A 576,716-nucleotide genomic window follows, 5' to 3' on the forward strand; every position below is an offset into this window, starting at 1 on the left:
CCATATATAGAAATCAACTAAAAATGGATTAAAGACTTAAATGTAAGACAAGAAACTGTAAAATTACTAGAAGAAAACATAAGAGAAATGCTTCAAGACATTGGACTGGGCAAAGGTCATATGGATAAAACTTCAAAAGCATAGGCAACAAAATTAAAAATAGACAAATGGGATTACATCAAGCTAAAAACCTTCTGCACAGCAAACGAAACAACAAAGTGAAGAAGAAACCTGCAGAAGGGTGAAAATATTTTCAAACTCTTCATCTGACAAGGGATTAATATCAAGAATATACAAGAAACTCAAATCAATAGCAAAAAATAATAACAATAATAATTCTATTAAAAAATGGGGGAACAATTTGAATATACATTTCTCAAAATAATACATATAAATGGCCAACAAATATATTTTTAAATGCTCAACAACATTAATCATCTGGGAAATGAAAATCAAAACCACAATGAGATATCATCTCACCCCAGTTACAATGGCTGTTATCAAAAAGACAAAAAATAGCAAATGCTGGCAAAGATGCAGAGAAAATAAAACTCTTATACAATGTTGGCAAAAATATAAATTAGTACATCCATTATGGAAAACAATATAAAACTAACTCAAAAAACTAAGAATAGAACTGCCATATGGTCCTGCAATCCCACTACTAGGTATATATCAAAAGGGAAGGAACTCAGTATACAGAAGAGATATCTGCACCCATGTTTATGCCAGCCATATCCACAATAGTCAAGACATGGAATCAACCTAAATGTCCATCAACAGATGAATGGATGAAAAAAATGTGGTACATACAGACAATGAAATACTATTCAGCCATAAAATATATGAAATCCTATCATCTGCAGCAACATGGATGAGCCTGGAAGACATCATATTAAGTGAAATAAGTCAGGAACAGAAAGATAAATACCATATGTTCTCACTCATGTGATAGCTAAAATAGTTGAGTTCTTAGAACTAAGAAACTAAAATTATGGTTACTAAAGGCTGGGAAGGTAAGGGGACAGGGGAATAGAGAGAAGTTGGTTAACAGATACAAACTTACAGCTAGATAAAAAGAATAAGTTCTAGTGTTCTATAGCACTGTTAGATGACTATAATTAAACAGCAATTTATTGTATATCTTTAAATACCTAGAACAGATGATTTTAAATGTTCCCAACACAAATAAATAATAAATATTTGAGGTGATGAATATGCTTATTATTCTGATTTCATCATTAAAAATGGTATACATTTATCAAAACATCACTCTTAACCCCCCAAATATGTACAATTACTACATGATAATTAAAAATCAAACTAAAAAAAATTTTTGCTAGAACATCCAACAGATATAAAAGGCATCTAAAATTATAATTTAAAAAGAAGACCCAGAAAAATGACTATTTTCTATTTAAGGTGGCAAATTCTTTCCAAGCTTTCTTAACAGCACTAATACAGTAAGAACTACTTCAATCATAGACATTGAAAGCTAGAAAGAACCATTAGGGATTAACAAAATCCAGATAACCTTTACGGTGATAAGGAAACTGGTAGAATGTGCTTAAGTGACTTGCCTAATGTCACAAAGTTAGTTTACTGAGTTAAGGCTATGACTCATATAGTTGACTCTTTGTCTTATTCGCATTGTTCCCTAACTGTATAAGCCAGATGTCTCAAAGTGCTACAGTGATCTCACATGGCTGCTGTCAGAAACTCTTAATTTTCAAGGGAAACAGTAATAGTTGACATCTGTCAGGCACCACACAAACTACTAGTGCAAGATAGTTCACAGTTTCAAAATTAGATGGTCTTACATTCCTTTTGATGATGTCATATCTTCGTAAAGCCGGGTTTTCATCTGCTCCTGTGATTAAAAGCGAGTATCACACAAAAATCAATGTGAAATCAGAAATGAAGATGACGGTGTTCAATCTGATTCCAATGTTTAAGAATTTATACAGTGCCCAATAAGCACACACACATTCCCTTAGCAAGTAATTATGCTTACTTAAGAATGAAATCAAAATAATGTTTTTTTTTTTCATACATACATATTACTTTTTCAGATGGCCATTAAGACATTAAGACAAAGACTTACTATGTTGCTTGGACAAATACTTATAATGTTGTTTGAATCTTAATACTTGAGATAATTCACACATAATAATTGTTTGTTTACTTAATAAACAGAAATTTAGGTATTTCTTTTTGCCTAGGTGCTGTGAAAAACTTTCTGATACATAAGTTAAGAGCCAAAAAAAAAAAAAAATTGGAAACTTTTGCCCTATTCTTTAGATGGTCAGAAGGGTAACCTACTCCCTAGTTGCAAAAGTGTCTCTTCCGAGCCTTTGAGATGTGGGGTGGAGAACCTTGAAGACCACCCCCCAACTTCAACAAAGCACTTTCTTATTTATGGGAATGTGAAAAGTGTAAGTAAATAGACTTACACTTTTCACATTCCCATAGCGTTTCATTTCAAAAAAGAGTTGAGGAGCTGGAAACAGATTAAATCCACTGGTATGGTAGACTGTAACTGGATTGGAATCAGGAGATGAAGACGATGCTCTTATTAAAAATGCCAGGTAAAGCATAATTAGTTTAATCCTAATCAAGAAGATGATGCTCAAAACAGAACACCAAGGAGTATAGTAGCTCAAATGGAAACCTCCTCAAGCCTAGCCTCAGTTTCCAAATTAGTCTGTTTCAAAGTATCTTTAGTTTCATCCTAAATACTAATTATATAGATTCAAACTTGCTAGCCCTCACTGACTCCAGTTTGATGTGCTATTTCTATTGCTGGTGTCAGCATCTGCCAAGTCACCTTGACTTGAAACTTAGAGTCATTTTTGCCTCCTCCTTCTGTCTTACTCTTCACAATAACTACAAGCACCAAATTTTATACATTTCATCTGAATAGACTCTCTCACACACATCCTCTCCTTTCCATGGTGGCATAGCTAGCTGCAGTAAAGGAAGGCAGGATGTGGTGCTGATTTAGCCCAGTAAAATTATGGTTTTCCTGAAGGGCATGTAGGAAGCTATAGGAGAAGAATAAAGGAGGAAAACATTGATGTCACCTACATGGAAGTGGTGAGGCGGCAAAAGAGAACGTTGAGAAGGAAATACAGTTAGCATCATGAGAAAGAGGGACTTAATCAAAAGAAAGAGAAAATTAGTCATCTAGAGAGAACTATCACATAATTCAGGGTATTAATCAACAATGGATGAAAGAGGGAAGGAAGGAAAGGGTTGACTGTCAAGTCCCAAACTGTGTTCACATATTATGGTGGTCTAGGAGAAAAGTAAGATATGTAGGAAACAGTTTCTGGTCTCTAAAAAAGTCTATCATCCAGGTGGTTGAGGATAGAACACATTCAAAGGGGGATTTAAGAGTCATGCAGGAGCAATGTCATCTTAAAGGAAATTAACTCTATTCATTGGGACCAACAAAGAAGAAGAAAAAAGCGTGTAATTTAAGGTTTCTATACTTTCTACATTCCTTTAAGGCTTATTACTTGAACTCCTTCCAAGCTATTTACAAGGTGTTTAAGGTGTATTTTGATGATTGTGAACTCTATGGAAAGTTACCATACATTTACATAATCAAGTAATCATGTTTTACTCAAAAGGAGACTTAAAAGGAGTTCCAAGAAGGTTTACAGAGTCATGGAGTGTTAACACTCACCAAGATTCTGTAGATCTTGCTCTCTAGAAGTTGCAAACTGGCAACTCATAAGCTACTTCTAACCCACAGGCATCCATTCTTTGGCTCAAGCAGTGTTTGTTTTGATTTTGAACTTTTCACCAACAATTAAAAATCAAGAGATTTTACATAAAAATATCTATTTCTTTTCTTAAACAATCAGAAGGCTGCTGCAGACGGGCAGTCCAGAGTGGCAGCAATCACTGGTATCTGAGTCATTGTCGCTACCTGAAGAAGGTCCAGCCTGGCCTGATACTCCATTGACATCCCAGGCCTGGCTCCTATGGGTATTCTGGTCTGTAAGCCTGCAGCAGGGCAATCTTAACATTTTACCCATGAGGAACATCCTGGAAACCAGAGTGACAAGAGACTTGTCCAAAACCCATGGCTGACTATAGGTAGAAATGTCCTTAACCTACCATTTCTCAACCCAAATCTCCTAGTTTGGGATTTATGGAACTAGTACATTGTAAAATGTGGCATGCTAGAAAAAGTCTTAAGAGAGAAATAATACTCTTCCCAGGTTTATTGCTTATCTTCGGATGACCTTTGGCAAGTCAGCCCAATTTCCCTCATCTATGAAGTTATGGTGGTGCCATGCACCCTACTTACTTCAGAGGATTGCAGTAACAGTAAAGTGAAATACTATTTTTTTAAAACATTCTCTAAAAATAAGGAAAACATAGCAATTTGAAGAACACTGGAATTAGCCAAAAGTCATAGTTAATTCTAGGTTCTAGGTATAGTTCCTGCACAAGCTAGTTGCATGATCTTTCCTAAGTTTTTTAAACTCTGAGTTTCAAATGCAAATATTTTATTTTCCATGATCTTTGCTAGATTAATCTCATTCATCATTTTAAAAATGTTTTTCTTGAACTAAAACCTTTATTACTTGGGCCAAACCAAATGTGAGTTAAGCTAATAGAGAATGAAAATGGGCTACAGGGCAAGGTCTACTTTATGGGCCTGTCAGAAGCACACCGAGATGTTGATAACACACGGTCACTTGAAATCTCAGTACCTCCCAGCTTGGCACAAAAGCAGACCTCATCAAGAGTGGAGATCTAGGGCAGAGCTCAGAGAGGAAACGTAGAGATATAAATGACTGGAGAAGTGCTTCCAGGGTGCTGAGTCAGCCGAAACAGAGCCTCCTGCTGAGCTCAATGGATCTTTTCTCAGTTGCCTGTAGTGTTGGCTGGAAGCTGCTTGGCAGTGCCTGCTGGGGAGACAATTTTTAGTCCATCGATTCATTTGAGCTGGGCAGTTTGCCCTGGTACTTAGGCACTCAGACAAAAATGCCCTTAATCACTGGCAAGCTCAGCGATGTCGGGAGAGCCAGCAGCTCAATCAGCAACCCAGGTCTGACCAAGGGAGAAGGATAGTCTAGAAAGTGCAGGTTGTCAGTCTCTGAGAAGGTACAGGATCTATGGCTTGACTTTTCAAGCCAAAACCCTAAATAATAATTCTAACTCAAGAGCACTGCACTCTTTCCTTTGCCTTCTGTCAAACCAAGGGCAGCTGAGGGGCAAGTTTTGAGGGTTTTACTCAAGGTGTTTATTCTGCACACCATCCCAATCTACTTACCCAGGGTGTGCCTCCTCCAGGAAGCTTTCCCTGGCCTCCCTCTTCAGTTGGGGTCAGGCTCCTACCCTGACCCTCTTAAAAACCTTGTATGTCAACATCACAGCATGTTGTAACTGTCTCTCTTCTTATTTATCTCCTCAATAAGACTTAGTTCTTAAGACTTAAGACTTCTGTTAATTGTAAACCTCTAGCACCTAGCACAGTGCCTGGCATATGGAACACCGTTAAATCCTAAATGCTTATGGAAAGGAGGTGAAGGAAGGAAGGAAGGAAGGAAGGAAGGAAGGAAGGAAGGAAGGAAGGAAGGAAGGAAGGAAGGAAGGAAGCCTGAGCTGTCTGCTCTGATGAAAGTGAAAGTTGAGGGAGTAAAATTATACACCCGTATCAGCTGCCAAAGTCCCTCAAAACTGTACTAACAACATAATCAGGTGTCTGAATCATCAACACGGTCAGCTGGAGAAAAACTAATCTTGGAACTGAGAACCAAAAGGAGGATCAGTTAAGATCACTAATGTACAAGTATTTTGAAAGTTTAAAGTGTCTTATGAATGCAAGGGATTATTAAAGTCTCTATCACCACCGTGAAGGAATTAGGACTACTTCCTCTCATAATTCCTAGTGTCTTTCTCAGTCTCAAACCTGAGGCTGTCTGGCTCAAACAGAAAAAACAAAAAAGGATTATTTCCTCTCTGTTTATGAACACACCTCTATGTTGCAAGTGAAATTTCTTCATGAACTGAAAACTTTTGAAATACAGAGATTATATCACATTTTAATAATAATGATAAGGATGCCTTAAGTGGATAGAAGATCACTGAGAGTCCTCAAAACATACACATGTTGGATTCTTATGAGAACTTCTTATGAAAGCCCAAGCAGAGAGAATAGCCCCAAGAGGGTCAACGTGAGAATCATTGAGGTTAAATGATTTGTTCATGACTATATACTTGATAGTATCAAAAAGAATGCTAAGGACAAACTAAATATTCAAAAATATTTACAGATATATAGTGCTGGAAAGGATCTAAATAATAAAAAGTCCAAATTCCTACATAATGCAGGAAACCCTTCTGACAAAGGGGCACACCTTACAACTGACAAGTCACTTAAACATCCTTTATTTTCCAAAAAACAAAACCTTTTTCCATTAATCTTTCATCCCAGAAGCCAGTTTACTCACTGGCTTAATATAAAGGGCATAATAATTAGCATATATTGCCTGGATTTTTATAAGGTTGAAAATAGTTAATATGCATAAAGGTACTTAGCAAGGACAATTTCTGGCACATAGTGAATATTCAGTAGGTGTTTGCCATTTTATTTTATTAGGAGAATTTTTGTCAGTCTACTTCTGTGGTTTTTTGTGGGAGGGGGTTTATTTTCTTGGAGCCTCTCCAATCTCTTGCACCTTTTTGCTTCTGACTCTATCACTGTTTCAGGTGAATAGGGGGAAATCCATTTTCATGATTCTCTAAATTATCCTTAGTAGAGTGGAGATTGTTGGTCTTAATCTACCTCTGCATCACAGAGACTTAGAGAAATGATGGATTGACAGCAGCTGAGTCAAAGACAAAGCCTTCTGAGAAAGCTCTTCCAGGACTTGAAAGGACCCTATTTGGCAACATGCCATTTCAACAGCATGACTGTGTGGCACCCAACATCCTAAAAATGTAGATGGAATTCCTGTAAAACAAAGTCTTCGAGTTCAACTAGCTCATTGCTTAGGAAACTCTGATTCAAAGAATACTACATAAAGTGTCTTGTTTATGTTAACAAACTTTTTAAGTGAGAAAGACCCAGAATATAGACAAGACCATTCACTGGAATGTAGAAAGAAACTACTGGAATTTCAACTTATATATTAATATATTACATATTAATCTCTTCCATTTGAATTTTTATTTTTACATAGGTTTTTGATGCCCATAATATATTATTGCAGTTTCACATAAATATAGTTTATAAATAAATGTACATATATTTGTGGTCCATGATCACATTTTTTATAGTTAAGATATGTAGTCAAGAACGTTTCAAAGTCAATGGTTTATATTAATCCTGAGATTAGAAAGTGTTTAAAGTAGCTATGCAGCAATCTTCACCATTACTCCTGGAGAGAAAAAAAGAAAAGACACACCAATTTATATACTAACATTGCCATTTTATTCTTTTTCAATATGAATTTGAAATTTGATAAAATTGGTTCAGTTCCCTAAAGTTCTATTCTCTATCTCTCTTTATAAAAGCTAATTCATATTTACTATGATCACTATAAAAAGAATGGGTGGAATATGCTACCAACATTCAAAGAAAACATTCCCAAGGGCTGATGGAAAACCACAAGTCCAACTGAAGTTCTTGACATCCTTTATAGCTGTGGACCAGATCTTAGCTCCATCAGCCAACACATTCACAAGCTTTCATGGAACAAACAAGAGACAAATACCAAGTGCCAAGTAAGCAAGTCACAACACCTCACTTACTTTAGGTGGTGCTGTCATAAGCATGGTTCAATCCTCACTTTCAAGTTTGAGATGACTCTAGACATGTGCCCTGCTCTCCAAATATGTAGAAACAAATAATTTAAAAAAGTGTTTTCTCCATACTCCTCAGGGTCATCAATCTCATCTAGAGATTGTCAGGTACTTGGGGATCTTTCCAAGAATTTTCTTTCCCATTTGTAGTTATTTTTTCTCCCCCAAATGTTTATTGATGAAAGTTATTGGGGAAACATAGAAAGGTAAGCCTCACAAATCTCTCCTGAGACACCCAGAGAGATCTGAATCTTTCAAAATTGCTTTGGAGAAATATGCTACCACCTTGACTCCATTCTAACAATTCTTCTGTGACCCAGCATGCCTAGCACCCTAAGTCATGGTACCCTGCAAAATATACCCTTTCACAAGTAATTGTCCAAGGCAATGTTTCTTAACCATTTATGATTCATAAACTGTGACAGAACTCATTCATATGGTTGCCAAAAAAATTTATTTTCCTTCTCGGCGACAGGAAAACAGCATTTCTCAACTTTTTTGAATCTAAATGGGGCTATGTGATGAATTCTGCCCAATAGAATGTGAGCAGAAGTGATCTAAGCCACTTTCAGGACAGACCCTACAGAATCATCCACACTGTATGTCTTTTATGATTAGCTGGCTGGATGAAGAGTATTGAATGGAGGTCTCCAAAGAGGACATAGAGAAAGAGCACTAAAGGAAAGAAACTAAGTCATTAATTACCCATGAGGTGCCAAACTCGCTTTCTCAACCTCCCCAACTGAACTGGGCTGGTCATGAGTGAGAAATGAATCTTTACACCACAGAGATTTTGGAGTTGTTTGTTACAGCAGCTAGAAAGGCTAATAAAACTCCTTTGAAAATACAAGATATGTTCCTCCCTCTGTACGGAACAATGCAAATATGTCTATACATACAAAAGCTGATGTATAGATTTCAGGAGCTCATGACATTTTTTGCTGGAAGAAATCTTATAGTCTGTGTCAGCACAGGGTCCTACCTGTCCCTGGTGGTGCTTTGAAATTCTTCCACTATCACATGCTTTATTTTGAATAATTTTTACCTTAGGTGTGATTGATTTGGTAGTTTCCCCTCTCATCATACCCTGAATAATTTGAAAGCCATGTTATCTCTTGGCCTATGATTCTCAGAAGGAAAGTGCACAGATAAGTGAAGCATGACAGGCATTGGTCCCTGAAACCCAGTAATACAAACGCCTTCTCTTTCCCACTGGGAGAAACTGACTGAGCTGTTCATATTGCATTGGCTCACCAGAACTGAAGACAACTGTGAGCTGTAGAATATAACTGATCAGATTTTCTAACTTCAGCCAGGCCAATAACATGTCATTTTCAATATGGTTACACTATCTGTCCTTCGTTTATGTTTCTAGACCTGGGTAGGTTTTTACAAAGTTGTACCTGATATTGAGAAGCAGCTAAAAAACAACCACACTGTACCACTAATATTGATGCTGACTATAGCCATACTCACCCCTAACTTCACTCTTCCCACCCTGCCCTTTACCCACCTGCTATTATAATCAATGTCTGTGTTCCATTTTCCTTGTTTTCCTAGCTCCCCCAGATTAATAATGGCAGCTGGTAGTAAAAGCGGTATTAGTATCAATGGTATTAATTTGGCTGCATTTAAAAAAGAGATTGATGGAACATGGTTTTGAAATTTTCCCAATGTATAATTTTATTTAAATGATTTGTAGAAATAAATGTGTTTACTATATCTCTGCTTGTTTATAAATTATTTAATTATTTACTAGTAATCTGAGCAGTTTTCTTAACTAGCAAACAGCAAACAGAATGTGGCAGTGCTGACAGTTATAACTAAATCATGATGGCTAGAAGCCCAGGTTTTTCCAGAGTTCCTCTCCCTGAAGTAGTTCTTGGAATCATTAGAGAGACTTATATATGTCAAGAATCAGCCAACCAAATTAGGATCGTCCACAGCCTCAAGGTCCCATTAGCTCCCCAGTGACATCTCTGAGCTCAATTAGGTTCCAGTGACCGATGCTGACAGAGGACATGGGAGTGTGCTCAGCCCCAATACTTTTGGAACTAGAATGAAACTGCTGTTCCTTTCAGCCAGAAACTCATATGGCAATTCCTCTGACAGAAGATTATCCTTTCTACTTTATAGTCTTTCTGCATGTGGGGGCTGGGAAAGAGTCATGAACTCAAAACTGTAGTGACTTTTAGTGACACATTCGCAACTCATACACATACCAGTCAACTTTTCCTAGAGGAGCTGAGTCAGGCCAAGTCCCAGCTGCCGTGTTGGTTTCAGAACTTCTGTTTTTTGAGATTTTTTTCATGGGAGATTCCTCAATCTCTGTGTCCACTTGTTCACACAAATGAACACATGAGAGAACAGTGTTACTTTACTCTGTTCTCATTACTTTGACTGCACCTAAACCTCAACATGGATGCACCCAAGGTAAGTTGTATACTTACATAGTGACAAACAATGGACATGAACTGGTGGAACAATAATGAGACTTTCTTCAAGCTTCCCATGAAAATTAGTTTTATTTTTTATCACCATTCGTGTTTTTATTCTCAAGAAAAATAATGCATAGGCGTTTGTGTGTGTGCCTATGCTTAAGAATATCACTTAGCCCTCATACACTGAAGAAGAAATCATTATCCATGAGGAAAAAGAAGTCAGAAGGAAGTTATTCTTTCAACTTTTCTCATTGTTAAGAGTGTATTGTGTATTCTTTTGTTTTGATAAATAGAAAATTAGCTTTATCTACATCATTATGATATTCTAACCACCAATACTTTACCTTGTCCATATAAACGGCCAATTTATGAATTGATACTACTGATGCTATTAGCTTTATTTTTCAGTGTCTGAAGGAAATGGTATAAAAATGTCAATAATAATGCAACATATGTTAGAATTTCCTTTACCTCACAGAAACCATTAAGTATAGAATATCAAGAATATTATTTGTAATACTAAGAAATGTAGATTTTGGATTTCATAATCTGATTTAGATTCACAGTTGAAGAACAGTTAGTGGTGTTGGAGTATTTAATAATCTACTAGGGCAGTAGAATACATTGTAAGATATCTTATGGGTTTTGATTAGCTTCCAAAACAATTTGAAAAACAATATAGAAATTTGTACACTCCTTAGATTTTCCTCATCTATTCAATATTTGCATTGCAATGAAATGGTAGCAATAATTTGCAATTGTATAGCACTTCATAATTTTCAAAGCACTGTCAAGTCTATTGTCTCACACGATTTTCCAACATCCCTGTAAGAAAGTAAAGCAGAATTTACAACTGGTTTTAAGATGAGGTAAGAGAAGTATAGGTAAGAGTCAGGAATCTTATTGAAATCAATATAAACAGGAAATTGATGTCTAGGAACCAAGTCTATAAAATATCAGTCAGGGTCTTTATACCCCTCACCTTATCTATATCAGATAAGCCAAAGTTTGAATCTGGCTCTACCTTCCTGAGTAAGCTTTGGAAAGTTAGTTATTATTCCTAAATTTCAGTTTCCTCATCTATAAAATAGGAAGATTTCTCACAACCTTCTTAATGTTTTCGTGAAGATTTATGTAAGAATGTCTATGTAAAATTACCAGACCCTTTGTAAGCTGTAAGTACTCAATAAATATTCATTCTTTTCCTCTCCCCTTTGTTACTTTAAGGAAGCTTCAGTCATACTGTCATAGTCCCCTTGAATGTAAATCTCTGAGAAACCACAGTCAGTATCTGTCTCGAACTAGGAAGAGTTAAGTTGGGAAACAATGTTGGGCAGGAAATTCAGTGGGGTGGGGCTATCTGCTGGGTACTTTTGACACTTCTCTGCACTCTGTGCTGCCCAACTCTGTGGGACAGCTTGCCTTATCTGCAGATTTCTTCAGGAACAGTCTGTGTCAGATTCACCCCCTCCCATTCGCGAGGTCATGGATCCTTTGGCATGCACTATCCAAGTAAGACTGATTAGAAAGACCCTATGACTCAGCAGTATAAAAAGGGAATACTTTGGCTTTGGGACAGACCACACACAGCTACAGGGCATTATTTTGACCCTCTAATTCCCAACATTGGGAGTTTTCTGGATATTTTGAGATGCCATATGGTCACAAGAGTCAAAGGAGCCAGTGTACTAGAGTGGAAAAGTACTAGCCAGAACATGGGAGACATTGGTCAGAGGTTAATTAGCCTTTAAGTGTTGACTCAGCAAAGCATTCCTACCTCTTTGAGCCTCCTAATCTTCATGTACAAAACACAAAGAGGATGAAGATATATTAGATCTGTTTTTCCAATGTTGCAAACCTTTTATGCAAAAGGGCCTTGCCATTTTTGGTCTAAGGATGTTGAAGAACAAAATTATACAGAATCCAATGAAAGAGCAAAAATGCTATAGGAATTTTAATGTGATAAAAAGGTATTAACCATGTGTCATTTGTCAAGGTATGAACCAAGGGCTAAAAGACTTGTCAATAAGACAGAAAGATCATTGGAAGAAGCCCTAGATGAGATGAGTAGATTTGTGACAGGGAGTGGCACAGAGAGTACTGGAGAGGGAGATGAAGACAAGCAAACCTTCAAAGAAGCTTAAGAGCTGCCTGAGGACACAGAACCAGGCAAAGGACCATCAGGTTCCTTCTGCAGAAAAATGTGTTTGCCACAAGGAGAAAAGGGTTTTGGCTGGCCTGTTTACTTTAGGTCTCTCCTTCCTCCCGACCATCTCTCCATTCATTGCCAAATTATTCATCCTAATTAACCCTAACGTGCCAAGGAATCTCATAAAAGGCTTCACAAATGAGGTATAATGTGAAAGCATCTTAGGAGATGAGTAGGAACTCAAAGGGGGTGAGGCTGTTGCACTTCAAGCACAAAGAAGGAGCATCTAGTCTATGGAGTACCTGCATTATTGCAGAATTTGTGCCAGGGGCATTACATACATCTCATATAATCTCCAGGAGGCAATTATTATCTCCATCTTGCATATGAGGAAAAAGAAAAGTTCAGAGAAGTGAAATAATTTGCTCATGCCTATTCAGCTAGTAATTGGACCTTCTAACTTTAAAATCTACACTAAGACCATTACATAATTGCTCCTTCCCCACCACACCTCTTAATACATGCAAAACCAGAGAGTTGCGAAAGAATGAGGTTTATTTGGAAAGCACTGTCTGTGCTTTCCCTGTATGGACAGAAGATGTGTGGTTGGGTGGGACGTGACAATTGAGGATGTGATTCAAAAGACAGGTTGAGGCCAGACTAGAAGTGTTCTTCGGAGTTTTAATGTAACTTTGTGGATGATGAGAGACCATTGAAATTTTTAAGTGTGGTGGAAGACAGACAAGTTGACACCTAACAAGTCTGGTGGCTTGTATCACAGTAGTCTCTGGGCATCGTGCCTGGCACTGCCCCATGCCTCATTAGATGTGTTTATAATATTTTCAGAATTATTTTTCTTCTGGGGTAATAGCATCGAGAGCAGGATCAGATCTTTCCTGGCTACCTGCTATCTGTGATTAAGTCCCTTTGGCACCTGTCATCAGGATATTAGGTCCAGAAGTCTCAAAGTATTAGGCCTGTTCCCCCAGTCTAAAGGGGAAGGAATGCAGTTGCGGACATCTTGCTTGTCTTACTGATCAGACTCCCTTGATCAATATCCTCTTGATCAGTCAAGAGAATATTCCTTTTGAATAAATGTTCCTTGGTGGGGATCCCATCAGGAAGCGCCCATATCCAGTAGCACTCTGAGAATCTTCCTTTCCCTATTCGATCTTGGATTCACAGGTTTTTTATGTTTTATGAACTATACCTCCACTTTCTAAACCAAGACCAGCCTGGTGTAAGTTTCTTTTTTTCTTCCTATTTTTTTTTATTGTGTTCTGCACAAGAAAATCAGAAGCTCATGTGTAAAAAAGTAAAATAACAATAATAATAATTATGGAACCAGCTCCACATGACAGCAGCAATAACAGCTTTCAAAATCCTTTGAGTGTAAAAGTCTTATTTGTTTTATGAGCCGACACATGGAGCTAGTCCTAAAAATAAAAAACATGAAAGGTTTCTTGCAGCTTAGATTCTATAAGAAAAAAATTGCATCTTTAATTAAGATTTATGGGCCTCAGTAGGGCCCAGCAAGAGGAGAGAAATGGCTCAAGAGTGTAAAAACTAACAGTTAAAAATGAGAAAATATGATTAAGGGCCTTTAATTCTTCCTGTCTCTTTTGCAGGGCTTCCAGTGGCCCCAGGCAAAAACAGGCACTTATTGTCTTTAAAACAGCATTATTCTTGGCATAAAATGTTTATGAATCAGGATGAAACTTGTAAGGAATAATAATATCAGCCTTACTTGAAAGGTTTCTCTTGCTAGAAACAATATTTAGTTTAATGAAAAAAAAAAAAAACCTTAAGAGGAAAAAATATGCATACAAGTTTATATATAAGAAGAGAGTCATACAAATTGGCATCTTGCCTGATATTGTTTTAGCATTTTCAGTTTTCATAGTAACATGTGCTTGATGTCACTGGGTCTTCTTAAGAACTTTGAGAGGCAATCAGGGCAGACACTAGGACCTCTATTTTGAAAATGAGGATTCTCTTTTAAGACTTTAGGTTACTTGTATAAAGTCTGGAAATGGAAAAAAAGTAGAAGTTTGATTCTAAATCCGCTACACCATAGTGCTGTTCCTCTAAGAGTATATCTTTGCATATTATTTCTATATCATGCATACCTTTAAATACTTTTTTATATTTTTAAAGCTTTATGAGGAACATTTTTCAAAATCATAGTGAACAAACCCTAACAAAATGTACAAGCATTTCAATGCTCTAAACATTCAAACTGAACAATAAAGATACTTTGTGCATTGAAACTGGAAAGTGGTTACAAATAAAATACTTTTAATTTGATACATAAAATGCAATTCATCAAGATCCAGCCTAAGTTCCTTCTCAACACATTGTTTAAGAATCACAATTGAGAGCAAATCATTCCAAAAAATACCTGTAGCCACTATTGCGCCTATCATTACATAGACAATTAGCCCATCCTGTGCTTATTATTTTGCAAAAAATATATATTTATCTCTTCTTTCTCTACAAATAACATAAAGTACTTTAGGGAAAGGACTATGTTGCTATCTGTTATTACTCCAGCTAAAGTTGAGAATGCTGTCAGTATCCAATTTGTCATTTAAGGAGTACTTTCTTTAATTTTTAAAATTACTTCCTTAATGCTTCAAGGCATGCCCTCTTGATCTCCTACTTCAATGTTAATGCATAAGCCATTCCTTTCATGATTGCATAGCTTTAATTATTCATCACTGTTGAGAGGTCCTAACCCATCTTCTCAAATTCAAGCTCCAATCTGGTTCTAGCTCTACCACACTCATGGCCAGCTTGTCCTTTCCAATGAGAGGGGGGAGTTTTTGTGAATGTCCACATTCAGCACTGGAATTTTGGCAACCTTCATTTTTCACCAGACTCACAAATCTGGTAATCACTCTTTTAACAATTTCAACTTTCCAGAAATAGATAAAAAGTAGAGTAAAAAAGCTTTTTCAAAGGCATTCGTTATATTCATTATGCATAAAAGCAGTCCTTATGACCTTACCACTCTCTCTTGATGAATCACTTCCATAACTTTAGAAAATATCCTAATGAAGCTAATTCCTAAATCCATATCTCTTGTCCCAAGATTGTTCCAAATCACTATCCCTAAAGATCCATCTATTTGAGACGTTGCTACTTGCGTATTTAATCAGCACTGCAAATTATATCTAAAATTAAATTCATGATTGTGTTCCCTAAACTCCCCTTCTTTATATTCTCTGCTTGATTCATTCTTCCTTCACCTGGAATACCTATATTTCTATCAATACCCCTTCTATTTTTCAATGATCTTCCTGAATCCCATCTCTTCAATGCAGACTCATGATCCCTTTAGCTAAAAAATGATCTCAACCTCTTTTGAACTTCTAAAACCTATTCTAATCCTAATTGTTACTCATGTATCTAAACTGGCGATCTGTAAAATGTCAACAAAAATGCCTTCTATGAAATATCTTTGCTTCAGTTTCATAAATAAAAATAAAACTTAAAGGGAGCTGTCTCCAAAGTAAGTTGTACAAGATGATCTTGTGAGACGCACAAAGAAAACATAAGAATTGCTATTTAAATTTATCTCAAAATTAGAAAATAACTTTATCAGTATTTAGTATATACATTGCCTGCATTGAACCTTGTGTGAAAATGTCTCATGCTCCAGGCAGTGCACAGGAATCCTCAGGAAAATGTAGAAAAGTTTCAGAGCAAAAGGGCAGAAAGTGAGAGCCTCACTCCTCCCTTTGCTTTCCAAGAAAGGCTGTATATTGCAATTCATTCGTGTCTTACTAAGTGTACTTCTGGCTAATGTTGCCTATTGATGATTTTACCTCCACAGTAAGGTAAACTAGCTTAAAATATTCCTGTCAAACAACCACGAGTTGAAGTTAATAGTAATAATGCAAACACAAATGAATAACAAGAAAATGACAGAGCTGAAATAGCTATGGGTAGCATGAGCTTTTCATCAGGAACATTATGAGGCAAAAACAATGGATTATGTAATTAGACTTATTCGCAGTATAGATTTTTAACCTCACCTTAAGTATATACAGAGCCTTGGGTTATAGCTACTGATAATTAGGAAGCCATCATATTTGGGGAGACAATTTATAATATTGTATATTTTAGCCTGCATCATTTAAAAATTTCATTTTAGGTATAATTCTGAGACCACTGCCCTGCAAACCTGATTCCCTCCCCACAGGCCTCTAGATAGCTCAATGGTGGGGAGGTGCTGGTGCTGATGTTAGTGCCAAATCCCCGGTGTCCCTCAGAGACATAGGCTGACTGGATAACACAAGGCTGCTGGTGAGGCTCCAGTGCTTCTGTTGGTGCCACTGCTGCCACCGCTACAGATCCCAGCCACATGCATCCTACAGAAATTCTGCCAAGCCTCACATGCTGCAGCATTCTGAAACTACAACACGTTTAGTTCACATCCTTTTTTTTTTTTCCCCACACGATCCCAGAGCAGCAAGGTCAGAAGGCAGCAGGAAAGCCTAGATCCAGAACTTCTCTCCAATGATTAGTTCTGATCATCATTATGTCAGAAATTCAGGATCTCCCCAGCACAACCGCTTCCCTGACTCTTGATAAATCTTCTCTCTTGGGACCTTGTATATCCTTCCCTTTCCTCTTGTCATGCTCAGGGCAACCTTAGACCATCAGCCATATTTTAATAACTATGAACTCAAAGTGGTAAGACTCCCAATTCTTTTCTGCCAGGAGTCTTGGCTGCATCCCAAGCTCCACATGGGAATATCTAAGACACATGTGAAAATGGGAAGTTTACAGGCAGCCCCCCTTAGCCCATCCATCATTATCCTCTGAGCCTCTCTTTCCATGCATGAGACAATTATGTGGTTCTTCTGGTTTTCTCAATGATAAGCTCCACAGAGGACAAGGGACAACAGCATAGTGGAGAGGTTTGGGGCACAAGCTCAAAGGCCAAAAGGTCTGAGTCCATCTCCCAAATATGCCACTGACTTGCTGTGTTGACCTAGGGTTATTTACAAAGTCTTTTTGACTTCAAATTCCTCCTTTCTGAAATAAAGAGTAAACTGAGGCACTGAGAATTCAATGAACTAATTCTTACAAGATACTTTGAACAGAGATATCTTTCACAGAAAGACACCTAATAAAATTTAGCATTAAAAATTATTGTCATTATTATCAACTTTCCGTTTTCATTGTTTCTTTCCAGCAGTATGTGTTATTCTCCATATTTATTTATTTATGAATAAATTAAGAAATATTTCAGTGCATGAATAAATGAATGAATGAAAGAAGGAATGTGTAAGTGGCTCAATATTAAAATGGTTTTTAACTCATGTATGTTCTCTACAGGATCTCACCATGCTGCAAATGTTTCTTTGTTTCTCTCTAAATATGCAAGGAACATAACAACAAAAAAGAATATCTGCCAAGCAGCCAATGCATAGTGTTTCTTGGTTGGCTTCAGATTTCCATAACTTTAATCAAGAAAAATGACGACTGATAACTGTAATTTTTTTTTAAAAAAAGGCACATTCCTTTTTCTCCTGTGCGATTTTTAGATGTTTGCATTGCCTGTCTTCCCTCCGGAGTTGCCTATATTCCTCCAACATGTTTTTAATCATCAGGAAACTCCCAGGAATGACTCTAGAAGAGATCTTTAAACCTGTGCAGGCTCATCACCAGCATCTCCATGTGGGGAATCTCTTACAGTGGCCCCACTGTGTGGCCTCTATTGAAAAAGACATAATAATCGGGAAATCTTTGAGCTTGAACAGAGCCCTAGAGACACCCTTGGTCTAAGCTGAAAGTAACTGAAAAGGTAAAGACATTGAGAAGTATAGGAATGTCAAACACACCAGAAGAAACAACTAAGAGAAGACATGATCAAGATCTTCAACAGCATAATATGATACCTGAAATGTGATTTGTTTCTTTTCTTGAAAATGTACTCATTCCACAAGATGTGAGAGAACCGAGTGATGTTAGAGAAGGTATTTTTCTAATACACAGAAGAGAAGCATGAAGTTTATAAACAGCCTCTGGAAAGCTTATCTGAAGGCTGGGGAGTGCATTAAAATCTGTACCTGTATGAAATGTTTCATCAGGTGCTATATCACTAATAATGTATACCACCAAGTCCATTGTGAAAGTACTCAGGTGCCCTAAGGCACACAGTCTTGGAGGCACCAATGACAGATTTTTACTCTACATGTGTTTATGGCCCCAGGTCTCTCTAGATGCATATGCTGATAGATCCACCCTGCCTCTATCTTTGGGCAGGAGAGGAAGGTAGATACCAAATGTCCCTGGTGTCTGGTTCGTCAAAGCTAGAAAAATAAACCAGTGATGTGGTTGTCCCCACATGTCTGTTTTGTGTGTGTGTGTGTGTGTGTGTGTGTGTGTGTGTTTTTTTTTTTTTTTTTTTTTTTTTTTCCTGGAGCAGTAGGGCCACTGAAACCTCAGAAGTAATCAGTCAATGTGTCAATCAGGATGGGTCAATAATTATGATAATAAACACTTCAAAAATCTCAGCACCTTACAGCACTGAACAACAAATATTTCTTTCTTGTTCATACTGTATGTTCACCTTGTGGGTATTGAGGGCTGTGCTCCACTGCGCGCTCACTTCAAGCTTACAGAACAGCCACTACTTGGATATTGACAGTCATTGTGCATTGGGAAAGAGAGTTCTGGTGGTTCGCAATGGTAATTAAACACCCTGGCCTGGAAGTGAAATCAACAATTTCTCTCATACTCATTAGCCCAAATTGGTCACATGTCCCCATCCAAACATGAGGGAACTGTAAATTTAATCTTCCCATGTGCCTCAAATGCAGAGAGACTGAAATAGTTGTGAACATCATTAAGAACTTCTTCAGCCAAAAAACATGAAAAAATGTCCTATTATGAACTTGAACTTAATGCCAAGGGAAGAAGAGTTGGGGGAGAATACAATCGGATCTTTGCCCTCAAAGAGATAGCAATCTTTTTTTTTTTTTTTTTTTTTTTTTTCCCCGTGACCGGCGCTCAGCCAGGGAGTGCACCGCTCATCCTTATATAGGATCTGAACCCGCGGCAGCGGGAGCGTCGCCGCGCTGCTAGCGCAGCACGCTACCGAGTGCGCCACGGGCTCAGCCCAGCAATCTTTTTGGAGAAACAGAACAGCCAGAAAAACAACAGAAGTTAACTTGTAGTGAACACCAGTTGCAATTAGAAGGAATATAAAACCCTAAATTCTAGAATACCAGAATAGCACATAATCTCCCCCTTTAATATGCTGCCAACTATGACTGAAAATTTCAAATTATAGCCTTCAGATCATTAATGATCTCATAATTCTAAAACATTCCACTCAAATTTATTCAAATTACTCTTTTCTAAAAATCATTATGTTATTGGATCTCTTTCTCTTCACTTCTAACACAATTAGCAAAATTACTTTTCATGCAGAGATTATTTTATACATGACACACAATAATTATACACTTAATAAGAGTTAGTGAATAAGCAGAGAGAAGTGAAAAGCAAAAGGCTCCCTGAAATATGGTGTTTGACACTGGGATCATCTCCCTCCCAGCACAGGTGTATACGCAAGACTCAAGTCTGTGTTTCTGCATCACTGCTAAGTTTTACCTGCCTGATTTTGGAGATCACTTTAAATAAAACCAAGACTACTCAGTTTGAGAACACTGAAATATAAGAGAAATGTATAGAAGAGAGTGCTTCAAGTGCTCTAAATGCACTATTTTCCTTGGGAAAGTAAATTTTGCCCAATAACTTTTGTCATCTGTTAATTGGGTCATCTAGAGGGTCCCCTCCTGAGCCTGTATTTCGTTTTAGAGAAAAACTTATACAGCAGTCCAAAGACAACAGGGAAGTCATTATAGACTCAATAAAAACAGAACAAGTATGACATATAATTACAGAGGTTATTAAATAATAAACAGCCTCTTGCCACTTATCTCTAAAACAAACACACACACACACACACACACACACACACACACAATATTCAGATTTCCTTGCACTCATTTTTCATTCTAAATTCAGTTCTTTAAGGGAGAATATTTATCATCATTTACCTTCTTTTCTACTTTCAAATGAAGGGAGGAGTATCAGATCTGGAAGATTATACAACTATGAAATTTCTTTTTTTTACTTGTGAATAAAGGATGCATTGCCTGTCAGTGCCATGATATATATCGTGAATTATAGAAAAAGTATCCCAAACGTGTCCGGCATCCAAACGTGTCCAGTATACTCTGATATTCTGGAAGCTTACACACATAGATTAGTTCATAATCTGAAGAATAGATCAAGAAAATCAGGAGTGAGATTCTATAGTATAAATGAAAAGAAAAAGAAGTTTGGAAAAGGTTTATAAGAGGATTACCCAGACTGAGTGCTGAGGGACTCAAGAGAAAATCTTGAAACGGGTGGATCACCATCTGCGAATCTAGAAACATGAGTTACATGTCAATAGGAGAAGGAGTTAAGAAATGAAAGAAGGTAAGATGGTAATACCTACTAAGTGAGTGACGAAGTAGGCAGTTCCGTTAAGAACAAGTGGAGGGACTTCTTCCAAGCAAGACTGGATAGCTTGTGGGATTTTCCAGAGAATATCTAGAAAAGACAATAAAATATTTAAAACATATATTTAAAGCCATCAGTGAGCTGCTGAAGCAATGATAATTAGATGAAACAAGGTTACAGAAAGAGAATTACAGAGAGATGAACTGATGGTTGGTAGCCACTCATTCCCTAAGAGCATTTGCTGATTTTTGAAACAGCAAAAGAGGAGGAACATCCAGGCCAGGCTTTGCCTGGTCAGAAGGTGACTACTGGGGACTAGGTAGCCAGCAGATTTAAAGGACTCATAGGACTCATATATCATAGTGTAGATCTGAGAAAATTTATACACATGTCTGATTTTTCCCTCAAGATATTTGCCAAGTTCTGAAACTAGACAGGATGGAAAGTTAAAGGAGAATCAGAAGACTCTGAAAAGCAGAGCAGAGCTTCTGGTAGTGTGACAGTTCTAAAGACAGAAAGATTAGAGTTCAGGAACCACCTCTCAGTTGAAAATTCTCCAACGGGACACTTGAGGAAAGGCATGATACAAGGCAGATTGAGCCTTCCAAAAACTGCAACACAGACACAATTGAATTCAGTCTCTGATCAGAATAAAGATGATAGTCACCACTGAATCTGCCTGGCAGAGGAAAGGGTGAATCTCAGAAGGAAAAGAACATCATCTGGAGTCACTCACGAATTTTATATGCAATGTTAGGCATTCAATAAAAAATTCTTAGACATACTAAACAGAATAGATCAACAGACCATAATAGCAAACTGGAAGATAGTCCAGATAATGCCTTTAGAAAGAGTAAACAATGATAAAAATGTTTTAAAATGGTCAAAGATATGGATAAAATAGGTTAAAAATAGAAAATTTTACCAGAATTTACTTTTTAAAAACAATAGAAATTCTAGAAATTAAAAATAATTTACATAAAAATAGGAACCCAAAAGTTAAGTTAAAATACCAATAAGACAGCACTAGATTAGATAGATACAGATATAGATACAGATGTAGATATAGATATGGATATAGATGTAGTTATAGGTGATATAACGGTAGATGTAGATATAGATATTCAAACTGAAGCACAAAATGTAAGAAGATTAAAACATACAGAAAAGTGTGTGAGAATCATATGAGCACATTAAAGACAAATATAATTAGAGATTCAGAAAAGGAACAATTGAAGGATGGGAAAAACAATATCTGCAGGAATCATCAAATGTACTTCTACTGACTAGCAGCAAACAAGTAAAAATATTTATTTTAAAATCATTTAAGTTTATAATAGCATCCAAAACATCAAATACCTAGTAATAAATCTAACAAAGCATGTGTAAGACATGCACACTGAAAACTATGATATATTATTGAGAGAAATAAAAGAAAAACTAAATAAATTGAAGAATATGCCATGACCTTGGATTGGAATACTCAATATTGCCAAGATGTCAATTCTCTCAAAATTGTCTAGAGAATCAATTCAGTCCCAATATAAATCCCAACATGGGTGTGTGTGTGTAATTGACAAGGTTATTCTAACATTTATATGATAATGCAAATGACTAAGAATAGCTCAGTCAATCTTAAAGAAGTGAAAACCGGCCAGCTGGTTAACTCAGTTGCTTGGAGTGTGGTGTTAGAACACCAAGGTCAAGGGTTTGGATCCCCATACTGGCCAGCTGCTGGGGAAAAAAAAAAAGTGAAAATCCTCTTCTTGGTCTTCAGTTGAAGAATTTATACTTGCAGATGACAAAATTTAATGTAATGTCATAGTACTTAAAGTGTGCTATTGGAAAAAGTTAGTAAAACAGACAAAAAGGAGTAGAACAGGATGGATAATCCAGAAACTGACCTGTACTTAGAAGGTCATCTCATTTATGACAAAGATAAAATTATAGTACCTTGGCAAAGAGATAAGATTTTCAATAAATGGTACTTATGGACAAAAAGTATATCATACATTAAAAAAAAATCAATTCCAGATGGACTGTATATCTAAACGTTAAAGGAAAACCACCAGTAATTATTTTAGAGGAAATCATATGAGAATATTTTTATGACCGTGAAGTAAGTCAAGGTTGCTTAAACATGATATAAAAAGTGCTACAAAAATAAAAATGATAAAATCTGGTTTTATTAAATTAAGAACTTTGTTTATTAAAAGAAGCCAATAAGAGTTAAAAGAAAAGTGAGTGAAAGTGAGAAGACATTTACAAAACTAGAATTAAAAAATGACTCAGACTTATCACACATGAAGAATTCCTTTGAAACAATAAGACAACAGGAAAATGACCAAAAGATTTAAAGGGAAACTTTACGAAATCCAAGTGTCCAAATGGCAAATTAACATGTAAAAGGTGCTCAATTATTAGATATCAGAGTAATGTGAATTAAAACCAAAATAAGAAACAACACACAATGGCTTAAAATGAGTAAGAACAGATAATAATACCAATTAGAAGTTGATGATGACTGGAACTCTCACAGCCCACTGACGAGAGTGTGAATTATTAACAGCCACTTGAGAAAATTGTACCTGCTAGAGCTAAACCTTATAGCTCAGTGTTTTCACTCCAAGGTATATATACTCAATGGGAATGTGCACATTATGTTTATGAAAAGACATGTATAATAAATGTCCATAGCAGCACTATTCATAAGAGCCAAAAATTGTAAACAATCAAAAAGTCCATCAATAGAACAATGAATCTATACAATACGACATATATCCATTCAGTGATAAACTACACAGCAAATAAAATGGTTGAACTAAAACTACACACAGCTACATGGATGAACCCCATAGCAATGAGCAAAAAAAAAAAAAAAAAAGAGCAGGTGCTTTTGTATAAATTTAAATATGCATTTATAAATGTAAAATGAAACATAATAATTCTATTTATAGAACATTCAAAAAAGTCAAAATCAATCTGACGTTAGAAGTCAAGATCATGGTCTTCCCTGGGTTGTGACTAGAGGAGCATGAGCCCCTATAGCGTTCTGTTATGCTATCTGGATGCCGGTGACAATGGCATGTTCACTTTGTGATTTGTGTACTTTTTTATACGTATGATGTACTTCAATAAAATTTTACTTAAAAAAGAATAAACATGGGATATGGTAAGGAAATTCACTAAGGGTAAAATTGGAGAACAGTTCAGAGAAAGAACATTGGTTGTTGAATATGTAAATTTGAAATGACTCATTTTAACACTAGACATTTACAACATGATCACCTAAAAGAATCCAAATATTTGTAGATGTACGAACCAAGGTTTTTTCAATGCCAATTGAGAAAAAAAGCAGCGTTTCTAGTGTTCGTGTGTTTATCTCCCATGTTACACACATCCCTGGGGTTCTGTCTTCCTGCTCAAAACATCAACCACCATTGCGATACTGACTGAAAAGATTCTCTCAACAAACTTCTCTGTGCCAGGAATAAATGTTTGCAGTGGAAACATTTTTGCTTTTTAACTTTGAACACAGTGTACATGTCAACTGGGGTTCATGTGTCCCACCAATGTTCTATGTGTGGGACATAGACTTTTCGTTAGAAAGTCAAAGCTTTCTACCTTATTATATTGCCACAAAGGTGCATACTAATATTGACCTTCCAACAAAATTACTGTATTTTATAAAGTGTCATGGTAGTTATCTTTGTAATTTTATCTTTTAAACAGCATAGATGACTAAAACTGCTTAAAGCCTTCAAAGTGTTAGTGGAGATCAGAACTGACCATACCTTGACCACCAACCAGCAGTGATGATCAATGACCATATAAACAGTACATGCCCATCTTCTGGGCCTCCCAGCATTCTGCTTTCTTGCTCTACAAGCCCTCCATCTCCCATCCCAACATCCCACCAAATATCTATCATCGTCTGTATTATCAAGAAAAAAAGATAATCCTCAGAAGCTATTGATTTAACAGTAATACCAAAAAAATGAATTGAAGTTATAGTAAACTAATGCTTCAATCAAGAAAGGGATGAATTTTTATGGAGGTCTAATGTTTCTTAGCTCATAGGAACTGATACTTACGTTCTGGGTCAAAGAATCTTCTTGCATGTAAGACAAATATTGTTTAAATATTGCCCTCTTCCTGTAACCTCTTTTAAAATCTAAATAGACCTTAAAGAAATAATATACCAAGTTCTGAATACTTAATTAGGTTTGATTATCAGATTACTGTCTTCTAGAAGGAAGGACAGCCTAAGACCACAAGGCCATGAAAATGATATATGGGACACTTACAAGAGAAAAGGAAATTGAAAAGTGGAGGGGTAAGTTGGAAACACAAATATTGCCTCCTTCAAAATTATCCCAAGGCCAAAAAAATAAATAAATAAATAAAATAGAAAAACACACAGATTGCTGTTCTCTGCTTGTGGCTGCTCCTTGAACATAAGAAGCCTTCCCATGTGGCATTGGGGTTGACATCAAAACTATAATGAAAAGATACTGAATCCCTTTCTAAGCCAAACAGTGACTGTTAGGCCCCAGGAGTTCAGAAAAGATGAGAGAAAGAGAAGCTTCTTCTGTCTCCATTGAAGCCGAAGTTTACAGCAGCCAAAGTCATTTTACCCCATACTTGGCAAAGCAATCCAAAGGCTGTATCCAATCCTGCAGCTAGAGTAATCTCAACTTTCATCACTGTCTGCAAACAGATTTGGGGGTTGCCAACTGCCTTAATTCCACTGGCCTGGGAAAAGTTCTTTAAGCTGAGATTGCTGCTGCTTTTACTTCAGTTTTCTCCTTAGGCTAGTAGGTGGAATAGGTAACACCCATAAAACACTATTTGTTAGGTAGCAGAATGAGCAGGTTCTTCCCTCCTTCATTAGGGGGTTTGTGGGAAAGTAAAATTTCTATTAAAATGCAAATAAAGGAAGAATAGCAACTCATTACCTTGACACCGTTTTGTGAGTTAGTCACCTCTAAACTTTGGGCTGACTGGCACACCCAGCACTATGTGACATGCCCAGGGTAAATGGTAACTGGTGGGAGGAGGAAAGAAAGTGTTAAAAGCATCTTCGAAGAAAACCAGGACTGTGGGAAGTCACACAAAAACAGTCTTAGTACCTCAGTACGGAGAGAGAAAACAATCAGAGTAGAAGACAACACACACATCCAGATTTGTGAGAGAAAAACTGGAGAATTCTGAGAACTGGCCCTTTAAGACTGATGGAGACGCATCCTTAAGGTGACATAGAAGTCAGGCAGTCAAGAGAAGCCTGTCTTAGGAACTGGTTGTCAAGAGAACTGTGTTGGAAAATCATTAGCTCTAATTCCATGACTTTCTCCTTCTAAGCGCCAAGCCTACTCCTGGCCCCTGTGGCCCCAGAGATGCCAGTTCTCATTAAATCAGGGTCTCCAATTGTGGGCACTAGTCTGTGACTTTGACTGAGCTCCCATGCTTGCTTTTTTTTTTTTTTTTTTTTTTTGGACTAAGTATGGTTATCTCACCCAAGTTCCACTTTCTAACATTTGCCACTTCCAAGTTTGACTCTGCAAGTCCCATTCCCTGGGAAAACTTTGCCTCCATGACCTCAGATGAGAATGCACCAGAGACCAACTTTGCTTGCCTCCTTGTTTTCCCACCACCAAGAATTCTGTGGCATTATCTGGGGAGCTGGTAAGCTGGTAAGGTGTGCCTGCAGGTGGTGGCACCAGAAAGGCTGAATAAGAACAGCTCTACCATCTCCAGGATAAATGGAAATGGCTAAGGAGGAAGACAGCTTAATGCAGGGAAGAGCTCTGTACCACCCACAGCAGCCATGGGCATCCGCAGAACCCACCTGGGAAGCCCCCACCATCATCTTTCTGAGAAAGCTCATTAGCATTTCGAGGAAACCTGAAAGCTTCAACTTCCCAGTTAAAATATAATTTCCACTGAAAGCTTAAGGGAATCAAGACATTTTTCACCCTTTATTTACATGTAAAGCAGAAAGAAGCACAATGGTGACAAATTTCAGGGCCCCTGGGAGGGGAAGGGATGATTCCACAGGGTAATATTACCTCTCCAGGCTCTGCTGCCAGGCTCACCCAGCTGCTGTCCCCAGCTAGCCAACTGTTTGAAGGACTGTTTCATTTGGGGTTTGAGGATATTTCCCAGGTTTAAGGACAATATGGTGAGGTGGCAAGGTGGGAGGCAGTTAGAGGAAGGGCTCAGAACATAGTCTGGGACTCAGGCTAATTGTTCAGATCCTCTGAACTGACGATGACAATGTTTTTTTCCTCTTACTGTAAGAGAGATGGAAGAGGATTTTCCCATGGGGAGCCTTTGAAAGAGAGTTCAAGTTCACATAATTTGGAAAGGAGCAGTGACCCTCAACTTCCCTGAGCTAAGTCTGAATATCCATGCTTCGGTGTGCATGAACCTACCACCATGCCACCCTCTAGCACTCAGGAGGAGGATCCAATACTTTTGCCCAGAACTTCAGGGAGGAACCATGTTCCCATCTACCCACTGGTCTAAAGTTGGCAAAATAAATTTCCTCATTAGTCTAGCCTAAGTAAGGTTAGAAATCCTCACTCAGAACTTTTTCATGAATCAAATGGAAAAAGAAACACACAGAAACACCTTTGTTAACCTTTAAAATAAAGATATATTTGACTTATTAACCTAAAGTCCAGTTGCTATGGACTGAATGTGTCCCCCCAAAATTCATAAGTTGAAACCTATTCCTTAAGTGATTATATTAAGAGGGGTGGCCTTTGGGAGGTGACAAGGTCATAAGGACTCTTCCTTCATGAATGGGACCGTTCACCCCTTCCACCTTGTGAGGACAAAGCAAGAAGGTGCTATCATTGAGGCAGAGAGCAAGCCTTCACCAGACACCAAATCTGCTGGCACCTTGATCATGGACTTCCCAGCCTCCACAACTGTGAGCAATACATTCCTATTGTTTATAAATTATGTAGTCTAAGGTATTTTTTTAAAGCAGCCCAAATGGACTAAGAAACCAGTCTTTGTTGTGACTGTTTCTGCACTCTTTGCCCATCTATCTTCTATCTGGGTGGGATATTGAACCCCAAAATCTGCAGACCACCAATCCAAAACAGATTTGAGTTGGCATTATCATCAACCGTGGTAGGACTCAGATCCTCTCAGAACCTCAACCACTGGTATTATTGGCCCCAAATGTGAACTTCTGTGGACCTGAACCCCTTTCCCCACCCTTAAATATTAACTGACTAGCTTTTCTGCTTCTGTAATTAGCTTGCGCAAGGTTTTACCAGCCCCTGTGGGTGGGACTTTCTGGTAAGGGCAGATGAAGGACTTCCCAAACCTCCCAAAGTTCACCCAGTTCCAGGAAGGGCCTAACCACACAAGGGGTGGGCTGTTGGGCAATTCCCCAGTTCCTCGTCTGTATACCACCCCACTAAAAGCCACCAATGAATTTAAAAGTCACCTCAGGTGACCAATAAGCTGTATACAACTCATCCTGTTGCCAAAGTCTGCCTATCAAACTGTATAAAAAGTGCTCGTGTTAAGAGCTCGGGGCTGCTTCTGTCCTGAAGACGGAGTGACCCCAGCATGCTGGAATAAAAAAACCTCTTGCTTGATTGCAGCAATCTCTGTCTCCTGGTCTTTGCGAGATGAGCCTTCCCAACAAGTAAGATTCGTGCTTTCAGGCCAGTCTTACACTTCCTGTGTTCTCCAGTGGCTGTGAGTAGGTAATATTTGAAATCTCCAGTCCCCTGGAAAAGAAATGTGTTATATGCCCTACAGAGGGTCTCCCTTTGGTTTTGAAGAATCTTGAATTATCTTTTAAGTTGCCATTTTCATCCTTCCAGTCTCTTTGACTTCTGCATTTGTGAATGGTCCTCTAAAGCAGTTTTCTCTGTCTCAGTGGCTTATGGAGGGCACAGTCACTTGCCTGTCACTTGGCTTCCTCACCTAGTGTTCCAAGCTTATATCTAGGCCTGTGGTCACTGACAGTCAGGGCTCACTGGCTTTTATAATCATCCCTGAAGTCCATGAGTCTCAATCCAAGCACTCTAAAAATGGAGGGATGTCCCTAATTTCTTTCTGTTGCAAAGCAGTACTTCTACTCACCTTCCTCTGGCACTCACTGAGAGACAGTTCTCAGATCCGGACAATGATAATTACAGGAAGAGCTCTCTCTAGTATCTATATGGAGAATTGTGGCCACCCCAATGGAATCTTTGCTTTGAGGGCCCATGGGGCTGATGTGTATTGGGAGGGTCTGGGAAAGGAATAACAAGGTGTTATATTAATCAGGGTTCAATCATGGAAGCAGTACCATCATGAGTATCATGAAATAAGGAACTTATTATAAAAAGTAGACCTTATGTGATTGAGTCACTAGGGAACTAAAGGTCTGAAAGGGGGTGTGGATGGATCAGAGAAAAAGTTCTCCACTAATCATGGTGTGACTGAGTGAATTAGAGCTTCCAGGGAATACTTCATAGAGGAGATAGGAATTAAGCTGAGTCTCAGGAAACTATTACAGTAAGGATAAAGAGAAAGGCTTTGAGCTTGTATTGGATTTCAACCCTGGCCATATATTAGAATTGCCTGGGAGATTTCTTATCTCCCCCACTGCTGAGGCTTCACCACCCCCACCTCCAGTCAATTAAATCCAACCTTGAGAGATGGGACCTGAGCATCGGCATTTTTTCAAAGCTCCCCAGGTGATTCTAATCTGCTGCAGTGTTGAGAATACCTCTAAGCTAGGTAGAGCAAGATAAGCAAGGCCCTCATTGTTTTAATATGTTATAATAACACTTAGCACCTGAGAGGTCTTTTCATGCTCTTGGCATTTAACTTGAATCATATATTAATTACTTACAAAAGGAAAATCCCAAAAGGCCTTTTCTTGGGCTCCAACCTTAAGCAGGAGCATGAACACCTGGGAGCTTTAGCAGTGCCTCTGCTGGTAGATGCTCACACCTGTGCCTCCTCGCCCACCCACACAGCAGGAGGAATGACAGCGACTCCAATGAGCTCCCACAGCACCCTGCCCGTACATCCCTTGCAGGTGCTTATTGAAGTGCAGAGAAATGTTATCTGTTTCTCTTCAGTTTCTCCCAACAGATGCTGCAGCAGGCATTGTGACTTACTCATAGTTCTGTTAACAGTGGTAAGTACAGTGCCCAGTGCATTCTGAGACGCTGAGAAAATGAATTAACAAATGAAAGAAATTCGGTCAAGCATATAAACTCTATTCTAATATCTACTGCATATGAGAGATATTCTCACAAATTCTCTGACCTCCAGGATTCTAAATCTTGCCTAGAAAGCCAGGTAATAACTTCTTGGCCTCTTAAGTTCTTTACAGTTTTTATTGAATTTGATCTCTCTCCTCTGTTCTCTCCTCTGAAACATAAATGGAATCCTCAGCTGTCCCTGTCCCTCTGGAAGCATCCTCTGACCTGACAGACCTTGACCAGGCTGCCAAGTTAGACTTCAGGCATGAGTTTCAGATCAGGCAGAGCCACCAAGCTGCCACCTATGCCCCAAGGAAATTATTGATCTTCAACATTTATTTCGAATTGCTGACAGTATATTTATAGACAAGGAACTTAAGGTTTCGCTTTGAAACAGTTTGCACCAACACCAGTATAGAGAGTGTTGCACTGGTAAATATGAAAAACAAGGCACTCTTGCTTGTGGCAGTTTTAGAAATGCCTCCTGTGTCCCCTACAGGCTTTTCTTATGAACTATTATACAACCTTCTTCCTGGGAAAATAAGCCTTTGTTTTTCTTATGTCATCTGAATCATTCAATTTAGTAACTGATTCTGTCTGATCTTTTATTTTCTTTTGTTCAGGTATATCATTTTTGTTTCTCCCAAAAGTATATGCTTCCTGAAGGCAGAGACAATGGTTTTTACTTCTTATACATCCATCATAGTAACGAGAATGTAAATTCCACGAGAATAAGGACTTTGTTTTGTTCACTTTACAAGGTCTTCCCAGGCTAATTTCAGCACTTAGAACACTTCCTGAAATGTGACAGGAACTAGACAAACATTTGTTGTGTAAAGGTAGTAATATAAGGATGTATTTTTAGTATTCAATATATACAGCTGTCTTGACTTCATATTTATATTGATTCCTATCTCTTCTCAAAGCCAATCATGTACAAACCTCCAATTTAGGCAAAGTACACCTTCGGGAAGGTTCTACAATTTTCCTCTCTGTACTTTTTCTTTAAAATACTAGTATCTGGTATTTCTGGCTACATACAAGAATCCCCTGCATTAGACTGAACTTACCCAACAAAGTGTCACTTTGAGTGAGAGATCACTGCTGCAAAGAGACACTTTATTCCTTGCAGCCCAGTGAGGGTCACCACATTCTTTTATTGGCTCAGCTCAATTAAGTTTTGGAAAGATAATAATTTACACAGAAGCATGTATAAACAACAGGCCTCTACTTCCTCTACTTGATTTCACAAAGTGTCTTCACTTTCAAAGAAAAATTTCTTAGCCCAAAAGAAATGTTAAGAGAAGAGACAAATAATGGTCAAGAATTGTAGACTAATGACATTTTTGACACTCTGAGTAGGGATGTTTTTATTGGAAAGAGTCTTCTATTATGAATAAGGATGTCCTTGTTTTGGTCCCAGTCGGGTAATCAAAAGCAATCCCTTTTCCTAAATCTCAAACTTCGTATTGAAAACATGACGATATTGAGCCACAGCAGCAGTTTTCAAGTTTACTATTTCCCCTTTCTCTTTCTGGGATGGGGTGGTGCAGGGGCAGCTGAGAGAAGCCAGGGTTAACTACAAGGAGTCATTCAATCCACATGTCCCTAAACGAATACCATCTCACACAAGCTATTCTGACAGATATAGATTCTATTATGATTAACTACATACAAATTCATTTTATGAAAACCTTACTATGTTTAGAGTATTTGCCATTATACATTTTCTCCCTCACAGGATGTTGACTGTAGAAATAGACTCCCATATTCATCAGTATTGGGAATTACCAGTCTAAAGAATCACCACATATCCTTCCAATTGTTTTAGGCCAGAAAATAGAAGTCACTCTGGGTCTACAGGGTTTAATATAAGAATTAGAGGCTTGCTCAACTTTTAGAAGAGCTTAGAGAGCAAAGCTCATGCGAGCCAGTGCTGAAGATTTTAGCCTGAACACCCTAAGCCAATGATTTATAAGACTTTGCCAGAAAGTCCCTCCAGTTCACAAGAATATCTGTGAAGCTCCCACCAACAATCTCACGCTGTAGCTATAAACAGAACAGTTCTTAAAAGACCACCAGAAAACTCCTGTGAATTTCACATTTACTCACAGATCTGGCTACAACTGCCTCCAGAGAATAGTGACTTCCCCTTCTCTTCCTTCTTTCAATCTTACACATGTGGTAAATGCTAAACTAAAACTATATATGAAAGAGTATACTGGAAAATGTAGACTTTGGCTTTTTCTCTGCGATGCAGAAGAGATCTTAGAAGGATGTGGTATTGATGCTGTCCTTACAAAAGACAGTCTGCATGAACTACTCATCTGTCAGCTCAGCATACCTATACACCCATTTTACCTATTTTAACCTTAAAATAGGATATATTAACATCATTTTCACCTAACATGGTATAAATGTACCTCATATAACCAATGATCTGCTCACTTTCTGCCCCAAAACTAGACTAAAACCACTGTGTATCATTTATCTTTTGGCAATGTCCTTCATTTTAAAGCTCAGATCAAACTTCCTGTGGTATACTATAACTTGAATTTTGAATTTCAAGGTCATTTACAGTTAAACTTTTATTGAAAATAGAAGATGAGAATGGAGGGAGAACTGGTAAACATGTAAAGCACATAAAAGCAAGGAAGAAAACATGCATAACTACAAAGTTCTCATTTTGCAAGTGATAATGCAGCCAGAGTTAGTTTAATCATTCACTTCTTATCCCACGCATTCTGTGTTTCTTTTGCCTTCAGTCAGCAACTCATTTGGTCACGAATCTTTACCTGGTAAAATAGTCCAAGTCCAAAAATGGTGGATTTGGAGATACCACTGAGGGCATAGCAAGCAAATGTAAACCTAGGCTATATCTATTTCAGTGAAGATAAATAGTTGGCTCTTTCTATGACGGAAGAGTCTCAATCTAGTCACCTGCAACCGAGTTACTGTCTTTTCTCCCAGGAAATGGTGCCATATAAGAGTTTCATACTTCATCTTTTCTATAGGCAGGTTTGGCATTCAGCTATACAGTAGCCAGATGTATTTGTTCGTTTTGTGTTGCTGTATCAGAATATCTGAAACTGGGTAATTCATAAAAAAAAAACAGAGGTTTATTTGCTTATGATTCTGGGACAGCTGCATCTGGCACAGGCCTCAGGCTGCTTCTACTCATGGTAGAAAGAGGTGTTGCTTTGTCCTCCCATGGATTTGTCACACCGCTTCCCCTGGGTGACAGAGCCACAAAGGATTACTCAAAGCCCATCACTTCTGAGCACTGAGAAACCCTGGAGTGGTTAACTTCTCCAGAACCCTCAAGCGAGTGGCATTCCTTCCTTGGAAAATTAACCCCAAATTGGGGTTCTCTTCCTGCATTTATTCTCCAGACCAAGAAGTTACAGGAAGAGACATAGGTGGGGTTTTTGCTAAGTACCATTTTACAAGTTTAACAATAGAAGCTGGTAACACTCAGTAAAAACAAGTCAGATGACATTCCCTTAGACAATTAAGTGATCCACCAACAAAAGCTTGATCTAGCAAACATTCCTTCTCCCTCCAGCAGCTTTCCAGTAACTTTACATATCAATCAGTAACCAGTCTGTCTTTGAGCCAGCAACCGTGCTGTGTTACAGATCTTTATCTTACAACAGAGATTTTATAGCCTGAGGAAAATTTCTTGTCCTTTGCAAGGTCAATATTTGAAACTGCAAGGCTTTGGAAAACCAGGCCCTGTGAAGTACATTTATGAATCCTCTACAAAGTGGCAGGCAGCCGGTGGGTACAAGCAGATTGCATGGTGAGAGGAAGCAAGAGAGAGAGAGAGGAGGTTCCAGGGTCTTTTAAACAACCAGCTCTCATGGGAAGTGATAGTGAGAACTCACTACCACCATCCCCCAGGTAGAGCATTAATCCATTCATGAGAGATCCACCCCCATGACTCAAACAGCTTCCACCATTACTACATTGGGGATTAGATTTCCACATGAGTTCTGAGAGGATAATACATCCAAACTCTGTCACCAGATAAGCCTTAATGAGTAAAAGTATAACCCTACCCCTGCCACCATGGACCCACTTTAGTCATGAAATCACTGAACAATGGCTGGGGTATCTGGGAAAGGAGGCTAACTGACCTAAACAACACAGATCTTCTTATCCACCTGACCTTTAGGAACCATTTCAGCTCTCTGATGAACATTTAAGTGGAGTTTAAATATCCCCATAATCTTTACCCATTCTGTGAGACCCTTCCACAAACTTTTCCCCAGACTTTGTTATTACCATTGTTTTAATCTTTTTCCTACTAAGTCCACAACCATCTATCCCAATTATCCCTGAGTAAATGTGTAACCCTGGTCACCTTTTCTTCCAAAAGGTACACACAAAAAAGCAAAGCTCAGAATTCTGCCCATTTGGAAAATTTCTATTCACCACTGTTCTTCAGTGCTGTTCTGAATGTGGTCATTCCCATTCACTTTTTGGGTGGCTCCACTATATTGTACAGAATTATGTGCAAAACAGTTTTTTTTTCCTTACTCAGCTAGTAATAGAGAACTTTCCATAGAGCCTTATGTGATGGTTGAGGAAAAGGTATTAATGAAGCAGTAATAAGTGCATGGAAGTCTATATATGTTATTAAAATTGGCAATGATACATTGAAGCTCTTGCCATCAAGAGGTGAACTCTCTTTTGCCATTTCTTGAATCTGGGATATTCTTATTATCTTCGCTATCAAATCGAATCAGGAAGAAATAACTTTGGGTTCTGTATATAAACCTCAAGAATCCTCACAGCTTCTGCTCTTGCATTTCTTGGAACTCTAACCCATCAAGTTGAAAAATCCTGGGCTAGCCTTCTGAATGATGAGAGACACATAATCCAGTCACCTCCATTGCCCCCGTTGATAGCTTGTCAGTAGTCACATATGTGAATGAGGTCATTCCAAATAATCCAGCTTTAAGCTGGACAGAAGACACATGAATAAACCTAGTAGAGATCAGTGAAGCTGGCCCAGACCAGAAGAATGACCTAACTGATCCATGAATTGTGAGATTTGTAAGCTAAATTAATAGTTCTATTTTAAGCCATTAAATTTGAGGTGGCTTGCTATGCAGTAAATGTACACCATACAGAGTCAGCCATGTGCTCATATACCTTAATTACGTATTTAGAAATTTCCTGACCTGCTCCATTTCCCACCTGGGCCAGTTTATCCCTTCTTAGGCAACCTGGTGATCCCCCGCTCCCAAGAGGTCACCACATTGATGTCAAACTTAGTGCAGACACCCAGTAGGCATAGCATTCTACAGTCCAGAGCTCATGGACTCAAGCAATCCTCCATCCGCAGCCTCCTGAGTAGCTGGAACTCCAGGCACCTGCCACTGTACCCGGGTGTTTTCAGAACATTCTTAAGCCTAAACTAGTATGATCCACTTCCATGAAATGATAGAATGCTGCTGCGTATGCCCAGCATTTGCCCATTCATGATTTTGTGGGTCATACAGTAGCCAGTTAAAGGTGGATAGTTCATGTTACATAGCAATTTGGTGTCTTGTGAATAAGTATTCATCTGTAGGGCCCTGTAGAAAGCACAAGCTGTTTTTCAAAAGAATCATAGCTATGTGCAAAAAACAAAACAAAACAAAACAAAAACCCCAAGCATAGCTTTGCTCCAGACCTATAAGAATTTGGGCTATTATTCTCCTGTTGGGATTACACAGCAATCCCTATCTTCTAAAGAAACTTGAAGCACCATTAGATGTGTTTTATTCCATAGCTCAGGAAGCAGAGGACTGTATACCTGCTACAGAGCCTTATTCTTCTCTGGGCCCAACTCAAAACAGGCAGTAGATAAACGGGTCAGGTTAGCATGCACTCATGAAGCATGTGTTGTTTCTAGAATTTGAAAAGGCCCCCTGGTATTGTGCTCTTTCCTAGAGGCAGTAAGTGCAAGATATAGCAACTAGTTCTTTACCTTGGTAGGGAAATCTCAACATGCTCCAGACCCTCAGACACCTAAAAATTTCCTCAAGATGATTGAGATTGATTTTCACCTTCTGTCATGCATATGACTTACTTTGGCATACAGGGTATTGTCTGCATCACAACAATCATTTCCAAGCAGCATGATGTAATTATTGTTATAGATTAGCATCATTCCCTGTGTAACAGTGAGACACTTAAGGCCCTTGTGGGCTAAATTGAGACCAAGAGTTGATATAAACTGAGGTTATGACAGTGAAGGTGTGCTGCTATCCATGTCAAATAAAAGCAAGCTGTTTATAAGATTTTTTGCTAACAAGTATAAAAGATAAAAACAATCACCAGAGCAATAGTTGAATAATGGGCATAAAGAGTTTAGTTCATTTGTACAAGTGAACAAAACCAATCAAACAAAACCAAAACAAAACATACAATAGCAACAAAACTGCATTTGAAACAGCAGCTACTTTTGGAATTACCACCTGATTAAATTCACAAAAATTCATTTTTATGCTCTAAATTCCATCTGCCCTTTAGACAGGCCAGGTAGGTGTATTTCAAATCTTTGATAATACCACTGATCTGAAATTCTTCCTAGTATGTTATATCAACTTTGGTTTTCTCTTGTGGTAGGGATGAACTGTGACTTGGTTCTTCTTGTCATTGTAGCTACCTTTCTCCTGCTCAGAAAGCCAATGAGAATGTTTTGCCATTTTCTAAGTGTGTTTATTCCAACTATTCATTTAGGAACTGGGAAAATAATTATTGATGTTTTGGGCATTTTCAGAGATAACTTAGGTGAAAGTTTTATTCATTGCTTTTATAAGCTTCTAGTCAACATGTCTAGAGTAAACTGGCATTTTGAATACTTTAGAATAAGCATCAGTTCAAACATTCAGTAATCATTCAAAATTCTTAGTAATCCCCAATGAAGACTCACTTTTATTTATGACCACAAATTAATTTGAGGAAGAGCAGGAGAAAGATTCATCTTATAATGTTGGCACTGGAGCAGAGTCCTTCTTCAAGGGGTCACAACTTTCCCTTTACTTAAGAATCTTGGGATCTGTGAAGTTTAGTCTGGGAAATATATAAGAGACCATGACATTCTATTGTAGTTGCTCAACTTCAATTTAACATTACATTCTTCTAAAAAAAAATTAACATTTACTTGTACATATTTGTGGGGTACAGTGTGTTGTTTCAATATATGGATGTATTGCACAATTATTCACTTAGGGTAGATAGCATAGTTTTTACTCATTAGTCCACCACTTCATCTCCCCCCCCACCCCTTCCTGGCCTCTAGTAACCATTATTCTACTCTCTACTTCTATGAGAACCACTTCTATTTTTTTTTTTTTTTTTTAGATTTCACATATAAGTGAAATCACATAGTGAACTTTCTGTGCCTTGCTTACTTCACTTGACATGATGGTCTCCAGTTCCATCTTTGTTGCTGTGCATGATAAAATTGCATTTCTTATAGCTGAATAGTAGTCAATTGTGTATATATACCACAGTTTTTTTATTCATTCATCCATTGATGGGCATTTAGGCTGATTTCATCTCTATCTATTGTGAATAGTGTTTCAATGAACATGGCAGTGCAGGTGTCTTTTTAATATATTGATTTAATTTCCTTTGAGTATATACCCAGTAGTGGGATTGCTGGGTCCTAAGTTAGTTCTATTTTTATTTCTCTGAGGAACCTCCACATTGTTTTTCACAATGGTTGTACCAATTTACGTTCCCACCAACAATGTAGGAGAGTCCCTTATCCTCCACATCCTCACCAGCCTTTGTCATTTTCTTTCTTATTGATAAATAGTCATTCTAACTGGAGTTTTAAGAAATGCCTGTCCAGGTCTTTTGCCCATTTTTAAACTGGATTATTTAGGTTTTTTGCTGTTGAGTTTTTTCAGTTCCTTATATATTCTGGATATTAGCACCTTGTCTGGTGTGTAGTTTGCAAATACTTTCTCCCATTCTTCAGGTTGTCTCTTCACTTTGTTGATAGTATCCTTTGCTGTTCAGAAGCTTTTTAGTTGATGTAGTCCATTTGTCTATTTTTGCTTTAGTTGCCTGTGCCTTTGTAGTCTTGTTCAGAAAAACACAGCCCATTTCCATTTTGTGTAGCATTTCCCCTGTTTTCTTCTAGTTTGGGATCTTAAATTCTGGTCTTTAATCCACTTTGAGTTGATTTTTGTGTATGGTGAGAGATAGAGCTCTAATTTCAATCTTCTATATGTGGATGTTTAGTTTTCCTAAACATCCATTTGTTAAAAAGGCTATCTTTTATCCAGTGAATATTTTTGACACCATTGTAGAAAATCAGTTGGCTGTAAGTGCATGGGTTTATTTCTGGGCTCTCTATTTGTTCCCCTGGTCTATTAATCTGTTTTTATGCCAGTACCATGCTGTTTTGGTTACTATAGCTTTAGAGAATATTTTTACATCAGGTGTGTGATGCCTACAACTTTTTTCTTTTTGTTCAAGACTGTTTTAGCTATACAGTGTTTTTGTGGTACATATAAATTTTAAGATGATTTTTTCTGCTTCTATGAAGAATGTTGTTGGTATTTTGATAGGGATTGAATTGAATCTGTAGATTTGGGGAGGCAATATGGACATTTTAATAATGTTAATTCTTCTAACATTACATTCTTTGCTCCATGGTCTAACACCTAGTCCGATACATAAAACACTATAAATTGACAAAAATATTGCAAATCTTCTTGTGTATATGGAAATTTCTCCTCACTCAGAAGTTATATTTTATCTTATCCTCCTGGGTTTTATTGGGATTTGAGTTCAATTATGAATCAGGGAGCAAAGAAAGGAAGTGGGTCTTAAAGAGAATCAGCAGTTCTTTGTAAGGTGAATACCGAAGTTGAGATCATTACAAGGTAATCAGTCAGGAAAAGAAGCAGCACTGCTTCTGACAGATAGGGATTTTCAGAGTGTTTGGGGTGTCCAAGGTACCTAGATTCATTAAAATTTGCCCAAATGTCTCCTCTATGATTTCCAGGGTGCTGCTCTTTCTTTATTAATGTTCTGATTTTAATACAAGACCTGATAATTCCATACATTCTATTTTAATTTAAATCCACTTACCCTCAAGGTAATAATTTTAGTTAGGTTTTAAAAAAATTGGTCCAGTGGCTATAAGAAATAAGAAATCCTTCAAGGCAGGGATTAAAATCACAGTCTCTGATATTTATCCCATTCTTTGAATTCCTAATTTAAAACCTGGATACTGCCTTTCTTTTTCCAAGTTCTACATTGTATTCCAAAATAGTCAGCCTCACTCCACATTTTTGGTACTCTTTATTTTCACTGTAAAGTTATATTGCTATTATTGCTGTTTTGCTTCCCAAATTCTTGCTTTCTGTAGATATATAACTCCAGGAAATTGGAGATGATAATGTAAATAACTACTGCATACCGTGGAATATCAGTGACCCATTTTGCCCTATCATTGAAGTTTTTCTGCTTTCTATTATATTCATAAAGAGAATCAATTTGACAGTTTTATCCTTCAAGTTCTATTACCCTAGAGCCACTTACAGTTAAACAAAACAAAACAAAACGAAGCTCTCTATTTGTTAGAGTTCAGTCAAGAAATAGAATCCACTCTAACTATTCCACGTGTAAAGGGCCTAAGTCCAGAAACAGGGGTTTAACTATTGGGAGAACTTGGAAGCACAGTTTGGAAAAGATGACACTAAAGATCTTACCTAAACTACCAAAGCAGAAAGTTTCAAGAGCTCTCTGAAAATCTGCTTCAGTTTCCAAAAATCCCTGAGAAGTTTGTTCCAAATCTTTTCATCCTCAGCAGTAAACCAAGTAGCTCCCTAGACCTCACCAAGAAGTTACTATAAATCACTCATTTGTCCATGCATCTGACTGTAATTTCCTTCAAAGAGCAGTGACCTCTTATTATCTTCCCTCTTTCCAAATGGCATACAAATGGCTCTAATTGACAGACTCTAACCTGAAACCACATAGGGAAAAGGATTTTGAAAAAGGAGTCTCTTACTTCCCCTCTTCAATGCAGAAGACATCATAGAAAGAAATAGTAGTGATACCAAGTTTGCTATGGATAGCCCAGAATAATAATCTATCACTCTTATGTAATGTACCCTTAAGTCATGAGCTAGGAAATGGATCCTACCTCCTATAGTTTCTGCTGACTTTGCTTCATCTGCCTAAATCTTACCCAGATATCACCACTAAAAATAGAAAATTTTCTCAGCCATTCACCCTGGCTACTTATCTTTCCAGTTCAGCCTCGCAAAAGAGAGACATTATTTAAAAAAAAAAAAAAAAAAAGGCTTCAACCATCCCAGGTATTAGTGATGATGATAACATTTCAATGAGTCTTCACTGTTCAGTTCAAACTGGAAAGGCATCCAGAGGACAAAAACAGAAACTAATATTTGGAACATGGTTAAGTTACATGGGCACCTAGATTCAATTCAACTAGACTCAAAAACATTTTTTCATTTACATAGAGTTAACCTCATATGGAATAAAGGCTAAAAGATTATATTTTCAGCCAACGTGTTGCCAAGAGTTACAATGAAATGGGTTTTCTTTATTCAGAACTTCATACCTCCTTATCTGTCTAACATTAATTTGAGATGTCCTTTAATTATTTTTCCTGAGAGAATATTTATCAGAACATGTAAAGAAATCAAATATTTTCCCTTCAGAAATAGCAGAAGACAGGAGACTAGTGGGAGACTGTTCACTTTCTAAAAAATATTTTGCCATGTGTATATATAACTAATTCAAGACAACAAAATAAGTACAAATAGCAGAAGATATTTAAGATTTGGGGTTAGCAAATGTTTTTCTTGCCTGTACCAGTTTCAATCAGTCAGTAGTGGTGGCTAAGGGAGCTATGTTGAAAAGGATTCTGAAACTATGGTGCAGCTCAGGGGTTAAAAAAAAAAGAGTGCCATGATCAGTTGGTAATGTCAGCCCACAGGCGTAAGAGATGAGATGGTGGCACTGCGTAATTAACGTCTTTAGATTAGTGTCAAGAAGACCTTTCTAACCAATAAGACTAGCACATCTTACTAGATTTAGACATATGTTCTTCCCTAAATTATGATTTTTGTGTCACCCTCAAAAATCAGCAGGGAGGAAAGCAGGCCAGGTATTATTATTCATGTTTTGCAAAAGTGAACTCTGAAGCTTGGAAATTTCGGGTGACTTGCTGAAATCATCACATCTAGTAAGCTAGTAAGTGACAGAAGCCACACTGGAACACACCTCTCTGAGTCATGCATCACCTTAGAATTTTTCTAATAGTCCATGAAGGATGAGAACAGCTGTCATACCTCCTATTGGTAGCCAAGGGGAGGCATGAAAGTCACTCTTTGAAGGTACTGTAACTAGTTCTTCCATAGGCTAAGATTTGATTTTAAAAAGACCGTATTTAGCATTAAAAAAGGAGAAAATGGCTAGAGTATCATTTACTCATTCCTTCTGCCTTCCCTTTAAGTCCAATGCATTCTTTCCTGGGGACACACCTAAATAATGGCTGAATGTTTGACTCGGTGACTAACAAGCTAGCTGAGGAAGAGAGGGGATTAATGGGATGAGAGAGAAATGACAATGCTGACCTAATTCACAGGGATATAATTATCCAATTAACCATTGTAAGGTACTTTGAAAACAAAGTGTGGTATAAATGCTAACTAATATTACTACGCAAACTAATTTTGTGTTACTGTCCATGTCCGGGTTCCCAGAGAATTCACTGGACATGCCTGTCTCTGCCTGCCTTGTCCTGTGAGGCAGTGTGTTAAAAACTCTAACCAGTCACTACACCCATTTTTCCCACACCTGTTCCTGATCTTTTTGAGTTCACTTTCTCATCTTTTTTAAGGCCTTAACTTCACACCATACCCAACCATGAAAGAATCTTGAGTTCAGTTATTGGCATTCCATAAAATGTCATTAAACCATAACCAGTTTTCCTCTTTCTTTATGACCAGCTTTCTTTTCTGGCTGTCCCACCTGAACACAGTAGTCATGCCATATGCCAATGGCTATTCAAAAAATGCTAATGACATACTAGCACCTCATAATTGTCCAGCCCTTTCATTTCTGCAAAGCACTCTCCAAGTTATTCTCTCATAAAAACTGTGTGAGGAAGATAGGGCAGGGCTGATCACCATGGGCAGTTGAGTCAGCTGATGTAAGAAGTTAAACAGCTCTCTCAAGTTCCTATTAATATGAGAAGGATGATTAAGATACTCAACCCCCCAGTTACAGCAGGTTAGCCCAGTGCCTGATACAACATGGGCTGTCAGTAATATTTGCTGAATTAATGAATGAATGGAGAAAATAATAAAGAAATGAAAGTATATGCTGGGACTCTCAGTCCAATGCTCTTTCCATTTAGTCACACAGATACCATCTTCTGCATCAGAACAAAATTCTAACCTGATAAAATGCTGCCTAGAAAAACTGAGCAAGGGGGAGATGAGTCCTACACCCACTTCTCCAGCAATCTTCTAAGATGGGTAGAAGAGAGTGCCGAGAGAAAGCTCTGTTTCTGTGGGATTGATGCCTCATATCCACAATCCTTCAGGGAAAGAGAATGAGATTAGACACTGACCATTATTATCAAAGAGCTTTTATTAAGGATCAATTATAATAACAACTTACATTTGAAGCTGCTCTACCATTTGAAAAGCACTTTCCCATTTATTAGTTCATTTGATCCTTCTAATAATACTACGGAGAATGTGCCATCATTATACTGCATTTTACAGATGAGGAAAATGAGCTAGAGGGAGGTTAGGTAACGTGATCAGGGTTATATAGCTCATAAACAGCAGATCTTGTCTGCAAATAAAACCTACCAGCTTTGAAATTAATGTTCCTTCTACTTCACTGTGTTGTCTTCCAGAAATAGAAGACCCACCTCTAGGACCATTTCCAGAGAAATGTCAAATTCTCCATCACTTCCATCAGCTCTGCCTACACCTCTCTCAGCTCACAGACTACCACTCAGGCTCAACCAAGTTGTCAGCTGCCGATATGCAGCCTGTGAACTTGATCACACTCACTTCCAAAGCAATAGTATGTGACTTAGAGCTCGTCTGGTAAGATCCTGTCTCTTTTATAATGTATTTCTAGCTGACAATATATTCAGGTTTCACCTTTTAAAAGCCTGTTGTCTGCCTAAGTACAAGCAAATGACTAGTGGGGAAATTAAGGGAATTTAGCAGGAGGAGCAATTTGGATGCACAGAGGCAAGACTGAGGACTGACAGAATCCTTCTTGTGAATTACTAACCCAAAGGATTTGTTCATTTCCTTTTTTCTACAATGAGTGCTTAAGTCTTCACTTATGGACTTGCAAGATGCTGTGATATGATGATGAAGGGTAGTGAGAGGTTAGTTGATGGACACAAAACAGCTACATAGGAAAGATAAGTTCTACTGGTATACAGTCAAGCTAGGCATATACAATTAATAATAATTTACTGCATGTTATCAAATGGCTAGAAGAGAGGAGATTGAATGAACTCATCACAAAGAAACAGTTGTTTTGTAATAATGAATATGCTAATTACCCTGATTTTATCATCACGCATTGTATACATGTATTGAAATTGAACTCTGTATCCCACAAATATGTGTATGTTTCAATTAAAAAAAGAGAATGAATGACTTCTAAAATTATTCGGTTAATCCTGCTAGCATCTTTTTTGTCTGTGTGTTTGTGTTTGTTCTGTTCTGTTGTAGTTTGTTTATAAAGGAAATTGGGCTGATCAGGAAGACTCAATGTCTTTTTATTTGTAACTCAAAGTAACTCAGACAACTGCTAGAAATCAGGTTAAGGGTATTAGATTCTTCCCCCTACCCCACTCTCAAGCTTACTGTCCATTTAGTTAGAGAGAAATTCATGTGGGAGGGGGAAAAGTAACTCACATTTAAGATTCATCACTAGAAGAAATATCGAGGACTAACTACTAGCATATGGAAGTCACTGGAAGCAAAGCTTGTCACATTTTGGGGGGAAATGTACTGTGAAAGAAAATTGTGACTACTTGAGACATAAAGCAACCTTTGAGCCACAAAACTTGTATCAGCAAAAAATAGGCAACAAACACTGAGTAGTCCTCAAGGGGGACAAACTCCGCCACACCAACTTCAGATGTGGCCACAGAGAAAACACTCAAAGAGGAGCCATCAAAAATAGTACACAAAGGAATTTCTTCCAGAGGCATAATCAGGGTCTCATCCAGAACTTTCCAATGCCCTGTGCAAGGATCCTTTATAAGGACTGCCCAGCAGGATTTTATCACTACTGGGGAACTTTGCAGACAGGAGTTTTTACGGCTGTCATCCTGTTTCTGCTTTACAAAGTACATTGGGAGAGTATGAGGTTGGGGTGTGTGTCAGTGGAGATAGGAAGTCAGAATACTTATCCTTTGATTTTGTTGTTCACTAGACCATAGCAAGGAGGGGACCTCAAGGAGAGAACATGCATCATCTGGAGATCCTGAATATTGGCCTGGATGCACTAAATAGATGGACATTTGGGGTTGTCTCCCTCAGAATGTGGACAAGCGTTCTATGGAGGAATGAATGGCTACTTGATGTCTAAAGAGGTGGGTCCATTCAGAAACTGCTGAATGCTTACTATTTCCCATTTCTGTTTCTTCCTGTGCACACAGTGAGACTACGCTGTTCAGCCAACCTTGAAATTACATGAGTTCACATTCTGAGTTCTGGCCAATTGAATAAAATGATGTGCACCAAGGCCTGGACTGACCTATCTTGCGTCTCTTTTCTCCATCAACCATTGATGGAGTTTGGATGTGTTGTCCCCACCAAAATTCATGTGGAAATCTGATCCCCAGTGTGGCAGTATTGGAAACTGATTGAGTCATGGGGATGGATCCCTTATGAATGTATTAATTCTCTCCCTGGAGAAGGGGAGATTAATGAGTGAGTTCTCGCTCTATTAGTTCCTATGATAGCTTGTTGTTTAAAAGACCCCGGCACCTCTTACTTCCTCTCTCTTGCTTCCTCTCACCATGTGATCTGCTTGTACCTGCTGGCTGCCTGCCACTTTCTGCCATGAGTAGAAGCAGCCTTAGGCCCAGGCCAGATGCAGCTGTCCCAGAATTCTAAGCCAAATAAACCTCTTTTCCTTATAAATTACCCAGTCTCAGGTAGTTCTGTTATAGTAACACAAAACAGACTAATACAACCATCCAGAAGAGAAGGGCTCTAAAACACAAAAAGTGGCAAAGCCACAAGGTGAAAGGAGTCCAGATCCTGAAATCATCAGGTGTAAAATAGCTCGCCAAACACTGTGGTAAGAAGAAATGGACTTCTGTTGTGCTAAGTTACGAAGATATTAGAATGGCACTGTTCTGGAAGTTTATGTCACCAAATAATATATACAGCTATGTTTCAAATCCCAGGGGAAGGGTTAGAATCTTATTCCTCTCTGATTTCTGCAGCTCCTAACACTGCTCCTGATTCATCTTCTTGTGTAGAGTGGGAGATCAAAAATTTTTTTTTTCAATAAATACACTAAAAAATGAGTGCAGACCAGGCTAGCACAGCTACCTCAGAATGAGGAAGAATAGAATTTGGATTCCCCCAATGTATTAGTCCATTTTCGGTCACTTAGAATACCTGAAACTGGGTAACTTATGAAGAAATGAAATTTATTTTGGAGGCTGAGAAGCCCAAGGTCAATGGGGGTGCATCTAGTGAGGGCCTTCTTCTTGGTGGAAACTCTATAGAATACAGTGGCTATGCTCGGTGTCACATGGCAAGAGGTGAGCACGAGCTCACTAATGTGTTTCTTTCTCTCCTTATAAAGTGGTTAATGCCACTCCAGTGATAACTCATTAATGGAATAATCCATTAACCATAAGGGCAGGGTTCTTGAATCAATCACCTCCCAAAGGCCCCACCTTTCAAATACGATATTGGATATTAAGTTCCAACATGAGCTTGGGGGGGGGGGGAACAATCAAAACATAGCATTCAATCAAACTGAATAGGGAGGAACCCTTGGTTGTTTCATCTGCTAAAGGAGGATAATACTTGTTTCAGAGGGATGTTATGAGAATATAACTGTACAATACGTGCAAATCACTTAGGAAAATACTTAGAACAAAATATACATTTAAAAACTGGCAGGATGTTTCATTATTATCTGTGAACTCTACAAAAAGTGGTTTTCATGGATACAACAAATCATGTCTCAGAAGAGAGAGGAAATAGCTGTTCTGAAAGAAAAAATTTCATATGATTCATGTTGTACATATCAAATGCTCAAGCATCATCTTGCACACATAGTTGTAGGTAGTAATGAAGTACACTCTGTGGAAAGAGTAGAGAAGAGGAAAAATTATTTGAATAGTGTAAAAAAATACAAGAATAAGAATGTAGATAATGATAACAAATAATTCTATTGATGATTTATTATTTCTGTGAGAAATAGTGTTTGTGATTTTGAGTCTACATTGACAAAATTTTTATTTTCATATATACAAGTTCACATTTTATTAATTATCACAAACACAGCATAGAATTGCAAAATGATAGAATATTGCCTGAATGGAATCTCTCTAGATGCCAAGATATAATAATATTCATGAAATGACTTTTGAGCAAACCCCAAATTATTTGAGAATAACCATATGTAGAAATCTTGATCATTTCCTACTTGGGTATATTAAGAAGACTCTTGAATATAATCAGCCCCTCAGAGACCACCTTACAGGCATTTAGGTAGAGTTAAGTAACAATAATAGAAAGATTTATTTTTATAATGTTTTTATATAATTCATGTTAAAAACAGAATTCAGTTATGACAAGTAGGAAAAGAAGCAAATTATACTAGCAATCTCTTGAAAACTCATAACTTCAGACTAAAATTAAAGGGTAATACTTTATCAGAGCATGGATTTTGGCACCAATAATATGTATACTTAGGTGCGCATTCATTACCTATGGAATGAGATAAGATGCAATGGGATAGATTCAAATTGAAGTGCAGGTCACCAAATAGGGTTAAATGCCACTGTAGTTCCCTCCGATGAGGCACACTGGAGACTTTCAACCCTACCCTCATTTTCTTCTGGATAAATGAGTGGCCTTTGGTGTCTCTGGGTGTTAGGGATGATTTGTTCAGGCACAGTTCCAAACACTCCACATTCTTTGGGGAGAAGATGTTTTCACTTCTCAGTGTGGAGCCTTGTTATTAATTCAGGTGAATCATGGGCGAAGAGAGTTGTGGGTGGACCTCCTGTTTTATAAGCAGCCACAGCAGTGAGGCAGGATGGAGGCTGGGGCAAGCATCCAGGACTGGCATGAAAAGTGCTGATGGAAGTATTATTTTGTCTTGGCTTATGGGAAGGTGTACTGTCAAAAAGTCTGTCCTACAAGGCTAAGTGCCAGTATACCAGGTTCTTTCCCATGGCCTGACAAGGAAACAAAGACAGAGTTGACTGGAACTTGTTCCAGGAATGTACTCAGAACACTGACCCTGCCCTCTGAGAACTGATTGCTCAAGTCAGATCATCCTGTCTGGAGCTTCAGTCCACCTGCACTTCCAGAGTATAGACAGCCCCAGGAGCAGACAGCCTGGAGAAGTCAGTATCTGACTAACTGGGTGGACACTGCCAGATGCTACATACCTAGGCAGCCCCAAAACTAGGCAGAATTGTCAAGGTCATAGAGGGTTAGTAAAGTGTCCCTATGAGCAGAAAACACCAAAGAAGGAGTCTGACTTGGGGAAAGGTTCTCTATCCTGTTCTATACCTGCCTTGGAAACTGAGTAATCCTTTGCTCATTAATTCATTCATCTATTCATTCGTCATTAAACATTAATTAAGCACATATTAGATGCCTGTAATAGTCTAGGAAATGGAGAAATAATAATAATGAAAACAAAATAAAACAGACACAACTCTGTCCCAACAGAGCTTATAGTCAACTGTTGGTAAGAGAGAAGTCAGAAATAAATTTTTAAAAAATAAAGAAAAATATGTGGTTTGTCAGATGATGACTAGCTCAATGTAGAAAAATAAGATAGCAATAGAAAGCAGTAGAATTAGATAGTTGCTATTTTACAGAAGGTAGTCAGGGAAAGCTGCTCTGAGAAAGGATCACCTGGGCAGAAACCTGAAGGTAGTGAGAAAGGTAAGTGCACAGCTGGACAGAGAAGCCTTCCAGGCAGAGGGAGCTATGCCAAGGCCCTGGGTGCCTGTATATTGGAGGAAAAAGTGTATGGAGGCCAGTTTGGCTATAGTGAGTCCAGTGAGGAAATGTGAGAGACGGGGTCATGGGGGCCTGAGAAGTACAGTTTTGTGGACTATTTAAGTTTTTTCTGTTTTTTTTGTGTGTTCGACTCCTTGTTTGTTTGTTTTTGTGAGTGATATTTGAAGGTGTTGAGCAAAGGTGTAGCATGATATGACTTCAGTTTTAAAATAATCATTCTGGTGGCTGTGCTGAGAATGCATTCTAAGAGGGTAAGGGTGGAAGCAGGCAAACCTTTTGAGGTGCTGTGACGGAAAGCCAGGGGTACCAAGCATGCCAGGCAGATGATCCTGCATCCCATCCCTGAGACCCACATAGCAGTTGAGCTGTAGTTGCAAAGGACAGCACCCCATCAGCCTCCTCCTCAAGCACGCTCAGCTCCGTTTCTCTGCCTGAGGATTTTCCTCTGGAGCTAGGCCCCTGTGCTCAGCCCTCACACAGAGCAGTTTAAAAGTACGATGAAAATTGAATACCCCGGGGCAATCCTGTACCAGAGAGAGATGAGATTTCATAGATAAATGCCTCTTGCTTCCCATCCCTCAGTGGGACAGTTCTTAGCTCATTTACAGAGGCCATGGTGGGGTTGAGTCCCAGTTGCGCACAGCATTAGTCTGCTTATTAACACATACTCTACCAACTTTTCTCCCTTTCTGGACTTTCTGCTACCAGGAGTCACCTCCCAAAACAGTGACTGGTCCTCTGCTTTTTATCTCCGGGTTTATTTTCAGAGAGAGCCAAGTGACAATGTAAAAGTGACAGTACTTGAACAAGGATGGAAGCCGAAATGAAAAGTTGTAGATTTATTTGAAGTTGAATAAATGATGCTCATGTGTTGTAGAAACATACAAACCAAAAGAGGAAAGAAAATCACCTGTAATTCTACTTTGAGAGGTAGACACTGTGAGCCTTTTGATATATATTCTTCCTAACAGTTGATTCTACTTGAGAATGGTTGTATACGTGCATATGTATAATTTTTATGCTATAAGAATCACATTAAACAAACTATATCATAGCTGATTTTTCACTTAATATTTTATAAACATCTTATTTTTCAGTAAACTCAGTAAATGTACATCTAAATTGGAATAAAGTTTTATTCTACTTAGCATATTCTACTCCACGTAGCATAAATTTTAAATTAATTCCCTGCTGTTGAATATTTAGTTTATTTCCAGTTTCACAATACTATTAACAACACTTCAGTGAACACCCTTGTTTAAACATCTTTGAACACTTGTTTGATTATTTCTTTAGGATAAATTCCTAAAAATGAGACTTCCCTGTGAAAGCATATTTACAACGTTAAGTACATAATATATTGCCAAGCATTTTGCCACAATCTTTACTAATTTACATTCATATGGAAGTGTGCATTTCCCCTTAATTATGAGCAATACTCTTTTTTGGAGAGAGGGAGAGAAAGAGAGAAGGGAGGGAGGGAGGGAGGAATTCTGAATCATACCACAATACTTCTATGTTTCTATTAGGCTTAATTATTTGATTTTAATTTAATTTGATGCTTAATTTTTAGAACTAGCTGATTTATTAGCATTTAATTAATTGAAATATTCCATGTCTATTAATGAAGATTCCAATGTGTAAACAATTTTTTAAAGAAGTTTTTTCTTATAAAATTGAACAGAAGAATATTACTCACGAGAAATTCTGTACTATGTTCTTATAGTACAGAATTTCTAAATTCTAAATTCTTGGTTCTCTATTTCCTATTATAAAATAAATAATACATCTTTCATAGGCATATGATAAACCAAGGTGGCTTCCATAATTCTGAACAAAAACAAATTTTCCAGATGAGTATTCTATTATGCTCCATATGAACGATGCACAAACCCTGATCTCAAAAATATCAGGCATTATCTTCATTTTCATCTTGCTAACTCATATGAGAAAAAAATACCTAGCATTTCACATCCTTTTAATTCACGTTTGTAATTACTAATAAAGATAATATATATACAAAAATTATGTTATGTATATACACACATATACATGTATATGCATGAATATATATATATGTTTATATATATGTGTAGGTATATTAGATATATGTGTGTGTACACACACACACTTTGTTTTACTGTTTTTAACCCTTTGCTTTATTTTCTTTACTGAACTACTTGTCTCTTTTTTCATAGATTTGAAAAAGTGTTTTTGTAATAAAATTAGTAACTCTTGTAATGAGGGAAAAAGGAAAATAAACACGATATCCTAAAAATTATAAAACTAAATAAAATAGCTGTTTTGTAAATGTTTACCCCATATTGTCATTTGTCTTAACTTTCACTCCTACTGAAAACTTTAATTGTTTATGTTGAAAATGTTTATATTCCTAATTCCTAAAGGCCTCTACTTCTGTTATGCTGAGATAGGACTCTCTACCCTGGATTTTCTTCTAATTGGCTTGTGGATCCATTTTTTGGCATTTGGATTTCTAATCTATCTGGAATTTGTTTCCATATAAGAACTAATGTTTAGGGTTTTGTCACTATGTATTTTCCTAAATTAATAGCTACTTATGTTCATACCAGGTACTGAATAATGACAACAGTAATAATACCTCACTTTTTTTTAGTGTTTACTATGTGTCAGACATTGTTCTAAATACATTTACACACATTAACCAATCCCTTGTTCCATCTGATTTGAAAGTCTACTTTCACCATAGAGTCAATTATTTTATGTCTTGTGTCTATTTCTACTCCTTGAATTTGATCTCTAAAGCAGATGCTTCACAAGCAACTAGAAAGGGCTTTCCTTCTCTGATCTCAACAGGGTGAGATATCTATGCAGGGAGGGAGGCAATTTAAATCTCTTTGCAGCCAGTTTTTTCACTCTCTACTGTGTATCTTTTATTTGTGTTCATAATTGACAAGGTGTATGCTTGATTTATTTTAGTTTGGGTTTCCCCGATAAAAGTAATACATATTCCTAAAGAAGGCACAGAAAACCCTAAAAAGCTAGAAGACAGCTATAATTCTCCCATGTTTAACTTTCTGAAGGATTTCCACCAGCCTTATTTCCTGTCATAGTTAATCAGGGGAAAGGTTGTTTTGCAAAGTAGGGATTATATCATACATGTAATTTTTATTTGTTCATATAGCATTACAATGCCAATATTTTTTTCAAAGTTGACATAAAAGATTTAAGATTAATATTATTCTTCTAATGGAAGTACCATGACTAATTTATTTATCACCCTAATGAATGGTTTGGTTGTTACATTTTTTTTTTGTAGCTATGTAATGCTGCAGTAAACATCATTGTTGCTAAAGTTTTTTTGTGTTTAAAAGTATCTCCTTAGCATATATTTCCGCAACTGGCTATATAGGCCCCAAATCAATGAACATCTTAAGAATACTACTATAAAATTCTTCTCCAAAATATTACACCAATATGCTCTTTCTTCAACAATGTGTGACCCTACACCACAGAATTATGTCAAGGTATATATGATCATTTTGCCCTTGAGTTTTATATCCCATCGAGACCCAGTACAGGCTTTCTGGTCTTTGGTCAAAAATCCCACCCCTGACTTCAGCCACTTATTTCACAGATTTGGAGAATCTGTCCTGGCTAAACAGGAGACCAATTCTTGATGTGCAGCTTAGAGGATGAATGTATCTCCATAAATCCAGTGATTGCTGGCATAATTCCAAGGACCTGCACTACAGTTTTGATCAAGCAACCAGAGCTCCGTAGTAGATGCTCCAGATGCTGTCAGGTCTTAGCAGTCATGCTGAGGGAAGATTGTCTCCCAGAAACTAAGGAACAAGAATGAGAAAGTCAATCCAAGGCTACAAGACTGGGCTGCATTTCATGGAAGAAGACTTATTACTAGAGAAAAAACAGAATCCTGGATAGGTAGGCAGTATGACCCTCAAAGAAAGTACCATGACTATGGTGTTGAGCCAGTTTGGGAGAATGGTGAGCTGGCAATAGCAGGGCTGGGGCTAGAGGGCAGGGCAACTGTGTCTAACTGGTAAGAAAGGCTCTTACACTGGGTCTTGAGGGGACTTCATTTAAAATCTCACCAGCCAGAGTCATTAACATTCCTTCTATTATATTCCTTCTATTATATTGCTTTGGGAATTTAAATGGGGCCATGCCTACAGGTGAGAATGCAGAGGTGAGCCCAGCTCTGAAAAGCTAGGAGAGGCCACCTCAGAGGAAAACAGGCAAAGGACTACAGAACATGCTCAGTTTTTAACTGAATATAGAGCATTGCACTCAAGATGCCCCCTAACAAGTCTCTATAAATTGGAAAGGATCCTCAAAAGAGAGTCTGAGCCCCAAACCCCACTAACTGCCTCAATGGCCTTGAACAAATTGCTTAAGGATATTGCAAAATTCTCTCAAATCTTAAAACATCCTAGAACACTCATTTAAAGACAATGTAAAAATATAAAGAATAAGTATGATTTGTAACAATATAAAAGCCAGTAATATTGATTTGATCAACATATGTCAACAATGAACACCAAAAATATGTCTGATCAATGATGACTTAATAAAAATTAAAAAATAAATAAAAGACAATGTAAAAATAAATTGTGCTACAGTCCAAAATGGAATGTGACTATACAGCTGTGAAAAGGAATGGACCACAGTCATATATCAAAATTATACATCATGGGCCGGCCTGTGGCTCACTCAGGAGAGTGTGGTGCTGATAACACCAAGGCCGTGGGTTCGGATCCCGTATAGGGATGGCCGGTTTGCTCACTGGCTGAGCGTGGTGCTGACAACACCAAGCCAAGGGCTGAGATCCCCTTACCAGTCATCTTTAAAAAAAAAAAAAAAAATTATATATCATTATCAAAATAAAGTAACACGAAATAATATAATGCCAAAGTATCAAAATAAAATAATATCAAAATAATATTGATGAATCTTAACAATATAAAATTGAGTGAAAAAAAAAATTCCAGGAGATTACATATAGAATGATATACTTTTAAATGAAATTTAAAATAAAATAAAATGAAACAATGTAAACAATATGTAATTTACATACATGTACATATAATGAAACTATACTGAAAAAGAAAGGGAATTATAACACAAAATTTAGGATAAATATTACTTTGGATGGAGGGGTCAAAGTGTGTGAAGGAAGAGGGCTCCAACATAGGAAGATGGTAGTCTCTGACAATGTTCTACTTCTCAGGTTGGTTTGTGGGTTTATGGTGGTAATTATAAATAAATTAAAAAGTAAATGAACAAATAAGCCATGAAATATTATCCTACTATTTTAATTTATTCAATAAGTATTGTATGGATATTTACTATGTGCCAGAGACACAACTGAAAGAAAATGTAACCCATCCTTTTGTGCAACTGACATCCTGGTTTGGGAGATGGATAAGCTAAATAAATAACAAACGGATGTATTATAAAATGTCAGCATGCAAACTCCTATGAAGCAAATAAAGCAAGACAATGGGCCAGAGAGGACAATGGGCAATCTTGGTTGGGGTGACCAGGGAGGGGACCCCTGAAAGGTGGCCTTTGAGCAGAGACCTGAGGAGTGAGGGAGGGAGCCACATGCGTGTCTGAGGGAAGTGCATTCCAGGCAGTGGGCGCATCAAGAGAGACAATTCTGGGCCAAAAACATGCTAAGCATCTTTGAAGAGCAGCAAGAAGGTCAGTGTGGTTGGAGTGAACAAAAACAATAGGCAATAAGTTAAGAGGTAAACAGGTGTCCGTGCTGTGATGAGGACTTTGGATTTTAGTCTAACGGTAATGAGAAGCTACTGGAGGCTTAGCAGGGAACTAACAAGAGCTGTTTTACCTTTCAAAAGGGTCTTCCCAGCTACTGTGTGAACAGACTTTCAAAATCAATCAGGCAGAGGGTCAAAATCAGGAAGACCAGATCTATTCACGCTGCCATATGTAGCTCCCTTCCAATCCTGCAAGCTAATGGCCAGATCTCAAAATAAAATTTCTTGCAATACATATATGAACAAATGTCTTTCTCTCTCTCTCTCTCTCTCTTTCTCTCTCTCTCTCTCTCTCTCTCTCACCCCCCCTTCTCCCTCTCCCTCTCTCTCTCTCTGCATACTTTTGAGAGCATTTATGGACATATGTATATGGATTGTATGTTATGTTATAGCTTCAGGATAAATGATGCACTAAAGATCTGGAAGCTGATAAAAGTGCATAAAACATCCTGCACATAAATGTGTCATGTACTTTTAGTGTCAAAAAAAATTAACAACACTTTATTCTAAAAACAGCAATTGCCACATGAAAATATTTGACAAATTGAAGGTATGAGCTTGAAGATTAAAGCATGCTTATGACAATCAATCTTCTTTTACTAAGAGTTTCTGTATGAGGTGTGTCCTCTTGGCTAATCAAATCCAACAACTTGGTGAGGAGCTATACAGACAGAAACACAGCTCACAGATAGGCTAATATTTTTTTCTCTGTGGTAAGCAAATCTATCTTCAGCCATGAAATGACACTAAGTTCCATATCTTCCATGGTTTTTTCCAGGGTTTTATCTCACTAGGGCAAGAATATTTTTAAGGACGTGGGATACAAGCAATTGTGAACAAGGAAAGTTTCTGGATTTGTAGATCATCCTTGAGAATCACCATATCACAGTATTACACGAATCTACAAATTATTTCCGAGGCTTAATTTTCTCAGCTATTTTTTCTCAAAGTAGGAAGTTTCATAAGCAATTCAGGTCTCATATTATCTTCTGGCAAATATTCCTTTGTCTGTCAGAAATATTCCTGCCTTCTCATCTTTCTACTCACTCTCTGGGATGATCTGCCAAATTCTCTACAGGGATCCCATTTCTTCACAACCAAGTTAAAGGCTCTTAACTTGGAGTGGGAGTCCTCCCACTCCCAGAGCCCAGCTAAGGTTCTATCAGTCCTAAGTAATTGCTGATCACCTTTCTCTACAAACGACTTCAGACTTAGCCAGCTGTGCTGCACTATCCAGTGTTTAATAGTATTGTTCTCTCACTCTTGCATAAAGGTAAAATTTTTGGCCCTAGTTTGATGCTAAATTGATACATTTTTTTTACATATTTTCTGTATTCCACAGGTCACAAGAAAGTGTTAAGCACACAGGAGATAGTCAATAAAACATCTGGATTAGAATATATAAAATTATTTAGATTAAATGAGTATACTACCTGCCTGTTTAGTCCTTTGGAAATTGCAGAATCTACACAAATATAATGCATTGATAACAATATTAATATTAACTGGAATTAAATTCTAGACCAGCTACTACTGATAACTCATTCTAAATAACATGTGGCAGCAAAGTAGGTTGGGCCACAAAGTGGGCGGTCTAGAAGATACTTTGAATTAAGGAGGCATGGGCTCTGCATTAGGGATATTGAGGTCACATTGACCTGAGCCCCTGGGATGCTTGCGGGAGACCTGGCCTCTGAGCCCTGCTGAGCCTGCTCTGGGGAACAACCACTCCCTTGCCCTGAGGCAGAATTTGGCTGTGCATGTCTTCTTTAGCTGTGAATGTTCATTATTTCTATTTGTACCTGAGCCTATATTTATGGATAATCTATTGAAGGAGGAAATATGGCTCAGGTGAGTGGGAATGACAGGGCTGTATTTAATGGCTACAGCAAATAACCCTCTAACGGCCAAAAGAGTGTCATATCTCACAGTTATGATGTCTTCAAAAGGTGATATTTCTGGCTGTGTCATCATAGCTGTGAAAAGCATTTTCTCAGCATCTAAGAAAAATGGGAAGACCACGGGGTGATGGAGGGGCACTCAAGACAAGGTGGTATTAATCACACTTGCCCAGCCTCAACTTTTGTCTACATTTCAGAAAAGGCATTTGGACTTGGGGGAGGTGTGGGTAGGAATGATACAGATTCCCAGCTTTAATCCCTGGGTGCATCAGGGATATGCAACCAGGCTTGCCTTGGGAAAATAGCTTGGAAGAGCTGATTTTCTGTCTTGGTCCCCTTTCCCCCTCCACATGGCCCTGATCCTCCAACCCCTTGTTTCAGATCTATCACCTTATCCCACCTGCCAATCTCATCAAAGTTCGTTTTGTTTCCACCTCACCTATAAATGTGAACTGAGTTTCTCCCAATGTGCTTGAAATTATGCTGAATGTTATGAGGACACAGAAATTATAACACAGAATCCTGACCCTTTGCCTCAGGTGATACTTCCTCTAGAGACAAATTATACAAAAGCACATACTTTACTTACACTGTAACCCTCATACAAAGATACTCCCTGCATAATGTAGGTCTTAATTTATTTTCTCTCTTTTGTGTAAAGGGTTAGTTCTGAGAGTTGTAATATAATAAGAGGATCACTTAGTATTCCCAGTTCACCTTCTCACCTATATCTGCACAGTTCGTGAAAACATATTCCCTCTCTACCTTGCTACCTTTAAAAACCTAACTCAAATCATACCTCTTTTTTGAATTAGTTTATGTTACACTCTGCTTTTTTTTTTTTTTTTTACACCTTTTGCTTATATTATGCTAGCATAGTCTATTCTGTGATTGTTAACCCAGGTTTTCAGTACCACATTAATAACACAAAAGTGTCTTGTTCACTGATTATTTCACATAGTTTATCCTGAAAACATACAGGAGCAAGAAAGTACTACACATTTCTTTGTACTTCATGGTACTTAGCTCAGATTAGGTTCAGCTAAAACCTCTTGGTTTGTAAAATTTAATTTCTGATTGGAGCCCTAAGTTTTCTGCTTTCTTAACCACATTCTGAAACTACTTAACCATCTCACTGTAATAACTATTAATACATCAATATAGACAAATAAGCTTTTTATAAGAAAACTGAGGCTTGGGATAATATTTTCTTGTCCAAAGTCACATACAGCACACAGAAAAGTGTTCTTTCAGTACATTTTTTCTCATGAAAATATACAATGTTATCATAAGGGAATAAGAAAAAAAAATGTAGATGACCTAATGTAGTTAATTTCTAAACTACAACTATAATATCAATTTATACATATCTCATCTAGAAAAAATCTCAACCATAGGAAAGAGTAAGGGCTTAGGACAGTATCCAGAACATAGAAAAAATTCAATAAATGTTTTCTATTATACATTACTTATTATTATTACATTATACATTTATTATTATATCAGAATCCCATGAGAAGCATTTCTTCAAAATCCACAAGACTTCCCTATAAGGGTTTATTCAAATGAATTGGGGATGTGGAGAAGGAATAGAGATGTGCAAGAATTCTTTGAATAAGTCCCCAGATGATTCTGGTACATCTTCCCTGCCCTGCCCACCACCAACCCCCTGCCACACACACATACAATCCCTACCATCAATTCAAGAAACCCAGAGAATATGGATCAATACTCTATTCTTGAAGTAGAATCTAATCAACAAGCATGATTTGATTCTCCATTATTATTTTGTTACGATGATGATGACAGTAATAATAAAAGTGACCAGTCACTTTCCATTATAAACAAATTTCTTGGCTGTAATCCTGCAGTTTCTCTGGTTGGTAGCCGCAGCAGTAGCATTATTGTTTGCAGAGTGACTGGGGCACTCCACATAATAAAGGAGGAATGTTGACCTAAAAGAACACAGCTTAATATGTCATCCACAAACTATGTAAGTCAGAGGGTACACAGACAAATTTTGATTGCTGCTTGTTTGGCAAATGTGGCAGAATATCTTGTGGTTCTGCTACTGACGAGAGTTGTACTTATCCCAAGTAGACAGCAGCAAAATTTTGAGGGGCAGGCACCCTCATCATGTCTGTGTCTCCATAAACAAAAGCTTAACAGGAATTAGGATCTCTGTTCCATGACTCCAAAAGAGGGTATCATTTACCAAACTACACACACAACAACCAAAGTGTTTCTCCTTAAAGCAATTTGCAACTTGCAAAAGTTATTGTTCAGTTATTGGATTTCTTAAAATCTAAACAAGTCATAATAACTTGAGTAGAGAGCCTGATGGAAAATATTACAGACTATACTCCATGAATGCATAAGCCTTAAATCAAAGGCAGGACAGGTAACTTGGTTCTGTTTGTTTACCGAGTTTCCATGAGCACATGAGAACAATATCCAATTTATTGTGCAGCTTTCTTCTTTCCGGTTATGCTTAAATGTTTTTATTCATCGCAGCTTAGACTTCTCTGTTAGAGTTTCTGTTTCTAATGAGTCTTTGGGTACTGAATAGAGTGAAATTTTAACTATTCATGAAAAAATGCAAAGAATGAGTAATTCAAGAGAATTGAGTTTTATACATAACTAGGTATTTAAACATCGACATTTATTATTATTTTAACCATTTTTTGTAAAAACTTTTATACTTCCCTACCTTTTCAAACCTATTGTATGAGTACTTTTTATGGACATTGTCTGATACAGCAAAAGCTTCACAATTTATTGGGGTATGTAGATATGTATTCCTAGAAAAAAGCTCTCACCTACTATGCTGTAAGTTTTTCTTTCTGCTTTATATGGGTCACCCCTCAGGCCATGATCTATCACATTCACTGGGCAGCATATCTGACTATGTCATTCCTCTCTACTTCTATTCTTACCACTGCTATGAAATCTAAGTCAAATTGGCTTTATGGAGGCTTTCCCATGGTTCAAACTTTCATATAAATATTTGTTGAATGCATTTTGCTACCAAAAGCCTTCCTGTTGGCTTCTTCCTGTTTCTTTGTTCTGTGTTTTGACAGTGAGTGAGATTAGAGATGGTGAAATTCCAGACAGGAGAGATGTTACTGACCTCTGTGGACCATCTTTGTTTTGCAAATACCTACTGGCTTTGTAGAATTTTCCCAATGACAATGAATATAGAAATCATCTAATAATAGTTACCATGTATGTTAAGTAAGTCTACCATGCCAGCTTTTCAACCCAAATGATCCCAATGTATACTCATTTCCACTACTGTGGGTACTACTACTACTACCATCTTTAAGAGTAGTAACTGAAGGTATTAGAAGTGAAGGTATTCATCCCAAGATCACAAAGCTTGTTAATGGCAGAAATGAAATTTGAACCTTAAAGTGGCTTTTGTCTAAGGCCTGTGTTATTTCCATTGTACCATGCCACACATAGTAATTGAAAACATTTGAAGTGGTGGCAAGATTATCTTGGGATTGTATTTTCCAGTTTCTTGGCCAAACTCTTTTTAAATATTATACTTTCAGAATATGTAGTGTACTGACTGTTCTCTATGCATTTTTTTTAAGTACCAAGTAGTTATTACTCTGAAGCTGCTGAAAATAGACATTATGAAGAAATTCTTCACACCAGAAAATAATGCAAAGTGGCAAAGTTTACTACAGGAATTCTGGATACTCCTTATGAATTTCTCTCTCTCTCTCTCTCTCTCTCTCTCTCTCTCTCTCTTTCTCTCTCTCTCTCTCTCTCTCTCTGTGTATGTGTGTGTGTGTGTGAATTATTTTTATTTAATTATGAGTAGATAAGAAATTTACATAGTTAAAAAACAAAAATCATTTTGAGAAAATGTATAGAATGAAAAGTCTCCTTCTCTTCCTTAATTTCCTTTGGCCCCATGCCCACCCACCTTGGCAGGCCACTGACAAGCCTGTATATCCTTTCAGTATTTATTTAGGTCTACATAAACAATCCATTTTTTAAAGGTAGCAAGATATTCATCCTTTGCTTAATTGGCTAATAGTATACCTGGGGGTCTTTCCATATCAGTACATAGGGAGGGTCTTCATCCTTCTTTTTCTAGTTTCAGTGAATTCTATTTTATGATTATATAACAATTTATTTGAGCAGTCTCCCATTGATAGATCTTTGGGTTGGTTCTTTGTTTACTCTTACAAGCAATGCTAAATGAGTTACTTTGGACAAAAGATATTTTGTACTTGTGCATGCTATGGGATCAATCCCCATAAATAAAAAGTGTCAAAAAGGATGCACACTTGTACTGGTAGATATTTTTGATTGCCCTTCAACAGCATTATGCCAATTTGCCCTTCCACCATGCATAAGAGTGCCTATTGCACGGCCTTGTGATAGAATGTAGTATCAAACTTCTGGATTTATGCCAATCTGATAAGAGAACCACAACATCTCAGTAAAATTTAAATGTGTACTTCCCTTATAATGAGGGAGACAGAGAATATTTTTAAATATTTAAGACATTTCCATTTCTTTAACTGTGAACTTCCTATTCATTTGCTTTGCCCATTTTCCTATAGGTGATTAGCCTAATTTGCCAAATACTTCTTCCTAATCTGTCATTTGCCTTTTAACTCAGCTTATAATAGACTTTTTTTTTTCTTTTGCCTTGTAAACATCCTTTGTTTTTTATCATAGTTGTATTTTTTAATCCTCTTTTTATGGTTTCTGGGTTTTGAGTCATGGTTGGATTATTTTTTACACATTGGACAGGGCTCTGGATTTGATTGTGTCTAAGTCTGTACCGTAGTGGAAAGCACAATAGAATATGACTCAGCAGGCTGAAGTGTTAGGCCTAGGTGTGCACTCATTGCTGGGCAAACTTTGTCAAATGATGTGACCCTGTGGATACCGAGTTACAGAATCAACCATTATCTGTCCTCTTGTTTTCTGAAAGTTATAAGCAGTTGGCTTATTTGGGAAACAGAAATGACTTCATAATTGAATAGCCAAATAAATCCTTAATTAATTGAGAGTAAATAGCCCAAGTAATTAACTCTGTATTAGATGGCTTGGGATGCCATAACAGAATATCATAGACTGAGTGGTTTAAACCACAAAAATTCATTTTCTCAGTTCTAGAGGCTGGAAGTCCAAGATTAAGGTGCTTCCTGACTCAGTGTCTGGTGAGGTCTCTCTTTGTGAATTGCAGATGGCTGCCTTCTCACTGTGTCTTCACATGGTGGAAAAAGAAAAACATCTCTCTCTTCTTCTTCTTATAAGGCCATCAATCCTATCAGATTAGGGCTCTATCCTTGTGATCTTAACCCCAATTATATCCTAAAAGCTCTGTTTTCAAATATAGTTACAATGAGAGTTACGGCTTCACCATAGTCAGGGGGTGGGGAGCAAATAATTCCATCCATAGCAAACCACATTAACCAGCTTTGCAATGAAGAAGCAAAATTTTTTTAGATATGGATCAAACATCAAGACATTAATCATTTAAAAGCATTAGAATGACTACATCAGAGCAATAAAGAATAAGCACTGAATTTAGAATCCTGAAGTCCCATCTTAATTAACATTTATTTTGACTTGGTTTGGTTTCCTTTTTTTAACATGGAGTACAAGGATGAAAAGTGGAGAATGTGTTCCCAAGAAAAGCATCTTCAGAGAGTCTAATTGGAGCCTAGATGTGAGCGCTTAATGCTGTGCACCTGCTCAGCTCTGCACCAACTGAAGCTGCTGAAAAAACATGGCCCATCAGCACTTCAGACTTTTCCCCATCCCACACCTCCAGCCTTCTCTAATTCTGGAGGCTCAGTTTTCAGTCCATGTGACAGCCAGAAGAGCGAAGTCTATAAGTACAGTAAAAATATTATGGGGCCTTTCATCGGCAAAATGCAAATATAAAAAAGTAACAACATGCCTTTCATCCACTAATTTTATAATTCTTTTGAGACAAGCTGTAAAGTTTTTTGTCTGGTTTTATTTCTCTTTCTTTATATACACACATAATGTTTCCCATTGTATTCTTTATGTTTACAGAGAGTCTCTTTGCTCCATTACTTTTCTAAATCAGATGGAAATCACTTGCAATGTTTCCAGGGCTAAACAAGAGCAAAAACAGGAAAAGTGGCAAATTGGACACCAGGGATGGTCCTTAAGCAGGCTGTTGTCACATGGTAATAAACTCTCTCCTTCTGAGGTTTAGTTAGACCTTGATTGAGATTTTTAGACTGTGCAATGGTCAGTCTGTTGATAACAGCACTGTCCACTTGTGTAGCACCATAACTTTCAGAGGATTGCAACGTTCATAACCTGACATTAAGTTGAGTGATTAAGTAACCTGGAACTTTTATACTCATTTTCTAGATGAGATAACTACGGAACTGAGAGGTCTAGATAGTTGGTATCCAGTCTAAAACTCTAGTTCATGCTTTGGGTATCCTGATTTAATCACTTAGCTTATGCTACCTGGATATAACCTGAAGTTGTCTGAAATAACATGGTTGACCATATTATTTGGAAACTCACAGCATCATAGGCAGTTGCTGCAGAAAGGAAAAAGAAGATTTGGATCTATGTAGACAGCTATACTAGTCATGTCTGATCAAATTTACTTATTCCAAGAATCAACTGATCAAGGTGGTTCAGTTGACCTGAGTCTATACAGAGCCAAAAGTGATGGAGGATCTGAACGAGTTAATTATAGATTTCTGGCCAAGGACCCTAACAGCATTGAATCACTAAAATTTGGTCAAAGTTTGACTTCAATCTAGGCATATTCTCCCTAGAAAAATAAATGTTCTACAGAAAGCCTTTTAATTAAATAGCCACAATTGTATTATGGATACTGCTAGAGAAGATAGAGTGAAAGAATTATGCTAAAGTGGGGGTATCTCAAGGGCTGAAAAGTGGAGTGATAGAATACACACAATGTGTCACAGAGGCAATCAAACAAAGTGACTATAAGATCAGAAAACCATGAAGAAGCCACCAAAGTCTACGTAGGTTATAACCACACTCGAGATGGTTACCCCTTTGCTCCTTTCAACCGTGAAAGATTAGGCATAGAATCATAGAATTTCAACCTTTAAAATTCCTGTATAGTTAATACCTTTCTTAAGACATTTCTCACATTATATATTCTTAGAGAATTTAAAAAGTGCAAAGAAGAAAGGAGCATTTGTCTATATTACTACCACCCATAATTAATCACCTTGGTGTCTTTAGGATCCTTTTCCTTCAGGAACCAGTTGTCTTATGCTGATATTGGTTCCTCCATATGTCCCACTGGAGAGATTCACCCAGGACTGAGCTCCAAAATCCAGAAGTCATTCTTCTTGCTCTTCCTCACCTAACCACGCCAGCCTCATATCCTTTTCCTTCCCCTCCAGGCTTGGCTTCCAGATTTCTGTGGACAGAGCCAGCTAATCTAATAATCAATCTGTGCCATATGCTGATTAATGGATGCAAATGTGCAAATGGCTCCACCCTTCTTCTCTCCTGGGTGATCTGTATATTTTAGCTGTGAGATGCCTGCTGGAGCTCTGAGGATTGATGCGAGCTCTGAGGCTTGATTTCCATATAGCCATTGTGGAAGTCAATAAGAAATTCTTTGTGGGCACCCGCACTGTTACACTAAATGGACAATCACTTGTAGCAACTAACACTGGCTCAGTTGGCTAGACAATAACAATCAGAGATAAAACAGCCCAGAGATTCAACCCAAAATGGTTACTGAGAGGGCCTGAAGAAAATTCTACCCTAAAGGTGCTCATGAGCTCAAGAAGGAAGGGAAACATTAGGCAAGGCATGGAAGTTGCAAAATAACCTTGGGCCTTCTCTGAGTTTCATTTTTGCAAGGAGAAAATAAATTGGGTCAGATCTGCTGCAGTGGCTTGAACAAAATAACAAAGGCAAAAGCTTGCTGTGTAAATAATTATAGGACACATGAAACCCATGAGACTATCTACGCCATCCCTCGCCAAGCGGAGCCTTAGATGGGTCCAGAGAGACATCTGCCTTCACCACAATTCTGGGTTTAAAGACAATGATCTTGGATGTTCCAGCCTCAGAGCTGTGGTGAAAACTTCTGACATCATCACCAGTGCCTTTTTTATGTTCTTGGCTTGTGGGTTGGTGATAGAATAAAGGGACAGCCCTACACCTGCTCCACATGGCTTCTGGTTGAGATTCAAACATTAAAATGGGGTTGAAAATAAAAATGAATATACTTCACTATTTAAATTTTATAACAATGATGTAGGCAATTATTTATATACAGAAACAGAAGTTGAATCTCAAAAATGTTAAGTAATGGGCTTATAGTCATGCAACTAGTAAAGGGTCAGAACCAAAATTAAAATGTGGGTCTATACAGTCCTGAAGAGCTTCTTTCTATTATTCCAAATTATCCCTGAGAAGCAAATGAGTCTGTGAAAATTCGTAGATGTTTTTCTTTAGGTCACTCTCTATAAATATCATATTATATATATATGACATTCACCCAAAGGCTGAAGACAACACATGAATGGAATGGCAATTCATTATTACCTTCATGTCTTCAATTCACTCTCAGAATTTCCCCTCTCATCTTACTTTATTGATTCCTTAAATTACCTGTAAGCTTAAAGCACAAAATGTAAATGTTAGAGGGGTTCAGCACAAAGCCCATGCTCCTCATTACTTTCGATGGCTACTTAGCCTCCACCCAAGACCTTCTGAGTTTTTTGTTCAATGGCACATCCAAGTCAGCCAGGGATCTCTAGAAGCCTTTTTGCCCTGTTCAGGCCTATGGCTGGATCACTTCCAGTTATTGTTTCATATCCTACGGATTCACACAAATCAATGTGTTTCCCGAATGGAGAGGCCAGATGTTGTGAATTCAGTTTTGGCTGGTCCTAGTTTCATTGCTTCTTCCCCACCCCCACCCCAATGTTGGTTTTCCTCAATAATCTGCCTAAGGAGAAAGCTATCAAGGTATGAAGAGAGGGAATTCCAAGTCAGAACTCTAGAGACTGTTCCAAGAAATATTCCCACACGACTACCTCCCTACTAACCAGAGTAGGGCAGGGCTGGTGCTATACACCACTCCCACTGTAGGACACATGCACATACGGGGTAGTCATTAACAGTCTATGATGGATTAATTAATAAGATTACTAGTTTTCCCTTGAAAAACAGATGACTTTGAACCACATTGAGGGGAAGAAACAAAAAATAGGAAAATAATAATTGAAGAAAGAGGCTGATTAAGGGTGTGGAAAATAAGAAGCTCCTATGAAAACCTCTGGGAGTTCTCGGAGTTCTCAGGAGTAGGTCTTATGTTGCCTGAAATTTATTTATTTTTACCTGGTTTTTACCTTGCATCCTGAAAATTAACTCATGATTTGCATCATAGAACCTTTGTCATTAAGGGATAATTCGTCAGCTAATTATAGTTTATCTTTAATCAAGAATAAAAATTTTACTCTAGAACTAAAAGTAAAATTGATGTTCCCTATTTGCCAATTTTAGACTTTCTGAGACACTATCCTCAAGTGTGGAAGTTTTGGGGTTTTGTTTCAGGTACAAACTAATATTTTAACAGGAAACTTCTGGTGACAATATCTTTACATAGTGAAATCAGTCTATAGATAGTCATGTCACTCAATGAGGGAGATAATTTGAGCTAGGAAAGACCCTATAATAATATATATTCTTCCTAAATATCCAAACAAAAGTATGTAATGTGTATTGACTTTAGAATTCAAGCACAATGAAATCTTACATACTCTGTCTAATGTGGTCATTAAAATACTGAGAAGCCATTAATACTACACTTTGAGTTTATTAAGGCACAGGAATATTAACATGAGATCCTGATGAAGAGCCCTGATTAGTTAGGAGCAGGTTAGGCAGTAGGTACAAGTGAGTGAAGTAAATTCTAACCTAACAGTTATAAACTACAACAGAGCAGTTTCTCCTGTAAGCTCCAGGTAAGTGATACTTGACTGACATAGTGCTCCAATATGTCAGACCTCTTTTACCTTACTTCTTGACAGTACATAGTCTCAACCCCTTGGTCTAAGGTGGCAACGACTGCATTCTAGGCATTGGCATGGAGAAGAGGAATGTCAGGGAAGACATTTTTTGAACTTCATATACCACTTCTATTACCATAACATTGGCCAGAATCACCTGGCCCCGCCTTGCTGCAAAAGAGGCTGGAAGTATAATCTTTTTTCCAGTGCTTATCAAAATGAGGAGATTCTATTATTTGGGGAAAGAATGGGTGAATTGACATCAGGGTATCTTCCACAAGTCCTATTAGGGATAGGCAACAACTGGAACAGAAGCCATCAGAGTTCAATGTATGGGTGGAAGGGTATGTATTTTGTTTGCATTTCCCAAAGCATCTGGTAAAGAAATCTCTTCACTGAAAGGAGTTCCAGGGCCGAGCCCAAGGCGCACTCGGGAGAGTGCTGCGCTGGGAGCGCTGCTGCGCTGGGAGCGCGGTGACGCTCCCGCTGCGGGTTCGGATCCTATATAGAAATGGCCGGTGCGCTCACTGGCTGAGTGCCGGTCATGAAAAAGACCAAAAAAAAAGAAAGGAGTTCCAGTTAGAGACAAGACACGTATGAGGGGAAAGACATCTAGAGATAAGGGTAGGAAATGAGAAGAACCAATGAGTCATAAGAATGGAAAGTGTAGTGATTCTTCAGAGGATGAAGGCATTACTATAGTCTTCAGTGGGAGGTTTCTGGGAGGAGCTGAGGCTTGAGGAAGCTCCAAAAGAATGCTGACATTCCTAGGTAGGCAGAGAAGAGGAGGAAAAGACATGGAAAGGGACACAGGATATTAAGCAATAGCACAGAAAGGAAGATAAGTCTAGTTGGGCTGTGTATTAGTCTGCTTTTGTGTTGCTATAACAGAATACCTGAAACTGGGTAATTTATAAAGAACAGAGGTTTATTTGAGGGGGGGAGGGGAGAGAGAGAAAGAGAAGGTGCCAGGGTCTTTTAAACAACCAGCTCTCACAGGAACTTATAGAGCTAGGACTCACTCATTACCCCCTGCCCCCAGGGAGAGCATTAATCCATTCATGAGGAATCCTCCCCCATGACTTAACAGCTTCCAATATGCCTGCTGGACTGGGTAGGACACCATTTTTACATTATCGGTTTCTGTCCTTCCAAATACATTTTCATACAAATATTTCTTTAGTGACCCATCTGCACCTAAGACCATGTTAAGAGCTATGACTCCATTAAGAACCCTTCCCTGAGAATCATGCAAATTATTCAAATAAAGCTTTTAGGTAAAAAAATAAAATTATAAAAAGTTAAGTTTACAAAATCAGGTGGAATATAGGGTAGAAAAGAGCTGAGGCATGCAGACCAAAGAAAATCAAAATTGATAATTAATCTGAATTAACCAGGTAATCAAAAAGAGAGGATTATGAGGGTAAAATTAAAATATAAAAGCTTGATTAATTTACTTATCTCCTATTGCCTTTGTCTATGAAGTATGAGAAAAAATCTCCTTCTTTCCTTCCTCCCTACTCTTCTCATTCCTTCTTTTTTTCTTCCTCCACATAATCATCCTCATTAGACTATAAGCTTGAGGAAAGCCGGGACTATATCTTCTCTGTTGCTCCACTTTCAGGGTGCAGCACATTGAAAATGCAAAAGCATCTGATGAATTCAATTGAAAACTTATTCACAAATATGTGTTCATATACATTTAAGAGTGTTATTTATGTCACATACTACTATATATAAGGGTACTTCATATATAGTTTGTGGAAAAATAAAATTAAAAAGATAATACTAATCTTTCTATGAACTTTTAGAAGTACGCTCATACAATCTCAAACATACATGATTGAAAATAAGTTCATCAACATATTTTGTTGCAGAAGTGAAACAAGACAGGCACAGAAAGAGAAATACCACATGTTCTCACTTATTGGTGGGAGCTAAAAATTAATATATCAATTCACACACACACACACACACAAAACCGGGGGGGGGGGGGGGGGGGGAGAAGATATAACAACCACAATTACTTGAAGTTGATAGGACAAGCAAACAGAAAGGACATTGCTGGGGGGGAGGGGGGGAGGGAGAAGGGAGGGAGGTTTTGGTGATGGGGAGCAATAATCAGCCACAATGTATATCGACAAAATAAAATAAAAAAAAAAAAATGTATGCATGCATTCAGGTCAATGATAAGAAAACCTTAGGCATATTTTAACTGGCAAAAGCATTTCCAACTTATGAATTATGGACCTACATGAGAGTGTGTAAGAGGCTACTTTACCTTTCTCAAAATACCATCTTTGGCCTTTTAAATTTACTGTATATTTGTCATCTTTTTTATCCATTTCTGATATTTTTTAATTGTTATTATTTTATTTCTTCTATGTGTATGAGTTTATTTAGCTGTTCTTTTTCCTAACTTCCATAAATGAATAATGAGATCATTGATTCATTGATTTTTCAGCCTCTACTATTGTCTATGATATAAATTTAGGGCTGTAAATTTAATGCAAAGCATAATATTAGCTACATTCCAAAAGTTTCAATATATAGTATTTTATCAGTTATGATTTCTCTAGTGATTTCTTCTTTGACTCATGAACTATTTAGAAGTACACTGTTTAATTCCAAACACATTGGGATTTTATGTTATTTATGGATTATCTATTTGTTATTGATTTCTAGTTAATTCCATTTTGATTAGAGATTCATTCTCTGATTTTTAAAATATTTTATTCCTTTGAATAATGTTAAATCATCCTTTATAGTTCATGAGCCATGCATATCTTTTCTTTCTTTTTTCTTTTTTCTTCCAAATTTTGTTTTATTTTGTCAATATACATTGTGGTTGATTATTGTGGCCAATTACCTAAACCTCCCTCTCTCTTCCCTCTCCCCGTTCCCTCCCAACAATGTCCTTTTTGTTTGCTTGTCCTATCAACTTCAAGGAATTGTAATTGTTGTGTCATCTTCCCTCCCCCCCCACCCTGGTTTTCTGTGTGTTTATTTATTTTTAGCTCCCACAAATAAGTGAGAACATGTTATATTTCTCTTTCTGTGCCTGACTTGTTTCACTTCATATAATTCTCTCTAGGTCCATCCATGTTGTTGCAAATGGCAGTATTTCATTCGTTTTTATAGCTGAGTAGTATTCCATTAAGTAGATATACCACATTTTCTGTATCCACTCATGTGATGATGGACAATTGGGCTGGTTCCAACTATTTAGCTATTGCAAAGAGTGCTGCAATGAACATTGGGGAACAGGTATACCTTCAACTTGATGATTTCCATTCCTCTGGGTATATTCCCAGCAGGGGGATAGCTGGGTCAAATGGTAGATCTATCTGCAATTGTTTGAGGAACCTCCATACCATTTTCCATAGAGGCTGCACCGTTTTGCAGTCCCACCAGCAATGTATGAGAGTTCCTTTTTCTCTGCAACCTTGCCAGCATTTATCGTTCACAGTCTTTTGGATATTAGCCATCCTAACTGGGGTGAGATGGTATCTCAGTGTGGTTTTGATATGCATTTCCCGAATGCTGAGTGATGTTGAGTATTTTTTCATATGTCTGTTGGCCATTTGTATATCTTCCTTTGAGAAATGCCTGTTTAGCTCTTTTGCGCATTTTTTAATTGGGTTGCTTGTTTTTTCTTGTAAAATTGTTTCAGTTCCTTGTATATTCTGGATATTAATCCTTTGTCAGATGTATATTTTGCAAATATTTTTCCCACTTTGTTGGCTGTCTTTTAACTCGGTTAATTTTCTTTTGCTGTGCAGAAGCTTTTTAGTTTGATATAATCCCATTTGTTTAATTTTCCTTTGGTTGTCCATGCTTTTGGAGTCGTACTCATGAAGTCTCTGTCCAGTCCTACTTCCTGAAGTGTTTCTCCTATGTTTTCTTTGAGAAGTTTTATTGTTTCTGGGTATATATTTAATTCTTTAATCCATTTTGAGTTGATTTTAGTATATGGTGAGAGGTATGGGTCTAGTTTCATTCTCCTGTATATTGATATCCAGTTATCCCAGCACCATTTGCTGAAGAGGCACTCTATTCCCCAGTGTATAGGCTTGTTGCCTTTGTCAAAGATCAGATGGCTGTAGGTGGGTGGGTTGATTTCTGGATTCTCTATTCTATTCCATTGATCAGTGTGTCTGTTTTTATGCCAGTACAATACTGTTTGGGTTATTATAGCTTTGTAGTATAGTTTAAAGTCAGGTAGTGTTATGCCTCCAGCTTTATTTATTTATTTATTTATTTTTGTTCAGCATTGCTTTGGCTATGCATGCTCATTTCTTATTCTATAAAAAGGTCTGGATAGGTTTTTTTTTTTTTTCCATTTCTGAGAAAAATGTCATTGGAATTTTGATGGGGATTACGTTGAATTTGTATATCACTTTGGGTAGTATGGACATTTTCACTATGTTGATTCTTCCAATCCAAGAGCATGGGATATCTTTCCATCTTCTTGTGTCCTCTTTAATTTCTCTCAGTAGTGGTTTGTAGTTCTCATGATAGAGATTTTTCACATCCTTGGCTAACTCAATTCCTAAGTATTTTATTTTTTTGGTGGCTATTGTAAATGGGCAAGCTTTCTTGATTTCTCTTTCAGCATGTTCACTATTGGAGAATAGAAATGCTACTGATTTTTGTGTGTTGATTTTGTATCCTGCTACTTTGCTGAAATCAATTATCAACTCCAAGAGGTTTTTTGTAGAGGCTTTAGGCTGTTCGATATATAGGATAGAGTCATCTGCAAACAGGGATAGTTTGACTTCACCTTTTCCAATCTGGATGCCCTTTATTGCCATCTTTTCTCTGATTGCTCTGGCTAGTACTTCCAACACTATGTTGAATAGGAGTGGTGAGAGTGGGCATCCTTGTCTAGTTCCTGTTCTTTAAGGAAAATCTTTCAGCTTTTCCCCATTCAGGATGATATTGGCAGTGGGTTTGGCATATATGGCTTTAATTATGTTGAGATACTTTCTATCTATACATAACTTATAGAGGGCCTTTGTCATGAATGAATGTTGAATTTTATCAAATGCTTTTTCAGCATCTATAGAGATGATCATATGGTCCTTGTGTTTAATTTTATTAATATGATGTATGACATTTATTGATTTGCATATGTTGAAACAACCTTGCATCCCTGGGATGAATCCCACTTGATTGTGGTGTATAATTTTATGTTTGTGTTGCTGTATTCTGTTAGCTAGTATTTTACTGAGGATTTTTGCATCTATATTCATCAATGATATCAGCCTGTAGTTTTCTTTTTTAGTTTTATTTTTACCTGGTTTTGGTATCAGGATGATGTTTGCTTCATAGAATGAGTTTGGGAGATTTGCGTCTGTTTCAATCTTTTGGAATAGTTTGTAAAGAATTCGTGTTAATTCTTCTTTGAATGCTTGGTAAAATTCTGCTGTGAATCCATCTGGTCCTGGGCCTTTCTTTGTTGGGAGCCTTCTGATAACAGCTTCAATCTCCTTTATTGTTATTGGTCTGCTCAGATTTTCTACATCTTCTTGGCTCAGTTTTGGTAGCTTGTGTGTCCAGAAATTTATCCATTTCCTCCAGAGTTTCAAATTTGTTGGCATATAGTTGTTTATAGTAGTCTTGGATGATTCCTTGCATTTCAGAGGTATCAGTTGTAATATCACCTTTTTCATTTCTATTTTTTTGTTATTTGGGTCTTCTCTTTTTTTACTTAGCCATGCTAATGACTTGTCAATTTTATTTATCTTTTCAAAAAACCAACTTTTCTTTTATTCATTGATCTTCTGTATTGTTTTTTGGGTTTCAATTTCATTAAGTTCTGCTCTGATCTTAATGATTTCTTTCCATCTGCTAACTTTGGGGTTGGATCGTTCTTGTTTTTCTAGTTCTTTAAGGTGAAGTGTTCAGTTGTTCACTTGCCATCTTTCCATTCTTCTGAAGTAAGCATTTAATGCAATAAATTTCCCCCTTAGAACTGCTTTTGCAGTATCCCACAGGTTTTGGTATGATGTATCATTATTTTTATTAGTTTCAATAAATTTTTTGATTTCCTGTTTGATTTCTTATTGTACCCATATATCATTAAGTAGAATGGTGTTTAATTTCCATTTGTTTGTATAGTTTCTAGAATTTCATTTTTCATTGATTTCTAATTTTAATCCATTGTGGTCTGAAAAAATACATGGGATAATTCCAATTTTTTTGAATTTGTGGAGACTTGATTTGTGACCTAAAATGTGATCAATCACAATGAATGATCCATGTGCTGATGAGAAGAATGAATATTATGAGGTTGTTGGGTGGAATGTTCAGTAGATATCTGCCAAGTCCATTTGGTCTAGTATGTTGTTTAGATCTTGTGTTTCTCTGCTGATTCTTTGCCTAGGTGATCTGTCCAATATTGACAGTGGGGTGTTCAGGTCCCCTGATATTATGGCATTAGTGTCTATTTCCTTCTTTAGGTCTAATAGAGTTTGTTTTATAAATCTGGCTGCTTCAACATTGGGTGCGTATGTATTTATGATTGTTATGTTTTCTTGATGGATCAATCCTTTTATCATTATGTAGTGGCCTTCATTATCTCTTTTTATGTTTTTTAGCTTAAAGTCTATTTTATCATATATAAGAATGGCTACTCCAGCTCGTTTTTCATTTCTGTTTGCATGGTAAATCTTTTTCCATCCTTTCACTCTTAGTCTATGTGAGTCTTTATGGGTGAGGTGGGTCTCTTGAAGGCAGCATATAGTTGGGTCCTCCTTTTTAATCCAGTCAGCCAGTCTGTGTCTTTTGATTGGGGAATTTAAGCCTTTTACATTAAGAGTTGTTATTGAAAACTGTTGATTTAATCCTAGCATTTTATTGATTTTTGTTTGGATGTCTTAGGTGTCTTTTGTTCCTTTCTTTCTGATTTACTGTTTGTTTTGTGTATTTGTTGGTTCCTTGGGTTGTAGATAACTTTTTTTTGTTTGTTTGTTTTCTCTTCATGGGCACCATTTTTATTATACTAGTGGGTTTTGATTTTTCTTGGGTTTTTAGGGCAGTGGTAGTTGTTTTTCAGGTACCAAACCCAGTGCTCCCTTGAGAATTTCTTGTAAGGGTGGCCATGTGGTAGTGAACTCCTGCAGTTTTTGTTTGTCTGAGAAATAAACTATTTGCCCTTCATTTCAGAAGGATAGCCTTTCAGGTTAGAGTATTCTTAGCCGGCAATCTCTTTCTTTTAGTATCTTGAATATATTATCCCATTCCTTTCTGGCTTTTAGGGTTTGTGATGAAAAGTCTGATGTTAGTCTGATTGGGGCTCGGTTATAGGTGATTTGACACTTCTCTCTTGCCACTTTTAAGATTCTCTCTTTGTCTTTGATTTTTGCCAATTTGACTATAACATGTCTTGGAGAAGACCTTTTTGGGTTGAATACATTTGGGGGATCTTTGAGCTCCTGAATCTGAATATCTGTGTCTTTTCGAATAACTGGGAAGTTTAAGGCCACTATTTTGGTGATATGTTTTCAATGCAATCTCATTTTTCCTCCCCTTCTGGAATACCCATGACTTGTATATTTGAGCGCTTAAGGTTGTCTAATATTTCTCTCAGATTTTCTTCAATGCTTTTAATTCTTTTTTCTTTTTTTTTTTGTCTGCCTGTGTTATTTCAAACAGCCCATCTTCAATGTCAGAAGTTCTCTCTTCTACTTCTGCAAGCCTGCTGATTAAACTCTCTGTTGTGTTTTTTATTTTGTTGAATGAATTCTTCAGCTCGGCAAGCTCTGCTACATTCTTTTTCAGGGCATTGATTTCCTTGTACATTTCTTCTTTCAGATCCTGTATACTTTTCCTTGTTTTATCATGTTGTCTAGCTGAGTTTTCTTGTATCTAATCCAGTTTCCTTAGAATTATCACTCAGAATTCCTTGTCAGACATTTCAAGGGCTTCTTGTTCTATAGGATCAAGAGCTTGAGAGTTATTACCCTTTGGTGGTGTACTTTCTTGATTTTTCATATTTCTGGTATCTTTCTTTTGATGTTTAGTCATTATGGCTGGGGGATTCACAGTCCACTGGTTTGACACTATTTTCTGGCTAGGATGCTTCTGGGGCTGCCAATTTGGTATGGCTACCTCAGTGTCTGCTCAGTTGGTGACTAGTGCCTTGTATCTGTGGTTGCCTTGGGTCTTGGGCCTCTCCGGGGAGCCGCCTCTCTGGTTAGCATGCACTTGGCCAGGCTGCTGGGTCACATACTGGCACTGCAGGACATGTGGTTTCTGTGGAGCTTCTGCCTCCCCTGCTGGACATCTCCCTGTTCCATATGCACTGGGCTGGGCTAGGGATGGAGTTGGGTGGTGGTGGTGAGGCCTATCTGCTGGAATTCATGCCAGCACCACAGGGCATGTGATCTCTTTGGAACTTCTGCCTCCCCTGCTTTCAAGATTGTTGTTAATTCTACCAGTCTGGGTAAAGTAATCCATTGTTTTCTCTAGGCAGATCCATTATAGGATTTTGGCTTTTCTTTGATATACACTGAAATACACAACAGTAGTAAAGTGGTTTTCCTCTTTCCCTTAGGAGAGAACATCAAAGAGGTGTTTGTTGATGTATCTCTCCTCACTCAAGGATCCTCTATTTTGAACTTCTCCTATCCCATCTGTGAAGAGGATTTCCCCAGGTTTTCCTTAATTTTTGAGGCTGGAAAGTCCAAAGTCCATCTGTTGGTGGCAAGAGTGACCCAGGGGTCTCACATTGCAAGATGGTGGAAGGAGAGAGTGTATGATCTATTTTTAGAAGTTCTCAGGAGGTGACGGTGACCTGAGGCGGTCCCTGGAAGTCTGTGCACAAGCACCGGAGGTTGTGGGGACTTTTGCCGCCACCTTGAGAGAAGCTGCCATGCATATCTTTTCTATCATTTCCTTTGGTTTGTACTTTGGTCTGGATATCTCTTATTGCCCTAACTTCCAATTTAAAAATCCTCTCTTCAATTGCATCTAATCTGCCATTAAACTCATTTATAGAGACTTTACTTTCTGTCACTGAATTTTTAGTTCTAGAATATCTGCTTTTATTTATTTTTTTTATAAAAAGTGTGTATCTGGTAAAATTTTGTAACTTGTTTTTTACCTTAAAATTGTTAATTATAGTTATTCTACAATCCATGCTGGATTACCCTAAAATCTGGATCATTCTTTACTCAGTTTTTATTGTCTTTCTTTTTTGTATTTATCTCCTTGAATGCCTAATAACTTTTGATTTAATGCTAGACAATGTGTATGAAAATTATAGAAGTTCTTGTTGATGTCACCTTCCTCCAGACAGAATATTCTTTTTTTTCCTTACAGGCAGCTCACCTTAATTTAATCAGATATTGAATTAATTTGGAGCTAGGCTTCTATTATTTCAAGTCCTAGTCTCTTTTTAGTTTGCGTATATTCTTAAAATGAAGGCCTTCAGACATGCCAAATGAAAGCCTGGGAATATTTACTAGAACTCCTCTTTCTTGGTGGGAACTAAACTATAATTATTTTTCTTCCCATAATTTTGGCTGCAGAAAAAATCTGTTTAGCTTTTTAGCCTTTTAGTGTGTTTTCCCCTTGACCTCTCAATCTCTTGTTACATCCTGCTTGAAAATCATGATATTCCTCAAGAGAAAAAGCAGTATGAGAGTTTAATTCTTCTCCCCATGATTTTGGGAGAAGCTTCAAATATTGTCAGACTTTACTCAGCTTTTCTACCCTTAAGCTTCTAATTTCTACTTGGGTCTTCTGAATCAACAAATTCCTCGAGGGAGGGAAGAAACAGTACAGAATTTGGATTTTCCTCTATATATTTTCTTTCTTTTGGGGATCCTGATTCTTCAGTTCTAGGTTCCTCAGCTTCTCTTAAATGCCTTCTAATAGATGTTCTTTGTTCTGTGCAGGTAAGTAGGTACAATGCAAGCCATGTCATTACATTCAGAAGTGGAAATCTATCCTTTCATGTAACTAAAATTCTACTGTAAATCATAGAAAATCTCTTTTTAAAAAAAATTTAATTTAATTTATTTTTGGTTGCTGGCCAGTACAGGGATCAAACCCTGGACATTGGTGTTATCACACTACATTCTAATTAACTGAGCTAACTGGCTAGCCAGCAGTCATCCTAAATCCTAACTCCAAGTTCTGCTTAGCCAACAGAGGAATGCAGAAGGATGCAGGTAGCTAAGGAATATCAATAACGAAGCAGAGGAGATATAAATGGGGAGAGATCTAGCTGTAGGTTGAAAATTATCTGGTACTTACCTCTGAGAAGGTGACTAAATCAGCTGTTGCCTCCCCTGGCCAGGACTTCTCTGTCTCGAGCTAGCCTGCTCCCCTTCTCCAGGCCTCTTTTTCCTCCCAAGGGCAAAGTCTCCTGGCTGTCATTTTGTGTGATGAGGTAGGACATTATGGTTCTTAAAACCCCTCATAAGGGTGGTGAGAGAGAGGCAGATAAGCATCTGTTCTGGGCACTATATAAAAGGAGATTGGTGATATAAACAAAAAATAGTTTATACAGAAGATTGTTGGTGGTGGGGGAAGGATCAATTGTTAGAGAAGAGTTGTGGCAAAGAGAAATCTATGGCAGAGAAAATCTCTAGCAGTAATTGGTATCCAATAAATATTTTGACATCACAGAAGCAAAATTCTGGTTTTTCTTCCTGATTCATTTAAAATACCCTGGGCAAAAAGAGCACTTACCTTTACACAAGTGATACAATAATTCTTTTTTCCAAGGTAATAGATTTAGCCAAGTAACTAAAAGGTAAACTTTGAGTAGAAGCTGTTTACTGATATAAGTGAAACTGTCTTTACAATGTGCAAGGACTATTTTAACAACATCACCCAGGTGCCTCCTCAATTCTTCTGCTGTTGTCTTCTTTACCCCTTCGCAATAGACATAATGATCTTCACATAAAGTATCAATCCCACTCCAGGCATAAAAGCAATCTGATTTCAGGAAGAACTTAAATAGTGTCTTCATTACCTTTTTGAGTCAACAGGGTAGTGCTTAGAAACTGGTCATTGTAGAAATAATGTTGGGACAGCTTAACATGCCCTGGTGCTGAATATTTGCTTTCCTGTCAGGATACCTTGTTCCTATACTGATCATTTTACATGACTCACTGTCCTATAGGGGCTCTTTTCTGACCACCTGTGTCTCTCCACTTGAGTTTCAGACCCAGAGATGCCTTCTTTATTTTTTTATTTTTATTTTTTTTGTTTGTGTGTGTGTGTGTGTGTGTGTGTGTGTGTGACTGGTAAGGGGATGGCAACCCTTGGCGTGGTGTCGCCCGCACCACGCTCAGCTAGTGAGCGCACCGGCCATCCCTATGTAGGATCCGAACCCGCGGCCTCAGCGCTGCGCCGCTGTACTCCCAGCACCGCACTCTCCCGAGTGAGCCATGGGGTCGGCCCCAGAGATGACTTCTTGAATTTCAACACTCTACAGTAGATTCATAAGACTCCACTTTTGCTTTGATCTCTTTTATGACTGCCATTTCTGATGACCTGACTTGCCTTGTGTCCCTTTTGCCAGATCTGGGTTCCTCCCTTACTCTTACAATCTTCTTAGGGCCAAGAACAGATATCCCAAATGCTAGGGGCAGAGTTTTGCTGCTCTGGCTTCACTACTTCCATGCTCTGCCTACTCAATGGCACACAAACAATTTTATCTTTGACCCTTTATCTCAGTTGTGACTAAGCATTGAAATCACTGCTGAAAGCTTGCCCTGTCTATCTGGCTGATCTACCGCTTTCAGGGGACTTCCCCCCAAAGTCTGTCATACTTCTTTCAACAGATATAGCACTAAAGTCTGACTCTCTTCACAATTGCCCTGGCACAACTAATAAATATATGAATCTTGAGATAAGAAATATAATTGCCTTTTATCAGCCTTGCATTTTACCCTAGACAAAAGGCTTAGTCACCACTTTCAGAAAGAGGTTTCCTTATTTAAATAATAGCATATATAAAAAAGTCAACATTTTACTTTATGCACTAAGGTAAAACAAAATTAAATTTTATTAACTTGCTTGTTTCATTTCTCCATCGTTCTGTCAAACTTGGGCACATTGCTTAGAGATAACTGCATTATACCACAACTCTGCAACCATGTACAGGCTACTCTAGTGGTTAAAATATTACATACAGATAGCAATAATCTTCAAAGGGTGATAGATCAACACAAACAGAATTTTGAGTGACTTGAAGTAATGATAGTTCATACAAGAGAGAAAGATAATCTAGGTGATGTGGAAACCACTCCAATTTGCCTACTTGCCATCCTATGTGACAGACACTGTGCTCAGTGTTTTATATACATTATCTCATTGTTTAGAGAAAAGGAATTGACTGTTAAAATATTGGATTAGGATGAAAATACATGCATGTACATATAATTTAATTGACTTGAAAAGTCTCAGGCAGGGCCTGATGGGCACTTTTTTTTTTTTTTTTTTGCACACCTGTTTTCTCTAATTTTAAATAATGGATGAAACAGATAGATTATAGACAATATCATGGGCGATGATAATATTATCTGTAAAGGAACTTGCTCATTTATAGTACTACAGGAGATGTGCAGAAGTAGATGACTTTGGTGAAATTAACTGAGGGTCTGGAGAAGTAAAGTTGCAAGTTACCGTACTTGGTCATTATTTCTGAATAAACTCAGAATCATCTTCAGCCAACTTCTCTGTAGACCTGAAACTAAAGGTTGTAAGCTCCTGTCTGGATTTTACTTATCTCCTAGGTTAGGATGGCATTTTATCCTTCTTTGTGCATCTCACAGTGCCTCTCATTGTGCCCAGTGACTTACAATATTAATGGATGGATGGATAATTGGTTGGATGAATGGATTCTATACATTTTACTATGAATAGATGACATTATAATAATTGATTTCACTTTACAAAAATGCACTATTTTCAAAAACATCTCAAATATAATTTCATACTATAGCTTATTCTTAATCTCTTAAAATATTTTGCTTTTACTTTTTCCACTAAAAGATTTTCTTACTATCCGTTATTACAAGACAAAAACGTGAGTAATTGCTGAGAGAATATTGGTCTATATGTGAACCATTCCACCCTATTTTCTTTCCCTTGTGGCACAATTCAGGTTGAAAATGGAAAATCCCAAAACCGTATGCCAAATTATTTTCTGAAAGAGAACATGCCCAGATATCCCTGCTTTGAAGGCTCATTGAGGGGTCCATTTACTGAACCCCTTCATTCTTAGTTCTCTTTTTCCTAGTCTGAATTGGTCTACCGGAGTTATATCCAAGCCCTGGCATCTGGGTATAATGGGAAGGGCTCTGCAACTGTGATCTAATGTGCTGGTTTCTAAACCTGGCTTTGTTACCTGCATGCTTATCATGTTTGTGACCTGCATGTTTACCTTTCTGGTTTTCAGTTTTCTCTTATTTCTAAAATGAATTGCTTGGTCCAAATGATCTCTAGTGAACCTATCAGCTCTATACTTTGAAATTTCAATGTTACTGTGATTTGCTTAGTTTAGAAGATTGAAATCAACAAGTTTGTTCAATACATTCTAAAGAGGTGACATAAGGAGCATCCAGGTGTCTTTGTTGCTTCCTGGCTGTGCAGTCCTGCAATAGAATGGCTGCATGGAGCAATGGATAATAGGGTAAGTTCTAGAGTAAGATTATTGGGCTTCAAATATCAGTTTTGCTAACTACTAGATGTGTAACTTTGAGCAATTTGTCTGTTTCTCCAGCTGGTTCAGTTCCATGGACTTTTTGCTGAATCTTTTGGAACTGGGGTTGAACCGAATGACCTTTCTCAAGATTTACATAGTGTCAGAATCTGTAGCACTATGTTTGATAGGTTCACTGACACAAATAGGTTAATTACCAAGGAACAAAGAGTGATTGTGGATTCTGATCTCAGAATCTGGAATAAACCCATTGTCCAGGAAGTAGAGTTCAAATTAATATTTTCCCATGGCCATCCTTCTACCATTCTAAAAGTTGTCCTCTACTTACCCAGGTCTTTCTAATGTTTATTTCACACTGGTCAAGCCAAGAGCCAACTTTAGTTAGCGATAATAGTCTGACAATTCCACATACTTATAAAATACTCCATGGTAAAACTAAGTTATCCAGACTGGACTGTTCAGCTTTCTCTCTATGTATGTCCAGTGTTTCTTTTCATTGCAGTTCAAGTCGTCAATAAAAGCTTTTGTCTTACATGTAGCTTACTTGTATCTTTCTCTTTTATCTACTTTTAGTTCAACAGCATCATATAGATAGATAGCACCTTAAAGATCATCTCACCTAATCTCTTTCTTATAAGGGAATCCCTTCAGCATGTTCATGTTCATCAGGAGTAGGCACAATTTCATGCTACTCTTGTATTTTTTCCTTACTGGTTCACATGTGGTCTTGTCAGCCAAAATGGATTAAAAGCTGAATGAGGAGAGGAAAGAGCTGTGTACAAAGAACTCCCCTGCTCTCAAAAGCTAGAGCTGGCCTTGGGAAAGAGATTAAAAAGCTGTAACTTCTCTGTTCTTCAAATTCAATCACAAAGAAAGGAAGGGAATAGAATGACAATTCTGATTCTATCACTACATGAGTCTCTTTTACTTGAATGAAAGTTCTCAAGGTGAAGAACATATTTTAATAGTTTTTATGTCCTTAGTATCAAGTTTAGGCCAAATACAGTACATTCTCAATGAAAATTTATTGACAAACAATACGTTATCTGTCTGTTGTAGTCTCATAGCACCTAGCATAATCTTGGCCACATAGGTGTTTTCATACATCACCTCTTTTAACTGCTCTTTATTCTTGCTTAAACCCTAAAGAGTTGGTGCTACTGTCAGGAGGCTTGTTTCAGATGAAGAAACTGAAACTCAGAGAGATAGCTTGACTAGTTTTCCTCAGAGTGAATAAAACCCAACCTGTGTAACTTCAAATCCAAGGTCTTCTCATGTTACATGATGACCTTGGTGATGCAAATACTTAAATTTGTTGAGAGTTTTTGCTCCTCATTCTAGACACACCTGGAGTGCCAGTCCAGCCCACGCCTTACTAAGGTCACATTTCTCATTGCCCTGCTGAAGACGGGCTTGAGGCTAGTAGGCCATGTGTGGACCAGCCTCTTGGCCTCAGTTGTGGGTACCAGGAGTGCACCTTTAATGCACTGGGTGGCAATCAAATATCTTCTCCTGAGGAAGGCGAATCACAGAAAAGACTGACAAACAGTTGAGGGTTGTCATGGAGGATTAAGGAAACAAAAGTCAAGTGTAAATCAAACATGTGAAGGAGCAAAACCAACATCTTGCAGAGCACATTTTTCTCTGAAAGGATAGAATGGATAGAAACACAGGCAAGAGTCAATGTGACCCTGAAGAGGGAGAGAGAGAAACTGTCTGGCACCTTCCCAAATCCTATGAGGCCTGACTATACTTCTTATGTCTGCCTTCCACGAGGTTCCACTATATCCTTTCAATAAATCCCCCCAAATTTAAATAAGCTTGAAACACCTTTCTGTGCACCCCTTTATTATGGTCCATGTAGGTGGGATTTTTAGGGAGAATCAAAAGCTTCCATCTCCCCTTGTTATTTCTCTGAGATCTCCTTTTGGCTCCTGTGCCATACAGAGTGATATAAACATAAACTTCTTATACCTGCATTCCTAAGGCTCGGGTAGCAATTGGGAACATTTCAAATCTTTCTGTAGATTTGGGGCACTCTGAAGTTATGGTGACAACAAATCTGTCAAGGAGCTGGAAAGTGAAAACCCAGAAGAATGCCCCTCTTCTACCTTACTGCCTTTCAAGTTGTGAAAGCCAGTCTCTTGGAGGATCCTCACAAGGAACTTTGTGCCAAGCAAGAAAGCTTCCTTTAGAGAATTTCTCACATCCAGTAAGGTAAAGCTTCCAAAACTCAAATCCGATTGTTGTCAGATGTGGGATTCCCTCCCTGGGACTATTAAATTTTGTTCCTGCTTAGCTCGTTGTTGCTTAGCAGTAGCATCAGGGGAAGGACCTGGAGCAAGGAGTCTCTTCAAAAGTGGGGCTGGGGAGGGAAGAAGCAGGAGTTAAAGTTACCTTCTCACTTCCTAGAGAGAGAGAGGTATGATGTGGACCTCAGAATTAGGCTGCATCAGAAGGAAGTCATTTAAATGTCCACATCATATTTTAATAATCAAAATCAGTATTTGAACAGAATTATTTAACGTTGTAATGTAACCTTACATCTGATATTTTCTGTGAGCCTCATAATGATTAATATCGTAAGGGAAGATTATGGTTGTCAGTTTATAGATGAGGAAACTGAAGTAGGACGGACCGAAACTGTGGGCTCAGCTTCACCAAGCCAGTTAATGGCAGAACCGGACTAGAATCCAAGTCTGTAATTTTCTGTCTTTCTATGACAGCCTTGATTGATTGATTCATTCATTCATGTATTTATTCATTATACAGAACTAATGTTCATCTAATATGCATGGGTAGGCATGATGGAGTTAAAATATTTGAATTTTTAGATAACTACTACTCCAAATTCACCCCCTTACTCTGTCATCCTTTCCCTCCTGAACCTCCACAGGATCCAGCAACTTAAATGACCTCACCTGGATGAGCAGGGCCATGTGTGTCAGTGTCCATTCTGATGGATTGGTTGCATGCCATATTGGTTGCTAAATATTTTTGACATTTCACCAAACTTTATTGGCCGTACGCTGGGCTCCAAATGCAATTGTATCTGGTGAAGGTATGGAAGTACAATGCAAAGCCCTTGACCTCAAGGAGTTCATAGCCAGTGATTGGAAGGAAGCAGAAAAACAAAGGCACACAATCTTTTCTGACATACTATTCGAAACTGGGAGCTCATTACTATTTAAGATGATTTGTTCTTATGTTAGGTCCAATCACAGTGTTTTTCACTATATTCAGTTGAGATCTGCCTTCCTATAAGCTCAGGTGGGCTTGTTATGCCCTCCTGTCCATGGCAGAGTTAAGCAAACTAATCCCTATTTTCCCTGATGTTTTTCTTACATTTAAGGACAGTTTTCTCATTCCACTCTGTCTGTCCACAGTATGTTCTCACTGTCCTGCTGGAACTCTTCTGTGTGCTAGAATCAAAGATGGAGGGAATTTTATAGCTGGCTTGGTCCTCGGATGACTTTAGAATACTTCTCTTTTTTTCAGAAATGGAATCTGAGGGACAGAGATGAGGGGACTGGCCAAATGAGCTTAAAACTAAGTCTGCTTAACGATCTGGTCTGTGGTCTTTTCATCGCATTGTGAAACATGCTCCCAGTTTCTAAATTTCCAGAATTGCACCTAAACTTCACATATGGCCCAATCACTCCACAGTACATTGTGACTTTCACCTCCTTTAGTTAGGCACACCTTCTATTAGTGCTACCTAAGCCCAGAGAGTAGGCGCTTTGTAAATATCCTGATCACACTGTAGGGGCAATTTCAATTGGATAAGTGATTCTCAATGCTGGTTGCATACCAGAAGCACTTGGGACATTGATTAAAAGTACCAATGCTGGGTCTACCTAAGACCAATAAATCAAGATGGATCCCAAGTATCAGTAATTCCCGCAGGTAATTCTGATTTATAATGTGTTGAGAAACACTACATTAGATAATACTACCTCATTTTCAAAAAAGGTGAGAATCAATACTGTATTTTAACTCAGGAAGGGGAGGTAACTGGCTCTGAGCATTTGATCTCTACTTCCCATAAAAGAAGAATGTATGGATTTGCTTCATTTCTTTATACCTTTAGCTTCAGAGATGTGAAAATGAGATGACCTGCTCTTGTACTCTGAACCATACCTTGAGCTTGTATATATGGTTCAAGTCCTCAAGTCCTATAGGGCATGATCATCCTACAGATCCTTGTAGTATTGCTGGTATAGGGCCTGGGGGAAGGGGGTCATTGTTATGGACTTTTTACAGGCTAGGAACATACATGCCCAGACCACAGATCAATAGCCCAGCTGGAAGCAAGTCAGCTATCTGGTGATATCAGAGGAACATTTATTCTCACCCACATTTATTGACATTGTTCATGGAGGGCATAGCCCAGTCCTCATCATTTTTATATTTGGTTGGAAAAACAGGTTATAGAAAAAAAGATACATGTGCACAAAGGGGAAAAGAAAATGTGTATGTTAAATACACACAAACAATAAATGTGCAGCAATTCTAAAGAGGGAGTGATTTCTGACCTCATCTTCCTCCCATCACTTCTGCATCTGTGCTCCATTCACTTTATAAGCATCTCCTTTCTGATATTTTCATACATTAGTTGTAGTTAGAGATTTGCATGCTGGTCTTTCCCACTAGATTATGAATTCTGTCAGGAGGGGTACTGTGTCTTGGTCATGTGTGTATCTCTAGTTGCTGCCATAGTATCTGGCATAGTCCAGGCTACATAATTATTTGCTGAATGAGTGCATGATAGTGACTTTGGAGATTGTGTAGAACTGAGCAATACATGTGGTGTGCATTCCCATTGAATGCTCAGATTGCCCTTTTGTTTTCCCAATGGCCCTGGGTCCTTGGTACCTTAAAATACCATGGCTAGCTTCTCTACCAGCTTCAGACTCTATGTTTCAGGGTCTGATTCTCAGACAATCAAAAAGTGGCCTACTAGGGAAAGAAGATAAGAACTTCTGTGACATTCAGGTAGGATTTGAATACAAGTCCCATTCTACCAAGAGACATATAGTTCAGGGGGGTGGGGTTAGTTTTTTAGAAATCCTGTGTTATTATGTGTTTAAAATTATATTATGTTTACAATATATTATATTATTATATACTGAAAATATATGTAAAATAATATATTATAAATATACATTATATGCCTTTCCTTTCCCTCCTCTCACCTTTCAGGATTAAAAGATGGGCTACATGTAAGGAAGGAATATTGGATGATAGTAAAGGCACATGAACTCAGTCTATGGCTTTTCCTTAACTTAGTGACTTAGGGCAATCCATTGAATCTCTTTCCCTAATTCCTCAGCTTTAAGATGATGGAATTCAACTAGGTGATATTTTAGGTGAACTTTTACTGTCCTATAATTCTGTGGATTTATCTACTATCTATCATAGTGATTTTTTAGTAAAGAATATGCTTCTCGGAGTTGTTCTTCAAAGAAACATGATAGAGGAAGGAAGACCCTGTAAATATACCTAAGTTTTAGAAGGGAAAGGACTTGAGCAACAAGCTTTGTTTCTAGCTCTGATAATAGGAGCCAGCCATATGGTTGTGGACAAATCCTTCTGATTTCTGGGACTCATTTTTCTGTTTGGAAAGTGTAGGAAAGGGCTCACATGCTATCTTAGTCCTCTGTGTCTAGGATTTCAGAAATCTGAGTGCAGAAAGCAAACGGGCAAAGGTAGTTTGATTACACAGAATGACTGTTTTGACATTATATTTTGTGCCTTGACCTCTACTTCTAACATCAGCTCACGTGTCCTGATGATTTTTTTTTCTAATTAAGTATTATTTCTCACTAAAAACAATGTTCTGTTATAAAGCATAGGAGAGAACTATTGAAACATCGCTCCAAAGGAGGTCTTGCCCTGATGAGTACCAGAGGAAAAGTTTGTGGCAAAACAGAACATTCCTCTGAAAGAAGCAGCCAGGGAGAGCACTTGTGTCAGCTGGAGGTGAACCCCGTCCAGGGACCAGACCAGGACGGAAGTTGAGGGGATCCAGCCACCCAGTCTTCTTCACCTCATTTCATTGCAGCACTCCTGTGAAGAGTGACACTAGTGAAAAAGTTCAGTGACAGAACTCAAACCAGCAGTCAACTCCGGCAGGCAATGGCTGGTGTGGTCGGTGGGGGGACACCCCTCCCCCACTCACCTCCAAACCATTTCTCAGTCCACATGGTCCAAAACTCTCATACTGAACGTCATAGTCAGTAGTCCTTTCACAATCCAAGTTCTGACTGAGCTCTCTTCTGAAGTCTTTAAGCGAACCACTTGCAGATCTTCCTGAATCCTTATGTGTCTATAATGTTGTCACGTCCCTGAGGAGTTCCGTTCCTCAGTGGCGCTATAAAGGCCCCCTTTTGCAGCCCAAATACAAATGCCCAAAGACATAAACAATACCACCATATTTTGTAAGAAATGAAGACATGCCACCTTCTTCATTCCCACCTCCCTGAATGGAGAACTGCATGTCAATGTACATTTGCCATCTCTCTGTCCTTCCCCTCATCAAGTGTACAATGCTCGTGGATAATGCGCATGAGCATCTGATTGCATACAAGTCGCTTAACAGAAAGATAAATCCCTGAAAGTAAAATGTAATTACCAGGTTAAAAAAAAGAACGCACCCAGTTCCGAGAGCCTATCATATCTCGCGTCTCGGCGCGCAGTCCCCCCAACACTGCTCCTGTTGTGTCAGACAGTGGCAGTGTTGAGCCCGGGAGCCGGCGCCGAGCCCGCGGCGGTCCCCGCGGCAGCCGCTCAGTCTCCGTGGCTGACTCCGACGCGCAGGAGCCACTGGGCCTCGAGGGCGCTGGGGAGCGGGAGGGGCGTGGGGAGCGGCGAAGGGCCCTCGAACGGCCTTCACGAACTGTTCCCCCCCGACGCCCCCAACCCGGCAAGACCCCGCTCCCTCCAACTGACCGAAATTCACCGAAATTCACCCAAGGGGGTAGGGCGGTGGAGGGAGAGGTCTCTCGCTGCTTGCGCTACCGGCTGCGCCTCCCCCGGCGCTAGGCAGGGAAGCGGCTCCGGGCCCGCCGGGCGAGCAGTGCGGGCGCGCCGGCGCCCCCTCCGAGGCAGATCGCGGGGTGACGGTCCCCGCTGGGCTCGGCCGCGCTGCCGCTGCGATCCTCCCCCCTCCCCCGCCCGCGCCCTCCCCCTTCCTTTCACTAGGACTCCGGGACTCGGGAGAGGGCGCGGGAGGCAGGCACACGGGCCCGACCCCACTCCAGCTCTCGCAGGGGACGCGGGCGGGCGGGCGGCGAGGGGACGCGGCGGGGGCGCGGCCATGGAGCGGCAGCGGCGGCGGCGGCGGCGGCACCACTAGCGACCGCGGGCGGACCAGCGGGCGGCCAGGGCTGCCGGCGCCGCGGACCGAACTGCACAGCTCAGCAAAAGCGCCCTCGCCCTCCGCGCGCCGCCTCCCGCGAGCCCCAACCCGGCCACATTTTGAACGCTCCAATCCATCCTTTGAAGAAAAGAAAAAAAAAAAAAATAGCATTGATAGGAGAAACGGGGATATATATATGTATATATATATATATACACACACACACACATATACATATACATATATATATATATATATAATTTTTTTGGCTCCTGCTAAAATTAGCCGGGCTCGCCGCGCGCCTGTGTGCGAGTGTGTGTGCGTGCGGCGTGTGTGTGTGAATGTGATTACTCCAGGACTCCTCGGGCTCCGGAGACGCCATTTTCCCCCTTGATATCTCTCTCCATAAATCGGTGGCGCGGCGGAGGCGGCCGCGTCGGGCGGGAAGCGCGGGGCCGGCCGGGGCGCCCGCCGCTCGCCGCCGCCTCCGCGCGCCCGGGGGCCCTGGCGCCCCCCGAGCGAGGGCGGCCCGCCCGCAGCTCGCCGTTTGACAGATGCTCATCGCCATGGAGTTGCCGCAGCAGCACCTTGGGGGGCTCCGGCGAGCGACTGGAGCCAGGATCTGAGCGAGCGCCGGGGCCAGCCGAGCCGGAGCCGCAGGGACATGGGTGAGCACGCGCGGCGACCTTGGCCCGGGAGCCCCGGCGCCCAGCCTCCCGCCGCGCCGTGGGCCCCCGCACGCCCGGGGCCGGGGGCGTTGTGTGTGTCCTGCATGCAAAAGTTCACGTCGCCCTGCTGGGGCTTTGACTTTGCGCCGGGCGGGAAGGGGGAGACGGGGCCGAGGGGGCGGGATGCCGGTCCCCGGCGAGGCTGCCGTGGATGGGCGCGATTCCCGCCGGCCCGCGGGTGGGCAGCAGTGCTGGCTCGATCGGAGTGGCCCGTTGGTGGCGGCGATGGTGGAAGCTCCGGGCTGGAGGGCTGAGAGCTTATTGAGTTTCCCCGATCGGATCCCCCACCCCCACACCCCCGCCGTTCGCACTCTCCCTCGGTCCTGCCGCCTGCTGCCGGGGCTGGCGGGTTTGGCGTTGGTGGAGTGGGAGGGGGTAGGGAAAGGGGTGGGAAGGCGGCAGGATATTTTTCTTTTTCCTTTTTTTTTTTTTTTTCCTCTCTCTCTCTCTCTCTCTCTTTGTAACTTGCAGGTTAAGTGGAGCTAGAGAGCTACATTGTAACCTAGTTGGATTTTTTTTTTTGGGGGGGGGGTGTATCAGAATCTAACGTGTCGTTAATAGAAAGAAGAACAGGCAAGAAGTGGTCCAGCCGGCGAAGGTTGGTGTGTGCTTGTGTTGTGGCTGTGTGTTAGTCTTTCTTTAAAAAAATCTTAATCAATTGATTTGAGTGTCTTTCTTGTGCTCTCCGGTTTTGGGACTCTGGAAAGACAGGAATTCCCTTAAAAGCAGATGAATGCCTTTTTGAAAGCACGCATTGTGTGCGTTTCTCGAGGAGCCGTGGGCTTGGGAATTAACGGCAGGCTTTCCCGTTTGGTGGTTTCCAGTGGGAAATTACTCCGGAAAGGAAGCCCTTCGGTATCGATTTATTGTTTTTGTCTTTCAAACCATTATCTCTTTGACCAAAATACTGTCTGAGAAGTTCCACAGAGACAAAGTCAGGTAAACTGGATTGGGTAGATCTTTTTAGCAAGATGGTGATAACGTGATGCTGTTTTTGGTTATCTGTCTGTGATGGAAGCATTGTTGGGTAATAGCAATTTCTGATCGGTAGAGCATGCTAGCTCTAAATAAATAAATAAATAAATAAATAAATAAATAAATAAATAAATAAATAAATAAGTTACCGCTGAAATTCTGTCTTCCAGCCCCCCTCCCCTACACACTACCAGCACCCCCTCCTCCCCCCGACCCACAGCGCTTACTACAATTCTGAAATCCGATCCAACTGGAAATATTTTCATTGGAGATTGAAAGTTGTGCAATTGGAAATAGAAAATGAGAATAGAGGTACTGGGGATGTGGAGAGGGAGTTCTTACTGCCTCCGATTATGCATTTATTCCTCATGTGTGTCTGTCCAGGATTCGCAGGGTGTGTGTCTGTTTAAAAGGACTGTTGAGGGAAGGATTTCCGATTTGTTTCCGTTTCAAATAAACTGTCCTGATAATCTCACGGTTGACGTCTAACGCTAAAAGGGCAATTTGTATGTCTCTTATCCCTGCAGAAACTCTCCTTCAAAAAGGCAGTTTATTCTGGAATTCTACAGCAGCTACTTTTCCTTCTCACCTACCCGCCCCCCCGCCCCCACTTTCCCTTAAAGTTTGGTCTGAGTCCATGGTCTCAAAGGAAATACTGACATTACTTGTTTTACTTTTACATTCTTTTTTCTTCTTTTCCTTTTCATTCCTTCACTCTTCATCCTGTTTTTCTTCTTTCCCTATAGATTTGTACTAAAAACTATTTTCATAAAATAGCTGTGGCCAAAACTATCGGGCAGTTCAGTTCGGTCCCCTTCCTTTACGCACCTTTCCTCCACACAGGTAAATCTCCTGTGCACCAGCCTAACTCATCTTCATTTGCAAAGCGTGTTTGTGTGCGTGCGGAGTGTGGGGGAGTCGGGTAGAGAAGAGGGCGTTGGAGAGGAAGGGTATTGTTCTGTGCAGGACACATCTGCAACACTGCGACCAGACCTGGACGTCCTGGGGAGAGTTCCCTTTGCACTTACCCAAGTTAGATGTTGTCTGGCTGGGATGGGAAGGCGGGGCCAAGTGGCCAGGGGCGTTTGAGGGAGGAGAAAGTTTGTAGCACTTTAAGATGTAGCCAGTTTACGATCTCAGGTCACTCCCTCCGCTTTCTCCTGGTTTCTGTGGCTTCCACCATTCTTAAACTCCCGGAGGGAGGCGTGATCTCTTTTGCTCTGACGTGGGATTCCCAGATTTCAGAGCGAAGTTGAAGGTGCTGTGTTTTTACCCTGCACTTAATCTCATTGCCTGTTAACAGAAAAGGGTGTTAGGATAGAGTGTTCGGAACAGATCAGAAGGGAAGAAACAGCAAGTATGGTTGAACAGAGTATTTGCGAACTGCAGGAAATGTAGCCCCAGAAGATATGGAGACCAGGTACTCAGAGTGCTTCTTGGCACACGATCACCCCTCCCCCATTAAGGAGAAAAAAAAAAAAAAAAAGTCTTGGTCTTGGGAAGTCCAATTGGTGTTAGAGCTGGGCTGTGGAAGCTGCTAGCCACTATAGTAACCTGAGCTGAGCTGGGGGAGGAGGTGGTGAGCGAATGCAGTCAGGAGCCAGAGGAGGGAAACCGACTTGCCTCTCTTAGCAGGGAAAATACATGTGTCACTGGAATAAACAAACTGGAGGTGGGGGAGGGGATGGCTTGTAGTGAACATAAGGAGGAGTGTCTGAGAGGCGGCAGTGTTGGTTAGAAAGGGGGCCACTTCTAGCTTGGGAGAAAATATCAACTGCCTTATATGTTCATGAATGAGCTAGGCAAGTGAAGGGTTGTAATCCAATCTTTTGTATGTTAACATCAGAATGTTATATTGGAAGGCTCTGCTGGGAGGCCCACTTGTGGACTTCACACAGGGGAAACCTAGAGCTATCCCTGAGTGAAACGAACAGCCCCTGGTGCCATGGGCGCTTCTGGTCATGTACCTGCATTGCACACACCAAGCAAGCCCTTTGTAAATCACTTGACCTAAATGGGGTCAGGGGTGGACAGCGCTTGGGGTCTTTGTAGAATTTAGTTGAAAATGTCAGTGGAGAGAGGTAGTGGGCAGGATTTTGCTGAAGAAGGTATTAATAGGTAGACACTTTCTCCTGGATTCCCTATTCCATTTCTGCTGTTATCTTAACTTTGAATTCCATTAGGGACCGAATCAATACTTTTCTGGCACAAAAATGTACATCTAGGAGAGGAGAGTTCTCAAAACAGGGGCATTATTTTTAGTCGTACTTCAACCTCTGCTCTGAAGCTTCCATATAATATGCAAAAGGAAGAGGTGAGAAATAGCTAGATGGATGGGACAGACTTTCTGGGTTCCTGTGGAGACACTGAAACTTGGCTGGGCCTTGGCCTCCCAGAATGCCAGTTTTTCCCTTGGAGACTTGAAGTTTTAATTGAAACCAGAAAGCTATTGAAGGCAGAGCTAGCCAATGAAACCCTGTTTTCTCTGATGCTCAGGAGTGGGAAATACTTTTTGCTGCTGGCATTTCAAGTTGCTTCAGTTTTGCTCCGCCAGAAGAATGGGGAAAATTATTATTAGCACATTAGCACTGTAAGGAGTTGCAGTGCCTTAAAAATGGGGTGATGTTATTCAGTCTGTTCAGGGACCTGGTGTATGGGAGAGTCCCAGCAGGGGATGGGGTTTAGGGGACAGGAAGCTGCTCTTGTCTTGGAGGGTTAGCAACACTGGGCTGAAGAAAGAACGCTGCATAGAGTTCATTTTGCTTGGTCCTTGGGTTCCTGTGAAGAAGGGAGCAAAACAATCCAATTCTGTTTCTATCCCATGGCATATTCTGCAGCCTGATGGATTTCCCAAAGTGTTTTAGGACAAGATTGGGTAAGGAGTGCTACAGTCATAAATACTGCTATGGGTTTGGGCTTCTTTTAGACATATTTCTAAAGGCAGCTCTGGAGTTTCACAAACTCTGTATGCAGTTGCAGACACTTTGGCGGGTCAAACACTTGATAAGTGCAAAAAAGAAAACACCAAGGTGCCCACAGAGCGTGTTTCAGGAACACACTGGGATGATGCCAACCTACATTTTTGCTTGGCTCCAAGTTTTCATTTCCGTTTTCTCTTAGCCTTCTGCTAGACTTTGATACCTCCTTAGACAGACCAAGTTGGAGCTATATAAAGTTTTAGGGGACAGTGACCTTCGATGACTGAGTCTAAGTTAATGTCCCTTATGGTTCTCATCTAGAACTTTCATAGGTTCATTTCATAGAGAAGCTTTCATTTTAGAGTTCGTTTTTCACCGTGTTAGAGGATACCCTCTAAGGCTGAGGAAACACTTTTTTTTTTTTAATGACCTTTGGCTTAGGAACCAGCAGTTGACTTCCTATCATGTTCAGAGGAAATAATGCCAGGGTCAAATGAGGAAAGTGAGCAGCACTGAAGTCCACAGGATCCCTTGGGAGGAAGCGGTTACCTCCTCCCAGGAGCTGATGATGGATTCTGATCAGCAGACCCATGTAGAGCAATTACAGACAAAGCCAGCTGAGCTGACCCTCAGGTGGGCAGAGGTTCTGCCTTTCTAAGGGCTGAGGAGGGATAGGGGATGAGTGGTAAGCAGATAAGAGTTTCAGAACTTTGTCATCTTGGAAAAATGTTTTCCTGATCCAGCTTATCTTTTCCCACCAAAAATACTCCCTTTCATATGCGTGACACTTTGTTCTTTTCAAAAAAATGTTCATATCACATCTGGCCCCTCCTCTTATTTTCCTGAGGAGGGAGGTGGGATAAGCATTTTTCTCTGCATTCAGAAGATGAGGCATTGATAGACTGAGTTGCCTGAAAATGACACAAGTTGGTGGCCGACCTGGGGCCAGACGGCTGCGGTAAAGAGTGAAGAGCCTCACACCTGAAGTGACAAGATCTGCATTGGATCCTGTCCCCCCCCCCCCGCCACTTCCCAGCTCAATGACCCCCCAGCAAGTTATTTAACCTCTTTGAGCCTCAGTAACCTAATCAGTAAAATAGGGATAAAGATGCTTACCCTGCCTACTTCACAGGGGTTGTGAGGATTAAATAACACCAGCTAATTTTTGTAATTGAACTCTAGGAGGATTGCTATGCTTCCTCCTGGAAACTGGTGCCTAGGATTACTGTCACCGAAGCCCAGAGATGAATAACTCCTCCTGCAAATGGCCAGAAATGCCCACATGGGCTCCTTGTGTTCTTATAATAAACATGTATTTATATTTATATTAGTTGAATTATTAGATGCCCACTCTGCCATGTATATCTGATACCCAGAGTCTCAGATGATATTGGTTGGACTCAAGGATGTCCTGGTGCTCAGGCAATGATGTCTGAGTTAAGAGTCAGGAGAAGAAAAGCTAAAAGATGTGGGAACACCCAGATATGGGAGTCGAAGGGAAGATTCTCCCTCAGGGAACTACAGTGGTTGAGCAAACACATTCAGGACAAAATTTCTAGACTCTCTAAAGAAAAGAACTGATAGCATGGTTGCCTCTGTCCTAGCAAATCCAGTAAGTTCTCTAGAATCAGGAGAGTTCTTCATAGTCCATTTGTCCCTAATGCTTCTGTGTCCCTCCTCTACCCTTTACCCAAGATATCTGGTTCGCCCTGTCCAGCAGCCTGAACCAGGCACTTTGCAGTGTTCTCAAGTGAACCCCATTTTGTACAATACACTCAAGGCTCTGCTCCCATCAGACTGGTTTCCTTGCTGACCCTGGCTGACCCTGGGCACTCTTCATACCTGCCCACCACCATACCTCAGCTCTCTCTGTGTCACCTTCTCTAGTAGGTACTTAATAAACATTTTTGGTAACCTCCTGTCTGGAAGGTGCCCTGACTCATCCTTTCCAGCCATAGTGTCTACCTCTTAGGACATCTCCAGCCTCCACCAGAGTCTTACTAGTCATTCCCAACCAGTCCTCAGCTCCTCATCCCCAGTGCCCAGAGCATGTCAAGTCCACAGCACCTGCCTAGTACCCAGTTTCCCAAGCTGTGAGATCTTGAGGAAGGGGCCAAGTTTGCCCCATAAAACCCTGTACCTATTTATGAATACTTTTTGCTGCATGGATGAAACACAAAATTTATGGAGAGATAGAATATTAAAAGTAAATGTTGAAGGTGTGCTAAAGCCCTGCAACATGAAGCAACACAATGGGGACCTTTTAGACAGAATGAATAATAGCTACTTATGTTGATGGCTTTTTATATTTTTGGCTATCTTTCAGGGACAATTGCCCAATCTCAGTTTCTACCTCAAAGCCTAAGCGTTAAAGCTATTTTACCACATGTCTGTCCTTTCAGTCATTGATTCACTCATTCATTCAGTTATCAAATGTTTATTAAGTACCTACTAGAGTCTCTTGGCCACACAAACACACACTGCTCTTGACTTTCTCTGAAAATTCCAATTGCATTTTTGTGCACCACACTCATGTTGGCACTTAACCGTGTGATCTTCATTGTTGCTTAAGTCCAAGCGCTTCTCTGCTCTTCAGTGACTGAGTGAGCCTGGACACAATGGAAAAGAGAGAAGGCTGAGCAGAGAAAAGCATGCAGAGGGGAAGTTCCAGAGAGAGGCTAGAGAGGCCAGCTGCAGGCTGCGCTGACCACCTGCTAGCGTGTGTTGTGGGACAAGTCGCATTGCCTCTCTCCTCTGTAGCTTGACCCATCATCAAGTGAAAAGAGTTTGGGTTGATATGGAGGGTCCCTTCTGAAATTCTGTGATTCTATACCTAGAGGTGTCCCAGGAATATTAAAGCTTTCTTAAAGCTCAGAGCTCCTCAAACCCATTTACTGGCACCCCAACAACCATCCAAACCAATCCCACTGAAAGTTAATGCACTTTGCTAAGTGTTTGATGTGATTGAAAGAGTTACTGAAGGGGAAGGTGGTGCTCTGAGGTAAGTAGAATTAGGAGAAACTCTCTAATTAGAAAAGGAGACTCAGGTTTGGAGGAAAGGGATGGGGAGAGGTGGAGTTGGTGAGTTAGGTGTGAAGAAATACCCCAAAGAGTAATGTGGAAGAAAGAAAAGGATTAAATTGTCCACACCTCTTTTGAAGATCGACGCTTCTTGGTGAAATAACTGAGTTGAAATAAGGGAGATGGTACAGACAAAGACAACTTCTAATAAGTCCAGAATATGTTTTCTGTCTAGTCTTTGCTACAGTTTCCTGTTGCCCAAAAGCCATCTGCCATCTCTGCCATGGTTGTCTCACTCACTCTTGGATCTAGGTAGCTGAATGTCATTTCCCCATGTGAGTTCTAAAGTGCACGAAAGCTGGGGCTGTGCCTATGCTCCTGGGGTGCCCTTTCCACCCCCACAGCACCCGGTCTGTCTTGCCAAATGGAAGCTTGTGTCTAGTAATGCTAGTAGGTTGCTTTGTGTGCACTTTGAGATCAGAGGGAGTGACCCACAGTTTGTCCAAAGCCAGAGCCGTCCTCTGTGATTTGAATTGGTGAGAGATCGGGAAAATTGGGCTTTGACCTAAGGCACTGTGAAAGTTCCGTGGGATTTCTGAATCATCTAGGAGCACACTGGTGGGTATTTAGGAAGAGGAATCCTCTGCAAGCTTCTAAGATGCTGCAGTTACTTTTGCCCTGGGATCTAGTGAAGGATTTGGGATAAAAAAAGGAAAAAACAAAAAACAAAAACCGAAAAAAAACAAGCAATATTGTTAGTCAAGTTGGGGAAAAAGCAATTTCTTCATTATTCCTCTACCTGAAAATTGTTCAGTTCTGTCAGTGGAAGGAAACGGCTTGGAGTTTGAATTCAGGGCTTGGAGAGACATGGAGACTGGAAAGGCTAAATTGGGTAAATTCAACACAGTAGCCTGAGAATGCTCATTGGAAACAGTGGAGGCACTGATGCACTTGCGGCAGAATGATGAAACCTGGGTGGCAAGTCCTGTGCAGTTGTTGCTGGCTGTATCTGTGCCCTATTGTTATTTGGGCCATGAGATCTTTGATTTTTTTTAAAAGTATCAATTAATAGTGGTGGCTAAAAAGGATGATTTGATGTGAAAGCTCTGTGGGCTTTCTTTCTGCTCATTACTTTGTACTCTAGAGCTCTATTACATTCAGTTTTTTGATCCAAAAATATTTATTAAAGTCTCAACATTGCAGCTTGTGTGAGCCATTGTGTCTGGTACTCTCAGGCAGGAAAGGTCTGCTATGAGATGTGGCTTTTGCCCTTGGGGAGTGGACAGTATATCTGGAGAGATGTGCTTAACTCAAATGGAAAGCATCAGTCTACAGCCAAAGTAGTAACATGATCCAAAGTGGAATTTTGTTGTATGTGTGATCAGGGCTGAAGTGTAGTCGGGGAAGGCTTTAAAGAGGATGTGTTTGGGGTTTGATGGAAGAAATAAAACAAGGGGACATTACTGATGGGTAGAATAGTTTTGGCATAGGGGCAGAGATGGGGCAAATTCAGGTGGGAATTTGGAATTGCTTCAAGGAAACAAATGCTAATTGCCAACATGTACTATTTCTGGCAGGAACAGGAGAGCCCTGAAAAAGTTCCAGTGGCTGATGGTGAGGGGTAGGCTATCCTGGTCTGAGGTCTTCTGTCCTCAGTGGGAAAGAAAAAACCAGGGGCCCCTAAGTTGGACTTTGTCTACCTATCCAAGGTCTTCATTTGAACTCAACAACTTTTCAACTCTCTGATTCAGCAAAATCGATTTGCTCATTGATATTAAACATGATTGTGACCAGGTTCTGATGGGTGCTGTAAGGACCCCAGGAGATGGAAAGGACAAAGTCTCTGCCCTCAATCTGGGGGAAGATGCTGTAAGAACTCATGAAAACCAGTGAAGGAGTAGCAGTGGACAGACATCTAGGGTTGAGTGCTGAACTGTAGTGGGAGCTCAGGGGGCTGGCTTCTGGAGGGGTTCAACAGATCAGAGAAAGCTTCAAGGAATAGGTGGGACTTGAGCTGAGTTCTGAATAGTGGTATTATCCTGAGTAGCTACAGAGTAGGAGGGAGGATTGTCCACTTGGGAATGTAGAGGGAGAAAGGAGAACAGTTCAACACAGAGTTCTGCAGGGTGTTCGGCAGCAAGACAGATGGGATGGAGTCCCCTGAGCTGAGATGGAGAGCCATGTCTGCAGCTTTCCAAGTGCAGCAGAGGGTGTTCCAGCCAGGGACTTCCACACATGTCACACAAGAAAGAACCCTGGCATCTGGCTGTCCTGCCCACTGCTAGGTCCTGTCCCGCCAAAACTCTTTGGTCTGGGATTCCAAAGAGGTATCTTCCGAACAAAAAATAAAACTACATATAAGCACTTGGAATGGGGATAGGCCACTCTAAAGAGCATAAAATCTGTATGATATTGGTACTTATCTACAGGAGTTTAATGTATAATTGGAGAAAGACATATACAAGTTTCAGTAACAATGCAATGTTAAAATGACAGTTCAAGATAGAGGAGAAATGACATAAAGGAAGAAAAGCAGAGCTAATATTTGTTTAGCTCTCTGGTATGCCTAGCATCATCTTTGCAGCAGAAACATAAACATGTAAGTGTCAGATTATACTTCATGTTCAAATGACAATGAACAAAGCACTTGCTGAGTCAGATGGTTGAGAAGTTGAGGAATTCGAATTAAGACTGAACAGGTACTGGAGTCAAAGTCAGAAGGCCTTGAAAGAAACACTTCTTATCTCTTTGATCATTCCATTTGTCCCTATTGCATTGAAGTAAGTCTATCATTTTCATCTCCAGTTTACAAATAACATGGTGGTGGACAAGAGTTTAAGTTATCACTGATGCTGGGTCTTTGAAAACTGGAGGCATTATGGTTCAAGTAACATTTGGAGTCTGTATTAGTCCCTTTCTATTGCTTATAACAAAATACCTGGAACTGGGGAATTTATAGGAAAATGAAATTTATTGCTTTTAGTTTTGGAGGCTGGGAGGTCCAAAGTCCAGGGAACACACCTGGTGAGGGCCTTGTTGGTGGTGATAGTGATACAGGGGTCTCACATGGCAGAATGGCAGAGCAGAAAGAACAACCTCTTCCTTCACCCTCCTTTTAAAGCCGCTGGAACCGCTCCCATTATTCCAAGAATGTATCAGTGCACTCATGAGGGTACAGTCCTCACAAATTAATCACCTCTTCAAGGCCCCAGCTTTCAGTTGCCTTAATAGGATTTTCCACCCTCAACAGTTATAGTGGGATTAAGTTTTGGGAGGCCAGTCAATCCAAGGTAGAGTCAGACACAACCATCTTTGTGATTTCAATAAATCCCTCACATACATTCTCTTATCTGTAAAATGGGCACATCTCTGGGTAAAATCAGGTGATAAATCTGGGTTAAATCTGATGCTATACGGGTTAAATCAGATGGTGAACTTAAATCAGATAATAAACTTAAAGCATAGCAGATTCATGTTAAAAGTTTGGATTTTTTTCTTTGCCATGTGGATCTCTTTACCCTAGTTGGACAGGAAATACTATGATTAAGTAGATGATAACTATAAACTGCTCAGCACAGGCTACTGGTGATGTTTACCTCCTCTTTCACTACAAGAGTGCACTTGCCTTGACCGCATGGAGGAACATGGGAAGCAAGCAATGTGCCAAAGCCAGAGCCTGACCTGCAAACTTGAAGATTGGCCCAGCCAGTACTGTAGAGATCTTTCCCTGGGGAGCCGAGACCCAAGGCTTAGGTTGTTGTGTTGTATTATTGGTTCCCAGAGGAGGCACTATTTTTGCAGCTAGAGCTGGAACTGTTGGTTAATGGGTAATGTGCCAAGCCTCAGGCCTCAGTGCTTTGATTCTGCTTCTCTTCCCATTGGGGAGATGCTCAAGTACAGAGACTGATGTCATATGCTTAGTTTTGTGTTAGGCTTAGCCAGCCCCGCAGGTCAGAGATGCAGAATCAGCAGGATCTGATAAAGAGGGGGAAGGCACCAGCCCTGCCTTTGCAGGGCTCTTGTTTTCAAGTTGAGGAGACAAAATCTCAGTTGCTGGGACTATCAGAGCTGGAAGGGGCCACAGAGCTCACCACATGCCACTTCCTCATTCTACAAATGAAGATGGGAAAACTCGGGGGGGGAAGAAAAGGAACTTGCCTAAGGTCACCCCGCTCCAAATGGCAGAGCAGAGAATTTAATCCAGAGTTCCTGACTGAACTCAGTATTATTTCCTCCATGAGTCAAGCTGGGGACAAGAAGAAAGCAGTACTCAAACACCACTCAAGTGAGCAAGTGCAGGTTATTCTAAACATATGTGCTTCCCAGTGTGTCGGGAGGTGGAGGAGGCTTGTCTGCATCACTCATTTCTCAGGGCTTTACTTGGGATCTCTCAGAGAAGGAGCCACTTAGCCACATGCTAGCTTGGATGATAGAGACTATGGGAGTTAATCAAATTTAACAAAACATTTGGACACTTACTAAGGTGATCCTAGTATATTCTCTCATGATTATTATCTCGTTTAATCTTCTATTACTTCTCAAAACAACCTTTGAGGTAGGATTGCCCCATTTCCAAGTGAGACTTGAACAGATTAAAAATGTTTTCCAAGAACACAATTCCTAAGTGGGAAGGAGAGGCTAAGTAACTTAATGCTATAACATCAAGCCAGTGTTGCTTCCGTTCTTTTCAATGAGAAACTTGGCTTGAACACTTACTGTTGGACAGCTACACTCTCTGTGTCCACTATGCTCTGAACTGTGTAGAGACCCATTCAAAACATGGCCCCTTCCTTCAAGGAGCTCGTGGTCTGATAGGAGAATAGACAAACAAAGGAGGTATTGAAACACAGTTTACCAAATGCTTTGAGAACAGAATGCCCAGGGAAGGACAAGACTGTTTGTGTGTGTGTGTGTGTGTGTGTGTGTGTGTGTGTGTGTGTGTGTGTGTGTGTGTGTGTGTGTGTGTACACATGTGTGTGCAAGGGGAAGGGGTAGAAAAAGAGGGTCCAGCTACTCTCTATGGAGGAGGTGGGACTTGACCCAATTCCAGAAAGATAACTTAGTTAACCAAGTGGAGAAGGTAGAAAGGGCAGGACAGCAAGAGGAACCAGCAGGGAGTCATATACACAAACGTTCATCAGTGTGGCTTGGGGGATCTGCAGCCAAGCAGCCAATGAGATGCTGCTGGAGAATGTGGTAGGTGAAGTAATTAGGAAATGCAGCTTAGAGGAGGTGAAATGTGATCACAAACGTACCACACAGGCATGTAGTATAAAAAAGCCCATGAGTAGGAACTTTGTCCTTTGGTGTAGTCGGTTGACGTATTTGTAGTATCAGAGAACTGTGGTGTGGAGCTGCTTTTGCCCTTGCTGGTGAGAGCTGGGTAAGAGTTGGTTGGGTCACTTGTTAAATCTACCACTGTTTATGGAGCATTTATTCTAGTTGTTTCTGCAGCAGGAAGGAATTCAAAAAACATCACTCAGAGACATAGGCACCTGAGTCCACTGGTGTCTGGCTAGCCTCTCATTCAACATTCACTGAATGAATAATTTGGAGTGTCTCTCTCTGCACATATTGGGAACTGTGCCAGGCTCTGGGGATTACCTTGGTGAGCCAAGTAAACACAGGACTTACCCTCAAGGGCTTATCATCTGCTGAGGGAGGCAGAGTTAAAACGAAGAGTGGCACAAGTATTTAGGTAATAAGTGCAAGGAAAAAAGAAGTTCTTTGCTACAAAAGCACAAAACAGGGAGTTCTGATCTGGTTTGTGAAACTTGGGAAAAGAAATTAGATCTCAGCCTGAGAAATGAAGAAGCGTTAACTCAAGGGGGCAGGAGGAGGATCCCACGTGCGCACAGGCAAAGACACATGACAAGCCCCTTGCAACTCTCCATCTAAATGCCTTAGTAGACCTAAAGAAGGATGGATAATCAACCACCCGCAAAGCCAAAGTCAGTCAGTCTCTTGCCAGAATCTGACAAGAGATTCTTATAAATATAGGCCAATGATCCTAGGCTGAAAACACAGTTGCTACCCTATCTGTAACCACACTCCACCCTATCCCACCATTTGCCCCCTAAGATCAGAAATTCAAGATTTCTGTTAACCAGACAAGATAGGCAGTCATCATGTCTCCTCCATGGACAGTTTTAATAAAAACAGCTAAAGACTGTTCCTCCCTAACATCAGCGTACATATTCTTGAAGACTAGAGCTCTCAGAAAGCAAATGGGCAAGACTGGAGGGGAAGGTTTGAGAGGAGTGGAAGTGGCTTATTGAATTCTTGATGGAGATCTTTACTTCTTCAGGTAGAGTTCTGAGGTAAGCATAGAGTCTTTGTCCTATCAGTACATATTGTGGATTTTAGCTGTGCAAAGCTTCAATAATTTCAGGAGAGGAATCCCCTCTTAGTCCAGCCAAACAATCGTAGATGATGTCTGCTGTTAGTGGTGTTCTAGTAAATGCTTAACACCTGTTCTCCATATATTTTTAAGCCTTGATTTGTAAAGTGTGCGGATTCCTGTGGTGTGAACACTCCCACCATGGCTGATGTTCAAGCTACCAACTTGATGTCACTGATGATTGTGGAGTTGGGAAGAGATACATGAGCCCATAGGGGCTGGCTTCAGAACACCACTGTCACTGTTCACTAGGAACTGACGTGACCCCTGGTAACAGCAGTTGCTCCAAAAGGAGGATTTGACTGACTTTATGATGGATAGAAGGTAGAATCCAAAGCAGTCCAATACTTTCTCTGTATGACTCTGCTTCTCAGAGCATGAATAAAGAGACAGAATCCAACAGGAGAGCTGATGGTGAAAAACACTTAAAACAAGGTAAAAGGAACAATTTCATGAAAATTGGATACTACAACAACAAAATAAGGACTTTAGAAATCTGTCTGATGTCTCCAATAAGCAGTATGACTCAGTGGGACAGGAGCATAAAGTGACAAGGAGGAAATGTGCTGAGATGAAAAGACATCAGCTGAAATGAGGACGGGCGAAGTAAAGAAAGATTGCAGGGGTACAAAATGTGCAATTATAGAATTAAAAATCCACAGTGAAGATAATAAAGGTGAAGGGGGCATGGCAAATGGAATGAAGTTGGTATTGTGGAGCACAGGTTAGGGTGTGCTCTCCCACAATACAAAAGAAAGAAAGAAAGACAGTGAGAGAGAAAGTTATAGAAATGGAGAACACAGAGTTCCAAACTAAGATTCATAGGAAAAACTTAGAAAGAAGGCAGAACCATTTAATGGAAGAAATAACTAAAAAAAAAAAAAAAAAAAAAAAAAAAAAAAAAAAATTGAAGGGAACATGCCTGAAGTAGAAAAAATCTGCGTCTATAGACTTAAGAGGCTTTTCATGTTCCAGGAAAATTAAAGGGAGGGAGATCCACCCTATACTCATTCTACCATTAATAACATTCTAACACAACGAAAAAGAGAATCTTCAGTTGTAAAGGCATACAGCAAGTTGCCTGCAAGGGAAACAAAACCAGGCCAGCTTCCATGTTCTCTTCTGTTGCTTGAAATGCTAGAAGATATTCTAGAGTTTTGAGTAAAAAGTTCTGACCTGAGAATTATATAGTCAGCCCAGTGTCTTTTATGTGTGAAGACAGAAGAGGTACCTGGGCTTATGGGAGCCCCTGGAGGACTAAGGGTGAAGAGCAGTGATGGAGTTTGGAGAAGGATGGGAATGGGGCAGAGGACTCTTCCTGTTTGCCTTTAAGACCAATGAGGTGCATATGGTTGTTTGTTTATTTTTAATAGGGAGCATAGAGTTCTACTACCAAAAACTAACATTAAAATAAAAAAATAAAAAGATAAAAACCATAACCTAATGAGATAGGCCAGGAAGACATTTTTTTTTTTTTTTCCATTTCATTGGTGAGACACTGAGGCTGAAAGAAGCCTTATGAGGGTTCCTAAGTGGCAGAATTCACATCTTTTGACTCTTGTTGGATATGCTAAGGACTGTCAGTTCTACCATATTGTGCTTTAGAAAGCAACAGTCAGGGTGACAATGGCCTGCATGCACATGGTACCCTGAGAGCAGAGCAGAAGGGGAATGAATGAAGCTGGGAAGCCCAGCTTGGGTTGGCTTGTTCATTTATTAATGCAGCCAGCCAACAGTTCTTGAGTGTCCACTATGTGTTGGGCACTGTGCTGGGCATAGGGATTGCATGGATAAGTAAAATGCGACTAATGCTCGTTCTCAAGATACTCAGCACTACTATAAGGGAGAAGTACCTTTAAATGCAGAATAATAGTGCCTATGGTCTAGGCACATGATAGGGTAAACTCACAGAACAGGCAAAGTCTAAAGTACTGATTCTCAGACTCTAGCTCATCAGAACCATCTATAAAAGCCAGCATGCTGGGCCCCACCCTGGAGCCCTGGTTCAGCAAGTGGGGCTCAAGAATTTGCATTTCCACCAGGCTGTAGGGTAAGTGAGAGTTCCCCAGGCAGCAGGTGAATATATTTTAGACTAGGAAAAATTCTTCCATCTTGCAGATTTGGAGAGGAGGGAGGATGTACTCTTTGGGACTCATTGGATATGAGGCATAGATGTGGATATGAGCCAAGCAGGGTTCCCTTGTCCATTCAGACAAATAATTCTGTAGGTTCACACTATTCACTTTGGAGTGTCCCCATAGGTCTGTGATTGTGCAGGGCAAAATATGAAGTGTTGAGTATAGAAGAGACATTGGTCCTGCCCTATTAATCGCTGAGGTAAGTATAGGATAAGGTACTCAGAGTGGCTTGACCAGCATCTCACTGCCTGTGGATGTCCAGTAGAGACCAAGCTTCTGCACTTCCGTCTCAGTGTTCTTTCCAAGCACATTGGTGTCCCCTTCTTTGCCCCTCTATTTCCTTGGCTCCTGGTAGGCAGTTATTTCCTAAGCAAGTTTTAACATTCCAACCCGCCCTCCCTCGCTGCACCCCATCCCTGCCGAAGTCCCGCAGGCAGCCAAGGAAGGGTTAACGTTTGTTGGACTGGAGGCCTGAGCCAAGTACAGAGTGTTCATTGTGTGCCCGCCCCCTCAGGAGGAGTCTCTGACTGCTGGAATGTGACAAGGCAAAACGTTTTCACCTTGCCTTGGCGTCCCCAACTCCAGGAGTGCGTGCGTGTGCTCACACGCGTGTTGGCAGGGGTGCATCACGGGAGGACTCGCAGTTGTCTCCCAGACTCAGCAGAAAAGTGAACTGTGAGTTGGGGGTGGCAGGTATGTGCTGGGGAGAAGGCTAAAGGAGAGCAACAGCTTTGTGTGCTGGCGAAGTAAACAGACAGGTTAGGTTTCTTTGCTCTTTGCTTTTGAAAGCTTTTTTATTTTATTTTTCTAAAGTGAGGGGCACATGTGGACACAAGGGGCTGGATTATAATCTTCAGGACAGGCAGTGAATTTGGCAGGGCCTGCCTGGGTGGGTGGAGCTGCAGTTGGAGTAGTTTGAGCCATAAGACTCTGAATAGCTGTCCGAATTCATTTTCATTCAGAAGAAACTTCTTGAAATCTTCCCAGCGCCCAACCCTGCACTAGGTGCTGAAGCGAATGGAAGTGTTATACAACCTCACTTGGTCTCGGCCTGAGACTGAATTGCAATTGAGTTAGAAAAATAAGGTTTATGTACTTGAAATAAGAAAAGAAGAAAATGCAAGACTGGTATTTAGTGGCAAACTATACTATAGCTGGATGCAATGTAAGTCAGGCTAGGGAGTGAGAGTAGTGGTCCAAAGTTTATAGAATGTTGCCATGGAGAAGTAAAGACTTGGGCAAGGCTTGGGATCTGTTTGTTCGTTTATTCATTCACTTCTTCATGCAACAAACATCTGGAGAGAACCAGTTGTATGCCAGACATTGCACGGATCAGTGGAAGGGGATATAGGAAGAAATTCTATAAACATACCATTGCAGAAAGGACTCTGTACATCTCATGCTGCTGGGGAGACTGGTTTGGCTTGAGTAGACAAAGCAAGGTGGTGTCTAATGAGGCCTGGTACTGGACTATTATGGTGAGACCAGTATAGAAAGTCTGGAATGGATGTGTTCCTAGTGATTAGGACTATTTGAAATTGCATTACTGTTTTATCTATAGTATTTGGTTCAGGTCCTCAAGCAATGAGAATCAAATTTCAGCTGAGCTTTCTTATGGCCACAGCCTCTAATATCAGATTTGCTTAATCCAACCCTTACACCACATGCCAGAATTACCTTTCTAAAGCATAGTTTTGATGGTGTGCCTTTCTAGTGGCATCCCTTAAATGGCTTTCCCTTACCTGTAAGATAAAATTCAAACTCATTAGGGTGATATTCAAGGATGTCCATTGATCTGGCTGTAACCTTCTATTTCCATCCATACCTCTCACCGTGCCCATTTTGTACCACACCCCCTAGCCAAACATCAGCTTTCTCTTCTCTGAAGGTAACCTGCAGGCTCCTGCCAATCCTCTCTGTCTTCTTCCTACTCTACCAATGGAAACCCTCAAGATCAAAGCCACATCCAGTTGCTCTCCTTTACGCCTTGCTGTGTAGTTTCCTATCTGTCTACACTTTGCCCAAGTGGAGAAAAAACATTCTCCTCCTTTTGCTTCTATCTCTTATTATAGTACATATAAAATTCTGCTTTGTTTTAGAGTTATGTTTTAAATCTCTCTGTAAGAGTGTTGCCTCTGTGATGAAAGACATTATATTTTCATTGTTTCTTAGGATCTTGACTTGAGAACTGAAAAAAATTGTTGAATTGAATTTTAATTCTTTTGTGGATCTCCTACTACTTGAGTTTTAAGTTTTGGAACTTTGTTTTCTACATCTAGTTACTGATCCATATAGTTAAATACAAGAACTGTGAGGTGAATCATTTTTTAAATGGAAGATGCTTTTTTCATATTAATACTACATCCACTTCATACCCCCATTAATTCATCTAAATTTAGGTTTTACCTTCTTTTATTTCATCACAGAATCTGCAACATACATTGCCCTACTCTGCTTCAAAGATCCAAATAGCTTTAGTTTAGAAACTTCTTATGGAGACTATGCTTCACCATTGGCCCTTACCCAAATATAACTTTATAGGTAGGTACTAGAGAATTAAAACATAATGTTGGAGATTCCTTTCAAAGGAAATAAACCCTGAACATTACTGCCATAAGAAAACATGCTCACAGTTTGTGTGGATCTGAGTTTCAGACTGGGAAAGACCTACAGGACCCTTCCTGCTTGTCAAGCAGGGACATGTTCTAAGACATCTTGATGTCTACAACAGCTAGCATAGGACCTGACACTAGTAAGAGAGGTAAGGTCTCAATGAATACTGACTTGAATTTGACTTTTTAAAGACTAGAAAGTTTGTGGGCAGGTAGGCAGAGCAGTCAAGATGAGACAAAGAATCTAAGTAAAAGAAACATCAAGTGTCATCTGGTCCAACTGCTTTACCCCCCTCCCAAGTTGGGACTTTGTCCCTTTTGTGGCATGAGTCACAGGTTCAGTGTCTGTTCCACAGCTTCAGTGGAAATACTCACACTCTCACTAGGGCAATCTCTTCTCTCCCAGAAAAGCTGTATTCATTGGATTTTCTCTTCAGTGGAAGCAGTTGTAAATGTGTCTTTCTGCAGGACTGAGTGGTTTCCAGGAGCCAAGTGTGCTCCTGGGCTTCTCTGGGGAGCAGGGTCCGTGCTGAAACCTGGGAGGCCTTCCTGGCCGGCTTCCTCACTGGCCGTCAGCTCAAAACTGTGCTGATCCCAGAGGGGGAAGACACATGCCCGGTCTTCAGGCTTCCAGTTCTTGTCTGTTCTGAATGTGTCTTTGCAGGCATCGTTGTACATTTTCAGGTGGGCACATTTGCTGGCTATTTCTTTAAATTGATGGATTCAGAGGTAGAAACCTAAGATGTAGAGTAATGTCTCTTGCTGGGAAACTTAGAGGATGTTCAGCTGGCTAAAAAGGCTTGAGTGATCTAACATACAGCCTAAGGGTGGAAGGACATTACCTTTTGAGGTTTTGTACAGCCCCGAGGCTCTATGTTTTTTCTTGAGAATGAATATTTAGTCAATTTTATTATTATTATTATTATTATTGGACTTTGAAAATTATGAGTATGTCATTGGGAATAATGGGACATGGGTGAATAGGGTGAAGGGTAGTCTAACCAGTACTGTGATGGTTTGGAAAGAGCCTAACTGATTTTTCTCTTCTCATCTTGGAGGAAAGTAGAGAGAAAGACCATGGGGGGGATTCCTGACACTTCCCAAAGACCTGTAAATGGTCCTTCTCTCTCTCTTTCTCTTTTGCTGTTATGCAGACATAATGCCACTTCATTTAAGCAACTAGAAAGGGAATTACAACTGTCTAGAATGGTTATTTTTATCTAAATAATTAATGATTAAATATCTTTCTTTTGTGTCTATGGAAATATTTTTTGAGTTTGTTTTGCATTAATCACAGCATTGTAAGTGATTTTGCACTGAATTCTTTTTCTTTTTTTCTTTTTCAAATCTTGCACCTATGCTTTGTATTTGTTTTAAGAAATAGAAAACTGCAAAATTGAAATAATGCATAATGAAAAATAATACAGAAAGAATGGTGAAGAGGCTGGCTAAATGTCCTTTCTCCAATTGGGTGGAGAGCTTGGCCCTGGCATCTCGGGGTTGTGCTCAGCTTTGCAGACTGTTCTTTGCATGTGAGAGGGAAGTCTTGCAAGAAGCCAACCAAGTGTGGTTCCCACAGACCTGAGCGTCAACACTTCAGACTTCCCTTTCGTCATGGTTGGTTTTGACGATGACTCAGCCAGCTGCGGCTTCAGTACAAGAAACCTCTAGCTTGTTACTGGGCAGGAGGACTCTCCCCTCTTATCTTTATTCTTGGGCCCACGGCCATAAAAATCAATCCCGATCCGTTACGAAGGCATGTGTAAGTGTGCCGCCTCCTCTGCTCCAGCATGATCCAGCTGAGGGATGTGCATATTCTGGATAGGTTTCTTCCCATCATCATTTTCTGATGCCATAGATAAGTGGGAAGGGCCTCTGGAATATAGGCTGAATAACTTTGGGGGGCGTTTTCCTTCCTGCCCAGGCTAATTATCTCTCTGCTTCTCAGTTGCAGATCTGATCTCTTCTGAAAACCTCACTGTGTCGCCATCCCCGGGACTCTGAACCTGGTAGCTGGATCATTTTGTCCTTGGAATTTTGGGTGTCCTCTCTTCTCACCTTTCGCTTTTCCCCTTCCCCCTCCTGAGAACTCCTGAAGACTGTAGAACTGTCATGGAGTCCAGGGAGATCTTAAGCAGCTCCCGGCAAAGAGGGGGAGAGTCGGAATTCCTGCCAGTCTCCTCAGCCAAGCCCCCGGCTGCTCCGGGCTGTGCAGGAGAACCTTTGCTCTCTGCTCCAGGACCTGGGAAGGGGGTCCCAGTGAGTGGAGAACGCATGGAGCCAGAGGAGGAGGATGAACTGGGCTCAGGGCGGGATGTGGATTCCAACTCCAATGCAGACAGCGAGAAATGGGTGGCAGGAGATGGCCTGGAGGAGCAGGAGTTTTCTATCAAGGAGGCGAATTTCACAGAGGGGAGTTTGAAGCTGAAGATTCAGACCACAAAGCGGGCTAAGAAACCCCCAAAGAATCTGGAGAACTATATATGCCCACCTGAGATCAAGATCACTATCAAGCAGTCTGGGGACCAGAAGGTGTCTCGTGCTGGGAAAAATAGCAAAGCTACAAAGGAGGAAGAAAGAAGCCACTCTAAAAAGAAGGTAGGAAGTCCTGTCTTATAGGTTTTGTTTGTTTGTTTATTTCTTTGTTTTTGCCATTTTATCCCCAACTTTTTAGGGTCTATTTGCATATTACTTATTTACTTTGGAATTACCAATCTCCTTGATAGAATATTTAAGGCCTCAGGAGAAATGCCTCTGATTTAATCTTGATATAATGTCCAGTTTATTATTGTATCTTCTACTCACCTGAAAAAAACCCAGCTACTAGAATTGCAATTATGGAGAGTTCCTATTTATTTTATGGCAGCCAATTGGCTGGATCAATGAAGCCATAACATTTTGGGTCTTTTTTTCCTTTAATATTTACATCTGTTCTTGTAATCAAGAGTGCAATGTTGAAAAATTTTGGTCAATCAGAATAGTCAAAAACTGTTAAAACCTTTTGGTTTCAGTCATTACTACCATGATTTTCCTAAGATGAATTGTTCATCTGATAAGGAAACCCAGACCTCATAGTAACTGAGGCTCTTATAAGGCTGAGAGATCATCAATCTAAAAGCCATTGATGAGCATTAGGATTGGAACTGGAGAAACAAAAGGGGCAGGCAGTTGAACTGAATCTGTCCCACACATTGTGGACTTTTAAGATGCAGTACTGAATGAACTTGGTCGGTTGTCACTTTCCTCCTAGAAGTCGAATGTGCATGTGCAAGGCAGCTAGAGAAGTGGTTGGTGGTGTCTGGGAATGAATGGGCGCATATTTCATTGAATTTATTTTATATCATAGAGGGTTACAGTGACTTCCATTCCTGGGAGGGGTGTGGCTCTCAGCTATGGTAAGAGAGAACTGCCTTAGTATAGAAAGTTTTTGTCTACAAGAATCTTTGGGGCTAGGAGAAGTCTCTGAAGAAGCCCTTTTGTTGACAGAGGCTTAGGGTTCTAGGTTGTAGGTATTAATTAGTCTTTGTCTCTCTGTGCCTGAGATTTGGTCATTTACTTGTGCTCTAGCCATGGTGTATTAGCTAAAAATGGCACAGACAAATGAACCTCTCTCCTTCATAACCCAGAATTGATCTGTAGCACTTCTGCTACCAGTGGTTTTTTGAGCTTTAGGGTAGTCATTTTCACTAAAACCAAGTGGAATCATATTATTTTTCTAGTTTGGGGCTTGTGTCCTTCCTCATGCCGGGTGTTTTGGCTGATTTGTTGCATTTAAAATCCAAAGATGTGGGCTAGAAGAGACTTTCTAGTGTGACTAACTCCTCATGGTTTGCCCAATAAACCTGTCCTCATTTTAAAACTGGAACTCCTACATTCAGGGATGCCCTTGGTTCTGGGCAAACCGGGAGAGTTGGTCACCTTACTTTAACATTCTGGAACACAAAGTGACCTTTAGCAACTGGCTTGTTTTACCAGAGGATAGAGGGTATGCTCTCCCCTCCCCCCAGCACGACTTTGCAGTGATTTCTGATTTCTCTATCATAAAACCAAGGGTAATCTCGACACACGCAGAAACTTTGAAATTTTTGCAAGAAAATGGAACTGTTTAAATCAGTCTCTACTTAGAAAATGAGGCTTTGCCTTGGAGTTGCGTCTTTTCAGCTTTGGAAATGAATGCCTTTGTCTCTGGCTGCTGAAATGGCCAATTTTTTGTGTTGTCAGATTTTTGTGTGGGTGGCCAGTCTTGAAAACTGTAGTAACTGTTTTTTCTCCATGCCCATCAATGCCAGGATTTGAACAGCAGCCCATAGTTTTGGGTATGTAAACTCAAAATCACTGCCCTAAAAAGAGAATAGTTGTCTCAATCAGGTACTGCTTCCTCTAAAGCCACAAATTGTTCCCGAGGATAGCCTTCCACCCGTTGGAATGCCCCCAGAATAATGCTTTAGAATTTGGGACATGCGTATGATTTCAAAGCTGAAGAGTGCTGTGGACCTCAGTTCTCATATATGAAATTCTCACGCAGGTCATTCTCACTCAAAAAGCTAGATGCCCTTTGTGGGCTTTATTGGAAAGAGAGATGAAATCGCTTATTTGAATATGTGATTTGCCAAGTAAGCATTTTCATACCTCAGAAAAGAAGGTGGCCTGAAATTCAACACAATGTGCTGGTTTATAATGATGCTGTAAGGGGCATATCCTATGAAACTTTTTAATTGTTAGGAGCTTGCTTCATATTGTACTCCTACCTCATTCCTATATTTATTTATGCCTGCACTATTACTTTCCAGAAATAAATGAACCAAGTTATCAGCACTGAATCTTAATTACTTAATAGCTGACAAGAATATTCTCTGATCTCTATTGGATTAGAATGTTACCTTTATTATCCTTCAAATCCCTGTTGTTTTGCAACCGGAGAGTAAGCAAAAGCCAAAGCTGGGGTTGAGAGGTGGAAAACTTGCCTACTATTTGTATGGAAAAGTTCAGTGACATGAACTTACAGAATTTACTTATACCAATGGCAAGTACATGGTCAGTAGTTTGGGATAGGGAAAGGATGAGGATAGAATTTTGTAAGCAACAGATCAACATCTAACCCCCAAATCAAGTCTTCTGGACTGCTGGATCTTTTTTATGAGGTGAGCCACTCTTAGAAGAAGTACACCTGGGAGTGGCCCCTGGGGATCAGGCCTTACGCTGTGAACCAGGAAGAAGGCCCTGCTGAGCTGGTCCTTGAGCTGGTGGAGATTCCTCCTTGGAAATCATCTGAATGTATGTGCTAACTGCAAGCAGGGGATGGCAAACTACAGCCCCGGGGCCAAATCCAAGCCCCCTGCCTGTTTTCCTACAGCTGTCAAGCAAAGAATGGTTTTGACATTTTTAAAAGGTTGGAAGAAAATCAAAAGAAGAATAATATTTTGTAACAAGTGAAACATATGAAATTCAGACTTTAGAATTCATAAATAAGGATTATTGGAACAGAGCCAAGTCCATTTGTTTGCATTTTGTCTGTGACTGCTTTTGTATTATAATGGCAGAGTTGAGCAGTTGCGACAGAGACACTGTGGCCCTCAAGGCTTGAACTGTTTACCATCTGGCCCTTACAAAAATGTTCGTGGATACTAGACTTAGGGAAGGACAAAGAGTTTCAAGATAACAAAACTTTAGTTTTATTGTGTTTTGGTTTTAATGATTCAGCCTCTAAGTTTGGAGTCTGGGGGAAATTGGGTGGTACAGTGTGTGTGTGTGTGTGTGTGTGTGTGTGTGTGTGTGTGTGTGTGTGTGTGTGTGTGTGTGTGTGTGTGTGTGTGTGTTTAAGTGAACCAATTAATTTTGTTCAAGTCATTGCTTGACAGCCTCAGGCAAAGACAGCTTATATTAGATCCCTAATGATTTGCTTTTTCATTGGTTTTTGTAAAAAGAAAGCTGCATAGGATAATGGTAGCATGTCATACATATCACAAGCTAGTTCTCTGCTAGGTTAACTCTAGTTATACGTGGTCTACTGCTTTGGAGTGAAGAAGTATACACCTGGTATCCTCAAGGTCTTTATTCCAAACCTATGACCTATGAATAACCCTCCAAACTAGGGAAGCACTATAGATGGTCAGGGAACGTGGACACTTGAGTGGTAGAATGTGAAGAAGGATCCATGAAAATACCACCTCACCAGCTCAAGGATGCATGGACTCTTCTAACCAGGGCATAAGTCTCCTACCTTCCATGTGACATAAGTTTGGAAATTGAGATGCTATATGGAAGAGGGTTTGTGATGAATGGATTTACATGAAATATGAAAGCAGTATTTGGTAGGAGGTAGAGGCTGAGAGGAGAGCTCAGAACATACATCAGATCCTCAGAACTGTCCTTTGGACAGGTCCTGCTTTGCAGATGAACTCAACTTGCTCTTTGTCACAGGACCGAACTGTTGCATCTTAAACTTACCCAGGTAAGTGGCATAATAACTTGTACTTCTTCTAGTTCTCTTCTAGGTCACTCAATAAAAACAACAGAGAACATGAAAATGAGTCTCTAGAAGCAAGTTCAGGTGCAAAACATGAGCATGGAAGGTTCCGGCAGTAATTGGGTTTTGAGGAGGCTCTCAGCTGGGCTGAGCTTAGCAGCTCTTCTCTTTCCTGTGGGAGGCAGGGACACATGACTAGCTTCAGCAGTAGGAGAAGGGGATGGAAGTTCTAGACAAACTCCATACAGTGACTCAGCGTAGGAGATGTGGTGTGGTTGTCTGACAGCAAGTGGCTTTGTGAATCTGGATCTGGAGCATAACCTTGCTGAAGCTCCAGTTTCCTCATCTGCCAAACAGAGATAACTTGTACATGTTATAACTTGGTGGAGAATTTTGTAGAAAAAATAGATTATTTACAGAGCACACACCAAAATAATAGTTATGATTTACTGAGCTACATGGCAAACCCTCTGCTGGCTGTTAGACATTTATTCACATTCTCTATTAGTCCTTATAACAATCCTGCCAGTTAGATATTATTTATTTACAGATGAGGAAACTGAGGCTCAAATTGCTTCAAAGGAACAGGAGCTAGAAGGGGCAAGGTTTCCCTTCTAAGCTAATTCTGTTAGACTCCAAAGCTAATGCTGTATTCCAGTCCCTAAGTTACCACCCCTATACAAGTAAAGGACTGCAGGAAGGTAAGGATCACTGGAACATTTCTTCCATGCTTATCCACACTAACTAGAGTGATAAAATTATAATCTGACGTATTTTCCTTAATTCCACATGTTCTGGGTAATTGAGGGAACTTTCAAAGCCTCATGAGTTAAAGTCCCATTTATTTTTTATTGTGCCTATAAATTTTATTTTACTTTTGATGAAAATACAACTTCTATTTCATTTCTTTGGAGTTAATTTTCTCTCTTCCCCAGCTCCACTGGGAGAACTTACTTCCTCCAGTAGCAAGGACTTCAACCTTTTATCCTTCAGGCACCTGCCACGGTGCCAGAACCATGGTCAGGATTCATTCTTGACAATTCCACTGAGAACATCGTCATATGTGTTGGGGAAAGCTTCTTCTGTTCTGTTCTGAGCTCTTGCAACCCACTCTTGGGAAGGCTAATAAGTCAGGCATTTATTTACACATTCCTCAAATAGTACTTCTTTGTGCCAAACACCAAAGTATGGATAGGTAAAAGGGTTTTTTAAGTGTTATAGATGGAAAGCAAGATTGGCATCAGATTGTAGAGAGTAATAAATATCAAATAAAATAAATGGGTTTGGATTCAGTTCTGTAAGTAACAGGAGCATTCAGCAGGCTTTGAGTCAGGGACAGGGGTTGGTTGGGGCCTGGGGATCTTGTTGAAGGTGATGTGGTGCAGAGGAACTTAACATGGGAGAGATGAAAGGGGAGCCTTTTGGTTCTACAGTTGTCAGTGGGGAGGGACCACTCTAGGGCTCTCCATTCTTCTTAGAGACCACCAAGAGGCACATGTCCCTCTTGATCCTTTATGCTTGTGGCAATTTGGTATACCAAGTAGGTGAGGAGGGGGCTATGGCAAGGGGTGTTGGGCAGAGGGTGAGGGGTGGCTTGCTTTGCCAAGGGCTCTAATTGCCTGACCTCTGGGCACCTCCTTGACTCTGGCAGGTGGCCCTGGGCATTCATCAAAAGCTTTCCACCCTCCTTGTGGTTCAAGTGTCCTTTCTGTGCCCTCCTTTTGCCCAGCATGTTTTCTAGTCACTCCCAAGTGTGTGCTTGACTGAGGGCTTGGCTTCCCTTCTCCTGGGGGTGGGAACGTGGTGTTTTGAGTTCCTGGGAGTAAGAGATACTTCCTCCATGACACCCTCAACCCAACTAGGAAAGCAGATCTCACCAGCATTTCTTCACAAGAGGCTGAATTTCCCCTCTTGTTTATTTTTATTGTTTCTCTCCAGAGATTTAAAACAAAACAAAACAAAACCCTTTTTTTTAAGAACCACGTTTCTGTTTTTTCATCAGAGTGCCTGCAAATGTTATTTCCTGATAGGTCTCTCTCTGGTTATTTTATAGCTAAAGCAATGTGGTGTGTGGTGAATGACTTTTTCCACAAAGTACTTGTTTCCACAGGGCAACAGGTGACATTTGGCATGTCGAGCTGAATGGGTGAAAGAAAGAACATTGGACTCAAAGACGGGACCCTGGGGACTAGCTCTGCCTCTGTTGTTAACAGATTCATCAAGAATGCTTTCCTCTGCGTCTCAGTTTCTGCATATTAAAATAAATAAATAATAAAAACAAGAACAACTTATGACCTCTGAAGCCTTATTCTAAAAGCTAGAAACTGTAAGAGCCATTCTGTTGGATAGGGTGAGTCTTTCTCTCTAAGAACAATGGTTACTATAAACGGAGATTTTTTGACCTCTCTTTGGACCCACTGTTCTGTCATCAAATTGTCTCCTTTTTGCCCCAAATGTCAAAAGGCCTAAAATCATGGGAACCAAGCATCAGAGTTGAGCTTTTAAAGTGGTGAGATTTGCCAAACTTGTGTTTTGTGAGGATATTCTGTTAATATTTGGTATCCCTCCCCGACTTACTTGTATTTTTCTTTCTTTCTTCCTGTGTTTGGGATTCTCTGCGGGTTTAAAACATCTAACTGGCCTGTTTTCTCTTGGTGTTGGTATTCCCTTGGTAGTCAGTTTCTCTTTGGAGTTTTCTATGGACATTCTTTGGTGAACTCTGTCATTGATGATAAGTCTGACAGAGTAACCAGCAGAAAACTGTGTTCTGTTCAGAAGGAGAGTTATTCATTCCCTGAAGTGTAGACGGAGTGCTCCCTACATGAAATTTCCAGTGAGCAGTACGGGATCTGTTAGACAGAGTCCTTGCCCTGGGAATGGACTAGAAGTCTGATCTCCTGATTTCAGGACCAAGCTCTCTTTGTCTTCACTGGAACTAGAGCTCTGTTCTACCTTAGGGCAGGTACTTCTTCATTTCCTGACTGTTTGAAAATCAGGGATAACAGCAGCCCCTCCCTGTCAATGTCATTGTGAGGATGAAAGTGTCTGGCGGGCACACAGGACAGCCCCTCACTCACAATGCCTTACTTGCGTTCTTGTCTGGTGTCTCTTTCTCCCTGACCACCCACAGGAACTGCTCACAGTGACCTGCAGTGGGGCTGGGTGCCTGGAGGTGTGGGCTTTGTTGAATTTTGTTAGCTGGAGGCTGCGCCAGTGTCATCGTTCTGATGCTTGCACATGCATCTACTAGTAGAGTGTGTCACTAGTGCTTTTTTGGGTGGTGGTGGTAAGGATTGCTATGGGGATTTATTCAGACATGGTTCAAAGGTCTTTTATTTCTGTGGTCATTTATCTGCTGAATCAGGATTACTGCTGAGCACAAAATGACTCAAAATGAAAGTTATAAGGGGTGACAAAGGAACCTCCAAGTGGGGCTCGTTTGGCGGCTGCCATGCTCCTGTGTTTGCGATGTTGGCCCCTTCTCCTTCATTGCAATTTTACATACTCAAAAAGTCTTCTCATTGCTGTACTTTCAACAGACCTTCAGTTCCATTTCCTTTTTTCTTTTTAATGAAAGACAAGAGAAGCAATCCCTTTTGCCCTCCTGTACCCCATCCTTTGACTCTTCTGATTGCACAACTTAGTTAAAAACATCCCACCTTCAAGGTACAACAGGGCAGAACATCCCAAAATATCCTCCACCTGCCTTGCTTGTTTATTAGACACAAGTGGCTTTAGTCAGGAGGGCATTGGGACCAGCTAAGAGCAGCTGAGGTGGAGAGCACAGGGAAGTGGCAGGGAGGTCCCACGTGTGCTGTTAGTCACACCACGTCATACCGAGTATGCACAAAAGGGTCTGCATTATGTGTCAGCTGGTGAAGAAGTGAGGCCCCCGTGCTGAAGGAGTGCAAGCTGAGGCCACCATCTGGGCATACTGGAACACGGACACCCAGAACCCTGAACCGTGGGAGGTTTAGGCTACAAAACTTCTTGGGGTCTTTCCCACTTCCCATAGTATTCCAGTGGATCTTGCCCTGTGAAGGCAGGGGCCTCACTGTATCTCTTGAATGTGCATTTCTCTCTGAAGTCCCGAGTTGTTTTATTTTTGCTTTCTTGCCTGCTCCTCTTTCCAGGAGCCAACTTCCCTCATCTCCCCCCGCCCCCGCCTGTGATATCACCAGGGAAACAATGGAGGCCTTTATTTACTCTGAAAAGTCCAAGCCGTTCCCACCTTGGTACCTGGCCTGGGAAGCCATTTGATAATCATCATTAGTATCAAATGCAGGTTGCTTTGGTGTGTTTTATAGACCTTATTTATTTAATTTTTTTCCCCAGATGATCTTCTTTGCCTCCTACAAGTTTCTAGCCAGTTTCACAGTGGGGGATAGGAGGTGGGGGATGTGTAGAAAATTCTTAAAGGGAGATAGACAGGGGCTCTGTCCCTCAAGGTGGGCCACCATGACTTGCCAATAAGAAGTAATCATTTGCAAATATAAATTTTCCCAGGTGTGGGGACAGACTTTTATGCTGGGTCATTTAGTTATTTAGTGTGCTAATGAGAACCCAGCTCAAGAATTTCAGCATTTTTCCCATCAGGCTGTACCCCTGGAGAACCAACTTAAAGCTGTTGCTTCTCATGGGGGATCATGGGGTGTAGCTAAATAATATCTATGAGGGGTCTTCAAAAAGTTCATGGGAAGATTTGTATTATCTTCAAATTCTATTTTTCTATGAACTTTTCGGAGTTTCCTTGTATTTGTAGTGTACAAAGGCACTCTGTGATTTCTTTTCTTTCTTTTTTTTTTTTTTAAATGATTGGTAAGGGGATCTTAACCCTTGACTTGGTGTCAGCACCACGCTCTCCCAAGTGAGCTAACTGGCCATCCCTATGTAGGGATCCAAACCCATGGCCTTGGTGTTATCAGCACCACACTCTCCCAAGTGAGCCACGGGCAGTCCCGGCACTCTGTGATTTCCTCCTCCTTGCCCTTTTTTGTGGACAAGGAAGTGTAAACTAATTTATTTGGGTATGTGGCTCCTCCTTGCATCATCAGGTTCCTGAACTGTCCCAGTCTTCCTACCATTTAAATAATTGGCAGGTCAGTGTTATACTGGGCTTTGAGTGCTGTTGAATCATGAAGGAAGCTCAGAAGAGGAGAGCCAGTTGTGTCTGCAAACTAGCAGTGAAATCCATTGAGGACACGGGCTAGAATTGGGCTCTAGGTCAGTAGACATGGGAAGGCTGACAATAGAAGCTCTGGGTCCACAACTGGGTCACACTTCCAGGATCACAGACATCACTGTAAGCCAGTAGAGCCTCTGAGCCTTTCGATTTCAGCATCCTTCTTACTTGAATACAACACACCTTCCCAAATCCCTAATGCACAGTTACCTGGCTGCTGGTCAAAGGCCTTCAGGATGGGAACTGGCCACCTCTTGAGCAGCTCTTGCTTTAGAAAGCTCTTTATTATATTACACTAAAGTTACTCCTTTTAAAGTCTAAATATTTCCAGTTTCCAAAAGTGTTCCTTGGATTCCATGGCATCTTGATGCTAAACCACCCTGATTCCTGTGCTAATGTTAGTGTCCCACTAAAGGTGTAGTTTGGGAGGACTCACAGAGCAGAGCACAATACTTGGAGTTGGTTTAGCCCTGCAGAGTGCTGGGGGATTGCATCCTCCTCTGCTATAAGCACAGTACCTCTATTAACACGATCCTGAGCTCCACCGGCTTTCTGGCAGCTTTGTCATTGTTGATGTACACTGAACTCAAGGTCAAGGAAACCCTTCAGATTAGTATTGCCTTATGTTACTTTTGCTCATCCAAACCATCACATCCTACATTCAATGGATTTGCTTGGGTCAAAATTCATTTGTTTGTATTATTCTTACTTTGTGAGCAGTTCTAGGCAGAGATGTGGATCAAATGTTAGAAGGTCTGGTTTGGGACCACACAGAAGGCACAGAAACAAGGGAGCTTGGAAACGTAGATGCCCATCTCAGTCTGAATTCCTCTTCTCTTCTTTCTCCAGTGAGACATTGTTAGATGATTCTCTGCCATCTCTGAACCTGGCTTCTCATAACGGCATCCTTTATCTAAATGAAAGGACTGTTAAATGTCTGTTTTTGAAGGTAAAGTATTTTCTTCTCAATTCTGATGTAAGCTCTCTGAGGACAGGAGTTCTGCCTTTCAATATATTATTCACTGGTTTTATTTTCCAAGCCTAGAGGTTACACGAGTCCTTGTGAGCTCTCTGCCAATGCAGATTGTTCTGTGGGAAGTGCCCTTCTCTAAAAAAACAGCTTCTGCCTAGTCAGCCCTGTGTATTTTGCATTGATGCCTTAGGAACATCTGAAATCTTTCATCACACTGCATTTTTGTGCTCCTGCACAGATATACTGTAGCAGAGCTGAGACATCTAAACTCTACAAGGATCTAGAGTTTAAGCATGGTGTGTTTAGCATAAGTGCTGTGTGGGGTATAGAAAGATCTTGTTAGTAAGAATTCATCTCAGGACACTTAGAGAAAAACCCAGGGCAGTATAACAAACTGTCAGAATATGTATTCCAGATAGTGCGTAGTATGGAAAGTTGATAGCAACCATCGCATCTGCCTGGCACCTTTACAAAGTGTATTCAAATCTGCCCAATGGTTGCCTCTTTCTGATTTGTTCTTCAGATAGTTCAGTGAAGTAGGTGTTATTCTGTCTGCTTTATAGACTGGGGAAAGGACTCTGAGGGTTTTTAAATGGCTTGCCTGGGGTTACAGCAGCTAATTACTGCTGGGGTAGGTAGGGGGTTGTGGAGTGGGGGGATGTTGAGGACTCAAGCCCTCAGGTCTCCTGGTTTCCAGCAGCAGGAAGTCGTCATTGAAAGATTCCACCCTAGCTTGTCCTGCTGGTGCATCCTTAAGGAGAGAATGGTTGAGAACCATAAAGCTCACCTGAGTTTTTTTGCTGCTTGCCACTGGCCTAGGCCATGGGTCAACCGAGGACTCTAGCTTCATCCCGGAGACCCACATCTGCTTTCTTGGACTGCCACAGCCACCTCCCTGCTGGAGAACACTCTGTAGGTCACAGTGGCAGTGAGGCATGCTACAACGTGATGTGCTGGCAGCATAGCACAGGCCTATGGGATAATAGGCTTGCTGTGACTTAATCTAGAAGTTATTCACAGAGTATTCTAAAGTGTCCTGGTTCAGACTGAAACTGCAGGATTCAGCAAAGGGCCCCCCCCCAAAACAAGATTCGCTGAGCTCTGTCTGACCTGAGACTTGAGGAGGGCGTGGCAACCCCACACCGAAGGTTCTGAGTCCAAGTCCCCAATCTACCTTAACCAATGAATCTGTGTTTTCTCATATTTAACAAGGGATTAGTAATGTCTTTCTTCTACATAATTCTGAAGATCATCTGAGCAAATGGCTGTAAAATGGTTCTGAAATGTTAATGGTGCCAATGGAACTAGAAGGTGCTCTTCTTTAGAGCTCTCTATTAGTAGATTTCTAACAAACTGTAGTCTCTAATTAAACTTTCCATTGCTTCTTTCACTATCCCCTCCTTCCCTGGTCTCTCTCCTCCTCTGCTGTTAATAAGACCCCTAGACGTGGCTGTGACGAACAACAGCTGCAGCTTGGAAGTGGTCAGCAGCCGGGCCCAGATACCCACCACATGGTGTAATTGCCCTCTGTGAAATCCTGGGGTGAGAGGTCAGCCCCTCTTTACCCATCTTTGTCACTTGTCAGTCATCTGTATCCTGGTGGCAGTTGTGTTATCCCAGCATCATTCCCCTGCCCCCACCTTCCCCCTCCCCTTCTCCTGGAGCCCAGGAAAAAACCATCTGCTGAGTTGGCTTTCAGAAGATTTTTTTTTTTTTAAATACCAATTTCCCTTTGTTCAGAGGCAACCTCCAATCAGGGCTGGTGTCTGTCGGGTTTGGCGAAAGGCTGGTATTGTGTTTCATGCTCCCGGAGGGAAGGTTGTCCTCTTGCTTTTCTTTTTGATTCGATTCCCTGTCATTCTGCAGGAAAGTCAGAGGTTGCAGCTGCCACCGTCAGCTGTAAATGGGGGACCCCCTTGTTTAAGAACCTACACATTAATCCCCTGGCAGAGGGAGAAAAATAAACAAAAAAACCAACAAAAACCCCAAAAACAAAACAGGGGAAAAAGGAAAACCACCACTAACAAGTCTTTCTTTCTGTTCCCATCCTGTTCCATAAATCACACTAAGATCCTACCGGTTGCTTAAGGGTAGGCCTTGCTGAAATAGGAAGTTTTATTGAAGAGCCTTTGGTGTACAGCATCTTATGTCTCCTGATTTCTTTCTGAGGAATACGTACTGTGCATTGGAGGCAGAGGAGAGTCATTCTTTCGGTAGAAAACCTGAATCCCGGAGAAAGCCCATTGGCTGTTCAGGTTGCTTTCCAGGACATAACAATGGCCACCATTTTGGCACTTAGAGTTGCTGGGAACTTCGCTAAGCACACAACACAAATCGTCTATCAAATCCTCTGCATGACAATGATGTAGCCATTATTACCCCCATTTTACAGATGGATAAGATGAGGCACAGAGACCTACAGTAACTTGCCTTGAGTGGGTCTCCAAGGCAGCTGCAGTGCCTTTCTTCTGAGTCCCAAGGCAGCTGCCTGTGGTACCTCAAGATGTGCTCAGGTCGCAGAACTGAGGTGGAAGCCGGAGATCCTCACCGTCCAGGAGAGCCACGGTGAGGCGTTTCTCAGTCCTTCTCTTTCTCTGTCTGTAAAACGAGACCACAATAGCTAGGTGTCAGGAAAACCAGACAGATGGTTTTAGAAGAGCTGTTACCCTTGAAGCTTGCGCTTCTGCCCTCTTTTTCTATCATATTCCATGAAGTGAGTAAAACTACTCTCGGCAAATTTAGGAGAAGCAGGGACCTGTCCCATCAGGTTACCTTGTGACTTTGGGGGCAGAGTGCTGTGCTCCGGCCTCATGGGGTCTGACTTCTTGCTGCGGGTGCTTGCAAGAGGTTGGCACTTTACAGACAAAAGAGTGTGCCTTTTGTCATTTATGGTGATGAGAGGAGGGGTCAGGGAATGAACATAAAATGCATTTCCTAAGTTGGTAATTGGTGAAAATACATGCATCCATAAAGCTGTTCTTAAATACACCATTTCTTCCCTTCTCTCACTGTTGTTGAGCTGGGCCTACAACCCAGAGCAATGGGGGACCTGAGGATTCCCCTAAAAGGGAACAAAAAATAAAACAAAACCAAAGAGAGAAATAAAAGGAGTCAGAGAGGTCAATTCTCTTTTGCTTCCTCCTGAGGACATAGAATTTTCCTAGATGACTTAAAACATATATGTGTGTGCGTGTACATGGTATGCGTGTTTCAATGTCTTAAAATACTTTGTCAGGTTCCTATTAATGTGGATTATAATGTAGTAACTTGACTGAGTTATGAGCCTAACTTTGCTCCTGAAACTATCCAATGGAGTCCTTGCTCAGCACATTACCACATGCAATGAGGTGGTTTTTACTAAATGCTGTCTCCTTCATTTCCTCATATGATCTAGGTATGAAAACAAGTTTTGTCTGAAGCAGTTAGGGATGACTAGAAGAGCACATGAAGATACATTGGACTAGGTGTGGAAGATTGCAGGTGAAGGATGTCTACAGACTGGGTGGCAGTGGAGGACAGGGGCCTGGTGTCAACAACTGTCCATATGCTCAGCCCTGCCAGCTGACTCAGGCTGCTCCCTAGTTTAGCCAGGGTTCCTCTCCAGAGCTCGAGTTCACCTAAAGCTGCATATTCTGGAGCTGCAAGAGCAGGAGGAAGCAGCAAAAAGAAAATTTGACTTCAGAACAGTGGGCTCTGTGGAGCTTGAGAAAGCTGCCCTAACAAAGAGAGATAAGCCAAGTGGCACTTGGATGCTCCTGCTGATTGTAGTTATCCCACTCAAAGAGCTTTTTTCCTCAGCATCATTCTTTCATTCATTCATTCAACCAAAGATGTATTCTTCATTAACTGTTTACTGCATGCCAGGCAATATCATAGAGATATACCTGGTTATTGTTCCTGAAGTGTCTAAAGTGAGGTACTGTTATCTGATTTGTAAGCTATATCAAACTAGGAACTGAGACAAAAGCTTCTCCATAGCACCTCAACTAAGAAGGGGGATGTCAAAGATTCTCAAAAAATAGCTTGTAACTGACTGGTTGATTTGATTGAGAAGGACAGTCTGTACCTACCTGAAAAGAGACAAGAATCAACTTTAGGCAGAACAGGATGAGATGTGAGTTGCAGATGTCCATGTGAAGACGCATAGTTATGGTACTGACACATTTAATCTATGGGATGTCCTTGAGATTCTCAGCATAGAAAGGGGAAGGGAGAATAGCAAGCTTGGAGAGAAACCTGAAAAATCACACATCACACATTTTGGCAGAGGGAACAGAATCCAGGAAAAGTAGTGGAGAAGAGAGAAGCAGAAATCTGGGAAATAGGGGAAAATCAAAACACCTGAAAGGCTCGGTGTATTGGGGCAGATCAGGTGCAAAGGTGGAGGCCATATGCAAGCTACCACTGGAGAAAGGGGCTGCCTTGGAAAGGCTCCTTTAGTACAGGTGACCTGGGCAGACGAAGAATGAAGAATGCCCTGGAGAAGCGTGGCCTGTGGTTCTGAGCCCCTTGCAAAAATGCTTGTTGCTCCACCCGAGGTACTGGCAGCTTTCAACTGGTATCGAAGCCACTGCTGATATCTACTAAGAGACAGCTGTGCAGGTAGGCCAGAGAGGGGCTGCCCTAAGCTGGCCAGCTGTGACCCCTCCCCCTCTGGGGAGGAGCAGGTGCTGAACTTCTGGATGTCTGCCTTTCCTTCTGGCATCATTCCTAAATGACAGCTGACCTTTGCTCCCAATTTTAGACTTGTGGCAGATTTCTCTGTGTCTGGGCCCTGACTGAGAGAGCGGTGGTGACTGCTTCTGCTCATTGCATTTAAGACAGGAGATAATCGTTGGTCCTTGGAGCTTGTCTGTCTCAGAAGAGGACAGTCCAGCTCAGGGATCATAGCATACAGCCTTGAAGCAGTGGGAGCAAAGAGCTGGACAGGGGGAGAGATATACAAGGAAATGGTCCAATCAAATCTGGAGAGCTCAGAGAGGGCCCTCAGGCCCCTGTATCATCCCGTCCTCACGTTTCTCTCGGGAGCTCAATGGAAGAGGGTGGTGCACTTTGGAGTGCACATTAGAGAGAGTTCAGTGTTGTGTGCACCTGTATGTATGTGCGGACACATACAGCCTCTGAGAAGATGGGTATTATATATGATCTCATCAAGCCTGGCCCGAGAAGCCAGAAATTTATTTTCTGCCCCTAATGATCTGTGTTTTCTCACCTGCCTCTTGTTTTCAGTAGTCACATCTTGAAATGAAGGCAATGTATAAAAAGATCCTGAAATATTTTCAACTCTGACATTCTGGGAAATCACCATAGGAATACCTATTCATATAAGTAGGTATTTATATAGAAGTGTATAGTGAGACATACTCATATGTAAACAAGAATTTTATCTAATCAGTACAATAATGTGCATAGTTTTCTCAATAGCTTCCTGATGTAAGTATCCAATACATACTTATTTGTGAAAAAATAGACATATTCAGCCACACTTAATATGAATTATGGCCGGGAATAAAAAGGGAGGGAAATCACGTGGCATCTGGGCAGGAGAAGGGGTAGAGTGCCATCACTCTGGTTTATATGACCTTGTCTGGCCTTAAAAGAAACCTCCGAGCTTCTGTCTTGTGGGGAAGGTTAGGCAAAGTGTGGGGTTCATGTTGTGCTAGATGCTGGGGTGCATGAGAGTCTGGGGAGGGATGGAGGAAGAGGAGATGCTTGAAGAAAGCAGAGGATCTAGACAGGAGGCAAAGGGGGCCAGGGAGATTGCATGAACAATTGCACAAGGGGCCAAGTGCTCATGGTCCATCTAAGTTATGGTGAGCAGAACCCACCTGCTGGCCTGCAGGGTTTACCTGGAAAATCTGGAGTGGGAGAAAGTCTTGGTAGGCCAGGTTGGGGAGAGTTTACTTTTTCCTAAGTGCACTAAGAAAGAAATGGAGCCTCTCACCCCCAACTTGGAGAGAAGAGAATGAGGAAATGTGCATAGAACTGCTTTAGGAAATCATATACAGTAGATTCCTCTTGTCTGTGGCTGGCTTTCCATGGTTTTGGTTACCCACAATCAACCGAGGTCAGAAAATATTAAAATATCTTGACACAGAAAGAGACCACATTCACATAATTTTTGTTACAATTATGGTTATAATTGTTCTATTTGGTTATTCGTTGTTGTTAACCTCTTACTATGCCTAATTTATACATTAAACTTTATCATAGGTACATATGTATAAGAAAAAACATAGTATATATAGAGTTTAGTACAGGCCACAATTTCTGGCATCCACTGAGTGTCTTGGAATGTATTCCCCATGGATAAGGGGGGAACCACTGTACAGCCAGCATTGGAAGGGAGCGAGACCAGGGGCAGACCAGAAATTGACTGCAGCCCCTGGTTAAGAGTCTAAGTGCCCTTAGGTTTTGCTATTGCACTGAAGAGGCCAAGAGAGCCTTCAAGAAGCAGCCTCTAACATCTTGATTCCTGTGACTTGGAGAAGTTCAGTCATTTTCTGAAGAGTTCATTGATTCATTTTCTTAAGAATTCTTAGTGTCTTACTGACACTTATGAAAAGCTGATTAGGAAGGGCCTAGAGTAAAGAAGAGCTTAAGATATGTACAAAGGTTCCAGATCCAGCCTCTTGCCTTCCAATTTGGTTTTCACTAGAAATGCCTAGTGCAGGAATGCACAGAGGAAAGGCTTCCTCAAATACATCTTCATTTGCTACAGGAACCCAGGTGTACATCCTATATTTCAGGTCAGCTCTAGCCGTAGTGTGGGAGGGTTTGGATTCATCTGATAGGTTCACTGTCTGTTTCTAGTTGATTCTTTCTTGTCTGTGCTTTACCACTCATTCCTTTTCTACTGCTGAGTCCTCCAGCTCCACACAAGGCTCAGATCTCTTATTTTCCACCCCTTCTTCAAATAAGGTTTTCAGCTTGTTTCTTCCACCACAATCTCCTCTTAAACTTCTTTTAATCACTTATACGTAATCCATCTGTACACAGTGTGGATGAAGTTGTACTTTTTCCTGTGTTAGCAAGGAATAAAAATGCATATGGCCATGATGGGGAATTTTCTCCACCCTCGGAAGGTGGGGGAACAGGGCAATGGTGTGAAAGAATGAATTAGTTATGGCAAATCTTGTTAGTGTCCATGGTAAGCAGAGAAGATAAGCCATCTGTGGCCACTTGCAAAATTGTTCCTTGTTTGTTCAGGCTCCCCACCAAAGCACATCTTTGTGGCTTTTGATAATTTACATATTGTCACTTATTTGCCAACTAGAGGGTGTCCGGACATGTGTATGAGAGAAGGCTTCTGTGTGGATACATATGTGTGTGCTGAAAAGAGCTCAGTGCTGGTATGCTGCTGAAATAGATGTTTGGGGGCTGGCTTTGACTGGGCTCAGGTCTTAGGAGAAGCGGGAGGAATCCTGGGGCTCCTGCGTCTATGATTTTTGGACATTCCTAGTCAACATCTCCAAGTGCGTTCTTTTGCTTTCATTACTTCTGCCTCATCTGAGTCCCCTGTTGCTCTGACTTCTCTTTTATTTTTGCCTCAGTTTCTAAGTTCTTAGTTGGTGGTATCTATGGGCAAGAGGCAGAATGTGTTTGGGGCAGGTCACTATAAGCTAAGAGAGATGTCTTGGAGATGCCACCAACATGACTGGATTGTTCTATATCAAAGGTGCTGAGGTTTTCTCTCCCTTTATTCTACAAGTGTTCATGGTGGACCTGCTATAGACCGGTGGTGTTCTGGGTGCTGTAGGGGTCAGAAGGCTGCGTGACCACTATGACTTCTATCTTCAGGGAGCTTCCACGGAGCAGAGGTGACAGATGATGTGCCTAAAATGCACTGCAGATTGGATGAACAAAGTTCTGGAGGACATGAGTTGGGGGATTGGACAGACGATTGTGTAGGGCATACAGTCAGGAGAGCTCGTGACTAGGCTTCTAGGATTCCAGGTTGGCCAAAGAAAATGGTAAACGCAAACCTATAAAAATTAAACAGCAAAAACACTCCCTCTGCTCATCACTAAGTCCTATGGGAGGGATGGTGTAATAGGATTAGAATCTGGGACAAGAGTTGGAGTTCCTCTGTGTTTTATTTCTGACAGCACCAATAATTCATTTTCTCTATGATTTTGGCAATTTAATTGGCCAAAATTTCCTTGTGTCTTGACTTTCCCCTTCGTGAAATAGGCATCGTGCCTTTCCCTTATCCCTTTCCTCTCGCTATCCTTTGTACGAGGCAAACTCTGGCTATAGAGAAAGTTTGCTTTCATCTCTTCAGAAGACCTCTTTCATCCTCTCGGGCAGTATTCTCCATAGCTATTCGAGAGGGTCAAACTGTTTCCCATTGCTTGATGGATACACACAACGACGGTTAAAATGAAAAGAGACCATGAAGACCATCAGAGCAGTCTTCCCTTCACAGATGAGGACATAGAACCCGGATCAGTGATGTCTTATGATTTGTCCAAGATCATGTGGCCAATCAGTGACATTCTGGAAAAAACCCACTCTTTCTAATCATCACAAGCAGGGTGCTAAAAAAGAGACAGGGCACTCAATTGCTGTGGCCTGTCATTGCCACTGCTTGGGAGTTTGCCCTGCCTGTTTGCCTGGCCCATCTTGTTATAGTTTGGCATTTCTCTCTTGAACCCTCCTGAACCCACCATACCTTAGCCCAGGAAAATCAGATAAAGGAGGCTTTTATTTCCCAGCTGCCCTGTGCATGCTGCATTCAGAGAAGAGGGGCTGGCTATGGGGGTGGGGAGAGGAGAAAACATTTGTCTTCCAGTACTGGCCTGACATGAAAGCTTCACTGCTGGGCATTTTGAGAACCCAGCTAAATAATGGTCACAGCCAAGACAAAAGATAAAACTGACCCACTAGTTATGCAGTTACTTAAACATGATTTACCCTGCATAATGCTGCCTAGGGCTTGAGGGTCTCGTTTCTAATAAGCCAAGAGACAGCACATTTAATTACATGGGAAGGAGAGCTAACAGACAGCCAACTAGTTGTTGCAAAAGAAAAAGTCCTTAAATATTCCACTCCTTCCTCAGATACTCACAGAAATGGCATAACTCTTAGGTCGATGGACACAGGCAAGGACCAGGAAATGATGGGTCCTAATGGCCCTAGTGTCGGAAGTTGGGGAATGGGAATTAGCTGGAGCCGAGGAAGTTGAAGTGATTGGGCCGGGAGGAGCAGGGGTTGAGAAGAGAAGTGACATGTGGTTTGACTAAACGTGAATGTTGGGAAAAGTCAGCCGAGAACTCTGTATCTTCCTACTCTGGTGGACATGGTTCCCAGCTTGTGTGTGCATCTGGCAGCCAACCCCTGAGCCTCTAATCTCAGTGACATGCTCATTTGAGGTAGGTAGGATGTGGGGTGGGGGTGGGGAGCAGGCCTAGGCTAGAGAAAAGGCTCTGAAGTCCACATTTAGGCTAGTGAGAGTGGGAGCCCATATACAGCATGTCTCTCTTCCACTGTTAGGTGCTAATTTTTCTAATCATCTTTTGATCATACAAGAAAATCCCAGCAGCACTCTTCTCACCCTAATTGCTTTAGGGGAGTCACTATACCTCCTTGGGTTAAACATAGTAGCTGAGAAGTCAGTTCTAGTGTGGAGTGTCCGGGCTGGGAAGAGGAGAGGGTAAAGGCCAGAGGATTTGAAGAGGGCTGGGTCAAAGGTTAAAGGACAGGGGTTAGAAGCAGGCAAAGGCCCAGGATTGAAATATTTGCTGAAGTCTGACAGGCAGCAGAATAGAGGCAGACAAGTGGCAAATTCCTGTTTTCTTCTCTAATTGAGAAAATATTTTGAGTGGTATTCAGTCAGACTGCATAATGAGTGGGGGTGGGGGCTGGAGGTGGAGAGACAGAATATGAATGGGAGAGAATATTATTAAATTACCGCAGGAAGCCACGGCGGCTAGAGTCCGAAGAGTCATGTAAACGAGCTGTCCTGCCCTGCCTTCTCATCTGGGCAGTACAGCATTCATTCCTTCAGTCATTCACTCAGCACATTGTCACTGGGGACCTACTGTCTATGGAGGGCTTAGTAACTGCCATGGGAGTCAGCATGGGATACATGAAAAAGAGGCCAGTCCTGCCTCTCAAGCAAGGTTAGGGAGAAACACAAGCAGGTGATTCTGACCCAGTGGAGACCCTTGATTTGAGGCTATTATTGTTGTTTTCTTTCCTTTCAATACATAAATCTTGTAATTATCTGTGTCTGCTCACAGTTTGGTGAATAATTTGATGTAATTTTGCATCTAAGAAAGAATTTTGAGTGACTCCTGAACTATATCTAGCTATCCCAGGCAGTCAGTGCATAGTGGGTTGCCCTCCAGTGCCCAGGGAATTGTGTGGCAGGGCTGGGATGGGGTGTGTGTGGAGGGGCGAGTGTGGGTTTGGGGAAGTGGTTAGGAAATACAGCAGTTGTGTCTTGACTCAGCCAGAGCCAGTGGCTCCTCCTCCTTGCCCTGTCTGCTCTTGCTTAAAAGAAATGGCTCCAGTGTTTCAGGAGCACAAGTTCATTTTGGTTTCCAGGCTGACAGTAGTTGGTACCAATGGTTTATGCGATAGGACCTTTATGAATGACAGGAGCATAGTGTTGGAAGGCCCTTAGGGTCATTTTGCAGAGGGAAGCTCACAGAAGTTACATGATGGCCTCACAGTACAGTACCGTGTGAGGTTGTGGTAGGGCTGGGACACCCCCTCCTCCAGCCCCCAATCTTCCCAGCCAGCTCTGCGTACACTGCCACTTCTTCCAGAAAGTGGTGACTCAGATTCTTTTCATCAACATATCTTGCCCCCGCCCCTCCTCCATTTTCTTCCCACAGCCACCAAAGCCAATAAGAGACTAAAGCAGTTTCAATTTTAGACAATTTCCTTTTTTACTTAGAAATCTATGGTTAGAAAGGGAACTCGAGTGGTAGTGGTGGCTGGGGGTGGTAAGGGAGGCATGAGAAGCTTCAAAGGGGCTGGGCTTCTCCTGGCTCACAGGTAGCCAGAGGAAGTCAGACCCGACAACCTTCAAATGACCTTGAATAGGTGTCTAACAGATTTCTTCCACTCTGAAGTTCTCTCACTTTTAAGTTCGAAGAGAACTTCCTCCCTGCCAACTTGGGGACCATTTCTAAAGCTTTGTGAGGTTCTTATGTAATTTTTAAACTTTATCAACTAACTCATGGGAAATGTTAATTTGTTAAGTGACATTTTCAGGATTCTGGATTTTACTTTCAATAGTCCTACGTCCACAATACTTTCTTTTCAAGGAAGGTAGGAACTTTGCTTGGTTGCAGGGCCTGAGGTTGGAAATCACTGAAAGAGATGATGAACAGTCGAATACTAATTAGCTATCTCGTGAGTTTTTTATGGTTGGCACCAAGCGAGGTCCTTTAACTACTAATTTATATATGATCTTACCAATAAGCCTAAGAGGTAAATCTTATTATTAGCATTTTGCTGATGAGTAAACTGGTATTGAGAGATCACATAGCTTGCCAGAATGACACATAGCAAGTGTGTAAGAGAGTGTTTGAAATCAGGGCAGTCTGATTTTAAAGTTCATGTACTTAATCATGAAGCTTCATAGGACTTCCTGCTTGCAGTTCAGAGGTTATTAACTGTAACAATATCACTTTTAAGTCAAATGTTTGATTTCAAATGACCTGAACTTGAAGTTTATTAATGTTTAAGGTACAGAAAGACTTCATAAAGACCCTGTTTAACAATACCTCAAGCCACACAACCACGTGCTCTGTTACATAATTTGTTTTTAGAGTAGTATGTGGAGAAGAGCCCGAGATGAAAGTTCCTGGCTAAACCGTCATGTGTCAGCCATGTTCACACTGTGGTGTCTGCTTTCACATTCTGGAGTCAGCTGGGGAGATCCATTCCTTTGTCATTGATCTCACTGATGGTGGGGGATTTGAGGGGGCTGGGAAAATGATGGCTATCAACAGATCTTGGAAAGTTTAAAGCATTATCCAAATGTAAGATAGAATATGTCGATGGCTTTTTTTTTTTTCCCAGTCTAAACATGTTTCAGTCTTGCTTTTCAGATCCTTCACTTTGAAGTCCTTTTCCAGAATGTTCATTTGGTTAACTAGAATGAAGCCTATTTAGGTGGAACATTTGGGTAGCTCAGTGTTCCAGCTCTCTGGAGGAGTTACATGCATTTGACTCAAATGCTTTGTCACCGTGTGTGGGAATGTGTGTGTGTGTATGTGGGGGGGGTGTGTGTGAAATGTGTTTCCATACTCAAACAAAAACAATCTTTTAAGGTTTTACTGTCAATGTCCTTATTCCTGTCACCCACTTTGGGGTAAGAGGTTGTGATAAATGAAATGCATGGCAGTTCTGGTCTCGAAGTAGGGCTTTCTCATCACATCTTTTTCATTTGAAAGCATCACAGGGGTTTGTTGCTGAATGTCTGTCTTGTGTGGCTCATAAAGTTGCATTCCCATGAGATTTTAAACTGGCTTTTGTAGAGGCAGCGTGTGCACTGAATGGCCAGCATTACTCTTCATTCCGGGGGATGGAAAGTAGGCAGACACTCTCTGTGTATGAGCGCTGTAGGAGTTGCCAGACAAAGATGTCCAGAATGTTCTCTTCAACCTCAATAGACACAACAATCATTTAAGCAGCCCCACTGTGTCTTCACCAAGCTCTCAAAATACCTCAAATGTAGAATCTCTACCATCATTGTAAAATTAGATTATTGAAGGTGAAAGGGACTCATGCTGATATTCCTAGCAGACATTAGCCAGCCTCTCGTGTATTTTGTGAGTGGTCTTTTTATTGCTAGACACTTCTGGGCTTAAATGCTGTTTCCCTTGTTGGGTCATTTGGGTCAAAGTATTCCTCTTTGCAACCCCGATTTCTTAGTCTTATTTAAACCTAAAACACAGAAGTTATGCTAGTGGTGACATTTAGAACTCAAACTAAAACCCGGAACAATTGTATCCAATAAAAAAGGGACTGGATTTGAGGGCAGGTCCTTAGAAGTACCATGAGTGCATTCCCTTATTTGGTCTTCTGTCACTTACTGGATTCACTCTGAAGAATTAATAAAGCCTAGCTTAGGAAAAAAAGTAAAGTCTTCTCTTCTCTCATTTAAGATGTATGACTTGAAATATGCTAATTATGAGAGAGAGAATAATGTACTTCTACTTTGTTGTGATCACATTTGCACAGTTTGGCTGCTTTATTCAAATTCCTGTGTTGGGGCCGAGCCCGTGGCGCACTTGGGAGAGTGTGGCGCTGGGAGCGCGACGACGCTCCCGTCGCGGGTTCAGATCCTATATAGGACTGGCTGGTGCACTCACTGGCTGAGTACCGGTCACGAAAAAAGAGAAAAAAAACAAACAAACAAACAAACAAAAAAATTCCTGTGTTGTACTATGTGATTCATTCCAGAGAGCAGGGCAATCAAAGGATAGGCAGAACTAGAAACCTTCTGGATGTTTAGTGGCTATTCACTGTTAGATACTGGTGATTCTCAGGCCTGATCATTTCCCTGGATATAATCACATCTCTCTGTGCTAAATTTATTTGCAATCTATTAAAAATTGTAGAAGACATGCAGGTTTGGAGAAAACATCACTGTTTTGTTTCAAGTGCCAGTAATCAAATTTACGTGTATCTGGCTACCTGTTATTAATGTTCCATAGTGATCATCTATTTGTTCAGCTAACATTAGATGAATGTGGATTCTACAGTGGATGTTGTACTCAGCATTAGGAATTCAAAATCAAATAAGATATGTTGTCTGCCTTTAAGAATCAGATAAACTTGAGTTGGATAGGTAAATAAAATGGTAATTATAGAAGAGTATACTAAATGCAGTGAAGAGGAAGGATAACCCTTTAAAATAAATTGGGAGCAGGGAGAGAAAGCTCCTGGGCTAGGGAAAAGGTAACTCTTGGAGCAAGTTTTCAGGGACAAGAGGGGTCAGGTAGACTAAGAAGGAAAGAGGCATTCCAGAAAGAAAGAATGGTATGTGCAAAGGCATGGGTGGTGAGTCAGTAGAGTGCACTGGAGGAAATGCAAGTAGTTCTGCTTGAATCAATGATGTCAAAGGTGTGCTGGGAACAGAGGTGAGGACTGGATAGTGGGAAGAATGCAGGGAATAATTAACTAATATTTATTGAATCCTTACTATATGCCAAAAAGAGTTCTAAACCACTTCATATGTATATTTCATGTAATCTCCATAAATCCCTAGGAAATAGCTACTATTTTTATCTTTACCTTACAAATGAGGGAACTAAGGCACAGACACCTTAAGCCATCTGTCTGTCATGGAGCTCGTGGATTTGAACCCACAAAATCTGGTTTTAGAGTTCACTCTTAGAATTGCTGTTCTTTGGGCCTTGTGTACTAGGAGGTTGAATATTATCTTGAAAACCCTGACTTATTTTATGCACAAGAATAATATGGGCAGAGTTATATTCTGGAAAGGTCACATGGAGAACCATGTGGTGAGCAGATCATAGGGGAGAAAGACCAGAGCAAGAGAGGCCATTTGGAAGCTTTTGACCTCATCTAAGTGAGAAGTAATAAAAACCTGAAGCACACTGGTGACAGAAGAAATCATTAGAGGTGAAATGATTCAAAAGGCATCAAGCAGGCAGAATCTGTATGACTCGGTGACTAATGGGATTTAGTTGTTGAATGAGAAGTTGAAATTTAAGATATCTCCTAGGTAAATGGATATCACTATTCATAAAAAGGATAATGAAGCAATTCATTGATCCCTGTTGTGTTTCAAGGGCCCATGGGACACCCACATAGTGATGAATATTTGGGTCCTGCAAAAAATGGTGGGCTTTGGGATCTGTTAATAGTTAAAACTGTGGGTATGGCTTAATTTGCCTGAAGTAGCATGTAAAGTTTGAGGGCTATGGAGAGATCCTTGGGGATTATAAGCATCTAAAAGATAAGCAGACAAAAAAGAATCTTTGCAAAGAGTGGTGTGGCTAGAGCAGGAGAATCCCAAGAGGTCCCCAGAAGGTTGTGGTTTATGTCACCCAGGCTTTGGCAACACAGGGTCAGTGTGACTTTTGAGAAAGTGTTTTTAGTGGAGTCATGGGATCAGAAGCCAGTGAAGAAAGAGATATAGAAACTGTAGTGTAAACCAAACTTTCCAGAAGCCTGCCTGGGGAGTAAGATGTAGTTGCATATCAGTGTGAGTCAGCTTCTTGTAATTACACAATGGAACATTTGCAGAAGCCTGGGGTAGTGACACTAGGACATAACCTGCTTTTGGTGTATGAGTAGCACTAAATATCCTTCAACACATATTGAATAGAACTTGCTTTATTGCGTTCAGGTCTGTGCCTGGTACTATGGAGAATGAAGGAAAATGAAATAGTAGTATAGCTTCTGCCCTCACACAATTTTTATTCAGGTTGCAAGGATAAAACACACATGGAAAATTAAGAGTGAAAATGAGCTGAACTTGTCCATCAATAGGACATCAGAGATGGAAGAGGTCAGAGTTTGCTGGAATCCTTGGATATGAACTGAGTGGACTCTATCTTGAAGGGTGGAGCTGCTATAGGACTATATAGGTGGGTGGTGTGCGGGGGTTGGAGAAAGGAGGCAGTGAGGAGCCCAGCTCTCTCCTTCACTGTGTGCCCTTTTCCAGCCTCCTTTTTCAGGAACTGTCCACATGCTCACCACCTACGTTGGTGGGTCTCCGCATCCAAGAGTTTCTCATATACCCCTTCTGCCTACCAAAGAGAAGGCATTTTGACACCTGCTATCTGTTATACCTGCTCTTTTTTAGGCTCTCAGCAGATCCTTTTTTTTTTTTTTTTTTTTCATCATTCCCCCCTGATCTAAGAGAAACATCAAGGGGAGCAACAAGAAATTTTGGGTGACGATGGGGGAAAGAGGAGGCTTAGATGGTTTCTGGGATTTTGGATGATAGGATTGTGCTGGGAACTCTTTATAGAAAAGGCCAATGTTGTTCTAATTATCTACTACTCTGTAACTAACCACTCCAAAACTTAGCATCATTAAAACTACAGCCATTTGATTATCCTCTCAGTGTTGTGGACCAGCACAGTGAGAATGGCTGTTCTATTTTCTTCAATGATCAGAAACTCAGTTGGGCAGCCTGGGATAGCATGAGGTTGTGAGACTTGACTGGGACTCTCGCTTTGGCTGTTGGCTAGGCCTCTCAGCTCTCCTCCATATCATATCTGCAGGGATGACTGGAACAGCTGGGGCTGCCTGGGGATCCTCTCTCTAGTTGACCTCTATACATGGCTGACTTGTGTGTCCTCACAGCATGGCAGTCTCAGGGTCGTCAGACTTCTCACATGGCATCATTCCAAGAGAATCAGGTGGCAACTGCAAGGCTTCTAATGTATTAGCCTTAGATTCCCCAAACCATCACTTCTACCCCATTCTGTTGGTCAGGCAAGTCACTGAGGCCAGCCCACGTTATTAGGCTCTGCAAAATCCCTGCCTTTTTCACATGGCCACAGATGAGAAAGACACCACTTGTATACTTGATGTGCTCCTGACAGCAAACAGCATCCACAGGGAACTGTCACAACCCACCTGGGGAAGGTGCTTGTCCAGTCACTGGAAGAGGCCTGAATTCAGAGCCAAGAGAGCTGGGTTCCGGTTCTGGCTTCATCCCCATCTTACCAACCCTAGAGTAGCTTTGACCTATGGATTAAAATCCTAGTCATTATGGTTTTATATTTTACTCTCCTAGACAGAGACCCTGGGTTGAATGGAGTTAGACTGATTTTAGAAGATAGGGGAATAGTTCTTCATATGTGCGTGCGTGCGCGCGCACACACACACACACACACACACACACACACACACACACACACACACACACACACACACACACACACACACACACACACACATCCTCATATTCTCCCTAAACTGAAGACAGGGTTGAATGACTGATTGCATTCAGCAGATTTTGGCTCGGTTTCTGGTTCTGCAGCTCAACAAACACACTCTCCCAGCCTTACTTTCCTCTTCTGTCATATGCTACTTACGTGTTTCATGGGAAGAAAATATGATATGTTCCATGACTGTTCAGAGTAGACTCTCTGTAAGAATCACAGTGATTCTGATTATTTGCCTTTATAAGAGTCAGAATTTCTATAACTTCTGGCTGAACCTGTTTCCCTCTTCCTTATGCAATGTTTGATCCCGTTTTTATGTATTTTCTTAATGGCGAAATAATGATTGCTGGTGTGTGTGTGGCGCATGTTCTCAGTTTTTGTGTCAGGGCTGTCTAGTTCTATCTGATGATTTGATGAATGATGTGTTTGTGTGAGTATGCAAATATACTGGACTTTGCATGAAGTACTTAGAATATAAGTTGACCTAAGAAACTTGATTGCCACTCAAGTAGATGATCGCATGTCCTTGTTATGAGTCTTGAATTGGTTGTAGTTTACATCTAAATATGATATTCTTGGAATTTACCTCACTGCTCCTTAAAAATGAGCAGTGCTATGAGATTCTATTTATTTATTTATTCATTCATTCATTCACTCATTGATTTATTTTGAGATTCTATTTCTTTAACATGCTATGACTTGATGGCAGAGGTTGCTGCGCTAAAGCCCCTGATGCCTTTTTCATGTGCAATCACAAACTCCTAGGCATGGGGACTTGGCGTGCTGAGCAGGCATCCAGTGAAGGAGGAAACCCAAACACGCATCCCAGTAGATAAATAAGTAAAGATATTTCTCAAAATGCAGAGGATGCTATTTCTCATCCTTGCACAGACAGGAGCAACCATATTGTAAGTTGCATTATTTAGATCCTTACTGGCAAGGGTAAGTGCTCAGTAAACATGCCCTATTTAGCTCTCGCTGCATATACTGCTGCCTTTCTCATGTCTTTAATTCAATGAAATAAATGACTTAAAAAAAAAAGTGCTGTGCCACCTCTTAGAATGGTAAATAAGAACAGTTCAGGTCTTTTCAGGAACCAGAAGCCAAGGTATGGTTTGTTTTTCTGGTCTCCAGGAAGAGCTGGGACAGAAGGAGGTATTGACCTGGCTACTTTGGCTGGCATCCCCCAGGTCCTATCCTGGCGCTCGCATCCCCCAAGTGTGTAAGTCCACACCTGTCTGTCTGCAGCAAGCAGAGCTCACAGGGACAGCCCAGCCCCTCCTGCCCCAGCCCTCCCAGGTGCACCTTTCACCTAGGACTTCAAACCCCGAAAAACCAGACCCAGCAGGTACATTTCCTCCCAGGATTCTGACTTGGCGCCAAGAAAAAAATTTAATCAGAAAAACCGTTTCCAGAGGTGGATCTGGGATGAGCACATTCTTCTGTTTTTAGCTCTAGACCTGGATGAGGAAAGGTGCAGGGACCTTGGAGCCCTTTACAATTCAAGGGTGGCTCCCTCTGTACCAAAGAGGGGCGTGCAGGCTGAATGGTGTCCTCTCGCTAGTTGAGCACCAGCCCATCAGAGCTACACAACACCCCCTGCTATTTCCGTCTGACATCGCCAGGCTGAATCTCTGGTAAGTAAATAATTAATCTGGAAGTTGGGGATGTTAGTGGAACCGTTGGCTATGACGGCTCAAATAACAAGCCCCAAATGTGATAGCCGCTCTCTGGCCCTCTGAGACAAGACCTGTCGGTTCTATTAGACCTGGACAGTCCTGTCTTTCAGCCTGTCTCTTCACATTAAAGTCAAGCAGCTGTATCTCTCCATCTTGGGATCACATCTATGTCCTCAAATGCTTGTGCACACTGGGAATACTGGTGATTTCTTTCCCAAGTCCACCGAGTCCATGCACGCCTGCGTGACTCATGAGAACAGAGGAGTCACAGCTCCAGCATCACTGTGGGTTTGGGGAGGGGTCAGGCTATGAATAAACCATTACGTGGCCAATTCTACATCCTTCTCTTTCACCACAAAAACCTCAATTTCCCTTTTTGTGGAAAACTGAAAGCCTCTTTCAGTGCCCCATCAATGGGACTGTGGCCTTTGAATTACACGGTGTCCTCAAGAAATTTTAAAAATTAATCTGCTTTTGGGAGGAGTGCACAAGACAGCCCCTGTCCCTGTCCACTGGGGAACAGCAGGTCTCCACTTCCATCCTTTCTGACCTCGCTGCCAGCTTCCAGTGCAGATCAGGAAATTGATGGGCCTATGAATGATTTGTGAATCCACAGATGTGTGGCTGAGGGCCCTGAGGGCACCAACCGCAGGAGCAGCTGGGTCAGAGGGTTCCCTCACGCCCACCACAATTCAGGGTCCCCATGGAACAGGGGGAAGGAATGAGCGATGATGGGGTTGCAAATCACAAATCGAAGCAAATGTGGACAAGAGCAGAAACTAGAAATCAGAGAGCCTCTTGAGGCCTGGTCCAGGGGCCTTTCTGTTCTGCTGGGTTGAAATCATTTCTAGAAGGAAATAACAGATCAAAATCATACGCAGACGGTGTAAGAATTTGTAAACTGTAAACATGATAGGAGCACATGATGCAATAGTTACTGCTTGAGAGAGTTTTCTTGCCCTCTGGTGCATCTGGGTTTGTCATTCGTGAACTATTAATTAAATACACATTCTGTGCTAGTTTTAGTTTCTTTCCTGGGCCTTCCTAAAGATTGCCTGTATATCCCACTCTCTGCTATTTGAGCTCTCCCGTATACTTTGAGAGTGCATACAGATCAATGTAGACCTTCGTAAATGCCATTGCTCTTGCAAGACTTAAAAAGACAGTGAAAAAACTTAGTGTGGCATTCAAGGATGCTTCCAATTTCACCCCAACTGTTGTTTAAACACTTATCTCTTGTCACTTTGTGAATGCTCTGTTCATCCCCTGACCACACTTCTATTTCTCACTTCCATACCTCTGTTTACATTACTCTGTCCTTACATACCGTCCTCCCTCTCCCTTTCTAGCCAATGCTCACTTCTCCATGAAAAATCCCCTGCCTTCCTGGTCTGCCCTGCTCACACCTTGGTTACCCCTGAACTTCTAGAGTACCTTGAAGTTCAAATAACCAGTTCCAGTTATGTCCTGGTGAAGCATTTTTCTCATCATTACATTTCTTCTTTTGGACTATTTAAATTTTATTTATTCGTTTAATTTTTATGTTGCTTTCCCCTATTTAGATTAGGAATTATCTTTTGAGGATGAAGGGTTTAATTTATTGGTATTTCCCACAGCAATTAGCACATAGCAAATACTTGATAAATACTAATTGGCTCTATTTAATTTATATTTTACACATTATAGAAATTACTATATTCTATTCCTGCTTCTAAGGAGTTTTGCTGTCCAATAAGTAAGAGGAGATGGGACTACGTATAAGTCTACATAGAAATCTGCATAGAAAAGCTCATTGATAAAATACTGTCACTTTGGAAAGCCAAAACTTATTAAAATTTCTGAATATTCATTCAGAGAAAAAGCACTAGTATAGGTGCAGAGGATTTAGTGCATGTTGCTGACTCCTTTGGAAAATATGCTTGAAGATTTACCTGTGGGAGCCTGTGACTGTGTGTGCTCAGATCAAGTGAGATTGCAGGTCCAATTTGGACACCAAGGTTATCTATTGTAGGGGGAAGCTGAATTCAACAGTGCCTCCCACCTCTCCCAATAATTCTGTAGTTCCCCCTGGATAATATGTTCCCTTTGTGGAAAATGACGAGTTTAATTAATTGGAAGAGAAAATGTTGAAATTCTGGAACATGGAGCTGGCCAGTTGCTCAGTTGGTTGGTGTATGGTGCTAATAACATCAAGATCCAGTATTCAATCTCTGTACTGGCCAGCCAAAAAAAAAAAAAAAATGGTTTCTGGAACGTGACCCAACAGTGACAACTCTTAGACACACATATGTTCAACTAGAACGCAAAATGACTGCAGCAACTACTTGGAAGGTGATGGGACAGGGTGCAGGAAGCCAGGAGGGTTCCAAGGGTCTTCTGGTGATGTCATCAATGCCAGCCAACATATGGGAGTGGCCGCCGGTGGGTCCATGGTGCATGCTGGTATTTGATTTCAAGCAACCATTTCAGGTATAAGCTAAGGGAGCATGACTGTGTTGTATAATAGGTTCAAGTAGATGGTTTCTGAGCAGCAGGGAGATAGACTTGAAGATCTTTAAAGGTTTTTTCTGCCCTGCAAATTTAATCGCATCAATCTCCTTACCAAGCCTTTATCCAGAGGACTGGAGGAATACTTGTTTTAGGTGCACAATCTTTTTCAGTTGGAGATGTTTTATGGTTTCTGAATTACGGACTTGTAGAGCCCTTTGTAAGAGGGATCAGATGATTTTGAATGATGTGTTGGTGCTTTGCAAGGATGTATAGAAAAGGCTCTGTATTAGGAGGCAGGAGACTTGAATGCTAGTTTCTGTTCTTCCAGTTACTGGCAGTTTAGACTTGGGCAAGTCACATAATTTCATGAGCTCAGTTGTTTCTTCTTTACAATTAAGGTTATATCAACTGCCTGAGGTTAGAAGTCTGAACCAGATGATCTATTAAATTCCCTATATTTCTCTAAGTTCTTTGATTTCATTATTTAGTGAGATTAATTCTGCTTGCCATTGCATAATACATGTTAGCAAATAAAAGTTCAACTGAATGGACATAGCAGGAACCAATGCCCAAACATCTGAAAGACTGAAGGTTGAGAAGGGGAAAGAGAATGGCCAAGGTAGAGGTACTATGGTAGGTGGTAATGGGCACAGTGAGGGTCAAATACTGGGGTGACCAAGTCTGCCTGGGTGAGAGTGAGGAATATCAGAAAAATCTTTAGAAATGGTTCTGGATCAAACCTATAAGGGTGGCTTATCCCTCTTTCTCATCTAAGCTTCACACGACTTCCATTCAGGACAGAATTGTATGAGATATTCCATACCTGCTGCTCCTGGGTTCAAGGAGGTTCATCAAAAAGGCATTCTGGGTTGGCTCCCAGTGAGATCCTTTTCCATAAAACATCTCGACTGTTTCAGCCTGAGAATCATATACTGCTATGTTCACATACTGTGGCAGGAGGGAAAGGTCATATTTCGTGGGTCTCATTTTATTAAATGTTGGCTGTTGCTGCCTTGGAATGATGAAGAACATCTTTACCCCCAAATGCAGGTCACTCTACTGGTCTTTTGGTATAGCCAAAAAAGAAATGCCATATTCATTAAGAAAGTCAGGAGAGTCAACTCCTTAAACATAAACTGTCTTCCTTGTGTTTGCTTAGGTCCTGCAGTGTATGCAAATAAACACAAGACATGGTCCTTAATAGCACAAAATTGACACTGTCATTGGAGAGATCAGGTTTATAAACATAAGGGTGTCATTACTCAAAGTTGGGAGGACACTGCTCTCTCTTCTAGGAAACTTCCCTGATGACATCAACCCACTGTGCTAGTTCCCTTTTCTGAACCACATGGTTGATGATGTAGATTCTATCATATTTCTTTCTTTCTGTTCTTCATGTGCTTTTCAAATCAGCATATGTTTCAATTACCTATAACGTTGATGTTACGTGTACATTTTATCACTTAATAACTCTGAAAATTTGTCAAAGCTGAGGTCTTGACTTACGTTCTCTCATAACCTGCAGTGTTAGAACACTTAGTGTATTGTTTATCAATTGCTTCACTGCCCCCATGATTCTGTTTCTCATGCAGCTTGCATGGCTTTGCAGTTCTTTGAAGCAGAGTATTGCTGGGAATGAAGAGAGATTTATCTGGAAATTTGGAACTGTCTCATTAAGGCTTCTCTGACCTTCTTTATGCCCCAGGCAGACTTGGCCACTGTGTCCTCTCTGCTGCCTCCATCCCACATGCACACTTCACTGCCTTCCTCTTCAACTCTTTGTCTCTTCAGTTACATCACCAGCATTGAGCACAGGGCCTGGCACACAGCGGACACTTAATAAATCTCTGTGAAAGAATAAATGACAAATGAATCAATGAACGAATGGGTGAGAAGGAGAGGACAATTCAGTTGCGAGTCTGGCAAGTGGCTTGGTGGGTGCTTTTCAGCAGGCCTGGCTTGGTGGAGGCCCTGTTGAGTGTGTCTGGGAAGGTCCATGTTTGTGGCCCAGCAGAAACACCTTTCACTACACTATAGGGCCTAACCTTCTTGGCTAACTGCCTAGGAAAGCAATGTATTAGTCTCTAGAAGTGCAGTTGACTTGTAGCTGAGGTGGGAATAGCCCACTTGGACGCAGAGGGTCAGTGTTTGGTTACCTACTCTGAGGGGTGGAAGGAAACACTAACAGCCTGGTTTCTCCATGGCATGTAGATGCACAGGCTGTCCACACACACACAAACACATCACTACTGATTTGGCTTGGGAGTACATTGTGCTTATTTTATATTGTTCAAGCTGATGACCGGGTTACCTTATGAGAGGCCACATTATGCAATATAAAATCCACCAGACTCAAAGTTAGAAGACATAGATTCTATTTCCAACTTTGGTCTGTTCTGATGATGTAACCTCAGAAAAGTCACTTCACCACTCCTGACATCTGGTTGTAGGATGAGGGCATTGGACTGCATGATCTCGGAGTGCAAGGCTAGGAATTCCCAAAGATAGAATGTGTTGCCTTTTAAGGCAGGGAGTTTCCAATCGCTGGAGTTTCCATAAGAGGGATTCTCTGCCTTGGAAATGTGGGTGTGTTGGGCCTTTCCAGCATGACCAGGTAATTTTCAGCTGATTTGGAATCCCATCAGCACAGGCGAGACCGGATGTCAGGGGAGAGAGAGGGATTGTGTTTTTTGTTCTGTACAATCTACAAGTAAATTAATTACCAGGCATGGCTATTTTCATAGAGACAATGTCAGCCCTGCTGTCCACCATTTTCGAATCATCTTTTTTTGGGCTTGTCAGTTGGTTGGGCATCTGCATGTCCAAAAGCACACACAGATCCACATGCTTATGTGCTCACATGCTTTCTCTTCTTCCTTCGAGAACCTGGCACCTGGTTTCCTTTGTGACTTGCTCGAGTAAACTGCTGTTCGGTGCCCTATGCTGGCTGTGTCCATCTGCAGGAGACTGAGACACTGATGTCTCCAGTGACATCATAATGGCCTGATTGCCATTGTTTGGAGAATGAAATCTACCCTCTAGTCATATGTGTCCTGTGTTGACATCTTTTTCCACGCACTCTTTGCAATTCTGTCCTGATATCTATGGTGCCAGAGATATTTATTAATATTAAAATGCTTCTGAAGCTCCATAGTCCTGAGAGAATTATTACATAACCTCCATCTTACTTGATTTCATTTTTCTGAAAGCATAAGCAGACAAGTGTTCACATTTTAAAAAATTTATTTGTGTTTGTAACGAGGGCATACATGGACACACTCATGTACACAGTCACCTCTTCTGAATTAGTTTCCTATGGCTGCTACAACAAATTGCCACAAACTTCGTGGTTTAAAGCAACACTAACTATATTATTTTACATCTCTGGAGGTCAGAAGTCTAAAAGGGTCTCACTGGGCTGAAATCAAGGTGTTGGCTGAGCTGACTGCTTTCTGAAGGCTTTAAAGGAGAATCTGTTTTCTTTTTTAACTTCTAGAAACTGCTGGCATTCCTTGACTTGTGACTCTAATTCTTCCTTCTTCCATCTTTAAACCAACATCAGACTGAGTGATTTTCATACTGCCATGTCTCTGGTTCTATTTTTCTGCTCCCTCTTCCACTTTAAGGACCCTAGTAAATACATTGAGTCCATCTGGGTGATCCAAGACAGTTTCCTTATTAAGGTCATCTGATTAGCGACCATAATTCTATCTGCAACCTCAACTGCCCTTTGCCATACAATATATTCACATGTTCAGAGATTCTGGGAATTAGGACAGGGGACATCTTTGGGGGCCATTATTCTGCCTATTGTACCTTGTTGTAGTAGTGCTGATAACTTGGACTAAAAAACCAATCTTACCTTGCCTTTACTTCTTGATCTGTGACTACTTCCACAAGCAAAGTCCTTTATACTGGGAAATGAAAATAATTTTCTTTTTGTTTAATCCAATTTTCTATAATTTGTCGAACTGTTGGAGTCATAATGGTTTCAAGATATGTTTTAATAAAGAGACATTTTTATATTTGTAAAAGAGTCTGACTAAATATTTTCATTCATCTGAGGTTCTGGAAAATCTGCTTTTCATTGTCAGTGATATCTGAATTTGGATTCAGGTCTTTCACATTTGAAGTATTCTGAAAAATAGTATTTGGTTATGCTACTTTAATTGAATGGATAAAGGACACAGGAGAAGAGACTTTGGTCAGAAGAACAGAAAGTCTGCCTGGAGTTGCCCTGGAATGCCAGAGGACGAAGCTCTCTTCTTGTTTACTGAGAGTTGTCACAATTTCCTGAATCTTACCTCCCCAATCCCTGGAAAGGAACCCTCGCCATAGATTTGCTAAGGTCAAGCATTTACAGGTTTGGCTGCCCCTGAGTCTGGAGGTGCTAAAGTTTTGGTTATTATTTTAGAGTGGGCACTGTGGTCCATGGGGTTCCATGGATCCAATCGTAGAGTTACATCAACTTTTTTTTGCATTATGAACTGAGAATACATATATGCTTAATGCTCTGGTGATAGCTTGGAAAAGTTGTTCATTTCACCTTTACGCTAGTGACCACATTATACATTGTGGCCATTATACCAGGAAAGGAAACAGCAAGAAAGCTGGTATCAGGACAGCTGAGGACTGCCACTGCCTAACACTTGTCATCAATCACTTCAATTCCTTTTGTCTACAATGGGAATAATGACTCCTGCCCAACACACCTCAAGAATTATTATAAAGACTTCATATGAAATAAATGTACATGAAAAGTGTGTTTCTATTGAGTTGCCAATACTTCAAAAGTAAGTGAAACAGAAAGGAAGGGGTAGAGATCCTTTCCATGTTAAGGTGGATGATCCAGTTCAATGGATCCCGTATTTTTTAATGCATTTCTCATGGACACTGAGAAAGGATAGGTTGTCTTGTAGTTTGAGTCCTAAATCCAACCCATTCATGGGTGTTTCCTGGGGGAACATCATTCATGGCTTGGAGTTTGTGGACTGTAGGATGGAGTGTATATATGTTTGAAATAGAATGAATACAAGTTGTGATTTATTATTAGTTGAATTTTCATTTCTAATTGTTTTTAATTTAGTGTTTTGTCTCAAGGGATGCTCTACATTCACAAAAGTCTACGGATTTTTTTTTTAGGGGAAAAGAAACCTGCATGTGGATACATTTGAATTTACATCTTGATTTTTCTATTTTCTTGTAAATGTGGAGCCCTATTATATCTTGTACTGTAGGCTAGTAGATTATAAGATCATAGAATGTTAGAGCTAGAAGAGATTTCAAAATTATCTGGCCCAGAGGGTTAAAAAAAAATCGAAAACCCAAAGCCACAAGGCCAAAATTGGGTATTCATTCTGTATAATATATTTTTATTCATTCGGTGAATATTTTTGAGTAGCTATTCTTGAGCTAGGCCTCGAGCTAGATGCTAAGAACACCAAGATGAAAGACTCAGTGCCTGCCTATAAGAAGTTCATGGTCTGGAGAGGAGAGAGGCATTAGACAACTAGGGTTCAGTGTGCTCCGTGCTGTTTCTGGCTGATAAGAGGATAGAAAGGATGGTCCAACAGCAAGTGGAACTGTCCCTAGGATTGCCTGGGGGTGGAGGATGGGGTGATGAGGAAAGCCTAAATATTTCCTATGTCTTCCTCTACATAAATAAGATAAGACTAGGTCCATAAGGGACCACCTTTCATTGCCTACCATATCAGGCCCTTTTTTCTCTTCAGTTCCATGCCAACCTATGACCCTGGAAGCCCAAGATCTATTTTTTACCATCGTCCTTCTTATTGTTATTATTTATGACGGTCATTGTTTTAACTGCTCCAGGGAGATAATTGCCTTAGTTGCTAAGGCAACCCAACATATTGGGTATAAGAGCAGCCAGCAGAAAGGGTTTGCCAAATTGCGGGGCTGGGTGGGAAGTGTGGGGTGGGAGAGCAAGGGAGCTCAGCTGTGGAGCATGAAAATAGCCATGTTCAAATTATCTCTGCATTTCTTCCACTGAGGAGCGTGAAGCCACTTGGAACCCGGTGCCTGCCAACTCCTCACCCACCCTGACGCTTCCTATTTTCAACCCAGCCAGTGCACCCCTTCACTAACCCTCAGTACTCAGCCAAGAGCTTGCTTGGGTTCCAGTTCCCAGACTCACAACGCCTATTCTGTCTGCTGCTACTCAGCCCTGGAAATGTTCTTGCCCTTTATTTCTGGGGCTGCCAAGGGTGGAGGTGGAGGGGATGGGGGTACAGCACACACAAATGCGTCTGTGGACACCTCTCTGGGCAGCACCTATTACCCATTTCAAATACATCATAGTCCTTGATGACCTTGCTTAAGCCTTGTAGTCTCCTTAACTTGGGAAAGTATGGACAGATGACAATAATCTTTTTACACTGTAATTTTTGAAGATTGAAACATCTTGGGAGGTCAGCCTTGCTGTCCCCATTAAATAGGGAAACTGAAGCCAATGGAAGAGAAGTTATGCAGACAGAGTGATGCAGCAAAAGTGCTGACCTAGGCCTTGAACCCCAGGCTCCTGACTCTTCCACCCTATCCCTTAATCAGTGCCATTGGCTTTGGTCCTTGGCTACTGACCATCTCAGTCTGAGATCTCCCGGGTGATTTTGCTCCAATCTCTGTGTCCTCTAGTTAGCCCCTCTTTTGTCTCCTCACCCCAGTCCTTATGCCAAGATGGGGTAGCAGAGAGAATGCTGGGACAGGAAGATGCAGAAGACAAGGGAGCTCACTGGCTAGCTGTGCTTTGTGTCATTTGGCCATCCAGAAGCAGCTATTGCCATGAAATAGGATAATGAGCAGGGAAAAGGGCAAGAGGACAAAAGAATTCCTTACCAGAAGATTTGAGAGGTTGTTATTGACTTCTTTCAGTGTCCTTGCCTTCTTCCCTGCTCACCCGGCACACACTTAGGTCCAGTATGTCTGTGGGGAAGGCCAGCCTGCCTCTGTGTCCTTAGCAGCTTTCATGGGGCCCTCTGCTTGAGCGCTGTCTCAGAGTTGATCTATCTGAACAGGTTAAATAAACAGGTCTGTGTTTGGGTTAATTATCACTGGTTCTGTTGCTCTCCATTACTGCTCCATCCGGGACTCTGGCCAAGGAGCAGATGGGAGAGGCTGCAGCATCACCCCTGCCTCCTCATTGTGTCTGGCTCTCCCTCCTTCCTCCTCTCCCCCGCTTCCCTGCTTGCCTGCCTCCCTCTCTCCTCCCCTTATTCTCCTCTCCCTCTGTCTCTCCCCCTCCCTCTCCTAGCCCTGCTTCCCTTCCTTCCCTTCACCCCTTCCCCTTCCCCTCCCTCTCTCTCTCTCTCTCTCTCTCTCTCTCTCTCTCTCTCTCTCTGGCTGAGCAAATAGGCCAGATGGCGGTGAGGGGAACAGACAACAAGTGAGGCATGGCATATGGGGAGCTTGTTTAATTTCGGCTCCTGTAGGGAAGTAGATTGGAGGAGGTGAGCTACAAAAGCAGAAAATGGAAAGGGGAAGGGTAAAAAAATAAAAGAGAAACAACAACAACAACTGACCCTTCCATGGGGGAAATTGGATTCAATTTACTCGTGTTGGCCAGTGGACATGGTTGAGAATGAAGCGAATCTAAAGCAGAAAGTGCTCTTTTTGAATCTCAAAGATTCAGCCCCCACCTCCATTAACCTCTTCCCGTTCCCTGCGTTGCCCGAGGTCTACCTCTGGAAGCATGGTCTGCCAGGAGCAACGGGAGTGGGCAGGGAGTTTTTTATAACATGGTAAGTGGCTGGCTGTATGCGGATTGATTTTAGGAAGAAATTTGGCCAGTAATTTAGGAAGAGAAAACAAAATAGAGATGTCCGTGGCTAAAATAGGGGGTCAAGGAAAGATTAGCTCCCATTTAACCTAGGTCTTCCTTCTACTACTTTTCTGGCTTGGTTTGATACACCTTTTTAGTTTGATTCTGCTCTACCCATGAGCAGTTGCCCACTCACCCGGCGTTGCCCTGCTAACCCTATCTACTGCCCTGGCTTGGAAAAGTACAGGCAGGATCTTGGAGAAGAGCATTTTGGGACTTCAAGAAACATCCTTCCAGCAGAATACTTTGATCTCAGACAAAATTTATTTAACCCTCATGGTGGCTGCCAAGAATGTCACAATTAAGGCAGCATTAGCTGGAATTTCTGGAGAGATTCTGGCCACATACAGTGTCACATGCCTTGGTCACTCCAGTGCACACATTCCCATAAATCAATATATTCTGCTACCCCCAGCACATTTCCACTCTGCCATTGCTGGGGAATCTGACTCTGAGAGCAGGTGGATTCCTGACATCTAGGGAAGACTGTGACCCTGTGCAGCAGCAGGTTTCAGGTGCTTGGGTCTCAGGGACTGGGAAGGACCAGAAGCCTTAACAATGACCCTAGGAAAGGAGAAGAATACAATCCAGACTCATCTGCTGGAGCTGCACGCCTGCCTGACCCCACTTCCCTGCAGGGGCCTCGCCAGCTCCACCAGGCAAACCGTTCTGCAGCTGATAACCGGATTAGGCAGCAGAATGGGGCAGATGAGTACCCCAAGGGGCCCTGCCTGGGAACAGGGGCTCCCCAGCCTGGCATGAGGGCTGCCACTGTCAACACAGTAAGCCGCTGCCTCTGGCGGGGCATTTGCATGTGTGTGCGCCCTACTGTATGCGCCCAGGAGCCAGTGGGAAACGCCAGCAGTGGCAGTTCACACGGGCACTGCTGCACAAAGCCCCGAGGCCAAGTGGCACAGGGGGCCCTCGCTGGCGAGTGTCGCGCGCACCCAGCCCCTCGCAGAAGCAGCGCCAGCACGACGACTGCTCAAAGCCCAGCCCAACGCAGCATTTGCAAGAGCGTGGCCCTGGCTGGTGAGCAGGAGCACAGCCACCACTAGCGCCCGGAGCAGAGGCAGAGTCGCCCGCATGGCCCAGCCCTCTTAAAATTAAAAAAAAAAAAAAAAAAAAAAAAAATGTGTTTTTCGTGCTTGCTTTCAGTGGCAGCCTGGCGGTTTGATCTCCCCTGAATGCTGTCCCCTCGTTTGAGGCTTCGATTCTGAGAAGATTCGGGGCATTGTCCGGGGTGGCGGGATGTCGGATTGATTTCGGGGCCTTTGTGTGGACGTGGGGCTCCTGAATGAAGCTGTTATGCGCGTCTGGGCTGGCGGGCAGGCTGTCCGGCTGCAAGCTGGGCCTCCCTTTGTTGTGGGGGCCTCATTGAGCCCAAGGAAGAGGCTCATTTCAGGGTGATTTACTACCACCCAAACACCAGCTGTCCCTTGTGTTGCCTCTGCTGCCCGACGCCCGGCCCCGCCCCCCTTGGTGGAATCTCTTCCCCTTGAGAAGCTCTCAGAGCCTCCACCTCTCTTTAAACACTTAGGGTAGATTCATGTTCATATTCATATATGTTTATATTATAAATTTGTGTATGTGTATACATGCATATATGTATGTATACATATACACACACATATAAAATGCACATGTATTCTTTTTTTTTTTCTTCCTTTTTTTTAATAGAGGGCCCTGAGCTGAGCAGGGGGCAGGTGAGAAAGCTGCTAGCTGGGAGCTGTGTGACCAAGATTTCAACCTCAGCTCTTTCCCTAGTGAGTTGTGTTGACCTTGGGCAAGTCACTTGATCTCTCAAAGACCCAGTTTCTTCATCAGAACACAATGAGGGCATTTTTTATTGATAGGAAGAAGGTATTCCCATATTTCTTGAAATATTAATGTATTTCACAGCTATGACAAAAAAGAAAAGAGGGTGTCATATTACTCTCACAATTTTGTAAAACATTATTCAGTGAAAAATACAGCCAAAACATAATGGGAAGCATAGGGCTGGGCTGAAAGCATGAGGCCTCTCAGCCTTGCTAGGTGACATGCCGGGTGCAGGGAAAACGGCGTCCAGACTTGGTGCTGTCCTGAGGATCTCAGAGTCAGGGTTCAGTAAGTAGAACAGCCCATGGAGGGTTGGGAGTGTTAAATGAGCATCAAAGCAGGGCACAAGAAGAAGCCTTGGGTGAGGGAGGGTGGTCAGGGAAGGCTCCTGGAGGAGGCAGCGCAGGATTGCTTTCAAGTTCACGGTTGTATAAGCAGAGGGGCTGGCAAGCTATAAAGTTTGGGCAGCCAGCGTAATGGTGGCCATCCCTCCTTCAGCAGCCTTCCGTGATCTGGAAAGCTCCATGCACCCAGAAGCAAAGAGAAAGTTTGAATGGGAGTGAGGGATATGATCCAATGTACAATATACAGGTGTCACTCTGCCATTTCTGTTTTGGGAGATTTGAAGGTGGATATGTTGTCGTCAGTCAGAAGATTATTTAGGAGGCGACTGTCACAGTGCAAGCAAGAATAGTGCTTAAGGTATGGGAATCATAGGATAGATGATCAAGGCAGAAGGGAAGACATGGTATGCAACTGACTTCGAGAATCATTTGAAGAGAAAGGCATAGGCCTGCAAGGATGCACACATTTCTGTAACATAGGACAAATAATAGCATAAAATTCATAGCACATAATAAGCACTCCGTACATGTTATCTCCAGTAATTATTACTATTATTGCTTTTTTAGGTAATTGAGTAAGTGATTGCCTCCAGGCAATGTCCCAGAATGGGGAATACAGGAAAAGGAACAGATTTTTTAAGGGAGGTGGTAAGAAGAGTCTGGTGATATGTTTTCAACATAGTCAAGTCTGCACAGGGGTTATCAAATATAATGTCTTTGGGAGCAGGGTCTGAGTTGGAATTGTCTCTTTGTTCCTTCATAATGTTTAGCCTCGTGCTCAGAATATGCAAGGCACTTAGCAGATGTTTGATGAACTTATGGATTAATGTATATTCTGGCTCTTAACAGTCAGAAACTATCAGTTTATAGGTAAGCATTTATCCTTCAGATATTAAGAGAGTACTAATGAATGACATGCACTGGGAACACAGTGAAGAACAAGCAGGTGGGTCTGTGCCAACATGGAGATTTGTGTCTGGTGTGGCTGTAAGGACAACAAGAAAGCCACATGCACGTAACTGGAGAGGCTTCTGATTATTATTCCTGAATGTGGAAGTATCATCTTCAAGTTAAGGTGAGGGACAGGCAGAGCCTGCTATGGATGCCTGCAGCATCCAGGTTTTATTGAAATAGTTTCATGATTTTGTCTACTGTGTGGTGGCCAGAGACAACCTTGGCTGCTGTCTAATGCTGTGCTCCAAGTGGCCCAAGAGCTTAGGGAAACAGCATGCGGGTGGGGCTTCCCAGTTCCCAGGTGGCTCCAGCGTTGACCATATCAACACTGACGGCCTCTGCAGGTCATGACCAGGTCTCCAAGTCCTGGTTTCTTCCCGTGCTTCCTTCCAGGGATACCTTCGTGACACACAGGTGTTCTGCTGTTGGTTTCTCCTTCATGTAGGTTGACAATCTCATAAGCTTTTTAAAGTTTAAATTTAGAACAACTATAGGCTCACACTTCTGGGACTTGCTCCAGAAGGCATTACAGCAAGGACTAGAGTCTTTCAGCATCCCAGAAAGAAGAAACTGAAGAGCCTTAGGAATCCTCAGAAGTAAAAGAAAATGAGAATAAATGTAATTCTAGAAAATAGAATTTCTGGCTCAAACCACACAGCTAGAGAATGGCAGGCAGGAGCTTCTACCCAGACATCCTGGCTGCCCAGTCCAGGGCTTGCTTGACTTTTTATGTGCTGTTTTATGTTGCTATGTATGTGTGAGATTAGATATTTTAATGTCCCTCCCTGTTTCTTACTTTTCCCATGAGAAAAATGAAGGCCAGCAATTCACAATATATGGTCTGTGGAACTCAGTTATTCAGAACATTAAGAGGTGTTAAAGGCCAAAAAGGATTCTGTGAACAAAAAAGATTGGGAAACACATGTATAACAAAGCTGAACAGTTGTCTTTGCAGTCGGATGTCTAAAACCTTTAATATGTTAATAAGCATCATGTATCTCCAAGTGCGGCTGAGTTTCCTGCATTTCACAAATTCATTAGGTCACAAGCTGATGCCTACTAGACTGGCTATCATCTCTGGACCACACTGCCAGCTCTGATTCTTGTGTAGAGACAACCTACCTCACTGGCAGATAGGTATAGATTTCTAGGTCAGTGGGCCTTTGTGAAGATGCTGCACTGATCCCTCTGCTGGGAGGCTGGGTGGGGAGGGGAGGCCAACATTGCTTTGCCGGTGAGGAAAATGCCCCATAGAAGGAAGCATCCCGAAACACCAACTCCATTGAGTGTCACTCGTCCTGGCGCCCTGGCCCCCCCAAGAGGGGAAGGAAGGAAGGTAGGAGGGAAGGAAGGGCCATTTCTCACATATCCTCATGCCTTAACAAGAAGAGAGGGCACAAAGATCTTTCTCTGAGTTGGAATAAAAGATGATCTCTTTGCTTCCTAATTAATCAGAAAGAACAAAGTTAGAAATCTAGGCCTGGAAAGGCAAAAAGAAGGAGAACAAATTACATTTGTTTTCTTTTCCAGAGGAGGAAGTGGAGGAGAGCTGGCTAGCGGGATAGCAGAGCATTAGAGTTTTATCAGATTTTGCCTGGTTGCTTTTCCAAAGCAAACATCAGAACGGTTCCTGACTGTGGTCAGACCTCAAGTAGCTCAGGAGCCCATAGTTTTGCAAACGGTCAATTGATAGCATGAGCTCAATCTAAGACTGCTCCAGATGCCTCTAGGAAGACATGTCATGTGTGTGCAGACATGGTGTGCATGTTCATGCATGCATGTTCCAGGAGCAATGCAAGTAAAGGGGTAGTGTCCAGAGCTCATTTAACTTCCACCTCATTGGCTTGGTATTCCTGGACCTCAGATTTAGACATAAAGATCAGCCTCTGATAAGCTGCTTTTGGCAACTTAGAATGTGTCTGTTATTTATCAGGCAATGCAAGATGGATCATGTAACAAGACATATTTTCAATCGCTGCCTGGGCATGTGGGAGAATGCACAAGTAGACACACAGACCATGCAGAAGGGTGATGAGCAAGTGTCTCCCAAGGGCTGTTGCAGACCTCTCTGCTGGCCCCCCGCACCAGCCATGGTCCCTCATTCTCTCCATCACCACAGAGGCTTGCCTGTCTTCCGCAGTGTTTTGTGGGGTAGTGAGTATGGGGGAGAGCTTAAGGGGAGGTGTCACGGAAATGCACAGTGTTTACAGAGAGCAGCAACTTAGGATCTCCAAGTCCTCTTCACCTTTCCAGCATTCAAAGCAACACTCCCCTGAGGCAGGTCCTTGATCCTACATGACACCCTCTACAGCATTTATAAGATATCATTATGTAGTTCCGTCCCATTCATTACCCCTCTCTGAGGAGTTAAATGTAATTGCACTCATTTTACAAAAGTGAAAATGAGGCACAGAGACACAAGTGATGCTCTGGCCTTCAGGGAGAGAAACTGTAAGAGAGCCAGTGTGTGCCTCAATTCTGAAATTCTGCAATGCTGTGGGAGAGAAGGGACCAAGCCTCCTCATCACCCATCACACCCAAGTCTCTGGCTGCTGTCTGTCTAGTCATTCTTCTTCAGGAGGAAGGTACAGTTGGGAAACCCAGATCCTGGGATCTGAAGCTTCTTACTGAATTCCAGAGAAGAAATTTCTTCTTTTAGCAATAAAGTACAGAGGACCAATACTGTGCACAGCATCTTTGTTAGGAAAATGAAAGAAAACTGACATATATTGTATGGGTCCTTTCCTAAAAGAGCTTGCAGTTCGTTTCATAAAGACATACATATGCAAATTGAAACACTATATATCATCAAATCTAAAATGCCATGAACTACAAGACAATTTCAAAGATGTCACAAGTGAAAAATTGTTCATCCTAAAATCAATGGGATATGTTAGTAATGTAAAAGATAAATATAAATACAAGTTAATTATCCAGAGTTGTCCTAGATGTCCATATGTGTTTATTCCCAGGTGTTTCCTGGCTTCTGTGACATGCCAAGGCATAATGAAGTATCCAATGAGTGCTACAGAAGTTATTGCTCTGAGCTTATAGTGTGGGAAGATGCCTGGGGTGGGAGTGGGGTGGGGTAGTGAGTGAAGGATTCATGGGTAATGTGAGACAGGATTAGGACTTGAAGAACAGAGCTTTCAAATAAGAAGACAGGAAGAAGGTGTATGGGAGAATATCTGGCTTTGGGGGGAAACTGCCAAAGAGGATCATGGAGACACTTATTTATTCACAGGAGAATTAAAATATTGGTGTCTTAGTCAGCTCCAGTTGGTATAACAAAATACCACGGGCTGGGTGGCTTAAACAACAGATCTGTATCTCCCACAGTTTTGGAGGCTGGGAAATCTAAAATTAAGATAACAGCAGATTCAGTTCCTGGTGAGGGCTCTCTTTCTTGTTTATAGATGGCTGTTTTCTAGTTGTATCTTCATGTAGCAGAGAGAGAACACTCTGGTGTCTCTTCCTTTTCTTATAAGGGCACTAATGCCATCATGGGAGCTCTACCCTCATGACCTCATCTAAACCCAATTACCTCCTAAAGGCCCCCCTCCTAACACCATCACATTGGGGGTTAAGGTTTCAACATATGAATTTTAGGGAGATATAAACATTTATTCCCTAACAATTAGGAATGAATTTAAATTAGATTTGGATCCTGGAGCTAAAATCAGTGGACAGAATTAGGGGATGTTTGAAGGTCCAAGTAAGGTAGAGTCATTAAGTGGATGTTTTGGAGGGATATGGACATCTGAGTTGACACCACTGGGATTCTTCTGGGTTTCACGTCCCAGTTCCATTGAATTTTCACAGAGTTCTGCTCTGTGGAGGATATAAGGGAGGGGATGACATGGCCCCTGCTTTCAGGAGGCTTAGCTAGGGCACAAACAATGTGAAGTTATGAAAGAGTTTAAGAACACAACAAGGTAAGATGCAAGGTGTATGAGGTATGACGCGTTGATAGTCTGTCTTTGCAGTGGATTGAATGGCCCTCCAAAGTCATTGAAGCTTAATCCTCACTATAATTATTCAGGGTGAGAAATCCTGTTATGGAAATTGAAAGGTGGGGCCCTGAAGAGGTGATTAGATTCTGAGGACCCTGCCATAGTGAATTGTTTAATGGTGGTCATGGGCATGGTTCTGAGGAGTTGAAAAGGAAAGCACATGAGGAACTGTCTCTCTCTGTTCTACCATCTGCCATGTGAGACCCCTGCATAACTGTCACCACCACCACCACCTTCACCAGGTATGTTCCTTGGATTTTGGACTTCCCAGCCTCCAAATCTGTAAGCAATAAATTCCACTTTCTTACAAATTACCCAGTTCCATGTATTTTCTTATAAGCAACAGAAATGGACCAATACAGTCTTATAAATGTGAAAAGAGAGAATATCAGTAGTTGAGTAAGACAAGGCTTCTTGGGGCAAGTGGGGTTTGTGCTAGACCTTGAAGATGGTGCAGCTGTCATTGTGGTAGGGCTGTTGGGATGAGAAACAGCATGAGCAACCATGCACACACATGGGTGAGCCTCGTATTTTGGGATCAGTGAGAGGTACGGCCAGATGAGCATTATTCCTAGCATTTAACTAATGCAGAATATGGCAAGGCCAAGTTTTGTTTGTTTTGTTTGATTGTTTGGTTGGTTTGTTTGTCCAGGATGTAGTCAGTGAACCAGGAAGATGTGGGAGAGGGAGGAAGCAGAAAGGTAAGGGAGAGCTGAAAGTGCCGTCCACTTCATCACTTCTACTTCCAGCCTCATCGCTCTGTTCTATGAGGGCAGTTCACAAACTTACACTGTCAAGCTGTAAAAACTTCACTGCTTACCTAGTGGCAGGAATTTGAGAGAGTTTCAGAGAAGAAACAGAAAGCTGGAAGGAAAGAAAGTGAGTGAAAGAGGCTATTGGAATGGAAAGGGCAAGAAGTGCATGTTTGGATTAGTGTCCACTTTATTTTCTATGCCTCTTCTTTTTCTACTACTATTTGGCAATTAATCATATAAGACTTGCGGTTTCTATTTTTACTGCTATTTATAGTTATTTGCAGGTTATATTATTATTTGATTTATTACTTGTTATTTTCTTTCTCGTAATTTGATTCATTTCTTTTCTCTCCAGTTACAGTGCCAGACACTTGAAAGCAGGGGCTGTGTTTCTTTGTTGGGATAATCATTTTCTCTTTTTTAGTAAATACTTAATAATGTTGACTTCAACCTTTAGAAAATAGGCAGGTGTATTAGTCTGCTTGGGCTGCTATGACAAAATGCCTTAGTCTGGTGGTTTAAACAACAGACATAATTTCTCACAGTTCTCAAGGCTGTGAAGTCCAAGATCAAGATGCTGGCAGATTCCCTTCCTGCCAAGGACTTTCTTCCTGGGTTGCAGACCAGCACTTTCTCACTGTGTCCTTACATGATGAAGAGAGAGTCTCTCTCCCTTCCTCCCCTTATAAAGCCACTAATCCCATCATGAGGGCCTCACCCTCATGACTTCATCTAAACCAAGTTACTCCCGAAAAGTGCCATCTCCAAATACTATCACATTGGCAGTTAGGATTTCAACATATGAATTTTGGGAGTACACAGTTCAGTCTAGAGCAGCAGGATACAACTTTAAAATAAAGGAATAAAAATACTTATAAAGAGTAGAACAACAACAGTCCATGTTTGTTTGTTTGCTTTTTATTTATTCAAAGGATAACCCTCCCAATACCAATTGTAGTATGAGACACTACAGGACCCCAGTGATTCTTGAATGCTTGATCAGTGGAACGCTGATTGGTGGTCAGTACTTGGGTGGGCCCAGAACATCATTTCCATAGACAGAGAGGTTAGACAGCTGTCTCTGCATCTTGAGAGGCAAAATGCACATGTTATGGCTAGAGACATAGGCAAGCAATAGGAATGCTTCTGAGGATTGTGGCAGCTTTTGGGAAATGGCCTAGATGAAGTGCTGGTGGGCACTTAAATCTTTAGTTGAGTAGGAAGATGAGCAGCATGTTTTTGCATTCTAATAGTGGTGTCCATGGATTTGACTATCAGTTGCTAGCTCTGTGTTGTCTGGAAAAATAAGTACACCTAACACATTTTGCATATTTTATATATTACATTGTGGGCCATGTAGGTGTCACAATAACTTTAGGTAACTGACTGGGAAAAGCACAAAAATACTTAATGAAAATTCAACATTTATAAAGTAGGTTTGATAGAAAACAAGATGGAGAGGTAGAGGCAACATAGAGAGTTACAACTGGTCCATGGGGTTTTAAACCTGGGGTCCAAGATCACTATGAATATCCATTAATGATCTTCAGGTTCTCCTCTAATGTTCTGGAATTAGATGCACAATTTTGTGTGTATGTTCATTTAAGCATTTGAGGGGAGGAGCATACAGCTTTCATCGAATTCTCAAGATAGTCTGTGTCCCAGAAAAAGAAGTTACCGCTGAATCCAGTTCCTCATATCTACACATGAGGAAACCACAGCTTAGAGAGAGGGCCAGTGACTTTCTCAAGGCATCTCAGGTCTGGAATAATTATGCAAGTTTTTAATCTTATAGCACAAAGTTCTCTCCACTGTTCTCTGACAGATCAAGAAGCCACCTATGCCTGTGGATTATTTCCAAAATCCTGCTGAGAAGGATGAGACACTAAAAAGAGATTACAGATTGATTTCCTTCCAGGGCCTCTAATCCACTGAAGCTGCTCTTGTATTGGGACCAATTTGAACCTGCCACAGGCTCACCACAGAAGGATAGGGATTTTGTGCAATAAGTCATAGAACCCCAGAAGGATAATCTGCATAGATCCTAGAAAGCAGGTGTGAAAATGTTCCTGCACCTTTGGTGAACATCATTGTAAGGATCCTCACCCCCAGGGGGAATAGAAACATGGTCTGAGCTGCCCAATGTCATAGCAATGCTTTTGCCTAGCCTTTGACAGACTTGCGTATTAGAACTGCTGCCACCGAAAACAAAATAGAAATACACCATTGTTGACCTTCCCAGACCATTGCTTTAGGCCCCCCCACCTAAGGAAATTCATTTCTTAAGTCCCTAGTAGATGGGCATTGTCTTCCTTACCCCCTGACTGGAGTGACAATGAATGACCCAGACAGAAATGTTTTAAGTGAGCATGATATGAGTTTTGTTTTGAAGGAAAGGGGTGGTGTCCCTGGTGGAAGTCAAGTCTAAGTGTCTAGGGGAAAAATAGTGGAATACTGAGGATGGTGTGTGTTGGGCCAGGGAGAGCAGGATGAGAGAGGAAGAGAAGAGAGCAGAATTATAGTCATGAATGGTAAGAAAATCAGGAATCTGGAAGAGACAGGTTGAAGAAACACGGCAGAACTCTGGGAGCAAACTTGAGGCCTCCCTGCTTAATTACGGCTGACAAAGTCTGATTAGAGGTGGATGTTTAAAGGAGGCATGACATCTGGCTACCTGCCGTTCGTGGATGGCTCAAACTCTTCCAAAGTTATTTTGTATATTGTACTTAAATATTTTCTTCTCACATTCACCATAGATTGTCTCTGTGCAGTTTCTTAAAACACTAGAAACCAGGTCTTGTCTCTCTTCCACAGGCAGCTTCTCCAGTATTTGAAGAGGGCTTTGATGCAATGCCTTAGTCTTCTCTCTTCAACAACCTCAGTTTCCCCAGTTCCCAGTGACACTGCAAGTCATTCCTTGTAACCCTTCTTGAGTGAGAGGCTCCCTTTAGGAATGCCCTATTTAAATATGACTTAAAAATGAATAAAGTGGAATCCATTCCTCCAGATATAGTTTGATCAGTGTAGAACACAGTAGGACTTGTGCAAGATACTTTATGTAGGATACTAGGTTCCTTATGCTGTGTTTGTGAGCACTTCAGCCTAAGTAGCCTTATTAATACTAAGTCGATTTTGGATCAGCATCCCAGCCTGTGAAGATTATTTCAAAGTTGATATCTTTTGTCCATTATTTTGGTTATACTTTTCTATTTTGTATCATCAGTGGAGTTGATTTAAAAAAGAAAACTTTCTATGACTTCATCTAAGAAGTTGTTGGAGATATTGAGTAGACGGGGTGAAGTTAAGAAGTCTGGGGAATTCTGATAGAGAAGGTTCATTATGTCCACAATCTTGGCCTCTTAAAATAAGCAGCACACACTCACAGTAACCCACATGAGAGCATGTAAATATCCAAGCCCAGTGAATATAACTCCATCTCAAGGATTTCTGTATAGCCAGTCACCCATCCCAATGTGAACTTTGCCACTCTGGTTCTTTTCGACTCTCCCATCCCCTGTGGGGCTTGGCATCTCAGCTTCATGCACTTATCACTGGCCTTGATGACCAATTCCTGTTCAAACTTAAAGTCCTCCATAAATATGATTCTCAAATTAACTATTTTTACAAAATAGAAGGTAAAGGTACTCCTTCCTCAGCTTACTGCTGATGGGAGAGTGTGATCAGGAGGTTGATATTAATCTGTTGATCAATATTCTGTCCTGGCATCTTTGCTGAATTTCTGGAAACTACCCCTAAAATGTCATATGCCCTTAACTCACTGAAAAATAAGAACTACTAATTAGTTGGTGACCCTTTTTGGGCTACTAAAACTTCAGTGTACCTGTTTTATATTTTGCAAAATGAAGGATCTTGGACTAGAACATCTTTTCCGAAAATGCTTTCCAAAATGAAATGTCGCTAGGTGTTAGGTTAAAAAATGACGACAGGGAAAAATTCAACAATTAAATAACTTTTTTTTGTGAGGCATTTTTCAGAGCCTTCTACAAGCTAATGTGCCTCATGAATCTCCAACAGTGAGGAGTAGTGTGCAGTTTTTCCCAAACTTTATTTGTTCCATTGCACCCCTTTTGAGAAACACTGAACTAGTTTGGTTTATGGGAGAACCTTTTGGGATCTCAGTGCTAACAAGCGCATTCTTTACTCAGAGAGCCCAGAGCTGGATGTGAAGGGCAGGTTGCTGCCCAGCCATCAGCCAGGCTTCAGTGCCCACTGGGAGAGCTTGTCGTTCTGCTGCAATTATCACCATGAGGAGGGCGCCTGCTGACCACGCCTGACATTGAAGAATGGAAGCAATTCCCTGGACGTGCCTCTCCCAGCTCCCCTTCCCCTTCTCTGCTCTTCCCTCCCTGGCATTCGGGGCATCTGCCTTGCTAAGCTCATTAACCTCTTTAATGATGCAATATCCCTTTTCCTATAAACCTCTGTCCTGAACATTTGCCATTTGCAGTGCTTCCCAGGAGGAGAGCTTTCACTTGTGGGCTGCTCTGTGAATTGGAACTTGGCCCCCTCTATCTTGGGAGAATGATTGGCACTCTGTCTCTGGAATGGGGACATATTTAGGAGAATACCAAGGACAGTTTTGTGGATTTCTTGGATTTTAAGAATGACTTCATGGTTTATGATTCAAAATGTGGCGTTTTGGTGTCCTGTGGATTGATTCGGTCCTCTAAATTCATGTGACAAAAGGCAGATTTGGCATTTTTAATTCTTTTTTTTTTTTTTTTGTAGTAGTAGGGAGAATGGGATACATAATTTAGTTCACAGATGTGACTTCTGAGCTATCCAAGATATGACACAGGTATTAGGATGAGCTCCTGTGATATTGTTCAGGAGCACTAGGTGATCTTGCACAATTGGAAAGAAGTTTTGGGCTCATTTCTGAAATCTCTCCAGTGGCCCCCTCCCCTCTGCCCTGAGTTTGGCTTTGGGGCTAGGGTTGGGATGACATCTCAGTTCTGCCACTTACTAACAAGGTGGATAATCCTAGACAAGTCTCTCAATCTCTCTGATCATTTCTGTCAATGACATATGACCAGAATGAAATTCTCTTAGTGTTGTTAGTGGTTTCTGAACTATCTGTGGTCCATAATACAGCTGTACCTGGGACACATCCAGCAGGGCATTACATGGAGCCTGCTTTCCCGCTAATGCCAGTTCTAGAGGATCCATTCCCACTGCCCACCAACTAGACAAGGGTGCACGTGCACAAGTACATGCAGCTATGCATGAACTTGTGCCTTCTGTGTCCCCTGCCAGGCTCCACTATGGTTAACTGGGTTGAGTTATGATGAGGTTTAAATGACATTATATTAGCAATAATGGAGAATATTTATTCAGCACTTACCACGTGCCTCTCTCCTCTGTGCTTCATCTGCACCATCTCATTTAATCCTCCCAGCACATAAGAGGGAAGTATTCAACAGATGATGATATGATAGCTGGGAGAGGCAAGACAACCTGTCCCAGTTCACGCCACTGGAATTCGAACTCTGACTTCAAAGTCCAGGCTCTCAGCCACCCTGTTAGGGAAGCAGTTTATAAATCATAACGTGTCTGTGGATCAGGTATCATGACTGTTGTTGCGAACCTCTCACAATTCCAAACGTGCCAGAGGGTAATGAGGAGAATCAAAGTCCCAAGGCATTGCAGGAGCATCATTCATGTTCATTAGCGAAATGTGTTTCTGACCAGTCCATTTCTGGCTGGAGATGCCTCAGAGGTTCCCAAGGTTGAGGAGACTGAGGGCGTGGGAGGTTCTCTACTCCATCAGGAGAGAGAGCTGGGAAATTCCAGATCCCATTCTCTCCCCTCTGCCGCCCACTTAGAATCCTGTTCTAATTTGATCTGTGAGCCAGGGACAAAGACTACTGAGGCGGAGGATGGTGTCAGGACACCACAAAGCTTGGAGACTGATAGGACATACTCCCGAACTTTAGCCAAGTTAAGGAAATGATCAAATAAATCACTTTTCAAATCATTCTCTTTACTAACTGGAACTTTCCTTAGGGAAAATAAGCAAACAGTAGCTAAGAGTAGATCTCAGGACCTATAAATCTTCAGACTCTAAAAGTCACAGGCCAAAAGGGACTTTTTTTTTTTTTTAAAGCATGCTATTATTCATTTATTAAATTGCACCAACAGACTATTGCACATCCTTGGCAGTCTAGCCTTTCTGATTTCCTGTTTCCTTTCTTGTCTGGTTATCAGGATGGTCTTAAGAGAAACTATAGACCTGGATTTCCACCTGTTTTCCACATAAGAAAATAGAGACTTAGATTAAGGGGCATTTCTTCCATTGTCTACAGATGGAAAGGCACCCTGAGGGGTCTCTGGGGTACCTGCAGGGACCACCACAAATGTTGTATTTGTGTGATGCTGGCTCATGGTCTAAACTCAAACTCTTTAGATAATCAATTTCTCAAAGTAACAACTTTATTAATTAGAAAAATCTAAACTTAGGTTTCCAATTTGGAAAAGCCTTTCCAAATTTCTTCCATTAGTTCATAAGTGGTGAATTAGGTTCCTTTGTGATGTGGACACGGGGCAATATTTATTTCAGTTGTCAAAATGAGCTGTGGAGGTCAGGAAGGAGGGGGTGGTGCTGTTCACAGGGCACAGGAGGGTGGCAGCCTCTGGGTGTTCTCTACAGTGGTCTAGGGCAGTGAGCATTGTCCTCCTGTTGTATTTCAGGAGGTGTGTTTTCAATCAGCAGAGCGTTTCAGTTCTGCCCTTGCCCCCATGAAACGCCGAGTCTGCATGGGGGATACGTTCAACATGTAAAGCATAATCCCTCACTGAAACCTTAAATTATCCAAACTGAGAGAACTTACCGGGTCTAACTGGCTTTTCTCAGTGAGGTGGTTTGTTTTCATTTGCTTCATTCCTCCTCTTTTGGTCTTTGAGCTGACTCTTGTCAGTTTCGTTCCTATTTAAAGTCAGTTTCACCTTTCAGTTCCCTCCTCCCACCTTAGCCTTGTAGAGTTTCAATTCCCCATACAGTGTGCATGGGGAGAGGTGGGGAGGGGCCTTTATAATTACCTCTAAAATAAGATTTCCCTGAAATATCACGAAAATATTGGACAATGAGGGGAAGGCAACTTGGAGAGCAAATCTAGCTAGCCCTTTTATGATGTTAGTCAGATCACACCTTGGACATCTTCGGGCCTTGTATTTCTCATCTATATGCAACAATATTGAACTAGATTATAGTTCTCAATGCTGGCTGCATGTTAGATTCACTAGGAAAATTTAAAACAACAAGAAAAACACCAAAAACCTGATGTCTGGGCCCTATCCCATACCAATTAATTTAGAATATTAAGAGCTGGGTTGTGGGCATTGTATTTCTTTTAAGCTCCCTAGGTGATGTGTCTGTGTGGCTGGGTGGGAACTTCCGGCCTGGCTTCTTGCGGAGGACCTGGGTGGGCTCATTGTTAGCCAAACACTGTCAGGAGTTATTGTGATGGCGGCCCTTGTAGCAACAGTAACAATGCTAGTGTCATATGTCTCCTGGACTGGTGGCCACCTCTTTTGTCAAAGCCCCTCTCCTTGCTTGGTAAACACTGTTTCTGAAATTGTCCTTATTTTAAAGGTGACCATCTAGGATATTTTCACCTTCAACTTATCAGTATTTCCTTGTTAAAATAGAGGGAGGCCACTCTCTCATCAGGTCTCAAACATCCTCCCTAGACGGGGAAGAGAGAAAGCTGTTCTACGTGGGTACACTGCAGAGGCCTGAAATGTGTCTGTATTTGAGGACATTCAGCCTAACCTGTAAATTATCACCCAGCACCTGTTCAGAAGCCCAGCTCTGCCTTGGTTACCCAAGATCTCAGTGCAGCAATACCCAGCAGAAGCCAAATTCAAAATCTCAGTCAACTGACCTAATTTCTAACATGTAAGAGTAAAGTGAGGCTTTGATTGAAGCCCAGTGGAGTTCATTAACTTTAAGTTTAAATGTTTATTCAGAGCCATTCTGGTTTACACACCTCTTCTTTCCTTTGCCTTCCCCCTCCTCTCTAGTCCCTGCCAACCCAAACATGATAGAGGCACAAAATCTTATCAATTTACAAGTGTGGTATGAGATAACAATATATTTTTCAGTTATTCCAGTCAATAGACCCGGGCTTTTTTTATTTTTAAGGTGGATGTGGAGATAGGGAGAAAGATAAAGAATATTTTCAAATGTAATGTGTTTAACTAATATTGTATGCTGATTTCCACCATGCCATCTTTAGATTGAGAAATAAAGGACATACATAAAGATGTGAGAAATCTCAAATAAGATTAAATTATATTTATGATATCAAAAACATTTCAATCCTTTCACATGGCTGATGAATTTGGTATAGTATCAATCGTGCATGAGGTCTTTCATATTGAAGCTAATTATAAAAATGGTCACAACATTTTTGAGTATCTACAGTGTCCTGGGGACCAACTTAGAAACGAGATGATTACATGGAATCATCTCTAATTCTTACCACAAGGTCGGCAGGGTTATTTTAAGTTTACTGATAAATAAAACTAAACAAAAATTGAGGTTTAGTAAACTTGCAAAACTTGCCCAAGGTCATACCAGGTAGCAAATAGCAGAGTGAGAAATCAGCCCTTGCCAATCTGGTCTTAATGTTCTTTCTAGCACCCCACTAATTATGAAGGATTGATTCTAATCCCTTATCAAGAGAAGATATTCTTGAATGAGGGTCAGCAATGGGTTACAATGCTCTCATTGGATCTTTGTTAAGTTATACAATATATTTCTCAAGACAATCTACCATGTTTTTGTTAGAGATTATGTTGTTTACATATTGCTTTTGAATAGAGCTTTGATAATTATTGTTTACGAGCCTCATGATAACCATATGAAGTGGGCAGAGTCATTACTTTTCCCCCTAAGTGGAGAAAAACCAAAGCAAAGATAAATTGATTTCTTTGTTTTTATTAATAAGTTTTGTGAGTTTCAGATCCAGGGCTTGGACTCAGGCCTTCTGACTCTTGGTCCAGTGCTCTTTCTGTCACTTGTGACTAATGATAGATCTTTGTGTGTGCCCTGGCCTCATTGTTGTACTCTGGCTGACCCAGGCTGGCAAAGACACAGTAAGATCTATATTAGGACCATTAGGTAATGAACTGGACCAGCTGGCTAGACCAGTCTTTCCAGCTTTACCTCTCACCTTGGCCAACCCACATGTTATCAAGCTTCTAAACACTTTTTTCCCCCTGCTTCAGGCTCTACTGACTTCTTTTTGCACTCCTGGTGTACTTTGCCCTTGGGTGATCACTCTAGCAAATTCTTGCTCAGCCTAGAACCTACCTCCTCAGGAACTCTTCCTTGAAGTCAGCCAGGTCTCACTATCTCCCCAATTCCTAAGATGTTGGTATCCAGACAGTGTAGCTCATGGAGCACTTAGCACATAATACATTTGCATTTTGTTCAGATCTTCAAGTACGTGTAAAGCTGGAGAAACTTGTCTGTTCCAGGAACAAAGATGAAGGTGTAGGTGGGAGTGTTCAGCATGTTTCCATGCACATAGGAGGCCTCAACAGAGATACTTTGACCATTGCCTTTCTCTGGTTTACTATGTAGTATTGTTTCAATGGTTATCAGGTATGCTGTGAAACAGAAAGAAAAGAAGTAATTATTTTTCAAACAGGTATGGATGAGAATTTCCCATTGAGGCTGAGAATGTGGGAGAGTTGCCTAGAGAGGGAAAGGCAACACAAGCCTGTTTCTGGGGTGACCAAGCCAAGTCCTTAAAAGCATATTTAACAGCTATGTCACATCAACAATTAGCATTGGCAGGAAAAAGAACAGCTGTTTCTAGAGTGGATCTGAGTGTCAAAATCTAAAGGTCCTGAACTGAATTCAACTACTGACTTGTCTTTAGCTTTTAAACTGTAGTATCATTCTTTGTTAAGAGTCATTCATTCATCCTCCAAATAGTTACTGTGTACTTATTTGGAGTAAGGCACAGTGTCAAGTAACACATAAAGAGGTAGTGAAGATATAGTGCCTGCCATAAAAAAAGATATCAAGTTAGCAGATCACCAACAATAATATGTATATAATAAGTGCTATATGCACAGCACAAAGAGAAGGGAGAAATTATTTTAGACTTTGCAGGAGCCTCATGTACAGAAATCTTCATTGATGAATTTAACTGGGCCTAAAGAATATTATGCTAAACAGGCAGAAGTAGGTAGGGAAGCATATTAGTCCATAGTAAGGAATTGTTCTAGCTGTTGGAACAGTGAGTAACTACATGGGTTGGAGTAAATGATTGAGTTAATGAAACAGTAGGTTATGGAGGATATCGAATGCCAGGTCTTGGAAGTAAAACTTTGATGGGCAGAGAGGATATTTTAATTGCACAGACCAATGTGGCATAGCACCTAAAGAAAACATCCAAAGTAGCATCCCAGTGTCTTCACATCTAAAATGAGAAGGGGTAAACTGATTACTCCCTATAAGCCTCCTCTCATGTGTTTAGAATCAGGGAAGTGATTGTCATCCTGGTATCTGTGTCCCTTAGGTGGAAGGAAGTGTCACCAGCTACAGCATGGAGCTGCACTGTTTGAGGCTGATGGTATTGACTCTCTAAACTTCCACTGTGAGAAATTTGGAAACTGAAGAGGGATGATGATATGGATTGAGTTGTGTCCCCCAAAATTTGTGTATTAGAAACTTATGCCCCCCCCCCCCAGTGACTGTTAAGAGGGTGGTAAATCCTATTATGGTCATTGAAAGGTGGGACCTTGAAGAGGTGATTAGATTATGAAGACTGTACCCTTGTGAATGGGAGTGGTTCTGGAGGCTTTAAAAAGAGAATGACCAAGGAGGTTAGTCTCTCAGCTCTGCCATTCTACTATGGGAGACTCTTGAGTCACTGTCACCAAAGAGGAGGCCTTCACCAGATGTGTTCCCTGGACTTTGGACTTCCCACCTCTGAAACTGTAAGCAATACATTTTGTTTTCTTATAAATTACACAGTTCCGGGTATTTTGTTATGAGCAACAGATACAGACTAATACAGATGGTAAATTGCAATGGTCATTTAAAGCTGTGGAACCATTTCTCTTCTAATATATACTAAAAGCAAGAATTCCCAAATTTTTAAAGAAATATTTCTAAGCTTCTACTAACATTAATTACTGTGTGATCTCTCAGCTGCATTTGACACATTGATTCTTCCCCCCTCTTGCAGCAGTCTTCCCTTGACTTCTGGGATACCACTCTCTCCTTCTGTGTGCTGCTTTTCTGAATTCTTTGAGGAGGACCTCATCTCCCTGACTTCTAAACATTGGGTGCCTCAGGACTCAGTTCTCCGATCTCTTCTCTTATCTGTTTATACTTCCTCATAGCATTAAATACAATCTACACACGTAAAACATCCATATGTTTATCCCCACTCTGGACCTACCAGCTGAGCTCCAAACTCCTATAATCATTCTATTTTCCATACAGTAGCTAGAATGCTCATTTAAAACGTCAGTCAAATTAGGACGCTCCTCTGCCTCCAACCCTCCAATGATTCCCCATTTCATTCTGTGCAGAAGTCAGCTCTTTGCAATGGCCTCTGGAGTTATAAGTGAGCTGACCCAGGTACCTGTCTGGCCTCATCTGTGCTCCACCTTTCAGAATACTCCAAGCCCAGTCTACCTCAGGCACATGGCTTTTGCTGTTTCCTCTGCCTGGAAAGCTCTCTTCCACACAGCTGCAATGCTTATTGCAGTCGATCCTTGACTTCTCTGCCTAAATATCAGCTATGCACAATGCCTTTCCTGACTAGCCTATGTAAGATAGCAGATTCCACTCCTTGCAACCATTCCTCTTCATCTGAACCTGCCTTATTTTTATACCTAGCATTTATCTCTAAATGATTTACTACATATTTTACCTGCTTATTTGTTTATTACCTGCCTTTCTCTGCTAGAATGAAAGCACTTTGAGGGCAGGGACTTGCTCTCTTCTGCTTCTAGTATGGCCTTGTGCCTAGAACAGTGCCTGACACATAGTGTACACCCAATAAATATTTGTAAATGATTCGTGAAATGACCTGTCTAAAAATAGAACTCAGGAGAGACAGTCTGGGTTAGGATCTGTCCCAGGATGATTATTGTTAAAGGCCACAACAAGGGAAAATCCTTAAGGTGGAAGCCTTGAGTTGAGACCAGATTTTGCTGCAAACATGTTCGGTGGTTTTAGGAAATTCACCTAAATTTCACAAATCACAGTATCCTTGTGTGTTCAATGTGTGCTAATATCATATCTAAAAAATAGAAGTAAAGACCAGTTGAGGAGGTAGATGTACTTTTTTTCTCTTTGAAACAGAAACCAGACTTGGCTCCTTTTCTTTTCTTAGCGAAGGGTATATGTCCAGTCAATTTTTTTTTCTCTCCCTTTGGCACAAGGTAGTGACATAGGGGTATTGCTATTGTTGTTTCTAGCTTTAAACAGGCATTTTGTGGATGGATGCGAAGGCATTTGACTTTATTTTAGTGGTGGTTTTTTATTTTATCCTCCCTTGTTTATGTAGGTTTTTTTTGTTTTGTTTTCATGTGATAAATGGCCAGCAACTTCCCCAAACCCTGTGGAAATGGTATCCAGGCTACAAAATAATTACTTAGTGGATGGAGGATCCAGCTTATGTTGGTGCATATTAACTTAATCATTATTAATCATGCCCTCTCTGACAGTAACCTCATCCTTTACAGAAGCTCTAGTCTTTATTAAGACGTAATAGCTGTGAGGAATGACTGAGCCCCACTCTGGTTACACTACTACTCTGGTTACTACTTTAGCAGGAAAGATAGTGGCACATATCCAGATGAATAAAAGAAAAAAAAGCAAACAACCATCTTGCTACTACCTACCACAGGAATTCGAGTTGCAATATTAGAAAAGAAAAGAAAAAAGAAAAGAGGCTTTGCAGCAGTACGCTGCTCCCTCAAATGGAACAAAATAAATAACTCTAATAGTAATTAGGCTAATACTTAAGCAGGTGGTATTTATTAGCCAGCCCATAGTAGGACTCAAGTCACAGGCTTGCTCTCCTGGTTCCTCTGCTAAAGCTTGGATCCTGGGGACAGCAGGCTCTAAACCTCTAAAGTCCTTTCTATCTGAAAGGAGCTTCCCATTCTGGGGTGTGTGTGGAATGGCTTCCAAAAACAAGATAAGTTCCTTGCCTGGGGAAAGTTGATAAAGAAGCGCCCTGTTCAGCTTTAGTTCAAATTGAAATCTAGGACACTAGGAAAGAGAGAAGGATAGATGGGCAGGTAATGGATGGGAAGTCAGGGGGCCTGGCTTCAGTTCTGGTTGTGTGACTTTAGGAAATCTCTTAACTTCCTGTAGCCTTGATTTTTCACATCTGTGAAATGGAATGATAATATGGAGTATTCTTTAGCCTTAAAAAGGAAGGAAATTTGGATAAATGCTACAACATGGATGAACCTTGAGGATATTATGCTAAGTGAAATAAGCCAGTCACAAAAGGGCAACTACTGTATGATTCCAATTATATGAATATCTAGGGCAGTCAAATTAAAGAGACAGAAAATAGAATGGTGATTGCCAGGCGCTGGAGGAAGGAGGAAATTGGGAGTCACTGTTTCCTGGGTTTCCAGTTTAGCAGGATGACAAGAGTTCTGTGGATAGATGGTGATGGCAGCACGACAGTGTGAATGTACTTAATGCCACTGAACTGTACACTTAAAAATGGTTAAGATGGTAAATTTTACATTTTTTGTATTTTACCCCAATTTAGAAAATTAACAACAAAAACAACAACAAGAAATGGAAAGGTACTAAACTCTACAAATTGTGTCATTGAGGATTGATCTATTATGGTCCCTCAGAGTGGTAGGGGATCTGTAGAGTGGAGAGCACATTGGAGGCAATCTATAAGATTACGTAAAAGGAGGAGGATGTCAGTTCCACCTGTTTTCACACAGCAGATTCAGAACGGAGAGATAGGAGTGACAGGGAGACAGTGTTTTCTACTGTACAAATTTAAGAAAAAAAATAAAAAGAAAAAGAAAATAAAAAAGCCATCCAAGAGGAGTGGACTTCTCCAGGAAGTAGTCAACTCGGTCTCGTGAGGGTGTCCACGCAGAGATGATGTGGTCACCTGCATGGTCATTCCTACTCTGGGTGGGATACTGGATGACATAACTCCAAATTGTCTAATTTCTCCACATTCTGTAGTCCTCTATTCCTTCCCCTTCTCACTGGTATGAGAGTTTTCTTTCATTCCCCAAAATAACAGCATCTATTACCACAAAGAAAAAAAATACTTTTGGAGTTATAAAAGACTCCACAGGTTACGTGGGAGTAAATGACATTATCTGGGGACATATCACATCTGCTTTTTTCATCTATTTTGTTCTCAAAGGAATCACTAGCTGTGACTTTGACTTCAGACTTAAAGGTTTCTGTTCAGTAAAGGGAAGAAAATCAGCAAAATCAACTCAGCATTCGTGTTCAGCTTAAGAGCCCTTTACTTCCTTAAAACGGTTACATTAAAAGCTTGTAAAAAAAAAAAGATTTAAAAGGTTACTAAATTACATTAAATGTTACATATACTTATTGCTTTAATCTTTGTGATTAGTGTCAACATAGGCCACCGTACCATCCGCAGCATCACGATCCTAGGTGACATGTATGCTGTTTAATACAGTGTGAAATTCTGTTATCCTTATGTCTTGAAAAATTTGGCATCATCACTTATTTACATGGTGGATAGCAAGAGGAAGTAAAATGAAACACATTTTACAGAGTCTGTTCAAACAAGCCTTTAACATACTCACTTCTTCAGCTGGCCGATCTTGGGCCCCAAAGTCAACAAGATGATAAACTAAAGGATAGCCAGTTTACTGAAACAGGCTCATGCCCTGAAAACTTTTGGTGAGATGAATGTTGGAACACCATAATATTCTGTGACTACCTTTATCACGTTACTTATTCTAATGCTTTGAAATATTCTGATGACTTGTTTTTCCCACAATAGACTGTAAGCTCCTTGGGGTCAGGATTCATGTCTCTTTTGCCTTAGTATCTCTGTATACAAGCACAGTTGGTGCTTAGTAAATAAACCCTAGAATTAATGGTGAAAGTCTAAAACATCACCTATGAAGAAAATGCATACCTGTTGTTAGTAACATAAAATCCTGTAGCGCCTAGGCTGGTGGTCTTTAAGCTGTGATTTGGAAAGCCCCCGATACCTCAGAGTCCAATGTTGATTACCAAGCAGTTGCTAAATGGTAGGAATCTATTCCTTTGACCCCATTCTAACCGTAGAAGCTTTACATTTTATCTGCTTTATACATTAGAATCTCAAGTATCTCTAAAAATATTTTGAAAGACATATACACTAACACTCAAAACATTAGGAAATACTTTCATGGTGCGAGTGTGTGAGTGGTGTGTATGTTGTGTGTTGTAGAGGTTGGGATAAGGTGTAATGTTTTCAGGTTTCTTTATTCAGTTTAACTCTCCAATAAATGTTTCTCTACTTTGAAGGACTTGGGCTGGTTACAATACAAACTGCTCCGTTAGAGATCTGTCAAAATTAGCTAAGGATTTTTTTCATATTTACCAAGTTTTTTGCTGATTTTCAAGTGTTTTGTTCTTTTCCTTCTAAGGAGATTTGAGCTTCCCATTAATGGATTTGTAGTGATCATTGCTTAACCATATCAGACATTGAATTGTACAAGAAACCTACAGTTTGTGAATTGTCGCAAACCTCATAAAGTATATGAAGAGATGTATTTCACCAAAGACTGTTATTTTGACAGTTGTCCCTGATCGCTCAAGAAAATCCCATGCAAACCCTTAGCAAAACGACAAGGACTTCTTGCTCTGCAGTCTGCAGTCATTTTTCATATCCATGGTGGGGGTGGGGAGGGATGGAGTGGAGGATAGACTGACAGACTCTTTTATCTCTGCAATGGCCCTAAGAAGAGAGGTGGGCAGTGGGACCTGTTGGGTATAACACACCTGATGGTGACTTCTTTTCAGTGATAGAAGGAGGTGTTCTAAGAGGGGGTGGGGAAAGGAGAAGAAACAAGCCGGGGAGTCAGCTAAATGTTCTGAGCTGAGCCAGGGAGCTGGGATTTGGTGAGCCAGCTGGTCCAGAAAAGGAACTCTCACCTATGATGAGTTCAAGGGACCCATTAGGTGGACAATTCCCATGGAAATGTGGATACAACCCTTCCACTTAACACTTCTCTCTCTCTCTCTCTCTTTTTTGTCTTTACTCTATTATTTCCTTCCATAGTAGCTTAACTTGCAGAAACTTTGGACTTAGCCTGAAACTGATCTTTACTATTTAATATTGGTTCTAACAACTACAAGTCCCTTGGGATCAGAAAAGGAAAAAAAGGTCCTGATATTTTCTTCAAACTACAAGAATGTTCTTTTATAGTGTACACTCTTATCTCTGCTATTATTGCATGGTGATTTCTTAGGAATGTGTCCATTAGACAATATCCATCTAGATAGCCTTGACTCAAGCCAAGTTCTCCTTGAAATTCTGATCTTCTAAATTTTACAAGTATTTCCTCTTCTTTCACCTCACGTTCAGTTCAGTATCTGGAAGTAGGTGTCAGGGACATATTCAGTACCTATTTGGTGAGAGTGGAGAATAATTATACTTTTTAATCTTTCCTATGACTGTTCTTATAAGAAAATCTAACACAGACAGAGAAAGATACTACATGCACAAAACTCGATTTTGTTCCCATCATTATGCTACAAAGAAGTTCATGAAGTGCCACCTTTCTGTTGTCATGGAATGGAGAAAGCTGATGGCTGAGTGTCAGCCTTTCAGCCACTACATATGTACTCAACTGTGGTGCAGGTCCTCTTTCAGAATTGGGAACTGACATCTGTGTGCCCACACTCCATCTAGACCACGTAAACCAAGATGCACCAGCTTCTGTGTGGGCTTACAAAGATATCTAATTGCAGAAATCCCAGAGTCCTCACTCCCATCCCCACCATGCAGAGAAAGCTCCAGACTGTCCCTAACTCCCATTGGATCCTGAGCTTCTTTCAAAAGAAAGAGGAAAAGGCTCTTCCACACTTCCTTCTTCCCCTCCTCCCAGCCTTGTTGAGAAATAAAGCACACAATGCACATTGTATGGGAAAGATATTACTGATCGATAACCGGTAAGTCAATGAGAAGAGTTTCTGTAGAAGTAATTGAGGAAAAAGAGAATGAGGACCTGTGTCCAGAATGTTCAGGTGAGGGAGAACATAGAACGGGAAGCGAAAGATGCTGAACATTGTTTAGGAGCCTGGAAGAAACAGTATCTCCTTGGTTTGCCTACAGCTGTCTCCGGGTGAGACGGTGAGTTAATGTCCTCACCTTCCCTTGGCTCTTCTGAGTCAGACATCAAGCACATTCTGAGTTTTCCTGATTTATTTGATTTGTTTACATTTTTTTTTTTAAATTTTATTTTGTCGATATACATTGTGGTTGATTACTGTTGCCCCTTACCAAAACCTCCCTCCCTCCTCTCTCTCCTCCCTCCCCCCCAACAATGTCCTTTCTGTTTGCTTGTCGTATCAACTTCAAGTAATTGTGGTTGTTATATCTTCTTCCCCCCCACCCCCGGGTTTGTGTGTGTGTGTGTGTGTGTGTGTGTGTGTGTGTGTGTGTGTGAATTTATATATTAATTTTTAGCCCCCACCAATAAGTGAGAACATGTGGTATTTCTCTTTCTGTGCCTGACTTGTTTCACTTAATATAATTCTCTCAAGGTCCATCCATGTTGTTGCAAATGGCAGTATTTCATTCGTTTTTATAGCTGAGTAGTATTCCATTGTGTAGATGTACCACATTTTCCGTATCCACTCATCTGATGATGGACATTTGGGCTGGTTCCAACTCTTGGCTATTGTAAAGAGTGCTGCGATGAACATTGGAGAACAGGTATACCTTCGACTTGATGATTTCCATTCCTCTGGGTATATTCCCAGCAGTGGGATAGCTGGGTCATATGGTAGATCTATCTGCAATTGTTTGAGGAACCTCCATACCATTTTCCATAGAGGCTGCACCATTTTGCAGTCCCACCAACAATGTATGAGAGTTCCTTTTTCTCCACAACCTCGCCAGCATTTATCGTTCAGAGTCTTTTGGATTTTAGCCATCCTAACTGGGGTTAGATGGTATCTCAGTGTGGTTTTGATTTGCATTTCCCGGATGCTGAGTGATGTTGAGCATTTTTTCATATGTCTGTTGGCCATTTGTATATCTTCCTTAGAGAAATGCCTACTTAGCTCTTTTGCCCATTTTTTAATTGGGTTGCTTGTTTTTTTCTTGTAAAGTTGTTTGAGTTCCTTATATATTCTGGATATTAATCCTTTGTCAGATGTATATTTTGCAAATATTTTCTCCCACTCTGTTGGTTGTCTTTTAACTCTGTTAATTGTTTCTTTTGCTGTGCAGAAGCTTTTTAGTTTGATATAATCCCATTTGGTTATTTTTCCTTTGGTTGCCCATGCTTTTGGGGTCATATTCACGAAGTCTGTGTCTAGTCCTATTTCCTGAAGTGTTTCTCCTATGTTTTCTTTAAGAAGTTTTATTGTTTCAGGGTGTATATGTAAATCCTTAATCCATTTTGAGTTGATTTTAGTATATGGTGAGAGGTATGGGTCTAGTTTCATTCTCCTGCATATGGATATCCAGTTATCCCAGCGCCAAAAAAATAAAGCTGGAGGCATAACACTACCCAACTTTAAGCTATACTACAAAGCTATAATTACCAAAACAGTATGGTACTGGCATAAAAACAGACACACTGATCAATGGAACAGAACAGAGAATCCAGAAATCAACCCACACACTTACTGCCATCTGATCTTTGACAAAGGCACCAAGCCTATTCACTGGGGAAGTGACTGCCTCTTCAGCAAATGATTTGTTTACATTTACCTGTTCTTCATCTGTTTCCTGTCCTTGAGTTATTCTTTTAGTCTAGAAAGTTGATATTTTTGCAGGGTCCTTGGGATTTCCAATGGATATGTTTTTTTTTTTCATTTTTTGCATGTTACATAAAAAAATGCCTCACATTATTTTGGTTTTTGTATTTAGCACTTGTCAGGGCAAAACATTCCCCAGTCTTAATTGTTCTGGAACCACCCACAAAAGATTTTGAGTCATTTCTTCAAAAGTTTGCAATTATAGATGATAACTATACAGATGACAGAGAGCTCAGTAAACCAAATCCCATCAGAAAGTAAGTGAGACATTATACACCACAATGTAGGCAGTCACATATTCCACAGCAGTAGGGTGGTGGCAGGGAAAGGTGGATTAGAGAAAGCATTCTGGCAGTCAGAGAAGACCTGAGGATGTAGGTGTGGCCCCCAGAGCCAGGACTGTCACTTGAACGCAATGTAGAGAACTTGGAATGGAGGTTCTGAGTCACTCGTGGCTCATGGTGACTATTACAGTGTTCTGCTGCATTCTGGGCTGCCTGTCCTAGATCACTGGTTTCAACTTGCAGGGAAGCCAATACTGTGATCTCTAATATCCTGTAACACCATTTCCTGACTGCTGTTGGGGTTGCTGGCTGCATCAGAATTATCTAGGATCTTAAAAATGTACAGATTCTTAGGACCCCCTCCAGACTGCAGACTGAATCAGAACTTTTGAGAGTAGGGCTGGGAAACACACACACACACACACACACACACACACACACACACACACACACACACACACACACACACACAGAGAGAGACACACGTGAGCACCAGCATGAGAAGCACAGCAGACATAGGCAGAGAGCCGATGCAAGAGAGCCTGCAAGTGGGCCCAGCCCTGACCAACCACCCAGTGTATTCTGTTAAACTGCTTTGGGATCTGCTAAGGGACATTTTTTCGTGTAGTGCCCCAACACATTGAGGATCCCACACAGCCAGGCACAAGGATGGAGACCCTCACAGTGAGGTGAATGCATGGATGCCATTTATCTCAGGTCTCCCTTGAGTTCACTGGGACCATGCCATACCTGGGAAAGAGCCAACAGAAGATGGGGGCTGGGTTGTGCCCCGTGTTCTCATCAGCATGTATGTCCCTTTCTACTCCTATCAAAATCTCTGTGGGTGTTTCCTGCTGACAGGCCACTGGAGATGCAGCAAGAATGGGGGCCAGCTGGAGGGGACTGGAGAAGCTCTATATTGTGGATTCAATATAGCTCTGTGATTCCCCCCCAAGGGATAAATATTGTGCTCTGCAGCTCATATGATGGAACAGACTTCCTATGTGAACGATTCCAGGAAGAGAGTTAATAAAACCTCTTGATACCTTGCCTCTCTGGCAGCATTTATTTGTCTAGCAGTGAGGCTGTGTGCTGTTCATACAGTGCTAGTGTTAGGTTGACATTTGTTTTGACCTTTAAACTTTACGCTTCCTCCTTCTGTCCTCTCCCCCGCCCAGGCCTCCCCACCTCCTGTTGGTCCTCAGCATGTGAGTTTGATCCTCTGTGACCTGGGCTTTTCCAAAGGTTGACTCTCCCAGGTTCGGATTGGGCGTGGTGCAGGCTTTTCCTCTTTTCTTTGCGCAAGGGTCATCGTGTGACTGTAAAATTATTGTCTGGCGGCAGTACGAGCGGCATTTCACATGTGGGGAGTGTGGAGGGTTTTGTTTTTTCTTTAAATAAGAAAAGGAAAAGAAAACACCTCCAGGACCCACATCTGCCTGGGGAGTGTGGGGCTGGGCCTCCTGCATTGGCTGGAGAATGTGTCCTCCTCCTTTGGAGTCCCACCCTGGCCCAGCGGGGACTGGGAACTGCATCCCTGGGAATGCTGGGGCTTGTCAGGGAAAGGAACATTTTTGGCTCTGAGGCTTCTTTGGATCCTGGGGGTATTTTCATAAGAGCATAGCCCCAGGGCTAAAGGAAAATTCCACTCTTGGGCAGTGTGATATTTCTGTTCTTAGTCATCTTCCCAAGTTGCTATGTGCTTTGCTTAAGATGACAAACTTCAGACTTGGACTGACTGGGTTTGAATTCAGCTCCCTGCAGTACTTCCTATCAGGCAACCGTAGATAGGTGGCTCGATGTTTCTCTACCTCAGTTTTCTCATCTGTTTAATGGCATTCATGGGGCATTTTGAGAATTAAATGTGGTGACGCATATAGGAATGCCTGGAATAATACCTGGCATGAAGTAGATCCTCAATGTGATGATTACTCTTTAAGTATCTCCTACCTGAAAGAATCTTTAAATCCATCGATATTTTCAGAACTTTGTTGGACTTTTGAAGGTATGAACTGTGCCCTAGCAGAGGTTAATTGGTTCTTTAAGTTTCTTTTACTTTCTTGACGTCTGCTGAGGACCAAAGACTCTTTGTTCATGTGGATTCATGGAATGGATTTTTGCTCTCTCATCTTCCTCTCCCTTCTACTTTTTATTGAATAATGGTTCAGAATTATCCATCTATAACATAGATAATTTACAAGCACAAACATAGAGTCTGTCTGTAGAGGAAGCATCCTCTCTCTAAGGTGCCCTAGACCTCCGCATTACCTATGGTATGACTTGCACTGCTTCTTTCTGCTGGTGTTACTTGTGCTGTGAGACGTCCTCCTCTAACTAAAGAATGTCCATGGAGGGAGACCTCTATGGCTGTGGGGGTTTTACTTAGAGATATGTCTCCAAAGGCATCATGGCAAGATTGGTGCACAGCCAGGCCCAAAAAGAAAAGGGGTGAGGAGACCCAGCTGACACCACAGTTCTGGCTAGGGACACCTATGGGGTCTGCTGGGCACCTCCCCTCTCCTCACAGCAGACAGCACACTAAGGTTTTGTTTTTAATGCCTTTGCAACATCAACACCAATTAACTTTCTTCTTGCTATGAGAAGTGATAGTTGGGATATTTAGTCTCACTGTTTAGGTGCTTATTCCCAACTGGTGGAAATCAAAACCCAAACCAAACAAGCAAACAAGCAAACAAAAACTCAGTCCAACCACTCAGGCAGTGCAGAAGAGAATGGTCTTAAGCTAGGTTCATACTTCAGATTCCAAGTATTTATCTCTTTTGTTTCTCTCTCTCTCTCTCTCTCTCTCTCTCTCTCTCTCCCCCTATCTATCTATCTCTATCTCTATCTCTATCTCTATCTCTATCTCTGTCTCTGTCTCTGTCTCTATCTCTATCTCTATCTCTATCTATCTCCTCCCTCCCCTCTCTTTGAGTGTGTGCATCCATTTCTTTCTTGCCATGGCATGGTGGGGTGAAAGGTGTAGTTCTGAGGTGATATGTTAACATACTTCTATTCTCCTGCCACAACCACTTATAGGTGCCTGGGGACAATATGGTCATTGAGTCAGATTGAAAACAAAAGTTTAAGCCAGTGGTAGATCATAGTTATTGAAGGGTAATGTGAGCAAGGGGAAGGGAGGACTAAGATTTATACAACAGTTCCCACTAGAAATGTGCTCGGTTTGCTATGGGCTGAGGCTGAGACTTTGAAGATTTTATTCATAAAATGAGGACAGTCTTTTTTGCCTCTTTAGATGTAGGCATGGATCTCAGCACAGTCAGGGAGTCTCAATCAGGGAGGGATGAGGCGATGGGAAATTGTTCTGTCTGGGAAATTTTATTGAAACATACATTCCTGACCTTATCCTTGGAAGTAACCTCCAGGAGTTTGTGTATGTGTGTGTGTTGTGTGTGTGTGTGTGCGTGTGTGTGTGTGTGTGTGTGTGAGAGAGAGAGAGAGAGAGAGAGAGAGAGAGAGAGAGAGTGTATGTGTTTGTGTAGGGGGCATATATATATATGCATCTTGTAAAAGATCTGAAAAAATTTCTGATGACATGTCCCTTCCCGATCTGAACATCAGAAAACCACTGCTTTAGATGGTGGTCACTAAGCAGGACATGTGGAGGATATTGGCAAGAGCTGTAATGCAGAATGTGACTTGGCAGTAGATGATTTGTGGATAAGGTGAGAACATGTGGGATTATGAGAATTTAGAGCTGGAAGTAATTTGGGGGTCTTCTAATCTAACTCCTCTACAAAATCTCTGGAAGATATTCATCAATATCAGCTTGAAAATATTTACATAGTCAGAAAGGGTCTAAGTCAGTATTTGAACCTGGGTCATCTGATCTCAGAGCTCACACTCTTAGCCCTTCAGCATCCAGATAAATGACTGTAACCACTAAGTTTGAGCGAGCCACATGTCTCTAGGTAATTAACAATAGGTTCATGGAATTCTACATTTTTACTTGGGTTTTATTCTGAGTCGGATCACCTCAGAGTTTTTATAATGCTTTGCAGAGAGGATAATGGCAAGGCCCCTGGAGGTAAACTTAGAATTTCTTTTACTTTCCTGTAAATGCTGCTAAACTCTGAGAATGCTGGTACTTTCAAATCAGTTCATGTTGCCTTGCTACTGAAGATCTTGCCGAAATTAAAAACTTCAGCCTGTGGTCTGGACCTTTTTTCCTTTAAATTGCTATTGGGGAAGTAATTTAAATACTTACTGATTCAAAATATGTTTTCACTAGTTACTTTATACAAGCTCTGTGCAAGGTCCCATACATATAAAGTTGAATAAGAGGCTCTCCCTGCCCTCAGAGAGCACCATCTTCTAGGAAAGACAGACGACTGAATCGACATGGATATTTCTGTGTGTCAGATGCAGTTAGTAGGATGCAGCAGGTGATATGGTAACACAGCCTGAGAAGTCAGGAAGTTTTCTGGGGAGGTAACATAAGGTTATTACGTCTAGAATCCTCTCTCATTGAGGATTCAGTGCTTGAGTTTTGCCTGTATTTTTTCTGCTTTCAGTTCCTCTGTAGTTTTGTTTCCAACAAATGAATAAAGTATAATTTTTATCCACCTTATTTTCTGATCTCTTTTTTCTGCAGTATTTTTATTTTACATCCTAATTCTTTCGCTCAACCCAAGTAATTAAGACAAAGCATAATTTTCAATTGACGTCAAGGAATTCCTGAGCTTGGAAAACATCACTTGATTATTTCTTTCATTGTCTTAGACTGAAAAACAGTGAATCAAAGGGATTAGATTTGGAATGATGAGATTAAAGACTATCAGAGCTGAAAGGGACATTAAAGGCCGTCTCACCTATTGTCTGCATCTTGTATTAGATGGATCTGTGGCCCCTGTGAGCCAGTGTCCTGTCTCAGTCACCCAGTTAGGCAGGCTTGGGCAGAACCTTGCTCAGGCCACTTTCTTTGGACTTGGATCTCTACCTAAACTATTTAAATTGTGATGAACTTTTCTTTCCTAAATGACCTGATCCTGCTTCTAACCCTTAACTGCCCTCCAACATTCAATGATCAAGGCCGTTTTAACTTAATTGCTATTTACTTGATCTCTCTTTTATCTCCTATGAAGTCATAAGGCATGGTCATCTATGTGTCATTGCCCTAGCAGGGAAAAGGGAGGGTGTTATGAACAGTTACCCTCCTCAGGATGGCATGAACAGGTGGTGGGGGACTGGATGTTAAGCAAGAAGCACTTTTGTTTAGGGCGCTGTCACCCCTGGTATTTTCTTCTCTCCATCTCCTTCCAGGGCTCAGTTGGGCAGGCGAGCCCTGGGGCTCATGCTTGACTGCTCCTGATTAACCCAGTCTGTAGAGCCTTCTCTTGCTCCATAGCACAGCCCATGCTTTCCATACAGATGACCATTCACACCCAGCCTAGATTGATTTTTCCTAAACAGCCAAAGAAAATATGATTTCAGAACCAGACAGAATCTGCTCTCATTTCATTTAGTGGCACTGTGAGGTGGAACTGTCAGGATAAAACTCTATCTAGCACATTAGAAACTCCCCAAAGCCAGAGGGACAGGAAGTTTCATGGTAAATATTTAAGCTGCTAGGCTCCAGGGCAGTTGGAAAGCGCAAGTTAAGAAGCTTTCCTCTTTCCCTCTAATTCTCTGTATTCATCACTTGAGCTGCGCCATTTGGACTTATCCTTTATGCCTAAAGAAGTCCTGCCTTTTAATCTCTTAACCATGAAAAAAAAAAAAAAGTAAAGAACTATAAAACACCTTAAATAATGCCCCAGGGAGATAATATCCTGGGAAATTTAGGGCTTCGATATTCCTGCCCAGCATGTATGTGTTCGCAGAGCTGGTCTCCGATGCTGATCAGTTGATGTAAGATCAGGAGGACTTGGGGCCTAGTCCTGGGCATTCTGCTTATACTTTGTTTATAGCTCAGTTTCCTCACCGGGAAATGGGGAGAAGAGTTTTTCCTCAGGCTCCTTTCCAGGAGGCTGAGAGGACACAATGAGACAAGGAAGGTAGAAATACTTAAGAGGTCAAAATGTGGTTAATAAGGAAAGGTACAACTCTGGTCTCCTCAGGATCAGCGTTTTCCTGATATGTGATGTGCTATCCTTTCCACTTAGTGCCCGCCTTCTCTCTCTCTCCTCCCAAATACAGGAGGAGAAACCAAGGATCAAAATGTGAAATAACTTGTCCAAGATCCTGCCACTTATAAGTGGCAGAACGGGGTTGTGAACTCAGCTCAGTCTCTGAAACTCAAACCACCTAATGCCTGGTGCTTGGCAATCTTTTGTGGGCCCTCGCTGCCATGCTGTGGCTACTGGTGTGATCTTACAGGCCGGACTTTGATTCCTGCCTGCCCCATCCAGGGTGTGTCCCTGGGCTGCCATCCCCTCCCCTGGTGGAGAGCTGTACCTGTCTTCCTCAGGCTGTTCTGCTCTCTCCTGCAGAGAAGTTACCACTGCCCATTCCACAGGCTTCTGTGCAGGCAAACTGAGGACACAGGAGGCCCCTGGATACTGGCCAAGAAAGAAAACAGGGATGTGCATTGGACATGCCTACGTATCAGTTCAGATCTGGCACTGTCACAGCAGTCTGTGATAAAACAGGCCACAAGAGGAAATCCAAATACAAAACTTTCATACAACTTACGACAAGCTGAAATAGGCTCATTTGGGGACCAATGATAAAAATCTGATTTCTCAAGCACTTTATCTGTCTCTTGGGTCACAGTGGCCCTGGTGAGTACTTTCTGTGGAAAAGCAGAGGCTGGGGAGCTGCCTTCCCATTTCTGAACTTGACTGTTATACTTATAATCTCTAAGCAAATTTCTGGAATTTCACTGACAGATTCCCTGGGGCATGGAAATCGAGCTCCTCATGTGTGTGGATGGGCTAAGGGACTGGCTGGCTTGTTCTGTAAAGCCTCTTTATCTGCCAGGGCCCCTCCCTCGCTTCTCCCTGAATGACACAGTGCCAAGACCAGTTGTTTAGTTTGGCTCAAGTTCGAAGGCATTGATACTGAGCTGGCCTTGTATGAAACCCACTTGCTGATTCCCTGTCTGAGAGTCGAACGTCTAATACCCTCTGGAGGACAGAGAGCAGTCCCTTCTTCCCATCCCTCTCTCATTCTCAGCCTGGAGGGAGCTGATGCCCAAAGCCATGGAGACCCACTTAGCCTACTGTTAGAGCTGGAGGGACACCTCATCACTCACCGTTTTTCCCCTGAGTTTTAGTCTGGGTGTTTGTAAACTTGGGCTTAGAATTGTGAAGTTCATTGGAAGCTTATCAGTTAGAATCTGGTGTCACTTGCTTGGCACGCCTTTAAAGAACTCTCAGGCACTGAATCCTAAGTATTCTTATTTTTTATCACTTGGTTTTCTTTATCTCATCCTGGTTTTTATTAAGAATACAAGCAAACAAACAAACAGAATGCCTCTGTTTTACCTCTTTTAGGGTCAAAATGTAATTTTCTTAAGTTGGCCAATCTAGTGGTAGGATATTATACTTAACCCCCATTAACTGACTGACTCATTTTTGTGTACTCTCCAAAGTTCCTACTTCAGTTTCTGGTCTTTTTATTTTTTCTCTGTTCTTCTCCCTTTCAGGCTAGCTCAGAGGAGAGCTGGGGAGCCTGTGGAGGGCTCCCATGGAGGGGGGAATTGTGGAACTTGTCATTCCAGCCCGAGGGCCGGGGCGTACCTGGGGTCTCTCCACTGCAGCACCTGCAGGAACTGCCTGCTAAGGTCTATTTACTTAGCCCCACAGCATTTAATACTGTTCAGTGTGGGGTGATGTCACTGGGTCAGAGCCTTCGAGCTGGGCAGCCGAGCGGAAGGCGAAGGATGAATGGCTGGTTGAGGCCCGAGGTGCTGGGTGGCCACTGAGCAATGGCTGAAGCAGCCTCCTGGCCTCCACCATGTGTTGATTTTGTAGTGAGATCATTACCTTTGCTGGGTTGTTAAATGCAGTTTAATCTTCCTTAAGACAGGGCTGGACAATGTTGCTTTTGTGACTTCAGAAAGTCACTCCACAGGTTAGAGGAGGCCAGGTTTCCAGATTTGTACCAGGAGAAAAATTACAGCCCCGTCAGAGGCAGGGGATGTGAAATGCTTCTGTTCTCTTGTGACATACACCATGTCATCATCATCAGAGACTCGTACTGGGTGGGGTGTGGAAGGCTGGGGGCCACGCATTGAGTCCCCACAAAGTGCTGAGCTGGGGAAGACTCATCTCTGCTATAGCATAGCACTCCCCCCAAACTCGGGTAGCAGCTTCAGAAGTGCAATAAACACACGTCATGCACTGCAGATGTCAGAGTACAGACGCTGCCTCAGCATTATTAGTTTCCTTTTGTGGCTGGGCGAGTCTTGCAGTTTCTTTCTCTTTTATAGCAATAGCCTGTCAATGGTTTCTTTGGGGACCAGCAATTGGCAGGAGAGGATGAGGAAGAGAGAAAGGCAGGGAGAGAGGGAAGGGGGGAGAGAGAGAGAGAAAGATCACGTTCCAAGCTGCCCACTGCTAGCTATGGGAAGACTTTGTGAAGAGCTAGGCTTTGAGAATATCTCAGATACATAGATGGGGTCTGTGTGTGAGCTTGTCCAACTCTCTGTAAGGGCAGCCACCTTCGTTGCCTTCCTGGACCAACTTCTTACCTCTCTGCTCTTCCGAATCAAGCTCCTAAGTCATATTTCCCTCCTGCTTGCTGCCTTCCATTTTTCTCTGTGGTTATGTTTTCTTTTCTCACCTTGTCTCAATAGTCTAATAGAATAAGGTTTAAATTACAGCCCTGGAGTGTGCACACGCGCACACACACACACACACACACACACACACACACACACACACACACACACACACACACTCCACACTTTCCCATCAACACTTTGGGACTACAGAAGAGAGTCCCTTCCTTGCTTGGGAGTGGGGACCTCGCAGCTTGTCTGCTCTCAGCACAACCCATGCCCAAGTGTGCAGTCATTGTTATTCAGAAACAAGAAACACTCAGGCACGCCCCCTCCTCCAGCTCCTTCAAGGAGGCACAGGTTGCAGGAGACACTTGCGATCCAAAATCCCCAAGGATCCAGAAATCAGCATCCATTTCCCTGCCTTTCCTCAATTACTTCTGTAATATTTTACACGTAGAAAAGCAGATAGTTGGGCTGTGAGGAGTCCCAGGCCCCTGACTCCTCTGCCCGTGCTAGTCCTACTGAGTTATGCATTTCTCATTTTGGAACTGCCATTTCTATATTTCTTTTATCCCATGGGTATCTGAGATTTTAATTTACCCTAGCCACATTTTAGGGTAATGAATCTTAAATGTTTGTTTTTCCCAACATTTGGCTTTTTCATACTTTAGATCTTGTCCACTTGTTCTCGAGCTCCAGAACTGACTATCAGTTCCACACTGGAACTTTTCCATCCCAATCGTGGTTTTGTGATATTCCTCATGTGAAATTTTCATACACATAACTTCAAATATATGTCATTCATCCAGTGAACCAATGAGTGCTTATGGAAAATTGGCTGTGTGCCAAGCATTGCACTTGACCCTGGCCTTATGGTGACCAAGACAAACATAGTATTTGCCCTTATTGGGTTATAGTCCACTGGGGAAGAGAGACCTTAACAAGGAAAAATAATAAACCGTTCAATATAAGGCAGAGGAAGGAAGGTGCTATGGCAGCACATAGAGGGGGCTGTGACATAGTATTGGGGGGCATGAAGGCCTGCCTACACAGGTGGTGCCCAAGCTGAAGAATGAGGAGTCAGCCAGGTGAATGGGGGGTTTGGGCAGGGTGGTGAGATATCTGGCTGTGTGGGGAGAGTTCCAAAGAAAGGGAAGAGCTTATTCAAATGACCCTAAGGCAAGAGTAAATCTAGTGCTTTGAAAGAACTGACAAGGGCCAATATGGCAGGCCCAGGACAAGCAAGGGGAGAGAGCAGCCTGACGGGCTGGGGAGGCAGTTGGGGGAGGGTTGTGAAGAAGAGAGTGGTAGGGGTCTTCCCAACCCTCTGAGGGACTCTGGAGTTCATCCATGGACAATAAAAAGACCATTGGAGAATTTAGGCAGGGAAATAACATGACCCTAGTTGCTTCTTTAAACAATTGCTCTGGCTGCTGTATGGAGAATGGACTGCAGGGTAGTGAGGGTGGACGTGCAGGGATGTGCGCACCTCACTGGAATTCTTAGCGACATTGAAGGTTCGGCACAAGGTGATCTGATTGGCATCAGTCACACCATGGTATTTTTAATGTAGCCTCTTCTTATCACCAGAGCAATGATGTGAAGCCATGCTGCTGCTGCTGCTGCTGCTGCTGCTGCTGCTGCTTCTTCTTCTTCTTCTTCTTCTTCTTCTTCTTCTTCTTCTTCTTCTTCTTCTTCTTCTTCTTCTTCTTCTTCTTCTTCTTCTTCTTCTTCTTCTTCTTCTTCCTCCTCCTCCTCCTCTCCCTCTCCCTCTCCCTCTCTCTCTCTCTCTCTCTCTCTCTCTCTCTGAGGAAAGGGTCCACATCATTTTCGTTTATGTATTCCCATTGCCTAGCACAGTTTCTGGCATAAAATGTGCCCAATTAATGTTTGCCAAATTAGTGAATGAATGAAGACATGCACAAACCCTCATTAGACTCTCCTCTTGAAAGAATTTCCCCATTAAGGTTTCCCTTGATGTCCAAACGACATGTGAGAGAGGATGGTGCCATAATGCAAAGAACTGTACTGGGAGCCTGGGTTCTCATCTTTTTTTCTGCCCCTGGGAAGCTGAGCAAACAGGGCCAAGTTGCAGCTTCTTGATACCCTGTTTCTTTGAGTATAAAATGAAGGAGTTGTGCTGGAGAAAGCCTGTTCATCACCAGGTTTTTGTTATTCTGTGCATTAAGGGACTGTAATCCTGTTTAAATCAAGCACAACCCTCAGTATTGGCAACCCTCAACATTTTGAGTTTGCCATAAAATGTCCTTTGCTAGTGAGATGTCAGAAAAACTTGATCTTGGGGTACTGCATTATTCCCTTCTGGTCTGGGGGATTAGGGAAAATGAAGTAGCTGTTAGGAATGCAGAAGGACCTCAACCAGAAAGTTAGAAGCCAGCCAGAGGCATGCTGCTTCCAGCAGAGCATGGGCAGAAAGAAGGGATTCCATTATCAAAGAGAATGACTTGTTTTCTTCTTTCTCTCTCTTAAAGAGAGAGAAAGGTGATAAAAGAAAAACAAGACCTGAACTTTCACATCCTGATAAGAATTTCCTGGTATTTACAACATGTAAAATAAACCTTTTCTTTTCTTTCTTTCTTTATTTTCTTTTTCTTTTTTCTTTTCTTTTTTTTTTTCTAAGAAGTGCATTTTTGCTTTTTGGCCAAAATAACTGGTTTGCAGGGAAAATATGGTCTTTTAGTTCCAATATGTAGATCAGACAGAACAAAAGAGCTCACAACTTTTTTTCTTTCTCTTTAAAATATTTATTTGCCTCATAGAGGAAGGGAAAAAATGTCAGGAGGAAACAGAAAGAAAGCCCTGTAAGAGTGCTCAGTCAAAGTTTCATAGCTATGTGGAAATTGCCTAGGTGGGGCGTGTTGTTTTTTCCCCTGCTGGGACTCCAGAAGGGGCCTCCTTCTTAGAGAAATGGGATGGTTCCAGTGGAGAGAACTAGATAATCTTTCAGGCTAAACTCAGATAATCAATACACAAGGATTGATAGAGGCTTACTGTGTGCTTTTCCTAGTGTCTTAGGGGAGGCAGACGTGTCCTAGGCCAGTCTTCACCTTCCACCTGCTGACATTCCAGAACGGGTGGACACCACTGACAGGTCAGGGAGTAAGAACAGATGAAGAACAGTGGCAGGTCAAGGCTACCTTTTCTTTTGATAATTATAACTAACATCTGGGAAGCCCTAGCAGTTTTCACCTCCATGACCCCACTAGATCTTTAACTAAATCCTCACCTAGAAAGGTTTAGTAAACTTCAAAGATTGCTGGAACTAGATTTCTGGCACTTTGGACTAGTCACATGACCACAAAAGCCTCCGTTTTCTCCTATATAAGTTTGCTTCCCTTGTCCCTGTTCTCACTCTTCTCAGGGTAATTAAAAGGATCACATAAAATAATGGATGTGAAATTGCTCCATAAACTCAGGGAAACCTGGCAAATATGATATATCATACATGATGTGAGGAACAGAGAATAAGTATTCTTCACATTTTGGGAATGAAGACACACTGTGGTAGCCAAGAGTTTGGTGACTCGTTCAAGGTGCCATGGCTTGTCTTTAGATTCTTTCTCCCTGATCTTCATCCAGGAAGAGGCATTTGCAGTGCAATCCAGGGTTGCTTCTCCCACTGTGGGAAATCAGAAGAAAAGGAAGGAAATCAGTGAGAAGCACATATGCGAGGCAAATTTCACAAGTCATCAAGCATTTAAGGAACTCCTCAGGTGCAATTTCTTTAACCCACAAAATAGAAAGATACCCCAAAAGCCAAGCCAAGGTAATGGTAATTGTGCAGCATGTAGAAAATGGTGGAATGTTGGCAGCTGCACATAGCCAATGACCTAAGGAGAGAGTATGAGAAAAACAAATGACAAGGGTAACGATATTTGTTCTGTGCTTTATAGTTTCCATAGACTTTCATGTACATCATAATATTTGATTCTTTCAGCAATACCATCATATAGGGAGGGAAGGCATTTTTATTATCCTTCAATTATAAATGCAAGTGCCAGGCCTAGGGAGTTCAAGTAACTTGTCCAAGGTTGCAAACCCTGTGAGAGGTGAGTCTAAGGTCAGGCCAGGATGTGGAGACTTTATATTCTTATCTCCATGGTGCTGTTGCCCCCAATTCTTTACTTTAAGCCTTGGACAAATGGTTTGTTTTACCTACATTGCAAATTTTCTGTAGTGGAATGAGTAATCCCCAGAAAAGAAGTGGAAAGCCTTGTTTGCAAGCAGCCTAATGTAGGGGCCGATAGAGGGTCCTAGAAGGCCACTGCCATGGACTTGGGCAAGTTAGTGCCTGTGTTCTTTAATCTGGAAGCTGAAGGTGTTAGACTATGCTCTCAAGCTCTAAAAATTATGTTTCGAGATACATGGATGAAATATCTCATAATTGTGAACTTTCCTAAACATGCAATGCGGAAGACAGTAGTTTTTCTTCTAGTATGCTGGTTCTAGTAATTCATTATGCTCTGGAGAGTACTTTCCTTTTTTTCAAGAATGTACCCATCTTTTTTCATTCATCCTTACAACATTCTTTAGAGAGTTTGGCCAGCAGATGGTTTTATGACTTTCTCTTGCTACTCTTGCCATCCCATTCTTTAAACAGGCCTTGCCTGGTGCCTCAGGGGCCTTGCACTTGCTATTACCTCTGTCCGAATGCTGTCCCCTCCCTTCACGTGACCTGCCTCTCTTGTCACTTGCATTCAGCTTACATGTCACTTCCTCGAAGAGGCCTACACAGATTCTCTCACCTAAGATCCCCATGGCCCAGGCATTCTCTAGCACACTGACCTGTTTTATTTTCTTCATAGATTTACCATCTACATTGTGAATATTATTCATTTATTTACATTATCTTCCCATGCCGAACTGTAAGCTCCAGTAGAGCCATTTTTCTTGATCTACGTTGTATACCAAACACACAGAACAGTGCTTTGCACGTAGTAGGAGCTTAATAATTGTTGACTGAAGTAAACATCTTATGAGAAATTTAACAACGTGCTCAAGATTACATAGTCAAGGAGGGACTGAACTAGGACCAGAGTACAATCTCTCAATGCCTAACTTATTGTTCTTTCCACTTGATATTATGCTGTAAAACTTCATGCATATTTATACTTGGAAGTTCCTGATGACACTGATGAAATTTAGATCGTGAGGCATTTATGTGAAACTGAGTGCATTTCTTAAGGCAGATGAGGAAATCCCTGAGGCTTACACCATTCGGCTTGTGATAACAGAACTTTATAATCTATGTACTTTGTATATTCAACATCAATCATCCCATATTTGTTTAACTCATTTTTAAAGGAAGCTTATTTTAGGAGCACTTTCAATATTTTTTATTGATGACGTTTGGATTTAAAGATATAAACACATGTCATGCACATACACAAGAGAACACAAACATGACACTTGGGTTAGATTCCTGGTCCAACTGCTGAGACTTGCTTTCTGACAGAAGCTGAAAGAGTTTTATGTGTGGTACTGTTAAATATACAACTTTGCCAGGAGATGTGGCTACTCCCTCTAGAATAAGCCTCAGAAGTTACACTGCAGGTATTTTCCAGATGGCCTAGTCTCCCTCAATCACCTGTTAAGAATCGGTTTATTGGAACTATTAAGCGGGGGAATCAGGCAGAGTGAGTGTCACCTAGATTACCTCTGAATTGCATAGTTTATTTACTGCTGTTTAAAGCAAAATTGCCTTTCATTTGCCGTGTGTTTTCTTTTCCGAGCATTAAGGAGATTCCCTCTGGGTCAAAATTCTTGAATACTGGCGGACCAGGCTGTGTTTATTGACTTCCCAGTCTCCGGACTTTCTTGTATTTTCACTTGGCTTCATTTCCCCTTTAGAGACCAAATATTATCAGTCTATAATCTTAAGATCATTGTCCTAGGTCCTTGTTGATTTTAGTTTTGGTGTTTCCTCTCCATTATTTATTTATTGAGATATAACATCTCCAATAGCACATGGCATTCCAGGTTAAGGCTAAGGATGATTTCATAATGGGATGGGTCAACACTGGCTTTTCTCTTACATCTTCAGTGACGTGCCAAAGTTTTGCCACTTTGTATTTTGTCAATGTGACCTGCACATAATAGAAAAGATGGTGCCATTGTCCTATAAATATACTTCAATAACCCATTACTCTAAATCAAAATATTACCTATATTGGTAAAATAAACTCTTTTGGGTGAGTAAACTTTGGTGCAAAGTAAACTCTTTTTTGGCTCTTTTTTTTCCTTGCCCAGTCTCTCAAGAGTTTCTTGCTATCCCTCCCTCTTTTTATATCTGATCATCTATCTATAGCTCCATTTCCTGGGATGCTTCTTCTTCTAGATCATTTCTATCAGCCTCAATATGGATTTTTCAGCGAGGCCACTGATGAGACTGGCAGAGATATGCCCATTTGCCCCACCCTTTATTTCCGGTCTCTAAATCAATTTCCTGTCTGTGACAGACCATCCTCTTTATTCCTTGGAAATGCAGTATTTTTGTTGTTTTGTTTGATATATTTTCCAAAGATTTTGAAAGCTACAGAGTTGACTGCCTGGATTTTTTTCTGTATACTTGTTTATTGACTCACATAAAGAACGCACACATCCCAGACTTTTTGGGTTAACATTGACTCTGTCCAGGTTTAGATCTAAGCTCCAACACACACAGAAATGCAAACACATGATTTGAAGGCTCTTTGACTTTCTTTCTAGAATGACATCTTTTTCCATACTACCTGTTTATGGCATCACTCTGTAACGTTCTATAGTCATAAGCAGAAGTCACTGGCCAAAGCCAGGGGGCAGATATGCTGTAAGGAACTTGGAGATCCTACTTTTGGAAAAATATGCCTTTATGGTAAAGAAAAGGGAAACAGGCAAGATAAAGATCCCATGTAGGACCTGTAGAGAGGAGAATATGTATTTCAAACTCTCTCTAAGACAACATCAGCTCCATTTGGCAAAGAGCAGCTACCCCTGACAGAAAGAAAACTTGTTTGCTATCAGTTAAGTACTCCCTGAAGATTTGGGGTTTGTTCCTTTCCCTTCTCCCCCAAGAACAAGTTCAGTGGCTCAGGGTTGTACAGCCACACGAGACCCAGGGAAGGAGGGAGTTATATTGACTTCTACTGGATTTACTCAAGCAATTAAGTTTGTCAGGTGAAATGTGATTGTCTCCATCAGTTGTCATGCCAAGATGCTCCTGTCACCCTGTCAATAGCTATCAGTTTCTGATCTTTCTTTCAAATTTTCTATCTACTAGGAGAGCAGATGAAAGAGGCTTTGGGTACCAAGAAGGGATGGCATTTTGAGCTGTTACCTGGCAATCAATTTACAGACTTTGAAGTCCTGTCATTTTAATTCTGATGGTGTGTAGTCGTGTACAAGGGACAATAATGCCTTCAATGGTAATTTAGGTCTCTCTCTTTAGGAATGAATTTATTTATGAGGAAATGCACATGAATAGTGCCAGGACGAAAAAGGGCACCGCTGTGTAGGCAGCCTTGTTTCCTTAGTTATGGTGATATAGCTTAATTCAATAGAGTACAGTAGTAATAATTAGAAGGATATTTCATTTATATAGCACCTGTCAGCCTGAAGTACTTTTGGAGTCTTCACAAACAGGCACTACTTTCCTTCTCAGAAAAACACTGCTGAGTTAAAGAAGGAAGAGTCAAGCCCCAGAAACCCCAATGAGGTATACACTGAGTGGACTATCATGGTAGAAAAACTGGGCACAGGCACTTCTCAGATACGAGACAGGTGAATTACTGAAAAGATACACAGAAACAAAGTTCTTTGGAAGTCCATTTAAAAAGAAAAAATTCCCAATACCTTAGAAGTCGTTTATGTAGAGAAGGTACAGGATAATCATTCTCTAAGGAAAGAAAGGAAAGAAGAAACAAAAGCTTTCTTGCAATGTGAATAAAGACCTGATTTGTCTGTTTTCCTCATTTGGACTTGTATATATTAGTTCTTTTCTTTTTAAGACAGGAACAGAGCTACACTTTTAAGATCAAAGATAAAATGTGGCCCCAGAGACTTATCCAGATGATGTTGGGTGGAAAAAAAACCTCAAGCTGTTGAAAGAACTTCATCCTCAGGAGTGCAGAATCTTAGTTTCAGGCTGGCTCCTAGGAAAACTAGTCCTGATGGTGGAGAGCAATGTTACCATTTCTCTTGAGAAGAAGTGAGGGAAGCCTGCCTCCTTCTTAAACTGCTTCTCCCAGCAGCAGGAGGTAGGGTAGCGGGAGAAGGTAGGTATGTCTTTAGAGTCTTATCCAGTGACTCCAGGGGACAGCGTATGATTTCTGATGCATTTGCAAGTTACTGTGTCATTGTACGGCAGCTGGCTTGTCCCCTGTTGAGCCTTCAGTGCGTGTACAACTCCCCAAGCTGTGCCTCTGTGATTTCTCTGGTTGAGGATACTGTGGAAGGTCTCAGTGTGTTCACTTTAGATGGCTGGAGGCCATTAGCAGAGTAAAGGCGTTGAGTGCCAGGAACCTGCCCGTGCTCCTGTGATATTCTGTGGAGACTCAAAACCTCATCTTTGCAGTATTTCCACTTCCTTATGTTGTCGTTTGTTCTGCTACAAATGGGAGCAGAGTTGTTTATGGAAAAGGCAAGCACTCAGCACCAATTGATTTCGTAAAATTATCAGTCATAAAAGTGACCGTTTAAACATAAGACCAACTCCTCACTCAAAGAAACTTACTTTTGCCCATGTTTTAAAGTAAATTGCTGATTAAGAAAGTCTTATTTCCCTTGAATTCAATGTACTCGGTGGTAAATTGTGTTCAGTGACAGTGGATTATGCAGAAGAAAACATCAGATTTGACACTGCTTTACCAAAATAGATTTGTGACCTCAGATCATTCATTTACCCTCCCCAGCCCTCAACTTTTCCCTCTGTAAAATGAGGGATATTTGATGGTGTGCCTTCCAGCTCAATGTCCCTAAGGTCCTAAACTTTAAAGCTGCATAACATGGATTTATTGAAATGTTTCCTTGCTGTGTGTTTCAGCAAGTCCAAGCCTGCTCTCTTGAATCTGACTTTATTCAATTTATTGGCGAATATAGGAAAAATTGGAACTGATCATCCATATAATAATTGGAGGATCACTCTGCAGAGTTTATTTTCAGGCTGTGTTCATTTAACTTTAATACTGTCAATATTTATACTCCTATTTGGGCAACAGTTCGTCACCTCCCTGATCTCTTGCCCCTGTTTTTCTCTGCTCGTCTTCTTAAAAAACAAACAGAAGAAGATTTTATTTTCTGGTGATTCTCCATTCTTATCTGTTAACAGAGAAGAAGAAAGTAGAGTGGACACTGTGCTTTTAACAAACTGAGTCTGTCCCAACCTGTGTGCATAGTAAATTCACTCCTCCCACATTCCTGAAATTTAGCAAAACCAATTATGACACGCCTGGTTTATGTTAGTTTTATTTCAGAAAGTACTTTTCCACACTGATTCCTCCTGATAAGGCCTGCCCCGGGCTGCTTTGCTGGCCCCAGGAGAGTCAGAAGTCATTGTGTGACTAGCTGTGTGATCCAATTCACTGGACAAACCCAGGAATGATGTCATTTACCCAGATCTATTCTTTAAACCAAATCCCCACCCATTATGAGATTTTTCTCATTTCTCCTTTGAATCCTGGTAGCTGCTGCACAGATTATGGTTCTGTGATCCCTGCAGGAAGAACAGGCTGTGTTTTATGTGGAAAAAATAGCCACATGCCCCACTGTCAGTTTTTCTTGTGATTACTTTTGCTCCAGAAAGGAGAATTTGGCTACTTTTGGCTCAGCTTAAAAAACAACACAATGACAATTAAAAAAAAAAAAAAATTCTCAACTGAATCAATCTGTTCGTCAACAAGTGTTACTCACTTCTAACCTCTCTGCCGGGCACTTTAAAAGATAAAACGATACTCTGAGATACTGCTTCCAACTTACTAGTCCCACATGGACTCGTGTTTACAGAGATTTTGTTTCCTGAGCAGAAGGTATCATTCATTAATTTTCTCATTTTGATTAGTCAAAGCCAACCAGATTTTTTGATCCTTGATTGCCACTGTAGACATGCTGAGATGGTATAAACCCATGCAAGTTGAAAACCTTTCTGGCCGTTTTTAGTTAACATGGGCAGCATCATCCCCAGTGAACATAATACTCCATTGTGCTTTTTCAAGAAAATTCCCAGGATTGATTCACAGACCTGTTGGACATGGGCTGTCAACACTGGCCACATATCAGCATCACACGGAGAACTTTTTACACCTGACCCCCAGAGATTCTGTTTATTTGGCCTGGGTGTGCTACCTGGGTGTTGAGATTTTGAAGAGATGTGCAGTCCAAGTTGAGAACTGCTGTCCTGGGGTCTCTGGAATCATTTGGCTAACTTCTTGCCTCAGAGAAGTTTATAATTTGTTTGATGAGATAAAATGTACATTCCTTAAAAGAGACCACTCTGAAGAAACACATATCCTAGATAAACTGAAAGAACATTTGTTTATTTAAAACATTATTTATTAAAATATGTTTATTCATAAACATTGACTGGACACCACTGTGTAGACCCTGAGGATACAAAAGAAGCATTGCTGGTGAAGAACCTGCCTGCTTGGAGCATATAGAAGTTCAAGGGCAGCCGAAGTGCCATGTGCCAGGAAGACTTTGGGGAATGGGTGCACTGGAGGCAGGCCTGGGAGGACTGGTGGAGAAGCATGAGGTAGGGAGGAGGCTTTTCTGGGGACTAGAGAGAAGACAGGACTCAGCCTTCAGACATTAGACCACTGGAGAGCTTTCAATTACCCTGAGGCATCTAAGACACAGCCTTTACCTTTTATAAGTTTCACCAGTAGGAAATACATGTGTTTGAATGGAAAATGTACAGATTATGGATCTTCAGCTGCTTCAAAGAGCATCTCAGACATATACCTTTGAGTGAACTTTTTTTCTGTTTGTGCAGGTAAGACACTCTAGAGTGGTAGTTCTTAACAGGACTGATTTTGCCCTCCCCACAACCCCACCCCCAGGGGATGTTTGGTAATGTCTGGAGACATTTTTGATTGTCACGATTGTGTGGGAGGTGCTTCTGGCATCTAGTGGTTAGTGGCCAGGGATGATGCTGAGTATCACAAAATGCACAGGTCAGTTCCCATAACAAAGAATGATCCAGCCCCAAATGTCAAAACTAGCACTTGAGAAACCCTATTCTCGACATAGAGAAAAAGAGATGGGAGAATGGCTTCCTGTGGGATAGTTCTCTTACTGTAATGCCTCTGACTCCAACACAAAACACACACATGTACACTAACCCACTACCACATGCACACACACACAGATAAAATATACAAATCAGTGCTTTGCCTTGTGGTCCTCACATCGGGCCCCAGGGAGACTTGCATTTTCCAGTGTTGGGGGACACATTTGGGGTCTCTAGATCCTCCCCAAAATGCACTCATTCCCTGACCTTTCAGCAGTTAGAGAGATTTTTATGGAGAAGAAGAATTGCTCTTTGGTTGCCCATGCAATTTACTTCTCAATTTTAAGGGAAGCTGGGCTTCTTTCTGTCTAAGGTTGAAGCCAAATGGCAGCTTTTCTCTCTGGGGCAAGAGAGAGCCAAGCAATTCCTTCCTGGACTTTTAGAACTTCTAAATAAAGTTCTGGCTCAGGTGTGGAAAAAGCACAGAGTGATGTTAGCTGAGGTGGTTGGTTGGTCTCCCTAATGCCTTGGGTCGGGGTGAGGCCGGAAACAGTTCCCCAGTGCTTCTTCCTAATCGTCCCCACCTATGGGCAAGGCATTTGTTTGGAGCCAGAAACCTGCATTTGAATCCTAGTTCTGACACTCTTAGCCCTGAATTTGTGGGTACATCATTTCATCTCTCTCTGCTTCTGCTCCATCTTCTATGATCTGCAAACCCTTCTGTTTTTGTGGTTTGGGTGAGGATTAGATTTAATTTGTATAAACATCTTGATACATAATAGGTGCTTACTTAATAAAAACATCTCAAATATTATTATCTGCAAAGTGAGAGGATAGGACTAGGTGATCCCCAGTGTCCCATCCAAAACTCAAATACATTTCATGTTAAAAAACGCAGAGGCTTGGCTTGCACTAAAATAAGGAGGAAGGGTTTTATGTGAGAGAGAAGATATCAATGTGCGTATGTTCCAGACAATTTTTAAGTCCCATCAAATACCCCCCTACTTGAAGGAGCAGCAAGAGCCAGAGGGCGAGGTAAAAGGGTCTGCTGCCTGACTGAGATGTGAAGTCAGAGCTGTACCTGAGCCCACCTCCCAGGGAGTGAACTGCACAGCCTGACGTGGGCTCAGAGGCTTTCCCGCTAGGGCCTGCACAGGGTGGTTGCCAGTACCTGCTGGCACACATAGCCTTCATGTTACCCACTGCACCAGGAGTACCCGAACCCCTTGCCCACATTCCCTCCCCTGCCAACCAGGATGTGTTAACTGTCTTTTGTCCGGACCACTTCCGCCTCCCACCCTGCCTCTGCAAACATGCAGCACACACACAAGGTATGAATATCCTTTTTGATGTTGGCTGGCGTTAGATGTTTGCCTCCCACCTTTTTTTCTCACTCCAAAGGAGAACAACCTGAATACCACACACAGTGTTATCTAGCTCCGACTTTGAACAGGAATTTCTCCCTTTAGGGCTCTATTCCTGGTGTAGTATAATCTAGGAGGGGAAAAAAAAAAAAAGTTTATCCCAGGGAAGCCAAATCAGCCAAGAGTTATTCAGAGTGTCTGACTGCCTGTTATATTTAGAAACTACATGGAGGAGAGCTTTAAGAATGCTAGCGCCTTCCAACTACAAGGGGCCCTGTTGGATTCTCCTTCTGGTTACTCAGGGTGGCCAGATGAAGTACAGCTCCCTGACTATTATTTGGGGATGATAGGGTAGGAGATAAAGGAGAAATGCATCTATAGAGTATTACAACCATAGAATTAAAGTCTGGGGCCTCAAAATTATTTAGTGTCCAAACCTCCTCCTTTTGCAGATGAATGTGTTGAACTAGGCATAACTTAATCCTCTGAAGTTCAGTTTTGCAGTCTGTAAAATGAAGTGACTGGACATGCTCAATGTTCTAAACCTTTGCTACACATTGAAATCATATGGGGAGTTGGTTAAAAATATCGATATGCGACTGGAGATTTGGATTTAAAAGGTCTGGTACACCTAGGCATCGGTATGGTGTCAGTTTTCCTCAGATGATTCTAATTTCCAGCTCTAGCTGACCACCACTGGGACAGATCAGTGCTTCTCAAAGTGTGAACTCAGGACCACTTGCAGCAGTATCACCTGGGGACTTATTAGAAATGCCTATACTTGGACCCCACCCCAGACATAATGAATAGAGTCTCTGGTGGTGGGCACCAGCTGTTTGCTCTATCAGGCTCTGCACATGGCTCTGGTGCATGAAAGAAGTTTGAAAAAGCAGTAGATTGGATAACTTTTTAAGGGATGCCTACTAAGTTTCAAAATCTATAATCCTGTAAACAGCCTAGATAGGGTACAAGATCAAGCCAAGGCCACACAGCTGGCTGAATAGGTGGAGCAGCCTTACCAGAATCCAGACCTTTTGAACTGTCATCCAGATCTCTTTTAATTATCCAATTAGGAAGATGTTTAGGATTCATGGCATGTCATTCCTCTCTCTCTTTTTCTTTCTATCTCCCTCCCTTGATTTAGCTTCTTGTGGGCCACAGGATTGTGGAGAACATGCTATTTTTAGCTCATGGCATATCTGCAGTGCAGTGTATGTTAATTATAAAGAGAAGTTATTCTTTAATTCTTAGGCACATAGCAAGGGGTGAGTTGGAGCTGGTTTGTGGATAATTGGCCACTTCCCTGGTTTCTGTAAATACTGTAACTGAAAAAAAAAATTTTTTTTTGAAGTTCGTTGGCAAGTAAATATGAAGATAATAACACAGACTGCTGAGTGTGAACAGGGGAGTGGTAAACAAGAGGGGTAGTGGGAAAACCAACAGCACCTTTCTCTTGGGACACAGCCGTAATTCTTTTAGCTTTTCTTTAAGAATAACTAGGATCACAGCCATCAAATTCACTATCTGTAGTGGTTGCAGCAGTTTTAAAAAGATACCCTCCAGCAGGATCTGGAATCAGTTTTAGGGCTGAATTTTAGATGCATTAGGAGGTCATCTCATCCACTTGTCCTAGAGATGAATGAAAGATTTACCTGCTGTACTCAACGGCCAAGAAGCAGAACTTGGACTAGATCCCTGGCCTCCGAACACCCGGGTGGACTGGAACCTGCAAACCGCTGAGGAGGTTACAGGAGGTAATGAGATCGGAAGCCACAGGCTAACAGGGCTAATGCAAGGAGTCTTAGAGATTTTCCAGTTCACCTCTCATTTTATAGAAGGGGATATTGAAGTTTTGGATAGGGAAAGGAACCTGCTGGAGGTCAAAAGGTGCTGATATGGACCCCAGAATTCTTGATGTTATTTTTATCCAGTGCTCTCTCTACCACACCACATCATTTTCTAAAGTCACCAAAATAAATAATAGGAAGATTTGCTGGTCCTTCTCCCTTCACATCTCACCTCAGGCATTTTTCTTAAATCACAGTTTTGAGGAAGGATGTGACTTGTGATCCTGATTCAGTTACTTTAGGGATGACAACTGGAGACAAACCGTGTCTTAGGATCCGAGATTTATGTGTCATAATTCTTCCTTGGGTTAAAAATCAAGGGTTAATAAATCAAGGAAATGTTCATGGACACAAGAACTTTTACTTGATATCACAGGCAGGGCTCAGATCCAATGGAGTCTCATGGCTTTCCCAGATTTGGCAGATGTAGCAGAAGCCCTATTCTCTGGTTTCAAGAAAAATGTGATTCCTATGCTCCAGAGAAGCATGTTGATGAAGTGCTGCTTTTTCCTAAGTGCAGTAGATCTAGAGTACAAAATAGTGGCGTCTTAGGAGATGTTATTGTGAATCATAGCACTGTTTGCTGTGGTATTTACTGATAGTTAGTTGGTGGATTGTCTGCCAGTTCCATTGAAATGTCCCCACTTACCTCTTTCTCTCTTTTTGGAATGCCATGACTAATTAAAGTGCCACAACTAATAGTGAAGATCACTAAAATAACAGGTGTGATCTCTGAGTTGTTCAGGCTCAGGCTGCCCTTGGATCCCATGATGTCAGTGACTCCTACAAGTTTATTCCTCATTCATTGCTACTTGGTATCTTTATCCAGTCTTCTTCCACACAGCCTGAGTTCCTTTCAGTCACCGTAGATGTCATTGGAAGTAGAGTAAGTGTGGTTGAGTAGTTTTACCTCAGGTTTACTGACTTAGAATAGCAAAGGAAATTGTTTTCCCTATCTGTGTTTCAGTCTGCATACCTGAAAATTCTGGGATTTCTGAAGTTGTTTGTTGGTTAAATCCAAGAGTGAATATTATCTGATGAAAGCCTGAAGAGCTATTTTGAGGTGGAAAAGGCTATAGATATCAGGTCTATTTTTAAAAGCCTAATAACAAGTACAACGGTGCTTTATGCTGACCTCAAAGTTGGAAAGATTGAAGACACTGCTTAGAAAATCACCAAAAAATATGCACACAATCATACATATTCACTAGCCCTCACGTTGTTAGAGTTCACTCAACGTAAACGCTTCTCTCCCTAGTTATTATGAAATAACACAGAGATATCTTCAGGGTCTTTAAAAACGGGTAGAGCAGTTTGCTCCTACGCCAATGTCTCCAGAGTATGATTTTTGATTGGCTTCTGTGTTGTGTTTTTATATCATTTCAGTTTTCTTTCTGCCAAGATGGTCTTTTTTCCTCTTTACCTCTGTCGATAAACATTACCAGTTAATTCACCGAACTAACCTTCTAGTTTGTGCTTTTAGTTTTCCGTGCATTGGAAAGGACATAATCAGGTTGGTAAAAACATGCTGAAGCTCAGAGCAAACTGATCCTGAACTAAGATCCAAGTAGCTCTTTTATACTAAAATTCTCCTTCCACAGATTTGCTATCTTTAATTGGGTTTGCTAATTTTATGTGTTGAGTAATTGCAAACTGAGCATCAATATTTTACGTATCAAGTTTTCCTCAACATTAGAATTCCTCCCAGAGTCACAGAGGAAATGGGAAAGAAATTTATATAATTGAGTTAATAAAGTTTTAGGACTGGAAGCCATCGTGAATATCACACTGGAGGAGACCTGTGGATAATCTAGACCTGCTTGTTAACCCCCACTAAATGCACTGTAGAATGACCTGGGGAGCTATTAAAATACCAGTGCCTGTTTTCCACCTGAAGAGATTGTTATCTGGGGTGGGGACCCAGGATCTATATTTGTTAAAAGCTCTTCCTGTGATATAATTGCAGTTTGAGAACCAGGAATCTCATACAAGCCTCTCGTGTTACAGATGAATAACACGAGGAGGCCCAGGGAATGGACGTGACAGGCAACACAGTATTGTCTGTGCTCACAGTCAGCAACAGTCCCTGAAATGGCAGAATACTGTTGGGATTGTCTTCTTTAACTGTAGTGTTTCCCTGTCTAAATAGCTACTATTCCTTCAACTTTTTCTCAACTGACATGATTTCAGAATTAGCCAACACGCACAAACCCTCTATACTCATATACAGAAACAGAACCATACACACAGACCACTTTCATAAACTGGGGGATGCTCTATGGCGGCAAAATGATAATCCTTCCCTTTTCCCACTCTCCCTCTCTCTCCTCCCTTATCCTTTTCTTCTGGACTTCCTCCTACCTGAAATGGGGTGAATGAGGCCTCAGGAATGCCCTTGCTCAATATTGTTCCCTGAACTTGATCTTCCAGTGATGTATTAATTAGCTAGGGCACTGCACCTTAACAAACAGGTTACAGGCGGATCCTGGTGAGTGTTAATGGTTAACCAGAGATGCTCAGCACTGGTCTCATTTGTGGCTTAAATGTAAAGAGAGAACTGTGGTTGATTATATTTTTATAGATGTTGTCTTACTTATAAGTGTTGACATATTGGTTTCAATGCCATATGTCAGCATATTTGCTGTGTGTTGTCTCGCATATGTTTAAACTTTTGAATAATAGCATTTACTATGTAAGTTATAACTCCTAAACTCCAATTTATACATGTTGTTTCACATGCATGTATAGCTGTATATGGCATAACTTCCACTGTTTTTATATGTTTCAAATTTACCTTAACATCAGTGAATGAGATCCATTTTGCAGTAATCTCAGAGGAACGTGATGTTAGCCGTTATGACTTATTCCCTGACAACCCCAGACCACTCCCCTGTCCCAACCCATGGTGTAGCCTAGTCTGAATGGGGTGACTCGGTCCAGGCTAAGTAACAGATACAGGCTCAGGGTCCTTCAGTATTCTCCTGGAAAAAATAAATAAATAAAATAAAATAAATAAAAAAATAGCAGCTCTCCCTGGGTCCAACTCCCAGGTGCAAAACTGAGAAACTAAGCCCCATTCTTTCCTTGAACCCAGTAGTCTAGGGACGGTGCTAATGGAAGACAGGTAAAAAAGAGAGAGAGTGCATGGTGCCTCAGAAACACCAGAGAGAGCATTTTTTCTTTTTTGAGAATACAGCACGTTTTGCCCACATTTATACTTCTGCATGGATTTTCCAAACTCTCCTTCCCTTTAGCAGCCCACCTGCCTAGATCCCATTTCCAATCAGAAACCATTCTGTTTCTAAAATCTTTCTAACCACGAGGTCACTGAGGATTGTCTTCCTGGGAACCAAAGTGCGTACATAGTGGTTGGATGGGTGTCGCGCTTGCTCTTGGAGCTGGTCTCCTGCAAACACGTTTCCTAACACCTGTGTGCTCACACCTCTGCTGTTCTGCTAAAAGCGTGTAGGAACCCATACATGGACCTAAAAGCTACGGGCTCTTTTTTTCCAGGAAAAATACACATAGGCACCAAATGTGTATGAAATATCAAGAGATTCATGGACCATCGTAGAGGCCCATAATCACAAGATGAAAGTCTTTGGGTGCATGGATGGTATGTTACCTCCCCAGAAAATAATATAATGTTGAGAACACATGGACTTTCAGGATGTATTTGCTGAAATAATTTAAAAGAATGATATTCAAAATCATAAAATCTGAGGCTCTCATAGATCACTTAGCATAAGCCATTCATTTTACAGATGAGAAAATTGAGCACCAGAGAGGGAAAATGTCTTCTTGGGGCCACACTGAGATTAATTACAGAAATGAGACTGAACTGGGATCCCTATCTCTCTGTCCACCTTTTCTTTCTGATATAATGAAATGCCTTCCACTAAAGTGAAGGTTGACTTTTCTAGCTCCTTCTGGGGGTCTTTATTACTTTTTGAGGTATAGGAAGATAGCCAGGAATCAAACTTATACCCTAAGGTGGAAAGAACAAAATATAACACATTTGAATCTAAAATGTTGCATCCACTTTAGGAGGAAAGACATTGTTTTTCAGGCATCAGGGGCTTTCCACAAAGGTACCTCTGGGTTCTGGGGAAACTTTCAGTCTTCATCAGTGCTGCCTGTTTTTCAGGTCTGAGCAGCATAAAGCCCCACACTGAGGCCGAACTTGCCCTGGGAACAGACGTTAGCACTGGTGTCCCACCTCCTCTTCTAAGCATGCAGGAGATCAAAATAACTCCTGCTTATCTCCTATCCTAGGGCCTGAGACGTGAGCAAACAGTATCTGGAGATAAGTGTAACTTGCCCAAGGTCAACCCAGACCTAACTGGAAGTCAACTCATTTGCATATCATGCACCCTCCTCCCCTGACAGGCAGGGCTAGGTCTCTGCTGGATTTTCCCCATCCTTTGGTTCTCCAGTCAATCAGTCAGATACATATGTTTATTAGACTTCAGCTGTATGTTTGCCATCATGCTGGGCACTGTGAACTAGATTTGGGCAGCCACAAGTTTTTATGTGTTAGAGAAGTGAAACAAAAACTTGAGGATTTTTATTAACATGATTATTATTACCATTGACATATTTGTGTAGCCATTTTTCATGGTAAAGTGTGTTCCCTATAATAGCTTAAATAACCAAAAGTGATATAATGGGCTGAGACTTTTTGTGTGAGAGTTAACATGTGTGAGGGAAGGAAAGTGTGACAGGGCCTTTGCACAGGTTGTTCTCTCTACCTGGGATTCCCCTGCTCCCTCCATCATCCCCTGTCCACCCCCCTCCTAAACTTAGCCTAGTTCTGATGTCGGCTCAAGAACTGGTTTCTCAAGAAAGCCCCTCCTGACTGCCAGGTTCCGCAGCCATCTCAGATCACAGAAATGCAGGTACTCGTAGGAACACAGTCCTTACTTCCTAAAACCCATCTTAGCCTGCACTCTTATGTTCCCATGTGTGCTTATTGGAATTATTCTCTATCTCTAGGTGTGAGCTGGGTATAGGGAAACCACAAAGATTGCCGCTGTATTCCCGGGATAGTAATAGCCCAGGAGAACCATGATCACCCTAGGCTTGAAATGGGAAGGATCAGTTCCAGAATGTGTAGGTTTGTGGGGGTAGGGGAGCTGGCAAGATGGCACAAGCAAACTGTGTTGGAGGAAGACTTGATAGGAGCTGTGGCCTTTGGTTGAGGACACAGCCAACCTGAGGTGACCCAGCAGGGAGGAACCTGGGAGAACAATACCCTTGGCCTCACACACACCCCTTCCAGTGATCTCATGCAGGCGCCCCCCTCGGCTGAAGTCAGAGAGTGAAGGAACCTGAATCTGCGGACACAGAGGTCTGCATCCCTGGGTGGAGAGCAGGGGAGAGGAGGTAGGGAGTGGCCTCAGAGAAGTCCAGGGGAAAGTTACCCCAATCTTTCCTTTCATCTCCTTTCAGGTCAGTGTTTTGGAAACTGTGGACAGCTGTCTGCAACTGACTAATCATTCCCTACCACAGTTAATATTACTCCCCTTTGGCCCCTGGGAACTTAGAAACCAGGTGTGCGAGTTCCAGGGAAGTTGTCACAACTGCCTGGTGGCTGTCAGTGGCTCCTCTGGCTTGAGGGAAATGGATTTTTATTTGATGCCAGGATATCTCAAAGCTAATCATTTACCAAGTTGTGGCAGCTACTGTCTTAACCCAGCATAACAGGGAGCCTGCTTTGGGAGTCATTTCCTTCCAATGTTTGGAGAAAATGATAGTATTACTGTATCATTTGCATTTCTTTTGGTGGCTGGGAGTACTTTAAAAGTAGCAATGAAAAACAATGATTTACGCTGGGGTCCTGCTTACAATTTTTCAGAGATTTCCATACACATTCTCTGACTTGATCTTCACACCAACCCTGGTGGTGATGGGCATGGGTCAAACAATCAAATGTAAATAAACAGTTTCAAACATGATGAGGACTGTGAAGAAAACAACTGGTGCTATGAATGGCAGGAAGCTCTCCTGATCTATCTATGCTGAGCGGTGGCAGGGATGAGCTAGTGAATAAATACAGAGGGAACCCACAGCCCATAGCCCAGGCAAGAGGAGGTTCTGCACAGAGGCCTTGAGAGCGAGGGAGTGAGGCTTAGGCAGTTCTGAGGAGCTGGAAGGTCAGTGCAGGACAGATGATGTGATTAGGGACAGTGAAGGATGAGACTGGAAAGGGTGGGCACCTGCCCTAGTCCTTATTGACCAGGAGAGAGATTTCCCTGATCTCTAGCTTAAAAGCAATGGGAATTAATAAGGTGTTAAGTAGGGCAGGACAAGATTATATTTGCTTCTAAAGGGATCCTTCTAGAAGCTCTGTAGAGAAGAGATGGAAGAGAGGCAGGAAAAAATTAAGAGGCTATTCTGTAGTTTGGGTGAGGGATGGGCTGGGGGATAAGATAGGGAAAACTGGACATGTTTGGGAGCTGTTTGGAGGCAGAAGAAAAGAACTTCTTTACAGGTGTATGACTGCATTTGAGAAATCATCCAGTCGAAGTGTGACTGCACAGCCAGGCTCAGCAGGAGAAGCCTGGACTTCATTACAAGTGAGGAGTGTGTGTGTGCGCACACACATGTGCACATGTGTGTACGTGTGTGCGCATGTGGGTGTGTGGGTTCCTCAATACTGGGACTATCCATGTTCAAATGATCTTTGAAGGTTTGAAAGTATTCTTTTTTTTTCTTTTAAGCTAAATATTAGGCTTATTTATTGAGCTTTCCATCTAAAAAGAATGAGATGTGGGAAAGGGGATAATTTAACATATACTTTTTAATAATTCCTTTGTCTTTTACGTAGTTTACACAGAATCTAAAAGGAGCATTTCCTATACCGTGGTAGTTAAACTGTTACCTTCCCAGGCAGACATGCCTATAAAGTCATTAATGTATTTATGGGGGACCATCTGGCCACTGGAAATGATCCATTTCATACCCTAATGAGAATGTTCTTCTCTCAGCTCTTCAGTCCAGTCCAAGTTAAAGGAATTAGACAGGTAGCAGGTGAACTCTGGCTAAAGTGAACTCCTTTCCCCACCCGGCACCTGCCTCCTCTCTTGCCGTTCTCTGCCAGGCAGCAATGATTGACATATCCCATCCTCCAGGAACTCTCCTTTTCAAGGTTCAGACCAAGGCCAGTGCCTCTATCACTTTTCCTCACCTACGTCACTGGCCTTGCATTTTCTTCTGAAGCACTGACAACCATTGTTCTGAGGATCCAGACAGTCTCTCTGCTAGTTTCTGCTTTCCTTTCCTAGTCTAGTTTCATGGAAGAGGGACTTCCAGCTTCTGGTTTGTAGATAAGGAGGTTGCTTCTTGGCAAGAATTTTTGTGAAGGTGGCTTTTGTTCCAGGAGTCAACTGTTAAGGATCTACTGATATTTGTCAAGGCACAAGATTGGGAAATTTTAGTTTTGCAAAAGCATCTGCCTGTACACACCAAAGAATAAGGGACATATTGATTTCTTTTAATTCTCCCAACTGGAATGCTCTTTTTCCTCTTCTCTGCCTATCAAAACCCCATTCATTCTTCAAGAAAGGATTCTCTTCCTCTGAAAAGTTCTCCCAGGCTTTTTAGCTTCCAGCCACCTCTTCCTCCCTCCGTGTAGCCTTGAGTCTATTTGTCTACTCCCTGCTCCAGCTCCTATGATTGTTGTCATTCACACGTCATAACTGAACCTTTTTGAGAGAGAAGGGAATGCCAATGTGTGGTTGTCCCACAAAAGCTAATAGAATGCCTTATCCAGAACAATGACTCATAATTGCTTAATGAATCATTCAGGTCAAGCCTGACCTTCTCAACTATTACTAGACTTAGCACTTCTTCTGGCCATAGTGTTTGCAGGTTGATAACCTCCAATAACCAAGCTTTTTTTTTTCAGCAGGAGTCAGCCATGTTCACTTGGCTCCTTAAGAAACCTATAGATATTTCTATGAGTCATTTGGGCCTGGGGGTACTTGAGTAGAAGCCAGGAGGTATTTTTCCAAAGCACAGAGCTCTGTGTGGAGTTAAAGTAAAGACCAGAAAATCAGGGAAGGTCTGAGAAAGGAACATACCATATAAGGTAAGGGCCAATATTTGCTTGCAGGGATTGGGGGAAGGGACATCGTTAGGAACCAAGAGTAATGACTTTGGTCTTCTGAAAGTGCCGTCCTGTTATACAGCAGATCATTAAACTATGTTAACAGTCCTATCAGTTATGTTCAAAATGCTGCTCCTTTGTATATAAACACAGTAGAGTTCTGTAGCTGTGAAGGCGCGGGCCCCTGACATGGCTATTCCAGGGTAGGTAGTAAAACGTCTCTTCAGGATTCTGCAGCAGCTGCCCTAATGGAACACTAGCGACTTGTGTTACATTGGAGCTAAATATAGCCACTGCAGTCATGTCCACAGGATTGCATCTGATAGCCAGGACGGAATGTGCTCCTAGGAGGCGTGGACTCCTCGGACTGTGTCTCCACAGATGCAGCGTTGAGATCCATGCCCCCCGCCCTTTCCTCCGTTCCCTTTTCTTCTCCATTCCTTTTTCTTCTCATTTTTCCTCTTCTGAATTTCTATGTTCTCCTCCTCTGCACACTCTAGGTCTCACTTTCCTCCATAGTGGAAACAAGAAGAAAAACTTTCAAACAAGACGTTGGATAACTTTTAACTAACATTCTTAAATTCTCACAATTCCTTCTTCTCTCGGTCTTATTCTTTCCTTTCACCTCCTTTTGCACTATCCTTTTTCTCATTCTTTACATTTCTTTATGGTTTTTGTAACTCTTTCATTTTATCTGCTTCTAATCAGGATATATATTTTAAAAGAAACCTTCATATCTAACAACAATTTACTATTTTCAGGGAGAAATCTCTTCTCAGATTTAGATAGTCATATATCTTTTCATGAAGTAGAGATGCTTTCTCCTGGTTTGTTGGAAAAATGACAGAGAAGGAAGAGGAAAAATGTCATCAGGAAAAATGTCATCAGGAAAAATGTCATTAGTCACTCTTTTGGCTAATCAGTTATCAGGAAGAGAAATGAGATTGAATCTGGAATAAGTAGATAGTCTTCAGCCATCTATGCCTCTTGGCAATTGAGTTGCCCAAATATGCATTATTTTGAAGAAAGAGGGACACCTGAAACAAACAAAAAATAGACCAAGAGCTTTTAGAATTGAACAGGTAAACCTCATATGTCTCAAAGTAGAGTGTGGTGTGTACATGTTCATGTGAGTCTCTGAGGCAGCGTGTGACATTTATTACCATTCAGGTTATAAGTATGAGAGAGGAGAATAAATACATTGGCTAAGGCCAGAGGATATCAAACAAAATATTATGGATTCCTCTTTACAGAATATTATACTCTGCTTCAAATCAGGTATATTTCATTTTAAGCAGCAGATATTTTTCTGAAGAGACATTTAAATGATTTTTTAAAAATTGAACTGGAGAGTCATTGGAGATCTTACAAGAAGAACATTCTGGCAGAATATTACATGTAAAATGGGGTAAGAAAGCTGTTTAAGAGCAATCCTGTGGCTAGTTTATTTTAAAAGGACTGGTTTTTGTGTCTGGGTTCCTCCACTTTTAATGGGTATCTTAAAAAAAATTAATGCTTTTACTAAAGGATCTCAGAGTATTTCCATAACTCTTATGGTCTCTGAGAGAATCTGCAATTCTATCCAATATGAGGAAAGCAGAAGCCCATAAATATGATTCGACTTGCCCCAAGCAAACACAGGACTTGAGTATTAGAAGAGATGTTGGGGACCATAAAATCTAACCCATTTCTTTACCAGTGAAAACCTGAGTTCTTGTGGGCCAGTGCAGAGGGCTGAGCTTCTGCAGACCATGTCAATATTAGTCTGTGTAACTTGCTCTTCTTGAGAAGACACAGTGAAACATAAATAAGGATTGGAAATCCCTTTGAAGGCCTTAGGCACAAGGCTGGTCTGGAATCCTGGCCTCCCCTGCAGGAAACACTGTGTATGCTTCAACTCCAGGACACAGTCTTCTCCCAAGACTTCAGCTGTTTGCAGTCCCCACACTTTACCCATACAAATAAAGTTTGAGAAGATCTGATATAGGAAATTTCCTCTTTCCAGGGGTTTTAATGTGTAGGAAGATTTTGAAGATGAAAAACCCCTCAAGACTCCATGTAATTAAGTAGTATAGTAATAGAAGTATTTCCAGAATGCTGAAAGTTGACATTGGAAAGTTGGATTGGGAAAACTGCTCAATGCTGCTCAGCCATGCACCTGGGAGGTTAACCTGTTCTGTGTCCACCAGCTGCCCAGCCCTCCTGGGGATGGCTGTAGGTCCATGTGTGCATGTGTATGTGTGTATATGCATGCAATCCTCTTCCTTCACCATCTCACAACACGCCAGTTCTTCTCTTTCTTGCTCAAATCCCACCCCCTTCACAAAGCCATTTTGGATTTCTCTAAGGATACATTTACCCTAGACATCTCCTTTCTTTAACATTGATAATGTTCTGTTATGCTTATACCTGAGTATGATTTCCACGGTCTGTTGAACTGTTCCTCATTTTAGGTATTTACTCTTTCTTCTAAGCTAGTTTTCCTGCTGCTTGAAGGCATGAACTGTCATCTTCTTGATTTCCCCATAGCCTGAGTAAGACCTTGAGCACAACTCTGAGATTGTAGGGTTAGAGCAGCTTGGGTTTGGGCATCTAAAGAGAGATCAGCTGGCCCAACTTGTTCATTCAACAAATGAGATAACACTTCACTCATCCGAGGTCAATCAGATAAAGCAGTGGTAGAACTGGGGGGAGAATCAGCTAATCCAGCCTCAATTCTTCTACACTTAATTGTAGGTGAACTAGACACTGGACTGGAAAGTTGGTAGATTCTCCATACTTGGCATGAAAGTATGCTGGGGAGTCTAGAAGCCATGCCTCAGACCTTCCTTTTCTCTTTGCCTCTGTTACACACTTCTTGATATTTCCATTATTCCAAAGTATTATGTATATTCACATGCACTTGCATGAAGGGAATCACATGTTAGGGAACTGGAAGAAAAAGAAAAATGTAGGAGAAAAATTGATCTACCTGTGAGAAAGGCAAGAGAACTTCATTCATTTTTCTCAATTGTTTTCCATTATGGATAACTTTCAAACACTGCTTTTGTTTTTTCTTAAACCCCATGAATTTTTCTTCTGCCACTGGCATATTTAAGCAGGGATGATCACAAAAGCGTGTCGCTTGCTAATGCATCATGTCTGAATCTTCCATATAACAGTGTCTTCTTCTCTTTTGTAAAACATGTCATTTTAAGTTTCTCTCTCTCTCTCTCTCTCTCTCTCTCTCTCTCTCTCTGTGCTATCACAAAGATCTCTGTATATATGTATATTTATGTCTCAGTTGGTTTGGATTTTCCCACCTATGTGACTACTAGTAACACTTATACTCTCAACATGCTGAAAACAAGCCTACATCTTCCCAGTGAGTTTTGTTTTTGTACAATAGATCTATGCTCATAATGAGCACCTTCTCTTTCTGGTGATAGTGCTTTAATGCAATGTCCTTATGTTTAGAGGAATCATTTTCCCTCCTCCTTGCCACCTAGCCAGGTCTTCTCATTTTCTATGTATAACTCCTACAGACAGCTTTACCCAGCCCAAACTGATAGCTTCTCTCCCAGGATTCTGTTGTCACTCGTAGTAAGCCCTAGACAGTCAGTCCAGAACTGGGCACAGAATTATATCCTGTATTAGTCTTCCCTCCCTAAAGACACTGTAGGCTCTGCAAGGCAAAGATAGGAATCTTGTATTTTTCTGTGGCAACCATTTTGCATAGCACAATCTTGGCAATACAATATTAGCTCAGACTGATGGATACTCAGGGCACAAAAACCAGTTTATATTAAAACCACATTATATATCATCTTTATCTAATTTCTTTCTTGATTGTACATTTACATTGCAGATCCAAAGTTTATGTCCACTGATTTCATTTTCCACCTTCAGAGTTTATGTTTTTGTGTTTTTTGTTAAGATGTTAGTAGCTTCTCTACCAAGAAGAATTTTAAATTTGTTTCTCAGTTTAGAATCATGGAACCTTTCCTATTCTCTCAAATTACCCATGCACTATTGTAGAGACATTTCCATTCATATTTGGTGTCTTTGTGTGTGTGTGTGTTTGTTTGTTTCTTGGTTTTTGTTGTTGTTGTTGTTTTGTTCTTTTGCTTTGAGATGTTTCAGACCAAGAGTACTTGGCAGTTTGTTTCACATCGACGTTGAGAGCCAAAAAAAAAAAGCCCCCAAATGGTAATAACAGAATCTTCTGGGCCAGTGAACATCTTATATTTTGGATTTATTTGCTGCAGGTTTTGTATGCTCTCTTGCTTAATTTTTCAATTAGTATTTATTTGCTGCAGGTTTTGTATGCTCTCTTGCTTAATTTTTCAATTAGTATTGATGCTGGGAAACTAGTAGGATCACTCACTTCTAAAAGGTTTACATTGCTAATTTAGGATGTCCTGCACAGTGCTCCTGCTGGAACCCAGCACTCTATGGGGCCTTAGAGGAAACTATTGTACCAAAAAGCATGAGGCCAGTATAGCACCTCAGAAAAAGACTCAAAATCATTATCACTGTTAACATTATTATTTATTTTCATTGAGTTGTCTTCACAATGTTAAGTTGTTTTTCATTTGTGTGTGTGTGTGTGTGTGTGTGTGTGTGTGTGTGTGTGTGTACGTAACCAATTCTGGCCGCCACGAATGTTATTTCTGAATCTTCCCTGACTTGTCTCAACCTTCTGATTACAAAAAGAAAAAAAAAGTGGCCTTTGGGACATGACCACATGATATTGTGGAAGGAATTCAAGACTGAGACACACAGTACATGTCTACTTGGCCTCTGTCCCTCTGACCCTGCTTAAACTCAGACCTTCTTGAACACTCACCTTTTCAGGACCAATCAGAGATATAGAAGACACACAGTTTACATGCTGAAGTAAGATAACTCTCTTGGAGGGATTGACCAATAGGAAAAGGAACATGTGGGATGGATCTTGAAGAACAGAGAGGACTTGGCTAGTTAAGGATGGCACTCCATTTGGAGTTCTGATGCTGAAGATCCTGGAGGAGCAAGCCAAGGAGTTTAGGCTTCACCCTCAGGGCCAGCAGAAGCCATCTGAACTTGGAAATACTGCACTGGGATCTTCAGATCTGCCCCTCAGAAAAATGCTAGTGACAGAATGGAGACTTTACTGGAGGTAAATGACACTGAAAACAAACCAACCCTTTGGAGGCTCTTGTGGTTCTAGTAAATCTCCTCTGTACTTTGAGTGTTAGCAACAGCTTCTCTGTTAATAACTCCTTGTACTTCCCTTACATCTATCCACACCATTGTAAAGTAATTCTTAGCAAACCTGCTTTGGGTGTGTTATCTGTTTCCTGTTAGGACCCTGGCAGATATACACCCCCTCTTCACATTTTTTACAATTATTTGTTTCTCTGTTCATCTCTCCACTAGCCTGTGGGCATCAAAAATACAGGGACTGTTCATGTGATGTTCATTTTCAAGTCTCCACTAGTCCAACTAAAATTGACCATTTGCCAACTAAGCTCAGAAATCCTTCACAGGGGGGACCTGAGGGAGTTGATAAGGATCTGCTGGTCTGGATATAAGGAGGGAAATTGAGGGTAATTCTAAGAAGAACACAGAGCATGTGTTGACAGGAAAGCAGGCAAGACCCTTACCGGGACACTGAGGAGATCAGCTTTCCTGGAACACATGGTGGGCCGTGGTGAGAATCAGCAGGAAGCGTATTTGGGAAACCTATTTCCCTTCTAGAGCTTGTTTCCCTTTCTAATTACACTTGACCCGGGCTAATCCTAACACGATTTGGCTGACCCCAAGCATTTGCTGTGGTAAGGCTGGAAAAGCGATTTCAGAAGCTGATCACAGAAGAAACTTTTTTCAAAACAAAAAATTTTCTATTAACCAGCGACTTATGAGTAACGACAGTTGCTACAAATCCTTTCTTCCCCCCCATCCTAACCACAAATAGGATGCAAATCCTACGCAAAGTAGGATTAGGTTCCCTGCAGTGGTATATAACATCCAATGGGCCAGATTGCTTCTTTGTTTTAATTGTTGGCAGCAGCATCCTAAAAGGTAATTCTTGGCATGAATGCTTCCACGTGCCTCAGTGAGAATATTGCCCTTTTCTGCTGAACTACTGGAAGGTTCAGGTGGGGGCAACAGGCAGGATAGAGAAGGAGTTTGGGGGACGTGATTTTTTGAAAGAGGAATAAGTAAGAAACGGTTGGACGAATCTGGGTAATATGACTTTCAAAACTGAAATTAGGTGATCCTAGAAACACGAGATTTCTCTTTATTCTCGTACAAAGGCAGCTCCAGAAAAACGGAAAGTTCAGAAAATTAATTCCATTAATGAGAATTACCCTCATTCTCTCCTTCTGTACATACTTGTCTCAGGGAAGAGTACTGTATGTATTTCATTCCTGACCTTAGGATTTAAAAGAAAAATTAATCTGCCATCCTGAAAGACTCCTTGGAACTGTGAGGAGAATGGATATAGGGGAACCAGCCTATAAAAATTGGGTCAAGGACTTAACTATGGCCCTTAGCATTTTGCTGGATGCAGGAAAGAGGATCTGTCAAGCAATTTGTCCTTAATGAAGTCTCACAGTACAGTTAATATTGTTCTTTTCCATAAGTGCTCTGGCTCTCACTGGCTGTAGCTCATTACCCAGGTGTGAGAGCAAGAGCTGAGGCGTGGATGGAGCAGAGAGAACTCAAAACACAAGTGTTAGGATCCATGACTGTGAGAGATCATCCCAGAATGGATGTGAGAAGCTGAGCAGCCTGTGGGTCAGTGGACAATAAGAGGTTATGAAGGTTGGGACGTAGAAACACTAAGAGTAACCCTTTTTAAGAAAGAATCTAATGTAGAAAGCAAGAGTCCCTGCACGTGTTAGAACAGCCAGTGGGGGCCTGGCACACCCTGCAGGCTCACTGCACTCTGCCCTGCAAAAGGCAAATTGTCCTTATCACTTCCCTGCAAGGATTATTTTCTCCCCCATTTGTACAAGTCCCTGTGGATTTAATGGATTTTATCACTATACTTATTGGAAAGGAGAGCAGTGGGAGGCTCTAATCCTGGGTACCCTTTTCTTCTTTCACAAAATATCCCCTCCTTTCCTCTCTTCCCAACACGTATTCGACCTGGTTTATTTTTTCTGTGTGTGGCCTCTGAAATAGGCAGCAAAGGGACAGGAAAAGAAATCAAGATTCAAGAGTCAATAGAGCTGGGTCTGGGTCTCAGTTCTACTCGGTGAGTTGCCTTCCTTTCTGAGCATTCACCTCAAATGGGGATATTGAGCTAGATAATGGATAAGGTACCTTCTAAGCTCTAAAATTATGTAATTTTTAAGAGAGGAAGTGAGAAGTGCACTAGAAGCCCTGCACACAGATAGAGAGAGGGTTGCCTTAGAGTGTAGGCTAAAAGCAGGGTGCTCCTGTCCTCATGGTTTCCTGGTGTCCATTCCCGATCTGATTCAAGCGGCATTTGAGATAGGAAACCCTCACCAAACTGATTTACGTAGGAGGTGTCCATTCCTAAAGCTTTCAGGCAATTATTGCCACAGCTGAGCGAATGATGTTTGACTTAGGGACTGGAAATCTTAGCATACTATATCCAGAGGAGTTTGGGAAGCAGTTTTATAGAACGTTAGAGCTTCATTTAACTTTGCATGTAGAGCATTGTGTTGAGGAAATGAGGAAAAGAGAAGTTGAAATGGAAGCCTGCAGGCTTTTCTTGATCAGAAATGTAAAAAAGAGAATTTTTAAGGTCTGGAGGGACACTGGAAATCACCTAATCCAGGTGAGGCTTCAGGTGATAAATCCCTTGAAATGTCATGAAGAATTGTATTCAAATATGAATATTTGTGGTGGGGACCATGTAAATTTGAAACAATTCTGGAAGGGGTCCATGACCCAGCTAAGGCCCCCCTTTCTCATTTTACAGACTAAGAAGCTGAGACTATAAGAGGGGAAGTGCCCAGGAGCTCAGAGTCATCTCAGAGCCAGGATGGGAACACAGATTTCTTGAGAGCGAATCTGTTGCTTATTCTGCTTGGGTCTTTTGCAGACGATTTGTCATAAGGTATTAGACCAGACCTTACATTTGAAATTCTTTGAAAACATAACATATTTCATTTACTTATGAAGAGATAAAACCAGCCTGGCAAGAAATTTTCCAGGCTGCAACCCTGGCCCACCCACCTATCACTCTATGAACAGTCATCCAGGTGGAGATGTTTAAATAAATACACACATACACACGTGTTCACACCCATGTGTGTTCATGCACACACATGCTCACACCTGCATGTACATACACGGTTTTTCATGTATGTCCCTGCCTCTGTGCTCCATATGCTTTGCAAAAGGAGGAAAAGGAGATGCCAGTGAAAATAATCACAGGCTTGTGAATTGTTTGTCACGGGTTCTCTGTAAGGTTAGTCATTTGCCTTCCAACTGCAATGATGTGACTGTGACTGTAATCTGTACCTGCCTGGGTGTGGGGTGCACGTTACCATGTAGAACTTGTAATTTTGGAATACAGTGTTCACTGCGATGACTGAAGTTACCAACAGACCTAAGGAATGAAGAAGCAGAAGCAGCTTTATTTAAAGTTGCAGTTACACCTTTTGAGTTGACACTGAAGGTCAACGTCTGTCTGTCTTCCCACTACCATGAAGAGGAGCAGGCAACAGAGCAGCTTATGTCCTTGTGTGGGTTAAAAATCTGCTGTGTGTGTGCAGAAGGCCCCAAGTTGAGGCCTGTCAGTGGGGATCCCCAACAAGGATGGGCATCCTTGGGGTGGCTGGTCCAAGTGCTGGCACAGGCAGGGAGGCAGTTGGCTTTTCATGCTCTGAAGACTGGTGTGGCAGCTTTTCTGAACAGGACAGTTGGCTGGTTCACAAGAGAATAACAGCTTGATCTTGTTCCCCATAGAAATGAGCTCCGGGAGGCCCGTGAGCATCCGACTGGGTGGCCTGAGCAGCTGCCCCAAGTAACAAGTTAGGGGCTTGTAAAGAAGCAGAGTGAGTGTTGTGTGGGGCTCATGCAAGGAGACCCATGTGAGTGTCCACAGGCATGGCTGTCTGCCTCTGTTTCCCTGCTCTCCCTTTCCCATGGCAAATACACACACACATACACATGCAAACACATACACACACCCCTGCAGATGTTAAGCCCTGTACTACAGTGATAGTGGTTTCATTCCTAAAATGCTTGATAAATAAATTCATTTTTTCCAAACGCAATCATTTTTTTTATTGATACATGGGATCCCTTTGGACATCTATAATTTGGCTAGAATTCTGATTGACTTTTAGTGCTCCTATATTCCTGCAGAAAAATGCTTGGGGGCCATAAAATAACCTTAAGTGATCAAGAGGAAATGGTCTGTCAAGTAATTGTGGGGTGAACTATTTTATCAAATGAAAAATAACTTTTTATTCTCCCCATCATTGTGTTTGAGATGTGCTTGCATGTCAGCATGACATAATGCACTGTCCACCTGTGCCATGCTGAAAGGGATCTGTTTGTGCCCTGGCCAAGCATCTTTTCTTCTCTCCTGTGTCCCCCATGGCAGTTACCTGTCCTGTGGCAACACTGGTGTCTGTGCCCCAGTTTCATGTTGAATCGCCTCCTGCAACACCTTGAAAATCAGGTTTCGAGATGTAAGCTGGGAGGAATCAAGCATGTAAGCTGGAAGATGGTAACTCACGGGACAGCACTTCCTCAGCATTTAGTATTGGAGCAGAACTTGGGGGTGCAGGAAATGCCACACTCCAGTAGGCATGGGCTTTCTTTTGTTTTAAGATTGTTTTCTTTGATGTGAAACCCCTACAGAGCCAGGAGTGGTGTCGAGATTGTCCCTTCTATGGCATTAACAATGGGTGATGTAGAGGTCTCTTTAAGCCCATGTCAGTGACATTTTCATCTTGAGCATCAGTTACCCATAGAGCAGAGAGGAAGCAAGCTGTGGAAGTGGAGGAAGGTGGCAGCCCTCTCTCTCTCTCTCTCTCTCTCTCTCTCTCAAGAAACTGAACATAGTTTCTTTGTAACATCATCCATAACCATGTCTCAGAGAATTTTCTGTTGATGTTCTGCAGTCATACAAAACTCAAGTTGAACAATCCATTCTGTGGCTGTGTCCTTTCAGGTTGTCTTTGAAATGGAAACACTCGCTTTGGTTGATACCCTGTGGGGATGGCACCTCCCCTAGAAGATCAGAGGCTGTAAAAACTTCTGGCTATTGGCTGGGAAAGGGAAGGGCTTTCCTCCCCCACCCTCTCTTTCCTAAAGGGACTCTTCTTCATTATGGAGAAACAAGTTCTGGACAGAAATGGAAAGAAAGAGGCCAGGAGCCTTGTGCTCAGCTGTAGCCTCACAAGCTCTTGAGGCTTGGATTTCCTGCAAAGCATGACAATGTGACAGAGTTGAATGTGTGCTAGACTGCGAGCAGAATGCCTTCTGTGAGATCTTGGACCTCGGTGTTCCCGTCTGTAAATCAAAATTGGAACCAGCTCCCCAACTCCATCCAGGCCATAAGTGAAAAGAGAAACTTATGCAACTTTGCCTTCTGAAGAAAGAGTGAGTGCGTAGGGATTGATCCAGCTTGTATACAGTAATTAATTTATGCAGCAGACACATAGCAATTCTGCAGAATGTGCCAGACACTGTGCTGAGTGCTGCGGATGCAAGACTTGAATCATAAGCTTCAGGGTTCTCTGAGAGGTAACACACTAATGGGCCACAGCTGTTTCTAGACATGGAAACCCTGATGTGTTTTCTGCTCAGAAATAATCCCAAAGCCCTCAAAGCTGCTGGGGTGGTAAAATAGTGTTGGTGGCCCTGTCTGCCATGTCATACTCATAGGTCCTTTAATCTTGTTCACTTATGGAGTCCACAAATGCCATTGATCAAGTACTCACGTTTATTTAGCAAGTCCTGTAGGCTGCAAATAGAATGGTGATTAAGAACAAGGGCCTTTGCCCTCCAAGAACCCCCAATCTAATCAGGGAGCCAGGCAAAAAGTAACTCAAAGTAACCTGAGGATATGCCTATCCTTAGATTTATGTCTATAGTCAAGGCAAGGACTGAAGGAGCAGAGAAGGGGCACCTAAGCCAGTGGGAGTGTCAGAAGAGGGGGGCACAATAGTGCAGGGAACTATACTCATGAGCAGAGAACAGAATCTTCTAGGAACTACTTCTAGTTTATTAGATTTGGGCAAAGTGCTGCAAAAATATATCAAGAAGTTGCCTCATGCAAAACCTGCACTAGATGCATGATAGTTGCAGTGGAAGTGGAATTTGCTGGGTGGGATCAGGAGGAGTTTTGGACCAAAGTAATCGGAGAGCAGATTAAACAGAAAGCCAGACCCAAGAGCCAGGTTGAGTGCCTCTGATTTTTTAAAAAGTGAATTTATTACAATAAATCAGGCAAAAGTTTTATATGACTTTTTACACGTCTGGAACTGGCAAAGTAGAAATATTACCTGTTAGTCTAAATGATGGCAAATTTTAGGTGGCCTAGGGAGTAGGAGCTTCTAGTGGTACGCAGATACTAAATACAGTTTTCTCTCTATTTAATCAAATGTTTGATTAGAGGACCCACGTGGTAAGTCCTTGAAAATCAGAGATCCATGTGAACAGAGAGCCTTAAGGCTGCCAGGAGGAGACAGATGCAGGTTTGCTGCACTGTGAGCCATGGCCTCTGCTGTTGTGCACTGTGCAACATGTGCAGCTATTCATGGTATTCCAGAAGGTCAGAATCTGAACAGGTTTTTAAAATTGGCTTGATTTGATAATCAGATTTGGCAAGGAGGCTTTCCCGGTAGGTGAAATAGCATGAATACAGGTGTGTGGAGGTGGCTATGAAGATGAAGTATGTGGAATTCAGGGTCTTTGAATCCTGTTTAGCTGTACTTAGTGTCAATTGAAATCTCATAAATTTGGCTATGTATTCTGCTTCTAGTACCATAAACATATTGCTGGGCAGGGAGGCTGTCTCATTCTACAGACCCTTATGTTTAGGTGGGAAGATGTGAAGCTGTTGGCCTTGGCACATCCTGTGCCAGGAGCTAAGTGTAGACTTGGATGCCTGTTCTCTCCTCAGTTCAGAAATCAAACAACTGATATTTCCTAAGCTCTTCCTATGTGCCCAGTGCATGGTGGGCACTACGGGATAACAGAAGAAGATTTTGTTTCCACACTTAAGGATTCATCTCTCTGTTGATGAGGAAACAAAATTAGACCACACATACAATCTAACATTAAAGTGTATGGTCAAAACCATCAGGAGTTCAGAACTTAAAGATGGGAGCAGTCAGTGGGAAATTTGAGTTAGATTTAAAGAGAGGTGAGGGTTGTATGGGGCGGCCTTGATCTACCCACCAAGGATAGGAAGGGGGAAATGGCGGTAGACATTTGGATTTTCCAATGAGGCATATTCTATCAAGCTCACCTATTGCTATTTACTTTGGTCATTTTCTTGGGGCTGGGGATATACAGGTTCCAGAAATGTGAAGCTTTTGAACATTGTTTTTTGATACTACTAATACCTGTGGTTAATATGCTATGCTATTTGTGCATATAGAGCTTTCTAGTCGTGTCCCATGGAGTATGCAAGGTGAGTGACAGGACCCATGTGTTGAGGAGACAGCCAGGATTACACAGTTCCGCCAACCAACACAATTGCAATCCTCAATTTTTTTTGGAAGTTGCAACACATTTCTGTCGATAGGCAGATGAGGAAACTCAGACTCAGGCAGGCAAAATGACAGCCTAAGTACACACGGATGCCCAGGGACAGGGGACTGCAGCTTCTCTGAGCTTCTTTCATCTGAGGAGTGACAGGCTTGAAAAAGATGATCTTGGAGGACCCTTCTGGCTCTGGCATCCAGTCTGTCTCTAATACAGCTTTCCTGATGCCAAATGAATGGGTCCTCCACAACAGCAGGCTGTTTCCTTTGTTGAACAAAAGTGATTTGATTCCTCAAATCAATAAACAAATTAGAGAAACAGTAGAGAGACCCTGGGAACCAGGGACAACAGATGAGAGAAGGAGGCCCGGGGAGGAAAGGGGGAGTGAGGGAGGGGCTCCCGGAGAGCATCCTGTAAAAGCCAGAGCAGGGCAGGTGGGCAGGGGGATTGGTGGTTTCCACTAGCCTTTTTCATTCTGTCTTCTGCCTGGGAATCTGCTAATGTAGGGTAGGGGGTTAGGGCAGATCCCTGAGTGGGGAGAGAAGGGGAGGGGCTGTGTAGCAGGTGCAAGCAAAGGCTACAATACAAATAGGCAGGGAGGATCAGGGGCCAGGCTGCAGGGGCAGTTGCAAAGCATATCTTGGGAAAAGACAGAGAGGGCTTGGCAGCTGGCTGAGGGGAGAAGGTGCCAGAGGGGAAAGGGAGGGAGCCTCTGGGGAGGGGCTGGCCAGACTCCGGTAAAAGCAAGTGGTGAGTTTTGTACCTCCCTGGTACCTCTATGCCTGCCTTTCCCAGAAAGACATTTCCCAGTGAGGTCCAGTTATCAAGCCAGGATGGAGCCTGTTGTGTGAACACCAGAGCATGAGAAAAAGGGGCATGGCTCCTCAGAAGTGAGTCCTCAGCTGCCTGCTGAATAAATGGAGCTTTTACAACCTGTCAGAAGCCTGTGTTCAGCTGAATAGGACACATCAGCTCATCACCCCCCACATCATCCTCTCTCCTAAATTTCTTTTCTTCAGATCCAGTTTTAACAAAGAGGCACTTAGGATTTTTTTTAAATACCTTTCAGATTTGTCACTTTCAGCACCTCCCTTTCTCCCCATGGGTCCCTTTGCCTCTTCCTGACCCAGGGTACTGTGTGTCTTCCTCTGAGTTGGCAAGAATACAATAAGCACGTAGCCAGCCCCTGATTTAGGGAAATTGATGATCTTCTGGGACTTGTTCTATTTGGGGTCAGATGATAATATTGTCCCCTACGTTAAATCCAGACAGCACACAGGGATCTCCTAGTCCTGTGCTTCCCTCAACTGACAAGAGGCAGGTCTGCATAGAGACACCAGCCCAGCTGCTCCATTGAGGATAAACCAAGAGTCTGTGGATCCAAATGGCTTCGTATAGGGATTAGGGTAGAACCAAGAGCATTTAATAAGAGACTACTGAGAGTGCAGGCTGCTAACAGGAAAGCATTGCTTTTGAAAGCTGCAGCCTTCATTACATTCCAAGCCAGTTCCTCACCAGGCAACCACAGCCCAAAGTGGGCAAGTGACTTTCCTAGGGTCATACAGTTAAATATTGGGGCTTCAGCAATAGATCATTTGGTCTCTTGCTTTGTCCATTAGAACACCCTAATGCAGAACTCAGGAAACAATTTAGCCAAATAAAGAGAGTTGCACTTGAGTGTTGTACTTGTTGGGGGAGAGTGACAAAAACTCTTCAAAACTGCAATCTTCTTGGTCTGAGATGAATGTGGTCATGAGATGTACTAGGGTCCCACTTTCCAAACAGAAGTCAGGACATGTGTGTCCTTATGGGAATAACAGGCAATCAGATTATGTGAACTGAGAAATTGGAACTGTCTGAAAAAATCTGGCACATATGGCTCTTGAAAATATGTAACCTTTCGGAGTATGTACAGATCTTCCAAGAATAGCCAAATTATTGTATATGACTTATCTATTTTGTTATATATTCATCTTATGACTTGAATGTTATTTTAATGAGGTGTTTTTTTTCACTTAGCATTAATATTGAGTTTCATAAATTAACAGATTTCATCTTCTATTACAACGAGATAAAATAATTTCCTAAAAGAGAGTCTAGGAAGCAGCAAGTCATTCGAACCCCTGTCTTCCTAACTACAGGATTCAAACTCTTCTGTTAGTCTATGTCGCCTTTTGAGAAGATTTTTTTTTTTTTTTTGTAGAGATGTTTCATTACAAAGTTTTTCACACACAAAAAGGAATTTATTCTGGTGGAGATTCAGAGGATCATAAAATCACTGAACCTTTCAGAAAGAAGGACTTCAGAGTTCATTGATCTCAACTACTTGTTTTGCAGATGAGGAAGTGAGCCCCAGCCAGGCAGTGACTTTGGCCAAGGTCAGGCAGAACTGAACCCAAGACTCCCAGCTGAATGTGCTTTCCACTCTGATGTGCAGACTCCTTTGGTTTAAAACTAGTGGCCATGGCCATTGGGGTAGTGGCCAGAGGCTGCCAAGGTCAAAAGTGTCCTTTGTGGGCTTTGGTTAAAGTCCTAACTCCCAACTCCCATCCCCCAGTGATATGAACTACTTTTAAGAAGATTGAAATCATTCCTGCCTACCATGTACAAAGTTAAAGGAGCTTGGAGGCATGAAATATTATTTCTGTGATATTTATCTTCACAAAAAAGTTTGTAAAAACAATTTGAGATTCCTTTTTATGAAAAGAAAAGAAACACATACACACACAGTCTCACCCGTTCAACAAGATTATGTTCCATGGTTAGAGTGTGTCCTCCCGCCATCTGTCATAAACATGCTACAGGGCTCTGATCATCATACATATCCTTTTGTCTTTGCCTTCACTTAACGTTGTCACAAATATTTCCTTGTGTTTTGTTAGTAATTTTAATTACCAGATAATATTTTGTGTGTACGTGTGTGTACACACACACACACACACACACACTGAAGTTCATGGAAAGATTTGTACTATCTTTCAATTCTATTTTCCCACGAACTTTTGGGTACTTCACAAAGTTGAAAGTACATAACATTTACTGTAATGGTCTGCTATTATAGGACTTTTGAAAGCAGTTGTGCAACTTGGTATGTACCTTTTTATTTTCTAGGATTGTTTCATTTGAACAGATAGTTGAGTGTGGTAATAGATGTCCCTTTTTCTCTTGATACATGTGTCATGTTGTTGACGTCTGAAAATCAAAATTCCACCTTTAGTTGGGGATAGACAATCGATCATCTGGTTTCCTTTTCAGCAGCAGTACCAGGCAGCGGATACATGCAAAGCTCCTTCCCTGTCACATCAGAACTTCTGAATGTCTGCCCACCACTCTGTCAGCCTACAGTGCCAGGATAATCCTATCCTCACATCCTTCCTCTACATATCATTGGATCTTTTCTTTTTATAGGAAGTCTTATTGTGTATGTTTCCTTCATTGCAGACTGTCACAAAAACATTTTTGGAAATAGGAGGAGGTGCAAACAGAAATGGAAGCTTTTTTCTCACTTAATCTTAACGTCCTGAGTGGTGGCAGAGGGTGCCCCCATGTTACAGCAGAGGACACTAAGGCCCCAGAGATCAACAGCCTACTCAAGGTCCCCGAGAGCAGCAGAAGGAAGACTCACATCTAGAACTGGTATATCTAGACTGGGCATTGAGGATTTCTCCACAACACCATAATGAAGCACGATTTCGTTCCCATGCTGAGGTCGCACACGGGGTGACCATCTTGGTCTGCTTTGGCTGAGGTGATGATGCTGTTCTCAGGTTACAATATGGCCAGCGGGCAATACATGGGCACTGAGAATGTCTGTCAAGAGTGATTCTTCCAGGATGAAGTAGAAATGCATGCAACTTACATACATACCCCAAGGACATGACAAATTCTAATGATCTCCAAGCAGCAGCAAAAGGTCAGGACCCATAGCCTGGCTAGGGCACACAAGGATGGTTCTTTTACAAACAAATGGTGCCCTTGCTGTATACATCACTCACTAGGGGTGCTGGAGAGGGCAGGCAGCTGGAGCCTGTACCCGGCTTGCCTGTCCTGGCGGCTTCAGGAGCCTGGCTGGGTCACAGGGAAATGGCAGCCCTCGCTGGTGGCTCTTCCTGGCCTGCTCAGCAGGAGGACATTACTCACCAGGGCAGCCCAGACTGGGCATGGAGCCACCCAACTGAGTGCCACATGGCAAGTGGGCAGTAACATGGCTGGAGCTTGGGTTCTGGAGCCCTACGCTGACCTACAGCCTAGTGGTCTCCCTGTTTCAGGGCCTTAGTTTCTTCTTCAGTCATACAAAGTAGTTGAGAATTATAAGTGTTCCAGGGGAGGACCCTAGAATGCAGGAAAGGCACCACCCCTTTAGTTTCCTAACTATTGCAGCTTCTGACTGGGTGCCTTCCTGTCCACTGAACACTGAGACATCTGACACCTGCTGGTCCTCTGTCTGGCCTGGAACTGTGAAGTCCATCCTGGTGCATGACTCTGTCCTAAGCCTCGTGTTTCTGAATGGTCTTGGTGGAGGTGGTAGGGATGGGGATTGGAACTCACGGTCCTTTTCCCCTTTACAAGCTGCACGCACAGGGCCCAGCTTCAGGAAACCTCCATACTAGGAGAAAATAGCCCAACACTACCAACTCTACTCACTCTGTTATTCACACACCTTTTAAAAGTGTCATCCCTGTCCCCGCATCCTGGGAATGCATAGATGGAATGATTCCAACTCCTCAATGGGCAGAGATTATGTCTAGTCCACTTGGAATGGAATACCCCATGTCTAGCACAGAGCCTAGCACATGGTAATTGCTCAATTAACATTAGTCGCAGAGACTGAGGGAAGACATAGTCCCTGATTTCTAGGAGCTCAGATTTAGTGGGGAAAGGCAAATGGACAAACAGTCACCATGATATTGTGGCAAGTGACTTGGTAGAAATGTATACTTGGTAACTTGGGAGCCATCAAAGTAAAGATTCATTTCGTTGGAGTAAGAGGATTACAGTTCCTTATTGGCAGGTAACAATTCTGCTTCTCACAAAGATAGATCGACTCTATGGAAACCACCTGGGTGGATGGGAAACAGTCTGGATTGGAGTAGGAAGACCTGTGTTCTAGACCTCTCTTGCACAGTGGCCTTGGGCATAATCTCTTTGTGCCATAATTGTTTTCATACAGGCAAGCAGGACATTAAATATTTCTCTGCCTACCATCCACCAAGGCTCCCTGTCACCTACAGAATAAAATCCAAACTGACAGGCGGAATCTAGACTCTTCATGGTATTGACTCTTTTCTCTTTTCTTTGCACCTGGTATCATGGTCACAACAGTCTCCTGAATTTCCTTAAACATCTCTCTCTTTCTATACCCCTATGCATCTACGTGGAGTTCTAGCTCTGCCTAGAATGCTTTTAGCACTGGCTTGTCCAGAGACTTTCCAAGCTCAAGTGGCACTCCTTTTTCTGGATAGAAGAGTTACTACCACACCTGTGGCTAGTCTGAGGTCCTTTTAGACATCCTTCTAACAGAGCATTTATTCCATTTCATTTCTCCTATTTATGTACCTGTCTTTCTTCTGTCCTGGTTTCTCAAAGGCTTTGGATCCCCTTCCTATTCCCCTGCTCCTGACACACAGCTGACCCAGGGGTGTGGGTCCTTAGGCTACAGCTCTCCTCTGCTTCTTGGCTCTTCTGCAGGTTCCAACCTTCCTTCAAATTGAATAAGTGCCCTTTGCATTGTGGAATGTAGCAGAGTAGACTGATTCCTCAATATCTGCCACTGCAGTAGGCAGAAAAAAACTGTAAGCAGAAATGCAAAGAAGCAGATTTCAGTTGAGAGTTCAAGAGTCTCCTCAGAATCAGAGCTGGTCAGCAAGGACCGGCACAAGTCTCTGGTGTATCTGGGGATTTGCGAGCTGTCTATAGCTAGGAACACCTGCTTTGGGGGGGGGGGGGCATACCCCATATCGGTGACAGCACAGCTCCTTGTGGTGTGGCTCTGGCTCCGTGAGAGCAGGAAGGCAGAGGGACTGTGGTTCTCTTAAGCCACTATCCAAAGGATATCCCTCTCTGCTGACTAAATTCCCACCTGTCCTTTATTTCTTTGATTTCCTCACAGGTGTTTGATCACTATTTGTTGGTTGAGGGACTGCATTTATTAGCACTACAGTGACTTCTGCCCTTTGGAATGGGATCATCCAGTCCGGATCATGAATTCCTTTACTGATTTAGGGAAAAAGTTTGTTTTCTCTATTTGTGGCCTAGTAGCTTGACCAAGCAGCCCCATTGTGGGAAGAGAGTTACCAAAGCTCAGTGCTGTTGATTCCTGACTCCCTCATCATCAGGCAGTCCAGGCAGTACTTGGGAAGTTTTAACTTTCTGGGAGTAATTATGTCTTATTCCCTTCCTATTTTTTATAGCATCTAGCAGTATCTTGCACATACATACTCATCGATCTAAATTTGCCTACTAAAATTATTGATATTTGGCATTTAACCACTGACTAGCAAAGAAGTTCCAATGAAAATGTCATGGGGTACAAGGTGTTTAAATTCTTTAGCTATTCACTCCAAAGTTTCCGTGAGAGTTCACCACCTTCCATGGGCAGGTATGCAGGCAATTAGGTTGGGAAGCTAGAGGGTAACTATTTGCAACCCATTCTGCTAGCCCCACTCTCCAACTGGCTCACTCTCCAACTGCCACCACTAAGGAGATCATAGGTATCATTACCTGTGATAAAGAACTGAATCCAAACTTGCTCCCTACAGCAGCTACATGGAGAATCTATGGTAGACTTTACAAGTAGCACATGGTAATGGCCATTCCCCAACTAAAAACCCAGGACTCTGACTGAGGTGCCCCAATCCTCCCCCCACCCACAGGTACATGTATGCGTGTAGTCAAATTTGCCAACTGCAATCCAGTTTGAGTATAGAAATAAAAGAGAATTTATCTTTGCCTAGCTCCTCATGAGTTATTTATTATAGATAAATAGATTACTGCCTACACAAAATATCAAGGAGAGTCTAAATCTTAGGGTAGATATTGGTTACGTGGAAGCTATTAGCATTTAACAGGTTAAAAAGAAATAGATTTTCCTGGGTTTGTTTTCTTACAGGTGATAGTAATGAAAAAGATACATGCTTCCATCCATCTATGGGAAACCACTAAGCAAAACCAAAACCAACGATAGCTTCTTTCTCCCTATTCTAGCAATAAGCAGGTACATTTTAAGAAAGTAAATAAATGAGGAACATACCTTTTATTCAGTGCAACATGCATGACATTTATTTTTTATGTTTAGTTCTATCATTTGGTGCTGAAAGCATTTACTCTGTGATGAGGATTCACATCCATCCAGGCCTGTGAGGTGGGGACTTTGGTACTGAGAGGAAGGCATTCTAGAACATGCAGCAGCCCTGCAGCTCTACCTGAGGAGTCAAGCGCAGGTCAAGGAAATTAAACCTTGCTGCAAAACAGACCCTTTGCTTTTGAGACCAGAGGTGTTCTTGCAAAAGGGATAGAGGACTAATCTTCACTAGCCAAAGTGCCAGAGCAGTAGAAGGGAAGATGACATGTCTATGACAGCTGAAAAGATCTTTGAGACCCATCCCCTTGATTCACAATCAGAAATGATTTTACTCCCCCACCCCACCCCGACCCATAGTCATGCTTTGTTGTGGTAAGTTCTCGAGGTGAGCAATGAAGTTAAAACCACTTAGGAGTGGGATTAGTTGAGTTTAAGAGAAAACAATGGTTGATGGATCCTCAGTTTGTAAGCACTTTGGCTTAAAAGCAACCATGGCAGTAATCCCAGGTGGTTGAGAGCATGACTCCCCGGTGACCTCATAGGAGACATTACTCACTGACAGCCCAAACTTCACCTCTACCCCTGCCCGAATCTTAACACCAGTTATGGTGACTTGAGAGACGGCCTGTGTGGGGTGGGGAAAGGGCAGGGGCATGGGTCTTTAGGCTGCAGCTCTCTTCTGCTTCTTGGCTCTTCTGTAGGTTCCACTCTTCCTTCCAACCCCAGCTCAAGCTCCCCTCCCTAGAGCCTGCCCACAGTGCATCCTACCTCCAAGAGCTTGGTGCACATCTGCTCTCTAGTACCCTGTCCTGGCTTCTGCTCACTTACTGCACATACCATCACATGCAGGGCTTTGTATGATTCACTTGTACGACTGTTTAATATGGCCTATGTGTAAGTCTCACTCTATTCTACCCTCTCTGAAGTAAGGGTCTCCATGGAAATTTATTTTTAATTTTAATACTATCACCCCAGTAACCCAGTACCTGCATAATGTAGATACTCCATAGGTATTTGCTGATGGTTTTCTTGGTGGCTCTACTATAATTCTGTATGTCTAACATAATATTTCAGTGGGTGTGTCCTACCTTTTATTGTAAAGGACCCACTAAATATTTTATACTAGCAAAACAGTTTTCTAAATGACAAGTTATAACTTTTTGGCTGTCTCCATTTTCTTTTTTTTTTCTTTTCCCCAGGGTATTGCCCTTTTGAAGCAGTTGGAAAAAAGAAGGGGGAAGGGAGAGAAGAAGCAGGGGGAAGGTGAAAGAGAGAGCAATAGGAAGGGGAGAGAGTGGTCAGGGCAGCAGGTGAAGACAGGGGGAGGATCCCTACAGAAAGGAGGGAAGGGAGGGGGATCCACACAAGGAAGAGTGTGGGTCCTGCTGCAGCCAGGGAGACTGCTTCTCTCCTGCTCTTACTTGGGATAGCTCCTGCCCAGGTCCTCTCCCAGGAGAGAGGAGTGAAGACTCTCCAGAACAATGTTTCCCTAGTCACATACTGTTAGTTTTTTCTCTCCCACTCAGGAACTTGCTCTGGCTTGCTCTGCTCTGTCTCCAGGTGGGGGCATTAAGGTAAAGTGTTTCAGGTTATGATGCCAGCCTGTGGCAGCCACAGATACTAGTTGCTTATTGTCAAGGAGTTATATCTTGCCTGTTTCCAGAGGAATTTAAGAGGTTTCCAAGTACAATAAAATATTCAGCAATTGTGGGGAAAGCAAAGCAGAGATCATCTGAAAGGAATGGGAACTACCTGGCTCCTTTAAGACTGATTATTTACACTGGGGACTGGCTTGGGCTGTAAGTTTGCTGGAAGCTGCAAGGAAAAGGGAACCATCTCATATGACAGTGTTTGTTTAACAAAAGGAACAGATTTATCTGAAAGTATCAGAATTTTCTTTCATCTCATGAAAGGTACAGCATTTTTCTGAAAGTATCTTTATAAAAGAATTGTCTCATATAGTAAGCAATATTTTCAAGTCCAGTTTTAGAAAAGACAGAAACACTAATCAAGCAGATGGCTTTCAAACTGACCCTTTTGAAATATAAAGGATATAAGGTTACCCTGGAAATCCAAGAAAACATCTCTAAAATAGAATGAAATAATATGGTTTATCAACTTTAAGTCAATCTTCATCTGACCCATTTATCCCAAGGTTGTCATGAGGAGAAAGGAGAAAAAATATTTCCTGGATGATGCAGATTTCTTGATATAGATTTGGAGGATGGTGTAAATCATACTAAGAGAAATAATAACAATGTTCTTGCCTTTGCTAGGAGCTCTTCATTTAGTCATTCTTTCATTTGTCAAAGTTTACTGAAGCTGCAGGGTTCAGCAGAGAAGGGTAATCCTTGCTGTCACAAGACCCGAGTCCAACTCACAACGTTGCTACATACTAGCTATGTGACCCAGGTCATCCAGGATGAGGGTGTTAAATCTATCTGTGCCTCAGTTTCTTCTGCTGCTGGTAAAGAACAACTCCTACTTTGATGTTTCACAGATTAAATGGAATCATGCATAAGCAATGATTTATACAACTAGCATAATACCTGGCACTTAGTAGGTGCTTAATAATTGCTAGATGAATCTTTCTGTAGCTAAACACAATTGAAAAAGTGTTGTCTTCTCTCAAGGAAAGTTAAGGGAAACCAATAGAGTTCAAAGAGAAAGTTCTGGTATAGTGATTTTCATTGGTTCAAACTATACTTGGTATTTTGGAGTCTCACTGTAGTTGCCTTTCTCACTGGGGCAAAGAAAAGGGTGGCAAAGAGGTATGGAAAGACCTTCTCACCCTCTCACCCCTTCCTGGCCTCCCCTGCCTCCCCCCAGTGCTGCTAGTCCCTGGCCGTCGCACAAAGGCTCCTTGCATTCAGCTCTTTGGTTGCTTTGTACCTGTTGGTTCTGCCCCCATCAAGAGCCCCTTTTTGGCCTTTCTTTTTTCATCTCTCAAAAGACCCCAAGGGGGTCCCAGAGCCCAGTGGCCGGGCTCCCAGGTTGCCTCACAGAGGAGGTGTTGTTCAGTAGAAAGGCATGTGGAGTCCCAGGGTGAGAGAGAGGAGGACATTATCAATCATGAGCTGTTAAAAGCCAGGAGAGAGAAGGGAGAGCTAGCAAGAGCAGGAGGGCTGAATTGAAGTGGAGGATTTTTTTTTTTTTTTTTTTTTTTTCCTGTTCCTGTTGTTGTCGTTGAAGGGAGCGTTCTTGGACATCTGCCCAGACACATGCTGAGTTAAAGAAGCAGCAGGATAAATTCTTAAAGAATGAATTGGGAGAGGGGAAGGAGCTGGGGGTGGGGAGGAGTAGTGAAAAGGAACCAAGGAATGATTCCAACCCCCAAACAAAGGAAGCCCCTGCAGACCAGACCAGCCCCAGCCTGGCCCTTCTGGGGTTCAAACACTGGTTTGTTTAGCACATAATCCAGACACCAAGGCCCTGTGATAGCTTCTTTGGGCCCACAAAGGGGCCACAGAGAGAAACTACAATTTCTTGAGTTTTCTTCTTTATATCCAGTACAGACTAAGAATGTCGGGGGGGGGGGGGTCTTCCCTCACTTCATTGATTCCAGAGATGCTTACTGAAGAGCCACAGTTCATGACACAATCAGAGTGGTAACATAAGCACGGGGCTTGCTGATGGTGATGACATGTTCTATTTGACGACAAATGTTTGTTTCTTTTTAAAAAGAAGCAACTTGTAAAAAAGATATCCTGGATTCCACAGTAAGATATCAGAGAGATTCAAATTAAGGAATCTCCCCAAATAGTTTCTGAAATGAGAAAAACAAAACAAAATCTTGGGGTAATGGTGGGGTGGCTGGATTCTAACTACATTTCCTTCCTCTGTGGACTGGAATTATCCATAGATATGTCATTAGAGACACGTGTGTTTTCCTATGTATTCTCTTTGCTCTGAAATTTTCTAATAGGCATTCTATTGCCTGTTGCTTCCAGACTTGGATAGATAAGATGGTGAGCATCAAGCAGTCAGAGAGCCCTCATGATATCTTATTTACTCATTTTTTTGTTGCAACATATATATCTCTGCTATTGAATGCATACTCGTTGAAAGTACCTTATGGCTTGGTCCCTATTGGGACCATGTAGGTATATTGGGCCTTAGCCTGCCAAATCAAACAAAACATTTTCAGCAGAACTTAACAAACCTTTCCCTTCCTGATTGAGTAAGTTTACACCACAGAGTAACTGCACAATTTATAGACCCCCATGGGAGCCAAGCATTAAAGTCAAAATATCAGCTATGAGAATGGTATCCCTTGAGTTTACCATTGTACACTCTGTGTGCCATGTTTATTCATCCTGCCAAGACTCCAACTGGATCCTCCATGGGTGCACAATTTCTCTTCATCACTCTTTCTTTGAACAGCAACATGCTCATCCGTCCTCACTTCTGGACACTGATGAAATGTTCCAGGCATGACTAGGGTTGAATTGGCACTGTTTTGCCATTTCATTTCTTTTCTTTTTCTCTATTTTCAGTTGGAGTCTTAGCAGGATGAATGAACATGGTGCACAGAGTGTACAATGTTATCTTTTCAAAACACAAACTTGACCTTCTTATACTTTCAAGTAAGTGTTTTCTCTTCTCAAAATGTTCTTCTCACAAAACTATGCACTTAATATTGCCATTGATCAAAATGTGATTGAAATATCCTTTTGTCGTCTCCAAGTCACTGGTTTAAAAAAAAAGAAAGCCCAGCACAATGGTTTCTAATTTATGTAGCTGATTCTTCCCAACAGGGCCCAACAGGAATCTTCATTTAGGAAGTTCCCGTATGCTGAAATGTGGTGGAGCAGGTTACCTATAGCCTTGTCACAGGGTAGTGGAAACAGTGGATCTATGAGGGGCCGCATGCCCTGACTTGTCAAATCTGGCAATGGTTCTTGAACCATCAGTCACCATTCAATGCAGTAGATGAAACTGCAGAAACCACTGAACTGAGTGTCTCCCTGAATATGGTTATTTCAGGGGCAGCTGAGGATCATTTCCATCTGTTTTAAATCATTCTAAAAATTATTTCTTGAGCACTGACTGCTTTTCCTATTCTATGTAATAGGATGGGTTAGACAGAGAGGGGGTGAACGGAAGGAGGGAGGGGAGAACAAGAGAAAAAAAAGATGAAGACTGCATTGGCTTGTTGTGCTTTATATCTTCAGACTTGTGTCCTCCCTTCCCACCCTAATTTATATGTTGAAGCTCTAAGCCCCAATGTTATTGCATTTGGAGTAAAGAAATAATTGAGGTTAAATGAGGTCATAAGGATGGAGCTTTGAGTCAATAGGATTAGCGCCCTTATAAGAAAAAACTCACAGAGCTCCTAGGTTCTCTCTCCACCATGTGAGGACACAGTGAGAAGGCGGCTGTCTGCAAGCTAGGAAGAGAGCCCTTATCAAAAATTGAACCCTACTGTAACTTTGAGCTTGGACTTTCCATCTTCTCGAACTGTAAGAAAATAAATCTCTGTTGTTTAAAACACTAAGTTTATGGTATTTTGTTATGTCAGCCTGAGCTAAGACAAGAAAGACCCTTTTTCCAGTTACATCGACCAGATAAGTGTAAAAAAGTGAAAAATAGTGGAAGTTTCTTTCCCAACTTATTTAAGAAGGCTGATCTCCATTTAATGGTGGGGTTGAAACTCAGGGAGTGAAGAGAAATGTTTCCCACTACAAGACTTGCTTGGATCCATTTGGGCTTTTAAAGCTATGGATAAGACTTTAAGATGTTATGACAAACTTGGTTGCCAGTGCACCTTCTCATGTACAAAATTGCAAGCTCAGCACATTTTATATATGTTACTGATTTGCTCTGGTCTATATGTCTTTATTTATTTATTTATTTGGTCAAGTATACTTCTATTGATCAGACTGCATTCTGCTGATAAAATGGATCTAAACTGATTTTATTTAAACTTGTTAACTGAACAACTGGAAATATTTTAACTTTTAAAAAATATTTCTTAGAAGGAGTAAAAATTAGTAAAGTGAAATCCTAGGACTAGTCATGTCCTAGTTTTTATTCTGCTGAAAGGAGAAGAATAGCATAATGGATTTCTGTTTAGATAACATGTCATTTTTAATCTCAAGTCATCATTAAGCACCTACTGTGTTCTTATGCTTAGAGAGTATTTTTAAAATGTGAGAAAGCAGTCTCATAGTAGAAAGAAGTAGTCTTGGAGCAAATGTAGTTCTAAAGATCAAACCAGGGTGAATTTATATAGCTGAGGGGCAAAGTGGTCAGTTGGTTGATCCTTGTCTTTAATCCCTTTGACCCGGTACAGTCCCACCTGTAAAATTGGGCCATGCTCAAGGCCAAATTGGTATCAAAGCTTGTTTTGCATGTCACAGATCCTTCCACATATTCAAATTCTTTTTTTTTTCAGTTTTATTTATATTTATTTTTGTGGTGTACAGTGTGTCGTTTCAATGCATGAATAACACTGCACAATGATTCACTTAGGGTAGATAGCACAAATTCTTTGCCACTGCTTAACCCTTTCTTTCAAAGGGGAAATTGGGACTTGATAAGTTTTAAATAATTTTATGTGAATTAGTATAAAATATTGCCCCTGAATTATTTTCCTCATAAAGGAGAGAAAACACTGATATAATTAGTGTTTTCCAAATGGCTTACTCAGGGCACTCATTCCCCTGCATGTTAGTAGGAATTATACTGTAAAAAAATTAAATAGCTAAATAAGTTTGGAAAAAAACCCAAACAATTGGGTTCTTGATGGTAGAACTTCTTGGAAATCTTTAATACAGTACTGGAGTCCGCACTGTGAATTTACAGAAGGAAGAAGAAGGGAGGCAATACAATCTACGCAGCATTTTTCAAGCTGATAGAACCATGGGATACTTATTTTGACCCAAGGTCAGAAAGGACCAGCATTGTACAAAGCACATTCACTTTGAGAAGTGCTGCTGCAACTGAAAAACTAAATTCTTATGCAAGTCAGTACCCTTATGTAGGTAGTATTTTATTGAGCCATAGAATGTGGTGACTAGCCTTGATGATCTCAAAGGCTCTTTCCAGATTGTAATTACATACATCTTTTATTATTAAATCTCAGAAGCATCTCTAATAGGAGGATTTCAGACTAAGGGAAAATGTATAGGGAAGATGTTTGGAGTTTCTCCAGTCATATTGAAGAGTTTCCCACCTCCTTTTTCCTATACAAAGGGTGTTTCTGTTTATTATTTTGTGTAGTGAAAACTTTTGGGACTTGATCAGATCGGAGCTTGCTGGGATAGCTAAGAGCAGTTACTAGGGATACTATTCTGCTTCTTTGGCTGGAATACTATTTCATTCTCATCCTCCGTAAATAGTGAATACAGTAAAACTGCACACAAGTTATAAAACATACTGTTGCAAGAAGACTGAAAGTTGCTGTGTACTACTGGGGGGAGAGGAAGGGAAGAAACCCTATACATGGAGAATCTGAATTGACTCCAAAAGTGTGGATTCACAAAACAGTACATTGTGTTTTCTCCCGCTTGAAGTGTTTCCTTGGTTTTATGACTTCCTTGTAGGGAGAGTAGATCATTCTGCAAAGCATTGGGAGGGTGGGGAATATGTATCATTCAGAGAAACTTAAACTCAATTTTCTACTTAGTGACTTTCTGGAGTGCTTATTAGGTAAGGCCTTGTGTAGAGTTGTCTTTTCTTTTTTGTTTTTATTCCCCACTCTTTAAAAAAAAAGTGAAGAACAAGCCCAGTTGTAGATTGTGTGAATCCAGTAGATGCCTATTTGTGAACACTGCCTATGATGAACTTTTTCTTCTCCTGGCCTCAATCAAAGCAGTGTAGGATATTGTACGAGCTCAATTTGACTTCTTTTTATGGATCATTTTAGAAATAATCTTTTGCCCAGGGATTCCCTGAGCTTTTGTACTTCTATTCTATATGAATAAAGACCTGTGATTGAGGGGTATCTTAAGACAGGATGTTTCAGAACTTCTCTTCCAAAGATCCATTTCTTCCATGAAATTTATTGCTAACTCTTTTTTTGGAGGGGAGGGAGGTTGTGTTAGAAAATCCCCAGAATGAGAAACAAAGTGCCTCCCTTTTATCTGTACAGCATGTGGTCCTTAGGGTACAGCATAGGGGAGCAAGCCCTTCTGTATGGTCCAGAGGGCCTTTGATCGCCAGACCAGGTTTGAGAAAGGGAATGGGAAGGGCCTAGGCTGCAGCACAGGTGAGAACAAGCCACTCTTGCTCTGGTCAGATATCTGTGAGGATAACAATCATTTTGGGGATGTTTTGTAGCTTGCAGATTCGCTGGCCAGGCCTGGGGCTACCCCCAGAGTTTCTAACTCTTAGACCCAATGGGGCCTGGAAATCTGCATATTCAGTAGGTGCTCAGGGGATCCTCATGCCTCTGGTTCTCTGACCACTATCTGAGAAACAGCTCACCAAGAAACCCCACCGCCAGAGTGGGCCCCTCCAGCCCTTTCTTTGGTAAGGCTGAGTTTTCTCAGAATCCCAGGATGCAAATTAGATGTGACAGAATGAGATACTAGTAGTTATTGCCTCTGCTTAGCATCAGGATATTTGCTAGGTGTAGCCTGTGCTCCCAAACTCAGTGTCCATTGGGTCCCCCTCCTTAGAGCAGCCTCATTCCCCTCACCCCTTAGAGCAGGGTCTCACTCCTAACCCATCACTGCTGCTGGGGGAAGTGGGGGCAGATGGGAAGTGTCTGTTCCCATCAGGGTCCTGGATATTGGGCAGTACAGTACCTCTAAGAGCCTATAAGCTGGGCATGTAGAAGCCAAGTGCCTAGGCCAGTACTTACATATGGCTATCGCCTGGGAATTTGTTGGAAATACAAAATCTCGGGCCTCACCTGGGATGTTCTGATTCACTCTGGAGGTGGTGCTCAACTCTCCAGGTGTTTTCATGCTCACATTGGTGAATCTTTGCCTTTAGAGTGTTTGAAGTCAAGCACAGTGGAGTTTGAGATGGAAACATCTTCCTGGAGAAAAGGAAGCTGCTGAGGGCCTTGCTGAATTTGGTTTCCCTCCAGGGTTGTGAGAAGCAGGAACACAGTGGTGTGCTGTGGCCAGAGGGTGGGAGGAGAGTGAGGACAGTCCCGGGATGATGGTGGGGGTCTTAGAGTCCGGAGGACTGGGACGTGCAGGCACGGGGATCAAAGCCCACACTGCTACCATGGCCTCCCTGCATCACATGGGCCTGGAAACTGGACCAGGAGTGGCAGGAAAACAGGACTGAGTATTTCAAGCCCAGGAAACAATGGTCAAGTCAGATAGCAGTGCCTGAGAGGAGGGGGTTGTAAGTGTGCTTGGAGGTTCCTGCCACAAGGCAAATGTGCACAGAGATGTTAAACCCGAAGAACACAGTCCACAAATGCTACAAACACTGGGTCGGACAGAAATCATCGCTTTTTGGCTCCCCTGGCTCAGAGCTCTTAACCTACAGTTATTTTAGTAAGAAGAGGGAGAAGATAAAGGATCTTTCAAATTACAAAATTTGCCTTTGATTCTGCCTCTAGGACAAGCAGTATCTTTTGTTAAACAAATACCTGGTTTGGGGTATAAAAGGTGAGGCCTGCAAGGCATGGCATGAAAGAAAAATTGTCCTGCATAAGAAATGATTGAAAATTCTGATATAGGTGCCAGCAAAGTAGAAGGCTGAAAAGAAGTGCTAAGGAAGGGGAAAGATCTTGATTTCCATCAAAGTAACACTTGGATCTTAAACCAGTGAGATCTCTGACCTCTAGACTGTATGTTAATAAGCATATATAATTTTTAAAAAAAAGAAAATCAAAAATAAGAATACAGGATTGGGCTCCAGGAACTTGCAGAAACTTGGAGCAGGCCTCAGACTTCTCATTTAGCCTGAGGTAATGGGTATGAATCCATTGTATATAGATCTCCAAGGATGGTTCACCTGAACTACCTTGAGTTTTATCTTATACATATAAGCTTGCAGAGGTCTAGGGCTTCATTTCCTGGCTTCATTCCTCAGCAAGAACGTGGTACTAGGTCTTTCATAGAGAAAGTGCTAATGTGATATTCCTTGACAGGGATGACTGTACAGTAAATAAGTCAAGACGTGGCACAAGGGAACATATGATTAATTGCTAAGTATGAACTAGACGACACTGTAGGTTATAAAATGATAAATGCCAACTGAGAGATGTGAGTTCAAAGGGGGGAGGGCTTGCTCAGCATTTGCCAGATCAGGAGGATGTATGTGGATGGGTAGAAGGTGGCTAGTCCCAGAGAGGATTTGTGACCCCCAGAAGTTATAGAAGAGGCATGGGGTGGAGAGGAAAGCCTAACCAATTTCTCTCCAAATGTCCTCAGTCAACAGGAGCCAGTAAACGTCATAATTAATCAATCCAATAATTACTGTATACTCATCAAATGCTAGGAGATGTGGCGGGGATTACAAATTCAAAGATGAAGTAAGACAGAATCACTTGCAATCAAGGAGTTGTGTAGAAAATGGCCAATGAAGGGAATACATCTGCTAGAATACAACCTGATACCTCGCTCAACAGAGGACCATGTGGATGTGGTAGAGACCAGAAGTGAGATGAGCTGTCAATAAGAGGAAGGGAGGATCCAAGGACACTTCTCTGAAAGGGGCACAGCCTTAGGTAGTTGGAAAGAGGAGCAGTTACCTAAGCAGAGGAGGGAGGAAAGGGTATGGCTGGCTTATGAAGCAGGAGGTGGGAGGGGCAGGAGACCAGGCTGGGGAGGGAGACCTGTATCAGATCTGATGGGCCTTCTGTGAGCTTCTAGGAAGCTTGGATTTCACGCAGCAGCTGGAGGGAAACGTGGAGGAGTATTAAAGAGGGAGGGTGGGAATGAAAGTTATGTTTTAGGAAGTTCACTGCGTTGGGTTGAGCAGCAGAGGGTCAGGCCATAGGCATAGAATTGGCTACTCACTGCTCAGGATGGCTCTCCCTGGGGCCTACTCCCCTCCAAGGGAGGGACCCTGACCACTCTTGCATCTGTCTGAGTCCCTTGGGTGAGGTGTATTTTATACATGTCCTTGCACCAAGCCAGCGCTTAGAGAATTGTGAAGGAGTCAGTGTTGTGCTTGGTGATGCTCTAGTGGCTGGTTTCTCTTTGCTCTCTGTTCTCAGCCTTTTCCCATTCACTGCCTGTGCTCATCTGAGAATGTTGTCTCTCAAGAGAAAAGCCCATCTGATTAAAATTTAAGCAAAGATTTAGCAAATAAAAAAATGACTCCCACAAATACTTTTTCCCATGAATACTTATTCTAAAAAAGTATTGGTTGTGTACCTGAAAATTCAAACATATCTGTTTTGTATTTTATCTGGCTACCGTATAGCTAATATGTCAAGTAATCTCATTTTAGAGTTTAGAGATCCACCTTCCCTAGCTATCCAGTATCTCTCTCCCATATGAAGGTGCCAAGGTCCCTAAATGTCAAGTGGTTTATTTGCCAAGTCCATGCAGCCAAGCCAGAGCAAAGCTGTGACTTCCAGACCAACTCGGTGTCTGCTTGGCAACCTGTTCTCCGTACCTTGGAATAAATTAGTTAAATGGGTCGGTTTTCCTAGAAGTACTCACATTTTTAACAGAAGGCCTGAGGGCAAAAAATACTAGAGTAGGAATGTCTAAGAATAAAACTTCAAGTCTTATTCAAGTGGGAAGGCATTCTGGTCCTAGAGCTGTCTTGGACTTGAGCAAAGGCCCCTCATGGCCTGCTGTGACAGCCAGGGGATTCCACATGGCCATCTGACCCAGCAAATAATCATGTGAAGTATTTGGCTGTGGACAAAAATCCTTTCCATAGGAGCGATATCCTGTACTTGTCAGAGCACATTCACAGATATCATTTCCTTAATCTTTATAAGTTTTTTTTTTAATTGTAAATGATATTTACATACTCTGTTTCCAATTTGGTTTCTACCACCAAACAAACCAGGAAAGTTTCCATAAACACTAAATAACGTATCAGCTTTTAGCAAACACGCTGCAGTCACATTTTCACTCTTCTCTTTTCTGCCCGTTTCCCTTCATTTTTTAGAATGCCATACCTTTTTCTCAGTTTGCTTCTGTCTGGAACACATCTTTTTCAGCATTATTGATGTCCAGAAGGGATGGCAGGATGTTAAAACCACAGAATGGAAGAGCTGGCAGTGGCCGGAGCCTTGGGGCTGGAGCTCAGAGCTGCCGAGTCCAGGGGCTTCTCTCCGCTCCAATCTTTCCTTGGGATTCTTGGTTCCTCCTCTGCACCGTTCTAGAACCATGCTCTGACGACTCTTGACAACAGCAGCTTGCTCACTATTTCAAACTACTTATTTGTTATAGTTTTTGGTGCTTCTCAGTTTTAGCCTGGGCTAACACAGGTATGTAATTTTCTATTTGGCAGCTGAGAAAAAGAAAACCAGGGTGATGAACTTCCCCAGGGCCAGGGCAGTAGGTGACAGGTGTCCGTCCTCAGTTCATCCAGCTCCTGCCCCAGGTTGGTTTTGCTGTGATCTGTTCTTAGCAACTTCTCTAGTAACATCCAGCCTGTGAGGGACAAGGAGTTCCTGTTATATTCCTATTTGAGCTACTGCAATTAGTGGGCCCCATCACTTTCATCCCTTTTTTTTTTTTTTCTTGAGACTTGTCTATGGCCATGATTTTCTCACCATCCATTTCCATTTCTTTTTCAAGAACCTTTCCCTGTTAATCTTTTGAGTTGTCTGTACTCTCTGGCCCCCAGGAAAAATTGCCTCCATTCCACAGGCTAAGGACTTAGTTTGATGTCTTAGAAAACAGCGGTGCTGGTGGTCACCACGTAGGAGCCAAGGATATGGGGCCCTGTGCAACCCGGGCAGTCTTTGATATGTACTCCTTCCTTCAATTGACCGCACAGGGAAGCTAGAAAGTGTGAGCTGAGTACCGAGCAAGAGTGCTTCATTCTGGCTGGAACAGTGTCGGTCAGGCTTCCTAGAGGAAGCTGACCTTTTCTTGCATGGAACTCAATTATCTGTTCATAATTCATCAGCATTGTGATTTCATCCATAGCAAGTCTTTTTCTATCTAAATCATTTATTAAAATGCATACATTTTATTCAATACAGCATAACTTTTATTTGATAACAAGGACAGGATTTTCATATATTCTGGTACTGCAGAAACTAAGAGAATGTGCCTTTTGTTCATAGTCATCACTTAACTGCCTTCCTTGCATCAGGTGGGTGGGGTGGGGGTACGTCCTGGCCTCAGCACACTGGCCAGTGCAGTTGTTTTACCTCTGCCTGAGAGGTGATGCTGTCTATTTGCTGCAGACAGGAATCTGGAGGGACAGATGCATTCATACGTTCAGCATGACAGCTGCCCAGCTCTTCTCAGACTCACGTCTTTAGAGGCATTTTGTTACTTCTTAGAAAACGTTGCAAGTCCTATATCTTCTGACCCATCCATACCAATTCCACGACATGGATATATGAATGCTAAATGATGTTTCGATTATCTGTCATTTCAGATTATCTGCCCTCGAGTCATTGGTGTAGGCACAGACATTTGCAAACCCACTTCCCTCTCTAGGCACACGTAGAGAAGTTCAGCCGAATCACCCACCAGTCTCTTGTACAGGCCAGGTGCACCACGTTTCCGTAATTCCCCGGTCTCCTCCTGCTGTGGTGTGTTTTCTCTTGCATATCTGGTGGGCCTCCCTCTTCCCTTCTGTGATGAAGATTCTCCCAGTCTCAAGGATTCTCCCAGGTCCCTACTGCTAGGAGTATCTTATGCCTGGCTCTGCCCTTTAGCTTCCTTTGTTGTCCCCTAAAACATATTTTGTGAGCTGCATTCAGTTAAGCATTTTATTATGTCCTGTACATTATCCATCATGCAATTCAGTGTACAAGTCTCTCACTGCTTATTCATTCCTTTTCTACTGACATTTAGTATCATGCTATACTTGCTCCAGACAGTGTGCATTGCTATGCATGGTGGGCTTCAATACAGGGCAAAACAGTAGAAGATTCTACCTTTTCTTTTATCTGATACTTTAGCTCGGCCCTTGCTTTCATTCATAACAGAATGGGAAGAAGTGTGGGAACCATTAAGCAGCTCTTTATCCAGATATTGGGAACATCTGGAACCCCTGCTGTAGCTGTGCATGGGTCATCTGGCCAAAGCCAGGCAGCCCTTACGGTGTGTCACAAATGCTTATGACAGTTGTACTCCCTTTGTGGGATCCTTTAGTAAGATGATTTACCTTTTTCCTCCTCTGGCCAATGGAGTGAGGGGTGGGCTGTATAGGAACTGTCTTCTCTGCCCCTTCCTAAATGCAAATTAGCAAATTAACCCCACTAATTCCTCATGCTCTAAATGTCATTGTTTCCTCCTTTGGAAGACACCCCACCCCCACCCCCCGCACCACACACACCTTAATAACATAATGCCTGGAGCTGACAGTTGTTGTGGCATGCAGAAGCCATGCAGAGACAGATGTGACGAAGATGAACAGATCCCATTTTTAAGAGAATGAAATAAGCTCTTTAAAACTAATAATCAAGCTCTCTCTCAGGCTGATGCACACTCAGCTGTCGGTTTGAAGGATGAGACCCTGATGTGACTTCTCAGCAAGGAATGATTCTCTTAATATCTTTTAAAAAACCCAACCTCCTTGTTGCTTCTTTTCAAAGAATTAGGTATTACAGAATAATACCTAACAGACAGACAAGAGACCTGGGAAGGGCTGCTCTGGGGGAGCCTGAAATTCACATCTGGCAGCGTCTTAAACAGTTTAGGCATGTGAGTGAACTGTAGAAATTGTGCTCCCTGAAGTGGGACTCCCAGGTGAGGTGGCCACAAGGGACGAGGCAGACATCCTACTGAGATAGAACGTCTGATCCCTTCTCTCCACCTCTGTCAACCCCAGAAGATGGGCAGACTGATGTATGGATATGGAAGGAAGGATTTTGATTTGGGATACTGAGAAAACCCCAGCGCTGCTGCTGCAGCACTGCCCGACAGCCCACACTGTCTTCTGAGCGTCTCCTGGACTCCCCGCTGTTGTTACAGGTGATATATAGAACCACGGGACATGGCCCTGCTGTTATGGGTCTTCCATTCTCTTAGAAGTTCAGTCCTATACTGTGCAGAATGAATTGCCAACGATGAAGATAATACCAAGGCTGTGGCAAATGTGCCGTATTATGGGATGGCCAGGCTGCCTGAGGCTAAAATAAGGGGCTGAGGGCCAAAGAGGAGCATCCAGAGAAGTGCAAATGTAAGATTAAAGGTAGATGCGATAAGCATTCCTTTCTACTCTTATGGCTTTTAAGGGTATCTGTGTGTAGTAAGCGCACAAATAGACACTGGTCAAATGAATAGATGGATGAATGAAGGAGGACTCAGACTTGATGTTTGCTGGATGCCCAGGATGGCACTGAAGGATGTGTTTAAACTTCCTTAGAAAGAGCAGGTGGAGAACAATCATAATGACATGTGACTTTTGATAGGAGCAGGAGCAGGAAAACACAAGAAGGAGGTCACTCTAACCATCTGGGAGCAAGTTGTCTTCTTGATCCATATTGCTTTTTATTTTATTTTACTTATGTATTTAGTGCTTATTTTTTCCTTGGAGGATACCTGTGCTAGTAGTGGAATTTTCTACATGGATGTCTGTGATTCAGGGACAAAGCACCTTGATATGTGTATACTACTTTATAAGGCATTTGACCTCTACTGTCTTATTACTTCTTATGACAAAGTCAATATGGCAGATATGTAATTTCCATTTTTACACATGCAGACCCTGAGTCAGAGACATGAGCGGACTTGTCAAACTTCTCACAGCCAATGATCAAGAAGTCTTTTAGCTCAAATTCCAGTGTGTTATCCAGCACCACGACCACCCTTGCTAGATAACAGCAGTGGTGTCAGTGTGGCCCCTGCAAGGGGACCATGCATGCCTGCACTCCTGTTTTGCAGAAGGACTCTGCTAAGCCAAGCATGGCCCACTTTCAACTCTCTGCGTGCAGTGGGCTAAGGAAGTTGATTAATGCTAGTTCTCCACAGGTCGGGCTGTTTTTCTGTTGCCCAGGATTCATCCTTATTGTAATGCCATTTTATATCTTAAAATATACCTCTTTGTCTCAGGTCAGGTCTCACCAATTGGAGTAAAGAAATTGTCATTGGCTCTCCTGGACAGTGTCCAGGCATCTGGAGTAAGGAGACGGAGATGGGAATAAAGAAATAGCCCAGCTCTCACGTTCTCGGTTCCCAAAATTGCCAAGGGCATTGTAAAATTATAAAAAGTATTTTAGAACATAAAATGCATCTAGTTCAGCGGGACTCCATCCTAGCAGAACATTTAGAATCACTGGGAGAGCTTTCTTAAAATGCCAGTGCTGGGGCCTCCCCATGCCCAGGGACTCCATTTCAATTGCTCTGGAATAGGTCCTAATCATTCAATGCTTTTAAACAGCTTCCAAAGTGATTCTAATATGTAACGAGGGTTTGGAACCTGTGATTTGTCTATCCTTACTATACAAATAAGGAAACTGATGCTTAGAGAGTTTGCTAATTGCCCTCTATTAGTTGTCTATTGCTGTATTAATATTACTTCAAAACTTAGTAGCTTAAAATGATAAACATTTATTACCTCTCAGGTGTATGTGGATCAGGAATCCAGGAGTGGCCAAGCTGGGTGCTTCCGGCTCCTCGTGTCATGAGGTTGCTATCAAGAAACATGTCATCCATGGCTGTGGCCATCTGATGGCTTGATGGGTCTACTGGATCCTCCTCCAGGGTGGTTCATTCATACACTGGCAAGTTAGTGCTGGCTCTTGGCAGGAGGCCTCAGTTCTTCCCCACCTCTGCATGGGGACCTCTCCATGGGGCTGCTTGAGTCCTCATGACATGGGAACTGGCTTTTCTTAGAGCAAGTGATCCGAGGAGGAAGCCACCATGCCTTTATGGCCTTGTCATGGAAATCACACACCTTACTTTCACCGCAGTCTGTTCACTAGCAGTGAGTCGCTAAAGCCAGCCCACACTCAAGGGGAGTGGGATTAGGTAACACCTGTTAGGGGGAAGGATATCAAAGAATCTGTGGACGTGTTTTAAAACCACTCATGGCCAAAGTCATGTAACTACATTTAGTGCTAGCACTACAAGTCCCTTGACTGGTTGTCCAGTGCCCCATCAACCATTTGGATAATTAATTTATTGATTCTAAATAAGGAAATTCCCATAAAATATTTAATATCCTATCAATTATCTTCTTCCTATGAGCAAGCTGGTTCATCAAAATCCAGAAAAGTGTCCCATGTTTGTTAAGCATGTGACCCTCTTACCCCTCGTGTGATCCACTCTAACTCACCACCTCTTTTCACCCATTACAGTACTCTGAGGGATCGGATTACCTTGCCAGTGGAAATATACGAGCTCCCTGTGTGATATACCATAACTGCAACAGCACACCATATAATTTTCCCTGAAGGCTTGTTGCAGCCTATGTCGAGTCATTTGTATTTATGACAGCTCAGGCGTGATTTAGTGCAACCTCGCTTTGATAAAAGCCATTTAAAGCTCATAAATATGGGCGACACGCTGCCTCCCTGGCTGGGGTTTTTAAGGAGAGACTGGGATTTGCGTTGCCATTCAACTTTCATTGTACAGGAAAGAGAAAAGGAAAGAAAAGAGCAAGAGGAAAGGGAGGATAGCTGAGGGGGCAGAGAAGGACAGAGGGAGAGATGAAGAGTGTTACGGTGCCACTTGGACTGTGGTAATCAGGCTTCATGCATGTGCAGCACTCTTGTCTCTGGCCTCTCCCTGGGATGGCTGGGATGTGTGAAGGGCACCGGCTCGGAGGGAGGGCCAGAGAAGCAGTAGGAATGAGTAGGGCACCAGACTTAATGAGCGATTTACTTCCTCTTTTAAAAGCATTGTTAAATCACAACCAAATTACAGTAAATTGTCGACTTTTATTGGAACAGAAAAGCCCTATAGTTTCAGTCCTCACAACGCTGCTCTCTGGGGACAACTTTACTACAAGGTGGAGCAGGTGACTACGCTGGCCATGGGATCTGAAAGGCACCAACCTGGACCCTCCTCAAATCATATCTCACAATGTACCTGAAATTCTGGCATTTATAAACCAACCTTTTTTTGGTTGCGTGTCCTGCACAGGCTGCAAATTCCTGAAAGAGAATTGTTTTTATCACACTGATTAACACATGGATTGTGGGGTTATACCCAAGGGTGGCAGAGACAGGAGGGGTGTGGAAGGGAGCTGAAAAGAGAAACCACAAAGCAGACACTTCTCCAGTTTCAGACGTGGGCTTTGGTCTGACTGCCCTGCTTATTTGCTGTCCTCATTTCCCATCTGGATAAAAGAACCCTTGTAGGGGTAGCCTCTGGTCTCTCATGTGGATTCCCATGGGCTGTTCGGTCAAAACTACTCACCGATGCCAAAGTCGCCAGCCATGACTTTTGAGCTGGCAGAAATTCCAGAGACATTCAAAAGCTGTCCCTCCATTCTATACACAGGGATACTGGAGTCAGACAACTGGTCAACCAAAGAGACCAACAGCAGTTGAGTTGCTGAGCCCAAAGCTGTTTCCAACTAGTGTGAGGCCCCAGTGACCCAGACCTCATTCAGCTGGCTACTACTTTTATTCAGAGGTGGTGTGTGCATATGAGGAACTTGGAAGGAGCTGACGAGAGGACAGCTCACTGAGCAGTCATATAGTGTGAGAGATGGACAGAACTGCTGACCACATCTCATCGAGAGACCTCACACTGGGGTCCTGGGGGCCACGTCTGCCCCACAGACATCTCTTTTTTGACCCATGTAATGTTTGACCAAAACTTGCCAACATTTGAAAATAGGGAGATTTCTCATATGCACGGACATACACATACTTGTGCACTCCACACTAGGGGTAGATTTGTGGCTTCTGGCAACAATTGGCTGGAGCAATTTTTAAAAGCTCCCCAGATGACCCACTGTGCTCACAGACTTGCTTGAATTTGTAGCCTCTCTCATTTTACATGTGGGAAAACTGAGTCTCAGAGCCATGAAGTGGCTCATCCAAGGAAGCACAAAAGAGGTTAATGGCTGAGCAGGGACCAGAACAGAGCTCTCCTGGTACCCACTTCTCAAGGTCCCACTTGCAAGCCCTGTCCATGCATACTTAGTGGCCATGTGCATCTCCCTGTGGTTCTTTGTGGGTCACATATCTCACCAGAGGGGGTGACCTTTAAGGACAGGCATGTGAGGTGGTAGATAGCACAGCTTCCTGGGAACAGGGAGGGGGTCTTCATGGTGCCTCCTGTGAGCCGGGGTCTCAGTGTGTCTTCACTGGCTGCCATCTGTAAACCTAGGACCAAGCTAACACAATTACTTTTTACGAGCACCTCTATCAGAGTGTCCCCACAGCAGACAGAGCACATGTTATATTACACAAATTAAGTCTCCACTGAGGTCCTGCTGACCTCTCGAGTTCACAAACTCTTTTCATCTTTGATCCAGAATTTTACTTATCCTTTTTCCAAATGCTCAATTTTCACCCCTGTCATTTTTTTTTCACTCTGTGTGTGTGTGTGTGTGTGTGTGTGTACATGTGTGTGGTCTATACTCTTCCTTGTAGTACATTTATTTGGGATACGGGAACTCATTTTCTCCTTCAAATAAATGAGTTGTTAATTAAAGCTTTTTGATGTAGTGCAGAAAGAGGGTATATTTGATATCAGCAGCTGTGTGCTGTTTGATTTATAATTTCTCCCAGTACTGTCAGGAATATCAGCCCCCTGTCCCCTTTTGGTTCCTCCCTCCCTTTACTGTGTCTCTCTGCCCTCGTTCTCTCTCTTCCTCCCTCTCCTTCCTCCCTTTCACTCTCTGCCTCTGTCTCTCTCACAAACACACACACACAAACATGCACTCACACACAAACACACACATCAGAAACTAAGCCACTACTGAACTGCTCTGACTTCAATGAGAGAGGGCCACTTTCTGCTTCTCACTGTCCTGTGCCATGGTCTGTGTTTCCATGCTTAGAGATGTGTGGAACCTGAGTCAGTGTGGGGGAGGATAAAACAGACACTAAGAGAAGTTTTGCAGCTTGCTCAATGGGGCACAGTTAATAAGGCCCACGCTGGGTTTTGCAGCCAGGTTGGACTGCTCCAAAGCCCTCCACTCATCATGCTTCAAGAGAAGAGCAAGCATGGGCTTTATCCTATAGGTGCTTACCACGCAGCTAGAGGGGCAGGTCAGAAACATAGATCATCAAGGAGCATGTGCTAAGCATCTCCACATGGGTGCTCAGTAATCGCAGATTCCAGGTTCAGAAGAGGAGATCGCTGGAAGGTCATGATGGCCAGGGATGCTTTGCAAGGCACACACCAGCTTCCTGCACTAGACTGTGAGGAGGACTGAGGTTGGCATCAGGGCTGGTAGATATAGCCCAGCAGAAGTTTGCTTTCAAACACAGTGTTATGCTCACACTCATGCCTGGGGTCAGGAAAAAGATCAGCTGTGTGGAGAGATGGATCTTGATGGGAATCCGTGATGGATAATGTTTGATCATATTACACCTGGCTATTCTCTTTTACTATAGGGTGATTGCCAGAGAGTTCACGTGTCATGATTAGAGAAGAGACAGATATCCCATTTTCTTTAAAACTCACAACAGAGGAGGTCTCACTGAGTGGTTATTGGACCAGATGGTGGGTTTCCACACCCACAGTTAGATAGCCTCTCCAGACCATGGTACTTCCAAAGGCCGGGCCGTCTCCAGGAGCTCAGGCAGCCATCCAGCTTCTTTTTACTCTTCTCATTACTCTTGGCCCCTGCAGAACTGTCTGATTGCAGTCATTTACACACACAGGACTTTCCAGGAAGCAGGGGGCTTCACACTTCATCTCATTAACCTACATGGTGCCTGGCGAGCTGAATTCCCATTCAGGGCACCAAGATGGGCTGCTTGATACCCTTCAACAGTCAGTTTGTGCTCTTTGGGTGATTAATTCTCCTGTCAGTTTGAGCAGCACACTGAATTTGGAGGAGGAAGACTGCTGTTGGGGGTCTCCAGGGCCTTAAGTCCCCATTGGGATGGCCCATTTCTACACATCCAGCACTTCCAGACACTCGGCGCTCTCTCCCCACAGCTCTGAGGACCTTCCCTATGGGCAGCCCCCCAACAGCTGCTTTCTCATTTCTCTAAATTCTCCCGAGAGCCCAGTTATAAGTTAATTATCATGTACACTACACTCAAAACGGAAACTTGCTTGGAGAAGTGTGGGAGGGAAGAGATGTGGAAATTCAGTCGAGATCTTCAGGTTGCAAGGCCGATGTTGGCAGCAGTACTTCTTCCCAGGGTAAATGAGAAGATGGCTTCCAGCACTGTGCAAAGCTGCATCTGAACTTGGCTTTCCTTATGTCCCCAGCACCCAGCAGCGGGAAGTCTGTTGGTGTCTGAGAACATGAACCTCCCTCATCCTCTGCCTGAAAACTCAGGGCTCCTCATGTTCAAGATTTACAAAACCACATTCTCTTGCGTGCTGCCTGGGACTTAACCCTTAACTAAACCTTTACAGTCCCTCCTCTCAGAGAAACCAGGAGAAGCTTTAGGGGTAAGCACAGTGGTCCTCAACCACCTGTGGAATTTTCAAAAAGTTCTGGTTCACAGTTCTGTTTCTTTCTTTTTTTTTAATGTCCCCCATAGCATTTTATTAAAAATATAATTCACATACTATAAAATTCACTCTGTTAAAGTGTGCAATTCTGTGGTTTTTAATATATTACAAAGTTGTTCAACCATCACCGCTAATACCAGAACACTTTCAGTCACCCCAAAAAACTCATGCCCATCAGCAGTCATTTGCCTTTGTCCCTCCTGCCAGCCCTAGGATACCACTAACCTACTTTCTGTCTGTATGGATTTGCCTATTCTGGAGATCTCCTATAATTGGAATCATATAATATGTGCCCAGCTTCATTCTGAAACTGCAAATTAAAATATCAAACCTTACATGTTTTTAAAAAGTCTCAGGTGATTAAGCTCAGCCCAGGCTTGAGCTCTGGGCTGGACATGGGTGAGTGCCCTGTGCACAGGCGCCCCACCTGCTCTAGCATACAGTGAGTGCTCAGAAAATGTTTGCTGAATGACCAAGTTCACATTCTAGAGGAATGTCTCAAAACTTAGTGTGGTTAGGTTGCCCATCCCCAAAGATACTGATTAGTTCTAACTTCTCCAATTAGCTGTTTTGTTGGTACTTTGTGTAAATCTCAGTCAAAATCCATTCTAGTCTCTCCTTTTAAATCAATAAACTGAATGAGTCTCAAGGACTATTCCCATCTCCCCACTTGTACAGAACTTTTCCACATGGGACTGTGGCTGGGAGCCCCTGGATGGTGCTGTCCTTTTCAGGGAGCTCCATAAAGACAAGGGTAGTCCTGGTCACTCAAAGGAATGTAACTGAAATGGCCAGACTGGGATCTTCTGAATGCACCAGGACCAAGCTAGACTGACATTAGATACAGGAGATGAAGCACAGACTAAAACAATGTTAGAGCTGGGGCACTATAGGGAGAGAGGTTAAGATCGAGCATAACACAACCCATATGCTGCCTGAAGGGTCTGTTCAATAGTCCAAGTCCTGCTTCTCCACTTCGAAAGCCTCCTGTTTTCCAAATGAGCCAGTTCCAGCCAAAGGCTTTGCTTGTCTTCCTAGTGCCTTACACAGTTCTGTTCTGCCATAGTGCCCGGCTGTCATTTTTTCCATTAGCATTTCCATCCTCTGCTCTGTGCCTTCTGGGATGAGCTGAGGAATCCAGGGTCATCTCTCAGTCAGAACCTGCAAAGAAAGGACACGCAGAAAGTACATGAGGCTGTGGCCATTGGCTGAACATCCCAACTTGGCCTTCAGTTGTGTAAAGAAGTGGGAATGCAAACCTGTCTCCAATGCCAGGAACGCGAAGAAAAGTCCTCCTGGTGGCAGAGCAGACAGATAACTCATGGATCCCTTTGTTCAGTGCATCCTTTTTGAGCCCCTACAGTGTATCAGGCATTGCTGGGATAGATCAGTGAATACAAGCCAAGTTCCTGCACTTCTGGAGTTTATGCTGCAGTGGGGTGGGACAGGTGGTAAGAGAAGGGAGATGGACAATAAATGAATTAATAAACATATCATAAAATGCCAAGTTGAGATAATGCTACAAAGAAATATCCACCAGGTTCAGAAGACGGAGAGTGGTGGAGGAGAGTCACACACTCTCTGACAGGAAAGTCCTCTCTAACCTCCAAGAAATTAGGGAGGGAGCAGGCAGGCATCGCAGGAAACAGCATTCCAGGCAGAGAGAAAAACAAGTGCAGAAGCCCTAACACTCAACCCTGGCTAGGCTTAAGAATCACCCTGGCAATTCTTAAAAACTCTGTAGGGCCAGACCCCACCCTAGATAGATTAAATTAACATATCTACAGTGTGTGTGTGTGTGTGTGTGTGTGTGTGTGTGTGTGTGTGTGTGTGTGTGTGTGTGTGTGTGTGCGTAACTCACTAGGTGACTCCACAGCACAACTAGGATTGCAAACGACCTGTAACAGGAACATCCAGGAGGCCATTTTGTCTGGAGCCTAGTGAGCCAGCAATCAAGGGGTGGGGAGGATAATGGTGGAGAGGTAGGCAGGGCTTGGCCAGTTTGTGGAGGGCCTTGAAGTTCATGATAAGGACTAGAGATATTATTATAAATGCCAGAAAGCCGCTAGAGAGTTTGGAGGAGGGGGTGAGATGAGCCTATCAACACACGGGCCTGTGACCCCTCCATGGAAGTGTCAACAAAGGCTGGGAAGTAGCATGCGGAGAAGCTGTCTTTGCTCATATGGAAGTGCACAAAGTTAATCCATGTTTGGTTATATGTGTCTGGAAGAGATGTGTGTACACACATCATGGGCTACAAGTCACAAAACTAGAAGACCTCTAAATTCACCGCACTCTAATTTTTCCCCTGGTGTTTTAGATGAAGAAGATAAATGCATCTCTAGATGCAAGTACAGGGAGGGACTCCAACTGTCTCATTTCTTCTTGAAGAGGTGGTTTAAAAAACACAAATACAATGAAGCAGATGAGAAGAGTTGCAGATTACATTTCTGACAATGCGTAATCTCTGCTTGTTTGAGCATTGTCATTAGGAAGCCTTCTGATTATTCTGGCAGCTCTGGTTTCTAACTCCCTGCGGACAGAAAGAGGCATGAAGAAAATTGCGTTTCTCCAAAGATGGGGCCAAAGGTCATTTTGTGCATTGGACAGCTGGCTCTAGTCATATTGAAATGCTATGGCCGCAAGTGCTACTGACAGAATAGCTGATGGCCCTGTTGTCACTTTCTTTACGCTATCTATTACAAATTAAGCTGAAATTGTGGATTCTCAAAAATCGGGAGAAAATTTCCACCTGCTCTCTACAGTCTCTTGCCTTCATTGCAAGTCTCTGATACTGTAGCTTTATAAAGATCATGGGCATGCAACATGCAGTGTCCTGAATGGATATCTGGACCAGATCCACCCCAGTCTACTGCTGAGGGGAAGAATGGGCATGCGGCCCATGTGCTGCTGTTGGCAAGATATTAGCAAAACGCCTCTAGGCAATTTAGGTAGAATCTTGTCCTTGTAATGATAGTACCTAAAAGACAGACACCCCACAACCCCACTTCTCAGCCACTTTTTTCTTCCCAGATTTCACAATTTAGTAAAAATGGCACTGAATTGGGAGTCAGAGACTTGGGTTTTCAACCTGGTTCTGTCACTAACCAGCATTTTGATCTTGAGCAGGCGATTGACCTTTTAGAGCTTCAATTCACTAATCTGTAAAATGAGAGGATACGATTTAAATAAGCTGTAATGTTTCTTCCAGCAGGATGAGTCTGGGACGGTTTGCCTATTTGGCAGAGCACTGAAGTGTGAGTGGGCAAGAAGCGAGGTGGGTGCCATGGTGTGCAGGCTCTGCCCATGCCATATGGCTGCAGTACCAAGGTGAAGGCCCATCAGAAGTGGGGCTGAGCCGGAGGAGTGCAGAAGGTTCCAGGATCAGAGAGAAAGGGGAGTTCCCTCTCATCTCCGTCACTTTCTGTGTGGTCTTGAACACATGACTTAATCTCACTGAGCCTCAGATGCTTCATCTTCAAAGTGGGATGACTGTGCCTACTCAGAAACATTGTTGTGTGAAATAAATGAGATTTGTATGAAGCACCTGGCACAAATGAGAGCTTATTAAAAGTTCATTAGTACCATCGGTCACCTATTTCATACTCGGCAATCATTGTTTATTTATATCTTTGGAATATTTGGTTTTCTTCCAACATGACATAGAACTCAGCAAGAGAAAGATTAGTTCTCTTCTTGGGTTCTATTGCAAATGTTTCTAAATTGCCCCCAAATCTTCCTACTTGGCTCTCATCTCCAAAATTTGATCACTATTGGTATGAAGGATTGCACAAAGCTGTCCACAGATTGGATCTGGGATGCTCCTTTATAGTTGTCAGTGGTGAAAACTTTAACATTACTCATGACTTATCATGAAATTTGCATCCCAGGCACCCGTTGGGATCTAAAAATTGCATGCAACTCACAAAGGACTCTTCTCCACGTGGGGAGATTAGAATCTGCTGTCACTCAAGGGGGTCAGTCCGACCCAGTGTTACCATGTAGGCCCAGGTGGTTTCCTGTATTGGGGATGGGGAGAAGAGCCCCCGGCTTCTTTGTCCTGGAAAAAACACTTTTGAAAGAAGCAGCTTTCTTGGCTTCTTGGTTCTCCCACATACTCCACTCCCTAATCCCTCCTGTCCTTTTTCTCTCTGCTGCCCCTTGAGAAGAGGTCAGAAGTTTTGGTGGAAATGGAATACCTGTAGGCAGCCTCACTGACCAAGTCAAAATTAAATCACAGTTTATGTTCATTCAAAAACGTTTGTGTTTCTCATTCATTCATCAGACACTTGTTACAGCTCTACTGTGTCTAAGGAGTGTGCTTGGTCCTGGAGACAGATGCAAAATTATAAAGGTCTAGCTTCTGCCTTCAAGGAATTCCCAGTGTCCTGCCAAAGTCCTAGGACCTGTTCAATCCCAGAGCAGTTGCTAGGGGTGTTCTGAAGTGCACTACACAGCAGCTACCCTCAGGGGATTCAGTCTGGCTGATGAAGCAAGGCTCATATACTCATTATCATCATCATCATCATCATCATCGTCGTCATCATCATCATCATCACCCAAGAATTAAAGGAACCGTATACCCTGTCAACCCAAGATCCGTTAGAAGAGCAGTTCATGCCAAGTGCCAAATGAGTGCATAGATAGAATATGGTAGAACAGCTCAGAGAAGGAGGATCCAGGAAAGTTTCCTGTAAGAGTTGAGTCTTCACTTGGATCGTAGTGGTGTCTGTAATCTGGATTGGGAGAGACAAGTGGGACATCAAGCTTTACTCAGGAAGAATCTATAACTAGAGGACAATGTTTGGGCTGGGACCTTGCTGTTTTAGGGAGACACAGCTCAGAAAGCTATGAGAGCTGTTGTGTGGAAAGGAATGTACAAACTGTCAGAGGCCCGGGGCATCCTGACACTTAGCTCTTCTGGCAGCTTCTGCTTCTGCTGCTTGGGGTTCGTTCTCTCAGCACTGGCTTGCATGGTCTCTTCACCAGCTCTGCGCCACTTCAGGCAGCTTCCTTTGTCCCTTCCCCTCTCCTGGTCTCTTCCCTTCTCCACTCTTTCCTTCCTTTCTTCCACACACATGCAAGTGCCTGCCAGGTGTATAATAGGACCTTTCTTCTGGTCTTAGTGTCCTCTTCTATAAAATGAGGGAGTGTAAGAATCCTTTGTGAGTCTAACTAACATTGAATGATTTCTGCTTGCCTTCAGTCTACCCCTCCTGCCACCTGCCCCATTCCCTAGACTAGAATGCCAGCCTCCAAATGAAAACTTGGGCCACGGGCCTCCCCGGGGACCTCCCTCCCCAAGGCCACTAAGACTCACACAGGTGAAGCCACACTCTTTTTCCAGGCTCTGCTCAGGGAGCCCACCCTCCCTCTGTCTGCCAACAGTGTCTGTCCCATGCCCCAGGCTCACAGCCTTCCATGCCCTCCCAGGTGCAGGCTGCTCTGGGAAGCTGGCAGGAGCCTCGGCTTTGATCACACACACAATAACCTTGGCGCTGAGGCATCCATGCTAATCACTTTTGATTACGCATGGATTAAATGGGACAGCAGCTGTACAGGGCAGCGTTGATTCAGGTCTGCTCAGTAATGAGATGCGCAGGCACAGGCTGGAAGGCTACAGCCATCAGCCCCACCCAACCCCCACCTCTCTGCTTTCAGGGGCCCCTCTGGATGGGTGGTGGGCACTGCTCAGAGACACAAGGGAAACTGAGGCAGCTCACCCAGGCCCTGAACTCTGTAGCATCTGTGTTTCCAGCCTCCTTGGAGATACCCCCATGGCATACCTGCATGCTGTGCCCCATGCCAGCTGTCCAGCCACGCCCTGCACTATTGTCAGGAAAGATGCAGCTCGCTCCCTCCATGTTCCCCTGCGGCATGGTGTGGAGCCATGGGTTAAACAGCAGCTGCTCCTCTGAGATGAATACCAAGCCCAGCTCAGGAGCAGCCAGATCCATAGAAGGTCAGGACCTCCTCCCCTCCCTAACCAAGCCCTGTATATGATATCTGGTCTACCAGGGACAATAGAGATCACAGTATCCTCAGTAATATCCTTCATTTGTGTTGCAGGTATGAAGCATGTTCATGGCCCCCATCTCACTTTATTTTTCCCCAAATCCTGTGAGCTACCCAGGATTTTTGGAACTTCTTTCAGAAATAAGGAAGCTAAAGTTCAGACAGGTAAAAAGATTCCTTTGTGTACCCATTCTGGATCTTTGGAGACACATCCAAGCTGTGTCATTCTGCCATGTAATCATCTCCCAGCTTCTCTTTCCCCTTGTTGGAGAATGTCTTGAGTATGTCTAATTTCTGGTGATGGCTTCATGAAAGCAGGGTCTGCTGTGTGTATCTATTTTTGTAAACAGACTGAACCACTCCATGATTGGCAGTGTATGAGCAGCTGCCTTGTCTAATTGAGAGGTTTAAGGGAGGGAAGGAAGATAAGAGGGATTCCACACCAAAGCCAAGAGATCTCTGGGCTGTTGGATGCACTAATAAATTTGACCTTGGGGCACTTAATGTTTGGTCAAAGCATTTGAAAGAGCAATGGGGAATCCCCTATGTCTAATAAAAGCTTCCAGAGAAGAGCCAACATTTCCACCCTTGACCTGCCCACCCTTGCCCTGAACCTAGGAAGTCAAGTTGTCAGCCTTCTGCTGAGGTGGCCATTTAAAACCTAGCCACAGCAGAGCCATGGCCAAGGCCCCTCTACATTGCCCACAACCCTGCCATGTGAAAGGATCTCAGAAGGCGGTGGGCTGGAGGACAGGTAAGGGAGAGGCAAAGTTTAACACCAACCATCCCATCTGTTGGTGTGCCACAGCCCACTCTCCCCACGATCTCATTTAAGTGACGTATGCTGAGCCTCACCATACCCCTGAAAGAGATAAGAAAAGGGAGGGTATAGGTCATATTTGGGAAGCACTGACTTCTTAGGCTCCTTACAGGCCTGTGTTTAATCATCCAAACAACCCTACGACTTAGCTAATGCTACCTGCCTATTATGGATGATGAAACAGTGACTAGAGATTAAGTTGCTGGGAAGAGTCAGTAGCTGAACTTGAGCCTGGTTGACTAACAGGCTTGGGTTACTTTTCAGAGCACATGGCCTCATCTGCATTCCAACTGCAAAGGGGAATAAAGTAGATGATAAGTGACTGCAGCAAGGTTATAGTGCTGGTCAGTGACAGGATTTGGGCTAGAATCTAGGAGTTCTGACCTCCATCTAGCCCTCATTTCACATTACAGATTGTAGGGGCTCTTCCAATGTGCAGATGATCGTTTCCTGCTTGAGGCTTTTGCCCAGGATGTTCCATCTGCCTGAAGTGCCTTTTCCACCACTCTCAGTTTAGCAACTTCTGCTCATCCTTTGGGGCTCAGCTCAATTGCCGCTTCCTTGGGAAAGCCTTTCTTGACCACCCCCACATTCTAAATCAAGTCTCTCTTCATTGACTCTCTTGTCATACACATACCTTTTTTTTTAATACTTTTTTTTTTCCTTGAACTTATCACAGCTCAAAATTATATTTAATTTTGTTACTCAAAAATAATGCTGCCTCCCCAAGAAGACTCTTGGGTTCCATGAAGCAGAGACTGTCTGTTATTTACTCATTGGTGTATTCCCAGAAGTCATCACGATGCTTGACATGGATAGAGCAAGGAGACCAGAAGGGCTGATGGGTCTACAGGCCTGAAGAAACTCACACTTAAATTCAGCTAAGATAGAGATGAAATAGGTCCAGCTTTAGCAGATGCACTGTGTTTATCTGGGATTTGCTCGGGTACATCCTGAGTTCCTAATAGTGCAGATGTCTCTGTATGTCCTACAAGGTGGGTAAATCCCAAATGCCTTTCAAGTCTCCTTGCCCAGGACAGCCTCAACCTATTGAGGACTTTAACCAAGGCTAACTGTGCATCAGCCCGCAAGTCCACTGTGTGCTTGTTGTTCTGCATGGAAGCTCACAGTCTCAGCCACACTGAGACACTCACAGGGCATTGAACATATCTGCACCATCACCCCCTCACCCCAGTCTTCCCAGCTTAAACAAATGGTAACTCCATTCTGCCACCTTCTTAGGCCAAAAGTCTCAGCATCATTCGTCATTCCTCTTTCCTCCTCATGCCACAGCTAATCCTTCAACACATGCTCTGGGCTGTTCAGCCAGCAGCCGGGGGAACTTACTGTAGTGTAACTCATGTTGTGTCTTGGGTCTGTTCCTCTCCAGTCACTTCCCATATCTTTCAGCATAATTCACCCTGACCTAAACCTCTTGGCTATGACCTAAGGGCTCGTATGCGACATGGCCTGGCCCTCTGCTCTCAACTCCTGCTCCTTTCCCCCTTGCTCACTCTACTCCAGCTATGCCAATCTTTTTGTTGTTCCACCAACACAGGGAATACATTCCATGTCAGTAACTTTGCACATTCTGTTCCCTCTGTTTGGACTGCTTTTCTCTCAGGTACCACACAGCTCACTCCCTTCTTTTATCTGAGTTTCTACTCAAATGTTGCCTCCTTAAAGAGGCCTTCTCTAACCAGCTTATCCCCAACTCTGCCCTTTTCTTCTTTATTTTCTCTTCTTTTCTTACAATTGACAGGTTTTATTACTATTATTATTATTATTTTACCTCATTATCTGTCTCATTAACAACAGGGACTTCGTTTTTTGTTTGTTTTTGTTTCTTGCTTTTATATCTTCAGTTCCTAGAAAAATAGATCTTTATTGAATGAATTAATTGGATGAGTATTAATTAGCATCCTTCACATCCACTTCATCCAAAAGTCTGTTTTGCCTCACACCTGGATTTGCACAGAGAACATATTCATTTCTGAGGTTGTTGGGATGCCCCATTCCACACAGGCCACCTGGCCTGAGTTTCAGTCCAGTTGTTTGTGTTCTTAAGTGGACAGGCTCAGGGACACACCAGTGGTGTGTTGGAGGCAGCTCATACTAGGTGGGAAGACCCATCTGGGCACTTCTCTTTCCAACTGTATAATAAGTGACTTCATCTTGGTAGCTTGAAACCATGGGAGTATTTCCACAATGAAATGTGGTGAATGCCTCATATCGGGGCTTCCCACCCTCCTTCACAGACCATCCTTCACCCTCCCCCACCACCTTGAGAACCAGTTGTTAAAAATTTGCCAGCACATGGCTGGTTAGTGACAGTCACTCCTCCCACCGGCGTGGTACATGCAGATCTTAGTGCCACCTTTTAAGGGAGGCTTTTATAAGCTACATGGTGATGACATTGGTGATGACTGGGAACCAAGTCCAGAGAGGAAGAGTTGAAAGCACTTATGATATTCTGCTTGTGGATGTCATCAAATGTGTCAGAGGCTGGCTGTTGGCAGGAGGACTATACAGGACTACATAGTGTGTGCCCATGGCAGGGCTGGAGAAGAAGGAGAGAGGATGAGTTTGAAGCTCTCTGAGTCTGGTGTGTGGACCTAACTTCAGATGCAGGGCCTAGAGTGTGCTGCTTAGTCCATCTGTTTCCTCGTGTGTAGAATGGGGTTTACATTCCCTATTTCCCAGGAAGATCAGGAGGATTCAACAGAAAGCAGTTAGGTCCTGCTCCTCAGAACTAGGGGCACGAGTTTCAGTGAGGCACATTTCAACTGAATAAAGGTAGAACTTGCTAAAGACTATTGCTGTGCCTCTAGAATGGCAAGTGCCACTTCCCTAGAAGTGCTCAAGCTGGGTGCCCATCTGTCAGAGAAGTTGGAGAGGGGGATTCCTGCACCCGAGGGCGGCTGGTCTGGACAAGCCTTTTCATGCTAAGACTTCTAAAGCCAAGAGCATGTCCCTGGGCAAGTCACTGCTGACCAATTTTTTGCCTCATTTCCTCCATCTGTCAAACAAGCAGGATAGTTTCTGTCCCTTTCTGTTTTTCATTGTTGGGATGATCAAGTGAGATCATTTGTGAAATGTTTTTAGTTTCAGGGAGTAAAAGTATTTTATCAGTCTCATATTTTACCAGTCTTGTTATAATAAAAGCATGATATACGTTAAGATAGGGCAACATTCCCTGTGATTTGATAATCAGGAGCACCTGCCGTTATGCACCCAATAGAATGTAGAGGGTAAATATTTAACTGAAAGATAGCCCTATTGCCAAACTCTTTTAAATTTTATGTGGAAATAAGTGTGTGTGTCTTAGAATTGTGACACTTATTAGTAGTTCATGGGGTTGAGGAAAGCCGTGGGGTGAAGGGAGGGGATGGCCACTCGTACGCCTTTCATTTAGATGTGGCACGGGTGGGTCGGTGGGTGGACACCGCTAGGTCCTCTTCCCTCCTCTCCTGCCCCTGTTCTATCCCGGAGCCCCCTTGCTTAATACAGCTCCCCATACAGCAATGGGTGTTCTGCCCTCCAAATTATAGGTCTCCCTCACCTTCTTCTTTGCTGCTATTCTTGAATCTGGAATTTTTTTTTTTAATCAAAGGACATGAGGATTCCAATGTTTCTTGCCCAGTTAGAAGTGAAGCACAGCAGACACTCCCGAGAATAGTTGCACAGCTGACTATGGTGTGATTGATCGATAGTGGGTACTTTCCTAACAGGTTTTAGTAGGAAGGCATTGGCAAGAAACAGAAGACTTCTTATTTTCTGAAAGATGAGTGAGAGAAGAGGGTGTAGGTCCTCCTAAAGACACAGCCACGCTTTGCCACCTTCTCAGGGGTGCCAACACAGTGTGCCCTGTCATGCCACCATTTTTGCTGTGATATCGCACCATCAAGTACCACTTGGGCTCTAGGTAATCCTTATCTTTAGTTATAGACCATTTATATGAAGCCTGATAATGCCTTGGGTGAGTGGCAGAGCGGTTCAGAGCCTTTTCTGGATTCAGAGGCTCTCAGAACACCAGGGGATCTTGCAGAGGTCCTCATGTTAGAGGTGGCTAGTACCAAGGGTCAGGCAGGGATGTGACTTGCCCAAGGTCGTACTACCAGTAAATTGCTGAGTAAGGCTGGAGAAGTGAACACTGCCAGTCTGTGGGGTGTTTCATTAGTGCTATAAATACAGGGTTTGGGCATGTGATTAATAAAAGGGTCTCAGAATGAGTCTGCAGCTACTACCAGGCCTGCTGATGTAGCATCTGTGTGTTACATTCATTTTGCTCAGTCTCAGTAGGCAATGTATAGAGAAATCCCCCAACTGAGTCAGCCAGAAACTCTGGGCAGGTTTGTCCAAAAGTTGATGGGCTGTAAGTCAAGCACACAAGTGATATCAGGGAGAACAATGGGAGGATATCTTATTTGGTGGGAGGTTTAGGGAGATATAATCCACATTTGACTCAGTTTTTTTTGATGAGAAGGAAAACTCCATTTTTAGATAACTTCTGTAACATGATCACAGAGTTCTTGAGAGTGGAATCACAGAGGCTGTTTTTAGCAAGTTGTAGTCGGTGGAGGCAGGATTGTTTGACACACAAAGACATACATACATACCCCAGCAAAGAAGAGTTACTGGTGAACCAGCTGTCTCCAGAAGTCTGGTATGAAATACAAGAGACACATATTTTAAACAAAGGACCAGGATGTATATATTCCAAGGATCCATGCCTCCTTCAAAGTTGTCATGCTGGGAAACTAGTCCTGTTTTCCAAGGATGTTTTGTTTGCCTAATATACTGAGAATATCTTCAGAAACCATTGCATACCCTGTAGAATATCTTCAGCGGTGAAAAATCATTTTGGAAACACACAGTTCTCAAAGAATTCCTAGTTCTCGGGAGGGGCAGGACCAAGTCCCCAGCACTTACAATGCCTGCAACACTAATGCATGAGCAAGGCCATCTGTGGAAGGAAGTGCACATCAGCGTTACAAACAGTTTTCCAATAGCAGTTCAAAGAGATGTTCTCTTCAACCGACAGCAAAGCATAAAAAAGCAAGCAAATTCCAGTTGATTAGTTAAAATAAGTAAGCAAGTAACCTGATCTGACTTCTGGAAAAATACTTAGTAATCTTCCTGATAAAAACTGTAAGCAGAGGGATTTGGTAGACAAAGACTGTCTTTAAAGTTTGTGTTTTGTGCAGGTTGTTTCTTGTACAGGAGGAAGAGCTTGCTTTTTACCTCTCTTTTCGTTGGTGAAGATGGTTGTCTGTCTTCCCTGAAGCTCCTGCCTCCTGCTGTCTGTGTCTCACTGTGTCAGGCACAAGATTGTCCTTACTACTCTGTTCTGTCTAGATCTCAGGCTATGTTGGATTCGAAGATGACATAATAGCATGTTTCATGCCTGTAGTAACAGAGATGGTTTATTTGTGATTTTCCATTTCTTTGTACTATTAAAAGTGCCCACTTACATGACTACAATATTACTTTTCCACAGGATGCAACTATTTCTTTCCCATTTTTTATAAACACCTGCCCATTGCCTGTCTTAGCTCGTGTCTCTAAAAGACAAAGACCTTTCCTAGGCAGAATGTGGTGACCCATGGCAGCACTCAGATTTCTGGCAGTGCCACATGCATGGAGTAGTTGAGAATGAAAATAGGCTTTGATTTAAAATGGAATTGAGTGTGTTCTCTGCATCTGTCCATTACAACCCTGTGACTTTGAATATGTTATTTAATGTTGCTAAGTTTCTGTTTTCTCATTTGTAAATGGGTATATTCATAGTTCTATTTTGTGAGGTCCCTGAGAAGATTTAATGCTATGAACTAATCCCTGGAAAGCATTTGGCAGTGTATGGGATTTCCAGCATCTGTGACTGGACTTAACTGTGCCTTCATTTGCTGGAAGGAAAGAAGGAAGGATAGAAGGACTTGGGGGAGAAGGGAAAGGGAGGGAGGGTAGAGTTGTTCAGGAAGAGAAGACACACTTGATAATTAACAGTGTTCGCAGCAGTGTACAGTAAGGACTTTACTGATTCCTTGGTCAGCCAGATTCAGGAGCAAAGCTTCTTTGAATAAAGTCAGTTTGAATTCAGAAAAAAATGAGCGAGAGATCAAGATAGCAGAGACGTTACCTTAGATGCCTGTGCTGTGAGGCTGCACGGGGCTGATGGGAAGCCTGACTCCCACCTGCAGGGAGAGTCACCTGGATATGGCTCCCAGTGACACCAAAGTTGCTAGGGCCTGGGCTGCCTCCCTCGCAGAGCAGGGAGGGAGATAGCAGCATTCTGTTAAGGGATTCCTGAGGGGGTTGTGGAAGCTTTAGACAGAGGACCGGACTTGCCGTGGTTCAGAGCTCTGTTCAAATTTCGCTTCAGCCAACTTTTTGCCTCCATAACGTTGGGTGAATTATTTAACCAGTTTGAGCCTTAGTTTGCTCAACTATAAACTGAGTAAAATAATAATATCCTGCATGGATAGTGTGAAGATTTAAGAGGGATAATGAAGTTACGGCATCTACCTGGCACAAGAACAAGCAAAAGCAGGTCCTGAAAACTTAGTTATTTTTCATAGTATGATTGACAAAAAGAGTTCAGGGTAGGCTTTCTGGGGGAAATCCTTACATTTTACCTGAGACTTATAAAGGCTGTGGCTACCTGCAAGTCAAGGTTCAGCTATCCCAGGGTGCAGCTTGGCTTTATCTCTTTTAGATATCCACCTGTAATTGTGATTAACTGCTCAAGATTTGGCCTGAGGGACCCAGATTCTCTGCAAAATTTGCTGCACTGAGATAAGGAGCAGAGTTTTTTACTCCAATGCTCAGAGACCCTCTGAAGCAAACACCTTCTGACTTTTCCATTCTCTGCTGCTGAGTGAGCCTAGGGTGTAAATTTCTTAGGATTCGCCCAGGGGATAAATTAGAAAGTTTTGATACTCACCTTAGAGCCAAGGGAGCAGATCATCTGATCAGTTCTAAGTAGAAATTCGGTAAATGATGAGAGAAGGGAGACAAGGGCAAAGATATCCCCCAGCATCCAGCTTTGCCTGGCATACATTCAGTGAGGGGAACTCCTTTATTGGTTTTTTACGGACTTTGGAAACAGATGCTTGCAATGTAATTTCTTAATTTTGTTCAAAGGAAAGGACCTGCATACAGCTCAGATTGTGCTCCCGAGAAGCAACATATCTTTAGCTCTTTCCTGGTATATTAGTTGTGCTTTCTTAAGTGTGTAGCTTGCTGAACTTCAGATGAAGAAGGAAGACATTGCTGCCTGAAAAGAGTGTAAAGAAAGGAAGAGAAAGCATTTTCCCAATAAGTAACTCATGGCAAGTATTAATAAGTCAGTGTTCTAAAAATGGACTGTGGTCATGTGTCTCATCGACTCCTCCTAGCAGACGACTATCTTAGCACCTTTAAAGAGGTGAGCTGGTTAATTCTCTTACCCCAGGAGGTAAATTCAGTTAGCACTGGGAATGGCTTGCTCACCTATGTAGGGTCTTCTCTTTTAAGACATGAGTTTTCAAAATTTCTTTTCTGTAAAGCTTTAAATCAAATAGATCTTAATGTGGATGTTCAATATAAAATACCAATAAAAGTTATTCTGTTCTGGATAAAGTGGAACTGGAGCCTGGAAACCTCCACCTCTGCTCCGCTCACTCATCTCACAGTCCCCGAGACCCTTTTATGGAATTCAGGGCTCCCAGAGCACAGCTTAAAAACCACTGTTCTATAGGTTTCCTTTGCATCATTCATTTCAAAATGTCAGAAGCCTCGTGGAGGACCTCATCGAATCTCCAACCATACACGTACCCAAAATGGCTGGGGGCTGATAGGGCATCATGATGTAGTGAAAAAGAACACGTGTTAGCCAAACCAGGCTCATGAGTCATTGTCCCACCTATAGCACGTGAGCCTCCGAGACGACTTCACCCTGTCGAGCCACTTTTTACTGAAATGCTTAACAAATGGTGAAATTAGCATCCATGTTACCACTTTGTACCAAGTTTTTCTGTATGAACTTCCCACCCAATATCACACGAGATGCTGTCTATGAAATCCAGAATTCCACTGTGAAGTTTAAAAAGAGCTGGATGACTTTCTGTACGTTCACCTGGTTCACATAACATGAAGCAAGACTCATCATCTCAGTGGGTTCTAGATTAGGGGATTCAGAAGCCTCTTGTTCCCTTAGGTCTCTGTACCTGCAGCTCTAATCCGGAAGATGGACGATTAAAGGCATTCCCGCCCTGAAGTTGAAATATCTTTGACAGCAACCAAATATGTACACCGCTGTAAGAGCTGGATTATATGTGCAAGGTTATGCAGGAAATCTTAAGAAAATATGTAAATGCACTTTTGGCTGCATATTTAGGGGAATTTGTTACAGATCTCAGCCACAAATATTAGAACCCCATCATTTAGAAAAATATAAGCGATCAAGACTAGGCTTGCTTGGAGTTATATACAAAGTTATTATTAGTCATCTTTATTGCTGTTTGGGAAGGGAGCCTGAAATTAAGACTGGAGGTATCAGTGGTTTCAGGTTTAACCTTTAAAATTCCATGAGGCTGAAAGGATTTAGCAAAAGGACACAGTACAGCTAGGGTGGCAGCTTCCAGTGTATAACTTGCTTCTGAGGCCAGTGGGAAACCAGCCCCTTGGCCTCTGCACTACCCACCCCAAATGCCTTGGCAATTAGAACCAATGAATGTCTTTTTTTTTTTTAAGTAATTTGCAATTTAATGTATTTTAAACTAAAAAATCATTTTCTTATTAATATTTTTCTGATAATAATAAACACACTTGGGTTTTATGAACACTAGTAATTGCAAATTTCACTTGGGAAGAATCTCAACAGACAAAGTGCAAACAGAATATCACCTAGTAAAATATTTGTAAACTCAGAGAAGATACATGTTAATTGTTTCTGGTTATATCTACAAAGAGCAGTATATGAGAGTACTTCAAAAAGACAGTGGTAAAAATAGAGTTGAAAGACAATACAAATCTTTCCATGAACGTTTTGAAGACCCCTTAAGGCAATATACGTAAGGTAACATAATGAATGTCTTTTGAACTGGAAGGTTGTTTACCTTTAGCTTGGATGTGGATTTGACTTCAGCCTGACTGAGATGTTGAGCCTGTGTAGCAGTCCGAGTGGCCATCTGTCCAAATGCCTATTTGTAAACCAGTAATAGAGCCACAGAATAAGACTATCTCATTACCCTCCCCTCTGATCCTCTGATTAGGAATTCTTCCAGAAAGAGTAGACAAGCTCTCACAGGTGTGTATTTTCAGGGGAAGTTGTTGGAAGAGAGTGGAGAGAGGAGAGTAGATAGTGTCCCCTCCGTCTTGTCATGTCTGAGGTGAGAGGGACACTTTGGGGTGCCAGAAGGGTGGGGTCAGAGGGAACATGGAATTCATTTCATAGGGAGTAACATGAGAACTGAGTTGGTTAACTGATCCCATAACAGATCCCAAAGTGAGTTGTGACAAAACCAGGGCTAGGACCCAAGTTTTCTCCCTCCAAGTCTGATGCTTCTTTGTATGACAATGATTTGTGTATCATGTCTGTGAAGGGTAACAACCTGTCAGTTCCATTTCACCTCCCCTGTGCCACTTTTCCCATTGCCTTCTATGGTCCCAGTGGAGTTGAGGGCTCCTTCATGTTGGTGGGTCCAGAGCCAGTTGGCTGGCGGAAGCCTCCTCAGACTCCTTTCCTTCTCTCTGTCTTGATCCCTGATGTACCTTGCAGTTCTTTCTGCCCCTTTCAGAATCCCCCCTTCTCAAGCTGTCTGGACATCCAAAACTTTCTTTGAGTTACATGCATATGGTTGGGTTTGTTATTTCTGATTTTCTATTGGGTAAGTCAGTTAAACTTTCTGTGCCTCAGTTTCCTTTTTTCAAGGGAGAGAGGGTCTATTTTGTCTCTAGCAACCTCAAGCACACACAACGGGATGTTTTCCTCAGTTTGCTGGGACGTTGCCTTCCATGCAGCTGTTCCAAACATTTTTATGGGTGGAGGGGTTGGAGTGAGATGGAGTTCAGCTTCCATAGCCAAAGTAAGAAACAAGTGAAACTTCACAAAATAAAAAGGGAGAAAAAGATTTCATTTCCCATGAAATAAGGAGGTGGAGGACAGATTGAAAAGATGATGAAGTAGAAGGTTCATCATTTAATGAAAGGATGTATTTTTTTTATGGTAAATTTGAAAATAGGTCATTCGTTCTTTCCCAAGCATCTTTGCTCTGCTCTTTTATCTTTCTGCCTGCCTACTTACCTATGCACCATCCATCTATCCATCCATTGCACATGCTGGCATCTATTCCTCTGGCTGCAGGGAGGATGCATCTGGGAAGAGCAAATTACCTGGGGTATCCCCAGGGCCACCAGGCTTCAATTTATCCAGCTGCATGTCTGTGATGCTGAAATCCTTCTGGTCGGATGTCCAGCATGACCCCACCCCCTTGTGTCAGTGACCCTGTGCCCAGATGCAAGTGTGCTGGCTCAGCCTGAGGGATTGGTGGGGATATGTGAGGAAGTGATGTCTTTAGAGCAGGAGGACAGAGAGAAAAAAATGGAGCAATCTCCTGCCTTCCTGTGGAGGAAGCTTTAGAAGCTACAGAAGTGTGCTGGCAGGAGGGCAGCTGCTTGGAGGGACAGTCCTAGGCCCTTGGAGGGTCTGGCTGCAGCTGTGCTGTGGGAGATTTTTGATGAAGGGAAGCAAAGGGAGAATCCCATTCAGAGGCAAAGCTGGAGAACTAAGCTGAATGGAGTCTTCTCTCATGCCCTTACGACTCCAAGACTCCGTTCATCTTCCCCCAATCCTCCTTGCTCCCACCCTCTCCTCAAGCTTGGAGACATAAAACAAACAAACAAACAAACAAACAAAAACCCTGATTTTACACCAAGAGAGAAACTGCAGCTCCTCACAAGTGGGAGGCAGGGTCGTCCCCCTCATTTTGAATGTGGACTGTTCCGGAGAGCAGCAAGACGTGTCAGGAATGAGATCGGTCTTAGCAGGGCCCAGAATCACTGCCCAGCTCCACCAGGGAGATGAAAGAATTTTCTCCTTCCTTTGCCTTTTACATGTAATTCTGTCTGCCCTTCTTCCTGCACCTACTCAGCCCTCTAGCTAGGAGCAGTGCAGACATTTAGCCATCCTGGGAAAAGGCAGGATCCTTTTCATTAACTTTAGCTTGATTGAAGTCACTAGAACCATGGCGGATTTCATTTTCTTCCCTCTCTCTGCCGCCCCGTCTTGGATGCTTCCCTACACAGCTACACTGCCATGGGCAGTGAACTGTTCCCCTGTGGGAGGGAATGGAGATAGAGTCCCAGGGGGATGTCGGGGAGCGATGGAGAAGTGTCTGGACTGGTGTTTTTTTCAGGGTAGTAGCTTTGGGGAGAGACATGTTTACCTTTTCTTGCCCATGCCTCAGTTTCCCTGGAATGCTGGCCACATCTATCCCACCTTCATGTTAGAAATCAGTAGCCAGTTATGTCTGGGTGTTAGAGTTCGAGTGGACAAAGATGATCACTCGTGGAAGTTTCTGCAGAGGGGCTGGCAGTTAGAGGACCCACCCAGGCCCGTTGTTAACCAGCAGTATGATCTTGGAAATGTCACTTATTAGCTTCTTCTTCTGAAAAATAAAAGTTTTAAAAATCTGTTTTAGTGGCAGAACATTTGTTCTCAAGTGAAGTTGCATATAAGAAACAGGGAAAAGCAGAGCCACTCTGGTTGAGGGGAGGGAGAGGGGGCCACAGTGGGAACCCTTTGTCTACACCACAATTCCTCAACCCAGTTCCCCAGCAAAGGTGGCTCTGAGACACTGGGAACACAATGATTTCTCGCCCCCCTGCCCAGGACCTTCAACTAACTGTCTCCTTCAGGCTCTGACACTTTAAGACTGGAACTCTTTTGGGGGGGTATTAGATCTAGATGTTCTGTGATCATGTCCTATATTTCTAACCCACACCTGTTACTTCAATGCCTGAGGGTCAGCTCTTTCTTCTTTCCTGGCTGCAGAATGTGTAGATTTCTAGGAAATAATCTGCTTTGGAAAGTGGTGTGTTCGAGCTGCAGTGTCTGTTTTACCCAGCAGCTCATGCATTTGGTTACAGCATGGTTGGACACCAGAAGCCAGGCAGGCAGGGAATCCTGGCTTGGAGGGGAGAAAAGACAGGCTTCTGTATGCTATTCTTTGGGATCCCATTTAGAGGAGACATCTTAAAGCTTGTCTTTGGTCATTTCCCAGGTCAGATAACACCTTCACTGCCTACTAGGTCGTAAGCGAAATGTTCAGAATTCAGATGTTTTAGAAGTGACTTCATGACCGTCCGTGACATCACATCCATGCCTCCTCCCACCACCATCAGCTAAGCTAACACATTTGAACTGCGATGGGACCACTTAACATTTTACTGTTGCGTCCCCAGGCAGGGGGGAACCATTGTCTCTCTCGGGTGGTGGACTCATTCACTTTTCATCCTCTTTCACTGTCATATTGTTCTTCCTTAAATTCAACCCACGACATCTACATTGAAGTATAAGCCAATATTCTCTTGTAAAACCTGTAGCAGATAGAGAAGCTGTTCTTGTTGTTGGAGTTGATTAATTCATTCAAACATTTGAGTGCCTTCTTCATGCAGGAAATCTTGAGGTGCTGAGTGCCATTTCCTTTTGACAGCTTGAAGGATGTCATAAGCTGCCTCTCACACTTCTGTTCTCTAGGCTCAGCAATACAGTCATTCTAGTCCTCACCTCTGGGTTAAAAACATTCTCCACTTGCCTTTTAAGTCATTCAACCAACAGATTATTTGGTAACTAATCATATGTCCAGACTTTTCCCAATGCATTGAGAAATGCAAAATTTACATAAGATATAAACCATAGTCTCGCTAAACCTGTCTTTTGGAGCATGTTCTTGTTAGGTGAATAAAAGGAAAAGAAAAAAATATATACAAGGACACAAAATAGAACTTTAAAGAATTAAGAACTAACCTGCACTCATCTGGCTCCTTAGAAAAGAGGATCCTTAGAAAAGAGGATCTAAATTTTCCAAAAAGGGTGGGATAAGTCCTGACTTCCTTGACTTAGAGATACAAGGGGTAATAACCAAAGAGGCGGTATCTCTATTTCCAATCAAACAAGTAGATCTGATCATTTCTCAATCCCAAAACCACTGACATGAGGAAATAGTGCATAGTTTAAGATGCTTTGAATACCCTTGTGGTTTGTTTTCAGTTGTGGGATCTTAGGACTAGGAGGAATTAGACATTTTGGTCCAGTGCCTCCTGTCTACCTGGCAAACACTGTTAAAGGCAGCAGGAAGATCTCTACTGAGTGTACTCCTGGGGCCTGGAGAATTTGAGATCTGATTCCTGTATGCTAAAGCATGCTGGTGGTCTGTCCTTGCAAAGATCACTCCCATGCCCATACCTTACACAGACTTTCTGTTCCTCCTCCCCAGCTCCATCCTAACCTCATGTCCAGCTCAAGATAGAGGCCTAGGTTGTATTAATGAATTCAGCACAGTGGATGGTCATTACCAATTAAAAGAATGTCTGAAAGGAAGGGTTAGTTAAGGGTCATTCATAGAGACACGTGCTTTATGTTACTGTTTTATTTTGTTTGACTATTACTCTGGCACTTAGCTTTTTTTTTTGTTTGTTTTTCAAATGCAATGCTGCTTCAACAAATGGCTCCCAATGTGCTATAATTCAGAGGCACCTTATTATAGAAGAAAAGCATGAGTTTGGGGATAATACAATTTGGGATTTAAATCTCAAATACATGTACTACCTGTAGGACCTAGAAAATGTTTTTTAACTTCCATAAGTCTCAATTTTACCATCCATAAAGTGAAGATACTTTATTTCATGAGGAAGTTGTGAAATTAAACACACACACACACACACACACACAAAACAGCAACCAGTGTGCCAGGCCAGGCACCAGGTGGCCCTCAATGTATCATAAACCTCTCCCTTTCACCTTAAGGTAGGTTGTGGTTGGCATTTAATAGATGCAAAGGGAAGTTTATTGGGATTGGTGAGTCTCCCCCATCTTTTTTCTTCCAAATACTCCCACCTGAAATTCCTCCCCTTGCCACCTGGCCATTTTCCAAGCCTCAGTTCAAACCCTATCTTATTTCAACAGCTCCATCTTGACGTGTCTCACCTTATCTTCACACTTGACCCTTACACACTACTATACTCTGCTTGTACTCACATACATGTCTGATCCTTCCACCAAACTATAGGTTCATCGAAGGCAGGGACAAAGTCTTGCCATTATGCTTGGCCCTTGTGCCTAGTCAAGTGGCCTCATGGGTTGCTGCTTTGCTGAATTATTACAATCAGAGGGGCCCAACTGTCTCCCTGCCAAGATGGTACTACTGCCTCCGACACCCTCCACAAGGAGAATCCAGCCTGCAGGATGGGGTATGGAAGGACGCTTTTACCTTCTCTGCCTCCTTTCTGCTCTATCCCAGCTTTAACACCACTTAAGCATCATTTTTTTGGCAGAATCATTTAGGGAAGCTAGAAAGTCCAGTTGAGCTTTTCTGTAAGCCATGAGCACTGGGGCCCAGCATGACTCCCTCTGTTTCTTGACCCAAACAAAATATTGTAACAGCAAACATGACATCTTTCCTATTTTTCACAAATGCTCTCCAGGCCTAACAAAGCTAGCAGTCACACTTCCTGAATCAAAATAAACATCTACCCTTTTTCTCTATATCCCACACTTTCCCAGTATTTGTAAGCAACAATAAAGAATGTGATTATTTCATTAATTAATCATCTGCTTTTCTTGAGCGTTTTCTGGTGAAAAATCCTGGAAAGGATGCAACAATATTTAAAACCTTAGCCTTATTCTTTAATAGTAATTAAATATAGATGTTCAAAAAATACATAAACCTGATTCTTATCCTCTAATTTTGTATATGACTGAAGTGTAAGCTATGAACACTTAAATAGTATTTAAAATTATAGGCAACATATGATAAAATGAAAGTGAGTCACATGTAGGTGGGAAGCAGAAAGGGTCATTTTTTACTGGTCTGATTTAAAGAAGAAAGAGAAAAAAGAAAAAGCCGTTTTAGAGGACATGGGTCTCTAACTGTCTCTGAAGCAAGAATTCTTAACTTCCTGTATCACAGACTACTTTGATAGTAGGAAGAAAGCCAGATGCCCTCTCCCTAAGGAAAAATGTATCCATCTTTAAACTCACACATAATCATACTTAAAATTTCAGGGCATCTGTGAACCTGCTGAAGTCCATTCAGAGCCGGTGACTTCTAATTTAAGATCCTTTGAAGAACTGGTAGCACATAGAAAGCAGGAAGGACAGGGCAGCAAGAGGAGGTTATGAAGTCAGAGATGTGCTGGACACAAGTGAGAAGGCCATTGAGTCTGGATTCCTGCCCCAGAAATTGTGATTCTGCTTCTTTAGCTCCTCCCTAGGCTGTGACAAGTCCCATGCCCGTCAGTTGCTTTTGGGATACTGTATGCAAACTTTGAGAAAGATTGCTAAGGAGAATTCTTTGTTCTTTTCCAGCTCCTCACAGCCAGTGACCTTTCCGCCAGTGACCTCAAAGGATTTCAGCCACAGGTAAGTCTCACTGATGCTTTTATGAAGTACAGAACGATATGGTCCATAGTCTGGTTGTGAGCAAACAAACTGGGCGCCAGGATAGAACCCCCATGTCGATCTCTAGCTTCTCTCTCTCAAAGGGCCGAGCACAAACACAGCCTGTTAGCTTGTGCTCTCCCTCCACCTCCTCTCTCATTCCCCCAGGGACACCCTCCTTTTGCTCTCCCTCAATGTTTTGTAGTGGAAAAAACATCTAGATAAGATGTTTGGAAGGTTGGATGGTGGGTGACTCAGTTTAGGAAAGGGTTAACCAAAGGAGATAGAGGTGAGATGGGGCTGGGGTTCTCCCCTATATTTCTTTCTTTTGGGACAGGATTCCCACATTTCTGTCACCTTCATGTGCAAATGCCCTGCAGCCATGGCCTGGCAGCCAGGCTAATCTCAGACTCCTGCAGAGGCAGACAGTTGAGTTTTGCTGATCTTGGTTAGGAAATGGGCCACTGTTGTCTCTGGCCAGAGTATGGTCTGCAGTTCACCATGGGTGTAGGTAAGGGCTTTCTGGGGACCTCCTTGTGAGGGGTGAAGATAGAAAATCACCCTCCCTTTCTCTGGAAGGGAAGTAACTGTCTCCACACAAACATACGCAAATAGCAACACACATACTCACAAATGCACACTGGACAGAAGCCCTTGTTTTCTCCCTAGTGTAGAAGGAAAAGTAAAATCCAGGAATGACTGGTGTGGCACTTAGTCGCTGCCTCTGTATCTCCTTTCAATATGAAACTTTCTGTCATCTCCAAACTCAGCACCTGCCTTAAAATACCACAGTGTTGGACTTCGTGGGAATGTACATCGTAGTTAATGGTAGTGAAATTCCAGGGGTAGAGCAGGTAGTTTTCTAATAACAGGAGTTCCATATGTCTGGAACATGTTTCACATCCAAGAGCTCACTGTGCTGTCACTACATTGTGTCTATGTGGGTTACATCCTATGAGCACCTACTGCTGGGGAAGCTGAGGGTCTGAGTCCTGATGCACAGTGGCCCCAGTTCACACCAACAGCAAGGAACAGGAACAGAGGGTTGGAAGTGAGAGGCTGAAGGAAGAGAATTAACAAGATTAAAGTCCCACTAGTGAGAATCGAAGATAAATCCATGTACTAGTTTGGGGTGTTTTGATCACAGCTTGTTGGTCCTTCTGTTGGGGATGCAATAAGTTTTCAGAAATTGATAACCCATAAGCCTTTTTGTCAATTATTAAAAACCGAAAGTATTTATTCACATACCCATGCAAACTTCCAGGTGAGCTAAGGGAATGAAAAACAAAACAAAAGAAAATCACCATTTCTGTACACCCCACTCACGCCCACACTTCCACTCACACACAGTGGCATCCAAGCTAAAGATTTCTTTTCATCTGAATAAAGGGGAAAAAGGCTTTATGTGATGCTGTTTTGCTGCTTGAAAAGAGTACATAGTGGAGACTGAGTTTATGGAATTTGTGAGAGAGAGAGAGAGAGAGAGAGAGTGGTTTTGGCATGGTTTCTTTCTGAAGTGATCATATTCTCTCCATGTTTGGTTAGATACATTTTTAGATGTTAGATTTAAAATGAACCATTAAGTGAAGGGCAAGTTAAAGATATATTTGAGGTATGTCCATGACATTAGAGAGCATGTTTCCAGAACGGCAGCTTCCAGGTTCCCCCGCGGACAACCCCATGGTCTCTAGTGCAGATGGCTCACCTCCTGGTTCTTTCCCTTCCACGTCAGTCCTTTTGAATGCCATCCCCTGAGGCTGGAAGCATAAATGTGTATTTTTCACTCCTCAGGATTCCTCTTCCTGAGGCCAGGAAGTCCTGGGAATCTTGTGGCTGTAGTATAGTGCCCAGATCAAAGTTACTTCTACAGTGTTATTCCTAAATCAAAAAGGCCTGGATGTGTCTCAAGTGAACACCATCCTTTTGGGTGCCTTTCCAGACAGACACAGAAAGCTGCCCACATGCCTTGTGCTGCCCCCTCCAGCCCCACTGTACTAGATTGTTGGTGTCTGTTGTTATTTTTCCCCTTTGCTCTCTGGCTATCAGATAAAACTGAGCCGCACGCATCTTGATGTCTGCAATAATTCATGGGCATGTTCCCTTCCAGGAACTGTCATTGACTGTCAGGAGGCGACTTGCTGAGGACCCCTCCCTGGGATAACTGTATTCGGCCTCTCAGCTTTCCCACGCACCGCACTTATCACTTGAATGTAGAAGTCCCCCCCCCCCCCGCCCCCGCACCCTTAATGCTTGTTCCTGCTGCAGCCTCTTAAGGAAAATATTCATGTTATCCACACTAATCTTTTTTTTTTTTAATATAGATAGGAAGTGCATATTTTATTTATCCAGTGATATATTTACAGTTGCATGTAAATTAAAGGCCTGTTTGCACACCAAAGCCAGGCCCATCATATGGTTCATGCAAAGAGGTAAGACCTCCAGCTAGCTCACAAGAGAAGCATCCACTCCTGGCCCAGGTTTTGGAATTTTGCCTGCCTTAAGCTCATCAATAATTTCTTCAGTATCCTTAGGGGTCAGATTCTCATACTAGTTGTCATTTCTTTGAGCTATTGATGCATTTACAAAAGCCCCTAAACATTCTGCCTCTATAAGAGTGAAAAGTCTGTCAGGTGTAGTCTCCCCAGCCTTTATTCCAAGCTTTTTCTGAATGGCCTCCAGTATGCTGTCAGTTTTGAAGCACGCAAGGTGTAGTAGTGCAGACCTGAATGTAATACTTTCCAACCAGCTTTCAATTATGCATTGTATAAAAAGTTGCTACTTCATATATGCTCATTGGTGGTACTTGTAAGACTTCTGCAACCTTGTCATAGCAGAGATGGGCAACCACCCACTTTGCCTTTGGGCTAAATCCAGGACTGAAAGCACAGCTGCTGCTTTATGCCCTTCTGGATAGATTTTTACAATTGCCTCTATCCTCTTACAGTTTTCTGGTGTGAAAGCAAATGGAGCCTCTGGGTTATTCTCAGGAGTATCTCTCTGCACAAATTAGGCTCCTCCTGCTTCATTTTGCACAGCTGTCTTATGCAAATTCCTTATATGTCTTCCCCACTGGGCGGTGAGGCCAGCCGCCCAGCCTGGAGCACTGCAGAGGAGATCTCACTAATCTCTGATGACTTTGAAAGTGTGGAGAGTGATGACTGTATTGAACTGGACTGTTTTGTCTGTTTGTCTCTGTCCTTTTGTCTGAATCCGGTTAGAAAAGAGAAAGATAAGGAAGTGAATGTGTGCTTTTCTCTTTTTAGTTATTGGTTTCTAAAGACACCAAACTCATTCCTGGAAATAAACACATGACTTTGCAGGTGGAACCTGGAAACCCATGCTTTCTAAGGTACTGTGCATTAGTCATGGATATCTTCCCGGAGGTTGGTGAACTTGGCCTCTGGACTATAGGGTATACCTGTCTCCTAGACTCAGGTCTAGGACTGGTAGGTGAGTACTATTCTCAGCACATTTTAAAGGCACAGAAGGAAAAGCTCCTGAAATTCACACCTAAACCACCCTGACTCTTATTTTTTTTTCTCTTCCCCCAAAAACATCTGCTTTTATTTTCTAGCATGCTGTTCTTCCTGCCTTTTGAAGCAACAGACACACTTGAGTCTCCTCCTTTCTAGTTTTTAGATGATTGGAAATGAGGACCCTCATTGTTCATCTGTTGGCCATTCCTTTTCACCCCCAAGAGGAATAAGAACTAGCATCTACTTCTCTTTAATAAAAGCCCAGTAGCCATATGCTTTCCTCTTCATTTTTCTTTTTATTCTTTTTCTTTCCCTAATCTAAAAGCTATAAGTGTTCATTGTAGAAATTTGGAATACACAAAAAAATTTTTAAAAGATTTTGTTAGCTCACCTCAGATAATGACTTTGGGGTATAATCTTCTAATCTTTGTTCTACGTAAACATACACATCTATTGGATTATTTTTAAATGGTATATTTTACATGCTTTTTTGTTACTTTCTTTTTTGTTTGTTTGCATGCTTTCCATGTCACTAGAAAATCTTTTCAGCAACTAGCTGTCCTTGTACTAGTTGCGAGTGCTGTCATTTATTTACCACTCCCCTCTTGCTGGACATTTTATTCCTTTTGCAGGCTGAGATTTCCTGGAGTAATCCAAAGCAAATGCTAAGATCCAGTGCCATCATCTAGGACACAAATAGCATCCAGGACTTCTTGGCATTTATTTCTGTTTTATTTCATAGTTCCAACAGGGATTGAAGGTTGCTTAAACTTGGCAGTGAAGTGCCCATGCATGCTGCGCATGAGCTTGTGCATATGCTTACAAGGGCCCAGGTGGGGGATGTGGTAAAGAACTAACCACAGCATGGGGATGAAATTCAGATGCAGGTTTTCCATGCCTAGCCACAGTATTGGAAAAGTGACCTTTCAGAGGATCATTCCCCACTGAGGAGAGCACAGACTAAAAGACTTGTTCTGTGCCTACTATATAAACTCTCCACTGTCTCAGAGAAGAGGATATTTCCATTAGGAAAAATGGAGTATTATTTCATTATTACACTTGTGGAACAAGTATAATAGCTGCCTATGAAGGGCAGCCATTTTTAAAGAGTTTCTAAAATGCTAATTGTTACTATGGTCAAGGGCACACTACATTTAAAGGTGAGAAGTAAACCAGGACACACAGGAAAACATTTTCTAGTGTGGAGAAAATAGCGCTTTCAGTCACTCGGTTGCCATTTCATTCAGCAGGCATCCATGCAAGACATTTGCATGGGGTTCCCTGCTGTGCACAGACCCTTCCCCAGAAGTTGACAACTCTGGAATGCTCTGCTACTGTTTTAGTCTGTTTTGTGTTGCTGTAACAGAAACACCTGAGACTGGGTAATTTATAAAGGAAAGAGGTTTATTTGGCTTACGATTCTGGGACAGCTGCATCTAGCTTAGGCCTCAGGCTGCTTCTACTCATGGTTGAAAGTGGCAGGCAGCCGGTGGGTACAAGCAGATCACATAGCAAGAAGAAGCAAGAGAGAGAGAGAAGGTGCCAGGGTTTTTTTTAAGCAATGAGCTCTCGCAGGAACTAATAGAGCAAGAACTCACTTATTACACCCCCCCTCCCCCAGGGAGAGAATTAATCCATTCATGTGGGATCCACCCCCATGACTCAATCATTTTCCAACACTGCCACATTGGAGATCTAATTTCCACATGAGTTTTGGAGGGGACAACACATCCAAACTCAATCAGCCACCAGTATGAGCTTGTGTCCTTGGGTGAGTTACCTAATGTCTCTGATCCTCATTTTCCTTATTAAGCAAAAAAGGTGTGCTGTTTTACACACAGATTGCTGAGGGGATCAAATTAGACAATGTGTGTGAAAGCAGCCCAGCATGGTGCCTCTCATGCACAGTGAATTCCATTTTTTCTTCCTTTAGAGAAGTACAGATTAAAGTAATGAAAAAATTCAGGTGCAGGAGAAATTATATCTCTATGGAGCAATCAGGGAGGTCTTCCAAGCAGAGGTACTGTTGCACTTGGGCCAAGATGGGTGGGAAGGAAGTGAGGCGGTAAACTTACTCCACAATGGGGAAGCCTGGATGAAGATCAAGACAAGGGTTGCAATGCTTGGGTGTGTTCTTGGGACTTGGAGAGGTTTCATTGCTCTGCCTCAGAAGGAGCCTGGTGGAAAATTATTTGCAAATTAGGGCAGGGCCTAATTTCAGGTCTTAAAAGTCTGGAAAAATAGTTGTACTCTTTTTTGTTTTTTAAATTAGCTATCATTGAAGTTTTCAAATGTTCAAAAGTAGGCATAAATAGTATAATCAACCCATATACCTATTATCCAACGTCAATGTTATGTTGCTAAAAAAGGTCCTGGTTGGTAGCATTTAATGCTTTCTGTGTATAATATCCCCACCATGACCAGTTTTAAGCTACCTGTGGTTTAGCAACCTGCTGTGCAGTCTTTGACAGTCAGCTCAGCCTCAAAAAATCATTATCATTTTGTTAGTCTTTCTTATCTATACTCCTACCTACTTTAATTTTTAACTTAAATTTTTTTAATTTTAATTTTTTAAATCTCAGTTATTGTGTTATTTCACTCATTGATACTTCAGTAAGCTTCTCCAACAAATAAGGACTTAAACAAATACAATCACAATTCTGTTATCATACCTATCAAAATCAATGTTAATTCCTTAATTTTTTCCAATACCTAGTCCATATATAGATTTTTCTGATCATCTGCACATGCCATTTTACAGTTGATTTGTTTGAATTAGGATCCAGAGTTTGGATTTTGATATGCTTGTGAAGACAGTGGGAGCCATTGAAGGTTAGAGGGCAGGGAAGAGTCAGAGCTGTAATGCAAAAAGATTCCTCCACTGATAGAAGGTGTGATGAAGGGAAGAGAGGGTCCGGCAGTAAGCCTGTGCTATTGGTCCATACGAGATGTCGTAGGAAATAAAGCTGGGCTGCAGACAATGGGAATGTGGCTCAGAGGATGAACACGCCAGCAACTATGGAGGCAGAATCAGTGGCCCTGGCAGCTGCTTGGCTGGCTGGAGAAATCGGGATACTGTTTTACCAAAACAAGAGCCCAGAGGAAGTGCAGTGTTCATTCCTGGGTTACACATGTTTGTGATTCAGTGTTTGAAGGAGGAGGTCTTTGTCCTACCCAGATGAAACCTTACCCCACTTTTCTCAGGCCCTACACTCAGTCCTACTCAGAGAGCATCCGGGGACTGAGGACTAGGCTCTGAGTCCTAACCCGAAAAATTTTAACGCAAAACTCCCAAACATTTGGTGAGAGGAAGCTACTTTTTAGGAAGATAGGACTGTGAGATTCCTGAGTAGAAAGAAATCTAGCTGTGCTCATCTTTCCAGCAGAAAAGGAAGGGAAAAGCACAGCGGGGGTCGTGGCAGTAGCCGACGTCTCCAGGTTGGTCTCTGGTTTCGATTACTATAGATGAGTATTCCTACACTGAGAAATCCTAGACCAAGTTGGAGAATTAGAATCTTCTGACAGCTTCTCTCTTTATAACATGAAAACCCTGAGTTCCCAGCTTGCTTGTCTTCTAGGGTTGATCATGTTTTTCAAAACAGAATCACCATTGTCTGACTCGACTCTGAATGGACACCAGCTGTCCAAGTTCTGCATCAACAGTTATAAAGATCGAAATGGAAGCTCTGGGTGTTCCAGAGCAACCAGCCCCTGTTGGACTCAACTGGAGTTGGTGTCAGTACATGTTCACACTGCCTTGGATTGAGTGCACATATGCCAAGGACTTACTGAAAGTATACTATGTGCCAGAAAGGGTTCTTTAAATTTTGCGTGTGTTATCTCATTTAATTCTTACAATGCCTTTGTGAAATCAATAATAACATCCCCATTTTACGAGTAAGCACATGAAGGCACAGAGAACTTAAGGTCACAAAGCCCATAAGTGGCAGAGGTGGGATTTGAATCCAAGCAGTCTGGCTCCAACATCTGTGTTCTTAAACTTCTATGCTAGGCTACCTTGAATCAGACCTTATTTCCACAGTTAAGCTCATTCAGACCCAGCCTGAGCACTAGTAAGACCAAGACAAGCAGCCCTGCCTTCATTTTTATATATTGTATTACATTTTCTTGATCTTTTCCAGATTCCAGGAAAAAGCAATCCCTGTATCTCAGAGTGATCGCTGCAGAGTATTTCAAATCCTGCCATCTTGACAAAGAATTTCTGTTGTGCTCATTCCTTTCCTTCCCCAAACTCCCAAAGGGAGAATTGCTGTGGCGGTTGCCCCTTCTACGAAGGAGGAAACTTGAGTTGAGGCAGAGATAGGCAGTAAAGACATGGAGTAGTGAGGACATTTGCTGTTTAGGAAAGAAGCATCCCACAGTAAGGCAGTGTATAAGGAAGTCCTGCTGCAGATGCTTCCTAACTTTCTCTTCTGATTTTATTTACTTATTTATTTTATCTTAACTTTAATGTTCTATTCAGGGTAGATACCTATAAAAGGAAGGATTATTTATCAATACTCTTAACACTGCAAAATAAGACAATTTCAAGCAGACTTGATTGGTAGCATATTTCGCCCATGGAACTCAATTCGGGGCAGATTGGTATACTCGATACCACTCTTAGCTAAGGCATACAAATAAAGGAAGATTTTAAAACTCTGATTATTAAAACTGAAACAGACACTAGAACTCCAAGGGCAGCAGTTCTTAGCCTAGACTGCCGGCGGTAATTGTTGGAGGCACTTGTGAAAGATGCGGGAGTCATGGCCTGACCCCAATAGTTTGGATTGAGTTGGTCTGCAAGAGATCTGGATATTGGTATTTTCCAGAATCTCCTCAGGATCTAAGCCAGCCTCCTTATTTTCTAGATAAAGGCTGCAGCAAAGAGGAAGGCTTTAGGAGGGGAGAAGGTAAAGGGCCTCCCATTCAAACAGTGATTCCGGTGCCAGAAATGTGCCATGTGCTTCATTTGTCCCCCGATCTAATCCCCACAGCAACCTTGCCATCTACCATCTTGTTCTCCTCGAGGTGCAGGCTGTGGAAGCATGGCAGAGCACGGATTCTGCAAAGCCCACACCTGTGCTCATCTCTGCCATTTCCACTCAACCACTGAGATTTGCCCATGATTGTAAACTAGTGAGGGATGGTGCTTGGGTTTATAGTCTTCTCTCCTTGCTCTCTAGACATTCTTTGTGGATCTAAAAGATATCCAGAAAAGACAGAATAACCACAGAAATCCCTTGAACTATTTAAGTCAAGTGAACAGATATGATGGGGGGGACGGAGGTGGGAGCAATGGGTAAAGGGGCATGAAAATCAACTACAATATATATTGAGAAGCAAAATAAAATAAAAACAAATAAATAAATAAAAATAAAATCAGAATGCACACACACACACACACACACAAAATAATAATAAAATAAAATTAAAAAAAAAAAAGATATCCGGAAAGATCCAGCTTAACGACACCACCCTGAAGAGAGTATGCATGTGGGTGGCTAGCACACCACATCTCCTGACTTCGGAGCAGGGTTGATCCCATGAGTCCTCCTTGCTCGGACTATCACTTGGTAAACTCATGACTTTATTCTCAAAACCTTTTTTCTGGCTTGCCTTGCATTAGCTGTGCCATGCTGATTCAACACCATGCAAAGCATGGGCTGCAAACCAGTGCCAGCTGTCAAGAGTGTGTCATGGTCCACCATGAGATACATTTAGAAACACAGAGAATGTGTTCAAAAACTTTTCTAGCAATTTGATGTTTCCATGATATCCGAGCATGTGGCTGTTTTTCTACTAATTTATCTGTCTAGTATTTTACCAAAGTATCCCATACAAAAATATGAGTTTGGGAGAAAAACATCTGGTCCTTCACCAAAGATTGTTTGAAAAGCTCTATTCTACTTATCCAGTGCTGAGCACTGCTAGTTTTAATAAAACTGTAGGAATTGGACTCTTGCTTTGATTTTCCCTTATTCTATGAGCCTATTTATGAATATTTGTATCGTGAATAATGTTCACCCTCCAAAAAAAAAAAAAAGTTTCCACCTGTAAAGATGTCTTTCTTGCTACTTTTAGGATACCTACACAAAACATGGATCTTTTCTCATAATTCCTAAGGCAATTACTTTTCTTACCAGACATGGACATCTGTGATGACAACAGAGCATTTTTAATAAAACTATTGGTTCATGTGCATACACACACCTTGCACTAAAACCCAAAATGACACTACTACTTTTCTGACATGAAATCAACAGTTTCATACCACAAGTATACGTTTTTTGCACTGGCTGCCTTGACAATGTGTTTAGTAGACTTTTTTTTTAAACTAGCATTGACCTTTGGTCCTGGAGAGAGAAATTCTACAAGTGTTTTCCAGAGAGTCTGGCATTTCAGTGGAATATTCTGAAGTCTTAATAAGTTCTCCTGGGATACTAAATCTCCTTGGACTTCACTGAATATTTTGTTTCTTACTCCCAAGGTGTTCTGGCCATCTCAGGGCCGCATGCAGGTGGGCTCAACTTAAAACAAACCTAATGTTCAGAAGTTCACACACAGGAAAATTGAGATGGCAAGTGGGTGTTGGCAGAGGAGGAGGTTATTCAATGCAGAAAGATTTTTCTATTTTATCAAGAGAATCAATATAAATATCTCTGCTAGTATATTCAAATATGATGTAGCCTTTCAAAATCTCATTTAGACTCACCTTTTTGGAATAGAAATATAAACTAAGTGAGGCCAACCAGTGAGAATTAACTTTGAATGGCACTCTCTTCTCTTTTAGCTATAGTTTTCTCCTCTAAAACAAAACCAAAAAAAAAAAAAACCTTAGCAACAAGGGTTTAGGTTTAGGTGATTTCTATGATCCTTTGAGACTCCAACAGTTTAATTATTCAGTGGCTCTTTCCACTGTCTTCATATTTCTAGTTTTCCATTCTTGTTTGTCTCTTCAATGCTTTTGGTAAAAATGCCTCAATATGAGCTTCTTAAAATTCTCCTCTTAAAATTCACTTGAGGTCTGGGGTCATCAATGTTTTGTAATAGATCAATTACCTGTGTTTATTAGTAGGTTGAGTTACAGCATCAGATCTTCCTGTGTCTAAAATGTTAGCATGGTGCGTGGTTTTGCTCTATACATTTTTAGGCCTAGAAATGATTTGTGTCTAGTAAATGTAAATTCACAGACCACTTTTAGCACTTGAGAGAAGATGTCTTCTTCATAATTCCTGTAGCAGAATAGTCCCAAACCTGTCTCTCTAGGAAAAAGTCCCACCTTTCAAACAAATAAGCAAGCATGCCTTTTAAATTCTTTCCAATACTACTGCCTCACTCACACTTTAGCTCTCTGATCTTTCTGCTCGCCTACCCACCCACCTTTCCTACCATCTTGTACCAAACAAAGGGGATTGATTGGGAGATATCAGAAGACCGCCACAGGAGAGGGGCTCCTCGTGGTGGAACAGATTGCATATCTCAAGCGGCTTCTACTAGCCATCTGCTTGCTTGTGTTTGGAGGCTGTGTTAAGTCTGCAAACAGCCTCCACCACAGTTTTCTGATATTTTCCTGATAATGTCCATCTTCTTCTCCCACCTTCTCCAGCTCTGCATATGATTTTTCTTCCATATTTCCCACCTATCTAAAAATGTGTATCAGAGCTTCTGGCAGAACTCATGTTTCCAACAGGTGTCCCATGCCAGTGATGCAAAGGGTAGAAAAACTTTGCATGATGTTGTAATCTTTACTACCATGAATATTAAAAATTAATGCTCATTTAGTAACAAAACATAAATCTCTCCCACCTTTCCATATTCAATATGGAGCACAGATAACATTTCTAGTTTATAGTTTACTAGTTAAGAGCACTGATCCTGGCCCCAAACTGATAAGTTTGAATCACAGTTCTGCCCAGCTGTAGCTGTGTGACCTCCATAAGTTATTTAACTTTTATGTGGCTCAGAGTCCTCCTTAGAGGAAGAAGATACATACCCCATGGGATTTTGAGGAGGATTGAATAGATAGGCCCACTAAAAATTGTCTGGTGTCTAGTAAACACTCCATAAATGTGCACTATAATTCTTATTACTCTTATAAATTACAGGATTGAAATTGATCCTGGATTGCTGAGGTCAGGGTTAGGGCACAAATTGCAGCTTCACCAGACAATGTGACTAAAGTTTGGGATTGCACAAGAGGGAAAATACCCATAAACCAAAAACAAACAAAAATAACTAGAACTCGCCCTTGCCATTTGAGTGAGCAATGGCAGACACTGTGGCCCTGAGAGGATGACCCCAGAATAGGAAGGAGTGGGACAGAGACTGATGAGAACAGGCTAAGGCGTGGATAGGGACTGCTTGGCTGGGAGAAAAGACTACCACGAGTGCCTTCACTGATGGCTTCCTTCCCTCTCCATCTATAACACTTGCTAAATTAACATTTTCTTTTTTTCTCATGGAGGAGGAAAACCTGTAAAGTATTAAAAATGATTTTTAACAAATGTATCAGAAGCTTTTTCAACCACCAGATTATTGCCTCATTTCAACAATTCCCTTGGATCCAGTGATCCTCAGCATGTTTCTGAACATCCACTTTGGCTCCTACCCTGTGGAAGAATCACAGGCTCAGTGATTCATTGCCCAGAAAGATCAGTGGGGAATTGTACCAAAGGGCCTCTGGATGGGTGCAGCTCAAGGAGACCATGTTAGGGCTTGGAGATTTTTAAAAGATTTTGTGTGATGACTTTTTACACCCCTAAATTCTGTTGTTCGTATATTAAAAGACAAGAAGGGATTCGAGGAGCTTTGGGTTCTGGATTTAATTGCCCATCAGAAGGAAACAGCACCTGCAAAAGAGCCATGCTGGCCATGGGACTCTTGTTGCCAGCAGGCAGTCCATTGCCAACATGGTGACAGGGCAAGTAGCTCAGTGATGGCAAAAAGAGAGATTTGTACCCAGACACCAACTTTATCTGTACTGTGAGAAAAATGCAGCTGGCTAAATTTGGCTTTCCTACCCTTGATCTGTGTAGGAACAGAAAAGACAAAGTAGGATATAAGAGGATGAGCGTTGTGTAAAAAAATAATCTGTATGTTTCCAGCAAAAAGTAGATGCCTAATAAATAATCGTAGAACCCATTCTAGGGCTACTTGTTATACCAGGGGTCAAAACAGATGCCCCAATCAAAAATGCATGCATACAAATTCTGATATTTCTCAAAGACCTTCTGGCCTTGCGATTAAAATGAAGATGTCTTCTATCACTTGTCTTATTTTTGGAGCTAACAAGTTTTGTGAGAATTTTTTAGAACAACCAGATCTTTGGAGATTTACTTGTCTTTCACAGTGATTTTACGGTATAACAGGAGTGAAAGTACCTCTGGAAGTGGGACCAAAAGTAGACAGCTTTGAATTAAATCAGTTTGATTCACCCACTTTGAACTCATTGCATTATTGGCATCTTAGCATTTTGTGAACAGTGGCCCAAGACAGGGTGGGTAAGAGGAGATTGAAGAGTGTTGCAAAAAGAAATGCCTGTGAAATCTCAGCCTGCAGGCATCTACAAAGACAGCGCATTTCATTCTTGATAAACTCCAGCAGAAAAGAGCAATCAGCTAAACGAGAGCTGGACAAATTAAATGGCTGAGTATTATTTCAAAGGAGAGCTCGGGAGGCATCAGAAATTCCCCATCAGCTGTAATAACTCCAATTACTTTGCCAATTGCAGATTCCATCGTGATGTGTTTAGTGCAATCAGGCATCAGACTCTTGCAGGGGCCTGATGGGTTTTGTTTACTCTGAATGTGCATTTGTAGAGAATCTTTTGCACCCAAAGGCTTAGAGCTCTGAATGTCCTTCTCTTCATCCAGATTTGTACACAGCTGAGGGAGATTATCTTTGAGATGGAGGCAGGAGCAGGCTGGGGAGGCAGGACCTAGGGCTTCCTCTTGCTGGAGAATGTCTGGGATTTAAATATAAAGAGCACAGCTGGGTTTGGTAGTTCTTAGTGAGTATGGCAATCTCCAGAAAACCTCTCTGTGGATTAACCAACTAGTTAATAAATGTATATTTCTGGTTATGAACATATCTTCTTGGCATATTGTAGCATTGGACAGATCACCATTGAGCAGCGATAACAAATACGTAGCTCTGGGAGGAGAGAACTCGCCAAGAGTTCATTAAGCCTTAAATACTGACAAATTGGGGGTGCGGGGGCTTTTATTATCTGCCTTTGAGAATCATTTGGTGGAATGTCAAACACATAGATCATCTCAAATATGGAAAGAGATTATAAGAGAGGAAGACACCCACCCCCAACATTTTAGCAGGGGAAATAAAATTTGGAGTGTGTACAGGAACATTCACTTTCTGCTTACATATGGCTCCATAGAAATTAATGGGTGTGTGGCTCCAGCTTCTTTGGGGAGTGAGCTGTGATTCTCCGTTTACACTTCCAATTGAGAAAGGCGCTAATCACAGGCATTTACTGAGCGCTTCGGCCTGACTGACAGCTCAAGTGGAAGCTGTATCTATGGCTGCTGGGGGATGCAGACCAAGAGCTAATGGCTGATTTGATTCCACTTGTGCTCAGCTGTCATCTGAGGCCAGAGTCTGGAGGAGAATGGGAAGCTATTTTCTTCCTTCTGCTTTGTGACAAGCAACCTTTGTGTCTTCTTTTTTTTTTTTTTTTTTTTTTTAACCTGCCTCTTCCTCCCTCATGCCTAGGATAACAGCCACTTCACCTGAGGGAGAAGGAATTCTCCCTAATTCAAAGGTGGCTGCCAGTGCCTCCAAATGGCTCATCCACTCCCCAAGGCCCCCCTCTCCCAGGTGCTGCTGAGGGCTCCCTGCCCACAAGGCCATGGTGGGGATAGGTCTTATCTTAGGTAGGAAGGCAGACACAGAATCAGGCATGGGCAGGGGAATAGGTTATAGGACATCAGTTTGGTGTGGCAGGTCTCATGCTATGGGCTTCAGCAGCCTTGCAGATCATTCACTCCAAGAGTCTGTGTGTGTGTGTGTGTGTGTGTGTGTGTGTGTGTGTACATGTGTGCATGCACACATGTGTGTATGTTTCCCCTAAAAAAGGTACTCAACCAGTGTGTTTGGTTTGACACCAACCTTTCTACAGCTGGCAGCTGTTCAGATAACATTCCTGGCTCTCAGATAAGAAGCAGAGCTTGTCTCCTGCATGCCCCCAGTGACAGGAATGTCCCTCAGAAATCATGAGATAATGGATAAAGCATTAAATGGAGGTAAGAGTATTAAGTCATGCCATGTGGTCTCAGCATTGGTAACTCCATGACCAATGACAGAGAGGGAGCTGCTACATCCAACCTCCTCATCAGCATGAATTGGAAAATATTCCATGTTCTCCTTGTCTGTAGAGGGACTCATTTGTTCACACATGAACTCAGAGGACAGCTCTGACTTGGTGACATAGCTCCACCATGAGTAGGATGCTCTGAGATGCAGTTCATCAAAAGCAGTGTCAGTGGGGTGTGATTGGGTGTCTGTCCCCTTGAGACCGGGCCAGTCTTTGAGACACTGATGCAGCTCAACTGTGAAAATAAACTCTTGCAGCAAATGCCCTTCCTCCATCTTCCTCTATGACGTCTTTAAAATAAATCCATGCCATATACTAGCCGTTTTGAGAAACTCGGCCCTTGGGCTAATCTTAGTGATTCCACCCTCCTTAAATATGAATCAGTCTAGATTAGCTAATCAGGTTATCTGTCAACATATTAATTCATCTCTACTAGGTTCAGAGTCCTCTACCAAAAGTTACAGCTGGAGAGATTTTTAAAAAGCATCTTTTTTCCTTGCACTGTGGAACAGTTAGGGTCATGCACTAAACCTATATAGAGGATATGAAACAATAAATATAGCTTACATTTATGTAGCAATTTTAAATGCATTCTCATACTTAGTAAGCACTGGAAACATGTGAAATAGCCAAGGATAATTAATCCCATTTTACAGAAGAAAAAGTAGAGACTGGTGCAGATTAAGGACCAAAATCCTTAGCTGTTAAGTGGTAAAGTAACAGAACTGAGGTTAAAATGAAGGCCTTCAGACTCTAAGTCCCTTTCCCTTTTGTTCTTGGTTCTTTCAGACATAAGACCCCAGGTTAGCCAGTATTATGCACTGGTGGCATCTCTATACATTTCTCTTTTATTTGTATAAGAGACTTACAATTTTGCTAAACTAATTGATCCCCAAAGAAAAAATAGAACCAATGGGAGTTGGTTGAAAGAGGCAGATTTCCAGTTTATTTAGGAAGAATTTCCCAGCAACAAAGTAAATTTACTCCCTTGTGCCTAGTTAGTGCCCAATCTCTGGGTGTTTTTAAGTGGCATCTGAAAGGAAGGTCATAGAGTAGAGGGCATTCTGCAGGTAAAGCATCAGCCAGACCTGAGTCTGAATCTCAGCTTCAGCAATTGCTAGCTTTATGACCTCATTCAAGTTGGATGGCCTGTCTGAACCACAGTCTCTCAAGCATACAATGAAAGGAACAATGCTCACCTCGGCTGGTGTAACAAAGATTCAGTACGTAGGTAAGGGCCTAGCACTTTGCCTGGAACAGAATAGTTTCTCAATAAATGTAATTTTATGATCTCTCCAGCTTGGCATTTCTCCAAGTCATGTGTCTCCTCTTTCTCCGAGACCCCTTTCAAGTCAATGTCCTTTGACTTTGAGGAAAGTTGGCCCCAGAAGGTCCTTCTAATGGCAGCCTTGGGAGCTTAGGGGTCATGGTCCCCACTCCCACTTCTGGACCTAGAACCTTTTTAAACTCACTTTGGATACAGAAACCAGAAGAAGGTCATTAGAAAAATGGAATTGGAATCCCCCACAACTCTGAGTAATTCACAAGTATGCCATCAGGGAAATAATTTTCATGTTTGCCAAAAGATGATATGTGGAAAATGTCAGTGAAGATACTCTTGTTCAATAAAAACTTCTTCCAGTCCACTACACTGGACCCTGCTTGTATCTTGAAGAGGTTTCTCTAAAAACAAATGCATGGGTAATGGGTCTGTCAGTACACAAAAGTTCAGTGCCTATGTATATTTTTTCAAACATATATATCTATTATCATATATTTCTGATTACTATGGTAATACGTATTTATTGTAGAAAATTGGGAAAATTAAAATGAAAGAATTAAAAATCACCTGAAATCCTACCCAGGAATGACCACTGTTACCACTTCTTGAGTGTAGTCTCTGGATTTTGTGTATATGAACACATACAGATTTAAATGGAACTTTGCCACTTTGAGCTAAAGCCAGACAAACTTACTTTCTTAGAGTCTCATGATGATGGAATGGCTTCTAGATCTGGAGCTGTGATTACTCAGGTGACTCCAGGAAGTTCTCTTTACAACCTTAGGTCTCAGTTTCCTTATCTGTGAAATGTAAAATGGCTTTGACTAGCATTTTTCAAACCATATCCCCTGGAATTATGTATGTTTCTTGAAAGAAACCAATCTGTAATCAAATAGGTTTGGCAAAGGCTGAGTTAAATAAAAGACACTATTGAGTATTATCAATATTCTCAGAGCTCTTAACAGGTAAAGGAGTACATGAATCCTATTTTAGTCCATTTCTGTTGCTTATAACAGAATACCTGAAACTGGGTAATTTATAAAGAAACAAAATTTATTTCTTACAATTTGGAGGCTGGGAAGTCCAAGGTCCGGGAAACACATCTGGCAAGGGCCTTCGTTCTGGTGGGGTGACTCTCTACAAGCAACTCAGCGTATCACATCATGAGAAAAATAGCATGAGCAAGAAAGCTAACTCTCTTACTCACTCTCCTTATAAAGCCACCAGAATCATGCCCATTCCTCCATGAATGGATCAATACATTCATGAGGGCTCAGTCCTTACAATCTAATCACCTCTTAAAGGCCCCACCTTTCAAATACCATAATTGGATTTCCCACCCTCTTAACACTGCTACAATGGAGATCAAGCTTCAATGAGTTTTGCTGGGACATTGAATCCATAGCAAATCCCAAGAAAGGGATGTGTTGGGCTGTAGAATCCTTTTTTTCCATAGCACACTTATTAACATGTTGTAGAGGTAATACTCTTCAGAAAACCTTGGAACCACACTGTACTACAATCACTATGGATTTTCTATTTTAATATGTTCTGATTCTAGCTTTTTGGCAACACATAAATATTGAAACTGATCCCTGGAACTATGAGCCTGATGGAATTAAAAAACTAATTCATGGGGAATTGCTCTCCATGTATTTGGGGGAATCAAGGAGCTAAAAATTACCAAATGGCTATAACCTTAGACCTCAGAGAGTAAACATTGTATAACTGATATCAAGGTCACCAACAAGCTGAGTGTAGGTGGACCACAGTGTTGGCTGAAGAGGTTCTTTGCATAACAGTGCTGGACTGTGTGTAGGCAGAGAGAGACATGCTCCCAAGCTGAGTTCTGAAGCTTCACATGTGCCCATTTCACAAGAAAAAACAAGGTGACTTGCCCTGTAAGAGTCACCTCAAGTCTGCTATCCCTGCACATCCTCCTTGTTTGAGTCTTATATTTGATGCAGTTCATTTCAATAAGTCCTTAGCAAACTCCCGTGGTATGCCCCAAACTATGCCACATACTCACTTTGTTGAATAGTTTGCATCCAACATGTAGTTTGATGACATGAGGGAGACAAAAGTCCCATATATGGAAAAATTGAACAGCAATCATGGCCAAGTCCCATAGTATGTTACAAAATTACTAAGAGTTCAGGACGATCAAAGAAGGGACTAAATCTTGTGACCACTGTGCCCTTGCTAGCTGTGTGTCTCGGTTTCTTTACATACCAAATGGGGGCTGTATGCTGGAATGTTGCCTAAGAAGCCTTCCAGCATCTGGTACTTCATTCTTTTTCATTCTATTCCATCCTTGTAGAGATGGGGCTTGCAGAGGCTATAAAGAGTATAAATGAAAGTTTTTAAAGAATAGGCATAGCTCTTTCACAGCTTACTGCTTGGGCCACTGACTACTTAAATTTTTACTCTATTCAAGAAGTTCTCCAACCTGCACAGATCACAGTCTTCCTCTTTCTTTCATTTTTTCTCCCTGGTTTGTAGTGTACCTTGATATTCTTATGTAAAATGGTTTTAATTTAAAATAAAAAGATGTTTAGAATCTGTAGCCCTCAGCTCTGCATAGATGCCTTCTGTAGAAAAGGCCCTGTCACTTTTCAGGTGTATCCAATTCCTCTCAAACTCCAGCACCTATAAGAAATAGGAAGAAAACCTCATCCTTGGGAGTCTCATTAGCTTGGCAACCACTTCTCCTTTTGAAAAATTAGAGGAATATACATCTTATTATTGTTATTAATTCAAAGGAAGCCATCTGTTCCATTTGATACCACACATAAATGACAGCATTCTAAAGCCCCCAAAGAGCTTTCCAAATTGAACTCCTCCAAAGTGACCTTCTAATTCCTAATGAAGGGTCTTCTCACACTGAACTTAACAGAGACCCTGGATTGCAGTGGTCCCTCGGGAACACTTGTTGGCCAAATGAATGAGTGAATTGGTGAATGTGAATTAGTGAGTGTCACCATGTGGTGTTTGGGAAGAAGTTGGACTTTGGGTTCAGATGGAATTGGATCTGAAACGTTATTCTTTCTCTTAGTAGGCATATGACCTTGAGAAAATTTTTAACTTCTGTTTTCTCATTTGTCAAGTGGGGACATTAACTCCCTTTGAGTGTTATTGAAAATATTGGAGATGAGCAGTGTAAAGTGCCTGATATAAGATGGGTTCCCATTAGAAGGTTTTTTAAACTCCTATTTGTTATACAGTGCCTGGCTCCTAGGGGGCCTTTAGAAAGCATTTGATGACTGAAGGGAGCCAAGCAGAATTCATCTGGAGGCCATGAGTCATTTGCACACAGAAATTACACCTCCTTCGTCTACTGGGCAACTGCTCTCTGCTGGGGAAGTCCCCGGTCTCCTGGTTGGCATATTTTTCCAGCCAACAATGTCTCTACAGCTCTCTCTGGCTATTCTGAGCATGAACAAGATTACCTGGGAATTCCCCTCTTGATAGGACTAGAGACTTCTACCCGGGGCAGAGAAAGCAGCTCTAGTAATGAGATGACAGAACAGAGGGCTTTTCCTTGTTCTCAGTGACAACCTGAGTGGCACAGTAACAGTCTGGAGTGTGCAGAGGCTGAGGGCAAGGGCCATGGCAGATCTTCAGGATAAGAATACAGGAGCAAGAACTAGCTAGGATCAGTTTTTCAAGGGTGAGCACTCAGACTGGGCAAAATCCATGAACCCCTGGCAACAGAGGAAGGCACAAGCAGAAAGTACAGTGAGCAAGGGGCCAAATGTGTCTGGGATGCCCAGGGCTTATCCGAGCAGGAAAGGACAGGAGGAAGTCAAAGGCCAAAGTTGAAGTGATCAAACAAAGATTATGTAGAGGAGCAGCAGCAGGATATCCAATTTCAAATGCCAGGAACTCAGGTTCCAAAATACAAGGGCTCAGTAGGAGGAAGATAGGGTACTGGGGTGCAAGGCAGTAAAGCCAAGCAAGAGAAGATCTGGAACAACAAAGAAAATCATTTTCTGGGTTCAAATAAGGAACTTACACATTAGAGGAGCAGCCAATCTCCATCACGGATGAAAAGCATGTTAGTCCCTGCCTAGGCAGAGTATTCCAGAATGCTGGTCCTACTCTTTGCCAGGAAGGGTGATCAGATTCTACACCAAGCTGCTATTGAGTCAGTTATATAAATCAAGCCTAAAGCTATGCACATCAGTTGATGACAAATAGAGCTACTAAAACTCAAACCAAGGGCTTTGTCCCCTTGTGAGCCAGTTATTTCTGCCTTTCTGAAGGTGCATTCTTAGCAGCTAGTAAAATGTCACATATAGACCCCTTTTAGAGCACACTCAGGAGTTTTGTTCAGGTCAGTGCTTGGAAGAACCTTTTTATATGATCCCAAGAAGTAGTGTTTTGAAGTTGATACTGTTCACTGTATTCTTTAGCTAATGTTTTATCTTCCCTCAAACCTTATGAATTGAAGTGGTAGCAAATGGGCTTCCCATGTGATGCAGAGTAAAAAGTTATAAAGCAGATAAGGGAGCTTTGTGCTTTTATTAAAACTGACAATCAGCCTGTTCATTTCCCCAGACTTACCTTGTCTACCAAGGCCTAATGCTCCTCTATTATGTTTATCTTCTGTGTGGACTTCTATAAGCAGTGACTGTCATTGACATGGCCTCTGAAGATTAATAACATTGATGCCACTTGACACCTTATCCAGGGGTTTGGAGAATGGAAACTGATTGGTAGTAAATTGGAGGTCCGAGAGAAAGGTAAAAAAAGAGGGTCTGAAAAAAGTTGACAATCAGTCCTTTCTGGGAGTCAAGTCAGTTGACTGCTTTAGTTTCAAGACCTTCTTGAGAACTGGAGCCATTGCTTGATTTATGTTCATAATGGTGCCCACCTATTCTTTCTCAAATCTGTAAGGTGTGGTATTGAATAACAACTACCTGACCATTCACCAGCAAATGGAAGTTTCTCTCTCACATTTCTATATTCTAGAAAAATAACAGCTATTGGATTTCATTTACCTGTAGGCCTTAATTGACTTGAAAGTTGAATATCTCCCTCTAACACTTTTGTTTTTCTCTCTACTATTGTAAAGCCATACTCTCCCATCTTTATCCCTTCAGCATCTCAAAACAGAGATAAATAATTTTGTTGATGTTTTTAAGATACCTCTGATTCTTTCATTAATCTCCAGGGACAACCACAGGCCTTTGTGATTTAAAAAACTTTTATTTATATATTTATTTTTTTGACAAACTAGAAAAATCAAAAGAGGAAGTTGGTTGTCTATATGGAGATGTTCATTCTTCCTGTAAAAGCTTGAGAGCTATCATCAGAACCTTATTTATCATTTCTATTCCAGCCTGTCCTATAAACAACAAGCACCTAAAAGACTTGGATCAGTTAACTTAGACTGTTTGGGTTTCCTGTGGAGTTCAGTTTGGCCCAGTCATGTGGTGAGTGTATACTGGAGTCATCAGAAGTACTGCCTCTGAGCGTGCAAGTCATACCCTGCTCCAGAGACCTCAGGGCCTCGCTAAGGGGACGGCAACAGTGTCTCTCAGATAGGAGCCACACTGACTCTCCACTTAAAAGCCCTGATGCTCAGATTCATATTTGTTGCTTTCTGCTAAAGAAGTCTTAGCGGATTGCTAAATTAAACTGTTGAGATGTGTTCTTTTGATATGTTATTAACCCAGGGCATATTTTATATCTATATGTCTATACACATGTAGAAGAAACAGATAAAGGTCATGGTAAATTTAGTCATTAATAATTCATTGTCATCTATGTGGAGAAGCCCTGGTGCACAGCTTTTTCAAATAATTAACCAATAGAAATATTGGATAGTACAATTTTCCCCAATATTTAACAGAGGATTTATGTTTTTTAAATTCAATTAGCATCTGTATTTATTTAATTAACAAATAAAAATTGTACATACTTGCGGTGCACAACATCATGTTTTGATATATGTATACATTGTGGAAAAGCTAAATCAAGCTAATGAACATATCTGTTACCTCTCATACTTATTTTTTTGTGACTAGAACATTTCTCAATTCTCAAGTATACTCGTATAATACCTTGCACTTTTCAAGTACAGGTATACAATACCTTGATATGAACTATAGTCACCATGTTGCACAATAAATTTCCTCAATTTATTCCTATTAACTGAAACTTTGAACCCTTTGACCAATATCTTCCCAGACCCCCACCCCGCCCACAAGGATTTGTTGTTTTATGTGTTCTTACTTCAGTCGTGGTCAACCTTTATGTGAAAATCAAGACTAGAACACTTTTGTAAAACATTGAGGGGCTATCAGTTCTATAAGATGCTAGATTCTTCTGCATCCTGGGTTTTTCACCATCTAAGAGGTGTTCCTCTTTCTTTCCACCTGATGAGGAGACTTTAGCAAATGGGGAAGCCTCTTCCACAGTAATCTTCTAATAGGTCAGAGATGGAGCATTCAGAGATGTTTGTGTAGATCCTATTGAAGTGATTTATCATCAAGTTATTATTAGAACAATATGAGCATTTTTCTCTAATTCTTTAATTTAGGGATTCCCCCAAAGAAGCCTAAGCTTGCAGAAGAAAAATGAGATGGTGAACTATGGACTATAACTTATCTACTTAATCTTATGTTTGATGGTTCTTTGTTTCTTAAAAAAGTAATTTCCTAATGATTGTTCCTTTTTGTTTTCACATCAAACCTGCAATCTACTCAGGGCAATTACAGTCATCCAAGTTTTAATTCTAAGGAACTGAGGATCAAGAGATTAAATGATTTCCCCAAGCCCACAGTGTTAGCAAGTGACCAAATTGGCTTGGAATTTACGTGGGCCTTCTGATTCCAAGTCTAGGCTTCTTGGCAAACACAAAATGTTAAATAAAACATTTGACAAGAAGGACAGGCACATCATCACAAGATGAAATGAAACAAAGGACTGTAAACACTCATATATTTGATCAACTATTTTGACCTATATTTTTTATCACACATATTCAGCCAGCAATTATTATTAAGTGCCTATTGTTTTTAAGGCACTGCAGTGCTCAGATTTTAGGATGTTTAAGGAAATTGGTTTGAGAAATAGGTCTTGAATTGAATGGAATCCAAATGTATTTGTTTTCTTTTATTTCTTGGATAGAAATATTCAATTCCAATATATTTTATTTACAGATGTGAACACAATCTTACACTCTGGCAAATACCCAGGGGCTTGCCAGGCAACAAGATGTGCAGAGGCAGAGAAGAAAGAGGCGGACCTTGAAGATGGAATAGGATTTGGATGGTGTAGGGAGAGTGAGCTGAGGAGGAGAGAACTAATAATAAACATATATTAAGTATCTACTCCGGGCCAGACATCATGGTAAACGTTTTATATTCCAATGTGATCCTTAGTCTCCTGGTTCCTTCCTGGAACAGAGGTAGACATTAATACTGGGGTCAGAGAAAGACATTAAACAAGTAAGCACACATCTAGTTTTAATAGTACTACTTCTTGCTGTACACATTATTATCCTTTTTCCTCTTAATTCTCTTCTCCCTACTTGTCTTTCTGCTCCCCATCCAGATACCTATGAGTACAGGACAGTAGGACAGATGGGGTTCCATTATAACCTAACCTTGGCCTGAATGAAGTCATATAACGGAGCTTTGCTCCAGCCACAGCTTCTAAAGGGAGCCGAGGTTACTGTAACTGCGCAGTTCATACAGGCTGTGAATGTTCTATTCCTGAAAAAGATGATACATTTGAGGCTGGCATGATCCCAACTGGCTGTAAATAATCCATTTTTCCTTTCCCTGTTTATCTGACCAATTCAGAGTCCTGCTTCAGAAATGCCAAGCGATTTTGGTTTCTGTATAATGGAGGCATGTTTTCTTCTTTATGTCACATGTCTTCCACAGAGATCTTGTCATAGATGTCTTGAGATAGAGACTATAAAAGACATTATTTTTGAACGCTTGAATGTTGCTTTTCATTTTCTCAAAGGAGTTTGCACATGATCGACAGACATATTAATCAAATCCACCTACGAGATGAGAAACCCAGACTCAAAGCTGAGGGGAGGGGAAGTGCCCTAGTGTGAGAAGAAACAGTAGAAATTAAGCTCAAATGTCTCATAAAATGAATCCTGCGTAATCCTTCCACATTCAAACATTTTGACAGTTTTTAGGCATGAGAGGAAGAATGAGGAGTTTACACAGAGCCCAGATTATTTCCAAATTGTTTGTTTGCTATGAAAGGACTGAAAGAAAAAGAAACAAAATAAAAATAAAACCCCAGTGGCTCTCCACTGTAGATGAGAAGTTCCGTGGCACCAGGCCTGGCTGTCTTGTCGTGGAGTTGCATGGCTGCCTGAGCTCTGTTCTAATCAGGCTCAGTAGAACTTTGGAACTGGTCATATATGGGAATTAAGAATGGGAAACAAAATATCTTCTCGAGAACTTAAAGAGACACTCCAGGTGGTACGGACAGGCGCAGGCAGCATTGAAATAATGTCACCTTAAATGTGTACGTGGCTTTAGGCCCTTGAAAGCCTATTTATATTTGTCATTGTGTCCAATTTTAGCTCTAAAAGAGGTTCTGTCTGATTTGATCTTGCTCCCGATTCAAGAATTCAATTAGGCATACCTATTAGGTCAGCTCATCTCTGTTGAATGTTTCCAGGGATAGAGAGCTTCCTGTCGGACCAGGCAAGTTATTTTGTGGCTGGACAACTTTTATTGTGTGGAAATTATTCCCTGTATAGCATTCAAATCTAACTCATTGAAATTTCAATCTACTGGTTCTATTGTAACAACTACACAATAATTTTTCTTCCTCATCTACATGATAATTTTTCAGTCATTTGAAAGCAGTTACCAGGACTTCCCTAAATCTTCCCATGTCCAAGCTAAACACCTCTTGTTTTCTCAGCCAAACCTTTATTGATACAGTCATTGCCCCCTCCTAATTCTGTTCACCTTCCCCTAAAATAGATGTTTCCATGACCCTAAGCAAGGTCCTCAGAATTAGACAAAGTGTAATAAGTGTACCCTCACCGATGTAGTGGGATTGTTAGCAGTCTCCACTGGAATTTTCTACTTCAACTTATGCTATCTAGGATTATGATGACTTAGCGTCCATTGTAAGTTCAAAAAGAGCTTGTGGTCAAATGACATCACCAGCCCTTTTCTCAGAACAACTTTGACTCATTTCTTTCCCTTCACTTCCTTCTTATTTCATTAAAAACAAGCAAACAACTTAAGTGAAAGGTTTGAGTAGTTAGAACAGATGCTATCACCTCAATTTAAAAAAAGTTTGTATAACATTTACTGACCATTTACTAAAGGACAGGCATTAGCAATCTTCTAAGAAAATATTTTATATTAACTCACCAGATGCCCCTAACAACCCTTGGGGATGGGTTCTATGGATGCTCCATTTGAAAGATGTGGAAACTGAAGCATGGAGAGGTTGGAAAATTTGCAGCTGGAGAAGGTGAGATTCAAAGACAGACTAGCAGGCCCAGAGCTTCACCCCACTTTCTAACTGGTACGTTGTTGGTGGTGAACAGGAATAGAGCCTCAGTGTCCTAGCTGCTAAGTCAGTATTCTCTCCTCACCCCAATGTGCCTTCCTGTAGTGGCAACTAGTCTTTCACTTTTGTGTTTTACATAAGATGTTTTGGGGTTTTTTTCACACATTGTTATGCATGATCCATTAGCAGATTGTGAGTTCTATTTAGTGGGTTAATACTAACAAAGGGAAAGAGAGAGATAGAGAGAGAGAGAGAGGGAGGGAAGGCAGGGAGGGAGGGAGGGAGGAAGGAAGGAAGGAAGGAAGGAAGGAAGGAAGGAAGGAAGGAAGGAAGGAAGGAAGGAAGGAAGGAAGGAAGGAAGGAAGGAAGGAAGGAAGGAAGGAAGGATTTAAAAACAAAGAAAGAGATAGAGGAAGGGATAGAGAGAGAGACACAGAGAGGAAGATCAAAATGCATCGTACATAGTAAGTGAAAATTTTGTTTTCTAAAACTCTTAATGTGTGTGAAATGCACAGAAAAATACACACTGGGCTGTGTGTAAAAAATTACAATGAAAAATGTATTTCTTACTATTTCACATGGTCAAAGCAGTTGAACGCTGCTGCCTTATATATCGCACGTGCCAGAGTTTGTCTATTTCTTTACTCTAGGGTTAATCAAGCATTGTAGAACACACCTTAATTTTAGATCTCCACTCTTGATCTACAGAGAGGAAGAACACCACCTGTAACTAAGCAGAATGTTTAAGCAAAGAACCTAAGAGAAAAAAGAGATGATTGAAGGCAAAAATAAAAAACTGTTCTAATTTCAATTGAGTTTCCATTCAGCAGCCTCGCAGATTCCTAACTCATCACCTCAAGCAAGTTCCTTCCCCTCTCTCCAAACTGACAGAACCAGCCAGAGAATTCAGGAAATTGTACTCTCTTTTTCTTTGTGAAGCTTGGCAAAATGACTTCAGTTTAGCCAGCTGTACAGGAAGCAATTGTAAACATAAATTTGTTTTACATATTCCTCCCAGAGGAGACTCACAGTTTGCTTCCCTAGTAAACAGGGAATGCCTGGACTGTATTCCTGGTGATCTTGGCTAGGCTCTTTTTTTCCCTCCTCCATGTAGCAATGTATCCTAATACAGATTGTGCTTGTTGGAGTGTCACGAAGTTTAATTTGCAAGCTTAAAAGACCCCCTTGGTGCTCAGATAAAAATCATTATATAAGGAGGAAAAGAAAATTATTAAGTTGATTAATTATAGGTATATAGAATTTCTGTCAGTTATATCCACAATGACACATAGATTGTAAACTGAAAAGTAGTGACTCTCCATGGTTATTTCCAGAGTCATTTTGGCCATTTGGAAAAATGTATTCTCCCATTTTATGCAATTCAATTAAGTGTAAGAATGAGGCAAGAGTACTATAAAAATCTCCAGGAATCAACAAAGGACCACCAAGAGAATCTAAATGGATCTCAGCCATTGAAAAGAGAAGACCATTTAAGTCCAACTCACTATTGAAAACATAATTATGAAAAACTATGATTTCGCATCAAATGCTACAGATACAAATTTTTACCAAAGTTATTGAGAGTTTTGAAAACTTAAGACCAGCAGAGAGTACCATCAATTTTGAATCTATTCTTCCTCTCTGAGTGTAAGTCTTAAAATATAATTGGGTATTCAAATGGTATTCAGTCTTCTCTGTTGGTTGATTATGGCTGAGTTACAAAAATGGAGGTGACCTTTGACAGAGGAAGTAAAACAGCTGCCCAGGGTGCCACAATAAGTTGTCGAAGCAGGTGGTTGGACTCGCAGACAAGTGCTCTTTCCATAACCCCATGCTGCCTCCCAGTGGGAAGGCGGCAGTGGTGTCAGGATGTAATTTCTTCATAAATTACTACTTTTTCTTCCAACTGGACAAGTGGCTAAGAAATTTAGGATGGCTTATAAAGTTAACAATATGTGTTTAGCATATAATTTGGGGTCTAAATGACTTCTCTTCAAGGAAACTAAAATATTTAGTTTTATTTATTTCAGCCCAAGGTAAAACAAAACAAAACAAAACAAAACCTGTTGTATGCATTATAAGCTTTTATTAATATCAAGAGGCAAATCCAAAGACCTTCTTAGAGGAGATTTGGTGTAATACTTAGTAAAATGGCAGAGTAAAAATCAGTTCCCTATTCCTCTCTGCTCACCCACCCTCCCTACAAACTCACCATAATATGAGTGTTATCACTCCATCAAGGAAGGTGTTGGGGAGGAACACACACTCCCAGCAGGACTTCGTGGATATTACATACCTGTAATATTTGATCCCCTTAATTTGATTGCTGGTTGTTACTTCATTGGCTACTCCTGGCAGATGGGCTGAGGAAGTTAATGGGGAACATGGTGAGGAGCATGGAAGGTATCTTGAAGGTCCACTGTTCTGACTTCTCATCTCATGAAGGACTCTCTCTGACAAAGGACATTTTGTCTTTTCTAAAAATTCCAGCAGCTTCTCCATTTCTGAGCAGTTCTGACTTTTGGAAAATACTTTATGTTTAGCTGGAATCTGTGTCTTGGTCACTTTCATCCATTAGCCTATTACTGGCCACTGAAACTATACATGTAACATAAGCCTAATTCTTCTTCTATGCCCTGGTCCTTGATATATGTGAAGAGAGCAATCATCCCCAACCCTCCCCACTCTACGTGCAAGTTTTGATTCTGCAGACTAAATATTCTCATCCTTCCTCCTATCATATCGTTCTGCTTTCATCACCATCTTTGTGTTTTTTTTCCCCTCTGCTCGTTTGTCAATATCTTTCTTACTCAATGCTCTTTAGTTAGATATTTAAGCAGCTATCAATCCAGCCAACTGTACCATCACACACACACACACACACACACACACACACACACACACGGGGTTCTATCAAAACTGTGAGGCTTTATCAGAAATGTTTACCCAGCTGTCGCCCAGAGCATGTTGACTCACTCCTGTTGGGACTTTGCTCTGCTTCTGGTTGGGCAGCTGTGCACGCCTAACTTTTGATTTTCTGCCTTGGTGCAGAAAATCACTTTACAAGTTAAGATGGCATTTGAGCTCCGGTGTTGCTGTGTTTCTCTGCTTTTTAAATTCTACAAGGCCCTTTTGGGGCTATTTAAAATCCAAATTGTTGAGGTATGTCCCACAGTCTGTGGCCCTAAAACTCACAGTGGCCTGCTTCCCTATACCACACTGTCAGCTGAAGCTTCGGGGCATCCCTATGTTTGAGAAAAAAACAATCTGGGCCTTCTGTATATTAGAAAGGGTGAGGATCTAAAGCTTTTGTGATGACAATATGGTGCTTCTATTGATCCATGTGAGTTGAACATATGGAGGAGCTCAGAAAAATAAGTCTGCCCTATTTAGCACCTGGGGCTGATGAGAAGTTATGTTACAAATCCGTACTCTTCCCAGCGTGAAGTCTGGGACACATGGGTTCATTTTACTGATGAGTCCCCGAGTCAAGCAGGGGCCAACATCCTAACCAGTTTATAGCATTAATTGAGCTGTGTGAGAAAAACTGCAGGTGCATCTGTGAGAGAAAACAGAACTAGGAAGCACTGTCCCTGCTCTCAGAGAATAGGTACACAGGGGAGAGCGAGCAGACATGTCACCGGCAGCATCTGAACCAGAGCATCTGGGTGGCTGATAAAACAGGGTCATCTTTTTAGACAGAGGAAGACATCTCTAGTTCTAATGGGGAAAGACAATCCAGTCCTGAGCTTTGGGCTTTTTTTCTTAGTTATGGTGACCACATTCACTGAACCACAAGAGACCCATGGCCTAAGAAAGGACTATAGTACACTTCAGGGTGGATTGAGTTGGTGTAATTTAGATAATAAAGTGTTGAGCTTTCCAGCATACACCAGAGTTATATGGAGACAGTAAGTCAGAATATTGAACTACATCTTATCCCAGATAAGCTGGTGGGTATGGTCATTGTAGTGATAGTGTTCAGACTTCTCAGGAGTATCTACCTTCACCCTAAATTCAGATGAGCCATTCATTCAGGGCACCTTTGCCTGTGATCCAGCATGGGTACAAGTGTAGAGATACCCATGTTGTTGTTCTTCCACATTCTTTCTGGATCCCACAGCAATTCTCATATTGATCAAGGGCCTCTTCAGCTACAACACTCCTTGATCCTATGTATTTATAAATCATCATCTTTAAACTGGGTTTTATATTAACCACTAGTGAGTTTCCCAAAAGTAATACAGGAATGCAGTAGCTAGCCACATGGTTCTCAATTTTTGATACATTTGAGAACCACTTGGGAAAAATTAAAGATAGATAGATGGATAGATATAGAGATATACAGATCTCCTGCCTCCAAACTCCAATTTAGGATGGCTAGAAAGGGGCCCACCCAGAAAGTTAGAATTTTAACAAGCCCTGCAGGTAAATCTGATGCAGGGTTCCCAGGAACATATCTTCAGAATATTAGCTAGAAAGGACTCTCTCTAGGGGTCCCAATTTCCTGAGTTTCTGGAAGGAAGCCAGGAACCCCGACTCCAGGGTTTTCTCTCCCTTCTCACCGTCTTTGTTAAAGGGCTCCAGGTTCTACTGTACAAAGTCTTGCCAGGCGGAGTTTGGAGCAGAGTAAATTCCTTTTAGGATTATAGGATTACGGAGCTGAAAGGTGATTCAAATTCTTGATTAAACAGAAAGAAGGAAACAGGAGGGGATGCTCCCAAGCACCCACGTCACTCCAATGTGTTTTCTCTGTAATTAGAAGAAGTGATTGCAAAATATTTGAGAGGATTAAATGCTCAGAGAATATAGTGATCACATAACAGGACATGCTGCATTTTTTAAAATGATCACTAGCTTGGCTTTGCGTGTGTTTTTGAACTGCTGTTACTTAGGCCTCAATGTTGAGGGAATGCCCAAATGGGAGTGCTGACTGCTGTCCGTCTGGAAAACAAACTGGGTCTTATATAGGGAGACACTGGGTTCTGGTCTGAGGTCCATGATGAATTTTTGCATGATGGTGAAATAGTTTATAATGTCCTATTTCTCAGGGTTTTTTTTTTTTTTCTTTTGTAGAATTACAACAGTAATTCCTGCAATGTGTTTCTACACTGTTGCCTATATTGATATCCACTAATCCAGCAATGATTTACTGGAAAGCTATTTTAAATCCTCTTTAGGACAAGGGGAGCAAATTGTATATAATCACATTCATTGAGTGGCTTCCAGATGCCAAGATGTGTGGAATACAGAGATGCATTCCTCCCCCAAGGAGATAATAATTGGGGCTTGAGGGGGGTCATGGTATAGGGATGTTAGAAATAGAGTTGGGTGGTTTCTGAAGAAAGGAGATCTGTCTCCAAAGGAAAACTGCAGTGGTTCACCATGGCAGAGCATGTTGGCCATGGAGTATGAGGCTGTCTCTCAGCCATGCAGGGGAGAGCTCTAAATCTTGGAGCCAGGAAGGTCAGGACTGTACTCTCCACTCAGATCAGGCTAGCTTCATGGGCATTCCACCTATGCGATCATGAGGGCCCTGCACACAGAAGGTCCCACACTTATGTTAATGCTGTTTTCTCACCATCTGAAATTCTTAGTACTTTCTGAACAAGGGACCTCACAATGTCATTAGTCTCCACAAGACTATATAGCTGGTCCTGACTCATATTTTTTGTGCCCTGTGTGCAAATTACTCATCCCTCTGAACTTGAAGGGACCCAAAACCATTTATATGATTACAAAGGTAAAAGATAAATGTGTATATATATTTAAATATATATTTATATATATGTATATACACGTTATATATACATAAAATATATACTTTATATATATACATATATATATAAAGTGCCTTTTTAATAGAAGATGTTTAATAAATGTTATGTTGAAGGGGAAGGAAGAAGTCTAGAGTTGAGGCTCCAACTTTTTCTATAAAGGACCATGTAGTAAATATTTTAGGCTTTTTAGGCCGTATGTCTCATTGCAATGACTCAACTCTGCCATTGTAATTTGAAAGCAGCCATAGACAATGCACGGCAGCAGCCATGTTGCAAAGAATGGCTGCAGCTGTGTTGCAATAATAAAACTTCATTTCAAAAAATAAGTGGCCCCAGTTTGCTGACTCCTGGACTAGAGGCTAGCAAAGCTAAAGACAAAGAAAGCCAAGACGAATAGACCAGCGGTTTCAATGTGTGGTCTCAGTTCAAGCAGCATCATTACCACATGTTAGAAATGCAGGTTTCGGGCCGAGCCCGTGGCGCACTCGGTAGCGTGCTGCGCTAGGAGCGCGGCGACGCTCCCGCCGTGGGTTCGGATCCTATATAGGAATGACTGGTGCACTCACTGGCTGAGTGCCGGTCACGGAAAAAAAAAAAAAAAGAAATGCAGGTTTCTCATGTCTTACCCCAGACCTTCTCTATCAGAGACTCTGGAGGTGGGGTCCAGCAATCTGTTTGACAAGCCCTGCAGGGGATTCTGATACATGGCTCATGTTTGAGAACCACTTCTAAAACAAAGAAATGCAAGAATGTAAAAATATAAAGCAAAGAACAAACAAGTCTCTATCAGGTAATTATTAATAATTACAAAAGCTTACATCTGTATGCTGCTTTATAGTTGTGACTGCAGCTCAGACCTTTCCTCCCCATTGACCCTCACACCAGCCTGTGTTCCACAAGAAATACAGTCTTACAGAAAATAATTTGAGTGACTCATTTTCTCCATTCTCCCAAAGATACTATACAGCTAGTACCATTCTAGACACATGGGAGAAATGTTCATTTATTACATACAATGAATGCCATGGGGCATCAGTTTTCAAAATGTGGTTCCCAGATCAGTAGCAACAGCATCACCTGGGAACTTGTTAGAATGCAAATTTTCAGGCTCCTCTTCAGGCCTGCTCTGGGGATTGGTCCAGTATACTCTTTTAACCAACCCTCTAGGTGGTTCTGAGCACACTCAAGTTGGAGAATCACTCAGTTGGAACATTAAGGCTTAATTCCCAGTCCAGCTTTAGAAGGGCTTCTACAACCACAAGTGAAGAATATGGGGTGGGTACTACAATGATTGCCAAGGGTACTTGGCTGCTACTAGCAAAGATATAGATTTGAGCCCAAGACTTCCAATTCTGAGTCCACGGCCCTTTATACTCTGCCAAATAATACTAGAAACAAACAAAATCCCTCCTCTGCCCCCACCTTTTTAATTTAACATGTGAATCCACTTAACTCCACAAAAACAACAAACTGCACATAGGTCTTTAATATATAAAACAGAACAAAAACTGTTTAATTTGATACTCTAAGAAGATTCAGCTTCCTCACCTGAGCTAATGATGTTATTTTAGTTTTGTTCTGTTTCTCATGGGGGAATTAGCTGTGTCTCACTTTGGTAAATTCTCTTCTTTCTACCTTACCCCACCCAGCATGAGGATTCATCTCTAGCTCTGCGTGGTGCATAGCACCACTGTCTATTCTGTGTTCTTCTGTCTATTCTGAGATGAGACTGGACTTTCTCGTCCTTTGTTGAAGCAGGAGCAATGACATTAAAAAGTTCATAGAAAAATAAACTTGGCAAGAGATAGACTTTTGAGATTCTAGCTTTTAAGGCCAAACAGACCCATCTAATTCAGTCTTTTCCTGAGTCTGTGTTCTTAGCATCCTCTTTGTCTGCAGGTGAGTAACTTATGGCAGCACCAAAGGGCAGTACTCCCAGCCATGGGAGGTGTTCTCTTCCTCTTGACTGAAGCTTTGGGTGGAGATAGGAGGTAGTGGAGATGCCGGAGTCAGCGACACTCTCCTGTCTCCCTGCCTGTAGCATTTAACCCACTCGATGGGCCTGGAAAGATCCTGGTGATGTGATCACCCCCTAGAATCAGCCTTTCCTGTCATAATGTCCAACAATTAAAGACTCAGTTCACAAACATGCTGCAGGCATAAGCAATATGGAAAGGTCTGACACTGGGTGGATCTATTCTGCAATAATTTTGACTTGACCAACTAGAAACAGTACCCACAGACAAGCGTCCCTGGCAGTGTGAACCAGGTGTGAATTAGACACAGCTAATAACCACCACTTTTCCTCTTTTCTTTTTTTCCCACCAACTATGTATTTTAACACATCTTTTAATTCCCTTGGAAACTGTTAATTCTCCAGTTACCAACTCACTTACAGAAGCTACTTATTTTTCCTCTCTAGGCTCATGTCTCCCTAGAATTGCATGGCTCAATGTGGTAGCCACTAGCCACATGTGGCTATTTAAGTTTGAATTAATTATAATTAAATACAATTTAAAATTCATTTTTTTACTCACACTAGCCACATTTCAAGTACCCAATAGTTAGATGTGGCTAGTGGTGAGCGTATTGGAACATGCAGATGTGTAATATTTCCATCACTGCAGAAAGTTCTGTTAAACAACACTGCTCTACAGCTCTGCTCTCACCAGCCGCATACACCTCCCTCCCTCTCTCTGGTTACAATTTATAATGTCTTCTCACTTTCTTTCCTCGTATCACCTCTAACCTCTACCTGTGTTATGTATTTATTTCTAAGTAATACAGACTGATAATTGTTAATACTGTTTGTTGTATGTACATTTTAATATGAATATAACTCTTCAGGTAAATTGGATTGAGGCTCTTGGTGGTGGAATTTCAGGTATCAACTAGTGAAAGAGAAATTGGAGGCAGGGGTGGGTGAAACAGGGTGAAGATGGGTGGGGAGCATTCAACCAGGCCTCCCAGTTAACCCAAATCTTACAAGATGGGTAGGCATTTTCTAACAAACTTTTTACTATGAAAATGATCAGAAGTACAGAAAATTTGAAAGACCTGTGCAATGAACATCTATATATCCTCTACCTAGTTTCAGATATTGCTAACATTTGGCAAACTTATTAAGTTTGCTGACCTGTCTGAAAAGTAGATTGCAGACAGCATGATCATTTGCCGCTACCTACTTCAGCCTGTGTCTCTCTGTACCAGGGACTTTCCCTTACATGACCGCATTACCACTATCACACATAATAAGCAATAATTCCACATTAGTTAAGCATTTACTCACACTAAGTAAACAATGTGTATCCATTCTTTCCTCCGTGAAAAATAGTCTTTAGATGCATATGAGGGCTCTTTTTCCTTTTACTCTGGACAGTGCCTATCTGAAATATGTACACCTGCTGTCCCAAACAAGAAGTTGAGAACATTTTATTTTCCCTTGGTTGCCCTGAGATGTCAAGGAAAAGATATAGAAATAGATCACTATCTGTTATTATTGACAATTTAGATCCTTCATTCACCAGCCAACTAAGAAGGCTCTCTTTTTGTATAATGCCTAGCCATCCTGTGAGAGAGCTTGTAAACCAAGCTACAGGGAGCCCAAGGGGGACTTTATTTTTCAGATGAAGAGAAACAAAGAAACAAAGAAATGGAAGGAGCAGTCCCTGCCTTCAAAGACTTGATGCAACAGTTGGGACTTTTGAGCTGGACAAATACCACTGTCATTATCATTACAACACCTATCACGTCGGCTCTTTTTCTCTGTGGTGAGCTTCTTACAGGCGAATTCATCCCCAGTGCTTAGTGCAGACTAGATACAAAATAAATGCTTGTTGAAATTAAAATCACAGAACAATCTCATCTAATGTCACATAGTAGATGCTCAATAAATATCATACATGTTAAATTGAATTGATTTATTAATCTCCTTCCTGGGAACTATTTGATACTTAATGTCTGTACTGCTCATTTGATAGTCTGAAGTTGTTATTTAATGCTTGACATTTCATTTATTTTTCCTTATATACAGCTTGTCTCCACATTAAATTATAAGGTCTGTTGGGTCAGGAGCCATAGCTTCTAATTCTTATTATCCTTATATAAAACCTCCTAGAGTACTGAGTCTACAGCAGGCTCTCCATACATATTTGCTGAATGAATAGATGGATGGATGAATAAATGAATGAGTTAAACAAAGTTGAATTTTACAAACAGGAAATACAGTTACTTTAGAGACTAGGTTTAGTGTGGATCCATGCTTCAAAACCAATGACACTATTCAAAGATAAGAGTGAAATGAACGGCTTCCTATGACTACCATTTTTGTTTATGCATAAGATTTCTAGGTTTCTCCCAACACAAATACACAAAACACAACACAAACACAAGATGTCCTTCATTCCATGCCTGAGGGTCAGTGCTTACTCCTCTGGGCACATGTGTCTCTGTTCATTCTTCTTTGAATTCCCCTATGCTTATAGGTATAGTGCCGTGAGTTTAAATGCTGTCCTTATAGTGTTTTTCTCGTGGTCGAAGATGCCAAATTGATTATAAATGAGGTTGGTATTATCAAAAAAGAAAAAAAAGAAGAAGGCAGAAAGAGACAGGAAGGAAGGAAGAAAGTTTTCAAAATTTAGATCCATTTTCACAAACTTATCCAGGAAGAATGCTATGATTATATTGAAACTAGCTAATTGCACAAGCACAGATTGTAACGGATCTGACTTGATAATAGCTCATTTGAAAAAAAGACCTGGTACTTTCTTCATTTGTATTAGTTAGGGTAGGCTAGGCTGACTTAACAAATATGTGAAAGTCCAGGGCCAGATGTGATAGTTTGAGGCCAGATGTTCCTGGTTAGTGAACAATACTCCATGCAGTGATTCAGTGGCCCAGGCTCCTTTCATCTTATACCTCTGCCCTCTACTAGGGTTTTGTTTTCTGGCATCAAGTTGGCAAAACAGGAAAATGGAGGCATGACAGATCATATCTATTCCTTCAAAGACTTGGTCAAAAAAGGGTGCATCTGCTCGTATGCCACTGGCTAGAATTCACTCTAGTCATCACATCTAAGCAAAGGGAGTCTGGACAATATAACCTAGCAGCATGCTCAAGAAAGAAATGGATTTTTCATGAAGAGCTAGCAATCTCTGACACAAAGTCAAAGGATCAAAGAAAAATGTAGGCCCCATGGATATATAAGGGTCCATAGTAAGAGAGGCAGTAGTTTTATGATAGTATACTTGTCCAGCCCAGCTGAGCAAGTGTCTTGGTACCATATTTTAAAGTGAATGCTGAAAAACCAATTCTGGAACAGAGGAGAACAGACCAAGATGGTAGGAGTCCATAAAGTGCTTCCAGGAAGAAAGGATGACTAGAATCGGAGATGTTTGTCTTGCACAGAGAAGATATGGGAATATGTCGGTGATTTCTAAAAATCTTTTAGAAAAGAAAGTTGGCTTGTTCTGGAGGGTTCCTATAGAATTCAGAAGGAAGAGAAATATGTGTATCTTATTCACTGTATCCCCAGCTCCTAGCAGTACACCTAACACATCTTAGGTACTCAGTAACTATGTCCGGATGGAGTTAATTAATTAATTACCAGGACTCAGATTTCAGTTCTGAATCCTAAGAGAGTTGCTGTCAAGTAAAATGGTTCTGATGCCCAAGGCACTGAAGAATTGGCTGCACATGCCAAGAATGCTGTAGCTGAGATGCAAACAGGAATGTTGCAACAAGCCACCACATTCAATGCATTCCACCTCTGATGCAAGGACTCATCATCCCAGGTCATGCTCTTCAGAGTCGACTGCGTCACATCAGGTTTCAGCATCCCAGCCAACATCAACAGGAGTCACCAAATTCAACTAACGTGGAGAACCATCAAAGGAGTTGTTTCCTCAGAACTGGAAGCTGCCTTCGGAAAACTCTTCTCAGACCCTTGCTTCCTCATCGGGATTTTCCAGATGCTACCATGAGTTTTGGGTCAGGATTTTACCTATAAAACCTTTTAACTACAGAATCCCAACCATAGGCACACTCACAGCCAATGCTAAGACTGACCTGTTGGGCTCTCTTTCCTTTTCCCATGGACAAGCAGCAATCCTGCTGACCAGAAAGATCAGTGGCTAGGTGATAAAATCCCTGCATCCTACTTAACAGATAACCCAGGGTTTGTGCGAGTGGGATCACTAGCCCAAGCAAAGACTCCAGGAAGTACTGGAAATCTTTGCATTTCCAGCTGAGTCCAAAAATGGGTGTGAGTTTTAGAATTTACATGATTAAGAGGAGCCTGAAACACCCACCCAAATTACAGCATAACAGACTACTCTGGAGAAGTGACTGGGGCTGCCTTCTCCCTCTTCCGACAGCAGTCTCGGCAGCCACAAAATGACTAGTATCCACTCTGTTTGTTTTTAGTGTTCTAGATATTCCTGATGCCTTTTTGTGTATTTAGTTCATCAGGTGTGGCTTGAAGGGAGAAAATATCCAGCAAAGATAAAATTTTAGAAAAACTGCCCCTCATATCTCATTTCCATCAAGACAGAAACTGCCAGGGCACAGAAAGAAATGTTCTCTTCTCTTTTAAAAAGGAAAAAGAGAAATTAATATAAAAGAAGTATTCTAAATTGAGTCAGAAACTAAAATTTGCCTAGATTAATTTTATATGTTTGATTATAGCCCTCCTTGCCCTTGAATGAATTTTAAATGGTTTACAAAGAGACAACACTCAACAAGACAGTAAAAATAAAAAGAAAACACAACAGAAGAAAAACTGGAGATATGAATGAATTTAAGAAGTGACTAGACTAGTCTAACTAATCCTGTTTGGGTTGTCAGGTCCATGATTGTGTGACCTTGGTAACTTTCTTAGACTTTTTGTTTTGCTTTGTTTTGTTTTTAACAACAGTTTTATTGAAGTATAACTACATATTATAGAATTCACCTTTATAAAGTGTACAATATAGTGATTTTTGTCATATTTGCAGAGGTGTGCAATCAATACCACTATCTAATTCCAGAGCACTTTCTTCACCCCGTGAAATAAATCCTGTCTCCATTAGCAGTTACTTCCCATTCCCCCCTTTGTCCAGTCACTGGCAACTACTAACTTACTTTCTGTCTCTGTAGATTCGTTTATTCTGGACAATTTATACAAATGGAATCAAACAATATGTGGCCATTTGTGTCTTCCTTCTTTCACTTAGCATAATAGTTTTTAGGTTTATCCATTCTACGGTATGTATCAATTCTTCATTCTTTCTCTTTTTTGGCAGCTGGCCAGCATGCTCTTCCATGTGAACTAACCAGCCAGCCCTAGTACTTCATTCTTTTTATGGCTGAATGATATTTTATTTTATGTATATACTACGTTTTGCTATCCATTCAGCAGCTGATGGGCATCAGGGTTGTTTTCACTTTTTGGCCATTGTAAATAATGCTACTGTGAACATTTATGTACACGTTTTGTGTGACTATGTTTTCAGTTCTTTTCGGTATATACCTAGGAGCGGAACTGCTGGGTCATATAATAATTCAACATTTCACTTTTTGAAGAACTTCCAAACTGTTTTCCAAAGCAGCTGCCCCATTGTATATTCTCAGTAGTAATGTATGAGGATTCTAATTTCTCCATATTCTTACCAACATGTGCTATTGTCCATCTTTTTATTATAGCCACCCTAGTGTGTCTGAAGTGGCATCTCATTGTGGTTTTAGTTTTGTTTGTTTTTGTTTTTGTTTTTTTCCTTTTCATGGTTCATTCCCTTTTTTTTTTCATTTTTTAAAAATTTTGCTTCTCAATATACATTGTAGTTGGTTTTCATGCACCTTTACCTGTTCCTCTCCACCCCCCCACCCCTGTCCCCCACACATCATATCTGTTCACTTGACTTAAATAGATCAAAGAATTTTTGAGGTTATTCTGTCTTCCCCCCACCCCAATTTGCTGTGTGTTTATTTATTTATTTTTAGCTCTCACAAATAAGCAATAACATGTGGTATTTCTCTTTCTGTGCCTGACTTGTTTCACTTAATATAATTGTCTCTAAGTCCATCCATGTTGTTGTGAATGGTAGTATTTCATTCTTTTTTATAGCAGAGTAGCATTCCATTGTGTAGATATGCCACAGTTTCCTTATTCAGTCATCAGATAATGGACATTTGGGCTGGTTCCAACTCTTGGCTATTGTAAATAGAGCTGCAATAAACATTGGAGTACAGGTATCCCTTCAGTATGATGATTTCCATTCCTATGGGTATATTCCCAACAGTGGAATAGCTGGGTCATATGGTAGATCTACCTGTAATTGTTTGAGGAACCTCCATACCATTTTCCATGAAGGCTGCACCATTTTGCAGCCCCACCAGCACTGTATGAGAATTCCTTTTACTCCACAACCTCTCCATCACTTATCATTCTCAGTCTTTTGGATGTTAGCCAACCTAACAGGAGTGAGATAGTATCTCAAAGTGGTCTTGATTTGCACTTCCTGGATGCTGAGTGAGGGTGAGCATTTTTTCATGTGTCTGTTGGCCACTCATATATCTTCCTTTGAGAAATGCCTATTCAGCTCCTTTGCCCATTTTTTAATTGGGATATTTGGTTTTTTGCTATAAAGTTGTTTGAGTTCTTAATATATTCTGGATATTAATCCTTTGTCAGATGTATATTTTGCAAGCATTTTCTCCCACTCTGTTGGTTGTGTTTTTACTCTGTTGATTGTTTCTTTTGCTGTGAAGAAGCTTTTTAGTTTGGTATAATCCCATTTGCTTATTTTTCCTATAGTTGTCTGTGCTTTCTGGGTCCTATTCATGAAGTCTGTACACACTTCTACTTCCTGGAGTGTTTCCCCTATGTTTTCTTTAAGGAATTTTATTGTTTCAGGGTGTATATTTAATTCTTTAATCCATTTTGAGTTGATTTTGATATATGGTGAAAGGTATGGGTCTAATTTCATTCTCCTACATATGAGAATACAGTTTTCCCAGCACCATTTGTTGAAAAGGCAGTCTTTTCCCCATTATGTAGATTTGTTGCCTATGTCAAAGATCAGATGGCGGTAGGCATATGGATCGATTTCTCGGTTCTCTATTCTATTCCATTGATCTGTGTGTCTATTTTTATGCCAGTAACGTGCTGTTTTGGTTATTATAGCCTTGTAATATATCTTAAAGTCAGGTAGTGTTATGCCTCTAGCTTTATTTTTTTTAATTATTATTATTATTATTTTTTTTGCTCAGGATTGCTTTGACTATGTGTGACCTTTTGTTGTTCCATATAGATGTCTGGATAGCTTTTTCCACCTCAAAGAAAAATGGCATTGGAATTTTGATGAGGATCACATAGAATTTGTAGATCATTTTGGGTAATATGGAAATTTTCACAATGTTAATTCTTCCAATCCAAGAGCATGGGATATCTTTCCATTTTCTTGTGTCTTCTTTAATTTCTCTCAACAGTGGTTTGTAGTTCTCTTCATAGAGATTTTTCACATCCTTGGTCAGCTTTATTCCTAAGTATTTTATTTTATTGGTGGCTATTATAAATGGGCTAGCTTTCTTGATTTCTTTTTCTGCATATTCACTGTTGGAGTATAAAAATGCTACCGATTTTTGTGTGTTGATTTTGTATCCTGCAACTTTGCTGAAATAATTTATCAACTCTAGGAGTTTTTTCACAGAGGCTTTAGGCTGTTCAATATATAGGATCATATCATCCACAAACAGGGACAGCTTGACTTCATCCTTTCCAATCTGGATGCCCTTTATTTCCTTCTCTTTTCTGATTGCTCTGGCTAGTACTTCCAACACTATGTTGAATAAGAGTGGTGAGAGTGGGCATCCTTGTCTAGTTCCTGTTCTTAAGGAAAAAGCTTTCAGCTTTTCCTCGTTCAGGATGATATTGGCAGTGGGCTTATCGTATATGGTTTTAATTATGTTGAGATACTTTTCGTCTATGGCTAACTTGTAGAGAGTCTTTATCATGAAAGAATGTTGAATTTTGTCAAATGCTTTTCCAGCATCTATAGAGATGATCATATGGTTTTTGTCATTGCTTTTATTGATGTGTTGTATCACACTTATTGATTTACATATGGTGAACTAACCTTGCATCTCTGGGATGAATCCCACTTGATCATGGCATATAATTTTGTGTATGTGTTGCTGTATTCTGTTAGCTAGTATTTTATTGAGGATTTTTGCATCTATATTCATCAAGGATATTGGCCTGTAGTTTTCTATTTTTGATGCATCTTTGTCTGGTTTTGGTATCAGGGTGATGTTTGCCTCATAGAATGAGTTTGGGAGATTGGCCTCTGTTTCAATCTTGGAACAGTTTGTAGAGAACTGGTATCAGTTCCTCTTTGAAGGTTTGGTAGAACTCTGTAGTGAACCCATATGGTCCTGGGCTTTTCTTTATTGGGAACCTTCTGATAACAGCTTCAATCTCTTTTATTGTTATTGTTCTGTTCAGATTTTCTATATCTTCTTGGCTCAGTTTTGGTAGTTTGTATGCATCCCGAAATTTATCCATCTCCTCTAGATTTTCAAATTTGTTGGCACATAGTTTTTTTATAGTAATCTCTAATGATTCCTTGTATTTCTGAGATGTTATTTGCAATATCACCTTTTTCATTTCTAATTTTTATTATTTGGGTCTTCTCTCTTCTTAGTTAACCTTGCTAAAGGTTTGTTGATTTTATTTATCTTTTCAAAACACCAACTTTTTGTTTCATTGATCTTTTGTATTGTTTTTCAGGTTTCTATCTCACTTAATTCTGCTCTGCTCTTAATTACTTCTTTCTGTCTACTAACTTTAGGTTTGGATTGTTCTTGTTTTTCTAGACCTTTAAGGTGAAGTGTTAGGTTGTTTATTTGCCGTCTTTCCATTCTTCAGAAGTAGGCATTTAACGTGATAAATTTCCTCCTTAATATGGCTTTTGCAGTATCCCACAGGTTTTGGTATGATGTGTCATTATTTTCATTAGTTTCAAGAAATTTTTTGGTTTCCTGTCTAATTCCTTCTTGGGCCCATATGTCATTAAGTAGAATGTTGTTTAATTACCATGTGTTTGCATAGTTTCCTGAGTTTCACTTGGTATTGATTTCTAATTTTAATCCATTGTGATTGGAAAAATACATGAAATAATTCCAATTTTTTTGAATTCATTGAGACTTGCTTTGTGACCTAACATTTGGTCTATCCTGGAGAATGTTCCATGTGCTGATGAGAAGAATGAATATTCTGAGGTTGTTGGATGGAATGTTCTGTAGATATCTGCCAAGTCCAGTAGGTCTAAAGTATTGTTTAGATCTTGTGTTTCTCTATTGATTTTTTGCCTAGATGATTTGCCAGTAGAGACAGTAGGTTTTTCAGGTCCCCCGCTGTTATGGTGTTAGTGTCTATATGTTTCTTTAGATGTAATAGTGTTTGCTGTTAAATCTAGCTGCTCTGACATCAGGTGCATATATTTAGTATTGTTATGTCTTCTTGATGGATAGATCCTTTTATCATTATATAGTGGCCTTCTTTATCTCTTTTTATGGTTTTTGTTTTAAAGTCTATTTTATCTGATATAAGAATAGCTACTCCAGCTCGTTTTTCATTTCTATTTGCATGATGTATCTTTTTCCATCCTTTCACTACTAGTCTATGTGTGTCCTTACAGGCCAAGTGAGTCTCTTGAAGACAGCATATTGTTGGGTCCATCTTTTTAAAACAGTCATTCAGCCTGTGTCTTTTGAATGGAGAATTTAATCCCTTTACATTTAGAGTTATTATTGAAAGGTGTTGATTTACTCCTAGCATTTTACTGATTATTGTTTAGATGTCTTAAGTACCTTTTGTTCCTGTCTTTCTAATTTTCTCTTTGTCTTCTGTATTTGTTGGTTTCTTGGCATTATAAACAAACTATTTTTTTTTCTCTTTTGTTAGCATTTTTGTTTTGCTGGTAGGTATTGTTCTTTCTTAACTATTCATGGCAGTGATGATTGTTTTTGTGGTATCAAATCCAGTACTTCCTTGAGAATTCCTTGTAGGGCTGGTCGTGTGGTAGTGAACTCCGCAGTTTTTGTTTGTCTAAGAAATATGCTATTTGTCCTTCATTTCAGAAGGAAAGCCTTGCTGGGTAAAGTATTCTTGGCTGGCAATTTTTGTCCTTTGGTGTTTTAAGTATATCATCCCATTCTTTTCTGGCTTTTAGGGTTCCTGATGAAAGGTCTGATGTTATTCTGATTGTGGCTCCCTTATAGGTGACTTGCTACTTCTCTCCTGCCGCTTTTAAGATTCTCTCTTTGTCTTTGAGATGTGCCAGTTTGATTGTCACATGTCTTGGAGAGGATCTTTTTTGGGTTGAATGTGTTTGGGGATCGTTGGGCTTCCTGAATCTGTAGATCTATGACTTTCTCTATTCCTGGGAAGTTTTCTGCTATTATTTCATTGAATATGTTTTCAAAACCATTTCCTTTTTCCTCCCCTTCTGGAATACCCATGATTTGGATATTTAAGTGCTTAAGGTTGTCTGTATTCACTCTTAGCTTTTCTTCATTTTTTTTATTCTTTTTTTTTTTTCTTTTTTCTGGTCTGCCTGTGTGAATTCATATAGCCTGTCTTCAAGGTCTGAAATTCTCTCTTCTGTTTGTTCAAGTCTGCTGGTTAAACTCTCTGTTGTGATTTTTATTTCATTGAATGAATTCTTCAGCTCCACGAGCTCAGCTATATTCTTTATCAAGGCATTGATTTCCTTGTACATTTCTTCTTTCAGATCCATTATATTTTTTCTCATTTCATTGCATTGTCTAACTTAGTTTTCTTGTATCTCATTTAGTTTCCTTTGAATTATTACTCTAAATTTCTTATCTGTCATTTCAAAGACTTCCTATTCTATAGGATCTAGCACTTGAGAGTTATTATTTTCCTTTGGTGGCAATGTACTTTCTTGATTTTTCTTATTTCTGGTATCTTTCCTTTGGTATTTTGTCATTTTGGCCAGGGATATCACAGTTCTCTCATTTCACCCTGATGTCTGGCTTGGATCCTGAAGGAACTGCCACTTCTGGTCATCGGGAACTAGCCTGGGCTGGGGTTCCTACTGTGCCTACCTGTTATGAGACAGCTGGCTTGGGGTGAGGGGGCCTGAGGCTCTTAAGTCTCTCCTGTGGGTGGGGATTGGCCTGGGCTGGAGGTCCGGCCCTGACTGCCTTCTCTGGCACAGCTGGCTTGGTATGAGAGGGCCCGAGGCTCTTAAGTCTCTGCAGGTAGCGTGGAGCAGCCTGGGCTGTAAGTCCCACCCCACCTGCTTTCTCCAGCATGGCTGACTCGAAGTGAGGGGGCCCCAAGCCTCTTACATCTCTCCTAGTAGTGGGAACCAGCCTGGGCCAGAATCCAGCCCCCCCTGCCTTCTTCGAGATGGCTGGCGCAGGGTGTGGGGACCCCGAGCCTCTTAAGTCTCTCCCGGCAGTGGGGACTGGCCTGGAAGTCCCACCCCACCTTTCTCTGGGATGGCTGGCTCAGGGTGTGGGAGCCCTGAGGCTCTAAAGTCTCTCCTGGCAGTGGGGATTGGCCTGGGCCAGAGGTTCAGCCCCACTTGCCTTCTCTGGCAGGGCTGGCTGGGGGTGTGGGGGCCCCAAGCCTGTTAAGACACTCCCGGCAGTGGGGACAGCCTGGACTGGAAGTCCTGCCCCATCTGCCTTCTCCACGATGGCTGGTTTGGGGTGTGGGAGCCCCAAGGCTCTTAAGACTCTGCCAGCAGCATGGATCAGCCTGGGCCAGAGGTCCAGCCCCACCTGACTTCTCCAGCATGGCTGGCTTGGGATATAGGGGCCCCCAAGCCTCTCTAAGTCTCTCCTGGTGGAGGGGACCAGCCTGAGCCAGAAGTCCCACCCTGCCTGCCTTCTCCAGCCTGGCCCAGAAACTCTGAGTGTGGGCTCAGAAGCTCTAAAGCCTCTCTACACAGTTGGGAGCAACTTGAACTGGAGTCCTGCAGTGCAGGGTTCCTGCCTGTTCCAGCGCAGATCTTGGGTCTTCTGTCATTGCTCCTTAATAGTTGCAAATTGGTCATTCTGTGGGAGAGAGCAACACCAGGAACGGACTACTCTGCCATCTTGACTGGAACCTCATTGTGGTTTTGATTTGTATTTACCTGATTACTATGATACTCAGCATCTTTTCATTTGCTTTTGGCCGCATGTATAAAGGAAGGTCTATTCAAATCTTTGCCTATGCTTTAATTGGGTTATTTGTCTTTTTATTGTTGTTTAGAAATTCTTTATATATTCTGCATTTAAGTTCATATATCTTATCAGATATATGAGTTGCACATATTTTCTCCCATTGTGGAGTGTGTCATTTTATTGTCTTGGTGGTGAACTTTAAAACACATTTTTTTAAATTATTATTTTTATGAAGTCCAATTTGTTTACTTTTTCTCTTATTGCTTATGCTTTGGTGTCATTATCTGAGAAGTCTTTGCCTGACCAAAGGTCAGAAAACTTTACTGTTATGTTTTCTTCTAAAAATATTGTAGATTTAGCTATTACACTTTGGTTTATGATCCATTTTGAGTTAATTTTTGTCTATCATGTAAAGTAGGGATCCGACTACGCCTCCTTCTCGTCTTCTCCTCCGTCTCCTCCCTCTTCTCACCTCCTCTTCTTCCTCCTCTCTTCCTTTGCTTTCTCCTTCTTTTTCCCCATCTTGTCCTTTTGCATGTGTATATCAAGTTGTCCCACCATTATTTATTGAAAAGACTCATTCACCATTGTATTCTCTTAGCACGCGTGTCAAAAGTCAGTGAACAATAAACGTAAGGGTTTATTTCTGGCAAATCCATTCTGTTCTTTTGATCTGTTTATCTTCCCTTCTGCTAGCACCACACTCTTGACTGCTATAGCTTTGTAGTAAATTTTGAAATTAGGAAGTGTGAGTCCTCCAACTTTGCTCTTTTTTTTAAAGATTGCTTTAGCTACTCTGGGTCCTGACATTTCCATCTGAATTTTTGGATCAGCTTGTCAATTTCTACATAAAGCTTCTTCTAGATTCCTTAAGGCTCCATTTTGTTTATCCAGTTAAAAAGATTGGTACCCCATGTCCTACAGACTGATGGTGAAGCCCCAAAGAATATTAACCTGCTTTAAACATTAAAAATACTGATTTCAGTCCTCATTCAACCAATTTCAATCTTCATTTTCAGAAAAATTTGCTTTTGCCTCTTTATAAACCTAGCATTATCATGGTCATGCCTCCAGACTCAGTGAAAATTGTGACATTTCCCAGTTTACACAAAGGCCTGGATGCTGCTGCTGCCAGGTCCCTCTGTGAGTATCACAAAATTCTGGATCTCTAAAGGAAAATGGCCTCACTTACCTTACGTGTGATGGGGTTACTGTCAGAAAGGAGAGAAAGAAGGAGCAAATGAAGGGATGGAAAACTAAGGAGAAATGGAGAGAAATTGGTGAACTTCTTTGGCTGCTGGCAATGTGTAGAGAATTAGACTACAATCGTCTCTTGAGAGGCTGCTATCTGCAGGTCAATACTGACAGGAGAATGTGTTCCTGCTCACTACAGACTCCACTCCACCTCTCATTGGAAGTCCCGTTATCTGAACACATCAAAATCCAGTAATGCAGTTTGTACATGACTGTTTAGCTGCTTTTCATTCTGCTGGCAGACTCCAAATGTAACCCAGAGTGAAGAAGATCTTATTTTATGTTGTTGATATGAATAGGGGTTGTTTCTACTTTTAGATCTCCTCTAGTGCTTCCCCACAGGAAAATCAGCCTCTGATTCCTACATGTTTTCAGTTCACAGGCCTCTGGTTGCCCCATGCCCTCACCTGCTTACCATCCACCTTACACTACTCTTTCCACTCTCTGAAGTTACAGGGAAAGAGAAGACCAAGAAAATTATGGGTGTCAATATAGCACTTAGATTTCCTCATGTCCTTGTATATGTACATGTGTTATTTCTTTGTAACACAAGACTGTCCAAGGGTGTAATTTCTTTTGAAAAGTGGAAAAGTGAGAAAGACTTTCCACAAAATAAAGGAACCATTGGACCTGGCCCTGAATTTGAGGTAGGAGTAGCGGAGTTCCTAATATTTTTGCACCTGTGACAAGTGGCATTTTGCTCTCATATGATCATGACCATTTTCTATGGCATACCTTTAGCTCATTGAGGCTTCCGTTACTGAAATACCACTAGCTTCTTAAGTGGAACCTGTCTTAGAATGTATAGCAACAGAGAATTTAGAGTTGAAAGGATCCTTAGAAATTTATTACTCTGGCCTTCATCCTACAAGTGATGATTTCCAAAAAGGAGTAAAATGATCTTGAAAGACTAAACAGAATGCAGGATAGAACCCAGAAGGCCAGACTCCTGATGAATGCTTCCGCTGTCAACCAGCCAGCTGTCTCCAGTTAAACAGCATTTCATCAAAACCATGCAAAAGATGCCACCTCTGGGTCTCCCACCATTAGGTGATAATGTTCTCACTATCCTTCACCTGCTTAACTTCTACCAGCACTATCAGACCTCACCCATGGAGCTCTCTGAGCTCCCCAATGAAATTGAAATTGCTCTACACTATTCAACATCTCACACCTGTTCTCTAATAGACATCCAGCCAGTATTTACCAATGCTTGGCTGTGTGCCATGGACTGAGGCACAGTTGTGTAAGCCTTAATACTTATTATTAAGACACTTAAACAGTAGTAGAGGAGAAAAGGTGCATGCGTACACACACATGCACGCACAGAGGTACACAACCTTCCAGGCAATAGGTCACAATTAATATATGATGATATACACAAAGAAACAATTATGTTTTGCAATGATTGATATGCTAATTATCCTGACTTGATCATCACACATTGTACACAGTTATTGATATTCAACTCTGTACCCCACAAATATGTATAATCAATTACATTTAAATTTTGTAAGAAATGACAGCTATAAAGAAAGTGCTGGGGTTTTGAAGGAGAAGTAAGCACCTCCTGCAGAAGTGAGAAGATGGGAACGACACTTTCTGAGGGAAGTGGCATTGAGCTTCCCTTTTTAGCACAGGTCAGGTTGACTCGTAAGAACTTTTTCTAGATGGTGCGTTCATTGTTTGACGAATGTTGGTCTGGACCCTCAACTAAATTAGAAGCTTTCAAAGGACAGAGACCGTGTTTATGGCACATAGGACTCAGTAAATGTTTGCAGAAGTGCTGAGTATTACCTACTTCTCTGGGAACTTGTAGCAATATTATCTAAGTCATGATGAAATTTAATTAACTTGAGTCTGTAGGGGAGTATACATGTTGTGAAATGGATGTTACTGATTGCCTTTCTTCCAGAAGCTCACTTTATTTCTTGATGCTCACTGAGCACACCTGTATATATATTTTAATGTAATTTTTTCTTTATAACATTCTCCATGTTCAGAGGATATTAACCCCTTCCACTATGCATGCTCATGTACACAGGCTCTCAATTAGATGCACTCTTTCCTTTCTTTCCTCCTTCTTCTCTCCTAGTTACTAAACTTTTCTCTCAAGGATAAACAAGGATGCAGCGGGAACAGGTGGTACCTGTGTTGTCCCAGTGCTCTTGAGGTCTGGTTCTGCCACTTAATTTCACTGTCAGCAACCACATAACAAGATGTTTTCTCCCTCGGGCTTTGGCTTTTAGCCCAGAGGAACCAAGAACTCTGGAGCTAGGGACCTGAGTGTTTCAGAAGAGAAAGAATATATGATCTGGGGAATCCCACTGCTCTAAGTTCACTTTAACTCTGCTCTGAGATATGGTTTGCCTGAATCCAGCAGGTCACTAGGGGGGCATTTCTTCATAAACACAAATTGATGGACTTCTGTTATCAATGAAGTTTGAGTTTAGCTTTTTATAACAGAAAACCACAGACAAGTCGAAGCAAGACAGAGTTGAGTTTTCTCTATGTTAAAGAAGTCCAGTGCTAAGAAGATCATGACTGTGAGGTAGCTTCATCATACCACCATGGGCCGAATCTTCCGTCTGTCCTTCTCTGCCATTTTTAAATCACATTTCTTCCCTGAAGGCTACCTCATGGTTACATTCAAGTGTAAACTGTCTCATTCACACTGTGGGTGCCATGAAGGTCCTGGGAGAAAAGGTATGTAGAGGGTGCAGAGGCACCTTCACAGAAGACTGAAGCAAGAGGTGGGTTAGGACTGAAAGGTGGATGACACTTGAATGTGCAGAGAAGGAAGGGCCTGGAAAACACGAGATGCTCTTAGAAAGGGCTATATGGTAAGGAAAGTGGCTTCCTTGCACTCCAGCCAAGCCTAGGGCTGGAACAGGGGCTCAACCTGGCTGTCCCTACCTGCCCAAATTGGAGCATCCTGGTAATGCTGGAACAGTGACTGTAGTGTGCATTTCTGCCTTGGGCAATGCAGAGCTGTGTGCGTGTGTTGGCTTCTCAGCGTGTTCTCTCAGATATCTTTGAATGGCCCACAGTGACCACTGCCAGCTCTGTAAAGGTCACGCTGAGCCCATTCCATTTTTAGCTATTAGGGAGGCTTAGTTTCACTGGTTTGTTTTCTGTTTTCATCATTTCTCCACTCCTTTCTCAGCCCTTTGCAATACAGGATGGGCATGCCATTCTGGTGAGCTTAAAAATAATATAGGGCTCAGGATGGATACCGAGACCTGGTCTTCCAGTGTCTACAGCCTTTTTCTTTAGATGGGGGACAGACCTAGGCTCCGTGTGGAGTGTTTGGGGCTGCAGAAGTCACTCGCATCACCCCTACCCCAGCCCAAGATGCGCCCTTCTTTCACGTTCTTTGAGTGTGGCTTCCTTTTGCTCCTTGTAGATGCTTTGCAGAGATGTCTACCCAAAGTAAACCACAATGTCATGAGTTACCTGGGCTGGGAATATTTGTCATTCACAATATGACCATCACCATTAGCTGCTGATTATGAACACACAGGCTGAGGACAGAACTTGACTAACGAGGCAAGGCCCTGCCCTCTAGGAAACATTCTACTCTTAGGTAACACAGTGTACACCTGAGCAGTAAGGAAATCAGCATCAGATTGTGTTCTTGCCTTTTCAACACCAAGGTCTGAAGTCTCATTTTTAGTTTAATTTCTAGTTTAGTGTGTTTGTTTCACTGGGCAGGAACAAACTCACGGTTTCTCTATATAACAGGCAAAGACTGGCAGTAAATGAATGGATTTGACATTCTCTTCAATTTTTGAGTGACTCTCATCTTCTAAATTCAAATAGAAGGAAAGACATTTCATCCAGGGGTCTATGTGATCAAATTATGGTGGAAAGTGATAGGGAGAAGTGGGGATGGATGCCACTGGTTGTTATGGATTAGTGTAAGTTTGGGACTGAGGTGAGATTATTTTTTGAAGTTTAAAATCTGATAGGAACCTAAAAGTTCATCGTGACCAATTCTCTCATGTTACAGACAAAGTAATTTTGCAACAGAAATAGGACTTGAATCCAGGACTCAATTCTGGGACCAGCACTGTTAGCAGTAAGCTTTCTCTGAGCTCCATCACCCCAAGACTCTACCCAGGCATGCATTCTGAGAGGAGGTGTCTCAGCATCTGGCTATTGGAGTAAGCTCTGGTTTTCTGAATCAAAACCTGTTTTATTCTTTCACAGATCATAAACAAGCAAAGAAGTCCACTTAAAAAATACTAAATTTACTAAGTAAATGACTCAGGTTGTGATTGGTGTCATTACTGCATCATAAATATGTGCTTTAATTCATTTTATTTCTTTTTGGTGGGGGGATGGCTGGCCAGTACAGAGATCCAAACCCTTGACCTTGGTGTTATCAACACCATGATCTAACCAACTGAGCTAACTGGCCAGCCATGTGCTTTACATTGATTTGAACATAGTGGTAGAAATTTATGATGAAGACATCTTGTCTGCTGCATTCCCAACTTGGCAATCAAAGATCCCTGATATAATTGGGTGTCCTCAGGGGAAAGCTCAAGGAGCTCCTGCCCACTGGGTTTTCCCTCACTTAGTTGTGCTCCAGAATGACAGCATTCCAAGCAGTCCTCCTGACTTCAGAAATGTAATCAAGCACCAATCCCCAAAGGATGCATGGGGTTTCATTTGGTGACTCAGGGAAGAATTATAAATCTTTTCATTCAGTTAAAATACATTAGTATCAAGTGGAAGGTACAAGTCTTTCGACTAACCAATGAGTCAATTAATAAGTATACACAGGGCACTAAACAGGGTGCTCAGCCCTAGGCTAAACACTGTGGGGATCCAAGAGCAAACATGATCCCAGCCCTCAAGGGGCTCAGAACATTATTTAGAAGAAAGAAGATAAAAACACATAAAAATAATAGCAAATAACTAAGGGCTCCAATGTGCAGTATTGACTATTAGTAGCAATCAGATGTTGAGAGATGGTGGAACAATAAAGAATTCAGAGAAAGCTTCTGGCAGACACCAGAGCTGGGCTTTACTTGTACAGAGTGTGGTTAAAGAAGGGAAAAGAGAAGCTGGGGAAGAATGGAGCTCAGGAACCTGCCCCCCCCCTTCCCTGGGCAAATCACTTCTTTTATCTTATTCTGTCCCATGATAATCCCATGAGGTAGCTCATTTTACAGATGAGGACATGGAGGGGGGCAGGCAAAGAGACTAGACATTTGTTCTGTATTACAGAGTTTGTATCAGTTAAGATCCAAATCCAAGACTCAATGGTTTCAAGAAGTTTTCTCTTAACCACTCTTTTGCTTTCCAAATCTTTCTACTGATTGATGCTACTCTCAGTCCAAACAACACCTGTTTCTTTTCTGATTTCTGATTTCCAGGCTGGCTGGAGTTTGTGGGACTAAGAACACTGATTCCATGAGGAAACGTTCCTTGGAGTTTTCCCACAGAGAAAAACTCACTGTCTGAGCAAATGTTTCTTTCCTCCTTTTTTTCTTACCTTCATTCCACAAATATTTACTAAGCTCTTCTCAAGCACTTAGATGTCCTAGACATAATTTGTTTAAGTATTACTACAGTCCACGTCACAGTGGGATCTTACTTACACTGAGGCACCTCCTTGTGTCTGCACACGAAGCATGAGTTGATGCTGCCCTATGTGGGGACACAGACTGAAGTATCCGAGAAGCAGCCCAGACATGGAGAGCTTGTTTTCTGAGTGGGTGGTACAATCAGGTTGAATGCATCCTGAATTGAGTCAGGAAATCCATCTTGAACTCTCAACTTTCCTATTAATTCTCTTAACCTCAGACAAGCCATTTGGACTCTTTATGCTAAGTTTCTTAAAGTATAAAATGGGACTGATAGTTCCCTGTCTTTTGAACTTTACAGGGGTGTTGGGAGGTATGAGAGATAACATTTGTGAAAACTGTTCCAGAAAAGAGAAGATCACTACCGGAGCCTCAGGACATACCCTTGCTAAAGGAACCACTTTCCTGATTTCCTAAACCTCAGCAGCACTTGGTACTGGCCAACTTGCCAATTCATTGACTCTTGCCAATGTATGCCCTATTAATCAACTCTAGGGAGCCCAGTCAGACAAAGGAATGAAGAGATATAATGGTTTGGAGGTAGGCTCATTCTCTAGAGTCCCTCTGAGTAGACATCAGCAGAAGGACACCCTTCTCAGCATGTTCGGTGGGGTAGAAAGAGCTTGGACCAGGACACCTGTGAGATAGTTGAGCTGGCAGCCCTTTCTCTCTGGGCCTTAGTTTCTTTGTTTGTGATTAGCCTGACTTGTGGTTTTCGAATGGTGCTTTCTAAGTGGTTTTTAGGGCCCACTCCAGGGTCATTGCCTTGGAAGAGGTGGTTTGGTGCTAGTATTTGGGAGTGTTTCCAGCTCTCTAATCTCAGGGTAGCTCAGCTTTCACCTCCTTTGTTTATGCCACAGCTGAGATTTCATTTTAACAAAGGGTTAAAAAGCTTTTAAAAAGTTTTATTTTTTTTTTTCAAGCATAGGACCAAGTGACATCTAAGTGCCCAACTAATGGTTCTCTGACCCAGCTCATGAGTGAGTTGTCTTCCATCTCCTTCCCTCATCTATGTGTAGTTTCCAGAGGTTCAAGGCTCTGATCCCTCTCCACCTAGCCCCAGCAGGAAGACTGGGTGGTCTGACTCCATGAGTTGGAGATTTCTGACTCTCCCTTGCCCTGTGCAGCTTGCCCCCAGCCTGCCGGTGTCTGCTTGTGCAGCAGAGCCTGTGAGGTTTCGTGTATATCCATGCTCTCTATCTCTGCACTCAAAGCCAGTGCATGTGAGGTCTCCAAGTTACCGTGCTTCAAGGGGCTGATTCCACCATTCCTCATGACATTTGGAACTCCCAGGAGCCAGGTATGGAGAAGGAAGAAGAAGAGGAAAGGCGGCCCTGGACATGTCAGCCTCACTGCAGTGGGCTTGTGTCTCACCTAAAAAGCCTCCTGATGCTCATGTGCCCTTACATGGACTTGTTTGCCATGGCCTTCCCAGAGTATTCTGCCCTCTGTTTGCATTTTGGAGGGCTTAGTAAAGTAGATTAAATGTTTGAAAGCCAAAATCCTTCCCAGTGCTGCTCAGCCATCCATACTTTCTTCTCAATAAACATTTGTCAGAGAATTTGATTAAGTGAACCCACACACAAAATCTACTTCAAAATAGTAACCCAAGGGACAGACTCTCTCTACGTAACTTGTGTTTACATATGGATGTGGTCATTGTGCTCTGGTTACGCTTCCTGGTGACATGCACATGCACGTATGGGGTAGGGGTTGCTGGGGTGAAGCCAGTGCCTCAGCCCGTGCCTCAGCCCAAGGAAGGAGGGGCCCAGGGTCAGCTGAAGTGACCTGGAGCTCAGCTACCCCAGGCCAGGCTTCTCCGTGAAAGGCTTTCTCAGAGTTAGGAAACATGGAATTTAGCCTTCTTGGTCACTAACAAACATTGGGCTACCAGGAAATAGAAGAGGTTGCTTTGAGAGTCACGGGTCCCTTGTCATTAGAGGTCTTGAAGCAGGGATTGTTGGCCCTTGCTCAAAAGTACTGAGGAAAGGAACCCAGCAGTAGATAAAAAGTCAGACAAGAGAGCCTCAAAGATTCTTTCCAATTGTGGACATTGCCAGTTCTAGCCATTTTGTTCAGCCCTACCCAATCCAGAGAATTGTTAGAATGAAAAAAAAAAAGAAAAGAAAAAATACATATAGAAACATTTGACTAATATAATATGGCATGGGAATGTGAGTATTTGCCTCTAGCTTTCCATTTTAAATCTGAAATGATGTCTTACATGCACTGCCAGTGGGCTAGACCCCACAAATGGCATCACCAGAATCCTAGTGGAAACTTCACTTTTCCTGGAGGAATTCTCTAAGATTATGTCAACTATTAGCAAACTATTCCCCTAGGGCCTAAAGTTTTTCAGGCCTACTTTAGATTCTGCTGTAGATGGAGAAGTGGCAGAGTCGGCATAGCTCATCCCAGTGCCCCTTTTCATGCTTGCATGTTGATGATGCCTGTCCCTGCAATAGACCATGAGCTCCAGAAGGTCAGAGCCACATCTGTGTCATTCTCCATCACGTACATCATCCAGCCCCCAGGGTCTGACATATAGTTAGTGCTCAGCAAATATTCGTTGAATAAAAATATGACACACTAAGAGAATTAAGGGATACTCCATAGGGTTCTAATTCTGCAGGCACTAGTTATTTAGAGAAGTGAAAGTTCATCCCTCTTAAGTCTCAGTTTGCATGTTATCTTATACAAATGGGTATTTCTGCCCAGCCTGTGTAAGCTCATTAAACTTTGTCTGTCCACCTTTAAACTTTGTCTCCATATCCTGTTTTATTTTTTCTTAGTAATTAATGCCACTTGATTAATATACAGATTAGTTGTGCATGTATGTATATGTATAGACATGTAAGTGTATACATATATATGTGTATGTGTGTGTAAATATCATGTATATGTTTGTGTATATATCAGATATATGTGTGTATATGTATATGCAAAAACACACACACAAGTATGAATACAGTTTTTTGTTTATTTTCCTATCTCCTTTCTCCCCACTAGAATGTGAGCTTCATAAGAGCAAGGAGGCTGTTTTGTTCACCACTTGTCTTAGTCAATTTCATGCTCCTTTAACAGAATACCTGTGACTGGGTAATTTATGAAGAACAGATATTTCTTCCTCATTCTGGAGGCTGTGAAGTCCAAGATTAAGGCACCAGAAGGCCTGGTCCTCTGGAAAGGAGGGACACTATGTCCTCACATAGCAGAAGAGCAGGAGGGAGTGAACACACGCTCACAAGCTCTTTTTGTAGCAGCATTAACTCATTCATGAGGGTAGAATGGGTTAGTCCCCACCTACCAACACTTTTGCATGGGGGATTAAGTTTCCAACACATGAATTTTGGAGGGAATAATAGCATTTAAACCTTAACACTACTCATCCCTGTATCCTCAAATGGAGCCTGTCATGTAGTTGTTGCTCAAAAAATATCTGTTGAAAGGATGAATAAATAAAAGAATGTTTATGAGAGAAGACGGGCTTGAGTTTGGTCTTACAAACTGATTGCAGCAAGATCAGAAGGGTTAGTGGAAGGCAGCGTAGCAAGAGCCCAATGGTTTAAAATCATCTCTGGGCTTATTTATCATCATACGGGTGGCCATCAATCATCAGTGGTTGTCCACTGTGGTTTGCAACCTCTGCCAGTAGTGGCCACGATGGTCCCTGTTACATGCATTAGAGCCCTCAAGCCCAACAGTCACTTACTAGGAGTCTGTGGAAAGTTCCTCTACTCAGGCTTCTCCAGCCCTTATGCCTTACAAATATAACAATGGATTAGTGAGAAACTTGTTCCTAGCAACAGGACAGTCACCTTAACACTTTGCAAATGACTTGCCTGCTTGGCTGTATTTCTTCAGTTTCCCCCTTTGTTCTCATATCTACTAAAATATTAGTAATAATTGCAGGGATATGGTACAGTGGAAACTGAGCTGAACTGACAAGTCTGAGGTTTCAGTGCTAGCTCTATCATTATCTAACTGCTGACCTGGTTTTTGGTTTCTCTATTCAAAAAAGGAGGTAATCAATCTATATCAATTTCAAGGCACTTTAATTCGCAAATTAGTCTTCAAATTCTACAGTTTTTTTTTTTTTTTCTTAATAAAGTCAACCTTTGACTCATAAAAGGAGGCAATTCCTGAAGTCTACTGGCAATTTAGTTGTGAAGAACCTACCTACAGTGTAATAACTGATGGTTAAGCTCCCGGGCAAGCTAGCAACACTTACAATCACTCTTTGAAGTATAGGTAGGTGAACTCTCATACTGATAGTCCAGCAGTCTCCGGAATCACTGACTAGTTGTTGTCAAGGGCTAAATTCCTCTGAGCTTAGCCTTATGAGCCCTGAGCAGGCTGCCGGATACAGCCTGTTGGGACTGGGTTGAGGTCTTTGATCATCCATACTAGAGGGGCTAAAGGCAGAGCAGAAGGGAAGCATGGAGCTCTCCCAAACTAAGGGTAGGACACTGGGGGAGGCCCATAATCAAAAGAACAAAAATACTTTGCTTTCAGTGGTGCTTTATGACTTCTGAAATGCCTCTGCAATATTTTTATCATCATAGTCAGTGCAGGGGCCATTGCTAGGAACTGTGCTAAGTGTTGTAAGGGACTTCCTCAAAAGATTTACAGTCCAGGAGGGAGAATGGCAGTGAGTAACTATATGTGAGGCCGACTGTGCTAAGCCCTGTTGGATCTGCAGAATGAATGGTAGGGGAGCCCAGGGGAGGAGGGATAAATGGCAGCAGAAGGCCTTATGAAGGAGGGGACATTAGAGCTGTATATTGCCGGATGGAAATAAGACAAGCAAGGGTCATACAGGAAACGGCTTTCCAGGGTAGAAAGAACTGTATTACTAGTGTCATGGACATTGAGGGTTCTTTGTGATTCTGAGCAATCTACTATGCAACATGTATTTCTGGACATCAGATTGGGAGGATTGATTGGCCAGGCTAAGGAATTTGAACTTTATTCACCAAAGAGTGGACACAAAAGACTTAGAACTATAAGAGAGACTCGAACATTCTATTTCATTACACTCCTATGTAAAAATAAAATAAAGGGGCTCAAATTGGCCTTTTTATTCTCCAACTGCTTATATATTAACACAGCAGGGACCACATACTGATGAAGAGATGGAAACAATATATAAGCTAGTTCTCTCAGCTTCTCAGTTTTTCCTCACTGTAAGGCACTCTTATGGCTTATTTTAAATATGGGCAAAGAGAAGAATAGAAATTTTGGTAAGTGACTTGCCCAGAATCCCACATGCAGTAATTATAGAGCCAGAACAAGAGCTTGCACCTGCAGAACTGCAAAGTGGATGATCTTTCTAATAAAGCATATTCTAGCCATGTCCCTGAACCTCACCACGGTCCTAGAAAGGGAGATGTTTTCTGCTCCATCAAAATGTTAGCATGTGAGCTACTGCCATTGTTGGAGTGTAAAGTGTTGATGTTGCAAATTACCTTTATAAAGAGCTAATTATCTCTTCCTCCCCGCTCTCCCAAATCACTGGGGTTAGAATCTTAGCTTTGTGTGGCCCAGTTAAAAATCTCTTTTCTCCAGTTCTTTAGAGCAGCTGGTGAAAGGACAAAGCCCCCATTTTAATGATAGTGTTTTCCTTGCCTAGCTGAAGTGAACCCTAGTGAGCAGACACACAGCACTGCTAAGCTCTCGTCTCTGGGTGAAGTGTCTCTCTTCTTTCAAGCTGAAGGGTCACAGCATCTGTAGCAAGGAAATCTAATTACATGGCACATGTTCTAACATAAGATGCTGTTGGTTATTAAAACATTGGAGAAACTGAAGCATTAGGATAGACACTTACGGAGACCACTGTACCCTCCAAGTGATGAGAAGAAGAGGGTCAGGGACCCCTCTTGGAGATAGTTAACCCAGAGCTCAGAGATTCCACAGGTTGATCCTCAAACCATGGACTATCCTAACCTTGAAAAGAGCCACTTACCTAATTGCCTTTAGCCAGTTGCCATGCTGGTTAGTACATAGCAAGGAACGATGGTGTCATGTCATTACAGATTTCTAGAATGGCAGTGCTGAGAACTTCAGAGATCATCTCATCTGACCCCATGGTTTTATATTAAAGGAAACATACAGAACTATGGAGTGAGACTGAAGGTCAAAGAATATGACCTTCTGGGCATCTGAAGAACCTGTAACTTCACCTCACTAAAAGTGTAGATTTCAGCTCAATGCCATTTCTGTAACATTAACACCTTTCCTCCTGAGCAGCATGGCTGAGTACTGGGTAGACAGGGGACAGTATTCCTATTTAACTGGTGAAGAAGCCGAGGTGAGAGAGTTTAGATGGTAGGTCATCCGGAGATTTAGCACTGTCCTGTGGACCAGCAGGCAGGTCTCCTAATGCACTTGAATCTTTGCATGGCATTGATCCAGAAGCATTTGTCCTGAGCTAGCTATGCTCTTTAATTATCTCCACAGCCAAGTATATGCATTTGTGAGCCAGCTGATAAGTCAGGGCTACTACATTTGCAGGCAAAATCAAGTAAAATTAACTGGTTGACACAACGTAGAGCCCTCAGCATAGGTACTGAACAGTTATCTTGGTTCATTTTGCTTTTCTTTCATCTGTGGACATGATTTAATCCTTAGTCTCTCATGATTGGCCAGAACTTTGAGAATATGTTGTTATTAAAGATGAGATATCCAGTCAGTTAAAACCCCTAACTTCATGCCTCTCCACAGTGTCCTGATGCTACCTGGAGGAGCTCATGCAGTCTAGAAGATACAAGGAGACTGATGCCCTTAAGAAAATAAGCCAGCAGGCTGGTAGTTTGAGGGTTAAGAAACTCCGATGTTGAGATGCATTTGTAGAATCTCCTTAGATGCTGGAGAGACCCACTCTCCAGCCCTTTTTTTTTTTTTTTTATCCCTCTCTTGCCAAATTTTCTGCTTTTCAGGAAAGCCCTGCAGTCTGCTTTTTATTTGTTTGTAGACAGACACAAACAGAAAAACATCCGGATGGCCCATTTGTATATGTGGGACCCTTGAGACTGTCACCTCCTTTCAACTTGTACTAAGAGGGCAACTGCCATCTAGTTAATAAATGATGCCAAGTTGGGGGTTAGGCACCTCTGTGCTTCTGGTTCCCCAGGCTCCTGTCACTCTGTCCTTCCTCCTGATAAACAGGCTCTGGGATCTGTGAGTCAAATGTCACCCACAGCCTAGGGCTTGGTGTATAATCAACTCAAGCGAGCCCTATAAGAAATGGCTAGAGAGGAAAAAATGACCTCAGCTGTATTTAGGGCTTTCAAGAATGAGGTTTCTCTTCCATCTTGGATCTTAAATCAAGACGGGTTTGCATTTTAGAGTTTATAATCATAGAGCTAAGAGGAGCCTTGCACACCCTTTATCATACTAGCCATTTTGTTTTATGGATGGGGAAACTGAGGCCTGGAGGAACAGTGTTTGCAAAAACAAAAACAGAATTCCTAATGCTTTTCTGGCCATGCCCAATGTGTTGTGAGCTGCTTTTGCATTCCAGGAGCCAATTTTTCAAGCTTGGCAGGATGTGGGTTCATTCAGAAGAAACCTAGAAATACACCACAGACCCTAGGGATGTCTCAGTGCCAACTCCTCTGATTATTGAGTGAGAAGCAGACTCCCAAAGTACATTGCTCACCACCCCCTCCTCCTTGGGGAGAATTGATTCATCTAGGTGCCTGTCTAGTAAATTACCTCCTGTATGGCATCAATTATTCTCCCAGGTGATTCAGAAGAGCACAGTCATCTCTCAAGACCAGAGAAGCAGAGCAGAACAGCAGCTCAGAGATGGGTGCGTCCAGCTCAGGGAACCCACTCCATGTCCCCGCCATACCCTCTTTCTTTCTTGAGCCTATGTGAGTTTTTATTTCACCAGAATGAGCTAAACTTTCCAGGGCCTGTTTAATGGCTAGGAAAGTTGCTACAATCCTGCCTGTTTTTTTTTTTTTTTTTTCTTTTCAAACCACAGTGCCCAAACTGTTGGGTACATACCCATGAGGCAATAATCATGAAGTAGAGAGACAATTAAATCTTAGTTCCATCTCCAAAAAATGTATACTTTCTTTTCCCCACTGTTAATTCACACATCATAAAATTCTTAAGAATCGCCTTTCATTTCCCAATATAAATGCAGGGCTGCGAGAGAAGGAGATTGGGATTGAAGAGGAAAGGGCAGGCTGTACAGGCTGCTCCAGAACTGGGACCCACTCAGTCCATAGACTCATTGCAGAAAAATGAGGCTGGGTAGTCAGGCTGCTTTTATGACGGGAGAAATGACTGTTTTTATAGCACACTAAATAAAACCTGCTTTTGGAGCTAGAAGTTTATTGCCAGCATGGGGAGAGCTGTTGTTTTTGTTTTCTGTTCCTGTACCTTCTTATCCCCACCCTCCCCTCCAGCTGAGACAGGGAAAGGAGGGTGGCAAGGTTTCAGGAGTCCTTAGAAAGTCTGTAGAAATAATATGATTTTTAAGATTATACTAAAACGTATCCTAATTGATCTCTGCATCTCATGCTGATGATACAGGGAGTACACTCAGCATTCTTGGCTTCTCCAAATCGTTAGACAAGTTCTCAACCAAGCAATAACAAACAACAGCAATAACCTGCATTTATACAGTGCTTTATGGTTTCCAAAATGTTTTCACATCCATTACGTCTTCAGGGCAACCTAGAGAGGCAGGCAGGCCTGGAGTGATCATTTCTTTATTACAGAAAGAAAGATTGACACCCAGAGAGGTTAAGTTACTTGCCCAAGGTCATACTACCAGTTAAATGCTGAGTGAACACTGAAAACCAGATTAAATAAATATAGAGTAACTAAAATTAAGATCCTTCCCTGGAAAGTGGGGAGTTGCTGGGGGCATTGCAGTGAGGGTGAGGTTAGGCTACGAAACCAGTCTGAATATAGATGTTATACCTGTAGAAGGCGGGTCTCTATTGACCTGCAGCTGCAGTGCATCTTGGTCTTTAAAAGTCTCCTGCCTTGCTGCATAATCAGTAAAGGCTGGGAGGAAAAGACCTAACTCACCTAAAGCTCACATGAGGCCACAGAAGAGAGATTTTCACTGTGTGATTTTTGCCGGATCGTTAATGCCTCATCATCAGGAAGTTACAGAACAAGGTGTTTCCTCAATCTGGGATGCAGTGTCCTTGCTGTATGACAAGGTGGTCTCTAAGGGGCTCTCCTGGCTCCCTCATCCCCTGTCTCTTTTAGATGCAGGGGATTTCTGAAAGCCAGCCCCAGGAGAACCTAGCCTAAGGCACAATTAAGTTAGTGGGCCAAAGTGGGAGGTCCTCAGGGTGACTCTACTAGAGCAGTTATTGAAGAGTCAGGTGCCATGGTCAAAGCCAGACTCTCTAGCCACAAGTTGTCAAGGAACTGATGGAAAGACAGACACATTCTCAAGGAGATGGTCCAGCTGTTAAGCTGGGCAGAAGCTTCAGATCAGCCTTACCTGAAAGAGAATCCAGAGCTATGGGGAAAGGTTCGGCTGGGGAAGAAGAGTCAGCCAAGTGCAGGGGCTTGCAGGGTACCCAGAGGCAGCCTTCACCCGGTCTCCTCATGGGTGGAGGCACTCACAGGCAATGCACAAGGAGCAGCTTGAGGTTGGAGGCAGGAGACTGGACCAAGTTCTGGCCCTGATTGTCTGTGTGAGTTGAAGCAATCCATTTGCCTTCTAAGACTTGAACTCTTGTTTGTAAAAGGAGGAGAGGGTCTCCAACATCCTTTGCAACTCTAAGACCCCATATCTTTGTGAGAACACCATGCCCCATCTGTACTGTGACCAAATATGCATTTGCTTAATGAACGATTCTAAGATGAACAGAGTCAGATGCCTCAGGCTCTGGCCTAATGTAATTGTTCATTCCGCATCCAAACTTCCCTGTCATGATTCACTGACACCAACTGCCCAAGGCAGGCACCAACACTCGTCACTGAAAATATGTAATATATCTTGTTCCCATGACTTTATAGCATGTCAGCACCCCCACCCCCAAGCACCCCTATGAGAAGTCTCTACAATGTCTAGCTCTCCATGTTTTGATGCAGGAAAAGGATAAAATATCTATTAAGCTAAATCATGACAGGCAAAGACAAGGTGAGAATGTGTGTCCAATTCACGACTTCTAGCCTAGTGATTAACACGCTAAGGTATTTGTACTCCAGGATGGCACCAGGCACAGCTAAAGAGGCTGAGACCACACCACAAGGTCCAGAATAACTCTGCAAAATCATGGCCAGCGAGTTTGCCTAGTGAAAATGTGGGAGTAGTCAGAGCCAGGCATGGGCTGTACTCTGCTTCAAACTAGTTAGTGTCACTCAGGTTGTCAGAGACCTCTTCCCAGACCCGGCATCACTGGTCAGGAATTTGAGCTGAAACTCTCCTCAACAGGGACTCGGGGATGACTTCTTTTAGTCAGTGTTCTCTTCCTCTTGTTACTAGGGAACTGCATTTATGATGGGTGGTGATACCAGTAATTAATAATTTTAAAAGTGTAATAATAATTAAACTGACATTTGTGGAACACTTATGATATGTTCTGTGATAAAGTTTTTACCAACTTTGTCTTGTGTAATTATTAACACAACTCTTTTAGGGAGGCTCTGTTTTTTTCCCCATTTTTGAAGTATAGAAGATAAGTAATGAGTCACAGGACACACAGACAGTGAGAGGCAAAGCTGGATTTGAACTCAAGTCCCAATTCTGGAGTGTGCATGCCCTCTAGCATTCTCCACTGTGTAGTGAGCACTGGCATAGCCCTGGCTGTGCACCAGGCACTGGCCAAAGTGCTTTGCATAGATGCTTTGATTCACTTATTGACCTTACAAGGTAAGTATGTTATTATCCCCATTTTACAGATAAGGAAGCTGGGACACAGAGAGGTTAAGCAACTTGTCCAAGGTCACACAGCTAGTAAGATTTGGACTCAGCTGAGATTTGAACACAGTCATGCTGGCTCATGAGTCTGTGCTCCTTACTGCTATATATTTCTTCCCCACTGCCTCTCAGAAGAAAGATAGAACACAATCCACAAGTGACAGATGCCACACTGCCTTCAACAGGAAGCCTCCTACAGAAAGTTCAGGAGAACAGATTAGGAGATTCCAAGGGCAGTCAACATGGGCTGACATGGGGAGCCAGGGAATCACTGCACCAGGGGTGTCAGTGGTGGGCAGCTACCCAGACATGAACTTGCTCTTGCAGCACTCCGGGGAAGGGCAGGAATGAATCCAAGTCTCAGCCCCCTCCCACAAGGCCAGCCCTCTCATCCTGGCTCTGCAAGCCGGCCTTTGTGAGGTAGTGTCTTTCAGATGAGACTCATGCTAGATGAATGAGGCTCCAAATGCCCACAGTTTGCAGTGTCTGTGGGAAGCTTTAAAAGCTGGAATTTTAGGTGAATTCAGCATCTTCCTGACATTTTAGACTCGATTTGTAATCAACAGTTACTTTAGCCCTAATGGCAAAAAGCACCAGTTTTGCAGTAAGAAGCATTTATGGAGAAGAAAACAGGAAACATGAGAAAAAGAGGAAATAGATTTTCTTTTTCTTTCCTTCTAACACACAAAAGCTAGTTATAATCTCTGGGCTTAGTCTTTGAGCTTCTTCTGCCTGCTTTCATCTGCATTACTGGACTTTCCCCGGTCTCCTCTCCAACCCGGAACAAAGCTGAACCATTCTAAACCTTCCGTGTAGAAACTCTTAAGTTACAAGTTACAGTGTTGACCAAACTTGACTAAAGTAAGGATCTCCAGAACTACCTGTTAAAAACACCAAAGTCCTGGGCCCCAGCCTAGAACTATAACTCCCAACTTGCAGAAGTGAGGCCTAGTGAGCTGCATATTTAACAGAGGCCACTGGTGATTCTTATCCACAGGCAAATGTAGGAAATGCCTTTTTTTTTTTTTTTTCTGGCCAGATGAATGACCCATTCTCCTTATTCATTCAGCTTTCTGCCTGCTCTGCCTCTGAATGTGCTAAAGGTTGTGCACATCTCCTATAGATAAGACACACAGACCTGAATGTTCCACTCCACGAGTTTTGCTACTTCCTCATATGCTACCGATTCTCAAAGAAGAGGCAAGAACGTGTTCTGTTTCCTCCTTGTTTAAGAGGGGTGGAATGAAAAACAAAGCCACAGGGGAGAATACATAACAAATTTTTAAAACCTAAATGTTGCTCCATAACTCTTCGTTAGGATCAGTCTTCAGTTGTTGCTCAATGCCTTAGCTGCAGAACGTGTCTAAGGCCAGGACTATGTGCTTATTTCTGCTCCATCCCCTGGGGAGCCCCCCTCTGGGCTCTCAGGACCCAGCTGGAGGTCTACTGAGGGACCCTTGAACAGGGAGCTCAAAGCCTGCTGCTGGAAAAGACAGAGAGCCGTGCTGTCAGTGGGTTTCCGGGCCAGCAGGTCTTCAGCACCTGAATATAACAATCAGGAGGCCTCTGCGTCCCTTCCGGAAGGATACAGTGATGATGCTGCACTCCAATTAGCTCCTCCAAGCCTGCCCCATGGCTGCCTCTGGAGTGGCTGCCCTGCAGCTCCACATTAATTTCTCTCTCCTTCTTTAAATTTTCTGAAGTCGGCTTCCAGTTCTTCTGTTAAGAGGCTGTGTTTCTATTTGTAGGTCACATAATTGAAAACCCAGTTTTTATCATTTTTTTCCCCCTGACAATAGTACATTTCCAGACCCACAGGGGAAGCCCCTTGAAGTTTACTAAAAACAGCCTTGGAAGGGGGTGCAGGGAACTCCCTTTTGGGGGTGCATTTGCTCTTAATTCAGTGAACTGGTCCTCGGATCCCGGCCAACTCAAGGGATGCTTGTCTCCCCTGCTTGCCAGAACTCTCCAAGGGCAGAGAGACTTCAGCTCAAAATAGGAGAGCACTATCTAATAAGTAGAACGAAGTGCTTTGTGCAGAAGTGAGTCCCTGTGATTGCATATCATCAGGAGCTCCCAGGGAGGTTCTGGAGGAAGGTCTTGAGTTCTGATCATTGGGTTAGGATAGGGGTGGAGGGTGGCAAGAGACTGCAGCCATGAGGACCTCCAGAATGGCTGAATGTGAGAATCGCCATCTTACTTTAAGTGAGGCATTCCCTGGTTAATGTCTTTACCCCATTCCCCATTTCTGCTGGATGTTGTTTTTTTTAGGAAAACAGTTTACTGAAATATACAAAAAATATAATAGCTACATTTATACAATGTCTACCGTGGGCCAGGCCCTATATTAAATACTTGACACACCAACTTCCAGTTCTCCCACTCCTCCTTTAACATAGGCATTGCTGTTAGTTTCTGGGTGGGAAGCTCAATACAAGAGGCCGAGCGACTTGGCCAGTTAAGTGTAGAGCTGGGTTCAGATCCAGGTGCAGAGCCTGAGCCTCCTCACCAAACTGCAGCCTCTCAGCTATTCCTTGGGTCTCAAGAATAGTGACTCCACTCGAGGGCTTGGGAAAAGACCAGCACATCTCAAATGGGAGTCCTTGGGCACCACCTGGAAGCTTGTTCGAAATGCAGACTCTCAGCCCTACCCCAAGTGTCCAAAATCAGAATCAGCTGTTTAACAGGATTCCCAGGTGCATCTTGTGCAATTTAAATTTGAGAAGTGCTGGGTTCCAATCCTCACTCCTCTGTTTGGTAAATATTCTTTCACGTGTATTCCAATCCTCGTCTCTTTCTCTCCACTCCCATTGCTGAGGTGGAGAGGGGGGAAGAGAACAGTGAACAGACATTAAAATATGAGTGCCCTCTCGTGTTCCTATTGCATTAACACATTCCTCTAACCCCACATATTCTAGTCAGTCTTCAACAAAGTCCTGATTTGCACTGACAGGGAAAGGGACTTGGGCTTGTCAGAAGCGGACAGTGGGAGGGCAAAGGAGGGAGGCAGCAGACACTATGGTCAGGACCTCTCAAAACCAGGCTGGATCCCAGGTCCCTGTGTTCCACTTCCCACCACTTCCCACTGTATTGCCCCAAGCATGCCCCTGTTGACTTCCCTCCTCTGCAGAGTACCACAAAGCGTTGCTCCCCACAAGGAGTGTCCCAATATGTCCCTGAACATGGCAGTCCCTCCAGCCACCGCCAATGTTATTAATTTTTAAAACAAACTTACTGATTGAGGTTCTGGCTGCTTCTAAATTGTCTCTACAAGGAGACTGTGTACTAATTAACCCATAGAAACAATCAATGATGTACCTTTTTCAAGTTTCAGGGTGATTAGAATATGAAAATGAAGAGTACAATGGTGCAGATGTTTTAAAATCACAGCAGACAGCAATTAGTGACACGGAAACCAGCTGCTTATCTCTCCAGATAAAGCCTCTTAATAGGGAATTACACTGGAGGAGTCATTACCCAGATGGATCTCACATGATTTACAGAGGAGGCGGGGCAGCGTTAACTTTGATTTGTGAGCAAGGTTCTTGTCAAGCTCCCTTCCTCACCTTGGAGCAAGGAGAATGTGTGGCTGGGGTGGAGCAGGCTTCACCTTTCTACCTGTTGGCCCAGGTCAGGGATCCTGCCCAGGCCCAGGAAAGCAGAAGCAGAGGGCTTGCAGAAACAACAGGCACCTGTCTCCTTGATTCAGGCACTATTGTTCTGGGATCAGCTCAGCAGCTGTCCCTGAGCACAGAGGAGAGAGAGAGGACTGAGGGAAGAGGGAACGATGACTTGCTGGCTGTTATGTGTCCATTGGAAAGAAAAGGTCCCTCTGAGCCGACCCCGTGGCTCACTCGGGAGAGTGCGGTGCTGGGAGTGCAGCAGTGCTCTGGCTGTGGGTTCGGATCCTATATAGAGATGGATGGTGCCCTCACTGGCTGAGCGCGGTGTGGACGACACCAAGCCAAGGGTTGCAATCCCCTTACTGGTCACAAAAAGATTTTAAAAAAAGAAAAAGAAAGAAAGAAAAGGTCCCTGCTTTCTGTTGAGTGGCTTTGGGGTGTGGGTGCATGTGTGTGTGTGTTGAATAAAGAAAGTTCTTAGTAATCATTTTTGGATGTATTTTCTCATCTTTGATTTTTTTTTTTTTTTTTTTTTACATAATTGAGGTAAAATTTACATATACTGAAATGTACAGTATACAGTTCAAAGAGCCTTCATAATTGTGCACAACTATGTAACTCACACTCCTATCAAGAAACAAAGTATGTTCATACCCCCAGAAACTTCCCTCAAGTCCCTTCCTGCCCCTTCTCAGTTCCCATCCCACTCCACCCCACCCTGGAGGCAACCAATGTTCTGATTTCTGTCATAATGGAGTAGTTTTACCTGTTCTAGAACTTTATATAAATGGAATCATATAGTATGTACTCTTTTAGAGTCTGGCATCTTTCCCTCAGCTTAATTGTATTTGTGCATGCTTGTGTGTGCACACGTGTGATTTATCCATGTTGCAGACTGTGTCCATACTTTGTTCCTTTTATGGATGAGTTTTTGCTCTTGTTGATCAATGCTTGAGCTGTTTCCAGGTGCTAACAACTCTGAAGAAGCTGCTATGAAGTTTTTATAAAAGTCTGCTTGTGGATGCATGTTTTCTTCTCTCTTGAGCAAATATATAGGAGTGGAATTGTTTGGTGATAGAGTTATTTAGCTTTAAAAGACATGGCTAAAACATTTTCCATGGTGATTTTTATCATTTCACACTCCCTCCAGCAATGTATGTGAGTTTCAGTTGCTCCACATCCTTGTTGACACTTATTGTTTTCAGTCTTTTTAATTTTAGCCATCCCAGTAAGTGTGTAATGGTATCTCATTATGGTTTTAAATGACATTTCCCTTATGACAATGTTTGAGGACATTGATATACATGCTCACTGATCATTCCAACTTGTTTTATAGCCCATCATATTTAGGCAAAGGTATTTCACAGTCATTGGGTGAAGTTAAGTTGGTTGATAGTGTTGATGAAATTTGTGTATTTTTTTCTGAGGTTTCTTAGTCAATTTTTTCTAGCAATTGCTGAGAAGGGAATGTTAAAATTTCTAACTATGGAATCATCTAATTCTTATTTAATTCTCTTAGTTTTTGTTTCATGTGTTTGAAGTCCTGTTATGAGGTTCAGACAAATGTAGGATTATTGTCTGTTCTTGATGAATTGACTCTTTTATCATTTTAAAACATCCCTAATTATCTTTGGTAATATTTCTTATTCTGAAGCCTATTTTGCCTTATATTAATTTAATGACTTCAGCATTCTTATGTTTAGTGTTCGTGTGGTATATTTCACTCTACCTTTCTTACACTTATTGTTTATGTGCTATGTTGCTCCCCATCCTTTTATTTTTAAGCTATCTGTGTCTTCATATGTAAAGTGTATCTCTTGTGAATAGCATGTATTTATGTTTTACTTTTTTATTCAGCCTGGCAGTCTGTCTTTTTATCTTTTTCTTTTCTTTTTCTTTTTCTTTTTTACTGTTTAGTATATTTAGAATTCATATATGATTGCTAATACAAATGAGTTAAAGCATACCATGTTGCTGTGTGTTTTCTGTTTGTACCATCCTCATTCTTTTTGCCCCTTTTCTGCCCTTTCTTGGACTAATCAACCTTTCTTTTAGTATTCCATGTGTTTCCTTCTATTAGCATTTTAAATGTACCACTTTGGTTTTAGTGGTTGTATTAGCAATAACAACAGGCACCCTTAAAGTATCATGGTCTACTTTTAATTAATATTACATCCCTTCACAAATAAAACCATCACAAATGTCTACTTCCATATGGACCCTCTTCTTCTTTGTTTAATTGTTATAAATTTTATTGCTACAAGTGTTACACATTCTGAGATACGGTGTTACTGTTTCTGCTTTAGGTAGTCAGTTGCCTATTAAAGCTCTTAAAAACAAGAATAAAATATTGTATATACCCACGTATTTGCCGTTTTCAGCTCATTTCATTCATTCATGTAGATCTGAGTTTCCATCTGGTATCATTTCCCTTTAGCCCAAAAAAGTTCCTTTTATATTTCTTGTACTTCAGGTCTGCCAGTAATGAATTTCCTCAGCTTTTATTTATCTGAAAGTATCTTTATTTTGCCATCATTTTTTAGGATATTTTCACTGGACAGGGAAATGTAAGTTGACTATTTTGTTTTCATTTCAGTACTTTGAAGATATTATTTCATTTCCTTCTGGCTTATTCTTTTATTAATGAGGAGTCAGACATTATTTTTGTCCTTACTCCCCTATAAATAATGTATCTTATTTCTCTGGGGGCTTTTCAAATTTTTTCTTTATCTTTGATTTTCATCAATTTGTTTACAATGTGCATAGATGTGGTTTTTGTGTTTATTCTGCTTGGGATTTGTTGAGCTTCTTAGCTATGTGATTTTTTATGCACTATTTTCGAGCTAGCTGCTGGGTCTGGAGCTCACAGACACCTCAATCCCGTTGTCCAGACTAGGTCACAAACCCTTCACATGCCAGGCTGGGTCCCCAGACCCCTCACATGAAGGTCTATGAGCTAGGTAACCAGCAAAAAGGTCCTTGGAGCCATAGGTTGGAAAGCATGGCCATGCGGGGCAGACGCCTGAGGCAGTCCATGCCAGCCAAGTCACAGCACCATGCACATGCACTAACTCCACCCACACAGAACTCATTTACAAAGAATGTGCCACACCACCCCCAACCAGATCTAAAGCAAGGGGGGCCTGACTAAATTATTCTATTTTCCCAGCAACTATTTTCTCTCTTCTTCTGCTATTCTAATTATATGTATGCCAGACCTCATGATATTGTTCTGTAGGTCACCGAGTATCATCATTATTATTATTTTCTTTCTGTCTTTCAGTTTGGATAGTTTCTATTGCCTTCTTTTCTTGTTCACTGAACTTCTCTTCTGTGATGTTCTGGAAGCTGTTAAGCCTCTCTGGTGAATTTCTCATTTTCAAATATTATATTTTTTAGATTTAGAATTTCCATGTGTTTATTTTAATGTAGTTGTCATCTCTCTGTGGAGACTACCTATATGTTCATCAATTAAGCATATCTTTTCCTTTAAATACTTGAGCATCTTCTAATGACTGTTTTGAGGGTCTTGGATAGGGTTCTATTCTCTTGGTTGTGGGTTGCATTTGCCCATTTCTCTGCTTATCTAACAAAAGTTTTATTGTGTCCTAGATATTGTGGTTGCTATGTGGTAGAGACTCTGGATTTTGTTGTTTTCCTTTAAAGAGTTTTGACTTTTGTTCTGATTGACAGTTAACTTATTGGCAGATCAGTTTTATCCTATGGAGGATTCTTTTTAGCATTTGCTAGGGAGAGATTAGAGTAGCTTTTATTCTAGAGCTGAAGTAATCCTACTTTAAAAGAGTACCATTTCTGGGATCTCAACTGAATGTCTGAGATATTCATTAAAGCCTCTGGCTGATGGTCCAATACAATGTGATCTCAGGACTTTACATTCAGCTTATAGCCCCCTAGTTGCTAATCTCTGCTAGGCTTTGTAAAGTCTTGCCCTCAAGTGCAGATTCACATTTGACCAGAGACTTAAGGTGATCCCTATGAAGTTTCTAGATTTTTTTTCTACATAGCTCCCTCCTCTCAGGTACACTGTTGCCCAAATTCCAGTCCCCTTAGGAGAACCAAACTCTTATCTCTCTTTTATCTGCCCAGTGAAATCACAGCTCTCTAGGCTCCACTTCCTTGGGCCCAGCTTTAGAAAGGCTTCCCAGGCAGAAAACTAGGGATATTCTGGAGCCTGATGAGTTTCCCTTCTCTAGAATCACAGCCCATTTTGTCTATTGTCCAGTGCCTGTAAACAATTGTTTCACATGTTTTGTTTAGTTTTATATTTGTCTCCATGAAAAGGTTATGTCTAACACGTATCTATTATTCCATGATGGCTGAAACCAAGTCAGTGATCATTTTTAATTATACAGAATTACTGTGTACTCGAAGAAGCATATGACAGGGACTTCTGTCTTTATATGAACCATATCACCTCCAGTAAAAGGGGTGTTTTAGTATCATTCACAGCCCTCAAATAGCAAATAAGAATGGTCCCTGTGGGAATCACATCTGGGTGACTTCCCAGAGCAATACATGTGACAGCACATGAGGACAGGTTCAGTTTATATATTTAACTGGAAACTTCATGTCCATTTGGGAGCCTGGTAGCTTGTCTGTGTCTCGTGGAATCAAAGAATAATAAAACCATGGTTCAAACAGGGTACTTAGTGACATTCTTCTGTACCTAACATTAGCAAATGTAGGCATGAACTGGACTGAGGAGAGATGCTTTGGGGCAAGTTCAATGGAAGCTGGCATGTGCATTCCTCCTATTTATGAGCCTAAATGGTAATTTTTAGTCTTTTTTTTTTTAAAGTGACAGAACTCTCTCTCTCTCTCTCAAATGAAATCCTTTGCTAGGCTGCTCTGTTCATTTGGGGGATTAGGGGTTAAAGGAAGGTCTGAAGCATCTCTCTTGTCCCATCCACTGGCTACAGTTCAGAAATGTCTTTGCAAAATCCCAGGACTTTGTGGAACACATTTGAAAACCACTGAGCTGGAACAGCTGATAATATCAGAGACTCTGTAGTCCCTAACCCAGACCCTGTCTTTGATATAATCCAGTGGTTCTTAATTCTGTCTGCACTTTGGGATTATCTGAGAGATTTGGAAAAAGTACTACTGTTCAGGCCCCACCTCCAGAATGCTGAGTTAATTGCTCTGGGTCAGATCCCAAGTCTGTTGTTCTTCATAGAACTTCCTGGATGACTCTAACACACAGCCAGAGTTGAGAACCTTCAATCTGATCACATAGTTTGTGGTTGCATTCCCTGTCTCCCACACTCAGCTCTTGCTGAGGTTTGAGCACTTGTTTTTAGCCTCAGAGATGGAATGCCAAGATTCCTCAGAAATAGTTGGGGAAATAGAAATCGTAGGGTGGGAGATCATGAACACCCACATGCCTGGTCCTTTCTGGAAGGACAGTATTATCATCTACCCATATTACTGACTCTCTGTCTACCTCACCTTGCAATGCATTTGGAGTACTGTTACAGGGGAGGGACCATGTTAGAATTTCTACTATATAAATTACACAGAGTTCAGAGAGCAAAACAGGAATGCTCAGTGTTACAAAATTGCATATCCTAAGAGGCCTATGGTGGTTAGCTCTGCATGTTTACCACCAAAAGATACTGTAAATGTCATAGCAACCACAGAAGAGCCCCACCCAGAGATAGTATGGTGTTAAAACACTAGACTAGTGGGTTTTGCAACTTGGTTGTACATCAGAATTATCTGGGGAGCATGTTAAAATGCACATCCTGTATTCCCATCTTGAGAACTTATGAATTAGTGAGTCTGCAGTGGGGCCCAGGAATCTGCATTCATAACCAGCCCCTTAAGTGATCCTGATACAGTGATCAAGACCACATCTTGAGAAGCACCAAGTGCCAAATTAAGAGAGAAAGCTTCCCCTATTGCTTTGTACCCAGGCATATTTTCCTGCTCATGTAAGCCAAAATATCTCACAAACAGTAAATTTAAATTATTGGTGTCAGCAGAAAGTAGCACAGACACAGCTAACCCAAAAGACTAGAGTATCTCCCGCAAAGTCATGCTTGATTTTTTTGATGAGTTGTATGATTTTTCTCAGATTCAAATCATCATCTTCTCATCTCATTGCAACAAACCTTGCTTTAGGTAAGCCTGAGATAAGGCTAGGTTACTCACTTTCTTCCCATTTTTATAAATTTGTAAGTTTTTATTCAGTGGCCTAATGTACATTTTAAAAATTAGATAAAATATAAAGTGCTTTTTAAAAAGAAATATGACTTGTATAAAATTTAAATGTTTGTGATTTATACATAATTTGTGAGGGAAAGAATAGTTATCTGCTTTACAAAAGAATTCTTCATGTTGCAGAAGGATGTGATTCCATGAAGACATCCTTTAAGAGACAAATCTGTCTAGTGTTTCCAAAATTATGTTTTACTGGCCAACCTTTGGCCTAGACTCAATGTGCATGGAAAACACTTTTCTTATAAATGTGAGCCACACCTTCAAAATAACTATGAGTTCCACAAGCAATCAACTCTTAGGGGTGGGGAGAGAGGTGGGAAATAGCCAAGAACCGTGCTGAGCTGTGTGCCCAGTGTGGAATATCATTAACTGTTCCCTCATTTGCTAACTTTAGGAGGCAGCCCTGCTGAGGCCAGAGGGTAGTATAAAGGCCTTAAAAGATTCAGGTCTTATCAAAAACAAAAACAAAACAAAACAAAAAAAACCCCACAATGTAAAGAGGAAAAGGAGACATGTGCTGTGCAGGTTAATGAAGACTCCAATCAGATATCATACCCCAGTCCACTGGAGAGGATGGAGGATGGAAGGGAGAGCCTGGGCTCCTCCTTCCGTAGCTTGTTTGTCCCTCTCTGTCTGGACAGAATAAGTGCTCAATTCTCGGCGAAGGACATATTGGAACTGACAGCCTCACTATTGTGTATATAATATGTCATGGCTGACAGATGAAGAATTGGGGTTTCATGAAATGCAATGAGATGCAGCCATCAGCCACGGCTGGAGGAGGCCTCGCTCTCCTGGCCTCTCAGAAAGTGCTCCTTCAGGGTCCTCTCTGCTCCTCTGCAGCACATCTGAGTGAGGGATTTAAAGCACCATTTCCCTCCATTACTCCTGATCCTTTGTTGTGCTTCTCTTTTGTCCACCCTGCCCTTTGATTGCTGCTCTCTCCCAGCAGGGCAAATTGCAGCTAAAATGCTAGGGACGATGGGATCAGGCAGTGGTCCAGAGGAAGCACTGGGCACCAGGCTGGCTAAACTGTGTTCCTCACTGCTGGGCTGCCCTGGTGTAAGTAAGCAGGCCCCACTTTTCAGGGTGAAAGCCACCCTTCTGACAGTCACATGGCCTTCCCCAAAGTCAAGTTCACTGAAAAGTGAAACAACAGGAGATGGGGGGAACTAACAGTAAAACTCGCATTGAAGGGGAGTTACCTTACAAGCTCCTTTAGTCCTTAAATATTTGGGGAAGATTTAGTGTACAACACCTAATGCATTTCAGTTCTCCGATTTCATGATGAGCCATTATCAAATAAAAGATCAGCCTCTGCAGATATATATTCTGCCATGGTAATAGGCACCTCATTCATTCATTTGTTTACTTATTAATTCAATGAATATTTATGAAGAACTTTCTGGTTGCTTGGCTTTGTAGTAGGTACTGGGGATAAGAAGAAAAAATAAGACAGTCTCTGACCTCAGAGTACTTACAGTCAAGGAGAGGAAGACAGAAAAGTATGCGAATAAATGTCACCTAAGATTATAAGGACTGTAATAGATGTCTTTATGGGAGGCAGTGGTACCCACAGAAGGTATGTATGACATAAGAAATTAGGCTGGGGGTGGAGACTGTGTTTGCACACAATATGTCACAATATATAGGTCATTAATCTTACTATTGTTCATATAAAATAACTGTAGTAAAATGTATGCTGCTTCATTCAATAAATGTTAATTGAGTACCTACTAGGTACCAGGCTCCATGTTTGTTAACTCCATGATGGTATACACAAGCTAGAAGGAGAGGCAAGCATTTAATTTACTTAGCACACAAATCAAATGTAAAATTAAAACTATGATACATGCAGCAAAGATTAGATACATGGTTTCATGAGAACTTATAATAGAAGTATTTCTGTAAAGCAGGGGAGCCTCCCTAGGATTAAGCTGAGAACAACAAGAAAGCATCAATTAAGGAATTTTCTAGGTGCCAAGAATAAGAGGATAGAGCAACACAGAAAAAGTGAGGTGATTCAGGGACCGAGGTTTCAGTTCTAGTGTCACCATGAAGCCCCTCTGTGGACTTCGTTGTCCAGAGCTACAGATGTAGAGGGAGCAGGGATTGGAGGAAAGAAGGTGGCCACCAATCCTGTTTTGCCCAAGTACAAAACAATAACTTACACCTTTTGTCCCACTATAATTCTTTATAATCATCCCACTAACTCTTAAAAATGCTCTAATATGAGGAATACATTGTCATCCTAAGGAGTGGAAAGCATTCTCCAAGCTCTCTTCTGGCCCTGCAACTTTGTGAGTAAACACTCAGTGCCAGTTGAAGTCCAAAGTGTGAGTGACAAATTAGGAAAGCCCTGATTCATAAAAAATAAATAAGTGGCATGTAATATTTTATGCCATGAATAAGATTCCTATATTTTTGCCAAAAATGGAATAGCAGCCTATGTCCACAGCAGTCATGCCTAGTAAACACATTTAAGTAGTAGGTTTAATTCTCTCTATGTTGGTGATGGTGGTGTCTCTGCTATAAATTGCAAGATGAACAAAAAAAATTAAACAAATTGTTTTCTTAATCTTCTCCTGGGCATTTACTGGCTTAGCTTGGGGATACTGTCTCATGATACTTAGAACGTGTAGGGCAATATTTTAAGTATGAACAGGATTTCACAAAATCCAAGGGGGGCATTAAATAACCCTAGGGATCCCAGTGTGAAGAGACATTACATTGAATTTTACCTGTAATGCTTTCTGCCATTTGTGTTTTGACTCTTAACAGGACTATTAGAAATGTTTCTTGATAAAGCATAAGTTCTATAACATCGATGGCCAACAGAGATAGATAATAGATAAATAGATTGATATATAGATAGATACATAGACATATATTATAGGTGAAAATTTTCTAAATTCACTAAGCATATCATGTACTTCTCAGCTGGGAAATTATCCAAAGCTTTCTTCAATTTACTAATATTTTTCCTTTTTTAACAAATCCTAAGCTAATGCATCCTGTAAGTTTACTACTCTATGTGTAAATCATCCAATGAGCTTTAAGGCATGTTTCTCTGTACTACTAGCATGGCTTAAAATCCATCTAGAACAGTGAGAGCATGTTTATATTAAAAATAGTTTTAATATCTCAAAAAAATGTGTTCAGCATTCATTCCCTTTGTGATTTTGATTATGTTGCGCCTCAAGCACCAGGAGAGTCGGTCCTTAGGAAGGTGCCGAAGACATTCATTTAGAATCAATGTAGGGGAAAACACAGTTGACAAAGTTCACAGTAGTCATCTTCAATGACAATGATTTTTTTCCTGGCACATTTGTCCAAGAGAGTCAAGATTCCTTTTGAGACTATCAAATAGTTGCCAATAGTTTCCTCGAGAAAACAATACCTGTCTAAGAGAGGTTTATGGGTGGATGCCTCAGTGTGCTAACTCCAAACACAGCAACACTCCTAGAATCCACAAAGGCTTGAAGGCTCAGAACGATTCTCTCATGTTATATTCTTCTTCCATTTCTTCTTCATGCCCAGGACTGGCCCTCTTTCCCCCATGCAGTGTTCATATTGTTCCCATCTTAATTCCTCAACTTGTGCTGTTTGGGCTTATTGTGGTGGTTCCTGGTGAGCTCCTTGTTGTTTCAGCACAGAGCTATTGAGCTCTAGGGTGAAGCACAAGCTGAAACGAACTGGAAATAGGAGAAAGCAAGGAAAAGACGTGTGTTTGAGGAGAAGCAGGGACATAATAATAGGCAGCTTGAGTTAGGCAAAAGTACTCTGGGAGTTCTTAGGAAGTTCAGAGTCTCTCCTGGGCTCTGCCACCTTGCGCAGGACTCTCCACTATCCAGGCTTCAACTTCCTCACTTGTAAAATACAGACCCTGGGCTAAGTGACCTTTAGAACCTCCTCCTCCTCTCTCTAAGCAGTTTGTATTTTCAGGTTGCATTAAACCGAAATAATTCAAAGTTCCTCCTATTTAGATGGAAAAGGTAGCAATTAATTCATCCTTAGCAATGTTCAAAGTCAGTGCAATATGTCTTTACTACTGCAATTGAGAAAACCTCTGTAAAGCATTCTGGAATGAAAGGTGGCTGTTAACATAGTTATTTGTTTTCAACTTTCAAATAATTAAGGCTTTGGACCTTAAATGTTAAGTAGTTCCAACATGCTCATCTTTGTTTCTCTCTCTTTCTCTTTTTCTTTCTCCCTCTCCACTCCACCCACCCTTAGGCTTACGAGAGGCCCCAGAAACACTCAACTCTCCACTACGACCCGGGCCTCCCACAGGACTTCACCAGTGACACCTTAAAACCAAAGCACCAGCAAAAAAGCAGCAGCCAGAACCACGTGGACTGGTCCACCAGCTCTGACAGTGGACCCGCCACTCAGAATTGCTTCATCAGTCCAGAGTCTGGCAGAGAAACTACAAGCACCAGCAAGATCCCAGCTCTTGAGCCCATGGCTTCCTTTGCAAAAGCCCAGGGTAAGAAAGGCAATGCAGGGAGCACGTGGAGTCAGTTGTCTAACAATAGCAAAGATTTGCTCTTGGGGAGTGTGGTTCCATCCCCAAGCAACCACAGCTCACCAGCTCCACCCAGCAGCTCTGCTGAGTGCAATGGGCTTCAGCCCCTGGTAGATCAAGAGGGAGGAGGTGCAAAGGAGCCCCCAGAACCACCTATTATAAGTAGCAAGAAAAAGTCCAGCAAGAAAGATGTGATAAGTCAAACTGTACCAAACCCAGACCTGGACTGGGTCAAGAATGCCCAGAAAGCATTTGATAACACAGAAGGGAAAAGGGAAGGCTACTCTGCAGATAATGCCCAAGAGGCATCGCCAGCCAGGCAGAGCATGAGTTCCATTAGTAATCCTGAAAATGACTCAAGTCATGTCCGGATTACTATCCCCATCAAGGCACCTTCTCTAGATCCAACCAGCTACAAGAGGAAAAAGAGGCAGTCCATTAAAGCAGTGGTGGAAAAGATCATACCAGAGAAAGCCCTGGCTTCTGGAATTGCTATGAGCAGTGAAGTAGTTAACAGGATACTCTCCAACTCTGAGGGAAATAAAAAAGATCCCCGTGTGCCTAAGTTGGGTAAAATGATAGAGAATGAGTCCCCCTCAGTTGGCATTGAAACTGGTGGAAATACCGAGAAAGTTGTCCCAGGAGGTGTGCCTAAGCAGCGAAAGCCACTCATAGTCATGACGCCTCCAACATGCACAGACCACTCACCATCAAGAAAGCTGCCAGAAATCCAACATCCAAAATTTGCTGCAAAACGGAGGTGGACGTGCAGCAAACCAAAACCCACCAGTATGCTCCGTGAGGCAGTCATGGCCACCTCTGATAAACTTATGGTGGAACCGCCATCTGCTTACCCCATCACCCCATCCAGCCCTCTGTACACCAACACAGACAGTCTTACTGTGATCACTCCAGTCAAAAAGAAGCGGGGACGACCAAAGAAGCAGCCTTTACTCACAGTTGAGACAATTCACGAGGGTACTTCCACCAGCCCAGTCAGTCCCATCAGCCGAGAGTTTCCTGGCACCAAGAAAAGAAAGAGGCGACACAATTTAGCTAAGTTGGCCCAGCTAGTACCAGGAGAGGACAAACCCATGAGCGAGATGAAATTTCACAAAAAAGTTGGAAAGCTTGGTGTGTTGGATAAGAAGACCATCAAAACGATCAATAAGATGAAGACACTCAAGAGGAAAAATATCTTGAACCAGATCTTGTCCTGCTCCAGCAACATTGCTTTGAAGGCGAAAGCTCCCCCGGAAACCAGCCCAGGGGCATCAGCAATCGAAAGTAAACTGGGCAAGCAGATTAACGTCAGCAAGAGGGGAACCATCTACATTGGCAAGAAGAGGGGCAGGAAGCCAAGAACAGAGCTGCCACCCCCATCCGAAGAACCCAAAACAGCCATCAAGCACCCAAGGCCTGTTTCTAGCCAGCCGGATGTTCCAGCCGTGCCTTCCAACTTTCAGTCACTTGTGGCATCTTCACCAGCAGCTATGCACCCACTTTCAACACAGTTAGGTGGGTCAAATGGCAACCTGAGCCCCGCCAGCACTGAAACCAATTTTTCAGAGTTGAAAACTATGCCAAATCTCCAGCCCATCAGTGCTCTTCCAACCAAAACCCAAAAGGGAATACACAGTGGAACCTGGAAGCTGTCACCACCCAGGCTGATGGCCAACTCACCTTCACACCTTTGTGAGATCGGCTCACTAAAGGAAATAACGCTGTCCCCTGTGAGTGAGTCGCACAGTGAGGAGACGATACCAAGTGACAGTGGCATCGGGACAGACAACAACAGCACGTCTGACCAAGCGGAGAAGAGTTCAGAATCCCGACGGAGGTACTCTTTTGACTTCTGCTCCCTGGACAACCCGGAGGCCATTCCGTCTGACACCAGCACAAAAAACCGGCATGGCCACCGGCAGAAGCACCTCATGGTGGACAACTTCCTGGCCCATGAAAGCCTCAAGAAGCCAAAGCACAAGAGGAAACGGAAAAGCCTGCAAAACCGTGATGATCTCCAGTTTCTGGCAGACCTGGAAGAGCTCATAACCAAGTTCCAGGTGTTCAGGATCTCCCACCGGAGTTACACCTTTTACCATGAGAATCCATATCCCAGCATTTTTCGAATTAATTTTGATCACTATTACCCGGTGCCATATATCCAGTATGACCCGTTGCTCTATCTTCGTAGGACTTCAGACTTGAAGTCAAAGAAGAAACGTGGTAGGCCTGCAAAAACCAATGACACCATGACAAAGGTGCCTTTTTTACAAGGGTTCAGCTACCCTATTCCCAGTGGAAGTTACTATGCACCCTATGGAATGCCTTACACATCAATGCCTATGATGAACCTCGGTTATTACGGTCAGTACCCAGCTCCTTTGTACCTATCGCACACACTTGGAGCAGCTTCCCCATTTATGAGGCCAACAGTGCCCCCACCTCAGTTCCACACGAGCTCCCATGTAAAGATGTCTGGTACAGCTAAGCATAAAGCCAAGCATGGAGTACACCTGCAAGGACCTGTTGGCATGGGCCTTGGTGACATGCAGCCATCCCTGAACCCTCCCAAGGTGGGCAGTGCCAGTCTGTCCAGCAGTCGGCTCCACAAGAGGAAACATAAACACAAGCATAAGCACAAGGAAGACCGGATCCTAGGGACCCATGACAACCTGAGTGGTCTCTTTGCAGGCAAAGCCACAGGCTTCTCCAGCCACATCCTGAGCGAGCGGCTGAGCAGCGCAGACAAAGAGCTCCCATTGGTGAGTGAGAAGAACAAGCATAAGGAGAAACAGAGGCACCAGCACAGTGAAGCCAGCCACAGAGCTTCTAAGAACAACTTTGAAGTGGACACCCTGTCTACACTGTCACTTTCTGATGCCCAGCATTGGACGCAGACCAAGGACAAAGGTGACCTGAGCAGTGAGCCTGTGGACTCATGCACTAAAAGGTACTCTGGCAGTGGTGGGGACAGTGGCAGCACGAGATCAGACAGCCTGGACGTATTCAGTGAAATGACCCCTTCAAATGACAAGTGGGACAATGATGTGAGTGGGAGTAAAAGGAGGAGCTTTGAGGGCTTTGGGACGTACAGAGAGAAGGACATCCAAGCCTTCAAGATGACCCGCAAGGAGAGAAGTTCTTATGACTCCTCCATGTCTCCAGGTAAGGCCAAGTCTCTCTTCAGACTTGAACTGTCTAGTTATTTCATTGCTGAGCTTTGCACCGCAGATGCTAGCCATCTTTGGCACATTGTGTTTCTTAGTTTGCAGAGAGCTGGGAACGAAACCAGCAGGGCTCCTTGCACATTTGAGTTTGCTGCACATTTTATGCATTGTTTACTGGGTACTTCCTGCCTTTCTTTTCTCCTGGAGTCATTGCCTGAGAAATTGTGGACCTCTGCCTCAGTAGCTGCCTGGGCTGCAACCCTATCCAGTACATTTATGCTCTGTTTTAAAAATGCTGTTCTCAGGTCTTCATCTGATCTGAAATTACATTTTGCTGGTTGGATAAAGCCCCCCAAAATCACTAGGAATACCAACAAGATTCCAAGAATGACAAAGCTGGAAGAGAATGAATATATAGTTTATCCAACATGCTGTCTCCAGAAGTCACACATCTTAGGTCAGAAGTCTATCACAGAGTCCGTGGAAGCCAATGACCAATGAATCCTGAAGTCTAACTTCAAGGATTCAGGGAGCCAGCCCCAGGCCATATTGTCCTCCCTTTGTCTATAGGCATTTGATAAGCTGCCCTGGGCAGTCCCCCAATGTGAAGCCTTGGCTACATTCAGGTACTTGTCATTTTGCTATGTGCCTCCTATCCCCACAGGATCTTACCACTATGTCTCTTAGCACGTCCACTGGAATGGGATTTTGCTCACTAATCTCCAAAGTGAAGTGTTGGTTGCTGCTAGGAAGATCTCATTCCTTATCAGTTGCTGGCAGAATTTTCTTGCTAACCTCCCCACCCACACAGATCCTTCCCAGCCATGGGAGACTCACACATCTGCAAAAGCATCCTTTTCTCCCTGTGCATATATCACATAGATAATAAGACTCCTATAGAAGAACAGAGCCATTGTTTACTAGGAAGATAGTAGAAACTCTTATCCTAGGAGATGCAGAAGATAAAAGAATTTCTTGTGTTGCCCCTGCCTTCTCTTGCCAAAGCCTGGTTTTAAAGGATGAATCATCCTCGTTTGAGGTTTGGGTGTAGTTTCACCTCTATTTATGATGCGTACCCCTCACTTGTCCTCTCCCTTCCCAGGGAGTCCATAATTAACGAAGGTAAGAACAGTCTATTCATGAGGAATCAGACGTTTTCTAGGCCAGCAGATTTCAAGAAGAAATATGATTATGAGTTAGAAACCACTTAAAGATTGTCGCAGATTTCCACTAGCTTGTGAGTTGTAGTGGTAGATGTTCTCCTTGGTTAACGAAGAGACCAATTTGCAGTCACGTCTCCTGCATTTGCTAAAGGCAATAAATGGCCCACCCTTCATGTCTACCCAAAGCAGATGGGCTCATCTGGGTTTGCCATTTCTCCTCACCCGATTTTGTTGAAGGTGTTTGGTTTTGCACAGAGCCCAGGCTAAGAACTAGATGGATAGGAGGCACTAGATTAAACTTGCACATGAGAAATACTGTTGATGAGTCTTTCAGAATGATGGTACTGATCCATGGGCACTAAACTAGCCGTGGATAGAGGGTGTTCTTATTTTTGTATTTTCTGGGCAATATTTGTCTAGAAAACAATGGTGGTGGGTTACTGCTAAAAACCCACAAGCAAGAATCCTAACTGAACAGACCTGAGAAGCAAGATCACAGAAGCTAAAACTAGCCATTGTTGAGTTAGGTTTCTCACAGGTCTTACTGGGATTTTTCTGTGGTCAGACTGTACTGCTGGTGCTGGTTGACTTCATGAAGTTTCCCAGTGGGATCCATCTGTGGTCACTGTGTGGATCTCCGAGGGTGCCCACATTCTGGGCATACCACTTTCCTTGTGTTTGTATTCACATGGTGGCCCTCACCTTATTCAAAATACTCTTACTTCCCTCCCATCTTCTCATTTGATCTTCAGCCAGCCACATGAGATGGGAAGAATTGGGCAGCATGACGATGTCATGAACGAAAGCTGGATTCAGCCTGAAGAACTGGGAACTAAGCCCAACTCTGCTATGAACTCTCTCTGTGGTCTCAGGCATGGGATTCACCTCTTTGGAGTCTTCCCATTTGTAACTTGAAGGGCTGGGCTAGACCTCTGTGTGTAGTGTGTTTCAGTTCTTAAAGCCATTTCATATACATTTCTTCACTACAACCTTCCTGCAATCTTGGAAGGCAGGTGCCTTTATTCCTATATTATAGGTCAGGACACTAAGGCTCAAAGAGATTAAGTGACATGGCCAGGTTCAGAAAGCCTCTGCTTTCGATTCTAAGCCCAGGGCTTGGCCCACTGCACTGAAGCTCAACCACATGTCACCTGGCTAGTTAAGGCCACTCTAGAATGCAGACCAGTGCTCCTCTGTGTCCCTACCACTGTTCCTCTCAGAATTCCATCCATCCTCTGACTTTCTGCCTTTCCCTAGGTGTCTGTATAGTGATTATGTGATCATTGCAGAAGAGAGTAATTAAGGAAAGAAGACATTCCTTGATTCAAATCCCAACCAGTGAAGAAGGAATCCTATGGCCTAACCTTTCCTGAATATCACTCTGGAAACATCTACGTAGACAGGGCTTCCATTTTGGTCCTTACTGAAATCCAGTTCTCTGAGTTATTTTTGCCACTCCTCTGTGCCTATTTCTGTGTGATATGAGTTTATTTTCCCCAGCATTTAATGAATCACAATCATTAGTGGCTTCTATGTCTATATGAGTTATGCCCGATGTCCCAGCACATCTTTTGGAATGTCTTACTGGAACAGACCAGATTCCCTATCATTCACATCCCTTCCAAGTCTTGGCCATTCCTTCCGTATATCCCAAATTCCCCTCCATTTCTGAACCCTCAAAGCATGAGGGAAAAAAAAATATCTTTAGCAGCACCTGGAACCCAATGTCAGTGTTTCAGGATTCCCAAAGAGCATTGATCTTTAGGTGAGAGACTCCACAGTGCCAAGCTCCATGAAGAGATGTGGTCAGATGAGATGAGGCTGGGGGTGCCAGAAGCCTAAAGATCTTTCAGAGGCTTCATCTGAATTTAGTTGTCTAGTCAGCTGGATGATTCTGGGGTCATGATTGGAAATAAGCATCTGTGCTTTCCACAACTTCTCTCCCTCTCCCTTTTCCTTCTTCACTCTGGATTCACTTTTGTAGCATCTGAATGTTGTATTTTACATGAGCTCTAAAATAGACACAGCACAAATATAGATGTCATCCTTTAGCCTGTTGAGGACCAGATTTAGGAGCTGAGTCAAGAGAGGGCTTTGAGCACTCCTTGAGATCAGAGCTGATGAAAGGCACCACATAAATGTGAGTCATTACCATTATGGAGAAAAGAATTAGAAACCCCATTTAGCAATAGCAGCAGTTGCACACTCCATTTCCTCTTTCCTGCTTGGAAAATAATTCATTCTCCATCCCTCCCCTGGCCTGGCAGATGGCTGCCTTGTCTTGTTAGCTCCTTTACAACACACCTAGAGCTTAGAAGTCACAAAGACTCCTTACCATTTTCCTGTATTATATTCCCTCTTTTTTTGTTTTCAGAAGGGAGTGGCTCTTCTGGCCTATTTTCTAAATTCATACCATTTGCAAAATCTCCATTTATTGCAATGCTTTCCTGGGGCCAAAAAATGAATAAATAATGGGAAAGTGCAGTCTCAGAATTGGGATAAGGCTTATCAGTCCCCATGGAGCCCCTCTCTCACCAGGCATCTCCATCTCTCACATGTTGACATGCAGCAGATTCCCAGAAGAGAAAACCTGTGCAGGGTTGACAACACGTGGTCAGAATGATGCCATGTGCCCTCAAAGCCAAGTTTCTCCAAGGCGGTGGAAGAAGTCTCTAGTGTGAGTGATGTTCTTCCTGTTCAGACCCTTGGAAATAATCTTTGCCTACTTTGACCTAAAATTAGGCCACGTACTGGGACATTGTGACCACTGCTATCTAGACTCCTATCAGATAATGGGAAAACAGGGTGAAGAGTGAATTTACATGCATTACCTCCTAGCCCAGTGCCATTGTCAGGCAGGGTAGCCATCCCAAGTCCCCAAATGTCAAGTAATTTCTCTGTGATAAAGGGATGCTGAGAATCAATCCTGAGCTCACCTCCCAGATATCAGAATCCTGCCATGTAGGTGGTGGCATTCCCTCAAGCCTGGCCTGCTCCACCTCTCCTCCTGGCTTCGTCTCACCCTCTGCCAGCTCCTTTTATCAGCGCTGTGAGGCATTTTGAGAGGCAGTCTCTGCTGTCACTCACTGGCAGGAAATGGATGCCCAAGCCATAAATAATACGAAAACCTCCTCCAAGCAGTCATCCAGAGAAGGGAGTTAGCCACATGGATGAAATGTCATGAAGACCATGCAAAAGAAACTCATGAGGCAAGATTTGTAAAAATGGAATGAAAGGAAGAAGAGGAGACTCATGGGAGGAGAAAGTTCAGACCAGGAAAAAAGAGAGTAGGAAATGGAAAGCTGGTGAAGTGCAGTCTGTTTAACCTCGATCCAAGTTGAATTCTCAGTCCTCCTGGGGGAGGAAATGAAAGATGAGTTAGCTAATGGCTGCTGTGTGGTTTAAGTAGGGTTATGAGGACCTGGGAAAGTTTGGCTCCCACACTAGCTAGCTGAAAGACTGCTTCTTTTCTTTGAAGGACCTTTATTGTCTCAGTTTCCACAAGTGACTCTATGACAATAAAGGTTCTGTCCAGACCTGATAATCTAGGGTTCTAAAAGTCTCACATTTATACAGTGGAATTTGAATATGGAATTTGAACACACACACACACACACACACACACACACACACACACACACACACACAATGGTCAGTCAGGAAGAAAACACCCAAGTCCCCATTGGCCATTTTGGCCAAAGAATTAGTTGTTCAATGAAGGTTCAAGACAGATCCCTCTGGCCCATGAATTAATCTGTGACTCACCCGATTCATCTTTGGCCCCAGCCACTTTGCTTAGCCATTTCATCTTTCATTTTGCAGAGGAGGAACTCCTCTTACCTGACTCCCACCAACAAATTAGCATGATCCTTGGGCAGGCTGAAACCATAGTCAACACGTTAAAAAGAAATAGGTTAGAGCATTAATATGACCAATTGCATGGGGGCAGACAGAGCACACTTGCATTTGTATTTAGACTCAGAATTAAAAGAATCTTAATAAGGTAGTACAAACACGTCATTTTGCTTATGAGCATATTGAGGCTTCAGAAGGTCTGGTGACTCATCCAGTGACACATGTCTACTTGGTTGAAGGGCTCAGATTGGGGCTTAATATCAGAAAGAGGGAAAGGGACAGTGAGAGAGAGAGAACAAAAGAAAAAAAATAACATAAAAATGAGTCGTGGGAGAGATGTTAACTTATACTTTTTCTTTTGCTGTGAGCTGCTGTAAAAGGTAAGCATCTCTTTGACAATAATTTGGTTTCCAGGCTGCCTCTGGGGAACCATATTCGGGACTGGAAATGATCTTTGTGGGCTCTGATGGACGTCATTTATTTTTTTTCTTTCCTGTCTTAACAATTGCACATACTTATTTTATTGAGCTCTCCAAGGTTTCTCCTAAGGTTTCCTTTTGGAAACCAAGGATTAATCAAATTAAATGTTGTAACCCATAACTTTCTAGTAATGAAACACAAGAAATGTCTTAGACTCACAGCATCTCTTCTGCTACATTGAAATCAGAAATCGAGCAATTCTGCCTTTGGAGCATGAATTCCCCCAGGCCATTTATCTTCCCACAGTTGGCAAACATTGCTCTGTCCTGATGGAAGTTTTTATTTATACCTCTGTGGGAATGAAGAATCATGCAGCTTCAGGTGTGGGTGCAAAGAAGTTACAATTTTGACAGGCTTGGCTTTGATATAACATGGAGCCTTTCTTGGCTAGAGAAATTAGTAAGCACGCCTTCCAAAGGCTGGCCTGTCACTGGACAGAGATAAGGAAAGCATCTTTGGTAGGAAACTCCAGCAAACCATCTCTCTATAAATAAAAAGTGATGAGACAGAATACTCGTTGGGACTGTGGCCTACACTTGAGCTGGTATAGTGCCTAATGCAAATTGACTGAATTCAAGGGGAAGTAATAAAGACAAGAGAAATTTTTTAAATTATTTCTTTGCTGCCTCCTATATATAAAACTTAGTGAAATCCTGGGAGAAATTCAAAGAGGTTACAATCCAGAAGATTCCCCTATAATCTAGGGGAAGAAACCACCTGCAGCTTATTATAAAACAGACTTGAAGGGTCACGAGAAAGGGATGTGCTGTCCAAATGACAGTGGGCCACCTCCATGTTTTCTTAGGGGGACTAGAGGTAGGATCAGGAAATACTTCTTTAGAGTAGTCACCATGGCAGGTGGGCCTTAAAGGATGGAAGAGACTTGTGGAGAGTGGAGATGTGAGGGTAGTGATGGGTGATGGGTTGGGAAGCACATTGTAGAAAGAGAGCCATGTAAACAGAGGTATTTAGGTGGAAATACCCAAGAAACCTTTGGAAAAAGGTGTGTGGTTCAGTTGTAATGAGGTTTGAATCTGTGGTTGGGGAATCCTGGCAGATAAGGTGAGAAAAGAATGTTGTGGTCATGGGTTGGAGGGTCTTTTTCCCACATGCTGAGGCTTGTGTTTAATTAAGTAGGCAGTGGGAAGCCACTTCTTAAACAGGCAAAATGTCATGAAGTGACCAAATTGTACTTTGTCTTTCTTTCCCAATCCCTCCCTCCTCTTAGTCTGGGTTAGGCAGACTTACCCCATATCTCCACTCTGATCTGTTTTGCAATTATTCATCTACTCGATGGGATTGTAGCCATCATCCTGCCCTTTCTCCCCCACTGCCACCCCACCTCCAGATTATAAGCATCATAAAGGCACCATTATATACCCAGATGTCAAGCAAAAAGATTATATTAATGAGGAGTCATCCTCGATTCATCTCTTTCTCTCTCTTGCTAATGTCAAAGATGATTCCAGTATATTGGCTCTAGGCAACTGGGGGAGTGGTTGGTGGCACATGAACAGGATTACAGAAACCAGAGAGAGAATTTGGTTGCAGTGTGAAGTGATAGGTCATTAAGGCAGCAGTTGGCAGTGCTGTGTGGACCCAGAGATCCACCGAAGGACAGAGTAAAAAGAGAGGCAGAATAAGAGGGGATTAGGAAAGATGCAGAGAAGGGATGGCAGAAGTGCTGGAGGAGAACCGAAGGGTTGATGAAGAATGGATTTAAGAAGAAAAGGGTGGTTAGCAGGACCAGAAGCTGCAGAGAGTTCGTGGAGGATGAGAACAAATGAGAATATGTAAGAACATACTGGTGGCCCTGAAGATGACAGAAAAATTAAAAGTATGTATCTAGTGCCTCATATGTTGAAGGCTTGGTGGGTTGTGTGCCAAATCCAGATGGCAAGGAGTTAATGAATAAGAAAGCAGATGATGAGAAAGTGGAGACTGCAGGTGCAGAAAGTGAAAGCTCGGTTGTGGTTCCAGCAGAGCTCCAGCTTCTAAGGAGACTTTGCTTCAGGAGTCAGCCCTTGACGAGCAGTGGCATTCCTATTCTCAATAGGCCTTAGGTCTGAGGTCCCCAACTCTGGGAGCCAGAGTCCCTTATGCTGTGTCATTGCACCTCCCCATGAAAGTCATGTATAGAAAAGGTAAAGGTTATAGTATTTGAAAAGAGGTAAGAGATTGCAGACCAGCTCCACCTTTCTTGCCGCAGACACACAGCACTTAATATTTGATCATGATAATGACTGTTTGAAAACTCCTCTCTGTGGTACCGTGGGTGTCAGCTGTGCCACTGTGAACATGTAGAAGAACAATCCAAGTTATCACAAGTTCTAGTACATAGATCTGTCACTGAACATTTACTATGTACAAAGCATGATAGACGATAGACTAAAGCCTAATTGTTGGACATCCAAATCTCTTTACTATTTTGTGGAATAAAATATATGTGCTAGTTCATAAAAAGCTTACACTTTTAACAATGATTGGGAGCTCTTTAGTCACTGAACACATAGCATAGTGTCAGGGACAATTAGGGAGACCAGAAGAAAAGGAAAAGCAAGGAAGAAAAGATACTAAAATTAGCATACATAAAACAACCAGAGAATAAAAGCAAACCAAGTTTAACCCACGTGAACTCAATAGCCAACAGTGGGAGACATAGGGATCCAGGATCAGGAAGGATAACAGTGTTCAGAGTAGGACAAAATCCTGGGGTGGAACCTAGGAGAGTGAGTGCATAATGAATGACTGCTATAGCAGCAAGGGCAAAGATGGACAGTGGCATGGGTCAAGGTATGTGGGGGGTACAGGAAGGCATCTGGTAAGACTGAAGTTAGCTGTTGAGCGGGGATGGATTTTTAAGGGGCACAGCTGCTGGAAAGAGGAAATGGAACTTCATCCACTGATGTTAAAGGGTGCTGGGCGTGCAGGGTATTGAAGTAGGTGCTGGGCTCTAGGTGAAGTGAAGTACCAGGAAACGTGCCTGTCCTTGAAGACCTTATATAACTATCAGGAGACAAGAGATGGGTATAGACACATATGCATAGCAATTAGAGAGAATAATGGGAGTCCACGCATTTAATGACTTGAAGTAAAAGCCCATTCTACAGGAAAAAAGGACCCATAAGATAACTTTCAGAGCAATAAGTTGCATGTTGTAAAAGCAAGTGGATATTGGGTTTTGCCTGGTCGATTCAGATTGGATAAAAACAAGGGGGCATTAAGGGGGAGATCAGTAGATGGAGCAGGCGAGTCCCGAGTGCTGGCTGTTGTGGCTCCCCCACTCTTCAATGGAGCGGCCGAGGAGATTGAGGAGGTGGGCAGTGAATCGGTAAGGAAATGGGGCTCACCTATTGATGGAGGATCTGAGGCCACAGACAGATGAAAAGCTGTCCCTGAGGCTACATCACAGTCACCTCTTATATCTTAACAGGGCATGATGTTTTTCGAGACGTGTCTCCTTACTTTCATATGATCTTCAAAATCCACTGAGGTCTGCAGATAGGTGTTGCTTCCCCACTTGACAGACAAGGAAATCAAAACCCAAGGTCACCGAGCCAGTTTGGTGCAGAAAAAGGGCTGGATCCCAGGTTTCCTGAATTTTCCCAGCATCACCCCCTTTTCTATCACTATATTTCTTCCGTGTTTGACAAGGTCAGTAGTATGACTCAGCTTCTGAGTTATCCCTAAAGAACCCTGGCCAGCTGTTTAAATAGTGGAGCCCAGAAAAAGGCACTAGCTAACAGGCAATTTAGTCTTTGCTAAAGATAGTGTTTTTGTTTGTTTGTTTGTTTGTTTGTTTGTTTTACATAAAGGGAGCTCTTTGGAGCCAGGGTGTGATGCCGATTCTGTACGCAAAGCCTTCTTTTCACCTGGGCACAAATCCCTTGGGCAGAGTATGGATGTCCTGAATATACAAAGGGGACACAAATGGAGAATGAGAACATTCTTACTCACTAAATCATAAAGCACTAAAACATATTTAAATCATTATTACTTTTAGAAGGTTTTGTACAATTTGAGGGAATTGATACATTTAGTGGTAAAAATACAGAAATGTACACCTTGAGAGTGATATAGACCAAAAATAAAAACAGAGTGGAGCCAGTCATTAAGGAAACCATGAGTTTGAGGCCACATTTCAAAAGTTTTGGGACGTTGTTAGAGAGGAGATCTCATCCCCTTCCGAATGTCCACCAGGAGTTGGGATGTGGGCTGGAAAGACGACGGTTGTAAACCAGTTTGTCATGTCTTACACAAATAAGACCTGTGGGCCAAAAAGTTTTCTCATATATGATATTCTTCTTTGTGCTATTATACTTTTACTTTATTTATTCTAATTACAAAATTTTAAAAAATATTCAGTACCCAATATGTGTAAGATATAGTCCTGGGCAATGTGGCAGCTATAAATATGTAAGGGACACCTTGCCATTCTTGAGCAGTCATGTCATAGTCCTACAAGTCTGTGTCAGTATATCTCCCACTAAATAACAAACCCCTTTCATGCTAAGTACTGTTTTTCTCTTTGAGTCCCTGACAACACAATAAAAATGGATTCCCCACCCATAAGCATATAGCAACTGATTATTTAGAAAACATTTGTTCCTTCTATTATCTAAAAAAATACCTGTTAGTGAAGACAATTAGAAAATTTAGAAAAGCCAGTATAGGAAAAAATAACACCACCCACAATCCCACTGCCCAGAAATAACCACGATGATGATGTAAGGACATAGGTACCCAGCTGATGGGGACCACTCACCCTGCTTCCCTTTCCCAGCTGCCTGTCCTCCAGCCTCCCCAGCAGAAGGGAGAGAAACCAGCCCTCATTTCTCCTCCAGCCATTCATGCTCCTCTTCCTTTTCTCTCTTTCCCACCACTTTGCTTGCCTGTTTTTTTTCAATTTTCTCTTAACTGCCTTCCCAGATTTGACCATGATAACCTTTCCTTCTACGTTCTGTGTCATTACCCAAACAGGGGAATATATTTCTAAAATAAATTCAGCAGCAATTGGGCATGAAAACCATCCAGATTTTCCAACTGTTCTATGTAACTAAAATCCCCACAAGCTTTCGAGTGCCAGGACAGCAACCGGGAAGGGGACAAATTAGTCAGGGCTGAAGATGGTTGCCAAATATTTTTCCCAAGAGTAGCTGAGTGTTGAGTGTTTCTTCTCAGATCAGAATCAGACAAGGGGAGATGCCGTAAGTTTTCCAAAGTTTAAAATCCCAACTCCACCTCAGCAATGTAAAATGTGACTGGCCAGGTTCTGTTACAAATCACACACACACACACACACACACACACACACACACACAGCCAGGTTCTGTTACAAACCACACACACACACACACACACACACACACACACACACACACACACACACACACACACACACACACACACACCCCACCCCACCCAGAACAAACCAAGTTCTGGCTGCTCTCATTGGCCAGTGTTGCCAGCACTCATACCAAGGGGATTTAAAGGGAAGGCACCAGCTATTAAACTTATGCTTATGACACAAAGGACTGCCTGGCACTTTCTTATTTTGCTCTTGGTATACCGACATTTCTAAGGTGAGGTTGTAAAGTCAATAGTTCTCATTTCAAATAGCAACTCTCTGGTTAGTTTTTTTCTTTATTCCCCATGGACCAGTAAGTCTACATCTACATATTTTCTGAGTTGAGCTTTTTGCACAGGGCATTAAGCAAAGGAGAAGACAGAGTCTTCCAGGAGATTTTTTAATATCTCCACAGATAGGGTCAGCATCACAGACGGTTGGCTCAAATAGCCAAAATAGCTTTTCTCCTCAGCTTTTCCCCATTATTCTTCAAATTTCAATTGATGTTATAATGGTAGAGAATGATCTGTTCTCATGGTTTGCCTTAGAGAGGGGAATCCTGTTTCTGAGTTTCTTCCCCCTACACTGGTGAGGACTCTGAGTGGTGGTCCCCTTGAGTGAGTCCCCCAGCATGGCATGTCAGCTTCACCTGCTGCATGGAAGTCACTCACACACCAGGAACACTTCATTTATGTGGGCTGAACTTCCACCAAGCCAGGGTTGCAACTTCTTGGTCCAGAGCAATGCTTCTCTACTTTATTTTTTATTTTGGTCATGCTTTTGGCAGTAATAAACCTAGAGCAAAACTCTATTGCATTCATCTCCCCCCTACAGCTCTTCTAAACAGTAAATTAATTATTGAAATGGAAAAAGAAGAATGTAGTATTGTTTCCAAGGAACATCTATGAAGGCAGGCATAGGTAAATGAATAATTGATGCCAGATGTGGAAATATCAATTCCTATTGCATCAAGTGCAGAATTATCTGGCGTAAAAGGCCCTCCATTATCTACCCTTAGAGATCTCACCTGTTTCCTGACCATTTTCAGCTTATTTCTCTTGCTATGAGTCCTGCTAAATCTCCTCCTTATCCTACCAAAAAAAAATAAATAAATAAAACCATAATTGGCCATTTACCTGAGCCTCCAATCAATACATTGATTCCTTCATATACAACATCCTCTCATTTTTCAAATCTTACCTGCTAATTTCTTTAACAATTCTGGCATCTCTTGCTTCTCTGATATAACTAATATCTACATTTTCATTTCAGTGCTTATTTGTATATGGCCTTGTATTGTTTACCTTTATTTTAGGTCGAGATGTCTTCACTCACCCAAATCAAATTTGAGTCATGGGGACATCAGGATCATGTCATACTCTTTTTGTAGTTTATACAATCCTTAAAATGGTGCTGAGCACAGATATTACTGACCAACTGACTGGGTTGATCCTTGCAGACCACCATGGGTTCCTAACACACACTTTGAGAAGCACTAGCTTAAGAATAAATTCAGCAACTTCTAAGACAGCCTAGTAGAGCAAAAAGTCTCAGGAGTCTCAGATGCGGATTTGGATGCTAAATGCCCCTCTTGCTGGTAGTTTGACCTTGGGCAACTTAGCCTCTTTGATCCTCCTTTCCTCATCTGAAAAGCGAGGCTATTAATACCTACCTCGCAGAGTTTTATGAGAGCCAAATAAAGGTAGAATATACACAGGAGCACCCAGCATACTGCTTACCCCATAGTCCTTAATAATGTTCATTCCCTTTTACTTCCATGTTGGATAATATATTCAAGCACAGAAAATATAAAACAGCAGATTGCTAGAGAAGTGTCCTCCTTTAAGCAGTAATCTTTCCTTCTCAATTATGCTCTTCGTGGGATAAAGCTAAATCCGTTTCTTAACACAAATACACACATAGAGGGGCAGGAGTCAGCTGGACCACAGTTGTATTTGATGATGAAGATAAAATGTCAGGCTTATACAGTTATGTTGGATAAGTAATGAAATACACATTTTATCCAGAGATAAGTGAAAGTTCACAGTGTGACATCATCTGCAAGACTTCAAATTTCCCTTGAAAGGGGTGGCAGTTTCGATCCCCTAGCATTTGGTCCATCTCAGTGAGAATTTGTAACACTAGCACCGGTTTTGTAGACCAATTTATCTGCTAACCCAGCCATAAAAAGGCACTGATAAGAAAAATAATGAAATGTGTATTAATTTTCTATTGTTGCTGTAACTAATTACAACAAATGTGGCAGCTTAAAACAATACAAATATGTTATTTCATAGTTTCTATAGGTTAGAAGTCCAGTTGTCTCAGCTGGGTACCCTGCTTACGGTCTCACCAGGTCAAAATCAGGTGTAGTGAGGTTGTTGCTTTCTAGAGGGTCTGGAGAACAATCCACTTCCAAGTTCATTCTGATTGCTGACTCACTCAGTTCCCTTTAGATTTAGGACTGAGGTCTTTGCTGGTCTTTGCACTTAAAGACTTCCCACATTCCTTCTCATGCTTTCCATGTGGTCCTTCCAGCAACAGAGAGGCAGATCTCTGAGTCCCACACACTCCTTTCCTCAACACTCCAGCCTCTGGGAACTTCTTGCTGCTCCCTGCACACAAGACGCACATACCTCCGTACCTTCTACCTGTGCACACGCTCCCAGAACACCTGTCAGAGGGGAAGAGCCTCACATTTTGCTTCATGACTGACTACCTCTGTTCTTTGTAGATTTCTCCTCATGATCTGGTAGATAAAGATCTACCTTGTGGATAACTTTGAAAACGAAGTTAAAAAAAAAATCAGTTCCAGAACTTCATATTGCTAAATTGGATGACAAGGAACTCAGAAGAAGGACAGTTCATTTTTAGACTGGAGTGGCATATGGAATTCTTCATGAAGTAGATGGTACTATACCTGGGCCTTAAAGAATTGGTTGGATATAGGTAAATGGGAAACAGAAAAGGAACCACTTGAGGAGAAATACAGGGGCTGGCTGGTTAGTTCAGCTGGTTAGAGCACAGCCCTGTAATAACAAGAGTTTGGTTCTCTATACCAGCCAGCTGCAAAAAATAATAATAATAATAATAAAAGAAAGAAAAATATGAATATATTTGTATAGTGATCTTTAAAAAAAAGATTTCATTTATCATAAACATACACACAATTCCTGGGGATACAAGAGTGAACAAGAAAGATAAAACATAGGGCTCCTGTACTCATGGAGTTTATAGTGTGCTAGGTCATGCAGGAGAGGAAAAATCAAATACAAATATTTAAATAATAAAATGTGATACATTTTGCAAGAAAATAAAAGCAGATGAATAATGAGCATTGTCTGCTTGACTTGAGTGGTGAGTTCGTGTGGAGGACGTGGGGAAGCCACCTAACTGAGGTGTGGTCTTATCAGAGAGCATGGACTGCCAAGTACAGGTTTTCATAGGAGGCTGCTGGCAAGAGGAGACCACTAGGATCAAAGGAATGGCATGGTGACCGCTGTGTCTTACACAGACTAGTATGGCCATAATATGATTTACCTGGATGGCCTAAGCAGTTCTAGATAATCTTGCAATTTTGTTACAGGTCTGAATGGCTTAACCAGCCCTTTCTTCCCAAGTAGACAACAGTGACTTTTCCTCTAATCCCCGAATCAATGATTGATGTTGAATGACATCCTCCTGGAAGGTACACTGGGGAGTCAAACCAGCAACCAAAAACCTGTTTGTCATCCAGGAATAGCTTGCCTGGGGGGAGGAAGTGGCTCAGAACATGTCTAAAATCAAAATATTTCTCACTCTTAATTTCTTTTCACAGTTCAGAATCTGTGTTCTATTCCATGTGAAAAGGAAAATAACTTTTTTGCTTGGATTTCTTGCTGACATTTCTTTTGGGTGGGAGGCAGGGGCGGGGGGCTCACTCTCACTGCTTACTATACCTCCTGGTACAGCTCCGTGGCATTTTCATAAAATACCAACCACCAAAATTCTAGTAATCACAAAAACATGTGCTTTCTCTTCATATCCACTAACATTCTTTCTCTCACTAAAAAACAGAAAGTTCAGAAATTTAATTAGAAAACTAAACTCGATATCTTTAAATTCTTTTGGTTTCAAGAAAAGAAGAAAAGCTACATTTTTCCCAATTTCCCTTCAGTTAAATGTTACTCCTGAATGGGGAAAATTGTACAAAACTTCTGAAGATTTGAGACTCTGACATGAGGGGAGGATTTGTATTTGCTTGCTATTAAAAAAAAAAAAGAAAAAACCCTCAGTTATGTCTAATCTTTAGGAACGCGGTGCCCTGTCCAACCCACAAGCTGTTGGCAGCGTCCTAACTCTACACAGAATGTTCTTTTAAGCTTCCCCCCCACCCCAAACCTTTCCTGTGAAGTTATAAATTTCAGCATTTAGAGACGTTTTTATTCAAATGAAGTATGGACTTTAGGTTAGGCCCTTTGGCATGGATTCTGCTGGCGGCATGCTAGAGAGATGGTCCCAAGAAAAGCAGGCATCTTTAGCTGGCTGGGGCCTTGGTCTGACTTTATTTGTGAAATCTCATTTGTGCCTCCTGCACCAAGTACCTGCTCTGTGAAGCTGTGATTTTATAGCTCCATGCCCAGAGGAAGTTCTACCCAACCCCTTACAACATCCTCCTGATTATTTGGAAAATGAAATTACTCCAAAGATCAAATTCTACCACTCTTTCTGTTTACAGCTGCCTCCTGATTCCACCTCCACCACCCCGCCTTAGACCTTGTTGCAGCAGGCATATCAGTGTGGCCTCAGGTGTAGCTGCTTTTGGAGAAATCCCACATAATGTTCAGTCAAGGCTGAATAGGCAAGCAGCTGTCCTGAATCTACTGCTGCCTTTGAGTCAAGGAATCCAAATTCTGCACATCTGGTTATTGTGCACACTTTGGGATAGTGACTTAGATTTTTCAAAATACATTTATGAGCATTCTCTCCTTTGATCTCCACAGCTCCATAAGTTGAGAACTCATATAAATTCCTCAGGGAGCAGCCCCAGTGGATTTGTGCAGGGGCTCAGGCCAAAAAGTGATGAGTACCCTCTGATTTAGGGCAGTGAGCTATCACCAGAAATAACTGGAAAAAGAAAGAGGCTGACCAAAGAGACCAAAGAGATCAAACCGGGAGGTCTTGGGCAAGTGATTTAATGAACTTCTGCCTCTGTTTTCTCAAGTCCAAAACTGGGCTAACAGTACTTAACACATCATTGGGTATGTTTGCTTATAAAGTTGTAGCATAATGCCTGACTCATAGTAAGCATGCAATAAATGTTAGTGGTTCTAATTACTGTTGTCATTAAGCATATATTGAGCACCTATGGTATGCCAACCTTTAATTCATATTTTGTTTTCAATGATTCCAGTTGTTTTTCAACAGTAGAATATATCACTGTTGGTGTAATTTCAAATGCATGTGATTGTTTTTAAACAAATATATATTAAGTATCTACCCATTCTATGACAGGAAACCTAATACACACAGATGCATGTGACCCAGTTGCTGCTCCCCAGGGGCTGCCATTTCAAGAGAAGGAGATACACATGGAGACTGAGAAGGGCACTGGGATGCCTTTGGTGCCGAGATAGTGTGGAGGCCAGCAGGACAGATGGAAAGAGTAGTCAGTGCTTCCTGGAGAGCCTGAAAAGGCAGGATTTGAATGATGCTTTGAGGGCCTGGGAGCTGGGCAGAGAGAAGGAACAGCTCCAAGACAGGGTAACAGTGAGAATAAAGACTGGAGCCACACAGCAGTCTCTCCTGAAAGTGCCAGGAGGATGCAGGGGAGTGAGTGATGGGCAGGGTGAGCTGGAGAGACAGACAAAGAGAAGGGACTGACACACAGGCAGGGGAATTTGGACTGTGGACCTTGCACTTTGGGAAGCCACTGAAAGGGTTTAAGCTGGCTAGGGGTGGTGGCTGGGGTGATAGTCTCAGAGCTGTGCCTTAGAGTGGGGCTTTTCGAACTGCATGTGGTCAAGAACCATTTGTTTTGTTTGTTTCTTTTTACTTTCCCTAATTCATTGTTGGTAATACCTATGTAGAATATAATTAAAATGAATTTCTAGAAAACTGAAGTAAAAATAAAATGCAGGTGCTTACAATATACAATTCTAATTTTTAAATTATTAGATATATGGATATCAAATTATTCTATCAAATTATTACAAAAGTTTCCAAATGTTTCCTCTCAATTTCTTTACTTATGGTGGGCCAATAATGGTCTGCGTACGGGCACTGATCCATAGACCACGTTAAATGGCACTGCCTTTACAACAACGGCTCCTCCAGAAGAATAAAGAATACATCTAAGGGGGAAGAGGCAAGAGGCAGGTGGACCACCTAGGAAACAAACACAATAATCAAGGTGAGAGGCTCAAAACCAAGGTAGCTGGGTAGGGGTGGGAAGGAGGGGACAGAGAGGAGAGAAGCTGGGGACAGAAACTACAGAACTCCAGAAGAGCAGAGAGGGAGGGAAACAGGTGGAGGAGTCTCGGATTGTTCAGTCTTGCATACCGTGCTGTTTTCACTACATAAAAGGCTTTGAGGTTTTAAACTAAGTCCCAGAGAGGTTCTCCGCTTCAGATCTCGTAGACCTCCCAAATGACTGATGTGGCCTCAGGAGCACAGCACAGGTGAGATGACTAGATTTACCAAAGTCTAGTCGAACAAAAACCAAACAAACAGCAAATATGCAAATTGTATATATTTAGGAGAGGAGAAAGGTAATACTTGATCTTTTTAAAATAAAATAAGAGTATCCTCAACTCTCATGGTGTTAAGAGCAAGATGATTCAAGATCAGACCATTTTCACCTAAAGAATAACAGCCATTTTATAAAGTTCACTTTCCATTCCATATGGAGAAAAAAAAAAACACATTAAAACAAAGATACCTATGTAGAAAAAGTATACAATTTTACTAAATTGGCCTGCAAGTGACTCTCTTTTAAAATTGGACTACTGTCTTTTTGCCCTTTGTGAGTATGTGTATCTCACAAAGGCACTTTCTGAAATCTGATTTGACCAATACCTGCTTATGAACTTCTGACTGTGTGGCCCTGTTATCAACGCCACAAGGCATATAAAGATCAGTCAGGGGTACAAAGATATGATTGAAAATCTTCAGATCTAAGGAGAGAAGCTCTCTTCCATTTAAATGTTTGTACTTCTTTGACCTTAAGAGTCCTTCTGCACTAAAAAAGAAATTTATCATTAAAGACCTGGGAATATGGCATAATCAACACTGTCCACATCGTCGGTTCTGCTAGGTGCAGGATGCTGTTAACTATCTCACCTGTGAGGACCATTCATTTACCATTTACCATTCACACTTACCATAGAGAAGGAAGTTAGACTTCAATTCTACTGTCTTGTTAATTGATTGCCTTAAAGTAAAATAAATTCACTTTTACTTCCATTTATAGTTTTTCTCATTTTAGCAATCCAATCACTTAATAAAGGTAATAACCAATGCATTACTGAAGTTTGAATATTAAGATCCTGTGCTTGAGACTGCTCGATATCCTAAAACTAATTCCCAGCACTGTCCTCAAGAAGTGTTGATAGGAGTTTGGTGAAAAGAGTTTGATTATCAAATATATTTATTAAATACTAGAATCAATAAAAGTATATGATTATCTACTAATAACATCTCATAGCTGTTAACATATTGATGAGTAATGTGAATTTGTCTTCAGAGGAAAATTACTTTTTCACAAGTTACCTGACTGCACAACTCTTATTTTTTAAAAATCCACCCGTATCAAGGAAAACAAACATTCTGCAGAAGAGGGTTGGGAAATACTAATCTAGTTTAAGCCTCTACAATTATAATTGGCAGAATCAAGGCTCAGAGGCTAAGTGTCCTGGCTGAGATGAAGCACTAGTGGCCAAGCTTGGGGCTCTTTTCACTTTCTCTCTACCTTGAGAAATTATTTCCCAAAATACCTACTGCATCTTCAGTAGACTCTGCATATACATCCAATGAGTAGTGAGACAAGCTTCAGGGAAGATATATATATATATATATTCAGACCTACATATACACCAGACCACCTCAGGGTATCAAGGCTCCTACTTCACAAGACCCAGGAAATGTGCTAGAGCAGGAAGCAGGTGCAGAGGAACAGCAGCGGGGAGCTGCAGTGGGTCTGGGAGGCCCCTGTTTGTAGTCTGTATTAACACTAGGCTGTTGCAAAGGCCAAAGCTTGGCTCACATTTGAGATCTGAAGCTCTGACATTCAAGAAGCTCCAAAGCAAATGAACCTGAGCAAGTAAATAATTAAACCACAAAGAAAAGCCAGTATTGAAAAAAATGTTAGCGATTTGGTGTAAATTCAGAAAATTCAGGCTTTTGGGAAGTACTCTGGCCTTTGTCAGCCCTGCTGTGCTTTGACTGGGCGCCAGAACACATTCAGAAGCATAAGTAACTGCCTGTGTTTACAGCCTCAAGAACAGTGATCTATGTACAAATCCTCAAGGATAAGACACCTTCAAGGCAAGTAGGGAAATTGTTGGTCATGTTATGATTAGGGGATATTAGGGCATGGACTTTGAAATGCCTAGATTTGAACCCCAGCTCTGTCACTCACCTGCTGGGAGATCTGGAGGAGCTGTTCACTTCCCTGTGCTCCAGCTCTTCCGTCTGTAATCTGTGAATAACGATGTACTGCATCACAGACGTGTTATGAGGATTAAAGGAGTGACTTCATAGGAGATGCCTAGAATAGAGCCCAGCATAGAGGAAGTGCTCAAAAAATATTTATGTATTTATTTGTTGTTGTTGTCATTATGAGGCCCATAGACCCTAGGTTGAAACAAACAAACAAATAAAAACTGGCCCATGAATTCAGACATACCTGCAAGTGAGTCCCAACTCTGTAACTTACTAGTTCTGTGACCATATCATGTACCTTAACCTCTGTGAACCTCAGTTTCTATATCTGTAAAATGGGGAAAAACAGTGTCTATTCTGGGACTTACTATAAGAATTAAATTAGCTGACATATGTAAACCATGAGTGAGACTTTCTCAGCTGTAGTAAATCATCAATACACAGTAGCTCTTATTACCTTTGAAGTTCCTCTCTTCTCAAGCCCTGAAATGATTTCTTAACCATCACTATGGGGCCAACCCCTAGGGTATTGGAAGGCTTCCTGAAATCACCAGGTGATACAGTTCTAAAACTGTCCCCTGATGTATGAGCTGGAAAGGAAGGTGCACTGTTGTGAGTTCTTTCTGATCCCTGACAGTGCCTACAGAAATGTCTTTTGGACATATTCTGCCCTATTTTGGATAGATATAGAAAAAGAAATGGAAGAAGTATGTGCGGGCAACTGATATATTCTGGGGAGAAAGAAGGAAAAAACAAAGGGGCAAAGAAGGGAGGGATGACAGATAAGCATTCACCTAACCTGGGTTATAAACTCCGGCCAGTGTACAGCCCTGAGTGAACACCAGCCAGAACAACTGGCTGGCAGCTGGCAGATGTCCCAAATCATTCCATAGAATGGCCCACGAACAGAGAAATGCTTCTTGATGGATGAATTGGATTGTGAATAAAATGCTGCCTTCCAGGCACTAGCCTTTGAATTACCCTGATATGTTGATTTAATTGAGAACCTTGATGTTTCTTGAACATTGACTTTCTAACCTTAATTGTCTTCTGATTTATTAGTAGATCACTGTGCTTTTTATGCTCCCCAGTAGAAGTTAAAACCTTGCTTCCCAGAATGATCCAGTAACTTAGGACAGATTTTAGGCCTGCCTGGCTCCATTCACAGAGACCAGTTGTGGCCTGTAAACACTAGCGTCCCTGCACTTGTAGCCCAGAACCTGACTCAGCAGAGAAGAGACTGTTCCAGAGAGCCTCTCACTTTGCCCTCCAGCTCTTTTGTCTTCCCCATATACCTACCAAAGAGTGGCTGATCTTTGCTTGCTATGGAAATAAGCAATGCCAGTGAATTGGTAAAATCTTCCCCAGCTTCCAGAGAAACAGTCTTCATCTACCAGAAAGTTCAGTGGCATGGTATTCAGCTTGAGGGACACGTGCTCTCCTTATTCTTGAGTCTGGGATTAACTACACAGCATCATAAAACCTTCCATATTTTTAAAATAGATCTACACTCCTACCATAGCCAGGGCTGCATTCAGCCCACGGGACAACATTAGTTTGGGAAGAGCAAGAAAAAAGCATGGCTCCATCATTTCTCAGCTTGCAAAGGAAACTGACAATCATAACTGATGACATAAAACACTAAAACAGGTTCGTATTTTAAGAGTGTCAATAAAGACTTTAACCTCCCAGCCCCAATTTCCAAAAGGCATCCCATCACGTTTACTGCAAGCAGCTTTCTTTTCTGCTCTCACTGCAGAGTGTGCAAGGAGAGACGCTGCAAGCCAGGCAAGGGGATAAGTCACCTGCCTGTGCAGGGGAGGCCATGACATTTCATAGGCCTTCACAGGTGGGATACGGAGACATATGGTCACTGAGCCCTGTTCATTTTCCTTCACTGCTGGCCTGACGTGCTGCCCGTGATGGCAGGCAGCAAGAGAGAGCTGTCAGCTGTCACATTTTTAAAGCTACAGGCTGTGATGCCATTTTGTATTTTCTATAAAATATCTTTAATTACCCAGCTGTCTTAAAGATTCTGTAGGCACAATTATCCGAATTTTAAGATAAGAATATTGAGCCTCAAAAAGTTCATAATTTGTCTAACATCATGTATTTAATAAGGGAGTGAACCAGAACTTCAACCCAAATCTGTTTGACTTTGGAGTTGGTGCTTTTTTTCCTCTAAAAAGCTACTAGTTTAAACAACCGATTTATGTCACAAATATTGATTAGAGTGCCTCTGAGGCACCAGGGGGGCTTTTCTTGTCACCTCTGACATCCCATCTGGAAATCAAGTATAGGGCTGGGTTCCCATCAGGCGAAAGCTCTCACAACAACTCCATGAAAGGACTTGCATGGACGTTGTGTCCATTACTGACCCAGCATTCTGAATCTGCATTTGCTTCACATTGCAATCGGAGAGGTCTATTCCAGACTGTTCAGTGTTGTTGTGCTTGAAACTGTATTCCTGGAAACTGTCTGTTTTTAACTTTACCCCTAAGCCTTTCATATTTGTCTGGCCCTTTGTTCTAAGATAACTTCAAAGGAGTTGCTTTACTTTAATAAAATTCAGTGTGCTACTGTCAGTGTCTATATGAAGTTTGGCTCAGTTTAAGGCTCAGTCCACAATCTTGAAACAAAATGGTAGTCACTGTGCAGTATATGCACAGTAAACTGTTTTCCGGGCTCAGTATTATTTGATTACAGTGTACATTTTATCACAAACTGTGGTTTAGTAGGGTTTGAAATTCGGAAATTTTACTCGAAAGAGCCTTTATAGATCATAGAGTCTCAAAGTTAGAAGGAAACCTAGAGGCCATCTAACCCCAAATAACTTCTCAAATTCACAGGTACTTTCTGCCACGTTCCTCTGCTGGGGGGAAAAAAAGTCTAGACTCTAGAAGCTCATTACTGTACAGACAACTAAGTCCATCCCTGAGCAGCTCCACTCTCCCCTGTCTCTCACTTCTCTGACAAGCAGGACTATAGAGAGGAATCTCCAAAGGTCTTTTCCTTTTTCTCCAGCATGGGGGCTACTCACCTTGACTGAATGCACAGAAGGCTCAGGCCTCCTGCAGGAAGACAAGCACCCTGCTGCCCGCTTCAGAAACAGCTTCCTTATCTCTAGGTTAAGGTTATGTTCACGTGCAGCAGGGGAGACTCTACAAAGCATGGTTCTGGGGAAACAGCAAGGACTCTTGATATAAACACAGGAAATATGAGTTTCCTAGGCCTAGCTCTTTCCCCAACTGTCTGTGTGGGTGCAACTTCCACAGAGCAGTATACTTCTTTCTGAACCTCAGGATATGCATCTATAAAGTGAGAGTTGTGTTGGACCACTGGTTCTCAAAGGATGGTCCTCAGATCAGTAGCATTTGCCTCACTTGTGAAATTGTTCAAAATGCACATTCTCAGACTTCGTCCCAGAACTACTGAATCAGAACCTCTGGAGCAAGAGATCAGCAATCTGTATTAAAAACTGATGTAAACTCGAGTTTGAGAACCATGGTTCTGAATGATCTTTACGGCCCTTAATTCCAGATGTAACATCCTGTGTATCCCCAAGGCAGAGCACTGAGAGCTGTGGCCAGCCCACTTGACCCCAGCGTCACCATAGTCTCTCAAGCTCCAGCAGCTTCTCTCTCTCTCCTTGGATCTGTGAGCCAAGCTGCAAAGCCAGTCTGCTTTAGGAGGTAACTCTAACTCTCAGAACATGTACCTCCCTTAAAAAATCTATATCCTGCCTTAAATGGAATCAATGCTTACAGTCACCTTGTATCTAAGCAAATTGAATAAAGTTGGGAGCTCGAGCAAACCTGCTTATTTATTTCATGACAAGGGAAACAACTTTCAGTTCTGCGGGACTTGACACCTTTGTCAATAAAATCTGCAGATTGCACAATATAGAGTTGTTTTAGAATTCATCTTTCTGACAATAACAGGACTTACCAAGAGAAGAACATCCAGGGGTTACTATGGCAGCCACATCTTTGCCCTGGGACTACTGGTGGCCTTGCCTGTATGTACATTTTACATCAGACCACTCAGTGAATCTGCATCTGCACAGCGAAAAATGAGGAAAGGATTTTAAAGCTCATATCCCATTTTGGTTGCTTTTTTTTTTCTTTTTCACACATCTAAAGAAGGCAAACAGATTTGATTTTTTTTTAAGAAGCACTTAGTTTTAATAGCTGATTAGCCTGCAATAAGGTCGAACTTGTGTTTTGTTTCTAATTAGCAATAAAAACAACAGGGTATTACGCTTGCAGTTGCTTCACTGTAGCATCTTTCCAAGATTTTCTATTCACGCTGTTTGAAAGTGCCATATACATCGGAAATGTGCATTTATATTCAGAGCGGGCTTATTGTAGAAAGCATAAAAAAGCTCCCCATAAAGCGGAAGTTTGGGGAAGATGGGGTGGAGTTGAAGGTAGTAAAAGCCCCTCAATCGCTTGATTCTGCAAATTGAAGTTGCTGGTAGAGTAAATCGCCATTTGTGGTTTCACAGCTCTGGAATAAATGACACTTCCAATAACATTCTCCAATTCAGGTGTAAAATATACAAACTAGGTGAGGAAAATGGTAGCATCATTGGAATGCATAAGAGCAAAAAGCCTAGGAAGCAAGCATATGGCAGAGGGCTGGGGGACCGGCTTGAATGTCCCCACACCTGGGCTTTCTAGAGCAGTCACCTCAGGGGGCTGGAGCCCAAGCTCCATCCTTCCACATCTAATTTGGATGATTCTGTGATTATTATATCATTTAGAGTATTCCTTGCCTAGAGCCTTTTTTTTTCTTTATTCATGACTCAGTTTTGACTTGCTTTTTTTCCACTTCGGAGTTTGCCATGAGTAGTTGAAAAGCATATTAAACCAAGCAACAGCATAGCTTTCTGATGGTATCCATACCAGCAAAATAACAAATTTGATGAGCAATAAGCTAAACAGTCATCAATGTGGATAATTACAGAGAAGGAAGGCTCTACGGTTTGTATAGAACATTTGACGCTTTCTCTTTTATTTTATTCCTGTTCCCGGTGGGTCATATAATCTCTGCTGGCTTAGGAAGCCTACTTTTGAAAACCTTTCTTGACCTCTGCTTTTAAAGACTTTGGGAGTGAGAATGGCATCACGGGAGTGGGGGCGGGGAGGCACTCCAAGCTTTAGAGAGGAGTCATGTGTTCCAGTCCCCGTTTCCTCTGCTAAACCTAGTGCATGGCCTGACGGCACCTGTGTTTCTATAGCTGATTTTATAGATGGCGACACCATCTATAAAACACTTAAGGGAATTGCCCAAGGCCACAGGTTGGCATCCCTTAGTCAGGACTATAATTGTAAATGCAGTGTGCGGGGCCCCATGAGGAGTCCCTGAAAACCCCTGTCCTCCAGGCCTCCAAGCCTTGTAGGGAACTTACTGGGTGGGAGCCAGGCCTATTGAGTAAATCATGATGAGAAGCACTAAACGTGAGAGGAGGGAGACCGTGAGGGAGCCATTCTAACTCACAGAATCAAAGGGTTGGGCGCATTTGTTCAAACAAATGGCTTTTGTGCCATGTCAAAGCATGATTTGGGAAGAAAAGGTATGCATAGCTACCTTCAGACACATTTTCTGTTATATTTATGTTTTAATAAATTCTGAGAGCTTACAAAGTGTGAGGTGTTATTCTAAGTGTTCTATATGCATAATTTTATTTTTCCACTGAGCAGCACTAATACCTAGGCACTACTGTTATCCCTATTATACAGATCAGGGAAATGGAGGCACAGAGAGATAAGGTAGCTTTCCAGGGTCATAGAGCTCACAGGGAGTAGAACCAAGATCTTCCCCGATCCGGGCTGGTTCCAGAGTCCACACTTCACCATGGTGCCATTGCTGTCATCCTTCTTGTCAGGGCAGGTTTTCAAGGCTAATTTTCAGTCCCTCACGCTGCAGCAGCAGCCTTTATTACTCTTACTGAGTAAGTCCAGAAATGGGAACGAGCCCCTGCCAGCTCCAGAGGTTTCTTCTGGGCCTGGTGACAGCCATTAGCCATCTGCCTGGTTAAATAACCCCCTGCTTGTCACCCTTTTCTATGGATCTGTGATGGTGTGAAACTTTGAGAAGAACCAGGAGATTAAATCACTATTTGCTGACTATCTTTGTACATGTCACTTATCTTTTCCAAATTTCACTGTTGTCATTTGTCAAAAGATGATTGTTCCTGCCTTTGCTGTATTATAATAGGTGCAGAATCAAAATGCCATGTGTGATATAACTAAAGAATTATGGACAATGATAAGGTGGTGCTGGTGGTATCATTATGACATATCATCACGGTGTGGTGTGAATTAAATGAGGTCACACATCTAAAGAACTTTGCTCTCATAGTGCCTGGCACATATCGGTTATTATATTACTAATTATTATTATTATCATTACCAGTGTACCCTGCAGTGATTGAAAGTTTACATACTCAATTTGCAGAGAATGCTCAAGGCCTCTGAGATAAGCAGCAGGCACAATCATTCCCATTTTTAGATAACTTGTAACTTGTTCAGAGTCTCACTTTGTCCAGATTGTATTTCTCTAGAGCTATGCTATTCCTATCTCTCCTAAGTGGCCCAGACATCTCTACATTTGATGATATAACAGTAATAATAATAATTCCAGCTTAATGTACTTATTTCTGTTGAACTATTTTAAGCTATGGAATCAGTCAAGGAGCACAGCCTTATTTATTGTGTAGGAATCTCACACGGCCACAGTTACTTGTGTGATGATTCTTTTTCTTTTTCTAAATGGTCTTGACTTAAATCTACAGTACAACTCTTCAGTTTTTACAGTGTCCAGGTGCCAGTCTATCAGTTTAGCAGTAATCACTCTATAATTCGCCGTTTAGTATCTGCAGGATTACTTTTAATCAGCTTTTAGGGCTATGAATTCTTCATCATTCATTTTCACTGTTCAGCCTTTAGCCAGCTATGCTGTCATAAGACCATGATTTCCTCACAGATTTGCAATGAAGGCCAGAGAGATTCTGCAGGGGAAGCTAACGTAAGACTTTCTGTTTTAAAAACAATTTTTGGAGTAGAGAACTAGAGTACACAATACTCCATCAGAACCTTGTTTCTAGAAAAAAAGAGTAGCCAATTTATACAGACTTTTTGTATTAAAAGGAGAAAGAAAAATATACATTGTGCCACAGAGTAGGCAAGGAACAGCTATAAAATGATATTGCTTCTTCTAGTGTGCATACCCAAACCTCTCCATCCCAGTGGGTGTTACCCCTCCAGATGTCACCATGTCACTTTGTCCTAGAGACAAGTTTATGCCTCAACATATTTAAGTCTCCTTCTCCAGAATAGTCCTCAGAGTTACTCATATATATAATATATATTTAAGAAATACAGTGGGATAAAACACTGAGACTCATAAAGTCACTGGCACCCAAACCCCCCAATGAGGACATTGCCTGCTCAGCAATCACTAGACAACACAGATTCTGGTGCAGCTGCCTCTGCTCAAAATGTTTTGGAGTTCTCTTGGAAAATTTTTCAATCCCTTCCACATTCTTCTGCATGTCTGAAATGTCTTTGTCTTTGAAAAGAAGATGTGATTTATGGAAACAGCTAAATCACTTGGAGCCAAGTCTGGTGGGAGGTCAAGATGGGTAATGTTAGTTTAGAATTACCCGCTATAGGAGTGTTGTCAGAGTTTTCTCAGCAATGACTGGTTTGGTTCTCTCAGTGAAGATCAAGCAGTTTATTGTCTTTAAACTTGCAGGTGAAAAATACACACAATTAAAACAATTTTATTATTGATAATCCCAGTTCCTAACCCCATTTACTATTGCATTTTAGCAGAGTAGCATGTGCACGTATACAGGAGAATGCGGCTGTGTGTGTTTGTGTGTAAACAGGCAGATCAATCTACAGTTAGACAGACATGCAGACATATATAGCTAGAGCTATATATACTGTTTCTCATGGGATATTTTTCATTCCCTTTTCCCAGACATAGTTTTCAGAATTCTCCTATAAATATGAACCTTTTTAATTGTTGATATTCTTCTAAGATAAGCAATTCTTAACCTTTTTTTCTTAAGGTTACATACTTCTTTTAGAAACTGCTAAAAATTATTTACCCTTTTGTAGAAAAAAACAGAAGTGTATACACGTTCATATGATTTGGAAAGGAGAAGACATGAATATCATGTTCAGAACTTTTGGCCTAGGATTTAGAAAGAAAAGTGGCAAAAAAAAAAAAAAAAATGCATATGCGAGCCAAAAAAAAAAAAAAAGAAAAAGAAAAGAAAAAGTGGCTTAAAATTTACATCGTAGTATATATTTATAAAGGCAAGTTAAAAATGACTTTTCAATAGAAGCTACAATGTATTTATTGTAAAGCATCAGTTAATTAATTGAATTTCAGGTTACCTGAATAAGGCTAACTGAAAATAAGTGATGGTAACAGAGGAGAGAAGATAGTGGGTCACTTTGTATTAACACTTAGAATTGAAATCACATAAAGTGTTTCTATTTTCAAGACATAGCACACAAGATATACTTTAAAACCCTTCTAATAAAAAACACTTGAAATAAAGTATAACTTTATAAATACTGAATAAAGTATAAGAGATCTTTTAAAATGCATAACCAGGTGAGGGATGGGGTGATGGTTCTCTGAAACTAAAATTAATCAGAAAGCACTAATATGAAGAGGTAGGTTGTCCTGAAGTTGGTATCTTTGGCAGGGGGGAGGGCATTTCTCTATTCCTGAATGTCCAAACTTTTTGTTTTATTGGGCTGCTGTAAGGAACAGAAGATGAACGTGTGGTGCCCATGCGATGTGAGAAGTATGATCCAAAATCTCTCCTAAAAAACTAGATTTTAATAAGGCAAAATTCGGGGTGAAAGAGTAAACTGGAACATAATCCATCCCTCAAAGAGAGAAAGAAATGCTGCTTCCTCTGTTCTGTTAGAGGGACCACTCACCTTTGAAAAATCTTAATCCCAAGACAATGCTCACATGAATGGGGGCCCAAATAGATGCTTCCTTGTGACCTGAAAATGACCAAGCCACATTTTCAGTTTAAAATATTCCTGGGTTGGTGGAACACCAGAGCACCAAGCAGATGTAAACGCATATGATCTCTGGAAAAAATGCACTTAGTAATATGACTCAAAGAATTCTCACAAATAAAATACCAAAACCATAAATCACGGTAAATATCATAATGCAAAATGCATGAGGAAACAAGCTTTTATAACAGTCAGCAGAAACAACAAAGAGTAGAATTAGTTGCACTATGTCTGTAAAAATATGAATCACCATCAAGCATAAATTAAGTTTAATATTTTTTAAATATAAAGGAAGATATCAAAAAAGAATAAGTCCAATAGACTATGAAATATAACAAGATAGATTTGAAAACTAGCCAAATAGCAAATCTAAAAATGAAATATATAATAATTTAAAATAGAAACATGATGATGGATGATATAAGCAAATTAGGCATAAAAAGAGAATCATTGAACTAGAAGATAGGTTCAAATAAATTATGTATAATGTAGTCAGAAAATAATAAACAAAAATTAAAATAATTATAGGATAAAGAGCAGGATGTTCATGCATTTTATGGAATGTCCAAAAAAGAGATAGTAGAAGGAAAAGGGAAAGAGAATATTTGAATATATCATCTGTATTAGTCTGTTTTTTGTGTTGCTGTAACAGAATGCCTGAGACTGGATAATTTATAAAGAACAGAGATTATTTGGCTCACGATTCTGGGACAGCTGCACCTGATGCAGGCCTCAGGCTGCTTCTAGTCATGGCGGAAAGTGGCAGGCAGCTGGCAGGTACAAGCAGATCACATTGCGAGAGGAAGCAAGAGAGAGTGGGGGGAAGGTATCAGACCCCTTTAAACAACCAGCTCTCGTGGGAACCAATAGAGTGAGAACTCAATTACTACCCCACCCCCAAGACATTAATCTATTCACCCCCATAATCCAAACCACTACCAACATTGGCAAATTGGGGATCCGATTTGCACATGAGTTTTGGGGGTACAAGACATCCAAACTCTTATCATTGTCCTTAAGAATTTCCAGGATTGATAAAAAGCAGAGATCCCCAGAATCAGACAGCCCAAGAAATTCCAAACAGGGTATATTTTTTTAAAAATTCTCAAAGTAGACACATTGTAATCAGACTGCAGCCAGGAGAAAAAGATAGATCACCTTTAAAAGAAAAATGATAAATAAATAACCATTAAGCTTTTAGCTGATTTTTCAACAGTAACAATGAAATCCAGTAGACAATTGAAAACTATCTTCAATGTGCAGTGAGAAAAATAACTTGTCAAACTAGAAAAATATTCAGAGCAATACTGTCTTTCAAAAACAAAAATAAAGATATTTTAAGTCTAACAAAATTGAGGGTGTTTGATACCAATAGATTCTCCCTAAAGAGATTTCTAAAGTATGTACTTCAGAAAGAAAATATGTTATCCCAGAAAGAAGGTTTGAGATTTTAGAAGGTACTGTGAACAGAGTGGGAAAAAATGTGGATAAATTTAAATTTATACAGACATTGTACAAAATAATAAAAATAATGTTTAATTTGTAGTGTAACAAAGATGAGTGTACTGAATAACTTTAGTGTAAATAGGAGTAATCAGGTTAAAATACTAAAAAGTTGCTTTATTGTTTTTGAAAACACTGAAGATTTTAACTTTTAATATTATTACATTACATGGGAAATATAGAAAGTCTAGAGTATCCACTAAACTGATAGAATTAAAGGTATAACTTATATACCAATAGAGAAGAGAAAGAAAGGAATGAGAAAGAAGAAACATAAGAATCTGAAAATTGTACAATATAAAGGATGAAGTAATCCAAATAAATCAATAACAGCAAACAAAAACTTACAAAAGGTCATACTGAATCTTCAAATTCATAATCCAGAAATATGCTGGCTATGGGACATACACCCGAAATATATGGAAACATATGACTGAAAATAAAGATATGGAAAAAGATATGTCAAACAACTAACAATAAAAAACTAATATATTAATATCAGCCATAATAGCCTTTAATGACTTTTCCCTTAAAAAATAAAGGTATTGGCAGTCAAAAGGGTCATAACACAACCGTAATGATGGAATGCTCAGTTAAAACTAAGATTTAAAAACTTCTACTTGTGTGTATGTAACAACATAGATTAAAACAATATAAAGCAAAGATGATGAAAGAGAAATTGACAAACATGATCTCAGAGTGGAACAGTTAAACCCATCTTTCTCAGTAAGGGATCAAGCAAACAAAAAATTGTATTGAGTAATGATAAAGGAAATTGGAGAAAAACAGTTTGCAAATCTAATTTTAATAAAATTTATAAATGTCACTTCCAACTACTAGAAAATATAACAAAGCTCATGTAGAACAATAATGAAAATTGATGACATCTAACAAATTTCGAAGAATTTATGTCATAGAAATAATATTCTCTAACAAAAGGCTATTAGATTAAACTCAGTAACAAAAAGATAACATTAAAAACCTCAAATCATTGGAAATTAGAAAACACTTCTAATTAACTCATGAGTCAAAACATTTACAACTGAATAATAGTGAAAATACTGCATATCAAAATTTGTAGAATGGAGCTAGGTTGGTTTGGGGAGAGAAATTTAAAGTTTAAAGATTTATGACAGAAAATAAGAAGGGCAAAAAGGCTTACCATACACCTTAAGAAGTTGAAAATTATTTTTTAAATTAACATACTGAAAGAAAGTAGAAGAAAGGAAATCATAAAGAAAAAAGCAGAAAAATAAATAAGTAAATAAAGATAAAAGCAGAAATCAACAAAATATGAAACAAAGAGGCTCAACAAAGCCAAATGAATTTATGGCAAGAATAATTGAGGGGGAAGGAAAGAATAGAAGGCAAAGAAAAATGAGAGAAAGAGAAGGAAAGAAGAAAACATAGTGTTATGGAGGGTATACAACTTCAAAAACAGTTGAGATGAAAAGATTAATACATTATGAACTATATGCCAATACATTTGAGCACTTACGTGGAACAGGCACAGCTTTAGAAAAGAATATAACTTACCAAAATCAATTCAAGAAGAAATAGAAAACCTACATTTTCCTTTAATTGTTAAGTAAATTGTGTCAGTAATTTAAGATTTTCTCAATAAAACTTGGCCCACAGGATTTACAGTTAGTTCTACCAGGAATTCCATTCTTAGACAAACTCATCCAGAGCATAGAAGAGGTAACTCTTCCCAAAATGTACCTTGATCTCTATCAGACAAACACATAATGAGAAAAAAATAATAACAGGTCAATTTCACCCATAAACATAGATAATAACAAACCTAATCTAGAAATGTGTTTAAAAGATAATACATTCTTATCAAGTTTGATTTAACTTAGGAAAGCAATTTTGATTTGACATCAGAAAATATATTAATATAATTCCCCATATTAACAGAACAAAAGAGAAAAGCCAAATGATTATCTCAACTGATGCAGAAGTCATTTGGTAAAAGTCAACATTCATTTGTGACGAAATCTCTGAGCAAACCAAGAATAGAAAGAAACTTTCTTATCCTGATAAGGGATATAAAGAAAAAACTCTGCAGTAAGCATCATACCTAACAGTGAAACATAAAAGCTTCCCCTTTAATATCAGGAGCAAGGCAAGAATGCCCACCGTCTTGACATCTATTCAGAGTTTCATTACAGGTCTCAGCCAGCAAGATAAAGAAGGTGAAAAAAATAAAAGCTATAAGGTTTGGAAAAGTAAAAATAAAACTGTCATTATTGGCTTATGATATGATTACACTGAAATCCAGAAAGAATATGTAAATAAGTTATCAAAATTAATAAAAGTGTAATAAGACTGAAAGTTATGAAATAAATATAGAAAAGATGATATGAAAGAGAATTTGACAAACATGATCTCAGAGTGGAACAGTTAAACCCATCTTTCTCAGTAAGGGATCAAGCAAACAAAAAAATGTATTGAGTAACGATAAAGGAAATCGTTTTGATGTTTATTCCTATTTATTGCTGGTATATAGAAATGCATATTTATAATAACAAAAATAATAAGTTTCCTAGAAATATATTCGACAAAATATGTGTTTTATTTTAAAAAATGAGATTTATTGAATTACATTAAAAAAATAAAATTGAGAAAAATGTGTATTGATGAATAGGGTCATTCATTATCATCAGGGTATCAGTTTTCTCTAAACTGACTAATAGATTTAGTGAAATTTCAGTTAAAATTTTAGCAAGTAGATTTTTGGAATTTTAATAAGATAATTCTAAAACTCATATGAAAAGCCTATATGAAAGGTCCAGGAGTAGCTAAGGTACTCTTAAAGAAGACAAGATAAAAGACTTATCCTATCAGATATTAAGATATGCAAAATCCACTTTCAGATGAATTACATAATTAAATATGAAAGGTGAAACTTTGAACTTTGAGAAAATATAGGGCAACACCTTATAACCTCAGAATAGGAAATTATTTCTTAAGACAAAAATGCAAATCAGAAAGTATTAATAAATTTGACTATATTAATGAAAATGTTTATCAAAAGACATGAAAAAGATAGTGATAATGTATCAACTGGGAAAATATTTGCATTTCATATAACCAAGGGAGGAAAATTCAGAATATCTAAAGAACTCCTATAACTAAATTTTAAAAAGGCAAGCAACCTAATTAAAAAAGTAAACAACAACAACAAAAAAAAAACCTGTATGAAAGACATGAAAAGGCATTTCACATGAAAGGACACAAGAAAAAATGTTCAAACTTATTTATAATTGGGAAAATTCAAATTAAAGCCACATCCACCAGATTAGCAAAAATTAAAATCTGATAAACCAAGGACTGGAGAAATTGGACAGCAATAAGAATTCTTTACACCCTCCTAATGGGAGTCCCAGTTGACAAAAAACATTTTGGAAAACAATTTGGAATTATAATGTAAAATTAAACATGTAAGCTCCCTCCATCTTACCCTGCAATTCTATTCGTAGGTGTCTGCTCTAGCGAAACTCTTGCATACATGCATAGAAGATAAATACCAGAGTGCTCATGGGTAACTTTTTTTTTTACTTTTGGTAATCACTGAACACTGTATACAACTTGAGTGTTTATTGACAGTAAAATGGATAAACAAATGGAATATTTATACAAAGGAAGACTATTAGCCAAGAATGAATGAGCCACATCTGCACCTTTCAGCCTGAATGAATCCTAGAAATAGGAGGTTGAGCAAGAGAAGCATGTGATTCTATTTCTACAAAGTCCAAAAATATGAAAAAACAAACTGCATATTATTGAGGGATTCATATATATGAGAATACTGCAACGAAAGAGAGTTTGAGTGGGATTGCCATGTATGGCTGTACATTGCATAAGGATATCCAGCCAAAAAGGTGATCGGAGCTAACTGCTAATTCTTAAAGCTACTCTCACACTTTTTACCCTGGTGTGAAAATGCATCTTCACTAGGAGGAAAGGGGGCCTTTTTAAAGTTTACCCAGAGGCACCTGGTGGGGATTGGGAGTAATATATATGGGAGTGTCAAGGGTACTGGCAATATTCTGTGTCTTAAGCTGGGTGGTAGTACATAACTGGCCATGTTATTTACACTTTATAAATGAACATATAAAGAACACCTATTTTAAATGTACATATACACACAACATGCATACATAACTTATATACATATATCACACATAACCTTGCTTTCTTAGTCTATTTGTGCTGCTATAACAGAATACCACATACAAGGTAATTTATTAAGAACAGAAAGTTATTTCTTATGATTCTGGTGGATGGGAAGTCCAAGTTCAAGGTGCTGGCATCTGGTGTCTGGTGAGGAGGATCTTCTTGCTGTATTCTCATGTGGCAGAAGGTGGCACGAGCAAAAAGTGATGAAAACGGTGTCCTCGCATGTCAGAAGAGTAGAAGAGATGGAGATCACACCCACAAGCCCTTTTAGTAGGCATTAATTCATTCATGAGTGTGGAGCTTCCCATTAGGTCTACCTCCCAACACTTCTGCATTGGGGATTATGTATCTAATATATGGATTTTAGGGTACACATTCATACCACAACACTTGCCAAGAGATATGAACTGATCCTTTCGGGAAAAAAAATGTATTCTACCAACTTTGAGAAACCAAAACTGAATAGGCCCTTAGTGAAATTTGAATGAGACTTTCCCAAAAACCCAGTACAGAGCTTATGTTATATTAAAAATCAAGTAGCTACTGTGCTTGTTTCTCTGTCTCCCTCTCTCTCATTCTCAAAATATAAAATACTTATGAGGCTGCAGAAAATGGCATGTTTAAATAAAGCCTAATGGCCAAGAACAATGTTTGCCTGGAAACATGAAAAGTCTTCTCAAAACAATCTCTCAGAGAATTACAGAAACTAGAGCCTGCTCTCCCTGGCTCAGGTTGTCAGTAAAGCAAGGCTCTCTGTGTACAACGTACTGAGAACTCGTTCAAAAGAGGAACTTGGGGTGTGGACGGGCCTGGGTAGAAACCACCTCTCTCCCAGGCTTCAGCTAGCTCTTCAGTCACCTCTAGGAGGCGCCTCTCTGTCCACATGTCCACACAACAGTGAAAAGGGGAAGTGTCCCGTGACTGGATTTTAACTCTGTCAGGCACTGAATAACTCCACCCATGCAGATAAAATGGTTGAACAGACTCTAAGAATCCCTCCTGTTTATATTCAACTTTATGATTTCCAATGGGCTTTCACATGTGTTATCCCATTTGAGCTTCTAGGCGCTGCTGTGTGGACAGGGCAGAGTGGCAGATGTTAGCATCTCCACTTTATGAGGTGGAGAACTTCATGTCCTAAGTGTTGAAATGACTCTTGTAATGAGTCAGGTCAGGCAGGCCTTCTGGCTTCTACCCCAGTGCTCTTTCTTTCCTGTCCATAGAGGACTGTCCATAGAGGCAGAAGCAAAGGAGAAGACAAGAGGAAAAGTGGTGGAAGATAAGGGGTTGGTGGAAGAAAAAGAGAAGGAGGAAAAAGGCAAAATGATGGAGACTCTGCTGCAGAAGCAGTAAGAGTAAGTATAGGTGGGCCTCAGCTATATCCCAGGGTTCCCCTTGAGCCCCATCATTCAGTAGGGGATATCACGTTAGCATTTGCTGTAATGAAAGTGCTGTAATCAGGGATGAGCAGGACCTCTTGAAAGTGTTTTGGACTTAGTGGAAGTTTAGGTCTCTCCATTCCAGGGCCATCTCTTTGTTCTCTGTCACTGCATCCCCCATCAGGCTAGCAGCATCTGCACCTACAATACTGGCTGATGCCCCAGCCCTTCGGAACAGGCACCACTCTTAAGCATCATGATGTCAGGATGAGCTTAGGCCTTCCCAGAAACCTGCCTTCTCAGAACTCCACTCTCTAACAAGCATACACACCTTCCCTCCAGTGTTGGAACAAACCGAGGCCTTATGCTTGGCCTCTCTGCCAGTTGGCTCCCAGCTGCAATCCTTGAGCACTGTAGCCCATTGCCGGTGTGATGCTGAGTGTTCCTGTGTAACTTTTTTGCAAAGTTCTAGCCAAGCTCTGGCAAGATGCAGTTAAAGACAAGAGAAAACGATTTCCCTTTAGGTGGAGGTCACTATACAATGGTACAATTCTTAGGATCTAAAGATCGAGTTTTTTAAACTAATGATTTGATCTCCATTGCATAGTGTAAATTGGAAATGGATACCATATCTTTAATGCTAATTAGGCATTGCATTAGTCTTCAAGGCCTCATGTAAATAACAATTAGCAATAATTTAGCAGTTGTACATGCTGGCATCTTCTAAACCATACCATTGTATACCATTCCAAATTCCTTTGCATTAATTAGGATCATAAGCCAATCAGCACTAATTAGGAAGAAAATCAGTATAATAATAAATGAAACAAAATTAGTGATTTGTATCTGGTCGGTAGTTCTTTCCCTCTGCAGTTCATCAAATAGTCTTAATGCGTAGGAACTTCTTGTAATTGAAACTAATTATGAGGTTTCCCCTGCTACTTTGAGCCTCATGTTCAAATCCCACGAAGCTCATTAAATAAGTAACAAAACTGGAATCTTTAGCACATATTGTAACTTGGATCATGTTAATTAGCACCACACGCAAAAGGCAGCAAGAGGCTGTTTAGCAGCCCCTGCTCTAGTTACAGGGAAGGGAGATTGGGATTGTTACAGGTCTTTGGGGATTTTAAGAAGCCAGGCCAGTGGTCGGTGGGCAGCATGGTGAGAAAGTGTGTGTGCTGATGCACCCACGTTTCAGGGGCAAAAGGAATGTGGGAGTCAAGGCTAACCTAGCCCTTGACTGGGTCACTTCCAGCAGTCCCAGCTGTGTGTGGAAACCACATGAGTTGGTTGGGTGGTCACCCAGTTACAGGGGAGTCTCTCCTTACTGCAGGAACTTGCCCAACATTTGACTCTGTAGTTACCTCTCCCCTACATTGGACCAGTAATGGAGCTTTTCTTTTTAAGGCTAAGTGGTAAGCATTAAAGACCCCAGAAGAATTTACTTGCCCTGCACAGAATGAAATTGTATACACATAAACCCATGTGTCTGTTTCTAGTCAAACATATGTACCATTCAGTAGACATATTGACTGCATTCACAGCTTCCAGTGCTGATCTAAATGACTGTCGTTGCTTTTCCATATACAGCTAGATCTGTAGATAGCATTCTGGGCTTCAAATGGAAGATGCTGTGGAAATACACACACCCACCAATGTGTCTTTTGCCCTCCTTCTGCACTGTGGAGCAGTCTAAAGTCAAACACTCGGGATGATGCTGGGGAAGGGTGGATACAGGAAAGTAAATCCACAGGGATGTCGGTTTACGGTGTACCCACCTACAGTACTAGAACTCCATAAACAATATTATTTACTGCTGTTTTATGAGTAGTTCTAAAATAACTCTAACAGAAAACACTTGTTACTCTTCTATTTTGACCTGTCAGTTCTTGACAGCTTGATGAGAAAAAAGACATGACAAGAGCTCTTCAGACACCAAGCTGTGTCAGAGCTAATAACGTCTTAAGCTGTTAATGTTAACCCTATATATTTGGGAGTAGAATCTTCTGTTTCTTATGTAATAAGCAAATAATCCTGAACATTCCTCTATCCTCAGCTAAGGCCTCAACCCTCTGTAAAGCAGCTTCTGCTGTTGGAGCTCACAGAAATCATTCTTATTTTTATTATTTTGGCTCCTATATAGCTCTGGTCATCACTATGAAAACTATGTATGCATGGTCCCAAGTTGTCTGATGATAGACTTATGTGTAATAGTCTAGTATCCCCAATCAGAGTACTCATTACTCAAGAGCAAGGGTCCTATGTGTCATACTCTTGTTCAGCCCTGTAATGGCTGGCCCAGGCAGAGACCAAAAGTTTCCAAGAAGTTCTGATTTGCTGATAATTGAGCACTTAAAAGAGCATCTGGACTAGCATAAGAATGATACTTTGAAAGTACAAAAACATAATTTTAATTATTCTTATATTGCTCTCAGTATTTGATATACTATGCAGTGTGAGTAGGTGGGAAGGTGAGAAGTTTGAAGTCTTAACATCCTCTACTAAGTGATACCTGGGAAGAACTCTAGGACATGTGTGCATTTATTTCACGGGTATTATTTTATCCCATATTAATGGATAATGAACTTGGAGCTTTTTCTAAGTAGGCACAGTGAGATAGAAAGTTAGAAAAACCTCGCAGATAACTCATGGCAACGTCTCTTACTAATGCTGCAGTGTAAAGGGGGAAAGCAATACTTATTAGTTTGCCTGCATTGCTAAAATTAGCTGACCCGGTTAATCCATTTCATACTGGTTGATTAAATTTGTCTGTGTATGCACAGCCCCCAACAGCACACACAAATATTTTTAAGGATATAATTCTGCATCGTGTAATGCTGGATAATGGACAATGAAACTAATAAGATAATAGTTATGCCCTGCCACTAGTAGTTTGCAGTCTAAGAGAGCTTGTGACTAATCATAGTAAAATTAAATACAGCCAAATTAAGATGTTTAACCAAAAGAAAGAGAATAAACAGAACATAAAAATTTGTTAGTCTTTCTTTTTTTAACCAGAGAGTATAGTTGCCAATTTTCTTTCATTCTAGTTCCACATTACATTATATGATGGTAATCTGTTTGCATGCCTGCCTCCCCTCATAGCATTGCACTCTGACTTTCTCCTTGGCATGAAGGACAATAAAGGGTCTCAGATGGTGTTGAAATAAGAGGGATCTAATTTGGCATAAAGATGCTGGGCTTCTGAGCCCAAACACCCATCCCCAGTAGAGGATGAAACAGGAGGCTGGTCTTTGGTATTAGGGATAAACCAAACCCTGTAAACTTTTGCACTTGGATAGCCTAAGTCACTCTTATGTTAGAATCAAGCCACTAGGTAGAGGCATAGTCACAAAGGAAAAGAAAGAGCTGGGGATGAGAACCAGGACCAGGGGCAGAGCAGGAGCCACAGTGAGCAGCCATGATGCTGGGAAACCTGCGTGTGACCTTGAGGGCTCTGAACATGCTCCAGCCTGGCGGGGGGTAGGGGAGTGGGGACTGAAAACTGCAGTTAGAGGAGCCCTGTGGATCATTACAAAGTCCACCACCAACACCACCAAATCTGTTCAAAACGTCTCTGTCGAAATATTGTTGCATATAATTTTAAATTTAAAAATATGCATGTATTTTTTAGGTTTGATAAGGAGAGCTCTCAGAATTCCATCTCTTTTCATTTTATAATTTTCTCATTGGAAAAACAGAAAGATGAAGCAGAGAAGCTGTAAAGGAATATGATAAAGACTTTAAGCAGGGTGATGCTAAATATCTACATGACTAGATCAGTACACCATTGGAAATGTACACAACACACACACATATACACACACATGCCCTAGGAAGCTTTACGCTAGACAGAGTGCATGCTTTACATTTTTGTCTGCTTAAATGTGGTACTGAGCAACAGAGATGAGGCCGGGAAGCATTGAAAGTGGGACCCCAACAAAATGGAAGTTGCCACAGTCCAGGTCCTGACGATTTGGCAAGTAGGGTGCTTCCTTAGTATGTGTGCATATGCTCCTTCCTTCCTTCCTTCATTCATTTATTCATTCTCCATTTGCTGAACACCTCTGAACCCAACACTACACTAAGTGCTTGAGCTACAAAGCAGGGTAGACTGGGATTACAGCATAAACCGGGAGCAAGACGATTTGAGTTCAAGTCTCAGCTCTTCCACTTGTTAAGTAAGATGCTTTTTATAAGTCACATAACCACTCAAAGCCTTCTTCTCCCCATATGCAAAATGAGAACAATATTAATTCCTATCTCACTGGGTGTTCTGAGGATTAAATTTGATAGGCCCGTGCCTGGTACAAAGTAAGTGCACAATAAATGTTAGTCATTTGTGTTGTTACGTTTAGTGTCAGTATTCTACATCAGTAGAAAGTAGAGGGAGGCCAGTGTTGGCTCCCGGTAAGAGCTTTCCAACCAAAAGAGTGTCCACACACAGGTAGCTGCCCAAGGAGGTGGGGAGCTCTTCACCTCTGCCTGTGTTCGAGCAGAGTTTAGATTTCTGATGTCGGGGATGTTGTAGAAGGAACCCTTCTTTGAGGAGGAGGCTGGGACAGGTGCACCTTACAGGCTTTTTTCACTCTGTAACTCCTATCCCAACATTCTCCAAGGGAACTGCAGAAGGAAGGGAAATAGCATTTCTCTTGCACCTTTGTTGTTGAGTCCACTGCTAGTTGCTTTATAAATGTGTTCTAATGTGAGCCTTGAAAAGCCTCTGCAATGGAGATATTACTGTTGGCTCTGTTTGCAGTTAGAGAAACTGAGGCTTAGCAGGGCCAGGTAACATACCCAAGATGGCACAACCAGGAAGAGGTCAGAAGGACTTTAGACTCCCAAGTCCATGCTCTTTCCACTATACTCCCTTCCATCTCAGTTAACCTGTCCTGAGACTGAACCATCCTCAGGAAACTTACCCAAGACAGAAAATGAGGTCAGGGCAGAATTCCATCCTGCAGAGTTAGAAGGAGTTGTTCCTCTTTGCATCTCAGATCTTGTGTGTTATCCAAAGCTCCCCCACCAATAAATAAATAAATAAAATAATAATAATAATAATAACAACAACAATAATCTGCCCCCAAATACCCCAGATCCCTCAAGTCTGAAGAGCTCCCTCAGAAAGGCTTCACTTCTGCACATTGATCTCTTTTTGAAAAAACAAATCTTTTTTTCTTTTCTCCCCCATGGTTCAATTCACTGGCTCCCTGCCCCTCCATCCATCCCTCTCCACCATCTAGCCACATGGATGAAAGACAGACCCAAACAGAGCATTCCAAAAATTCACCCTAGAATCCCATCTTTCAGATCTGGGATCTGAATGGGGCAAGGAGTGTAAATGGGTGGAGGGTGAGGGTTGAGGAGAATCTTTTTCTATTTTTTTGGCCAAGAAGAGCAGATCACATACCTGAATCCTTTGCCATGTTATAAACAAGGCTGAGCACACAGCATTCCTCCCAAAGCGTATGGTCCTATTTTTCAAACACAAGCCTGGTCCCCTCTGGAATTTAGTGTTTGCCTCAATTCTGTTCTCCCTATTCATGTGGGATTTATTTTAACTCTGTGGAATTAATGGTGGTGAGGAATGGAACAGTCCTTCCATTCAGCTTCTCTTTTCCTTCACCTCTCCCTCCACACCCTATATCTTTTATGATTACGTTTTTAAGCCTATAAATGTTTCCAAGGGCAGTGCCAAATTTTAAGTGCTGCTTGTTATTACCTTGGGCAGGTGGTTTCATCCTCAAACTTGTAGCCTCCAGTCTTTGCTGGTGTGTTGTAGTTCCTTCTCCAAAGTGCTCAGATCTCTGCAACATGCTCCCGTAAGATTTGACTCAGTTTCTTTCCTTGTATGGCAAAGTGTTCATTCTTTTCACCGTTTTGGGCCATTTTTAAGGGTCAGTTGAAAATGTGATTCCAGGAGGTGCACAATGGAAAAGTGGCTGAAAATGGAATAGTGGGGTCCTTAACCTCTTACTACTTCCTTGGGATTGGTAGTTAAGGACTTGGCTTGTTGGAGTGGGGGGTGGGGGATGAGTACCTTGGTATATGAGATATTAGTATTATGTAATTAGAGTAATTCATTTGAAAAATAGTCTGATATGTATTGAACCAAATGAATAGGTACTTGTATTAAGGGAATATGTCACATTCCACAAAGCTGCCATTATTCAAAATATTTTGGAATATTTCTGGAACTGCCTCCAGAGACTTTGGTACATTTTTTTTTTTTTTTGAAGTATTCTAAATCAGGGAAAATCTTCATCCTCTGAGAATACAGAGAATATACTTCCAAATATATATATGATTTCAAAAATCATCTGTACACAGTACACAAGAGTCCCAACTGCATGATTACTATAGGATTCTGAGGCTGACTTTGTTGATTGGTTCACAATCCAGTTCTAATGGCTCTAAACTTCAAGTGACATTTGAATAGTGGCAGCATTTCTGTAATGAGTCATTTGCTTTCCATGATGAGTCTCTTCCATTATAACTCATTTATGAATGTGAGTCCAGGTCTACTCAGTAGGCTTCTTTCCTACTCAAGGAGCATCAATATTCTTGAGTAATCACTGCAGTCTATACAACCCAGTGCCATCATGAGCCAACTATGTGGGCAGCAACTGCTCCGCGCACAGCCTCTCAGAAAGTGTTTCCCACTGTAAACTTGAAGAAGCCACTCGATTACTGAAAGACCCCACTTACCTCTCCTCATTAGATGCTCATTAATAGTGATGCCATGAAAAAACAAAAACAGCAATCATCTGAAAGTAACTTTTCTTAATTCTTTATAAGGCTTAGATACACAGGGACCCAAATGTCTATTGGTAATAGTAGTCTAATGTGGTGTCTCTCTTTTACAATTCAGGAAGGGTTACCTTTCTCAGCATTGCACTTTATGATTTGTGTGAGTAGTCCTTTCTTAAGATACTATTCCTAGACCCATGCAGTGTTTCTCAACTGGGGACAGCTTTGCAGCCCAGGAGACATTTGACAATATCAGGAGACATGTTTACCAAAACTGGGTGGGAGTTTCTACTGGCATCTATTGAGTAGAGGCCAGGTATGCTGCCACATCCGACAAGGCACAAGAAACCTCCCCGCACCCCATTACAAAGAATTATCTAAATGTCATGTGTGCTGAAAGTGGAGAAACCTTGCCCCAAAACAAATCTCATTTGGTGAAAGTCAAGGCAGCATATGGCATTAGTGTAAACGTCACCCTGGCAAAATATTGTGTACGCTCCTGCCTTCTTTGGGCAATATTTAATATAAGGGCCAGTTATTGTGGTTCTCTTCAGTTCATGCCATGAAAGCAGGAATACCGCAAGTAGATGTCCTTGGCATCCCAAATTCATCTTTTCTTCACCCATGTTTGTTGTGAGGATTCACCTCATTTCACCCTGGCATGGTATATCCTTTCACAGACAGCGTGCAGAAGATACACGTCTCTTCCACCCATGCATTTGTAATCTTCACTTTCTCCTGTGTAACCAGCTGCCTATTACAGAATCAAAGAGCATTAGAACTGAAAAGGGTCTTCTGGTCATCTTACCTGTGAGGAAGCAGAAATTGTGTAAATTAGGGTAGCTCTCCAAGGAGACTGACATGGGACAGGATTAGAACTGAGTCTCCAGGGATGTAACCTGGTGCTCCGGTCACCACCTTCTTTACACACCCTTCCTTCTGTGGGTATGGGGAGCAGTGGCCCCAGACTGACTGTACGCAGCTTGTAACAGACTTCTTTATATGCTCAGGCAATGAAGCCACGGGCTTCACTCAAGAGTGAGAACTCATTTCTCTCTGCCACTTGGGCCCTACAGAGTCTCTGAACTGTAAAGCTGAATCCCCTGACTTTTCTGCTGACATCAAAGGATGGTTTTCTTTCTTCATATCATTCTGAATGTTATTTTTAAAGTATCATTAATTGGCATTGGAAGCAATCCTGATAAGCTTTGCCATCATCATGATCAGGAAACAAACTAGGGATATAGCTGGTGTGAGATAAAGGAATTTCATGGAGCATGATTGTTATTTGAAAAGTAAATAGGTAGGAGAAGCCCAGTAATCTTCAAAGTACCACAGGGTTTAGCCACAGTATTTTAGTGAATGAGTGAAACCAATATTGTGACAAGACAGATACCAATCATCATCACTACACAAGAAAAGTTGTATAGTAAGAATATAAACCTCAGTGTGCTATTTAGTCACATTGTTTCCACTTGGAATTTATTAAAACAAAATTTTTGATTGTTAACCCTTAAAAATTCCCCAATTTAAGGTGATTTTCAAGCCATTCTTAGACTCACCATAAGAAAAGTGAAAGGAAATATAGTAGTGATTTTTCCGATGGGAAATCTGAGCAGAGAGTATTCAGCCCACCAGCCAGAAGGTGGGCTTGGTGTGGGAGGATCCCTGTAAAAGGGTCACAGGGTTATAGGGTCAACAGACTCTTAAAATTGGGTAAGAACTTCTAGACCACCCGACACACTTCCAGAAAGTGCACACGGGATCTGGGCTCAGGACTTTATATAAAGGAGGAAGCATGAAATAAGATTCAGGGAAGGAGAGGCAAGCTCCCTTAACAGTGGGCGGAGAAAAAGAGTGGGAAAGGAATGTAAACCCACTTGCAGACTCACCATATTAGGGAATAAACTTTCCAGGTGATTCAAGGCCTGACTCAAGCCCTTCCTCCTCCATGAAGTCTTAAAAACTTTCTGAACCAGCACATTTTCCCCTTTTACTCAATGCCCCTACTTAATGTATATCTGTCCCTACTACCTTGCTCTTCAATTATTCCTTGTAGGTTTGCTCAGAGTCTCTGCAACTGTATTAGTTTGCCAGAGCTGCCATAGCAAAATACCACAATCTGGGGACCTAAAACAACACAGTTTTGAAATCCAGAAGTGCAAGGTCAAAGTGTCACAGAGTTGGTTCCTCCTTAGGGTGCTGAGGGAGTCTCTGTTCTGTGCTTCTCTCTTTGTGTCTAGCGGTTTGCTGGCAATCTCTGGCATTCCTTGGCTTGTAGAAGCATCACTCCTAATCCTACCTTCATTTTACATGGCATTCTCCCTGTGTGCTTGTCTGTCTGCAAACTTCTCTTTTTATGAGAACACTGGTCCTAATAGGTTAGGTCCTATGCTAATGACCTCATTTTAACTTGATTATCTCTGTAAAGGCTCTGTCTCCATATAAGGTCACATTCTGAGGCACTGGGAGTAAGAACTCTACATATCTTTTGGAGTGAGACACAACTCAACCCACAATAACAACTAACCTTTAAGGTCCTGAGGGCAGGAATTGCCTTATATCTGTGTGGCCTCTATTGTACCAGGTTAACTGTGTGGTAAGTTTGTGGGTTAATCAGAAGTGCATTGTGGGGTCATAAATACATGGTCTACCCAGCTCAGGGTCTGATCTCTGATAGAGGGCTGGTTTGTGGGAGATTATTATTTAAGAAGTTCTGTCAAAATATGCCTTACTTCCCCCACTTATAAACCTCCTCATTATCAACTGCAAAGTTGGGGAAGCGCTGCGACTCAACCCTGCCATCAGTGGAAGAGCTGGATCCCATCCCCAGTCCACCCATTTCAGAGCCAACACCTGCCCACCCACAACATCTCTTCATCAGTCAGTTCCAATTGCAGCTGATCCTAGTCAATGGATCGTATTTGTTTTATGCAGTTGTTACTTTTATCTTTTTAATTTATCCTGTGCAGTAATACACTATATCAGATGCATGTTCTTTTTCATCTGTCTTGTTCTGTCTCCCCCAAATATGCTTTCTATAAAACAATGCACATTTTGAGGGCTTGTTGATGAAATGGAACAAAAGATCTCCAGTAATGCTTAAAACCTCATTTTGGTTATTAGTCTCTTGTTCCAAAACTTACATTGGCTCCCAAGAGTCTACCAGATAAAGCCTATAAGGTCTCCAAATGATGTTTCAGTATTCCTTGCCAACCATATTCCATTGTGTAGCTACAGAATCCTTGGCACCAGGACGTGGTCTCCTGATCTCTCCCCTCCAGACTTTCTCACCACATAACTGTGAGTTGTTTTTGGTTTTGTTTTGTTTTGTTTTATTTTGTTTTCATTTCCCATTTTTCCTACCATCATTAGGATTATTTGCATATTTAAACCTGGAGATATTGATACTTAGGAACATGCAAGCGTGAGGAATTTTCTCTTCAAAATTGAGTTGGTCGGCCATATTTTTTTCTCTCTATTAAGGCCAAACAGCCAAAGTATTTATTGAATCCAGCATGGCCCAATAGCCTTTGATGCTATTCTGAGAATGAAAAAAGCACCCAGGTTGAACCATGGGCAGACCAGGTAAGGTCAGAGTGGATCTGTCAATTCAGGGCCTAGAAGTACTGAAAGGCAGGTATTTGCTTAGAGTGTCCTCCAGAAATGAGCAGTCATGCCTCCAGAGCCTCCTGAGGCATGGCAAGGGCTCCTTCAGAACTCCAGAGTTACCAAAGCCAGGCTCCACATCGTCCCAACACCTGGACCCTGAAGCTCCCCATAAATTCCTGAGAAATTCACAGCGCTTCAGTTTGTGCAAGGGTTCAGAGAGAGCTCAAGATAGCTTTCTGGATGTCATTATTTAATTTTGTTCTCCTTTTTATTGTGGTCTGAGCAGCACAAACCAAACTCCATCTTATCCGTAGCAGACAAGAGGTTGTCTTCATCAACATTTTGGGTGTTGAGTATATCAGTATAAAACCCCAGTAATAACTCACTGAGGTCCTAATGGGTCTGGCCAGAAGCCTGGTCCTAAAATGATATGCAGTCTTCATCAGAGATGAGGTATGTTCATCAGGGGCCTGACAAAGATTTTATCCTAAGATTTGCATCTCTTCACCCATCTGTGTACCAGTATTAAATCCAGATGTTCTTCCAGGAAGGGCAGCCCAGGATCTGCTCTCAGAAAAGTGATGAGAGAGAAGGTCCTATTTCTCTCCTTAAAAAGAGCAACTTGCAGAGGATCAAAGAACAGAGACTTTGGAGTTTGACAAACCAGGTTTCATCTTCTGGCTCCAACTGTTTACTAGTTCTGACCTCAGACAAAATACTTGAGTTATCTAAGCATCAATTTCCCCTTCAGAGAAATGGGAACAGTAATTCACACCTCAAGGTAATGAGGGGAGAGCAAAACTAAATCCCCAAGTTCCCTGGTTCTCTTTCTTCTAGCTAAAGGCAAGGCTCTGACTGTCTTAGAAGCCACTAAAAGCAGACTCCAGTTCCTGGTGTGGTCTTGGTAGTCAACACCCAGCCAGCTAGGTGGGAAGGAGGAAGTCAGACCCATCTCCCCTCTTCACTGTCCAGGTTGTGCTTGGAGCTGAGGCATGTTTACAACAGCTCTAAAGCAAACGAGTGAAAACCAGGCAGCAGAACAGCCAGTGTCCCCCTGGCTATGGGGGAGGATGTGGCACCCCACCCCAGAGCTGGCTTCCACAGATGAGAAAACGGAGGAGACTGGAGAGGTGATTACACCTTGAGCTGTGGTGTCAACATCTCATGTTCTCAGATGGAAGGACACAGGAAGAAGTGTGTTCCTTCCCAGCTGCCAATCGTACCTACAGGGCACTGGTAGGAGTTTCACTTTCAGCGCTGTGCCCTGAAGCCAACCTCACAAAATGCTTTTTGGTGTTTGCCAACAGGGGATCTCGGTCTACAGCTGCAGCAGCAGGTGCTGGCTGCCAGGTTCCCTGTGGCAACCCAGGTGTATGCCAGGTTAACAGCTCTGCCTTGGAGAAATGACCTCCATCTCGGATGCCTGTGGCCCGAAGCCTGGAGTGGAGCTGGGTCCCCCCTACGGTGGGAAGATAATGATTGTGCTGATTTTATGGGGCATAATATAACCTCAGTGGGTGGTTCAGTAGTAGCAGTGGCTCTTAGAGGGTATGGGAGATTGTAACGTGCTTGCTGTTTTTTTGTTTGAGGGACATTTTTTTGCTTCTGTTCTCATCATTCAGTCCAATTCATTATCATTCACGGGTTTGCTCAGGCCCTGACTAATATGTTTACAACTCCAGGAGGGCAATGCTTCCAGCCTCATGATAATTCAAGTTTGTATGAGGGTACTTTGAAAAGTTCATGGAAAAATAGAATTAAAGACAATACTAATCTTTTCATGAACTTTTTGAAGTATCCTCATATTTATGTTTTGCAGAAATGTTCACATCTGGGGTCTTACTTGGGCCTCTCTAGAAATGAGTAAGAGAGATTAGAAATTGCTAGCCTGGTCTGTTTGGTGTATATACTAAGACGCAGGTAGTAACCCGCCTGACTGTACACCACACACGTTATGGAGCTGGGACCCCAGATCAGGTCATCTGCATCTCGGGGCCTTTTCCTTTCCTGTGCATCATGCTATTCATGCCTCCTGCTAGCCCCTGTGTTTTTGTTTCCAGTTGCCAGTGAACTGTTTAATCACATATCTTTCCCTCCAATCAGTTGTGGTCTTGCCTTTGGTACACAGATCAATGACTGTTAACCACAGTCCCTGCCCAGGAGGCTCTGTTACTGAGCATGGCAGGAGAAAGAGGAAGGGAAAGCCCCTGAATTATAAAAGCATTTCACCCTCTACACTACACCCCTCTTCTCCATGCACCCCATGCACTGAGGGCCTCTCTCCATCTGCTTCTAGCCCACCCCAGAAACCTCGTTTTGGCACACCTAGATGTGGGTCCTGGAGATTAGGGCTAAATGAGGCAGCAAGGGTGGCTTTACTCCCAGGCTCAAAAGCACTCTGGTGAAAATCATCTGATGCTTTTTCTTCTCATATCGGTAAATGTACGCCCTAGTGGACTGTTAACTTCTAATTATTCTCAATATAGGAAGAAGCCCAGGCCTGGGAAATCCATAAAAACTGTTAATCCCCAAATTACATATGTACACACACACAACACACATATACACAGAAATACTTCCTATGGCTTTTTTTCTGTAACTTTTTATGAACTTGATGGTGATATGTGTCACGACATTTTTTGGCTCAGGCAGACGTTAAAATGTGTTTGCATTCCTTAAACAAATAACTAAGCACACATGAAGGCAGCCCAGAATTTCTTTTTTTATTACACATAGTGCTGGGACAGCCTGTGACACTGATGGTTCTCATCGGTGTTACCAAGAAAACAGTTTCCAGGATTCCTCCTCTCTCTCTTAATTTACAACTAACTGAAAATAATAACAACAAAAACGAAGATATTAGTAAACACCAATTGAGACTTTACCATGTGCCTGACATTGTGCTAAATACTGTGCATTTATAAATAAATTCTCACTACTTATTTCTCACAACAATGTCATGGCTAACATAGTTGGTGGGGACTTATGCTAGGGCCTAAAGAAAAACAAAACCCTAATTTTAAAAGGCAAATCATAATTTTATAACTGGATGCTGATAGGATTACATCTGATATTCAGTAAGAAGACATTATTCATGTGATCAAGTGAAAAAAATTTACTGATACGGATGCTGTGGAGATGCCAAAGAAAGATGCAGCCCAGTTCTAGGATTAAAGAGTCTACAATCTGTTAAGGATAAATAACATATAAACATGTGAAAACATAAATCATAAATGATGATTCTGATTTGATTGGGACAAGACTATGTTGTTAGAATCATAGATTTCTAGAGTGGAAGAGACTTGTACTCCAGGCATATGTTGTGACACTAACACACACCATGGTGTCAGACCTGGGTAGGCCCCTGGTAAAGATGTGGTCAATGATTAAACAAATAAACACAGAGACAAATCTCCTCAGCCACACAGGAATTCTCAAACAGCCCAGGGCCTCAGAGAGAGTAGGGAAGCAGGTGCCCTCTTGCAGCAGGGACTGCGTTCAAAGCGCTGCTCCCTGAGAGTAAGACAAGGAACAGTGCGTTAGTGGAAATCAACACACTGCTTCCTTCATCCACAAAGTCTTACTAGAAGGAAAAAAAAAGATAAACTAAGCAGTGTGCTCAGAGTCATAGTTCATTTACAGGTAGGTACAACCTCTCTTTCTCTCAGGGGCCAGGTAGCAAACATTTTGCTCACTAATATCCAGTTCACGAACCTTTGTGAAGCACTTTTCTAGAGCTGCGCATGTTAGTCTTGGTGGTCTTCCAAACCCCGCTCCCCCGGTGTGCCTGTCCCTCGGTGTACACTGGCTCTTTGGACTGCCTTGGGAATCAGACTGACTAGGTCGGAATGCCACCTCTGTCCAGTTGTGTGATCTTGGTCAATCAGTTAGTCTCCGGAGATCTCTGGAGATGGAGATTGTGTGGATTAAAGAAAATAATCTATGGAAAATGTCCAACTCGTTGTAATGCTTTATGCCTGTTAACTTTTATTACTGCTGTTATTGATAATATTGTCATTAGAAACAACTAAGACATGTTTTAAAAAGTAAAGATCCCAGTGAAATATTTTTAAGAAAAGAAAAGAAAAAAAAAGAGAGAGAGAGAGAGAGATCCTAGCTTATATTAACAGCTCAAGAAATGGTAGGAGAGTGATTTTTTAATTCTCCAGCCTTGACCCAGGGGAGTTGAGGAGGGACGGACATGAATCTTCATATGATAAAATGCACCCGGGATTTGTTTTAATCACATGTAATAAGAGAAAAGGCATGGAAATGATTGCCGTAAGGGAAGAAGTTTATACTCATTGATCCCTAGAAACAGGAGGTATGGCAATGGGATGCCATGCAGGGACACATACAGAAGCAGCAGATGCATCAGGAGGCAGAGGGATGAGGGGGCAGCATGGTCAAGACCCATCATTGCTGTTTCTGAGGGAAGGAAAGGGCAAGGCTGGGTAGGCAGACTTATTTATTTATGTATTTATTTATTTTTAATTTTAACTTCTCAATATACATTGTAGATGATTTTCATGTCCCTTTACCCATTCCTCTTCCCCTCCCTCTCTCCCTCCCCCCCCCACATCATATCTGTTCACTTATCTTAACAAGTTCAAGGAATTGTTCTGATTGTTCTGTCTTCTTCCCCCCCATCCTTTATTTGTTTGTGTATGTATTTATTTATTCGTTTTTATCTCCCACAAATAAGTGAGAGCATGTGCTATTTCTCTTTCTGTGCCTGACTTGTTTCACTTAATATAATTTTCTCTAAGTCAATCCATGTTGTTGTGAATGGTAGTATTTCATTCTTTTTTATAGCAGAGTAGTATTCCAATGTCTAGATACACCACAGTTTCCTTATCCATTCATCCGACAATGGACATTTGGGCTGGTTCCAATTCTTGGCTATTGTAAATAGTGTTGTAATAAACATTGGAGTACAGGTATCCCTTTGGCATGATGATTTCCAGGCAGATTAGAATTGGCTAGGTTGAATAATTTCCCCAGGCTCTGGAATATAGAAGTTGCCCCTAGTTGCCTGGTACTGCCTTTGGATGAAATTAGGTCAGGGGGATAATGGCTCAACCTGGGAGAGCACCATAAAGGAGGTGACTGGCAGGTACAGGCTCTGTCCTGGGGAGTTTGCATATGAAAGGTGTGCTCTCAGGGGAGTTCTTTGCTATGTCTAGGAATTAGTTAGCCCTGGGAGGAGTGTCTCTCCAGGGTCAGCAAGCCCCAAATGTCAAAGCAACATAAAATGCAGAAAATAAAAGCATGAATAATATACTTGGCACTGCAGTCCTGGATGGTGACAGGAGAAGTGTTGGTATTTATAAAAGGCATGGTGGTGGCTTCTGTCAAGATCACAAACCCCTCAGACAGCTTCCGAGTTAGGGAGTCCCATGGGTATCTCCATAGGAAAGGGTAGGGTGCTGGGTTGGTGCGGGCCATAGTGCCCCCACCCTCCTGCTGCCATTCCTAGTGGCCAAGATGACTTGGGCAGACCCAAGAGTTCACCCCTTTGACCTCCAGCCCCATCTAACTGTTCTACCTTTGAAAACAAATTTCACAAGTGGTGCTATGAAGATCTGGTTGCCTCTCTGCCCAGTGGGAATTTTGACAGATCTGTTTCTAGAGCTGGAAACCACTTAGACACAGACTACTTAGGACAGTACCTGATTGTTTTTGAGCAGCAGCCACATAGTGGCCTTGCCCCTGTGTCAGTCACTAAGCATCCCCAATCATGCTGTGAGGTCTGAAGCTCTAACAGCTGTAGTTGACAGATAAAACTCACCCACCAGGTTTCTCCCCACTCTGTTTTTAAATTTGCTTTCAGGAAAAGGCATGTGGTGTCCAAGACACTTGGGAATACACAGATGTGTTTAAGCAACTTGGTTTCTTCTCAGGTTCTGCTTTAATTTAATAATCTATTCACTCTTTCATTCAACAAGCAAATGACGTTTGGCAGAATTTTTTTTTTTTTTTTCTGAATTCCGAGACAGTACTGCAAAATGAATCATTGAGCTTTGGGACTCAAATTCTCCAAGGAGGGTGGGGCGTGGAAAGCCAGTGTCTGCTGTACAAGCAGCAGCCAGAATGTAGGATGAGGGAGTTGGTGAAGACAGCCTGTGGCCATCCATTAAGAAACAACTGAACTTCATGCAGTCCTTGGCAAGGAGGTAGAGATTTAAAGGGCTCAGGGGAATGGATTTCACCCCCATGTCACCCAGTTAGCTCTGGTCTCCTTCACTGGCACAGAGTCTTTCACTAACTCTGACCTGCTATCCTACACAAAAGGAGCAAAGGAGGACATGCTGATAAATCGTGACACATTCCCCCTGTCATGGGAAAGATAATTCAGGTGCATCTTCTTTCTGTTGGGTCAGGGCAGCACATTTCACTCTAAGCCCATGAAACCAGAGACAGGTTCATATAGATCAGAATAAATTAATAAATACACTCTTGTTGAACTGGGAAATTTGGTTTAGCTTCTAGTTACCATCTGGTCTAGAGGCTGCTTATTGAATTTCCTCTTGGCACATGCTCAGGAAACAAAAACGTGGAGGGAACTCAGTGTCTGGTTCTTGACAGTGTCAAGAAACCAGGACTGTGTGGCTCTGTTCAATGGTTAAGACTTTGAAGCCAGCTTGCGTGCATTCAGACTCTCACTCTACTACTACTGGTGTGGTAATAAGGGGGTCAATGACTTACCCTCTCTGTGCCTCAGTATCCTTCTCTGTAAAATGGGAATGAATATAATGCCCCAACAAATAGGCTTGCTATAAATATGAAATGAGTTAATACAAGCAAAGGGCTTGGACAGTGTCCTGGCATAGCGTGCCTGCAGTTTAAGTTTTGGTTACTACTGTTATAGCACAGTTGTGAGATAAAGAGTTTTAGGAACTAGAATGCATGCTTCAAGCAGCAAATGGTCACCTTCTCTGACCTCTCTGTCTCAGCATCCAGGCTAAGCATTCCAGGGCTTAGGGAGGAGGTTCTTGGGGGCTAAACCAATTCCTGGCAGGTTTTCCAGAATCTAGGTCACAGAGAGTAGAAAGGAATGGCTCTGAACCTGGCCAGATCAGAAGAGAAGGAGCTGGGTGAGCCCCAACACTGAGATGGAGCAGGTATCAAAGTGCTAGACTAAGACCAGCTTCTCAAGAGTCATTTCCACTCTCCACTCTTTGGGGTCTGAGCAAAATAGGTTATTCCACTGGGTGTGTCAGGTCATCTCACATTTTGGCCCCAATTCAGAAACCTACTCCCTCTGCCAATCCTATGGCTTGTTGACTGATGCCTGGGTTTTATCCATTTTCACCACTGTCCTCATGAAACCGCTACCTAGGAACCTAACCTCAGTTTACACACATAATGTGCCTGGAAGCACTCCTACCTTTCTCAAGGTATAATATAATATAACAGACATGCACCTGCTCTTCTTGGGTGACCATCAGCATGCCTCCGAACACCCCAGGCCTGTTATAATTGTTGGAAGGAAAGGGGGCTTTTGAAGATGTATAAACAGCCATGTTGGTGTAAAGTAAGAGAGGAGTGTTAGACCACACTTCATACCTGTTAATCTACCTTTATCAATGTTTCAAACCAACAAACACATGTATAATGAAAGGCAATGAGGGACAGAGGGTCGGCAGCAAAATTATTCCATAGACAATCTTGGCTTGAACAGAGAAAAACAGATTGTAAATATTACATAGTTATGCCCATAAATCAGCTCTTTAACAGAGAGAAAGAAAGGGGGTTTGACATTTGGTCATGGAGATATATCTTCCTGAGTTAGATCCTTTTATAAGATGTCTCATTCATTCAGCCCTCATAATTACCATATGAGAGGAATTATTACCATTTTACACTGAAAAAAACTGAGGCCGAAAAATCCAATCCACAGTCTCCACCCACTGAGAGGTTACTCCCTAAAACAGACAGCCCCTCCAAGCATCACTGAAAAATATTAAGCAAGAAAAGAAAATACAGCCCAGGCATGCTAGAGCTGACCGGCTACTCTATTTTGCTTTACATAGGCAAATAATTAGTTTGAGCTCTTGCCGAGTTTCATATGAACTGGGCTGGTGGGGCTGGGGAGAGATTTTCCCTCACATACTATTTCAGGAAAACCCATAATTGAATCTAATTTCTGCAGCTGCCATTAGAAAGCAGGATGGCAGCCACAGTGTCTAAAAGACAACACACCCACAAAGCAGGGTGGAATAAGCCAGGTTGCAACTGAGAAACCCAGGGCAGAGGGTAGATCCCCTACCTTCAAATGACACCATGGCCAACATGAACCCATAGGGAAAGTGGTGGGAGAGTGTGGTCCCCTCCAGCCCCCACCTACACAGGGCAAGCATCTTGCAGAGTTCCTGCTGTGGCAGAACCTTCTGTATCTTTGTTCTCTCTCCGCCACGGCTTGTAAGTATTAGCCTGATGTTGTTTACTTCTTCTCCCAATCTCTCCAAGGAATATGATTCACACGTTTTCAGATTTATTTGAACAAAATGCAATAAATATGCTGCTTCAATTTTAACTGCTGGCCTGTAGCCAGGGTTTTTAATGAATCTGGCCTGTGCTACTGAAGTGTTCCAGGATCTCCAGGGCTCTGGGCACTGTGAGATTATACACTCTGGTGTGTGCACTCACATACGCGCACACAAACACACACACAGAGCTCCCACCTCCCTACCTCCTGTTCCCTGGAGGGCCAGTGACTCACAGTCAACTACAGGTTTTTCAGAGCCGACTCTGGTTAAAATTAGCAGGCGCCTTTATTGTTCAAGGAGAGGAAGGATTCCTCTGTCTCCTTTCACGGCTTCATAGAAATGCCATCTTTTAATTTTTTCCCCCTCTGTTTGAATTGCTATACCCGTCTCCAAAAGCTGCCACTATCAGCCTTTTCGTTCTTCCTTTGTTTTCTTGCAAATGGTCACTAGGCTGGGCCCAGCCTGTGGGGACTCCCATATAAAAACAGCTGGCCACTGGGGCTTAATGTATAGATAAAAGGACTCTGAATTGATTTTTACCACAACCAAACACCCAATGCTCTGGGCTTTGGAGAGGTGGGAAGAAACAGGAAGAAGGACAGAAACCAAGATAGCCAAGGGCATGGCACACTTTCTCAGATAGAGGGGGAAGAGAATGAGCCAGCCCAACAGCAGACCTGAGGCACAATCTCCCTGAACCCATCCTTTAGTAACTATGACCAGCATAGGTAAAACTGTGGCACCTTCAAACTGTGTCTCCCTTGGTGGTCCCAGACTCCTCTTTCTGTAGGAAGATGGTTACTAGGACCATCTCTACCTCCAAGAACCTGCAACTCCAAACATTTGTGCCTGTAATAAACGCTTAGGGCCTTTATGGGATGGCATCTGGGAAGCCCCTGAGAAGAAGAGGAACATTGCAGGGAGGGGCAATTTTGGGGCCTGGGACCTGGTTTCCCACTGTGACAGAGACAAAGAGGTGGCTCCAAAGACCCCATCTATCAATATGGTGGCCAAATGCTGCCTTGTTGCTTAGTGGACACCACCACCTATCTTTATTTTTTAGAAAAACAAACCATAATCTGATCCCTTCCATTATTGCCAGTGACTTTTATTGATATCACAAGTCTGTGACATCTCTTGGGATTACTCTCAGAAGCAAATCACAGATTGTTCTGCAGGGGTCACTTCATCACATGCCCTACTGGAACCTTCACAGTCATTAGGCAAAATAAGAAAAGAAGGTGCAAAGTCAGGAAAATCACATGAAAGCCCTGATTGCTCCGTGTGTGGGGGGACGAGGACCAGGGCCCAGAGGTCCAGATTGGGATGGCTTCACCAGCAACGTGGTGTGATTTCTGGGACCCTCAGTTTCCTCATCAATAGAATGATGGAATCCACTAAGTGATCCTTACCAGCCCAGATATTCTGTGATTCTGACATCTGGGCTAGACTTTGAGTGGTTTTCCATTACCGTGTTTTACCTCCATAATATTTCAGAAATAAAGACACTCAACTGTCTACAGCCATACCACCCTGAACTCGCCAGATCTCACCGGAAGCTAAGCAGGGTTGGGCTTGGTTAGTACTTGGAAGGGAAATAAAGACACTTACAGTAAAACCTCCTCTGTTTTTCACTTTCTTGAAATAGAATAATAAACAGCTCTACTTCTGCTGTGATTCCTCAAATTGTAAAAATTGCATCCTCTTATTTATAAAATTTATAGAATTGTAAAATATTTTCTATATAGACTGGGAAAAAATACCATCTTGTTTCCATTTCAAATAATGCTGTTAGTGGTGTGGTTGTGTGTATGTTGAGCTATTCTCGCCCAGGCCCTTTACAAACACTGGTGCGGTTCCATTAAACAGGTGTTTGTTGATCATGTGATTTCTTGCTAACCCTTTTATGGGTGGACACTGTGGGAAACACATGAGAAATATAGTACATGGGTTCTTTTCTCAACTTACTCATTATCATATTGGGAAGTCAAGATTACTGTGTATATAATAACAATAATGTTAACAACAGCATGCCTATTAGGAGCCAGGAGGTTTGCTAGGTACTTGATAGATTTAACCTCATTTAAGCTTCACAACAAATTTCTTAAGGTATCTCTTTTTAGTCCCATTTTACAAACAGGGGATATAAAGCTTAAGTTAATTTGTCTGCTCAAAGCAGAGCAGTGATTGAACATATATCTGACTGATTCTATGTGTTTGAAATGGCATCTGCCAAGTATCAAATTGAATGTAAGCAAAGTCGCAGAACTATGGTGCAGGCAGGTGCTCTCTGCAAGGTGAAGGATATGGATGTTCTGAGTAAGGGAGGTGCCTGCTGCTTGAGTTTGGACTGATAGAAATGAGCAGGAGCTAACCTAGGATGGCAGAGAGGAGGCACTGGTCTGGAGGTGAGGAGGAGAGTACAGGCTCCTGATAAGAGATGTTAAAAGGATCACTGGGAGACCACTGCATTGGCACCCCCAATCCACTTTAATAACAGTCAAGTCTTTGATGAGACCAGTGGAGCGAGGGAGTCCCCACCTGCCCCAGCAACTCTCTATGCTGGATGTTCTTGAAGCAAATTCCTGGCTTGAGGAAGGTCTGCCCTCAGATAACTTTGATTATTTAAAAAATGGTGCTTATGAAAACAAACACATTCCACTTATTACATAACCAAGGCTGGAAAAATAATGTTTTGCTGTCAGGTTTATTAGTCAGGAAATATAATAATTTCCAGGTTTGGGAAATACAGTCCGAGATTTTTCTTTTCTTGCACTTGTCAAATAAAAATTGCATATATTTATCCTGTATGACATGTTGTTTCGAAAAATGTATACATTGTGGAATGGCTAAAGCCAGCCAATTAACATATTCATTATCTCACATACTTATCTATTTTTCATGAGAGAATTTTTTTAAACATCTTTTTTAAAGTCTTGTATTTGTTTCATTGGCCCTTCTTGACCATTCTGTTTGCTTCCTGAATCCTGGTCTCAACCTCCTTTCTTTTCCTAGGGAAGCTTAATTCTCAGATTCAGGTCAAACCTGGTGGTTATTTCTTAGCTCTGAGCTCATGAAGATTTTCCATAGTCGTGGCCTAATTGCATATTCAATCAGAATTAGTTTTTTCCAACAGGTTCTGCAACTTCTTAACCCCACATGAGGCCATTACCTGCTTGAACTTAGTTGGGGCTAACTAGACAAAATTAAGAAACAGGTCGTTTGTTGACAAGTCTCCTTCTCCTACAGGTCTGCCTAAAAGATGTGCATAAGAAATGCCTCTCAGTCTTTCTGTCAGTTTTTGGAGTTCGGTGTTAATCGGTATTTCTAGTAGCCATGGGAAAGGAAGGCCATGGAAGGGAAAGCACCTGACAGAAGAGTCTTGGGTTCAAATTCTTGGTAATATTTATTGTGAGACTCTGAGTGTTTCTTAATGTTTCAGCCTCATTCTCCTCATATATAAAATATGGTTATATTATATATTATCTACCTCACAGGGTTGTGGGAGGTTTAGATTAAAAGTGACACCTGCAATCATTTGGTCTTCAACCATGGTCCTGAAATAACCAAAAGGACTTTGTTAAAAAGTAGTTTCCCCTGTAAGGCAGCTCTAAGGATGCCTTTCTGAGTCATTGCTACCATGGGGCACCCACGCCGACATGATAGAAAGACCTAGACCAGTCCAGACCTGACAGTTTCCTAGGCCTTTCCATGTCCAATAACTATGGCACTTTATTTGGTTTATTCTGAAAGAATGAGATGCCTGTGGTCTTCTCAAAAAGAGAAGTGCTTTCCATATTTGGCTCTCAGATCTTTCCTTAGGATGGCCAAGTGATTTCCCTACTGCTTAAGATCAGAGGAAACTCTTCTATCTACCCAAGATGCAGAATCAGAAGGAATTAGAGACAACCATAAAGAAACTCAAGAAAAAAAAAGAGGAAGTGATATTCTCAAAGTCATAGAGCTAAAGATAAGTGAGCCTGGAAATCCCATCTTCTACCTACCTGCCCCCACTCTGCAGCCTTCCTTCATGACCATAAGCCATGCAGTGAACACATGAAGTCACTCCTGTGTGGAGACACTCCCGCCCGGCATGGTCTCTAAATGGATCGCTGGGCCAGTGTGCAAAACATTCCAGACAACATTAGTGTAATGTGGCTCATTCTCTATTGCATTTTCATCCATAAAAGTGGGGTGTTTCTGTGTAGAATTCATCTCAGTGTACAATATTCTTGTTTCTTCAGTGGTCAGAAATTCAATTTGTGTGGCTTGTCTTTAGTTACAGTGATAATCATCACTGCCCTTCCTCAATTATTGTACTAATTCTTCCCCATCTCTATGGTGTTCAGCAATGCTGTTTTACCAAGGTCTGTCAAAGGTCTTGTTCATTGTAGATGCTCCATAGATTTTTTTTTAATGAATGGATAAATTAATAAATACATGAATATTCCCAGCACATATCAATGCAGTGGTATCTATAACTTGCTGGGCTGACTTCAGTTTACAAATTAAACAAGCCACAAAATTTGAATTTAGTAAATCAGTTTAGGTTGGGGTAAGTATGCCAACTAATAACTATCATGACTATTTTTTAACCAGTTATTAGGATGCTATGCTTCAAAGCTGTTTTCACATCCTTCTTCAGAAAATGACACTGGTCCCCCAACGTGGTCTGAAGCCTCTGCCTCCCATCTCTGTTCTCCTGGTTAAGCTATCTGCATGGCTTCTATCTACATATCTGTCCTCATAGACCAATAAAATGTCCACTCTCGGTCATCATTATTCAGTTGTTTTCTCTTCTCTCCTCAAACCTCCCTTTTCCTAGAAGATATTAGGTTTCAAAAACTATGTCAAATGCTTAGCCCATGAAGACAGAAGAAAAATTGAAAATCCCAGTGCAAATATACAAAAATCCACACTTGCAGAACACATATATTAAGGAGGAACTTACCTTCTTGAAAACATAGCATTCTAAAAGCCCTCGCCTCTAGCTTTCCCTAAATATTGAAGTGTCCTAATGAACAAAATAAAAGTTGATCCACAAAAATATCATTTGGACATGGGTTTAGGTATCTTCTGAGCAAGAGCCATAACTTACTTATCAGTGTGTCCCCTGCAGTGCTTAGGAATTTGTCCAATAAAGATTAAGGAAAGAGGGAGAGAGTCAAGTAGGAATTGTGTACAGTAGGGCACACTGCTTAACCATTCCATATTGAAGGTTCAATTTCTACTCTTGATTTAAAAACATCTTATCATCTGTTGGCCACCTTCTCTAAACCCACTGGGAGCAGCTTTTGTTCATTGTAATCCACGTTGTGCACATAAAGGACAAGCCACCTCTTCTCCATGGGCGAGTGTTTGTGTGTCTGCCTGGAAATCCCTCATGATTCTACATTACCCACAGGTACATAGATAGCACCGTTCCCCACCCTATCCCAGACCCCGTCTTCTGTTACATTTTGCCCACCCTCCCTAAAAACTTGCACTCTAGCCACACAAGACCTCCTGCCTTTCCTCAAACACACCATTCTATTTTCTGCTTGATGCCTTTGCACCTGCTTCTCTTTCTTCCTGGAATTTCTTTCATCCCCTTTTAGCCAATACTTTCAAATTGCTTAAGACCCAACTGAAATGTTCCCTCCTCAGTGATGTCCTTCCTGCCCCAACAGGAAAGTCACTCATTCTCTTGGGTAGTCATGGCTTTCATACCTGACCCTGTGGTCCTTATCACAGAATACTAAAATTAGCATTTACATGTTTGCCTCCTGCACTTTGAGGATAGAAATTTATCTTTCTGTCTTTGTAGTCTCATATTTAAGCCTGGAGGATAGATCTTATTATTAATTCCATTATTGATGAGAAAAATGAAGCCCAGAGAGGTTAAAGAGCTTGCCCAGGTTCAGATAACCCAGAGTTTGTAGAGCTGTGATTTGAATACTGGGAATGTGGGCTCAGAGCTCACCCTTTTATCCACTTGGAAATGCTGTTTTTCCATAAAAATTATCTTACTGGTTACCTTGTTACTTTTACTATGGTATCTATATTAACAAATTTTGATTTTTTATCAACCAGATTAATTATTTATGTTTGTATCTGAGTTATACAGTAAATAAATTCCATTTTTAACTATTGTGCTAGAATATATGCTAGTTAAAATCGCCCCCCAAAATCTCTAGCATGGTCGCAGGTGCAATGGAAAGTAGTGTCGGTTGTCTTTTCAGCTCAAGGGAGATTGTTATTTTTATTTAAATTTCTTGTTGCTGCATCTTGTTTCTTCAATTAGATATGTAGCTACCCAAAGACTGGACTGTTTCTTATACTTTAAGGTTCCCCCAAAGGGCCTGGAGTTGCTGTGTTTACAGTAGGCACTGAAACTTTTGCTGAATAAATTAACGCATGAATAAAACTGCTTCTCTATTGTCAGCCTCCAATAATTTATTGAGAATGTAGTATCAAGTTGAATATTTAGGAGTTGACAAACTTCACTTTCTGGGGTCCCAGCTTTCAGAGAGTTGGAAGTTAGTTGGAATGGCAAAGATGGAGCAATTACTTGGCCAGCCAACAACATCTCCTCCAAATTTGGAGCCCTTCAGTCGGGTATCTGGTAGCCTCCATCCTAATTACTTTTTAAATATCCGAAGTTCCCTGGACTTGTTCCTGGCTGGCCTATTCTGAGCATGCTCTCTGTGCCAGCCACTGTACTAAGCATTTTACGGGCATTATCTCATTTAATACTCATGAGAGCCCTCTGAGGTAGGTGGCTTATTAAAGTTTTCTTTAAAAATAAAGAAACAAGCTTTAAGAGGTTAAATCACTTGAACAAGGTCAAATACGTAGTTAAGTGATAGAGCTGGGATTTAAACGAAAGATCATCTGGTGCCAGGGTCACGGCCTCATTCACCAGCTTAAAACTACTTTCTTTGTATGTAGTCTATTTCCCAATTACTGGCTAACACATTTGGATGCTGATTCTTATACAGAATGCTTATGTCTTTACGTTGTTGCTTTGCTTTCCTCCATTCAACTGTTGCCCCCTTTTAAAAATAAAGACTGACTAGAGGTTGGGAAGGAGAGGGCGGAGAGAGGGTAGGGAGAGAGGTTGCTTAACGGATGCAAAATTACAGCTAGATAGGAGAAGTAAGTTCTAGTGGGGTACAGCAGTGCCAGGTATCTACTTGGTTGATTAACAATAACTTATTGTATGTTCTCAAATGGCTAGCAGAGGGTAGGTCAAATGTTCTCATCACAAAGAAATGATACATTTTTGCAATGGTGAATATGCTAATTACCCAGATTTGATCTCAAACATTGTGTACATGTATTGATCTACCATCTGTACTCCACAAGTGAGTACAATCAATACATGTCAGTTTAAAAATAAATAAATTTTAAAAATAAAGTAAGTAAAATAAGATAAAGACTGAAAAATTTCACCATCATTGTTAACTCTGAACTAGCATCTCATACTCACCTCCCTGGTTCCATGACCCTGAATACTTGAGGCTGCGTCTCCTGAAATGTTTATTCCTTTTTTAAACAACATCCTGCCTCCAGTCTTTTAAACTCCCAGTTCTTGGGCTTCCAAATGAAATCCAGAGTTCAGAAGTTCTTGTTTTTTATCCTTATCTCTAGACTAAGCCCTCAGTAACCAGATTGGACTCTCTGTGAATCTCTGAATCAAATTCAGTAGTCTCTTTGCCAGCTCCATCCCCCCACCCCAGTGACAGCTTACCCTCTGATCTCAAGCTCCACCGGGGCACTTCATCTCCATTTTCCACTTCTGGAAATTTCCCCCCACTCTTCTCTGGCTGACTTTATCTTTAATCACGTTATTGGTCTTGCTATAATAGGACGGCATGCTGTCCATGAGCCCTGTGCAGCCTGCAGTGGATGGAACCAGCACGGGCATCATCCTAACCAAACTTATCTGGGACTACTTTGGGACTAGGCAACAGTGAAATCAACTTAGGGTGTGGTTGAAAAAAAAATGCACCTCATCCATTTCTTGAACAGAGGCTTGTGGAATCAACCAAGTAGAAAGAAATGTTGAGAAGCATTTAACCTCATTAGTTTCAGTAGGACTGACTCTCTCCAATCCATCAGAGTTGAGCTACGTTAGTGAAATTCAACTATTTTCAAATCTCATTTACATAATGGATGAGATGTGAAATGAGCCCAATGTGAGGGGAGCCGCCCGGAGGCACTAAAGTTTATCACAATATGTGAGAGTCCTTTTAGATCATTGCATTAAATTTCCACTAACAAGATAACAAATTAATTGTCTGTATTACTGTACTAGCCCAAAGTTTACTGAGAGCAGAACATCAGCCGAGGAAGGCAGCTGGGGTTCCAATGACTGTGGACAGGGTGCAATGCATAGAGTGGGGTGATGAATGCTACCGTGGCTTTCCTGCCCCTTTAAGAAATCCCAGGCACCTCTGTAATCTGATGGTGAACTTCAGCTTTATTAGTGAGGTAAGTGAGGATGAGTAAATCAGCTGTATCAGACAAGCCTCAGGACATCTAGAAATTGATCATTCTGCCGAAATAAGCACTCTGTGTTTATTAGCTGGGAGTTCATCACTATCGCTTCTCCTCATCCAATTCCTAAGAGATTTCAAAGCCATCATCATGGTATTAGCTCGTCTGACTGAACTACTAGAGATAAAGATTAGGAGATCTATCTAATGATGGGTCTGAGTTTCTGTGATTTTTTTCTCTTCTGTTGCAAAGAGGGGAGCTTTTCTAGCACACATTCTGTGTCTATATGTTCATGCCTGCACACAATCAAGTATATCTGTGTTCTATAGGATGAATTCAAATAATGGAATAAAGTAGATGGTTTGAAAAAAGGACACCCAATAAAGTTCTTAAAACAATGCAACTTTCCCATACATAAAGAGATGATTACTTAACAAGGAGAATATTTGCTAAATTGATTTCTCTAGCCAGATATAGTGGGTGGTATTGCACCAAGAAGAATAATTAGATTCCGTAACCATATTTATAATCCCAATATTCATACATGGCCAGACTTCTACAGTTATTTCCATGAGAGATGAGTACATATTGGACTGATCTTTCACAAACCAGTAAATGTGCATTTATATATTCATACACATATTATATACACACATACGCTAAGCTCCTGATATCAAGCTCTTCTCTGTGTGGCTTCTAAATAAGCAGTAATCAAAATGCAAATAAGGTGACCCAGTTAGCATTCAGATCTGTATTACCATGCAGATGTGCTCTGCAACTATGTACTCTAGAGGTAAAAAGGAAGACACTACAAAAGATGCTTATATTAACTCACATTAATTACTAAGCCCTTCACATTAGGGAGAATTTAGGGAAGAATCTTCCAGAGACAATGGTCCTATAGCTTATATCACATCTGCCATTTTTGGCTGGGTCTGTTTTTAAGCTGCCCTGTAAGTGTAGAATAATAAGCATGCACCAGGAGAGCAAGAAAACTGGTTCTGTGAAGTCTCAGAATGTAACCTGCATAGCACCAAGCCAGCATGCTGGCTTGAGACAATCCAGAGTCATGGCTTTGCCACCCTCTACATGTGACATTAGGCAAAGCAACTCGCATTCGCTTTCTGAAGCTCAGATGCCCAAGTAGGACTGGACTACTTTCCTAACTCTAACCTACCTTGATTTTACTTTGCCGAAGCTCCTGTGTGTCCACCAATAGCCTGTAACGTGCTTTATGCACATTACAGTAGCAGATTCTTAACCTAGCTGATCACCGATGATGTAAGGAGCATACTTGGTGCATTGTACTGCTAAATTGGTTTTAATTATACATGCATTCATTCTTCCCTTGTATTACCTTTTGAAAATCCCTTTGTTATATTTTCTGGAGAACAGGTACCACCCTGCTGTCTCTGCATTTTTTAAATCATGGGTGCAATTACATCAGCATTCTGTCTAGTGCTGTCTATCTGCCCTTTGTTCTTCTGTGTTGTGTGTGTTTAGAACTCAACTTAGGCAGGCAAGGATTCTAACCTGAACTGAAAAGTCTCCATGAACCTTAAGCTGCGTAAAAAATTTGTTCTGTGTGTATACTTGTGCTTCCTCCCACCCCCACCCCACCCCCAAGAAGAAGATCTAATGTCCGAGATGCAGAAAGATTAAAAACCCCCTAACTTGGGATGGCTCCCCTGTAATTTTGATAATTAATATATTTCCATTCTGGATGATATCGTTTGGTACTTCTAGAAAATACCTTTCAGTTGGCATGATCTTTCCACTGTAGGACAGGTGAAGCTGACTTCTGCATCACTAGAATTTACTGCATAGAGTAAAATACTCCTTAACATAAATCTCTGTGAGGTTTCAATGAACAGAAATGTTATCTTCTTACCCCATTTCTGCACGTCTGAATTAAGAGAGGCAAGAAATAATCAAACAGTTTAGCGGTTTTTCTGAATCTAGAAAGCGTAGAATCAGAATAGTAGAGCGAGAATAGATTCTGACCAGGAGGAAACCAAAGCAAAATAGGATTCCAAGTCTTGTAGAAGTTCAGCCAGTGAGTGTGGGCAAGAGTTTGCAATAACCCAGTGTCTCACAACTCCAATCTCTTAACTTTCATATTAATAACTTATTTCTCTCTGGCACAATTTAGTAACCATAAGTATTCATTGAATAGTTTCTTTATGTTAGTCTTGTGCTAGGGATATACAAGAAAAGAAAAGAAAATCTCTGCTTCCTTTTTAAGTTTAAAAGGAATTTAAATCTTGTTGGGGACACATTACTTAAACATATGAAATAAGTTTAAAACGAGACCATTTGTACTAAGACAATATAGTGATAAGAAATAATAATGGTTAATGCAATTGAGTGCCTAGTGTAGCTAAGCACCATAAGTGTTTTTACATGTGTATTAGTTTCCTCTTGCTGCTATAACAAATTTCCACAAACTTAGTGGCTTAAACAACACAAATACATTATCTTACACTGTTAGAGGACAGAAGTTCAAAATGTGTCTCACTGAGCTAAAATCAAGGTGTCCACAAAAGTACATTTCTTTCTGGAAACCACAGGTGAGAATGCATTTTCTTATTTTTCAGCTTCTAGAGGCCACTGGACTTCCTTGACACATGCCCCTTCCTCCATCTTCAAAGCAGCAACCTGGCATCTCTCTGACCCCATTTCCATCATCATACCACTTTCTCTCTGACTCTTCAGCCTTTTTACTTCATTTTAATAGACCCCTGTGATTCTATTATGACCATGTGGATGACTAAGGCTACTCCCCCAATGTTAAGGTCAGCTGATTAGCAACATTTATTCTATCTGCAACCTTAATTCTCTTTTGCCATGTTACATATTTGCAGGTTCTAGGAATTAGGATATCGACAGTTTGAGGGGGTGGGGACATTATTTTCTGTCTACCTCAATGTATAAACATCTTTAATCCTCACAACAATCTCATTTAACAGATGAGAAAACTGAGGCACAAAATGTTGGTATAATTTGCCCAAAATTACACTGCTAGTAAAGCAGTAGTCTTACTACAGAGAAAATATTCTTCACCTCTATTCGATACTATACTGAAAAAAGAGTTTTAGGGTAGAGGAACACGTGGCATAAAGTGGTGAAGACAGCTTCCTAGAAGGTTAGGGCATAGAAGGGTAGGTGTGTGCTCTCCTCATCCATCCACCCATTGTTTTGAGTACCTCCCATCTATCAAGCTAAATGCGGAGAACCAAAAGCAAGTGAGACATGGTTTCTGACCTCTAAAATTTTGCAGTTGCCTAGATAATTGACAGAAATGAACAAATAAGTACAGATCAAGAGATAAATCCTATAGCAGAGGAATTTCCAGGATGGTAAGGCAACAGGTGGGGAGGAGGCACTAACTCTGTCTGACAACAAGATGTGGGGTTAGCTTTCCCCAGCTGCCTTTCCAGACCTATTTCCCAGTATTCACTTTTTACAACTCATCCAAAGCACTCTCCTGACAGCTGCACTAAGAAGACCAGTTACTTCTGCTTTTGGTGTGGTCACTTTCCAGCCTAAGCAGACCCTTCCTGCACTTCTAGTAGTTGAATTCTTCCCAACTTTTGAGACTGAGATTTTTGTGCCTATGTCTGTGTTCCTGAGTGGATGGTTGACCCCATTCAGAGAGTGTCCAAGTTCCTGGTGCCTGGCACTTACAGCTTCTGAAGGAATGTTGAATTAATAAATAGATGAGTAGGAGACCACTTCAGGTCTCTCTGAGATCTCATTTTCTTCCTAATTGGTGGAGAACTCAATTAGCTTCCTGTCTTGTTTGGTTTATCCATTTTGTAGGTTTTCTGTCTTATACCATTCTCTACTTCTATACCACGTCTGTAAAGACAGAGATCACAACTTCTGAGTTTTCCTACTCAGTCCTCAAATAATTGTTGATTTCAAAATTATTGATTCAGGGCTCACTGAGTAGTATTCTGCTTTAAGAATGATCTTGCCTGAATTTCATCTCTTAAGGTCCTAGAATGAAGTACAACTCATTTGATGCAAAACAAATGTTGGCAGGGCCACCACCTCTGATTGAGCAGATTGTTTGCTGTCCATGGGCACATGAGGCTGAAATACATCTGTGCTCCCCTCTCCAGGCTGTGAACCCTGGGGATGCATGTGCAGACAGGAAGCCGTGCTTTATTCTGATTTGCACAAAGGTGCCCTCTCTTTGCTAAGCTCTGGGTCTGTTGGGCTGTATCCTCCTGGAAGGGATGTATTTTTTCTAATTCACCTAAAAATGCCATATGAGTAGGAGAGGCTCTGCCTTTTGATGATTACATAAGCACTTTAAGATTCTTCGTGGCCCTTATAAAAATAGCTATCCTGATGCTATGCAAAGATTACTAGAATGTAATTCTTGGAAAACAGGGACTTTAACTGTTTTGACCAGTGCCATGCCTCTTGTATGGTAGATGTTCAATGATATTTGTTGAACTAATGAATAAGGTGATGCAACAAAAATAATTTTTTTATTTATTTTGACATAGAAAAACACTATTTCCAAAATCTTAAGGATATCTGTCACTTGATTCACTTTCTTCTGTACCACGGATTCCCCTTATTGCCAGGAGTGCAATTCATTTACAAATAAGAAAAAGGGGCAATGAAAGAATCTGAATAGACAACCAGTACATAAAAAAGGGAATAATTATCAAGTTTCTAGGAGTAGTTTCCTCTTGTGAAAAATATGTCATTTACTGGTTTACCCAAAAGTCAATGTATTATGGGGAAGGAAAGAACATCAAATTGAGTAAAAAGACACGGATTTCAGCCTGGCTTCACCAACACACATCATATATCAGCTTGGACAAATCACCTGGTCCTTTGCACCTCCACTTCTTTATTTGAGAATCAGGCGTTTCACCATCTGCCTCTTGCCACCTGTAGGAGTGCTGCAAGGGGCAAATAGCATAGTGCATATCAAAGCTCTTTGCAAAACTAAAAGCCACTAACTGCTCAATATAGCATAATTTCTAGTCCATGCCAAACCTTGCACTCTGCAGTGTAAGGGGGGCCATGGAGGTGATTGAAGGGACCAGCCATCCCACTGGTAAGCCTCTCCCACCATGCCAGACAAGGCTTTGTCACCAGGAAACATCTGCATTTGCAAATATTAGAATTTGAATATTAAACTGTTCAAAGTCTATTTTTTTTTTTTTTCGACCAGTAAGGGGATCGTAACCCTTGGCTTGGTGTTGTCTGCACCACGCTCAGCCAATGAGCACACTGGCCAGCCCTATATAGGATCCGAACCCACGGCCTCGGCGATATCAGCACCACACTCTCCCAAGAGAGCCACGGGGCCAGCCCTCAAAGTCTATATTAATCACATACTATCTGCCAGATATACTGCCATCTGCAGTAGATGTTACAAAATGAGTTACACTTGATCCCTCAGTGATGATTCCATTCGTTTCTTTTTTGAAAGAAACAATGCAGAATGAAGACCCAACTGGCAGTCAGAGGATCTAGATCTCACTACCCCTTACCAGCTGTGTGATTTTAAATAAATGATATGATCTCTCTGAATGTCAATTTTCTCACCTAGAAAAGAAGAGTAAATAGTAGCCATCCTACAAGGATTGTTTGTTTGTTCCCCTATCGAGAAAATGAGATAAAGTGGATAACTAGCTTTATAAGCCATAGAACAATATACAAAGTACTCTGAGGTGAGGCTGGTTTTTATTATCGAAGGTTGTATAGCTTATTAATGGGATCCTAGGAAAGTCAGCCACTGTAGACCCTGCCTTTCCTCCATGACCCCTATGACCTTGAGCAACTTGGGGAAGAGGTAATTGAACAACAACTACTACTTAGGAAGAAACAATCAAAATATTGAAACTATTGACTCACCCTTAAGGCAGTAAACAGTGTTTTGGTCTCTGACCTTTTGCATCCTGGGGCAGTCAATAACCTGGCCGCTAGATGCAGCGCCTGCCACTGATTTTGATTTGGGAGTAGTTTAACCTTGAACTAAACTCCAAGTAACCAAGGCAACAGGAAGTCAGCTTCTGCATCAACATAGTAGGAATCCATAAATCAAGTCCCTAATGCAAACACGGTGTGTAGACAGAAGTTTAAGTGGATAAGTGGTCTATGAGAAATTACCTTTGAAAGTGAGTGACTGTCCCTCTCTATAGGCTATAGCACAGTTTCAAAGACTTTTTAAAAATTTATCAATAGAGGTCAACAGGTTATAGCAGAATGTTTTCATATAAGTTTAACTTTTTTTTATTTCCTCTTGGCTCTTTCTTTTAATTATGAACAGATGTTAGATCGACAAAGCTATTAGCATTATTTCCACCTTTAAAAACTCATTGGCCTCCAATTATGCAATCCTCAATGCACTTCGTCTTGTGTTGGGGTTTAGGGATGCTCTGAACACATTTACCAAGAGTGCCCTCCCTCCATACAGTCTGCTTTCTGAGTTGGAGCCAGTGATCCCTTCCCAGATCAAAGCCACCCTTGCCTTGACTCATACCCCCATGTCAGCAGTGGTACTACATCTCAATGGTCCGGTCAGTACAACGCTATATCCGGGTTTCTTTCTGATCAATTTCCACCCTCAAAAATCCCCCTCCCATGGAGAGAGAGAAACCAGGGTCTCGCTCACAAGAAACTTCACAGATGTCCCTTCACTTTTCCTTCACCCACCATGAGCGTCAGGTGCCACATGGAATGAAAGGAAACGAAGTCTCCCAGTGGCCATCTTGCCCAATGCTTTCTTTGGCTTTACCCATTCCAGTCTCCTAAGACTCTGCTCTTAGATTTTGAGGATTATTAAGCGCTCTTAGATTAGCCTTTGTTTAAAGTTTATCTAATATTTTTGCCCATGTATGTTATTTCTGGGATTGTTTTCATTATCCTTCCAAAACCCAAAACTGAGAAAAAGTCAGGGTTTTGTTTTTTTTTTTCCAATTTGTTTTTAAATTTATTCAATGGCAACTAGCAAGCAGTACTAGAAAATCCTAAATTGTCTAGGGTTTTCAAGAGAGCTAAATAGTGACAATCTGAATAACAGAGTGCTTTAAGTGTCACTTCATTACTTTAACAAATTCTGTAACATAAACACTCAAGTGATGAGGTATGCTCACTGGAGGTCTGATGGGATCAACTTTAATGAAGCAGTGTGGCCTGAGACTAATTTGGACTGTGAACATTTGCATGAAAATGGGTACAACTAAAATGACTTGAAGTGAGAGTTAAATATTCAACTCATGTTTATCGTCTTCATTCCCCGAGCGTATCATAATTTGAACAAAAAACTACCGGCACAACCCGTGTCCACAGGTACAAAGATCCTATCAGTGGGTTTTTCAAAGGAGTTGTTATCCAGCAGAACTCTGATGGTTTAGAAGTCCCAAATGTTTTCCATGGAATGTACACCTGTAACCACTTGATGGAGGTACTGCTGCAGTGGTGTGGAATGCCAAAACAGGGAATTTTCATCAGACTAATGACTGATCTCTCCCATTACCAGATTTTTTAACAGCCAGTTGTTAAAGCACATCAATCATTCTACCCAAATGCCCATGCTCTGGTAGCCTTCTGAATCTTTCCCAAACTGTGTTTATTTTCTCAATGGAAAATAAGTTTGTAGTTTAAGATATTAACAGTAAAGAAGGTTAGAAGTAAACACTCCCTCTTTCTTACCAACCTTCCCTGAGCTGTCCTTCCTCAAGATAACCTCTGTTAGCTATCTGGATGTATCTATTTACAAATGGCTCTGTATGCATTTAGATATATGTCTGTGTCTGAACTATGACTAGCACCCCAGCATGTTTTACGAGTGGAACTCACTCTACACGTTTGCTGCGCTTCCTGTTTCCCAGGGTCATCCCGGTGGTTTGCCTCGCAATCTGTCACGGAGGTTGATGTTTGTCTGTCTCCACCTTCAAAATGCTATGAAACATAAAATCCAAAAGAGCATAAATGGTATTGCTATTCATGATGTCTCAAGTAGTTTCAGAGACTGAGAAGGAAGAAGATGGTAGAAAGTAAATGTCAGCATAACTTTCTTCTTCAGGTGGTTACAGGTTCCTCATCCAGGTGCAATGCTAGGGCTTCTCATCCTCAGCACGGAACAGGCTGTCAACAGACTTAGGTCCTGCTCAGGTGTTAGAGTATAGCCAGGTGGACCAAGATGACCCCTGGGTTTAGCATTTGGCTACCTGGAAACTTCCAGTTCTGACATTACAAGTTGTATGAGTTTATTCAATGCTCCTTTAACCTCTTAGAAATGTGTTCTCATCTGTAAAATTGAGAAAATAGTAATATCCACTCCATATGTTTCAGGGGGTTGTCACAAGCCCCAAGTGAAGCTGATCTCACTGTGGTGGTAAGATAATGTTACTTTGGGAGAGGACTGTTTCCCATTGGTTAGGAGGAAAAAAGAGTCAAGAACCACTGTGATAAAGCATAATTTGTTGTTGCTGCTGTCAGTGGCATGTAGCCCGCAGATGAAGAAACTGAATATACAACCATGTTATGTGGAATCAGACACCCTCAGCCTCTGGACTTAAGCTTGGGTGAGTTGGAGAGTCAGTTTTTTGCAGGTGGGAATGTCAGAGGTTCCCAGAAATCCTTGGTCATGTCAGGGAAAAGAAGTGAGCCTTTGCTTGCTGGTAACAATTGGGTCTGAGGAAGCAGCAGGTTATGATAATGACAGTTGTAATAGTAGGAATAATAATAATAATGGTAGACATTTATACAAGTATAGCATGGACTATGTGCTAGACACTGTTCTGAGCACTTTACATTGATTGACACAGCAACCTCTACAAGGTGGTACTGACACCATCCCATTTGTACAGTGAAGGAAATTTAAAGCTTGGAGAGGTTAAACAAATTGCTTTGATCACACAGCTGAAACCGTGGCAGAGCCTGGATTCAAGCTCAGGAAACAAGGTTGCAGAATAGCTTGCAGTTTGTTAGTAAATTTCCAGGCCCTTGTAGAGGCATCTCTCAAGAGTCTACCCAGGCTTTTCAGCATCATAATGATTTGACATATGATGCTTGTTATGACTAGACACGCAAAGACCCCCAGATCAGCTCTCCCTTAGCCTGTTGGCTATTATTACTCCCCACTGCCCACAATGCATCATCTGCCCCTAGCAGACTGGCCTCTTGTCTAGATTGTGTTCATTCTCCACCTGTGACTTAGCATGTGCTCTTCTCAGCTCTGAGAATGCCTTTCCCTCATCCTTGCTGCTCTAGCCTGAGCCCTGCAAAGCCTTTTCTCACTTCTTCCTACACGATCTCTCTACATGCTTAGAACTCACTGAGCACCTAGAGTGAATAATACACTAGCCTGCATGTACTCGTTGCCCAGCTTTTCCTTCCCGTAGTCTTCTCTCCCCAGTTGGATGAGATGAGAAGTGTCTCTAGGGTAGGAGCTGCTTCTCGCCCATCCAGGACTCCCTTCAGGCTGCACACAGCACAGCTCTGTAAAAATGGGCTTGCGGATCCTAGGAAGGCAAAGGATGCCTGATGCCCTATACCGCTTCATTAGGCTTGCGCCTGGCCCCCACTTCTAGGCAGCCAGTCTGGAATGTCAGCACTCCTAACCAAGGCCACAAAACTAAAACCAGTCATGGCTATTTTTTTTTTTTTTTCCTTTTAAATTTTCCTTTAAATTTTTTCCTAAGATGTCATTCGTGTTGTAGCAAAAGGAGGTCAAATCATTGGACCATTTCCTCAGATCACTTTTGGGTTTTACGTGTTGTCTGCCTTCCTGTTCCTTTCAAGTAACTGCAGGCTCTGGGTTATTGTTTTTTAGGGATGCCAAGTCCACACCTAAAAGTGGACCAGACAGCAGCGCTTAGTAAGAATGAGGGCTCGGCATCCACCGTGATGACCAGGAAGAAGCCAGCCACAGTGGACAGTGTTGCAATGCCACCAGCCCCAGTGTTATCTCTCCTTGCTGCATCTGCAGCCACGGCGGACACAGGTGAGCACTTTTCAGAGACTGTGGGTTCACCCCAAGGAAGGTGGGTGTGGAGGACCACTGGAAATGTTCTGCTGAATACAGGTAAGAGTTCTCTGCTGAGCCAACCTCCCAGAGACACCGAGCATATGAGCTGTTTCAGTACTGGGTTTTTCAAGTGAAAGAAGGTCTAAGAAAGGAAGGAGATCACGTGGGAACCTGGAGGGAAGTGTACTCTGAAAAGCTTTCCAGTCTGTTCTAATACTGGTCCGGTGAGTAGCAACTAAATAACAATATTAATTATTCTTTATCAAGCCTTAGTAATTACTAATCTCTGCATCAAGGGCCTTTATATAAGTTATCAAATGTAACTTGTAAAAGAACTCTGTAAAATCAATACTTGTATCCTCTTTTTCAGAAGAGGAAGTTAAGAGTAAAGAAACTTGTCCCAGGAATCTGTGGACAGTTGGGGTTCCAAAAGCCCAGGCTCTCAACCAGTGCATTTCACTACCTCCCTTGCTCATTGGGATTGAAAAACAGTAATTCCTGAATTTCCCTGAGACCTTGTTTTATTCTATGCCATGATTTTACAAATTCTTCAATAGTCCCCAGTGTCCTCAACAACATTCAATAAAATATAAACTCTATTCAGGAATCCTAGGTTCTCTGCAGCCTGGCCCCTTCCACCTCTGCCTTCCTCTGCTGCCCACATTATCTCCCACCAGAACCTATGCCAGCCACCAGAGTGCCAAGTTCATCTCTGCTGATGGGAAGGCAGGCCTTGAATTTGGCTCACCACCTGTGCTTGGGGACAGCCTCACTCAATTTCTATTCACGTTCTATAGATCTTCAAGGCCCAGCCAGTCCCAGCTCCTCCAAAGCCCATAGTGTTTGGTGTCTCTACCATGCACTTACCACTGTCTCATAGAGTACCTTAAAAAATGTCTATTTAACTTCTTCTCCCCCATCACAAAAGTGCATGTACCTCAGAGGCAGAGTGCATGATTGAGATTCTCGCTTCTTTATGGCTGTCTTATGGTCAGCAGGATGATGGTACATTCCATAAACATTAGTTGAATCAATACACTGACTGGTAAATGCGGTAAACATATTGCAATATTTAGAAACGTCTATTATGAAAAGAAGCCCAAGAAGAGACTCAGTACTGATATTCACTCCAAACTCATCTTCTAATTCAGCAGGTTGCTTTGAGCAGAGACCTCAATTTATCTACACACCTACCTCCTTCACGGGCATCACTGGTACTTAGAAAATGAGCCCAGTTGAAATAACAAAAAGAAATGTTTGTAATGACATTTACCAAGTTGAGTTCAGCAAAATATTAGTAGGTATTTTGTGATAAAAGATGTTTTCATAATTGAGTATGGGGATGGCTGCTTTACACCTGCTTCCTTTCCCCAGGGACTTTGAGAGCCTTTGATTGACTAATGTGCAACATGAGGTTCAGGGAGGGAGAGACACAGAATTTCAGTCTCATCTGACCACATAACCCATTTTGGGGGGATTTGCTCTTAACATCTCTTGGAAATGGTGTTCTTGCCAGCCATTTGGGAAATCCTGCTTTGAAAGAATGGATCATCTCTCAAGTATGATCATGAACCTTCACACCTTTCGCATTCCCAGTGTGAAATGAAAAGTTTTTGGTGGAAATGCCAGTCATGAGTATAAGAAGAGGTCAAAGGAGGGACAGTCACAGAGGCATGAAGAAGAAGCTACTCCTGAGACCTGATGGATCAATAGCACCTTTGTGAGAGGGTGTCCAAGCAGAGGGAGAAGAATGGGCAGAGTCCTGGCAGTGGGACCTGGTGCCATGCCTGGAACTCTTTTGCCTGGAGCAAAAGATTTGGGCTGTGGTCCTCACTGACCATCCAGATAATTGCTTATTCAGCCTTGGAGATTAACCACGGGAGACTTCCCTTTATGTTTTCAAAAATTAGCCTGTGTGTTTCTGCCTTTCTTGCCAAGCACAGATATTTTCCAGGGGCAAAAGATATGTGGTCCCCCATTTTCTTCCCCTGCTCTCTTTCCATTCAGTTTGAGAGAACCTATTCTTGGGATCACATGCTTATATGGGCTTGCTGCCTCTGGTTGCATCCAGTAATTAATTTACAAATATGCCAAGTGGATGGTAGAAACAGGTGGGTATTAAACTTTTAAACCTGCCTCTCTGGTAATCAGAGCTGAGCCAGAACTCTCTCTTTTCAGGATGCAGGAATGGCCTGTTCATTTTTGGCAATACTAATGTGAGACCCTCATGAGAATTTCACAAATTTGGTCCATCTCTGGGTCTCAGGCTGCTTAGCAGAACTTTTGGGGGGAAGCAAGCCAGAGATCTACCCCAGGTGCTGGAATCCAGGCCTTCCTGAGATTTTGCTCCCCACAGATAAACAGCTTCCCACAAACCTAGGAGATAAGAACACACAGCCTGGGCTTATGTCCAATGTTAGCTGTTTCACATGTAAAGAAACTAACATCTCCTGAGATTCAGAGGCTTGTCTGAGGTCATACAATTGGATTGGAACCCAAATTTCTTGATTTACTGCCTTATTTCCAGTGGAATCCCACTTCTGCCATAGGCCCGGCAAGAGAAAAGGCAGATTTTTTTCTCCCTAACTATGGACTCCTACTTCTTTTGGAGAACAGTGAGTGAAATTCATAATTTGAAGGGGTGGATAGTTTTAACCAAAACCACACACATAGTAGATGGCTAATAGTTTCTGGGTTTGATTTTATTTAATCTGGTGTCATGCAATACTCATATATATTTCTGATGAGACAACTTGCTGGATCTTCATTTTCTTTAGAGAGCCTTTCTTCATCTTTCACTGTAAACAAGGTAATTTAGAATGACTGCTGGCTGCATACAGAAAGCAACTTATTTTCTAAAAGTTTATCATTTCTACAGAATGGTTCCAGGCAACTGCAGGGGGGGAAACAGGAAAGAAGAGTTAAACTAAGTGACTTATAAAACAAGGGTAATTTAAGAAATCACTTATTGAGGTAAGACGCTGAAATAATTCAATTAATTAGAATTTTTCTCATTTAAAAATAATGATGCTAAAGTATCCAATACAGTTCCTGACACATAGTAGATGCTCAATAAATAATCACTGAGTAAAATTCATGGTTGAGAGGCAGCAGCTGTTCACTTATCCAGTGCTGAACATGGCAGGAGACATCTCAGAAAAACAAACTCTATCTTGGAACGGCTCAGTAATCAGATGGAAGACATTTGACAGGCATGTTGTAGGTTGCTAGTAAATACTTGCCTAATAATAATCAGTCTGTAGTTCTAACAGTACTTTTTTCAAATAGGTGATCTTTTTGTAAAAAAAGGAACATTTCCTACCTTATTTTATGAACATTACAATATGGGAGAAATGAATGTGGGTCGAAAGCTTTAAAAATGTCTTTTCTAGCTGGAGGGGGGATGTTCATGGGTGAACAAGGAACCCAAATTTTTTGTTTAGGACAATTTTTTTAGCTTCTCAGAGTCTGAGAAGCATGCTGATTATGAAGGTATTGATTTGTAGGAGAGAGTAGTAGAGGAGAAACAGAAGAGGGGTCAGCTGAGAACTTATCGGTTTGTAAGCTCTGGGAGGGAGGGATGGCAGTGACGGCCACCAGACTCGAACAGGTCAGCCTTTGCGGTCAAACTGCTCAATAGCTATTGACCAGCTGCAGTCCCCTGGCACAGAAGAGGAGCTCCAATTCAAAGGAGCACTGCTTCGTTATTGCAAGTAATTAGGGCTAATGCAGTAAAAGCTTCAATAAAGTTTGTTCAGAGTGATGCATTGGACTAACTTCTCAGGGAGGTCATGCATTTATACAAAGTTATGATTTCACTCCTGAAACCTGTTTTTCCCACCTTGTGTCTAAGAGGAGACTATACTAATAAGCAGATTCCAAACTGTGGTAAGAACTGAGAACTAAAAATAGATCTACTTTATGACCAGCTATCCCAGTATTGGGTATATACCGAAAGGAAATGAAAATGAAATCAATATATCGAAAAGACACCTGCACTCCCATGTTCATCACAACACTGTTCACAATAGCCAAGAGATGGAATCAATTGAAACGCCTATCAAAAGATGAATGGATTTTAAAACACTGTGGTATATATACACAATGGAGTATTGTTCAGCTATAAAAAGAAACGATATTCTATCATTTGAAGCAACGTGGATGGAACTGGAAACCATCATGTTAAATGAAGTAAGTCAGGCACAGAAAGACAAATACCACATGATATCACTCGTGTATGGAATCTAAAAAAAAAAAAAAAAGTAGTTCTTATAGAAGTAGAGAGTAGAATAATGGTTACCAGAGGACGGAGGATGGGAGGGTGAATCATTACGCAGTGTATGCATGTATTGAAACAACACACCGTACTGCACAAATATGTACAAGTAAATGTTAAAATAAAAATAAATAGATAAATAATAAAACAAAATCTCTATGATTCTGTACCTGAAAGTCTACACTAGGAATGACAGAAAAACAAATATATCCTTATTTTTCTCTGTCTCTGTTTATCTGTCTCTCTCATACATATATGCATATACAGACACCAATATTCTCTCATCTTAAGTCCGAGGAGAAAAAAAGGCATATATCAGGGATGCTATCACCAAATTTTAACTGCTCAAGGTGTAGCTCCTTGAGAGATAACAGAGGGAAGCAGAGTAAGCACAGTTCTTAGTTTCTATCTGTTTTGTATCAAGGCTAATTCATTATCCTCTCAAACTATATAACCTGCCTTGTTTAAAAATACCAAAGCCCATGAGTAAGTGAAAATATTTAAATTTCACAAGTCTATTAAATTTGTACACATTTTCTTTCTAATGGGAGAAACTGATATTAGCTAAACCATTTAGTTATTAACCATATTATCAGCCCAATCAAAACTGACTATACCTGTAATCAAGATGCAAAGCGTTAAGCTTGAACAATTACCTTCTTTTACAACTAATAGTATGAATTCTTAATTCTAAGGAAATCGGGCATGCTTATAGCTGGAAGAAAATGATCACAAAAATTGCTCCTAGTTCCCAAATTCTGTGATGCCTGTTTTTTCTCTTAGCCTCTGCCATCTGTGGGGAGGGTCCCAAAATAACGAAATAGTATCAAGGTACAAAATAGCAAAGAACATGAATTTAAGAATTATATAATTATTTACTTCAGTTGCTTTTTTGCCTTATGTGGAACCATGATCTTGCAGCTCCTAACCAAAATTACAGGTCAATTTAGCCAAAAGACTTGTCTTTCAAGAGAACCAAAACAGAGCAAATAAATGTGCAAGTTAATAGGATTTTCAACATCCAAGGGCTATAAGTGTATACACTGAAGAAGGCTTCAAATTGCAAATTAAATTCCTACAAGCCCAGACTAATCACTTTAACTACATAGTAGAAAACCTTCCAAACAAGATCCAGAGAAAATAAAGCTTAATTTTAAAACAATCGTTCAAGTTGTCTGAAAATTACTACCTATCGGGCTCACGTTGCAGCACCATGAAATAAGTCTGTGTTTGCCTAGAAAACTCTGCTGAATGTGGTAGGCTCATGAAAAGTCCCCTCCCCTGGCTCTGGGCTACCAAGAGACCCAGCAGGGTTGGAAGCCACTGTCGCTTCCTGAGAACAGCATCACATACCAAAAACCTTCTGAAGAACCTCCAAAAATTATTGTATTTTTCTCCCCAAATAGGGGAAATAAGCTCTTTTCTGATTTAATGTGAACATTAGCACCTGAGTCTTTCCTATGGCCAAAGCTATAAACATCCCAGAGAAGCACGGATATCTTCAGAATCCATCCCCTGCCTTCTGCTCCAGCCTCCTCGCCTTGGAAATTTCAACCAGCACCGAACTCCTTTGAGATCTCCGCTGTCAGAGTATAATTTTCAAAAACCTAAAAATTCATGTTAAAGATCCATTCAGCTCTTCGATGAAGAAGACAGCATGCTGATAAAGCTGGTCCAAAGGAGAATGAGAGGAGCGGGGCATTGCAGGAATGAAGGCACTGGAGAAAGCATGTCAAACAAGGTTGCACAGTTAATGTCCTAATGGGCAATAAAACCATAACCTCTGGGCTTCTCTTTACTGTGAGACAAAAGTCATCTGCATCTTTGCTTGCAAAAATCTGCAAGTAAACATATGTTTGCAGATTTCGGGCCTTTAATCTTGGTAGATAATAAGTCCAACAAGGGCACATTTCTCTAGATAATTAATAATCATTGGGCAGCCCTGAAAGGACACGCAATCTTACATGTGCCTTGTTTCTAAGTTTTGGCTTATTTTTCTTAACACCACGCATGAGCCTTAAAATGCTCTAGTTGAACGCAGATGTTCTTGCTTCATATTGACTGCACTGAAATCTCAGTGCTGCACTTACTAGCTGGGTGATCTTAGATCTCAGTGTTCACATCTTTAAAATGGGGAAAAGAATACTACCTAGTGTAGAGGATCATGCTGATGAATAAGTGAGATAACCGTCTAGAAATTACCTGACACGTAATAAGAGTTCAGCAAATGGGTGCTATTATTGCTGCTGCTGCTGTTGTTGTTATTATTATTGTTGTTATCTGTTTTCCACCCTGGAATGTTCTTCTCTCCCTCACCCATTACCTCATGCCATTTAAGTGGCTAATTCATGATTATTCTTCAAGACTCAGCACAGGTGCCTTCAGCTCTAAGAAACTTTCCCTGACGCCCATTTTGAGAACTACCCCAAAGTCAAGTTGATTGACACATGCTCTGTGCCTCCTTGGCTCCCTTTAAGCTCATTGATTGTTGATTCCTACATTTAAAACAGTATCTACACTCATGCCTGTGTCCCACACTGGACTAGAGGATCACATATCCCCTATGATCAGACCTTATTCAACTTTAAAACCCCAATACCTAGCACTGAGGTGGGCAAGGAGTAGGTAATCATTAAATATCGGTCAAAATGCATTGAACAACAACTGTTTCTTGCACAAAACCATCTGGGGCATACACTCTAGTGTAATATTCATCAGAGCTGAGAGACAATGATTTAAATGCTTTTCTTTTCCATATCAGCACCAGAAACTGCAAACCATCCCAAGAATGTTCAGCAGAGGGAGCCACATGGGATGCACCTCTGGGCCTCCAGCCTCCTCTGTTCAGTAATGGCATCCCAGCCCCTGGTTAATCTACCAGGGGATCTGGGAGGGGAAGATTATTTTGAAGTTAACGGGTCAGCCTGCGTAGAATTGTATGAGCAATACAAGAGTATGTATTTATTCAGAGAAGGAGGAACGTGCACACATAAGTGTCTTCGTTCACTCAAAAAATTCTATGGGATCTTCAGGATGATCCAGTCAATGGAAGACTGGAGATTACATTGGCCTGTGTTGTACTTTATTTTACATGTGATAGTCTTGCATTGTGGCCAAGGAATTATTGGTTTCCCTAGGGCATCAGCCATTCCTATTTAGGTTTTGTCTCATTCAATGAGTATTGGTTATCCCACGAATTCCCAGAACCTTGAAATATATGGAATAAAAATAAGAGAATTAAAAGCCAGGAGTGCTGCTATTGAGCAACTCGTCATTACATTTGGGTGTCAAGAACCTTGCACAGTGCTACGAGCATAGGAAACACTCAATAAACGTGCCTGCATTTACGTTAGCTAATTATTTTCTCTCCATAGCTGAGATTTTAGGAAAGACAGAAGATTTAATGACAGGTTTGAAGGTGCTGTATCCATGAGAAGTTTAACTCAGTTTATCTTCTCTGAATGCTTCATACAGATTATGCTCGCAACCACTCTGTGCCACAGTCAGACCCTCTCAAAAACAGAGGAATGATAATAGTACATTTTATCTTCTTCCCAGTGATGGTATCATTCATACCTCCATTGATGCCCAGTGGGAGGTTTAGCTGTGAGGCATCAGACTCAGAGGGAAGTCAGGTGTGATTATTGTAATGAGGACTGCACACTCGGGAAATGCAGGGAAGAAAACCTCCCATACGTGAAGCGATTTCTATTAAGATACTCATTTTATATCACATATTCAAGCTCTTCTTTATAAATGGGCGAGAATGAAAGGAGACTCTTCCAGGGACAAATTTTATGTGGCAAAGAACGAAAGGGCACGAATATTTTATGATCAGTTTTGAGATGAAAGTGTAGTGCCTGCCTTATTCACTGGCTCTTTCCATTTCCAGAAGTCTAATTAGATTGTTGGTTTAATGGTGGCAAGATAATTTAGTGGCAACTGAAAGCAACTGTGTTAATGAGAAGGGGGCACAGTGCTTTGGGTTTCCTGTAATTAATGGAGAGTTTCTGAAAAACTTTGTGGTTCCAGTGAAGTTAGCATAGTGAACCCAGCTGCTGAGACGAGGGGCAATGACTTTCCTGCTCATTGCTGCAGAAATGACCTCAGGCAACATGGAAGAAACTGTGTATTACTGTCATTAAGAATGATCTTGAATGGTGCAGGCAGGCTGTAGTCAGTCTAAGAGAGCAGAGAGACAGAGAAAGAGGCAGAGAGAGTCTAGAGTGAGAATTAGGAGTTAGGTGTGACAAAGATAGAGAGAGAGAGACAGGGATGGGACACTCTCTAGTCTGCCCTCTTCATTTTACCCCTGGGGGGCACTGGAGTCATCCCAGCACATTCTCCCAAGGGGTCTCCTCCTGCTGCTTAAACTGGAATAGACTCGACAGGACTGGACTAGAATTGACTTCCAGGAACCTTTGCCAGCCACTTCATGTTGCAGAGGAGAAAATGGAGCCAAGAGAGGTTACGAATGCTACCTGACTGAGATTTAGGGAATCTCGACTCTGGCCACCACACCAAGGTAGAGTGGAAACTGGATTAGGAATTCAAGGGTCAAGGTTATTGTGGAGTCCTCATTACAATACTGCAGTACTTTTTAATTCATTCCCTAAGGTAAGTCACTGAGTCTTACTGAGACTTCTGAGTTCCGGTTTCCTTATCAGTGCAATGAGAAAAATAATGCCTGCCTTTTAGGCAGTGGAAAGAAAGAAATGAAATGGCAGATGAAAACACCTATCACACATTCAGAACTTAGTTTGTCAGTATTTTATAACCCCTCTCATCTCAAAAATGAAGTCATGTCATGTCATGATTTAATCATGTTAAGTCATAATTTAGTCATGTTACAACTCAGATCACAACATCCATTAACTGTTCTTTAGAAAACACTATCTTCTCTCCCCCTTCCAAATACCCTTATCTCAGGAGACAGTCCAAGACTCTACCCTTGAGGCTATGAGTTGCTATATCAAGCTCATCTTACTCAAATATCTACAAGGCTCTGACACAAATTGTCGAATATTTCTTAAGAACCATCACACGGCACTCAATCTTATGAGTGATTTATACAAATATAAGATTAGCCCCTGCCGCAGGGGAGCTTGACTCCAAAACGTCAGTTGACCAAATAATATTTTTAAATGAATAGATTGAATAACAACCTGAGACACTAGCAGATCCATCGTTAAGCAACCGGTTGGTCATTAATTTCCAACTGAATGGTACCAAGGGAGTTCTGATAAGTGAGATGATCTGGGGAGAGAAGAATTGAGATGGACTTCCAAGCATGGGCCCAATTAGACAAGCAGACAAAAGCTGGAGAGACAGGTGGACAACATTCCTGAGACAGCAGCGCATGTGGAACTAATGGCAAAGGAGGCTGGACAAGAAGTTTGGGGTCAGAAAGAACATGGAGTACCCAAAATTCTAGAATAAGGCATGGTGACCATTCTGAAGAGCAGTGGTAGCAAAATGGCAGCTGTGGGCCAATAGCGGTCTACAGTTGTGTTTTGGCTGGCCTTCAGAGAGTGTACATTTTTAAAAAATTAATTAGCTGCTTGTAAACATCAGAAGATTCACATAATCAAGATTTCTGGAGTTTTAAAGATCAGACTATCTGGCAACTTCGGGCTAAGATTTTTATCTGGCAATAATTGGTTGGAACAGGATAAATTTGCCCCTGTAGATGGGCCACATTCTTTTGAGTTTCCCACTTCCTCCCTTCCTGCACCACCACCTTCTTTCGTAATCCTGACCACCTTCCCCCAATATATTCATTATCTTTCTCCCTATAGGGAGCCGTTGAAGGCATTTGAACTGGAGAGAGAAGCAGGATCAAAACAATGTGTGGGAACACTTAATCTAGCAGAAATAACACGTGTTATCTATAGTAATACCTTTTGTTGTTTAATTATGGAATTTAGGGATTGGAAGGAGCCTTTGAGATTGTGAAGTTGAGAGAAAGTTGGCACTCTGATGCAGTCAATAGTAGAAAATGGACAGGGAAACCCAAGTTTTCTCATGCTTTATCTAGCTCCTGTCTTCTTTGCTTCCATAAGGAAATATGGTATGAACCTGGCTTTGAAACAGAGCAGCCCATGCTTAAATTGTTAAGTCCACGACTTCTCAGATGTGTGCCCTTGGGAAAATTACTTCACCTCCAAGGTCTAGCTTTTTATCTCTGTATAATAGGGACACCAAGGTCCTCACGCACTTGCTATCACAACTGCATGAGGAAATATGTGAAATACTGAAGGCTCTAAAAATGTCAATTCCTTCCCATTTCCCTTAATTTCAGTTGAGGGCAGGAACATTCCACTTACCTTGTATGACCTAAGCTATGATAAAAGTGTAGACGCTACAAAACTAATCATTGAGTAAATGAGTGATTGAAAACCACCTATAGCTCCACTAGCAAGAGTAAAAGTCCTTTTTCTCCCCTCTCCCCAACCTGGAACACCTAAAGTTTAACACTGGTTGTTTTAAGGTCCATTGGATTGAATTCTGTTTGTTTTATGAAATCTGCTTTTGAAAAGGACAAAAGGAAAGAGCTCAGCTGCTTCCCACCTCTCTTAGAGCTTCTCATCTGTTGAAAAATCCTGTTCCTCAGGACTTGTTATGTTTCCTAGATACTTCTCTAAACTAAGAGAAACCACATAGCCTTCTAAGACAGTCAGGAAATGTGAGCTTGTGCTACCAAAGGACAGTTTGAAAAAACAGACAGACGGTACTGATGGAGGGAATTTAAAGTGTTCAGTGGTCCCAGCAATGTGCATGAACAGTCTGTGTGGCCTGGATCCAGGACTTGCCCTGAAAGAAGACACAATTCAGAACAGAAAAGAATAAGCCAATTACTATGTATAAATTCAGCAAGGGATCCATCCAGATCAGCCTCCCAAACAGAGTTCCTGGGGTGCTTAGTTATAGTATTGCTCAAAAACTCTCTTCCAGGGGATCTTCTTGTTCTCCAAAACCTGAAGCTATTTTGAGAGGTCTTTTCTTATTTTGAAATCAGTTTTGTTATTGCCTAAATAGCCACAATCCTGGTCTTTGTCTTGTGCAAATTGCCAGAGTTAAGTGATTTGGGCTTTACATATGGAAAGTTCATTCTGTTGTGTAATTAATGGGAAGCAGACTTTGGGAAGCTGATGATCTAGGCCCTTATTTATATGAGAGCATATGTCTGTGTTTTGTTTATGACTCACTCTCTTACTCCACGCATTGTAACTTGGGTTTGTTTACACTAACTTTTCCTAGAATCCAAGCCACATGGTACATGAGCCAATAATTTATGGTCTCTAAAAGGGAAAGATGATGAATGAGCTTTTTCTTCTTAAATTGTCAAATCTGAGATTGAGCAAGGAGTATTTGCTTCCTTGAGTCTGTTCAAGCATATACTTGGGGGGGGGGGTAAAAGTTAAAGCAATAATGTTTTTCAAAAAACTACTGGTATAATTGCTCAAAATTTGAATGTGGATGTATTTGCAAAAAGAGCATATGACCCCTCCCCCACAACAAACTATTATAATTCTGATCCAAATATTTGACAGTAAAAAGACTTTTCATGGTGAAGGCTATGCATGTATTGGGGCAAGGGCTATATGGGAAATCTCTGCCTTCTGCTCAGTTTTGCTGTGAACCTAAAACTGCTCTAAAAAATAAAGTCTATTTTATTTATTTTATTTATTTATTTTTTTTTTTAAGTTTTATTTTGTCGATATACATTGTGGCTGATTATTGCTCCCCATCACCAAAACCTCCCTCCCTTCTCCCTCCCCCCCTCCCCCCCAACAATGTCCTTTCTGTTTGCTTGTCGTATCAACTTCAAGTAGTTGTGGTTGTTATATCTTCTTCCCCCCCCCCCCCGGTTTTTGTGTGTGTGTGTGTGTGTGTGTGTGTGTGTGTGTTTGTGTGTGTGTGTGTGTGTTTGAATTTATATATTAATTTTTAGCTCCCACCAATAAGTGAGAACATGTGGTATTTCTCTTTCTGTGCCTGACTTCTTTCACTTAATATAATTCTCTCAAGGTCCATCCATGTTGTTGCAAATGGCAGTATTTCATTCGTTTTTATAGCTGAGTAGTATTCCATTGTGTAGATGTTCCACGTTTTCTGTATCCACTCATCTGATGATGGACATTTGGGCTGGTTCCAACTCTTGGCTATTGTAAAGAGTGCTGCGATGAACATGATGAATCAGAATGGCTAAGACATGGTTCTTGTCCCTTAGGTGTATACAATTTAAGAGGAGAGATAAATATAGATTAATCGCATAATCCTAATGCAAGACAGACTAAATGAAGTGCTATCAGAGAGATGCAAGCAATTTAGAGGGAAGGAGAAAATTAATGTTGAAATGAGAGTCCATGATGGCTTTTAGAAAGAGGACTTTTAGGAATGGAGTTTTTTGGGTTTTTTGGTTTGTTTGGTTTGTTTGTTTTTTAAAAAGATGACCGGAAAATAAATAAATAAATAAATAAATAAAATAAATAAAAAGATGACCGGTAAGGGGATCTTAACCCTTGACTTGGTGTTGTCAGCACCACGCTCTCCCAAGTGAGCCACAGGTGGGCCCCTTAGGAATGGAGTTTTAAAAAATGAGTAGATGTACTTAGATGTAAAGTATTACCAAAAAGCTTCAAGATTGAATTAGAAACTGGACTCTGGTGGAAATTTGGAAGCACTGAAACTACACCTTGTATTGTTCTGTTTTGTGTCATGACTTTTTCATCACTAGGATAGGAGAGTTGCCTCTAGATTATGGAAAAATGCAAGGCTTTTTATGTATCTGACATCAGGTGCATCATCCTCTCTGATACTTACAGAAATAACAGTAGGGCACACATGTGGTAGGACCTCCATCCACTAACCAGACAGACACAAAAAATATGTGAAAGTCTAAAGCAATAAGTATAAATTGCATTTCGTTTTAATGAAGAATAAAGAGATACTTTGTTGTGTAAATTGACATTTTTTCTAAAAAAAAAAACTTAAATAAAGAGAAAAACAATAGCATGCATTTGAGTCACTTCAATCAAGTCCAGAAGGAGCTAAAGGTATAGTCATTAACAATGAGGGTATTCAAACCCTTTGAAAATCCCTGAAAATCTGGCTCTTTTTGAGAAAACAAAATAAATATCCAAAACTTTCACAACAGAATAGAACATTGGGAAAAAAAATCAAATAATATACAATGCACATTTAAATAGAAAGCCTGCATTTAAGCTCAATAACCAATTCCACATACCAGTGGCCGGGTTTGGTGACAGTTTAGATGAAAGCTTTTCAGGGAGTTAATCGAGCCACCTTTTAATATGGACCAACAGTGTGATGTGCTAAGGAAAAAAATGCAGGTTTCTTTTCAATGTAGCCTTCATTAATATAAGTGCAGTGCCTTGATCACAGAAATTAATCAACCCAGTTTTTCTGTACTAATCACTTCATATCCGGAAAAAACAAAATTTAGGATGAGCTTTGGTAGATTATAAAATCTCCAGAGGAAGGTGATCAAAATTGACTATAGTCTAGAATTCAACTCATGGGAAACACAAATGAAGAATCTGAGGATGTCTTAACTAGAGCAGAGAAGACATGGAGGTATACAACTTTTGACAAAGTCATGCTTATTCAGAAGCAACGGTCCTTCCCAATACTTCTGATTTGTCCAAAAACATACAACTGAAGGGTGAAGTAAAAACCAGGACCTCATTCTTCTAATGTCCTGGTCAAGATGTTTTCTATCAGATTGCCAGTAACAAGCCTGAGTATTAAGTAACCAAATGCAGACATTATTAAGACCAGGAAGAAAACCAAGCACAGATACCTACCATTTTATGTAATTCTTGAAGTTCTAGAATGGCCAACAAGAATTTCTTTCATCTGAACCTAAATATAAAAAATGCGGAAATTTTCTTAAGATCATGATTGTTATATGATTCTTTGTTCTTCCCTATTTTTTTTTTTTAATTTAAAAGAAAGTCTCTCACAGTCAGGTAAGAACATGCACGTACAATAGTTGGAGTATTATATAAGGGATGGTATTTATGGTTAAGGATAAAGCTATAGCACATTTGAGAGGAAAGAAAAAAGAAATATAAAGAGCCCTTTGAGAGGGTGTGACCACCCCCGCTGTGTGACCAGCTGGCATGCTGTGAGACTCAGCAGATGAAGCATCAAACTTTCTGGCATTAACTACATTTCTATCCAGCCTCCCAGGTTGTCTAGTCCGTGTGCTTGATCCACATTGCAACAAACAAAACCCAAAGTTGTCTGAAACAGAGTAGGGCTAAATGGCCCTAGTATTCCTCAGTTTACCATTTCTCACCAAAAACCTAAGAAGCAACTCTGACCCTAATAAATATCCCCAGTAAAGCTCCCAGATTCAGCTCCACTCTTCTGTTGATCCATCCTGGGCAATCCCTACTGATGAATACGTACAGTGCCCCTTGTAGCAAGCTATAATTTCCTCTTTTGCTAGTTCTCTGTCTGAGCTCTCTTCCTTCACCCAGCTTTCTTAGACCTGCCAAAATCCTGGTTACCTTCCTCAGCGGTTCCTTGAGCAACCTAGCAATGTTCTTACTGGACTCAGACTCTCTCTGGAGCAAGTTATCACTTTATCTATCCAAAGCCACAGGTGGTTTGGTCAACCCCAGGGCTCATGAAATGTCTGGCATTATTTCCCCATGGTTGGAGAAGTCAGGGACTCTGAAAACCTAGAGACCAGGACCTCAGAGTTGCCTGACCAAATAAAGGATGTCAGTGTCATATCTCATTTTAGAAGCTTTCCATGGTTAGAGCACTCTTCTGACTGCCATGGAATTGCATGCAATTCAATTAAAGGTGCTCTAGGAAAAATAAAGATAAAGATTACCCAGGCTTTGGTCTGTAGGAGCTTACATCTGAATCAATCCAGCAGAGAACATTAGCCAAACATTTATATGCAAAAGAAACTGTCCTCCTTGTTTGGAGGGGTGTGAAGAAGAACAGCTCATGCTCTCTGTCCTCAAGAAGCTTCAGTGTTTCTCAGGCTATGGCCCCATAAGCAGTTAAGGTTGTCAGGTATTAAATACCGGGTGAATAAACTCTTCAGGAGTTTTTTAAAAAGAGGAAAATTTTAAAATGGTGGGCTCCAAAATTTTTGATCATGCAGTGATATCGGTAACATAATTTTGAATAGTCACCCCATTTAAATGAATTTTTAGAATATGTGCACTCTTTTTATAACATATAAACTATAAAAGGGTAAGATAAACCTGAAATATAGTCTTAAAATAATTTTAAATTTTCTTTATTATTATTAATGAGAAAATATTTTAGCTGCCATCAAAATTTCATACTAATTTTAATATTTTCCATAATGTTTTAAGGAGAGCCAAGTGACTAAGTTTGCATATGGTTATGGAAAGTCATGGGTTTTTTTCTAAGCACTTGTGATAAAGTAGTTTGAAGGTTTGATTCTGAATTCAGTTTGTTTCAGTACTTGTTTTTACTAGATGTTGTAAATTAAAAGGATATTTAACACACATATACATCCAAAAGAAAATATGTCATTGGCTGCTTAAACCACAATACTATTTTTTTTAAATCCCATCCACCAGCTAAGCAAGTTTTTTGTTGAAACTTGCCTAAGCATCATCCTTATTAACAATTAGATGGTTTTGTAAATCAGAAGGCGTTGCATTTTTTGAATCCAAATTTCTGAAACCCTTCATTTGAAAGTTAGCTCTGTTTACAAGATATTTAAATTTGCAGATTTAAGAGATTTTGTGTTATAATATATCATTTTCCACAACAAAATTGCCATACAATGGAAATATTTCCAATCAGTTTCCAAAATGCTCTTTACATAGGAGAGGTTTCTTTCTAAGAGCAGTTCCTTTCTGCCTCACCTTATCCTACAGGGACTTTAAATGTTTTGTTTGTTTTTCAACTACTGCTACATAACATTACTGACAGCACAGAAAAGATGAGAACACTTAGAACCTTTGTCTTTTTCTACCAGAAAATTGCCAAATTTATCTTTGAAAATGGCAACTCTTTTATACAGTTTACTGTGAGAACCAACAGAACTCTGTGTGGTATATAAAATATTTCATGGATAATCTTCATCTCATTACGAAGTATTTTGAATTTTTTTTCCTATTTTAAGGTCTTGTTTTTCTAAAATTAACCATGTGGGCTGACCTGCTGTAGCATTTAGAATTTAGGATGTTGACAACACCCTAAAAGCACCAAGCTGATGCAATGCCACATCATACCCTTGACTGCATGTGGCCTCTCCATCTTCTCCTAGGAACCTCATGCCCAAGTGTGACAGCGTCCCATCATCTGACACACAGTCCAAGTGAAGTCATCACCGTTGTTTCATATATTAAGCATTAGAATGCTTAATTTAGTTATTATCTTTTTGATAAAATATAAATAATGTAAATATAAATTCTTAATGAGTTCTTCCTGCAACCCTGGAAATAGTCTTGCTTCCTCCTGGGGGAATGCACACCCCACTACGGAGCCTGCTGATATAATTTGGATAAGCAGAGAGGAGGTGAACAGGGGCAAGGTTGCAAAGGCCAGAGAGCTCTGGGCAAATTTCTAAATCCCTCTCACCAGTAATGCCTCAGAGAAGATCTAGAGAAGACACCTTGGAGCATTTGCTTTTTGGTGGCCTTTCCCACTTCAGAGCTCAACCACATAAACACGCTCACACCTATGGACCCCACTGCACCACTTCTCCATCAGTCAAACTACCCATCTCACCTTCTACTCTGACCCCAATGTAAAATAGGAACAGAACAAAGACAAGGGTTCTCCAAGCCACTGCCTTAGGGTGCTCTTTCATAATAAGACCCTAAAAAGAAGCTGTTGTTTGAATAGTAAGCAGTTTCTGTGCTTCAGACAAGCTAGTCACATTTTCAAAGAAACCCCAAATTATATTAAGATGACTTCAAGAACAGAATGGAAACATATTCATATCATGACAAATTCCCCACATCCGCTAACAATTAATTCTAAAATACTGCTTTAAACTTGGATAGCAGTATTCCAGCACTTGTCTGATAACCAGCAGTGACTCAGATGCCCACTACCTTGCAGGGGTCTCACCAACAGAGGCAACTTGCCATCTTTTCAAAAGAGCTTTTAAGGCCAGAACTATAGAAGGTTCATTTAAATTCTAAGGATGGAAGAAGAAAGTTTGCATGCCAAGGCAGGTTGCCACATACTTTCCATTAAAAAATAAAAAGCAGCATTAGGAAAATAAGAGACCATTATCAAGACACGTCCAAGTGCAAAGCACACAAAAAAAGAAATGCACAATAGAGATTGGAGAACATGAAACAATTGACTTCCTTTGAGCTTGTATTTGCTGACCAAGTAGTATGTACCAGACCATGTACTGCTGTGTAAATGGGCTTGTGCTGGGAACTCTGGAAGTACAGAGAAAAAAGGTGGCTTTTGCCTTCAAAGAATCTTCTAACATGAATCAGTGCACAAAGTGGTTCACACTGCAGCTTTCTGCCTTGATTGAGACAAATGGTGTTCCAGCCCTATCTACCCTGGAAGTCAGCGTAACTCCAGGCAGTTCAGTCTTCCCCAGCATCTTCCCACCTCCTCTTAGGGACATTCAAACAGCAAGAAAAACTCCAGAGTCTAGAAGTAAATTTGCCTCCCAGACTCCCCCAAAGCTTTCTTGTAAAAACTAAGGTGTGTCTTGTACATGGATAAAACGTAGTCTACAAACATTAGCACCTATTTTGGGGGAAACTAAGCCTTCTATATAACTAAGCCTTGTTAGCCCTTGTCTTGGCTCATGGTGCCTATACTGCATCTATTAAGTCTGTGTACAAAAACACTGCTAAGCCCATTCATTAATTATCATAAAAGATGTGGCAAAATCAACATAATGCTGATGAGCCAATCCTGTGACACTAGGAGTGAAAAGATAAAAAATCTGCATCTGGACCAAAACCAGCTCAACCATTTGCTTGGAAATTTTAAATATTGACAGGGTCTAGAAGACAATTTGTATTGCACAGTTAAGAAGAAATGAATTAGCATTTTGCCTGGGCCACTCATAATTATTCTTTAAAACTAACAAAGAACAGGCAAGATGTAGGACAGTCATATGAAGGAGAGTAAATATGGAATCAATCCTGTAGCCAGAACACAGAAATTACTGTCCAATAATGAAACAATTTGAAGAGAGAAAAATCTGTAAACATTTAGAGGGACAGTGAAATCATAAGCAATAAGAAGAAATATTAGTTAATATCAAACATTGCCAAGTCCAAAGTCCTCCTCCCCCCACATTAAGACTTCAAAATTATTAGATGGAAGTTAATGTTTTAAAAAGCCACCCCACATTTGGGGAAGGCAATTGATAATGGGCATAGGAAAGAATTATAGCAATCTTTAAATCTAGAAGGGAACTTTGAGAGCATCCAGTCCAACTGTCCAATGTAACAGATGAAGAAAGAGAGACTCAGAGAGGCTAAGGGGTTCATCCTAGTTCAATTTGATTTCTAGCTCCCCCTGTGCAAAGTCATTTCTACTACACTGCACCCTGCTACTTTTCACACACAGGGATAATGAATCTGAATTGAAAATTTGGATAATAACCATAAGGACAAAATAAAATTCAGATATTCAGTCAATGTGAAAAATCCTAAAGATTGTAACATAAAAAAGAAAGACGGATATTAAGTCTTAACACCTTGATGCCATCAATGGAGGTTGGCTTGGGATGTATGTCTATGCAGTTGGTCACAGCATAAAACACGGAGAACTCATTCATTCTCCCATCCCATTATGCCAGGAAAGCAGCTACCAGTGTGAGCTTTCTAGGGAGACTATGGACGCATGCCCTTCACTGAGGATATCTGTTATCCTTCCAAAATAATTTAGGTGAAATAGAGCCTCAAGAAGGTGAAAACTAAAGCCTTCTCCAGTCCTAAGATTCTAAGAAAGACATTTTATTGCAACTTATTCATGACTCTTTAAACTTGCATTATGGAAAATTCCAAACATATACCAAAATAGGCAGAACAGCATTAATAAACCTCATGTGCCCATCATTCAGCTTCAACAATATCAATTCACTGTCAATTTTGTTCCACCAATACCTCCACCTACCTCCTGTTTTCCTCAGTATTTTGAATCCAGTTCCAGATATCATATGACTTCATCTATAAATATTTTAGTATGTATTTCTAAAAGATAGGTACTGAAAAAAATACAATTATCATACCTAAGAAAATTATCAATAATTATATGTTATAATGAAATGTCCAGTGTTCAAATCCCATTTATTTCATGATCTCTTCTAACAACCTGTTTAAATTGGCAACCAAATATGGCCATTTTATCTCTTCAGTCTCGTTTAACTTATACTTTCTCCCTCTCCCCACCCTGCAATTTATTTGTTGAAGACACCAGGTCATTTGCCTAGAGTTTCCCACAGTCTGCATCTTACTGAATGAACCTCTGTGTGTCCTCTGTCCTCTGTATTTTGAGTTGGTAGGTCTAGAGCAGTGCTGCTCAATATGGTAGCCACAAGCCACGTGTGGCTATTAAAATTAAAATTAAATTAAATGAAAAATTCAGTTTCTCAGTCACACTAGCCACATTTCAAGTATGAGACAGCGCAGATATAGAACATTTCCACCACTGCAGAAAATTCTGTTGGACAGCCCTACTCTAGAGACTTAATAGGTTCTGTGAGGGAGTTTTGGAAGGAAGTCGATGTTGAAATCTCATCAAGAATTTGGCTCACCATTGACCTCCCCCACAACAATCACCGTAAACCTCCACAACTGGACATTGAAGATGAAATTAAAATGCAAGGAATCTGTGTGTTTTAAAATTTACATAAATAGTATACTTACAAATACTTTTGCTATCTGTTTTTTTACTCAACATTTTTAGATTTAACTACAGTGATATATTTATATGTAGCTTGTTAACTTTAACAGATATATAATATTCCACTGCTTGAATGTGTCATAGTTGTTCATTATCCTTTAATTAACATTTAGATTGTTTTCAGTAACATGCATTGAGTTTCAAGAAATGTCCTTAGATGTCTTTTGCCTCCTGTTACAAATGTGTAGAGAAGCTGATCTTGACGTGGAATTGCTGGGGCATCGAACACGTACATCTTCAACTCTAACAGTTATTGCCCAGTTGCTCTCCAAAGTGATTATACCAATTTACGCTCCCGCCAACAATGTACAAATGTTCCTAGTTCCTTACATTATTACCAACATTAGTAATTTACGACTTTTAATTTTTACTAGTATGGGTGCACATATGCAATAAAAGTATAAATACAAGCATGTAAAGGGAAGGGAAGGGAGAAGAGAGCAGTGCCTTAGCTCAATCTACCTTTTTTTTCTTTAAAAACATAAAGCAAATAAGACAAAAATTTAACATCATTAAATATGAATGGTAGGTGTGGAGTTGGTTATGTTATTTTTATTTTTAGTACTGTTTGGTAAATTTACACTATCAGAATTCATTTTTATTTCATAATCATTTTTTAATAGAAGGACTTAAAAAATTAGGCAACATATAACAAGTTTTTGAATATAGGCTTATCTGCTAGATTTTGTTTGGTTTTTGGTTTAGGTTTTTTGCTTGTTTGTTTGGCATTTCATTAGAAAAAAAAAAAAAAAGCAAAGGACAATCCTTTGGTTATATTTGCCCCCAAAGACCTCCAGCTCATGGAGTATTTCAATCAAGCTTTACTTGATCAAAAGTTCTCAACTAATTGATTTACTTTATACTCGCATGCTGTATTATATACCACATAGCATTTTCTTCCTCTACGGATGATGTAAACTAAAGAGAGGGTAGACTGCAAATGAAACCTGTATTTGGAATAATGCCAGAAGTTTTGTGGAGTGTTTCTGACTAGTTTTCATTTACTCCGGAAATATGGACAAGGTAAATTATGTATCTCCGACATCAAGGCCTGCTACTTCTTATTGTCATTATGTTTGCAATGGTTGCATTAAAAGTCCAAACTGGAACTATTTTAGAGAATATGACTATAAGGCAGCAATGGTTAGTCTGATTTGTCAGTCCAGAAACAATTTTTAAACCCCTTCCGTATATAAGGCACGTTGCCAGGCCCTGTGAGGGACATAAAGAAGGAAAAGAATTGGTGCCTGCATCAGAGAATTTACCATCAAGCAACCTTTTCCTTTTACAAGACTAACTACAAAAATTTTATTTTTATAATCAGAAGCTCACTCTGGTTTTGTTCTATCTAGATCTTTATAACTTATTGTATAGATCATTCCATAGTTATTCATTGCTCAGTCAGTCTTACTGACCTTTGGCCAAAAGCAGTGGCATTTTGACCTGGCCTGTGGGACTCAGCGCTTCCCACTCCCTGAAGCTAGTGGCATAAATAACTTCAAATAAAACCCTCCTGGAATCTGTGATGAGCACAGCATGGGGGAGAAATGTGGCAAAGCAGGAAAAAGAATGAGGGGGGGTCCCCAAGAATAAGTGAGAGTGTTGTTCAGGTTTTAAGCATTTTTTTCTTCCTCTTCCCTAAGATATTTCTTCTACTTTTCTACTTGTAGGTGAAAAATATAATGGAGGGGACAATAAACCAAGACACTAACATGAAAAATATTCCCTTCTAGGCCTACATAGAAGCCTAAGTCTTCTACGTAGGCTTCTTTGGGGTTGAATATTTAGGGTAAATGACAGCAGCAAAGAACTCAGTGAGAGCACACTTTTTAGGTTGATAAGTGCCCGGAGGCCATGGCCAGCGTGAAGGTGGGGCAGTGGGCTGTGTGCACACACCGGTATGTAGACGCGTGCCGACTTGTGAGCAACACAGGAGAAAGAATGAGCTAAAGGAGGAAAGGTCAGCTATGTCTTGAAGCCATTCACACTTGTGGTATCTGAACTTCAGAACGAAGCAATTCTGAAGGCCATTTAGTGGCGACAGTACACGACTTCCTGAGACAAAGAGTTTGGCTCATAAAATACAGGAGCATCTGGCTACCAGGACATGAAAAGAACTCTTTGCAAACCACAACCAGTGGGGAAGGTGTAAGTGATTCAGAAACACCTGGCTGATATTTCCCTTGAGGTTCCCAGAGGAGGAACTGGTTAAGAAGGACTTTGTTAATTGGGCATCAACAGGCAACTTGACAGGTCCAGAACATTGGGGGGAAAAAATGGAGAGAGACAGACCCATCCCAGCTAGAGTGTCCTAGGAAATAATCCTCCCTCTGTCAGTGGAGGAGGGTTAGGAATAAAATCGTTCAGTCACATATTCTTGATCAGGCCAAGACATCTTTTCTACCAGGCTGATAGCACATCTGGATAATCTGCATTGCTTGATGTGGAGGGCTGCATGCTTTTTATTTGTTCAACATCCTCAGAAGGAGAAAGTTGAACCTAATGCTACATTGAATTGGATCAAATGTCAAAGGGCTGAGTAAAAAATTAAACCTGTAATAAGAAAAATAATGGTTAAAATTCATACTGTGATTCTGCCATTGACTCTCACGGCTCAACAGTGTGAGCCTCCATTTCCACACCTTTAAAATGGGAACGACAGTACTGGTATTTCAGGTCACTGTGAGGACTGAAATAATGTAAATAGAGATGCTTTGTACACATAGCAGATATTCAGATACTCGACCAGTGTTTATTTTTATTATTTTTTAATTTCAATGAATAACAAAAAAGGAAGAATAAATATCAACGACTGAGTAATTCTCCATAACCTTTCTAGCCAAATATCACACCAGTCGTCAGCGAAAGGCTAGGTTTCAGGCAGCTTGCATCCCGAGCTCAATTTCTTCTCTCCTCCCCTCTTGCAGCCAGCTCCGCCTTGAAGAAGCGATTCAAGCGGCGGGAGATCGAAGCCATCCAGTGCGAAGTGCGGAAGATGTGCAACTACACCAAGATTCTGTCCACCAAGAAGAATCTGGACCACGTGAACAAGATCCTCAAGGCCAAGCGGCTGCAGAGACAATCAAAGACAGGCAACAACTTCGTCAAGAAGAGGAGAGGGCGTCCCCGGAAGCAGCCCACCCAGTTCGATGAGGACTCCAGAGATCAAATGCCGGTGCTGGAAAAATGCATCGACCTGCCCAGCAAAAGGGGGCAGAAGCCCAGCCTGAGCCCGCTCGTGCTGGAGCCAGCCGCCAGCCAAGACACCATCATGGCCACCATCGAGGCGGTCATCCACATGGCCCGGGAGGCGCCGCCCCTGCCCCCGCCGCCGCCGCCGCCCCTCCCGCCCCCGCCGCCCCCGCCGCCGCCCCCGCCCCCGCCGCTGCCCAAGACGACCCCCCGAGGCGGAAAGAGGAAACACAAACCTCAGCCTCCCGCTCAGCCCCCGCAGCAGCCGCCCCCGCAGCAGCCCCTCCCCCAGGAAGACGAGGTCAAGGCCAAAAGGCAGAGGAAATCCCGAGGGAGTGAGAGCGATGCCCTTCCCTAGGGTGGGTCTGGACGTCTGCACCTGGGGCTGGGGGGACTGACACATTGGAAGTGCAGCGAGCCGGGTGGGGGCGGAATCCCCCCTTCAGGGACACCGATGCCCATCTCCAGAAGCTGGGCAGGCAGAATCGGGCCAGATGACGGGGCTGAGCCGTCAGGAGCTCTTGGGAAAGCAAAGCAGGAGGACGCCTTCAAAAGCAGCCTGTCTGTGTGCCACGGCAGTGCCCGACCAAGGGGCGCCTCGGCATGGCTAGATCCTTTGCAGGCGAGAGAAGACCCCTCCAGGAGGAGAAAGCTGGTCTGATGGCCACCTGACCTCCCTCATCCGAGGTGCGCCCTTGATTCCCATTTTGTTTGCTTGGCCAGGAAAATCGAAAGGGAAACACTCCCAATTAGGAAACATTCCAAGGAGAAAAGAGCCGCAAATTTCTCAACTGGCTTTGTTGTAACCCACTTCTATTTAATTGGTTTTTATTTCTTCTGGTTTTCAAGCTCTGCTAGGCTTTGGGACACCAACATTATCGTCAGGTGACCCGGATCGTTCCGTTAACAATAGTTTCTCAGATGAAATAATGGGATCAGAAGGTGGAATTCTAGTGATAGGCGACCTTAGACCTGCATTCATCTAATTCTGTATGCTTCCTCTATCACACATACACTGATTTTTAGCATCATTTGTTTCTACTTTTCCTTTGCCCATTGTACTTCCATGTACCTTTATATTAACTTACTTGCTGCCTTCTTTTTCTTGATACCCATCTACGTAGTGTAAACCTTACCTGTGTTGTAAAGTTCACCCTAGGCATTCTGTTCCGAGGAACTTGGCTTTGAATCCCAATCATTGTGAAAAAAATACTCAGTATCGATAGAGCTTTTTAGTAAGTGACTCAGAGCAGCCAAGGATATGTTGACGGAAGTGTCAACCAGGTTATTTTTATACTTAAAATATATCAGCAGAGAACAAGCAGAATAAAGTGATTTTAACATCCCACAGCTAATGGAATAACTGAAAAATTGCCAAAAACTGAAACCCCAGACCCACCAGAAAGACAAGTGTCTAGCAATGCCTATGTATGTGATCTTTTTCATACAAATAATTATCCTAGGTTGTTGAAAAAAGGAAAACAAAAAGAAAATAAAAGCCCATTATCTCTTGATAATTATTTCTTAAAAGCAAATGAGAGTAAGTGTTCTTATCTTAAAAAAAAAAAAAAAAAGAAAGAAAGAAAGAAAGAAAATGCTCAAAGGGGATCACCACTCGAATTGTATCAAGCCGCCTTGGACAAAGGATCCAAATTGTGGTTGCCTTAATAAACTAAAACATTTTTGTACATAATGTAATTATAAATCTATCAGTCTGCATGGATGCAAACTGTGTGTGACAAATCGTCTTTTAAATGGTCGATTTCAACTGTACATTTCTCATCCGAGTTGTACTCTAGCCATTGGTTTAGCGTGGACTGATATTCCATCTCTATTATCCATTTCCACAGCCCAAGTAAAACATGTTAAGAAGACTCAGAATGAATATGAAGTTATTCCATTGCAGTAGATGTTTTTTAAAAGTCAGATGTGGAAATTTCGAATAAGTATTTTCAATTTCTTCCCTCACTCCTCCCCTTATCTTCCCCAAGACATCAAACACCTGGCATGATAGATTATAGAAAGAGAGACACCAAGAGAGAATTAAATTTTCTAATGTGAATTAAAAGATCTTGTTTACCTCCAAATTAAGTTTCTTTACAGAAAGTTTGGACAAGCTTGTATTATCACTCAGAATACAATATTATTTCATTAGAGACAGATGGATTTTTGTTAGGAACATAAGAGAGTAAGTGATGGGGTATATACAGGAGTAAATTTTAAAATCCCAAGTTAATATGCTTGCAAACATCACTGCTCCGTCATGGCAGCAACAGTTGGTTGAAATTACGCACAGAGTCATCCTGTTCTGCACTGTCACCACGGATTTCACATCACATGCTACCCACTAGGTCGTATTTAATCCTAGCAATATGTAAATTTAAAGAACTGCATTCCCTTGTACATTAAAGCTTATATCCTAGATACTCAGTTTGTGACCTGGGTTGACCTTTGGCATTTCACACAAGTTGAACAGCAAAATCAAACCAGTCATTTTCAATTTGTCATTCCCAAGCCATGTCTGAGTGGTTCCAAAGTCACCCGAGGGGAAGGTTTAAATTAGCCCCTCTCACCCCACCATTGCTATGAAAGAGCAACCATTTTCACTCCAATTAAGCCATAAGAGGTTTCTCTTCCTGCTGGAACTTGAAAATCATTTCCTTCACTCTTTCTTTTGCCCTTCCACCTTCCCATGTTCTACTGTCTCCCCAACCAAGTCTGTAAACAGACTAAATCTAACAGAGGAGAACAAGCTGGCACTTGATAAATTTCTTAAAGGAGGACCCAAAGTTTAATTGGCATCAACCTCTAGTAGGAAAGAAATTCCAAATAACTTTGGGACATATGAAAATTTCCATGCCAATGAAAGATATTCCAGGAGAGATACAGTGGAGTTGCAACTTACATATGAATTTGCATCTACAGTTATCATGTCAGTTAAATGCAAATACTCTACATGTCAACTCTCAGAAGAGATTGGAAAATTGCAGAGGACCAAAGCTGAGGCATACTAAACAGCTGCTCAGAGGTAGAATAAAGTCCACTCACCTAAACAGCTGCCTCTCTCCACCACCCAGTTCCTCTACCAGTATCGTGTTACTTTTTTTTTTTTTTTTCTCTTTTGCTTTTCATTAACGTACTCATCTCATTGGTACAACCATTTCTGTGCTCTCTACCACCTTTCCTATAGCCTCTCCTCTCCTGTCCAGGCTCAACATTAGCCCAATCTGGTTTCACATTTATTTGGTTGCAGAGCCAGCGAGAGAACCCAAATGTCTTGACCCAGATTGTGGAGGTCTTTAGCCACCCAATGCTGTCTTCTTGGACTGCCTTTTTGTTTTGAGAGGAGATCATTTGGGATGCACAAGACTCCATATATAGCTCTATAAAATATTTTATAATAAGAGCAAGACCTCAATTTTCAATTCTTATTCTTTTTTCTTTTTTTTTTTTGGAATACTCGTCTTCAGCAAACAGCTGTTGACCCACTTATGAGAAGTTTGATTAGAGCTGAGAAAAGGATGAAATCTAGATATAAAAGCCTTCTTAAAGGTGATGATGGATCTTTAATCTACCTTACTAAGTGGCTGGGGGCCACTTGCTTTTCAACCCCTCAACTCAAATGAGAGGAACAGAAGTTTAACTTCCTCAAGTAGCCCAGCTCTGGCCACAACCCAAGGAAGAAATGTAGGAAAGGAGCATGTCTAGGGATGGTTTGTGTCTTGGTAGGACCAGGACTCAGCAGCCACTGATAGCCCAAAGAAGGTGACTGAGGGCTGGCAGAATATTAGCATGTTAACTTGGCTGCTGTTCTGAGTAAGAAGCCGTGTCCAATGGTAGTCAGAATTTGTGCACATTGCTGGGCCTATAAATATGATAAGCAAGTGTTGACAGAATTATAGTATAAGGTGATGTACTACATGCAGATCATGCAGATCATAAAGGATTTGGTTTTAGGACTTAAATAGAAAATCCCACTCCTAGCTTATTACCCAACAATATTTAGATAAAGAGCTTTTGGAGAATATTTTTTTCCCTATCACTAGGAAGATTTACCTGGGAACTGTCTAAAGTCTATACATATATTTCCAAAGCCTTTAAATGCCAGCTGTAGCATGGAGAGGGGGGTGGCAGAAGCCGAAATGCCTCAAAAGCCATTTAAGTGTTACGTTGCAGGATTTTCAGTCCTTCTTGTTATGTAAGAGTAGATAAATATAGACATTTTTCTCAACACTATCCTATAGCATCACAATGGTCCAAATGCCACAGCCTACTGATAATGTCATCACAGTGCCTAGAAACTCTTAACTGTAATATACCGTAGCATTTTCTTGGTGTTTCTTAAAGTTTCTTTCCACAATACAAGGCTCCCTCTGCCTCTTGTTTCTTGGAGAGTTTGCCCCACTGATGAGTCTTCCTTCCCTGTTGGACTCAGTCATTTGGGGAACAGTTTTAGAAGCACATATCAACCAAGGAAGAAACTTCCTGGATTTCTATTGCCCACTTGCCCAGGTTTAATAAACACTAAAGGGGGGAAAATTAAAAATAGCTGCCAATCGGTCAACATGGAAGGGCAGTTCCACCCTAGGTTGGTGTCTCTTTTTTTTTTTTTTCCTTTTTTAAAAATCTATTTCTTAAATAATAATAAATGCACATGATGTGTTAAATATGTACATATATATTTCAAAAGAAAAAATGGGGCACAAGATTGTCTTACAAGTCGTGCTGGCTAATTTTTAGTTTGTATTCATAAGTGGTTTTTAAAAGCCTTTTTTAAAGTGTAATTTGCATGTTCTACTTTGATTGTATGTAAACATATTTTAGAACAAAAAATGTATTTGTATTTTATTGAATATAGAGGCAAGAAAAACTGTACATTGTTTGAAATGTTCTTTTTGTAACAGTTTTTATTCATAAAGCATTTTTGTACATTTAAAATGAACATGGACTTGCTGTTATTTGAGGCGTAGATACATCTGGCATGCTTTACTGTCATGCTCCTCCATGGTCTTAGATGTTGGGTTTTAAACATTTTTTTCTAAAAGAAAGCTCAGTCTTTTTCGCTACCAGATCAGGTTAGCACAGTATAGAGCACTTAACTATTAAAAAAAAAAAAAAAAAAAAAGTTAATCCTATTCATATGTTATTCATTGTGTGAAATTAAAGACATTCAATTCAGTCTAACATGAGTTGTGAATTCTTTTGTTTTATTTTCCATCTGGTTCACATCACAAGGAGTTTAATAGCATTTGGGGGTCTTCACTCACACCAACTGGATACAGAATCATTGAGAAAATTCTAGCCAAACTTTTTTGTTTTGTATGATGCTGGGAAATACATTGTGGGCAAGATTTGAATCTGATTTACTGGGTTACTGTTCAGAGAATATAGCACCACATGGACATCAAGCCAGGGCTGATTCATAGACCCAGGTAGGCCTCTGCCGAAAGCAGTCAAAGTATACTGTCGAATGCTGGAGACCCATCTCGTCCCAAATTATTAGAAGAGCATTATGGTGGAGATTAAGCTTTCTTACTAAATATTCCATGACGTCAGACATCTGAAGGATGGATCCCTAACTTAAAGTTTTACTGAAATGATACGAAGGGCTATGTAATCAACCACAGACAGTTACTGATCACCTACCCAGTGCCTACCCTGAGAGTCCTTGCACTGAAGGAACTTCTAAGACCTATTTTTGAAAAATTAACTAGCAGTTCTAAGCAGAATACAGGAGGGGTAAAAGAGTGCTGGGGTCCCCGAAGAAAGGTGAAGCCCCAACTGCTTTCTTCCCTTGTCTTCCCACCCTTTTTGTTCCAATTTTTAGTTTATAAGTATGTTTTAAAATCCTGTTTTATAGTAATTTGCACATTCGCCTTTGATTATATGTAAACATTCATTTATGTATTTTTTGCCTTCTTTCTTTGTCTTATCTTCTGATAAGACACCTCTTCCAAAAGCCAATAAAATAGGTAGGAAGTGTTATGAGCCCCTTCCCATTCCTAACCATCCGTCTGACCCACTGTGACAATTATGGTGACTTTTGGTATTTGCAGCACCCACAGTGGAATAAGGGTAGTCTGGCGGAAAGAATGGAAGTCTTCATGAGGAGACTATTAGAGCAGCCTCAGGATGGCAGGAGCACTTGTGTCTTAGGTAGTCTCCTGAAACTCAGAGAATTTAGTCCATACACAACCGGTATGAATCTTGGTCTACAAATAGATGGCTGAAGGAATATATACTTTTTAATTTTTCTGCAGTGCAATTTTATTAGTTTTTAAGAACCCCTTCCACTAACATAGCAGAATCCTAGTTCCACAGCCAGGCTATAATTTTTCTAACCTGGAGAGGAAGGAAAGAGGGGTCCTAGAAAGCCTGTTCCAACTTCCCTCCACATTGATTCTCTGTGCCTAATTCCTTCCTATTTCCCTAGTTTCTAGGCATTTGAAACTCAAAAGACAGAAAGAAAGTCTTTTTAATTTTTCCCCCTGCTTTCTGCTGTCAGATACATGCCCCAAGGGGATGAGCACAAACCAGTCTTAACTGCTTGTGCTGGGGGGAGGCGACTGGGAGAGTAGGGATGTTGGAAATGAGTTACCACTTCAAAAATGTTAACCTGTCACACTTGCCATAGGGATTTAAGACGGTGGGGTGTGCAGAGCTGAAGGACTGGCCCAAGGTCAGAAAGGGCTCTTCATAGGTCAGGTGCAATGATGAAGGGCTGTGACTGGGGACAGGGGAAAACAGTCGTGTGTGGAAGTGCTGTGCGTTTCCACTATTTGTTATTACTGACACTTTTGCTTTCATGAGACATACCAAAATCCAGATTTTTAATTGTTATAAAGCTGTGATAGCATGCTTTCCAAAAGTGTCGTAAGAACTTTTATTTCCAGGATTAATTAAGAAAAAACTAGTTCCAAACTGTTATTTACATTCACATATGGTAAAGTTGAGAAGTAAATGAAAAATGAAAACCTCGAAAGAATTAGAAACCACACATATTCTCTCATTATTAAGCTTGATATTTTAAAGCTTAATTTTCTTCTTTTTAGAGAACACAGTACTAGAATAAGTGTCAAAAAAAAAAACAGAGATGTGTTCCTGCTTGGTCACTAAAGAACTCTGTGCCCAGGAGCAAAACTTCATTGAGTCTCACTTGCCTACTTTATAAAATAGTGGTTAAACGCTCAATGATGTGTTCTTCAAGTCTAAAAGTCTTCAATTCTGTCATCTTTGTACCTTCTAAATAGACCCTAGGTTTAATTTACAACTTCATCCCCCACCATTATGCAAAGCCAATGACATGCTGGGGTTACTCATCATAGCCTGTTCCATCCTAACATGATCGATAGATGTGAACGCATGGAAGAATGAGGACATATAATCCAATCCTCCCTCCCTCCCTTCCTCCCTTTCTTCCTTTCTCCCTCCCTTCCTTTCTCCATTCCTTCTTTTCTTCCCTGCTTGCACATTGCTAGGTACCAAAGGTGTAAGGATAAGCGAGAAAGACAAGGTCTTACTGTGTTTTATTCAAGCAAACCTACCCAGATCATGAATATCTCTCCTCATTCTTTACCTATCCAAATTCTACCCATCATTTAAGGTTTAATTCAAACTTCACTCACTCCAGACAGTCTTGTGACCACAGTCCACAAACATCTCCTGTACCACTCATTTGGTAACTGCCCTTAATAATTCCATATGTAATAGAATATAATCTTAGTCAGGGCTGCCATGTAAGATTGCACAGGAGCCTGAACAAGAAGACCTAGCTGAAAAAGAAAATGGGGGCTGAAATCCGGCCTGCGATCCCCTTTCCAAGTCATTCACCCTTGGTTCAGTGTCTGTCCCGAGTGGGTATTTTTTTCTCATTTTTACAAAATCGTTTTTGTGAGAACAGAGGCCTCCTCCCCCAAAACTTTAAATCTACTCTCTGTATCTGGAAAGTAAAGTCAAATCCTAGCAAAAATGATCTATGCCTCTTCTTCCCACTCAGACCATCCATGCTGCCCTTGCCCCTGAGATCTCCAAGGCCATTACAAATCCATGACCTCCTCACCATTCTAGTCAACAATACTCCATTCTCCAGAAGACCCCTGAATCCATTCCCAAACTAAGCAGTTGACCCAACTCTCTGCCCCCCGAGGTGGGAAGAAAACAGTGAAACCAGAAAATAGCCTCATGCAAAGGTGTTCAGCTAGGTTTGGTGGCATATCCTCGTGAATGCAATCCATGAAGCTAGTTAACATCTGACCTCTCAGAAGGTCTTCAATTTTCCAAAGACTTTTGTAACTTTTATTTTGACATAATTATAGATTCACAGGAGGTTGCTAAGGAATATTCAAGGATGTCCTGTGTAACCTTCTCCCAACTGTCTCCTTCCCATGCCGGTGTCCCACACAATTGCAGTACAACAGCAAAACCAAAAAATCGACATTGGCACAATCCATAGAGCTTATTTAGATTTTACCAGTTATACATGAACTCATTTGTGTGTGTGTGTGTGTGTGTGTGTGTGTGTGTGTGTGTGTAGATAGCTATGCAATTTTGTCACATGTATAGCCATGTGTAACCACCACCACAATCAAGATGACATTCAATTGTACCGTCACCACAAAGATTTCCCTATGCTAACTACCTCTCTCCCCCTCACCATTCCTAACTGCTGGTAACCTCTAATGTGTGCTCCATCTTTACAATTTTATTATTTCAAGAATGTTGCACAAATGGAATTATGCAATGTTTCCTTTAAAAAATAAAGTCTATTTTTAGAACTGTATTAAATAAATCTAGAAAAAGTTGTGAAGATAGGAGAGAGTTCCCATGAAGCCTGCACCCAGTTTCCCTTATCATTAACATAATAGTACAGTACACTTGTTACAATTTATGAAACAATATTATTATGTTATTATTAACTAAAGTTCACACTTTATTCAGATGTACTTAGTTCTTAGCTAATGTTCTTTTTCTGTTCTAGGATCCCACTAGGTTACCACATTGAATTTAATCCTCATGTCTCCTTAGAATTCTCTTGGCTGTGACAGTTTTTCAGACATTCCATGTTTGTGATGACGTTGACAGTTTTGAGGAACACTAGTCAAGTATTTTGTAAAATATTCCTTAGTTGGATTTGGCTGATAATTTTCTCTTGATTACACTGGAGCCATATGTTTTGGAGAGAAAGACCATAGAGATAAAGTGGGATCCTCGTGTCACATTCTATCAAAGGCACATATCATCAGCATGAGGTATCATTACGTTAACCTTGATCACCTGGCTGAGGTACTGTCTGTCCAGTTTCTCCAGTGTCAGGTTGCTCTTTTTTCCCCCTTGCCATCTTATATTCTTTGGAAAAAAGCCACTACATGGAGCCCACACTTAAGAAGTGTGGAGTTATGCTCCACTTCCTCAAGGTCTGAGTATCTACATAAATTATTTGGAATTCTTATGCACAAGAGATTTGTTTTTTTTAAAAACACTTTTAATTTTGGAATAATTTTAGACTTATGAAAAAGTTGCAAAAACAGTACAGAGTTCTATTTAATTCTTTCACTCAGATTCCTCTGATGTTAACATCTTACATAACCATAGTGCAATGATCAAAACGAAGAAACTAACTTTGGTACAATACTACTAGCCTAACTGCAGACTGAATTTCACCAGTTTTTCTAAAAATGCCATTTGAAAAAAACTTTTAAAAAATTTTAATTGTAGTAAAGTATACATAACATAAAATTTATCATCATAATCATTTTAAGTGTACAGCCCAATAGTATTAAGCATTTCACACTGTTGTGCAACCAATCTCTACAACTTTTTCATCTTTCAAAGCTGAAACTCTATATCAATTAAATAACTCTCCATTTTCCCCTTCCCCTGGCCCCAGAAACCACCATTCTACTTTCTGTCTCTGTGAGTTTGACTTCACTATATAATTGGAATCATACAGTATTTTTCTTTTAGGAAGTTTGTCTTCTATCCTCCATTTATTCATTTACTCAGTGGTTTATCTATATCAATATAAACTTATGGATACCTACTTTATATTTGGGGTTATATTCCAATTTGGAATACCGATTAATATGGTAATTTGTTGCTCAAATTACCAGAGTTATGGCCATTGGCTCCTATGTCCCTTTGACATACTCCCATCATTGTGTGTGTCTGGGGGGAGGAGTGGAGGGGGAGGTTGAGCTCTTTTTTACTTTCTCATATTACATGATGCTCCAGCCTCATCTTGTGTGTATCCTGTGACAGTCCTAGAATCAAGCATTTCTCCAAGGAGCTCTGGTTCCTTTTATTAGAGATGGCATTAGAAACCAAGATCTGGGCACTGTGTATGCTTGTTGTTACTGGGATGTCATTGCTCCTAGGCCCTCTCAGAGGACAGAGCAAAGATATATATGTGTGTGTGTACTAATCTCTGTATATACACATATCTGTAAATATTTCTATATGTAACCAAGTATGTCTATATTAAGATAAATATGAGTCAAAACTGTACCTCTGACTCTAATCTATTATTACATGGATCATTCTAGCCTCCTCCCTTTGCTTATCTGTAACCGCCCACCCAGCAGTGAAAATCCTACCTTTCATAATCAGCCATTCATTTTCTTAATTGTTTAGTTCAGTATGGCAGTCTCAGAATAATTGACATGTCTATCCTTTTCTCACTTAGCATGATTTCTTGAGGTTCATTCAAGTTTTTGTTTGTATCAATAGTTTGTTTCTTTCGTTTTATGCTGAGTAGTATTCCATGTAGAGATGTACCAGGGCTTGTGCAACTATCCATCCATTGAAGGACATTTGGGTAGTTTCCAATTTGGGGAAATTATGAACAAAGCTGCTATGAACACTGATATAGAGGTGCCTATGAGAAAATCAATATTTATTTCTGTGGGAAAATTGCCACAAACTGCAATTGCTGAGTTGTATGGTGAGTCCATTTTTGGTTTTGAAGGGAACTGCTAAACTATTTTTCAGAGTAGTTGTACCATTTTACATTCCCACCAGGAATGAATGAATGATCCATTTTCTATGTATTCTCACCAATATTTGATATCATTGCTCTTTTTCATTTCAGTCATTCTGGTAGGTATGTAGCTGTCTCAGTCCATTTGTGCTACTATAACGAAGTACGATATGCTGGGTGGATTATAAACAACAGAAATTTATTTCTCACAATTCTGGAGGCTGAGAAGTCCAAGATCCAATGTCAGGTGAGAGACAAATTTCTGGTTCATCAATGGCACCTTTCTCTGTGTTCTCACATGGTGGAAGGGATTAACAAGCTCCCTAGGGCCTATTTTATAAGGGCACTAATCCCATTCATGAGGGCTCTACTCTTCTGACCTAATCAGCTCCCAAAAGGCCCCACCTCCTAATACTATCACCTTGGAAATTAGGATTTTAACATGTGACTTTTAGGGGGACACAAACTTTCAGATCATGTTAGTAGTACTAACTCACTGTGGTTTAAATTTGCATTCCTATAATGGCTAAGGATGCTAAACATCTTTTCGTGTGTTTATTTGCTGTCTGTATATCCTTTTTAGTGAAATGTCTCTGTATGCATTTTGCCCATTTTCTAAATGGATTGTTTGTTCTATTAATGCTGAGTTTTGAAAATTCTTCAGATATTCTAGATATAAGGCTTTTGTTGAACATGTGATTTGCAAATATTTGCATCTAGTCTGTAACTTGTCTTTTCCTCTACATCAAAAGTTTTAAAACAGCACTGAAACATGGGTATTATTCATATTTTAGCGTTAGACAACATAGTCAGAAAGATAAAGTGACATGTTTTTTTAAATACACAGCTAGTAAGGGCAACTCAGTACATTCTAACTCTTAGTAAAATACTTTTCTACTCTGGACAATAATTTTGGTCATATCTTATTTGGTAATTTCCTTCCCTTTCTTGATGCTGAAGAGTCTTAATCATAGGTTGTTAGTTTGGAAGGAACTTTAGAAAGCTTATAGCTCAAGTGCCTCAATTTACAATCAAGAAAACTGAAGCACAGAGATGAAGTGAATCCACCATACTCACATGTGCATTAATTGCTGGCAGAACACAGCCTAGGGTCCAAGGTCTGGACTCCCAGTCTGATCCTCTCCCTGCTCCACCACACTTTCTCAGTACTCATCCATTTCCACCATGTCTAGCATGCTCATGTCCTAAGAGGTTGGGAAAAGGAAGGAAGATGACTTAGGAGCCCAGAAAGAAGCTCTTCACCTTGGAGAGGGTGAGGAAAGTGAAAAAGTAAACAGAAAGAAAATGGCGCCAAAGGAAGTGATGTGGGTGTGTGGTCACCGAGAAGGAGCACCTTGGAGGCTTCACCAGTGAGGATGCAGGGCGGCTGCTGATGCCTTGTATCCCCAAACAGGTATGTGATTTATTGCCCTGAAATATTTGTGCTCATCATAATAGAGGCTGTTTGTGCCTAATAGTTTACCGTCACCTTGACTCAAACCTCTACAATATAGCTCTTCCTCAGTTCAGCAATGTCTGCACGTACTTTCCACTGTACCCTCCATCATGGCCATCGCCTCTATCACCTTCTCATACCCATCCAGGCACACACACATCTTGACCTAGGCCGGGAAGGGGTGGTGGTGACAGAGCTGGGGAAAGAGACTGTGCTCTTCATTCTGCCAGAGCCACAGCCTTTGGATTAGGAGGGGTATATATTTCCATTGTTCTGTTTATGGTGACCAAGGAAATGTGCATGTTTAGAAATCAGAATCCTCTGAGGGCTCTCTGAACTCTCTGGCTCTTTGGGGACATTTTATTTTATTTTTAAAACTATATACTGTAAAATAAAATAACAATGTATGAACTACATAAAACATAGTTTTATGAATAATTGTAAGGTAAACCCTCAATAAGCACCACCCAGGTCAAAAAATAGAATCTATCCAATTACCCCAGAAGTCCCTTTATTTACCTCTTCCAACCCAGCTCAGTCCTTCCTCCAAAAATAGCCATTCTCTTGACTTTCACAATAATTACTTTCATGCATTTCTTTATGGCTTTATTATCTAAGTACATCCCTAGACATCCCTAGTTATACCCATTTTTAAAACTTGATAGGTCTTTTAAATTTCTTTGAATGTACCTGTCTCCCTCCATCCCTTACTTTTCCTTACATGTACCTGTTAGAGAAGCTGGACTATTTGGCACATAGAGTTTCCCAGAGTGCAGATGCTGCCGAATGCACACTCATGGTGCAATTCTTCTGTCCTCAGAATTACCTGAAAACTAATAGCCCGAGACAGGATCAGACTCAGATTTGGTCCGTTTGGCAAAACAATAGATGCCACTGTGTTCTTCTGTCAAGAAGCACACACATCTGGTTGTCTCTCTGTCATGTTAATAACCACTTATGCCTAATGTCTAGATTTATTAATTTATTAGGAATTGCAAAGTGGTGATGTTTTAATACTATCATTAATTTTCTGTTGATTAATTTTCATCCTTTTCCTTGTCTACTCTTTGGTCACCACATGATACAGTTCATATAAGAAAAGCAGGATAAATATTTAATTATTCTTTTAATTTTCAGGATAATGAATTAGTTCCCTATCATCTTCCAAAGGTGACCAACTAGTCATATTTTAAAATATCATTTTAAACTCAGGTACTTAAACATATTTGAAGGGTTTTCATCCATTGCAATTATTATCATTATTGAAGGCTATAATTAGCTCATCTGCAGCCAGCTGGAATATCTTCATGTGGTCCCTGAGTCATTTTTACATAATTCCAGCAGTGTTTTATAACCTAGTAGGTTTTAAAAGCTTCTTGAATACCTAGTTGACAAGATGTTCTAAGATCATCTTATGGTTTTTCTGTTCAGACCTAAAATAAGTCATTTCTCTAAGAACCTTGTTTTATTTTTTTAGTAGAAAATGGTATTTCAGTGCCATAATCTGGGTACTAGGGATAGATAGATAGGTAGATATAGATTGCTAGATATAGATATAATCTGAAATACATTTGAACTGGAAATATCAGTATGAGCTTGTTGTGTGTGTATGTGTGTGTGTTCATACTGATACTTTCTAATCAAATTTATTTCAAATTCTTGAATTTAAACTGGAAGCATGTTTACTGAAACTCAGATCTGTATCTCCTAAAAGAAATAGAAAAAAAAAAAAATCCTAATTATTGCTTTGGTTTATTTACTCCACAATATACACATAAGTGTATCAGTGAAACAATCCTAATACTATCCTCAATATGACTAATAAAAAAATGAAAAAAAAAGCATGTTTTTTCCCTCTCCTGCTATTTTTTATAGTTGTTCTATATCTACATTTTTAGAACACAAAGAGCATATGCACTTGCTCCTTTTCAACACACATTTAATGTTAGTTCTAAAAGCACCTGACTATTTAGTGCTCACCACCAGACTTATGTCAATGTCATTTGTCAAGCTGGTTGTCTGAAGCTCATTCTCAAGTAGATCTATAAGAAAGGGCTCATGGGAATAAAACTTCTTGAGTTCTTGCCTGGTAATAAGAGTTTGTATCCCTTATACTTGAAAGTCCAATAGTGTATGTAAAATCCTTGGTTTACAATTTCTTTTCTTCAGTATTTTAAATAGATTCCTTTATTTTCATCTGACACAAAATACTGCTTTTGAAAAACCTAATTATAATCTAATTTTCTTTTCCTTCTGTCACTTGTGCTTTTTGTTTAGATACACAAAGAATGTTTCCTTTTTTAAAAAAATCCAGTAGTTCTACTAGAATATATTTCATTGTTGGTCAATATTCTGTTTAAATATGTACTTTAAATATTTTTTAAAGAACATTTTCATGAATAATATTTTTTAGTATTTTTTCTGTTTTCTTGTGTTGATTTTCTTCCCTGATTTCTTCAGGGACTCCTATTACTGTCGGGGGTTTTCTTTGTGTAGTTTCAATTTTAGTCACTATTTCATTAATCCTTTTATTTTTTAATTTATTTCTTATTTTAGAAAATTTTGTCCACTTAACCTTCTATTTCTCCTCAGCTATTTTCTCTTGTATTATGTTGTATTCACTCTTGTATTCTTGGCTTCACCTTCATTTTTGACATATATTTTCACTTATTTTTAATTTTTTCCTGAGTTCTGTCACTTCGTTTTTGAGTTTTCCTAACTCATGCTGTTGTTTTATGCCTTTTAGTATTTTTGTAATATCTTTTACCTCATTTTGAAATGGTAGGTTAGAGTTTTAATGTGTTTTGTGAGCACATTTGACTGGTATGTTTTTAATTCTGTCTCTTTTTCTTTTAATAATTGCAATAGAATTTAGAAATTGATACTTTTCTGTTTCTAATTCTTATTTGAAATTAGTACTCTTGAATTTTTAAAAAGAGACAAGGCTGGAGATAGTTTTGCTAATTTCGCAGTTCTCTGCCTACTGTGGGTTCCCAGTAGTGTTGAAAATGTTGGTTTTATTTCTAAGATTTCCTGGCTCTGTTTTCCTCACTCATTTTTATTTGAACCTTCTCTTTTTGTCTCTCTATTATTCTTATACTCTCTAGTGTCACCTTCAAGGACACAAGGATTTGATTATTGAATATATTCTCAAGGCTTGGTCATCTGCTGCATGCTGGGTAGATTTTAAAAGGGCCTAGAACCCATTTCTGCTCACAAGTTAAGGTTGTCTCCAACTTTAATTGTGAATATGACACATATGAAGGAAAATGAATGGGCCAGGGTACCAGTTTTTGATGAGCATTTGAGGGAGAAAAAGAATATATCTAGGTGTATATAGGACCTAAGCTTGACCTTAAAGGATGGGCAGGAACTGCCTGAGAAACCAAAGTATGTGAGAGGATAGGTCCCCGGATGGCCTAGGCCCACCTACCTCTCCCCACTCCCACCTGTAGTTCTCAGAATAACTGTAGAATGTACTGAGAATGCAACATTATGAGATAATGAGGAAGTGTCTGGAACAACCCAGGCTATGTCCTCATTCTTCCTAGAACAGGATGATCTTCAACACTTGGCTCAGCAATCCAAGTGATGCCAGGGTATAAAACCCAGGGCAAAGTATTTTCTGGGTCCCAAAGCCACAGCTCAACATGGGGCAAGTACAGATGAGACTCCATCTACCCTGGGCAGCTTTCCTGAGCCTTAGCAGACTGACTCAACATGGATCTGAGGCTTTCTGTTCATTCTTGCTGCCTGTCTATGAGTGATACATTTGTTTCACTTGACATGTTGTATGTGTTCTGTCTCAATGGGCTTGAAAGCTTCTGCAAAGAAGAGGCATCCCGTAGGGTATATTATAAATAGGGGGAAGAAAATATTCTTTAAGAGTTATGCATATGGAAGTATTATGGACCAGAGGAGATCAGACTGTCTGGTAGAGTAATGTGACACAGAAGAGGGAGAAGGAGTCAATGGGGAACAGAAATAAAGAAACAGAAAGAGATCATAATGTTAAAAAGAAAAAAAATAAATAAAGGCTGAAATCGCTGAGCATTTATGATACATTTTTAAAACAATAAACCAGAATTCAAAATTCCAGAGAAATTGGTTTATAGGTTATGGGTCAAGTGTTATATTTGGATTATATGCGTTCTTTCATACTTAGTACATTGCCTGTAGAATACTCTCAAATTATCTGATTCAGTGCAACAGTAAATTTCTATAGGTCTACTCAAAAAAAGTCCTAGTGAGCCGATGTAAATACATTTGCCATAAAGCAGGTGCTGGCCATCACGGAAAGTATACGCAGTGATGGCTGATGCAACTGAGATGAAAAAATTCACAAACCAGTGTGACTGTGAATGACCATCAGCATGACTTAATGTAAAAAAGAAAAAAAATGTGCACCCCTTTTTAATATGTTTAAGATATTTTATTTTCAAAAATCACTTACATATGTGAAGCAAGCAAAGAACAAATGAGCTTAAACTCAGAGGTAGATGTCAGTACTTAAAAATTGTTATTTTTCTCTCTCTTCCTTTCCTTCTCTCCTTTTCCATCACAAGTGTGATACTGTTCCTGTTAGACCGGAGACTGGTAAACTGTGGCTCACAGGCCAAATCTGGTCTACCGTCTATTTTCATATGGCCCACAAGCTAAAAATATTTTTTACATTTTTCAAATGGTTGAAAAAATGCAAAAGAGGAATAATATTTCTTGTCACATGAAAGTCATATGAAATTGGGATTTCAGTGCCCATCAATAAAGTTTGATTTGAACACAGCCCCACTCACTCATTTGCATGTTATCTGTAGCTGCGTTTGTGATGCAACAGAGTTGAAGAGAGATCATACAGCCCACAAAGCCTAAAATATTTACTATTTGGCCCTTTACACAAAAAGTGTGCTGAACCCTAGAGTAGACTAACTTAACTGTTGGTCCCAGGATGCTAAAACACAGATTGTAAGCCAGGCACAGAAAGAGAAATACTGCGTGTCCTCACTTAAAAGAGGGACTAAAAAACAAACAAACAAACAAACAAAGATAAAGAAAGAAAGATACAACAATCACAATAATACGTTGGACTTTCGAGAGAAGAGAACAGAACTGAGGTTACCAGAGGTAGGAAAGGGGGAGGGGAAAGTCAGCGTATTCTACAGACAATACTAAGTATGAACAGCAGAGGGAAAGGGAGGAATTGGTAAAGGGTAACGAAAATTGATTCCATTATATAATGAAGAATATACTAATTATCCTGATTTGAACATCACATATTACACAAAGGTATTGATATTCAATGCTGTGTCCCACAGATATGTACGATCAACTATGTTCCAATAAAAAATAAATTAATTTAAAAAAAAAACAGACTGAATGATTTAGTTTGTTATGAAATTTGCCTTTCAGCATTTACTCACATCCTGAGAGGGAACAATAATCCCTACCTCTCTTTTTACTACTTTTGAACCCAGTCACTATTAGTCCACCCTTCAATGACCCTCAATCATTTGGGCTTCTGGCTCCCTGCATAAGCTGTATTTATGTGGACTGCTCTCACAAACCCCTCAATGTTTCTACTGTGTCTGGGTTTCTAGTCCAGTTAAAGCCTCCTGGCTTCCAGAATCCCATCCTAGCCTGTATTCTACCAGATGCCCCTCTGCCCTCCTGGACCATATAGGCACCGAGGTCAGATAATCTAGCCCTGATTAATAATTAACTATCTTCCATTGTTATCAGCTGTTTTTGATTGTCTGCTCAAGTCTAATGTAAGCACCTCAGCAACAGCTTCTATTAAGCATTTTTTTCTACCCCTCCTAACCAGTGCCAACCACAGCCCCTTAGATGATCAATATGTATTTGTTGAATGCTTAGAGGATGGATTGACTTAGTAGCTGGGCCAGTGAGTTGTTGCTTGGGGTAGAAGAGAAGTGATCAGAAAGTCCTGTGTCTGTGCCTTGCCAGGTGGGGTGGTGTTCATTCATTCTGGGCCTTTCTCCTTCACGCTCCTCTAGGTTCACTGGATTTGATAGAGTTTGAGAAGGAGAGAAGATGGGGCAAGTGAACCACAGCAACTCACCTCCATCTGCCTTCAATTCCCAGGCTGAGAAAACACTTCCAGAAGGCCTGGTGCATAAGAACCTGACGTGGTGACAGGATGTTCTGTCTTCCTCCTGTTACAGAAGTGAGTGTGCCGAGTTTCCGCAGGTTCATAAATCCTGAGGGCCTTTTCCAGCCTTGCCACTTGAGCTGCCAGCCCCCATTCCAGGAAAGAGACCCTTCAAAACCACCACCAAAAAAGAACATTGTGTTTCAGCACATCTGGCCCTCACTGCAGGCTGATTTCTCCCAGCACAGGTAGGATGGGCCAGCGAGTTAGGTCAGATGTGCTGTATGCTTTCTAAAGTTCTTGCTCTTTGGAATTTTGCTGGAAAATACAAGTTGCCCCACACAGTTCAGTGATATGTTTGAGTGAACTGAAGTAGGTAATATGAATTTATTGACTTGAATTATCCAGGAGCAGACCCAGAAAAGTGTGGCCCAGGAGCTGACACAGAGTAGCTGCTTGAAGAGGGGACCTCATCAAACCCGAGGAATGTGAACAGCATATGATTCCCCATGTGGCCCACATTGAGGGTGCTCTTCTAATTGCCAGGAAGAAGAAAAGTCTGGTACTCAAACTGGAGTTGGAGGGAGGCAGAAGGGAAGAGGGAGCAAGGACATGTCCAGGTTTACACGTGTGTAAGCCGGCCACCTCGCCTGGCACTCACTCCTTCACATGCTCCGTCCTCAGGCAGCACTTGTGCCTTGGGGCTGCCTTCTCTTCTGCTTCTTTTCTCATTGAGATTTGCAGTGTTCCTGGCCACAGCTGGAGTATTGAATATTTGGCAACACATTAAAAAAACAAAGCATGGAAGAAAGAGTACCAAGTGCTGGCATGAAGGCAGAGCCCTGAACATGAGTACTTAGACAAGCTTTATGTACTGTTCCCTCTTCTGTAAAATGACAGACTGTAATACCTACCCCCCCCCCACACACACACACAAGTATTACCTTGAGAAGTGAGACGAGACACTGTGAAAGTACTTTACAAACCACTCTCCAAGTGTAAGACATTATTAGTAAGCCTGGCAATACTGACATACTTATTTCTACTATGGCTACTAGTCCTGCTAATACTCTCAGTAATGCTAATCAAAGGAATGGATGACAAGGTGAAGAATCTGGAAACCACATCATAACTCAGAGGAATGATTGAATAAACCATCTGGAGTTGGCCTGCACAGAAATCTCAGTGGGAAAATAACTGTCTTCAAGAATCCAAAGGTTTGTCATGTGGAAAAGGAAGTAGACTTGTTCTGAGTCCCTCCAGTGAAAACTCAAGACCACAGAGCAGAATTACAAGGAGAAATATTTTATTACAGGACAAGGAGAACTTGCTCTTAATATAATTGTCAAACAGAGCAAAATACCATCTTGGGACACAGTGAGGACATTGTCTTTAGAAATGTCAAAGCAGAGAGAGATGAACATCTATACAGACAGATTCCAGAAATTCAGCCATTCATTTATTTATGCAACAGTGTCTGTTGATGGCCCACTGAATGCCAGGCAGACAGTGAACAAAATCACCTCCTGCTCTCAGGACCTTAAGTTAGATTAGAGCGCTGGGGGGGAGGGTGGATGCTGTGTCATTTCCTATCACTTCTATCATCTCTTAGAACACTACAATTTCACAAGTATATGATTAAATAGGGAGAAGGGGACAATCAGCCCATATTCAGTTTTTGTCCTTATTTAGATTCTTCCTCCAGCCTGGCAGAGAATAGCCCTGGAAGTGGGGAATGGGTGGTGAAAGGAGCACCCCATTTCCTATGAATCCCCTTCTCTTACTGAGTGGCACTCCCTTGGCTAAAAATGGCCTCCCCGACCCACCCCCAAGTGAGTTTGAGGTAGTGGCTATCCTGGGAGCTAGACTTCCAGGACAGTCCTTCAAGAAGAGTCCCTGGAGGATGATGGGCTCCAAACCCCCAAGACTTTTTGGAAGCTACGGCAAGGTGAGCAGCAAGGTTCCTGCACACAGGCAAGGGTGACTGCAAACGGAGTGATATAATCCTGTCTATGTAAAATGCATCTTCTCTTGCCCTGAAGGTAGTCTGCAGTTCCCCCAGGCAGCCTCTCTTAAAATACAAACATGCCTGACAGGAGTCCACTGGACTGCCTGCTGAATCCAAGCTCAGCAGTTCCTGAAGATCCACCCTCCTGAAACCACCCAGCCATCGCTCTTTCTCCCTTCACACCGCCACTCCCTTCTCCCATCTTGCCCAAACTGTTGCTGTAGACTTCTGGCCAGTCCTCTTACCTCCCATTAGAACTCCTTCCTATCTGAGCATCAAATCTTCATGACAGTGGTCCTCCTCAAAAGCCTGCCACTTCCAAATTAACCTTCAGTGTCTCCTGGTTGGTTGCTGAGAGCATGGTCGATAAAGGGGGAGTACACACGCCCTGGGCTCTGGGAAGGAAATACTAGAACTTCTATGGATATATTTTTCCCCCAAAATGAGAAAAATTAATGTTTACTACTGATACAGCCAACATATAGCTCAACAGGGGGCCTTATTAGCCCATACGTCAGATTGCTGTAGGTCACTTAGGGTAGGAGAGGTATTTACAAGGAAAGGAGGTAGCACATGGTTCCCAAGGCTATGATAGCACCTTCTGGGCATCTGCTAGCAACAGGACGCTGAAACATACTGCAATTAAGTGGATTTGAGGATATGCTGTCTAAAGTGTATAAACCAACATCCACAGATAAATAACTGGCAGTTTATTATCCCCCAAAATCCTGCTGGTTTAAGGTAATCCTCATCTTGCAGGTAAGAGCTGTTGCTTTGCCTCCCATGGATTTGTCACACCTTTTCCCCTGGTTGACGGAGCTGCCAAAGATTACTCAAAGCCCACCTCTTCTGAGCAGTAAGAAGCTCCAAAAAGGAGTTAATCTCCTGGAACCTTCAAGAGCAAGGCATTCCTCAATTTGCGAAATTAACCATGAATTGGGGTTCTCTTCCCACATTTATTCTCCAGATGAGGAAGTTACAGGAAGAGAAAATAGGTGAGGTTTTTGCTCAGTATAGTTTAACAAGTTTAACAATAGGCATTCCATATTGCAATTTTCAAGAAGTTAAGTTGATCCACCAACAAAAGCTTGATCTTAGCAAATATTCTCTTCTTACAGCAATTTCCCAGTATCTTTACATATCAATGAGTACTGTCTTTGAGCCAGTAACCTTGCTGTGTTACAATTCTTTATCTTACAACAGAGACTACATAGCCAGGGAAAATTTCCCAAACTTTGCAAGGTCAATATTTGAAACTTCAAGACTTCGGAAAACCAGGCCCTGTGAAGTACATTTGCTTTATGCATACTCCACATCTCCCCCCATTTTATTTACTTGAAAGAAAAAGCAAAAGCTATAGATCAGGTTTTCACAGTTAAGACAAAAGCATTTAAAGAAAAGTTGTATCATTTAGCATGGCAAGTCCTTTTAATTTACTTCAGGTGAGGACTGATGATGTCATCATCTCAGAGTGGCTGCATCGGCATCATAACACGTGCTGTGAATTATGTGTAATTACCAATTGTTGAAACTCTGGAATGGGATTCTGCTCCATATAATAGTTGATTCTGAGTCCAGAGAGTTTGTTAATGTTCCCCTGTCCAGGACATTACTGTTTTTAAAGCATCTAGTCTTTTGTAAAATTTTTGATCAACTACAAGTCTTTTGTTTAGGAACAGGATGTCTCATCCAAGTTACAAACACCCTCCGTAAGGCCAGGAAAATTTAAAGAACTGCTTTTGTAGAGATGTTATTTCCTCCTTTATGATCAAGGCATTCCTCATAAAAACATTAATGACCAATATCTTGATTGAAAAGGTGTTGCTTTTCTTTGTATAAATCCCATGCTGCTGGGAAGGCTCATCCCCAAGTGGTGATCTGTCCCACGTCAGGGGGGAAGATGAACAGCAGGATGAAGCAGCAGTTAGACCAAATTAAGGCAACATGAAAGAGGAGTCAGAAACTTAGAAGTGAGACATGCTATCTTATAGCCAAAGTTTTAAATTATATCCTGTTATAAAGAAAGACAGTTAATTTTCATTGAATTTATAAAAATAGCCACATTGCCATAATGATCATAGGGATACTTAAAGTTATTAAATTTGGGGGGGATCAAATTGGGAGAAAACAAGTACTTTTATCTCTGTCTTAAATGATATTTTACCAAACTGTTGTTAGTTATAGATAGCTTGAGAGAGAGAGAGAGGTCTTTTTTGTTTTTTTGGTTTTTTATACATTTGGAAAACAAAACATTAAGAGAACCAGCAGTGTTCCAAAATAAGGAAATTGTAAAAACCCATAATTCTTTTTAATTAGTTCACTAATTAACCTTTGTTGTTTTGTCCTTTGTGAACAATTTTACAAACCCATTAGTTCCTTCATTAGAATTTTGGAACTTTAGTTTAAAGGCATGAAATCAAAGCTTGTCAGGAAACTGTACCTATCAGAGTTTTTTAATGAAATATTTGAAAACATAATATTTTTAAATTATAATTAAACCAAAATTATGAACAGTATCATTTATATCAAGATCCAGATTTTCAAGAACCTTACAAGATTTTGGAACACATATCCATAACACGTTCAGTACTGACAATGCTTTGCCATATAGTCTAATTTATTAAATAAGCCAGTTAGTTTTCATACATCTTTTACATATCTTTTAAGAAGCTCCAGGGACCTGGGAACTCTTCAAAGTTAGTTTAAAGCAAAAGGTTGAGCTTTCCATTTTGGAAAGCTTTGTCAAATAACAAAAGGCTTAAAATGCTTAGTTGAATAAAATCACAAATTATTACAAAAAGTAAAACCAAAGTGACAGAGGGTTTCAAAGACAGAGAGCACAAGAAATTGTCATGAAATAGGTTTCTTAAACCAGTTGTCTATGGGACAAAGAAAACCTTTTACAATTTTGTATTAAGAGCAGTCAAGTGAAAAGACCTCTAGCAATCCTGTTTGATTAGTAAACCCAGGCAATGACGTGTGCTGATAAGAACATTTTTATACATTCAGGTTAGTAAATAGGTGTCCATTTATCAGAGCAAATTATACAAAGCCCAGTTTGAGTTTTAGCTATTTTTACCAAATACATATTTATGGTTTTCCAGCCAAAAATTTGGTATATTGGATGCATACCCTTATCAGTTAATGTTAACTAGGGCCTATGTGATATTGGGCATAGGTTTCCTTTCACTAGCCATTTTGGTTCCCAGCTTTCCACATGGCATTTGGAGCCATGTGGAGCTTAAGACAGAGGGCAGTATTTACAAAGATAATGTCTAAAAGATTTCTACCAGCATGGCCAGGAGAAAGAGCTGAGATAACAAGGAGACATATTGACCTAGAGACAAATTTAGGTAAAAGGTTTAAATCAAATTTTGAAAATATATTTATTTTGTCAAAACTTTAAAAAATTTAAGTCACATGAACTTGAAAAGTATACTTATTTATTTAATGAGTGCACATTAATTATAAGTCAATTTGGTACCTTGCCAACAATATAATTGCACATACAGACATGAACATATAGACATAACATACAGCTTACACACACATATATGTAGACATAAACAACAAGAACAAACAAGGATCTTATAGGTTTTGTTCAAGATGTAAAAAAAGTTCACTAGTAAAAAGGATAGTCAGGTTTAGATTGTGTTTTTTCTTTAAAAATACTTATTGGTGAGGCCTCGTCCTGCCTTAAAGAAAGCAAGATAAGAAATGTACATTGTAAAGCAAAGTATGCAAGACTTTTCAAGAAGATGCAGAGAATATTTTCTTCCTTTTAAGAAAATAGCATAGAATTCTACCATAGGATTTTGTGAAGAAATACATAGATGAGACTAGAAGAGAATTTAGAAGTCTGTTTAAGATAACCAGCTGGATGCCAGAAAATTTGAGACCATCTAATTAAACAGGTAGATTTTAGGTTAGTTTTTGTTTCTTAAATCAGTTACTGAACTTAAGGGATGAGCTATTGAAAGTTATTTGACTTTTGAAGTTTTTAAATTTACCCCTGGTCAATTTGGAGCTTGTTGTCATTATTTTCATTACTGGTGGTCTTACGTGTACCATCCCCGGTGAGATGGATTGAGGTATGATGGTGAGGCATTGAGATTTGGGGATCAGATTCAATTCCTTGTCTGGTTTGGGTTTCCACATAAGGTTTAACAGCCTTAGCAGGAATCCATAGTGAGCCCATGGGTGAGCAAACAGATGCATACCCTCTCCTCCATGTTAACAATTCAGCAGGCCTCAACCATTGTGGTCCTGTTGGCAGGTGGTGAAATAAAATCAAGGGTCTAGGTCTCTTTTTAGGAGGTAGAAAGTGTTGTTCTGTGGCTGTTAATTTGGGGAAGTAACAATTTTAAAAATTTAGAGTAAACAGAGATTTAAAGAACTGTCCAAGAGGGTTCATTCCTATATCTATATTACCCCTCCTTTGTTTACTTATTTGAGATTTAAGAAGGCTATTAATTTTTTCAACAATTGCCTTGCCAGTCGGGTTAAATGGGATTCCTGTGACATGTTTTATGTTCTTGATGTCACAGAAAACTTGAAAGACTTTGGAGGTGTATGCCAGTCCATTATCTGTCTTAATTTGATTTGGAATCCCCATGGTGACAAAGGCAGAAAGACAGTGTTTTTTTTAACATGTTTAGCAGTTTCTCTTGTTTGGGCAGTGGCATGAATAAGACCAGAGTAAGTATCAACAGTAACATGTAAATATTTAAGACTTCCAAAAGTAGAATAATGAGTGACTTTCATTTGCCAAATTTCATTACCTTTTGTTTCTTAAAGATTAACTCTTCCAGTGAAATTAGATTTAGAAAGCCTCTGACAGTTGGGACAAGCATGAACAACATGAGATGTGATGCATGTTAGCCCATGCTTGTGCACCCTGATACAAAAACTGATGAGAATCAATAGCTTTCTGTAAAACATTATTATACATAACAAAGTGATCAGCCATATCATTTCCAATTGATAAAGGGCCAGGAAGACCAGAATGAAAATGAATGTGAGTTAGATAGAAAGGATGATGTCTTTTTGAATAAGTTTTTGTAAATGTCAAAACTTTTCAAATAAAAGAAAATCATTTCCTTCATGGACAGATGCATCTTGAATTACCTGTAAGACTCCAACTACGTAGGAAGAGTCAGCTACTAAATTAAGTGGCTGATTGTAAAAATGTTGTAAGGCTGCAATGGCAGCTGCCAATTCAGCCATTTGAGTGGACTTATGATGGATAGTAACAAAATGTTTCCAGATTCCCTGTTCCTGCCATGTTATAGATCCCTTTCCTGATCTGCCAGAACTGTCGATAAACACAGTTAGCTCTTGAGGGTGGGGAATTGGGGATAAACAGGAATTTAATTGAATGGGCAGCATTTGGAGTCCTTGTACAATTTTATCATGGGGTAATGAGAATTGTACCTTACCAACAAAATCAGTCATAGTTATCTGTAAAGACTCTGATTGTTCAAGGGCAGTGTAAAAATCAGTTTTAGAAAGACCAGGATTAATAATATCAGGATCATACCCAGTAAGTACTTGACAACGGTGTCTTCCCCTCGTGAGTAAATGAATACATTGTTCTAATTTAGTATATAATTTCTTTTTTTGTTGATGGGGTAAAAAAATCCATTCAATGACTCCTATTTGAGGAAGAAATTGGCAAAGCAAACCTGCGAGACTACGTGGGGTCCTTAAAATAATGAAATGAATCACTTGAGATTTAATAATACACGTTAATTGTCTGGAATGTAAAAAGGATTCAATGTGTTTTAATTCTAATTTTGCTTCTTCAGATAAGTAATGAGGAGAGGACAGATCAGGGTCTCCCTTCAAGGTATTAAACAAATGTCATAATTGATAAGTTGGAACACCCATAGAAGGGCGGAGCCAGTTAATGTGGCCAAGAAATTTTTGTAAGTCATTTAGAGTAAAAGGCTCCTGAATATGGAAAGATGTATTTTGTGGCCATATACTTCTCTGAGTGATTAAACAAACAAGGCATTTCCAAGGCTCCTTTTTAAAAATTTTATCTGGAGCTACTTGTAAACCAACATTATTAACTTGATTGATTAAATGTAAATAAACTTGTGATAGCAGTTCTGGATTGTCAGGAGCATTGTCAATTTGTCCAGTTATAGCATTTTGAAGATGATTAATAAAATCTGTATAAGGCACACTGAGTCCCTGTCTAATAGTAGCAAAAGATTTAGTAGGAGTATCCCAGGGACTATGCAATGGCTCTGAATGTCCCATTTGTAACTGTTGTTTAACAAGTAAAGTGGCTTGATTTAATTTCTCCCCTTTAAGAGGCCACTGTTCCACCCAAACCAGAAGACCAGGGGTCCATTGTAATTTGAATGGTGGAAGTGTGGCCATGGCCATCATGATAACTTTTGAAGGAGATGTCCCAATATAAATATCCCATTGAGCAGGGAAGTCTCGGCTCTATAGAGTTCAAAGGAGATCTGGAACCTAAGGAATAATGGAGGCATTTTGTCCCTCGGGGTTAGTTCACAACAAAGGATTTTTACTTTGATAAAGGATTTTGAACCCGCCTAATCCAGTAAGTGTAACTGGTGAAGAAGTTACTTTCCATAATGGAGTCCAACTCTTTTTAGTAATTATGGTAGCATCAGCCCCCGAATCTGTAATTAATTTTTGTTCAACAGAAAATGTCAACAGTGGCTGAGTCTTAAGTAATCTTTGTATCCAAAATGCATCAGGGGAAGCAAAAGGTTGAAGTTTAGATATTGTTTCAGGAATTTTGTCCCAAGACTTTATGGCTGCTCTAGTTGTTTGATCAAGTAACATGTCCATGCTAATTTGAACCTCATCTCGTAAATTTTTGAGTGAAATAGTATGTAAGCTTCCCGATATTCTTGTAGCCATACAGTATATTGAGCAGGAGTTAAAACAGTTTTCCCAAGTGTTTTCCAATCCCAAGGGGTCATATTATACCTATTAGCAATTGATTCTAAGTATTCCTTAGTAAAAGTACTATGTAAGCCATTTTCTGTTATGCTCTTTTTAAATCTTTTAAACAAGGAGAATGGGAGGTTTTCATGGCTCAACTGAGTCCCAATTCTTACAACAGGAAAGACACGATGAGCATCAACTCCCATGTTATGTCCTTCTTTAAGACAGGACTCCATCAAGGGAATAAATGAATTGTTTTCCTCCAAAGGTGGAGATGGGGGAGAGAAGGAGAAGAAGGCAAGTTTCGTTTTTTGTCCTCTTTAATGGTATAAATATGTTTTTTTTCCTTTTGTTAAGGTTCTGAATAATTTTTAAAGCAATTTGATGAATTTCCAAACCACTATAATCAATAATAATTTACTCTAATGATTGTTAGTTACTTTATAACCTACTGCCCTAAGGAGACATAGAAGGACTGAACTATATTGAACTTACCTCTAAGACAGTAAACTACCCATAATCGCAAGAGTAGATAGAGAATTGAGAGAGTAAGAAAGCAAAACTTCTGGGCAAAGCCCTAGCTTGACACTGCAGCAGGCGTGCAATTGCTTAATCGAAAGCCACCCCCATGATCCCCTTTAACAGGGCGAGTCCCCTTACTAGAATTTCCCTAAGGGGGGGGAAATGTCCTCTTCCTTTTTCTGGGCATCTTTTTTCCTTTCCCCCCTTTTGTCGGGGCCTCCCTTTAGTCAGAATGAGTGGCAGATGAACTCTTTCTTTTCCTTTCCAAGGCTTGGCAGATCGATCTCTGATCCATGGACCCAGAATTTGTCACATTGGGGTCACGATTTGTTGCTTTGCCTCCCACAGATTTGTCACCCCTTTACCCCTGGGTGATGGAGTCACCAAAGATTACTCAAAGTCCATCTCCTCTGAGCAGTGAGAAGCCCCCAAAAGGGGTTAATCTCCTGGAACCCTCAAGAGCAAGGCATTCCTTCCATTTGGGAAATTAACAGGATTACTAGAGGTCTTTTCACTTCACTGCTCTTAATATAAAATTGTAAAAGGTTTTCTTTGTCCCTCTGATAACGGGTTTAAGAAATTTATTTCATGATACTTTCTTGTGCTCTCTGCCTTTGAAAGCCTTGTCACTTTGGTTTTATTTTTGTAATAATTTGTGGTTTTATTCAAATAAGTGTTTTAAGTCTTTTGTTATTTGACAAAGCTTTCCAAAATGGAAAGTTCAACCTTTTGCTTTAAACTAACTTTGAGGAGTTCCCAGGGCCCTGGAAGCTTCTCAAAGGATATACAAAAGATGAATCAAAACTAATTGGCTTACTTGATAAATTAAGACTATATGGGAAAGCATTGTCAGTACTGAAGTTCTTATAGACATGTGTTCCAAAATCTTGGAAGGTTCTTGAAAATCTGCGTGTTGATATAAATGCTACCAGTCATAATCGTGGTTTATTCCTAATTTTAAAAAATTATATCTTCAAAGATTTCATGAAAAAACTCTGATAGGTACAGTTTCCTGACAAACTTTGAATTCATACCTTTAAACTAAAGTTCCAAAATTCTAATGAACTGATGGGTTTGTAAAATTGTTCACAAAGGACAAAACAACAAAGGTTAATTAGTGAACTAATTAAAAAGAATTATGGGTTTTTACAATTTCCTTATTTTGGAACACTGCTGGTTCTCTTAATGTTTTGTTTTCCAAATGTAAAAAAAAAAAACTGTCTCTCGCTCTCTCAAGTTATCTATAACTAAGAACAGTTTAGTAAAATATCATTTAAAACAGAGATAAAAGTATTTGTTTTCTCCCAATTTGATCCCCCCCCCCAAATTTAATAACTTTAAGTATCCCTATGATCATTATGGCAATGTGGCTATTTTTATAAATTCAATGAAAATTAACTGTCTTTCTTTATAACAGGATATAATTTAAAACTTTGGCTATAAGATAGCATGTCTCATTTCTAAGTTTCTGACTCCTCTTTCATGTTGCCTTAATTTGGTCTAACTGCTGCTTCATCCTGCTGTTCATCTTCCCCCCTGACGTGGGACAGATCACCACTTGAGGATGAGCCTTCCCAGCAGCATGGGATTTATACAAAGAAAAGCAACACCTTTTCAATCAAGATATTGGTCATTAATGTTTTTATGAGGAATGCCTTGATCATAAAGGAGGAAATAACATCTCTACAAAAGCAGTTCTTTAAATTTTCCTGGCCTTACGGAGGGTGTTTGTAACTTGGATGAGACATCCTGTTCCTAAACAAAAGACTTGTAGTTGATCAAAAATTTTACAAAAGACTAGATGCTTTAAAAACAGTAATGTCCTGGACAGGGGAACATTAACAAACTCTCTGGACTCAGAATCAACTATTATATGGAGCAGAATCCCATTCCAGAGTTTCAACAATTGGTAATTACACATAATTCACAGCACGTGTTATGATGCCGATGCAGCCACTCTGAGATGATGACATCATCAGTCCTCACCTGAAGTAAATTAAAAGGACTTGCCATGCTAAATGATACAACTTTTCTTTAAATGCTTTTGTCTTAACTGTGAAAACCTGATCTATAGCTTTTGCTTTTTCTTTCAAGTAAATAAAATGGGGGGAGATGTGGAGTATGCATAAAGCAAATGTACTTCACAGGGCCTGGTTTTCCAAAGTCTTGAAGTTTCAAATATTGACCTTGCAAAGTTTGTGAAATTTTCCCCAAGCTATATAGTCTCTGTTTTAAGATAAAGAATTGTAACACAGCAAGGTTGCTGGCTCAAAGACAGACAGGTTACTGATTGATATGTAAAGATACTGGGAAATTGCTGTAAGAAGTGACTCTTTGCTAAAATCAAGCTTTTGTTGCAAACTGCATTATGGAAGTTCACCCTGCCTGTCTTACTGAATGTTACCAGCTTCTATTGTTAAACTTGTTAAACTGTGCTTAGGAAAACCCCACCTACTTTCCCTTCCTGTAACTTCCTGGTCTGGATAATAAATGTGGGAAGAGAACCCCAATTCATGGTTAATTTCCCAAATGGAAGGAATGCCTCACTCTTGTGGGTTCCAGGAGATTAACCCCTCTTCAGGGCTTCTCACTGCTCAGAAGTGATGGGTTTTGAATAATCTTTGGTGGCTCCATCACCCAGGGGAAAAGGGGTGACAAATCTGTGGGAGGCAAAGCAACAAAAAGCACACACCTTGCCTACTCTTATCCCAATGTATGTCCTTCATCAGCCTCATTACAAAGTAATAACAATAACCTAAACAACAAAAGTAACCTAAGTAGTAACAGGAACCTAAACAGATATGATAAAGACAAACATGCTTTAAATCCTTAAGAAGTCTGCTCCAAACATGTGTTTATATCCACCACAATTAACAATGGTATCACCACACCCTGAGATCATACCCTAAGAATATGAACTACCTTAAAACATTATCTGATAACTATATGATAATTAGCAAGACATTTAAACCTAAGCATTCTCCAGTCTGTAAAAGAAAAAAAGATAAATGAGAGTATGTATACACTGACGCACCTCTCCCCATCCACCCTTCCCTATGCCCTTCCCAGCCTCTGGTAACCACTATTCTACTCTCTACTTCTAGGAGATCAACTTTTTAGATTCCACATATGAGTGAGATCATGTAATAAGTGTCATTTTGTATCTGGCTTATTTGAATTAACATAATGTGAACCTCCAGTTTTGTCCATGCTGTCACAAATGACAGGATTTCATTCTTTTTTATGGCTGAATGTTATTCCATTGTTTGTATATACCACATCTTCTTTATCCATTTATCTGTTGATGCTTAGGTTAATTCCATATCTTGACTATTATAAATAACACTGTAATAAACATGGTAGTGCAGATATCTTTTCTACATACTGATTTCATTTCCTTTGGGTGTATACCCAGTACCATAAAGAAATGATAAATTTTTGAGGTGATGGAATTGCTAATTACCATGATTTGATCATCACAAAATGTATACATTTATTGAAATATCACATTGTACACCATAAATGTGTACAAGTATTATGTGTAACTTAAAAACAAAACAAAACTCAAAAAATAGTATGTGTAGGTGTATACATATATATGTGGTTTTATTTTCATAAATAAACATTAGAAAGATTTTTTTGTGTAAATAAACATTAAAAACTAATAAAGTTCTTAACTATGAGGGAAAGAGGGATGAGCAGATGGGGCTGAAGTGAGAGGGAGACTTCTCAGTTTATACTTTCTGAAATCATGGTGACTTTAGAATAATATCACTCTATTAACTATCCAAAACATTAAATGAAGAATGATGTCAAACTATAATTCTTTAGCAAAATTTAGAGTCATGTGATAACTCAGTTTTTTGAACAGTTTCATTAAAATTAATAACAATGTATAGAAACCTCATGTGTTATCTTAAAAATATGAATACAGGGGAACATGTATAAAATTGAGAAATACATGAAGATCAATATGTTTAGGATGTGTGATCAAAATTATCTTACAGACAGTGGTGTGCAAACAAAATCATTTGGTGATGATCTGCCTGGAGGATTAAGTGTGAACTCCCAAGGCTGCTCTTGCATATAACTTCCCAGTCTCCAGTTCTTCCTTTCCTACACAAACTCTGCACTCCATACACATCTGGAAACCAACCCCTTGTCTATAATACAGAAAACCAGCCTGCTGTAAGTTAGACTTGCAGGAAGCCAGATTGCCATCTCTAGTGACAATCCAGGAAGCTGAACGATAACTTCTATAACAATAAACCCCAAATGGCCAGGAATTGATTAATAACTGACATCTTCCCTAATTTTTGTCTCTGCTTCCAACTTAGCACCAACCAGAGAAAGCCAAATAGGAGGGTACTTCATAAAGTTTATAGAAAAATAGAATTAATATATATATTAGTTTTCCGTCCATGGAAGGAAATATAAGTCCTTCTGTGTCCTTTTTGTTTGTTTGTTGCAGCTGATGGGTACAGGGATCTGAATCCTTGACCTTGGTTTTACAGCATTGTGCTCTAATCAACTTAGTTAACTGGTCAGCCCATTCAATGAGCTTTTTCAAGGACCCTCATACGCACCCCTAAACAATCCCATAAGCTACCCCACCACTACTTAGCCCACTTTCAGCTCCCTCAGGTCTATAGTCTCCATCGGAGTACCTGAACCTTCTCTTTTGTCCACTCCCCAGCTTTCCCACTCCTCTGCCTGTCTTTGAGTCTCTGTCCAGATGCAAGTGGCAATGGCTAACTCGCTACTAAAGCAGCTCAGAATAAACAACCTTTGCTTTTCTCATTTGGTTGGTCTTTGTTTCCACACTCAACATGGGTTTTTCCAGGTGTCTAAGCCTGACATTATAAGCTGCTGCTACTGCCTGTCATGCTCCACTCCTCCTCCTCTAGAGTCTTCCCATCACACAGGGAGTAAAAGCTGTTCTCTCACCTGGCTGACATCCCATCTGCCTCTCCATCCTCACCTCCCGCTCTTTTCCTCCCACACCACACTGTAGCCACACTGGCCTCCTCTTAGCTCCTGGAATGTGCCAAACTCATCCTGTCCTGATGCTTGGGTCTTCACATGCTATTTCTTTGCCTAGAATGTGTTGAACACCTCTACTCCTACTTGGCCCTCAAAGTCCTATTCAATGTCAAGTAAAAAGAACTTTCTTACCTAAATCCCTCTTCCCTACATATACTACTTAAATTGGGTTCTCCACTTATTTTCTCTTAAAGCACTTAGGTTTTTCCCTTGTAGTATATATTTTGATGATTTATAACTAAATATTGTGTGTGTGTGTGTGTCTGTGTGTGTGTGTGTTTAATGCCTGTTTTCTCCATTAGACTGGAATCTCCATGAGGGCAGGGACTAGGTCTGCTTTTCCTCCTCCAGTGTATATTCATGGTATAGCACAGTGTTTTGAATAATATAGCTACTCAATACTATGTATTCAAATGAATATATGAGTGCCAAAATTACAGTCATGCTATAAAACTCATACCTGATATTCCTCCCTCCTTCCCAGAATTCCGCTACAGAATGGCTCCCAGAATGTTTCGCACATTTTAAATTTCTACATGTGGTGGTATCATGTTGTATTAATTGACTTAGTTCTGCTTTTCTCACTAGCCTACAACCTATTTATTAAGCCTAGAAACATTGGTCTGTTCCACATCCATAATTAGATGTGAGGTATGTTAACTCATGGGATTAATGACTGAATGATATATATCAGTGCAAATGTTTTCATCAAAGAACTTTTGCTCTAGACAGGAAGTTACAGAGCAAAGAGAAAGACCTTGGAATGGCAGCAGGGTAGGAGTGGGGAGAAAGAGGAAGAGAGAGTGGGGGAAGGGTTTGGAAGGGGAAAATCTAGGTGAAATGGAAGTAAGAAGTATAAGTGATTTAATGTTTAGGAATAGAAAGACCTTAAAGACAGAGAAACCTGGATTTAGTGCTATTGCCTTGAGAAGATAAGTTACCTCTCAAAACCACAGCTTCCTCTTCTGTAAGATGGACATAACAGACTTAACTCATACCCTTGCAGGAAAAATTAAATGAGAGAATGCATGAAAAACAGTTTTTATAATTCCTGTCATGTATTTATCACTCCATAATTGTTAGCTATTTTACCATTACTCTAGTACAAAATTGCTTTTTTAATATTTTGGACCATAACACCAAGCTCAAGAGTTTGGATCTCTGTGCCAACCAGCTGCCAAAAAAAAAAAAAAAAAAAAAAAAAAAATTGTTAGGGTTGTTTTTGACCAAAATTTAGAAAGTGCTAGCAGTTGTTTTTGACCAAAATTTAGAAAGTGCTAGCAGTTGAGTGACTGAGAGTGATTGAAGTACTCAAAGATTATCCTTAACTGAACAAACAATGCAGAAATTTTGTATGCAAGGTAGAATTTGTGAAAGGAAAGGGTGTATACTTGTGGGACGTATATAGTTACATTTATAGAACCACATAGAAAATATCCAAAGTATCTACCCATCCATCTATACATCTACCTTCTTTTCCTTCCTTTTTCCTTTCTTCCTTCCTTCCTTCTTTTCCTCCTTTCTTCCTTCCTTTCTCCCTCTTTCTTTTGTTCTTTCTTTCTTTCGGTTAAGACTAGAAGAAGCAAGAGGACTGGCCAGCTAGGGAGAGAATCAGAAGGCTAGCATTAGGGGATCAATTCCTCTACTGCACAAAGCTCAGTTTCTAAATGCAACACTGAACCATAAGAGCAACAGATGGGTGGGGCAGTAGCCTAACATTTACAAAAGAGTTAAATATAAGAGTAATTGAGGGAAGCAGTTGGATCAAAATAAATTATTTGCTAGGCAGTTTCCAAACCAGAAAATGCTTAAAATGCAAACCACAAAATGAAGACTACCTCAAAGGTTAATGAAAACCTACAAGAGTAGACAAAGGGAATGAAGAATTGCAGTAGAGCCTCCTCCCAAATCTATTAAGCAGTCGTACTAGCATCCTTCCAAATGGGGAATGCTATCCAGCTCCATTTACTCTGCCTTGAAACTGCTGAAATAGAGACAAGTTGTAAAGATAAAATGTTCCAGTGGCTTCTCTCTTCACCAGACCAAGAATAAAGACACCAGTCCCTCCAAACATTGCTGAGACAGGATTGGCTTGTGCAGCAATGCCTGGTAGGTTTCCTGAGAGGATTTGTTGAATGAATTAAGGGTCCTTGGGTCTAGCCAATTAAAAAAGTCAGACATTTACAAAGAATCAGGGAGGATAGAATTAAAAGGACTTTGTGGTGGTTCTAGGGCAGAGCCCAAATTACTGGTCCAGAGAAGGAACTTGAACAAAGTCAAGAAGTCAAAACTCACAGGAGCAACCATAAATTTTAAAAACAGGAACAGAGAGGCTGAAAATGTGAAATTGGGTAACAGGTTCTGGGTTGAAAGCAGGGAATGCAGTTGCTGCAGAGAGTACAAGTTCAAGATTCAGGAATTTAAGATTGTACCCATCTCTGAAGAATAGGAGGACATTCAGCCCTGAGAACAGGCATGGAGACAGTTGAACACAGGCCCTGGTGAATGCAGAAGAGTGATTTGACTCCAAATCTGTAGGATTTATATTTCATAGACCCTGGCCTTATTTCTGTCAGAATGTGTTCTTAAAACAGTATACTTTCCCTGTACTATAGTCTGTCAATGAATACCTGAAAAATCAAGAATTGTGACTTCATGCTAGTGCCTTGTTCTGTGACTTTAGAGAAGCCACTGAATTCCATTAATTAGAGGAACAGGAAAGAACTAGTTCCTGAGACAAAGCTAGGGCTTAGGCAGAAGAGAAAGACCACTGGAGAGTTGCAAGGAGTCCTGGTTTAAGGCCTGACTCCATAACCAATTCATGTGTGGCCTTGGACAAACCTTCTAGATTCTTGGTATTCTAGTGTGCTCACCAAGAAGATGGGGATAAAATTCCTTATAACTTGCTCCTAGGATTATTGTGGGACCCAAACGAGATCCTGTAGTTACAAGTTCTTTGGAAATTTAAAATGACCATTCAGACATCATGACTTATGATTATAACTCAACAGCATGACATCTAGGTTTACAGACTTTTACTTAGATATTAACTAGCACCAATTTCTTTCCAAAGAAGAACTGAATTTCATTGTTTTTGGTCTATTTTGTTTTATTTATCTCCCCCCAATTTTTGACATTCTCCTGAGAAATTGGTGGAGTCCTGATTTAAGCCTGGCAGGCTCCTCCTTTTCTTCACCTGGCACTGGAGTTCGGATGCTTTGATGTCAGATGCTCTGGTTGGCACCTCCAGCATGGCCACATTTTCCTTACTTGTCTCACAAGCTGTCAAGACAACAGGAAATTTTAGAGTTGGCATCAGAGTATAACCCAGACATCCTGGACTCTGTTTTCTCCAAGAGATAAGCTTAGTTGACCATAAAGGCAAACAGAGGGTAATTCTGCAGAAAATTGCAGGGAATTGGCCCATTTGGGTGCCATGTTGTGGGGATCTCGTGCTCATTGGGTGAATTGATTTTCAATGAACACATCACCTCTGTCTGTTCCTCTTTTGCTGACAGCACACAGGAGGAATGCTCAGCCAGTAGAAATCAGTTACAGACTCTGGCCTGTGCGCTTCCCCACATCCAGACACACGAGCATCTAATAGCAGAAGCAGCCTCTAGTCAGAGAGGCTCAGCTACAGTATGATTACAGATCAGCCCAGAGCCAAAGTGGACAAGACAAAATTAAACTCCCAAGCTTCTGACCCTTCATTTAGGCCTGTTCTTTCTTCTGCCTCTTCAACCATTGTTCTCTTCCCTTATGATTCATCAAAGTTTGCTTTCACAGAAGAGTTTGGTATCATTCAAAAGAGCCTCAGAGTGAGTGACATATAATGCAATAAGCCTAAACAATACATCAGAAGGATTGGGCTCAGCCTAAGTCTTCCATATGCATTGGAGTGACATCAATGCTATTTCTAAGGCTCAATTGCCTCCAGTGTCAGCAGAGTGAGGGATAATAAGACCATAGCTTCCCCTCTTACCTTATGCAAGAGAGGGTCAAATGAAGTAAAAAATGAAAAGGCACTTTTAAAAAGTGAAAATTACAGTACTTTAGGTGGGTTACATTATTAGTAGTAGTAAAGTTTGCAGTGGCAGTAGCAGTAGTATTAGCATTAGTAGCAGTAGTCTTCATAAAACCCTAGATTCTTTGTGTCGGAAAGGACCAATTTCTCACCTATCTAGCTCAGTACCACATGCTAACTTTGTTATCATAATTACTATTACACATGCTTCTTTCATTTTATTTTCTCTATGGTGTTTGCTTTGGATTGAGTATCTCCCCCAAACTTGGCCCCCACTGTGACAGTGTTAAGAGGGTGGGAAATCCCATTATGGTAATTGAAAGGTAGGGCCTTGAAGAGATGATTAGATTGTAGGACCATGCTGTAGTGAATAGATTAATAACGGTGATCAGGGGCATGGTTCTGAGGTCTTCAAAAGAGAGTAAATCAGGAGGTTGGTCTCTTGCTCTCTCTGCTCCACTATTTTCACAATGCCATACTCTGCTCTCATTGCTGCCACCTACCAAATCTCTTACCCGATGTGTTCCCTGGACTTTGGATTTCTCAGCCTCAGAAACTAAGCAATAAATTTTGTTTTCTTATAAATCACCCAGTTTCAGATATTTTGTTATAAGCAAAGGAAACAGTGTAATACAGCATTCATGTAAGCATAACAAACATCTTCCTATCCTCTTCCATGTCTCTCCCATTCTAACCTGCTCTTAGGAAATGGTCTGATCTCAGCCAATAAACCCAAAATGGTAGATGTAGTAGAAGGAAGATCCTAAACCTAGAAAGGAAAAAAGTGAAAAGGAAGGAAAAAGAGAGGCAAAGAAGGACAAAGCAAGCATTCTCCAGGACTTAGAATCTCTTGGGGGGAAAAAAGAAAGAAGAAAGAAAGGCCGCGTTCCATGCTTCATTAGGTCCCTCTTCCTCCACTTCTCTAAGCCAGGAGCAGTTTGAACACTGGACATTTTCGTGGCTGGTTTAGACTTCCTCACTACAGGAAAAGAACGTTCTTATAAAAAGTCCCAAGAGGATTTGGATAAACATGATCCTGCAATCCAGGATAAAATCTTTATGCTATTTCACACAATTAATTGCTTCCTCCACATTCTCTTTAGGATGCTATTTTCAGAGCCAAGAGAGCCACAGGAAGTATGAAGACTCCCTGGACTGAATGAATGGACTGTGTCCTGGCAATTGAAATTCATTTCCGAGTGCTTTCTTGAAATGATATTTTGACACCTGGGCCATATGTTAGCTTTATGGAGCTTCTCTGTGACATGGAACAGCAATGCAGATATGTGATTGAACCTTATTCACAGGGAGGTAACATGGAAGTTCACCGCTGCTTGTCAAATTGGATTAAGTAAAGGGAAATGTTTAAGAAGTCAAATGCAAAATGCATTTGTTTACTTTTTTACTTTGTTTACTTTTTAGTTGGAGAGATCTCTTTTGACATAGTTTCCAATCCTATTATCTGCAGCAGAGCCTTCACAAGGCTAAATTGTAAATGACAGGATTCCATATTTCAGGGCTAGAGGGACTGTAAGGGATCATCCTGTTCAGACATCTGCCACTGGAAAAACATTATTATCCCAAATTTCCCCAATTTCCTGATGAGGAAACAAAGACACAGAAGTTTAAGTGAGTTAGTCAAAATCAAGCAGCTGGTAAGTGGTGGACAATAGGCTCAAACCCAGGGCCTCATCCCAGGCAGAAAGCTGTCTCTAACTCATTCATAATCATCCAGGGCTGGCTGCTTTGCAGGGAACAATGAAACACCCTTTATCCTGGGCTTGAAAAAGGTCTATAAAGAGGTACGTCATCCCAGGGTGTTTGTATTGTAACTGTTAGTGTTTTCTCCTCATGGGTCTGAGCCATAAGTTGGCAGAATGGGAAGACATCAACAGAGCATGAATACCTTCTCAGCCTTTCGGGACCTCCAAACTTTGAAATTCCCTGACTCGGGGGCAATGCTCTCTTTCTTCATTAAGTGATAATGCTGAAAATGCAGATCTTTGTGAGGAAGCATGAAGCCCTGCTTAGGAGGACAGGTTTCATATTTAGAAACACCCAGGATCAACTGGCTGTGTTACCTACTAGCTGTGCACCCATGAGCAATTATTATATATTTGTGATCCAGTTTGTGTCTTTGTAAAACAGCAGTACATCACCTGTGCTGTGGGTGGTAACTGATTAAATGACAGCATGAGATTCTGGCACATTGAATGGATTCAAGGGTTCCATTCTGCCAAGATGGAGAAATTGGGCAGCCTCTGTGTCCCCCTTCCAGATCAACTCTTACAAAACTATAGAAGCAAAAGGTCTATATTGATTCTAGAAAATAACAACAACCACAAGCGAGGAATCCCTAGAAGACTGGTGTATTAAGAGGTGTGTGGCTACAGGGGGTAGCAAAAGGTAAAACTGAAGGCAAAGGTTACATATGGTTCTTGTTCGTCCCAGCATTAGCATTACTTTGCGACAATTATTGCCTACACTCTTGTGGCATAAATCTGCAGCAAGAGCCCAGACCACCAGGACAGGTCAAAAGCCTTGCTGAGTGAGAAACTGAAAGACAGGTGCAAGTGGCTGCTTGCCCTCAGGCATTCACTACCTTCTCAGCCCTCTTCTCAGTAGACTGTCAGCTGGTGTATTGTTTTCTATTGCTGCAGTAACAATGACCACAAACTTAGCAGTCAGTCCTGTACATGGGAATCCTGGGTAAAGTGTAGCTCAGTTGGATCCTCTGTTTAGTCTCACAAGGCTGAAATTAAATTGTCAGCATGGCTGTGCTCCCTCCTGAGGTCCTGGGGGTAAATGTGCTTCCAAGTTCATTTGGGCTGTTGGCCAAATTCAGTTCCTTGCAATTTTGAGACTGAGGTCTCTGTTTCCTTGCTGGCTGTCATCCAAGGGTCAATCTGCTCCTAGAGCCTATCTGCAATTCTTCTTATGCTTTCCAAGTGGCCCCTTCCGGTAACAATGGGTATAGTCCCTCTCACGCTTGGCATTCCTCCAACTTCTTTTTTTGTTACATCTCTCTGACTTCAGCCAGAGAAAGTTCTGTGCTTTTAAGGACTCGTGTGATTAGATTGCATACATCTGGATAATCCAGGATGGTCAGTTTATCCAAAGTTTTTGTTTGTTTGTTTGTTTGTTTTTTTCTATGTAACATGACATATTCACAGTCTCCAGGGATTAGGGCATGGACATCTTTGTGGGAATTATTCTGCCTACCACAGTTGGCAGTATAGTATATTGGTCTTTTTAACACTTAAGACCTGTTCCATCACCTACTCATAGCTAATCCCTTCACCTATGATCTGGATTCCTTCTTTCCTTCCTTCATCCACCTGTTATTTTCTCTTTTGTGTATATTCTTAAACTGTTGTCTCCCCACAGCTCATTTTCTAAAGCCAGTAAACACTCCTTAGTCTCCCCCAATCTTCTGAAACCTTCTCTCAGCCCTTATCCCTCTTGCTCATGCCTTTCTCTTTCATTCACATCTTTCTCCAAATAATATTTTCACTCATCTTTGCCATTCCCTCATCTGCTCACTTCTTGTCTTACTGTTTTCTGTTGCATATAATAAAATAGCTGAGACTGGGCAATTAACAAAGAAATATATTTCTTACAGTTCTGAAGGCTGAGAAGTCCAAAGTTGAGGGGATGCATATGGTGATGACCTTCTTCTTGGTTGGAACTCTCTGCACCAAGGCAGTGCAAGGTATCACATGGCAAGAGGGCTGAGCGTGCTAATGTGTTCTCTTTCTCTCAATAAAGCCATGAGTCTACTCTCACAATAACCTTTTAATCCATGAGTAGATTAACCCATTCATGTGGGCATTGCCTACATGATCCAATCACCTTTTAAAGGCCCCATCTGTCCATTTCCCACCCTCTTAATACTGTTACAGTGGGGATTGAGATTCAACATGAGCTTCAGGGGGACAAAAATTCAAACTATAGCACTTCTTGGTTACCACAATAAGACTTTTGGCCCCCCAAAACACAAAGCAACTGCTCTAACAAATGTAGTCAATAACTTTCTGACTTTCTTATCCAAATGAATGTGATTTCATGACTATCTCATATAATCTTTTTTTTACATTTGATGCTACCCATGGTGCCCTTTTATCTCAAATGCTTTCATCCCCTGGTATCTGTGTCCTATTTCCAGATTTCTCTCATTTTTCTGGCCACTCATGGGCTTCTCTTGCCCACCCAAGTCTTTAAATGCTGGAGTTCTTCAGAATTCTTTGTGAAGCCTTCTTTTCTCTTCACCTCACTTTTTCTTCTTAAGCAATCTCAGCCAGTTATAAAACTTCAATTGCCATCAGTATGCTGGGTTCTCAAGTCTTTACTGTAAACCCAAGCTTCTAAATTGAATTCCAGATGCTTCTATCAGACTACCTGTGAATGTTTTCACTTGAATTTATTCCCTTTCCACAAATTTCCTCCTCCCCTTTGTTATCTACCTCTCCATTTTTGTAAAAAGAGAGATGCTATCCTTGATTTCCCTTTCTTTAACTCTCAGCATGAAATCAGGGAACAGATCCTATTCAGTAGATTCTACTCCTGCAGCAACTGTCATCTCCCTACGTCCTTCATTCCCATTTTATGCCTTTATACTAGCTACTAGTTATTGAATCCATATGTATGTGAGATGTTGTGTTGGACACTTTTGAAAATTATTTCAGGTTATCTTCACAACAATCCTGGGAGGTCAACAATATTATTTCTATTTTACAGCTGAGGACACTTAGGCATAGATAGGTGTAATGACTTAGCATGGGTTAGATACTTGCTAAGCAGCATCCCAGGTCTGCCTAGTTCCTAAGTCCATGATCTTTCGTATGCACTCTTGCAATTTACTGTTTAAGCTCTTACTATCTTTCATATGGACCCCTGCAATGTTTTTCTAGAGAGTCTCTCTACAATGCTCCTTGTCCTCTGCTAATCTCTCCTCCACATCTGTAATCGGAGTAATTTTCATAAAATGACAATTTAATCATTTTACTTCTTGACATAAAATCTGTCTTTGGATCTCCTTTGCTATGCTAGGATAATTCTCACCTTTTAAAACAGCATTTTTTTGTGATCTGCTTTTGTCTCCAACTCACTTTCTTGTCTTATTCTTCTCTACTTCCGACGTCAAACTTCTAGAAACTCACAAACTTGCCTTTCTATTTCACACTGCACCCTCCACTTGAAATTTTCTTTCCTACCTTGTGTTTTGGAGAACGTTTGACCACAATTCAGCATGATTCAGCTCAGCATCCTCACTGAAACTGTCAGCCTCCTCGTAGAAAACTTTCTAGGCTTTCCCAAGAAAAATGTAACTCCATGCTTTTTATGTGTGTGTGTGTGCACCATGCCCTGTACATTCTTCTTCTGCTGAACCCAACTTTGGTGTACATGTTTGTTTGCTGACATATCTTTCCCTCTATTGGAACTATAAGGTCCATGAATTAAGGAACACATATTGTTTATATTTACATTTCTTATACATGTCTGTTACAGGTGAAGATTCATGATCATAAAATACATGAATTCATGAAAGGTAGAGACTTGAAGTCCAGACTAAACAGTCTGAATTTTATTCCTTAGACAAAAAAAATAAAAAATAAAAAAAGGCATTGACCTTTTGAGGAGGTTTGTTGGCCTGTTTTTAAGCATGATAGTGCCATGCCCAAGGTGGATATAACTGGCAGCAATGTTCAGATGTACTGGAGTGGGGAAAGCTAGACCCTGGGAAACCTTTACTGGGCCATTTCTACAGGCTAGGTACGAGATGAAGATGTGGCAGAAGAAATCACTGAAAATGATCTCTAAGACAATGGCATTCAACAAATGGAAAATGAGAGCTTCACAATGATTGCACATTGACATGCTTTTTTCATATGTCACACCCACAGGCACATGGAAAAATTAAGAATTGTATTAAGCATGATTTCACAATTATTTTGATTTTGGAAATGGTAGGTGGATGGGGGGAGAGTTTATCAAATCTTTTTATACAAATCATAAATCTCCCTGGCACCAATTGAAAGTAAAGGCAGCAGCCTGAGTGTTTATTTAGATTTTATGGTCCATTTATTGTCTCATATTCCCCCACTCAAAGATAATTATTTCTTAATTAATCATATGTAAACAGCCTACATCCTTTGCAGAACTGGCTACTTAAAAGAACATTTATCACAGCAATTGGTCTCATATACCCAACTGCAAATCATCTGCTTTCAGCTGGTTTTACTCTAATTAAATCATGATCATTTTTGTGTTTTTGATGGTTTGGGGGGTGGGGAGGCAGAAATTGGAGGAGGCCAGAGAAAGGATAAGATGTATAATTAACCATTTTTCTTGTTATTTCCTTTTAGGAAAAATGCCTGAGGATACAAACAAAAGAAACCTCTGTGAATTGAGATATTGGCCATTTGTCTTAGAGTTGATCAAAAGCAGTTTTATTTCAACCATGAGAAAGGCTCCATCAAGAGCTCCCCTGAGAACAATGCCCACCACACTTATTCAGTCTTGTGGGGTGGGGTTTATACATGACCTAAACTACAGAAGTCGGCCAGTGCCCATCTTGGTGTGGGTTGTGTCATCCAGGAAAGAATGTACTCAGCATTTTATTTTCCTGGACTATTCAGTAAAGATGTAATAATAGCATTTTGGCATTGAATCCAGGAACATCTAATCTTTTTGTCTAGTTGTTTTTCAGCCTATTTAGAAAGTGCTGATCAACTTTCTCTACCTTGTAGACAGTAGCTAATTGGCATACAGTGTTAAAGATTTAAGTTAGTCTAAATTTAGGATAGAGAGTCTAATCACCCAGGTTGTCTAGAGAAGTCAAGGGTACTTTATCTTAGAGAACATAAGTGGACCCAGTGCTATATAACTAATGCAAGTCTAAAAAATAGCAGTTTCAGCCTTCATATGGGTCCTTCTCTTTGAGAGCAAGGACACTTTCTGATGGATCATAGTATTTCTTCTAGCAATTCATATTGTTTCTGGCTCCAAATAACAATAACAATGACAACAAATATTTATACAAGACTTACTATGTGCAATGTACAATTCTAAGTACTTTCCACATATTAACTAATTCAAAATCTTTAACAGTCCTAGGAGATAGGCTTCTATTTCTGTTCCTATATTATAGATAAGAAAATCAAGGCATTGAAAAGATGACTTACCCAAGTTTACACAGCTAGTATGTGCAGTTGCTTACTATCCTTCAGTCAACTGGGATTGGACTGAATTGTGAGTTCAAAGATGAACTGAGCCAGCTTTACTCAGTGCCTGTGCTACTGTTTGTAGTGACTCAGATCCAAGAGAGTGCTTCCTCTCAACTGTCATATCCCTGAGTCAAAAGTTAAGAACAAATTCGTTCAGCAGACCTTCTCTGCCCCCCAGACTCATGGGGGTTAACTGACATTGTGCCATGGGGACAAGTTCCACGGCCAAATCCATTGTTCTTTTCTTCCCTTTCCTGTGCCCCCTTTCTCTGGCCACATCTAACCTGAAATTATTCTGAAGAGAGAAGATGTGTCTCAACCACCTTTTTCCCCCCTAATCCCTTTGTACAAAGCAAGCACATAATAAATGCATGTTAAATAAATACAAAAAACTGGCAACTTTAATGACTTTTTGAGGGCATTAAATTATAACAACTGTACCAGCATTTTGTAAATCATTCAATCTAATTCTCCTCTCACTTGGAAATGAACAAACAGATGTCCACTGGAGAGAACTGACCTAACCAGTGCCTCCTTGGTTAAATTAGAGGAATCTAGAAATTAGGCTAATATAAAATCTTCTTCCTTCTTCCTCCTTTTCTTTTCCCACTTCCTTTCTCTCTTCCTCTCCTCCTTTCCAATGGTCCTGTGCCCAAAGTCATACTAAAGGCTCCATATATATATATCTAATAAAAACCTTGTAAACTGTGTAGTTTTGCCCCATTTTATAGATGTAGAAATTAAAAATTTACTAAAGTTAGGAAATCCACCCAAGGGACAGAAACAGTAAGTTATGAAGCTGGGTTTGTCTGATACCAAACCTTGTGTTCTTACCTTGTTTGTTATAAGAATGATGTGACTTCCTAAAAGAAGAAATTTTTTTGTATTGATATGGAAAAATTACCCAAGATACACTGATAAAAAGATCAGCAGGATATATAGAGAAAAGCATTGAGTATACTACTTTGTGTACAAAAAGGAAGGAAAAAAATTAAAAGATCTTAAGGGATTGCATATGCCAAACTATTTACCAGAATGGACAGTTAATTAATCACAGGGGGTACTTGTTGGGAGAAATGGAAATTGGGAAAATAGGGCAAGAGTGGGAGACTTCTCACTTTACTTTTAAAATACATGTTAATATTTGAAAAATGTAATAGGTTATCTCTTAAATTTTTAAAATCTAAAATAGGTTTTTAAAAGCATATGACTTTTTGTCTTGGCCATTTTGACATGGGGCATTTCTAACATGGTCTTGAGCACATGGCTATTGTAACTGTGTAATTTCATGGCAGAAACACTCATTCCATCGCTGAGCATGCTAAATCAAAACCAGCATAGAAGCCTCAGGATTATGTCCAGAGCTTCTGCTTTGACCAAAAGAACTTGAGAAATTTGAGAGAAAGTCATTGTGATGCTGGCTCTTCAGCCTTTAGCAGTCTGGCTGCCACAAGACCTCATGGCAGCTTAACCATTTTGAAATAGCCACAGTCCATGGCCAGTTCTTCAGCCAGCCTCATGCTCTCATATGCTCAATCACTTGAATTTTCCTCTTGACCAAAAGTGGATCTGTATCCCCAGAGTATATTTACTTTATCTGGGTTTACAAGAGCCTGGAATATAAACCACAGAGAGCCAGGTTAGTAATTTGCAAAGAGACATACAACAAAGGAGCCAACACGTTCTCTCTCTGTATGCAAAGACACATGGCGATGCAAACTGTATTAACAGATTGCTCGATCCATATGTCATGAGAACAAGGCGGATGAGCTCATGGTGGTGAGTGGTAGGTCAAGACCAATGCTACCATCTCTGCAGTAGAGATGTTCTCTGCCACCAGGACCTGATAGGTTCTGTTCTTGGGTTTGGACATGTCTCCCCAGGTCATGACTTAGATGGGCACTACCAAGATCTGTCCCTGGGACTCCACATTGCTATGCTTCTGATAGATACATTCTCTCTCTTTAGACAGATTAAAGTGTTTGGCCTGACTTCTTTTAACCCAGCGACTGTTTGAATCTTTAAGATGATTTAGCACCATTTAGTTCTGAGCACTACTTTGTTGAATTACATGAAAGTGCAAAGGCTGGTCTCATTTTCTTTAATCCCCAATTTTAGAGTCTCCTTCCTGTGAATTCCATGCCACTCCTGCCAAGAAGAATCTACACAGCCCCTCTCTCTTGAGTCCACTCCCCAGCGTTTTTCAGTCTCCTGTGCACTCTCCCTGGATGATGACCAGTGGTCAATCATGGCCAACTAAAAATATTCAAGTCTGATATCTATCATCCAGTCCTAATGCCTTGTTTCCTTCAGTCTGGAAAACTATATTTTCAATTCCTCTGTTTACACAGGAAGGGAAATATTTTATATCTTTATTAGGACTGCTCATCTGTGTAAGAGTAGGTTGAAAGCCATGTTAAGTGTCAGAGAGGACAGGGGAGGAAATAGAAGGAAGTTCCTGGAGATGGGCTAGAACAACTGGGAAGCTCATCTATTGGAGGTGGTGAAAGAGCCAAAGACAGACTTGGACAATCGCGCAATTTTGCTAAGAGATGATGCTGGAAGAGGGAATCCAAGGAAACCTAGACCAGCAAGTCTATTTTCACCTTTTCTAAGGTTTTTCTGCTAAGTGTGGGCCACCAGCATTTAAAAAAAACAAGCAAACAAAAAAACCCCCAAATTTCTTTGGACAAGTGATGTATATCAAAGTCAAAAGTACAGAAGCATGTATGGCAGTGCCCGTATGTGAACTATTTGTTACTGGTATACAACAGAAATTCAGAGTAAGAATTTAAAAAAATGTTTATAGCAACATCACATTGTCTCAACAGCCAATCACAAAACCAGTGGACTTCAGTCCAGGCAAAGTCAATAAACCAGTTTGGATCATGTCAAACTCATGCAGTACATAGAGCAAGCTGCACAGAGACATGCACAATAGGATTCTGTACTGGTCTGTAAGAGATGAGGGGAAAAAATATTCATCCTTCTCCCCACAGGTAGTTTGAAAAGCACCTGTGTACGGTGAAAAGTCTTTCTCCTGCTCTTACTAGTCGGCCATCCAGTTCCCTTCTGGAGGCAATAAATATTACTGGTCTCTTGTGTGTCCTTGCACAGTTTGCAAACATGCATGCATATGTGTGAATATTGCATGCATATGTGTGTATACTACACACATGCATACATGAATGGTAGCATGCTAAATGTTCTGTTCCTTGCTTTTTCATTTAACAATATGTCTTCTAGATTTTTTCTAATAGCTGCAGAATAGTCACTTGTATGGAGGCACTAAAATTTATTTATCCACTTGTCTATTTTGTTATTAAAGCAATGATGTAATGAATAATCTGATACATGTTTTATTTCACACATGCAAATAAAATCCAATGCAAATAAACTTCACATTGAATAACTGTGATTAAAAGGAGAAAGCATCCTTTTTGAATTTTTTAAAATTTTATCTTCTTCTTTTTTTTGTCTTTTCCTTCCATTCACATTTATTAAACATCTGAATATAGAAATGAATTAAACATGATATGACAGCTTAATACAATCGGACACTACCAGTCAAGACAAAAAATGAATCATAATGAATTACTTAATTCTTATTGTCTCATAAAAGGAAGCATTGAAGTTTTCCTGAGATTCAAACTTTTTCCTGGCAAACTTTTCTAGGAAAAGCTATTCCTTTTTTTTTTTTTTTTTTTTTTTTCTTAATTTTATTTTGTCGATATACAATGTGGTTGATTTCAGTAATGGGACACAATAATTTTAACTTCTAAATATACATTGTAGCAGATTTTCATGTCCCTTTACCGGTTCCCTTTTTTCCACTCCCTCTCTCCACTTCCCCACAACTACATCATATCTGTTCACTTGTCTTAACAAGTTCAAGGAATTGTTCTGATTGTTGTGCCTTCTTCCCCACCACCACCATTTATTTGTTTGTATATTAATTAATTAATTAATTAGTTTGTTTGTTTATTTATTTTTAGCTCCCATAAATAAGGGAGAACATGTGGTATTTTTTTTTTCTGTGCCTGACTTGTTTCATTTAATATAATTTTCTCTAAGTCCATCCATGTTATTGCAAATGGTAGTATTTCATTCTTTTTTATAGGAGAGTTGTATTCCATTATGTAGATATACCACAGTTTCCTTATCCAGTCATCAGATAATGGACATTTGGGCTGGCTCCAACTCTTGCCTATTGTAAACAGAGCTGCAATAAACATTGGAGTACAGGTATCCCTTCAGTATGATGATTTCCATTCCTATGGGTATATTTCCAACAGTGGAATAGCTGGGTCATATGGTAGATCTATCAGTAATTTGTTGAGGAACCTTCATACCATTTTACATAAAGGCTGCACCATTTTGCAGTCCTGCTGACAGTGTATGAGAGTTTCTTTTTCTCCACAACCTCACCAGCATTTATCATTATCAGTCTTTTGGATATTAGCCATCCTAACAAGAGTGAGATGGCATCTCAAAGTGCTTTTGATTTGCATTTCCTGATTGCTGAGTGATGTTGAGCATTTTTTCATGTGTCTGTTGGCCATTCATATATCTTCCTTTGAGAAATGGTATTCGGCTCCTTTGCCCATTTTTTAATTGGGTTATTTGGTTTTTTGTTGTAAAGTTATTTGAGTTCCTTGTATATTCTGGATATTAATCTTTTGTCAGATGTATATTTTGCAAATATTTTCTCCCATTCTGTTGGTGGTCTTTTCACTCTGTTGATTGTTTCTTTTGCTGTGAAGAAGCTTTTTAGTTTGATATAATCCCATTCATTTATTTTTCCTTTGGGTGTTTGTGCTTTTGGGGGTCATATTCATGAAGCCCACCCTTACTTTCTGGAGTGTCTCCTCTAGTTTTCTTTAAGGAGTTTTATTGTTTCAGGAGGTATATTTAATTCTTGAATCTATTTTAAGTTGGCTTTGGTATATGGTGAGAGGTATAGGTCTAGTTTCATTCTCCTACATATGAATATCCAGTTTTCCCAGCACCATTTGCTGAAGGGGCAGTCTCTTTCTCAGTGTGTAGAATTGGTGCCTTTGTCAAAGATCAGAAGGTTGTAGATGTATGGGTTGATTTCTGAGTTCTCTATTCTATTCCATTGATCCATGTGTCCATTCTTATGCCAGTAACATGCTGTTTTGGTTATTATAGCTTTGTAGTATAGTTTAAAGTCAGGTACTGTTATGCCTCAAGCTTTATTTAATTTATTTATTTATTATTTTTTTGCTCAGGATTGCTTTGGCTATGCGTGGTCTTTTGTTATTCCATATAAATGTCTGGATAGTTTTTTTCCATTCCTGAGAAAAATGTCATTGGAATTTTCATGGGGATTGCATTGAATTTGTATATCACTTTGGGTAGTATGGACATTTAAACAATGTTGGTTCTTCCAATCCAAGAGCATCTTCCAATCTTTCCAATTTCTCATGTCCTCTTTAATTTCTCTCAGCAGTGGGTTGTAGTTCTCTTCTTAGAGATTTTTCACATCCTTGGTTAACTTTATTCCTAAGTATTTTAATTTTTTGGTGCCTGCTGTAAATGGGCTAGCTTTCTTAATTTCTTTTTCTGCATGTTCACTGTCGGAGTATAGAAATGCTACTGATTTTTGTGTGTTGATTCTGTATCCTGCAACTGTGCTGAAATCATTTATCAACTCTAAGAGTTTTTTTGTAGAGGCTTTATGCTGTTCAATATATATAGGATCATATCATCCACAAACACAGACAGTTTGACTTCGTCTTTTCCAATCTGGATGCCCTTTATTTCCTTCTCTTCTCTGATTGCTTTGGCTAGTACTTCCAACACTACGTTGAATAGGAGTGGTGAGAGTGGGCATCCTTGTCTAGTTCTTGTTCTTAAGGGAAAAGCTTTCAGCTTTTTGCCTTTCAAGATGATATTGGCAGTGGGCTTATCATATATGGCCTTAATTATGTTGAGATACTTTCCATTGATACCTAACTTGTAGAGAGTCTTTATCATGAACAAATGTTGAATTTTGTCAAATGCTTTTTCAGCATCTATAGAGATGATCATATGGTTTTTTTTGTTTAATTTTACTGATGTGGTATATCACGTTTATTGATTTACATATGGTGAACCAACTTTGCATCCCTGGGATGAATCTCACTTGATCATGGCATATAATTTTGTGTATGCGTTGCTGTATTCTCTTAGCTAGTATTTTATTGAGGATTTTTGCATCTATCTTCATCAAGGATATTGGCCTGTAGTTTTCTATTTTTGATGCATCTTTGTCTGGTTTTGGTCTCAAGGTGATGTTTGCCTTGTAAAATGAGTTTGGGAGAATGGCCTCTGCTTCAATCTTTTGGAACAGTTTGTAGAGAACTGGTATCACTTCCTCTTTGAAGGTTTGGTAGAACTCTGCAGTAAACCCATCCAATCCTGGGCTTTTCTTTGTTGGGAGCCTTCTGATAACAGCTTCAATCTCTTTCATTGTTATTGTTCTATTCAGATTTTCTATATCTTCTTGGCTCAGTTTCGGTAGTTTGTATGCATCCCGAAATTTATTCATCTCCTCCAGATTTTCAAATTTGTTGGCATATAGTTTGTTTATAGTAGTCTCCAATGATTCCTTGTATTTCTGAGATTCCTTTTTCATTTCTATTTTTTATTATTTGAGTCTTCTTTCTTCTTTTCTTAGTTAATCTTGCTAAAGTTTTGTTGATTTTATTTATCTTTTCAAAACACCAACTTTTTGTTTCATTGATCTTTTGTATTGTTTTTCAGGTTTCTATTTCATTTAATTCTGCTCTGATCTTAATTATTTCTTTCTGTCTACTAACATTAGCTTTGGAGTGTTCTTGTTTTTCTAGATCTTTAAGGTGAAGTGTTAGGTTGTTTATTTGCCATCTTTTCATTCTTCTGAAGTAGGCATTTAACAAGATAAATTTCCTCCTTAATAGAGCTTTTGCAGTATCCCACAGGTTTTGGTATGATGTGTCATTATTTTCATTAGTTTCAAGAAACTTTTTGATTTCCTGTTTAATTTCTTCCTGAACCCATATGTCATTAAGTAGAATGCTGTTTAACTTCCATGTGTTTGTATAGTTTCCAGAGTTTCATTTGTTATTGATTCATAATTTTAATTCATTGTGATCTGAAAAAATACATGGAATAATTCCAATTTTTTTGAATTTGTTGAGACTTGCTTTGTGACCTAACATGTGGTCTATCCTGGAGAATGTTCCATGCGCTGATGAGAAGAATAAATATTCTGAGGTTGTTGGGTGGAATGTTCTGTAGATATCTGCCAAGCCCAGTTGGTCTAAAGTATTGCTTAGATCTTGTGTTTCTCTATTGATTTTTTGGCTAGATGACCTGTCCAATGTTGAGAGTGGGGCGTTCAGGTCCCCCACTATTATGACATTAGCATCTATCTTAATCTTTAGGCCTAATAGTGTTTGCTTTATAAATCTGGCTGTTCTGATGTTGGGTAGATATATATTTATGATTGTTATATCTTCTTGATGGATAGTTCTTTTTACCCTTATATAATGGCCTTCTTTATCTCTTTTTATGGCTTTTGGTTTAAAGTCTATTTTATCTGACATAAGAATAGCTACCCCAGCTCGTTTTTCATTTCTGTTTGCATGGTATATCTTTTTCCATCCTTTCACTCTTAGTCTATGTGTGTCTTTAGAGGTGAGGTGAGTCTCTTGAAGGCAGCATATTGTTGGGTCTATCTTTTTAATCTAGTCAATCAGTCTGTGTCTTTTGAGTGGGCAATTTAACCCTTTTAAATTTAGACTTATTATTGAAAGGTGTTGATTTACTCCTAGCATTTTATTGATTTTTATTTAGATGTCTTAAGAATCTTTTGTTCCCTTCTTTCTGATTTTCTGTTTGTCTTCTGTTTGTTGGTTTCTTGTGGTGGTATATAAACTATTTTCTCTCTTTCTTGTTAGCATTTTTGTTTTCTTGGTGGGTTTTGTTCTTTCTTGAGTATTCATGACAGTGATGGTTGTTTTCAGGTACCAAACCCAGTACTCCCTTGAAAATTTCTTGTAAGGCTGGTCATGTGGAAGTGAAATCCTGTAATTTTTGTTTGTCTGAGAAATATACTATTTGTCCTTCATTTCAGAAGGATACTCTTGCTGGGTAAAGTATTCTTGGCTGGCAATTTTTTTTTCTTTAGTATTTTGAATATATCATCCCATTCTTTTCTGGCTTTTAGGGTTTCTGGTGAAAAGTCTGATATTAGTCTAACTGGGGTACACTTATAGGTGATTTGATGCTTCTCTCTTGCAGCTTTTAAGATTCTCTCTTTGTCTTTGAGTTTTGCCAGTTTGACTATAATGTGTCTTGGAGAGAACCTTTTTGTGTTGAATATGTTAGGGGATCTTTGGGCCTCCTGAATCTGAAGATCTGTGACTTCCCCTATACCTGGGAAGTTTTCTGCTATTATTTCATTGAATATGCTTTCAATGCCATTTCCTTTTCCTCCCTTTCTAGGATACCTATGATTTGGATATTTGAGTGCTTAAGGTTGCCTGTTATCTCTCTTAGATTTTCTTCAAATTTTTAAATTATTTTTTTCTTTTTTTTTTGGTCCACTTGTGTTAATTCAAACAGCCCATCTTCAGGGTCAGAAATTCTCTCTCTTGCTTGTTCTAGCCTGCTAGTTAGACTCTCTGTTGTGTTTTTTATTTCATTGAATGAATCCTTCAGCTCCACAAGCTCTGCTGCATTCTTTTTCATGGCACTGATTTCTTTGTATATTTCTTCTTTCACGTCCTGTATATTTTTTCTCATTTTATTGTATTGTCTAACTGAGTTTTCTTGTATCTCATTTAGTTTCCTTAGTATTGTTGCTTGAAATTCCTTGTCAGTCATTTCAAGGACTTCCTGTTCTACAGGATCTAGAGCTTGAGAGGTATTATTTTCCTTTGGTGGTGTTGTACTTTCTTGATTTTTCATATTTCTGATATCTTTCCTTTGGTGTTTAGTCATTGTGGCAGAGGATAACACGATCCACTCATTGCACCCTGATCTCAGGCCTGGATCCCAAAGGGACTGCCAATTATGGGCAGTGGGGACCGGCCTGGGCTGGGGGTCCCACAGCGCCTGCCTGTTCCAGCATGGCTGTCTCAGGGAACGTGGACCTAGTGGCTCTCAGACCTCTCTAGGTGGAGGAGACTGACCTGGGCTGGGAGTACTGTGGCTCTTGCCTGCTTCAGCATGGCTCTCAGGCCTCCTGTTGTTGTTTTATAATAGTTGTAAGTTGGTTGATTTGTGGGAGAGAGTGATGCTAAGAATTGTCTATTCTGCCATCTTGACTGGAAGCCAGAAGTATGCATTTAAAGCACATAGTAAGCACTTAATAAGTGTTTGTTGAATTAAGTGAAAATTGTAAGAACTGGTGAAGCTTCTGAGGGGTGATGGGCAGGCAACCTGTGGAGCCTTAAATGCAGTGAGGAATTGGCCTAATGGGTGAAGAAGACATGGAAAAGACAACAGCTCAGAGTGTTCACTGCCACCTCCACTCTGCCTTGTGCAAGGGTAAGAGAGGGCAGAACCGAGCCTCAATCTCAGGATCTCCTATGTACCCTCCTACCTCTTGAGTCTCCTGCTGGGTTGCTCTTCTCCTTCCTTCCTGTTAAACTACAGTAAGCCATTCATGACTTGTCAATTTCACCTGCATCTTTCCTGTGTCTTTTTAGTACCAGGAGACAGATTAGAAAAGAAAAGTGAGCTCAGGATTAGGTGTAAACAAAAGGTCTGGCCTCAAAGCCATCCTTTGCTGTGTGACTTGGGCAAGCTGCTGAACTTCTCCATTTCCTGTGTCTAAAATGCAGACTGTAGTTGTCCTCACAGAGTGGGGAGGATGAAATGAGCTGGCCCACGTAATGCTCCAGCCCTGGTTCTGGGACATAGGAAGCTCTCTAAAAATTTTAAGTACCCCACTCTCCCTTGACACATGCCTAGGTGTTCCATAATTGCTCACTGAACTGAATCTAATCACACTGAACACCACAGTACATTTCTGTGCCTCTTCCCTATATAGGTGTCTTCTTCATATCTCCAAGATGCATTTACTCCCAAAGAGGCCAACCCTTAGAGGCTCATTCCATTAGAACGAGAAAAGCATAAGAAGCTGATTTTCCCCCCAAGGAGAGACAGGCAAGACACTAAAGGAAACTGAGACTGCTGCTATTCTAGGAGTTCAATGTGAAACAGAGTCATTAGAGCCAAAACCTGCTGTGCAGAAAACAGGCTGAAGTAACAGAACAGTTTGGATTCAGTGACCCGAAGTTCATGGTTCCCATCTATTTGCTGCTTTCTTATATTACCTTAACAAATGCCAGCTTAGCAGTGGAAGGTATACATCGTGCACTGCACAGAACGAACTGAACAAGTTTTGAGCTCAGGGTAGTTGCCTCCAAAAGGGTGGGTAGGAGGGAATAACCATGGCTAAAAAGTGTTTTTTGCAGCCTGGCCAATTTAGAGCTGCTTGCTAGGAGACTTTTTCAGGGCTGACACTGCCATGGTGGGCTGTGGTGCTCCTGTTACACCTAGTCATGAGCTCTGTAGCCCAAGTACACTCGGGTGCTCACAAAAGGCTTTTAAATAGCACTTGCTGGATGAATGTGTGTCTCTACAGTCTCCTTCAAGATTATTTAGCAGTATTGTGGCCTTTGGTATGATGTCCTTAATGCTCAGTAACAGTCCAGCACAGGTCAAAACCCTGCCTAATGGCCATTATTAAACAGAAATCAAAACCAGGAATCTCACCTTTAGTTATAAACAATTTAATTTCCTCCATCACTCAGGAGAAGCACATTTCTGAAATTAAAGGTGCCCTTACACCCTTAAAAGAAAGTGTTTTGTTTTTACCTTTAATACTGAGAATTAGCCAGCCCCTTAGGCTAAAGTGAGCATGATCTCTTTGTTAGTCTTTTGCTGTTACCTGTAAAATACAAATGACAGATTTCCCAATCAAATCCCAATACAAATCTCTTTCTCTTAGAGGAGATTGGTGAAAGAAGATGAGCACATGGATGAACAAGAAGATCTGGCTTCTTCAGGAGGACCAAGCAGAACTCACAGGGATGGCAAACTGTTCACCTGAGCCCTGGATCATCACCTGTCCACTCATCCGCCCAACCTTCCACCCATTTAACATGCATGGAGCATCTGCCATTTGTCTCAGACTGTGCTGAGATATAATGGATGAAGAAGCCATGGTCTCTGCTCTCAAGTTTCTTGTTAGGGGCATCCACCTCAAGAAACTCCCCTAGGTACCCCAGGAGGTCAGGAGGCCACCAGAATTCAGAGCAAGGAATTATGGATGAGACCAGAGAAGGACTGAGTGATTATAGGTAGAAGAACAGGTATTTCCTTCAAGACTTTTGTGAAGTTACCAGTTGGCTGGGCCCTCTCCCTTTACCTGTAGTAACACTGGCAAAGGCTGCTTAACTGATTCATTCTGTTTGGTTCCTGCCTCTCAAGGCAAAGATTCTGCTAATGTAATGCCTAGCATGTGGTAAAGACCTAGATCATTGGAACCATGTCTTTTAGAATGCCAATTTTATTGCTAAATAAGTGTTTAATTAATAGGTGCCTGTCTGGCTTGTTGTATCTTTGGTATAACTTTCAGTAGGTTCCATGTGTGCAGAGTAGAAACAGGAGACTCTAGCAAAAATGCCAGTCACTTCTTTACCTGTCATTTCCCTTCCATTCATACCCATCTAGAGAAACTCTTCCTTGAAAAACAACCCCAAGTATCAGTGGTTCCACAAACCCAGCCATGGCTGACAGCACCTGGTGAAACTGGGACCATCTATATCTCTCAGAATTTAAAAAAGAACTCTAATCACAATTTGTGGTAATGGGCATGCTGATAGTATTGATCTGACCATCACATCTCGGGCACAAGTGGTGATGGTCAGCTTTCTACCCCATGAATATGCATATTCAATTAAAAAAGAACTCAGATTAAATAGGTTAAATTGATCAATGTTCAATGCTTCAACTAGAAGTCTGTGCAGACTCGGGGTTGTGGCCACTTTTGGAGCTGTTTAGATTTATATGATGGATATGTGAGCAGAGAAGCTCATCTGTGAAAGAGAAAAATAAAGCAGGGATGAGAAATTCTAATTCCTCACAACTCTCTAGATCCTGTGACACCCCACTATGACTGCAACCATTGGGTTTTATGAGTTATCCTTTATCCTTTTAACTCTCTTTCTAAAATTTAAGCTAGTTTTGGTGAACTCCTAATACTTGTAACCAAAGGATAACTAATATGTGGGGAATAAAAGTCTAGATCTTTATTAGAAATACATTAAGATAAAAGGCTACATATAGAAGTAACATCTAATGTGGAGGTCAGAAAGCATCAGTCTGTGAAAATCCAATAATCCAACATAAACAGGGAAAAATATCACATTATCAGCTTTTGCTTCAGTTTCCAGATTTTTTTAATCTAATGCATTTGGCCCATTTCTACTTCCCTGAGGACCTATCTGGTGCCAAATTATTGCTTTGTCTTCATCTATAGCAATTCCAGCAAGTCAGTGTCAAGTCTTTGTGGCTTTCACACTACAGCAGCACTGTTCAATAAAACTTCTTGTAGATGATGGAAATGTTCTATATCTGTGCTTGCCAAGAAGGAAACCAAAAGCCACATGTGACTATGGTGCACTTGAAATGTGGCTGGTATGACTAAGGAACTGAATTTTTAATTGTATTTAATTTGAATTAATGTAAATGTAAATAGTCACATGTGTTGCTCTAATAGCTACTATATTGGATAGAGTAGTTCTAGAATGTATTCCAAAATCCCAGCACTGTTTGCTATCTCCATGCTACCACCCACTCTAACAGCCACCGTCAGGTCCCCTGCTTCCTCTCGTGCTTCACAGAGCTGCTGGAGAGATCTTTAAAAATGCAGTCTGATTAGAAAACCCTCCTATGGTTTATATTTAACTTTGGAATAAAATCTAGCCTCCTTCTGCAGCCCACAAGGTCCTACCTGAACTGATGCTTTCCTACCTTTCCCAACCTACCTCCTCCTGACTCCCCCACCACTCTGTCTCATATGCACAGTGCTCCAGCCTCCCTGGCCTTCCCTCTGCCCCCCAAACATGCCAAGATTACTATCAGCTCAGGATTTTGATATGTCCTTTCTGCTTGAAATATGTTTTCCCAGATCTTGCTGTAGCTGGCTGTCATCATTCAGATCTCAGTTCATGTATCATCTTCTCAGAGAGATCTTTCCGGGCCACCCTAGCTAAAACAACTTCTGTAATGGATCCCTCCTTTTCTATTTTTTCTTTAGATTAAAAAAATATATTTTTAATTGACATTGTAATTGTACATATTTATGGGGTACAATTTGATGTTTCAATACATATATGTTGTATAATCATATTTCAAAATTTATTTATTTATTATCTTGTTTCATTTTCTTCATAAGACATATTTCTTTCTGAAATTATCTCATGTATGTCTACCTATCTGACTGTCTTTCTGTTCATCCACCCTTTTACCTATTTATCCACCCATCCATCTATCCATCCATCCATAGTTTATCTCTGTATACCCCCACAAAAATGTAAGCCCTTAAGGAAAGAGAACTTATCTGTTTTAGTCACTGCTGTAGCCTCAGAGCCTAGAACACTTCCTGGCACATAGTAGGTATTCAATAAATACTTTTTGATGAGTGGACAGACTAACCAAATGTCTGTCCATTCAGGGTTTGAAACCCTTGGCTGTGGCTCTCCTAAGGCTCTCTTCTCAGCCCAGTACTGGACCCTCCATGAAGGTAATATGTCAACAACTGAGCTCCTGAACTTCCCCCCAACTCAAACTGACTCCTCCACAGTTGTCTCCATTCTGGTTAGTGATAGCATCATTTTGGTAATTGGTAAAGCCAATGTGTCAGTGACATCCTTGACTCCTTTCTTTCTTTTACCCTGCATCCTATCCGACAGCAAATCCTGTTAATCTGAAGGACCACTTTTTACTACCTGCTCTGATACCTCCTGATCTAAATCACTGGACTCTCTTCATCTCTTGCCCAGATAATGGTAGGACTCTCCTAACTCCCCCTACTTCTAACCTTGGACTCTGCATTCTACTACAACAGTATGATTCTGTTAAAACATAAGTCAAACCATGTCACTCATTTGTTCAAAACCTCCAGTGCCTTCTCATTTTACTCAAAGTAGAAACCAAAGTTACCTTAGAAATATCCACAAGGCCCTACACCATTGACCCCATTGCCTCTCTGATCCCACCTTTAACAATGCTGTCTCTTGCTCACGCTAATCACATCACACTGTCCTCCTTGTTGTGCAATGAAGATTCCAGGCACATGCATTGTGGGGACTTTGCCTGTGTTGCCTTTTTAAAACCAGAGGTCTTTGATTAAGCCATGTCTATTCCCTTCCCTTTATTTTTCACCATAGCATCTAACATCTTTTAATATATTACATGATTTTTTATTTGTGGTGGTGTTTTTCATCTGCTCCCCATAGCATATAAACTCCATAAGAGCAAGGACTCTGGCTGGCTTGCTCGTTTGCTTTATTCACTGTTGTATCTCTAGGACCTAGAACAGGACCCAACACACAGCAGAATCCAATTAATCTTTGTTGAATGAATGAATGAATGGCACATGACAGCCAGAAATTTAAATAAAGTTATTTAAATAATTAATAAGATTTAATTTTCTAGATAAAGTGAGTAAATTTTCTAGATACATGGAAGTCACATAAATTAAATAAAGAGTGCTAAAGGATCAACTTACTCAAAGGCCTATTATGTCCCAGAGCCTTGAGGTCACTGAGAGAGCAAGTTGATTAGTTCAATTACTCATTTTCAAAGCAGAATATTCTCTTGAGTCATTGTCACTGAACACTGATGGTTTACCAGACGCCTTCAGCTAACATAACATGCTAGTCAGTAGCAACAAACATAGGGAGGAGAGGAACTTGGTAAATAAGTCAAGAAAGTAAATTAATCTCTTCTATCAGGTTTTCTTGTTAGCATTGTTTACAAACTTCAGGCACTTAGAGCTGCTTGCCACCCTTGGAGATGACACTGGGGAGCCAGAAAGAATCAAAAGGGATGTTGAGAAAATGTGTACTTCGCTCTGAAATAGTGATTGGTATTCAGACTGCTGCATTCCAAGAAAAATGTCCTTGCAATCGAGGGTAGAAATGCAAGCACCTCAGTAAACTGAAGGTTACCGTCAAAGATGGAGAAATTCCGGCTGGACCCAGAGCTCTACTGCCAGCCTTTTACAGGACCTCAGCTGTGCCAATACTGCAGTACCTGTCCTCATGCTTCTTAGATGACACTCATAGTGAAGGAATTGATAGTGGCATAGTGTCTTCCACTTAAAAATAATAAAGCAAGGATTCAGAGAGGCCAACTAATTAAATGTTATGAAATCTGCTTGGTGTATATAGCAGAGTAGCCACAGAAAAATCTCTCATTCATATCAATAAGTCCCCCGAACCTCTTATATTCATGAGTTCCAATGAAGTAAAGCTTCCATATTGGGACTTTAAGTGAACATCCAATAAACCATTGCCTTTTATTGACCCACTATGCTTTCCAGCTCCTCATTAGTGGGGGGAAAGAGAGAGAAAAGAAATGTGCCCTAGAAAGTGTCTTGATCTTGTATTTTATGGTCTGGCTGTACTCATTTATGTTTCTTCTCATTTGTTCAGTAAATAGGTATTAAGTATCTATTTTGTGCAAGCACCTGTGATAGGAATTGAATCTACAAGGGCACAAAGGACAGAACTCTGGTGATGGAGTTCAGCATGTGAACAAGTAAAAGCAGAATGACAGCCTCCTCTGGATGAACACTTACACTGTAGAGCCATCTCACCTGAGAAGTGGTTTCTAAAGCCACAAAATATGATTTAAAACAAAAGTTATCTTGAAATATCTTAGGAAACACCACAGCAAGGACCAACTTACAACTTTTCAATAAGTTCAACTTGGCCAGTTTTTCCACCAGAGAGCTGTTCTTTGGCTGAGCACCAGTGAAGTGGCTGGTTTTTACTTAGAGGCCATGTGCAGTACAAAATACAAATCTTCAGACGGCAAAATCCTGGTCAATGGGGGAAGATTCTTATAGTCACATGAGAACTGAGATCAGCTTGGAACAGACACTCATTAAGGGGAATGTGCTACAGAATCACCATATTATGTAGCTTAATGTTGATTCTTCTCTCTCTGTTTTGACTAAGACCATAGAGTTGAATATAAGTCCAATGCCTGAATAAAACAACTTCGTGTTACCACATATCTGAGGCTTTGTATACTTTTCTAATCCTCAAAAAAGATGTACAAGATATATATTATTATCTCCATTTTACAGGTCTAGAAGATGAGGCACTGAAAGGCTAAATAAGTTGGCCAAGATCATACAGCAAGGAAGCAAAAGTCCTTATATCAGTCACAGATGGCACAATAGAATAGGATAACTTGAGGGTAGTCTAATAACAGAACTATTTTCAAAGTGTGGGTAAGGTATAGTAAAGTACAATGAGTAGTGTGATATTCTGGATCTAGTGATAGCAGTGGGACTTTCATCTCTAAGGGAGGGTAGTGTTTACAGAAGCATAAAGAGAGCGAATGTCAAGAGCACCCCTGATAGAAATCGTGGGTAAGTTGAGGAACACAGCCAACCCAGGTGACCAAGCAGGAAGTGAGCCAGGGGAATAAATATTCTCTGATCTCTCTCCACTCTCAATCTACTCTCTTGCAAATTTCTGCATTAACTGAATCCATCAGAAGGTAGAAGGTAAGAGAACTTGTGGGTATAATCCATACTGTTCAATCTCCGGGACCCTGAAGAGGCTGGATGGTGAATCAATAGAGGCAGATGGAAGCTATCCAGCACAAATCTCTGCCAGACAATAAGTCATTCCTTCGAGTTAGTGACAGCAGTATATTACTCATTTTTACATTTCACTGAACAATGCGTGTTACGTTACAAATGACCAGTGTAAAAATGTCTTGATATTTTTCCTTCCTTTCTTCTCCACTACTCTGTTTCCAAGGTCCCAGGCCAAAAGTGAAGATTGCATTGGCTGTCAACTTTTGGCTGTTGGTGGTTGTCTAATAAGAGGAAGTGTTATGCCTTTCTCCACCCCTCACCAGTTTAGGTGGTGTGCATGGAGAACATTCTGGAGCAGGATACTGTCCAGTAAAGACTCCATGTCCCTTGCCATTTTGCAGTTGGCCTGGAGGCTGGGAACAGGGAGGGTGGAGTGTTTCTTTCTCTGGGGATGCTGCCAAGCCATTTTGTAGAGCATCAGCAACTTTAATTTGGGTCAGGACCAAAGTATGAGAACCAAGTTACTCAGTAAACTTTTTTACGAGATGTTGTTGGGGGAAAAAAGCCATTTTTCAAGTGAACAAAATTGCTGTCATAAGCACTTCAGATTTGAGTCATATTCATGAGAAAATGTGGCAGAAGAGAACTGCCTATCTGTTCCTTCAATAAGTACTTATTAACTGTCTATCAAGAGCCCTACTAGCATAAACAATCACCTAGAGAGGATATTAAGGAACAAATAGAAGACACCAGTTTAAAGGCTTAAATCAGTCATATTTTTCTCCTCAAGGCCCCTCCCAAAAATCCATCTCAACGATAAGTCAGTCATGCTCTGAGGAGGTTGTTTTGCTGTGGTTGGAGTATTTGTTTCTGACAAACCTTTCATATGGTTGTTGATGGTCTTTTAACCACAAGCAGCTGGGATCTCACTGTTCATTGAAATGTCTCTGGACACATTTGCACAAGAAGAGAATGTGCAGACTCTTCAGGCTTGAAGGTCCCGGGGAGGTCATCGGGGATGTCTCCTGTCTTTTTGTGCTCAGTCTTTCCCATACTTATTGATAGGAATCTTCCTAAGGATGAAGGCTCTGAAGAAGAAAAATCATCCTCTATTCCAATTTGCCTTGTCTTGCTGTGAGAAAGCAGGCTGATCTTTTTGAATCTTGCCTGTTCAGAATTAAAAATGGAAACCACAATAGTTTAATACATTTTATGACCTTCATGTTTTATTAAATTTCATAAAGGCATTCCATTCAAAACAGGGTCAGATTTTAAATTAAGGCTCTACAACAAATATTTAAACTCAGATTTAATAAAAAAGTTATTGTGTATTCATGCAATTGCAATTGATTATAGAAGACTTAGGTATTGAAATTTTAAAAGGGTAATAGATATTGTAAATGGATAATAATGTTTAACAGGATACTGAATTTGATATTTATTTGGCCTATTTTATGTACATTTTGAAGATTTATGGAACAAAGGTAATTGTTTTTTAGATACAAGTGCTTCACACGTAGAAGGGACATAATAAATATTGATTGAAACAATGCATGGATTATATGAGTGAAAAAAAATCTGCAAACTTTACACTGTCTTGTGTTGTAAATACTAAAACACTTTCGTTAATTCAATGTAACAAAAGTTCATAGGGAGTATAATTTGTTCTAGCACTGCACCAATCTTTGAAGAAATAATGCAAAATGTTCATGGAATAGCTTGCATCTTTAAGGAACTGAGCATTGAGATGGAGAAGAATGATCTATATAGACATAAAACATTGACAGAACAAGAAAAAAGGAACCCGTGGCTCTGTTCCAGTTTTCAGGGGAGCTGAAATGGTTGGACATGTCTTTATTGAGGAAATAAAATCGAGGCAGGTCTTGAGTAACTTCCACAGGGACATATAATATGCTCTCTTAGTTTATCACAACAAGCATTAAAAGATTGTTGAAGGATGTGCCAAAGATTCTCAGCAAGCCAGTGTATAAGGACTATTTAATGAAATCAGATTTCCTCCTCCATGCCAGTATTCCTTTCTATGGAAGATTTCCCTTCAGTTTTGTTTCCAGAAGTTTGACTCTACAGTGCCTGGATAAAACATTTCTTCATTTATGGCTCACTTAGCTTCTTAAATCTGTGGGTTGGTGTCTTTCATCAGCATTGGAAAGTTCTTGACCCCATCCACCCAGCAAAAACTATTTCTTTCCTCTTCCTTCTCTTCTCTTCTCCTAGGATTGCAATTAGACGTATATTAGATAGTTAAATTCATTCCACGTATTTCTTTCTGTTTCGTACTTTTTATTTTTTTTCTTCTCATGGTTTGTTTTGGAGATATATATCTAGGAATAAATAAGATATTTTAAAAATTCAATTAATTAATTACCTAATTTGAGAAGTGAGTTTTCTGCTTGATTTCAATCTCCCATAATAAAGTCTGTCGAAGAAAATGAATGATAGTTACATCTTTAACAAGTTAAAATATATAAAGATTATTATACCCTAAAAGAATTACATAAAATTAATGTTTGATTAAACTATTTACATCAGTGGTGCTTTTTAGACTGCTTAATAGTCTTTTTTTGTTTGTTTCTTTAAAAAGATCAACAAAATTTGCAAACCTTTATCTAGACTGACCAAGAAAAAAAGAAGGAAGACAGAAATTACTAAAATCAGAAGTAAAGCAGAGAGAGAGAAAGACAGACTCGCCTCTCCTCTTAAAGCCCTCAGAACCATGCCCCTGACCACTATTATTAATCCACTCACTATGGCATGGTCCTACAATCTAATCACCTCTTCAAGGCCCCACCTTTCAATTACCATAATAGGATTTCCCACTCTCGACAGTTATAGTGGGTATTAAGCTTCTAATGTATGAACTTTGGGAGATACAATTCAAGCAATGCACAGTATTCCTCAAGGTACCTCCACTCTGGCTGTCCTCTGTGGGACTTCTGTAACCTCTGATCACCTCTCAACCTCTCAGTATATGCTCTCTAGGATTTGTTTATCTCCATACTTCACTGGGAGTATGGAGTTGGCCTAATACCTGAGGGATATTTCCACACAGATTTTTTAAGATGCCTTTCTCTGGCACCCTGCCTCCAAAATCTCATGTACCTCCTCAGGTTCAAACTCTGATTTTGCTTTCTTTGGCCATTAAGATTATTATTCACTGCTTGGGCTCCTTTTGCCTGCAATAAAGCCCAGAGAATGTCCATGGGGAGAAAGTCTGAGTTAATGTGGGTATCATCTCCTATGCCTTCCTTCTCTTAAGGAACACAGCATTTCATTTTACTGCTCTCTGACATCAGCAAATAATAATTTGGTATAATTTATGCAGGTGTTATAGTTGTTTGGTGGGCAGGTGAGTCTAATATCAGTTACTCCTTCATGGTTGGAGTCTCCCTGGTAAAGGGAAGTTCAAACTCATTTATACACATGCATAATATGCAGGTTTACATGTATACTCACACACATATGTAAATATGCATATGTTTACATGCATACAGGTTTGCTTGTGTGTGTAGATATACATACATATGTGAATGTATATATGAGGGTACTTCAAGAAGTTTGTGGAAAAATGTAATTAAAAGGTAATATGAATCTTTCCATAAACCTCTTAAAGATCCCTCATATATATTATATATCTACATACATACATGTTTACTTATAAATATATACATGTATGAATATAATTATGCACACACAAACATATACATGATTGCAGTTTAATTCATGTAGCTGGATTTGTCTATGTGTGGTTAGAAGGTAGTAGAAGGTAGAGATTTGCCTCCTCACTAGTAGGAAGTCTATTAGAGATTTATTTGGTTAATTAAGTATTTTTGTGGGGGTTAATTCACTACTCATTGACTCCTCACATATTGAATTCCTTGAAATAGGCTCTCCTAGCAAGATGCTACAAGGGTAAATGCTAGAGCTGGCATTGCGAAACAGGTCTCTCCGTGTCTCATCCAATGCTCCCTCTGCTAAACCAAATTGTCTGTCTTAAGAGGAAATTAGTATTTTCCTGCCATTCTTTACCCCACAGATACATATTTACTTGCTGCACTTAGTACTGGCTGCTAATTGAGATGTTCCAGGCACCTCTCGAAATTCGACTCTGTCCCTCTGCCTTGGTTTCAGTCACACACTTTAGTAAGTTTTCCTTTAATTCTTTCCCAAAACAAAAAAGGCTACTACTCAAGCAAGGTGAAGAATAAAAAGAAAAACTATCATTTAGCCAGAAAAGCCTGGAATGAAGCAGAAAATGAATGGCAATCCTGGGCAACTTGACAGTTCAGATGCTCTTATTTTTGACATCCTCTGTCCCTCTATATCTGGTTTTGTCCTAGTCATGGTAGTATCTAGAGATCCTTCATGCTCTTCCCATTCTCTCCTCAAATGCTCAATTCCCAGTAAAATCTCAATTTGAAGTGACAGTGACTAATGATAATAAGCTAAAAGTTACTCTTCCTGGAGACACTTGTATTTTCACAAGGGATCTAAACCTTGAGCTAAAAAAATCCCACAGAATTCCAAAGGTGATATTACTAGCATGACAGGGTAAGTCAGGGATAATTAGGCCGGGTATAGGGTGAGGCAATGAAATCTTTGTGGACCCCTGAAGTAATTCACTCCAGGTGAGTTCCTGAGGGATTGATAATGCAATATTGGTAAGATTCTAACATACTGCTCTGAGTCTATGTACATTGGAGATGAGAATATCACCAAGACCAGAGGGAAGAAGAATTAGATAGAGAGACTTTGGGAAAAAAAAAAAAAAAAAGGAACTCCCTGAATTGCCCATTCTCTTGAGATGTGTTTTTTTTTTTAAAGGCAGATAAAATTATTGGCCTGATCAAAGTTTAGTTTAGCAAAGCTGTTGACATGTCCTCGAAAGCTATACATGGTAACAAAACCCATTCTCCTTATAACAGTCAAACTTATCTTTTAAAAATGTAAAACATGTTATGACTCTTCTCAGCTTAAAAGCCTCTAGTGTCTTCCCATTGCTTGAAGACCAGACTAGAAATCCCCTGTGATCTGGTCTCTGTGTTCTCCCTCTCAGTCTCCAAGCTCCATCCACACTGACCTTTTTGTTTGGTAAATAAGCTCAGCTTTTTCCTACCTTGGGACTTTTTAACTTTTTGTTTTCATTGCCTGAACAGCTCTTCCTTCAGATCTTTGTTCCTTTTTGTCATTCAGGACTCGATTCCAATGTCATCTCCGCAGAGAGGCTTCCATGACCCATCACTCTCCATTATGTCCCCAGGTTGCATTTTTCTTCAGCAATGATCTTGATTTTGTGTGTTTGGAGTCCAAGCCCTCCTTCCCCATGAAAATGCCCTGTTTGAGGGTAGGGATGCTTTTTGTTCTGTTCCCCACTGGTATGTCTGACTGCCAGAGCTGTTACTGGCTCAGAGCAGGTTTCCAATCACGTGTGTTAAATTAATGAATTAATGAATTAGTGAACAAGTAGTTAATTCTCATATAATTACAAGGATTGCACTCGTGGATTAATAAAATGCCTAAACTGAGAGGGCCATAGAAAGCCTCCAGTCCAATTTTCACTTAACACAGCTCTCCCACTCCCTTCAGCATTCGGATAGCTGCTTTTGCTTAAAACAACAACATTATGCAACAGCCCATTTTGTCAAGACAGCCTTCTTAGTCCCACACTCAGTGTATACAGACTTTCATTTACTGCACAGTTTTAACATGTTCATTTGGTTTTCAAGTCCTTAGGAAACCTGCAGCACCACATTAAGAGAGAGAGGGGACTGTCACAGAGATAGGAGCAAGATGGGACATGTCTTAGTTGACAGCGGAAGACAAAGACAAAACTCTCTGAAAAACTCAAAACCTGGAAGCTGCACCCATTAAATTACAGGAAAAGTTGCAGATGTGTTTCAGTAACTGAAGAGCATCATAATATCATGGAAGAGGAAAGTACTATAAATTGAGCTGATCTGGTTTCAAGTTCACATTAGTAGAATGGCTTCAGATAATAACCCTGGTAAGTACCAAATTGCTCACTTGTCCATTAGAAAAATAAAATCTTCTTCTGATAGATATTGTAAGGATTGACATAATCTTTATAAAACACTTAACCTTCTATACTGACATGGAGTAAACTTTCAACGAATGTGAGCAACTCTTAATACAATAGTAGTGTTCATTGTGATGGCCCTATGTTATAAGCAAAAGGATAAATTCTTTGCAGTAAATTTTATGTATATCCGACACTATCACTCTTTTTCAGTCATAGTATAAAATGAATAAAACTTCAAATATCCAAACCTGACACAACTCATATTATTACTAATATGTTTTATTTTTTATAATATTTTATATTTTATAAACCCCTTTTATAGGTATTCTCTCATTTGATGATTTGCAGATGCTCAATCATGGAAAAGTGTAAAGCACTAGCAATATTTTGTAATAAGAGTTACCTGTATTCCGGTTCAAGGACCAGCTGCATCTCTTTAGTCTTAATGTTTAGTTTGGCTAACTCAAGTTTCCTATGCCAGAAAGTACAGAGCCAATTTTCTCTTGAAAGCTCAAATGTTAAAGGGAGGGAAGAAAAGTCTTTATCTTAAAAAGCCAGCTTGTAGGTGTCACTTAAATTCGCTGCCACCCACAGATGCTTAACCTAGAGAAATCAGAAATAACGGAGGATTAAAGATTAGGCGCCTACAGTAATTTTGGAAAATGAAGGAGTCCCTCAGGTAGAAACATGATCCATTAGCCCAAAACTTTTCAAGTTACAGCCTATAAATATTTGAAGTGTTTAACTTCTAAGGAGGCAAAGGAATTATTCAACCCAGTACAAGGAGAGATGATGAGGAGTAATGGACGACATTAGCAAAGAGAACATCTCCTCAACGAGGAGAACAGATAATGCAAAAGCTTTGCTTAAAATGGCGACTCCCTGACTTGAGTTGAAACAAGGTGGCATTTTATGACCAGAACCGATGGCTGATTGCATTTTAAATTCCTGTGGTTGGTGACCTGCTCAGAGTTCATTGAGTGACTTTAATGATTCACTCAGCACCTTTTAAATCAGCTTTAGTTGAATTGCTATTAATAGTTAGAATAAGTAGAAATGGTGATGATTCCCTAGCACATTGACATGCGGCTGTTGCTGTCTTTCTTATTCAACACTTCGTATTGAAAATGCTCTATTTTGCCGCTTTTATCTGTTCACTTGATGATTCTTAATGATGGCTAAACAGGGGAAGGAAAAGATAAGAGGCAGGGCCTGGGGGAGAAAGGTGGGTGTTAAACCAGCTGTCCTATGCACATGATCATGTGATTATCAGTGAATACAAACACCCTGGACGATAGCACTAAGGCAACCGTCTCCATTTGTACATATACTCTTCATTTGTAACTTTGGTTGAATTTTTACCAGCAAGCCTGCCTTTTATAATATTAAATGCAAGGAGAGAAGAAAACAAACATATAGAATCAAAGGACCAGAGTTAAGATATTTCTGTCCTCCAATTTATCAATCCCGAAGTTGAAAATGAGGTTTTCAAATATTTAGGTGATGTAAATGTAGTTTTAAAAAAGATGTTCTATCATTCCACTTACATGAAGTACCTAGAATAGGCAAACTCATAGAGACAAAAAGTATAATAGAGGTTATGAGGGGCTAGGTAGTGAGCGTAATGGAGAGTTATTGTTAAATGAGTACAGAATTTCTGTTTGGGATGATGAAAAGTTCTGAAGATGTATGGTGGTAATGGTTGCATAATATCATTAACATACTTAATGCCACTAAATCGCACACTTAAAAATGCCTGAAGTGGTCAATTTTATGTTATGTATGACTTAACACAATTTTTTTCAAAGTTATACTTTACTTTGAATGTTAACTCTGAAGTCAAAGAATTAATTTTGACTGATTTCCTAGATACAATAAATTTTTTCAAAAGAAGAAATTTATTTTCAAACTCCCTAGACATTCTAAGTCATTTATTAATACTCCATCTTTTCATTACCACCACCAATGACTTTCTAAAATTTAAGGTAATCTTAAAGATTACATTCTAATATTGATTTTAGCATAGATTGATTTTAAACTTATGGTATATTATCAATAACGATATGATAAAATTCATCCATTTGCTAATATATACAACCACACGTTTAAGCACCTATTGGTCAAGGCTTTATTCTAGGTAGTGAAATGAGGCTGGTGGGTAAAAAGATTAGCAATACAGTGTCCACTTTTAATGATCTCATTGGGAAAGACAAGACAAACATATCACAATTGAAAAAAAAGGTAGAAAATAACATATGTTGAAGGTACTACAGTTGTATTTAAATTAATATCTTATATTTGAACAGTTTCACAGTTTAGAAAACATATTTGCTTAAAAGGAAGTGGGTTTGTTTTAATGGTGAGTCTTCACGGAGGACTGAAATTTAATCTAGACCATAGAAAATAGCACCACATTCATTCCCACTTTATAAATTATATAGGCTTTATATAGCTACATATAATTTAACAGTTTTAAAGGATTATAGATACTATGGTTCTAAAACAAGACATAGGATTTAGAATCAGATTTCTAACTCTACTGATTACAGCTATGTGATTAAGGGCAAGTTACTTAATCTCTTGAAGTTTCAGTGTGGTTTCCCCTAAAATGGAGGCAGTAGCTCCCTTATGGTTATGTATCAATTACTGAGATAACATATGTAAAGCACGTAGACGTAGCAACTGCTCAATAAATATTAGTTATGTTCTCTAGTTATGATTGTTGTAGCTTAGATTGTCATGACAGAATGCTGATTGAATCTTTGATTTACTTGGTGTGATCCCTGAGTCTGGCACACCAGTCCCAATTATAAAATGATTCCTATCTGAAAATATAATTTGGCTCTCAGTGATCTGTATTTGATAATCTTCTTTGTGGTATGGTTTACAGGGATATGGCTGTCTCTTACATAAATGTGTGTGCATACATATATGCATATATAAAAGATATATTTGTACTATCTTCAAATACTTCAAGTAATGCAATCTAGTGTCTTACAACGTGTTAGAGAACAAGGCTCCTACCAGATGTGTTTGAATGACTGGCTATCAATCATTTGAAATTAGCACACTGTATGTAAATTTATGCAACTTTGGTGCTTGAAAACAATTTATTCTTGTAAGTAGATTAAATTGTCCCTTTTACAATCCTGTTTACATTGGTAATTTATTTAACAGACCCTTATTTCATTGACGGTAAACTTTACCCCTGCCCAAGTTCAAATTCTCTCAGTTTGGCTAAGTGCCATCTGAATTCATGAGGTTATATTATACTAAGGAAAAAAAATGGTGGAGTACGAAATTCCATCAATCAAGTGTTGGCTGTCAGTGACAGGAAATTGGCACAGGCACAGGACCCTTAACCAGATGGTAGACATCTGTGCTTTTCTCATCAGCAGGGTGAGGTCAACTGTGTACCCTCCACAAAGAGGCCCCAAAAAGTCAGAACCCCATAGGTGGATGGCTCCTCGGGGTTGTTAAAACATTTTGGTTATGAACAGCAAAAAGGAAACTGACACCTTGGGATGCTTTGAACTTTTTAAAATTTTAATTATGTCATATAACTTAGGGCAGGAGCCAAGTTTGATTTCCGTGAGAATATCCAAGACTGGGTTAGTACCTGCATCTTCAGAATGTAGGGAAAAATCTCCCAGCAGAGAACTGTAGAAAGTGTCGTGGGATGGAGTCTGGGGAACTTTAGTTCTAACCTGATCTGAGAACTTCGGCTACTTCACAGGTTGGAGTCTTAGTTGCTGTGTGCGAAATAAGAAATATATTCTCTGACTCATCTACCTCCCAGGAAGGTGTGAGGTTTCTACGAACTGACGAATATGAATGGACTGTGCAGTCCAGAGAGAATAGGAGCAAATAATGCACCACAATTCTCTTCACCTGCTCAAGTCCCAGCCATCTTCATGGTGCAGGTGTTGTGTCCTCCATGAAAACCACCCCCATTCTTGCCTCCTAAGTCATGCTTCCCAAGTCCAAAGTGCTAGAACCACTTAGATCTAACAGGGCCTTGTACTATTCTGGACTCCACTCTGAAGTGGTAAGAATTTGAGCACAGGAGCCATGTCTGCTTATTCTCTTTCACAGGAAGATGCTAAATAAAAATGTGTTAACTGATTCATAGCTCTGACATTTCCACTCATATTCACAGCCCACTAGGCTGCAGTACTTCTCCCTCAAATCTCTGGCTGAAATCCTGTTAAAAGGACAAGCACGATATTTCCATTCTCGGGGCTTGTCAGTAAGCACCAGCCCTGCCAGTGCCCACAGATGAATCCCTGCCTCTTCTGTTCTGTGAAAGTGAGGGGGACTCCATCACCAGACTCTCTCACTCTGAGAAAGTCATCACTGAGCTCCAAAAGCTCTCTCAAATCTGACTCTTTCTTTAAAGGCTGTTGTTACGGAATTTTGATCACCAACAGTGGTTGCAAGGACAACATGTGAGAGAGATGGAGATAAAGATAGAGATGGAGAGCTAGCTAGAGAGATAAAATAATAGATGCTGATTCTTTATCCTTGTGGCAATAGAAAAAGAAGTGGGCATAAAAACGTAGAGACCTGCACAATAGAATCCTAGCTTTTAACTAGCTCCGTAACCTTGAAAAAGTCATTACATGAACCTGAGCCTCAGTCTCCTCTCTTCCAAAATGACTTGGACTAGATGGTCTTTAATGACCCTTCCCATTCTACCATTTAATGATTCCAAGATAAAAAGAAGACCAGGGACGGAATAAGTAAGTTATAAGAGGATGTGGAGGGAGCAACGATAGGAAGCATGCCAACTCTTACATTCTTTTCTAAAACAAACAAACAAATAAAAAATCGAGTACTTATATGTTAGCAGAATTGGTGTAACAACCTTTAAAACTACTCTGACAAAGGCGGAGACTCCATGAATAAGCAAGGCAGAAGTTTATTTATTTATTTCTTCGGTGAACATTCATTCATCCATTAATTGAAATATTCACTTCTTTGTTCAACAAACACTTGTTGAGCATCTAATATGTTCCAGGAACTCCTTTAGACTCTGGGAAACAGCTATATACAAAGTAGATAAAAATCCTGGCTTCCACAGAATTTATATTCCAATATACTAATAGTGACATAATAAATAGACAATATGTGAGGTAAGGTTAAGAAATCTGAAGCAGAATAAAGTAGAAAAAGAAAATAGAGTAAGGAATGGAAAGTGATTTTTAAATGTAGTTGGTATGTGTGAGGAACAACCAAGTGGCTGGAGCTGAGAGAACAATGAGGAAAGAGGTAGGAAACGAGATCGCAGTGTGGTGGGGCCAGGTATTACATCATTCTGGAGGAAGGCAAGTGTTTGGACTTTTCCAGTGAATGAGATGGGAACCACTGTAGGGTTTTGAGGAAAGGAGGATGCAACATGACTTACATTTTAGAAGGATCACTCTGCTACATTGTGGAGAATACACTGCAAAGGCAAGGACAGAAGCTGAGAGACCAGTTTGGACGCAATTTAAATAATTCAGGAGAATATGGGCTGCCATCAGATTAGGGAAGCAACAATAGAAGTGGGGAGAAGTGTTCTGGAATTGAAATACATTTCCAAGGTTGAGCTGACAGAAGTTGCTGATGGATTATACGTGTGGCATCATAAAAATACAGGTGTCAAAGGCAACTCATATTATATGTTTGTTTGTTTGTTCTTTTAATCTGAGCAACTAACTGGTAGAGTGGAGATGTCATTGTGCACAAGGGAACAGAGTAAAAGCCTAAGGACTTTGGTGGAAGGCTTCAAATCAAGAGTCCTGTCTCAGACAGGCAAAGCTTGAGTTGCTTATCAGACATCCAAGTAAGGGTGTGGAGTAGGAAGTGATAGACATACATCTGGAGATCAGAGAGAGGTCTAGTTAGAAATATAAATTAAGGCATCATCAGCATATAGATTATATTTAAAGTCATGGGACTGAATGAGTTGAGTTCGGTAGACAAGAGAAAGTAAGTTATAAAAGAACCAAGTACTAAGCCCTGGGGCTCTATATCATTTAGAGGTCAAGAAGAGGATGAGAGAGTGATCAGCTCTGTCAAATCCTACTGGTAAGTTTCTCAGAATTCCCATTGTGACACAGGTGACTTATTCTCCCTCATATACGATTGTGGTTCCCATCAATAGCCTTTTCTGCTAATTTGAATATGAGAAATTATCATTAAAATGAAACCAAAGCCTTCACCCACCACCATCCATCACATGCATGAAGGCTCGGGACTGGCTTCTATTTGGGATCAATGATTATGTATGTGTGTGCATGTGTCTGAGAGAGAGACAGAAACAGACACAGAAAGAGATATTATGTAGAGAAGCACAATAAAATTAGACATTGCCCCTGGACTTCAAGGGCTTTCTTTAGGAAGAAAGACAGGAGAACCACTAACAAGTCGATGTGGATTCAAAATTACTTAAATAATGACTGCAGAAGGCCAAAATGGAAAGATTATGCAATCAGACACGTGCTATGAGACTGGGAAGAGTCTATAATGCCTAAAAATTATTATGATTGTCTTTGGGAAAACTAAGGAATTAATTTATTTTCAGGAAACCATGTCCCAGAGTCATTGCTCAGGTTATATTAATACATTCTAGCTTTTGCCATGGTCTAGAGAATAATCTCTCTCCATAGCCCTGGCTGGCATTCAAGGTCTTTCAAAAACTCACTCCAACCGGTTCTTCTAACCACTCTAACTTACAGTGAGCTCTTCTTTCAAATTCTTAGGTCACTAATTATCTATCTACCATTCACTAGCAAGTTATTTTATTTTTTAACAACTGTGTGCCTTATCTCCTCAAACATACTGTAAGCTGTGGGAGAAACGACACCTTATTTTACTTTTTTTTCCCCTGCCCACTATCACAGAACCATTATTAAATGGGTACTTAGTTATGCTACGTGAATGAATGCCCCAAAACTACCAAATATTTCTTTTCCTGCCATCCTTAGTATCTAACTAGATGTAATGTAACTAAGAACAAAGTGAACAGAAATATTTTGGGGTGGTGGATGAACCATTGCTAAGGTATTTCTACATTAAGTGGAATATAAAATAAAGGAATCTAAACCAAGAGTTGGTGTGTGTATCATTTGTGTTTTAGAATTTCATGAAACTCTCAAAGCTGCTCTCCCTCCAGCCAATTAGGTCATGACCTGCTTCCTGATGTCATCATCCACAAAAAGAGAAAAATAATGTCTTCATGTGATCCTTAAATAGAGTGACCATATAGTTTGCTGTCTAGGCTGGGACAATTTTGAGGGTGAAAGGAGATGCTGATAAAATTTATGCTAAATAAATTGGCATGAACCAGTACTGTCCTGGATACTCTTTTTGGGTCATAATTACTTGGAAAAAGGATGAAAACAATAGTTTCTTTCTCCAGAAAAATTTTATCTTACATTTTAGGATATTACTCACCCCCTATAGCCTGTCCTGACTCACTGGTTAAGAATCTCTGACCCACATTATCTCATGTTTAACTAAGTATGCTGCTCCCTCTGTAAACCTACAAGTCCACATTAAAGAGTTAATATGATCTTAATATGATCTTCAAGGTCACTAAATTAAACCAGATGAACAATATGTAAGTATTATGTGGTGTACCTGATATATTCTGTCAGCTAAGATGTCTGTGAAGTTTATTTCTATGGGAAAAAACCCTATTTCCTATAGCTAGCATTTTAAAGGGGGAGATATCTTCCCATTTGGGGAAAAATAGTTAAATGGTTTTGGGGGGGTGTTTTTTCTGTTTATAAGAGCATAGTAATTACTGTTAAAATAAATCTTTTTTTTTTTAATACTTTCAGATGTAACCCTATGTCTTTCATTCTTGAATTCCCTTTGGCCACCTTGCCACCCAGTTAGTCACCTAATCTTGAGTTACAATGTTTGGGGGAGGTTGGTGACTGTACCACATCATGCTAGTGGGGCCATTGTAATATGCGAGGCTTCTCTGGGGAAAGAGTTCTTAAACTTTATGTATTTTTTGTGATTTCAAATATTCAACTATGAGATTAAATAATCTCATCACAAAATATCCAATAAGATTTCATGTGTATGTCCCACTCTATTCATTCTGTCCCTTCAATTTTCTAAATGTGATGAGCAATGAATGAAAAGACATGTTTGGTGAGAAGATGCAGCCATAGGACACTGTCAGTTGTTTGTTGTAAAAGGTGTTTACGTTTCTGTACATTCATGTACAGATGCATATATATGCATATTTGGGATAGATGTTTAGGTCTCAAGGACTTTTTTTAAGTAAGAAATTTTTTAAAGTTTGAAGTTACTACAATCTCACTGTAGAACGTTTGAAATATAAAGTAGAAAATGTATAAATCACCCATAAGTCCGTCATCCAGAGATAACCAAGGATAACATTTGCCTATTTTTTCTATTTATTTTCCCATGTACAATACATGTGTAAAGAAAAGATCTGAAGAACTCCTAGAATATGAATATTTATACTCATTTATTTGTGTGTATATTTATTCATTTGTATTTTTTCAACTCATATAAAAGCATGGACACTTTCCAAAAATGCAGAACTTAGAGTCAGAAAATAACTTAAAGATCCTTCTTTTTTAGTGCTATTATATTACAGATGAAGAAACTAAGACATGAATTTCACACCCACTTTTTTGATTTTTAAATTAACAAATATAAGAAAGCCAATATTTTTAGTAAGTAAATGTGTTTACTGATGTCTAATCACAAATTTAGATGCTGTGGAATAACTCAGTAAACACATATTGACTGTCTACTAAAACTACAACTAAGCTTTTTAAAATAGTACTTGAGAGATAACAAAGAATCCCTTGATATATTATTATTTAATCTCCAGAATATGGGAAATACCATTATTATTATAATTCCCACTTCAGATATTAGGAAATTGAGGTTCAAACAAGCCAAGCAACATGTCAAAATCACACAAGAAGTGAATGGCTGAGCTAAAACTTGAAGTTAAATGCTCTGATTTCAAACTCCGTATTGTTTTCCACATAGTACTGTGATCCAGGCGCTAAAGTTAATAAAGTAGGGTCTGCCCTTAAGCATTCTTAATTTTGCTGAAGAGACAAGATATATTGTTCAGAATATTTGAACACACGACAAACAAAAATAGCTAGAATTTATTGAAGATCCAGTAGGGGCCAGGCACTGTGCTAAGAAATTACTTGCACTATTTGAGTTAATTGTCACCTCTGAAGGTGGAAACTTTTATCTCCCCCATTTATATGTGAAGAAATTGAGGCTTAGAGAGTAATACGATAAATGAGTTAAAGAAGTAGGGTTTGGTCCCAGACAACCAGGCCACAGAATCATAATGCTGAATAATGATCAAAACACAATGACTCTTCTTTGCTGGACAGCTGCAGTTCTGTCTGTGCCATTAAATCTGACTCTTTCCCAATACTGGGAGTGGTGGGAAAAACTCGCATAGAAATTGTGTGGGGTTGGGCTATTAAGAGTCAAGTAGGGATATAAACTGGACTTTGACATTTAGTAGAAACACATGGATGAAGTGAGTGTAAGAATAGAACTGTTGTCATAGCAGATGTGGGCAAGAGCGAGAGAAAGAAAAAAGAATGATGTGGTATTTATGGGAATAGTAAGGCAACTTTGTAGACAGAATTCTGAGACCACAGCTTGAGCAAGTGTTTGGAGCCAAATCACGAAGGGCCAGGAATGCCCGGAGGAAGAGTTTAGGCTTTGATTTTAAACAATTGAGAGTCACTGAAGATTTCTGAATATGAAAGTCTGACAGTAGCTTGCCACAGAGCTGGGAAGGGGAGATGTCCAGATTAATATAATTTGCACTGAGCAGGAGCAGCTGTCAGGAGCTTCAGCTGAAGAACTCATCTTTGGTTTTGCCTTCAGAGCTAAGGAAAAGAGTCATTGCTGTCCATGGTTCTATCGTGGTTACAGCCTGGGGCAAGGTTGGAAAAAAAAATGTTAGTCTGACTTCTGCTGTTGAGAAGTGAGAAAAAGAGTGTAAACTCCGCTCTGCTTTAGCAGTGTGAATTTCAGAATTCCCATTCTATTGGTTCTCAAACCCGGCTGCACGTTGGCGTTACCTGGGGCAATTTTGAGAAATGCATATGCTCACAACCCACCCATGGAAACTCTGATTTAGTTTCCCGAGGGAGGAGCCTAAGCACTGGAATTTTGAAATATCCCAGGTTATTCTAAGGTACAACAATGGACTGACAACCGTTGCCACGGTGGAGAATATTAAAATTAGTACTGCACATCGACGTGTGCACATTTTCTTGTGGCCTAAAAACAAAATCGTCTTTCCAAATCCATTGGTTAAATCTGAGTATCCAGCACCTTTTAGCCAGAAGAATATGGTCAAATATTTTAAAGTGTGTCTGTGGATCCTTTTTTTAACATATCCATGCAACTTTACTGCAGAGGCCAAGAAAAGGAATGGAAAAACTTAATTGTCCTGTCAGATTTTTATTTATTTTTCTGATTCAATTTCTCTTAAATCTCTCAAACATACAAGGGTGGGGCTGATCTCATGTTCAAATTTGCCATCCAGACCTATCTTTCTGGCTCATGTTCTTATTTTCCTTCCATTGACTTTTCCCACTCATTAAACTCATTGAACACCTACCATTTCTCAGCAACTTGTGCTCAATATGAGTAAGATATATTCACCCTTCCCTCAAGAAGCCTTTGGCTGAATCGTCCTTCAAGGCTCAGACAAGGCAACTCCTACCTCATTCATGAGTCTTTCCTTCGTGAACTCTATCCTGAAATCCTATTTGTCCTCTTATTGGTACTTATGACACTAACAGTACCTTGAAGCATCAATCTTCCTGTATGTAAGTGTTTTACCTCTTCCTCCTCAAATTGTAATGCCTTAGGCACCTTTGAATCCTGCTCATAGGAGATGCTCAATGAATCTTCTCTAATGGTATTCTGTGATGAACTTCTCCCCACACTCATGACAATTTAACTCTGCTTGTGGGTCCTGATGCTTAGGTTGTACTTTGCTCTCTCACTTTTGTTAATTTCCTCGCTGTTTGTGGTCTGCTCATTCTAGTTAGAGTAAATGACTCATGGACTGTAGCTTTTCCTGAGGCATCTTCCACAAGTCCATGGACCCTTCCTCTTAGAATGGAACCTGTAAACCTGTATATTTTCTTTACAGCTCTTAGGTAATTTTTATCGTTAGCCAAGTTTGATAAGAACTTTCTAAAGTAATATTTAAATTTTTTTGCTTCAATGCGCAGTAAGGAATACATTTTTACACTCTGATTTAATATCCCACACACCAATAACTGAAACAAATATCTACCTTTACTATATGCAAAATATTCTGGTATCTTTTATTCTATTTTATTTCATTTTTAAAATGGTAATTTTGCAATTTTCTATTGGGTTGCAACCATTAGTCTGAAAAATACTCTTCTAGAATGTAGCAAGAGTTACTCACATAGGTATTTTAAAAATTCTAGTGGTTTTAATTTATATCTTTTTCTTTTGCCATTCTAGGGAATGGTTTTTACACAATAATCTTTCCTTACACCATTTCTTTTTTCTCTTAGACTAAGATATGAGTATAAACCATTTCCCTCTGAGTGCTTCCTCTATTCCAGCTCTCTGTTTCTTTAAATCTTCAAAAAGTCTTGGTGCTTCCAGGAGATATTTCTTTGAAGAACTTTGTCCATGCCCCAGGCCATAGGACAAGAATGTTGTTTGTTTTGACAGCACAAGGATCTTACTATACATCTTGGTTTGTGTTTCCTTTGGTTAGAGAGTAGGCTTTGCTGTCTTTATTTTTTTTCAAGAACTTGCAATACTGCTATACACTATTTAGTTGTTCAATACACAGATGTTGAGTGGTTGTCTTCTGCCTCCTATCTTGGTCTATATGTAATAAAAGTTGACATCAATATATTCAAGCAGAGACTTTTTAATATACCAAGCTGTCACTTCTAGCTATCCAGTTTATAGACAAGATGCTTGACACTCTTACCAAGGTGGATTGTGTCACCGGTTCTCCAAAGTGAAAAAGTAGGGACAGGAGCCGAGCCAAAGAAAATCCACAATACAGAACTTAGTTTATTCTTTAAATTTCCTTTTGTAACTGCTAGACGAGGCCCTTAAAATCATTGACCAATCAAATCATTTAATGGCAGAGGTAAAGCTAAAAAAAGTACTCCCAATTTTCCATCCTGTGTTAATTGGACCAAGGGTGGGGCTGAGAGAAACCCTCAGAGCTTAAAGATCTCTGAGTCACTTGGCAAAAAGCTGTTGTAAAACATCTCACCTAGCGCCTAGTGGATTTCACATGGGTTCTATAGATGCTGCCCGCAGCAATTGTCTATATTAAAAATTGGTTTATGAGTAGTGACTATACTCTGAAATTCATGAGGTTAAATATAGGCTTTCCTTTTTAAATGTTCCGTTTTACATATTTAGGTTATTTTAGGTGACATCATGACCATCTTACAGAAACTATGCTTTAAAAGAAAGAAAGAAAGAAATCATCTCCATGCTGAAAGACTGATTTTTTTTTTCACAGTGAGATATATTTAAATGTATAGGACCATATTTTACACACACACATATATACATATTTAGCAAGACTAGCTAATGCCATTTAAGAGGTCCAAATTCTGTTGGGCATGTGGAGTTTTGTAAGGAAGAGAGAGAACGGACTTCTCTGAACTATTGCTATTTGATACTGATAACTTCTTTGAATGAGAGTTGGATTAAATAATCGCATGAAGATCATAAGATAAAATTTTCTTTTGATTTTTATAAATTTGTTTTACAGATTTCATTCATTCAATAATAATTTATGGAGTACTCATGATGTGTCAGGCAGAATGCCAGGTTCCCGACATTAAGGAGCTCTCCATCTAATGAGAAAGCATGTAAACAGAAAGGTTTTTTGAATGATAAACCTCAACAGAAAAACATAATCGAAGCCTTGTCAGCTGATATAACTCAAGCTAGTATTTTCATTGTTGAGAAGTTTAGTTAAAGAGAATTGTTAAAAAAAAAAAAAAAAAACAGTGCTAATGCTACAAATACTATATAGTTAGCTTAAAATGATCATTAATTAACTTATTTTAATGTAAAACCAAGGATTCTTGTGCATGGGTTTAATTACTGGAGCTTCACATGGTCATTTTTATATATACCACATCTGTATTGCATTATATACAATTTCTAACTTTATTTTTTTGTTTGTTTTGAAGAAGAGTGAGAACATCTTGCATCAAAACAATCTGAGTTCCAAACAACTCTAAAATTTCATGGGTTTTTTTTACCCCTACTCTTTTATAACTTTTCACTCATACCTACTCTGACTTTTCATCAAGACTTTCCAAACCAAAAAACTTGGTTTTCATGGAATCAACAACCCTTTTTCTTTCACACTCATATTTCACCAGCTTAAGTGATACATGATTTAATTACATACTTACAAGGAAAAGTACAACTATCATAAGCAAATCTGGGAGCAAACACAGTTGGTTCTTGGGAAGTGTGCCACTCAAATCCCGGTGGGGACAGAAGGATGCAGGTGCACTGGGCAGAGGGTATCCACTTCACACATTCAGTCTGCACTGTCAGCTGTTTTACAGGGGAAGAAAACTGTAAGTTCATGTGAAGAATTCGTTATTTGACCAGTCAAGAGAATTGCTCAGGTAGTGAGTTCTGTAACCTATGGACAAGCAAAATGGAGTAGGAATTTAGAGGAGGATGTGACTAACTGGCTGGGAAAATTAGAGAAGGCTCACAGAGGTGATGGTATTTGAATTAAATCTTGATATTGGAGTAGGAGTTTTCTAAGTGAAGAAAAGGGCAAAAGGTTTTCCAGCCTGAGGAAACAGCTTGTATAAATACACAGAGCCAAGAAGGATATGGTGTGTTTGAGGATGAGTTGGAAGTTGAGGGTGATTGAAGATAGGATCCAATGGGCAGAGTAGTGAAAAATGAAGTTGGCGAAGTAGGATAAGGTAGATTGCACAGGCACATACTAATTAATTAAAGGCTTAAAGTATAATTTAGAATACATGATTTAGTAATTTATGAAAGTAGGCAGGTTACTCATTTGGTATTTACCAAGTGAGTGCAAAGGAAAACAGCTGGGTGCCTAGTACTGTGCATCACTATTTACAAAATAACCAGATCAAGATTAAATCATATCAAGAATGTAATATATAAATATACTTTCTAAAATTCTCTTCCAATTAAAAGGCTTGAAGTAAATGCTTATTATATGAAAATCCTTGTGTGTCTCAAACTCAACACTAAAAAAATAAAAAATCCAATTAGAAAATGGGCAGAAAACATCCACAGACATTTGTTGGAAGAGGATACACAGATGGCAAATAAACACATGAAAAGATGTTCAACATCAATAGCCATTAGAAAAATGTAAATTTAAATCAAAGTGAGATTCACTTCACAGCTATCAGAATGGCTAAAATGAAAAATAATGGCAAGGAAGAATGGTGGCAAGAATGCAAAGAAGCTGGATTAATCTTGTATTACTGATGGGAACTTAAACTGATACAGCTACTTCAGAATAGTTTGGCAGTATTTCTTTTTTCGAACTGAAAATCTACTTAACATATAACCCAGAAATTTCAGTGTTGAGTAATTATTACAGAGAAATGAAGTACTCTTTTCATGCACACAAATGTTCATAGCAGGTTTATTTGTAATAATGCCAAACTGGATGCTACCCATATGTCCTTTAACAGATGCATAGTTAAACTGTGGTTATTTATACCATGGAATACCATTTAGCAAGAAAAAAGAACAGACTATCGATATATACAAAACTTGGTTGAACCTTAAGGAAATTATGCTGAGTGGAAAAAGCCAATTTCAAAAGGATACATATTTCATAATTCCATGTATGTAACTTTTGTACAATAACATAATTATAGGAATGGAGAAAAGATTAGTGGTTTCGAGGGATTAGGGTTGTTGTGGAGGTAAGACAGAGTAGGTGTGGCTATAAAGGGACAGAATAAGAGAAATCTTTGTGGTGATGGTACAGTTGAGTGTCTTCGTTGTAGTGGTGGTTACACAAGGCTACGTATGTGGTAATATTTCATAGAACTATACACACACACATGCCCCCTACACAAATGAGTGCATGTATAACTGGTAAAATTTGAATAAGCTCTATGGATTATACTAATGCCAAATTTCTGGTTTTAATATTGTACTGGAGTTGTGTAAGATATTACCATTTTGGTAGGCTGGGGGAATGGTATGCTGGACTTCCCTATACATTTCCTTGTAGTCTCCTGTGAATCTATAATTATTTTACAACAAAAAGTAAAAAAAAAAAAAAACTTTGTATGTGTGTAATAATTTAGATACGTCCAATCCATTGCACCAAGTATCTATGCTCAGCCATCTCTGTCACCTGGTGGCAGCCTCGATGGTGGCAATTCTTTTGTTAGGACAGGGAAAATCTATCAAGGATCAACTTTAAGACCAAAGCCACAGTACATTTAATCTGTCACCCTTGATGACTGAAAGTGATAGACTTTGTGATAGCTGGCTTTACTACTCTCTACAAACCCTGTGTAGAATGGGTCTTGGCAAAAGACAATTGTTCATGATAGATACACACTGATTATATTGAGTCATATCTGCCATATCTTCAAACTCAACATATTAGTGCATCTTTTCTTTAGGGAAAGGAACACAGCACATTTCAAAATAAATGAACTGAAACCTCAATAGTATCAACAAAGATGTTTTTCTGCCCAGTACAATAATGAAGGTAATGGAAAACCCATTAATTCAGAAAATTTCTAAAGCCATTCTTAAAAAGTTCATCCATGTGCAAACTTTCAGAGCAATCTTTATTTGCAGGCAGGGTACGGTGGGGTTTCAGGGTTGTCCTGAGTATGCTGTTTTTTACCTATACTTTTCTAAATGCCTAAACTTTTGTAACCCAGAAACAACACTCTTTCTTTTAGATGCAGAGATCAGATGTACTACAAATCTCCTAGAGGTGGGATAAGTGATGACTAAATTTCTGTTAGGAGTTAGGTACTAATTTAAGCACATTAATGATCACAGGTACAATTAGGAAGGCAAAGGGTCACCTGAAAAGAGGGCAGGAGCATGGCCTCTGAAAAGAGAGGTAGCCATGGAAAAGGGAGATGGGAAAAATGGCTAACAGCAGATTCTGCAGAAAGAATAGTTAGGTTTAAATCCAAGCTCTGTTGGCTGCTAGCTGTGTTGTGATTGCTCCTTTTCAAACAGGTAGCTGTGAAGAGTGCAAAAGCCCAGGGCCAAGTTCATAGGGGGTCATTGTCAATGGTTGCCAGTGGTGAGGGTGATTATGATGGCTCCAGGATTGTCTAATCCCAACCCCACACAGCATGTCTCTTGTGTTCTCTTGTATTTTCATTTCACCTTGGCTCTAAGCCATAGAAAGCCTATACAGATTACAGACCTTGGGTCCCCACAGGTTCCACTTTTGATAAAGAAAAATAAATAAATAAACACACAAACAAATCAAGGGTGTGGGGGGAGAAGACAATAACCACAAAATTTCCTTGAACTATTTAAGTCAAGTAAACAGACATGATGTGGGTTACGGAGGGGAGGGGGTGGGGAGGAATGGGTAAAGGGGCATGAAAATCAACTACAACGTATATTGAGAAGAGAAAGAAAGAAAAGAAAGAAAGGAAGGAAGGAAGAGAGAGAGAGAGAGAAAGAAAGAAAGAAAGAAAGAAAGAAAGAAAGAAAGAAAGAAAGAAAGAAAGAAAGAAAGAAAGAAAGAAAGAAAGAAAGAAAGAAAGAAAGAAAGAAAGAAAGAAAGAAAGAAAGGAAACATTCTGTTCAATAAGAAAAATCTGTCCAACTCAGTTATAATCCCCTGAAAAGCAATAGCCTCTTCTTTTGGTTTTGTGCATCCCTAGCAGGGTTTAGTGTGCTACTCACAGCAAGTGATCAATAAATGCTTGTTGACAATTATAAATAAAGTAGATTATTATAGGGATTGTTTGGGTGCACAAAACAGAAACCCACAAAAGCCAGTTTAGCAAAGGATATGGGAGAAAGGCATAAAACCCAATTGTCAATATGTCTAAGACCCAAAAAGTTGTCAAACAGCCATTCTTTCTCCATTTGTCTGAGACTCAGCTTTTCTCTGCACTTCATTTGAGTCTCTCTTTGCCCTTTCTGCATTAGAACATCTTCTGTGAGGCTCTTAGATCCTGCTCCCCCACAATGTTGGCTTGAATATGGCTTTGGTGTTCTGGTGCCAACTCCACTTCAGAGGACTTACAGCTCTAGTGCCTGACACTCTTTCACTGTCTGGGTCTCCACACTTTTTTTTTCCATTTTTGGGGAGCATGAACACATCTGACCCACCTTAGTCAAATATTCATCTCTGGTTCAATAAACTGTGGCAGAGATCTGGCGTCATGTAGATTGAGTGCTACCCTCATTTGGCTGCGAGCGTAGCAGCTTCTTCACAAGAAAGGATGGGATGGAGGGCATAATGTGTATCTCTGAAGCAGGAACACAAGTATTTCATGTTTTCCCCAGAAATAAGTATCAAAGCTATTTTCAAGTTGAATATGAATGAAATTTGCTAAGTATCTTCCAGGATAGGGCTTTAGATTCAGGTTATGAGGACTGCCCTCTGGTGTGTGCAATATGTGCTCATCTGCATCCTGTGAACACAGGGCTGGCAGTAAAAGGTCATGCTGCAAGAACCTGACCTTAAGATAGACATTATTCTTGTATGATCCAATGCTGTGCTTTTACTACTTTTGCTCCAAATGAGAAATTGATGTGCATTTCTCTACCACCATAAAGTTGAGATCTTCCCAGTACCCAGCTCTTCTGCCAACTGAAGCACCAAGGCAAAGGGGCCAGGTAAGTGGCTTCAGCAGCCCAATGCACCACCATGTCATGGATCCTGATCTCTTCATCCATTCTCTTAGCCTTGCTGTCTCAGTCCCTGGTGCCTCAGCTGCTCTCTGCAGCACGTTAAAGACTTGCTGTCTCTATTAGCCGCCAATAATGCACTAATACATTTGTTCTCCTATTACCTTGGACACTAATTTGGTGAAATTGGATAGTGACAGCACATTGATGTTGTTGAAGTTAATGACCCAGCAATTTACAAGATAAGTCACATTAGTGGTCAAATTGATTGTAATCATTGTTTCACTGAGTAGAATCTGCATTAAGTACAGTCATATTGTGCTCTGTCCTTCACCACCCCTTTAATGGAGAGAAAGAGACAATCAGAATCTTCGCCCTTCACACCTTCCCTCATGGTTTTGCAAGGAATATGTTGAAAATTCTACTTTCTTTTATAGCTTCCATAGAAAGATACTAAGCACACATGGGAAACAATGGAATTTGAGTTTATGCACCTGTGTATTCAACTAGACTACTGTATTAGTCCATTTCTATTGCTTGTAACAGAATACCTGAAACTGGGCATTCATAAAGACATAAAATTTATTTCTTACAGTTTCAGAGGCTGGGAAGTCCAAAGTCTGGGAAACACATCTGGTGAGGGCCTTGTTCTTGGTGGTGATGACTCTACAGTGACGCAGGGTATCACATGTCAAAAATAGCTAAGCGAGAGGGAGAGCTAAGATTTTCAGTTGCCTTCCTTTTAAAGCCATCAGAACCACACCCATTACTCCATGAATGGATTAATCCTTTCAAGAAGACACAGTACTCATAATCTAATCACCTCTTTAAGGCTCCACCTTTCAATTACCATAATAGGATTTCTCATCCTCAAAACACTGTCACAGTAGGGATTAAGTTTCAATGAGTTTAGGGGGATATTCAATCCCCAGCAGTTACTCAAATAGTTAGTTACTTATGTCTTCTTTTATTGGGTATCTGTAACTTTCTTGGTTTTATGATTTGTGCTAGGAGCTCCAAGACAAATTGTAAGATGCGCTTTCTGTCCTCAAGGAGCTCACATCCAAATGATAATCATGCACCAGATGATGAGACAGTAGAAGACTCTGTAAAATTCCTGGTGAGTGGAATAATTACTTCTGAGGAGGGAGAAGCTGGAATGGACAGAGAGAATGCCCTAATAGAGATGAAATTGCAGATGGGCATTAAAATATTTGTAATATTTTGATAAATGCCAGTGATCAAATATCAGTAATTATTTATTTTTTAATCATTTGTAGTTAGAAAATTTAATTCAAAATATACTTACCCTTTGCAGTTGTGTAATTTTGGTAAATTATTAAACTTTGTTTTCTTCCTCTATTATGTGGGGATAATATTGTTGGTTTCATAGGTCTTTAATAACACGAGAATGATCAAAGAGGACATAAATGAAACTTCCTGGCAGAATGTGGGCATACTGTAAGACTATAAGCATTTCAATAATAGCTATTTGATTTCATATATATGATTCAATTTTTTAAGAAAATTAAATCCACTTAAAGCCAAGATAGAAATAAGATGAATGACCAGACTTAGAAATACCATTTGGGTTATAAATAAATAAGATGTATTCCTGAAATGATTGCCTCATCTGTGATATGTGTGTGTGTGTGTGTGTGTGTGTGTGTGTGTGTGTGTGTGTGTGTGTGTGTATGGCCACGCATGCAAATAAGCTCTAAAGACATTGGAAAGAGAGGAGTTCTAGAACAGTTTTGAGAGTCAGTAGTGTAGCATGGTAGCACGCCAGAGGGGGGGGACAGCTAAGAAACTGTGTGGTGCAAACTCTTAATTTTAAAAATGAAGAAACTGCAACTAACATAAAGGAAGAAATAGTTGCTCCATAACACACCTTTATGTAAGTGCAAAGCCTGGATTAGAACCCTGATGAACTAACTCCTAGAAAATCTAATTCAAGACCCAGCCCCATTGTGCCCAGTCCTTGTTGGTCCTGACATGACTTCCCCACCTGTCATCTGGGGCTGTCCAGTCACAAAGCATGTCCTTGTTCTTATGAATTAGAAAATGATGTTTGATGTCTCCTCATTTGAACCACTGCTTTTGTGCTGTCAGAGAGCCTGGAGCCTGTATAACACCTTCCTTGTGAGTGGGATATCTCCCTGCTTTGCAAGCCCAAGACCCTTTAATTAATGCCAATGCAACAGTTGAAAGCAAAGGCAGAGAAAAACATTATCAGTAATAATAATAATAATAATAATAATAATAATAATAATAATAATAATAATAATAATAATAATAAATGGGTTCTTTCCAGTCCAGAGAAGCCAGAGGAAACAGCATGTCAGGAACTTGCAATGTGATGTGTTGTGGGAATGTAATTGCCCACACTTGAACAACAGCAGATACCAATTATGAGTTAAAAACATGCTTCATTGCCTGCTACAAACATAGCCTGGCAAAACTGAGTGGCAGAATTACTGTCCGCCCCATGTTATCATTTTCTATTATCTCATCATAATTAAAAATTGTTGGGATTCTCTGCTTCCCTTAATCCTTTGTTGGTCTTCTTAGTGTATTCTTGCAGTTCAATATTCAAATATTGAAACTGGATTATTGTGGTATAACGGTGATGAAAGCTGAAAAGGACCAACAAAACCAGATTCAAAAGTGCTAGTGAGATATGGAGGAATGTGCTCAGGCAGGACATCACAGATGAGTGTGTGTAGGGACAGGCTTGGCTCATAAGAAGGATATCAGGTAATGTGGAGGGAGCACAATAGCAGAAACTGTGAACCCAAGAGTGACAGGAAAGGACAGAATATGGATCAACAGGCTTAGCCTCTTGAAATAGAGGCAGTCAAATTGGCAAAGGTAGAGCAGATGCCCAGGAGAATTTAGAGCTTTTGAGATTTGAAGCTATACTTCAGAGTTGACACAAGGCAAGAGGTGATTCAGAGAGAATGGGGTAAGTGCCAAAGCCATGCTAAGGTATGACATGTTAAAAATATCAACACTAGGACTCTAGAATAAGCTGCCATCTGCCCATATAGTGCCCCAACCTCAGGTTTATGTAGCATTCCTATGAGGGTGGGCAAATATTGGCTAATGTGTGTTCCTCCACACTGGGGTTAGGGTACCTAGAAATGTGGATTGCCATTCAGTCAATATGTTTCCTACCAGTATTTATTGAATATCTAATGTATGGTTTTGGGGGTGATTTTTTGGTTTTGTTATTATTTTTGTTTTTGTTTTCAGAGAGTGTGTGTAGGACTGCAAAATTGAGTAGGATATAATATCTGCTCTCAAGGAGTCCCCAACTAGTAAGGTGGATACCCACAAAGCACACCACTACAATTCACTGGTGAGATACAGTTAGAACAGAATGATTACAAAGAATGTGTATTCTCCAATGCTGGAGTGTAATACTTGACATATATCTATTATATCGTGGCTACTAATTACAATTGTACTGTATGAATATCCGTATTGGTATTTTTATCATCTGATATATTATTACTAAGAAAGATGTGTTGAAAATTCCCTCTGTAATGATGTACTTGCCATTTTTTTTCCTTACGGTATTGTCATATTTTTGCTTTATACATTTTCAAGCTATAGTAGTGAACACATATGATTTAGAATTTATACATATTTCTGGTGGATTGAATCTTTTTTCATTATGATCAACTTTGTTTAATGATGCTCTTTGTCTTGAAGTCTGCTTTGTCTACTATTATTGTTGTTACACCAGCTTTCTTTAGATTAATAATTGCCTGACATATCTCCTTCTTTCCCCTCTATCATCTTTCAAATTTCTTTGTCTTTATTAATGTATATCTCTCATAAGTAGCCAATAACTAGATTTAGTTTATAAAAAGAAAATGTAACCTGACATTTTTTGTCTTTTAACTGGAATGATTAGTGCACCTGTAAGTACTGTCATTACTAATGAATTTGAACTTGTTTATATCATCTGGTCATGATGTGCTATGAGGGGTCTTCAAAAAATGCATGGGATGATTCATATTATATTTTAATTCTATTTTTCCACAAACTTCAAAAGTACCCTCATGTTTGTCTAGCCTTTCCCTCAGTTTTTCCTCCTTTCTTGCCTTCTGCTGGATTGCTTCCCCCTCCCCTTTTTTTTAACTTCATCTTTTCATTTTTTAATTATACTTATAAACTTTTTTTCTGGTATGTGGGTAGGCATGCTTCCTGTTGCTATTTGATCATGTATTTGTAACAAAGTCTGAAGACAGTAAAATTTTTTTACCTATTTTTTAAACAATACAAAGGCCTCAGAATATTTTAAATATAATTATCCCTTCTTAACTTATATTTCATTGTTCCATTGCTGTCTAGTATTTTAATTTTAGCCTATTTCCCCTACAATTAGATATGTTAATTATTTTATACAGTCAGTGTTTGCTTAGATTTACCTACACACTTTCCCCTTTGTATTCACCATTCTTTTCTTACATCTCATATCTTTCATTCAGGAATAATTTTTCTTCTGCTTAATATACAGCAAATCATCTTTTCGGTCACCTGAGAAACCTCCACCAATGAAGGGATTGAGCCTGGAGATTCCTTTGCTTGAAAGTTTTAAACTACAAATTCAATTTCTTTAATAGATATAGATAAGCTGTTGTGTCAAGTATTTTGTGAATATCAATTAGATCAAATTGGTTGATAGTGTTCAGGTCTTCTATACCCTTACTGATTTCCTGTCTACTAGTTCTATAGATTACTGAGAAAGGAGTGTTTAACTCTCTAACTGTGGATTCATTTATTCTCTTTTGAACCCTATCAATTTTTAATATATTCATTTTAAAGCTATTTTTAGCTGCATGCACTTTTAGTATTGTTAAGTATTTTTGGTAAATTTATCTTTTTAACATTATATAATACTCTCTATTTCCAATGTTCTTTCTACAATGTTCTAAGTCTACTTTTCCTAATGTTAGTACAAGTAGAGCCACTACAGGTTTTTTGTTTGTTTGTTTGTTTCTGTTTTTGTATGGTATATTTATCTTCATTTTTTTACCTTAGATCTATGTACCTATAGTTAAGATTTGTTTCTTATAGACTGCATATAGTTAGATTTTGCTTTCTTATGCTTATAATCTCTGACATTTAATTAGAATATGTAGACCATTAATATTTAATATAATTATGGTATAGTTGGATTTAATATACTATTTACTAGTTGTTTTTAATTTGAGCGAACTGTTTTTTCATTTATTTGTTTCTCTTTTTGGATTAACTGAGCATTTTTATGATTCCATTTTATCTTTACCGTTGGCTCATTATTTATACCTTTTTAAAAGTTTTTCTTCAGCAGTCACCCAGGGATTTAAAATATACATTTTTAATTAGTCATAGCTTGCCTTTATATGATAGCATGCCACTTCATGTGGAGTATAAGCACATTAAATACCATTCTTTCCTCTCATCTTTTATGCTGCAGTTATCATAACTTATGCTATTACTGTATGCAATAAGCACAAAATACATTGCTATTATTTTTGCCTTAGACAGTAAGTTATACTTAGAGCAATTAAAAATAAGAATAAATTGAATTTTGTTTACCTATACTTGATGTCTTTTCCACTGTATTTCATTTTTTTTTTCTGTAAATTTGGGTTACTGTCTGTATTATACCCTTTCTGCCAAAAGAACTTTTTTTAACATTTCTTATAGTATATGTCTGTTGGCAATGATTTTTCTTAATTTCTATTCGTATGAAAAATTCTTTATTTTAGCTTTATTTTTGAAAAGTATTTTTACTGGATAGAAGATTCTGTGCTGACTTATTTTTTAGCACTTTAAAATTGCTCTCCATTTTCTTATGGCTTGCACAATTGCTGATGAGTAGCCTTCTGTAATTTTTGTCTTTCTTGTTCTATACATAACGTGCCACCCCTCCCCTTTCCCCAGCTCCTTTTAGGATTTTCTCCTTATCTTTGATTTTTAACATTTCAAATATGATTTGCATAGGTGTGTTATTCTGGGTACAGGTATTTATCCTGATTGGTGCTCTCTGAGCTTCTTGGAATTGTGATTTGGTTGCTTTCATTAGTTTTGGAAAATTATCGGTCATTATCTCTTCCATTTTTTTTTCCTCCCTTTTCTCCCTATTCTTCTTTTGAAATTCCAATTATATGTACATTAGACTGTTTAATATTGTCTGACAGATCTGGGATACTTTTGGGGGGTTTTGTTGTTGTTGTTGTTGTTTTTCATTTTTTCTTTTTTCCTATTTTTATTTCTTTCTGTTTTAGTTTGGGTACTTTTTGTTGACCTATCTTTAAGTTCATTAATTATTTGTCTCCTCTGTGCTAACTCTTTTTATGAGTTCGTCAAAGGCATTCTTTATCTTTGTTTCTCTGTTTTTCATTTTAAGCATTTTCATTTGACTTAGTCTTACAGATTTCATCATTCTGTCTGTTATCCAAAATTTCCTATATGTTCATCCATGGTCTCCAACTTTCCTACTAAATCCTTTCTTTAGTCTGTTAATTATAGTTTCCTTAAATTCCTTGTCTGGTAGTTAAAGCATCTGGATCAAATCTACATCTGAGTTTGTTAACTGATTTTTCTTCTGATAGTATGTTTTCTGAGGTTTTCCTTCATAATTTTTATCAGAAGATGAGAATCTTGTGTAGGACAGTAGAGACTAAGACAAATAGTATTTTTTATTAGAAATAGGTACTTTTTTCCTTTACTATGCCTTTAGTGGTGGTGGCAGGGTATTGAGTCAATCTAGTTTGAAGTTGAGCTGGTTTTGGATTTTGTTTTTGCTAAATTTATCCTTGTTTTACTACAGGCTTCAAATTCTGCTACCATTACCTTGTACATGAGAGAGGGACTGGATTTGTCAGAGTCATTTTCTTAATGTCTGATTCACCATCAGTGTTGTGTCTTCTCTTTGTCCCAGAGACTCAGTCTCGTTCTGGATGTTCTTGCCCCCAACACTTGCTAGACTGGTTGGGAGGTAAGAGAGGGTGGGCATTCTCTGTTGTACTAATTCAGCCTTAGTCTGAGGAAAATGTTTTGTCTCCGGGTCTCATGTGGGGGCTTTCATGATCCTGCATCTGGCTCAGTGGTACAGAATCTCTATCGTTCTGAATACAAGATGTTTTCTTGATGTGTTGCCTTTCCCGGGATTGAGGCTTTTTTTCTGTTCTCTCCCCACAGCTCTGATATTTTCTCACTTGTGCCCTGAGAGTTTCAGGGTTTTCTGTACTTCTCCTAGCAGCTTAAGCCTTTTATTCTGTAGGAGAGATAGAGAAACAGAATCAAGGAGGGATTTTTCACCTTTCCTGCATCTGCTGCTCTCCTCCTCCAGGCCTGCAGCACATGGGAGGCTTTCTCAAATCTCTCTCATTTTTGTCTCCATCTTTCTTGTGAGTATCCTGTGTGGTCCATGGAAAAGAGTCTAAGAGTGAATATCAATTTTCTTTTTGTCTGTGGCTCCCAGTGTTACTATACTCTCACACTGTGCTTTAGCAATTATTATTCTTTAGCAATTATTAGAAATTTTAGCTGAGTACCTCTTGCCAGCTTGTATAAAGCTTGGCACCTGCCCCAGATGAGCAAGTGGTTGTGTCCTATCTCTCCTTGGAGATTTCTTCTTTTCTGTAGATTTCAGGCAAGTCAGTTGACCTGCAACACATCATGTTTTCATAGATTACTCACTTTTTCATGTTCTAAGAGTCAGAATGTCTTTTTTAAGCTTTCTATATCCTAAGAGAAGTCAGCTATCTGTTTTTGTTGTTTAATTTGCCAAACTATTTTTTGGTCTCTTTTTCCCTATTGAGACTTTCTAGAGCTTTTAATATTTAGACATACATGTAATAAATACAGTTATATTATAGTATTTGTGTCATATTTATAAAACATGAAGGCTTTGGGAGTATGTTTTTGCTGTCTGTTGTTTCTATAGTTTTTGGACATATTTACTTCTTTGTGTCCCTCTTTATATTGACTGTGGGCTGGTGATTTCCCCTGAAAATTTATTTGCATAGATTCTCCAATCTTAGGATAAATATATTTTCCTCCAGAAAAAATTTGCCTTTCTTTTGGGGGTACCCAGGGCATTACCAGAGCAGAATTATTTGAAATCAATTCTTGCATGGATTGAGGTTCCTTTGATCATCCAGGGTATTCAAAGGTGGGATGTACATCCACACATATGTCTTCCCTCTTGGGATTGAGCACACACTTTCTCTTTCTCTCTCTCCTTTCTCTCCCCTCCCCCATTTCCCTTCTTCTCCTTAATCACAAGGCAATTCTCCCCTAGTTTTAGAAAAGGAAGCTGTCAGGATAAAACATTCTAGAGAAACTCATTTATACAGACACATAGAGATGTAGGAGACAGAAACACTTGAATCCAAAGAAGCAGTCCTATATGATAAAATATCATATCCTCAAAGCAGATTGTTAGAGGAGACAGTCTGTGGAAAGAAAGCAAGACAGAAACTCTTCCAAGGTGTCCTCCAATCTCTGTTGTTACCTGTTTCTCTTACACAGACACGAGACAGCTGGCCTAGAAGGCCAACTTGCTTCAATGTTGGCTATAAGCAGAAGATAGCTATGGGCTAGATCAACAACTCGCTAAGTATACTATAAGAAATAGAGGGGTAGAAATGTGGGAAGGGCAGCATTATCATTTTGTTTGGAGGCTAGGCTGGGAGTTTCAACTGGCTAGAATGTATTCTACAGGGAAGGCCATTGAGACTGGCTTGAATCCAGCTACCTGAAGCCGTCAGTGTTCCCTCGGCTTCTCTGCACGCTGGTCACTGAAGCCTTTTTTCAGAAAGCTTGTTCTCCATATCCTCCATAGGCCTCCAGCAAAGAACAAATGTTGATAATACAAATTTTTTTGACACAGAAATCTAAACCTCTCTGGCTCTCCCTAAAGCAAGACAGAGTTCAGAGTTTATCAAAATCAATAAAGTTTAAGGAAAAAAACATCATTACAGCTTGGCAACTCAAGAACGTAAATAAGGGTCAGCTTTCTCAATTTCCTAACTTCTTCTAACAGGTGAGAACTTCAAAGACTGAAATTGTCTTTTTGCTCTTCAGACTTGATGACTTCGGGATGAGTCTTTGAAATTCATATTTTGGCTTTGTTTCAATTTATTCTGACCAACAGGAAGAAAAGAGCTTTGTTCCTATGTCCCTTCAGGGGACTCTGTCTATGTTTGTCACTATTCATAGGACAGTAAAACCAACCACCAAATATTTCCCAGAAAATCCAACGCTTAAAGTTGTAATGAGTCCCTTGCCCCATGCTATCTCTGTGCTACAGACTTGGATAATTAAAGAACAGTTCAAATATTATTTATACCTATTTAGAAGAGATTTTTTTGGTCTAGAAGGGACTTAAGATAGTTTACCAGTATATGCAAAAAAAAAAAAAAAATAGCAAAATGGCAAAAAAAAAAAAAAGAGAGAGAGAAGAGAAAAGAAAAGTAAATGGAGCCAAACGTTCCACAAATACTTTCCTATAAAGTGAGCCACAAATTTGGTTACAAGATATAATTTAGTTTCCTTTGGAAAGGAAAACCTGATGAATTATGCAAATTATATAGTATTTTATTAGGCTAAAATAGATGAATTGTTCAGGAGACCCAGAATTCTCCTAATACTAACATCAGTTAGGAATGTTTCCCAAGCACCATCATGAAGAGGACCCTGAGTAAAATAATAAACAACATCCTTTACAGAATTATTTGGGTAGTGATACAGCACATTGTTCTTGCAGGTTTTTCATATGAGGCTCCTCAGCAATGACACTACACAAAAACATCAGAGCAGAATTATTTGAAATCAGTTCTTGCACGGTATGAGATTTCTTTAATCATTCTGGGGATTCAAAGATGGGATTACGTCCATACATATGTCTACCCTCTTAGGATTGAGCACTATCTCTCTCTCATTTTCTCTCTTTCTCTTTTTTCTTTCCCCTTCCTCATTTCCCTTCTTCTCCTTAATAACAAGGCAATTGTCCCCTACTTATATAGGTAACACCATAGGAAAACAAAACAGTGTGTAATGGGAGCCCCAGACATAAAAGAGTGTTTCGAAGTCTTGGGATATTATAGAATAAATTCATGGAGCACATGTCCTTGAAGATGGATATTTGGACAAACGAAAAGATGATGTCAAACATCAATATTTAGTGTACATTTTAGTCTTTTAAACGTATTGGGTAAATGTTTTGGAGATATAGGAAATAAGTTCTCCCTGTACTTCTACTTCCTTGAGGGCCAATGCAATAAAACTTTGCACCCTTATCATAGTGTCTAGGACATAGTAAATGCTCAATAAGTGGTAATCATTGAATTAAACCAAAGTAGAAGGCAAAAATGTACATGGTTGGTACACTGAATAGTAAGAAGACTGGCCTGGCTGAAAAGGAGGACTCTTGTTGAAGAGGAGTTCAAGCATCTCCTCTTCCAGGAGGCCTGTCTTTACTACACGTCTTCAGAGTGAGTTAATCACTTCTGCTGAAGGCTTATCCCTCTGCTTATGGAATTTTCCTACTGCGCTGTGACTGTTTGCTTACTGATCCTTCCTCTCCTCCCCTGCCAGACCAGGAGTTCCCTGGTACAAAGATTTTACACTGTTATATCCCAAACCTAAATTCTTAGTGAATATTTATTGAACTAATATGAAGTTTAGGTCTGATTATTGAAATTTCCTGAAGGAATTTGACCTCCATCCTATAGGAAGGCTTTGTTCTACAGAAAAGAAGCTATGTCCCTTGAACAAGTGGGTTAAATAGAGAATCCTTTTGAGGAACATTAGAACTTTGATGGCTGGGTTTGGATAAGAAGTTAATGGAGACAAGACCAGGTCTGAAGCTGTTGTAAGAATGCAGGCCCAGAACGATGAGGGCCAGGATCATAGCAAACACAAAACCAAAACAGTTGTCTCTGTAGGTATTTTTCATATCCAAATATCACATGGAGAAAAATAAAAGTTTGAGATGAAGTTTTGCCTAATTCTACTTCTTCCTTTTCTTATCACACAAAAAACAATTTCTTCAGGTCCAAAAATAAATGTCCCTCTTAGGAGTATTCACATATCTTTAATATCCTTGGGGAAAAACTATAAGCAGGAATAAGGAAGTACTAGGAGTTGCTATAAGTTTGTCTGCTTTGAAGAATAAGGATAGAAGGGAAGTCACATCTCTGAGAGACGGAGAGAGTTGGGCTTTTGTCCTGCTTCAATGTTAACACTGAGAAGTCACTTATTCTTTCTGAGTGATAATTTTCTTATTCACCAAAGGAGGGATAGTAATATTTTTCATGCCTTAGTCACAGGCCACTGAGAACTGAGACCTTGTCTTATGCTCCGACACTTAGCACAATGTAATAGCAGATGATCAATAAATATTTGTCCAAAGAATGGATAAATGAGATAATGAATATTATATTGCTGAAGCAAGTCTACAGGTCCCCAAATTAACATTGTTATAAAAATAAATAAAACCATCTCATATCTGTGCCATTGCACTTTGTAACCTCAGGAACAAAAAGCGAGGCCATTTTTGCTCGTGCCCTGGATTCCCTGGCTGGTTGTGGGACAGGACAGAGGGTACTATGTTGAGACATTTTATCCTTCAGCTCTGGGTTTCTTCAGGGATGTCTATAGAGATTGGTCATTTCTGTTGAAGGTTCTGGATTCCACCCTGCTTGTCAGAGGCGTCTGTGTCAACAGCCAGAATTGATGTGTGTCTAATTTTAACTCAAATAGAGCAGACATTTATTTTGGGAAGACAGGGTCCTTTTGAGAATGGCTGTAATTGCCTGTGGGTTGGGTCAGAGTTGAATTTCTTGATCATTTTCCTTAGCTGGCAGGGGAGATATTATTGAATTTTTAGCTGGCCCATATGATATGATCTCTTTCTCTAACTTTCTAAAGGACGATTAGAAGAATTTATTTTCAACTCCCCAAGATGCCTTACCTATTGCACACTTTCTGGAGACTTTACCTGGTTTAGCCCTCACACGCAGCTGAAAAAATATTTAAGCATAACTTCTGATGGCATTTTAGGGGACCACATTCCCCTTAATCTCTAGAGCTGTGATGAGAGGAAGAAACACTGAACCAAGAGTTATATAGATCAGGAGTCCATTTTCAGATCCTCCACTTATTAGCAGCATATCCTCAGGCACCTCAGGCATGAAAACTGCCAAGAGTGTCTATTTATTCTTGCATATATAGATATACACACTGTTGGGAAAATAGAATAGTTTGGTCAAGGCCCTCACCTTGGGTCCAGTTGGGTGTGGTTTTAGCACATCCTTTGTAAGCAAATTGTGTGTGTGTGCACACACACGCACCTGTGTGTGTGTGTGGAGTTAGTGTGCATGCACACCAATATATCTTTTTAGTTTTGTTGCTATTCTTGTGCTCTTTGGGAGGGGGAGAGAGGGGAGTTTCATTGAAGAAGGTGGACAGGCATCTGCCTTGGGCGTCTGCCCTGCACAGCCATGCTTTCCAACCTACGGCTTCCAAGGACCTTTTTGGCTGGTTACCTAGCTCATAGGTCTGCGTGTAAGGGGTCTTGTGACCCAGCCTTGCATGTGAGGGGTCTGGGGACCTGGCCTGGCATGTGAAGGGTTTGTGACCCAGTCTGTGAATGGGCTTGAGGGGTCTGTGGGCTCCAGACCCAGCCTTAGGTCAAAAATCGGCCCAGTCGATGCAGGATTACCAGCAGGTAAAAGAGCCCGACGACTGGCATGGTCACCTAGCTTTACAATTGGCATCATGAACAGGATTAACAGCTCCACCATTGGCTAAGTCGGCAGGATGTTGACATTAGCCTTAGCCATGGCTCTCCACACACACACACATATTTATATAAAATAATATTGCATTTTTTGATCCATAAATATGTCTGGAGCTTATGTCGTTTTTCTTACACCTAAACCTTTCAAGACATATGTAAGTTATTATTCTTGGAATCTCTAAGGCCTGATTCCACAATCATTCTTCATACCTTTTTATACTGCTTTAAAGATGGAATTGGGCATGAAAAAAGGAAAAGGATAAAGGAAATTTCCAAAGAATGACTTCAAGATAAGGCTGCTTCTGTTTCTAAGCCAATGGTAACAGTAAAGACACAAAGTGGGATAGAATTACTTCTTGGCAGGGAGTGGATGCCATCTTACTCCCACAGGGATGAGTATGGGTTGATGTATCCTTAAAACCATATAACCAAGTGCTTTTCTCAAAACCAAGTTCTATTGCAGAAGTACCTACAGGGCCATGGGGCAACTTTGTTCTGAGAAGCATTCCATTCAAGAACTTCTGTTGGAGTCTTCTCAATGCCTGAGTATATGGTATACGGTGCTGGAATAGTACAAGACATGGTCCCTGCCCTCTAGGAGTTCATAGTTCACCATGGGTATAAAATATAAACACAAAAGACAATCATAGAACAATGATAATTAGTGAATAATTAAACCTAAAATGAAACACAATTCAAGTAGGGTGTCAGAAAGAGCAATGGAGTGTCTGAAATACCAGATCAGGTTTTGCTAGCTCTGTGAACTTCAGAAAATCGTTTTATTTCTGTGGGCTTCATTATTTCATCTTTTAAATGAAGAGTGGTGTACTATAACAGTTAAATGGGGGTCCTGGACCTAGATAGAGTCTCTCAGTGACTAGCCCATAGCTGTGCCTTGGCGAATTAAAGAAAGAAATTCTTTACCCCAGGTAGGGCACATTCTTGGCTTGTTGAGCAGAGAATGGGTTAAATATCAGATCCCAGCTGGCTCCTTGCTGTGCACTTTTGTACAGTGCCTGAACTATACAACCATGTACTACAGGCCTTCGTTTATCCTGGCTCTGATACTTATTTGTTCTCTGGTCTTCAGCAAGTTACTTAGAATCCCTAAGCTCAGCTTTCCTACCTATAAAATGGGAGTAATTATATCTACTTAATAGCATTTTTTTGAGAATTAAGTGCAATAACAGATGCAAAGTACTAGGCACATACTAAGCATTCAATGTCAGTTATGAGTAAGATCATCAAGATAATTTGGAAAATGCCAACATGTATGGAATAAATATTGCATTTTTGAGAACCAAGATCACCATGAGCTTGAGATAGCTTGTTAGGGGAGTTGTGGTTGGACGTGTCCTTTGAGGGATGGCTGGAGTTTGAATGAGCACATATGAGTATCTGGGATGACATATTTCATGTAGGGGGATCTTCAATGAGGTCAGGGTAAATGTAGTGTGTGAGACAGTGAGTGAGCAATCTTGCTTTTTTAGAATGGAAACCTCACACTGGGAGAGTCAAGAGGAGCACACATGTATTTTGATGCTTCAGAGGATATTTACATATGAAAAAAGACTTAGAGAAGTATACTGATCGCTAAAGAGATTCTGCAGGTGGTAGGGGTAACATCCTGCCTCCACATTTCCGGAAAAATGAAACATACAAATTACCACCTTAAATTCAAGCTAACCTTTGTTCTTTCAGGTGAAAAATGTGACCTGGAATGCAAATGTGCTTATTTATCTCAGACAATCAAGGTAATGGCCTGGTAAAGAGAGTCAAGATCACAGGATCCTTGGAGATCTCTTGGAATTCTGCATGATGGAATGATGTGGAATTCTTTGCGTAGTCTGTAATGCCTGCTCCTGGCTACCTTTTTCTTTTTCGGGGGCAGGGTGGGCTCTGGTTGGACCACACCCATGCATATTCACATCCAGAGAGATTCATCCAGAGACCATGTTTTGAAGACTTCAGACTATTCATAAGCTTCTCTGGTACATAGGTTCTTGATACATTTTAATTAAATGAATAACCTTGGTTTCTTATTTTTATATATAATAAATTTTATGTATAAAATTAATATTAATGTAAATGAAAACACACACTTTCTTACTAAGGTCAAAATCAAAATAGGAATTATTTTGTGTTGTAAGGAAAAGAATACTAGAGAAAAAGGAGTCTGATACTGAGTTCAAGTGCAAGTTCTTCTGCTAATGACAATTGTTATGTTAAAAGGTATTTAACTTGCTGGGCTCAGACTCTCAGCCACAAGGTAAAAGCTTTATGATTTCCTGATGAGAAGGCTGATGTTCTGTCTTCATTATTTTTTGTACGATGTCTGCCTTTCCTCTCTGGCAGCGTTTAGGAGTTTGTTTTCTTGATGTTCTGAAATTTTACTGCTAAATGTCCAGTTACATTGTAGTTTGTAACCCTCTTTGGGTTTTCAGATTCTTATAACCTAAGAAGGAACTCATATTGTTTGTTTGTTTTAGTTTGGGGACATTTTCAGGCACTATTTCTGTAAAAATTAACTCTTCTCATTTTTTTTTTTTTTTCTGATGTCTATTTCTAGAACTCATATGTGATGGATTTGGAATTTCTGGATCAATTTTTCCTATCCCTTAATTTTGGTCTCTTGTTTTCTGTCTCTTTGTCTTCTGTGTGAATTCAGCTTAACATTTAGCTCACTGGTTTGCCCGTCAGCTGTGTCTAGGGGTTTTGTTGCTGTTTTAATCATTATGTTTTTCATTTTAAAATTCTGTTTTGTTTTGTTTTTTTTGTAGATGCCTACCCTTGTTTCATAATCCTGTCTTTGTTTCATAGCATTTTTTTTTCCAGGAATATGATTTTCTCCATTATCTCCCTGAGGTTATTTAAGTATATTATTATAAGAGCTTTTCAAATTACTCTGTTAGCTCTGTTTCCTTTTGTAGTGTTAGCTTTCCTCAGATTATTGGTGGTTGTTGGTTAAATGCTTATCTTCAAGAAAAATTTCCCACACAACTTTTCCACACAAATTTTCATTATCTGTGAGAGCCTCCTTGTCAGGTGGCAAAGCAATGCTTGTCTGTCCTCATTATCACCATGGCACTGGCTTCTCCTGCCAGTCTAGATCTCTCTTTTGAAATATTTTTCTTATTTTTTTACTACAAAGTATGGTTTTGTAGTAATCTATTTCTTTCTTATATATATATGATGGTTTGTTTCAAGAACTGAAGATTTCAGAAAGTGCCCAGTCCACTCTCTTAAAATCAGAAATTCAAAACTGCCTTTTTATAAGATCTCCTATAGGTCTAAAATTCTTAAGTTCTGTATGTTCTCTTACAACTACATGTTGAAACAAATTTTCTAGGTTTTAAATCTTCTCTTTGCTTTTCATTTCTTCAAAAGGTCAAATCAGTGTTTGCAAAGCAACATGGGGTCTGTACTAAAATATTACAGGAGAATTAACTGAGTTTTCTTTTGGTTTGTGTTTAGCTTTACTTGCTGTTTCTTTCCAAACAAAACCAAAGCCATGTTTAATTTTCTATATGATTTCGAACCACACTATCTAGTATAGTAACCACTGACCACATGAGTTTTTAAATTTAACTTAATAAAAATGAAATAAAATTTGAAATTCAGTTTCTTAGAATTACTAGTTTCATTTGAGGTGCTCAGTAGCCATATGTAGATAGTGGTTACCATATAGGACATCACAAATATAGAACATTTTCATCATCACAGAGATTTCTGTTAGACATCATAGTTGTTTGGATCATTGAGATTCCAGGCATATGAGCAAAATTTGTCCTTACAAATATACATGTATTTATAGTTATGTGTGTGTGTGATTTCACATACAATGCTAAGTTTCTTTAGTAAACAATATTGAATATGACTAGAAAACAACTAAGAATACAGTTCTTTAATATACTGACTATATTTATATAGATCTTTTAGCTCAAATCTTAACCATATGAATGGGCTGTGAGTTATTCACTGGTTGAATTTCACTCAAAGTGGTCCCAACTCTACTGGTGTCTGTGCCTCAAACCTCCCTTAACTAATAGATCAGGAATGCAGATTGGTCAGAGAGATATAAAAGACTCACTTATTCCATCTTTTGGGAGTAGTAACAAATATTACATCTTTAATACATTTTTGTCTGAATAAGAAAACCACTTCCATAAAGATATTGTATTAGTTTGCTAGGGCTGTCATAACAAAATACCACAGAATACCACAGACTGGCTGGCTTAAACTACAGAAATTTATTTTCTCAGTGTGCTGAAGGCTGGAAGTCCAAGATCAAGGGGCCAGCAGGGTTGGTTTCATCTGAGGACTCTCTCCTTAGCTTGCAGACAGCCGTTCTCTTGCAGCCTCATTATGTGGTCTTTTCGCAGTGAGGGTGCAGCCCTCATATCTCAGATGCCTGTCCAAATTTTCTCTTCTTATAAAGACACCAATTAGGTTGAATTAGGGCCCAACCTAACATCTTCATATTAACTTAATCACTTCTGTAAAGGTCCTATCTCCAAATACAGTCACATTTTGAGGTACTAGGGGTTAGGGTTCCGACATATGAATTTTGGGGATACAAAATTCAGCTTATTAAAGATAATGTCTATAGAATTGAAAAAATATATATCAACTCATGACATACTAGAAAGCTGGGAGTTCTCCTTTGAATTTAATTTTTTGTATATTTGGAGGCCAAGTAGAAAATTTCAATAGTTTTACCATGTTATTGCCTTGTAATTAAAGTCTGTTGATTATCAGTACCATTTTTACTCACTAATGAGTGCTCATTAGGGCCTGGGAGTGAATATTTCTCCTACAGTCACAGAGAAGTTTAGGGAATCATCTTGGGATTGTCAATTAACTTCTTTGAATCACTGTGTCCTCCACTATAAAATAAATAATAAATAAAAAATAAAATAATCACATCTGTCTTAGAACGCTGTTTTCAGAGTTAACATATGTAAAGTACCCATCACAAATCCTATTTTGTAGTCCATGTTCTATAGACATCTGTTGGAAAGAGAAGAGACTGTGTCTGTACTGACTTTCAGATAACTTATATTCTTTTAAAAATTATTCATCTAGAATGTTTTTCTTTCCTTTTCTGGTAAAACTCCAATGCTCAGTCAGTGTAGTAAGATCCATGTAATTAAACATTCCAGTTTAAAGTTAAATAAACTCTAACTTACTAAGGTTTAATGAAGAACTCAGGAGAATTAAGAAGTGGATGGAAGACATTTTTCCCTCTACCACTAGATTTGTGGTGACCCCCATATAGAATACCTGGGGCTAGCTGAGTAAGGGCTTGAAGAATCATCTGGTTTGAAATGACAATTCCTGAGTGTTCTCTTGGGAAAGTCACTGTGCTCTTACAACCCATCTGGAGCTCTCTGGAAGAGTAGCTCTATTACGTGTCTCTCGATTAATTACATCACTCCAGGAAATAACTGAGAAGAGAACACTAACACTTTTGAATTGGAAGGACATCTAATCCACCTCCCACCCAAGGTGGTTATGATTTCTCCGTCACCTCTTTCCTCCAGCTTCCCTTGAACACCCAGGCATATCAAGCTCAGTATCTAACAAGACACGTCTTTTCTTTGTAGGGTCTAATTGTTAAGAATTCCTACCATATTGAGATAAAAATCTCTCTTCCTCTTACTTTCAATCCTGAATGTAATCGCAACACCCCCAAAGCCAGCCTTAACAACATTCTTTAAGCCACATTTATGGACTAGAAAGAGAACAAACTCACTGATTTAATGACAGCATTCATGTTCCACTGCCAGCAGTTTTAAAATGCTATTCTGAGGACCATTCCTGCAGTTCAAGTTTGCCCATTGTGAATTGAGTCATTACAGGTGTGTGGGTGAGAGGATGATGCCAACCTCATGGAGAGTTGGCTGAATGATTAATGGCCTTGGCTTCTGATTTTAGAGGTTCCCATTAATTACAAGGGATTGAGTCTTTTTCATGAAGACTCTGTTACAGCTTCTCCTGCCACTTCCTCACTTCCTTTTAAATAAAAGTAAGATGAGTATTGTTAATTTTGTAGTGTGGAAACCATTTCTTGTAATTTCCTTTTGGAACTTTCTGGACCGAATCATACTAAAAACACATTTCTTAATCCTATAATATTTTAACAGTCCTGGAACAAGAAGAAAACTGGTAAAAATGCCAATGAATATACTTCTACAGTTTGGTCTATGGAGTTGTTATCTTTATCAGGGGGAATTTCAAGGACGGTGTTTATAGAGGTCCTAAGAAAACAATAATGCTGGTATTGTTAAAACCATACAAATGTTGAAGAAGCTTGTATTTGCCACCATCACTGTCCTTGACCATGAATGGATAAAGGGTTATGTGAGATAAGAGCATCCTGTGCCAGAATGTGGGGAAGGATGTCTGGGTTCAAGTACTGGCTCTGAAATTAACTGGCTGTGTCACGTAACTTCTGTCAGCTTCACTTTCCTCATCAGAAATAACAAGTGGGAAATATAGATAGGGTTATTTGAAGAACGTGGAAAAATCTGTAAAAATATTATTCAGATTCTTACCTAATCTTCACTCACTTCTTGTCTTACAATCCTTTATGACTCCCAGATTTTAGCCATACTGTGCTAAGTTAAAGTTGTCTGCTCTCGTAAACTTCCAAGGTCAGCAACAAGCTGACCAATGGGACTAGAAGGTGGCATGGTGAGATGAAAAGGATTTGGAATTATACATTTCTGTGTTCGATTTCTAGCTTTATTTACCCAGGTAATCTTAAGTGAATTACTTCATATCCTTGATTTATCTCTAAAATGGTAATAATGTCATTTACTTCATAGGATTATAATGAAGATGAAAAAGATAATACATATAAAATAGGCAAAACAGTTAGCTCAGTTGGTTAGAGTGCAGCATTGTAATACCAAGGTCAAGGGTTTGGCTGCCTGTACTGGCCAGCCATGAAAATAAAGCTACACAATGCCTGGCGCCCAGTAAATACTCATTAAATATTATAAATAACATAAAAACCTCTTCTCCCTCCCATCTCCCTCTTTTCCTCCCTTCCATAAAAATTACCTAGTCTCTGACCCGCCAGTGTGGAATGCGTGATAGAGGATGGAGAAGGTGGTGTGCGAAGTAGATTTGGCTGGAGCCAGAATCGGCAGGGCAAGGAAATAATCTACCGTGACCTTGCTCATCTGTTAAGGGAGGAGAATTTTGTGAGGAATGTATTCTCTCCTTGATGGAGACCCTGATGGATCCTCTCTGCAATGCTGTGGACAAACAGAAGAAAGGGCCAGGAAGGATCCTTGATCTTAAAAGTTTCTAAATTGCTCTCCTACAATGTTTCATTTCCCAGGCCAGGACACCCAGCTAGAAATAAACTGGTAAACTTTCAGAGCTCCTTGGAAATCTGCCAAAAAGTTGCCTTTTGACTTATAATTCATGTAGCAAATGAGAAAATTTCAGATTTTGTGTGCATTCTAACCAGACTGAGGGCTCCTTTATTCTCAAAATGAATCGTCTTGGAACCTCTTCGTAGTAATATTTCTTCTGTACGAGTAGGTCATAAATACTCGAGGTCATTCCTGCCAATCTAACAAACCAAGTTGAAGTTCATTGTGGTGACTCGTGATGACAAGGCTCATTGGAGGGGACAGGATGAGGTCCTCCTTAGGTATGGAAGATCCAGGTCAGACCAAAGGGAACCCAAGGTAATGTGCAGATCTCTGCATTGCAAGTTCAGAGACATGGATACTAGTCCAGACTCCAACATGACTTGTCTGGGACCTCAGGCAGGTCTTTTGAGCTTTCAAGGCTTCGATTTTGCCACTTTAAAATGTGGATAATAATCATTATATTTCTTTGCCTCACAATAATTTGGTGAAGATTAACGCAGATTATAGGTGATTATAGGTGTGAAACTGTTGTATAAAAACAAAACTCTATTATTATCGTTAGTAATAGTCTTCTGAAGTCTTGCCATAACTGTCCTAGGGCTTTAATTTATGGGACCACATTATAATGAGGTCTTTTGGGAATTTCTCTAACTAAGTTTTCTTGGATGCCACTCAAATTGGACCAGAATCATAGTATTAGAGAGCATTAAGAGCTGGAATGGATCGCAGTACATTTAGTCCAACCCTTTCATTGTACAGAGGAGAAAAAGGCATCCTAGAGTTAGAAAGGGACTCACTACAAAGGGGAAGAGTTGGTGTGGAAGCCCATTACTCTACATGGTGTAAACACTGAATTCTACTTCTGTACGGAGGGTGTGTAAACCAAATCCACTTCCTCCCTTCATCAGGGCCATGGCTGTAGATTGAGCCCTCCTCATTTTTCATGTGGAGTTTCATAGCGTCCTCCTTGGCTTTCAATTTGCCAATGCATTCTCTATTCTATGTACTGCCACAAGAGCTTTTTAAGGCACAGACCTAATCATCTCTCTCTCTCTCTCTCTCTCTCTCTCTCTCACACACACACACACACACACACACACACGCACACACATGCACACACACACTGTCACCATTTTAAATCCTTGAATGCGTTTCCATTACCTTCCATATAAAATTAAAATTTCTTGAAAAAGGGAATAAGATATTCCAGGCTCCCTTTCTTGTGGACTTCACCCTCCACACTGCCTGACTTACTCGTCATTTGGCAAGATTTTGTGCTTTCTCTTACTCCCTTTACTTTGAGAGTCACCTCCTCTCTACCCCAAGCCCTCTGTGCCCACTTCATGTGGCAGATCCCTCCCAGTCACCCATCACATACCTTCTCTCCCCACCCCTATGCCTCTAGTCCTAGGTGCTTTATTCTCACCCCAGACACACTTTTATTATAACATCTTCATGCTGTGGGAGTTGAAAGAGGAAGATTGGGGGTGGCATAATTGACCTTTAAAGTCTGTGCCAATCCCAAGCTTCTACCAATTTATGCAATCATTGAGGAATGGAGCTTCAGGGAACCCTTTTCATGTAGCAGTAAGAACTTGAGAGGTAAAAGATTTGGGGAAAAGAAGACAGAAAAAGATATATAATTTCTTGCTTGTCTGTACGTTGTTTTATAAGTCATGTAAAGTTGTCTGTCACCCAAGTTATGTTACAAAGTTCCTTATGGGTGAGTTCATGTTTAATTCTTGACTACTGTTTTCCCCCTGTTCCTGCACCTCATGCACAAACAGGGCTCTATATGCAAAGATGTGGCAGTACAAATAGATATATTTGTCTTAGAACATTGCAAAGAAAAATTGCTACTCTGTCACTTCTACTGTATTCAAATAATTCCACTATCCTCTCCGATTTTCTTCTTTCTCCTTCCTCCTCTCCTCTTTCCTCTCTTCCCCCTGCAGGTGACATCTCAGGGGAATATGTAGGATAATTGAGGAAGAATGCTCCAGGTCACTCAGAAGGAACTTCTCAGTTGCCTCTAGTAACCCCATTTCATCCTAGACTAAGTGAACAAAAAAACAGAATTCAGTATTTACAGAATAACACTACAGATTTTTAGTGTCACGTCATTATTAGATGTCATAAAAACCTATGAAGTAGGTGGAGATCAATGTTATTATGCCAGGTAGGAAAACTGAGGGTAAGAGTGTTTTTATGTTACATGCCTAATTGGAAATATTAGGATTGGAAACCAGGGTCCTGACTGCCTGTTTTGTGATCTCAAGGCCAAAGTGCTGCATAGATGGAGAGACCTGGGCCCATGTTCTGATGGCCCTATTATGTCTTTTGGTGGGGAGGGAGGCCCTCCCCTAAATAATTGTAAATGGTAAACACCTGACACTCTGACACTGACACATGAAATTGACAGCATTTTATTAGCATATATACTCACAATCTGGGGGATAAAGGGAGGGGAGAGGATACTGCATACCACCTGGGGGCTGTGCTCAGGACAGACTGAACAAGCAAGAACTGTGGGAGGCAGGCTTTGTAGTAACAAGAGGTGGAGGTGACCCCTGGTTCCCACAGGAGGATATGACTGGCTTGTTTGGATAATTCTGCAGGCTGGCAGGGAGGTGAAACCCCTTAGGTTGAGGATGGGAAGGGTGCAGCTGGTCTAGCTAATGGCATAACTGGCCAGATAGGAAACTTTTCTGCTGGGTGGGGGACATATTTGGAGAGGTCAGGGGAACTCACAGGTAGGTCTTTGTGGCCCTCTCAGTCTCCAGGATTTCAAGGCAGCACATGAAATGTTAGGTCTCACAATAAAGCTCCTTTTCCCTGTGCACCCTGCATCTGCTCCACAGAAAATGCTCTCATGCATCAGCACTTCCCTTTAGGCTTTCACTAACATTTTCTCTCTCACACAAATAACTGTCTATAAAAGAATTCTTTCAAGGGGCTGGTCTGTCCCTTGATGGCCCAGCAAATAAAGGGGCCTGACATTAATTTATTTGCCTAATGAATAACATGGTAAAGTCTTGGTTTGATAAGTACACCACTTACACCAAGGTCTTTCATTCACATTCAGCTTCATAAAATGGATATCCTTTAGAAACCAATTGAACCTTATTGGTGACTGGGATAATGAACAATGTCAGCACATTTCAGAGATTAAAGAGCCACACCAAAGGGAAGTGGCAGGAGAAGAGATTAGCTGTGCTTACTGGAAATGTTGGTGGAAGCAGGGCATCACCACGGCCTCTCATGCTTGCACCATGTTCCCCATTGAAGGTTCCATGATAACTATTACCATCCTCCAGTTTTTCTTTTCTAAAACCGACTCTCAAGGTTTTATTGAAAGCACCTGATTCCCAAGAATATTCATGTTGAATAAATTTCACAGTAACTCATAAGACTAAAAATTTTAGCTGGGTTTTCTAACAGGTTCTATGTTATTTTTAGGGTTATGTTTTGACCCCCACCCCAAATTTCCTAATGATTATGAAGGGCGTAATCAATGAGGCTAGATGGAAATAGAAGATGTCTGCTTCCTCTCTCCCTAAAGATATTGTCTCTGCACTAAAACTTGCAAAAACTAGAATCTTTATAGTGATCCCAAACACTGGTATCTGGGAACAGAAGCCTTCTCTGTCTCTTTGCTACACTGTGATGGGCAAATACAATTTGGAACTTAGGCAGCAATAGGAAGGTGAGGGGGTGGAGACTAAGGAAACCAAGATTCAACATCCAATTAAGTGCTTCTCATCAGTGCCTGTCCATGAGAATCATTTGTGGGTTGTCTCCTGCTCTTGTTGGCTGTTTTTATTATACAGGTACCTGTGCTTTTCCTGTTTCTACTGAATCAATATTCCCAGGGCAGAGGCTGTGCAACCGACTTCAAGTGTAATTCACAGGTGATTCTCATGCACAGTCAGAGCTGAGAATCCCCGGTAACTTTGCATAGAGACGATTTGGGAAGTGACTCCACATCTAGAAAAGCCTTAAGTTCAGATCAGGAAGCAGTTAATATGGAGGAGTGCAAATGGGTTCTGAAAAGAGAAAGCAGAGTGGTCAAAAGTCACCAGGAAAGAAAGTGAAATAAAAAACAAGCAATAAAGAGACAACTAGAATAAAGAGAATGATAAGAATGGCTCTAGACATGAACACAGCGTGACTTTTATTCTAGGTAAGACCTGTTTTTCCTTAGCCCTAGTTTAATATTCCACACTGTGACTGAACCAGTGCTGCAGCTCACAACAATTTTGAGTTGTGGCTGCAGTGTAGGGTGGCAAGTTTGAACAGATTATGATTCCAGGGAAACCCAAGGGTGGGAGGGGTGGTGAATAGGGTTTGGCACAATACATTCCACAGGGTAACACACAGATTCCAAATAAAATTAATTCAAGAATTATATGTTCAACATCTATTTATCCCGGGAAGAGTTATTGACACTATTAACTATATTTATTAGTAAATATGCCCAAAATTTTACAAGGGGCTTTCAAAAAGTAAAAATCACTGCACTGTCCTCAGTAAATTAAAAGTCTGGTTTTTGGAGAGAAGATTCACATAGCGTTGATTATATGATTTGGCCGTATGCTAAAGAGGGAGGAATCAGGATGGGCAGAATTCATCTCTTACAGGGCCTCCACACATTCCCACTTTCCAGAGGTGCCGAATGACTTCCAGTTTTCTACCATGCCGGGCAGTTTCACACTGTCTCACCTTTGCTGATGATGTTCCCTCTGCCTGAACTAACTCCAACCCTACATAACCACCTGCCAATGCTTCTGCTTCCTTCACAATCCAACTCCAGTAGCAACTCTTCTTTGATTCTTTTCCTGATATTCATCTGTTTTCAGAGGACTGACACTTTCTCCTTTGCAAGCAAGGCTGTCTTCTTTCTTGAATAAACCCTTTCAGTTCTGACCAGTTAGAAGTTTCACCATTGAACTGGGACATGTCTTTTACCTGTTTTTGGTGAGTGGTCTCCTCCGTGGTAGAGCAAGGAGATGGGAAATGAACACACAGAATGTTTAAGATGATACCTTTTTGTGCGTGTGTTTTGATTTATGGAGCCCAGCTTTTATGGTAAATGTGTGCTACACAAAAGAACGGAAGTGCAGAGAACGCAGAGGCCATTTCATAGTGAGTTATGAATGCAAACCAGGGTCAGAATGAATGAATATGACCTTGACTACGTTCATCTCTTGAAGTGAATGAAGCCTTTTAACTATCCTACTGTCATGAAAGCAAATGTCTTCGTATGACTATTTTCTGATTCTAACAGTGCATGGAAATATTAATTTAGTTAATATTTGAGTGCTCACTCGATGACAGGAAATATTCTAGGTGTTTTAGAGATGTATTAGCTCATGTTATCCACACCATGTCAGCTAAAAAAGCTGAGGCTCAAATAACAAAGCCAAGAATGAGCAGAGATGGGTTTTAAACCCAGGTTGCCTGGTTCTGGAACTTACAGACATAGCCATTACACTATGCTTGGGGTGACCAACTATCCCAGTTTGCCCAGAACAGAACAGGTTCCTGGGATGCAAGACTTTTGGTGCTAAAATTGGGAAAGTCCTGGGCAAACTAGGCAAGTTGGCCATTCCAGCTATGTTCCAGGATAAAGGAAACTGTAGTGAGGTCTTGAGGGATAAATTAGTTTGCTAGGGCTCCCGTAATAAAGTGCCACAAAGTGGGTGGCTTAAGCAACCGAAAGTTATTGTCTCACAGTTCTGGAGGCTAGAAGTCTAAAATCAAGGTGTAGGCAAATTTACTTTTTTCCTGGTAGGTGTGAGGAAAGAATCAATTTCAGGCCTTTTTTCTTGTCTTATGGATGGTCATCTTCATGTTCACATGAAATTTTCTATAGATACATGTCTATCTCCACATTTCCCCATTTTTAAGGACACCAGTCATACCGGTTTGCTATCAATCCTAATAACCTCATTTTAACTTGGTGATCTCTGTAAAGACCTCATATCCAAATAAGGTCACATCCTGAGGGTGTTAGAACTGCAGCATATGGGCCGAGCCTGTGGCGCACTCGGGAGGGTGCCGCGCTGGGAGCGCGGCAACGCTCCCAGCGGCCGCGGGTTCGGATCCTATATAGGACTGGCCGGTGCACTCACTGGCTGAGTGCCGGTCACGAAAAAAGAAAAAAAAAAAAAAAAAAAGAACTGCAGCATATGAATTTTGGAGAATGCAATTCAACCTATAACAAGAAGCATCCAGTAGCAGGGGTGAGGGTCAAGTTCAGCCCATCAAGTATATCACAGTTCTCCATTTTATTGCATATTAAAATCACATAGGTAGCCTACAAATCAAAAACAAAAAGCAAACAAACAACAGAAAACACTGTGTTCAGGCTTCACACCAAAACAATTAAATCAGAATTTTGATGCTGGGGCCCAAGCATTAAAACATTCATTAAAGCTCCCCAGGTTGTTCAAATATGGAACCAGGGCTGAGAACCACTACTATATCCAAGCCAGGGACCCTGCAAGTAGCAAGATCAGGAGGAACAAAGTTAATGAAGAAGGGTAAGACACAGAAGTAGAAGGGAAGGTATCAATATCAATAGCAAAACCCTCAGCTTGGGTTGGGGGTTTGGCATCAGAATGTTAGGAGATAGAAGGAGAGTGAGGCAGGGTGAAGCACGGAGGTGATTGCCAGAAGCAGCTCTGTGCTGCCTGGGGCCCGGCTGCTCAGTCCTCCAGTCCAGCAGGAATTGTTTCCTGGGCAGATAATGGAAAGCAGCTGACTGATGGCCAGATCCAAGGGCTAGCTTTGCTCAGGCGTCTGTCAGAGGTGCCTTCTGCTACACTGCTGCTGCCTTCTATACACGTTGCATGCAACTACCTCTAGCCAGGGGGAAAGTGGAGGATGATCCAATACCTGAAAGATGTGGGCACACAAGGACCCCACCTTCAGCAGATCCGCCTTGTTTGGAAATCCAGATTCATAAAATGGATGCATTAGGGAATATTTGCTTTACAAAATGGTTCACAGTGGGACTCTTTTAAATAGTCTGTTCTCCCTGAGCCAACTGATTTTATTTGCCAGAAATCATTTCACACAATAAGCACATCTGGCAAGAAGAATCATGAACTAAGTTTCAGGAGACAATAATTCTTGTTTTTCTGACACCAGTTTTGAATTTAAACACATGATGCACCTCTCTGAGACTTAGTTTTCTCATTTACAAAATGAGAATAATACCAGTGTGGATTAGTGGTATTTTAAATTAATGAGATAGTATGTGTGAAAATAAAGAAAAAATGCTAAAATGCTTTAACTAAATATAACATTGAAGGAAGTCATTAATAACACTAACATGTGACCTGAAGAAATATGATTCTATTGACATTTAGCTCATGATATTGGATATGAGAGGATGGAGACGCTTGCTGGATCGATGGCTTCAGGGAGGATGCTTAATGGTATGTGCCCTGTTCCAAATCATGAAATGGATTGTCTGCCTTCACCACAGCAGAGGAGAGACAGAAAGCTCAGCAGAGAGAACACTGGCAGAGCAGAGTGCTGAAGCTGGAGCAGGAACTGCAGACACATCAAAGTCATCTCTAGAACTAACAAGTAAAGCAGGCAGCTAGCATTTTGTACAACATAGGGAGGGACATCAGGGCTCCCTATAGAAGCACAAGCTCACATTGAACTTGAGGGACTTGTAGTTCAAATAATAATAATAATAGTAGTAGTAGTAGTAGTAGTAGTAGTAGTAGTAGTAGTAGTAGTAGTAGTAGTAGTAGTAGTAGTAGTAGTAGTAATCATGATAATAAATAATAATAAGGGCCCTGGAATGGAAAATATAAAAAGCCAGCCCAGTGAAAATAGGCTGTGATGAATCTGCAGAAGTAGGATGCTTGAGAAGGGGTATTGCAGCCTATACCAGAACAGAGGACAATGTTGCTGGTGACCTTAGGAAAAGTTACCAACAAATCCTTTTTGGGGCAGAACTAGGAGGTGATATTAAAATCCCACTGGACAGTGTCTATAGTTAATTATTCAAAAGCTTAAGTAATTTTTGTAATCAAGTGTGTAGCTCTCATTAACAGCTCATTTTTAACTATTTTTTTTAGCCTAAGTCATAAAGTCTTATAAATAATCTGTCTTAGTCATGTTACATATGGAAGAATCCTGCCTAACTATTCCAGGCAAGCTACTGCTGCTCCAGTGGACACAGCAGATGACCAGCATTCCTTATGAAACAGTGTTGAACAGAGGCCTATTTGGGCCTGTCCAGTCTGCACATTACACACACAGCCCCTTCCCTCCTCCCTGACCCACAATCTCACCTGCTCACTTCTGTGGGAAGTTTTAGTAAACTGAGGACGCCACAGATTTTCACTTCTCTCTCTTCCTCTCCCTCCTCAGTGACAGAATGAACACACAGGAATAGACCCCAAAGCCAGCGAGGGGTCAGCAGATACAAAGTGGAAGCTTTGGAAGCATGTGGAAGCTTCAGATACAGGACAGCCTGCATCTGGAGGATCAATATAGTATGCCAAGGACTTGGGAATACGTTTCTGCAAAGACGAGGAAAGGGAGTTAAAACAGGAAGAATTAGCCTGAAAGAAAAAGAAGAAGCTGGCTTGTCAGCAGGCTTCTTCAATACTGGATAATCATTCTTTTCTGAGTCTAGCCGTTTCTCACCCTTTATTTGCTATATTTTTAAAGAAGATCCCAGAGACAAAGCAGGACTGAGCCACATCCAAGAATTTGAGTGGGAAACTGATTTCCTTCAATAGGTTCTGTGGAAGGTAACATGGGCGATCAAGGGTTTGCTCCTGAGAACACAGGCCTTCAAATTCCTGCCACCACGGAGTGTATCAAACAGTTACTCTCTAAGGTCATCATCTAGATCAGCTGGAAAAATTTCTTCTGGAATACACTTGTCTAGGAAGTGTCTAAACATAATCTCAGGAGGCAAGGTAAATGAATTGTCAGACTTACTCCACCTGTTTCTTCAAGCAGGAGAGAATATATGTTTTGAAAGGTCTCTAATGGCCTTGCCTAAAAAGTTTAAAATACAAATATTGTACAAACTAGTCGAAAAGCAGATTTATCATACTAGTTCTGGCTTGGGTCAATCCCTCTTACCAGCATTGGAACCCACCCTAAAGAATGCCAGCCCCATTTTAATGCTCATGTTGGAGGAGAAGTTTCTCCTAAATATGAGCATGATCAGATTTATGATCAGACTCCCAGTCTATGATCGGTTATTTCATAACAGCCTTCTTTCTTTTTTGTAAACCACATTTTAAAATGTGATGGACTGTAACACAAACACTGCTCAACATGAACACATTGTCTTCAAGGTCTTTCCTGGTCCTGACTCAGATTCTATTCTTAAGTTTAATTGGCTGGAGCCAGTACAGACGCTGATCTGCTCTGATATCCACAGACTGAGTTTAAATTCCGGTCTCACGACTCACCAGGTCATGGCATCAGGCGGTTGACATAAACTTCTGAGACCCACTTGTACCACAGTTGCTGTGAGGATAACAATGCCAACATCCCATGAACAACTGGGAGGAAGAAATGAGGGAGTGCATACTGGGCACCCAGCAGGGAGACGCACGCAACGTACAGGGTCTTTACATGTTGCTCTTGCTCTCCCTAGTCTAGCCGTGGTTACTCACCCTGTTCTCTGAGGCCTCGAGTCTTGGCCCGTCCCTGAGCTGGTCTGGCTAGAGGCCCAAATTGGGCAGCACCAGCCTGTCTGACTTTGAGGTTCGGTGGCTCTCTGGTCTGGCCTCATAACTCCTTTGATGTGGTGAATTAGGCCAGTGTCAGGAACTTGGGGTTGCCCATCAGGGCTCCTAGGGAGATGTTATGGTCAATGAGGGAGACTCGGCTAGCCACGGCTGACCCTGTATTGTGACAACACACAGAGAACATACTTATCTCTTCTTTCTACTGCTCCTCCAAGAGAGGTTATTGCTTCAGTCAGCCACTTGATGTATTTTATGTTGACAGTGTGGGGTGTAATGACTTTCAAACATATTGACAGTTTCTTTTTTACTACACACCATATACTAGTGGGTGATATCACTATTCTTGTTGATCTTTACGTGCAGTTGAGTCAACGGCAAGCCTCGGTGCAGCCCTGGAGGTCAGATCCCCACCACAAGCCGTGCAGCTTGTCTCTCAGCAACTGACCACAACCACAAAGAAGGTAAATCAAACATCTGGTAGCTAATGTTTTTCTTCTATAAACTCACACAGAAAAAGCACAGATAAAACAGAATTGACAAACATGTAGTATGCGCAGACAGTACCAGGTGTTGGGACTACAAACTGGCTTGAGTTGTGTAATGTCCCTTATCACCACTTTTATGGAGATGGTGAGACATCTTTATAAATAAATCTACAATCTGTATTTCTAAAAATACACCAGTCTGTGAGTGCACAATCAAGGGGTGCTTTCTGGCTTAGGCAGTCCCCATTGAAACTTGGGGACTTAGACAATCTGTCTCAAGTCCCACCTTTTACTCAAGGTGTTCCAGGTAACCCACCTACCTGTTGGCAGCCATTGTGCTACCCTTCTGATGACACCAGCTGCTCCTCAGTCTCAAAATTTCCGGTTGTTGTCTGGTTTTGTACCAGATAGGATGTTATTTGAGTTCTCTGCATGGGAAATAGATTGAGACAAAACTGATGACAAAAGCCTTTGTCATTTTCTGGTTAAGTTCTGTTGTTGCATATATGTCATGATCTGACTTGAGCTCTTGTCCTCTGTGCAGGCATCCTTACATGCTCTTGTGCTGCTTAGTCATTTGTGTAATTAAGTGTGAGCGTGGCTGGGGCATGATTGCAGGTCCACCTCTACTTAGCACGGCTAACTCAACAATCAGCCACTTTGTTGATCAGCTTGGTGGAGAGTTCATCCCTGTCGATGCTGCCCTGGATCTGCAACTTCACATTCATGCTAAATGGATCTCTTTTATACTCATATAGTTCATGACCGTCACTCTTGTAAAGCTTAATCTCTCTGGTATCTTGCAACTTTCTTTCAAGGTAACACATAATTGGCAAAAAGGCAAGTTGCTTTAAATCACCACTTTTAAGTTTTTAATTTATTTCCTAAATTTCTCCAGAGGGAAAAAAATAGTATGATGGTTAGTATGAAATTTATATTTATGGTGAGGGCAGACTACTTACCAGTTTGTGTAGCCAATAGCATGTGGACTTTGGAGCAGGACACTAGGATTTGAATTTTGGCTGAACCACATACTAGTTATGTGTGCATGGGCAAGATGTTAATCTCTCTGTGCCTCAGTTTCCTCACCTGTAAAATGGAAATAATAAGAGTAGTGCCTACCCCTGGGAGTGTTGGGAAGAGTAAAGTCAACCACAAACAAAAAGGATTACAGTACCAAGCACATAAGAAGTACTCAGTATATGACAGCTTTTAATAATATTTTTGAGATTGTATATTTGAGGCATAGAATTGACATACATGAGCACTTAAATCTTGTTAAAAGTGGTTTCCTTTTGAAAATTTACCATATTGTGATCTAAGTGCTTGGAATATGGCTGATCACAAGAAATCTTCCTCTTTTGATGAAGCATTTTTATGAGGCAGTCAGTGACTTGAACATGATGCTCACATCTGATGCTGGAACAGTCTTAAAAATGACAAAAAAAAAATGGTTTTCAGCATAAAACCTGTTGCTCCAGATTTACTGGAAGTTATTTAATTCCTGTGTCATATGATGTATAAAGAGTGTTTTTATGGCCTTGGATCACAAGACCTAGTTCAATGAGGACAGAGGACATGGCTGTTTCATTTACTACTATCTGTGCAGCCCAGCTTAGGTGCTGGACATATAGTAGCAGCCTGGTGAATGTTTGTTGACTAGATGCATAACCGTTTGAGAGGCAAGGCTTGAGAGTTTGACTCACTGAGAAATTAACCATGTGTGGCTGTTGTCTTTACATATGTTTCTTATTTCAACATTTTGAAAAAAAAAAAAAAAAGTTTTGAAAGAAAATGGAATTGATAAAAAGCCGTGTCCTTTAAAGTCAATTATTTGCCACCAGGTAGATTGTTGATAAACTTCCCGTATGAAGTATATTTTTTTCTTAAATTTGACCAAGAGTAATCTACTGTTATATGAAAAAGTTTTGAAACTATTTGGTGAAGCTATTCATTCTGACATGGAGACCTGTGGCTGCCATGTGTGTCCACTTCCATGGCCCATGCCATCACAGATCTGACTGCTGATGTTGACGTAGCTAGCTCCCCTCTTCTTGCCACCTCGCCCCACTTCTAAGGCTGTTTCCACTGGTGTTACCTCCAGAGCTCTTTGATAAGTCTCCAATCACACAGTCACAGTCACATTAGTTTTTTTAGAATGCCACTACCATAATGAAACTTATTTCATGTCTCTCTTAATTAATTTATGACACATTATCCCGGACTTAGGTTAAATACAATGAAACACAATAACGTTCTACTCAAGATCATTTCTTCCCTACCACAGCTAACCTGTGTCCCTGAAATAATTCAGGCATCTCTCCTTCCCTTTTCCACAGTTGCTTCTCCATCCTGAACAATGCCCAGAGAGTTAAGGGCAGTGATAAGTCCTTGCCTACTAAACCCTCGGTCATGGGGTCCAGCTATGGACACCACCATCTAGTCATTATTCTTCCTAAAAGAACCATCAGGCTGTTAGGAAAACAGTGCCGTACTACAGAGGCCACCTGGTCTCCCTCCTCTTAGCACAGGGAATAGTTTTCTCTTGAAACCTTGCCAACAGTGAAAACACAACCTTAAAAGGACTAAGTACCTCAAGAGAGCTACAAACAAAATGCTGCCTGGGGTTAAAGGACACAGAGAAAAAAATTCTGGCTGAGATAATGAGGAGAGTCTTTAAAAAAAGAAAGAGGCAGCTGAAGGTGATTCTCAAAGAAGGAACATGGAAAGAGAACAAACAAAAGGGTTTGGGGACATTTTTGAGACATGGCTCTGTCACTCTGCTGTGGAATATTCTTGAACAGATCTGAGACCCATAGTCTCTTCAAATTTGCAGTGAGAGTTTCAGAGCAGATTCCTAGGGTACCTTTCACTCTACAACGTCACACACCAATGATGCTATGAATGAGCAGGATTTGGAGAGTCAGAGGTGAGGGGCATTAGAGACAGAAGCAGAACAGCAAGGAGAGGTTCAAGGAGAGTTTGGAAAATGATGAGTGATCTGTGGAAGAAGGTAAGACTTGAAAGGGAAAGAATAGACTCAGCATGGGAAGAGAGTTAAAGTAAAGGACTTTATTTTGAAGAGGGTGGGTTGGTGCCCTTGGTTTCCCGAGGGCAGGCACACACAGCATCGAATTTTGCACATGGACACAAAAGGAAATCACTAAACAGGACTTTTCAAATATGTGAGAGGTTAGTTCAGTCCCTTGCAAGATGAAGATTGTAGGTTAAAGGGTAGCTAGGACAACATTGGGAGGCTAAGACTTCAGCCTTGCAAGTGCCCTTATGGTACTTTTTAATCCACTAGAAATAATTAGATTAATTTCTATTTTTTATCGTCACTGGTAACACTGATCAATTCCTGCAGAACACCAATGTTAATTTTTATTGAGTCCCATTCTATTTTCTTGAGGATCTAGGCAAATGTGACATGATTATGTTATCTGAGTTTGCTTGAGGAAGAGGTGGTCTGTGTTTTAATAACTGGGAGTAAGTGTATGGGTTTTGAAGGAGTCTCAAAGGAATCTACCAATTACAAAATGGTAAAAACATCACTGAGGGTAGAAGGAGATGCAAAATGTGTAACACCCAGTTGTGTCTATAATCTAGATAGGGAAATCACATAGACACAGGCACTCAAAACAATGAATAATAATGTAACTGCACATAGAAAGACTCAAACAGAGGTCTTAAAGATTTAGGAAGTGAGGGCTGGTTGGTTAACTCAGTTGGTTAAAGCACAGTGTTACAACACCGAGGTGAAGGGGCTGAAAACCCATACCAGCCAGCCACCAAAAAAAAGAAAAAAAAAAAAAAAAAGAAAACCAAAACCTTAGGGAGTGTGGGAGAGAAAACTCTGGTCACAGGTAGGATTATTAAATTTAACAAATCCAAATACAGGATACCCAGTTAAATTTGAATTTCAGGTAAATGACAAATAATTTTTAGCACAAGTATGTTCCAAATATTTCAAGAAATATACTAAAACATTACTGTTTATCTGAAATTAAAATTAAATGAGCGTCCTGCATTTTATCTGGCAAAAGTCTACATGATTCTATGACTTCATGGATGTGAAAACCTTTAGGAAAAAATGGGATCTTTAGAGAAAAAAGGAAAGTATACAATGTTTAAAAGGAGACTGCTATTTGCAAAACGATGGTGAATAAAATAGGTAGTCTAGAATGGAGAGCTTATGTGGAAGAGAAGCCTGGACCAGTGGGAATTTACCACTCTAGTTATATGGAAATTTTAAACTGATAGATCCAATGACCTCTGGGTTGAAGATATGAAAGTTAGGTAGATAGGATCTTTATGTTCTATAAGTAAAAGTTCATGGACAATTAATGCTGGTAGAAATCTTAACAGTCATCTCTCCCTTCATTTATAGAAGAAGAAAGCACAGCCCAAAGTCACAGAGCTGAGAACAGAAACTTGACCTCCTAATTCTCAGGCCGGCGTTCACTTCACCTGCTACTTATATACTTCTTACCTCTCAAACTAGTGGTCCCAAACGAAAAATGAGCCAAACCAACAATATACTGGGATAGTGGTGAAAGCTGAGGAATTAATTTCTTTTCTAAGTTCCACTGTAAATCATGCAAATAGCCTGCAACAACCTTGGAAACCTTTCTTGGGTATCCAGGTATCAGTAAGACCCAACTTCTTTCGTTAGCACTCAGCGGGGCAAATTGCTACTGGCATCCAACAAAGTTTAGGGAGGCAGTTTTTCTTCAGTGTTCTGGTAGTTGTTATTTTCCACAGACAACTAAATTCTCCATACACAAATTTGTGCCAGAGGGTAATCTTCCATGTGCATCAGTGTCGCAAGCAGTGACTGGCCTGGGTTGAGCATGTGAATAAGATCTGACTTCACTCAAAGAATTGTCCCCTTAGTCATACAACCCTCCCTCACCTTTTGTTTTGTGCTCCCTTCAGGGGCGCTCACACTAACCTGGCACTGGGAGTTTGTCCCACATGACCTCCCAAGTGTGGCTTGCTCCCTTCCCTAAGCCAACCCATACGTTGAGAACCATCATCAAAACGATTTATCGAAAAAAGCCCAATAATTCATGAGGTTAATTAAGTGTTCCAACTCTAGATGGGATGATGCTCATGAGGAGCCAGGACCATTGATGCAATAAAGTAAATGAAGTGTCTAAGTGGAAATGCCATCTCAGAAGTCACCATGGAAATGCAAGTCATGTTTTATCTGAATGTTCATGGATATTGGTGGCAACTGAACCTTTTCTAGCAATGCTGAGTCTTGTGGATGAATATCTACCTTGTTTATATATGTTTGTGGTCATAGAAATTCAAGTATTCATTCATTTATTTATCAGTAGTTTTGGTATCTCCTACTTGCAAAGCACTGTCATGACCTCAGTAAGTTATAGCTGGGGAAGGGTGGTGCTTAGAAATGATCTTTTCTCCTCACTTTATTTTACAGTTTAGGAAACTGAGAGGCAGAAAGAGAAGTGACTTTCTTTAAAGTCACCACTTATGAGCAAAGTTGTGATAAAATCCTAGTTCTCCCCTCTTCCAATTCGGCTCCTCCATAGATTGTGTCAACTGTGATGGAAATGACTTCATAAAATGTAATCATTGGAAAGGCATTCTCAACTCAAAGTAGCTACTAAAGATTACAGCTGGTATTTGGCACTTTTATTATTAAATAAACACTAAATTGGCACTATCAACTGCCAAATGCTTCCTCCTAATTTAGCATGAGTAAAAGCCTAAAGAGCAACAGATCAATGTCACTCTGCTTCTAAAAGGGCAAAATGAAAAGGCACACACTGCCATTGTTAAGACACTAATGCGATTAGCTGCCAGCGAGGTAGTGAGTTTCTTGTCCACAGGAGCATTAAGCAACCAGTTGATCGTTTGGCAGGGATGCTGCAGAGGGAATTTTGAAATAGGTGGGAGATGGAGCTGGATGATATTTTTAAAGTTTCCTCCAACTCTAAGATTCTATGGTCAGACTTTAAAAGTACTAAAGAAAAACTCACATTTGGTCATTTAAATCTAGAAGCAATGACAATAAAAACAATAATGAGGCATTCTATGAGGATATCTCAAAAAGTTTGCGGAAAAACATAATTGAAAGATAATACAAATCTTTCAATGAACTTTTTGAAGTACCCTCATATAGAATGCCTCGTAATTGTATCTGCTCAAATATGGAAGGATGATATCAATTTAATTATGTTTTTCCTTTCATCAGCCTGCAATTGAGAGTTGGAGCATTAAGAGTAAAGGAAATTGCCTGAGGAAGTGTTTATAAAAAAGAAAAGAGAAACCAAGGCAAAACTTAAAGGATAGGAGTGAGAAGATGATTCAGCAAAATATCCTGCATGAGGCCACCTTTGCTGAGAGCCCAGGTGTTTGGTAGCTGGCAGGCTGGAACAGGCCAGTGCCTTCGGGCAGTGGCAGCTGGGAAGGTTTATGACCCGACCTGCAACTTGAAGCGTGAGTAGAGAACCACAAATAATTTTCAATTATTTCACATTAGCGATAAGTACCGTTTAAGTGTAACTTTTCTCTAGATGCTTGGAAACTAAATGTATGGCCCTATTTGTCAATATACTGGCTCTATGGTGCTACTGAGAATCGTAGTGTATAAAGCTGACAAAAATGCCCCAACTCGCCCCTCCATTTTTCAAAAGAGAAAATTGAACCCAAGAATAGTTCAACAACTTGTCTCAGGACAAATAGCTAATAAGTGACAGCTTAGATTAAAATCAAGGTCCCCTGGTTTTATTTTGATTGGGTCGATGGCCATATTTCAAATCACTTTCTGAGTTTTACTTGAAGGGATGTTAGGGAGTAAGCTATTACCTTACGTGACTGTGTGTTACCAGGTCAACTTCTGCATGTACTTACGCTTCCCTCCTACTCAGCAGCAGCCCCTGAACTGGGCTCACCATTTCTATTTTTAAAGCACAGGGTAGATTAGATATGTACATCCAGGGACTGAATTTTCTTCCTGGCAGGGAGCACGTCACAGTAGATCTCTCCCACCGTGTCAGCATTTCTATTAAGAATGACATTGGTTCTACCTTCCCCCTAGTGATGACAGAGTCCTGGCTAGTTTTCTTATTTGCCAATGGATTTTTGAGTGACTGACAGGTGGTTATAAGGGTAATTCCTCCTTGACAATTTCTCCCAAATTTATCATTTGCTCCACCATTGTTCTATTATCTTGAGAATAATTGTTCTATGGGGACCACTCTAGAGAGGTTGCATGCATTCTCCGATTTGCACATTTCTTTCAGAACTGGGAAGGAATGAAACTCTGCTAAAGTGGAGAGAGTCTGCCAGAATCACTAAAAAAAAAAAGCAGAGTTTGAGTGTCAGTCATAAATTGCCATTCCTTTCTGCTTCCAATAATAGTCCTATGTAGCCCTTCTCCATATACACACACTTTCAAGTTTCCTAATAGAGAATTAAGGCAAGACAGGGTCCTGATGGAAAACATATGGATTGGGTCCTAGCACCCTAGGACCTACCACCCAAGTGTATTAAAATATCTGAGAAAAGGAACTACCCAATAGATGCATGGATCATGTGTATGGACAGTTAACAGAAAAGGAAATGCAAAAGGCTCTTAGATGAAAAGATGCACAAGCTCATGCATAATAAGAGAAATGAAAATTAAAATTACACTGCAATCCCATTTTGCACTTATCAGATTGGCAAAAATACCCAAGATCAAAATCAAACCATTTGTCAAGGCTGTGGGAAAACAGTCCATTTTCATTCACTGCTGGTGGGAATTTAAATTAGAACAACTCCTATGGAGGGCAATTTGGTAATATCTGTCAAAATTACAAATGCAAATACCCTTTGACCCAGTAATCCCACTTCTGGGAATTTATCCCACAGACATACTTGCACATGTGCAAAATGATATACCTGCAAGCTTGTTAATTGAACCTTGTTTGTAGTAGCAAAATATTGGAAACAAACCAGAAGTCTGTCAATAAGGGCCTTCAAAATAAATCATCATAAATCCATACAATGAAATAATATGCAGCTTTTAAAAAAGGGAGCTCTCTACGTACCAATATGGAAAGATCCCCTAGACATATTAAGTGTAAGGAAAAAAAAAAAAAAAAGGACTATGAAAAGTGTCCTAATATACTACATTTGGCAATTTGAAAACTTGGGAAGGGGAGCAATAACAATAATAATAATAAACCTCTGGAAGATGCAGGGGGCACTGTCAGTACCAGTGGCATGCGGCAGTGCTTAGGCCTCTGTGTGATAACTGGGCAGATGGGGAAGGGAAATGAATCTCTTCACTCTTTCTGCTGTTTGATGTGTAACTTACGAATGCATTGTGTTCCATGTGGAAAATAGGACCACAGACCTAAGTTCTTGAATAAGCTGTTTTCTAATGTGACAGGAAGGAAGGAAGAAGTCTTGGGTTCAGTAAGTCACACTGCAAGCTGTTCATTGTGACGGTTTACAACGCTGCAGAATATTCTGTGGTGCTGACTTATGACTGGGCCACGAGGTTAGCAACCTTGAAGAGCTGGCTGTAAAGGGTACTGACAGCATACTTTTGAAAAGTGTCACACTATGTGTGCTGGGGAGTAAAACATAAGGGTCTGATTGGTTTGCTGAGCTGTTAATTGGCAGTCTATGTGACAAGTAGCTCTGTCTCTTATGAGGGGCTGGTTACTTCTCCAAGTATCAGGTCAAATAAATAAAATTTTTATATTATAATATACAATAGTCTCTGGCTAATAACCTTCTGTTACTTTCCAGTAAAATTCATAGAAAGAAACGGAATAAATAACTTTCTTTGTAATCTGGTAAAACAGTGCCAATGAGCAGACTGCCAGGGAGACTGGACTAAAGGGCACACTGGTTGTCCATCTCTGCTAGCCCCTGGGAGGATAACAAGCTTGCACACTTGAGGTAATAATCATAGCTAGTACTCACCGAGTGTTGCTAAGAGCCAGGCATTGTCAAGAATACTGGCAAATGTTAATTTATTGACAACCACAGCATGGGAAAGGTAATCAGTTTATTCCCATTTTATAGATGAAGAAATTGTGCACAGAAAGCTCGTTCACGTTTTTTTAGCTAGAGAAGAAACAGAGCTTGGATTTGAACCCTGGCAGTCTAACTCCAGAGCCCACAAAATCCTTCTGCCCTCACCTCTCTCCCCCCTGCTTTCCCTGGTGAAGAAACACAGGATTTGCACCATACAGAAAATTCCCACAGAATTGGTGCTGACTGTCCAGCCTGAATTTTTTTCTTCACTTCCTTCCCTTTCCAACTACTATTTTCATTTCTATATCTACCACAGATGGAAACCCCCAGAATAACATTTTTACAATCCTGTCTAGAAAATAGAAAAAGAAGGCTAAGGGTGACAAACTTTGTTATTTGACACTGTTGTTCATTACTCCTTCTGGAAACCTTCTCTTCCTTCAGCTACATTCCCACCCACTCTTCCAATTTTCTTTCTCCAGGTGGACCTCTCCCACCTGGTCTGGTTTGCTTGCTCATTCTCCTCCCCTAGCCAATAAATGTGGCAGCCGCAAGGCTCAGTCTGAACACACTTTTCTATGCAAGTTAACTCCTCTTTTTGGTGATCTCATGGACTTTCATAACATGGTTCTATTCAACAAAGACTCACAAATCTCACAAACTAAGCCCAAACCTTTATTTTGAGCTCCAAATCTGGATTTTTAACTGCCTTTTGACATTGTTGCTTGCATGTTTCCACGGCTCCTCCAACTGCAATAGTACCAAAAATAACCTCATGCTTTTTCTTTCCAAACCTATTTTTAAAACTTAATGAAAAACTCTCCCATTCAGCCTAGGTGCATAAAACAGGACCTAAGGGGCATTCTTGACCACTTTTCCTCCTTCTACCCCATTCTTCCAACAAGTTCTGTCATTTTTGCTTTCCATGTAACTCTCCAATCTACCCACTTCCTGTCATTCCTACTCAAACTTCTCTGGGAAAAGCCACCATCCTTTCCTACCCAGACCACCAACCCATAGCTGGTTACTGTGGTCATGGCTGACCCTCTAATTCATTTTCTACCCTCCAATCAGGGAGATGTTCTGAAGACCAATTCTAGCATATCACTACATTACCTAAAACCTGGTTAGTGGCATTCCATTGCCTTTAGAGTAAAGATCAATGTCCTTAGTAAGACCTGGGAGCCCTGTCTGAGCTGGCCCCAGGCTACTTTTCTAGAGCATTTGACACTCCCTCTTACCCTTTGTGCCCCAGCCACAGGTTTTCTTTTAGTCCTACCTCAATGTACTGGCATGTGCTCTTTCCCCCATCTGGAGTGCTCTTCCTCCCTGTCCTTTGAATAATTCCCATTATCAGCTTAAATATCAGTGTCAGAGAAGTCTCCCTTGATCATTCTGAGGACTGGTTTTATTTCTGTTCTGGGATACATATTTAACCCCATTACTCTTTCTCCTCACAATATTTACAATTTCCCAATTATACATTTGTGAGATTATTTGCATGTACTTCCTGAGGGATTAAATCAGGATATTTTGTTGCAATTCATTCTCAGTGCTTAGCATAGAGTAGACATACAATTCCATAGTTATGAAACGTCTGTCTGCATGAATGTAAATGAATAAATGAAAGAGGATGACCCAAAGTAAAGATTTGTATTTAAAAGCAGAGTAAGAACACTGGTACCAAGATGTCCTCTGGTTTTTCATCTATTCATACTGTTTATATCAAAGTCCAAGTTAAAGAAGATGAAGAAGGACCATATCAGAAAAAAGTCTCTTCTAGACCCTGAATTACAGCCCAATGTTCAGCTGCAAACCTAAGGCAAAGATCTAACCCACACTCAAGAGGGCAGAGAGGAGCCACAGGCAAACCGTACAGCCTGCCTGTGTGCAACCAGAAGATCGGGTTCCACTTGCCTTCCAGGAAGAAGAAGCAATTCATTTGTTATGAGATCCATAAATACTTAAACAAAACACTTAAAGCCTTGGCAAAATAGCATATGAAAATATAATAAAAGTGAACAGCTATGAAAAATCATTTAATATGGAAACCAGAAGAAAAACAGTCCGACAGTCATATCAGCAGGGAAAGTAATGAGCTGAAAACATGAGTAGATGAGATGAGAGATGGCTATAGATAAGAAACAACTTCAAGAAAACACAGTAGCAGAATTAAAGTGAGCATTATTGGCATTAAAGAGTAAGAAAGGCATAAATAGAAAATTAAAGTAATGTAGAGGACAAACCTGGGAAATTTTATCATAATATGAAACAAAAGTGAAGTAAATTACACAAAAAGAAGAAAGACATAAATACCTCTGAATAAAGAAATAACAAAAGAATGATAGGCATTCCTGATGAAGGAGCTACAGTAATTGGAATAGGATCAATGGTCAAATATGCACCAATAATAACAGCTTACTTTGGTCAAACCCTTATTTTTGTGCCAGGTATGTGCTAAAGCATCTTTTTATCATTAGTCCATCATTACTGCTGCATGAAACTGTGCAAGCAGATGCAAGTTTATCTCTGTTTTACAATTAAAGAAACCAAAGTACTCAAAGGTGAAGTAATTTGCAGAAGGCTCTGCAATTCACACAAGAGAGAACCCTGATGCAGACCCTGGCTATTTGACTTCAGCGCCTGGGCTCCAAATTACCGTGATTAACTAAGAAAAATATTTTTGAACTGAAGAAAATGTCTGATCACATAGATGGAAGGGGTTCTTCATCTTCCTAGTAAAATTAATCATTAGAATATCTCAACAAGTTTACATCCAGAGATGTCGACTGCAGCCTCCCTGCCTCTGACAGATCTAGGTAAGCTGTCTTTAATCTCCAGTTCTCTTTCCTGACCCAGACTGAAGCCTTCCCAAGTGATTTCTGAAAACTCCCAGGGAGCTTCCTTCCTCGTTATCCTCTTTGCTTACTTCCTCTGCCTTCCCAGACACTGCCTGTCCCAGCTTTATCAATCCCTGTGGCAGTTCAGCTCTTTCGTCCATTTCCAGAAGGCCACATTTCATAGCATTAACACCAATCATCTGTTTGCACCCATGATGTTAGAGACCTGGTGGTGGTTTCGAGGGCTACTGAGGAGCTGGAGGTAGGGCTATGTCCTCTTCTGGCTCTGCTTCCTTTCTCCTTGCTTGTCCTCCCATCTCTCTCTGCTCTCCCCACGCTTGCCTCATGCAGACCAGTCTAACTTAATGCCCTTTGCTATAGGAACATGCCTTGGGAGCCTTACCTTGTAGCCACAGCAGTTTATCAATATACTCTTTTTAAAAAGAAAAAAGAAAAAAAGAAAACATAAGTTTCTCCCTAAAAGTTGTTCTGCGAATAATGCTTTTTCTATGTTAATAAGAATAAAGATTTCCAAAATCCTTATAATCATCCAGCTGACATCAGACTTCCCATTTGTATCACTGAATGCTGAGAGATAGCACAAGATTATAGTATGACTTTTTTGTGTTTAAAGTATATTCTCCAGGTTAATTTAAACACAATCAATTTGGTTTTCATAAATGAAAGGAATAAAAAACAATTTTCAGGCATTGAAGGGATCAGAAAATACACCACTCAAGTGTCATTTTTGAAAAAAAAAAATCAACAAGATCCTGTAGAAAGATTAATTAGAATGAAGGACTTATAAATGAGAGGTAGCATACATAGCGGATCTGCTAAAAAAAAACACAGCACAGCACCTGACTGCCTGGGTTTCAAATCCTGGCTCTGTTGTCAATTAGTTGTGTGACTGCGGGCCTGTTATTGTCCCTCTGCCTCTGCTTGTTCCTCTAAAATGGAGGTGATTTTAGCACTCATCTTATAGGGCTGTTATGAGGATTAAATTAATCATTATTCCAATTGCTTGGAATTCTTGGTACCTAGGAATGACTAGACAGGTATTTGTTGAGTGTAAAAGGAATATGGAAGTTGACATATAAAAGATTGAGAAATAAGCTTTGAATTCACTCACTTAAACATAGAACTAAAACTGAATGATTCTTGTAAAAGTGGTTGCTTAAAAATAATGTAAATGTTAAAGAATTTAAAAGATGAGCTCTGCATTATAAAAAGAATAGTAATTTATTAACAAGCTGTGTGAAAATCCTAGCGTATATTTTAAAGGAGAAAGAACTGTCCTGGAATGGTAATAAAACCGTGTTAAATCCCTTTCCTCATGCAGACAGGACTCAAGGGATTCCATTCCAATCTTTATTTTAATAACTATAGAAATATCAACTAACGATATTTTTTTAAAACTGAAGGATATTCACTAATAGAATTCAAAACAAGATATAATCCTCTCAAGTCTCTAGGGCATATAAATCAAACAATATATACATGTATTTCACATAGCAAAATACAGATTGCAAAATACAATCGGGGCGAGAAGGGGACTTAGCAAAGTAGTGAGCATAGGACACCAGCCCAGCAGACTTGGCGGAGACTTGGAATGCCATGGAGCTGTCGGCTTGGCCGTGCTCTGCTCCTCAGCCTCAAGTGACACCTGCTTCCACACCAGTTCACCATTGCAGACCATTCACTGTACTCCTCTCAGCATCTAACGCACCAGATCTCATCTCCTTCTCTCCTCCTTAGGGCTGGTGCACACAGTCTGTGTGTCCTCAGGGGTTTGTACCTCTCTTATCTACTGACTCTCTCTGTCTTGCTTTCAAACTCCTATAGGTAAAGGAGTGATCAGATTGCTCAGTCATCGCTCCTATGGGGTGCCCTATTGAGTTCTTGGATCCAGCCATTTCTTACAGTCTCTTTAGATCAGGTGTCACTTCCTGGTCCTATTACCTCTGCTCAGGGTGGCAGAGGTACAAAGCCTCAGAAAGGGGATATGAGTGGATCAGACACTGTGGCTTCTCAGAGGGAGGTAATGTCACTCACAGAATCCTTGTGTGGTC

The 576,716-nt window shown here is 40.7% G+C and overlaps 1 protein-coding gene and 1 pseudogene across 2 annotated transcripts; one reads left to right on the forward strand and one right to left on the reverse strand.

The window, feature by feature from the left end:
- Positions 1-87,730: 87,730 nt before the first annotated feature.
- On the forward strand, positions 87,731-452,036 carry SETBP1 (SET binding protein 1). 2 transcript variants are annotated; one of them, XM_063077190.1, is made up of 6 exons: positions 87,731-87,875; positions 107,948-108,597; positions 269,964-270,017; positions 347,453-350,912; positions 423,675-423,845; positions 446,994-452,036. In XM_063077190.1, exons 2-6 carry the CDS (start codon positions 108,112-108,114, stop codon positions 447,614-447,616), a joined length of 4,794 nt encoding a protein of 1,597 aa, XP_062933260.1. In that variant the 5' UTR covers positions 87,731-87,875; positions 107,948-108,111; the 3' UTR covers positions 447,617-452,036. The 2 variants fall into 2 exon arrangements, with proteins under 2 accessions (XP_062933260.1, XP_062933261.1); XM_063077191.1 differs by lacking the exons at positions 423,675-423,845; positions 446,994-452,036 and adding an exon at positions 373,940-374,021.
- Positions 272,410-274,407, reverse strand: LOC134362113 (NADH dehydrogenase [ubiquinone] flavoprotein 2, mitochondrial-like; annotated as a pseudogene).
- Positions 452,037-576,716: the final 124,680 nt, after the last annotated feature.

The sequence above is a fragment of the Cynocephalus volans genome, chromosome 13 (assembly GCF_027409185.1).
Source record: "Cynocephalus volans isolate mCynVol1 chromosome 13, mCynVol1.pri, whole genome shotgun sequence".
Taxonomy (NCBI): domain Eukaryota; kingdom Metazoa; phylum Chordata; class Mammalia; order Dermoptera; family Cynocephalidae; genus Cynocephalus; species Cynocephalus volans.

Coding starts and splice junctions, on each gene's coding strand:
- SETBP1 (XM_063077190.1), top strand. CDS start 108,112: ATGGAGTCCAGGGAGATCTTAAGCAGCTCCCGGCAAAGAGGGGGAGAG. Junction 270,018..347,452: donor TCAAAGGATTTCAGCCACAG/GTAAGTCTCACT, acceptor ACCCACCCTTAG/GCTTACGAGAGGCCCCAGAA. Junction 350,913..423,674: donor TGACTCCTCCATGTCTCCAG/GTAAGGCCAAGT, acceptor ATTGTTTTTTAG/GGATGCCAAGTCCACACCTA.